We start from the raw sequence: 464,793 nt of genomic DNA on the forward strand, positions 1-464,793 counted from the left end.
TTGGCTAGGCACCAGCATGAACCAAATCTCCCACTCATCGTATCAACGATTGGAAGACCTTACCACAGACTAGCTTCTGGCTTTGTGCATTTCACACCTTGTTTCTCCTCCACGATCCACACACTTCCTGTGCTGGGAGCTGTAGGACACTCTCTCCTACTGTGATCTGACCACTAGCCCTGAACCTCTGCCAGGGTGCTGGTGGACAACAGGGGCGTACCTGGAAGCCCTTTCCTGCACCAGGATGGCTAGCGGTACCTTAACTGTGCACAGAAATGACAGCTAACCACATAAATAGTCCAACCTAAATCCAGCCTAAACAGATCTCCATTTCAACTTCCCCAAAATTCCCATGGCTTTTCCAGAGCCACTGGATATAAGGGAAACTGTGACGGAGAGGAAGCAATAGTGTTTAAAATATCTTACTTTTGCAAATTTTACAAAGCATAGGACCATGTGAACTCATTGTTGGGGCCCCTTCCAGGGCTTTGGAAGGAACCCTAAAATCTAATCTTTCTTGGACTTATGGTAAATCCACCTCTACTCACAAGACAAACGGGCCAGATTTGTGTGAGCTTCAGTTTGGGGGGCCAACACACTTAAAAGGTTGTGAACCCATTCATTTCTGTCGCCTGGGCAGAATCCTTGACTCAGCATGACCAGCCCATGTCCCCAGGAGGTAGATCAACAGAGGACCAACAAGCCCCCAGGAGGCTGCTTGTTTCAACCAGGAAATACAAACTCGGAGTATAGACTGAAGGTGTGAGGTGTGGAGGTGTGGGGCTGTGGACACCTGGTATATCCACCTCCTGCTGGTTTTGGTGTTCCAACATCCCATCGTATTTCTAAGGACTAAAATACCAATACTTGTTGTAGTGTTGTTTTGTTATTGTTTTTTTAATCTGAAATCTTAATCATTCAGTCTCAGAATATACCCAGAGAACAGTGCACTAAAATTTTGTATTCCTTTAGAAAATTCTATTCAATCCCCCCGTTTAAAACGCTTCCAAGTTATTGCTATTCTAATTTTTATTTCCGAGTACTAGTGAAGTCAATAATCTTGTATTGCTTTTGATGTTGTTGGGGGGACGGAGAATTCATTTTAGGCCCTGATCTATTTCCAGAAGGCCCTGAAGGAATAGAGTTATTTTAAAAGTTGGGGGAAACTAGAGGGAGTGTATAGGGAGATTTGGAAGGTACAGGGAGGGGGCTCCCAGGTTGGATCCTCCTGAGCCCGACCACCTCCCGAGCCCGACCACCTCCCGTCTCCCACCCTAGATGTCATCTCTGTCCCTGCCACTTTTTCCTGTTTAAATTCTCTTAAGACTGAACCCCCCACCTTGGGGATAATTTAACCAGTTCCATCTTCCTCATTCTCCACCTGAACAGGTTCAGATGGGAGGATGGATGTGCCTGGGTTCTGAGCCCTGATCTCATTCCTGGGGCAAAGCACCAAGAAATCAAAGGGTGGGAGAAGATGGTGCTCCCATCTCAATTTTTTTTATAAAACACTAATGCTGCACGAAATACTAGGTATCACCGTTGTCTCCACAAGAACTGGAGTCCCAGGCCAGGCCCACTTCCCTGGATTGGGAGCGCATGGGTGAGGCCTGTCCACTTCTGCCTCCATTTTCTATACTCCCATCCAGACATGTTCTTTCTTTGAGATTCAACCATGTCTTTCTCTCTGGCTTGGGGATATTCTGTCCCTGTAAGGTGTTGTATATACTTCTGATAGCATCTGAGTGTCCAGAATTTATGGTAGAGCCCTGGGGGACAGTTTCTATCCCGTATTTCTGCACTGGTGCCCCTTGAGCTACTGTCTTCAGCCTCTGGTTTTTCAGAATCATAGTGTATGAGTGCTGTCCTTTGACAGGCACCTGAAGGGCTTTCTTGGGGTGGCTTGCACCCCTCTTCATCCTCTTCCGCAGTTCCTGGACTGGCCTCCTGGAGAGAAGAGCCAGAACCTGAACAGAAACTCCAGGAGATGAGAACCAGGCCAGTCAGGTTCACTCCTGTATCAACAGCCCTACAACAATGCCTGGCCCATGAGAGGCGCTCAATAAGTAGTACTGACTGAATGAATGAATGAATATTAGAGTTGCTCTCCAGGGCACACTTCCTTATATCTTGCTATTTAGGGGAAAAAAAGAAGCGTCTTTTTGACACATTTGAATTAGCCCCGTTGAATCATACTCCTTGTGGTGTGAAGGTTAAGAAAGAAAAGCAATCAACACAGGGGATGCTTTCCTTTCTGGGCACCCTTGGTCAGAAGACATGATTTTCATCTAAATGCCCCGATACTATATTGTCATTTGTTTCTCCTATTTTCAGATTAAAGACCTCTCTTACCCTTTGCTATTGGAATGGGACTCCTCATTTTCCACATGAATAATTGTCAAGAACTTCTATCATAGAGCCTTTTGGGTTCAGGACCTGGTGGAAAAATATTTCAGACTCCCCAGCAAGAGCAAATCAGCTAAAAAATCTTATCTGAGACTTGTATTGACCTACAACATAGCAGGGACTGCAGCCCCCAGGAATTTTCACCAGCTACCCCACTTTACCCTCTCCTGAGTTAGTCCCACTAAAGAAGGGATTCTGAACTGTAATCTACGGGAACCACCCTCTCCCAGAATTAAGAGTGCCTATGAACTTGAATAGGAAAAATTGTCTTTACTACCCTCTAAGTAAAATTCACCATTTCCTTTAATTATGAACATAGGCAACAAAACACTGTATTATTTTACAAAACACTGTATGTTTGCAACTGTATTCATAGCTGTCTGTCACAGATATTTTCACATCACATTACATTTGTTGCAGATACAGTCAATTCTCATTACTCAGGGCAGTTATGTGCTATAGTCACCTTGAATACGGAATTAGCAAACGCTGAACCACTGCGCCTAGCGGAAAAACAGGCTTACATTCCTGTGAGCCTCTGGTCACAACGTTATCATCAACCAATCAATACACAATCTTTTTTTAATGTGTGGTTTTTGTTTAAAGACATCTTATTTAATTTATAGTTGATTAATTAATGTTGAAGTCACAGTCAACAGCACAACTCACATCTAAATGAAGCTTAACTACCCATCTATTTTCTTCATAAGGCGCACTTAAGCACACAAGGTGGCACGTCAGCACTGCACTCAGAGACCGTTTTAAACAGTGAAGTCCCCAACGAAAAGCATAAAAATGCCCAAAATGTGGCAGTAAACACACCATGAAAAAGACACCTTGTTTTACAGGGCGCTGCCTTTTTCAACCTCAGCTGGGAACGTGCAGGTCAGGTGATTGAAATTTCTCATTGCTCAAATGACCACAAAAGTGCCATGAGTATTGATTTGGGGGTTACAGATAAATTTTAGCAAGTACACGAATTCACAGATATAGAATTTGTGAATAACGAGGAATGACCTTATCTTGAAATATCATTTATGGCCATGAGTACTTGAAACACCTGTAATTATTAGATCCATTAAAAAAGAAATACATATATTAATGCATGCCCATTTTTAAATATTTCAAAATATTTTTAGGAGTGTGATATTTGGTTTTGATACAAATGGTTTCCTTTGTAATCCTATGTGTTTTATTTTTTGCACTTAAAAACGTTATTCTGAGAAGGGATCCCCAGCTTCCCCGGCCTGCCAAGGGGGTGCATGACACACACGGAGTTGTATGTTCTGGGATGTGTTGCTTTGAGAAGGAAGAACTCCACAGTGTAAAAAGAACTCCACAGTCTAAATAGTCTGGAAGCACAGCATAACTTCTCTGCTTCCTGGAAAGCCACAGGGTGAAAGTTCTGCAGTAGAGAAGTGTGTTCAGCTCATTATTTACCCAACATTTTTGACCTAGAGGCCCTTCTCCTCCTATGAGAGGTATTAATACTCTGTGGTCTTCATGCTCTACAGAAACACCTTGGGAGATGCTGCCTTTGTCATTTTTAGTTCTACCAGAAAAGCTCTTGTTTCAGTGAGAAGAATTCCAAAGACATCCTGTTTTATACAAAAGATGAGGGGTGCGGATTCTAGTCTGAATATACCTGGGAAATTCCTCACACTGCCGGTGAGTGTGTTAGAGGCTAATTCCTCTGGGGATTACACTTTTGAAGCTCTTGGATGGATAGAAATGCAGAGGAGAGGTAAAGAGCACACAAAGAGGCTTGCTAAGGATTTATCTGGGCATTGTGCTCCCGGCTGGCTGCTTTGTTTATAATTAATTACATGGAGTATTTATAGGAACCCATTGGGCCTCAGAATGCTGCAAATGTAACTCACAGGTTCACAAAGCTGCAGTCAATAAACTGCAGCAGAAAGATGGGCAAGAGGACACACCAAGGGCTTCCATGGCAGCCCACGCTCAAGGCAGCTTCAGACCCCGGAGACTTCCAGTCTCCCCTGAGGACTCACCCCTCTGAGAGGCACACTTTGCACAGGCTCAGAAAAACACCAGGTGTTAGTATTTTTACAGTGATTCCCTCCATTGTACCTCTGCAAATATCAGCGAGAGCCTGGACATTGTACAAGGCTCCTAGGGGAGCAGAGAGCTTTTGAGAAATAAGAGGTGGGACAGGACAAAACTCTGTCCTGCTGCCTCCTGGCTGGGGGACACATCAAAGCACAACCAGTGGGAAATTCAGGAAGCAACAGGTTTTGGAGTCACTTGTCTGGGTTTGAATCTTGTTTAAGCTCCTGGTGCCTCAGTTACTTTCTCTTTCGAATGAGAGCAATAATACCTGTTTCCTAGCGCTGCTGGGAGCACTAACAACAAGAGCTGATGTTTACGGAGGGCTTTGGGACGTGGATTATCTCACAACAACTACATTAGGCAGGTCTGCCATGATCATCTGCTTTTACAGATAGGGAACTAGAAACAGAGAGCAGTTAAGTAACTTGCTGGAGATTGCACAGCTAATAAACGATGAATCAGGAGTTTGCAGCCAGGCCGTCTGGCTCCAGGCTCCGCGCTGTTAGCCACGAGGTGACGCCGCCTTTATTATGTAAGATGATGCTAGTACAACATGATGAGTGAGGGATCAACACTTGCTCTCATTGTCTCTACACCCAGGGTATAGTTTAGCCACCACGCAGGCTGGAGTCTGCTTTGTCTATAGAGTAAAACCGGGACTCATCAACACCCACAGCCTGCGCCTCTGCAGGCTCACTCTTTCCCTGCCCATTTCTTTTAGCCTACATCCTGGCCACAGGAAACTTGTCATTACTACCAAATGTAAAATAGATAGCTAGGGGGAAGCAGCTGCATGGCACAGGGAGATCAGCTCGGTGCTTTGTGACCTGAGGGGTGGGATAGGGAGAGTGGGAGGGAGGGAGACGCAAGACAGAGGAGATATGGGGATATATGTATATGTATAGCTGATTCACTTTGTTATAAAGCAGAAACTAACACACCATTGTAAAGCAATTATACTCCAATAAAGATGTTAAAAAAATAAATAAAATAAAATAAAAAAGATCCATCTCACCCCGTTGTTGTCAGGCATGGGAAGACACAGACACACACAGTCTGTCAGAGGGCGTAAGTGTCTCTAGGATTAGGTTCAGCTGCTTATGAGTGAAATCCAAAAGAGCAAGGCTCTAAAAAGAGAGAAGGTTATTTTTCACAGAAAAGACTTCCAGTGGCAGGTGGTGCAGGGCTAGAAGGAGGCTCCGTGTTGCCAGGGACCCAGGCCCCTTCTATCTCGTTGCCACCACTTTCAGCATGTAGCTTCCACTTTGTGGCTCAAGAAGGCTTCCTGGGCAACCACTGCCTTGACTGCACCTGGGCCTGCGGGAAGAAGGGCGGGGAGAGGAGTGGCCACAGCCCCTCCCAGACAATGACTTCTACTCACACCTCAGTAGGCCAAGCATAGGCACAGGACCACCCAGCTGTAAAGGAGGCTAAAAATTCTGTCTAGACAAGTGTGCAGCTGAAAATAGGAAGTTCTACTACCAGGAGAGAAGGGAGGATGGATATAGTAGGACAAGTAGCAGTCTCAACTCAGCGTAAATTAGAAGCCTCCCGGAAGGCAATTGAGCTGTAGCAGTAATCCACACGTCAGCCACCTCCACCCCTTGCTACTCAAAATGTGGTTCTCAGCGTCATTAGCATCACCCAGAAGCTTGTTAAAAATGCAAAATCTGGGCTTCCCTGGTGGCGCACTGGTTGAGAGTCTGCCTGCCGATGCAGGGGACACGGGTTCGTGGCCCGGTCCGGGAAGATCCCACATGCCGCGGAGCGGCTGGGCCCGTGAGCCATGGCCGCTGAGCCTGCGCGTCCGGAGCCTATGTTCTGCGACGGGAGAGGCCACAACAGTGAGAGGTCTGCGTAGCCCAAAAAAAAAAAAGCAAAATCTTGGGCTGCCTGCTAATTAATGATTTGTAATTTGTATTATAACGATAGCCTCGGGTGATTTATTTGCACACTTCAAATCGTTTGGGAAGCACTTCAGTTTGGGAGGAACTGATCTAAAACAACGGTTTTCAACCCTGGTTGTACATCAGCGTCACCTGGGAAACTTTCTAAAGCCTCCTGGTGCCTGGGTCCTACCTACAGAGCACCTAATTTAATTGGCCTTGGTGAAATCCAGGCGTTTGTGATTCTAAAAACCTCCCTCCGGCGATTCTAATGTATAACCAAGTTTGGCAAACTGTGGCTCTAGGCTTTTTGGGGGAAAGAATTTGTCTCAAAGTAACTCCTGAGTCACCCAGGCTGCAGCGCCTCATCTGCATCTCTGGAAATTTGTTTGGGGCTTCTGCTCTCTTGATCATACCTCACCCCACTCTATTTTGGCTGTGTCTGTGCCTACTTAATAATGGTTTGGGAGTAATGCAGGAGGTTGCACTGTAGTGCAGTATAGAAGACGACATAAAACTGTGCAGCCCACATCCCTGCCTTTCAACACTCCCCCGCTACCCCACCTGGAAATCCTCCACTGGGTGCCCTTCTCCAGGCTCACTGCCACCTAGTGTGATGGTCAGTTCTACTCTTCCTCAGCTCCTCCCCTGAGCCCCTGTCTGAGGTACTCCTGGAAATGTACCTATTCTTACTTCATTATGCAGTGCAAATTATTTCTCCTCTCTTTACCTTACTCCGCTGAGGTCTGTCTTTTCACGTTACAGGATTCATTAGGGAGATTGCCAAAAAATCTCCTCCGAAGAGAAAGAACGTCACTCCCTTGGGAGACAGAAGTGGCTATGGAAGACGATGTTTTGAATAATAATCGTAAATAATTCCTCTTTACCTTCATGCATTTCAAAATCTTTTCGATTCCATATCTGTCTCAGATTCTAGAAACCACTGACATATTTATAAATTTACTTCTTGAAATAAAAAGTTTTGTAAGGCAAAAATATACCATAAGTAGAGTCAAAAGGCAAATGGAAAAATGGAGGAGGGGGAATACAACTCATTTCACAAAGAGCTAATCATCTCTCCAACGTATAAAGAGTTCTTGAAATAAAGAAGGAAAAACCGATAATTCAAGGTTGAAACTGGCAGAGAATATGAATGGGCAAAGTTCACAGAAGGATCAAATGCCCCTTACACATAGGAAGATAGAAAAATATGCTCCACTTCAATCATAATTAGATAAATACAAAATAAAACTGCACTGAGAGACTTCTGGTTTCTGGTCTGGCATATAATGAGTTTGTGAGTTGTCACTCCATCCTAATAACAAGTAAAAAACTGAACAAACTGAAAACCAACAACTCCTCTTGTATGTGTCAGAAAATTTGAGGTCACAGAGCAAACCACTGCCCCCAGAGTTGGAGAGATAGACAGGCAGATACAGAGAATCACAACTTACTGGAGCAGAAACCTCCACGGAAACTAGTACTGAGTGCGTCATGTCTGGATTTCAAGCAAAAATTAGAAGACATACTAAAAGGCAAAAAACCCTGCACAGTTTGAAGAGACAGAGTGAGCATCAGACAAACCTCAGATATGACAAGGATGTTGAAATTATCAAACTGGGAATTTAAAATAACTATAATTTTAAAGTAAAGGCTAAAGAAAAAAAAAAGAACAGAATATCCAAGAACTGTAAGACAACTACAAAAGGTACAATATACACATAATAGGAATATCAGGAGAAGAAAGAGAAAGAGAGAACAGAAGAAGTATTTGAAACAACAATGACTAAGAATTTCTCCCAAATTAGTGTTGGACATCAAAGCACAGATCTAGGAGACTCATTGAACACCAAATAGGATAAATGCCACCCCCCCACACACCAAAAAAAGCTACACAGAGGCATATCATTTTAAAATTGCAAAAAGTAAAAGATAAAGAAAAATTCTGAAAGAAGCCAGTGGGAAACAACAGCACATGGTGCTGGAATAACTGGATACCCACATACAAAAAAATGAATCTAGACACAGACCTTACATTCTTCACAAAAATTAACTTGAAATGGGTCATAGACCTAAATGTAAAACACAAAACTGTAATACATAACATAGGAGAAAATCTGGATGACTTTGGGTTTGACAAAGACATTTTAGATGCAACACCAAAGGCACAATCCATGAAAAAAACTGTTGGTAAGCTGGACTTCATTAAAATTTAAAATGTCTGCTCTGTGAAGGACTCCATGAAGAGAATGAGAATACAAGCTACAGAAACTATTTACAAAATACATATCTGATACAGGACTTTTATCCAAAAGAACTCTTAAAACTTGACAGTAAGAAAAAGAAAAACCCAAAAATCGGAACAGACACCTCTGCAAAGAAGATACACACATGGCAAATAGCATATGAAGAGAGTCTCAACAACATATGTCATTAGGGAACTGCAAATTAAAACAATGTGATAGGGCTTCCCTGGTGGCGCAGTGGTTGGGAGTCCTCCTGCCGATGCAGGGGACACGGGTTCGTGCCCCGGTCCGGGAAGATCCCACATGCCGTGGAGCGGCTGGGCCCGTGAGCCATGGCCGCTGAGCCTGTGTGTCCGGAGCCTGTGCTCCGAAACGGGAGAGGCCTCAACAGTGAGAGGCCCGCGTACTGCAAAAAACAAAACAAAACAAAACAAAACAGAACAATGTGATACCACTGAAAACCTATTAGAATGATAAAAGTCCAAAACACTGACAACGCCCACTGCTGGTGAGGATGTGGGATAACAGGAGCTCTCGTTCATCGCCGCTGCTGGGAATATAAAATGGTGCAGCTATTTTCGAAGACAATTCGGCAGTTTCTTACAAAACCACACACAATTCAGCAATCCCACTCCTTGGTATTTGCCCAAAAGCGTTGAAAACTTACATCCACACAAAAACCTGCACATGGATTTTTATAGCAACTTTATTCATAATTGCCAGAACTTGGAAGCAAACAAGATGTTCTTTAGTAGGTGAATGGATAAATAAGCTGTGGTACATCCAGACAATGGAATATTATTCAGTGCTAGAAAGAAATGAGCTATTGAGCCATAAAAAGCCATGGAGGAAACTTAAATGCATTTTACTAAGTGGAAGAAGCCAATCTGAAAAGGGTACTTTTTTTTTTTTTTTTTTTTTTTTTTTGCTGTACGCGGGCCTCTCACTGTTGTGGCCTCTCCCGCTGCGGAGCACAGGCTCCGGACACGCAGGCCCAGCGGCCATGGCTCACGAGCCCAGCCGCTCCGCGGCATGCGGGATCTTCCCGGACCGGGGCACGAACCCGTGTCCCCTGCATCGGCAGGCGGACTCTCAACCACTGCGCCACCAGGGAAGCCCTGAAAAGGGTACTTTTAAATAATTAATTTATTATTTATTTTTGGCTGCGTTGGGTCTTTGCTGCGCGCGGGCTTATCTAGTTGTGGCGAGCGGGGGCTACACTCTTCGTTGTGGTGCGCGGGCTTCTCATTGCAGTGGCTTCTCTTGTTGTGGAGCATGGGCTCTAGGCACATGGGCTTTAGTAGTTGTGGCATGTGGGTTCAGTAGTTGTGGCTCATAGGCTCTAGAGCGCAGGCTCAGTAGTTTTGCCTCACGGGCTTAGTTCTCCGCGACATGTGGGATCTTCCCAAACAAGGGCTTGAACCCGTGTCCCCTGCACTGGCAGGTGGATTCTTAACCACTGCGCCACCAGGGAAGTCCCTGAAGACGGTACATATTATATCATTCCAACTACATGACATTTTGGAACAGGCAAAACTATGGATATCAACAGTTGCCAGGGGTTGTGGCGGAGTAGGGAGGGATGAATAAGTGGAGCACATGCAGTGTACTTAGGGCATGAAAATACTCTGTAACTAAATACTAAACAAGGCATGCAGATGGTCAACAGGTACATGAAAAGCTGCTCAACATCACTAATCATCAGGGAAATGCAAATCAAAACTACAATGAGATATCGCCTCACACCTGTTAGAATGGCCATCATCAAAAAGACAAGAAATAACAAATATTGGCGAGAATGTAGAAACAAGGGAACCCTTGTGCACTGTTGGTGAGAATGTAAATTAGTGCAGCCACTATGGAAAATGGTACGGAGGCTCCTCAAAAAAATGAAAACTAGAGCTACCATATGACCCAGAAATTCGAATTCTGGGTAATTATCTGAAGGAAATGTAAACACTAACTTGAAAAGATATCTAGACCCCCATGTTCACTGCAGCATTATGTACAATAGCCAAGATGTGGGGAAAATACTAAGTGTCCATCCACGGATGAATGAATAAAGAAAATGTGTTATATATACACACAGTGAAACATTATTCAGCTGTAGAAAAAGAAAATCCTGCCATCTGCAACACATGGATGGACCTTGAGGGCATTGTGCTAAGTGAAATAAGTCAGACAGAGAAAAATATCATATGATCTCATATGTGGAATCTAAAAAAAAAAAAAATTGAACTTATAGATACAGAAAACAGATTGTTGGTTACCAGAGGCAAAGGGTGGGGAATGGGCAAAATGGGTGACGGTGGTTAAAAGGTGCAAACTTCCAGTTATAAAATAAATAAGTCCTGGTGCTGTAAGTGCAGCATGGTGACTATAGTTAATAATACTGTATTGTATATTTGAAAGTTGTTGAGAAAGTAGATCTGAAAAGTCCTCATCACAAGAAAAAAAAAGTTGCAACTATACGTGGTGATGGATGTTAACTAGACTTATCATGATCATTTCACAATATATATATATATATATTGAGTCATTATGTTGTACACATGAAGCTAATATAATGCTATATGTAAATTATATCTCAATAAAAATATACATATAATAAAGCCCTCAGTATATTTTTTAACTGAAATAAATGGAAACTTCCTTCTTTTGCACTTTTTTCACTTTTTATTCTGTTTAAATATTTATAATAATTTCCATTTTAAAATTTACAATTCAGTGGCATTAAGTAGTACATTCACAATGCTGTGCAACCATCACCACTGTCCATTTCCAGGACTTTTTCATCATCCCAAACTGAAACTCTGTACTGATTGAACAAGAACTCCCCATTTCCTCCTTTCCCCAGTCCCTGGTGACCTCTACTGTACTTGGCTTTCTGTCTCTATGAATTTGCCTATTCTAGGTGCCTCATATCAGTGGAATCATGCAATATTTGTCCTGCTTTGTCTGGCTTATTTCACTTAGCACCACGTTTTCAAGGTTCATCTATGTTGTAACACGTATCAGAATTTTATCCCTTTTTAGAGCTGAACAATATTCAGCTTGTATGCAGGTAACCACATTTTCCTAATTCATTCATCTGTTGATGGACATCTGGGTTGCTTCTACCTTTTGGTTATTATGAATGATGGTGCTGTGAACATTGGCCTAATAGTATCTGTTTGAGTCCCTGTCTTCAATTCTTTTGAGTATATACTTTGGAGTGGGGAATTTCTGGATCATATGAAAATTCTATGTTTAACTTTTTGAGGAACCACCAAACTATTTTTCACAGTGGCTGCAATATTTTACATTTCTACCAGCAATGCACAAAGCTTCCAATTTCCCCACATCTTCAACCAACACTTGTTAACTTCCATTTTTTCTTCGTTTTAAGTAACAGCCATCCAAATGTGTATGAAGTTGTATCCTATTGTGTGTGCGGTTTTCAGTTTGGTCGAGGAATAACTGACAAATAAAATTGTAATATATTTAAAGTACAATGTGGTTTGTGCACTTCACTGTAGGTAAATTTTATGGACAGGTAGGAAGCTAGGTGTGAAGGCATAAATACCTGTATCTGCTATTAACATTTATAAAAATAAGTCAAGTGTGTTTTTTTAATATCTTAAGGATGACATATAGATATATGTACACCTATAGATGAATTATTTTTCGAACAAATCTTGAAAGTCTGTAAAATGTCACTGGAAGAATCCGTTAAAATGTTTCACAGTTTATTGTGAACTGTAATATTTTTACAGGCATATAAAAAGAGTTTTGTGTTCATGCAATTGCTAAGCTATTGGTTCAATTACAAGAAAGAAACAGCAGAGAAAAAAAGACTGTAAGCTCCTAAACTTTAGAGTATAAATGGGCTCCTAACTTGGAAGAAGGAAAGACATAAGGGAAAAGAGAAAAAAGGATAATTAGGATGCGAAAAGAGGATAATTACGACGCGAAAAAAGAACATGGCTCATGAATTACCTTGAAAGCAGTTTTAAAATACAATTCTCTTAATTCATTCCCATCCTGAGAAAATGTACAGAATAAAGCCAACAGTTCTCCCTGGCCTGCTGACAACTTTATTAAACCAAGTGACTTCTGAAGTCTCCGTTCAAAGAAACAGAATACCTTCATGGGAGGCCAGGGTGGTGCAAAATTTGCAAAAGAAGGCGGGGGACGTTAATTAGATGCTGGATTATATTGCAGACAACGTCAAGGCTGATTAGCTGTGTGGACCAAGGGCACAACAGGAATCTCTAACCACTGGAGAACCTGCCATTTGCAGTGTTGACTGTTTGCTTTTCAGCATCGCAGCCAGGCAAGGCTGCTCTGTGAAGATGCCAGGGAGGGGCTTTACCTCCATCCATCATGGTGGAATAATTCACTATGCCTTCATATTCTCTGTCATGGACCCCAAAGAAAATAAAGAAGAGTGCAAAATATGGGTGAAAAAAACAAAATTGGCAAAGAAGTTAAAGTTTTTTTAGTATTTTAGAATATTTAGTATTTTTAGTAAATGTGGGAGATAATGCAACATTTTGCCTTTTGGAATCAGGCCAAGGTTTGAATGTTGGCTCTGCTGTGTGACATGGGGAAAGTTACTTAACCACTCTGATCCTCAGGTTCCCCATAGTCTTATATCCTTATGGTTAACATAGGACACCTGTGAGGATTAAATGACATAGCACATGAAAATCACCTAATATAGCTCCATAATACCTTATCTGCATTCCCCAAATCCAAAAATCTCCTATAACCAAAGGTTTTTCCTAGCTCATTTGGAGGCAAAACCTGACGTGACATGACATGAGGCCATTTAGTCTTCATCCCACTTAATGTGAATATTCATGTTTCTCTTTAGAAGTAGTAATGTTTTGTTTATGGGGGGTTGCCCGAGACCCTTCTGGAGTATTACATAATATGCGGTCTATACACTGGATTAAATTTATGAATTCAAAACATTCTGAATTCCAAAGCACATCTGACCCCAAGAATTTCAGATAAAGGATTGTGAACCTCTACAACATCCTCATTTTATTAGCACTTTATAAATTCACTGTTCCCACTTCATGGCACATCAAAACCTCCCATGTATGGATTCAACTTATGTTAAAAGAGTTTATGTGAGTTGATTGTGGTTGTTTTTGAGTCGATTATATAATATAAGTGAGGTTGGGGTCATCTTCCCAAAGAAAAGCACAGTCTCTGAGCAAAGACTTCTACTACCTCCAGACAGCTCTTGAGTCTCCAGGATACAAAGTTTAAGGAGGAAAAATTATGGTCACTCCTGTTCAGAAGACACCATTGAACAAATGAGGGGAGTCAAGGAAGAGGAGACCAGAAAATGACCATACCTTTGGTTCAAGCCAGGGAAGCCGAGAAGACAGACCGGCGACTTGCACTCTCCCTCTCAGCTTAGGAGCAAACAGCTCAACTAAGGAATCACCTGATGAGCTAGTGCGTGCGTTAAAGAGCACAGCTTCTGAGCAAGTTTCAATATTAAATGGCTGATCTACAAAGCAGCAGATGGCAAGAAAATGGAAATTTTGAAAGATCTGACTTGTAAAAACTGGTTTTTGAAAGTTGTATAAATTAAATATAAAGTGAGAGTACAGTTACAGGAAATAAGTAGCTTTCCATTCATTTCAGGCTGCTTTATTCTTTGGCATAAATTGTTCTGAAGATGTTATAGACTTATACTCATTTTTAACTGCATATAAAGCTGAATTAATAATAAAATCCTTAATTTGGTTAACAGTTTAGGTAACCAGTCTTTAAAATGTCTCTCAGATGCCGCTTGAGAGGATGCCGAAGCATCCTGGCAAAACCTATCAGAGAAGTATGGGCGCCATCCTCTGGTGAAACTGAAAACTGCAACTGTGCATGTACCACTTTCAGCTGCTACAAACTCAATCCTTAAACTGAAAGAGGTTACTGATCAACAAGCCAGTGTTATTTCCTCCAGTGCTGACCTCTTTCCAAAACGTCTATAATCAGCTCTGTAAACTCACACCAGTAGACTGAGGTATTGTCATGTTTACGTTAAAAGAAAACATACATGAAAAAAGTTTTATGAGGAACTATTTTACAAGAATCAAAATACAGACACACGTGTATATACTTCCAGGTTCCCATCGCTCAAATACTTTTAATCCTTTTCCCCGGCCTCAGAAAACTTTAAAAAATATTTACATGTATTAAGTAAATAATAAAGACATAAATATTTTGAGTAATCATTGTTAGCCTTCAAGTGTTGCCTTTGGGTTAGATGTGAGAATTAGGGAGATTTGGAAAACTGTGGCAATCGTGGAAATAAACAAAGGCTGCCCAAATGTGAAACAGGCAAAGGCAATTTACTCAGGGATTGCTACAGCAAGGGAGTCAGCCACCATCTCTCACTTGTGTTGGCTGAGACTCAAAAGCAGGCAGAGGAGTGGGAGAGCTTTGGAAAAAGGGGAAGTCTTCCAGTGTGCCCTGATTGGAGGTGGCTGGCATGGGGAAGCTATGGCAGGCTACCTAGAAGCACAGCCTCTTACGATTGGTTAGAAGTACGTATTTCACTTTCTCGGGTTGGTCCTAAATTGGAAGGGGGGACAAAAATTAGGGAAGCTGTCAGTTATTAATCAAGTCCTGGCCATCTGGGGTCAATTGTTACAGGGCTTACTGTTTGGCTTCCTGGAGCAATTACTAGAGATACGGCCTGACTTTCTACAAGTCTGACTCATAGATAGCAAACTGGCTTCCTGGGCTGCTTATTGTAGATAATGAGCTGGTTTTCTCCGCTGGTTGCTGCAGATTGTGGGTCAGAGTTCTATTCTTATGTGTAGTCTGACCAGTGTCTGTTTTGTATATTCAGGCTCTCACACCGAAGGCAACAGCCAGGAAGGGGGACCTTGAGAAGCAGGGGCCCTGTCATGAGTGAAGAGCAATGCCCAGTCCTGGGTTTACATCCCTGCACTAGGTTCCCCTTGAGCAGACAAGACTGGAGTCTGTTAAAAGCCTGCTCTGGATCCTTCTTTGAGACAGTGAAGAAGGATGTGATGAACTAAGGAAGAAACAACAAATAGGGTGTAGAATGAAACATACAATATTTAAATGTGCAAAATAGCATAAAAGCCCCACCCCCCCAGCAGTGTTACTCTCACCTAGAGCAATGGTAACAACCCTCTACACCACCAGCCCTGTTAAAATTCTAGCTTCTCCTCTGAGGAGCTTAACCAAGGAGGCTCGGGCCCCCTTCCCTCTCAGAGCAGGGAGACTCAGGGTCCTTGTGTAGGAAGGAATTCATCAGACCAGACGTGCTCCTACTGGCCGCCCCTCCTCTCCATGCTGCTTTGAGTCCTAGGGAAGCAGGAAGCGGCATCCCTTGGAGAAACTGGTCATTGTCCTGAGTTTCTGGGTCTCAGTGGCTCCCTATGTGCTGCTGCCAGCAGCCTCCGCCCAGGATGGGGGCGCGGACGCCCCAGAGGCCTGGGCTGGGAGCTGCCGCCAAGGCAGTGGCCGGAGACCCAGGCTTCCTGGATACAGTCCTACTCCACCCACTTCCCTCAGGCCTCCAGAGGCCCCTTCTGGGGCCCTGGGTGCCAAACAGAAGTAGCCGACTCTCCTGCAACAGTGGTTTTCTTGGAAACAGGGGAGTTCTTTAAGTCCATGTTCTCAGCCAAAAAGGCTGTGAAGAGGCTTTTAGAATCCCCTAGAGCAGCTCCTCGTCTACGTAAAGGACACAATTTTATTCCGATATTCAGTCATGCTCGGTGTTTGCTGCTGCAGAAGAATCAGAATGAAGGAGACTATTTGTGTTCTCGGAGCTTTTTCCTGGCTCCCAGCCCCACCCCATGCCGAGAGGAAACCAGGCCCTGGGTTTAGGAGAAGCTGCTCAGAGGCCCCCTTTTCTGGCCTCTTTAGGAGATTGTGCATGAGCCCCTGGGTGGAGAGAGGGTGCGGGGAGCTTTGAGGAGGGGAGAAATGAGACAGGACACGGGGGGGGGGGGTCCCAAGACGGAGGGGCCGAGTGAGGGTAGAGTGCAGTCGTGGTGTGCCCAGGAGCCCCGCGCTGCCTGGAACCTGGGTGAGGTCAGAGATTGCTCCCCAGTGGTAGAACCGCCTGCCCCGGCTTACAGAGGTGCTCATTTTATTGAGAGTTCCCGGGCTCAAACCACATTTTGGAAATCAGTTTTCTTTTATAATATATATTGCTTCCTTTGAGAAATAAAAATGGAAAATATTATGTTAACTTTTAGAAAAAATAACATTTATTTTTAAAATAAAAATGAAAAACATATACCTATACTTTTAATAGATAATACATTCATGGAGTTGAAAAATAAAAATAACATACAAAGGTATATAACCTTGCTCACATCCCCAAATAAACAAAAGTAATAATTTCTATTCACTTTTTCCAATCCTTTTTTTCAAGTACAAGCAAATATGAATCCATTGTCTTTTCTCCCTCCCTGCTCTGTAGCTTGCTCTTATGTTTAACATTAAATGTCGAAAATCTTTCCACATCAGTTCATAGAGAACTTCCACATCTTCTTTTACAGCTGCATGATATTCCATCGTATGGATGTACCCTAACTTATTTAACTACCTCTTATTGATGAACATGTGTTGTTTTCAATTGTCATTTCAAAATTGCATTGTATATAGTTTGTTTTGCAATTGTACAAGTTCATCTGTGCAATTCCCAGAAGTGGAATTTCTGAGCCATAGAGTACACATTTATAATTTCGATAGACTTTTTGGCAGGGAGAAGGAAGGATTTATTACTTGCAGCAAGTAAGGAGAACGCCGGGAACATTTCCCAAAGCAGCGTCTCCTAATTTTGATAGATGTTGCCAGCTTGCTCCATAGGGGTTGTATTCATTTGTATTGTTATCAGCAGTACAACTATATGCAGAGTGTGGGACAAAGTGCAGTGAAGACCTGCATGCTATATATAGAAAAGTATATGTAAAACTTATCAATTAAGGTAACAAGCTGCTAAATAAAGTGTGTACATTCTATTCTACTGCCATGATAACTATACCTTCATAAGGACCTGGACTTCCAGGCTGAATTTAGAAATCATGTGTTCCTCAGCGTTCTGCATCAGAAGATGGGGAGCAGCCTCCAGCCTGCAGCTGCTCCTTTCTCTCTCAATCCCTATCTCAGTCCCACACTCAGGGGGCTTTGCACTCACACATGCAGACACCCACACCTCTAAACTCTATTCATGTCACCCTATGAACAGCCACCCCTCAGGGTCAAGGAAGCACAGGCATCATGGTCAATCCTTAAGAGGATGACCCAGGAGAAAGTCCCGCACAGCCCCCAGAAGCAGACCCTGGCCTTTTGGGTGGGGATTTTGAGGACCTGGAGGCCAGGAGCATGGTCTAGAAGGGGAGGTGCAGGCTGTGGGTGGGCATGTCCCCTTGGCCTCACAGAGGAGGTGCATGGTTGGAGGTGGACCAGGGCAAGAAGGGACAGGTGTCTAGAGCTTGGAGCCCAAGAAGGAGCCTATTGTCTGGAAAGCCACTTTCATGAGTCTTTGTAATCTCAGGAAGCAAAGTAATCTCAGAAGCAAATCTACTATGCTCTTTTCCCACTTCCTAACAGCCTCCTTTCTGCAGATTCTGGAGCGGGATTTTGAATACTCCCTTGGCCAAGAGAGGTATTTGTCTTCTCCAAAGGCCTGTCCAAGGACAAAATAGAAATATTACAGGCAACTCTTCAGGCAGTGTCCTGAATTCAGATTCTTAATGCTCTTAGCAATAGTCACAAGCCCTTCTTTATATAAATCCAAAGCAGAAGAGAAGCTAATGTCCCAGTTTCAATTAGTCTGTCCCCACTGGTAAACCAATTGTCTGAATTTTTAGTTCCAGGGATATGATCGTTGTATGTGCTTGTATTGGCCATCAGGAATAAGTTTGGGATCTCATTATGCCTTAAGATAAATATGGGTTATAAACCATAGATCTAAGAAGAAGGAAGGAAGGAAGGAAAGAAGGAAGGGAGGGGGGCAGGAGGGAGGAGGGACGGAGGGAGGAAGTCCTCTCTGGGAGTCCTTTGTTATTCACCTTTTATAAATTAATTTGCAATAGCCAGTTATTCTTTGCCAAGATCAGCAATAACAGTATCTTCCGACCCTGTTACGTTATGCATTTGAAAACACGTCAAGAGCCACCACATGGAGATAACTTTCCTGTTTTGCTGTCAAACCTCTCATTTAACATTTCAGCTCTTTTTGCTGCTGCTCTAAGATAAACAGTAGAATTCAAGAGTTAGCTTTATGACAAGGCCTTAGATTTTTCCTAAAATACTTTCAGCCAGTAAGCTCAAAACATTCCTTTTCTTAAAAACAGAATTTCTTGTATGCAATCTTATCGTGACAGCAGAAAAAGTATTAAAATTAAAATTCAGAAGGAGCCTTTATCAAGCACAATCAAATAATTGAAAAAGTCAATTAAAGTGGGAAAGCATTATAAAAGATTACACACACATCTCAAATATTCATTTTCATTCATCAAACGTATTGTAAGGACAAGGCCTTTCGTTTTAACTGAAGTGCAGAATGAGCTATACAGCTTCTTCCTTACATAAACAACCAATGTGCAATGTTCAGGTCCCTAAAAAGAACCAGAATTTAAAGACATTGTGAAGTAATCTCAGAGCAATATCCTTCTAGGTTTCTATTATTTTCCTCTTTTCTACTTAATATGACAGCACTTTCCTTATAGAACGTCTCCTAGTTCTCATAGGAAAAAAAAATTCCCTTTTCCCACTTTCAGTTTATGTAATATTTAACTATGTCATTTACAATAACATTTACAACTGGTGTGATCAGATTTGGGAACAAACAACATTGACTCTTCTGCCATTTGCTTGTGGAAGCAGAAATGCACACACATATTGGAGAGCAGCCTACTGGCATCTGGATGGTTATTAGTCAATAGATTTTACCAGGGGAATGAGCAACTTAATATAGTGAGATGGTGAAGTGAAACTTATGGTCTGTTTCTGATGCATGCATACACACACACACACACACACACACACACACACACACACACACACACAAACTCTCTGGTTTCTCAGAAGTGTGGTGCTAAGGAAGATCCTTTAGTTTTCCTTAGAAGGGGAAGTTTACGGGGATGCAAATGAAAGAAGCCAAGAGAACAAGAGGGTTTTGCTCTGTAACAAATTAACCCAAACTAAGCAGCTTGAAACCTCACCCATTTAGTATCTCACCGTGGATTTATCTCACTTGATCTACTCACAAAGGATCAAGTCCAGGCTGGCTTAGCTGGCTTAGGGTCTCACCAGCTGCATCGAGAGCCGGTCAGCTTCCGTTCCTTCCTGGTACTTGGGGGCCTTTTTTGAGCTCAAGTGGGTGTCGGGAGCATTGAGTTCCTTGTGGTGATGGGATGGAGGCCCTTAGCTCCTCGAGGACTCTGCCATTTTCTGCCATGTGGCTCTCTCCATAGCCAGTTCACATAATAGCAGCTGGCTTCTTTGAGGCCAGTAGGCGAGTCTCCTTCCAATCTGCTAAAACAGTCTTAGATAATGAAATGAAATCACGGAATACATCTCATCACATCAGCCATATTTTATTGCTTAGAAACAAGTCACAGGTTCCTCCCACACTCACCCAAGGAGAAGATTATAAAATTCAATGTCATTCAGTGGGGGTCGCCTTAGGGTATGTCTGCCAGAGGAGGGGAGAGAGGTGAGAACAGCAGAGCCTGGGGACTGTGGGGACTGGAAGACTGAGCTGGGAGAGGGACAAACAGAATGTAGGCAGCTACTTACGTGTCTGGGACTTTGGGGAGACAGAGAAACTTACAGGGCACATTTTAGCAGTTGGGCATGATAATCGCCTCCACTCTGTCTCTGGGACTATTCGGTGAAAATCTGTGATGTTCTTCCAAGATTCCGGAATCAAGTTTGGGTTGTTGGGTTTTTTGTTTACTTCTGTTTAGTTTGTTAAAAGCTTAATTCTCAAACTGATAAAAGAAAACAACCTACTTCTAAAAAAACCCAACTTTTCATACAATTAGAAAACATAAAGCTTTACTTAACTACTTAATGAGGGGATCAGCAGAAAGACAAAAGAGCCGGCAAGAAGAGCATTTGAGAAATAAGGCTATAATAGTGAGAAAACGAATGCAAAAATGAGAATGTCAGATTAGATATAAAGCTGATTAACTTCCTTTAGAGCAATAATACCATAACATTTGGGGTTATCTTCTGTCAGGTCAAACACACACACACACCATATCAGCTTTTATAAGTTAACCTCTAACTTTATGGGGAAGTTAAATGGATGGACCCTCATCAGCTGTGGCTAGTTGGTCAAAGCAGTTATATGCCCCCAAGAAGATCTTACCAGAAAATAGCATGATATTTAAAAATCAAAATGGTCCAGTTATATTTGGTTAAATATTTTGCTACTTATGATACAGAGATAAAGAACTCTTAGTAATACTTTGAAACTGAGGAATGCATGTGGTGTAGCATTATTACCAGTTTAGAGATAACGAAACTAAGGTTCAAATAAGTTAACATAACTGGCAAAAATCAGAGAGTCCAACTCTGGTCTGTCTTTCCACTATAACAGAGAAATCTAATCAGGTAAATACTAGTTGTCTAATATAGGAAAAGATCTACTTTTTGTCCTTAGAATTTCAATTAATTAGAAATTCAGTGAGTTACTACAAGAACATAAGACTTTTCGGGTAGTAATCACATAATGTTTCAAAAGTCAGTTTTCTTACCACATGTGAAGGCTTTTCACAGCTTTATCTTTACATAAGAAAGCTGATGACAGATTTCTTGCAGGTTTTGAACTGGCGTGTGTATTACTTGTCAACAATAGTAATGTATCAGATATCAACAATCATAATGGCATAAGAAAGGAAACTCTACGGTGGTGTGTAAGGAGATTGGCCCAAGTACCTTCTTCCTTAAAAGGGAGAAAAAGTTTTTTCTTATGTATCTGTCAAATTCAATCAAGAGTCATGTTTGAAAGACCGTCTGAAATTATCTGAAACGTGTAAATAGGCAGAAAAGATTACAAGGTGTTCTTAGACTGTGGTGCTGCGCTTGACCTCCTATTCATTGAACTATTTCACAAATCTTTGGGGACAGAGGTTAATTTGTAGAATTTCGTTCAGTGGAGATGTAAATAATTTATGTTCACTAGAATAGATAACCTCAAAGGCAATAGTTTGTTGTCCTGTTGGACATGGACCAGTTTTACATCTAACCCAGCAATCTTACCAAACACTGCCTCAAAATATCTTACTTCTTCAGTGCTCTTTAAACTGGTTTTAGTGTCTTACCAGTTCCTCATTAATTAGTGAGTTACAGAACACCTTTGACATATGTTCATTTTATATTTATACGAGTCATGATTTTTTTCCTTCTTGAAAACCATACTTTATCTGTCATCATGTCTCCATTGTAAAATAGGAGAAACTTGACGGAATGACCACTGATTTGGGAAATAAAACACCTAGATTCTATCATTCACGTGCTGCATGATCTTCAGCAAATCACATAAGCTCCTTGAGGCTCAGCTTCCTCATCTGTTAAATGGGAGTAATAGCAGTGCCTTGTCTGCAGGGAATAATAATAGTTGTGAGAGTCAAACAAGGGCATGGAACAGGCTCAGTGAGTGAATATCTTTGTCCCCAAGCTGTTTACTGACAGCACGTAAGCTTTTGTAACAAAGGCTGCTGGTTTCCATGAAGGGGAGCTGGTAATAAGATTCCTCAGAGGTTTTTGTTTTTGTTTTTGTTTTTAAAAAAGACACATTTATTCGGCATCATGATCAGACTATTATATTTAGCAATCAGCAGCATGGGTGCAAAACAAAAAATCTACATTAAAACCCTTTGTTGAAATGCTTTACACTTTCCACAGAACAAAAACTAAAATAACCTATTATACAATTAGTCACAAATACAGTCCTCGAGTTTTTTGCACATACACATGAGTATCGTCTAAAACATGTCTTCTTTGTAGCAGCTAGGCCCTGCCACCACTGTGCTTGGCCGAGTTCACAAATCTGTTGTAGCCTGTAGCTTCCCCGTCACTTCTCTGGCTCTCCTCTCCTGCTAAGCTTTGTTTCCTGGCAGTAATTACAGCCTCCTGCCACTGCCGTAGCTCCTGCTGCTGCTGGAACCGCCACAGCCACCTTGGTTTTGGGGTTTGGCAAAGTATTGGCCTCTACCACCATAGAGGCAAGAACTTCTGTCTCCAAAGTTTCCTCCTTTCACGGGTCCAAAATTTGCAGATTGATTGTTGTAACGGCCAAAAGCATTGTAGCTTCCACCCTCTCCAAAAGTGCTTCCATCATTACCGAATCCATTATAGCCATCCCGCTGCCACCATAGCCACCGCCACCACGGCTGCCACCAAAGGCATCTCGACCACTGACGTTTCCTCCACGAACAAAGCTGCCATTCCCACCAAAACCACCGCCACGACCACCATCAAAGTTTCCAGAACCACTTTGACCCCTTTGGCTGGGTGAAGCACCAGCCATCTCTCGCTTAGATAGGGCTTTCCTTACTTCACAGTTGTGGCCATTCACAGTGTGGCGTTTCTGAATGACAACCTTGTCTACGGAGTCATGGTCATCAAAGGTTACGAAAGCAAAGCCTCTCTTTTTGCCACTGCCTCAGTCAGTCATGATTTCAATCACTTCAATTTTTCCCATACTGTTCAAAATAATCTCTTCGGTGATGTTCTTCAGTGTCTTCTTTAATGCCACCAACAAAAATCTTTTTCATAGTTAAGTGGGCACCAGGTCTTTGAGAATCTTCTCTTGAGACGGCCCTCTTTGGTTCCCCAACTCTTCCATCCACCTCGCATGGCCTTGCCTTCATGGCTGCACCCACCTCCTCCACAGTGGCATACATGACAAACCCGAAGCCTCTGGAGCGCCTGCTGTTTGGATCCCTCGTTACCACACAATCTGTCAGCACTCCCCGCTGCTCAAAGTGGCTCCTCATGGGCTTCCCTGGTGGCGCAGTGGTTGAGAGTCCGCCTGCCGATGCAGGGGACACGGGTTCGTGCCCCAGTCCGGGAAGATCCCACATGCCACGGAGCGGCTGGCCCATGAGCCATGTCCGCTGAGCCTGCGCGTCCAGAGCCTGTGCTCCGCAACAGGAGAGGCCGCAACAGTGAGAGGGTCGCGTACTGCAAAAAAAAAAAAAAGTAGCAAAAACAGTGTTTGGAAGGTTGGCTGCAGGGCAGAATAAGGAGATAGAAAGTGATCAAAGGTGATTCACAGTGTTAAATGGAAAATATACCCTGGAGCTTACCTTCACGTGGTCCAAGGTGTTTCCTGAGCAAATGGCATCACTTAGAGAAGTGATGCAGGGCCAGAGAGTGGGGAGAGAGGGTCTACAGTGTGCATTTCAATGACAATGGGAAATAGTCACTCTGACCAATGCTCTTCTTTGGGCTGATAACTAAAAATCCACCCTACAAATGCCAACTGTATAGCTGTAAGTATGGTACTTTACTAAAGTTCCAAATGTCACGAGAAATAAAGGTCTTTATGGTGTTATGAAACGCTTATACCTGAATGTGAATGAAGTCACTGACAGCTATTTCGTGGAGTGCAGGAGAGAGATTATCAGGACGCTGGGCACCAGTGGGGAAAAGTAAAAAACGCAGAGGCTGAGGGCAGAAATAGATCAAGGGGAAGCCAGGCTGGCAGCTACCCATGGTGCCACCCCATAATGGGCACCAAGACATCACTGGAATAGGAGGAAATGTTGTGCCAGTTAGCTCAGATTTCCACATGGAGTTTCTTGCTTTATTGGGAAGCTAATGGGTCCTGCTCTCACCAATTCCCCAAAGTACAAGTGGGCATTTGAAAAGCCATCCTCCCATAGGCCAACTGCTTGGTGCTGTTTCAGCCTCTCCATCAGTGATGGAACGTGGATAGGCTGACCGTCCTACAATGAGGACAAAGTCAACCTAAGCTCTGGCACCTGGTGAGTTTTGACCTGGTGCAGTCAACAAAGAATGAGGGTTCTGCTTTACTGTATGTGTCTTAACCCTCTAAGAGGCCTCCCAGAACATTGTCCAGTTCAGGAAAAAATAAAACGGAAGGAATACAACATCTACCAAAAAAATGAAAAACGTTTGCCATTGTGAAAGTCATAAAAAGGCTTTAAACATATTTTAATAAAACTTTACAACTACATTCATTCGTTCTCCCTTATCATTAGTGAACATGAATAATGCTATGGAAGAATTGTGAAATAAAAGACATTTCTGGGACTTCCCTGGGGGTCCAGTGGTTAAGACTCCATGCTTCTACTGCAGGGAGCACAGGTTCAATCCCTGATTGGGGTACTAAGATCCCACATGCCACGTGGCGTGGGGAAAAGAAAGACATTTCCTTTTTTTTTTTTTAATTTTTATTTATTTATTTTTGTCTGCGTTGGGTCTCCATTGCTGCACGTGGGCTTTCTCTAGCTGCAGAGAGCGGGGGCTACTCTTTGTTGCGGTGCACAGGCTTTTCATCCTGGTGGCTTCTTTTGTTGCGGAGCATGGGCTCTAGGCGCGTGGGCTTCAATAGTTTGGCACACGGGCTTAGTTGCTCCACGGCATGTGGGATCTTCCCGGACCAGGGCTTGAACCTGTGTCCTCTGAATTGGCAGGCGGATTCTTAATCACTGCACCACCAGGGAAGCCCAAAAAAAGACATTTCTAAGAAAGTTAAAATATAATGTTACATTTATTCTAAATAACAAGCCCTTTATTCGAAAGAGATATACAATTTTTTAAAGAGAAAATTCATTTCTTCCCTTCAACCACCAACTAAATAAATGTTGAACAAACATGGGAAGTCCATTGGTTTGGGGGAGTTCCATATTGCTACCCTACTTTGGGCACCACATGTCTATAACCAGCCCTGGCTCACCATATCTACCCCCCCCGCCCCAATATAGGTATATATTTTCTTTTGGTTTCGCGTGAATGCATTTGATTCCTTTATTCAACAAGCATATATTGTATGTCGACTGCATGTCAAGTACTGTCCTAGGTACTCTCGAATATTATCACATTTTATCTTTATAGCAAACCTTTCAGGTTGTTTACAAATGAGAAAATTCATTTCAGAAGCTAACTTCCCAGACTCCCAGATGCAATATTAATTTAGTGAATTGATTTTTTTCCCTCAACACATTCCAAAAAGGATTTAAGTCTTTTCCATTAAAAATAAAATCCTACATCTAATGTATGAAGTTTCTGAGTAATGATGGTGCATTGGACAGATGTGTTTACCTTGGCTCTCTCATGGAGGCCCACAAAAAGCCAGCAATGGAGTTCTGTTAAAGAGACTCATAATTTACACAAAGTCAGTGGAGAGGAAACAGCAGCAACAGCATGTGGAACGTGGTAAAAAGCATCTGGCTTGGTCAACTCAAGAGAGCCAAGAGCCAAACCAGAGGAGGGGAAGCCCAGAAACCACCAGCACTGCCTTGCAGAATTTCACAAAATCTCAGAAACAAGCAGCACCGGGTACCCTCTGAAATCGAGGGTAAAATCAGAGTCAAAAACAGGACGGTGGCTTGAAAAATCTGTTAAGAAGCAGTAGATCCCTTCCCCAACCTCAGCAAAATGGTGTACGTTTATTTTGAGAAAATGGTGAGCCGGAGAGACTCTGCCCCAGAGTGAGGTTTGAGGTACCACACTGGAAACAGGAGGCTTTGGGAAGGCTGTCCGTTGAATCTGGAGCTGCTCCCAGGCTCCTCCCTCACTGGCAGCCGGGTCCTCCACCAAGGACTGGGACATTCTTCTCTGGTCATAGAAAATAATCCCACATATACTGACACTGTAGACCCACAGTGAAATGTGCCACCCCACGATACTTAAGTGGAGTCTGCCACGTACAGAGTCTGCAGTCAGCATTTAGTCCCTCATTCGTAAACATGGACAGAGAGCCACGGACTGAAATTGAACACTTGGGGAAAGCTTCTAACGTGAAAAAAGAAAGCCCCAAACTAATAAACAGAAGAAAGAAACTTAGAGGAAACAGAAAATATGGGGGGAGGGGCAGGGGGAGACTTAAAAGAAAATAATTTCACTGAGATCTTCAAAGGAAGAGAAGATATTTTCCACAGGTCCCAAGAACAGAATGTTATTTTAAAAAAAAATTCAGGAAACAGGAGAGCTGCAATATACAGTTGAGGAGTGTCATGAACAGACTTCCAAAACTGTCCCCACAAGATCCCCACCCTCCAGTTATGCAAACACTAATCTTGGTACTACTGTGAAGGGACTTACATGTGCAATTAAGGTTACTAATCAGCCCATCTTAAAGAAGGGAAATGATCCTGGATTACCAAGTCCCAAAGTAATCACACGAGCCCTTAACTACAGACGATGAATCCCAATGATTAAGTGAGATTTGAGATGTGAAAGGGCTGTGCAGTGTAGGGGCCTCAAGTAAGGACACTACCTGAGAAAGGCCTCTAGGTGCTCATGGGAAGCATGAGAAGGAATGTGGACAGACTCTAGGAGCAAAGATCAGCCCCTGGCTGACAGCCAGTAAGGAAAAGGGGACTGACTCCAGTCCTACAACCACAAGGAATGGAATTCTGCCACCAACCTGAATGAGCTTGGAAGCAGATTCTTCCCAAACCTTCAGCTAAGAGCTCAACCAGCCAACAACCTGATTTCCACCTTGCAAAGACCCAAATGAGCCATGCTGTGCCCAGACTTCTGACTCCTAGAAACTAAGATCATAAATGGGTGTTGTTTCAAACCTCTAAGTTTATAGTAATTTATTATGGCATCAATAGGAAGCTAATACACTGAGACCCTACAAGAAACAGAAATTAATAATAGAGAGAAGGAAAACCAGAGTCATGAGATTCTATGAGAAGACTGACCCAGAAGGTCCAAAACCTAAATAAAATCATTAAAAAGGGGGCTTCCCTGGTGGCGCTGTGGTTGAGAGTCTGCCTGCCGATGCAGGGGATGTGGGTTTGTGCCCCGGTCCGGGAAGATCCCACATGCCACGGAGCGGCTGGGCCCGTGAGCCATGGCTGCTGAGTCTGCACGTCCGGAGCCTGTGCTGCGCAACAGGAGAGGCCACAACAGTGAGAGGCCCGTGTGCTGCAAAAAAAAAAAAAAAAAAGGGGAACTCAGAGGGTGCAAGAGAGGAGATTATTGAAGAAACAGAGAAAAATGCCCTTCAGTGAGGGGGTGGGGGGGTGGGGGGGTGGGGGGGGAGGGATAGATTGGGAGTCCGTGATTGACATGTACACACTGCTATATTTAAAATAGGTAACCAAAAAGGACCTACTGTATAGCACAGGGAACTCTGATCAATGCTCTGTAATAACATAAATGGGAAAAGAATTTGAAAAAGAATAGATGCATGTATATGTAGAACTGAATCACTTTTCTGTACACCTGAAACTAACACAACATTGTTAATCAACCATACTCCAGTGTAAAATAAAAATAAAAAGACAAGAAAAGAAAAATGACCTTCATTTGAAGGACGTGAGTTCTCACATTACAAAAGCCCAACACAGTGGATGGAAAAAGACCCCAGAAATGCCCATTATTTTCCTGAAATTTCAGAACACTCAGAACAGAAAGAAAACCCAACAAAGCTTCCAGAGAGAAAAAACAAGTCACATCAAAGGATCAAAATCAGAATGGCTTTGGACTTCACAGCTGAAATGCTGGAACCTAGAAACCAATGGACCAAAGTCCTCACAATCTAAGGAAAAACTATTTCTAGACTAGAATTCTAGAACTGGCCAAATTATCAGTGAAGTATGATGGTAGACTAATGACATTAGACCAGTTAGCTCTCATGAATGTACCTCCCAGCATCATTCTCAGATGCTTCAACAAAACCAGGACTTTAACTGTGGGAGAGGAAGAGACAGGATTCAGGAGCCACGGGGCCGGGGACGGGGGAGGCAGGAAGTGCTGGTCTTATAATAAACTTTGTAGAAATATCAGACCCTTAAGGTTTGATTAAAATAAAAATGGAAAAATAGGCATATTGTAAAAACAGAAGAATAAATAAATGAGGAAACGGATTGAAGAAAACAACCTGGGGTAAACTTAATATCTCAAATGCATACTGTCTGGTCTCAATTAATTCCAAGAACTAGACCACAGATTTGGCTTCATTCCTCCAAGATGCTGAGATACACAGTCAGTTACAAGATTTATAGTGTCCATAGGACAAACACACCACAGCTGTTCAACAGAAACGCAGCTTTTCCTAATACCTGAGACAAATTTTTCCCGTAGGTCCTCATAAAAAGGACACTGCATAATGTTGTAGTCGGTGTACCTGGAACTATCCCAAAGATGTATACAACAGTAAATTTTCCCATTGCTCTTTCTTATCATGTCCATCAAAATAGGTGGATGGCAAAAAAATGGAAACACAATTTAGAATAAGTGCCTGAGCTGAAAGTGCATGTTCCAAGGGTAACATTAAAAATGCTTGTCTTTCAATCAGTCCTCGATGAGCATTGCTTCTTACAACCTGGGATTTTATTTTTTCTTGCATCTCCATATTTACCCCAGGTTGGGATTTAGAAACATGAGGCAGATCAGACAAACTCAGGTAGGCAAAGGGTCTGAGATTTTTATCTTACTTGCAGGCTAACCATTTAACCGGCCACAGTTTCATGTGTGCTGACAGAAGACAATCCTGGGTTAGGGACAAAGGACTGTATTACAGCAACAACAGTAATCAGAGTATCAGCATTTGTGCGGGTTCGCCAAACCTCAATTCCCATAGGACAATGCAACGAAGACCAGATGACACCTGCACATACTCTGGGTTGAAATACTCTGTGTTTAGGAAAACTGCATCTTTTATAATGAGCAGTATGTCTGCCTTTTGCTCTCTAGAAAGACACTATCTCTAGCTTCCAAGGTTGTAAGCAAACCTGTTCTTTGCTCCAGAGGCTGAGACTTCATCTTCCAAAACCTTTCTACATCCGTGAAAAGATAGTCTAGAACAAATTTGCAAGATAAGTGCAAGTTGTGCAGAAACACAACAGAACCGTGGAAAACTGCCTGCCAAGAGTGAGTGGGTAGGAGGAATGACAGAAGGCAGATTTCAAGAGGAAACCTCAAGAGAAGGCTGTGGAGTCCCAAGAAAAAATGTATCCCAAGCCTCAACAAGATACGAAGTTCAGATCGTAACAATAGTTGCCACTGGTACAAACAAATGGAGCACCTTTCTGCTCCCAAGTGGCTCTACATCCTAGGGCCTGGCTCTCTTCCTCCAGCTGGCAACTGGAGGAAGGATGGAACAGAGAAGTGCAAAGGGCACAGGCCAAGTGTCTCCAAAGGAAGTTTCCCAAAAGCTACTACAAACTTTGCACTACAAACTTTGTGCTTATATCCCATTTGCCAGAACTCAGTCCCATGGTCACTATGACCTGCAGGGGAGGCTGTGAAATGTAGTCTTTATTCTGAGCAGCTACATGCCATGCTTTGAGCTCTATCACTACAGAAAGACGGGGTCACTACAGTCTCCGCCACACCTTTCAAGGCATTTTCCAAAACAAGGAGTTCCTTTGGGGTAGCAAGAGTTCCTTTGCTACCCCAAAGGAACTCTAGGCCACTGCTAAAATACATTTTTTAAACTTGGCACACTAGAATTCTATGTAAAGACCCTTAGAGATCTCCTGGTGCTACCTGCTAATATTATAGGCAAGATACATGAGTGTTATTTATGCCAGATTATATGCAAATTAGCAATAGATTTTAATTGGTTTAATGCACATTCATTTGGCAAACATTTATTGAGCACCAACTGTGTACCACACACCATGTTCAGTGTGATCATCTCACTTAAGGAGCAATAACTTTCCACTGGGACTCACAGCTGTACACCCCAGGCCAAGCTTCATAAAGAATTTTCATATCACAATACGTTCAGAGTTTTGTTTTCATTTTACTAATCAGGAAGCCAGAGGCTCAGAGTAATGAAGTAGTTTGAAAAAAATTAAGCATAGAATTAGGTTGTAGAAAAGGAACGTATATCCCACGTCTTTCTTTTCTTCCCTAGCCTGGTGTTCTGTGCCAAGGTGTGTTCTTCCATTATGCTATTCCCTTCTCAACATACTAGCCAAAAAGCAGATAAATGATTTGATCAGTTTGTGTTTTTTCTTTGGTTTTTACTCTCAGAAGATTTCTTATATAAGATTTCCTGAATTTCTAAATGTTTTCGTTTGACTGCCATGATTAAAGCTATGGTAACACTTTCTCATCAACTTCAATATTGGCTTTGATTTAGAATACATTGTTTGGGGCTTCATATTATTTTAAGATTACATTAAAAATTTCCACAACAATCTGTAACCAAAAGATGGGAAGATGCTCTCCCTACAATGCTTATTTCAAATGCACTGCGGGAAGTGGAGTCAAACAAACTGGACCTTGTTTATCAGTCCCAAGGGGCACATAACATTTCTAAGAACTGAGCAAAATAATAGGTAATACAAAGCATCTACAGTATTCTCATAAGAATAAATTTTCTATACCCTCTAAGTCTTCATCTTTCTGGCCTGGAGTCTCCCATTTCGTTAAACATCGTATACTACACCCAAACCTCTGAATTTTGGGAAGTACATATTTTTTTAAATGACTTCACTCACGTAAAAAGCTAACTTTTGGAAGAAAGCAGATTAAGTCCACTTTCCACTTTTATAGAAGTGAAAGTTGTTTTAACTTCTCAAGGAAGTCTTGAAAACAAGAAAAAGATGTTATATTGAGTAGAGGCAATTCTAAAATCATATCATTACTGTTATTTTCTCTGTGACAAAACTTCAATAAATGCCGTAAAGGGCTATTCATTGCCAAGGGGATTTCTAGACACTTTTAAATTCCCAGCAACCTCTAACTTCAGATGGCAAGAATAGAAATCTTGGTGTTGGGAAGACAGCTGGCCCAATCAGATTTATATCTGCCTCTGTCCAGACTTTCTTGGGCATCTAATTCCACAGTAAACAATCACTACTACTTCTCAGGAATTTACTCTTGGCCTTTTTACTGGTCTGAGGCCTGAATAGTTATTGCCTTATTTAATGTTCCCAATAGATTATGTGGTAGGTACCGTGTGGCTGAAGGTACCATATTCAACCTGCAGCTGAAGAATACTCAGCTAGTGAAGGAACTGAGTGTAGACGCAGCCACGTACAAATGAACGTTAATCTCCCTAACATATAAGCTCACAAATCGAATAATAAGGGCAACTGAAATGTGGACAAATGACGAAAATATGGAATTCACAAATGAAGCAATACATGGGACCAATAAACACATGGAAAGATACTCAAAGTCAGTTGAATCTATCAAAATTGCCTAAGCAATTTAAAAAACTCATCAGTTTTGGGGACTTGATAGAAATAATTAAAGAAAAAATTTATTCCATAATAGAGAGGATCGTTTAAATTAACATAATTAAATTTCACAAGATGTGCTTGAGAACTCTGGAAATTACAGACTGTTAAAACTGCATCAGTGGGGGCTTCCCTGGTGGCGCAGTGGTTGAGAGTCCGCCTGTCGATGCAGGGGACATGGGTTCGTGCCCCGGTCTGGGACAATCCCACATGCCGCGGAGCAGCTAGGCCCGTGAGCCATGGCCGCTGAGCCTGCGTGTCCGGAGCCTGTGCTCCGCAACGGGAGAGACCACAACAGTGAGAGGCCCGCATACTGCAAAAAAAAAAAAACAAGAAACTGCATCAGTGGGACCAAGATGCAATAGATGCATTTCTCCCTATTCCTCCTTCTAAGTACAGTCAAAGCCCTGGGCATTATATATAAAACAAACACCAGAAGACCTGAAGGGTGGAAAGAAAAAGGTAGCCCATCTAGAGAACTTGAGACCCAAGGAACAACACGATGGTGAGTTCTCTGGTTTTTGTGTGATATATTCTGGACTGGATGCTAGAGAAGCTGGCAACCCAGAGAGGCCAATGGCAACAAGAAAAGCTCCTTCTGGCTGAAGTACTAGAAAAGAGGCAGACTAGCGAGACAGAAAACTTTTAGACAATAACCACCCTATCCCAGCCAAACACCACAGAAAAAAACATGGCCCCACCACCATCCATGCAAAGGTCAACTGGGGACCCGGACTTCAACCCTCGAGCAGCTGTAACAAGACACACTGTGTCAGTAGGGTCCATGTCATTTTCCTGGTACGTAAAAACCTCCCAAACTAACAGAAAAGGGACAATTCAAATAGCAGATTTCTTGGACTCTCAAGGCAGAATAACAAATCCTTTTGCAAGTCAGGTGGCTCTCATATCTCTGCTTTCAACAAAAACAAAGGAGTTAGAAGTAGTGGCAGGGCCTGCTGGTGGTCCCTGCAAATGGGAGGGGGTCATACAGTCTTTTAGGGTTCAGACTCTTTTTAGGGTATAAACGGTTAGGGTTTAGGGATTACTACCATAGAGGCCTGTGCAGAGTCTCCTTCTCTGCTATAGCTGGTCACGCTCTGACTTCATATTTGAAACCGTTGTGCAATTTTCCACATTGCAGTTGCCCCAGCCTCTACAAGGCTCCCAGTAGCCAGCATATTTCATGAATAAGGAGTAAAACCTACAGATCGCTGTCCAGTCCTCCATGATTGCATAGTTTGGGTGCCCCAATTCTACCATACTTGTTCACAAAGTTCCCACGAACATGCTGACTGGGATGGGGTCTAAACTGCACCTATCATCTAGGTCCTATCACCCTTCACCCTGCTCCACAAATTCCTCCTCCCCCATCTCTTATATTCCTTTTTACCACTATCCTCGGGGCCTTCCTCACCTTTGGCTCTTCCCCATCAGAGCAGTAACAAATATCCTGCCTCAATATTTCCCCACCGAACTATTGTCCCATTGCGCCTTTCCCGTCTCAATCCAACAACCTGTAGTCTCTATTCAGTCTACCACTCACTCAAAGTTACATTCCAATTTTAAATGTTAAAGTGTTCATAAGTGCACGAACACAAGCAAAATGAAAATATTTTCATTGTAAACATATCAAATATTCTAGAAATAGAGTCAAAAGTCAAAGCATTTCTCCACCCAGTACTACTCCCAACCTTTCCATTACACTTTCCCATATAAAATTTGGTGTGGCTCCTTCCACACTTTCATCTAGGTATTTATACACAGGTCTGTTACATATATAGTTTCATGTTGCACGGCATATCCCTCTTTCCCATGAGTTGTTCTGAAAAGTTATACGTATATGGATCCCTTTTCTTTAACATTGCATGGTGTGTTGTAGAAAGGGTGCGCCATGATTTCCTATTAATGGGCTTGAGATTACTTCCAATTTTCTTTCCTGTTGATGGACTTTCAGGTTATCTCTATTTTTCCCCTTAAAAACAGTATCATAATGGTCAGCCTTCTATGTAACTTTGCTCACCTCAAAGTTCATCTGAGGAGAGTGGGGAAGAAGGAGTTAAAGTACCTGGCCTTTTATTCTGAGGAAGGAAGGCAGGTGACACATAAACTCCTTGTAAATGTGCTGAAAACTTGACCTCCTGGCTAATAGACTAATGATATTTGCTAGGAGATCTCTTATCTATGGAATGCTCTTAGTAGGATATGGCTGGTGAAGAATTGTTTATGGTAAATAAAGTTAGAATTTATGGATTCGTGAGGCAAGGCTCCTGAGAAAGTCACACAAGCTGTATAACTATATAGGGTACAAAATGGTAACGTTGCCTTACCTCCAGGCTCCCTGCTGTGTGAGATGTCCCACAAACATCATGTGAGATCTTATCTGTTACTTGTCCCAAGTAGGAATGAAAGACCCAGGAGGTATGCAGGATTTTGTAGACTTCCTGCTTAGCCAGTGCCTTGATCACTTGTGTTCTTGAAATTATGAGTAAAGCTCTATATGGATAAAACCTCTGACACATGCAAGTCTGATGCGACAGTCTGATACTGTGTATTAGCTCAGAGATTACTGGAGGTTACCAAGTTACCATCCAAGAAGGCTGTAGCAGTTTCTATTCTCACCAAGGGTATGGGTTTCTCAGCAACACTGACTAGTTCCAACAATTCAAGGGCCAATAACCCACTGCCTTTTAAATTCGTATTTTTGTTTATTAATATCATTTTTTCATTTGTTGGTTCTTCGGATATGCGTGTGTGTGTGTGTGTGTGTGTGTGTGTGTGTGTGTGTGCATTTTCTACTAGTATTATTTGCCCCTCTTTCTTAGGTTAAATTTTCTTACTCTTAGTAATTTGAGAAACATCATACTATAATGATAAAGTATGTAGATTCTAGGTTCAAATGCTGATTTGCCACTTGCTAACAGGCATATTGCCTTAGAAAAGTTACCTAAGTTCTAGTTTCCTCATTGAATGCCCATACCATAAGGTCATGTGAAGATTATGAGATAACGCATGCAAAACACCAAGAATATAATCTGGTACATAGTAAATGCTTAAACGATGATAGCCAGCCAAAGGAGCTCTTTATATATTTTGTGTATTAATTCTTTGATTATTAAACCTGTTGTGAATATTTTCTCCTAGTCTGGGGCTTATATTTTAACTTTGCTTAAACTTTGTTTAAATTTGTCAGGAAGGAAATTTTTTTTTTTTTTTCTTGCGGTACGCGGGCCTCTCACTGTTGTGGCCTCTCCCGTTGCGGAGCACAGGCTCCGGACGCGCAGGCTCAGCGGCCATGGCTCACGGGCCCAGCCGCTCCGCGGCATGTGGGATCTTCCCGGACCGGGGCACGAACCCGTGTCCCCTGCATCGGCAGGCGGACTCTCAACCACTGCACCACCAGGTAAGCCCAGGAAATTTTTTATGCAGTCAAATCTGTCATTCTTTTCCTCTGTGTAACCTGATTTTTCATCTGAACCATTTTATCGAATTGACCATTTTGAATTTCAGTTGTTTTCTTTAACCCACTTTTTGATTTTGTCGTCAAATCTTAAGAGCCTTTTTTGGTCTCGGCAGACAGCACTCTTGTATTTCTTTCATAGAAGATAATCATCAGCTACTCCTTTTTCACTTTTCCCCTAAAGATCATGTTCTTTTTGCTCTTGCTTCTCTTTCCACCATCATACTCCCTGGATGATCTTATCGACTCTAATGGTTTCAACAATCCCCCTAGGCACATAACACTGAAATTTTCAGAGCAGTATTTCCCACGGTTTATGAAGTATTTCTTTCTTTTTTTTAAAATTAATTTTTATTGGAGTATAGTTGCTTTACAATGTTGCATTAGTTTCTGCTGTACAGCAAAGTGAATCAGCTATACGTATACATATATCCCCTCTTTTTTGGATTTCCTTCCCATTTAGGTCACCACAGAGCACTGAGTAGAGTTCCCCCTGATATACAGTAGATTCTCATTAGCTATCTATATTATACATAGTAGTGTATATATGTCAATCCCAATCTCCCAACTCATCCCACTCCCCCTTCCCCCCTTGGTATCCATACGTTTGTTCTCTACACCTGTGTCTCTATTTCTGCTTTGCAAATAAGTGCATCTGTATCATTTTTCTAGATTCCACACATAAGCAACATTATATATTTGTTTTTCTCTGACTTACTTCACTCTGTATGACAATCTCTAGGTCCATCCATGTCTCTGCAAATGGCATAATTTCATTCCTTTTTATGGCTAATATTCCATTGTATATATGTACCACATCTTCTTTATCCATTCCTGTTAATGGACATTTAGGTTGCTTCTGTGACCTGGCTATTGTAACTAGTGCTGCAATGAACATTGGGGCGCATGTGTCTTTTTGAATTACGGTTTTCTCAGGGTATATGCCCAGTAGTGGGATTGCTGGGTCATATGGTAGTTCTAGTTTTACTTTTTAAGGAACCTCCATACTGTCCTCCATAGTGGCTGTATCAATTTACATTCCCACCAACAGTGCAAGAGGGCTCCCTTTTATGAGGTATTTCTAACGTATGTTCCACAATCACCTTAAATTTCTTCTAAAACTGAACTTTATATACCCTCTATACATATACTAAGATATAATGTTTGCTAAGGAATACTGTTATGCCTTTTTCTTTCACTTACAACAACGAGTATGTGTGAAATATATTTACTGAACAAAAGAATAGAAATATGTTGCTGTAATATGCACAGAATCTCTCTAGCAGGACACGGCAAAATTGGCAAAAGTGGCTGTGACAAGAGGAAAAGACATACTTTTCACCTTAACTTCTTTGTGTCTTTTGAATTTTGTATAATGACATATAATGCCTATTCAAAAATAAACACAAGGGCTTCCCTGGTGATGCAGTGGTTAAGAATCCGCCTGCCAATTCAGGGCACACGGGTTCGAGCCCTGGTCCAGGAAGATCCCACAAGCCGCGGGGCAACTAGGCCCGTGCGCCACAACTACTGAGCCTGCGCTCTAGAGCCCGCGAGCCACAACTACTGAAACCCGCGCGCTACAACTACTGAAGCCCATGCGCCTAGAGCCCGTGCTCCGCAACAAGAGAAGCCACCACAACGAGAAGCCCATGCACCGCAACAAAGAGTAGCTCCCACTCACTGCAACTAGAGAAAACCTACGCACAACAACGCAGCCACAAATAAATAAATTTATTTATTAAAAAAGAAATTAAAAAAATAAAAACAAATCTACAAATAAAAGGGGCCCTGTCATCAATCCTACCAAACCTATACCCTGTTTTGGCTGGTGATGTTACTTATCTACTCAGTCTCTGCTAAGCACTTGGGAATCATCCTCCATCTTCTCGAATGTGCGTCCGAGTACCATATTCTATTGAAATGCCTCAGAAATGGACCCTTCATCCACCTCCTGATTCAACAGTGACTCTAAGAACACACAATGGGCTGAGCACTGGGCTAGAGGTAAAAAGATGAATGAAATACCCTCACCAAGTCAGTACAATCCCCTCAAGAAGCCTGCAGCCTACGATGCAGGACAGCTGCACGGCACATTTTAATAATATTTATTAAATAGCTGACTCCTTAAGCCATTTGCAAGTATTTATTTAGGTAGGAGAGCATAAAATATATTTTTATAATACATGTAAGAAAAAACACATTTAAATGAATAAAAAATAAAATGACAGGAGGTGACAGAATTTAGTGTTTATAAATGAGGCCATCAATAACTAACAATTCAAAGAAAGTGATAGTGTATTTAAAGTTGAGACCATGCTTTACATTTACAATATTTTATAATTTAAAAAAAGGCATTAGGCTTTTAAAGGTAATACATGACTTAACAGTTTCTCAAGTGATTTTCATAATGGGTGTCTAGACACTGTCATACACTGATGTGAAAAAGAAAAAAGACAAGAACTTAGGCAAGCAAAGTATTAGTCATAGTAGCTTGGTAACGTTTACTTTTCTTATATAAAGATTCTTCAATTTACATTTGTTCTTGTTACAGGAACAGAAAGAACTAATTTGACAAGTATATCTGAGGAGTCTGTAAGCTATAGAGCAAAAATAGTTATTTTTAAAAGCCTGTATTCCATGAAAATGTGCACCACACAGCATTTATAGTAACTGAGTAAATGTAAACCATGTGATTATTAAGTCTTCTAAATAAAACATTTAACCCCCAAATCTCACACAATAATATCCCCTATGCCCACATCTCTTATTTGAAGGCAGCCTTAAGCTTCAGACTAATAAACATTTGCTATTTTGAAAAAGTTCTTACCTCCATTACTAAAAATGTTTCTGCAAGGTGCCTTAGATTTTTTTTTCAGTACTCTAGTAACAAGATATATCATGATCAATAAATGACCACAACCTTTAGAAAAAAGTACTGAGGCTAGAGAAAGAATGATCAAGTGTGAGGTTTCTGTCTCCAACCCTGGAAGACCTTTCTACTTTGAGACCCACAGCTCCAGGAAGACAACTCAAAATTCCTTACTTAAAAAAAAATATTTTAACATGAATAATTGAATAATTAGATTTCTAGGAAAATGGGGCTTTTAAATTAAAATTTAGCAAAATCAACTATAATACATTTTTTCTTCCAATCATTTATGAATAACAGAAGATAAATCGGGTGAAGTTTTGCATACAAAAGATATAAATACTGCATAATATGTAGTGAATGAATATTGGCACATACCCTTTTGTATTTAAAGCATAAAATGCAACCAGCAAAACTGATGCTCTTAAGAAACATTTATGACCTAAGTCAGAAAACCTCTATATGACTTGGAAATGTCCCACAGTTTAAGGCTTTCCAATAGGTTTATAGCAAGCATCAGGTTGCCAGAGGCGAATATCGACAAGAACTTGATTGAGTTTTTGCATCCAGAGATCCCGCTCTTCCTTGGTATCTGCAGACAGCCAGTTCCTACATGAACAAACAAAAAGATCAGGATCCTTTCCCCCATTCCATATCTCCAAGTACTCTTGCTGGGGCGGGATGGGGGGGCGGAGCCTAAATAGTAAAAGGAGTAACTCTTTACCACTTTTTAATGCAGCGGTCCCCAATCTTTTTGGCACCAGGGACCGGTTTCATGGAAGACAATTTTTCCACGGCCGGCAGGGGCGTGGTTCAGGCGGTAATGCGAGCGATGGGGAGCGGCAGAGGGCGCTTCGCTCGGTCACCCGCCGCTCACCTCGTGCTGTGCGGTCTGGTTCCTAACAGGCCGCAGACCGGGGCTTGGGGACCCCTGTTTTAATGGATGCTAAATCAAGAGACCCATAGTAAAGTGCTTCTCCAATTACAACAAAAGAGAAACATCTTGCAGGTTGGTTAGCTGAACCATAACTCACACTGATTACATTTGGGAAATGATGGAGTTTCACACCAAAGGCAGTAACTAATCGTGTATAGTTGGTCTGACTGGGCAATTTGGTGGTGCAGGACAGCCACTGAGCATGGGTCACTTCCTAGAAGAGCAAGCACACCACTGGCCTGAATATGGGAGCCCCCCCAGATCCCTCAGACTCAGGGTCCCCAAGAGCTGGAATCACAGACTCATGAACCTTCACCTGGCCTTATAGATACTATTTTGTACTGTCTCCCATTATTCTTGTCCCACTGTATTAGTAGAGCACAGTATTTACAGTAAATGATCTGAAGATCCTAAGACTTTGTCTATCCTGATCTCTTTGTTCATATCAGAATCTCTTCTTTGTATCCATATTTAGCTGCAAGTTGAATATCCAGTTGATGTGGCAGGCGAGGATGGGGGGAAAGGGGAATTCCCTAATTCACAAGCCAGACCATTCTTCTAGAGGACAGCCGGGTGTTAGAAGTATGTTGTATTGTACTCATTCTCCATCTTTATAATTTCTCCCCATTGGTACTAGAAATGGTATAAGTGTGAATAAGCAGTGAGTTGATCATCTATTGGTCAATGGAGAGAACACAATACTTACAGTAATGATAGTGACCATTCATTGAGCTCATTCCATGTGCGTGACACCATGCTAAGTGTGTCTACTCATTAACCTCTACTGTCATTCTGTGGAGTTTATTCTTCTCCTCTGACACAGGAGATTTCAGAGGGCTAGCAAAGTTAAGTAACTTGCCATGGTCACATTTGGTGAGTCACTGAGTCAGGATTTAAACATAGATCTGTTGACTTCAAAGTTCAACTGTATAATACTGGCTCCCCATGTGATGAAACATTTCTAGTTCAAATGTATAATCTATATTTCAAAGTAGGCAATATTTATCAGATGATAAATATTTTGTATTGAAGGAGGGAAAGATAGCAAGGTTGGTTAGTAGAGATAAAAATGATATACATTAAATTTAGATAAAAGGCATAGGTCAAAAAGGCCCTGGGGAGAAACAGATAAATAATACAAAGGAGAATGCAGAACTGTAAAATGTATATACTCTGCAAAATATATGATCAAAAAGTGAAATAAGTTTTAAGAAGCCACCAAGCAAAGCTAAAAACTCAGCCAAGACTGAGCTGAGCATGGGCCTCTCTCAAATGCTTGGATAAAGTGTCCACTCAAATTACAATAATGTTATAATAAGAAAAACTGCATGCAAGCGAACTACAGAGTAATTAGAGCAATATGTGATATAACTATTTCTACCGCAGGAGAAGGTCGAGGTCTGGGAGGGTTTATGTAACAAGTAAAAGATAAGACTATATGAAAAATGTGAGTACTGTTTAAAAAGGGCCACTGTGGTCAGGAAGTACTTGGGGACTGAATTTTGGTTGGTTCCCTCACTGACTGTGGCCATGAACAGGGTAGCTACTAAAGAAAGTGACTATAAATCCAATTTGCCTCTCCTGTCCTGTCTGATGTCACTGCTGCACAGAAGGCGCCCGAAGGAAAGGAGTGGATGAGCTCAACTAAATTAATCTGAAAGTAATCTAGACATCAAGAATTTCCAAAGAACGCGTCCCCTCTTTCTCTGTTTTAAAACCAACTGGCGGTATCTGGGCAACTTTGTTCTATTTTAATAGAGTGTCTCTTGGCTGACCTTTCTGATATTTCCACATTGGAAACTCATGGAGCCAGTTCTACCCATCTCCCTGTCTGCAATATCCAGCAACAGTCTGATTAACAGAGATTCTGTCAAATTCTAACTTTTGTCCCTAATCATAATTTTGTACATTGAAGTTGGTCTGCAAGCTTCTCTTGGGCATCCAAGCAAAAGAACCTTACACTCTTAGCAATAAGCTTTTGCATCTTATACTTAAGATTAGGGTTAACGAAAAGTGACAGTCCCAGTAGTTTATTCTGTTAATCTCCAACCAGAAATTTCCAGAGTAAATTGTTTTGTAAGTCAGCAGGTTAATCGAGGGTATTTGGGGAATAGACAGGAAGGGATGTGTCAAATCGCTTTAAAAAATACTTGACTTCTCAATTACACATGAAATCTTCAAACTCAGCCCAAAGAATATTAGGTAACTGTCCTGAAAATGGCTATACTGTGAGTATACTAGAAAACATGATAAGCTAAGATATAACTTGAATGCTGTATTTTCCTTAACTATATTGATTTAATTATTAGCTTACTCTCTTACTGATGTGTGTGTGTTTTGTTTCCTCATTAAGACTGTACCCTCTTCAAAGACAAGGATCATCGCTGATATTTCTTACAGCGGTAAGAACATAGCGGGCAATCACTTAGTTGATAGAAATATTTATAGCCCAATACATACTTGGTGACACAGAGTGTGTCCCTGCATTGGCTGACCAGAGTCTCTCGGTCATCTTCTCTTTGTGGTCGGGCAGTAATTAATTCAAAAGTGTTGCGTCTTGCACAAAATTCTCTGTTGGCGGGTTCTATCTGCCGACTGGTACAATTGGCCAAATTTAATCTTCCTATGGGATTCTTTAAAAACAAATTTTTAAAAAACATGATTAGTAGAAAATAAACAAGACCATTTAAGTCAATAAGCATTAAACAGTATTCCAGCTGATACAAATTTAAAATTAAAAAAGCATTAATTTAAAAGTTAAAGTTTAATTACACTGAGTTTAGAGAAACATATTTAACATTTATTATTGTTTTTTGCTGGTCATAAAAATAGAAACCAAAGATGTCTACTGGAGCTCTTAGTCAACTTAAAAAACAAACTTTTTGTTATGGAAAACTTCAAAGAGACACAAAATAAAAAGAACAGCATAATGAACTTCCATGTACCCATTAACCAGCTCTAACAATTAGAAACACACATTCAACCACCTTTTGTCTATAGCCCACTTAATTCCTCCCTTTCTATAAACAGAAACCTAGACATCAGAATTCATTTGTAAATATTTTTTATGTATCTCTAAAAGACCAGGCTAAACTATTGCTTTGGATTGTTGGAAGCCATGTTATTCCTATCGTATGACAGTCAAAGATAAAAATTCATAAGACTAAATGGTCCTGAAAAATTAGAAAAGGGACAAGTATGGGCACAAATGATTTTTAAAAAGCCAGAAAAAGTGCTAACTCTATTAATAATTTTAAGAAGAAATTAGAATGAAATATACCATTTTTAAACATTAGATTGGCCAAGTCTGGAAAGAATGGTAATAACCTATGTAGGTTGGTTGGGGTGGTGATAGAAACTCTCATACACTGCTGGTGAAAGCATAAATGGTCTACTACTGGTAGACAATTTGATAAGAGCAATCAAAAAACATTCAAAATGGGCATACCCTGATCCTACAACTTCACCTAAAAGAAATTTATACTAAGCAAATACATAGGTGCACAAAGATGTTTATATGGGTATAGTCCCTATTTTTTCATAATAGTGAAAAGATTGAAACAAATTAAATGACAGTAATTGGGGACTATTTAAACAAATAATAATATTATGTCTCCAGCAAGTATGGCAGACTAAATAGTCTAAAAGTCCTCCCATAATTCCCCAAATGCCAAATAACTGAACTCACAAGAAGGTGAAAGAAACCTTCAAAGGCCAAAATCAATGAGGAAGAGAAAGTGCAGAATGGTAAGCTAGCCTGAAATCTGGCTTCCTTGGGGTACTGACCAATGAATGTTAGGAACTGGCAGCCTTGACTCACACAGGTTAAATGATATAATATGAAGTGTGATATTTGCTTTAAAATACCTCAGCAAACCAACAAGAACAAAAAAGTGTGTGTGCTGTGGAGAGAGAAATGAAACATGAAAGTTAATAATTGTTGAAGCTAGGAGTTCAATATACTATTTCTCTCTGTTTTGTGAACACTTGAACATTTTCAATTATAAAAAGTTAAATATACAGGTACACATATTTCCGTGTGTGTGTGTGTGTGTGTGTGTGTGTGTGTGTAAAATGAAGGACCAAGAATAAATAATACATTATTGAATAAAAACACAAGTTAGGAGACTTACCTTACCAGACATTAAGATTTATTTTAAAGCTATGGTAATTGAGACTGAGAGATACATACCAAAGGAAACAGAATAGAAAGCCTAAATATAGACCTACACATATAATGATATCTTGATACATGTCAGAAACAGCATGTGGATCAGTGTGGAAAGAATGGACCATCCAATGGGGCTGGCACAGTTGGGTTTCCAGATTGGGGGAAAAAAATCAATTCCAGGTAAATTAAATATGAAATATAAATCTTTATAACTTTCAGAAGTTATAAGGAGGTATAGGAGAATATCTTTATGACTATATAGATGATTTTCTTAACTAAGACTCAAAAAAGCAAACAATAAAGCAATAAACTGACAGATTTATCATAGCATTAAAAATTTCTGTTTATGAAAAGATATTATAAAGATAAATAAAACATATGCCAAGCAAAAGACTACAGAAATAAATGGCCAAAACACATAAGAAAAGATGCTTACTCTTAATGTTCAATCAAGGAAAACCAAAATAAAAACACAGTGAAATAATCTTTCACACCTATCACACTAACAAGAGTTTAAAAGGCTGACATATCAAGTGTTGGTGGGATGTGGAATACTGAGAACTCTCATATAATCCTGGTGGGAGCGGAACATTGTACAACCAATTTCAAGAATAACTGGACAACATCTAGCTAAATTGAAGATGTGCGAAACCCTACAAACCAGCAATTCTGCTACTAGATACAAACTCAAGAAAGAGCTCTGATCCATGTAGCTAAGTTATAGCAGAGCTGTTTATAATAGCAACAATTTAGAAATAATCTAAGTGCCCATAAATAGGAGAAGTGGATAAATTAATTGTGATACATTCTTACAATGGAATACTTTAGTACAGAGAAAGATGGCTAGAGCTCTACAAACTAGAGCTACACACACCAGCCTAGACCAATGTCACAAATCATGTTGACTTAAAACATGCAAGTTGCAGAACAGTATATACAGTATGATCTATTTGTATAATGCTTCAAAATATGCAATTGCAATAATATACAGCCTATATATAATATATAATAAAAATTTAAAGAAATACATAGGAACAAAATAGTTTCAGGATGGGGTTATCTCTGAGGGAGAGAAAATTACATGAGGAGATTTAACTGGACTGGTAACACAGAGGTTGATGGAAATTACTTGGTTTTTTTTTTTTTTTTTGTCTATTTCAAGGTTCTAAATATTTCACAATAAACTTTAAAATAAAATTTTATATAGCTACAGTGTAATACATATAGCTATCTAACGCAATATCACAGATGTATTTTTTTTTTTTTTTTTTTTTTTTTTTTTAGCGGTACGCGGGCCTCTCACTGTTGTGGCCTCTCCCGTTGCGGAGCACAGGCTCCGGACGCGCAGGCTCAGCGGCCATGGCTCATGGGCCCAGCCGCTCCGCGGCATGTGGGATCTTCCCGGACTGGGGCACGAACCCGTGTCCCCTGCATCGGCAGGCGGACTCTCAACCACTGCGCCACCAGGGAAGCCCACAGATGTATTTTTATTGATGTGGAAAGATATCAGGATATTATCAAGTAAAAATTAAGCTATAAAAAAACATGATACTTTCTGTTTAAAAAAGATTCATAAATGGATATATAACTATTATTACATATACATTTTAAAAATTTAGAAGGATACACAGCAAAATGTGAATAGTAGTTATCTCTGTTATAGATGATTTTACTTTATATTTCTGCTTATTTCTATTTTCCAGTTTTTGGATAATAAATTACCACACTTGGGCAATAACATTAAATTCTTTAAAAACAAGATGTAATGTATCCATAAAATTCTATTATCAAATTTTAGAAACAAAACCAAAACTACTATATTCCTATGGTGGTTTTTCCTTTCTGTTTTATCTCAGAGTTAGGTAAATCAACTGTTAATAAAATACAAAAGTGAATTGAAAATATTTCTGACTAAAAGTATCAATTAAAAAATATTATGAAACATTCCATAAAAAAAAAATATATTCCTTAAGGTATTTCAAGAGTGGTCAAATCACAGGGAATGGATAAGATATAAAATTTTTACACACATGCACACACACACACTCACTAGTCTTTCAACAAGAACATTTTTAATGGCTTAGTAAATATTTTTAACAGGGCATTTGGGTGGTTGATGGGGGCCACGGGGAACACTTGCATGAAATATTCCCTGAAAGTCAGTTAGGGCTTTCACCACTGACCATCAATATTAATATTACCTTTCGTTTCTCATCATCTGGATAAGTCCAATAAGAGATACAGTTTCCAGAAAGAACACACCATCTTCGATGCCATGCACCAAAACCACTAACATCTTCAAATATGGTCTGGAAAAGTCAATGAAATACTGACTTTAGAAACTTGAGGATCAATTAAATGTTTTCTATACATTAAACCTCAGTATGTTGACATATTTCATACTTCAAAATCTACTTGCATGATTTTTTTTCTTTTCTCTCTTTTATAAAGTACTTAAGTTTATTTTTATTCTACTCTGTATCAAGGCCAGGAATCTTGTTATTTCAATCTCAAGCACAAAGTTAGTACAAATGACTCACCAGCTCCCTTTTGTGTTTACGTTCACCTTTTACATCATAAAGGTAATAGAAAAGGAAAAATTTGATGGATAAAAATAATACAAGTTATCATTACCCCTACTATAATCAGGGAAAAATAACAAGAGGATAGCTTTTTCATTTTTATAGCTGGGGAAACTGAAGGCCAAGGAAAGTAGATGACAATACACGGTCACAAAGCAGAACTGGAACCTTCTAGCTAAACCAGAATGTACTTTTCTTGCTGCTCATCAGTCTTGGCAGAGTTAGACTAGTACCATTTTAGAATCACTTAGCAAGTTTCTCTGGTTGGTAGTCTCCTTCCTTCCAGCTGTCCCTGGCACATCAGGAAGGAAAACTGAACCAAGCAACTGAACCACTTCAATTACTACCTCTACTTTTTATAGAGGTTAGAAGTAATTAAAAGGCATTGCTTAGACAGGGGACAGAAGTTATTTGGGGGAGTCCTGAGTAATTGTTTTTTACCACATTTCTGTAAGTGTGGATGTGATAAGAATGGCCTATAGGATTCAAGGTAGAGTAAACCTGAAAAGATCTAACTCTAAAGTAGTTAAGAGCCCTGCTCAAACATTAAGTAGGTCAGACATTTTAGGCAAATGAATGTCATAAGAGTATATCAGGGGCGAAAGGTATCTAGAGTAAAATATGGAAATATTTACATTAAAGGAAAAGGTCAGTAAGTAAACACTGCTTTCAAGTCCGAAATTTATAGACACTTTTCCAAGAATATCTAGTGCCACCTGCTGGATTTACATGTGAAAAAAGCTACGAAGTATGATTTACAGTCACCTTGGCCGCTTGGACTTTCTGTACAATCTAGCTCTTCTTTCTGTGCCCTTTGTCAGCAACTGCAAATTGACTTGTGATATCTTTTGTATAGCTCAAATTCTTGCTTCACAAAGAAAATCAAAGCTATTAGATTTTCTCTACTTCTGATACCACACCCACAATCTTCTGTGTATTCTACACACATACTTTCCTCCTCTGAGGATGGAAAAAGTATAATTCTGTACAAGTATATATAAAAAGTATAATTCTGTACAAGATCATGAACCGTGGCTTGGGTCTTATTTGTTCTCACTCTCATGACCTTGTTCCATGTGTTATTCCTTAAAGTGCAGGTTCCCCATTGCCTCTATCTTTGCCCTCTTTGGCCCTATTAGAAGCTACCCATTTGAATTAAAAGATGCTCAAATCTCTCCAATCTTAAAATGTCAACAAAATCCTTCTTTCACCCTACATACTTCTGCAGGTATCACACTCTCTTTACCCCTCTGCAGCCAAACCTTGTTTCAGAGTTGTTGCACTTCCATTCTTCACCCTCCACTCCCTTTATAACCATTTGCAATCTAGCTCCTGCTCTCAACAAGCCTAGAATGACCACTTCATTAATAAGTCCAACAGTGTCTAATAGATCCTTATCTAATTTGACCACTCCCTCTTGCAGACTCTCTTCCCCTGGCAACCATGATACTAAGTTCTCCATTGCCCTCCCTGTAGTCTCCCTTGAGAGCTTCTCTTCCTAGGTCTGTGGCTTAAATGTTAGTGTTCTCCTGGCTATTCAATGCCACGTGAGCTTCCATTACTATCTCTCTGCTGCAGATTTCCAAACCTTCACCTCATCTAAAATGTCCATCATCTTGAGCTCCAAACTCAAACTGTGAAACGCGTCTGTATGCATCTAAAATTCAAGTTATTTAAAACTTAACTCATTAAAACTTCCTACCTTGGGTGGGGACTGACTGACAAGGGGCATGAGGGAACTTTCTGGGGTAATATTTTCTATCTTAATAGAAATTTGGATTACATAGATGTATGCCTGTGTCAGAACTCAGGGGATGTACACTGAAGATTCACGGGAACATACTAATGTCCACAATATACTTTGAAATTCTTCCCCCCAAAATATGATATTTTCAGGACTGGCTAGAAGGATAGCTAGGTTGTAGATACATGATACAGCAAGGACAGTAAAAAATGTTAAAGGCAAAATCTAGATGCTGGCTATACGGGCGTTCATTGTAAAATTCTATCAACATTGCTGTATGCTTGCAATTTACCACAATAAAATTTGGGGGAAAAATGGTTTCCACCCCCAACATGGACACTTGCTCCCCACCCAGGGCCCCTTATCTCAGTATAATCACTGCCACCCAACAAGCTGTGCAAGGCAGGGATCTGGGTGACATCCTTACTTCTGCTTCTCCACCCCTACAGCCAAACCACTAGGGTCTGCACTTCTTCCTCCTTCATCTATCCATGGTGGGTCCTTCTCTCCACCCTGACTGCCAGCCCCCATCCCCTCTCTCATGCAGTAACTCAGTTTCTTCACTAATCTTCTTCAGTTCTGCCACTCCCCAGTCCACTTCCACACGTTAGTCAGAACGACTTCCCTAAACCCCCCAATTTGATGTTAATCCTCTGCTTAAAATCCTACAAGAGTACCCAACCGACTTCAGGATAAAGTCGGAAGTCTTTAAAAGGCCCTCTAACACTTGGCTCCATTTCCCCTAACCCCACCTTCCTCCCCAATCACTCCTCTCACTACCCCTCCTCCACACACACACTCAGAATCTAAGCTCTAGCTACCCTGAAATACCTGCCACTATCTAAGTGTGTCATCTTTTTCTCTGGTGGGGGTGAGAGAGGGAAGGGCCCTCCAGGCCACAGTAATGCTTTTCCCTTCATCTGGAGCACATCTCCCTCTTCTCTCCCTCTGGCTAACTTGTTCAGCTAGCAATTTACAAGTTATTTCCAATACCTTTCTTTAAGCCTTCCCACTCATACCTAAGACCTGGTGTCCCACCAATTTACACCCATGCACTCTATGCTTTCTCCCATTATAGTACTGTACTGTACTTAACTGTTCACTTGTATTTCTTCCTATTACACTAAAAGTTCCTGAGTGCAGGGATTATTTTCTGTGGCCTATTATATTCTAACACCAGCACAATGATTAGCATATAGTGGACATGCAACAAATCCGAACCAATTTATCACGTAGTCACACAGACTTTCATTCCTATTGGAAACCAAGCCTATGCTTCACAAAATGCAAAAAAGAAAATATAGATCCAGTGATGTTACTTACTAGAAAACCTCTTTCTTCAACACTTGAATTCACTTGACACTTTATTTTTAAGTAAATATGACCTTCCAAAGGAGATAGAAAGGGTACCTGTGAAGAAAGAGAGTAAATTATTTGTAAAACAGTTTTTCTTGACAAAACATGTATAAATCATGAATAGAGAATATTATATCTTGAAAACACAGTATTTTCTAAAGCTGGAATATAAAATAGGTGGCCCAAAAGCCACTGGTTCCTTAGCAACAAATGCTTTTGAAGAATAAATTCATTCAATGTAGAGCCTGCTTAAGGCAGAACCCTAAGTCCCAAGTAATGTGATAAAGAAAACACAGATTTAAGAAGAGAATACATGTGTTTATCCATTCCCTATCAACAGAATATACTTGATAGAAGGTGGGATAAACCAACTGGCATATTAATACAATATAATATTATTCAGCAATAAAGAATAGTGAACCGCAGAATGGAAACGTTGATCCTCAAATTCATATGGAATTGCAAGAGGCCCCAAATAACCAAAACAATCTTGAAAAAGAAAAACAAAGTTGAAAGAATCATACTTCCCAATTTCAAACCAATCCAAAGCTACAGTAATCAGAACAGTATGGTACTGGCATAAGGATAGACATATAGACCACAGGAATAGAATTGAGAGTCCAGAAATAAACCCATACATATATGCCAGATTGATTTTCAACAAGGGTACCAAAACCATTCAATGAGGAAAGAGCAATATTTTCAACAAATGGTGCTGGGGAAACTGGATAGCCACATGCAAAAGAGTAAAGTTGGATCCCTTCCTCATACCACATACAAAAATTAACTCAAAATGGATCAATGACCTAAATGTGAGAGCTAAAACCATATAACTCTTAGAAGAAAAACAGAGGAGTAAATCTTCAATGATCATGAATTTGGCAATGCCTTCTCAAATATAATACCAAACCATGAGCAACAAAAGAAAAAACAGATAAATTAAACTTCATCAAAATGAAAAACTTTTCAGTATGGAGGTTCCTCAAAAAATTAAAAATAGAATTACCATATAATCAATCAACCCCACTTCTGGGAATTTATCCAAAAGAATCAAAATCAGGCTCTTAAAGGGATATTTGCACTCCCATGTTCATTGTAGCATTCTTCATAACAGCCAAGAGGTGGAAACAATCTAAATGCCCATCAGCAGCTGAACAGACAAAGAAAATGTGGTATAGCCTCCTTTCTCCCCACTTCTGTATATGAAACTACTCTAGGCCATCCAGATCCTGTTCTTCTCAGAGCCCAAAGTCTGCCTTTTAGGCCTTGAGACTCTCAGTGTATATTTTCTTATGTGTCCTAACCCACAGCCCCACACCTCCTCACAGCAGATCCTTGAGGTCAATTATCGTGTCCTTCTCATGTTTGTTTCCATATCCTATTGCCAAATCATATCCAGACATTCAATAAATGTTTGCTTAAAGAACATTGTTTGTTTTGTCGAATAGTACCCAAATACTCCTATTGAAAAAAAAGAAGGCAGCCGGGGGACGTGGGGGGATGTAGTACATACAAACAATAGAGTATTATTCAGCCATAAAAAAGGAGGAAATCCTGTCAGGTGTTACAGCACAGATGAACCTTGAGGACGTTATGCTAACTGAAATAAGTCAGTCACAAAAGGACAAATACTACATGATTCCATTTGTATGAGGTATCAAGAGTAGCCAACTCAACAGAAGCAGAAAGTAGAGTGGTGGATGCCAGGGACTGGTAGGAGTGGGGGAAAAGGGAGTTGCTATTCAATGGGTATAGAATTTCATTCATCCAAGATGAAAAAATTCTAGAGATCTGCTGCACAACATTGTGCTTATAGTTAATAATATTGTACACTTAAAAATTTGTTGAGGGTAGATCTCATGTTACGTATTATTTATTACAATAAAGAATTTTAAACTTCTGTGTATCAAAGCATAAGAAAGTGAAAAGACAATGTACAAAACAGGAGAAAATATCTGCAAATCATGTACCTAATAATGGTTTAGTATCTAGAATACATTAAGAACTCTTATAACTCAAAAATAAAAAGACAACTCAATTAAAACATTCCAAACAATCCAACTTAAAAATTGGCAATAGACATTTCTTCAAAGACAATATACTAATAGCCAACAAACACATGAAAAGATGTTCAACATCAATAGTCGTTAGGTAATAATTGTTAGCTTGATGACGATGGTGACAATAATGATGAAGCTGAGGATAAGGACGAAGATTTTAACGGAAATCTCAAGTTGCCATTGTGTCCAGAACCATTTACTGAGGAATGAGTAAAAAGGAATCTGATTCTTTTATTGGAAGCACATTGCTTTGAACCAAAATAAACATAAGCTAAATTACAAAACCAACAATAAGTTATTGAAAGCAGATTTTTTTATTGCTTGTTTTAAAGTTGAATCATTCTGTATCTATAAAGCTTTCCTTATTCCTTAGATACAAGTATGTTTCCAACATTGATAATCCCAAAACTCATGCTATAGCTTAAACCATGCTATGACTAAATTGTGTCCCCTCCCCATCCCTAACCAAATTCACATGTTGAAGTTCTAACTCCCCATACCACAAAATGTGACTGTATTTGGAGATAGGGTCTTTAAAGAAGTAATTAAGGTTAATTTAGTTCATTAGGATGGGCCCTAATCCAATGTAACTTGTGTCCTCATAGAAAGAGAAGATTTGGACACACATACAGAGAAAGACCATGTGAAGACACATAATACAGCTATCTACAAGCTAAAGAGAGAGGGTTTAGAAAAAACTCAACCCTCCCAGTGCCCTGATCTTAGACTTCTAGCCTCCAGAACTGTGAAAAAATAAACTTCTGTTGTATAAGCCAAAAGAAAAAAACCCTCCAAACCCAAAAATTAGTCATTAGGGAAATGCAAATCAAAACCACAGTGAGGTGCCACTTCATACCCATTATGAAGGCTATAATCAAAAATACGGAAAATAACAAGCTTTAGCAAGGACGTGGGGACACTGGAACCGACATTACTGATAGGAATGTCAAACGGTTCAGGAACTATGAGAAACAGTTTGGTGGCTCCTCAAAAAGTTAAACAGAATTAACATATAACCACACAATTCCTCTCCTAGATATATACCCCCAAAGACTGAAAACAGGTATTCAAACAGGTATAAGTACGCCCAAATTTACAGCAGCGTTATTCACAATAGCCAAAAAAGAAACAGACCAAATGTCCATCAACAGATGAGTGGACAAAGTGTAGTGTATAACATAATGCAATAATACTCAGCCACAGAAAGTAATGAAGTACTGATACATGCCATATCATCTACATATACATCCACACATACATATACACACATATAAATTTACCGCCAAAGAACAAAAGTTATCTGAGCAATAATTACCTAGTAGGTTATACATAGAGAAAAATAAAGTTGCTCTATAATGTATATAATATAGAGCTAATCAACAATAATTTTCATCAAATGTTTGTACCATTTTACTTCCAGGCAGATTTCTAAAACTAAGGACCCCATATCAAACACAAGTCTGCATTACAGAGAGGGTAGAAAGTCACTAACATAGACCTAGTAGTGAAAGCCTATGTTGAAATCTATCTGACAAAGACATTTAAGTTGAATATGAAGATGGTCTGGAATGCCCTAAATCCACACCAGATGCAATTACTGTCATGATGTAATGACTCTTCACTCCCAACCATGGCTGATTTGCTAGCTACAGAGACACACACCAAAGTATATCTAAATTCTGTCCATTAAATCTACACAGCGTGCTTGGTTAGGGCGATACACAGAAAGGAGTTCGACTTCCATTACATGTTCAGAGCTCCACTTCCACTTAGGATGTGAAAGGTCACAAAAGACCACCATTTCTACTGCAACAGCAAGAAAACAATGGATAAGCTAAGAATATCTTATTTTCCTTAAAGCTATCTAAGAGTTGTGCAAGCAAAAAAAATTTAATGGACCAAATTCCAGTAAGGAATGTACCCTTCCTGGGTGAGCCAAATCAGGAGTGACCACTTTATTCCCTGGGAGCAAGAACTGACAGAGAAGCATGCTGGCAATGAATTTTGCAGGGAAAAGAAAAAACCAGTGAAGTCTTTAACAGCTAAATGAAGACTGTCTACCTAGATGAGCATCTCAAAAGAGCCAAGGGTCAGAGCTAGCCCACCCTAACTGCCAATCTCCCCCACTCCCCAGAATTTTGCTGAGTAAATGCTAATGCCACAAGTCAGAGGCAGATCTGGAAAGCAAAAAGAAATCTTGTAGACTTTCAGAATTTAGATCTCAAAGTTCTACTGAAAGGAGGCACCTAACTTCACTCTCAAGGCATTTGAAACAAGAGTTGAACCCAACTAACTAAAGCACTATCTCAGCTCAACTTCTGATTATACTGAGAGACAAGAGGGTGTTATTACCACCTACTTCAGTCTCTACTGTTCTTTTATAACATAACATAACATAACAACATAACATCACATCACATCACATCTAGCCTACGGTTTAAAAGTTTTACAAGACATGAAAAAGGAGGAAAAGGTGGCCTTTAATCAAAAGAAAACAAAACAAACCCTGTCAATAGCAGATCCACAGATGATCTAGATGTTAGAATTACAAGACAGAGACATTTATAATTTGTTAAAGAATTTAGAGGAAAACATGGACAAAAATGGGTGAGAAGAGGGAGAATTTCGACAGAGAAACAGAAGCTCTAAAAAAGATCCAAATAGAAATTTTACAACAACAAAAAATGTTGAAATTGATTCATTGGATGGGCTTTACAGGAAACTGGAGTACATTAGAAAAAAAGATAGATGAACTCAAAGACTCGTAAATAGAAATGATCCAAAATGAAACACAAAGGAAAATTAAAAACAAAAAGAGTGCCATAGACCTGTAGGAACATAGTCAAGAGTCCAACATACATTTAACTGGAGTCCTAGAAAGAAAAGAAAACAGTGCAGAAGAAATACTTGACAAGATAATGGCTGAGAATTTGCCAAAACATATGAAACACATGAACTACAGCTCCGTAAAGGTCATTGAAACTTAGTATGATAAAGAAATAACCCAGTATGACAAAGAAAACCACACCTAGGCAGATTAGGGTCAAACTGTCACAAATCAAAATACTTAAAAATATTAACAGCAGAAAAGGGGAATTCCCCAGCGGTCCAGTGGTTAGGACTTGGCACTTTCACTGCTGGGGGCCCGGGTTTGATCCCTGATCAGGAAACTAAGATCCTGCAAGCCGAGCAGCGAGGCCGACAATATAAAAAAATAAAAATAAAAGCAGAAAAGATAAGAATGATGGCTGACTTCTTATCAGAAACAATCAAAGCCAGAAAACAATAAAATGTCATCTTTAAAGGGGTGGCTGAAAGAAAAAACCTGCCAACCTAGCAGTCTATATCCAAGAAGAATATCCTTCAGAAATTAAGACAATGTAAAGAGAGACATCTTTGGATAAACAAAAGTTAGAGAATTCATTTCCAGCAGAAGTATATTACAAAAAATTAAAAAACAAACAAAAAAAAACTTCTTCCTGAGAAGGCAATAATCCTAGATGGAAGCCTAGCTCTACAAGATGGAATGAAGAACATAAGAACCAATAAGTATAAATGACAATTCTTTAAAATATATTTTTAAAATTTCTTTTAAAATTGATTAAAAAATAACAGTGCATTGGGGTTTATAATAATGGTAGAATTAAAACATAATGGGGTGGGCAAATAGAATTATACTGTTGCAAGGTTCTAACTGTTATAAGGTACATGAAGAGGAATAATTGTTTTTCAATATAGACTGTAGTAATAGTAATAGGCTAAGGATGCATATTGTAATCCTTAGCAATAACTGAAAAAGAATACAGGGAGGTATAGCTAAAAAGCCAACAGAAAAGATAAAAATGATTACCAACATACTCAATTAGAAGTAGTCAAGGAAGGAAAAACAAATGACAAAGAACAGATGAGACAAATAAAAAATAAAGAACAAAATAGTAGGACCAGGGTCTGTTAACTTTTCGTGTAATGGCCCAGACAATTAATATTTTAGACTTTGCAGACCATACAGTCTCTGTCACAACTATTCAATCTGCCATTGTAGCATGAAAGCAGCCACAGACAATACATAAATGGTCATGATTGTGTCAAAAACTTTAGTTACAAAAACAGGCTGCTGAACTTTTGTTACTAATATATCAATATCAGTTCATTAATTGTGACAAAAGTAACTTAAAAAAAACAAACAGGCCAAGAGCCAGATTTGCCTGTAGGCTACAAGTATGCTTGCTTTGTGGTAGACTAAACCCAACCATATTAGTATTGCATTAAATATAAATGTACTAAACACTCTAATGAAAAGACAAAAAATTGTTAAACTAACAAAATATGACCATAAAATATGCTTCTGATACACTAATTTGACATATATGGACAGGTTGAGAATAAAGAATGGAAAAAGAGAAAATTCCCTGGCAGTCCAGTGGTTAGGGCTGTGCGCTTCCACTGCAGGGGGCATGGGTTCCCTGGTCAGGGAACTAAGAGCCCGCATGCTACATGGCACGGCCGGGGGGGAAAAAAAAAGAATGGAAAAAGATATACCATACCAACATTAATCATAAGAAAGCTGATGTGACTCTATTAATAACAGACAAAGTAGACCTTAAGATAAAGATGACTACCAGAGAGAAATTGTTAACAATTCATCAAGAAGATATAATAATCTTAAATATTTATGCACCTAATAGCATAGCTTTAAAATACATGAAGCATAAGTTGACAGAACAAAAACTAAGTGCCTAAAAATTGAGACTATGTTGCTCTTACTAGTTGGAAGTTTGAGGGACTGATATTTTCTTCCCAATAAAATCATGCTTTCTGTCTAGCATGAAAATATTCACATAAGAAATATTTTTAAACAAATCATTCTTAACAGTCTATTAATAATGAAGAGACCGCATGTCAAAAGTATCTTTTAAATTATAAAAGCTGCTTAAGTACATGTGATAATTTAAAATGATTCTGAATGTGAATTAAAGATTACAAATATAAGAAAAATTCAATTGGAGAAGTTGTATCATTAGAGTAAAATGGTAACATCCAAATATTTAAAGTCATATTGACTTCTGGGTCAAGATAGAAAGGGGGATGCTTTAGTCTGTCATTCCTGCTGCCCAGTGAAGAAGAATGACACCCTGTTGGAATAATCTTAGTTCAGTCTAAATTAGAAAGTTTTTACTGTAAGATTAGTTTCCAAAAATTTAGTCCTCCAACCTAATAAAGATAAGTTAAAGGGGGGATTCTTGGCCAAAAAGTATGGATTTCAAGAGACTAACTCCATAAAATAAACCTTCAACTTTCTGAATTTCAAAGCCATCTATAATGTAGAGTCAAAACATCATACGCCTCATTATTATATTTGTTATAAATTCCCTTGCCGTTTTCTTTTCTATATTGTCAATGTTAAGTTCCTTAGCCTCTCAATGCTAATTGATAGAATTCTACTATTTAGCCCAGAGAACGCTCCTGGTAAGAAGAATCTCAGAAAGATGAGAAGAAAATGTTCCCTCTTACTCTACAGCTGTGAAAAGTAGACAATATTCTTGTTTAGAAGCTTGTCCTGAAGTGAACTGAGAATATTCACAGAAGAGTCAATGTTACTACAAGTGTGGAGACGTGCGAAAATGTATGATCCTATTCTGTTTTCTGTTTAACAAAATGGTCTTTTAAGATTATCAACACCTCAAAGATTATCGTTAAGAGGTGTAAAATGTACCCTGTAATCAGGGTGACTGTATAATTTTTTATACGTCAGGATATTTCTGAGCGAGAATAATTATACCTGTTAATAATTAAACCAGACCAACAGGCATAAACCAGGATAGCTTTGGACACACCAGAACACCTAATCACTCTTCCTACAACCTCAAAATTCTACAGTGCTAATCATTTGTTTTACCTCACAGGTGTTTGCCCTAATACTATTTAAATTGACATCTCTATTTCCTGGAAGGTATAAATATCTATGACATTTCTTTAAGTCAGAAGATGAGTTGTGGGATATGCTTCTCCCTTTATCCATAAAAGTATAGTAAAACCTATGATTATTTTGGATTCTCTATTCAAAGAAAGGATTTGAGAGTGTGACTCATTGAAATTCATAATTTAAATTCCAGGACGTCAGACTTTACATCCGATATCTATAAGCTCAAATAAGAAAGCAATCCGTTATTAGTGGTATCCTAAATTTATAGAGCAAACACTGGGTTAACCTCAACAGAAATCTCATTCTGAAGGGGTCTCAGAGATAACCCCGTGACTTATCTTTATTGGTCAAGACACCAGTAAAATAAGCAAACGTTCCCTTGCACTGATGGTCTCTGGTAGGATGTGGGAGACTTGTTTACTCTCTCAAATTTAATCAAATGGGATTATTATGTGAATATACAAGGTCTTCCATTTTTCCCACCAATTTAAAGAACATCTAAACTTAACTATCTTAAATATTCTCCTATATAACCACAAGGTATTAGAACAAATACTTGCTCCCCCCGCCACTCAAAAAAGCACATCTATGACAAATTTTTCATCTAAATTATATTGTATTTGACTCAGGAAGAGACTTTACAGTATTGGACACAACCATTAAACTGATTTGATTTTACACTCAGATTGGGTGGCTGGATATTTAAGTTATAATTTCAAAAAATTTTTTAAGAGAATGGACAAGTAATTTATTTTTAATTTGTGTGACGTTTTAAATTAAAATGGCAGTGAAAAAAATTTTTAAAGAGCAATCAGTCTATATTTAACATATGTCATTGAAATCTCTTTCATTTTAGAGATTCATGAAATCTCTTACATATATAGAAATTGGCTATGGGACAACACCGAGTAAGGAATACAGTTCACAGAACTCCAGTCCTTATGTTTACCTAATTTGCAAATGTTGTTTTAAGAATTTAAAATACGACTTCTCTGGTGGTGCAGTGGTTAAGAATCCACCTCTCAATGCAGGGGACACGGGTTCGATCCCCGGTCTGGGAAGATCCCACATGCCGCGGAGCAACTAAGCCCACGCGCCACAACTACTGAGCCTGTGCTCTAGAGCCCGCGAGCCACAACTACTGAGCCCACACCCTGCAACTACTGAATCCTGCATGCCTAGAGCCCATGCTCCGCAACAAGAGAAGCCACCACGAGAAGCCCATGCACCACAACAAAGAGTAGCCACCACTCGCTGCAACTAGGTAAAGCCTGCGTGCAGCAACGAAGACACAAGGCAGCCAAAAAGAAAAATTAAAAAAGAAAAAAAAGAATTTAAAATAAAACAAAAAGTACTATCCAGCCTTTTGCAAATTAGCATATCTATACACCCACAAGATGCTTGTGATTGATCTTCACAAAGATATTAAAAATCCTAAAAAAAATTTCTATAATATATGAATATATTTAGTATAATTTTAGCATTAAATGAATTTTAATTTTAAAATTAATAAACAGAGCATCAACTACATAGCAACACACCTATTAGCCAATTAAGACCACAGAAGTTGTCTACTTTTACTTAAAACATTACAAATAGTTCTTTCAATAAAGAGGAGGTCAACAATACTGAATAAATTTTAGTTTTAGACATAGTTATTAATTTGGCATTTGGTACCCGGAAAAATCAATGCTGAAGTGACGATAGAATCTTAAAGAATTATAACATGAAAAAAGAATATAAAAGCCCAAATACCAAACAGGCATGAAAAAAACTAGAGAACTTTTAAGAAAGCTTTAAAGAATTATGAGACTAAAGAAAAAGATGCCCATCTACAAGGATCTAAAGAAAGAATAATTTACATAATGTCCTTAATTATTCAAAATAACCAAGAAGACATGAGAGTGGTTAGTAAAACAAATACATAAGGGCCAAAAATTAAGGACTAATTTTTAAGCTCATTAGTTTCAAGCAAAGAAAATATGGCAACCTTTTCCTGGAACATATAGCCCAGTAGCTCTCGCTCTTTAACATCATAATTTATCTAAAACAAACAAAATAAAAGACAAAGAGAAAAAAAGACCCAGAATCACTCAATTTGTTAAACTAGTTGAATTACTAAATTAAAAGTTACATGAATTTTTTTAAACATCGTTATATTCTAACTACAGAAATCTCTTATAATATTTTTGAATAGTCTGTATTATACAGCAGAAGCCGACACTAGGACTAAAGTTTGCCTCTACTTCTCTTACTACTTAAAATGGTCTCGTTAGCTATTAAATATTTAGTCTTTCCAGTGTGGTGAAAAAGCACTCAATATGGTAGTGACACTACACAGATCTGAACTATGAAGTCTTAAACTTGGAAAGTATGGGAAGGAAATCCCTTAGATTCATGAGTACTTTTCCAAGAAATTAATCTATCTTTCCCTATCTTGTAAAAACTAAATACAAAAAATGTTAGTCATTTCAAAATATTGGTTTCAAATGGGCAAGAAACTATGTTTAAAACTGTAAGCTTAACATCTATATGCAAGAAGCAATACTTTCTTAGTCAGAATTGACACTTAGAATAAACCAATATATGCTGCTTTGAAGACTTAACTATTAAGATACAGGGGAGAAATACTTCCAACATCAAAAAACATATCATGCAGCTAAACCCATGTCTAATTAAAATGTACAATTCTGAGAACATACATATTCAGCCAAAGATTTCAAATACTTGAAAGTAATGGGACATTTTCATGGACCTAATTTTTCTATAAATAAATAAATAAACTTGGATTACCTTGTCCAGAGCAAATTTTGTGTTTCCTACTGAAGATAATGACAGCATGTAAGATCCAACAAGGGCAAAGTTGCTGGTACGCACAGCATTAAGACTGGCCATAACTAAAGAAAAAGGAAATGAAGTTTAGTTCAGAGTGACTTTGGTAAGTATAAATAACAATTCCTCACCCCACTCTAACAGAATGAAATTAAACTGCCACAGAAAAAACTGCTTCATTTTCCTCCATCTCTAAATATGGAGGTGGGGCAGGGTGGGGGGAATAAAACATCAACACATTTCCTAATGAAAGAAAACTGTTAAGTATTTATATTTAATGTAAGTGAGGTACAGGCCCATCTTAACATTTGAGACAGATGTGTTTTTAAAGATATAGAACCTAAAAACGTGTGCATAAAAAGCAATTTTCCTATGAGAGATATGAAAACCTTCACTGCTGTAGTCTAGGATGACATAATGAGCAGCAGGACTTTATCTGCACGGTTCTTCTTAGTTATTCTCTTGTGCCAAGAAACAGAGACCAAAAGTCCAAAGGTGAGTGAAACCAGCTCAGTCCTAATCCCCTTTGGAAAATTTAGGCCTAACGCCACTCTGGAAAAGTCTTCCCTGGCCTACTGGCACTCCAGTTTCCAGTGAACTAGAAAGATGCTTTTCTGACATGATGCGATGCCAGTCATGATCAGTAAAGTTAAAACAGGTGAACTCCTCAGTGTGGATAGCACAAAACAAATCTACAGAACAAGAGAAGATAGGGTGAAGAGTAATGCTACCTGCTGCAGTTGTCAAGTGACTAGGTATCCTATGTGTACTGCCTGCTAGAGCCTGAGCAATGTGCTGTTTGGTGGCCCGTGGTGGTTTCAGACAGCAGGTTATTCTCGCCAGTAATCTTATATGTTACTACCATACAGAAAATATTCAAAGGAGAGTAAGGTAAACACTCATAAATCAAGACGGCTATATGTATAAGTATGCGATTGCTTATATCCTAACGTTTCAAATAGTTCAAGATTCACTCACCTGAAGAAGGAAGGGTGCTTTTCTAAAAAAAAGGTGTGAAGAAGGACATAAGTTATTTTCTTTATTTGATACAAAGATTTAAATATTAAGTACAAACACTGCAAGGACTATATTTCAGAAAACATTATTTTTTCCTTTTAGGATATTTTAAAGATTCCCAAAGCACTTAGGGTTTAGAAATGGTTAACCAATTTCCAATCATATGTGTAAGATGAAGATTTCTCAAGGAACTTCAACTTCCAAAAAATTCTACTTACTGTGGTTACAGATGTGAGAAGTCGCTTAGGAGTAATAGCCTGGAAGAAAAGATAACTTAGTATATTTCCTATTAAACATTATGATTAAAACCAACCAAACTTGAGATTCTCCCACACAGAAAATAACTCTTAAATATCAATACGTTATACTTGAGTCTTTTATTCCGGCTTTACCCACACTGTTATTCCTTTTTTGTTAAAGCTAAATAAAATTCTTTTAAATGATGATTTAGACAAAGAACAAAAGAGCAAAGGCTAGGAAGGACAGAAACAAAGCTGTTTCTATTCCTCATGCCTACAGTGACCACATCATTCTTAAGTCTGGTTTAGAGGAGCTAGTAAGACAAGAGTTCAGAGGAAAGGCCTGAGAAAAGTTTAAAGAGATAATAATAGTTGTCAAGCAGATATGGAGAAAACAGAATTGTCTAGCCTGAGTAATAGCGGTAGCTTATACTTAGGGTCATGGTCACTCACTGCAAGTTTACTCTCAGTATTCATACCTATACTTATTATGTGCAGTAACTAGAAATTTAAGGCATAAAAATGACCCAAAAGCTTGATAATTATTAAAAATTATACATAATTGTAAACAGACATTATATCTCCTATTTCTGATTATATTTCTACTGGGTTTCTTTCATTCTCACCTTTGACTTGTATGCTTTTTTCTTCTTATCAGGGCCTGAGGGATCTTTCGTTTGTACCTACACACAAATCCAAAGCATAAGTAACTTAAAATCTGATGTCTTTAAGAAAAATACACTATTAGTTACTTTAGAAAGCTTTAACTGCTTACCAAGCTGTAAACTTCAATATTTATTTCAAAGTCATTTGACACATCCTGCCTGGAAAAATAAAAATATCAAATTATGCCATTAAAAATTATGCCACAAATACTGTTACAAGGCTGAGAGTAAAGGAATTCACTGTGTTTTAAAACTAAAGACAATAGTTACAAACTATTAAAGAATATAAAAACTGGTAAGAACAGTCTATTTTTTCCTATAATACAGGTCAAACATTTTCTTCAGCATTTTACAACTCAAGATCTTAAATAATAAAAGTAGTTTTTCTTCCAAACTAGATTTTGACTCTAGTTTCAAAATAAATCTCTGACACTAAATATAAATGTCTTTCACTGAGACTTAATGTTAAGTACATTAAGAGATTTAAAGTATATATTAAAAAATTGTGGTCCAGATTTTGCATGTGTGTGTGTGTGTGTGTGTGTAGTAAATATATATGTTAAAACACTTCAAAACATCAAATACCTACAGTCACGTGGAAGAAACATGCTACTCAATGGAAGAAAAGATCGGAAACATAAAAGAGTTAAACCAACAAATTGAAAAATGAGTTATTTGTCCATATAAAAACAATACGCATACTGCATTTCAAAGATTATAAATTCTACCTGGATGCTTAGACTGTATTAACTCTATTAAAAAAGAAAAGTATGTTTGAACCATCAAAAGCCTAATTTACTTACAAAGTAAATGTAGTAGTGAATGTTAGAGCATCGCCATTAAGAGAATTTGAGGTACTTGCTAATGGTGTGGCTACCATATTTTCAGCTCCTGCTTTTAGTATAATTAAGAAATAGTAATTTGCTGCATCTGTAAGAAATAATCACATTACCTAATAAGCACAAGCAAAATCAGATTTAGCTAATTAGCATTCTGGAAGACCAAATGAATAAAGTAATACTGCAACTGATTTACATAAAATTCATTTCAAATTTTCTAAAGTCAACTTTTCAGACACAAAAAGACATGACATAAGCAGACAGACATGTTCCTGGAACAGCATCATCAAGTCTCTTCATTTTAAGTGAATTGAAATAACTTCGCTACACATTCCTCAGTTTCTGCTGACTTCAAATTTTACCTATTGACCCGAAATTCTTTAGCTAATAGTATACATCTCAAAAGGGTAAATTCTGGCTTGTTATTTCAAAACTGAGATTAAAATACTATATTTCTGTGAAAGTTACCATCCTGCCCTATTTTTCAGATACTGGTGCCATAACCTCCTTTACCCACTTCGTTTAAATATGATTTTAAGTAGAATACATAGCTTAGAAAAGTTTATTTATTCATTCTAGAGGAATAAAGGGAATAAAATTTGAATAGAAGTATCTACACTGTGATGCTCTTCACTCCCACAACCAGTAATTCAGGATTCAAAGAACAAATTTACATGACAGAGTGAATTTTAAATAGAATAGAGTAAGTAAAATAAGTTCTTTTAGATGCCCAATACTTCCACAATAAAATTAATGCAAGTCAAATGGTCTGTTTTATCAGAACAACTCATCTTAGTAATTTATTTTATGTTCAATATTATGTTTAACAAGCCTAACTTTCAGTTAGACCTATGTCTGTTATTGCATGGATCAGTAAGAACATATATGAAATTTTCTTGGTTATTTTTATACACCCATCTACATAAAAGGAACTAAAGGCCCGAGATACAAGCCTTGTGTCTTCATGCATGCTCTACTTGTTCCCATTTGCACAATTCCAATCTAGGTGAAATTCATAATTTAACATATGATCTAGAAGTGAGTAAATAAAAATTACCATACCTGGTTTCTGAACTATACTGCAGACAAAATCTGCTTTTAGAGGCAAGCGGATTTCTGACAAAGTAATTGATCCTTTGGAAGGGACAAATTCACTTTGGGATATGGGACCAGCATTATTCTTCCTCTGAGGCCCTTCATTCTTCAACTTATTCAACTCATCAATCAAAAGTGTTCTCTTCTCAGCTATGTAGAAATATTCAAGTTAATATTTCAAATATTAAAACTGCAATTGTTTCTAAATTAAACCAATTCAAGAAAATGCACTCATGTGACAACTGTATACAACACCAAAGACAAAATCAGTAACTCTTCCTTCATATAAATAGATGGTAGGTAGTTAGGTAAACCTAGATTGCTCAATCTGTTCACAAAATCCTTGTAATTTAATACTTCAACTTTTGGTCAGTTTTCTTGCATGGTTAATCTCTCCACCCTGACATGCCCTGTCATCCATCACCACACATACACACAACAAAATTCACGTACTTATTTTTAGCTATATATATATAGACAGGTACAGAGACAGAGCATGTATGTGTGTGTGCATAAAGAGTACGTATGTGTGTGAGTTCATGTATTCATTCTTAGCATACTCTTTACACTTCATTTCTTCAAATGCATTCCAGGTTCTTTCACCTTTTCATGCAAACTACACCTTATTTTACATGTAGTGTTTTCACAAACCTTGTAAGAAACAAAAAATAGATCAGCTGAAACAGATTATCAAAAAAGCCCTTTCTCTAAAATTAGAAATTTCTGAGTATACTAGACAAAATGAGTTTTTCCTGGTTTGAAATTGTGTTGGAATTGTTTCAGGTGTATCACACATACTTGCAATTAGAAGAAGTCTTTCTGCTTCAGCTTCTTCCAGTGACCCTTTTCCATGGTCTTCATCAACACAACAGTTAAGAGCCTGGCTAGCCTGATAGATCACTGTCTGCTGCAAATTTATTTCATTATTGAGCTCCTAGTGAAACCAATGAAAGGAGGAGAAAAACTCACATTTTTAATCACCATTTTCACTTTATTTAAACTTTAATTATAATTTATCCAATTGGGTAATTTCCAAAATCTCCAGAGAGGGAAGTCAAAATGTTACAGTTTCATTGTTCAAGTTTCTAGACTATGCACCAAAAAAGAGGACTTTTCTCAAACTGAATTCAGGAGTAAGCTCCTGAGCTCCTACATGTCACACACTGTCCTAGTCACTCAGGATACAGAGATGAATAAGGCTGGGCTCTTGTCCTCAAGGAGCTCACCATCTCACGCTGTCAACCTTCCAAATCCCCTTTCCACAGTACATACCTGCATTTTCTGTTTGATGTTAACCTGACAAGGAAAGCCATTCTTTTTTTCATTCAATTTTGAAGTAACATCTTCCTTCCGAACAATCACCTGCTTTATTGAAGGACGGTCTGTTTCTTTGACTCTTTGAGATCTATATGCATCAATGCTTCAGGAAATAAGTTATACTCTATTAGAAATCCAGCAACACACTAAGCACTATCCTTTGTTGAACATATCAGCAGAATATTGATATTGCAACATATCAGTAGAACACTTCACTAGAATGGAAAATGCCATTGGGTGAAAGAGAGTCTTCCCAAAGCTATTTCAAAGTTTTATAAAGATTAATACTAATAACACTATAATTATAAATAACAAAACTTGTTATGTCAATCTAAACCATGACCCTTAGTGAGTGAATGTCTTCTAAGATGTTCTCACCTGTAAGGAAGATCATGACCTTCATGACCTATACTATCACCAGACTCAGCTCGAGGGACACGGGTTCTTTGGAATTTTCCTGGCTTTGGACTTTCATCACTTATGCTGGTGTCTTTCAATTCCCAGCTAGGCGAAGAAACTAAATTCTGCAGGAAGGCACATCAGATATTAGATTTTATGGATGACATTGATTCTAAATGAGAAACCTGAGGAATTGAATGACTTTATTACTAGAAAATAAACATCCAATAAGTTGACCGATTCATCATAAAAACAAGGCAAACTTAAATAAGTTCCTAAAATGTATACGAATAAAAGTTCAAAGACAGCTGAAGCCTACACTTGTAACTCTTTTTAAAAAATATTTCTAATTGAATCAATCTCCAAAAAAAGGTGCAGCTATTCAATTTAGGGTGATAGCTTATAACAGTAGAGTTAGCTCTCAATAAATGTTAGTTATCTATCTGGTGCTAAATACTAATATACTAATATGACCTAATATGCACTTCACCCCCATGATGTAGGTACTATTTTTAACCTAATTTAACATTTAACTGTGGCAAAGAGGTTAAATAACCTGGCCCATAAACATCGCTTAATGGCAGAGCCAGGATTTGAGCCCAAATGTCTGGCCTTTTAAGCCATGTTACAGTTTGGATTTCATCTAAGGGCAAAAAGAAACCACTGAAGAGTTTTAAGCTCTCTTTTAAGAGAATTAACATCAGGTTTGCAAAATACCCCTGGCTACTGAGTGCCAAATCCCCATGCACCAACTAAAACAAAAAGGGACCCCAATTCTACTTAGTTTCTTTATGTGCTGGGCCTGTTTACATTTAGTCCTTTCTTACCTCTGGACTTACCACACCAACTGTCTGTGCTAATGGAGCAAGTAAAGACATTGAGGAGATATTCAGTGCATCTTCCTGTTCGCTGCTTTCTGCATCTGCATTATCCATCTCCTCCTGGCTCTTTTCCACATCTAGTTCACCTTCCTCTAGGACATCACTGAAGATGTCATTAATTACTTTTGAACTGTTGATATCATCATCCACACTCATCTCAATTTCACGTACCACCTCTGAAAAATATTCCAACAGGTAAATACTGTGATTCAGACCTTTAAGAATTAAACGGATAACAGAGAAGACCTAACATTCATATGCTTACTCAATAAACAGGAAGAAAAAGGCCTATGAAAAAGTACCTCCTAAACAAACAAAACAAAAAGAAATAGAATACTACTAATATAAAGTTCCAATAACATTTTCTAAGTAATAAAGGTGGGAACTATCAAAAGCTGATTCAATTCTTTGGGTTTAAGAAAGAATATTAAAAACCCAGACTGCGAGATAATAGCCAAAAGCTTCAGATTTACAAAAATATTTTTTCAAATAATTCTTTTTCTATTGTTGGGAACTGCCCTTTCACATTGCAGTCAATAACAGGAAAATATTAACATCACTTAGGGCAGGGGTCACAAATAAACTTCAAGGGCCACTGATTCCTCTAACCATACATGCAGAGTGTGGAAGGGCAGCACATTTCCTTTCCCTTTGAAAGTGAGTGATAGCCTTAATCAGATTTTCACAGGAGCCCGGGACCTAAAGATAACTGTTCACAGTACTGTACTTGGTGAAAGCTAGAGTATTTCCGAGTGGGGAAAAAAAAGAATATTATAAAATCATATTTTGAAATATAGAACACTGCATATTTGAATATGAGAATACTAATTCTAGCGTGTCCAGAGTTAATAAGAGACAAGGAATGAAAACAACAAAAACCAACCAGTCAGCTGTTCAACCTTTGGGTCTGATGTTACTTTTAAGGACTTTTCCTCTTCTAAAAACAATGTTATTTTCAAAGGGCTAGACTTCGTCATTTCACATTCAGTAAAACCTAAAAAAATTTAAGGAAAAACCATATGAATATATATATAAAAACTTAGAGTTTTTCAATTAAGGAATCTTACATATCTTGTTTTCTGATTATAAAGCTATGCATTTCAAATCCAGAAATGCATAAAGTAGAGAATCCCCCAAAGCACCTGTCTTCTCTTAACTTTCCCATCTCTCTCTTCTTCCCTAGAAGAGAAAGGGGACACTAATATTACCAGGTTATTGTTTGTTCTTCCAGTTTTCCCCCTATGTATACATATGTATATATCCTTTTAAAAAATTTTCCCATTATTTTATCTTATTTTATTTTATTTTTTAAACATCTTTGTTGGAGTATAATTGCTTTACAATGTTTTGTTAGTTTTTGCTGTATAACAAAGTGAATCAGCTATACGTATACATACATCCCCATATCCTCTCCTTCTGGCGTCTCCCTCCAACCCTCCCTATCCCACCCGTCTAGGTGGTCACAAAGCACCAAGCTGATCTCCTTATGCTATGCGCTGCTTCCCACTAGCTATCTATTTTACATTTGGTAGTGTATATATGTCAATGCCACTCTCTCACTTTGTCCCAGCTCACCCTTCCCCCTCCCCGTGTCCTCAAGTCCATTCTCTACATCTGCATCTTTATTCCTGTCCTGTCCCTAGGTTCATCAAACCATTTTTTTTTCTTTTTTAGATTCCATATATATGTGTTAGCATATGGTATTTGTTTTTCTCTGACTTACTTCACTCTGTATGACAGACTCTAGGTCCATCCACCTCACTACAAATAACTCAATTTCATTTCTTTTTATGGCTGAGTAATATTCCATTGTATATATGTGCCACATCTTCATCCATTCATCTGTTGATGGACACTTAGGTTGCTTCCATGTCCTGGCTATTGTAAATAGTGTGATCATACTATACATGCTGTTCTGCATTTTGTTTTTCGCTTTTTAAAAAGTGTTAATAAAAACACTTAACTAGCAATAGAAAAACACTACTTCAACATAATAAAGACCATATATGAGAAGCCCACAGCTAACATTATACTTAATGGTAAAAGATTGAAACCTTTTCCTCTAAGATCAGGAACAAGACAAGCTAGAGATAAGCCCACTCTCACCATTTCTAGTCAACATAGCTTTTTAAAAGTTCTAGTTAGAGCAATAGGCAAGAAAAAGAAATTAAAAGAATCCAAATTTTAAAAGAAGTAAAATTATCTCTGTTCACAGATAACATGATCTTATATACAGAAAACTCTAAAGATTCCACACACAAAAAAACTGTTAGAATAATATACAAATTCAGCAAAGATGCAGAATACAAAATCAACACAAAAAAACCAGTTGCATTTCTATATACTAACAATGAACAATCTGAAGAGCAAATTAAGAGAACAATTCCATTTACAATAGCATCAAACAGAATAAAATACTTAGGAATAAACCTAACCAAGGAGGTGATAGACTTGTATACTGAAAAGTACAAAATATTGCTGAAAGACATTAAAAAACACACAAATAGATGGAAAGACATCCCATGTTCATGGACTAGAAGACTTAATATTGTTAAGATGTCAATACTACCCAAAGCAATCTACAGATTCAATGCAATTCTTATCAAAATCCCAACAGCACTTTTTGGAGAAATAGAAAGTCTGTCCTAAAATTCATATGGAACTTCAAGAGACCCTGAATATCCAAAACAATTTTGAAAGAGAACAAAGTTAGAAGACTGACATTTCCTGATTTCAAAACATATTACAAAGCTATAATAATCAATATAGTAATGATACTAGCATAAAGATAGACATATAGACCAATGGAAAAGAAGAGAGAGCCCAGAAATAAAACTTCACATATATGGTCAAATGATCTTTAACAAGGCTGCCAAGATAATTCAATGGGGAAAGGGCAAATGATGTTGGGAAAATTGGATATTTACATGCAAAGAATTAAGTTGGACCTTTATCTGATGCCATATCCAAAAATCAACTCAAAATGGATTAAAGACATAATGTACGACTCAAAACTATAAAACTCCCAGAAGAAAACATAGAGAGAAAGAAAGCTTCATGACATTGGATTTGGTGATGATTTCCTGGGTATAACACAAAGCAGGCAACAAAAGCAAAAATAGACAAATGGGACTATATCAAACTTAAAAACTTTTGTGGGAGCGGGGGCAAGGTAGGAGTAGGGGATTAAGAGGTACAAACCACTATGTATAAAATAAGTAAGTTTCAAGGATATACTGTCCAGCACATGGAAAATATTTTATGATAACTAAAATGGAGTATAATCTATAAAAATGTTTAATCATTATGTTGTACACCTAAAACTAATATAATATTGTCAACCAACTACACCTCAATTTACAAAAAAAAGTTTTGTGTATCAACCTACTGAATGTGAGAAAATATTTGCAAATCATATATTTGACAAGGGGTTAATATTCAGAATATAAGAACTCCTACAACTCAATAACAAAAAATCAACCTGATTTAAAAATGGGCAAAGGACAGGAACAGATGCTTCTCCAAAGATGATATACAAATGGCCAACAAGCATGCAAAAAGATGCTCAACATTTCCAATCATAGGAGAAATGCAAATCAAAATCACAATGAGCTAATAACTCATACCTATTAGGATAGCTACTGTCAAGAAAACAAAAAATAACAAGTGTTGATGAGGGTGTGGAGAAATCAGAATGCTTGTGCACTGTTGGTGAGACTGTAAATAGTGTGACCACTATGGAAACCAGCATAATAGTTCCTCAAAATATTAAAAATAGAACTACTGCATGATCAAACAATCCCACTTCTGGGTATACAGCCAAAAGAATTGAAAGCAGGGTCTCGAAGAGATATTTGCATACCCATGTTCATAACAGCACTATCCACAATGGCCAAGAGGTGGAAGCAACCCACATGTCCATCAATGGATAACGGATAAACAAAATATGGTATATCTACACAATAAAATATTATTCAGCCTTAAAAAGGAAGGCAGTCCTGTCACACATTTGACATGTGACATGTCAACATGGATGAAACCTGGGACGTTATGCTAAATTAAATATGCTAGCCACAAAAAGACAAATACTATATTATCGCACTTATATGAGGTATCTAATCTATATGAGGTAGTCAAATTCATAGAAACAGAATGTAGAATGCTGGTGACCAGAGGCTCAGGAGAGGGAAAAGGGGAGTTGTTGTTTAATGGGTATAGAGTTTCAGTTTTGCCAAATGAAAGTTCCAGAGATCTGTTCCTCAACAGTGTGAACATACTTAACACTACTAAACTGTACACTTAAAAATTGTTAAGAATGGGGCTTCCCTGGTGGCACAGTGGTTGAGGGTACGCCTGCCGATGCAGGGGACGCGGGTTCGTGCCCCAGGAAGGTCCTGGGGTCCGTGGGTCCAGGAAGATCCCACGTGCCGCGGAGCGGCTAGGCCCGTGAGCCATTGCCGCTGAGCCTGCGCGTCCAGAGCCTGTGCTCCGCAACGGGAGAGGCCGCAACAGTGAGAGGCCCGCGTACCACAAAAAAAAACTGTTACGATGGCGAATTTCAGTAATATGTTTTTTTACCACTACTGTTTTTTTTTTAATTTAACTGCCTATGATATATTAAATGTCATTACATACAAAGCTACCTTATTCATTTTAAGCAGCTACATAATACTTGATTACATGGATTTAGCACAATTTATTTACAGTCTTCTACTGATCTGCATTTAGGTCATTTAAATCTTATTACTCTTACAAATGGTGCTACAATTAATATATTTGTACATACACCTGTGCACACTAGTTCTAAGAATTCAACTTACAGAAACACTTGCAGAGCACACACACTTTACAATTCAATAGATATTACTGAATTTTTCTCCAAAAAATACTTATAGTAATTTACACTCTCATCAAGTGTATGCATTCTCACTCTGGAAAGATAATTAAGGAAGAAGGATATTGCATGGCTAGAAATGAGAAGGTAAGTGGAAATGAAGAAATGAATCTCTCTTTTTACACTAAAACAGCATTTCTGCTTTCCAATCCAATTTCCAAAACTATGGTAGACTGAAATCTACATTTTAAGTGAAGGAGAAATAGAAAACGCTTACCCGTAGGTTCTATACTAGAAGGTTGTGCTGGTGTCTGATTTTCTGTCACCTTTTCTGTTACTGGAAGTGATGGGGTATTTGGACCAACTTGTTTTCTGAGGGGAGTGTTCTGACAGTGAATTTCCTGCAAAAAGCAAATGAAGAGATAAACTTTACCTCTCAAAACTATAAATTTTGTCTTTTTACATGTCATTAAATGAAACAAGTAAGAGTCATTGTTCTATATAAGCTTCCTCAGAACAAAACAGATAATGAATGTGAAAGGGTCCAGCCATGTTTAGAACACAAAAGGCCTCGGTGCTAGTTCATATTCTTGGTAATTAATAGTAAGTAAAATCTTTTTTAGAGACCAGTAGGCAAGAGAGAATGAAAATCCACATCAGAGTTCAGCTTTAGATAAACCAATTCAGGTGAAAGCCACATATTGGGAAAAAATAATTGTCTCCTCAGAAAGAACAAAACAAATACAAGCAAAACCACACGCCACTTCCTCAACCCTTTCCAGCCACCACCTCCTTGCTCCCTTCCCTTTAGAACCAAACTTCTGAGGACTGCCTATACTGGACCCTGCTCTTCACCCACTACTACCTGCATTCTACCCTCACCACTTCATTAAAAGGCTCTGCCAAGTCACAACAAGCTCCTTATTTCAAAACCCAGTGGTCTCAGTCCAGTCTACGTCTGACAACAAACACCTGGCAATACCAACCACTCCTCCCTTCTGAAAGGCTCTTTCTTCCCTTGACTTCAGTTACGCCATACTCAACTGCTTTTCCCTCCCATCTTCTGGCTGCTCTTTCTGTGGGTACCACAGATGAGTTCTGAGGTGGGGAGACTCCTGAACTCCCCATTACTGTGTTCAGAATTTTCTTTACATGTATATGTGCAACTGTCTGGGGAGGGATTCCACAGGTTTATCAGGAATCATTTAACAAAAAAATCATTTAAGAACGGTTGCTTTTTTTTTTTTTTTTTCGGTACGCGGGCCTCTCACTGTTGTGGCTTCTCCCGTTGCGGAGCACAGGCTCCGGACGCACAGGCTTAGCTGTCATGGCTCACGGGCGTAGCCGCTCCACGGCACGAACCCATGTCCCCTGCATCGGCAGGCGGACTCTCAACCACTGCGCCACCAGGGAAGCCCAGAACGGTTGCTTTTTATTTTCCAGAGATGTAGAAGGAAAACCATGAGACTATGACCTACCAGCAACCAAGTGAAGAAGGTGCTTCAAACAGAAGAGAGTGATTCACAATGTCAAATGCTGCTAATAATAGGTCAAGTTAAACACCTGAAAACTGATTACTGAAGATCACTGGTGAATTTGATACAGGTAGTGGTGAAAGCCTGAGTGGAGAGATCAAGAGAGAAGGGAAGAGAAAAACTGGAAGAGACAAGTAGAGACACCCTTTTGGAAGAGTCTGCATGAAAAGGAGGCAAAGAAAGGGAGGGGAATAGGAGATCAAAAGAGTTGTTTTTGTTTTAAGATCACAGATAATAGCTTGCTCTATGCTGATAGGAAAGATTAGCCCATTCATTCCTTCTTCCAAAGACAAATTTACTGTGCTCCTACTGTGAGTCAAGCACTGAGAACATAGACAGAGATGAATAAGGCTCTCATAGACAGTGGTGAAAAACAAAGTTAAAACAATTATAGGAGGATAAATATTCCAGTGAGGTAAAAACAGGATGACATGGGCCCAAAAAAGCAGGAGGGGGACTGGGAAAAGGGCCAAGTAAAAAATTCCAGAGGGAATTAAAATTTAACCTATTCTTAATGAAGCAGGAGCTCACCACAGAGATATTTCATCCAGAGAGACTAGCAAGGCAAAGACAAAGAGATCTGAAAATATGCGTACACTTGAGAGACTACAAATAGTCTGCATGGCAGAACTGAAGCACACATGTGGAGGAGCAGGGAAGAGAAGCCAGATTTCTAAATGATTCTAGATATCAAGCCAAGCACTTTAGACATTTTTTCTGATGTTAGCTACGGGGAGCTCTCCAGGATTTTAAGCAAGGGAATACATGCCTATCTGCCTTTTAGAAATATTTTTCTAGCAGCAGTGGGTTAGATGGACTGGAGAGAAGCCAGACTAAAAGCAGGGTGTTCACACAAAGCTATGTTAATGATTAAGGCAATGGCAGAGGAAAATACACAAGACAAGGAAGTCTGGTGACATACTTAGAAAATATATCACTGGACGTGTGTGTGCTTATGTGTGCATGTGCTAGAGGCCAGCAGGTGGGAAGACACAGTAACAAGAGGAAGGAGCCAAGGAGGTACTGCCAGATTGTTTTAGATGAGGAAGTATAGCGTAAAGCCCTAAGTGAAGACAGAGACTACATGGGGAAGATATTCCAGCAAAGCACAGAAAGCTCTGCCAGCCAACCAAAGCTCAACTAGAGTTCAGGAGAGAGATGAGGGCAGAATAGCCAAGCATTATCAGCATTTCTGTGATTGACTGAAGCTAGATATGAGGATGGGAAAGAGATGTTCCAGGACAAGTGAGACAAGAAAAATGGTCGAGATCAGGACCTTGAGAAACATGATTTGTTAAGCAAGGGAACTGATAAAAAAAAAAAAAAAATCAAATAGTTCCTTCTCAAAGAATAAATGTATTATTCTATTTCTACTGGTAGCCACGTTAAATATAGTTCTATTATTTTTAGCTTAAAAATACATCCTAACACAGGAAAATTAAGAGGTACAAACTTCCAGCTATAAAATAAATGAATCACAGGGATGAAAGGTACAGCACTGGGAATACAGTCAATAATAATGTAATATCTTCGTACAGTGACAGGTGGTAACTAGACTTATTGTAGTGATCATTTTGTAATGTATAGAAACATCGAATCACTGTACTGTGCAACAAGAACTAACATAGTGGTGTAGGTCAATTATACTTCAAAAACAAACAAACTAACTCATAGAAAAAATGATCATCTTTGTGGTTACCAAAGGAGGGGGTAGGGGAAGGGGGAATCGGATGAAAGTGGTCAAAAGGTATAAACTTCCAGTTATGAGATGAATAAGTACTAGAGATATAATGTACAACCTGATTTACATAATTAACACTGCTGTATGTTATGAGAGTAAATCCTAAGAGTTCACATCACAAGGAAAATATGTTTTTTTCTATTTCTTTAATTTTGTATCTATGAGATGATGGAGGTTCACTAAACTTATTGTGGTAATCATTTCATAATGTATGTAAGTCAAATCACTAAACATTTACAGTGCTGTATGTCAGTTATATCTCAATAAAACTGAAAGTAAAATGTGTATATACATATATATATATATATATCTCCTAACACAGTATTTTGTACACAGTAGGCATGTAGATGAAACAAAAGATAGTTTAACACAGTAGGGATTTTTTTGAAGGCTTACCAATGAAATTTGACCAGAAGTAATACGAGTAAAGAGAAATCTGGGAGGTATTTGGTGACTGAAAGAATTACAGATAGTCTAAAAGTACGGTATTTGGAGAGAGATATATAATCATTAATGAGAAAAGTAGATTCTGAGAAACATTTGAAAACCAGCATCTAAATAGAATGTTAAAAGGAATTTGAAATCAACTGAATGATGAGAATACCTTTTAAATTTGATTTTAAGTAGGTCATCAGTAAACATGGTTAAAAGTTCCATTAAATGGCAAAATATCACAAAAGAAAAGCAAAGTTGGCATGACCATTTAAGGAGTTTATGAATGGAAAGCTGCATAGTTAATTGGAACAAGATAGTATATAAAGAATTATTTTACAATACAGAACCACAAGTTAAATCCCAGCACTACTTTGGTAACAAGTTCACTTTTACATTTCTTGTTTACATTACCTGTTTGGTTTCTAGTTGTTTGCTTCTTGAGTTTTCGCCTTTTTCTGCACTCCATAAACTGCCCTTGTCAAATCGGCCACGAAGACATGCTAGTTCTTTTTGACGTTCCTAAAATCATCAAAAGCTCTATTTTACACAAGAGCCAAAAATATGTTTAATAATATTCAAATTCTACTAACCTTGTCCTCAGTTTTCAGGTTAAAAAGTTCAAAATACACACAGAATATAGGACAATAATATTTCTAATTTGAAATAAGTGATACAGAGAATCAAGATGCTATTTATCTCCAGTCAAAAAGACTGGAGTCAGAATTCAGTTTGACTTCTAGGTTCTATGCTCAGACCATGTAATGAATAATGTTAAAAGCAGTAAGCCATACCTGCTTGAGCTGTTGTGCTAAATGAGTAGTAGACGAAGATGCGTTTTGCTTGAATAATCTTTCTTGTATGGCCTTTGTATTTGGAGTGATAATGGGAGTTCTATGGGGTGTGCAACGAGCTGGACTTTCTTTGCTGTGCTCTTGACAACGCTCTCCAAAGCGTTCCAGGAAAGGCTTAATTCCTGCTCCTCCTAAAAATGCACACATTTTTGGGAGGCTGTTTAGAATAAGTAACAATTATGATTTCTATGGGAAAAGTTCTAAATCCATGTCAGCTCCAAAATGCTTTGATTCTACTAGGAATATTCATTCAGAAAGTAAACAGAAAGAAAATAGTTCAAAAAACTTAAAAAAAGGGCTTCCCTGGTGGCGCAGTGGTTGAGAGTCCGCCTGCCGATGCAGGGGACACGGGCTCGTGCCCTGGTCCGGGAAGATCCCACATGCCGCGGAGCGGCTGGGCCCGTGAGCCATGGCCGCTGAGCCTGCGCGTCTGGAGCCTGTGCTCTGCAACGGGAGAGGCCACAACAGTGAAAGGCCCGCGTACCACAAAAAAAAAAGAAAACTTAAAAAAGAAAGTTTTTTTACCACACTGTTTAATTCCATGTCCTAAAATTTGTTTTATAGGATTTAATTCTTTAATTAAAACAAGAAGAAGAATTTTTAAAAAGTAGAGTAAGAGGACAGTAGGGATTAGAAAACCCTTAAACTAAATAATCAGAACCTAGATGATTGGAAATTGACTGTATGTGCATTAATAATAACCCTAACAACCAAGTATCCTGGTCATGATAACCCAACTGCTAATATTTCTACAGCCCAATTTATTTTCTTGCTTTTAGGAAGTCTAACATGAAAATCCAGTGATTAAATCCTTTTTCTCTTTCAAAAATAATAATTAGGGATAATTTACTTTATCAAAGGATGTCTTGATTTTATAAAGTCTTAAAACAGTACTCATTTAAAATAGTATGAGAGCCATTTAAAATAGAACAAATGGGATATACACCACCTCCATTATAAGAATGCTAGGGTTGCACTACATAAAAGGAGGTTACCTATATGATTAACTGGCAAACATTTTCCCATAAATAGCCAAAGAGTAAATATTTGGGGCTTTGCAGGCCATATGGCCATTGTCACAACTACTCAACTCTGCACTGAAGCATGAAAGCAGCCACAGACAGTAAATGGCCATGGCTGTGTTCCAATAAAACTTTATTTGCAAAAACAGGTGAAGGGCAGAATTAGACCCATGTCCAGCAGTGACAGCGCCGAGTCCTAACCACTATACCACCAGGGAATTCCCAACAATGCCCTTTATGTCGTTCTTATCTATGCCGTAAGTCTTTAGAAAATTGGGCGTCATAGTCCAATTTCACATGGGGATTTTGCTATTGTTTCCAATTCTCATTTTGGCTCATCTGGAAACTGACTGCTGGTTTCTACTTACCCCATAACTAATGGATTCCCCACTCTCATCTCTCTGACTACTTCTCTTTTATGATGAACTATTATTTCTGGAGAGATTGTATCTTTAAGAAGTTAAAATGTAGAATTAACACAGTCTTTCCGAAAGCAATTCTAATGAAAAAGAATATAGCTCAAAGTACACTATATTACCCTATATTTGAACCATATTTTTTTAGTCCTATGTTTCTCAACCAATAGCATGCGGGGGTATAGCAGAAGGTGTAAGTCACCACAAGATAAATATGGACTCCCTGGAGCATCAGTTTACCATAGTAAAATTGAATTTTCATACGTATACATTCACATACAATATACACACATATAAATTAAATGGGAGTGGAGTCATTTGTATACATATTCCCTTCCCTTTGCTACTATGGGTGCTTTCATAGTGAAGTTTGAGAAGCACTGCTTTGCACGCTTGGTTATAAGAACGCTTCTCCATTATATCCTTAAAATGTGATTTCCAGTTGTATATGCTTTGTCTGCAACAAAAAGTATAGAAGAAAGTATCTAGCATGGTCATTCTAGAAAAAAGCATGTTTAAACTGTTAAAATGTAACAAGTTAAACACTTTGACCAGTAACTGTACATTACTGTACATTAATGAACATTCATTCTATCAATTAAAGCTGACTTTGAATAAGTCTCACTTGATACGTTCAGGCATTTGCCCTGGCAAACCAACAATGTACCATGAACAATTGGATATTTAAAATGCTAAGAACAGACACACTGAAAATAGTCAGCAGTACTTTAGATTTTTTAAAAAATATGTTACCTGGTGTTGTAGATTTGTTCTTAGGTTGAGATTGCAGACAAATTTCTCTGTTTAATTCCTCCTTGGGCCGAACTGTCCGGGATACAGGTGACCTCTCAGTTGATTTTGACACCTCTGTTTTAAGAGGACTAACAGAGGTTTTTTGAAGTAGTTCAGGATTTTGTACCTCACAGTTTTTAGCACTGGTGATGGATGTAGTAGAAGATTTCACTGGGGAAGAAGTAGCTTTCTGAAACATGATAATACTCAGGGTAAATAACAACATTCACAATATCTAAAGGTAGTTCTATAAAAAGCACTCAAATCCTATAAAAAAACAACTCAAATCCTATATGCTCGGTAGCCTTTATGTAAACTCATGAAAAAAAGTTTCTTACTCTCTAATAGATCAAACCAATTGGAAAGGTTTGAAAAAAATTAACTTAGAAAATGCCATTATTCAAATTATAATATGTAGTTTAGTCTGCATAATATACTGATGGGTAATTTACTACGAGGGATAGGGTCACTCACTATTTTAAAAAACAATTTCTTTTATATTATCACACTAGTACCTTTATAAATGTTAACTGTATTAGGTCAAATTACCTATATATTTGCATTTTAATTAAATCAATATTAACTTGACAAAATTGTATCATGTACTTGAAGGTGAACTATAAGTTATTAAGTACTTACTATGTGCCAAGCACCATACTAAGTGCTTTATGCACATTATCTCACTTAATCCTCCCAAACCCTTTCTTTCCCAATTTACAAATGGAAAAATAAAGTTTTGCAAGATTAAGTAACTCTCCAAAGCCACACTTCTAATTATGTGGAAGGGCTGGGATTGAATGCAGGTCTGTCTAATTCCAAAACCTGGCTCTACACTTAAAGATAATGCTCAGAAACACAACATTTTTTTCTGTTTTGGTTTTTTCATATTTTTTAAAAAAACGTTGAGATAACACATGGGCAAGGTAATCTTGCAAACATTTCAAGACAATATACAGTAAAGGTATCACGCCCACCCTTGACAATTGCCTTCTAGAGGTAACTACTGCTATAGTTTTCAGAGATATTTGATGTCTTTCTTGTATTTATACACATACATAGAGCATTCTAATAGAGAAAGTAATTTTCAGGCTCTCCCTGATGACTAAGAAGAGGTTCCACCATTCCATAGTATATACTTTGGAGTTACATTAAATTCGTGTAATTTAGTTGTCAATTGCTAATTTACCTTGGGACAGAATACCAAATTTATGATTTTTACTTTCTATGAAATACTCTAAAAATACATATAAACATCCTATCTAAAAGTTATAAAATGCATACTTACACATATATATAAATTATTACTCATAACAACAAAAAAAGTTTCCAAAGACCAAAATTATGTATACTTACCCCAGAGCTGGAAATTGCAACATTAATCAAAGATGCACCCACAGCACTCGAGGATGAGGCTTTATTCAAAGAGGCATCGCCATCCCTTTGGGAACAGCATGTAGCTTCCTGCTTAACACTGCTGCTATTGATCCTAGCAGATGCTCCACTTGCAGAGGAAAATTTGGATAAACAAGTGGTACCAGGCTGTTCTTGTACACTGTTTTGCTTTGCAGATGAGTTTTTTACATCATCTTCCCAGGAGCAAATAGTTGCAGCAAGGTTGGCTAGACGGCCCTTTCTCCCAACTGGAGTTGCTGAGGCATCTGAAAGGGATGGTTTGGGAGGGGAGGTAGCCTCTGATGGCATTGCTGAGAAGGGTGAGCTTTCGTGTATATCATCTGAAAATGTTTTAGAAGTTAAAATTCATGAGTTATATATGTGTGTAATAAAGGGATCACTCAAAAAAAAAAAAGCTTTTCTCATATGCATGAAACTACCAAACTGCTTAAATTTGACGATATATTTTCAAATCAGATACTTAATCCAAATTTAAAAAAGAAAAAAAAAGAACACTTTGTTACACCTATTTTTTTTCAATTATTTGATGGATTATGAATCTATAAGACACCATAGATTTAGGTTATATTTTTAGGATTAATTTATGATGTTATAACACTGCACAACTTAAGATTACATATTCAACATATTTGTTTTAAAAATGTATTAGACCAGTGCTGTACAACAGAACTTTCTGCAATGATGGAGATGTTCTATATCCATGGTGTCTAATACAGTAACAACTAACCACATATGGCTAGTGAGCATTTGAATTGTGGTAAGAGCAATAAGAAACTTCATTTCATTTTAATTAATTTAAGTTTAAAAGCTACATATTGCTAGCGGTTATGGTATTGGATAGCACAGGGTTAGACTAATATGTTTTTCTGCACAGTTACTTCATTGGGAGATAAATGTCAAATAGGCGATACTGAACTTACGAAGGCCTGTATGCACAGAGTATATAGGGCAGTCAAAGTTCACGGCACTTTCTATTCCAAAAATTCAGTCAATGGAACAGATAGCCCTCCTGCTGTCCAAGGCTTATAATTCTGCCAGAATTCTCAATTCTACTCCTCCAAAACCTTCTCAGGGATCTCGCTCCAAATAACCCCTTCTTCCTTTCTACAAACTTGTTTTCTACACATAAATGTGCTCAAGTCTCTCTCATCTTAAAGCTAAACCCAAGCACCCTCTCATCAATGTATACCCCCTTTTAGGTGCTGTCCCTCTTTCCCTGCACTATATTCACTCACCACTCAACTCCCTTCCACCTGCCTTCTGCCTACACCACTGCCCTGAAGTTGCTTTGCTATTTTCACCAGATGCCCACACACTTTGTGGGCCTTGTATTTCCACGTGACATCATCTTCTATTAGTTCTGTCTTTGCGGCCTGTCCTTCGTGGTCTCCTTCTAACTACCAGCTACCTCCATTTGACTATCCCACGGACACCCCAAATAATATATCTGAAGTTAAAACTGCCCCTAACACGTTCCTCCTCATCACGTCTCTTCCCCCCTTCTCCCTTACCATCCACCACCCAGTCATTAAGTCCCACAGATTCTATCTCCTAAATCTCTCAAATGCAGCCTCCTCTCCACTTTCACAGGCCTTCATCATTATGCCTGAATTACAGCATTGGCCTTCTAACTGGTGTTCCTGCTTGGAATCTCTGCCCTCGTCAATCCCTCCTCAATTCTGACGCCCAGAGTGACCTTTCTAAAACATTTGCCTACTTAAACTCTCTCAGTTCCTCTCCATCACCTCCTGGTTAAATTCCAAATGCTCCGGACCCGGCTGCTTTCTTCAAATTCATCTCTTGCTTTTCTACCACATGAACTATATACCAGAATACCTACTCTTTATACACACAGTATGCTCACGGTACCTCTGTGCTTTTCATCTGTTCTGTTGTTTTTGCCTAGAATATCTCCACTGTCTGAAGCCAGCTGCCCCTCAAAGTCCAGGTTAATTATCTCTGCCTCCTCCAGAAAAGATTTCCTGACCACCACCCTCCCTACAATACCTTTTTGCATACCTTCATCATTTTCTTTAGAATAAGCACTGTCCTCTAAGTAGACGACAGTTTCACTGTTATGTTTTAGGAATGGGCTTAATAGCTCTAGCTCCTCTAACTATTCTTTGTCAGAAAGAAAGGCTTCAGATAAATTATATTTTGGAATAATCCCTCAAACCTTTAATTGGCTATACCCACAGTCCTGTATAGTACTCACTAAATCATTCATCACACTTTATTCATAAGTTTCAATGCTTAAAATTAGACAGGCTATGATGCCTTAATGAGATTTATTTTCAAGGTCGAGGTGGACATTTGTTAACATTTGCTTTCAACATATTCGAAATCACTGCTGCAAAGCTTCCTTCTCTAGAATGTTTAGGGCCTTGGTTGTATTCTTGATCATGCACTAAATCACAACCCTCTTTCTTTTTTTTAAAAGGAAAATCTCCAGTCCTCTGCCCATAGATATTTCCTACAAAACAGAAATGGAACATTCTTCTATTCAGGCACATTTACTGGTTAGCCTCCTCAGACGTTATAAAGAAGCATGGTTAACCCCACCCACCACTAAAATAAATAGTTATAATTTACAACGTGGACTCTCAGCACCCTGTTAACACACCCCAAAACATCAGGCAGGTCATAAAAGTTGAGCCCTAGAGTCAGACAACTGGGGTTTGCATTTTAGCTGCTGCTGACTGTGGACAGGCGCCTTAGTCTCTCTGAACCCAGTCTTCTCTTCTACAACATGAAGAAAAAGTAGTATGTATGTCATAAGATTGTTGTAAGAATTAAATGCTATATTACAGAATTTTTTTTTTTTTTTTTTTGCGGTACGCGGGCCTCTCACTGTTGTGGCCTCTCCAGAAAAGATTTCCTGCGGAGCACAGGCTCCGGACGCGCAGGCTCAGCGGCCATGGCTCACAGACCCAGCCGCTCCACGGCATGTGGAATCTTCTCGGACCGGGGCACGAACCTGCGTCCCCTGCATCGGCAGGCGGACTCTCAACCACTGCGCCACCAGGGAAGCCCTACATTAGAATTTTAAAATATTTAGAACGCCTAGCATTTCACACAGTAAGGGTTTGCTCTTGAGATTATCATCACTGCCAGAAGGGATCATCTTAAATGTTTTTCTATCCAATACTTATCAAAATTTCAGTTAAAAGAATTGATATTTATGGAAGACTGCCTGAAATATATGTAGCCCATCCATTTCCTCAGATCACTTGGTCTTAATTCTGGCTATGTGTCAGAATTACCTACAGAGCTTTAAAAAAAGAGAAAGGAAGGAAGGAAGAAAGGGAGGGAGGGGGGAGGGAGGGAGGGAGGAAGGAAGAAAGGAAGGAAGGAAGGAAAGAAGGAAGGAAGGAATAAAAAGCACACCCCAGGGCTCCACCGCACTCCTGAGATTCCAGTCCAGTGGTCTGAATGATTCTGATCCATAGGAGCTGGGCTGAAAGCCAAGGCTTGGCTTCCTCGGGTAAGGCCCAGTCGTCACCGAGCTGTCTACCTGCACTGTGCTGGCTCACTTTAGAACTGCATTTACTGAAATGAGCCTGGAGCCAGCTATCTGCCTACCTTGAGAAACCTTACACCTTCACTAGCTCCCACAGTTATCTTTAGGACCCAGGGAAGAAAGTTCTCTTAGGTCTTAGTGCCAACCACGGCTCTGTTGTTTTGTTTTTTAATAAACATTAGTCATGTAATTGATAGCATTTCACCTCTCTGCACTGGCTGCTAGCAAGTTCTGAACCATCTCTAGCAAGTGAGGAGGACCTTAAGGCCTGTATTTAATAAACTAACTTTACCCTTCACTTTGTTTTTCCTTCTCTTCACCTTGATTTCTTCATTTTTCCCATTTTTAATATAGGTATTTTTGTAAGTCATCCCAAGGCTTTTTATGTAACAAGGTAGGAGATAAGCTCTCCATCAGATTATGGACCCATGAAAGGCAAAGATCAGGTCACTTTATCTGTCTCTGGCATCTTAGCATGAAAACATGCTTTGCAGGTGCTCGAGAAATGTTTTCTGAAGTTTTCTTTCTCCCCTATTGAACAGCATTGCATACCTTAGTCACTCAAGGTTATTTAATTAGTGAATCCATGAAATAGGATTTCTTGAATACACAGCTGAAGGGCAGCAATGCTGATAATGCCAAGAGTATAGTTTATTCTCTCCTGTTTTTATTGCAAATATAAGATGGTTCCGTTACAAGATCAGGGTTTTTTGAACCAGTCTAAGAACCTCATCATCATCTACTTCGATGAGAACACAACCAACTGATAAATATATATTGATATACAAACCATTTGCGAGCAATGGATACTCAGGATATAGATCAAAAGCATTGACCTTTCATGTGTTAACTGATACATAAAATTTTCAACATACCAAGCTGAATCGTACTGACACAGATTTAAGGACCACACCATTCACATAGTTTATACCTGTCACATCATCATTATCCCAGTGCCGCCGCTGCTCAGCCAGCTTTTGCATTCGTGTTTTGACTGAGGAGGCTGCAGTTCCTTCCAATCTTGAGTTTAGCCCTCTCCTCACTCCCAGCAGCGATGCCGGGGCGGCCACGGAATCACTGACACCAGCTGGCGCTTGTGGCGCTTGTGGCTGCGCCTGAGGAGACATAGGACTTGGAGAACAAGGTTTTGCAGAAGCTGACTCAACCGGTTTTTCATTTTCCAAGTTAGAAACTTCTACTTCAGTGTTGTCAGAACAGCGTTTTTTTGATGGTGATGGTTTTGTGCAAGATTTCTCTAGATTAAAAATGACAAAAAAATTAAAATTCTGTAATTCCTCACAGCATGAAAAACTTACAGTAGGTACAGATTAATAAAACACCGTCTCTCTGTTCCTTTAAATGATTTTACTCACAACAAGAAATACGTAAAATTCTACTTTCTTTCGGTAACTTAGAAATCTGATATAAGAGATTTCCCTTTAAACAAACATATAATTTACGGTTTAAAAAAACCTTAATGAAAAAAATCTTCAAATAACATCCTCAAGAGATATGCATAATATTCTATGTGGTCTTAAGACACTAGGAAATAAAAAGTGCACACACACAGAATAAGCAAATATTCTAAGGGATTTAAAGATCATACAGCCCAATCACCACATTTTTAAATAAGAAAAATCAGGCCCAGAGAAATCAAGTTACCTGCTTAAAGCGATATAGCTGAGCTAAGAGTAGACACAAGCTTTCTGCTTTTAAAAACAATCTTTCATGAACAATAGTAAACAAGGGTAGAAGGGCACCTGGCTTGAGGTTTAGGAGGCAGAGAACCAAAACCTGACTGAATTATCTGGTCAATACCAAACAAATTCACTGGCACAAGCGTTTAACAACATTTTACATTTTAAACTTCCACGAACACCTATAAAATAAATTTAAAAGTCCTAAAAGAAAAAGGAGCTATTCAAACACAAGGCATATAATTTTTACCCAAGAATGAGTTTTAATATATCTCCTCGAAAACTAATACTTTAAAAGGTAGGAATGTAAATTCCATAAGAGGTCAGTTTCATTGGCTGTCTAACCAAGTGTTCTTGTTCTGGTAGTAACCGAAGTATGATCAGTGGGAAGTCATGATTGCCCTCATAAACATCAATCTAATTAAATGTACATCATGAAACTTTCCAGTCTTCTGCAACTCATTTAAGGGTATATTTTCAACAAACTTATCTAATCATTTTTTGGACGTATTCCTATTTAACATGCTTCACTATCTGAAAGTAAAGAATTCTTTGAGTTTACATTGCTTATAACAGTAAATCTTTCCATTTAAGCATCAAAACACAGTTCCAACCACTGGTTTTCAAGTACATAGTACTCAATATTTGATTGCATAAACCCATGCCACGATGAAGAGATCCTGGACTGGAGCCAGGCCTCTATTTCCTATGTAATATATATGGTATTCCCTCCCTTCAAAATGTATTAACACACAAAAATAAACTCTCCTTCTATGGTTAGCTCACAAAATAATGGGAGCCAGCACTATGCCCTCATCTCTTTTGTAATATTGGTTTTGTCCTCTGTAATACTCTTCTTCTATATGTATTTTAAATTTATACTAAGGGAAATGATCATCTCCAGATTATTCCAAATGCTAGGAAAAGGTTAAGCCGGCTGACTGACGTAGGCTGAGGATGCCAGGATTTAGGAAAGAATCAGACAAGCTTCCAGGTGTGTGTGGATTTGTTGGGGGTAGGGTGGGGGGGGTTGCTTAATTTTGTTTCTGTTTAATTTCACCAGTTCTGTAGATTAACAACCTGTACTTTGTGCCCAGCCTGAGAGAGATGGTTCAGCAGACAGAGGATGAAAAGGCTCATCAAATTACAAGCATCTGCAGGCAGGTCTGCCTTTTGTTGCCCTGCTCACGCCACAGGTACATCTGAACCCGGTGGTCAGCTGCACTGGCACCTGTTGGGGTAGATAAACTCTATACTACGGCAGTATAAGTGCCCCAGTGCTCCTTTATTATTCTTCCCTGAGAGGTTTTAAGGATAATTTTGGAATGAGGAAAATAAAGTTCAACCAGTTAATCTGAAATATTTGTTAAGAAATTCTGCTCTGGCCTGATAGGTTCTAGGCCTAATATAATAGGTCTGGAATACAACACGCTGATCTTTCTCCCAGAGGCTATTCCATCTGTCTCCTAAAGACCTTGGTTCTTCTGCATGAACAATAAAACGCTTGGCGCTTATCTCCTTTTAAAAAATACCAAGTTTACTTTTCCCCACAAAGCCTTTTACCTTCACCACCAGACAGGGGCTGCTGGTTACTTGCTTCTGAAAGTGGCTCCCTGACTCGCTTGGCGTGAGTCGCAGATCTTGCTGCTGGGGTGGGCCGCTCAGCCATTTTCCTCTGAAGATTCTCGCGTCTGGCACGGGTTCGTTCAAGCAGTTTCTACGTATATCAGAGCGTTAAAACACAAGTCTCGTCAAAGGTTCAGAAAACTTCAGGTATCTTCTAAAATCACTAATTGCCACCATGTACGATAACAGTTAAATACATTTCAAAAGTGAAATCCTAAGTAATTAAGTCAAGATTCACCAAATGAACACCCCCATGTCAAAATTTAATTACGGACGTAATATGAACATTAAAGGGGGAATAAAATGTGTTAAGTTAGTTGTATGAGATTTTAAATGGCCACAAACTTTTTTCTGCTTCCATCAAAAGCTATTTGAATTGGGATGGCCTTATGATTCACTTTGACCATTAAAACGCAGCAGAAGTGATACTGTGTATGTGACTTCCAGTCCCAGGCCTCAAGAGGTCTTGTAGTTTCTGCTCTCACTCTCTTGGAACACTGCCTCCACAAGAAGAAGCCCAGGTTAAGCCTGCTAGACACATGGCCCAGCTGACAGCCAGCATCAACCACCAGACCTGAGAGGAAGGCTATTTTAGACCATCCAGTCCTGGGTAATCTGTATATCACTGCAGACTCCTATACGACTGCAGGGGACACCAGAAGTCCAGCCCAGCTGAGCCCAAATGCTAAGCCACTGAATCATGGAAAATAATGTGGTGGTTGTTTTAACCACTATGGTAGGCAGAATAATGGTCCCCCAAAGTTGTTCATTGTCCTAATCCCATGAACCTGTGAATATGTTACCTTACATGGCAAAAGAGACTTTGCTGACGTGATTAAATTAATGACCTTGAGATGGAGAGATTATCCTGGATTTTCTGGGTGGGCCTCAAAAGGGCAATTGTCCTTATGAGGGAAGAGCGGCCCAGAAGCTCAGAGTCAGGGAAGATGTGACAAGGGAAGCAGAGGTCAGAGTGATGGACATTTTTCGGCCACAGGCCAAAAAATGCAGGCGGCCTCTATCAGCTGGAAAAGGCGAGGAAACAGATTCTCCCTAGAGCGTCCAAAAGGAACACAATCCTGCTAACACTTTGATTTGAACCCAGCAAAACCTATCAGACTTCTGACCTACAGAAGATAATTAATATGTGTGATGTTAAGCCAGTAAATTTGTAATAATTTGTTGTAGCAGCAAAACTAATACAACCACTAAGATTTGGGGTGATGGCAAGAGATAACTGGCATAATAGTCCTTTGAAGACATAAGACACTTTCTAAGAGAAAAATAAAGAAGCCTAAATAATCTTATGTTTTATTTAATTAAATATCAATATATAATAGTTTTAAGGTGAAATCTTAGCCATTCCATAGAATCGTGAATACTACTCTTTTCTAACCCCAATGTATGCTCCTAATTCGAATCAGTGTAGTATAGCAAACACAAGACCCTGTAAAACAATTCATTCTCTTTCAAATGAACACAACCGAAGGAGGCATGCAGATTACTGGCTGGAGTTTACAGACTGCCCTGCAAACACAGATATAGCAGTTAGTGCAGACTAAGGAATTAAACTCCATCTGACCTTTTTAGTTGCTTAATTAAAACAGAATAATAATTCTTTTAATCCTTCTGAGTATGCAAAAGAAGCATGAGCTAAATTTGGAAGAAGGCACAACTCTCTACTTAGGAATGATTTCTCATTGAAAGAAGTAACACTAAACCTAAATGCTATGTCACTGAAAGAGTAATTTATGAGCCAAATGCCTTCCAAAACACAAGACCTTCACCCTTTAAATAAAAGTCTTCAACAAACTCAAAAGTGATAGTATTACACAAATTCATATATGTCTGATAATTTCCCCCACAATAAAATATATCACTCCCAAGATACAAAACTAGACTAACTATATTCATTCATGGACACGCCCACATTCCATTCTGGTCAGTTAGAATACTTATGAGTCCGTATATCTTCGGTTACTATGAGTAATGGGTCACAGAAGAATGTGGTTTTGCCATTCAAACATACACAAGTGTTCTTTTCCTACATTAGATTCAAAAATTTCAAGATTAAAACATATTAAAGTAGATAAGCAAAAAAGTTCCCTAATCTGTAAAATAAAACTAATAAGCACCAAAGATTATTAATGTAAAGAAATGATGTATCTAAAATACATAAACTCAACAGCTCAATAAATGTAAGTCACCCTTCCTTATAAAAGTGTAACAGGAATTTAAGGGATCTTTTATTTATAAGGTACATTCCTTCAAATATCACACCTCCTTCTTCAAATAACAGAGGCATTAAAAAAATAATAAAACACTGCAATTACTAACATAATCAGGAAGGTATTCCACATGGATGAATCTAAGATAACTGAAGCATATAGTCCTAAAGCAATTTCTGCCCCATATCCCTCAAACTATTTCTGACAGAAATTTTTTCTAGGAGATACTACTGATTTTCTTGCCTTCTTAAACAAAGTAGACTCAATAACAATTAACTTACTATTTTCAAAATGCTGTAGCAGCATTCTTTCCCAGGTCATCACAGAGATTTCGCTTAGTTCTGGAAAATTAGACAAACTCTATCCAAAACAGTGATAGCATGTATATCTATTTATATCACAAGAAAAGATGCTTTATGTATTTTAATTGTAGCTTTTTCTCTTTTAAGGTTCCTACATAGAAAGCTCTCACTTGGCACACCTAGCTCTGGGTTTCTCTGTGCTAGTCTTGGAGTGGGATGACCATCACTAGTGAGCAGGTCTTCACACCAAGAGGCTAATACTGACATCATGAGTAGTAAGTTGATGGTTTTAAATCCACCTAACAAAAATTACAACAATCACTAATGCTTATACAGGACTTAATATAAAGTACTTTCAGTGTCTGCACACACTAACTCGTTTCATCTTCAAAATATGATTTGGTAAAATTCTGTTTTTACTACTGTTTTACAGATGAAGAAACTCAGATGAAGAAACTCAAGCCATAGGTTACACAGTTAAGAAGTGTCAAGGCAGGGACTTCCCTGGTGGCGCAGTGGTCAAGAATTCATCTGCCAATGCAGGGGACATGGGTTCGAGCCCTGGTCCAGGAAGATCTCATATGCCGCAGAGCAACTAAGCCCACGAACCACAACTATTGAGCCCGCGAGCCACAACTACTAAGCTCATGTGCCTAGAGCCTGTGCTCCGCAACAAGAGAAGCCACCACTGGCTGCAATTAGAGAAAGCCAGCGCACAGCAAGAAAAGACCCAATGTGGACAAAAATTAAAAAAAAAAACAAAAAACAGTGGCAAGCCAAGATTCAGAACCAGGCTCCGGAGTCTGGACTCTTAACTACTTTGCTATAAACTGTCTTTTGACTAAATCCAATTGCTCTTTTAAAGAACTAATCATCAGCAAAACTAACCAAATTCATACAATCAACAGAACTTTTTTAACACTATCTGCTGATCATAATAATAAACGTGTGCCTTAACTGTTTGTTCATCCATAAATCAAGATGGATTCTTTATCTCCAGTTGGTCCATGAAGAACATTAGGAAGACATGGTCCTGTGGACCCTGTCTAGATGCTGATTCAAACAAACTGCAAAAACATGGGACACTTAAGGAAACCTGAACACTTACAATGTTTGATGATATTAAGGAACTGCTGTTGATTTTTTAGGTGTGATAGTAGCATTATGATTTTTTTTTAAGTCTTTAGTGTTCAGTGATACTTAAGTGCTTACATATAAAATTATATGATCTCTAGAATTTGCTTCCAAATAATTCAGAGGGAGGGATTAGAAGGCAATACAGTAAAACAATATGGCCATGTGTTGCTGGGTGGTGGATGCATTATATTTGAAATTTTCTACAATAGAGAAAACAATATTGCTAAAATGTCCTAACAGTTACTGTTGTATATAATTATTTGCCTGTAAAATGATTTGCACTGAATGGCTCTCTTCCATATCAATTTGGCAGAACATTATTGGATGTGCTTGATGTTAGGGAAACATCTCTCTGAATAGGAGACAACAGTCCTACTTCCAGAAGCTTACATTCTAACAGAAAACATGTTCAATGGGTAAATAAATGCAAGTGAGATGGGTACTGTGAAAGGTGATCTCCCCTCTGAAGATGGGGAATCAAACTGTGAGCTGCAGGTTGAAACAGAGTTTGCCAGGCAGAAGAGGCAGGGAGAGGAAGAGTGTGCCAGACAGCACTAGTGACAGCAGGGAGGAGAACCACTGCACAACAGCCTTGTCTGAGGAAACAAGAGTTTAGGATAGTTGTAGCCTTTCTCAACTAGAGTTACCAAGAGAATTAATCCCTAACGCCCTGGCATTAATGTAATTAATTAACATCTCTCCTATGCCTGTAGGGTGGTCTGGTTAAGAATCACCCTTGGGAAAACTGAGGAAACAGTTCTCTCAAATAATTTTCCCTGTTCTATGGTTCTGATAAGGAACTCTGGGTGAGAAAGTCATTTTAACTGACTTCCAATTTTTTTTTCAGACAAGGAACTGTACCAGTTAGTTTCACTGTGCAAAAATGTTATGAATGCTATAATTAAGCACCTAATCTTTGGAACCAATTCAAATTGTTCACTCATTACCAATTAAGGAAAAGATGTCAAAGCTGTTTATTCCAACTGCAACCAATCTAACTTTTCATAACATAAACCATACATATTTCTGAGCACACTCTAAAATGAAGTTTCTTTTAAAGAAAAGTTTCTTTCAACTGAGATTTGTACTAGCTTCAGAATAACATTTTTAAGTAAAACAAAGTACAATTTTCAGTCAACCTTCAAAATGCTTTGTCCTGTCAGTTACCTAGGAGAATGAAAATATTCAGAACACATAGGGCTAATATTTTAAGGAATCCTATTCTAAGTTGGAACATAATGTATCCTTTTTAACTTCAATGTAAGTGAAAAATATGTAGTGCACGACCAGCTCTATTCTTTAAAGCTAATACAAAAATGTGTTCAGGATTTTTCTGTTAGAATATTTAAGGTTAACGAATTTATGTGTTTTCTCCCAGAGATGATTGAGAATTTGTAAACAAAAATAAACACTGTTGTGTTTGAACACAAGCAAACTCTAATTGTTGAAACTTTTAACATCTTAGGATTGTAAGTACATCTCAAAAAAAAAAAAGTATTACCACTCTCCATTCAATTTTTCAATCTAGTGCAGAGACATTTTTAGGCTCACTTTGCAGCAACTGTTATTTTTTGAGTTGAAACTTGCACAACAACCTAAAAAATGAGGAACTGTCCTGGAAGAAAAGGAGTGGAAATTCCTGAGTGTGTCAAAGTACCTTGTCAACAAGAAGCCAAAGCTAGACAAATAATCGACACAATAACGATGTAATTAATCCATATTTAATTTCCAAAGAACAAAAGATGAGTGAAGTATTGCTGTAATGGTATGCTCCATAAACACACCCAAAAAGGTTTATTTCTTTACTATTTTTTTTTAAATCGTCGGCTATTAATTTTGGTTTGTACGTATTCGGCTAACACTGTTTCCTTTCAATTTGTATCAATCTCAGGTATGAATCTTCTTTGCTAGTTAGCTGAGCAATAGAATCTGAAGGAACTATTGACTTTATAAGAACGGATGCAATGGTTTCAGGCGCCGGCTTATTTTAACGTTTTGCTGTCATTTCGTTCACAGCATCCTTAAATGCACGGCTCCTCTGCGGGCCACAGGAACCCTGCAAATCACATTCCATTCCATTTCCGGGCGGCGGCTGCACACACAGCACTGAGTCACTCGGACACCCGACTCCACCTTGCAAGTTAACCCGGCTTTTACTTCCAGCGGGATCTTTTGGTCAGGCCCCCACCTCACCCTCGCAAGGGACAGGGATCCACTCCAGAGGGGCATATGATAACCGGGGCTGACAGGAGGTTTTTTCACTACTGCTACTGAGAACAGACTCAAAGCTTCCCCACCCCACCCCGCCTCCAGAGCTTCATCTGCAGGAATAAGAACAAGAAAACCGCAGAACCGCAGCCGCAGAGCAGAGAGAACCGGCGGCCCCCTCCTGGTTTCCCCAGTCCGACACCCGCACGCACACTCTGCGCACGCGCGCGCACGCGCTCTCCGCCCGGTGGGTCCGGAGGGAGACAGAAGGTGGGAAGGGAGGGTGGGGGCCGAGAAGGGTCATGGCTGGCTCTGCCCGCAAGTTTTCTCACCTCGGTAAACGGGTCCATCGCCACGGGCTTCGCGTGTCGATTGCGAGACGACCGAAACGGTGGTTCAAATTCGGAAAAAGAAAAGACGTGAGTGCCGGTTCAGTGTGTCACTTGGAGAAAACAAGAAGTCCGGGGCTGGGGAACTCTCCCAACCTACTCTCCTCTTCCCCACAGCCTCCAGTGTCACGCTCGGCCTTCAGCGGCGGTTCAAATTTGAATTTCAGCGCCGGGAGCTGCGCGCGTGCGCGCGGGGCGGGGCGGAGGGCAGGGCACGCCTCTCCCCGCACTGGCGCTGGATCACGTGGCCTTGACCGGGCTGGGAGGTTCCGAAGGGTAGCTTAGTCTTCTCAGTGATAGCCCACCCCTGGCGGCGGAGATGCGGAGGTAGGTGCTGCGCTCGGCCCTTCAACTGCCTCCCGGCTCGAAGCCCCACCCCAAACGCTCGCACACCCAAGCCTGTTTAAGCAGGTCCCTTCGCGCCTGTGCTTGGGCGTTTCCGCTTTCCTTCATTCCTAAATTTAGGATTAAGGGCCCTTCTGTTTGAAATCCCACTGGACCATAGACCTGACATAGCTTTCTGACCACCTGCCTAACCGCCCCTACTTCACTCCTAGGGGGACTCAGGCTTGGCCTTCTTGAGGGCCAAGAAGGACACTTGGGGCTAATGACCAGTTACCCACCTTGGACACTGGCCTTTCTTATTGGGAAAATAAGGTTAACATTAACAGACTGTGTGTAAAGAGTTTATACACGAAACTCCTGTCGTCCTTTTTATTTTAATCCCATCAAACTGCATGCAGTGTTAGAGCTGAGAAGCTACCCACTTTAATCCTCCCTTTTACAGCTAAGAGAAGGGAGACCCTGAGACATTAAGTGACTGGCCCAGGAGAAATGAAAATCCCATTCTCAGCTCATAGCCTGCCTTCCATCGCTGAATCAAGCTGTATTTCATGATTATTCTCTGTAGATTACTGAGAATTGTAAAGTACATTTTATAGTTACTGTATCAGATTCATTTCTTATTTAGTAAATCTGTACTAGGGCTTGTTATAAAGACAACAAACAGGTTTGGACTTCGTCATCTGTAGCAGAGTAGATTGCTGAGTGAATGCCCAACGGCTGAACAAGCCAAAACTATTTCTCCCAAGTAAGAAGTTTCGGTGTATTTAATAACGTTTCCATCTTAGCAGTCAGTAAACATTACAAAAAGTATTTCACTAATAATATCTCTAATTTGAATTTTGGTGCTATACGTTGTAATGGAAAGAATTCTGAGTGTGGGATAAGAAGAAATTCCTTGAGGTCTTGGCTCCACCAAGACCATATGACCTTAGGCTTTAGGCAAATCATTTAACTCAGTATTTCTTAGACCTTTCTGGGGAGTCATAGACTCCTTTGAAAGTACAATTAAAGCTGAAAAATGCCCACTCAATCACAAAATGTTTAAGATATGATTCCATGAAGTTCATGGTCACCAGGTTAGCCTCTTTGGATGTTAGTTTACTCATCGGTAAAACAGAAATAATCAGCTGCCCTGCCAGTCCTCAGAGTTGTTAGGAGGATCAGGTGAAAAATTAAAAGAGATCCAAAAGTATTCTGTAATAAGTAATAAGCCCCTATCCAAGTGTTTGCTGTATCGAATTATTAATATTTAACTCAAAATATGCTACTTATGAACCAAAGAGAAAAGCCACTTGAATTTTTTCCCAGTGCTGGACCAGAAAGTGGTGGGTGTATTGAGGAGTGCAGGTTCAGGAGGAAGTTTACGCGACATTGGAAAATGAGTCAATAGAAATTTATGAAGCCGTGAGCCTTCCGGCTTTGGCCTCTGTGAGCCTTAGATTCTTTATGACCAGATCCTAGTCAAGACTAAAAGAGATAAATACAGCAAGTCACTCAATATAACTACCCAAAACATTTAGTTTATCTTTCTTCACAATCCCCCTGTCTTTACCCTGATGATGATAATAGCAAACCACCACACAATAGCTGAAGTTCGTTAAACACCTACCATGTGCCCGAGGCTGTGCTAGAGACTCAAGTCTACTCTCAGAATACTGCAACTGTCTGCTAACAGTTCTCCCTATTTCCCTTCTTACCCTCTGATAGTTCACGCTTCACTTTATAAGCTAGAATTACTTTTCTCCTCTTGAAAATTGTGTTATAAAATATTTCCACTTTACCAAAAAATTAATGAATGGAACAGATAACTGTGTACCCACCACCTAGCTTAAAAAATATGTAATTTTATAATTGAAGTCTCCTGTGTATTCCTCCTTAATCCCATTCCCCAAGGGTAAAACTATCCTGATTTTCATGTTTATCGTTCCCATGAAATGTATGTACTTTTATTACATCTACATATATATCCATATCAATATATAGTGTTTTACATAAGTTTTATTTTTACTGTAAGTAAAACTTTCTGCAGTTGGTTTCTTTTCTGAATATTCTCTTTATGAGATTCATCCTCACTAACAGGTATAGCTGCATTTTATTCATTCTCACTGCTGTATTCTATTGTATTAATATACTTGTAATTTATGTATCCATTATCCTGTTAATGGACATTTAGCTCATTTCCAGTTTTTCATTCCAAAGACCCCATGATGCCATGAATATTTTTATGTCTCCTTATTCATACATGCAAAACTTTCTGTAGAATAATATACCTAGGAAATAGAGGATCATTTCAATAAATATATTTCAATATTATTGCTAGATATTAAAAATAAATTGCTCTTCAAACGATTGTAACAATTTGTATTCCAGTCAGCTTTAAATGAGCATGCCTGCTACCCTAGTGCCTCCCTAGTACTTGGATACTTTTTAGATTCTGTCATTCTTGTTTGTATGCATTTATCCTATTACTAATGGAAGTGAACATTATTTCATGTGTTTATTGGCCTTTAAGTTTTCCTTTTCTGTGAATTTCAAATTCACATCCTTTGCCCATTTTTCTATGTGGTTGCTTTTTCTTATTGATTTGTAGGCTTTTGTTGTTTGTTTACTATTTTCCGGGAAAATAACTCCTTTTGGTTTTTTGGCTGGCAAATATCTTTTCCTAGTTTATGGTTTGTCTTTTCACTTTAGGATGTCTTGGGTGTACAGAAATGTTTCCTATTAATATAATTAAATATATGTATATTTTCCAGTAGGGTTTGTGCTTTTTATATCTCAAGAAATCCTTCCCTTTCCCTATCCTGAGGTTGTAAATATATTCTCTCATATTTTCTTCTAAAAAGCATGTGTTTTTCATGGTTTTGTCTTTAAATTATCTGGATTGATCTTGTTTTTTGTTTGGATAACCAGATGTCTTAGCAGCAGTTATTTAACTGTCCATCCTTTCCCCACTGACCTTAATGCCACTTTTGTCATGTACCAACTTCTCCTGTATATGTAGGTCTATTTAGGAGCTCTTTATTCTGTTCTACTGTTCTACTGTTTATACTGTTCTTTATTCTGTTCTACTGGTTTATTTGTCTATTCCTCACCCAATATCGAACTGTTTTCATAATGTGTTGTTATCTCATAGGGCAAATTAAAAATTGACGTTGTTAATTTTGTCCCCTTATTCTTCCATATAAATTTTGGGGTCAGATTGTCAAGGGCCACAAAGGAAAGAAAAATCCTCTTGAGATTTGTCATTGGAATCGTACTGAATTTATCAAATAATTCGGAGGAAAATGACATCTTTGTCATATCAAGCCTTTCCATTCCTGAACATGGATATATCTTCATTAATTTAAGCCTTCTTTAATATCGTCCAAAAATGTTTATAATGTACTTCCATAAAGATCTTTAAACTCTTTAATTTGTTCCTATGTATCTTTTTCGTTGTTATTGCTTTTATAAATGTTATCTTTTAAATTATATTTTAAAACTGTTATTGATATATAGGAACATGATTATTACAAACCTATTGAGCAATCTTATTAGTTTTAACAATTTATTCATAGAGTGGGAGCTTTTTAAAATGTAAATTTTATGGTGTCAGTTTCTTGTTTTGAGCCAGTTTATGTCTTCTGTTGCAATTAGAATAATATCCAAATTCTTTATCATACCTACAGGGCCCTACATGACCTGAACCTTGCTTGCCTCTCCTAGTATCCTAATATTCTCCAGATATCACAGTACTCTCCCTTCTTTTTCCCACTAGTCTCCAGCCTCATAGGACTTTTTTCTAGTCATAAAAATAGGCCAAATTTCTTCCTGCCTCAAGAACTTTCCATGCCCTGGATATTCGTAGATCTACCCATGGCTGGCTAGTCATTAATTGGGTCTGAGCTCAAATGTGCTATCTCCTCAAGAAGACTTGTTTGATCAGGTGGCCACACCCCTCCTCTCTCCCCCCCAAGTCATGTTCTATCCCATTACTGTTATATTTTCTTCATTGCATTTACCACTTAACATGGGATTATTTTAGATATGTGTTTAAGTTTATCATCTACTTCTTCTACTAGACTGTAAGCGATGGAATGGCAGGGACTTGTCTTGTTGGTAATTGTAACCTAGAGCTTCAGGGCACACGAGTTCAGTAGATATTTGTTGAATGAATGAATGTAAGATAACTATTATTCCTTTTTTATAGATGAAGAAACTGAGGTGCAAAGAGGCTAAGTGATTGCTCTAAGTCCATCACCTATAATTTGAACCAGATCTGCCTGACTTCAAATCCTGTTTATGATCTTGACATTTCAGTTAATTTATTTATTTTGATCACCAAAGACACAATAATGATGTAAATGTGCTCTTGAGCTATATCTAAAGTGCTGAATACATAGCAACCATGTTTTTCTCTTAAAATTGTTTTAAAAAAAATTTAACTACTAAGTTAGGAAGGAAAATAAATATATTATATTCACATGATTATTACCATTTAGTTATACAGTTTGGCCTAACGATGATAGTATTCTGAAAGTCATCAAAAGTGTCTTCTCTAGTTATTCAAATAAAAACCACAATTTCTCAGGTTATTTAGGTAAAGACCACAGCTTATTATATTAATTTAAGAATAGAATCAAGGCTATGTACTCTAGAGCCCACGAGCCACAACTACTGAGCCTGTGAGCCACAACTACTGAAGCCCATGTGCCTAGATCTCATGCTGTGGAACATGAGAAGCCACCGCAATGAGAAGCCCGCTCACTGCAATGAAGAGTAGCCCCGCTCACCGCAACTAGAGAAAGCCTGCGCAGCAACAAAGACCCAACGCAGCCACAAATAAATTATTTATTTTATTTATTTATTTATTAAAAAAAAGAATAGAATCAAGGCTCTGAAGAAGAGATAACTAGAGATTAAAGGTAGCCCTAGTAAATGAATATTTGCTCCTTCTAAGATCCTTTTCAAGAAAGGAAATACTAATCATGTTTTCACAGATAAAATTGATGGAAGGCTGAAAAACACAAAAAGTCAAAAACATTTACTTCAATAAGGACACTCCATATGTTATGTATGTGCAGTTACTTTTTCAAAGTATATTCACACACATTCTCATTTCATTCACAAAATAAAACAATGACCTAAATATTCTTATTTTTACAGGAATCAAAAAGGCCAAGATCTAACCATAAGGCAGTGGCAAGAAGGATTAAGGTCAAGTTCTCTACTTCAGGTTATCTGGCTGAAGGGCCACTTCTTTTACACATTCATTATAATGAAGAAATAAGAACTATCAAAAGATGTTATATACGTGTTACTAAAGGGCTATTTTATTTGTTACAATATCTCCTATTAATGGTCACTAGCATCACATTATAAGGGTTTTAAACAGTTTTAGTGGTCCTTAGCATCAGATTTTTTTCTTTTCTAAGTTAATCAATGAAAATGTTTCATATTCCAAAGTGAGGAAAAATAGATTGTGTGTGTGCTTTCTAACATATTGTATTGTTTCCAAAAACCCATGCAACTACAGTCATATTTCCTTTATTCAATAGAGTATTCTCAAAATGTATACAGCTCTAATCTCCTTTTTACTTTCTCAAGTGGTTAATACGGTATTAAGGGAATTCATATTTAAAGGACCATGGTAAATCCTTTCATAAAGACGAAGAATTCTTTTATGTACTTATTGCACTATAATTTACATATGCTATCTTTACTTTTCCATACCAAGATTTCTCAAAGCTATATTCACAGAACCTATTTTTAAATTTTTTAGCAATCCCATATAAAAGAAAAGTAGCTCTTAAATATTAAAAAATAGCAGAAGTCAATGTTTCTTAAACATCAAAATCTCTTTATTGAACATCAAAAATAAATTCTTCTCCTTTTATTTTTTGGCCATGCGGCATATGGGATCTTAGTTCCCCGACCAGGGGCCGGACCAGGGACCGAACCCGTGCCCCCTGCAGTGGAAAGGAAGAATCTTAACCACCAGACCGCCAGGGAAGTCCCAAAATCTTCCCCTTAAGTTTGAAACAAGAAGGTTCATTGTACTCCACTGACATCTGTCATGAACTTCTTTATCTTTCAAACACTTCAAAAATTTCTCTTCACATACTCTTTCCAGACCTTGGTTCTTCCCCTGGCGCATTAGCCCTTCTAAATGTTTGCGTTCATGACATCTGCTTTCACTCTCTGCCCTGCTTCTCACAGCCTGACACCATCCGCATTCGTCAGCACCATTCATGCCTGGCGGGTACTAAGCCCTCAAGAAATGTTTGCTGATGAATTCTCAGTGACCACAGCCTCCTACGCTCTGATCTCACCATTCCACAAACCTTCCAACTCTACTGACCTCCTCCTGTCTTCTGCTTGTCCACCACATATATGGCCACACTTGGACGCTAAACACAACCAGGAAGTGCTCCATCTCCAAGATTTCAAATCCCCAAACTGGCTTCTGATTGTAATCTAAAATCCTTATCTTTTCTCTACTGCTGCTCTCGCCTACTTAACCTGCAAGTCCCCTCTAACCCTAACCTTCAGTTTATTCTCCTTTCCCAACTTTTGGTCAAATTTAAAATGTCACAGTTCATTTGTAGCCATGCCTATGTATTAGCCCTGACTTCCCACCCTGCCCTTTTCTATGAGGCCACATGCTAAGTAGTTCATCTATTCTTAAAAGGTGGCCAAGCAAGTTTAAAAAAAAAGGTAGGAGCTGGCAGGGATCACCTAATTCAGCCCCCTAAAATAGCAGATGAGGAACCAAGAAGATTGTGACTAGTCAGAGATTTCCAGAACCTGTCATTGGCCCTTCCCAGGTCTCTTCCCCAAACACTGCCCAATTTTGATCTTTTCCTGGGCTAGCAATAAGCAGTACAATGCTCATGAGGCTAGGCAGCTGCACCAAGATGCAGCTCCCAGTCAGCCTTGTGATCGGGGGCTAAACAACCAAAACCCATACAACCATTCTGTTTTTCATTTCCAGTACAGTACTCAATAAATTACATGAGATATTCATCATTTTATAATAAAATAGGCTTTGTGTTCATTTTGCCCAACTGTAGCCTAATGTAATTGTTCTGAGTATGTTTAAGCTAGGCTAGGCTAAGCTATAATGTTTGGTAGGTTAGGTGCATTTAAATGCGTTTTTGACTTAGGATGGGTTTATCGGGACATAACCCAATCATAAGTTGAAGAAGATCTCTCTCTGTGTGTGTGTGTGTGTGTGTGTGTGTGTGTGTGTGTGTGTGTGTGTGTGTGTGTGTGTGTGTGTGTGTGTGTGTGTAACTTTGTTGGCTTCTTTTCCTCTGCCCCACAACTAAGTAACTAAGAACTTTAAATTCTACCCTGGGTGCTCTTGTCTACCTACACACACACCCCCAGATGATCTCATCAGTTCCATTGACTTAAAATACCATCTGTATAGGGCTTCCCTGGTGGCACAGTGGTTGAGAGTCCGCTTGCCAATGCAGGGGACACGGGTTCGTGCCCCAGTCTGGGAAGATCCCATATGCCGCGGAGCGGCTGGGCCCGTGAGCCATGGCCACTGAGCCTGCGCGTCCGGAGCCTGTGCTCCGCAACGGGAGAGGCCACAACGGTGAGAGGCCCGTGTACCGCAAAAAAATTTTAAAAATACCATCTGTATACTGATGGTTCCCAAATTTATTTCTTTGGCGTGATCTCTTCCTTGAACTCAGAACACTAATATCCAACCACCTATGTGAAATCTTGACTTGGACTTTTAACTGGTGTATTAAACTTAACAAATCCAAAATGGAATTTCCCCACTAAACCTATTCTTTCCCCAATCTTCTCCATTTCCATAAATGGCACCACTGTCTACCCAGTTGCTCAGGCCAAAAACCTAGGGGTCATATTCAGTTCTTTCTTCTTTTCCTTCTACTCTATCCACATACCCAACCTACCATCATCTCTGCCTCCAAATATATCTTTTACTTCTCTCCCTCTCTGCAGCTTCCATTCCACTTTAAGCCATCATCACCCTCACTGGACCTACTGCAAGAGTCTCCTGTCTGGTTTCCCTGCTTCCACTCTCATCCTCTTATCCATCGTTCTCAGAGCAGTCAATGCGATCTTTAAAAAAAAAAAAGCCATATTATGTCACTGCCCTGTTTTAGTGGCTTCTGATTGTACTTGGAAAAAAGTCCAAATTCCTTTCCTTAGCCCCTGCTACCTCTGAAATCTTTTCACTTTCCCCCAGCTCACTGGACTCCAACCGTGCTGACCTTCACATAGCCCCAGGATCAGGACAAGATCATTCCCATCCCAGGGCTTTTTCCTTTGCAATTCCCTCTACTTTGAATGCTTGTCTCCCCCGCCCAACCCCGCCCCAAATTTCTCATGGCTGACTCTTTCTTATCCTTCAAGTCTCAAAAGTCACTTCCTCAAAGAGGCTTTTCCTGACCCCTCCGTACCCCAAGTCACCATGTCTAGTATACTTCTCTGATTTACTATACTTCATGGCACCTATTTGTATCTATTACATCATTTGTTTACTTGACTGTTATTTGTTTCTCCCACTATAAGTTCCAAGAGAACTGGGACTCTATCTGATTTACTCACCACAGCATCCCTGATGTATGCGCACAAGGACTGCCTGATATATGTATATCATATTTACATATGTGTGTATGCACTACCAGTAGTAACATAAATACTTAATAAACATCTGTGGAAGGAGTAAATTAATGCACATCTTGATTTCTTCAAAATGTAATTAAGATAGGCAATATTTTTGATGTCTGATTAATAAAAAATATCCTTCCTCCCTCAGTCATTTACAATAAAACATCCTATCAAAAAAATATCACAGGGTTTCCCAGGATTTTTGTGCTGTCCTGACTATTTTCAATGAGGTGAAAGGCAGAGGCAGTTTCACAAAGCATTCTTTTATTTGGCTTCCACTTCATGTTTTTCATTCTCCTGAAAAAGACATACTGAAAACATTCCATTCTCTCAATACAGACATCCCAAAAGCATTCAAACTGCACTGAAAAAAATTTCTTAAAGCTACAGAAACCAACTTTCCCTGGCTCTTTTTTTCTTTCAGAGTCAAGGAACATTGTTTACAGCTGCCCTGAGGCTTCCTTTAATGCTTGTTAGAATCTGGGATGTTGCAACCAGTTTCTCTGTTCTTTTATAATGGCAAGCTGCAGATTAATTTTCCTCGATTCATAAATTTCCAATGACATAGAATGTTGTAAATTGTTTCCAAGAGAACCGGGAGGAAAGTGAAAAGTATTTTCTAGAAGACTCTCCTTCCCTTATGCTTTTAAACTCTCATCTGAAATGTAAAAGTAAACAAATTATTTTAATGTTCTATTTTTTTTTAGTTACTGAGATAACTTCTCCTTAAGGAATTAAACTTTTTCTCAGTTTCAAGCATAATATATACTTGATCTGCTCTCAACAAAATGAACTTTTTCTATAGAAAGTGAAATGTTATAGTTATTTGTCTCTCCACCAGCACTAACAATGCTTATTAGCAACCTTCTCCAGTCTTCACCATTCCTCTTTCTTGGCCTTTACTACCCAGCTTAATGATCAAATGTGTTCTAAGCCTTTAAAAAGGAAGATGTTGATCTTTTTTCTTAAAAAAAAAAAAAAAATTCCCATCCTCTCTTACTACAGAGATGTTTTGACTGACTTCTTTTGTCCTGAAACTCCATTGACTGTGAGTAACTTGCCATGTATCAATAGTTTGTACATGGAATATACACATTAACATATGAGTTAATTAAACAAAAGTTACTGAAAACAATAAGAAAAATATAAGTTCTTTATCCATAACATAAAAATCACACCACAGATTTAAAAAACCAATATTTCTCTGAAAATATCTATTTTCCTATCATTTTTGTATCTAAAATTTAATGGAAATCATCATTAAGGAGAATCAGAAATTGAAATGATCCACAATACAGTGCTGGTAGTGAACATAAAAATACCATTAAAAAAGTGAAGTATAATGCTGTGGTAGGATAACTACAATAGCATTCTTGGCTATTTTTGGAAAACTTAAGTATAGTAAAACTTTAAAAAGGGGGGACGTGTATCCTTAGAGATAAACAAATTATTAAAAGCAGTTTTAATACTTCTTAACTTTATTTTGCAATCAGTGCTTTGAAAATGGAGTTTATATAGAAACAGGTATAAAGGAAAGTTTCTCAAAAAGATGGAATTGTTCATTGTTCTGGCAGATATGTAAAAACAATGCTGACTCAAAAGCAGCCAAGTGGACAGCTGCAGATGCCTTACCCAATGGAAATACTAAACAGGCATAGCACGAATCAATAATTAACAAAGTAGATGCACAAAGCTTGATGAGGATGAATAACTGCATAGGCTGGAGTGGTAAAAGAAGCTTATAACAGTACTAGTTTTGTAAGAAATTAGATAAACTCCTTGTTTTCATGAATTTGTTAGCAAGAGTACTTCAGTGCCTAATAGTACACAAAGAATATCTTTTTTAAATTCTTTGAATTAATTGATATTCCCTTTTATATAGTATTTATCACTGAAGATGTTTATAAATCAAAATGATCCACAAGAAAATACTGGTAGGGTGAACATAAAAATAATTTTTAAAGTAAGCAATGAAATAATATTCTAGATGGGCTAACTACAGGAGCATCAAATTGTTTATTTTTAGAATTCTTAAGTTTAATGAAATGTTGAAGAGGGAGGTATACCTTTAGTGTACATCATTTTCTAACTTGTGTTATATGTGTGTGTGTGTGTGTGTGTGTGTGTGTGTGTGTGTGTGTATATATATATATATCCCTCCATGCTTGTCAGTAAGTGTCTTGAGGATAGTTATTGTGTCTTTTATGTACTCTAAAAGCACTAAGCCCTGTCTCTTGTATATATATAAATAGCTCTGAAATTAATAAAATAATACATCTTGGTTTCTTCAAAATATAATGAAAATGGACAATCTGATTACCCATGCTTTAGTAAAAACATCCAGAGTAAATTCTTTAGATGCTGAACATATAACTTGGAAACATCTTTTAGGAGTCTTTATTTTTTTGAGAATTACAGTTCTTAAACTGTAGTAACTTGAAAAATTAGAAATTTGCAGAGGTAACAGAGGTATTTATAGCAAACTTGGAAAGCAGTTTTCAGAGTTTAAGGTATATAAGGAAGTTAAGGAAGGTATGTAAGGAAGTTAGGTATATAAATTTCATTTACATGCTTTTTCCTTAGGACATATGTTGCAAGAACAACTGCTCTTCTGAATGCAAAGGATTCATTGCTTATTACTATATCAAGTGTTTAACCTGAAGATGTGTTCCTTATCTACCTGCCCATTCTATATCATTTCTATTTTTCTTTGAATTATCATTGAAAATGCATGCTTTCTATTATCTACTTATTCCTTAACTTACAAATAATTGAGTACATACTGTGTGCTAGACACTATTCTAGTTGCTCTAAGTATAGCAGTGAACAGTCAAAAATCACTGCACTTGTGGAAATTTTATTCTAGAGATGGAGACAGACAATAATCAAGATAAATCAGTAAGATTTCCTGTAGCACATGATGTGGGAAGCTGCCTCCGCCAGAGACTTATCATTAGGAGTGAGGGGGTAAAGGAGTTTGGGGGTGTGCAGAAAGAGAAAACGTGCGCACACACACCCTAGGAGCAGGAACATCTTCCCTAGCTTCGTGGGATTCTCCTCCCACCAGAGCAATGTGTAAAAGGAAATCTTGGGGCTTTGGTCTATCGAAATTGCTCATCTGGGTGATTCTTGAGCACCACTATCGAGAAGTGCTGGCGTCCGATGCATTTTCCTTTGCTTTGCAAAGAAGAGTCGTGAACTTCAAAACCCTCAGAGATGGATTATAAATCCTGCTTTGCAGGAAAGGAAAACCCTCCATCCTTGGCCACCGGGCCACCCCTCTCCAGAGACCCTGCTATCGCCCAGGCACTTCGAGCCAGAAGGGGACACTTTGGGAATGACCGTGCTCCACGGAGGGACAGAGCCAGCCCCCAGCTTCTCTACACAGAGCCTCGTCCACTAAAGCTCCAAAAATCAAAAACTGTAATTGCCAGAAGAATCATTAAAAACAAAACAAAACAAAAAAATAGTCCAGCCACTAACCTCATATGCAAATGAAATAAGCTCTCTGGATCCTGCATTGTGAGCTCCTCTCCATACCCTGATTACCTTTGAAGCCCATATTTTTTTTCATTGAATTTGCATCTCTTTAAGACACAAGATTAAAACAAAATTCATGCTTTATTGGATTTTAAATGATCTTCCTTTTATTTATCCTTCATCTTTCTTATGTGGATATGCAAGCGAGAAGACCCGACTGGATATTCCCAACATGTTCACTCAATCTGTCTGTATAGAGGTTTGGCTTCTACAGAGCAAGCCGTGTGACTGATAGGGTCTTGGTGCTCCAGCTGGGTGTGAGGCCTGTGCCTCTGAGGTGGGAGAGCCGAGTTCAGGACACTGGTCCACCACAGACCTCCCGGCTACACGTAATATCAAAAGGTGAAACCTCTCCCAGAGATCTCCATTTCAATGCTAAGACCCAGCTCCACTCAATGACCAGCAAGCTGCAGTGCTGGACACCTTATGGCAAACAACTACCAAGACAGGAACAGAACCCAGCCCATTAGCAGAGAGGCTGCCTAAAATCATAAGGTCACAGACACCCCCAAACACACCACCAGATGCAGTCCTGCCCACCAGAAAGACAAGATCTGGCCTCATCCACCAGAACACATACACCAGTCCCCTCCACCGGGAAGCCTACACAACCTACTGAACCAACTTTAGCCACTGGGGGCAGAAACTAAAAACAACAGGAACTACGAACCTGCAGCCTGCAAAAAGGAGAGGCCAAACACAGTAAGTTAAGCAAAATGAGAAGACAGAGAAACACACAGCAGATGAAGGAGCAAGGTAAAAACCCACCAGACCAAACAAATGAAGAGGAAATAGGCAGTGTACCTGAAAAAGAATTTAGAATAATGATAGTAAAGATGATCCAAAATCTTGGAAATAGAATGGAGAAAATACAAGAAACGTTTAACAAGGACCTAGAAGAGCTAAAGAGCAAACAAACAAGGATCATGAGAGATTACTACAAGCAACTACATGCCAATAAAATGGACAGCGTGGAAGAAATGGACAAATTCTTAGAAAAGCACAACCTTCCGAGACTGAACCAGGAGGAAATAGAAAATATAAACAGACCAATCACAAGCACTGAAATTGAGACTGTGATTAAAAATGAACAACACAATAAATGAAATTTAAAATTCTCTAGAAGGAATCAACAGCAGAATAACTGAGGCAGAAGAACGGATAAGTGACCTGGAAGATAAAATAGTGGAAACAACTACTGCAGAGAAGAATAAAGGAAAAAAAATGAAAAGAATTGAGGACAGTCTTAAGAGACCTCTAGAACAACATTAAATGCACCAACATTCAAATTATAGGGATCCCAGAAAAAGAAGACAAAAAGAAAGGGACTGAGAAAATATTTGAAGAGATTATAGTTGAAAACGTCCCTAATATGGGAAAGGAAATAGTCAATGAAGTCCAGAAAGTACAGAGAGTCCCATACAGGATAAATCCAAGGAGACACACACCAAGACATATTAATCAAACTATCAAAAATTAAAAACAAAGAAAATATTAAAAGCAGCAAGGGAAAAACAACAAATAACATACAAGGCATTCCCCATAAGATTAACAGCTGATCTTTCAGCAGAAACTGCAAGCCAGAAGGGAGTGGCAGAACATATTTAAAGTGATGAAAGGGAAAAACCTACAACCAAGATTACCCAGCAAAGATGTCATTCAGATTCAACAGAGAAGTTAAAACCTTTACAGACAAGCAAAAGCTAAGAGAATTCAGCACCACCAAACCAGCTTTACAACAAATGCTAAAGGAACTTCTCTAGTCAGGAAACACAAGAGAAGGAAAAGACCTACAATAACAAACCCAAAACAATTAGGAAAATGGTAATAGGAATATACATATCGATAATTACCTTAAATGTAAATGGATTAAATGCTCCAACCAGAAGACATAGACTGGCTGAATGGATCCAAAAACAAGACCTGTATGTATGCTGTCCACAAGAGACCTAGGGACCCATACAGACTGAAAGTGAGGGGATGGAAAAAGGTATTCCATGCAACTAGAAATCAAAAGAAAGCTGGAGTAGCAATTCTCCTATCAGACAAAATAGACTTTAAAATAAAGACTATTACAAGAGACAAAGAAGGACACTACATAATGATCAAGGGATCAATCCAAGAAGAAGACATAACAATTGTAAATATTTATGCACCCAACATAGGAGCACCTCAATACATAAGGCAAATGCTAACATCCATAAAAGGGGAAATCAACAGTAACACAAACATAGTAGGGGACCTTGACACCCCACTTTCACCAATGGACAGATCATCCAAAATGAAAATAAATAAGGAACCAAGCTTTAAATGATAACATTAAACAATATGCACTTAATTGATATTTATAGGACATTCCATCCAAAAACAACAGAATACAGTTTCTTCTCAAGTGTGCACGGAATATTCTCCAGGAGAGATCATATCTTGGGTCACAAATCAAGCCTTGGTAAATTTAAGACAATTGAAATTGAAATTGTATCAAGTATCTTTTCCGACCGCAGCTCTATAAGACTAGATATCAATTACAGGAAAAAATCTGTAAAAAATACAAACACATGGAGGCTAAACAATACACTACTTAATAACCAAGAGATCACTGAAGAAATAAAAGAGGAAATCAAAAAATACCTAGGAACAAATGACAATGAAAATATGACGACCTAAAACTGATGGGATGCAGCAAAAGCAGTTCTAAGAGGGAAGTTTATAACAATACAATCCTACCTCAAGAAACAAGAAACATCTCAAACAACCTAACCTTACACCTAAAGCAATTAGAGAAAGAAGTACAAAAAAAATCCCAAAGTTAGCAGAAGGAAAGAAATCATAAACATCAGATCAGAAATAAATGAAATAGAAACAAAGAAAACAATAGCAAAGATCAGTAAAATAAAAGCTGGTTCTTTAAGAAGATAAACAAAATTGGTAAACCATTAGCCAGGCTTATCAAGAAAAAAAGGGAGAAGACTCAAATCAATAGAATTAGAAATGAAAAAGAAGTAACAACTGACACTGCAGAAATACAAAGGATCATGAGAGTTTACTACAAGCAACTACATGCCAATAAAATGGACAACCCTGAAGAAATGGACAAATTCTTAGAAAAGCACAACCTTCCGAGACTGAACCAGGAAGAAATAGAAAATATAAACAGACCAATCACAAGCACTGAAATTGAGACTGTGATTAAAAATCTTCCAAAAAACAAAAGCCCAGGACCAAATGGCTTCACAGGCGAATTCTATGAAATATTTAGAGAAGAGCTAACACCTATCTTTCTCAAACTCTTCCAAAATATAGCAGAGGGAAGAACACTCCCAATCTCATTCTACGAGGCCACCGTCACCCTGTTAACCAAAACCAGTCAAAGATGTCACAAAGAAAAAAAACTAAAGGCCAATATCACTGATAAACATAGATGCAAAAATCCTCAACAAAATACTAGCAAACAGAATCCAACAGCACATTAAAAGGATCATATACCACGATCAAGTGGGATTTATCCCAGGAATGCAAGGATTCTTCAATATACGCAAATTAATCAATGTGATACACCATATTAACAAATTGAAGGAGAAAAACCATATGATCATCTCAATAGATGCAGAAAAAGTTTTTGACAAAATTTAACTCCTATTTATGATAAAAATCCTCCAGAAAGTAGGCATAGAGGGAACTTACTTCAACATAATAAAGGCCGTATATGACAAACCCACAGTCAACATCATTCTCAATGGTGAAAAACTGAAACCATTTTCTCCAAGATCAGGAACAAGACAAGGTTGTCCACTGTCATCACTATTTTTCAACATAGTTTTGGAAGTCCTAGCCACGGCAATCAGAGAAGAGAAAGAAATAAAAGGAATCCAAATCGGAAAAGAAGAAGTAAAGCTGTCACTGTTTGCAGAAGACATGATACTATATATAGAGAATCCTAAAGATACCACCAGAAAACTACTAGAGCTAATCAATGAATCTGGTAAAGTTGCAGGATACAAAATTAATGCACAGAAATCTCTTGCATTCCTATACACTATGATGAAAAATCTGAAAGAGAAATTAAGAAAACACTCCCGTTGACCACTGCAACAAAAAGAATAAAATTCCTAGGAATAAACCTACCTAAGGAGACAAAAGACCTGTATGCAGAAAACTATAAGACACTGATGAAAGAAATCAAAGATGATACAAACAGATGGAGAGATATACCATGTTCTTGGATTGGAGAATCAACATTGTGAAAATGACTATACTACCCAAAGCAATCTAGAGATTCAATGCAATCCCTATCAAACTACCAATGGCATTTTTCACAGAACTGGAACAAAAAAATTCACAATTTGTATGGAAACACAAAAGACCCCAAATAGCCAAAGCAATCTTGAGAAAGAAAAATGGAGCTGGAGGAATCAGGCTCCTGGACTTCAGACTATACTACAAAGCTACAGTAATCAAGGCAGTATGGTACTGGCACAAAAACAGAAATATAGATCAATGGAACAAGATAGAAAGCCCAGAGATTAACCCACGTACATATGGTCACCTTATTTTTGATAAAGGAGGCAAGAATACACAGTGGAGAAAAGACAGCCTCTTCAATAAGTGGTGCAGGGAAAACTGGACAGCTACATTTTAAAGAATGAAATTAGACCACTCCCTAACACCATACACAGAAATAAACTCAAAATGGATTAAAGACCTAAATTTAAGGCCAGACACTATAAAACTCTTAGAGGAAAGCATAGGCAGAACACTCTATGACAAAAATCACAGGAAGATCCTTTTTGAAATACCTCCTAGAGAAATGGAAATAAAAACAAAAATAAACAAATGGGACCCAATGAAACTTAAAAGCTTTTGCATAGCAAAGGAAAACATAAACAAGTTGAAAAGGCAACCCTCAGAATGGGAGAAAATATTTGCAAATGAAGCAAATGACTAAGGATTAATTTCCAAAATTTACAAGCAGCTCATGCAGCTCAATATCAAAAGAACAAACAACCCAATCCAAAAATGGGCAGAAGACCTAAATAGACATTTCTCCAAAGAAGATATACAGATTGCCAACAAACACATGAAAGGATGCTCAACATCACTAATCATTAGAGAAATGCAAATCAAAATTACAATAAGGAATCAACTTATACCAGTCAGAATGGCCATCATGAAAAAATCTACAAACAAAAAAAGGTGGAGAGGGTGTGGAGATAAGGGAACCCTCTTGCACTGTTGGTGCAAATGTAAATTGATACAGCCACTATGGAGAACAGAATGAGGCTTCCTTAAAAAAGTAAAAATTGAAGTACCATATGACCAGCAATCCCACTACTGGGCATATACCCTGAGAAAACCATAATTCAAAAAGAGTCATGTACCACAATGTTCATTGCAGCTCTGTTTACAATAGCCAGAACATGGAAGCAACCTAAGTGTCCATTGACAGGTGAATGGATAAAGAAGATGTTGCACATATATGTAATGGAATATTACTCAGCCATAAAAAGAAACGAAACTGAGTTATTTATAGTGAGGTGGATGGACCTATGAAGTACCTAGAGTCAGGACAGGAATAACGACGCAGTCATAGAGAACGGACTTGAGGACATGGGGAGGGGCAAGGGTAAGCTGGGACGAAGTGAGAGAGTGGTATGGACATATATACATTACCAAATGTAAAATAGTCAGCTAGTGGGAAGTAGCCGCATAGCACAGGGAGATCAGCTCGGTGCTTTGTGACCACCTAGAAGGGTGGGATAGGGATTGTGGAAGGGAGACACAAGAGGGAGGAGATACGGGGATATTTGTATATGTATAGCTGAACCACTTTGTTATAAAGCAGAAACTAACACACTATCGTAAAGCAATTATACTCCAATAAAGATGTTTTAAAAAAAAGAAATCAGTAAAATATGTAATAAATTATATAATGTTAAGTGCTAAGGAAAAAAAAATAAAGCAGAGAAAGGGTATAGGAAATCTGAGAAAGGAATGGAATTTTAAATTGAGTGGCCAAGAAAGGCCTCAGTGAGAAGTGACATTTGGATTAATTCCTGAGAAGTGGAGGAGCTAGTTCTGTGGGCTTAAGGCCAGGGTGGGTGCTGGGGGTGGGGGAGCATGCCAGGCAGGGGAGGTCCCAAATTGCATTGGTCATGAGGTGAAACAGTGCTTGGCATAGCTGACGAATATCTAGGAGGCCAGCGTGTCTGGAGGAGACCAAGGAGGAGAGCAGTGGGAGATGAGCCCAAAGAGATGGCAGTAGGCTAGGTCCTAAAGGACCTCATACGTAAGAAAGGAAGCCATTGAAGTGTTTTTCACAGAGAACTGACATTATCTGACTTTTTAGCAGGATCATGCTGGCCACTGAGTTTTGAGAGTAAAGAGGGCAAGATTGGAAACATATGGGGTTCATTTAGGAGGCTACAGTTATAATCCAGACAAAAGCTTGTGGTGGCTTGAGCCAGAGAAGTGGCAGTGGTGATAGTGAGAAGTGGCTGGATCCTGGATATATTTTGAAAATAGTGTTCACAAGATTTTCTGACACACTAGGATGTGGGGTTATGCACTATCTGTGATACTGTCAAATTTCCATCATATGCTCCTAATTGGTGAAAAAGATACAAATTCTCACTTGTTCTGTCATTTTTAGAGTATGATTTTCCCTGACATAACTTCAACTTTCCTTTTGTTCCTGAGTTTGAAAACACATCCCACAATTATTTCTATGTCCTATCTCAACCTTGAGGAAAGATAAAGAGAAAATGTGGCTTTGAAAATTGACAGTGCCAATGCTATCTTATGAGTTTCTCAACTGTAAGCTCCAGCCTTATTTCACTTACCTTGTTGATGTTCTCAAGGCCTGTCTCAGAACCTTGCACCCGTTAGGCTCTCAGAAAATGTTCGTTAAATGGTATAGTCTCCACATTTCCCACCCAATAATGAACAAAAACAACAATCAGCCCCTGTCAACTGCACAATCATAAATTAAAGTTTGTATTTTAGTATTTAGTATATTATGCCAGGGTACTCATTGGGTAAATGTAGTTGAGCTTCCAGCACCGTCATTACTACCACCTGCAATCTGAAGTTGTGTTAGCTTTTTTGCACCTGGAAAGGTAACAAAAAGGCGGAGGAGACTGGTTTTGTAATTCTCATCTGGGACAGAGCGTCACGCCACCTGTCTCTTGTAAAATCTACTGAGGAGTTAACGCCCCCTTGAACAGCGCACAAATGTCTACGGGGATGATCAGTCAAAATGCGTCTATACGAAAGGCTGGAGACCCGAGCCTCTCCCAGGGCCCAGCCCACAAGCTCCCAAGGCACGGGCCTGCGCTGTGCACTCCGGGAGTTGTAGTTCCTCCTCTCTTCATGCGAGCCAGGACGCAGTATCTCTGGCGCCTCCAACGGCGCGCAGGCTCCGTGAAGCGCGGCGCACGCGGACGGCACGCGTTTCCTAGCAACGGGGGAGCGGCAACGTCACGCCGGCGGGCGCTAAGAGCAGCTGCCCAGTGTTGGGCGGCTTTGAGTACCTTTCAGCACCTGCGGGTTGGAGGGAACGCTGCTTGCAGCTTTCTGTCGGCACGTCTCCGTCCGTCCTTACCCGCGTTATCCTAAACCCGGTCGCCGACAGCAACCTTCCTCCGCGAGCCCGCGTCTGAGGCACTGCCGGAGGCTAGAGGCGGCCCGCCGGGTTCCTGTCTGGCCCTCGACCCCAGCGCCCGCGGAGCCCGCCGCCCGCGGCCTCAGCGGGACGATGCTGGAGTCCATTCGCGTGACGGGTGAGTGCCAGGAAGGGTGGCCCCTGGGCTGGCGGGAGCGGCCAGCGTCGTCCCGGCCGCTTGCGGCGAGTACCGGGAAGCCGAGGTGACGGTAGCATGTGGGCTTCGGTGCTCAACGCGGCTCCCTGAACAGTGCGGAACCCGCGGAAGGTGCTCAGGGAAAAGGTGTGCAGGGAAGAGAGAAAACGGTCCCTTTTCCTTTTGTCACTTATTATCAGTAAGCGCGTGCTGTGGACTGTAGTGAGGTAAAGTGTAATAGATCGGCCCTACAAATGTACAATCTAAATATTGATAAATTCTGTTTCAAGGCTTATTAGATATGTAATTAGGCATTGTAGTGCACTAGGATCTAGCTTTCTAGAATGTTCAGAAGTCAGAGCTAAGCAAAAGAGCACATCTCTGTATATCAGTATTTATACTCTTTGTATGTATGCTTTTATTCTTAAATCAGAACGTTTTGAGTTGATATTAAGAGGTCACTTTATAGTAAGTTTTATACCAAGCGCAAAAAATGTTTGTTTAGACCCCAGGTCAGAAAGTTGTTTGCCTTTTGTTATTTTTAGAAAATAACTGTGTATATTAATCATTTAAAAATTATCTTACACAATATTAGAATAATTTCCTAGGCCATTTTCCCATCATTTGATTCTGCCTAACATTCCTGCAAGACAGCGTTCTTGATAACCTAGTATCATGACTAAAAACACCGAAGAACAGCAGAGTAAAGGGAAAGGTCTAATCTTGAAACTGGCTTCAAAATAAGACCAGATTTTTTTACTTTAAGGCATCGGTGTACCTAATAGACCATTTTTCTGCAAAATTTTAAATTGTATAACAAAATTCACTTTTAATGAAAATATTTATGGTCTTAATTTTATATTTCATGTTCCAGGTTATAAAATGAGGAGTTGATTTTGTGCAGTCATGACATTGCTGTGATTTATCTCATTGTTATTTATGTTGTCAGGAAACAGACAATTACAAGATCTAAGATTTAAGAGGCAACTTAAATTGGCATTAACTTTTTTTCTTAAAGTGATTTGATGTAGATCCTCTTCTTTCATCTTAAAATACAATGAAAATTGGAAGGTATTATTCTTTAAAATTTATTTTTGGCTGCGTTGGGTCATTGTTGTTGCACACGGGCTTTCTGAAGTTGCAGCGAGCGGGGGCTACTCTTGGTTGCGGTGCTCGGGCTTCTCATTGCGGTGGCTTCTCTTGTTGTGGAGCATGGGCTCTAGGCGCGCGGGCTTCAGTAGTTGTGGCACGTGGGGTCAGTAGTTGTGGCTCGCAGGCTTTAGAGCGCAAGCTCAGTAGTTGTGGCGCACGGGCTTAGTTGCTCCGTGGCATGTGGGATCTTCCTGGACCAGGGCTCGAACCCGTGTCCCCTGCCTTGGCAGGCGGATTCTTAACTGCGCCACCAGGGAAGTCCCGAAAGCTACTTTAAAGTACCATATCTTCTTTTTGTATTGGAACAGAGTCTCTCAACCATGACACTATTAATGTTGAGTCGGTGGATAACTGTTGCGGTGGGCTGTCCTGTGCATTGCAAAATGTTTAGCAGCATCCCAGGCCTCTTCCACTAGAAGCTAGTAACCCCCCTCCCCCCCCCACAGTTGTGACAAACAGAAATGTCTCCAGACATTGTCAAATGTCTCCTGGAGGGCAAAATTACCCCCCCCCCGCCCCATTTGAGAACCACTGCCCTGGAGAAAAAATATACTAGTTAGAAAAATATACTAGTGAAGGTTATTAGATAACGATTTAGAGATAACATCAATTAAGATGATTTCCCCAAAGCATAACAATCATGGTAGAGGAAAAATACAATTATGATAATATTAGTTTTAGAAAGCAGGTATCTGACCAGTTAGCAACAAAGTGGATCTCCTGTTTTTCAATATGCAGAGTTGGAAGTTTGAGGAGAGATACTTTCTAAAATAGTAGAACCACTCCTCCTGCCTCAGCTCTCTTCCCATAATTTAGTGGCAATAGACGTATCAATCCAACTCTGCATGTTGCATTTCCTGAGATAAGATAATCTGGCAGTGTATTTCTGTAGTTCAATAAAAATTCAAATAGTCATTTGAGACAATTCAAGCCTCATTTAAAACAACTGACTGGGGCTTCCCTGGTGGCACAGTGGTTGAGAGTCTGTCTGCCGATGCAGAGGACACGGGTTCGTGCCCTGGTCTGGGAGGATCCCATATGCCATGGAGCGGCTGGGCCCATGAGCCATGGCAGCTGAGCCTGCGCGCCCGGAGCCTGTGCTCTGCAATGGGAGAGGCCACAACAGTGAGAGGCCCGCGTACCGCAAAACAAACAACTGACTGGCTGTTTTTCAAAATAGTTTCTCCATTTCTTTTATAAATTTCTTGACTAGTTAAAAGAATAGTTCTAGAACCCCATGCCTAGCATTTTGCTGACATATCAGAAAGCCCAGTTTCAACGGCCAGAAACTTTATGAAGAGAGTTCAGCTGAAAGCATGCCCTCCTTTTCCCTCACTATCACATCATTCATTGATATCTTAGAAGCCCATGTTCTTCTGGTTAGCATCAAGAGCATGCTTGTTTGTGGTAAGGGTACTGATGGAAATGTGTTTATTTCTTTTCAGCTTTAAAATAAGTATAGAGCAAACTGATTGTTTTATTTCAAGACTGAAGCAATTACTTCTGAAATCACTTCCAATATAGTATCTTACTCACTATTGACTTATTAGTCATGATTTAATATAATCTAAATATAACATCCTGGTGAACTGATTGGAGAAGTAAAATAAAAAAGAAAGATTTGTATGTTATATATGCTGTTTGAAATGGGATCAAATCAGAAGAGATTACCTTCTCATAGCTTTTTAAAGAAGATGGTTTATTATACTAAAGCCACTAAAATGTTGATTCTAGAATGTAGAATTTATTACTTAATGTTAAATTTGCCTTGGAAATCCAAATTTCATGATTCTGAATATCTTCCCATTTACATTATTCCATGAAGTATTTCTATAGGAGCTGAATATAGTATTGAATATAATAATACTGATAGTTAACACCTGCTTAGTACAAGCCAGCATTGTTCTCAGCACTTCACATATATTACCTTTTTTGATCCTCCTACTGATACTGTGAGGTACATAGTAATAGTATCCCATTTTACAGATAGGGAAACTGCAGCACAAAGATGTTAAGTAACTTGCTCAAGGTCACAGCTGCTAATAAACAGCCAAGATTCAAATCAGAGAAGCTCCATTCCAAAGCCCATTTTCTCAACCACTAGGAAAGTCAGAACCCTTGTTTAAATGACTATGTGTTGATTTAAGCCACAAAATTCAACATGTGTATCTCATTTAACATCAGTGGTACATTAGCTGATAGTTTACTCCAGGTGCTGTTAAGTTTTTATCACAGGCAAGTCTAATTTTTGCCTGGAAAGATCATATTTTACTTGACTATAAAATTGTTTCAAAATAGAAGACGACATCTAGCTCATTAAGTGAGTAACAAAATGCTATCAGAAGCCATATAAGATTATGTTATTTTATGAATTCCTACTGCCTGTATCTTGTATGTGATATAAGAAGTGATTAATCATCTGGAAATGAAGCTCCTTTGTAACAAAAGTGAATGTTTAAAACTACTGGAGACAAAAGTCTTAAGAGCAGTGTTTGGCCATGTGGGATGAATACACTTAGGCACATAGCTCCTGTCTGTCCTACAGCAGTAGGCACCTGCCATTAAAATTTATCTTCAACATCACTAATTGTTTCACATTTTTATGCGTCCTGGTATGATTTTTGCCTCAACCTTCAGGCATTCAAGTCCTGAATCCTTTCTCTCCTCTCAAATATTCTGTTTCCTTGGCTACCTCTCAGGGCAGTGAGTGAGCAGAAACAAACATAGATGTATGCCATAATGGGACTTATAATTTCAGTGATGAGGAAGGCCATCATATAAACAAATGTAAGACTGCAACCGTGACAAGTGAGTCAAAGAACCTTCCAGGGAAGTTTTCCTGAACAAGTGATACTTGAACTGAAGGATGAATAGGGATTAAGCTAACAGAGAGGACAGGGGAGGGCTCTTCAAACACAGGGAACAGAATATGAAGATGTTTTGTGTCTGGAGAGGGAGTGGTGAGTGTGAGGGATTGACAAAATGAAGGGAAGCTAGAGTGGACTGATTAAGGGGGAGCATTGTGCATGATGGGGCCAGAGAGGCAGAGTGACCTGACCATGAGTGACCTCATGTGCCATGATTAGGATTTTCTCTTCACCCTAAGTGGAAAGCCTGGGGAGGTTTTTCTCGCATGTTCACTGTTGTTTTAGATGGTATTGAATGCATTTTCTTTTACCACAGACCATCATTTCCCAGCATTATAGAATACCCTGCATGCTTCTAACTGCAAAAGCACACCACCACAAGCAGTTTCTGACCAAAAAACAATAGTATCACATTATAAGAGTCCTTGCTGCTGATAGAGTAACACTGAAGTGCCCCTAACCGGGGCTGTGACATTTTTAAGAATCCTGAAGTATAGCTGAGTTTCTCAGTTCTTGAATGATACTAGCAGTGCCTTTTCATCTCTCTGTTTACTTACAGCTGAGAAACTATATTGGATGATGTTGAATTTGGAGGTATTATAATTAAAAGATTACCTGTTATAATGCAGACAAATTGGGCAATAAATGTTTTCAAAGATACTGATTTTTTTAAATATACCAGTTTAAAAATTATAGTGTAACTTACATTCAGTAAAGTGCTTGAGTCTTAAATGGGCAGCCTGATGAATCTGTACATATGTAACCACTGTGCAGAACAAGATAGCTTTCTAGCCCCCAGTACCCTGGTACCTCCTCCCAGGTTATAACCCCTTCCTCAAAGATAAGCACTATTCTGCCTTCTAATACCATACATTAGTTTTGCCTGTTTTGTTTTGTTTTTCTAATTTATTTATTTTTGACTGCGTTGGGTCTTCATTGCTGTGCAAAGGCTTTTCTGTAGTTGTGGTACTCGGGATTCTCCTTGCGGTGGCTTCTCTTATTGAGGAGCACGGGCTCTAGGCCTGCAGGCTCAGTAGTTGTAGCACACGGGCATAATTGCTCCACATTATGTGGGATCTTCCCAGACCAGGGATTGAACCAGTGTCCCCAGCATTGGCAGGCAGATTCTTAACCACTGTACCACAAGAGAAGTCCCAAGTTTTGCCTGTTTTTGGACCACATATAAATGGAATTATACAGTATGTAGTCTCTTGATCTAGCTTTGTTTGCTCAGTATTGTCTTTGAGATTCATCTATATTGTTGCTTGCAAACTCAGTTTGTTCTTTTTCATTGCCATATAGTATTCTATTGTATGAATATACCACAATTTACTCATCCTTTCTGCTGTTGACAGATGTTAGATCATTTGAGTTTAAGTAATGATGAACAGCTTGGCAAAACTAAAGTGTTTATCTTGTTTGGGAATTGTTTTATTTTGCCTCTTCTTCTGTTTGTAATCAAGCAACCTATCGTTTTGTGGTATAAAATTACCCCGGGTTCTCAGGTTTCATAAGTATAAGTGAACCATATGAAATTGCCATTTTATGGGTCAAAATTGGTTGAATGGTATTTTCCAGCAGGCTTTGTTTCTGATGATCTGATCTTCCTTTCAGCCAGAGACCTTGTAACTACTGTGAAACCTCACCTATTCAGTTGTGAAACACTAAGAATTTCGTGAGCAGTGTTCCCCTCTTTCTTCCATTCCTTTAGATGAGGATCAGGAGACGCTGATGGGTTTAGTGATGAAGGCCACTATTACAGAGAGGTTATTGAAAGAGTTGGGAATGGAAGCCAGGAATCCTGGTATTCTTTACTCCTGTTCTAGATACAAATTCAGCTTTCATTGTGTTGGTAATTTCAGTATAGTCATCCACTTGTGAATATACTATCAATTTTAATGTAATATTATTTTCCTTTTTTCCCTCAATATGGGTAATCATTTTGGGGTGAATGACTTCTTTGATCAACAAGTTATTTTCATTTTCTCCAAGGTTATAGTGAAGCAGATTGCTGGTGGCTAAAATGTTACATTAAATAGTGACTTTTAATATGAGAGTATGATTTTTATTTATTTTATTACTTTTATGAGAGAAAATGAGTTACACTTGCCCCCAAAGAAGGCTGCTTATGCTTAAAGTTTTGATTTTTCAGGAAAAAAGGAGTTAGGAGAATAGGATGTTCTTCATTGAACTCTTCTTCTTGTCCTTTTATTATGTTCTTAAGCCTGTTTTAAAGGTTGTTTTTCTTAAACAGTAGTAGTATTTAAAATGACAAAAACAGTATTTTAGGTTTTCTAGTACTTAATACAACTAAAATAAGATTAGCATGACTCTGAGAAATTAATTTATATCTATCTTGTAAGAGTTGTTTGAAGGTCCACGTTCCCCACATTTATGAACTTCATGGGATATCAGCATTTGGCAGGATTGACATTTACTAAATAGATACACCATTGGTACTCCCAGACTACTTATGAGCAGATGGAGCTTAAAAAGGACTGATGCTAAACCTCTCAGGTAGATAATTAGCAAGTGAACTGAAATGCTGCAACTCCTGGGAGGGGGGAAGGGGTTCTGTCATGCACACACTGTAATTTCTCTCCCACTTCCCCAATTCCTCCTTGAGTGTTTTGGCAGCTGGTTTAGGACTTTTGTTTAAGTATCCTGAAGTGTATAGGTTGTTTGAGATGGGACAGAATTAAGAATGTAGATGCTTTATGACAAAACAACAGAAAACTCTATGAACGCAGCTCTTTGATCAACAGAGCTACTGAGTCTTAGGAACCAAAGAAAGCACTTTTTACATTGAATATTCTTTTTTAAAAAAAAAATCAATATACCTGTAACAAACCACCCAAATTAGGAATTCTTCAGAGTAGTTTTGTTAACTGATTTTAATTTGAGGTAAATTCCCACCCTTTTTTTTATTATTAAATTCCCCCTTTTTATTATGAAGACCAAACGAGAAAAACCTGATTACCTCCTTTTACCTTCCTGGCTGTGCCTAGTCCTTAACCAACTTTTCTCCGTTTGTGATACCCTTATTCTTATCTCAGTTCTCTTGCTCTTTTCCTTTCAGTGTCTGTTTCAGTCTGACTTTCATTATCACCTCTCGTCTCCTAAACTTGTGGTGTCTTGTTAGGGACACCGACATTGTTCTTGGGCATTTGGACTGCAGCTTGTGTTCCTTAGCCTATGTTTGCCCATCCTACCCAATTTTGACTATCAGTTGGCAACACTTAAGTATGAAACCCCTGAGGATCTGGGACTTACCAGCCATTGATGAAAGTTTTGTTTGTTCTGTTTATTCACATTATTGAATGGCTTCTTTGTACAATCAACCTTCAGCATGACCCTGTGCAGTCTAGTTCCTATCTCTCAGGCTTGTCCATGTAGTAGACATTTTATTTAGCCCCTGCAAGTTTATACTTTCATGTTACCTTTAGACAGCAGAATTCAAATTTCATATGTTGGCCTAGAAAATGTTAACTAGAAGGACTTCTAAGTACCTTACATATTTGGATTGTTTATTATCTACTTTTGACCTCATACTGTTTCTTTACCCTAAACCCTAAGACTTCTGGGCTTTAAAAACTTTTAGTGCAGGGTTTCCCTACCGTGGCATTATTTTAGGATGAATATTTTTGTTGTAGGAGGCTGTCCTATGTATTGAAGGATGTTTAACCTCATCTCTGGCCTCTACCCACAAGATGCTAGTAGCATCCCTCCCTAATTGTGACAACCAAATGTCCCCTGGAGGGCACAGTTGCTCTCATTTGAGAACCACTGGTTCAAGGTCTTCCAGGTTATATTTCCACTTCTACAGTCACCTCCTCATAGAAATATAGAATGGTTCCAGAACTACAAATACCTGTATATCTAAAGTGGTCAGAGAATGGCATGTTTAGGGTTGTGCCATTCATTCATTCACTTATTTATTCATTGTACATTTATTGAATATCTACCAGTTACCTTGCTAGATGTTGGAAAGAGAAACATGAATAACACATGGTCCTGGTACCTATCTTAGTATTGAATACATCAGTTATTCAGATTACTGTGTCTTACTAGGGTGCTGTGTTTGTACAGAGGAAGAAGAGATGTAGTGCGGTGCATGTAGCAGACTTAATACTGAATGTCTGTTGATAATTGAATGAATGGCCTTATATAATAGAATGAGCATGGACTCTGTAATCCGACACATCTGCATTCGAATCGCAGTTTGCTCTTCGCTACTTCCTTGTCGTATAACCTTGAGCACATTACTTAACACTTCTGAAGCTTAAGTGATATAACATGCAAGGTTTTTGGTGAAATCCCAAACTCACATAAATGTGTCAACAAATAGTGGCTGCTATTATTATTATTTATTACTACTTATTATAGAAAGGATCCCTGAATGTCTAATCTTGAGTGAGTGAGTGACAGATCTATGTGGATAAACAGTTTTCTTTAAAATGGAATTAAATAGTCTCTTTCTTGGCAAGGAAGGCAGCTGTCCAAGTCAGCTAGCGTTGAAATTGCCTCCATAGTAGGAGCCAGAGGTTGAGGGCTAGAGGCATAAGGATCCATGAGACTTAGAAAAGAGAGGTGGTTGAGAGAATCATGTATCACATTTGCAGAAAGGATTTAGAAAGGGTTTATAAGCAGACATGGTCAGATAGGAGTTCAAATACCAGGATTTAAGACAAACTCAAACACTTTTGTCAGTTTAGAATTGAATCTGAAAGCTCTTAAGGGTTTACCTGAAATCCTCTCAAATGTTTCTCTTCCTTCCCTGAACCCTAGGTTATTGTCTGTATCTTTTGTTTTTCACATTTAAGCTTATACTACCTCGTATTAGTACTCAAATCTTCATAGGACTGCCTTACCTTCAGAGCCAGATTAGAAGCTGGTTGAAGGCAAGAGCAATGTATTTATACAGATGTTTTTCAGATCCATGTATCTATTAACAGTATTCCTGTATTTGTGGAATGAAAGAATGCAAATCAATACAGTTTTAAAACAGTACATAAGCAACAATATTTCAAGTTATTCTTACCTCTTTAAAGCACTTTTGAGATCTAAAGGCAAAACTGACCTCTCCTTAATTTGGCATTTGATATACTGATATCTCACATAGTAATTATTTTTTTAAGTCTTGGCAAGAAAAAACTTGATTTTCTTTAATCTTAACCTATAGCCTAAAATTAAGAAAAGCAACTAATAAATATTGAGTGACATTACTAAAACGTGCTTGAATGTGCACATATCATTTATTTAATTTAAAAATTTTTTTGAGATATGTAAGACAGTGTTGTCCTTCTTTTACTGATGGCTACCTTTATATATAGTGTCAGATTTCAAGATTGTATTGACTTTGAAAATGCCTTGGATTTTACTTTGATATTGGTAATACTATTAAACTATATCCTTTCTACAAAATCCACATTCTTGGTAGAGTTGAGTGTTCAGATTATTTATGTATATTATCTCACATCTAGATTAGACTTTGGTCATCTACATGGTTTGAAGCTGAGGATTTTTATAGATAATTTAACATATGTACATTCTTATAGAAGTGACCGTGTCTAGCTTACCCAAAGTTTAGTAATATAGTCTTAATATTAAAAATGTCTTTTCTAAAAATTGTTGCAAAATTATAAAGTTTACAGAACCTTCAGAATACTTTTCACATAATAAGCAATTTGCTTCATCTGGTATCTTTTGTTATTTCTTTTGTTTTGATTTTGTTTATTAACACAGAAAAGCTTCACTGGCCTGAGCAAGAACTTGCTAAGAAGTCTATTCTAAATGCAGAAGAGTCCTTGATTATTGGCAGCAAAGGAAGCATTTCACATTTATCTCCTGGAATACTAAAGGACATTTTCACAACTGGAACCAGTAGTTACAATGTCCTACTACAGAGCAAAGAGGAGAAAAAGCATCATTCACAAAAACAGTCTTCCTCCACCTACTCCAAAAGATGTAGAAAACCCAGCAAATCTAGCTCTTCACGTAGTAAAGATCTTCGCAAGATGAAAGCCCCAGTGCCTGTGATGAGCAGTGATACTTGGTACTGCCTAGAAAGGCAGCCTGCTGTTTTTGTCACTAGTTCAGTGTCAAGTCCTGTAAAGTTTACACATGATATCTCTGTTACAGGAAACAGCACAGTACTGCCACCTAAACCCAAAAATGAAAGAAAGGTCAAGCGACGCCACTTCTCCACTCTTCCAAAGCCAAAGCTGCAGCCTCAGCTGTCTAGAAGTTTTGAAAAAGGAGATGACTTTTCTGGAAAGAAATTTTGTATACTGAGTGCTATAAAGCCCACCAACTTGGAGAAAGAAAAAGTGAGATTCTTTAAGTCTGACTATACCTACAATCCTCAGTTTGAATATGCTAATCCTTCTCTGCCAAGTGTGTTAGCCAAGCACAGCAACGCAACTGACCGGTTTCTTAAGCAGGTAAAATGCTACTTCAGTAGTAGTATTTCATTTTATGTAATGAAAACAATTATTTGCCATCGTATAGAAAGCCAAAAATGTTGTTTTAAAATATTCCAATTATTTATAGTTAACTCCCATCCAGGACATGTAAATATGTGACAAGAAATCTCCAGGTGAGTGTCACAGTTCATATGTAAACTACTTTGCACTAATCAAAATCTATAAAGAATCTATTATATAGACGTTGTGTTAGGAAGCAACTATATTAGGAAAAAGCTTCAGATTCTGGTTCCAAGCTTTCATTTGGGAGTTACAAACTTATGGCCCATTCGTCAGCCCACAGACAAGTGTTTGTTTTCTTTTTGATTTTGAATGCGTTAGATGGAGCATGCAGTATCTCTGGTTCTCCCTGTTATATTACATTCTCAGCTTGCTTAGGCCCCTAAAGGCATTTTGGGGACTAGGCTTGATACTTGCCAAAGAACTTTTTAATGCTTTACTGAAATTGTTAATAATCATCAAATATATAAGTACTCATTTAAAGAAGAAAATAATGGAATTTAAAAAATTATCTTCAAGCGTAGCAAATCACGATGTGGAGGATATAAGCAACACTTTCCAAATTGCTCAGTTTAGATACTTAGCACACAGTTTTGTGTGTTAAGGTCTTAATAAACTTCAAAATCCACTTTATTGGGCTTCCCTGGTGGCACAGTGGTTGAGAGTCTGCCTGCTAGTGCAGGGGACATGGGTTCGAGCCCTGGTCTGGGAAGATCCCACATGCCGCAGAGCTACTAGGCCCGTGAGCCACAACTACTGAGCCTGCGCGTCTGGAGCTTGTGCTCCGCCACGAGAGAGGCCGCGATAGTGAGAGGCCTGTGTACCGCGATGAAGAGTGGCCCCCGCTTGCCACAACTAGAGAAAGCCCTCGCACAGAAACGAAGACCCAACATAGCAAAAATAAATTAATTAATTAATAAAAACTCCTACCCCCCAACATCTTCTAAAAAAAAAATCCACTTTATTTGAGGAGAAGTTGGCTGATGTTTACCTTCAGGGCACAGAGTTGAGATCATAAAAGCAGACTACATTTGGTTAAATTAATTTTGTACAGGTTTTTATAACGCATTAGGTTCAACTTGGCTTTGTCAGTGATTGAAAATCTGTAGGCTAGGTGAAGCTGCGTGATTCCATTTGCCTTTGGCAAATGCCCTATTTTAACATTTTGCTGCAGTGCAAGTTCTTTGGACTTGCAGCCAGCAAATTTTTTATTGTTTGTTATAAATTACATGGAATCTGACCAGTCTTTTAAAGCCATTATGTAAAGCTTATTCTAAGATTAAAACAATTTTAATCTTGCTATTTATTTTCCTTTGTTAGAAAAAGCCTTTTCTACTGCTGCTATTTTTTTGAAGGTACACCCCCCCTTTTTTTTAATTGGAGTATAGTTGATTGACAATGTTGTGTTCATTTCAGGTGTACAGCAAAGTGAGTCAGTTATACATATACATATATACACTCCTTTTTAGATTCTTTTCCCATATAGGTCATTACAGAGTATTGAGTAGAGTTCCCTGTGCTATACAGTAGGTCCTTATTAGTTATCTATTTTATATATAGTAGTGTGTATTACATTCCCTTTTTATTGAAATATGAAATTGTGCTAAACACTAATAAAAAGGTCAGCTATTATTTTGGCAGTGATTTTATGATTTTTTTTCTTTTTTTGGTGTGGAAATTGCAATTGATTGAATAGGGCTTTCACTCACTTAAAATTTATGGTAATTATAAAAATCCTATTTGTTTTTTTCCCCCTCAATGCTGAAAGAGACAGCTGAGATTTCTTTACCAGATTTCTTTAATTTGGAGTCCTACTGCAAGCCCTACCAGTTGGGAAAGGGATTTCCCACCATTAGGTCAAAATGAATGCTCTTTCATTTTCTTGGATGGGAGTTAGGAAGCATCAGCAGCTCCAGGGATTGAGAATTGACAGTGCTTGGTTTCTGGCATCAGCAGCTCCAAAGATTGAGAACTGACAGTGCTTGGTTTCTGGCTCTACAATCTTTATTTTAACCCAATTCCAGCTTCTTATGCTTGGGTTGTTTGAGGCTTCTAAACAGCACCAGCAGTCCTAGCTGGCTGGTACTTCAATTGCTACCATTTGGGAGAATGATTGCAGCAAATGCCAAATGTACTTTTCAAACCACTTTAATCAAATAAGGGAGATTTATCGGAACAAGACCCCCATAAAATATGCTTAAGTTCCTACTTAGCATCTGAATGAATTCTGACATGATACATCCTTCCCCTCCCCAGCTGTGAAGCTAAAGCAGCAGCTTCAGGGCTGGTTTCAGGATTCAGAAATGCACACAGAGGGGCCAGGATGGCTGAGTAGCCCATTTGTCTCTGGCCTCCACCCTTGAGGCCTTGCCAACCCCTAGCTGACAGTCTCTCAAGTTTCACGATCTGGATCTTTCCAAGGCAGGCAATCTATACTGTTGTTGGAGAGTGACCGCGGTCCTCTTTAGTGTACAGATAGGCAGAACAATGCTAAATCCATGCAGAGATAAGTCTACCATAGTGGAACTAAGGTAGTGCTCAGGTCCTGGTCATTCCTAATTGATTGCCCTGTCAATGTCAAGGAGTTCCAGGACTCAGTTTTTTTCTGGTCCAGGCAGTAGTTTCCTCAGGAGGCACTTAGGCCCTTTAGGTGGTTCAGAGCATCTAGCATGGGCTGCAGGACTTGAATATAACTCCAGGTGGAGCCTGCTGAACCCTGCTTAGCCTCTTGCTGGCAGCCATGGTGGGCCTCAGCTCCCCAACCCTTGGGACAGAAACTGAAAATGTCTGTTTTCTGAGGTTGTGGACCTTTGCAGGAAAGAGTGCAGTGCTTCCTGGATGCTGAAGAAGGGATCTAGGATGAGAGAATGCTGAAAGCTGTCCAGCGTCAGGTGCCTGCTCACTAGTGGGTCAGAAGTAAATCCTTAGTGGCACATTTGAGCAGTCAACTGGCAGCCAGTACACTTTCTGCCTTATTTCTCTGTGACTGACCATCCTGGGAAACCTAGATATAAAATCCGTATGGCCTTAGACCCAGCACATTGTTGAACAAGATTGGAAGTGAGAGATGAGAAGGGTCTTCAGGGCAGTGTTGGGAGTCCATGGCAGTATTTCCAACAGTCAAATGGAGATTACATATTTATGGATAAAGCCAATGGGTAGTTTAAATGACTGATTTTCTACCTCTAGCTGGAATCGTGTCTCATTGTAGATTATGGCTAGGATCCTGCTAACTGGAAGCCCTGATTAGTAGAGTGATATTTAATAACATATGGGAAATAAGTCAACTTTTGTTTGGCTTGATAAGGTAAAGTTTGAATTATGTTCTTATTTGTTAACAAAACTGGAGCAGTGGGGATCATTAGTGATTGGTAAATGGGGAGAGAAGGAAGACTTTGCTGTGTTGGGTAGGGACCCTGGGCTGAGGCTACCCCTCTGGCTGTCAGGGAAGAAAAGGTAAAGGGGTGCAGAAGGAGTTAACAGAACAAGCCTGAGACTGCCATCCTTAGAAAGGCCTGCTTGCAAGATTAACCTGTGCCTGGCGTCTGGGAACTTGACTGGTAAACAGTTTCCTACACTGAAATAAAACTTACCCTAAATGATAAGAGTAGCTTGCTGTGCCTAAATTGTGCAAACAGTATGTTTTATGTTAAATACTTCTTTTCCTTTAGGGAGTCTGGAATTTTAGAATGTGCTAGGCATAGGGTGCTTATGTGACCAGCTGATAATAAAAACCTTGGGCAGTGAGTGTGTAATAAGTTTCCTTGGTAGACAAATCTTTACATGTTCTTACAACTCAGTTGCTGGAGAAGTTAATTGCATTCTGTGACTTCATTGTGAGAAGACTCTTGAAGCTGCTTCTTGTTTCCTCCAGACTTTCCTGGATATCAGAAATGGGGAGTGGTGGGCTTTAAGTTGATTTTTTTTAAAGGCATTTACCTTCAGATTTTAAAAGAAAAAACTCTGTACTGTCCAAATAAAACATCTCCATGGGCTGTATTAGTAGTCAGTTTGAGATTCCTGATCAGTTACAAGGTCTGGCTTCTTACAGCTTTGTAAAGGGCCATTGTGTTGCACCATTCCACAAGGTGCCATTCACAAATTCAGCCTGGGGCTCACATTCATACAATAGAGTTGATGTTTACCATAAGCATGGGGTTCTTCTTCCGCATTATAATACAGTACTCCTCTAATACTTTTTAGTTGTGTGATATTTGTCTTAGAAGTTCAAGTAAATTAAATGTATGCTAAGTTAGAAATGTTGCATGGAGGGTAGCTGGGAAAGAATGAACAAAAAAAGCATACGTGTTTTATTATGAAATTGTTCACACTGCCTTTTTTTCAGGACCCTTGCGCCTTTGTTATTCCATTAAAATTGCTTTGAAATTTAAGGACAAAGTCACATGAACTATCTATATATGAAAAATTATAACTAACGTTAATAGAGTGCTTAATATTTGCTTGTTACCCTGTATGCTGTGTACTTTTCACCTATTATGAGGTACAATACTAGTAGTATCTAGAGAAGTGCAGTCGCTTTCTTGACTTGGATCTTAAGTTGCAGAACCAGGAGTCTTTCTCAAGCACTCTGTTGTCTTCCACACAAAGGTATGTTGGCAAACTAGCTCTCCATTTCCGTGGTATAAATACTTCCACCAGGACCAGTTTCAAGCAATGTAACATCACTGTCATGCAAATTAATAAAAATTCAGTCAGCTCTGACGAGACAGCATGGCTGGACTCCAGCTTACCACTGTTTCACAAAATGGTTTCAACCAGGCTTTTCTAACCCCAGTGCACCCCCTGCACTCAAAGGGTACCAGGTCAAAAGAGCCTCACTTAGCTGGCAAGGATGCCTTTGGTAGAAACTGATTATAGGGACTTGGAAGATTTTTTTTTTTGCTCTTTGTGATACACCTATGAAACAGTGATTATTAATTACTGTCTTTTGGAAGCTTTAAGACAAGCGTATTTACCTTCTTCCTGTTCAGGCACCCATCCTCATCTTTCCGCTACAGCTTCAATCTCAACTCATAGTACATAGTTATTTAGTGCCTTAGGAAGAGTAGCAAAGTTAAAACTGGGTGCCTAGTCTGTAAACTGAGTAAATATTTGAAAGAGGCAAATATAAGGATGCCCCAAAAAGGCTGTCCACAACGTTGTAGGTGGCTAATTTCTCTCTTCATGCCCCTTTGAGTCTGCCAGGGAACAAAGCAGAAACATCCCTTCCATTACAGCTCCCGCAATATATACCTTTTCTCTGTTGACCAACGTCCTCATCATTGCATTTCATCTATTTCCTTTCTGTTTCATGTGGAGTATACACAACCAAGTATTGACAAGAGGGTTAAGATTAAAATTAGGTATTTTCAACTGAAACAAAATAATTAAAAAGAGCTTTCAAAAATTTCTTCAGTGAAGTAGTATTCCCATTGTTTTCCTATTCCTAAGACTTTATATTTTTCAAAATAGTTATTTGCAAATACAGTTTTTGATTACCCATATTAATGGAAGGAAATATTTGTATGAATTAGCTAAAATGGAAAAATTATTCCCTGTTCCCTCCCTATCAAATAGTTCTCATCAGGGCAGTCATCTTAGCTTGCCTGGTGTGGCAATGCTGTACCAGCCATAGTAAGTAGGAAACACAGCAGTAGCAAAAGCCACAAACAGTGGCATGAAATGGAGATTGTAGAAGGAAGTGATGTTTAAAGTCCACCATCTAAGTGAAAATAATCCACCGAAGTGATTTATAAAGCAGAAAGCTTTTTGAAATCTCTTATTTGGTTCCAGGCATCTTATATTGTAACCTCTGGAGGAAAAGATGCGGTTAGGAAAGATGGGGGATTAAGTATTGAGGAATGGTAGTGTAAAGAAGAACAGATGTTAGACTTGTAGTTACTAGAAGAAATGTGCAGATATATTTGCGAAAAAATCGATGTCAAAAACATACAGTAAAATATCTTTTTCATCTTTCCATCTTAGCATATCAAAGCACTCCTTAAAGATGTTCTTGTTAATCTTTACAATATCTTGAAATATAACCCTCTTAGCCAATAGAGAAATGGGTCTTATAGCTGTTTGTAAGAATTACTGTCTTAAATAAGAGGTTTGTTAGACTTGTAAATGTAATTAAGAAATTCAAGAATTGCCTTCTTTTAAAAATATTCTTTGACTTATGATTGATTTTTAGGACTCTTGCTCTATAGGAGAGAGATGGACTCGATCTCTGAGGTTTCCCTTGCACGCTATGTTACAGAATGTTTCTATTTTTATTTTTGCCCCCATGCTATGTACTCATGTAATCATTGCACAGTGTCTGCTTCATTTTCCCTATATATATATTGAGGGAAATAGACTAAATGATCCTTGAGAGCCCTTTCTAGGACCACACACATCTCTCCTAAGTTCTGTGCCCCAAAATACTATGGCTAATCAAATCAAGATTCCATTTCATGTCATACTATGTATCCGGTTGTCATGTATTTTGTAAAAACATTTAGCTAACCTTCCACGTTACATGTTAATCACAGAAAAGCTCAGAGTTTCTGCCAGCTGTGTTAACTGAAAATTCTTTTACTTCAGACATCAGTGCTTTATTAACTCAACGTAATTGGCAGACATTTTGGTTTGTTAAAATTAACTTTCCAAATGAAGTGAAACTTGTTTCTCTAACTACAAAACCTAGTGGAAAAAAACCATTTCAATGCAGTTCTTTCTACAATGTATATTGACCTTGACAATTCAGGTGTATACTTTTCAAACTGAGGTTACTAAGACAGTAACCTAACAGCTGAAATGTAAAGAATAACCAAGGAAATCAGGGTGTGAGCAAAAAAATGTTTTATCTTAAATTCATGTGAATGTCACATTAAACTTCTCAATGTATCTTTATTCTAATATAGAAAAATGTAAATTGCTTATGGACTCTCTGGCAACCTGTCTGTTCTTCCCCAATGTGAGAAACTGAAACTTAGTACTAACGTATTACACATTAACATTATTGGTTTGTAAAATTAACTCTTGTCACCAAAAGTCCAGTAGCATCCTGAGGGGAAAGCACAGACCAGGCACCTTCTGGGAAGGAGAGTAGTCATCAGGAGCGCTATATGACTCAGAGCAAGCAAGGGTTCCAATGGCTTGGAGACATGAAAAGTCATAATTTTACCAAATGCAAGCATATTGTCTTAATAAAACTTTGAGTATCGTAAACTTGATTTCTTATAAAAAGATATGTCCACAAGTGAAACAGTATAGTTGGAAAGCAAGATGCAAGAAAAAGTTCGTTTTTTAAAGGTATTTGATGTCTCTCAAAAAGGCCATTTCCATCATAACCATATTATTTAAGAATTAGGATATTACTTTATATTAAGATATCCTACATCTACTTAACTAAAAAAACTGTTCTGCTTATGTAATTAGAGTATCCTAAATTTCTTTATTACTGAATGGAAGTTAATGGCCCATGCTATCAAAGGTACTTGATAGAGTTATTGTAAAATCTCAGAGGTATTTAGAGAAAAGAACTCTAATGTCAACTTTTTTCCTGCATTGAAACAACGTAACGCATAACATTCTGTGGCATAGCATTGCATTTTCATTTATAGAGTTCAGATATTCAAAGTAAATACCAAGATGGACCAACTTTATTATGTTAGGAAATTCTGATTTTCTTCCTAGTTAACAAACTTTATACAGCTAGGGTATCTCAAGGGTGACATACCTGTAGGGTTTGAGCAGGGATCATAAATGATTGCAGGGAGCTGGCTGGGCACAGTAGGAAACTAAAACCCAGCAGTTATCTAACTTGGGCTACAGTTTGGGTCTAGTGTTATCATACCCTCAGAATTTTTAAGAGAAGGTAGGTAACCTGAATCTTATACCAGGTCTTCTAATTTGTAAATGTTGACAGATAATTCAAACAAACGTTGTTCAGACCAATGAAAACCTGTTTGTGGGCCACATTCATCCCTTGGGTTGCCAGCTTGCCACCTCTGACCAGATCTATTAAACATAAGCTCTGTTTTATTGAGGCCAATAATAGCATAACATAAAGACTTTTAAATGTGATCCTCAGAAAATAGTGTCTTGGTTTTAGAGTTTATAGTGAAAATGGAATAGGTAGTTCATTGTTATATTAAAATGCATGCATAATAAATACATAAAATCACGTTGTATTCTAAAGCAAGACAAGTGTTCATTTTCCTTTTTTGATAGAAATGACACAATTGGAAATCAGATACCTTCACTGATAGCAGTATGTCTTTCTTTAAGGCTAAGTTTTATTTATTTATTCATTTATTTATTTATTCTTTGCTGCGTTGGGTCTTCCTTGCTCTGCACGAGCTTTCTGTAGTTGCGGCGAGCGGGCGCGTCTCTTGTTGGCGGAGCATGGGCTCTAGGCGCGCGGGCTTCAGTAGTTGTGGCATGCGGGCTCAGTAGTTATGGCGCACGGGCTTAGTTGCTCCATGGCATGTGGGATCTTCCCAGACCAGGGCTCGAACCCGTGTCCCCTGCATTGGCAGGCAGATTCTTAACCACTGTGCCACCAGGGAAGTCCAAGGCTAAGTTTTAATTGTACTAGTATTGCAGGTATTTTGTCTTGGTAGACCTCAAGTTGTCCAAACAGTGAAGGGGAGGGAAAAGCAAGCCTTCTTTAAACTATACCTCTCCCTAGGTGACTTGATTTTTTGTTTAGCAGATCACAGACTTTTCCCAGATACATTAAAGCTATAAAATTATTTTGAGTTTAGTACATCCATAGTAGTTGTGTGTCTTAAACTGGAGAAGTGAGGTCATTTCTTAACCTAATAGCAAGGAGGATTTTCTTACAGTCAGAGATGGAAACACCCCAATCAGATTGTATGTCCTTGGAAGAAGGTATGACCTTGATGACTCTTTGAAACAACACTTCATTGATTTGCCTTTGAAAACTTGCCTAACGTGCACTCTCAGGTTCTTTTCTTAACAGGGTTTTTCCTCCAAAACAGTTTGAATGTCTGCTTCTTCCTTGTAGGTAGTGAAAAAAGAGTTTGCAGTACTAAGCTATTTATGAATATCTTCTCCTGGTAGCAGTTACCCTATCACTTTCCCACTTATCATTGTATACATCCAAACTATCCCCAACCCTGATGACACAAATGTGCAGAAAAGGGAAAAGAGAATGGGGGGACGGCTGCAAGTGACATTTTTCTTTGTCCCACTGTGTTCTTTCATTTGTTCCGTCATTGAAGGCAGACTCAATTTCTTGAATCTATTTCCTAGGTTCTGCATATGTAGAATATAATTTATTGAAACATTTTTCTCTTTATTATAATCTGGTCATAGCTTGCAGTCTGTCTTATAGAAAACTGAATTACTGGCAAAAGTGTTTTTGCTTCAGTTTCTCCTGCTCTCCACATTGCTGTCAGTGTCTAAGGTACAAATCTGATTGTGTCACTTTCCTTCCCGAAAAACTTTAGGGCTCCTCATAATTCAGGATAAAGTCCAAAATCTTTATCATGGCCTACAGGCCTTTCATCTTTCATGATCTGGGTCATGCTCAGGTTTCCAAAGTCAACTGTATACTCCCACAGCGTCTTGTGCAAATTATCTATCATGACATTTATCACACTGTTATCATCCTTAAGTTTCTTTTTTTGCCTTTACCATTAGACTAACCTCTTTTATAAAAGTGTATTTTATGTTTTTCAACTGTTCCCAGAATCTAGCAGAGTTCCTAGCACTAAATGAATGAGTCTCCTGGTTCCTAGGCTGGAGGTATAAGAACTGTGTTTTCATTTTCTTTGTTTTGTGTATGCTTTTGACAATATTATCCCCTTTTACCTGGAATGCCGTCTATTTCCTCTGTGCCCCCACTTCAGTTTACCTTTCTCTATGTTTTCACAACACTTTATTCATATATCCAACAGAGTATTGTTAAATTATGTTAATTTCAATGTAATCTCTGTCTAATGGTCAGACAGGGACTTAGATTCTAAAATATATAAATAAAAGCAGTGATTGGCACAGAGAAGGTAACCATAGAGATGAGTGAATGAATGATCCTTATTAATGGTATGCTAGAAATTTAGTGAAGTAGTCTGCAAACAGTGGATCCAAATCTGTGGCTCAAGCGTCAAGTTCAGCTTGCACATCTCTTTTTTGGGGGGTGGGGGTCAGCTCAGTGTTTTTTTAAAACAGTGGTATATAAGGATGCTCTTCTGTTTCCTCTCCCGGATGTCATATACTCAGTAGCTTTACAGAGAGGTTATTGCTTGCAGCTGAAGGTATTTGAGTGTGTAACAACTGCTCTAGTGTCCCATCATTTTGTGGCTACAGTACCTTAAATGGAGGCCTAAAGACCTGATTGAGTAATCCAAATCTTTATATACCTAGTTTGCTACCAAGAAGAAATAGCCACCATTGAAAAATTCATTCAATATTTTGAATTTTTTATTTCATTCTGAGAATCTCAAAGTACCAGAACGTGTGTGTACCTCATCCTTGTCTGAAGTAAGCATTTTCAAACTGTTCTGAGGAATACTGCATGAGAGAAAGATGGCCATATAAGGTAGAAAACACAAACTGTTATATTCACCACATGTAGTATCATAATAAAGGCTTAGAAGAGTCTTGTTTAACTTTGTTTAGTCCAAACAAAGTCCACATTTGGCCATGGGACCTTTTTAAAAATAATATCTCGTCAACCACTTTTCCAAAAAAAAACAGTTTGGAAAACACTGGCTTAAAGAAAAGGACTATGTGATCTAGGGGTTATTCAGTATTTGGGGGGTGAAGAGGGTCAGAGTTCTAGATATTAGAATTTACTAAAAATGAGAGAAATGAAGGAGAGGGTTGCGATTGAATAGAGGTCAAATCAATTACCTTAAATACTACATACAGTCATTTGGGAAACAGACTATAAAACACATTCATAGTTTCTCTTTTTCTCTCTCTCCCCGCCCCCCGCCCGTCGTCTTTTACTCTCTCTCTCTGTCTCTGTCTTCATCCTCACACCAACCCTGTGAGGTAAGTAGCACAAAGATTTTCATCTCCACTTTGCCACTGAAGAAACTAAACCTGAGAAAGGTAAAATGACATACCTAAGATCACACAGTCAGTAAAAGGTAGGGCACCAACGTAAAACCAGATCTTTTGACTTCTAGTCTTTCCACAGTATCACCCAGACTCATATCGTATTAGTGTCCCTATTGTATATAGTTTTTCATTGAGTGAAAACTGCATTTGAAAAGGGAAATAGGTTTTTAGCACATGACTGTGAAGCGGCTTGTGATTGATGGTCAGATTTCCAAATTGCTGAACAGCAAACAGAATCAGCAAGTAAACCAAAAGTAGATTACTAAACAGTGTTGAGATTTTTCAGAAAGTTTGTTATATCATACAAGACAATGCTGTAGGTTTTATATCAAGATTTTTCCTTTTCTGAATTGGTGGTTTAAATATTACACTGTGCTGTTTGATTACTATTGCTTTTTTAAATGATGGCTTTATGAGGATATAATTCACATGCCATGTAGTTCACCCATCTAAAGTGTACAGTTAAATGCTTGTCAATATATTTAGGATTATGCAATCATTACCGCTATCAGATTTGAGGAATTTCATCATCCCCAAAAGGAAACCCTGTATTCATTACAAGTGACTCACCACCAGCCCCACCCCGTTCCAGCCCTAGACAACCATCAATCTATTGATACTTCACCTCTCTATGGATTTTTCTGTTCTGGACATTTCATATAAATGGAGTCATATGATATGTGGTGCATTGTGACTAGCTTCTTTTACTTAGCATGTTTTCAAGATTAATCCATATAGTAGCATGTATCAGTGCTTTTTATTGTTGAATAATATTCCATGTATGTATATTTTAGATTTTATTTATCCATTCACCAATTGATAGACATTTGGGTTGTTTCCACTTTTTGGCTATTATGAACAATGCTGCTATGAACATTTGTGTACAGATTTTTGTGTGGACATGTTTTTAGGTATCTTGGGTATATACCTAGTAGTAGATCACGTGGTAGTTGGTCATATGGTAGGAGATCATAGATCATATAGTAGTGGGTCATATGGGAATTCTGTGTCTAACCTTTTGAGGAAGACTCTTTTCCAAAGTGACTGCATCATTTTACACTCCCACCAGCCATATATGAGTTCCAGTTTCTCCACATTGTTACCAACTCTTTTTTTTTTTTTGGTCAACTCTTGTTTTTATAGCCATCCTAGTGGGTATGAAGTGGTATCTCGTGGTTTTGACTTGCATTTCTCTGATGACTAATGATGTTGAGCATCTTTTCATGTGCTTATTGGCCATTTGTATATCTTCTTTGGAAAGCTATTTGGATCTTTTGCCCATATTTTAATTGGATTATTTGTGTTCTTGTTATTGAGTTGGAGTTCTCTATATATTTTAGATATGTCGCTTTCAGGTATGAAATTTGCAAACATTTTCTCCTGTTCTGTGGGTTGTCTTTTCACTTTCTTGATGGTGTCCTTTGAAGCATAAAAGTTTTTAATTTGGATGAAATCCAACTTATCTATTTTGTTATTTGTACTTTTAGTGTACCAATCTAGGAAAGCACTGCCTAATCCAAGGTCATGAAAATGTATGCCTCTGCTTTCTTCTACAAGTTCTATAGCTTTAGCTCTTACATTTAGGTCTTTGATCCATTTTCAGTTAATTTTTTGTATATGATATGTGGTAGGGGTCCAGTTTTATTCTTTTATTTGTATCCAGTTGTCCCAGCACCATTTATTGAAAATAATTTGATTACTCTTGTTTTAATAGAAGAAAATAAGAATGCTTCAAAGTCATGAGCTGGCAGTAACATTGTGAAGAATGCTGATGTTCTGTTTTGTGTAGCATTATGTATGACATCGAGATCTGGAGAGAGATAAGACCATTTCATTAACACTGAACAACTGCTCATTTTGCATTTCTTTCCTCTGTGCTTCAGGTTTGAGTTCTCTGAAAATCAATTTGTTTTGATGCCTGTAAGATATACAAAGCTTTAAAATATTCTCTTATAAAAGGAAGGATTTAGGAATGATTGGTGAGCAGAGATAATATATTGATTCATAATTTAGCAAAAATATGTAATCTTTTTGGTCCAATGTTTTTAAAAAGGTAAAAGTATGTTTGGTAGCCTGTTTCAATCCATTTTCGGCAAGAAACATTATCCCACCTGATAACTTGTTCTTATGGAACTCAAAAGTAGATTATATTATACGATTTTCTAACATAGTGATGGAGGAGTTGGATAATTAGGAAAATGGAAAAGTGCAAAGTCAGATTCATGCAGACTAGGGATCCAAGACCTGGACAGTAGGATAGGTATATATTAAGATGTTCTGGTTCCAGGAGTTTTAAAACTGATTAGCGAAACTGTTATGTTGCATCGCTTACTGTTTATATTTGTTATTCTTAGATATAGAAGGAAGCAGAGAATATATTTGATGTTGATGGATGAATTGGGGCTAGATTTCCACATGGATGAGGGAAGTGGCTGCTTGCTCGAGTAGACCTCAGGAATTCAGTTCTGTCTACCAGCAATCTGCTCTGCCTAAAAATCTACCATAGAAGATATTTTTTGAAGTTTTAAATATTTTCATGTGTTTCCTTTTTAAATACAAATACTCTGGAGAAGGGATATCAATGACTAACTGGCAAGTGGGAGAAGGTAACTAGATAGTGAAAAGAAAGGCCTGGAGATTCCAAAGTAGAGGGTACTTAGACAGTTTTATATTTTCCAGTTGTAAAAGAAATATGTGTTTAGTGCAGAAACTTAGAAGAGTATGGAGAAGAGACTAATTATTATAATTCCACCACCTCTAGGTCACGACTTTTAACATTTTAGTGCGTTTTCCCTGCTGTGTATAAAATAGATAACTAACAAGGACATACTGTATAGCACAGGGAACTATACTTAATATTTTGTAATAACATATAAGGGAAAAGAATCTGAAAAAAAATAGATATGTATGTGTAACTGAATCACTTTGCTGTATACCAGAAACTGACACAACATTGTAAATCAATGATACTTCAAGAAAAAAAAAAAGGAAAATACATTTTAGTGTATTTTCCTTGTTCCATGCCTAATGTTGATGGTTGAGTTAGCATACTTTTGTTTACATGTCTATATTTTTTCATGCTGTTAAAAGCTGTCAGCGTTTCTTTTTTGTCAGCATTATTTTAACTGACTGCATATATTTCATTTCATGCAATGGGTATACAGTAATTAGATTAAGTTAAATCTTTAGGTTATTCCTCTTGTGCTTTTAAATTTCATAGGAATAGTTTTGGTAGTTGTCCACTCCAGGGGAGCTTCTTGCATAGATCCTGTGGGAAGGAGGCTACTCAGTAAGCTGTGCAGTGGAGGCACCTGCTATAATAGGCCTGCCCCAGCATTAGAGTCAAAGGAGGAGGACCACAGCTGAACCAGTTATATGGGAATTGTTCGTTCCTTCCTCCCAGCTGTCAATATACTGAAGGGAAAGAGAGGCTGTGAAAATAGGGGAGAGATGAGAAGGAATCAAATCACTGATTATGCCTTCTTTTCCCAGTGAAGGTTCTTTAGGCCTCAGGCCAGGCTCTGCTTAGGGGAGGGGAAAGAGCTTTAACTGGATATGTGATTTATGTTTTAAATTGGGTTAAGTTAACTTGAAATGGAATTTTTTTTTCTTTTAATACTTGAACGTTTTTGGAAGTTAAATTGGTTAAGGTTTATTTGAAGATAAGAAAGGGATATGCTGGATGGCAAATCGAAAGTGATGATTGGGGAATTCCCTGGAGGTCAGTTGTTGGGCCTCTGGGCTTTCACTGCCAAGGGCCCGGCTTCAAGCCCTGGTCAGGGAACTAGGATCCCACAAGCTGCAAGGCACAGCCAAAAAAAAAAGTGATGATTAGTGTAAAATTATCAAGCTGCGGGCTTCCCTGGTGGCGCAGTGGTTGAGAGTCCGCCTGCCGATGCAGGGGACACGGGTTCGTGCCCCGGTCAGGGAGGATCCCACATGCCGCGGAGCAGCTGGGCCCGCCGTTGAGCCTGCGCTCCGCAACGGGAGAGGCCACAGCAGTGAGAGGCCCGCATACCGCAAAAAAAAAAAAAAAAATTATCCAGCTGCTGCTTGTTTGAATCTCCCACCAAGTAATATTGGGAGATGTAGTTTTCTGATTAACTTAAATGATGACATTAATGGAGAAGAGCGATCTGACGTAAAATTTATTGCCTCTTAAAAGTGTTAACCATGCGGAGGTGTGTGAAAGCTTGATTCTTAAAGTGATACAGATATGATTCTCTGAGCTCTAGGGGGAGAGGGTGGACTCTTTTTTCCTGTAAAAAAACAAACAAAAACTTGTAAGGAGATGTGGGTCAAAGGGTACCAACTTTCAGTTATAAACTGAATAAGTTCTGGGTATCTAATATATAGCATGATGATTATAGGTAATAATAGTATATTGTATACTTGAAATTTGCTAAGATCTTAGATGTTCCCACCACATTAAAAAAATGTAACTATATGAGGTGATGGATTTGCAAATTAACTTGATTGTAGTAATCATTTCATAGTGTATACACATATTAAGTCATCGCATTGTACACCTTAAACACCTGATTGTAGAACCTAAACATATACAATTTTTATTTGTCAATCATACCTCAGTGAAGCTGGAAAAACTGACTTTTTCCTTTGCATATTGTAAACCATTTTGAAAACTTCTGTATAGTGCAAATAATTAAACATCAGTGCAACACACTATCCCTTCTCAAACATGAGCATGAGATCATGTAGCCTTTGGGTATACCCTTCCAGGCTTCCTTGTGCCTTTTTAAAATTGCTTATTGCCTTTTTTCCCCCAAAATTGAGATCATACTTGTAAAAATTTTCGTGGCCTGCAAGAGGTTGCATAAGGAAGCAGAAATTGTTGTAACACAAAAATGTTCACTGATGAAGTAACCACTGAACATTCCTGACTTCTCTCTTAAAACTTGAATTTGTTCACCTATCCAACCACTGTCTCTCTCTCTGTGCTGGGGTCTATTTAATGCAGATGGATTGGGAAGTCAGTGAAGGATACTGGAGATCTGTGTGGTCACTGACAAATTTGTCTAGGTTGGACCAGTTGAAAAACTAATAAAGAAAAATATCTAGAGATGACAACAGGATGGGTACTTCAGTGAAGAATGACTGTACATGACATATTAAGATAAGCTTTTGGGAACATCCACGTAGCTCTCATGAAGGATTGCTGCCATGATGGTGCCATGTAAGTCACGCAATGGAAAATGATGTGCTATTGCATATCATTTTGACAGAAAAATTACATCCCCTCCACAAAAAAACTCACACTATTTTTATTCGTTCTTTGATTATTTAATAATTAGTTGATAGGTATAAAGGTTGCCTCAGTGTTGTTAAACTGCCAAGGTAATTTTTTTTAATCTTATAGGGTACTTTTTCAGGGTAAATTTTCAATCAAATCTTTGTTCCCTGTTATGAATATGAACGAATACTTATTATGAGTGTGAATACTTAATAGCCTTCTACTAAGTACCATTTATTGATGATAACAAGGGTCACCTGTATTTAAATTTTTTTAAAGTCTCTAGACTGTTATAATAAATAGTAACCAGATAACCACATTTTCCTACTGAGTAAGCATATGCTAGAAAAGCTAGTTTTATCCTAAGTTAAGTACATACTTTTAAAAACCTATACGCACAAGTTATAATAAAAAATTTCTTTAACTTTTTTTAGGTCTAATTATAAGTTCAGTATAGAAGGTACCACTTCTGTCTCTTATGGAATTAAGGCAAAATTTCTCAGATTCTTCTAACTCTGATATATTGATGACTAGTGACCATTAGACTGGTGTATGCAAATACCTTAGCTAATCTGCTAAATGGGCTTTTAATTATGTGCTAACTTGTTCTTTTAATTATTCTAGTTGTCATATAAATAAATTAGCCTCTGGGGTATTTGCCGTGTTCCCATTCTCTGAGATCCTTCTGGCTTTCTACTGTGCAGGTGAATCACCTGGGGAATCTTGTTAAAATGCAGATTCTGATTCAGTATGCATGTAGCTTGGAGGCAGGCAAAATTCCAAATTTGAAGCCAGCTTCCAGGACAATGCCAGTGCCAATGCTGCTGGCTTTTCGACTACATTTTGAATATCACGGCTTTTAATAGCAACTTTGGGAACGCAAGCCAGGCAAACTTGTTGAAGCCATTTCTTGTTATGATAACTTTATGATTCACTCCTAGTTTATTAGTAATATATATTTTTCCTGTGGGGATATATATATTTACTTATAACTTGTAGCACATGAGTTTTACTGTAGTTTTTGTGTTGGGCATGTCATCTACAGTGGTATTTATAAAGAATGGTAACATACTGATGATGATGATGTAATAATTGACATGTATTGACTACTTATGTCCGACACTGTGCTTTACAAAGTTTGGCTAAATTTTCTCAACAAAACCATGCCGTAGACATTATTGTTGTTATCCCCATTTACTAATGAGGAGGCTTGGTAACAAGTTTAATGACTTGCCCAGAGTCACACAACCAGAAGGTGGCAGAGCCAGGATGTCAGCTCAGGTAGTCTGACTCTAGAGCTTGTACTTTTAATCTCTTTACTAGTCAGACAACAGATAGAAAGCATAGGCTTAATATAATATCAGGTATCTGAATTTTCTAGCTTCTGTCACCATTCATATAAGATACATTTGAATTTTCTAGCTTTCTCCCAAAAGACCTTTGAATAGCATTTTCCTTCCTTATGTTTTCATTTTTTTGTGGCTTTCCCATAGATACTGATGATCTGTGATTTGTTACCAGTTTTTTTAGTCTTCCTTTTTGTATATTTGTGCTTAGAGAAAAAGATCTCAACTTTCATATTCTTTTGATATGAAAATTTATGAAGAATGAAAAGTTAGATAGTACCCTGCCAAGAATGAAAGATAAAGGTGTTTTTAGTAATGTTGAGATTATGTGTTTCTGCCAAAGAGTAGTAGCCCAGGAAAACATCAGGTTCTATAGGATCATCACAAAAGAATGGTTGATTCTTCTGTGTGTGCTTAAAAATTGGGAATTTTTTTCTTTATCCAAATGGTAATTATATTCTAGTAATTAGTCTGGAGACATACCTTCTGAGTTCTCCTGAAAAACCACCAGATGGTCTTAGAGAAGCCAAGAGAAACTGAGAACTCTGCCTTAGCTTCTCAGCCTGTTAGATGTTGACAGTTGTGTAGTGCTTGAGCCTTCATCCCGTGTTAAGAAGTAAGTACATACACAGGTGTTTGTAAAAATATATGAAAATGAGTGAAAGCTGTTTAGGATTAGAAAAATATGTTAACCGTAGCTGCAATTTGATTTGGAAATCGGTAAGCACAGAACAGGTCATGATAAATAAGAATATAACTAGGTCATTACTCATGTCGAAGTAATAGAAGGCTGTTTACTTTCATTATCTCTGTTTCTTTTACAGTCCATCAATATTATGGAACTGACTTTACAAAAGTATGGAAGCTATGAAAAATTTGAACAGGCCACCGGTGGTAGCCTGCTATCTAAAACTCGAATCTGGAGTCATGTTAGGAAATACATGATGAAAGAAGGCTGCATGGGTGAGGTATGAATCATGAGTAAGCATGACAATTTGACTGAGCATTTTAACTCTCAGTCATTGCCACATGTTTGTTTTTTCTGCAGGTTTTGTTTTCCCAACACTATTTTACACATTAAATAAGTCACCCAGATTTCTTACTAAATATAAGTCTAAGTTTTTATTGCATTGAATTGTTAATGTTCAGTTGTTTTCTGTTTTTCCGTTTTTCTTACTACCATTTTTGTATAGCTTGTAGGATTATGTGAATTGCCTTATGAAAATTATTAATGAAGAGGTTTGGCACAGTGACTTCTCTTATTAATGTCCAGTTCCTAGTGTTCAGTCTCAAAATAAGCTTTGGCCCAGCAGTGACCAGGACTCTGGCTCCTGTACCTTCCTTTGCATTATTCCAGCCCAGGGGACTATATTTGAGAGCACTGCAGAGGCACAATTTCAGTTCTCTGTGTCTTCCTCTGCACAGCTGTCTACTTTTCTTTCAATCCAGTAAATGTTCTTGAATTCCCAAAGGCTCAAAATTCCAAGGGTCTGCATTTCATCTTCTTGGTTTCCGGGAGATTCAAGATGGTGTAAACAAAAGAAAAAGGTGTTAATTTATGGGTCCATTGTTTTCTGTGAAAACTTTCACCCCCTGCCTTCTACGTTTTGTGTTTTATATATATATGTATTTTAACTCTTGCTCTTTAGATTGTAGTTCACCTCACTGAGGACCTGCTTTCCCGAGCTTCCATGACAGTAGTAAATGGATGTCCAACACTGACCATCAATGTTTGCACTGCACGTGAGCATTGGCTGGAAGGAATGCTGAGGCATGAAATAGGTAGGGGGCAACCCTTCTCCATTTATTCAGTTGTAATAGCAGAAATTACTTCAAGGACTTGTTTGTTTATAATGCATTTTTTCTTAGTAATATTTGGCAAAAAGTAATGAAATTGTTAGGTGTCACTTGAACTAAAGCTAAGATATTAATGTCTCATTTCAAATTAGATTTTTTAGGGTACCGTATAGCTGTATTAAGCTTGGAGAGTCATTTAACTCCTCTGGATTTCAGTTCCCCCATCTTCAACTGAGGGAATTGAATTAAGTGATCTCTAAGATTCTTTTCAAATATCAAGTCTATAATTCGACTCTTAAAAAGAAAATAAATTGCTGTAAAAGTTATACCTCTTCTAATGAGACATGTAATCCTTCTGAAGGCTGTGTACTCCTTCAAAGCAAAGGGCATTAGTGTCAGATCATTTTCTACTTTCTTTTGATTTGTAGGTACACATCAATTTCGTTTTAGAACTGTTGGTAGAATCTTTTTTGGGAGAAGAATTAAAATAAGAATGGCATTTCTTACTTTTCATGTGCCTTTTCTTCTCCATAGGCACACATTATTTTCGAGGTATTAACAACCTTCAACAGCCATGGAACAGTTGGACTGGCCGTAAAAAACATGACCTAAAGCCAAACAATCCCACAGAGGAAGGACTGGCAAGTATTCACAGTGTCCTGTTTAGAAAAGACCCCTTTTTATGGAGGGCTGCCCTCCTCTACTACACTGTTTATCGAGCCAGCCACATGTCTTTTTGTGCATTATTCAAAGACATTGGAAAGTTTGTCAAGGACCCCAATACAAGATGGGATTATTGTGTACGAGCCAAGAGGGGATGGACTGATACCTCCCAACCAGGTGTGTGTCCCTTGACAGTAGATTTTCTGATTTATTGGGTAATTGTCTTTTTTTTTGAATTTTTGAATTTTATTTTATAAAACAGCAGAATTTTATTTCCTAAAAGAGCAGGTTCTCACTAGTTATCCATTTTATACATATTAATGTATATATGTCAATCCCAATCTCCCAATTCATCACACCACCACCACCACCCTCGTGCCGCTTTCCCTCCTTGGTGTCCATACGTTTGTTCTCTACATCTGTCTCTCAATTTCTGCCCTGCAGACCGGTTCGTTTCTACGATTTTTCTAAGTTCCACATATATGCGTTAATATACAATATTTGTTTTTCTCTTTCTTACTTCACTCTGTATGACAGTCTCTAGATTGATCCATGTCTCTACAAATGACCCAATTTCATTCCTTTTTATGGCTGAGTAATATTCCATTCTATATATGTACCACATTTTCTTTATCCATTTGTCTGTTCATGGGCATTTAGGTTGCTTCCATGACCGGGGAATTGTAAATAGTGCTGCAATGAAAATTGGGGTACAAGTGTCTTTGAATTATAGTTTTCTGTGGGTATATGCCCAGGAGTGTGATTGGTGGGTCATATGGTAATTCTGTTTTTAGTTTTTTAAGGAACTTCCATACTGTTCTCCATAGTGGCTATATCAATTTACATTCCCACCAACAGTGCAAGAGGGTTCCCTTTTCCCCACACCCTCTCCAGCATATGTTGTTTGTAGATTTTCTGATGATGCCCATTCTAACTGGTGTGAGGTGATACCTCATTGTAGTTTTGATTTGCATTTTCTCTAATAATTAGTGATCTTGAGCAGCTTTTGATGTGCTTCTTTGCCATCTGAATGTCTTCTTTGGAGAAATGTCTATTTAGGTCTTCCGCCCATTTTTGGATTGGGTTGTTTGTTTTTTTAACATTGAGCTGCATGAGCTGCTTGTAAATTTTGGAGATTAATCCTTTGTCAGTTGCTTCATTTGCAAATATTTTCTCCCATTGTGAGGGTTGTCTTTTTATCTTGTTTATGGTTTCCTTTGCTGTGCAACTGCTTTGAAGTTTCATTAGGTCCAATTTGTTTATTTTTGTTTTGATTTCCATTACCCTAGGAGGTGGATCAAAAAAGATCTTGCTGTGATTTATGTCAAAGAGTGTTCTTCCTATGTTTTCCTCTAAGAGTTTTGTAGTGTCCGGTCTTACATTTAGGTCTCTAATCCATTATGAGTTTATTTTTGTGTATGGTGTTAGGGAGTGTTCTGATTTCATTCTTTTACATGTAGCTGTCCAGTTTTCCCAACACCACTTATTGAAGAGACTGTCTTTTCTCCATTGTATATCCTTGCCTCCTTTGTCATAGGTTAGTTGACCATATGTGTGTGTGTTTATCTCTGGGCTTTCTATGCTATTCTATTAATCTATATTTCTGTTTTTGTGCCAGTACCACACTATCTTGATTACTGTAGCTTTGTAGTATAGTCTGAAGTCTGGGAGCCTGATTCCTCCAGCTCCATTTTTCTTTCTCAAGATTGCTTTGGCTATTTGGGGTCTTTTGTGTTTCCATACAAATTGTGAAATTTTTTGTTCTAGTTCTGTGAAAAATGCCATTGGTAGTCTGATAGGGATTTAATTGAATCTGTAGATTGTTTTGGGTAGTATAGTCATTTTCACAATGTTGATTCTCCAATCCAAGAGTATGATATATCTCTCCATCTGTTTGTATCATCTTTAATTTCTTTCATCAGTGTCTTACAGTTTTCTGCATACGGGTCTTTTGTCTCCTTAGGTAGGTTTATTCCTAGGAATTTTATTCTTTTTGTTGCAGTGGTAAACAGGAGTGTTTTCTTAATTTCTCTTTCAGATTTTTCATCATAGTGTATAGGAATGCAAGAGATTTCTGTGCATTAATTTTGTATCCTGCAACTTTACCAGATTCATTGATTAGCTCTAGTAGTTTTCTGGTGGTATCTTTAGGATTCTCTATGTATAGTATCATGTCATCTGCAAACAGTGACAGCTTTACTTCTTCTTTTCCAATTTGTATTCCTTTTATTTCTTTTTCTTCTCTGATTGCCGTGGCTAGGACTTCCAAAACTGTGTTGAATACTAGTGGTGAGAGTGGACATCCTTGTCTTGTTCCTGATCTTAGAGGAAGTGCTTTCAGTTTTTCACCATTGAGAATGATGTTGGCTGTGGGTTGGTCATATATGGCCTTTATTATGTTGATTGAGGTAGGTTCCCTCTCTGCCCACTTTCTGGAGAGTTTTTATAAATGGATGTTGAATTTTGTCAAAAGCTTTTTCTGTATCTATCAAGATGATCATATGGTTTTTATTCTTCAATTTGTTAATATGGTGTATCACATTGATTTTGCGTATATTGACGAATCCTTGCATCCCTGGCATAAATTCCACTTGATCATGGTGTATGATCCTTTTAATGTGTTGTTGGGTTCTGTTTGCTAGTATTTTGTTGAGGATTTTTGCATCTGTGTTCATCAGTGATATTGGTCTGTAGTTTTCTTTCTTTGTGACATCTTTGTCTGGTTTTGGTATCAGGGTGATGGTGGCCTCATACAATGAGTTTGGGAGTGTTCCTCTGCTATATTTTGGAAGAGTTTGAAAAGGACGGGTGTTAGCTCTTCTCTAAATGTTTGATAGAATTCGCCTGTGAAGCCATCTGGTCCTGGGTTTTTGTTTGTTGGAAGATTTTTAATCACAGTCTCAATTTCAGTGCTTGTGACTGGTCTGTTTATATTTTCTGTTTCTTCCTGGTTCAGTCTCGGAAGGTTGTGCTTTTCTAAGGATTTGTCCATTTCGTCCAGGGTGTCCATTTTATTGGCATAGAGTTGCTTGTAGTAATCTCTCAAGATCCTTTGTATTTCTGCAGTGTCAGTTGTTACTTCTTCTTTTTCACTTCTAAATCTATTGATTTGAGTCCTCTTCCTTTTTTTCTTGATGAGCCTGACTAATGGTTTATCAATTTTGTTTATCTTCTCAAAGAAGCAGCTTTTAGTTTTATTGATCTTTGCTATTGTTTTCTTTGTTTCTATTTCATATATTTCTGCTCTGATCATTATGATTTCTTTCCTTCTACTAACTTTGGGTTTTGTTTGTTCTTCTTTCTCCAGTTCCTTTAGGTGTAAGGTTAGATTGTTTATTTGAGACTTTTCTTGTTTCTTGAGGTAGGCTTGTATTGCTATAAACTTCCCTCTTACAACTGCTTTTGCTTCATCCCATAGGTTTTGGATCGTCGTGCTTTCATTGTCATTTGTCTCTAGGTACTTTTTGATTTCCTCTTAGATTTCTTCAGTAATCTCTTGGTTATTTAGTAACGTATTGTTTAGCCTCCATGTTTTTGTATTGTTTATGTTTTTTTCCCTATAATTGATTTCTAATCTCATAGCGTTGTGGTCAGAAAAGATACTTTATATGATTTCAGTTTTCTTAAATTTACTGAGGCTTGATTTGTGACCCAAGATGTGATCTATCCTGGACGATGTTCTGTGCGCACTTGAGAAGAATGTGTAATCTGCTGATTTTGGATGGAATGTCCTATAAAAATCAATTAAATCTATCTATTCTGTTGTGTCATTTAAAGCTTGTGTTTCCTTATTAATTTTCTGTTTGGATGATTTGTCCATTGGTGTAAGTGAGGTGTTAAAGTCCCCCACTATTATTGTGTTACTGTCAATTTCCTCTTCTATAGCTGTTAGCAGTTGCCTTATGTATTGAGGTGCTCCTATGTTGGGTGCATATATGTTTATAATTGTTATAGCTTCTTCTTGGATTGATCCCTTGATCATTATATAGTGTCCTTCCTTGTCTCTTGTAACATTCTTCATTTTAAAGTCTATTTTATCTGGTATGAGTATTGCTACTCCAGCTTTGTTTTGATTTCCATTTGCAGGGAATATCTTTTTCCATCCCCTCACTTTAAGCCTGTATGTGTCCCTAGGTATGAAGTGGGTCTCTTGGAGACAGCATATAAATGGGAATTGTTTTTGTATCCATTCAGCGAGTTTGTGTCTTTTGGTTGGAGCATTTAATCCATTCACATTTAAGGTAATTATCGATATGTATGTTCCTATTACCATTTTCTTAATTGTTTTGTGTTTGTTATTGTAGGTCCTTTACTTCTTTTGTGTTTCCCACTTAGAGAAGTTCCTTTAGCATTTGTTGTAGAGCTGGTTTGGTGGTGCTGAATTCTCTTAGCTTTTGCTTGTCTGTAAAGCTTTTGATTTCTCCATCGAATCTGAATGAGATCCTTGCCGGTTAGAGTAACCTTGGTTGTAGGTTCTTTCCTTTCGTCACTTTAAATATATCGTGCCACTCCCTTCTGGTTTGTAGAGTTTCTGCTGAGAAATCAGCTGTTAACCTTATGGGAGTTCCCTTGTATATTATTTGTCTTTTTTCCCTTGATGCTTTCAGTAATTTTTGTTTGTCTTTAATTTTTTCCAGTTTGATTACTATGTGTCTCGGTGTGTTTCTCCTTTGGTTTATCCTGTATGGGACTGTCTGCACTTCCTGGGTTTAGGTAGCTATGTCCTTTCCCATATTAAGGAAGTTTTTGACTATAATCTCTTCAAATATTTCCTCAGGTCCTTTCTCTCTCTCTCCTTCTTCTGGGACCCTATAATGTGAATGTTGTTGCATTTAATGTTGTCCCAGAGGTCTCTTAGGCTGTCTTCATTTCTTTTCATTCTTTTTTCTTTATTCTCTTCCACAGCAGTGAATTCCACCATTCTGTCTTCCAGGTCACTTATTTGTTCTTCTGCCTCAGTTATTCTGCTATTGATTCCTTCTAGTGTATTTTTCATTTCAGTTATTGTATTGTTCATCTCTGTTTGTTTGTTCTTTAATTCTTCTAGGTGTTTGTTCTTTAATTCTTCTAGGTCTTTGTTAAACGTTTCTTGCATCATCTCGATCTTTGCCTCCATTCTTTTTCCGAGGTCCTGAATCATCTTCACTATCATTATTCTCAATACTTTTTCTGGAAGGTTGTCTATCTCCACTTCATTTAGTTGTTTTTCTGGGGTTTTATCTTGTTCCTTCATCTGGTACATAACCCTCTGCATTTTCATCTTGTATATCTTTCTGTGAATGTGTTTTTTGTTCCACAGGCTGCAGGATTGTAGTTCTTGCTTCTGCCGTCTGCCTTCTGGTGGATGAGGCTATCTAAGAGGCTTGAGCAAGTTTCCTGTTGGGAGGGACTGTGGTAGGTAGAGCTGGCTGTTGTTCTGGTAGGCAGAGCTCAGTAAAACTTTAATCTGCTTGTCTGCTGATGGGGGGCTGGGTTCCCTCCCTGTTGGTTGTTTGGCCTGAGGCTCTTTGGTGGGGCTAATGGCAGACTCTGGGAGGGCTCACGTCAAGGAGTACTTCCCAGAACTTCTGCTGCCAGTGTCCTTGTCCTCACGGTGAGACAAAGCCACTCCTCGCCTCTGCAGGAGACCCTCCAACACTAGCACGTAGGTCTGGATCAGTCTCTTTTGGGGTCACTGCTCCTTCCCCTGGGTCCTAATGCGCACCCTACTTTGTGTGTGCCCTCCAAGAGTGGAGTCTTTGTTTCCCCAAGTCCTGTTGAAGTCCTGCAATCAAATCCCGCTAGCCTTCAAAGTGATTCTCTAGGAGTTTCTCTTCCCATTGCCGGACCCCCAAGTTGGGAAGCCTGACGTGGGGCTCAGAACCTTCACTCCAGTGGGTGGACTTCTGTGGTATAAGTGTTCTCCAGTTTGTAAGTCACCCACTCAGCAGTTAATGGGATTTGATTTTATTGTGATTGCGCCCCTCGTACTGTCTCATTGTGGCTTCTCCTTTGTCTTTGGATGTGGGGTATCTTTTTTGATGAGTTCCAGTGTCTTCCTGTTGATGATTGTTCAGCAGTTAGTTGACTCTCAGGCTGACTTTCACTAACCCCTTCCTTAGGCACCAAGGGCAGGGCTTATTTACAGGCTTAGGAAAGGAGTCTCTTGTGTCTTCTGATAACAGAGTTCAAACTTGCATTTGGCCCTCAAGCAGCAAGCAACCTGCTTTTAAGCCTAAGTCTCGCTTTGATCTTATCTTCCATCCATTTCTCCATGTCCTCCAGGTGCGGACTCAGCGGGGGCCATGCACACTCACTCTGGCTGGGGCTCACGATCCCCTCTCTCCGTTTGGCTCCTGCAGGAGCCGGGTTCGGCTGCGGTGGGCACAGTGCAAGTGGGCGGCTCCGCGCCTGGCTCACTGGCTGCGGGACTGGGTAATTGTCTATTGATTTTGGATATATCCTAATCTTCCCATCAGAGAATCCACTCAACTATAAAAAAATTAAACCTTTGTTACTTGAGGTCAGTTCTAGTTTTTGCAAACCACATTTTGTTAGCATTATTTTTCCCATCTTGTTTTGAAATTTTTCAAACCTACAGAAATAGGGAAATAATGAAGGAATTAACACTTCTATACCCTTCCTCTGGATTCACCAATTGTTAATATTTTGCCATTTTTGCTTTCTTTCTTCCTCTCTGACTTTAAAAACAGCCTTATTGAGATATATAATTCACATGACATATAATTCACCCATTTAAAATGTACAGTTCAGTGATTTTCATAATATTTGTGGAGTTGCGCAGCCAACACCACTAATCTAATTCCAGAACGTGTCATCACCCAAAAAGAAATTTGTACCCATTAGCAGTCATTACCTATTCTCTCTCCCTATTGCTCCTAGTGATAAATAACCATTAATCTGCTTTTATTAGTTTTGCCTGTTTTTAACATTTCATATAAATGAAATCATATAATATATGATCCTTTGTGGCTGGCTTCTTTTACTTAGCATAATATTTATTTATTTTTACTTATAATATTTTTAAAGTTTGTTCATATTGTAGCATGTATCAGTATATCAGTCCTTTTTATTACTGAATAATAATCCAGTGCATGGATATGACACCTTTTATTTATCCTTTCACCAGTTAATGGGCATTTGGATTGTTCCACTTTTTGGCTATTATGAATAATGCTATTATGAGCCTTCATTCATAAGTTTATGCTGGTAATTCTCTTGAGTATATGCTTAGGAGTGGAATTTTGGGGTTATATGATAACTCTGTGCTCAACCTTTTGAGGAACTGCCACCGTTTCCAAAGTGAATGCACCATTTTACATTCCCACTGCAGTGTATGACGATTTCTATTTCTCCAAATCCTCACCAACACCTACTATTTTCATTTTTTAAATTAATATTATAACCATCCCTAGTGGGTGTGAAGTGGTTAACTCACTGTGGTTTAGATTTGAATTTTCCTGGTGACTACTGATGTTGAGTATCTTTTCATGTGATTATTGGCTATTTATGTATTTTCTTTGGAGAACCGTCTGTTTAGATCATTTACCCATTTTTAATTGGTTTGCTCTTTATTATTGAGGTGTAAGGGTTTTTTGTGTATTCTAGATAAAAATCTCTTATCAGATAATCATTTATAAATATTTTCTACTACTCTGTAGTCTTCTCACTTTCTTGATGCTATTCTCTGTGACTTTTTAAAAGCAAGTTGTACACTTGGCATTTCATTCCTTAAAAACTTGAGCATGCATCTCCTAAGACTAAAAACATTCTCTTCTACTTAAAACAGTATCATTATCACACTTAAGAAAGTGAGTGGTAATTCAGCAATATCAACTACCCCATATACGGTATTTAAATTTCCCCAACTGTTCCAAAAATGTCTTTATAGGTGTTAAAAAAAAAAAATCTAGGTCCAGTAAGGGTTCATGCATTAGTTTTGGTGGCAATGTCCCTTTAGCCACTTTTAATAGGGAGAGATCTTGAACACTGTATTTTTTGTTTCTCATCATACTGACTTCTTTTTTGTTTTTTAAAAATTTTTTTAATATTTTATATTGGACTATAGTTGATTAGCAATGTTGTTAGTTTCAGGTGTACAGTGAAGTGTTTCAGTTATACGTATACATTTATCCTTTTTAAAGTTCTTTACCCATTTAGTTATTACAGAATTTGACCACAGTTCCCTTTGCTATACAGTAGGTCCTTGTTGGTTATTTACTTTCATTATTGTAGTGTATATATGTCAGTCCCAAACTGCTAGTTTAACCCTGCCCCCTACCATTCCCCTTTGTTAACCATAAGTTTGTATTCTAAGTCTGTGAATCTGTTTCTGTTTTGGAAATAACTTTATTTGTATCATTTTCTTGATTCCCCATATAGCAATATCACAATATATTTGTCTTTCTCTGTCTGACTGACTTCACTAAGTACGATAATCTCCAGGTCCATTCATGTTGCTGCCAGTGGCATTATTTCATTCTTTTTAATGGATGAATATTCCATTGGACATATTTACCACGTCTTCTTTATCCACTTTTCTGTTGATGGACATTTAGGTTGCTTCCATGTCTTGGTTACTGTAAGCAGTGTGGCAATGAACATTGGGGTGCGTGTATCCTTTCAAACCATGGTTTTTGCCAGATATGTGCCCAGGAGCGGCATTGCTGGATCATATGGTAGCTCTATTTTTCATTTTTTTAAGGAACTTCCGTATTGTTCTCCATAGTGGCTGTACCAATTTACGTTCCCACCTACAGTCTAGGAGGGTTCTCTTTCAACTCAGCACCCTCTTCAGCATTTATTGTTTGTAGATTTTTTTTTTCAGGTTCTATTCAGCTCTTTTATTTTAGATATACAGGAAGTTGAGTTCTGGATCCCATGTTTGTACATTTTTGATGATGGCCATTCTGACTGGTGTGAGGTGATACCTCATTGTAGTTTTGATTTGCATTTATCTAATGATTAGCAAAGTTGAGCGTCTCTCCATGTGCCTTGTGGCCATCTGTCTGTCTTTGGAGAAATGTCTGTCTCAGTCTTCTGCCCATTTTTTGATTGGGTTGTCTGCTTTTTTTGATATTGAGGTTCATGAGCTGTTTGTAAATTTTGGAGATTAATCCCTTGTCGGACGCATCATTTGCCAGTATTTTCTCCCATTGTGTGGGTTGTCTTTCCTTTTGTTTATGATTTCCTCTCCTGTGCAAAAGCTTTTGAGTTTCATTAGGTCCCTTTTTTTTTTTTTACTTTGTAATACTATTTATGTATTTTTTACATCTTATTGGATGGAGTATAATTGCTTTACAGTGTTGTTAGTTTCTGCTGTATAACAAAGTGAATCTGCTGTATGTATACATACATCCCCATAATACCTTCCTCTTGAGCCTGACTCCCACCCTCCCTATCCCGCCTCTTTAGGTGGTCACAAAGCACTGAGCGGATCTCCCTGTGGAATGCAACTGCTTCCCAGTAGCTATCTATTTTACATTTGGTAGTATATATATACTACTCTCTCACTTCTCTCCAGGTTGCCTTTCCCCCCACTTGTGTCCTCAAGTCCATTCTCTACCTCTGCATCTTTATTCCTGTCCTGCCCCTAGGTTCTTCAGAACCATTTTTTTTTTATTCCATATATATGTGTTAGCATATGATATTTGTTTTTCTCTTTCTGACTTACTTCACTCTGTGTGACAGGCTCTAGGTCCATTCACCTCACTACAAATAACTCAATTTCGTTTCTTTTTCTTTTTATTTATTTATTTAATTCTTGAATTTTATTTTTTTTATGCAGGAGGTTCTTATTAGTCATCAGTTTTATACACATCAGTGTATACATGTCAATCCCAATCGCACAATTCATCACACCACCACCACCACACCCCGGGCCGCTTCTCCCCCTTAGTGTCCATACGTTTGTTCTCTACATCTGTGTCTCAATTTCTACCCTGCAAACCGGTTCATCTGTACCATTTTTCTAGCTTCCACATATATGCGGTAATATACGATATTTATTTTTCTCTTTCTGACTTCCTTCACTCTGTATGACAGTCTCTAGATCCATCCACCTCTCAACAAATGACCCAATTTCATTCCTTTTTATGGCTGAGTAATATGCCATTGTATGTATGTACCACATCTTCTTTATCCATTCGTCTGTTGATGTGCATTTACGTTGCTTCCATGACCTGGCTATTGTAAATAGTGCTGCAGTGAACAATGGGGTGCATGTGTCTTTTTGAATTATAGTTTTCTCTGAGTATATGCCCAGTAGTGGGATTGCTGGATCATATGATAATTCTATGTTTAGTTTTTTAAGGAACCTCCATAATGTTCTCCATAGTGGCTGTATCAATTTACATTCCCAGCAACAGTGTTAGAGGGTTCCCTTTTCTCCACAGTCTCTCCAGCATTTGTTGTTTGTAGATTTTCTGATGATGCCCATTCTAACTGGTGTGAGGTGATACCTCATTGTAGTTTTGATTTGCATTTCTGTAATAATTAGGGATGTTGAGCAGGTTTTCATGTGCTTCTTGGCCATCTGTCTGTCTTCTTTGGAGAAATGTCTATTTAGGGCTTCTGCCCATTTTTTGGATTGGGTTGTTTGTTTTTTTAATATTAAGCTGCATGAGTTGTTTATATATTTTGGAGATTAATCCTTTGTCCATTGATTCGTTCGCAAATATTTTCTCCCATTGAGAGGGTTGTCTTTTCGTGTTGTTTGTAGTTTCCTTCGCTGTGCAAAAGCTTTTAAGTTTCATTAGGTCCCATGTGTTTATTTTTGTTTTTATTTCCATCACTCTAGGAGATGGATCAAAAAAGGTCTTGCTGTGATTTATGTCAAAGAGTGTTCTTCCTATGTTTTCCTCTAAGAGTTTTATAGTGTCCGGTCTTACATTTAGGTCTCTAATCCTTTATGAGTTTATTTTTGTGTATGGTGTTAGGGAGTGTTCTAATTTCATTCTTTTAAATGTAGCTGTCCAGTTTTCCCAGCACCACTTATTGAAGAGGCTGTCTTTTCTCCATTGTATATTCTTGCCTCCTTTATCAAAAATAAGGTGACCACGTGTACATGGGTTTATCTCTGGGCTTTCTATCTTGTTCCATTGATCTATATTTCTGTTTTTGTGCCAGTACCATACTGTCTAGATTACTGTAGCTTTGTAGTATAGTCTGAAGTCAGGGAGCCTGATTCTTCCAGCTCCGTTTTTCTTTCTCAAGATTGCTTTGGCTATTTGTGTCTTCTGTGTTTCCATACCAATTGTAAAATGTTTTGTTCTAGTTCTGTGAAAAATGCCATTGGTAGTTTGATAGGGATTGCATTGAATCTGTAGATTGCTTTGGGTAGTATAGCCATTTTCACAGTGTTGAGTATTCCCATCCAAGATCATGGTATATCGCTCCATCTGTTTGTATCATCTTTGATTTCTTTCATCAGTGTCTTATAGTTTTCTGCATAGAAGTCTTTTGTCTCCTTAGATAGGTTTATTCCTAGGTATTCTATTATTTTTATTGCAATGCTAAATGGGGGTGTTTCCTTAATTTCTCTTTCAGATTTTTCATCATTAGTGTATAGGAATGCAAGAGATTTCTGTGCATTAATTTTGTGTCCTTCTACTTTACCAAATTCATTGATTAGCTCTAGTAGTTTTCTGGTAGCATCTTTAGGATTCTCTATGTGTAGTATCATATCATCTACAGACAGTGACAGTTTTACTTCATCTTTTCCAATTTGGATTCCTTATTTCTTTTTCTTATTGCTGTGGCTAAAACTTCTAAAACTATGTTGAATAATAGTGGTGAGAGTGGGCACCCTTGTCTTGTTCCTGATCTTAGAGGAAATGCTTTCAGTTTTTCACCATTGAGAATGATGTTGGCTGTGGGTTGGTCATATATGGCCTTTACTATGTTGAGGTAGGTTCCCTCTCTGCCCACTTTCTGGAGAGTTTCTGTCTTGTTTAATGTATCATTTAAAGCTTGTCTTTCCGTATTTATTTGCATTTTGGATGATCTCTCCATTGGTGAAAGTGGGGTGTTAAAGTGTCCTACTATGGTTGTGTTACTGTCGATTTCCTCTTTTATGGCTGTTAGTATTTGCCTTATGTATTGAGGTGCTCCTTTGTTGGGTGCATAAATATTTACAATTGCTATATCTTCTTCTTGGATTGATCCCTTGATCATTACGTAGTGTCCTTCTTTGCCTTGTAATAGTCTTTACTTTAAAGTCTATTTTGTCTGATATGAGAATTGCTACTCCAGCTTTCTTTTTTTTTTTTTTACATCTTTATTGGAGTATACTTGCTTTATAATGGTGTGTTAGTTTCTGCTTTATAACAAAGTGAATCAGTTATACATATACATGTGTTCCCATATCTCTTCCCTCTTGCATCTCTCTCCCTCCCACCGTCCCTATCCCACCCCTCTAGGTGGTCACAAAGCACCGAGCTGATCTCCCTGTGCTCTGCGGCTGCCTCCCACCAGCCATCTACTCCACGTTTGGTAGTGTATATATATGTCCATGCCACTCTTTCACTTTGTCACAGCCTACCCTTCCCCCTCCCCATAGCCTCAAGTCCATTCTCTAGTAGGTCTGTGTCTTTATTCCTGTCTTACCCCTAGGTTCTTCATGACATTTTGTTTTTCTTAAATTCCATATATATGTTAGCATACGGTATTTGTTTTTCTCTTTCTGACTTACTTCACTCTGTATGACAGACTCTAGGTCCATCCACCTCATTACAAATAGCTCAATTTCATTTCTTTTTATGGCTGAGTAATATTCCATTGTATATATGTGCCACATCTTCTCTATCCATTCATCCAATGATGGACACTTAGGTTGTTTCCATCTCCTGGCTATTGTAAATAGAGCTTCAATGAACATTTTGGTACATGACTCTTTTTGAATTATGGTTTTCTCAGGGTATATGCCCAGTAGTGGGATTGCTGGGTCATATGGTCGTTCTATTTGTAGTTTTCTATCCAGCTTTCTTTTGGTTTCCATTTGCATGGAATATCTTTTTCCATCCCCTCACTTTCAGTCTGTATGTGACTCTAGGTCTGAAGTGGGTATCTTGTAGACAGCATACATATGGGTCTTGTTTCTGTATCCATTGAGCCAGTGTGTGTCTTTTATTTGGAGCATTTAATCCGTTTACATTTAAGGTAATTATCAATATGTATGTTCCTATTACCATTTTCTTAGTTGTTCAGTTGTCTTTTCCTTCTCTTCTGTTCCCTGCCTAGAGAAGTACCTTTAGCATCTGCTGTAAAGCTGGTTTGGTGGTGCTGAATTCTCTTAACTTTTGCTTGTCTGTAAAGGTTTTAATTTCTCCGTCAAATCTGAATGACATCCTTGCTGGGTAGAGTAATCTTGGGTGTAGGTTTTTCCCTTTCATCACTTTAAATATGTCCTGCCACTCCCTTCTGGCTCACAGAGTTTCTGCTGAAAGATCTGCTGTTAACCTTATGGGGATTCCCTTGTATGTTATTTGTTGCTTCTCCCTTGCTCCTTTTAGTATTTTTTCTTTGTGTTTAATTTTTAGTAGTTTGATTAATATGTGTCTTGGTGTGTTTCTCCTTGGATTTATCCTGTATGGGACTCTTTGTGCTTCCTGGACTTGATTGACTATTTCCTTTCCCATGTTAGGGAAGTTTTCAACTATAATCTCTTCAAATATTTTCTCTGACCCTTTCTTTTTCTCTGCTTCTCTGGGACCCCTGTAATTTGAACGTTGGAGCATTTAATGTTGTCCCAGCGGTCTCTGAGACTGCTCTCAATTCTTTTCATTCTTTTTTTTTATTCTGCTCTGCCACAGTTATTTCCACTATTTTATCTTCCAGGTCACTTATCCATTCTTCTGCCTCAGTTATTCTGCTGTTGATTCCTTCTAGAGTATTTTTAATTTCATTTATTGTGTTGTTCATCTTTTGTTTGCTCTTTAGTTCTTCTAGGGCCTTGTTAAACGTTTCTTGTATTTTCTCCATTCTATTTCCGAGATTTTTGGATCATCTTTACTATCATGACTCTGAATTCTTTTTCAGGTAGACTGCCTATTTCCTCTTCATTTGTTTGGTCTGGTAGGTTTTTTATCTTGCTCCGTCATCTGCTGCATATTTCTCTGTCTTCTCATTTTGTTTGACTTACTGTGTTTGGGGTGTCCTTTTCACAGGCTGAAGGTTCATAGTTCCTCTTATTTCTGGTGTCTGCCCCCAGTGGGTGAGGTTTGTTCAGTGGCTTATGTAGGCTTCCTGATTGGAGGGCCTGGTGCCTGTGTTCTAGAAGATGAGGCTGGATCTTGACCCTCTGGTGGGCAGGGCCACATCCGGTGGTGTGTTTTGGGGTGTCTGTGAACTTAGTATGACGTTAGGCAGCCTCTCTGCTAATGGGTGGGGTTGTGTTCCTGTCTTGCTAGTTGTTTGGCATGGGGCATCCATCACTGGAGCTTGCTGGCCGTTGAGTGGAGCTGGGTCTTAGTGTTGAGATGGAGATCTCTGGGAGAGCTCTCGCTGATTAATATTACATGGGGCTGGAAGGTCTCTGGTGGTGCAACGTCCTGGACTCGGCTCTCTCACCTCAGGGGCTCGGGCCTGACACCCCGCCAGAGCACCAACACTGCCAGCTGCACAGCTCAGAAGAAAAGGAAGAAAAAAAAAATGGACAGAACTCCACGACAAATGGTAAAAGCAAAACTAAACAGACAAAATCACACAAACATACACACACACTCACAGAAGAAGAAAGAAAGAAAAAGGAAGAGAGCAACCAAACCGATAAACACACAAATAATAGCAATCACTAAAAAGTAAACTAACATAAACATAAAACCAAAAACAGATCAAATGCAGAAAGCAAACCCCAGGTCCACAGTTGCCGCCAAAGTCCACTGCCTCAATTTTGGGAACACTCATTGTCTATTCAGATATTCCAGGGTTTACCAAGCTGACTGGGGTGATTGGGTCTGCTGCTCCTGAGGCTGCACCTCAGGAGAAAGTTCCCTTTCTCTTCTTTGTTTGCACAGGTCCGAGGTTCAGTTTGGTTTTGGCCTTGCCTCTGCGTGTAGGCTGCCCTCAGGTGTCTGTCCCCTGCCCAGACAGGAGCGGGTTAAAGCAGCAGCTTATTAGAGCTCTTTTGCTCACTCCGGTCGGGGAGAGGGAGGGGTACACTAGTCACAATTGGCACGCAGTGCGTGCCTGTGGCGGTAGAGGCTGGCGTGACGCTGCAGCAGCTGAGGTGTGCCATGTGTTCTCCTGGGGAAGTTGGCCCTCAATCATGGGACCCTGGCAGTGGCATTCTGCACAAGCTCTCAGGAGGGTGTGGGTAGTGACCTACACTTGCACACAGGATTCTTAGTGGCAGCGGCAGCTGTGGTAGCAGTCCATGCCCGCCTCTGGCATCCATGATGATAGCTGCCGCTCACTCCCATCTCTGGAGCTCACTTAGGCAGTGCTCTGTCGTCTGAGGACACACAGAGCAGGAAGCCCTCTTCTAACACACCCCGAGACAGTGGTCTCTTGCTTCTTAGGCAGTTGCAGGCTTTTCCCCAGACTCCTTCCCAGGTAGCTGTGGTGCACTAGCCCCCTTCAGGCTGTCTTCACACAGCCAACCCCAGTCCTCTCCCTGGGGTCTGACCTCCAAAGCCCGAGCCTCAGCTCCCAGCCCCCACCTGCCCCGGCAGGTGAGCAGAGAAGCCTCTCAGGCTAGTGAGTGGTAGTCAGCACTGATCCTCTGTGTGGGGATATCTCTGCTTTGCCCTCTGCACCCCTGTTACTTCAGTCTTCTCTGTGGCTCTGAAACTCTACACCGACTTCCCTGCCAGTGAGGGCTCTTCCTAGTGTGTGGAAACCTTTAGTCCTTCACAGCTCCCTCCCAGAGGTGCAGGTCCCATCCCTACTCTTGTCTCTGTTTTTTCTTTTTTCTTTTGCCCTACCCAGGTACATGGGGATTTTCTTGCCTTTTGGGAAGTCTGAGGTCTTCTACCAGCATTCAGTAGGTGTTCTACAGGAGGTGTTCCACGTGTAGATGTATTTTTGATGTATTTCTGGGGAGGAAGGTGATGTCCATGTCTTACTCTTCCACCATCTTGAAGGTCTCCCCCATTTTTAATTTTTATTTTAAACTGGAGTATAGTTGATTAACAGTGTTTTGTTAGTTTCAGGTGTACAGCAAACCAATTCAGTTATACCTATACCTGTATGTATTGTTTCTCAAGATCTTTTCCTATTTATGTTACTGGAGAATATTGGACAGAAATCCCTGTGTTACACAGTAGGTCCTTGTTGGTTATCTGTTTTCATTATTGTAGTATGTATATGTCAATCCCAAACTACCAATTTATCCCTGCCCTCCACCTTTTCCTTTTGGTAACTCTAAGTGTGTATTCTAAGTCTGTGAGTCTGTTTCTGTTTTGTAAATATGTTCATTTGTATCATTTTTTAAAATTCTGCATATAAGTGATATCAGATGATATTTGTCTTTCTCTGTCTCACTTGCTTCACTTAGCACAATAATCTCCAGGTCCATTCATGTTGCTGCCAATGGCATTATTTCATTCTTTTTAATGGCTAAGTAATATTCCATTGGACATACGTACCACATCTTCTTTATCCACTCTTCTGTCGATGGACATTTAGGTTCCTTCCATGTCTTGGTTATTGTAGACAGTGCTACAGTGAACACTGGGGTGCCTGTACCCTTTCAAACCATGGTTTTCACCAGATATATGCCCAACAGTGGGATTGCTGTATCATATGGTAGCTCTCTTTTTAGTTTTTTGAGGAACCTCCATACTGTTCTTCATAGCGGCTATACCAATTTACATTCCCACCAACAAGTAGGAGGGTTCCCTTTTCTCTACACCCACTCCAGCATTCATTGTTGGTAGACTTTTTGATGATGGCCATTCTTCTGGTGTGAGGTGATATCTCACTGTAGTTTTGATTTGCATTTCTCTAAATAGTTAGTGATGTTGAGCCTCTCTCCATGTGCCTCTTTGCCATCTGTATGTCTTCTTTGGTGAAATGTCTATTTAGTTTTTTTTTTTAATTGAAGTATAGTTGCTTTACAATGTTGTGTTAGTTTCTGCTGACAACAAAGTGACTCAGTTATACATATATCCACTCTTTTTTAGATTTCCTTTCCATTTAGGTCACCACAGACCATTGAGTACAGTTCCCTGTGCTATACAGTAGGTTCTCATTAGTTATCTGTTTTATACATAGTAGTATATATACGTCAATCCCAATCTCCCAATTCGTCCCACCCACCCCCTTTCCCCCTTGGTAACCATAAGGTCTCTACATCTGTGACTTTATTTTTGCTTTGCAAGTAAGTTCACATGTACCATTTTTCTAGATTCCACATGTAAGTGATATCATACGATATTTGTTTTTCTTTTTCTGACTGACTTCACTCTGTATGACAATCTCTGGGTCCATCCATGTCGCAGCAAATGGCACTGTTTTGTTCCTTTTTATGGCTGAGTACTATTCCATTGTGTATATGTACCACATCTTCTTTATCCATTCCTGTGTTGATGGACATTTAGGTTGTTTCCATGTCCTGGCTATTGTAAATAGTGTTGCAATGAACATCAGGGTGCATGCATCCTTTCAAATAATGGTTTTCTCCAGATACATGTCTAGGAGTGGGATTGCTGGGTCATATGGTAGCTCTGTTTTTAATTTTTTAAGGAACCTCCATACTGTTCTCCCCACTGGCTGTACCAATTTACATTCCCACCAACAGTGCAGGAGAGTTCCCTTTTCTTCACACCCTCTCCAGTATTTACTGCTTATAGATTTTTTGATGATGACCATTCTGACTGGTGTGAGGTGATACCTCATTGTAGTTTTGGTTTACATTTCTCTGATAATTAGTGATGTTGAGCATCTTTTCATGTGTTTGTTGGCCATCTGTATGTCTTCCTTAGTGAAATGTCTATTTAGGTCTTCCGCCCATTTTTTGATTGGGTTGTTTGTTGTTTGTTTTTTTTTTTTGATATTGTGCTGCATAAACTGTTTATAAATTTTGGAGATTAATCACTTGTCAGTCAGATCATTTGCCAATCTTTCCTTTCATTGTGTGGGTTGTCTTTCCTTTTTTTTTGTGGTTTCCTCTGCTGCACAAAAGCTTTTGAGTTTCATTAGGTCCCATTTGTTTTTTTCTTTTTATTTTAAATTGGAGTATAGTTGATTAACAATGTTGTCTTAGTTTCAGGTGTACAGCAAAGTGATTCAGTTGTACATATACATGTATCTATTGTTTCTCAAGTTCTTTCCACATTTAGGTTATTAGAGAATATTAAGCAGAGTTGTTCCCTATGCTATGCAGTAGGTCCTTCTTGGTTATCTATTTTCAATAGAATAGTGTGTATATGTCAATCCCAAACTCCCAATTTATCCCTGACCTCCATCTTTGCTCTTTGTTAACCTAAGTGTGCTTTCTAAGTCCATGAGTCTGTTTCTGTTTTGTAAATATGTTCATTTTTATGATTTTTTTTAGATTTTGCACGTAAGCAATATCAGCTGATATTTGTTTTTCCTCTGACTTACTTCACTTACTATGGTAATTTCCAGGTCCATTCATGTTGCTGCTAATGGCATTATTTCATCCTTTTTAATGGCTGAGTAATATTCCATTGGACATAGGTACCACATCTTCTTTATTCACTCTTCTGTCGATGGACACGTAGGTTGCTTCCATGTCTTGGTTACTGTAAACAGTGCTGCAGTGAACACTGGGGTGCCTGTATCCTTTCAAACCAAGGGTTTTGCCAGATATGTGCCCAAGAGTGGGATTCCTGAATCATGTGGTGCTCTGGGAAACACTGAAAAAGATATTCCTGTGATTTATTTCACAGTGTTCTTCCTATATTTTCTTCTAAGAGTTTTATAACATCACGTCTTAAATTTAGTTCTTTAATTCATTGAGTTTATTTTTGTGTATGGTGTAAAAGAATGTTCTAATTTCATTCTTTTCCTATAGCTGTCCAGTTTTCTCAACACCATTTATTGAAGAGACTGTCATTTCTCCATTGTATAGTCTTACATTTTTTACTGTAGATCAATCGACCACAGGTGCGTGTGTTTATTTCTGGGCTTCTGTCCTGTTCCATTGATCTATATTTTTGTTTCTGTACCTGTACCATAGTGTTTTGATGATTGTAACTTTGTAGTATAGTCTAAAATCAGGGAGACTGATTCCTCCAGGTCCATCTCTTTTCCCCCCTTAAGATTACTTTGGATATTCGTGGTGTTTTGTGTTTTCATATAGATTAAAAAATTTTTTTGTTCTAGTTCTGTGAAAAATGTTATTCATAATTTGATAGGGGTTGCATTGAATGTGTAGATTGCCTTGGGTAGTATAGTCATTTTGACAATATTGATTCTTCCAGTGCAAGAGCATGATATATCCTTCCATCTGTTTGTGTCATCTTTGATTTCTTTCATCAGTGTCTAATAGTTTTCAGAGTACTGGTGTTTTGTCTCCTTAGGTAGGTTCATTTCTAGGTGTTTTTTTTTTTTGATGCAATGGTAAATGGGATTGTTTCCTTAATTTCTTTTTGAGATCTTTCCTTGTTAGTGTATAGAAATGCAAAGGATTTGTGTTTATTAATTGTTTCATCCTGCAATCTAACCTAGTTCACTGAACTTCAGCAGTTTTCTGGAAGCATCTTTAGGATTTTCTATGTATAGTATCATTTCTTCTGCAAACAGTGACAGTTTTATTTCTTCCTTTCTAATTTGGATTCCTGTTATTTTTTTTCTTCTCTGATTGCCGTGGCTAGGACTTCCAAAACTATGTTGTATAAAAGTGGTGAGAGTGGACATCCTTGTCTTGTTCCTGATCTTAGAGGAAATGCTTTCAGTTTTTACCACTGAGAATGATGTTGGCAGTGGGTTTGTCATATATGGCCTTTATTATGTTGAGGTAGGTTCCCTTTATGTCCACTCTCTGGAGAGTTTTTTATCATAAATGGGTGTTGAATTTTGTCAAAAGCTTTTTCTGCATCTTTTGAGATGATCATGTAGTTTTCATTCTTCAGTTTGTTGATGTGGTGTAATGCACTGATTGATTTGCAGATACTGAAAAATCCTTGCATCCCTGAGATAAATCCGAGTTGATCATGTTGTATGATTCTTTTTTTTTAATAAATTTATTTATTTATTTTTGGCTGCATTGGGTCTTTGTTGTTGGGTCTTTGTTGCTGTGCGCAGGCTTTCTCTAGTTGCAGCATGTGGGGTCTACTCTTCGTTGCGGTGCACGGGCTCTAAGTGCGCGGGCTTCAGTAGTTGTGGCATGCAGGCTCAGTAGTTGTGGCTCGCAGGCTCTAGAGGGCAGGCTCAGTAGTTGTGGCACACAGACTCAGTAGTTGCGGCACACGGGCTCAGTAGTTGTGGCACACGGGCTTAGTTGCTTCAAGGCATGTGGGATCTTCCCAGACCAGAGCTCAAACCCGTGTCCCCTGCATTGGCAGGCGGATTCTCAACCACTGCCCCACCAGGGAATTTCTGTGTGATTCTTTTAATGTATGTTGGATTCAGTTTCCTAGTATTTCATTGAATTTTTTGCATGTATGTTCATCAGTGATATTGGCCTGTAACTTTCTTTTTTTGTGGTATCTTTGTATGGTTTTGGTATCAGGGTGATGGTGGACTCATAGAATGAGTTTGGGAGTGTTCTTTCCTCTGCAGTTTGTTTTTGGAATAGTTTGAGGATAGGTGTTAACTCTTCTCTAAATGTTTGATAGAATTGACCTGTGAAGCCATCTTGCCCTGGACTTTTGTTTGTTGGGAGTTTTTTTGTTTGTTTTTGTGGTACGCGGGCCTCACACTGTTGTGGCCTCTCCCGTTGCGGGGCACAGGCTCCGGACGCGCAGGCCCAGCGGCCATGGCTCACGGGCCTAGCCGCTCCATGGCATGTGGGATCTTCCCGGACCGAGGCACGAACCCGTGTCCCCTGCATCGGCAGGCGGACTCTCAACCACTGTGCCACCAGGGAAGCCCTTAAAGATTTTTTGTGTGTGTCTGTGTGTGTTGGGAGTTTTTTAATCACAGTTTTAATTTCAGTACTTGTGATTGGTCTGTTCATATTTTGTATTTCTTCCTGGTTCGGTCTTGGGAGATTGTACCTTTCTAAGAATTTGTCCATTTCTTTCAGGTTGTCCATTTTATTGGCATGTAGTTGCTTGTAGTAGTCTCTTGTGATCCTTTGTATTTCTGTGGTGTCTGTTTTAACTTCTTTTTAATTTCTAATTTTATTGATTTGAGCTCTCTCCCTTTCTTTGTTCATGAGTTTGGATAAAGTTTTATCAATTTCCTTTATCTTTTCAAAGAACTAGCTTTTAGTTTCTTTGATCTTTTCTGTTGTTTTCTTCATCCATAATTCTTTTATGTCCACTCTGATCTTTATGATTTCTTCCACTAACTTTGGGCTTTGTTTGTTCTTCTTTCTGTAGTTGTTTAGGTGTTAGAGTATGCTCTTTGAGATTTTTCTTGTCTCCTGAGGTAGGACTGTATTGCTATAAACTTTCCTCTTAAAACAGCTTTTGCTGCATCCCATAGGTTTTAGATTGTTGTGTTTTTGTTTTCTTTTGTCTCTAGGATATTTTTTGATTTCCTCTTTGACTTCTTCAGTGATCCATTGGTCATTTAATAGTATACTGTTTAGCCACCACGCGTTTGTGGTTTTTACAGTGTTTTTCTTGTAGTTGATTTCTAATCTTATAGTCTTGTGGTTGGAAAAGATGCTCGATATGACTTCAGTTTTCTTCAGTTTACTGAGGCTTGCTTTGCAACCCAGCATGTGATCTATCCTGGAAAATGTTGCATGTGCACTTGGGAAGAACATGTATTCTGGTGCTTTTAAATGGAATGCTTTATATATATAAATTACGTCCATCTGGTCTAATTGTCATTTAAGGCCTTTGTTTTCTTGTGGCTTTTCTGTCTAGATGATCTGTCCATTGATGCAAGTGGGGTGTTAAAGTCCCCCACTAGTATTATTTTACTGTTGATTTCTCCTTTTATGGCTGATAGTATTTGCCTTATATATTGAGGTGCTCCTATGTTGGGTGCATATGTATTTACAATTGTTTTATCTTCTTGGATAGATTCCTTGATTATTATGTAGTGTTGTTCTTTGTGTCTTGAAACAGTCTTTATTTTAAAGTCTATTTGTCTGATATTAGTGTTGCTACTCCAGCTTTCTTTTCATTTCCATTTGCATGGAGTATCTTTTTCTGCTCCCTCACTTTCAGTCTGTATGTTTCCATAGGTCTGAAGTGGGTCTCTTGTAGACAGCATATATATGGGTCTTGTTTTTCTATCTATTCAGCCAGTCTGTGTGTTTTGGTTGGAGCATTTAATCCATTTATGTTTAAGGTAGTTATCGATATACGTGTTCATGTTACCATTTTCTTAATTGTTTTGGGTTTGTTCTTGTAAGCCTTTTTTCTTCCCTTCCTCTCTGTTCTCTTCTTTTGTTATTTGATGACTAAGGTTAGTGTTGTGTTTTTGGATTCCTTTTTCTTTTGTGTGTGTGTATCTATTGTCGATTTTTAGTTTGCAGTTACCAAGTGTTGTTGATGTAGCAGTCTCTGTATAAAAATATTGTTTTAAGTTGCTGGTGTTTTAATTTCAAATGCATTTCCAGTATCTTGCATTTGTACTCTCCTCTTCTCACAATTGCTTGTTTTGATATCATGTTTGTGTGTGGATGATTTAATACCTTTACGCTATGCTTTCCTTTCCTGCTGAGCTTTTAGGGTTTTTTTTGTTTGTTTCTAGTTTTGGTCTTATCTTTTCTGCCTAAATAAGTTCCTTTAGCATTTGTTGCAAAGCTGGTCTGGTGGTGCTGAATTCTCTTAGCTTTTGCTTGTTTGTAAAGCTTTTTTTTTTTTTTTTTGGTTACATTGGGTCTTCATTGCTGCACGCGGGCTTTCTCTAGTTGGGGCCAGCGGGGGCTACTCTTCGTTGCGGTGTGTGGGCTTCTCGTTGCGGTGCCTTCTCTTGTTGTGGATCATGGGCTCTAGGTGCCCGGGCTTCAGTAGTTGCAGCACACAGGCTCAGTAGTTGCAGCATGCGGGCCCTAGAGCACACGACCTTCAGTAGTTGAGGCATGTGAGCTCAGCAGTTGCAGCACATGGGCTCTGGGGCACACGGGCTTCAGTAGTTGTGGCGTGTGGGCTTAATTGCTCCACGGCATGTGGGATCTTCTTAGACCAGTTATCGAACCAGTGTCCCTGCATTGGCAGGCAGATTCTTAATCACTGCACCACCAGGGAAATCCCATCTGTAAAGCTTTTGATTTCTCTGTGGAATCTGAATGAGAGCCTTGCTGGGTAGAGTATTCTTGGTTGTAGGGTCTTCCCTTTTTTCACTTTAAATATATCATGCCACTTCCTTATCACCTGCACAGTTTCTGCTGAGAAATCAGCTGATAACTTTATGGGGCTCCCTTGTATGTTATTTCTTGCTTTTCCCTTGCTCCTTTTAATATTTTTTCTTTGAATTTAATTTTTGTTAGTTTAATTAATATGTGTCTTGGTGTGTTTTTCCTAGGGTTTATCCTGTATGGGACTCTGCGCTTCCTGGAATTAGGTGGCTATTTCCTTTTCCATGTGAGGGAAGTCTTTGACTATAATCTCTTCAAATGTTTTCTCAGACCCTTTCTTTTTCTCTTCTTTTTCTTGGACACCTATAATCCAAATGTTGATGCATTATTGTTGTCCTGGAGGTCTCTGAGACTGTCATCAATTCTTTCATTCTTTTTTCTTTATTCTGCTCCTCAGCAGTTACTTCTACCATTCTATGTTCCAGCTCACTTACTCGCTTTTCTGCCTCAGTTATTCTATTGATTCCTTTCCGTGTATTTTTTATTTCAGTTATTGTGTTGTTCATCACTGTTTCTTTGTTCTGTAGTTCTTCTAGGTCTTTGTTAAACATTTCTTCTGTTTTCTCAGTCCATGCCTCTATTCTGTTTCCGAGATTTTGGATAATCTTTACTATCATTACTCTGAATTCTTTTTCAGGTAGGTTGCTTATTTCCTTTTCATTTATTTGGTCTTATAGGATTGTTGTCTTTTTTTTTTTTTGAATTTTATTTTGTTTTTTTACACAGCAGGTTCTTATTAGTCATCAATTTTATACACATCAGTGTATACATGTCAATCCCAATCGCCCAATTCATCACACCACCACCACCACCACCCCCCCTCTGCTTTCCCCCCTTGGTGTCCATACGTTTGTTCTCTACATCTGTGTCTCAATTTCTACCCTGCAAACCGGTTCATCTGTACCACTTTTCTAGCTTCCACATATATGCGTTAATATACGATATTTATTTTTCTCTTTCTGACTTCCTTCACTCTGTATGACAGTCTCTAGATCCATCCACCTCTCAACAAATGACCCAATTTCGTTCCTTTCTATGGCTGAGTAATATTCCATTGTATATATGTACCACATCTTCTTTATCCATTCGTCTGTTGATGTGCATTTAGGTTGCTTCCATGACCTGGCTACTGTAAATAGTGCTGCAGTGAACATTGGGGTGCATGTGTCTATTTGAATTATGGTTTTCTCTGGGTATATGCCCAGTAGTGGGATTGCTGGATCATATGGTAATTCTGTGTTTAGTTTTTAAAGTAACCTCCATACTTTTCTTCATAGTGGCTGTATCAGTTTACATTCCCAGCAACAGTGCTAGAGGGTTCCCTTTTCTCCACAGCCTCTCCAGCATTTGCTGTTTGTAGATTTTCTGATGATGCCCATTCTGACTGGTGTGAGGTGATACCTCATTGTAGTTTTGATTTGCATTTCTCTAATAATTAGTGATCTTGAGCAGTTTTCATGTGCTGCTTTGCCATCTGAATGTCTTCTTTGGAGAAATGTCTATTTAGGGCTTCTGCCCATTTTTTGGATTGGGTTGTTTGTTTTTTTAGTATTGAGCTGCATGAGCTGCTTGTAAATTTTGGAGATTAATCCTTTGTCAGTTGCTTCATTTGCAAATTTTTTCTCCCATTCTAGGGTTGTCTTTTCATCTTGTTTATGGTTTCCTTTGCTGTGCAAGTGCTTTGAAGTTTCATTAGGTCCGATTTGTTTATTTTTGTTTTTATTTCCATTTGTCTAGGAAGTGGATCAAAAAGGATCTTGCTGTGATTTATGTGAAAGAGTGTTCTTCCTGTGTTTTCCTATAAGAATTTTATAGTGTCCAGTCTTACATTTAGGTCTCTAGTCCATTATGAGTATTTTTCTGTATGGTGTTAGGGAGTGTTTTAATTTCGTTCTTTTACATGTAGCTATCCAGTTTTCCCAGCACCACTTATTGAAGAGGCTGTCTTTTCTCCATTGTATATCCTTGCTTCCTTTGACATAGATTAGGTGGCCATAGGTCCGTGGGTTATCTCTGGGCTTTCAATCTTGTTCCATTGATCTATATTTCTGTTTTTGTGCCAGTACCGTATTGTCTTGCTTACTGTAGCTTTGTAGTATAGTCTGAAGTCAGGGAATCTGATTCCTCCAGCTCCGTTTTCTTCCCTCAAGACTGCTTTGGCTATTCAGGGTCTTTTGTGTCTCCATACAAATTTTAAGATTTTTTCTTCTAGTTCCGTAAAAAATGCCATTTGTAATTTGATAGGGATTGCATTGAATCTGTAGATTGCTTTGGGTAGTATAGTCATTTTCACAATGTTGATTCTTCCAATCCATGAACATGGTATATCTCTTCATATACCTGTTGGTATCATCTTTAATTTCTTTCATCAGTGTCTTATAGTTTTCTGCATACAGGTCTTTTGTCTCCCTAGGTAGGTTTATTCCTAGGTATTTTATTCTTTTTGCTGCAGTGGTAAATGGGAGCGTTTCCTTAATTTCTCTTTCAGATTTTGCATCATTAGCGTATAGGAATGCAAGAGATTTCTGTGCATTAATTTTGTATCCTTCAACTTTACCAAATTCATTGATTAGCTCTAGTAGTTTTCTGGTGGCATCTTTAGGATTCTCTCTGTGTAGTATGTCATCTGCAAACAGTGACAATTTTACTTCTTTTCCAATTTGTATTCCTTTTATTTCTTTTTCTTCTCTGATTGCTGTGGTTAGGACTTCCAAAACTATGTTGAATAATAGTGGTGAGAGTAGACATCCTTGTCTTGTTCTTGATCTTAGAGTAAATGCTTTCAGTTTTTCACCATTGAGAATGATGTTGGCTGTGGGTTGGTCATATATGGCCTTTATTATGTTGAGGTAGGTTTCCTCTATGACCACTTTCTGGAGAGTTTTTATCATAAATTGTTGTTGAAATTTGTCAAAAGCTTTTTCTGCATTTGTTGAGATGATCGTATAGTTTTTCTTCTTCAATTTGTTAATATGGTGTATCACATTTATTGATTTGTGTATACTGAAGAATCCTTGCATCCCTGGGATAAATCCAACTTGATCATGGTGTATGATCCTTTTAATTTGATCATGGTGTATGATCCTTTTAATTTGTTGTTGGATTCTGTTTGGTAGTATTTTGTGGAGAATTTTTGAATCTATATTCATCAGTGATATTAGTCTGTAATTTTCTTTTTTTGTAGTATCTTTGTCTGGTTTTGATATCAGGGTGATGGTGGCCTCATACAATGAGTTTGGGAGTGTTGCTTCTCTACAATTTTTTGGAAGAGTTTGAGAAGGATGGGTGTTAGCTCTTCTCTAAATGTTTGATAGAATTCACCTGTGAAGCCATCTGGTCCTGGACTTTTGTTTGTTGGAAGATTTTTGATCACAGTTTCAATTTCATTACTTGTGATTGGTCTGTTCATATTTTCTACTTCTTCCTGGTTCAGTCTTGGAAGCTTATACCTTTCTAAAAATTTGTCCATTTCTTCCAGGTTATCCATTTTATTGGCATACAGTTGCTTGTAGTAGTCTCTTAGGATGCTTTGTATTTCTGCGGTGTCTGTTGTAACTTCTCCTTTTTCATTTCTAATTTTATTGAGTCCTCTCCCTCTTTTTCTTGATGAGCCTGGCTAATGGTTTATCAATTAGTCTGACTTTGGTTTATTTTCTCAAAGAACCAGCTTTTAGTTTTATTGATCTTTGCTATAGTTTTCTTTGTTTCTATTTTATTTATTTCTGCTCTGATCATTATGATTTCTTCTGCTAACTTTGGGTTTTGTTTGTTCTTCCTTCTCTAGTTCTTTTAGGTGTAAGGTTAGATTGTTTTGAGGTTTTTCTTATTTCTTGTGGTAGGCTTCCATAGTTGTAAACTTCCCTCTTAGAACTGCTTTTGCTGCATCCCATAGGTTTTGGATCGTTGTGTTTTCATTGTCTCTAGGTATTTTTTGATTTCCTCTTTGATTTCTTCAGTGATCTCTTGGTTATTTAGTAATGTATTGTTTAGCCTCCATGTTTTTGTGTTTTTTCCATTTTTTTTCCTGTAATTCATTTCTAATCTCATAGCGTTGTGGTCAGAGAAGATACTTTATATGCTTTCAATTTTCTTAAATTTACTGAGGTTTGATTTGTGACCCAAGATGTGATCTATCCTGGAGAATGTTCTGTGCACACTTGAGAAGAAAGTGTAATCTGCTGTTTTTGGATGGAATGTCCTATAAATATCAGTTAACTCTATCTGGTCTATTGTGTCATTTAAAGCTTCTGTTTCCTTATTTATTTTCATTTTGGATGCTCTGTCCATTGATGTAAATGAGGTGTTAAAGTCCCCCACTATTATTGTGTTATTGTCAGTTTCTTCTTTTATAGCTGTTAGCAGTTGCCTTATGTATTGAGGTGCTCCTATGTTTGGTGCATGTATGTTTATAATTGTTATATCTTCTTTCTGGATTGATCCCTTGATCATTATGTAGTGTTCTTCCTTGTCTCTTGTAACATTCTTTATTTTAAAGTCTATTTTATCTTCAAGTGAGATAAGTGATATCAGTATTGCTACTCCAGCTTTCTTTTGATTTCCATTTGCAGGGAATATCTTTTCTCATCCCCTCACTTTCAGTCTGTATGTGTCCCTAGGTCTGAAGTGGGTCTCTTGTAGACAGCATATATATGGTTCTTGTCTTTCTATCCATCCAGCAAGCCTGTGTCTTTTGGTTGGAGCATTTAATCCATTCACGTTTAAAGTAATTATATGTATGTTCTTATGACCATTTTCTTAATTGTTTTGGGTCTGTTTTTCTAGGTCCTTTTCTTCTCTTGTGTTTCCCACTTAGAAAAGTTCCTTTAGCATTTGTTGTAGAACTGGTTTGGTGGTGCTGAATTCTCTTAGCTTTTGCTTGTCTGTAAAGCTTTTGATTTCTCCATCGAATCTGAATGAGATCCTTGCCAGGTAGAGTAATCTTGGTTGTAGTTTCTTCCCTTTCATTACTTTAAGTATATCATGCCACTTCCTTCTGGCTTGTAGAGTTTCTGCTGAGAAATGAGCTGTTAACCTTATGGGAGTTCCCTTGTATGTTATTTGTCATTTTTCCCTTCTGCTTTCAATAATTTTTGTTTGTCTTTAATTTTTTCCAATTTGATTACTATGTGTCTTGGTGTGTTTCTCCTTAGGTTTCTCCTGTATGGGACTCTCTGCGCTTCCTGGACTTGGGTGGCTATTTCCTTTCCCATGTTAGGGAAGTTTTCAACTATAAAATCTTCAAATATTTTCTCTGGTCCTTTCTCTCTTTTCCTTCTGGGACCCCTATAATGTGAATGTTGTTGCATTTAATGTTGTCCCAGAGGTCTCTTAGGCTGTCTTCATTTCTTTTCATTCTTTTTTCTTTATTCTCTTCTGCAACAGTGAATTCAACCATTCTGTCTTCCAGGTCACTTATCCCTTCTTCTGCCTCAGTTATTCTGCTGTTGGTTCTTGTTAGTGTAGTCTTCATTTCAGTTATTGTATTGTTCATCTCTGTTTGTTTGTTCTTTAATTCTTCTAGGTCTTTGTTCAACATTTCTTGCATGTTCTTGATCTTTACCTCCACTCTTTTTCCGAGGTCCTGGATCATCTTCACTTTCATTCTGGAAGCTTCTTTTTCTGGAAGTTTGCCTATCTCCACTTCATTTAGTAGGTTTTCTGGGGTTTTATCTTGTTACTTCATCTGATACATAACTCTCTGCCTTTTTATCTTGTCTGTCTTTCTGTGAATGTGGTTTTTGTTCCACAGGCTGCAGGATTGTAGTTCTTCTTGCTTCTGCTCTCTGCCCTCTCGGTCCTGTAGGTTTTTACCTTGGTCCTTCGTCTGTAACATATTTTTAGTTGCCTCATTTTTTTTGATGGGTGGGGCTGTACTCCTGTCTTACTGGTTGTTTGGCCTGATATGTGCAGCACTGGAAGTTGAAGGCAGTTGGGTAGAGCTGTGTCTTGGTGCCGAGATGAGGACCTCTGCAAGATCTCACTCCAATTATTATTTCCTGGGGTCTGAGGTTCTCTGTTAGTACAGCAGCTTGGACTCAGCGCTCCCACCACAGGAGCTCAGGCCCAACCCCCAGCCTGGGAACCAGTATATCCCACAAGCTGCTTGGTTTGGCACAAGAAAAGAAAGGGAAAGAAACGGAGCAGTAGAATAACAGAATAAAAAGTAAAATACAGTTAGTAAAATAAAAAGTATATCAGGAATAATTAAAATGTAAGTGAAACAACTGCAACAAGGTAAATCAGCACCACAATAAAAAAAAGAAAAAGCTGGGGGCACAAGCCAAAAGTTGCAGAAAAATAACAAGGTATAAAGAATAAAATAAAATTAGAAAAATTAAAAATTAGAAAAATATCTATATAGATGAAAGAACAACAAGGTAAAGCTGAACCACAACCTAAAAAGAAAGGCTAGAAAAGGCCTTGGCTGTGGGGGGCAGTGTGGGGTGGGGGGGCTTAGGCTCAGGACCTGCTCAGCCACGAAAGGCAGCACATCTGGAGGGGGGCCTTGGAGTGTGGGTTCAGAGGTAAGGTCACGGTTGGAGGCGTGGAGGCAGGGTGTAGGCCCAGCACAGTTGGAGGGTGTCTTGGAGGGCAGAGGATGAGGCCTGGGAACCTCACTTGGGCCTCCCCGGGACCGTAGTGGGCAGGGGAAATGCTGACCCTGTTCCCTTCTGATAATCTACTCTCCCAAGTGTCTCCCCCGTCCCTGTTGATCCCCTAACCATGGGTGGGCCCCTCTGGGCATGGGAACCCCTTGCTTCCCCCAGCCACCCCACAGGGGCACTGGTCTGTCTCACCTCCACTTGTCCTCCTCCCCATGTCCTACCCAGTTGCTCATGGGTTCTTCCCATCCCCTTAGGTGTCCATGGTCCCCCACCAGTGCCTGGCAGCTGCCCTAGTTGTGCAGAGATGCAAACTCCACATCCTCCTAGTCCACCATCTTGACTTCACCCCACAGTCTTTATTTTAAAGTCTATTTAGTCTCATATGAGTATTGTTATTCCAGCTTTCTTTTGATTTCCATTTGCATGGAATACCTTTTTCCATTCTCTCACTTTCAGTCTGTGTGTGTCTCTAGATCTGAAGTGAGTCTTCTGTAGGAGCGTATATATGGTTCTTGTTTTTGTATCCACTCAGCCCCTCTACCTTTTGGTTGGAGCATTTAGTCCATTTACATTTAAGGTAATTATTGATATGTATGTTCTTACTGCCATTTTGTTAATTGTTTGGGGTTTGTTTTTATAGGTCTTTTTCCCCCCTTCTTTTGTTCTCATCTCCTGTGATTTGATGGCTATCTTTAGTTTTATGTTTGGATTCTTTTTTCTTTTTTTGTGTGTATATCTATTATAGGTGTTTGTTTTGAGGTTACTGTGAGCTTTTTATGTAGCAGTTTGTGTGTGTGTGTGTGTGTGTCTGTGTATGTATGATTTAAGTTGCTGAGCTCTTAATTTCAAATGCATTTTAAAAATCTTACATTTGTACTCTCCTTCCTTCATGATTGCTGTTTTTCATGTCATATTTTACATCTAATTGTTTTGTGTATCCCTTAACTGCTCATTGTGGTTATAGATTATTTTACTACTTTTGTCTTTTTATCACCCTACTAGCTTTGTTTGTGGATGATTTCCTACATTTTCTATATGTTTGCCTTTGTTGATCATTTTGATTTTATAATTTTCTTGTTTTTAGTTGTGGCCTTTTTCATCAGGAGAAGTTCCTTTAACATTGGTTGTAAAGTTGGTTTGATGGTGCTGGACTCTTAGCTTTTGCTTATCTGTAAAGCTTTTGATCTCTCCATCAAATCTGAATGAGAGCCTTCCTGGGTAGATTATTCTTGGTGGTAGGTTTTTCCCTTTCATCACTTTAAATATATATTTCTACTCCATTCTGGCCTTCAGTTTCTGCTGAAAAATCAGCCAATAACTTCATGGGAATTCTGTTGTATGCTATTTGTTGCTTTTCCCTTGCTGCTTTTAATATTCTCTTTATATTTAATGTTTGTCATTTTAATTAGTGTGTCTTGGTTTCTCTTTGGGTTAATCCTGTATGGGACTCTGTACTTTCTGGCCTTGAGTGACTGTTCCTTTCCCAGGTTAGGGAAGTTTTCACCTGTTATGTTTTCAGTCTCTCTCTCTCTCTGTTTCTGTCTCTCTCGTCCTTGTGGGACCCCTACAGTGTGAATATTAGTGTGCTTGATATTGTCCTACAGGGCTCTTAAACTGTCCTAATTTCTTTTCATTCTTTTTTCTTTTCAGTAGCAGTGCTTTCCACTACTCTATCTTCAGCTCACTGACCTGTTCCTCTGTATCATTTAGTCTAATGTTGATTCCTTCTATCGTATTTTTCATTTCAGTTATATTCTATATCTCTGGTTGGTTGTTCTTTATATTTTCTAATTCTTTGTTAAAAACTTCTGACTTCTTGCTCTGTACGTCCATTCTTTTCCCAAGTTCTTTCATCATCTTTACAGTCATTACTCTAAACTCTTTCTCAGGTAGATTGCCTATCTCCGCTTCACTTAGTTGTTCTTCTGGGGTTTTATCTTGTTTCCTCGTCTGGAACATGTTTCTTTGTGGCCTCATTTTATCTAAGTTGCTATTTCTATTTTTATGTATGTGGTAGGTTAGTTATGTTTCTGTACCTTGAAGAAGTAGTCTCCTGTAGGAGATGTCTTATGCATCCCACTGCGCACTCCCCTCTCGTCACCCATGCTATATGCTCTATCGTTTCCCCCTAAGAGGGCTGCATTGGTCCTTCAGTTTTGGTGAGCTATGTGGGTGGTCTGGTAGGCTTGGTTGGCCCCTAGCCCAGTTGGTTGCCAGGCACCTGCCTTGTGCAGATGCTGTTGGTTAGTGGGACCTGGTCACAAGGTAGCAGATTACAAAACCTCAGGGTCCCCAGGCCTAGTGCTGGCTCACTGGTGGACAGAATCAGGGTCCATAAGACTCCAGGGCTGTTGCCCTACCACTGGTGGGTGAAGCCAGGTTCCAGGGTTAGTGTTGGACTAGTGGCAGGCAGAGCTGGGTCCCAGAGTCTGACAACAGGGCCTAGGAATTTCAGAGCTGTTGTCAGATTGCTGAGCAGGAGGTGGAGGGATCCTGACACAGTTGGGTATGGGGTCCGAGGTGTCCCAAAGCTTGTGTTGGCCTGCTGGTAGACAGAGCTGGGCTTGGGTGAATCCTGGGGTCTGCCCGCTGGTGGGCAGCATCAGGATACAGGAGATCCTGGGGCTCTGTCAGGCCCACTGGTGGATAAAGCTGGGTCATGGGGATAGTGCTGGCCCATTGGCTAGCTGAGCCGTGTCCTGGGGCCTCTGGCTTCAGGGCCTACATTCTCAGAACTGGTTTTGGACCATTGGTGGGTTGGCTGGTTCATGACACAGCTGGCTATGGGGCCTGGGGTGTCCCAAAGGTTGTGTTGGCCCACTGGTAAGTGCGGCCTGATCCTGGGGTAATGTCTAAGGGGCCCAAGTTGTCTCAGAGCTTTTATTGTCCCCCTGGTGGTTGGAGGACCAGCAAGTCCTGGGACTGGTGCCAACTGCTGGTGGCTGGGCTGGGTCCTGGCATAGCATGCAGTGGTTGTTCTGGGGCTGGTGTCTGTCTACTGGTAGGTGGGGTTATATTTCCACCCAGCTAATTGCTTGATCTGAGGTGATCCAGTACTTGTTCCTATAGGCTGGTGAGTAGGGTTAGGGCTGGGGCTGGGTCCCATGCCTAGTAAGCTAGAGGGAGGATTCCAAAATGGTGCTTTGCAGCGCCAGTTTCAATGTGGTAGAATTAACTCCCCAAAATGGTTGCCACCAGTGCCTGTGTCCCCAGGGGAACTCCATTTGCCTCCTGCCTCTCTGGGAGACTCTTCAAGATCACCAGTAGGTCTGACCCAGGCTCTGTTCAAAATACTGCTGCTTTCCTGTGTCCCAAAGCGTGTGAAATTTTGTGTGCACCCTTTAAGAGTAGGGTCTTTCTTTTCCACAGCCCTCTGGGTCTCCCGAAAGTAAGTTCCTCTGACCTTCAAAACCAAACGTTCTGGGGTCTCGTCTTCCCAGCACAGGACCCCTGGGCTGGGGAGCTTGATGTGGGTCTCTTACCTCTTGCTCCTTCTGGAGAACCTCTATACTTACAATTATCTTCCCATTTGTAGGTCTCTCACCTCAGGATCTGGGTCTTGACTGTACTGCAGTTTCTCCCCTCCTACCCATCTAGTTGTGGTTCCTTCTTTATATCTTTAGTTATAGAAATCTTTTCTGGTAGTTTCCAGTCTTTCTCACTCACAGTTGCTCTGTAAATAGTTGTAATTTTGGTGTGTGCCCGTGAGAGGAGGTGAGCTCGGCCCTCTTAGTCCACCATCTTGGGAACTCATCAACAATAATTTCTTATTGTATGACTCTCCATTTGGTAGAATTCTAGTCCATTTAATTCTAGAGCAAAATTTTTAAAAATTTACATAAGTTATGTCATGATGGGAGAAAGGTTTTCTTTGTAAGCAGAATACCATTTTTTATCTAAGCACAGATCTATGAGCTATTCCTAATTTTCATGTCTATTTCATATTTTTTCATATGCTTTAAAATCCAGTTCTAATTCTCATTTTTATAGGGAGGAATAGTATCAAAATCACCTAAACTTTAATGGGGTAAAGGGTATTATTTCTTATAAAAAACCCAGGAATTTCTGAAATCCCATGTCTCCACATTGGCCCCTTTTGAAACTTAACTACTCTACAAGTATCCTCTCCCAGCCCTCCCCACCCAAATGCCTTCAGTTAATCATGGAAGTTAAGCTTATGATCAAATGGTAGAGGTGAGGATGGGATAATTTTTTTTAACATCTTTATTGGAATATAATTGCTTTACAATGTTGTGTTAGTTTCTGCTCTGTGTTTCTTTAGGGAAAAATGCTATTTTAATTATGGGGAGTGGGGAGCCAGGGAAAAGGAATTCTTAAAGGGCAGCTACTAGGCTGTAATTATTGTGGTACTTCTCAAGACCTTACATTTTATGTTATGATTATAGTTAAATTTCTAATTTGCCCTACTTATTTTTTAAGTACAGGACTGACTCCTACAGTAAAGTGAATGGGCTGGTATTTAGTTACTTAATAATTTTTTTAAACATCAGAAAGTAAACACTGTTCTGGTTCCTCCAGGGTGTTTCAGTAAAGACCAGGTATACTTGGATGGTATCCTGCAAATCCTCCGATATAGAGAGACCATTGACTTTCATCTACTTACGGCCCTGGGGAAGGTGAGTGAAACCAATGGCACAGAGTCTGCAAACGTACCAGGTCAACACTTCCTCCAGCTCATTTCATGATTAAATAAGACTCAAGTTGAAACTGTTTTTATTTTATTGTTGGAGTAGTTTTCCTTTATGTGATAACAGGAGGGAAGAAATGAGGTTCTGTCACAGAACCAAATTACAATATTCCTTTGTGGACAATAAGAGATAAGAAAATAGGAAATTTGGGAATATATTATTAGTTTTTATATGCATATTTTCCTAAAGTATTTTAAAGTAAGCTGCAGGTATAACTCTACTCCCCTTCATACTTCAGTATGTATCTCCCAAGAATAAGGATATTCTGACATGACCATATGTTTTCTAAAGAAATTTATCATTGATTCCATATAATATCTAAAAAAAAGTCTATTTTATATTCCCCAGATCATCTCCAAAATGTCCTTTGTAGCTCTTTTTCATGACCCAGGATCCAGTCAAGATTTATGCCTTGCATTCGCTTATCATCTTTAATCTCTTAATTTATAACAGTCCCCCTCACCATAGTCTTTTTTTATGACATTTTTAAGAATCCAGGAAAATTTCCTTGAGAATTCCTAGAATCTGGACTATCAGATTGTTTCCTTGTAATTAGCTTTAGGTTAAACATTTTTGCCAAGAATACTAAAGTGAGTCATGCATTTTTCAGTGCATCACATTAGAGAGATATTTTGTCCCAGTATTGGTGATACTGTGTATAATCACCTGGGTTAGTTACTGCCAGATCTCTCCATTATAATGGTACCTTTCCTCCATTAATAAGTAATTTGTGGGATGATACCTTCAAATGTACCATTGTCTAATAGCCTTTCCAGAAATGATTTTAACATCAATTGATGATTTTTGCCCAAATCAGTTACTACACTGGTGGTAGCAAAATAGAGATCTTTGAATTCTGTTACATTTCCCTCCACTTTTTTATTCAGCTCTTCCAATGGCTACTCCTGTGGTTTTTAAAACATGTCTACATGTTTTCAAGCAAAGTAAAATATTCTGGGCTCACCTTACACTTTTCCTACCCAAATCTGAGATTAGATGTTTCTCTAAGGAAGTCTTGATTCTTTTTAGTGGAAAATGGTATTTAGAAAACAAGACTTGAGCACGAGGTGTGCACATCACTACTCGAGTGCTGATGCTTCTAGACCTTGTCAATGAGCATATCATATATTTGTTTTAAATCATAAGGGCATTCCCCATTCCATATATGTATCTCTTTTCTTAAAATGAGAACCTTATTTCCCAACATCAGTATACTTACTCATTCTCTCCTTATAATAAACTTAGAGTGGTTTAAGATAAATTACAAAACCATGCCAATATCAACACCAAACCTATTTCCTATAACCTATTACACTTAGTGATATAAATACTCAATTTTAACTGAAATATAAATAAAACTTAATATGAACATGATTTATTTAAAGCCTTCCTACTGAACCAGGAAGAGTGTTGATCAGAAAATAATAGTTCTTAAAGCCAGCTATGTTTTGGAATTTAAAAGTTGAAAGATAAGTTTAGGGGTGAAACTTTAAGTTCTATAAATTAATATAATATTTATGAAAGACTGGCTTCTTACTCAAGTGAATGAAAGAGATGTGAAATTTTTAAAAATACTTAAATTCTCTTGCTTTTATTTTGATATTTTTAACACAAAACATTATTTTATTTCTCCAATTAAATAGAAAAAGGAATTTAATGTATAATTGTGCTGATTTTCCTAACTTAATAATACAGTATTTACATTCTAATTATTTTCTTATTTATTTATTTTGGCTGCACTGGGTCTTAGTTGCAGCACGTGGGATCTTCATTGTGGCATGTGGGCTTCTTAGTTGCAGCATGCATGCAGGATCTAGTTCCCCAACCAGGGATCGAACCTGGGCCTCCTGCATTGGGAGCATGGAGTCTTACCCACTGGACCACCAGAGAAGTCCCAATTCTTATATTTAGATTTAGGCAGGAGATTTGTTTAGGTTCAGTCTTTCACACACATATATTAAGTTTAGTTGTTTAATTTCTAGACAAACTGTAGATCCAAGATAGATTGTTAAATCAAATACTGACTAGATTTTTAAAAATACAGTCATGGTCATTTCTCCAAAGAAGATATACAGACTGCCAACAAACACATGAAAGAATGCTCAACATCACTAATCATTAGAGAAATGCAAATCGAAACTACAATGAGATATCATCTCACACCAGTCAAAATGGCCATCATCAAAAAATCTAGAAACAATAAATGCTGGAGAGGGTGTGGAGAAAAGGGAACTCTCTTGCACTGTTGGTGGGAATGTAAATTGATACAGCCACTATGGAGAACAGTATGGAGGTTCCTTAAAAAACTACAAATAGAATTACCATATGACCCAGCAATCCCACTACTGGGCATATACCCTGAGAAAACCATAATTCAAAAAGAGTCATGTACCAAAATGTTCATTGCAGCACTATTTACAATAGCCAGGACATGGAAGCAACCTAAGTGTCCATTGACAGATGAATGGATAAAGAAGATGTGGCACATATATACAATGGAATATTACTCAGCCATAAAAAGAAACGAAATTGAGCTATTTGTAATGAGGTGGATAGACCTAGAGTCTGTCATACAGAGTGAAGTAAGTCAGAAAAAGAAAGACAAATACCGAATGCTGACAGATATATATGGAATTTAAGAAAAAAAAAGTCATGAAGAACCTAGGGGTAAGACAGGAATAAAGACACAGACCTACTAGAGAATGGACTTGAGGATATGGGGAGGGGGAAGGGTAAGCTGTGACAAAGCGAGAGAGAGGCATGGACATATATACACTATCAAACGTACGGTAGATAGCTAGTGGGAAGCAGCCGCATAGCACAGGGAGATCAGCTCAGTGCTTTGTGACCGCCTGGAGGGGTGGGATAGGGAGGGTGGGAGGGAGGGAGACGCAAGAGGGAAGACATATGGGAAAATATGTATATATATAACTGATTCATTTTGTTATAAAGCAGAAACTAACACACCATTGTAAAGCAATTATACTCCAATAAAGATGTTAAAAATATATATATAGTCATGGTATGAAGGGGCAGATAAATACGTTCTTATTTAACACAGTAAATTTTGTCATTTTCCAGGTATTAGGGAGTAATTTCAAAAACAGTCTACGTAAAGTTTCACTTAAGACCAAAGGAAGAAATTGCTCTTCAAAATTTAACTGGTAGTCACATTTAAAAAGTAACCCATCTTCCTTTTTTCAGGTCTCTTATGAAGATGTGGATCGCTTAAAAGGATTGGCAGTTACTGAAAACATGAGGGTCCCTCACTTTCTGCAGGACCATGGCCGATATATGGAACACTTAGAGAAGATCATGGAAGTGAATGAACTGACTGACAGGGAACTGAAAGATCTTATATATTAATTAGCATTCTTGCAAACATAGCTAAGCTATACCTCTATGTATATTACCAATTAGGTGCAGTTAGCACCAGCAGATTTATAAAAGAAGAATGACTGTTTACATGAGTTTTCTGAAGAATGGTCTGCAGTATTCAGCTGAATATTTAGGCTAAGAACAAATTTTAAACTGTTTCCCTAAAATGTTTCTATAGGCTACAGGGGAAAGTTACTCCTGTTTTCATCTGAATCTCAACAGAGTCAGATGAAAATACTGCTGATGGGTGTTTTTGAGGAATCTTGGTCAAATTGAGTGATAAACTTCTGCCTGAGAACCAAGACCAGCTCTTACTAGAGATGGAATTCCTGTGTTGTTCAAACTTCAAGGTAATATTTTATTTAATAAATAATGGTAATTATTCTCCTTTGAAAAATTAGTCTGTGTTATGCTCCCAAAAGCTAGAAAATAAGAAATTTAAGGTTTCTTATTTTCTTATATGTTAAGTAATGTTAAAGGGAGGGGAAAAGCAATTTGAAAAGTTTTCATAGTTCTTTATTTTACACATTATTGTTTCACCTTATTAGCTTATAGGAACTAAAATAGAAGATTACCATATTTTGTCCAGTTATCCCTTAACTAAATTTGGTTTTCATCTGCTGAAACATACTGGACACCTTCAAAATTTTAACCAAGTTTTAGGGTCTTTGCTTCCCAAGTCTCAGAGGTTTCTCTACATAAATCAAAATAGTTGGGGGAGAGAGAAGCTACTTACCTTTTTTATTAAATGGAGCAATGAGCAGGGGATATATCATGTAGGAGCTGGATGTTGACTGGGTAGCATCTACAGTAAACTTGACTGTATACTCTGAGAAACAGAATTTCTGGGCATTGTCATTTGATAAACTGGCTTTGTGATACTCGCTCAGTATTTTATCAAAATCTTTGACTTCATCAAGCCAATAATGACATACTTTGAATTTCAAGAATATGAATTCTGTTTTACTACATTTCTCCTGCTAAAAGCTTATATCTAGCTTTGTAATTTATCAATTTCAATATATACTTGGATAGGTATAATAGGTATACTTGGGATCAAGTAGTTTTTCAAACTTAATCTGAAAGAATACTGCTGTAAACACCCCATTCAAAATTGCTACTGTAATTTCTACCCAAAGTCTATCTGAGAGTTTACCTCAGTTCAGACTTAAATATGGTGCTAACACTGGTAGATGTATACTGCAAAGTCTGGTTCACATTCACATTTTAGAAACTCTTTTGCAGACAAGGTTATGGGATTTTTCTCTTTCGCATATCTGGAAGGGCGCCTCAAAGAATGATACACTCCAGCAAACATGATATACTCTAATTGGCACCTGGTAGTTCTTGCAAAGCCACGCATTTCACCTTTGGCAGTAGCAGGCAAGGCCCTTTAGAGTACCGAAGGTGCCCATACCTGTGTCATGCTGGCTGGAGTGTGACCTGCACTGGGGGCACAGTGCACCAACACTAACCAGACACCAGAAGACCACTCTTGTCCTCTCAAGCATTATTTCTTTGTAGCAGAGTCATCCAGTTTTAGCTTTGTGTAGTGTTTTCTGACTTCATCTTCAGACTTATCAAAGGTAACTGTGAAAACAATGTCTTAGTGCTGGAGTTGAAGTACAGACAGAAATGGCAATATTTATGTCCTGTGACTTAAGGTCAAATGATTATAAATTCAGCATTTGTAGGCAATAACACTGCTAATCTTATGTTATGGTTTAAATATAAAGGAAAATCACAGCAGCCTTAATTTCCTATTGGTAGGATTGTTTGTAGTGGTTGTAGTCCCTGAATTTTAAAATGGATAGATATTACGTGATCTGAAAAAGGAAACACTTTCTTGCCTTACTGCTTTGGTATAAGGACAAAAAATATGAGCACTATCCAGACCAAAAAAAAAAGACCTTAAATCACATTAAGATATTTCAAAGGTTAGCAATGAACCAAAAGTAGTTCAAGATTAGCAGAAATACTTAAATAAAGAGCTCTAAGCTTTAAAAGTTGAGATTGAAGATTTAATGTTTATTCTTTTTCTTGAAATAGCATTAAGGTCAGTTTTCTCTAAAATGAAAGTTTTTATAAATAGAAAATTACAGCAGCAGTACTTAGGAGAATAGTTGAAGATCATACTCGTTTTAATTAGAATAGTCATTTACTATAGGCTATTGATCATTAGGATTTCATCAATTTTTTCCACTGAGATTCTAACATATAGTTGTATCAAATCCAAATTCTAATAAACTGTTTGTTAGGTTTTCACACCAGACAGTTTCAAAGTAAAATAGTCTGCAAACATAAATCCATAGTCTTCATTTCTTTATATTTTCAATCTTTGAGCATTTTGTGTCTAGCTGTAATAGAAATAAATAGCACTGAGGTTCTTAAATGAACTATTTGGATATATATGCATGCAAACTTCTGTTCTTTTAAAACCTAATTATATTTTTATTGTGGTATTTCTGGGTTTTTTATTGTAATTATTGAAAATATCATCAATCATGTTTGTCTTCTAGTATTCTTATTTATAGAGAAATATATTTGCCACACTCTACCTTTCCCCTAATTAGTTCCCCTAATTAGCATATACTCCCATGGGGCATAGGGGAAAGGAGAGAGGGAAAATTCTGTCTTAATTTACTACCCTGTTTGTTTATTGAATAAACTTTTATGCAGAACCAACTGAGGAGCAGAATCTGTGCTGAGTGTCAGAGGTCCTCTGATGAAGACAAGAAATGTTCCACAGTCCAGTGAGGAAGAGTGGCACACACCCAGGTTACAGCACTGCCAGTACCGTACCCAAAAAGTGTTACCAAAAGAATGTAAACCATAGTAAATGGGCCTGTTCATGTGTTTGAAGCACACAGACAAAGATCACTTGCAAAGTAGTGAGTATTTACAGTATTTTATTACCACTCTTTGCGAGGCTTGTTTGGAACCTGAGCAACTTACCCTAGGGGAAGGAGTAGACCAAGAATACAGTTGCTTGGGTCATCACAGGCCCTGAGGAGCTCCTTTGAGCCCTTCAGCAGATGCGCAAGGGAGTCAGCACTTTATCCTTAAGTGTCTTGGTCTTTGAATTCAAACCTTTATGACACTTGTGAAAACCTTGTCAGCTGGCTATGATTTCATTCATTTTTGTTCACTCTGATTCTAGTGGCTAAAGGAATTAATATCTTGAAACTGCCAGGATGAGAAATACCAGTGTTTGTTAGCTAGCTTTAAGAATATGTGGAATTTCAAGTATGCAGAGGGAAAAGCACATGAAGAGGAAGCAAGAGGGCAGCCATCTGCAAGCCAAGGAGAGAGGCCCCAAACAGATCCGTCCCTTATGGTTCTCAGGAAAAATCAAGCTTTCCAACACCTTGATCTTGAACTTCTAGCCTTCAGAACTGAAAAGAATTGTACCTAAAAGAGGACGAAGCAAAGAGCAGAAATCTGACCACTAAGAGATTACTGAGCATTCATTTCTTCCCAGCTATCCAATTATCCTAACAAAAGATGACCAGCTTCAGAAGTGACATCAGCATGGCTGAAAAAGCTTCCCCTCATTTGTGTCCTCTACCCACAGCAATTTGGTATCCATATACAGACAGAAATGACCTGGTGGGAGCTTAGGGATCCAACACCAAGCAACTTTGTAGGAATCGCCAGGCAACCTGGTAGGAATCTTTCCTGCCCATGCATTGGCTTATAGGCATACAGACCTAGGTCCTGGCATGGACCCTGCAGTGGCCTGTGAACCAGCTCCAGGCCCTCTCAGCTGCAGTGTGGAGACCCTTGGAAAGTATTATCTTAGGCAATCACCCACAGACAAGAGCACCTTTGTGAAAGTCTGGGTTTCCAGTGGAGAATTTTCAGCACATTTTTGGAGCAATAAATGAGTTTAGATGCTTTGAAGAGGAACAGTTTGATTTTATCCTCATTATCCTTCCCTCAAGGTGGCACAGTTCAGGGCCAAGAGAGACCTTCTCAGCCCGTGATTTCTCCTGGAGGGGAAAATGCAAGTGACTGAGTACCCAGCTTCTCCAACTATGTGGGAAGCCACCAGAGAGGCCCATTTCTCTCTTGCCTCATCCAGACTACTGAATCTTGAGCTGCATGATGAGGGGGTGGGAAGGTGCTAGGGGAATAGCAGATAGGACTCTTGGAGGGCATTAAAGAGTCACAGAGCCTACTAACTCACAGTCCCATCAAGAAGCTAGCCCACATGGCACTGGGGACACCTTACCTGTGGGTCTCCCTGACCAGCCCATGGGAACCAGTAGTGCTTCATGTGCCTCACCCACACACATCCCCCACCCTGTGGCTTCCTGTCTCACTCCTGGTAGCATCAAGAGCAAGCTTTGGCAGACGGCTAGTGAACATGCAAAAAAAGCCAAACTGAATCTGCAGGCCCAAGGGAGGCCACAAATGTGAGCTTTAGCCCCACACTTGGGAAAGCAGAAGGGATATCGTCAGCACCTAACCTTTTGCATTGCAGACTCAAGAGAAGATATACAAGCTTAAGGATTCTGCCATAAGAGGCCAAGAAGTGTGGAGCAGGCTTACCCATAGCTGATCTGAGGAAGCCTCAGAATCTCTAGCAGGGATGACTGAAGTTACATCTCTGCTGAAGCAGTTAGTAAAGACTAGAGGAAGCAACTGCTATTTCAGATACAAAGACAACAAAGCAAAACTTAAGAAAACATGACACTACCAAAGGATTATGATAATCTTCCAGTAATTGATTCCAAAGACATGGAGATCTGTGATTTACCTGATAAAGAATGAAAAATAACTGTTTAAGGAAGCTCAGTGAACTACAAGAATAGACAATTTGATGAAATCAAGAAAATACGTGAATAAAATGAGCAGTTTAACAAAGAAAAATCATAAAGGACCAAACAGAAATTCTGAAGTAGAAAAATACAGTGAATGAAATGAAAAATATAGTAGCATCAATATCAGAATGTGTCAATCAGAAGAAAGAATCTGTGAGGTAGAAGATGGGAGCTTTGAGATTATTCAATCAGAGGAAAACAATGAAAAAGGATAATGAAAGCCTATGTGATCTATGGGATACAATCAAAAGAAACAACTTGCAAATTATTAGAGTTTCAGAGGGAGAAGGGGGCAGACAGCTTATTAAAGAAATAATGGCTGAGAACTTCCCAAATCTGAGGGAAAATTTGGATATCCAAGTTCTTAAGGTCACCAAACTCAAAGAGATCCTCTTCAAGACATGCTATAATAAAACTATAAAAGACAAAGAGAATCTTAAAAGCAGCAAGAGAAAAGTTTGTAACTTAAAAGGAACCCTCCATACTGTTATTAGCAGATTTCTCAGTGAAAACCTTACAGGCCAGGAGGCAGTGGGGTGATATATTCAAAGTGCTGAGAGAAAACTGCCAACCAAGAATACTCTGGCAAAGTTTTCCATCAGAAATGAAGGAGAGATAAAGACTTGCCCACACAGACTAAAGCTGAGAGAGTTCATTACCACTAGATCTGCCTTCCAAGAGGTGCTTCCAAGCACAATCTCAAAAGGATGTTTTTGATAAGTTGATTTTAGAGCTCTATTAGGAAATACATGAAAATGTTAAAAGCATATATATCCTTAACCCAACAATTTCAAAGTAAGTACACACACACTATCACACACTTATTCATCATATATACATTGCACACATATGCAAAAATATATGTACACATATATCTTTGTGCAAAGATATGTATCTTTGCACTGCAACATTGTGGTAAAAATAGAGTGGAAGCAACCTTAAAATTCATTAGCAAGGAACTAGTTAGATGACATATTTATATGTTAAAACTATATAGCCTATTTAAAAATAAAGTAGGCCTGTACATATTGATTTAGATTCTACATCATTGTAGAACAATCTCCAAAATCTATTGTTAAGTAAAAAGCATGTTTCAGAATGGTGTTTGAAGTCAGTTTCTATTTGATTTTTTAAAAGGGTGGGGGGATGGTATGTGTATGTACATGTACACTTGTATAGTCACAGAACATCTCTGGTAGGCTACATGAGATACAGGTAAGAGTGGTGACATTGAAGTAAGAAACTCACTTTTACTCCATACTATTTTTATTTGACTTTACTATATGCACATATGGTCTTTAAATCTTTCTTGCATTTTTGAGTTCATGTTTATTGTTTTATTCAGTGTGTTAGCAGAATTCTAGATTTAATCACTGCATTTTGAAATTTTTAAAATTTCATATTAATAAATGAAATAAAATGATACACCTGTGGCTTCCCACCTGTGGCTCCCATCCCTGTTCTCTTCCACCAGAGATAACTACTATTTTCAGTTTCTTATAAAACTTATCAGTTTGTGCATACACAGGCAAACACAAATATATGTATATATATCTCCTCCTCATCCTTCATCATTTTTTACAACAATAGATTACTACTGTATAAATAATTCTGCATGCACTGCTATTTCCAGTTAGTTACATACCTTAGAACCAAAATCACAAGCCAAGAAGAAAAAACTGGACATTTTTTAAATTAAATACTCTTGAAGGAGGAGACAAGATGGCAGAGTAGAAGAACTTGAACTCACCTCCTATCACAAAAACACCAAAATCACAACTAACTGATGAACAACCATAGACGAAAAAACTGGAACCTACCAAAAAGGTACTCTACGTCCAAAGACAAAACCACAATGAGATGGTAGGAGGGGCACTTTTGTGATACCAAATCCCATACCTGCCAGGTAGGCGACACACACAGGAAAATAATTATATCACAGGGGCTCTCCCACAGGACTGAGAGTTCTGAGCCCCAGCCTGGGGTCTGGCATCAGGAGGAGGAGCTCACAGAGCATTTGGCTTTGAAGGCCAGCGGGGCTTGAGTGCAGGAGCTCCACAGGACTGAGGGAAACAGAGACTGCACTCTTGGGGAGCACACACACACAAGGTATCATGAGCACTGGGAACCACCGCAAAGTAGTGACTCCATAGGAGCCTGGGCCAGACCCACCTGTAGGTCTTGGAGAGTCTCCTGGGGAGGCAGGTTCAGCTGCGGCTCACTGTGGGGGTAAAGACACTGGTGGTGGAGGCCCCAGGGAGTATTCATCAGTGTGAGCTCTCCCAGAGGTTGCCATTTTGGCAGTGAGACCTGGCCCTACCCAACAGCCTGTAGGCTTCAGTGCTGGGCCACCTCAGGTCAAACAACCAACAGAGTGGGAACACAGCCCCACCTATAGCAGGCAGCCTGTCTAAAGTCATGAGTCCACAGCTGCCTCTAAACACACCCCCTTGAAGTGGCCCTGCCCACCAGAGGTACAAGACCCAGCTCCACCCACCAGTCCCTCCCACCAGGAAGCCTGCACAAACCCCCAGAACAACCTCACCCACGAGGGGACAGGCAGCAGAAGCAAGAGGAACTACAAACCTGTAGCCTGAGATGGAGACCACAAACAAAGTTCAACAAAATGAGATGGCAAAGAAATATGGTCCAGATGAAGGAACAATGTAAAACCCCAGAAACAACTAGGTGAAGTGGAGATAGGCAATCTGCCTGAATAAGAATTCAGAGTAATGATAGTAAAGTTGATCCAAGATCTTAGAGAAAGAGTGGAAGCACAGACTGAGAAGATACAAGAAATGTTTAACAAAGGGCTAGAAGATTTAAAGAACAAACAGGTGAACAATACAATAACTGAAATGAAAAATACACTAGAAGGAATTAATAGCAAAATAAATGAGGCAGAAGAATAAGTGAACTGGAAGACAGATTGGTGGAAATCACTGCTGTGGAACAGAATAAAGAATGAAAAGAAAGGACAGTCTAAGAGACCACTGAGACAACATTAAACACACCAACATTCACATTATAGGGGTCCCAGAAAGAGAAGAGAGAGAGAAAGGGCCTGAGAAAATATTTGAAGAGATAGTAACTTAAAAACTTCCCTAACATGGGAAAGGAAACAAGTCCAGGAAGTGCAGAGAGTCCCTTACAGGATAAACCCAAGGAGGAACATGCCAAAACACACATTAATCAAAATGATAAAAATTAATGGCAAAGAGAAAATATTAAAAGCAACAAGGGAACAGCAATAAAAGCATACCAGGGAGTCCCCATATGGTTTTTTAGCAGAAACTGCAGGCCAGATGGGAGTGGCATGATATATTTAAAGTGATGAAGGGGAAAACCTACAACCAAGAATATCCAGCAAGGCTCTAGTTCATATTTGACAGAGAAATCAAAAGCTTTACAGACAAGCAAAAGCTGAGAGAATTCAGCACCACCAAACCAGCCTTACAACAAATGCTAAAGGAACTTCTCTAGGCAGAAAAGAACAGGCCACAGCGGACTTCCCTGATGGTGCAGTGGTTAAGAATCCTCCTGCCAATGCAGGGGACACTAGTTCGATGCCTGGTCCAAGAAGATCGCACATGCTGTGGACCAACTAAGCCCGTGTGCCACAACTAATGAGCCTGTATGCCACAACTACTGAAGACTACGTGCCTACAGCCTGTGCACCGCAATGAAGAGTAGCCCCTGCTCGCCACAACTAGAGAAATCCCATATACAGCAACAAAGACCCAATGCAGCAAAAAATAAAAAGAAAAGGCCACAACTAGAAACAAAATTATGAATGGTAAAGCTCACCAGTAAAAGTAAGCATACATATTTGTCCACACACAAATATATCAAAACCAGCAATCGTGGGTAGAGGAGAATAAAAATGTGGGATATTGGAAATGCATTTGAAATTAAAAGGCCAGCAACTTAAAATAATCTTCTTTATATATAGGCTGCTACATCTCATGGTAACCACAAACCAGAAACCAACAGTAGATACACACACAAAAAAGAAAAAGCTATCCAAACACAACACTGAAGATAGTCATCAAATCACAAGAGAATGAAAGAGGAAGGGAAGAAAAAAGACCTACAAAAACAAACCCAAGACAATTAACAAAATTGCAGTAAAAACATACATATTGATAAATTACCTCAAATGTAAATAGATTAAATGCTCCAACCAAAAGACAGAGTGGCTGAATGGATACACCCACTTCAGATCTAGAGACACATACAGATGAAAGTGAGGGGATGGAAAAAAGTATTCCATGTAAATGGAAATCAAAAGAAAGCTGGAGTAGCAATACTCATATCAGACAAAATAGACTTTAAAGACTGTTACAAGAGACAAAGAAGGACACTACATAACGATCAAGGGACCAATCCAAGAAGAAGATATAACAATTGTAAATATATATGCAGGCAACACAGGAGCAACTCAATACATAAGGCAAATGTTAACAGACATTAAAGGAAAAAATTCACAGTAAGAGAATAATAGTGGGGGACTTCAGCATCCCACTTACATCAATGGACAGATCACCCAGACAGAAAATCCAAAAGGAAAAAAAGGCCTTAAATGACACATTAGACCAGATGAATGTAATTGATATTTATAGAACATTTCATCCAAAAGCAGCAGAATACACATTCTTCTCAAGAGCACACAGAACATTCTCCAGGATAGGTCACGTGCTGGGGGCCAGAAAGCAAGCCTTGGTAAATTTTAGAAAATTAAAATCATATCAAGCATCTTTTCTGACCACAATACTATGAGATTAGAAATCAACTACACGAGAAGAAAAATGTAAAAGTCACAAACACGTGGAGGCTAAACAGTATGCTACTAAACAACCAATGGGTCGCTGAAGAAATCAAAGACAAAACCAAAAAATACCTAGAGACAAATGAAAATGAAAGCACGATGATCCAAAACCTATCAGATGCAGCAAAAGCAGTTATAAGAGGAAGTTTATAGCAATACAATTTTACCTCAGGAAACAAGAAGAATCTCAAACAACTGAAACTTACACCGAAAGCAACTAAAGAAAGAAGAAAAAACAAAACCCAAAGTTAGTAGAAGGAAAGAAATCATAAACATCAGAGCAGAAATAAATGAAATAGAGATGAAGAAAACAATAGAAAAGATCAATGAAACTAAGAGCTGGTTCTTTGAAAAGATAAATAAAATTGAGAAACCTTTAGCCAGACTCAAAAAAGAGAAGGGTCAAATCAATAAAATTAGAAATGAAAAACATGTTACAGTGGACACCACAGAAATACAAAGGATGATAAAAGATTACTACAAGCAACTATATACCAATATAGAAGAAATGGACAAATTCTTAGAAGGGTACAACTTTCCAAGATTGCACCAGGAAGGAATAGAAAATATGAACAGACAAATCACAAGTACTGAAATTGAAACTGTGATTTAAAAGATTCCAACAAACACAAGTACAGGACCAGATGGCTTCACAGGTGAATTTGATCAGACATTTAGAGAACAGTCAACACCTGTCCTTCTCAAACTATTCCAAAAAATTGCAGAGGAAAGAACACTCCCAAATTCATTCTATGAGGCCACCATCACCCTAATACCAAAACCAGACAAAGATAAACCACAAAAAAAAGAAAATTACAGGCCAATATCACTGATGAACTTAGACGCGAAAATCCTCAACAAAATACTAGGAAACCGAATCCAACAATACATTAAAAGGATCATACAACATGATCAACTGGGATTTATCTCAGGGATGCAAGGATTTTTCAATATCCAAAAATCAGTGTATTACACCACATCAAGTTGAAGAATAAGAACCATCTGATCATCTCAAAAGCAGCAAAAGATTTTGACAAAATTCAGCACCGATTTATAAAAACCCTCCAGAGAGTGGGCATAGAGGGAACCTACCTCAACATAATAAAGACCATATATGACAAACCCACAGCTAACATCATACTTAATGAGCTGAAAGCATTTCCTCTAAGATCAGGAAAAAGACAAGGATGTCCACTCTCACCACTTTTACACAACATAGTTTTGGAAGTCCTAGCCACGGCAATCAGAGAAGAAAAACAAATAAAAGGAAACCAAATTGGAAAAGAAGAAAAACTGTCACCATTTGCAGATGACATGATACTATGCATAGAAAATCCTAAAGATGCTACCAGAAAACTACTAGAGCTCATCAATGAATTTGTTAAGGTTGCAGGATAAAAAAATTAATACAAAGAAATCTCCTGAATTTCTATACACTAACAATGAAAAGATCAGAAAAAGAAATTAAGGAAACAATCCCATTTACCATCGCATCAAAAAGAATAAAATACCTAGGAATAAACCTACCTAAAGAGGCAAAAGGCCTGTACTCTGAAAACTATAAGATGCTGATGAAAGAAATCGAAGATGGCACAAACAGATGGAAGGATATATCATGTTCTTGGATTGGAAGAATCAATATTGTCAAAATGACTATACTACACTAGCTAATCTACAGATTCAATATGATCTCTATCAAATTGCCAATAACATTTTTATCAGAACTAGAACAAAAAAAAATTTTTAACTTGTATGGCAACACAGAAGACCCCAAAGAGCTAAAGCAATCCCGAGAAAGAAAAATGGAGCCGGAGGAATTAGGCTCCCTGATTTCAGACTATACTACAAAGCTACATTAATCAAAATAGTATGGTACGACACAAAAATAGAAATATAGATCAATGGAACAGCATAGAAACCCCAGAAATAAACCCACACACAGTCAATTAATCTATGACAAAGGAGGCAAGACTATACAATGGAGAAAATACCATCTTCAATAATTGGTGCTGGGAAAGCTGGACAGTCACACGTAAAAGAATGAAATTAGAACATTTTCTAACACCATACACAAAAATAAACTCAAAATGGATTAAAGACCTAAATGTAAGACCTGACACTATAAAAACTCTTAGAGGAAAACATAGGCAGGACACTCTTTGACATAAATCACAGCAATATCTTTTTTGATCTATCTCCTATAGTAATGGAAATAAACACAAAAATAAACAAATGGGATCTAATTAAACTTAAAGGCTTTTGCACATCAAAGGAAACCATAAACAAAAAGACAACCCACAGAATGGGAGAAAATATTTGCAAATGATGCAACTGATAGATTAATCTCCAAAATTTACAAACAGCTCATGCAGCTCAATATCAAAAAAAAAGCAAACAACCCAATCCAAAAATGGGCAGAAGACCTAAATAGACATTTCTCCAAAGAAGACATACATATGGCCAAGAGGCACATGAAGAGATGCTCAAGATCGCTAATTATTAGAGAAATGCAAATCAAAACTAAAATGAGATATCACCTCACACCAGTCAGAATGGCCATCATCAAAAAGTCTACAAACAATAAATGCTGGAGAGAGTGTGGAGAAAATCTACACTGTGGGTGGCAATGTAAATTGGTAGAACCACTATGGAGAACAATATGGAGGTTCCTTAAAAAACTAAAAATTGAGTTGCCATATGATCCAGCAATCCCACTCCTGGGCATATATCCAGAGAAAACCATAATTCAAAAATATACATGCACCCCAATGTTCATTGCAGTACTATTTACAATAGTCAAGACATGGGAGCAACCTAAATATCCACTGACAGAGGAATGGGTAAAGACGATGTGATACATATATACAATGAAATATCATTCAGCCCTAAAAAAGAATGAAATAATGCCATTTGCAGCAACATGGATGGACCTCGAGGTTATCATAATAAATGAAATAAGTCAAAGAAAGACAAATATATGATATTCCTTATATGTGGAACCTAAAAAGATGATACAAATAACCTTATTTACAAAACAGAAAGAGACTCACACACTTAGAAAACAAATTTCTGGTTATCAAAGGGGAAAGGTGGAGGGGAGGGATAAATTAGGAATTTGGGGGATTAACATATACATACTACTATACATAAAATAATCAACAAGGATCTACTGTATAGCACAGGGAACTCTACTCAATATTCTATAATAACCTATATGGAAAAAGAATGGATATATGCATATGTATAACTGAATCACTTTGCTGTACACCTGAAACTAAAACAACATTGTCAATCAACTATACCCCAATATAAAATAAAAGTTAAATTTAAAAAAACCCTAAAATAAGGAAACATCTATAATTAATATGAAAGGGTGATTAGAAAAAATAAGTTAAGTACTCCTGTTCATAAAAGAATACCATCAAAAAAGTGAACATATGACCCACAGAATAGAAGAAAAGTTTTTAAGTCATGAATCTGATAAGGGACTTGTATCTAGAAGATACAAAATTCAATAATATAAATGCTGAAAGGAGTTCTTCAAGCTGAAATGAAAGGACACTAATTAGTAACATACTAGTAAAAGTAAACATATAGCCAAATTTAGAATATTCTAATATTGTAATATGGTGGTGTGTTAATCACATAACCCTAGTACAAAGGTTAAAGGACAAGAGTATTAAAATAACTAACTACAATAATTTGTTAATAAATACGCAACATAAAAAGAGGTAAATTGTGACATCAAAAATGTAAAAGTGGAAGGAGTTAAAGGATAGAGGTTTTGTATGCAGTTGAAGTTATCAGCATAAATAGACTTTTATATCTATAAGATGTTTTATGTAAACATGATAACCACAAAGCAAAAACCTACAGTAGATTCACAAAAGATAAGGAGAAGGGAATCAAAGCAGATCACTATGGAAAATCATCAATTCACAAAGGAAGGCACCAAGAGAGGGAGAAAGGAACAAGGGAACTACAAAGCTTCTAGAAAACAGTAAGATGGCATTAATAAATTCTTTCATATCAATAATGACTCAGAATGTAAACAGATTAAATTCTTCAAACAAAAGGCACAGAGTGGCTGGATGGGTAAAAAACAAGACCCAACCATATGTTGCCTACAAGAGACTCACTCCAGCTTTAAGGTCACACATAGGCTCAAAGTGAAGAGATGGAAAAAGATATTTCATGTAAGTGGAAACCAAAAAGAGCAGGGGTAACTATGCTTATATTAGACAAAATAGACTTTAAGCCAAAATTGTAGCAGGAGACAAGGTCACTATATAATGATAAAGAGGTCAATTCAAGAGAATATAACAATCATGTGTATCCAACATTGGAACACCCAAATATATTAAATACTAATAGATTTGACGAGAGAAATAGACAACAATACCATAATAGTTGGGGACTTCCAGTATCCCACTTTCAACAATGGGTAGGTCATCCAGACAGAAAATCAATAAGGAAATGTACTTGAACTATACTTTGGACAAAATTTACATAACACAAATACAGAACATTCTATCCAAAAGCAGAATACACATTCTTCTCAAGTGCATACAGAACATTCTCCATGATAGAGTTCATATCACAAAGTCTTAGAAACTTTAAGAAGATTGAGATAATACCAAATAGCTTTTCTGACCAAAATGGTACGAACTAGAAATCAATAACGAGGGGAAAACTGGAAAATTCACAAATATGTGGAAATTAAACAACATGCTTCTGAACAACCAGTGGGTTAAAGAAGAAATCAAACCTTTAGCTAGACTAAGAAAAAAAATCAAACCCAGACATGAAAACGATATTACAACTGATACCACAGAAATACAAAGGATAATTTTAGACTACCATGAACAATAATACACCAACAAATTGGGTAACCTATAAGAAATGGATAAATTCCTAGAAACACACAAGCTACCAAGACTGAATAAGAAAGAAATGGAGAATCTAAACAGACCAATACTAAGTAAGGAGATTGAATTAGTAATCAAAACTCTAACAAAGAAAAGCCTAGGACCAGATGGTTTCCCTGATGAAATCTACCAAACATTTAAAGAAAAAATAATGCCACTTCTCCTCACACTGTTCCATAGAATTGAAGAAGAGGGAACATTTCCAAACTCATTCTACGAGGCCAGCATTACAGAGAAAACTACAGGCCACTACTGTGATGAATATAAATGCAAAAATTCTCAAAAAATTATTAGCAAACCAAATTTAATAGCACATTGAAAGGATCATACCATGATCAAGTGGGATTTATCCCAGGGATGCAAGGATGGTTCAACATCCATGAATCGATCAATGTGATATACCATATTAACAAACTGAAGAATGAAAATCATAGCATTATCTCAATAGATACAGAGAAAGCTTTTGACAAATTTCAACATCCCTTCATGATAAAAACTCAACTACAGAGTATAGAAGGAACATACCTCAACATATTAAGGCCATATATGACAAATCCACAGCCAACATCATATTCAATATGAAAAGCTGAAAGCATTTCCTCTAAGATCAGGAGCAAGACAAAGATGGTCACTCTCACCACTTTTGCTCAACGTAGTATTGGAAGTCCTAGCCATAGTAATCAGACAAGAAAAATAATCAGAAGGAATCCAAATTGAAAAGAAGTAAAACTGTCACTGTTTGTAGATTGCACATGACATGATACTATATACAGAAAATCCTAAAGCCATCAAAAAACTGTTAAAACTAATATTTACAGTAAAGTTTTAGAATATAAAATTAATACACAGAAATCTGTTGCATTTCTATACACTAGTAAACAATAGAGAAAAGAAATTAAGAAAACAATCCCGTTTATAATTGCATCAAAAAGAAAACAACATCTAGGAATAAATCTAACCAAGAAGGTAAAAGACTTGGAAAACTATAAAACATTGATGAAAGAAACTGAAGATGACATAAATGGATTGGAAGAATTAATATTGTTAAAATGATTATACTACCCAAGGCAATCTACAGATTCAATGTAATCCTTATCAGAATACCAATGGCATTTTTCACAGAACTAGAACAAATAATTCTAAAATTTGTATGGAAACACAAAGACCCCAAATAGCTAAAACAATCTTAAAGAAGACCAAAACTAGAGGCATAAGACTCCCTAATTTCCAATTATATTACAAATCTATAGTGATCAAAATAGCATGGTAGTGGCAGGAAAAAACAACATAGAGATCAATGGAATAGAGAGCCCAGAAACAAACCCAGGCTTACATGGCCAATTAATCTATGACAAAGGAGGCAAGAATATACAATGGGGTAAAGACAGCCTCTTGAATAAATGGTGTTGGAAAACCTGCACAGCTACATGCAAAAGAATGAAACTGGACTACTCACACTATATACAAAAATAAACTCAAAATAGATTAAAGAATTATATGTAAGACCTGAAACCATAAAACCACTAGAAGAAAACATAGGCAGTACGCTCTTTGACGTTGGTCTTAGCAATATTTTTTTTTGGATCTGTCTCCATCAAGAGAAACAAAAGCAAAAATAACTAAATGGGACTACATCAAAGTAAAAAGCTTTTGCACAGCAAAGGAAACTATCAACAAAACAAAAAGGCAGGGACTTCCCTGGTGGCTCAGTTGTTAAGAATCCACCTGCCAATGCAGGGGACATGGGTTCGAGCCCTGGTCCAGGAAGATCCCACATGCTGCAGAGTAACTAAGCCCATGCGCCACAACTACTGAGGCTGCTCTCTAGAGCCTGCAAACCACAACTACTGAAGCCCGCACACCTACAGCCTGTGCTCCACATCAAGAGAAGCCACTGCAATGAGAAGCCCACGCACTGCAATGAAGAGTAGCCCCCGCTCACCGCAACTAGAGAAAGCCTGCGTGCAGCAATGAGACCCAACACAGCCATAAATAAATAAATAAATAAATAAATAAATTTTTTAAAAGGCAGTCTACCAAATGGGAGAAGATATTTGCAGACAATGTATTTGATAAAAAGTTAATATCCAAAATATACAAAGAAATCATACAACTCAACATTAAAAAAAAACCCAATTAAAAAAATGGTCAGAGGAACTGAACAGACATTTTTTCCAAAGACGACATACAAATGGCCAAAGACACATAAAAAGATGTTCAACATCACTAATCATCAGGGAAATGCAAATCAAAACCACAGTGAGTTATGCCTCACACCTGTCAGAATGGCTATTATGAAAAAGACAAAAATAACAAGCAGTGTCAAGGATGTACAGAAAAGGGAACCCTCCTGTACTGTTGGTGGGATTGTAAATTGATGCAGCCACTATGGAAAACAGTATGGAGTTTTCTAAAAAAAAATTAAAAATAGAACTGCCATATGATCCAGGAATATCACTTCTGGGTATTTACCCAAAGAAAACAAAAACATTAATTTGAAAAGATATATGCACCCAATGTTCATTGCAGCATTATTTACAATAGCCAAGATATGGACGCAATGTAAGTGTCCATCAATAAATGAATGGATAAAAAAGATGTGGTATATATATGCAATGGAATGTTATCCAGCCTTGGAAAAATGGAAATCTGGCCATTTACAACAACATGGATGGAACTAGAGGGTATTATGCTAAGTGAAATAAGTCAGACAGACAAAGACACATATACTGTATGATCTCACCAATATGCAGAATCTAAAAAACAAAGCAAATAAAAAAAAATGAAAATAGACTCATATAGAGAACAAATGGGTGGTGTCAGAGGGCATGGGGTTGGGGGAGTGGGTGAAATAGGTTAAGGGGATTAAGAGGTATTGATACAAACCTCCAGTTGTAAAATAAATAAGCCATAGGGATGTAATATACAGCATAAAGAATATGGTCAGTAATATTGTAATAACTTTGTATGGGGACTAGACTTACTGAGGTGATCATTTCATAATGTATGCAAATATCAAATTGCTATGTAGCATACCTGAAATGAACATAATATTGTATGTCAGCTATATTTCAATTTTTTTAAAAGTAGAATTTCAGTGGGTGACAATTTCAAGAGATTGTAAAGCTCTGGAGATTTTTTTCTGACACGGGGATGAGCTAAATGTGAAAAAGTCCCAACACCATATATATCAAAGTTCTTAAGAGCAGCAAATACGTGATGACCTAAGGAGTAAACTCTAAAATTTAGATAAATCAGATATTTGGTTTTCTTGCCTTTTAAAAATAACCTCTATCAATATTTACAGTATTTTCCTAGTTAATTATGTAGCTTGGATTTTACATGTAAACTGCCCTTGGATTTAGTAGAACAGTAGCTCTTTTTTGTGTTGGAAGATCTAGTTCTCTTGATGGTGAGCTATTTGAGCACCAGAAAGAGTTCTGGCATGAATTTCTGGGTGCCACTCCACAACTGTCCAGCAGAGGGACCACAAGCTCTTCCTTTCCCCTTCTCTTGCAACTTTTTCTTTTCTCAGGCTGGAGGCCCTCAAGATGATTAATCTCGCTGATTGACCCTTGGAGCTACACCCTATACACTCTGATTTTAAGCAAACATAACTTTTCTAGGAAAAATTTTCATGTCACTTTAAAGAGCTCAAGAGAAGGCTTGAGCCTTCTGAAGTGTCCTGCAGGCCTGTTCCAAAATCTGTTTCCTCTTTGTCCAATTTAAATCACTCACTGACAAGTTTGTCATAAAATTCCTTGAGATGAGTTGGGCTGAAAAGCAAAATACAGACTCTGTATACAGAGTCTATTCTATGCTAAAGTATATACTATTTACAGTCTTGAGAGAGATCTTCAATAACGTTTTAACGTGTCTATTTCAAATAAGCAATATCTATGTGAAATGAGAGCAATTTGATATTCAGATGCTATTTTATCTTACCACAGCTTCCTAACATAATTACCTAAGATACTTCTCAGGAAAACCAGTGTTTTCCTTTTAGAGAAATGAGAGAGAAAAGACACCAGATCCTCTGGCCAAAGAGATTTCTCAGCTCAGCAGCTAACAATGGCCTACAACCTGGGGTCCCCATTGTTTCTGGATCACACACAGGTGAGTCTAGGGAACTGATGACTTCTCATCTTAACACCGTCTTGCTTTGATACACAACAGCTCTGTGGGTCTTCAGGTTTTGTCCCAGACCCAAGACACCCACTGACAATGCAGCCTTCAGACCCTTTAAACTTGTTGGTTATCTTCAAATAAAATACTGGAAATCACACAGAGGTCTAGCCCCCTCTCACCCCATTCGCCAGGTAAACAGATCTCCTATAAACTGGGATTCCTGAGAGCCTTTGGGAAACATCTGAGGTGTTTCGGGGTTAGATGTGTGACTAGATTTGTCAGGGACAATTCTATGCTTTGAGAACGTGCACATCTGTATGCTTCCGATGAGAAGCAGGGCCCTTGGCTTCAGAGTCCAGCTGGAAGCTGCCTGTGAAGGCTGGGGGGCCGGTCCTCCCAGGCACTCACTGCACCAGCTGGCCTCAGCACCAAAACCACTCAGTGTGACGGCTGCTTGCCAGCAGGTGCATAAGACCCCTCTGTGAGATACATAGGAAAAGACTGGACTTCTAAAACAACCTCTGGTAATGTGGACTTGGATAAGCAAATGAAGAATGATACGTTCAGAAAAATTTGGAAGAAAAGTTCAGAAAAATTCCTAGAGCTCCAGTTGCTTACCCCTTCTATAAATAATAAGGATTTACCCAACATCAGTCTTTGAAAGCTGGTCTTGTGTTTGGTAATTAAAGTAATGAAAGATCCTCACTGCCAGCTCCACTGGGACAGCAAGCCAAGGACTCAGACTCTTGATAAAACAGTCACCGTCACAGTGGCTCTCCTGCCGTTTGTCACCTTTGACCCTTCATGTGTTGAGCACCCTGTTGATCTCCTTCATAGATCCAGGTAGTTATCACCCCTGCTGAAGGAATCCCTTACCTAGTCGGTGAAAGCCACACTAAAATTCTTATAAACTAGTGCATTTCTTGAAGCTTCAGTCACCCCACCTCTGTCTTGGGGTATTATTTATAGTGGGTTCAGCCACATTTCTCGGCACTCTGTTTAAACGAAGTCCCCTCCACGTCGGTATTTCTCAAAGTGTGTGTCTCGGGGCACCTTCATCAACCCAGCTGGACCACAGGCAGACCTAATCGGCGTTCCAGCATCAGACTCTCACAGTCAGGGCTGAGGAACCTGCATGCCAGCGAGCTCCTAGGGAGATACTTCCATGCACTGAAGTGGGAGCCCCACTGCCTAGGAGAGAAATGCTCCTTGTGTGATAGCTCAGTAAGATGTAACACTTTAGAGCAGGATAGAAACTGAGGGCCTGGGAAATGCAGTTCACAAGTGGCCCCCCAGGGCCCAGCAAGTCTGTGGTTGGAGCTGGGCCTCGTCTTGGCCTTTCTTGACTCCCTGTGCCTGGGCTTTTAGAGTCAGTGAATGGGGGGAATTTTATAGTGTAGAAAATTCATAGGATTCCTTGAAGCACAGAACAGGGATGGTGCCCTGTTGGCTAAGAGGTGAAGCCATCCCAGGAATCTCTGTTTAAAAATGCCACTTCACAGTTCCAATGTGATTAAAGATCTAAATGTAAGACTGGATACTATCAATATAAAATTCTTAGAGGAAAACATAGGCAGAACACTCTGACATAAATCACAGCCACATCGTTTTTTGATCCGTCTCCTAGAGTAGTGGAAATAAAAACAAAAATAAACAAATGGGACCTAATGAAACTCAAAAGGTTTTGCACAGCAAAGGAAACCATAAACAAGATGAAAAGACAACCCACAGAATGGGAGAAAATATTTGCAAACGATGCGACTGACAAAGGATTAATCTCCAAATTTACAAACAGCTCAATATCAAAACAAACAACCCAATCAAAAAATGGGCAGAAGACCTAAATAGACATTTCTCCTAAGAAGACATACAAGTGGCCAAGAGGCACATGAAAAGATGTTCAACATCCCTAATTATTAGAGAAATGCAAATCAAAACTACAATGAGATATCACCTCATACCAGTCAGAATGGCCATCATCAAAAAGTCTACAAACAATAAATGCTGGAGAGAGTGTGGAGAAAAGGGAACCCTCCTACACTGTTGGTGGGAATGTAAATTGGTGCAGCCACTATGGAGAACAGTACAGAGGTTCCTTAAAAAACTGAAAATAGAGCTACCGTATGATCGTGCAATCCCACTCCTGGGCATATATCCAGAAAGAAACATGGTCTGAAAGGATACATGCCCCCCAATGTTCATTGCAGCACTGTTTACAATAGCCAAAACATGGAAGCAACTTAAATGTCCATTGACAGAGGAATGGATAAAGAAGATCTGGTACATATATACAATGGAATATTACTCAGCCATTAAGAAGAATGAAATAATGCCATTTGCAGCAACATGGATGAACCTAGAGATTATCATACTAAGTGAAGTGTCAAAGACAAATATATGATATCACTTATATGTGGAATCTAAAAAGATAATACAAATGACCTTATTTACAAAACAGAAACAGACTCTTTAAAAACAAACTTATGGCTACCAAAGGGGAAAGGTGGAGGTGGGGAGGGATAAGTTAGGAGTTTGGGATTGACATTCACATGACTATATATAAAATAGACAAAGTAACAAGGATCTACTGTATAGCACAGGGAACTCTACTCAATATTTTATAACCTAAATGGGAAAAGAATTTGAAAAAGAATAGATACATGTATATGTATAACTGAATCACTTTGCTATACACCTGAAACTAACACAACATTGTAAATCAACTATACTCCAATATAAAATAAACATTTAAAATTAAAAAACCAAATAAGTAAATAAATAAATAAAAATGCCACTTCAGACATCTCTGAACTCAGAGCGAAGAAATTAGCACAGGATACACAGTGGGCCTGGGCCCACTGGCCTGACACTCTCCTCCAGCTGCAGACTTGGGCTCAGTCCAAAGCAGCCGGTTCTGATGCAATCACACAACGCCGGCCAATTGCCTTCATTCATCATCACAGTAAAACCTGAGTCCTTAACGCTCCCCACCAGCAACAAAAATCATTTCATTACATAATTCATCACAATGGAGGCAGCAGGGTGCTTCGGAGAGCCCCTCTTCCATCACTGACTATTGATGGGAGCTCGGCTTGCTAAGCAGACACTATTAGGCACCCCAGAACCAAAGGCCCCAACTGCAGCCTGCCCTGTGTGCCCAAGGCAAGGGAATGCCAGCAGGTGGGGAATCTCTTCTGGGGCCTTTTCTCTCTCTCCTCTGTCTCCGTCCTGCCCAGGCTACCTGGGACCACCTGCGCACTAGGACCGAGCTCTCTGGGGACGAGGCAGGGCCCTTTTCCTGCTGTTGTTTAGCCCGTGGATGTCACTGCTCTCACGGAGAGACTTCCCACGCTCCCAAGCCCAACCTGACCCCCTGGGCACCCAGATCTGAGAAGACAGTGTGTCCCCTCCAGTCCCTACCCTGGGGTGAAGGGAGGAATGGAGCCCCCGGGGTGCCCCAGACCACACCTCACCTCTGCCTTCGAAGCTCGTCCTTGCTGTGTCGCACTGCGCCCAGGCCCCGGCCTGCAGTGACTGGGGGCCTGGCCACTCCGGCCCTCTGCCACCTGCTTTCCTTGGTCTGTGTGCTGCTGGGGCAACTGCCAGGTCAGTTGGCTACTCAGCCTCCCAAGCAGTTTCTAGAGAGCAGGAGGCTGCAGGAAGTGCTCCCGGGCCTGTCCCTTTGGCATTAGCCCCCCGCACCCCCCAACCCTCCCTCACTCCCCGCCTGTCAAGGTCACTTGTTTTCCACAGGCCTCCTTATCTGCCTTGACGCGTCCTAGGCCAACTGCACTCCTTATCACAGTAAAACCTGAGTCCTCACGCTCCCCACCAGCAACAAGAATCGTTTAATTACATAATTCATCATCATAGAGGCAGCAGGGCATGTAGGCGAGCCCATCTTCCACCACCGACTACTGATGGGAGCTCAGCTTGCTAAGCCGGCACCATTAAGCGCCTCAGAACCGAAAGTGCCAGGTGAAAGCTGCCTCGTGAGGTTTGACCCTGAAAGTCAAGGTCATCCCCCCATCCCCACGGGTGGCTTATTTTATGCCCAGCAAACTCCTCCCCAGAGAGGGTCCTCCCACCTCCACTTTTAGGCCCGTGGCCTGCTTCTCAGCGGTGGCTGGGTCTCCCCGCGCTCCCACTCTTGGGCAGGCCCTGGCGTCTGAACTCACGTCCATCTTTACGGTGTTGTTCACGCAAAGGGGCCTCCTCGTGCTTGGCTGAGGGCTGCCACTGTATCTGGGCACAGAGAAGTGGCCTGGGAGCTCCCCGAATGCTGCCATCTCCCAGAGAAGCTTGGCCACCACAGATGATGACGGTGATGGGGAGGAGGCTTGCCACATTCATCCAATATTTCATTTCATCTTTATGACAATATTACGAGGTAGGTAGAAATACCCCATTTTTCAGATATGGAAACTGAGGCTCAGGGGAGGTCAAGTAACTTGCCCAAAGTCACACCAATAATAAGTTTCAGATGGATTTAAACAGGAGTCGGGGCCTATAACACCCATTACAGCTGAGCTCTCAATCCCTCCCAGAGCTTCCCTTCCTCTCCTCGCACCAGTTCCCACAAACTTGCTGGGCCTCCGGCTCACCCTGGAAGTGTTCCAGGGGCCTGCTCCTCGGGGGAAGACCAATGTCCCCGCCCCTCCATGCCCACCGCTGTTCCACTCCCGGCTTCATCCCTTCCCCAGGGACCAGCATGATGACCTGCACTTTCCTTTCCAGGCTCCCCGGTGCACGAGTGCTGCAGCCTCTTCCTCTGCTTTGCACAAAGTCTGCAGAACAGCCTCCCAGCTCCTTAGCCAGCTGCCATTTAAGATCTGGCCTCGGGTTCCATTTAGTCTTCTCCCCACCACACGTCACAAACTCTTGCCAAAGTGACTTATACTGAACCCTTCCCTCCTCCACACCTTGTCCTCAGTCCCCTGCCCAGAATGCCATCTCCCACTCTCCCTCCACATCTCCAGTCCTGCCCATTCAAGTCCCAGCTCAGAGATACCTTCCCCAGGAAGACTCCTCGGATTTGCCGCCCGGTGAAAACATACTCTACTCCTCTGATTCACATAGCACTTTATATCTCTCCTGTACAAGTTTTCCTGTGTTTATTCTTAATTATGAGCCTCTCCCTTAAAGAACTTTAAGAACAAGCCCTTTGGAGTCAAACAGAGCTGAGTCGGAATCCCGACTTTGTCACTTACCAGCTGTGAGGCCCAGGTAGGTTACTGTAAAGTGGGGGCGATGGCATCGGCCTGGAATCCTTGAAGAATGTCCTCAGGTTAGCTGTGGAGGTCACCCGGCCAGGTGTGTGACGCCCAGGAAACAGGCAGTGCCCGTTCCCCTCCGGGCGCTTCCTTCCTTCCTGCCCTCAGGAACGCTTCTCACCTTCACCCCTCTGCGCCTGCCCACCTTCAGCGGCAATTAGGCTAAGCACGCACCCCTGTGCGTGGGGCGGAGCTCTTCCTCGGGCCTATCAACCGGGAAAGGGACCAGGTGCAGGCCCGTAGAGGGAACTCGGACGATAGCCTTCGACGGGCAGGAGACCTCGTGGTGCCCACTCTGTCCTCACTCTGGACTTCCTGCAGGGTGTCCGGACTGACCCACGGGTCCTCCTAAAGGGCAGGGGCTGCTGGCCTCTCCAGGTGGGGTGAGGCAGGGAGACCCCCACCTGCCCCCACAAGCTGAAGAGGAGGAAGCTCGTTTATGATTCCCTGGCTTGTTTCTTTGCCTCCTTACGCCTTTGGTAAGGGCTGTTTACCTGCTCACCTGTGTGGTGGGTGAGAGCACTCCCAGGTGAGTGCCTTGAGGCCAGGGGGCAGCAGCAAGGAGACTGGGCAGACAGCCTGGCTGGAAGGGACTGGCCCTCTCCCACGGAGCACGGTCTCCAGGCATCACCAGCCTGGGGGCTCAGGGTTCTGTTTTATTAAGGGGCCCATGGTTTTCTTACAAGATGGAAGATGCAGGAATGAATCGCTTTGTCTGGCTTCTGCAAGAGGCTTCCCAGAGCCAGGAGAGAGAGAGGCGAGCTTCCCAATGGCCTAGCACTCAGATCCCTGCGGGCTACCCCTTCCAGGGAGACCCTGCTGCCTCCTTCCAGGCTCACCAAGAGGAGAATGGAGAATACTGGGGACCCCACACATCCAGGTCCTTACAGCTGCAGCGGTGCCACGCTGCAGACACACACAGCCCAGGACCATGGCCGAGTGACCCTGGAAGGCACGGGTCTTCCTTCCCCTCCCCCACCCACCCCCAGGGCCCAGCCTGGTGGGTGATGAATTAAAAGCAGCCCAAGGCTTTTTTTATATATATAAATTTATTTTATTCATATTTGACTGCATTGGGTCTTCGTTGCTGCACACGGGCTTTCTCTAGTTGCAGCAAGTGGGGGCTACTCTTGGTTGTGGTGCACGGGCTTCTCATTGTGGTGGCTTTTCTCTTGTTGCAGAGCACAGGCTCTAGGCACGTGGGCTCTAGAGCGCAGGCTCAGTAGTTCGGTGCACGGGCTCAGTTGCTCCACGGCATGTGGGATCTTCCCAGACCAGGGCTTGAACCTGTGTCCCTTGCATTGGCAGGTGGATTCTTAACCACTGTACCACCAGGGAAGTCCCCAGGGCTTTTAAATATCCTTTTCTTCTCTCTGGTACTTCTAATTTACCCTCCAAATACATATATTTTAATTTCCCCATTCTAGAATGAAACACTATCACCTTCAGTGACTCCTTCCTAGCAAAATGCTGCTTCAGGGAGTGGCATAAAAAGAAAGCATTATAGGACTTAATCTCCTTCACGTGTTTCCACTTCTGCTGTGAGGACTTCAGCACACCTGGTCTACAGGGAAATGTATTCTGTTAAAAAGTGTAAATCTTCGAACAATGTCTTTTTTGGGGGGGAGGGGGCTTGGGTCTTTTATTATTTATGCATTTATTTCATTGTAATCATGGAACGTTTCAAACATAGACAAAAGTAGAAAGAAGAGTGACATGAACTCCTATGTTCCCATCACCCAGCTTCAACAACTATCCACAATTTGTCAATTTAAGTATTCTTTGGATTTTAAGCTCTGCTCAATCCTCTCGTATTTACTGTGCAGGGGAAGAGGGAAGAGATAGACCATCTGATTATTAATTAATCTTAACGCTTCTGGAAAACTTGAGCTTTTAATTCTGGGAGTTTTATGAAAATCCCGCCTCTGGGCTAAAGGCTCACAGGCCCAGGCAGGGAGGAGACTAGGCGGCCAGGTGCTAGCAGAGGACCAGACAGCTGCTTCCATAGCCTAACGCTCTACTAGGGAAAGGCTCCATCATTCCGCAGCCTGGCTGGCAATCGAGACTTTCAAAGGCTAAGTGTGCCCAGCGATGATGCCACTTAAGATGCCACGTCTGAGCCCGGCTTTTACTCCTTCTGGAAGACAGAGTCAGTCTGCCGTCTCCTGTCAACTCAAATAGAACAAATCACAGGTTCCGTCCCCGAGAGATGACTGACTGGGTGTCCTACCAAGTTTCTCCACCAGGGGGAACCGTGAGGTGCAGTCTTGGACCCTTACGGGGCCTTTGGGTCTTTTTCAGTGGAATGCAGGCCGGATGACCAGTGTCCACGTGACAGGCTCCACTGGGTGGGGATCTTTCTTTTTGAGAGCTCAGCTGGACCAGTGGACAGTCCATGACACACTGTTGGGAAACCACAAAGCTCATGTTCCAGTTTAGGGCAACTCTGGGGATAAAATGTAAACAATAAATAATTTAAAATAATTAAAAAGGGCCTCCCTGGTGGTGCAGTGGTTGAGAGTCCGCCTGCCGATGCAGGGGACGCGGGTTCGTGACCCGGTCCGGGAAGATCCCACATGCCGCACAGCGGCTGGGCCCATGAGCCATGGCCGCTGAGCCTGCGCGTCCGGAGCCTGTGCTCTGCAACAGGACAGGCCACAACAGTGAGAGGCCCGCGTACGCGAAAAACAAACAAACAAAAAATAATTAAAAAAAAAACGCTGCTGCTTATTGAGCTCTCACCATGTGTCCTGGGGAACGGTTCCCCCTGGAGTTGTGCCCTGTGGTCAGACAGTATGCTAAGAACTTTATAGATGTTATTTATTCTCTGCAACCCTGAGGGATTCTTCCTCGTTTAATAGGTTAGAAACCTGGGACTCAGCCAGACAAGCACAACCTGCAGGGGCCGCACCTTGGACCTGGCAGAGCTGGGTCTCAGCAGCCAGGTCTGCTGGTTCCAAACCCTGGGCCTGTGGCCACCGAGCAATGACCCAACTCCTGGGGCCCTCGGGTGACAAGTGCCCCCACTGTGTCTGTGGTGTGAGTTTGTGTCAAGGCTAAGCAGAAGTCCTGTGCAAACTCCATTATAGCAGGTGTGGCCGATGCAGTTTAGCTCCCCAGCCTCTGGCTCAAACCAAATGACCTTCACAAAGGTTGTTTAACTGGATTTCTTTCCCTCTCTCCTTACTTAAGAAGCCCTTTGCTTACCGCAGTTTTGCTGCAAAAATCTGGTTAAAAGGACTTGGGGCATCTGGTTGGTGAATGCAGGTGGAGCTTTTAACTTTAGATGAAGCACCATAAAAGGTCAGCTCAGCTGGGGAGCACCCTTTCCTACCCGCCACGACTTTTCATTCTAACTCGGCTGCTCTCGGCCAAGGCTCAGCCAGCACAGGTTCCGGGCCTCCGGGCGCTGCTCACCCTCCCACTGAAGAGACACCCCCTGGGAGTGGGCGTGGCTGATGCCCTGGGAGTGGGCGTGGCTGATGCCCAGGTACCTGCAGAGGCCCCAGAAAGGGGCTTCCTCCCCGTGCTCACGACCAGTGATGCTCCTTGGAACCAGGTGGCCCCCAAGGTGGCCTTTGATGGACAACGGGCCCCTTTGACTGCCCATCCGGCCCTGGGCCCAACAAGCCACTGGGTTCCCACTGGTGGTGATGGTGGGCCACACGTTCACTGGGTTAACACTCTCACACGTCAGTGTCGGCAGCACAGGGTTGACATGTGTGCATGGGCTTTGGACTGAGTGTGAATCCCGTCTATTTACTTACTGCTTGTGTGACCTTCAGGAGGTGAAGCTCTCTAAGCCTCAGTTTCTTCGGCTGTGAAATCGGCATTACAATCCTGGTCTCACGGGGACCTAAGCGAGAACCCAACCTGGGAAAGGAAAAGGGTGCCTGGTGGCAGTTAACCCACGCTTCCAGCGCCCCCCCCTCCGACACCCCTCACAAAGAAGGACCCTCCTTCCCTCGACACTCCGGGGCTTAGCTTCCTGCGGATCCAGAATCAACAGCTATTCCTCGGGATCGGCGGAGGGAGGCTCTGGGTAGAGAATGAATAGGCTGGGGAACTGGGTGGGTGGGGAAGGAGGAAAGGAGATCGTTCTGATGGAACGCTCGTCCAGCACAAGGGAACCCACGGTGTCTGGAGGAACAAATGGTCCTTCAAAGTAACGGACGGTCCGGCAAAGGGCTCAGAGGATGAAGCATGGGATGGGAGGGAGGAGACGATCTAAAGATTCTACAGAGGTCTCGGGGGGTCAATGAGGGTGTGACGGGTGCGTCTGCATGATCTCAAGGTGGGGATGTAAAAGGAGCTCCCGGGGTTCACCATGTTCAGGGCCCTGCAGGCCACAGCCCCCCCAGAGGCGTCAGAAGGGGGCACAAAACACACACAGCAGGGGACCCACCCCCAGGCTCTCGCTGAGGCCAGGCAGGTTCATCTGTTTATTTTTTCAAAACAAAACTAAAAATCATCACTCAAAACATTTGAGGAGAGTGCTCAATTTAAAAGCTTCATGGAATTTGCAGCCAGCACATCGCAGACTGGTGGTCAGAAACGGGAGCCCCCGGCGTCGCCCGGGCAGGTCTCCGTCTCTGCCTGCAGCCTCCACTGCTGTTCCCTTCGAGCTGAGGTCCAAGCAGCGGGGTGGCCAGCCCAGGGCAGCGGCTGAGGTTGGCAGCATCCGCAGGTCAGAGGCTTTCCAGTTCTCCATGGGCTTCTGATTTGACCATCCAGCACCTTGAGGGCCCGACGTGCTCCCTCCCCCATGAGAGTCCAAAAGCATCTGCAAGGAAGGCAGGCGGGTCAAGGCCCGGGCGCTGGCGCTGTCAGAACGAGGACGAAAGGGCAGGCAGTTCGGGATCTGCATCTTCACCAGGAAGGGCAAACTCGTCGCCTCCGGGGTCAGGGGGTGGAAAACTGATTTGCTGTCATCATCGCTCGTGCTTAATGTTGGCTTCACTTCGCTCCAGGGTGACCCCGTTGCCATTCCGAGGGCCTTCCTTCCTGTTCCAGTCCTTCTCCGTGTAAAACTCGCCGAGCACGGGGCAGTGTTCAGAAGCCACTCCGCCCCAGGACCAGTTATCTGGAATCCAAGGGTTCGTGAGGCCTTCTCTCAGTACAGCCCAGTGGCCTGGAGGCAGAGGGAAGACAGACCCAGAAATCAGGATGGGGGACAGGGTGGAGGTCACAGGCTGGCGGTTGGAGGCCAGTGCTGTATGTCTGCAAGCCTGACAAGACCCCTCAAGTCAGCCGGCTTGTCTGTGCAAACGAGCTGTTTCAGCCCATTGGATGCGCCAGACAAGTGAGGGTTTACCGTGTAGGCCCTGAAACTACCCCGGGTCCAGGCCTCCTGCCCAGTCGCACACCCGTCGGTCTACGTGTGGGGGCCGCCGCCTCACTATGCACCACTTCTAATCTGACCGGCAAGGCTAAGTGTTTGACACAGGGACACATGCCCTGCAAAGATGTCTAAAGCGAAGTGAAGGTCCTATTTCACAAAGCAAAGACACTGGGGCAGGGGGGTGGGGGCGTGGGGAGGAAGTTCTACAAAAAGAGCAAAGAAGAGAAAGTTACAGAAGTTTATGAGAAAGTAAAGGTATCTTTAAAGTCAAGATTTAGAAATACATGAAGCAGGAGGTACGTTTAAGAAACAATGAGGGCTTCCCTGGTGGCGCAGTGGTTGAGAGTCCGCCTGCTGATGCGGGGGACACGGGTTCATGCCCCGGTCCGGGAAGATCCCACATGCCGCGGAGCGGCTGGGCCCGTGAGTCATGGCCGCTGAGCCTGCGCGTCTGGAGCCTGTGCTCCGCAAGGGGAGAGGCCACAACAGTGAGAGGCCCGCGTACCGAAAAAACAAAAAACAAAAAACAAAAAGAAACAATGAAATAGTCACAAAAGCAAGGACAGAGCAATTAGAAGCACTGGCACGGCCCTCAGTGAGAACTGTCGCGGATCATTAAGTGCATCCAGACCTGGGCTCTGGTGTGAGCTGTGCCTGCCCAGGTGACAGTTCCATGATGGTGGCACCTCCTCCCTGCACCTCGGTTTCTTCTACAACTTAAGAGCAGGGGGTAGATGAGACGATCTCTACCTTCCTCCCGGCCCCGCGCTCTCGGGCACTCCAGTTCCCTTGGTGACAGCACTGCCCTCCCACCGGGCCCCATGGCAACCTGCCAATGGCCTTGGTCTGGCCAGCATTGCGTTTCTGCAAATTGCACCTTGCCTAGTTTGATAGCCATCACTCCCTCTGAGACCCACTTTCTTCGCCCTTTGGATTCTCCCCTGACACCGTCCAACAGGAAATTCTAGTCCTGAGGATCTAAGTCTTGGCTGCACGCTGGGGTCTCACAGTGGGACCTCAGCGTTGGTACCTAAAACCTTTTTTAATGTCTCACTGAAGTATAATCTGCATCCACTGGTGCTTAGTAAAGCTTCCAGGTAGAACTGAGAACCACCATTCTTGTCCTTCACCAAAGACCTGCTGCTTCCATATTTCTGCTTATGACTGTTTCATGACCCAAAGTCTGTTCAGCAAGTGACTGGTTTGGGGAGGAGTGCTTTTCAGTGCTGAGATTACCCACCACACCCTGGTCCTGGTGGAGTCCTGTCTAAAGAACTTTTCCATCCTATCGTGATGCCAGGTGACATGTCAGCTCACCTCCAACTGCTGCTCCTCAGGCCACAACACAGCGCCTGAATGTGACAGGGCTTGAGGAGTGTTTGCTGAAGGGGCTAAGTGTCCTTAAAATTAGCCTAAGGTATCAGCTCATCTTGGAATTGGGGGATGCCGCCAGTCCGGAACCAGGTTTGCCCAAGACACACTTGCTTTGGCCCTGCTGCAGATCAGTGAATGCCTTTTATTATTTTTCACACCCCCTTCACTCTTAAAAGTGGCTCTGTTTGAATGATAATTATACAGCCACCTGAGCAATAACCTGATAAATGCCCACAGAGGAGGGAAGGTCACTCCTGGCTCTTGCTGAAACCAGATAATCCAGAACTGTCAGCTCAGACAGGCGGCCTCACTCTGTTTCCGAACAGCACCTGGGCTTTACCTGTGAAAACCTTCTTTAAGCTTTTACTGATCCAGATGTTGTCCAGAGTCTTCGAGCCTTGAGGATTCTTGGTGCTGATGTTGGTAAAGGTGTGTGCGGGGACCAGGTGGTGGAATTTTTCTTTCCTCAAGATATCATAGTCACTGCTGTCTGGCCCCTGGCCGAAATCTCCTAAAACGATCACCTCTTTTTCGCCTGGAAGTGGAAGAAAGAAATTCAGGAATGTAAGAGGTGGTGGGAAGTCAACACAACACGGACCACAACTCATTTAAGTAGGATCATGACTCTCTGAATTGACTCTCCAGGGTTAGGACTGTGGCGTGGTTCTTATTCTCCCAATTTGTCCAAATTCCTTGTCCAACAAACACCCCCCCCCCAAACTTTAGGAGTAGGTTAGTGACACATTGGGAAATGGGGGGCAATGTGATAAGAGAGATCACCTCTGTTCCGGATCATGGGTTCCAAATCTTATAGCACAGAAAGCCCTGAGGGTCTTCCCCAGATATTTAACGAAAGCTCAACATTTATTGAGCACAGAGGGAAGACCAGGTGAAGACACAGGGAGAGGACGGCCATCTACAAGCCAAGGAGAAGCCTCAGGAGAAACCAGCCCTGCCAGCACCTTGATCATGGACTTTCCAGCCTCCAGAACTGTGAGAAAATAAATGTCTGTTGTTTATGCCACCCAGCCTGTGGTATTTTGTTAGGGCAGCCCTAGCACACTAATACAGGGCCAAAGTGGAAAGCTTTTATCTTTCAGTATTTTCAACATTTCTCTCATAGTTTGATTTACTAGAATAAGTGGGATATTTATGAAGTATTTTCCAAAGTGAGGAGACACTCAGAAAGGACAGTGGGCCCCAGCTAGGCTCCCTGGGATTCCCATCCACTGCCTCACTGTCACTTCCTGTCTCGAGATTCCTTTCCGGGGAGCCACGTTGTCATAGGGAGTGGCGTTTCTGTTGCACCTTGTAAGGAAAGCTTTAAGCAAAGCAATTAATAAACTAGGGCCAAAGGCATCCGAGACACTCAGCAAAATCTTCCTGGACACGAATTATGTTGCAATGATAACGGCTAAAGAAATCTAAAGTGAAACAACACAAGCCACCAGCAGAGGGAACTCGCGCACCGCACATGACGCCCTCCTCCAGGGGACGTGACGGACAGCAGAGGACGGGAGCAAGGCCTTCCTGCTACCATTGTGTGGCCAACAGAGAGGTAACCGTAGCCCTCAAGCTAGATCGTAACAACCTTGGCACCCAAAGCAGGGCGAGCCCAACCAAGCTGTCTTGAGAAATCGGTGCCAACTTCCAACAGGAAAGCCAACTTGAGAAGAATACAAGTAACAACGCATATGTGGCCAGTGTCAATGACCCTCACCGTGCGCCGGGCCCTCCTGCAGGTAAGAAGCTGAGGCTCTGCGAGGTGGAAAGGCTTGCCCAAAGTCACTGAGCTAGCCCGCAAATCCAGGGCTCTTTACTAAGAGCTAGGATGGAAGAGCCCCACACATCTGGAACAGAGCCTGCTGCCTGGCGGACGCGCAATCAACACGCAGGAGAGAAATGATGGACGAAGCACGAAGAAAACCGCAGAATTAAGGTGCCGTGTATTTTTGAAAAGGAACGAAGAGAAAGAGGCTACCTTTATTGACTATCAAGGAAAACTGAAGTTAGGAAAGGCTGAGGCAGAAGGTTCCCCATATCATGAGAGAGGTTTTCATTGGGGTGCAGACCTGAAAAATTCGGGCCAAAAAAAGACAACTCTGAAACCAGGAGAGATGCTGGTGTCCTGGGTCAATAAGCCCAGCTCTGTGTAACTTCAGGAATGAAAATAACGGCTCTTTTTGAACTGGCAGGTCCCGTTTCTTACAACTCACCTTCTTTTGGTTAAAGTGGTTTGGTAATGACATCGAGACAGTCCTTGCCTCTAAGAATCCACAGATGTGCAGGCGCCAGGGTGGGCTCTTGAGTCATTCTCTTAGTTTCCAGGAGTGAAGGGAGAATGCCTGGGCTGACTTCCTCAGAGACCCTAGATTTACAAAATGCCAGCGACAATAGCAGGAGCCAGTCCCCAGCGGAAGAAGGTCTTACCCAGACGTCAAGCATGACTTTGCCCTGTTTCACTCTTGCTGAGTTCACGGAACAGGCCCCGTGGGGTCTGAAAGAAGAAACTTCCATCTGAGGATGGGCACTCCACCCCCAGCCCCTGCTGACTCCAACCTGAGTACCAGACAAAGGCAGAAAGGCCCAGAGTTTGCTAATCAAATCGGCTCTGCTTACTCTGATAGAAAGAAGCCTGTGGAATAAAGGCTTAGTCTCTGTTTTAGCTGAGCCACCTCTGCTCATCGATTTACCCTTGTTGCCCCTCGGGCAGGCTGCAGCACTTCCTGAATCCTCGGCTCTGCCGTGTTAACAGCAAACTGGATGTTAGCTACAAGCAGGGGGACATGGGGACATAAGTCACTGTCCTTACATGGGCATGTCAAGGCCTAGCCAGGCTGTGGGTCAACAGTCCCCTGGCAACTTGGAACAATACCCTGCCCAGGTTTTCTGACAAAAACCTGCTCCCTGCCTGGATATCAGAAAAAACAATGAGGGCCTAAGGGTATCAGAGAAGTTAGGAACTGGCATCTTGCCTTTCTGCTTCCGTGTAATGCAAAAGCTTGAGATCAAGAACAATAGAAATGTCCACAGATTTAAAAGCTATCAAGTCATCCTTTTTAATAGGTTAGAAAGTAGCTGTAGAGGAAAAGCTTGAGATCAAGAACAATAGAAATGTCCACAGATTTAAAAGCTATCAAGTCATCCTTTTTAATAGGTTAGAAAGTAGCTGTAGGTGAACAATTTCCCACATAGCTGCTCGTTGGATGAAGTATCTCAACTTAAACATCTTTCCGACTTTTTTTTAGCCCAAAGACTCATAATTTAAGGAGAACGCTGGTCACAGCACAACCTGGTTCGAGATGTAAGCTGCCTATCAGTGTTATCAGTGTTCATAACAGCATTATTTACAACAGCCAAAAGATGGAAAGAGCCCAAGTGTCCACTGACCGACGAATGGAATAGTCTTTGGCCCTAAAAAGAATTCTGACATATACTACGAGCCATGAAGACATAATGTCAGTGAAATAAACCAGCCGTAAAAGGACAAATATTGTAAGATTCCACTGACATGAGATACCTAGAGCGGTCAGGCTCATAGAAAACAGAAGGTAGAAAGGTGGCTGTCAGGGTCTGGGAGGAAAGGGAGAATGGGGAGTTCGTGTTTAATGGGTACAGAGTTTCAGTTCAGGAAGATAAAAGAAGTTCTACAGATGGATGGTGGTGATGGTTATAAAACAATGTCAAGGTACTTAATACCAGTGACTCGTCCACTTAAAAATGGTGAAGATGGTAAATTTCATGTTACGTATATTTTACCATGATAAAAATCTTTTCAAACTGTAAATGTGTCGTTTGACTGAGTTATTTTTGTAGCCAAATCTTCAAAAATCACCTTTCGGGGGGCACCAGTTCAACAAGGAAAACAAGGCTTAGCGACTGAGGGAATATTGGTCAAGACTCTAGAATACGGGAGAGAACTGCAGGCCTCCAGCTGTGAACCCTCACCTGGAGAAACGCAGTGCTCTGAAAAGCCAAGCCCGACGGAGCACATCCCAGTCTTTACAGCCGTGTCAACTTTTCCTTCTGGGAAACCGCGCACAGAAAACCTTCTGTGTTACTGGGACAGGAGCCTGGAAAGCAGAGTGCCCCACCTTTCTTCTGAAGTTCTGTTCTTTTCAATGTTCTCTTAATCCCTCTGGCATTTTTGTGAGTCAACTCACGTCCGCTGAGCCCCTGCTATGTGCTGGGTCCTCCCTCAGACGGTTACCACGCCCCTGGGCGCCCTGTGAGGTTAGCACTGTCAGCCCCCATCAGATGGGGCTTGAAGGGTGGTGACTTGCCGGATGTCCTACAGCTGTCCTACAGCTGAAAGAGCTAAGATTAAAATCTAGCTTTTCTGTCGGCTTCAGGGCTCCTTTGACAAGGTCGGCATCCCACCAGAGAGAAAAATTCAACTTACGGCTCGTCAGGACTTTCCCACTCCCCTTGTCACCAACTGTCTTTCACAAGAAGAGCAGGTGCAGATCTGCAGGAAGGACCACCACAGGGGCACACCCGGGGCAGCGGAGCCCACGATGGGTGTCACGGGGGAGGGTACCATCACTTAGATTTTTCCCTCCTAATCCTTTCCATCAAAGAGAGGCTGGAGAGCCACAAAACCAACACCGTGGAACCCGCACGCTAGACCCACAGAGACAAAGCCGTCAGCATGCCCGGGGCAGCTGGGCTCCCCGGGATGCAGGCAGTGTGGTGGTTTCCCATGCATTACTCAGCATGCATCGCCACCTATAGGACGACCAGCCTAAGGGAGGGTAGAGATGCTCCGAAGAGGTGACCCCCGCCTGCCCTGCAGAAGTGGGGGCTGCTGGCCCAGCCGCAGAGAAAGACGGTTTCCTACCTTTCAGGGTTTCCTGCAAGGTCTGCACGAAGCTAGCCCAGCAGTGGCTGTCACTGTGACTCTTGCTGGGGTTCTCACCCCCTGGGAGGGTCAGGGCTGCCAGGTGAAGGTTCACCAGGGTCAAGTCATGACTTCCCACCTGGCCAACAGGAAACAAATCATCAGGGACAGGCGGAGATGTTCTTCCTGCCTGTACCCGTTACCTCCGCCCCATGAATAGCTTCCTGCACGACACCGACAATGGGAAACGCACACAAGGCCAGCACCCCCTGGAGAGAAGGCAAGGCGGCCACCGGAAGAGTCCTCTGAGGCCCCTGCAGGACCGAGACCTGTCTTGTCCTATCGGTGTACCCCTTACATTTCACCCCCTACTCCTCCTTAGGGCCAGGAAAATTGGGCACATCTAGAAATGTCCAATTTTTGTAGCTTTTTTCCTTCTGAGCAGCTATGAGAGAGGAAGAGGCAGCTCTAGCAGCTGGTTAGCAGCTTCGTTAACAAAGACCTGGGGCTCTTCCCCACGGGGCCAGCCCGCCACCCCCTGCCAGGACCCGCTGACGGGCCCTACCGCCTTCCCCCCTCCCCCTCCCCATGTGTTCTCTTCCCTCCAGAGACCACTGCGCCCTGAGGTTTACTTTCACCTGATTTCAAACATGTGAAGAACGAAAGCTGCCTGAACCCTGGCGGCACACAGGCTATGCCCATCCTGTGTCCCCAGGGCAGGTGAGGAAGCGCAAAGTCGGGTCGGTCTCCCAAGCCCCGCAGCACTGCTCAGCTGCTCTGGGTTTGGCAACCCCGCCCTTCTGTTTGTCATGGCAACAAACACCAAACCCTACCAGGAAGTGGAGGTGCAGAGGGAGCCCCTGGGAAGTGGAGGCTACCAGTTTCGTTTTACAGATTGACCCCAGTTTGCCAAGGCCAGTGCCCAGCCGGGAGAGCTCCCGCTGCAGCTGTGGCTCTGACCCCGGGGGAACCACCGTAAGGCCGTGGGCGGGGAAAACCTGCCTGGAGAGAGAAGCCACGTCTCTGTCCCTACAACTTGCCTGGCCTAGGATGAGACACAAAGTAGAGGAGGCTACGTGCCTGTCTAGGGGATCGCTTCATTTAGAGGATCTGGGCCAGTAATTTGTGATCTGAAAGCATTTCTCTTTGGCCGTTAAAAACAGCCTGCCCCCTAGAGACACTGGCTGGTTCTGCCTGTTGCCTTGCTTGGCCAAAGCCAGTACAGTCACTTTACATAGAAAAGGGACCCAGGGAAGAGGTACCTAGCTGATTTATGCATCAGTACCATAAGCACAACACGCAGACACCCCCGGGCGTGTGTGTGCACACGGAACGCCAGCATCTCTGCAAGCACAGGTGCGAGGCGGGATGAGCTTGGGCTAGACCTCAACCAGAGTCACCACAGCCCCCAGCATATGGGCTGCCCCAGCCCCGTGCCACCAGGGAGAGACCGTGCTGAGGTCTGTGGCAACTCTCAGGCTCCAGAACTGCTCTGGAGCATAGAGAACCCAGACACCCTGCAGGTGGCTTGCTGGGGACCACTCCTGCCTGACCCTGTCACTTCACGGGGTTAAGGCCAGCTGCTGACTTGGTGATCTGTTTAGGCTGCTGCCTTCTCCTCCTTCCTGCTGCCCAGCTTCTGACTGTTTGCTGTGCCTTAATACTTCCCAGAGGCGTCCAGGGCAACCAAAGAGGCAGCTCAGTCTGCTTGCTGCTCCCGGGTCTGGTGAGACAGGGCTCATCTGGAGGTGTCAGTTACAGGGCTGCCCTCACCCCACCGCCCAGAAGCTTCTTCTGAGCTCCTTCCAAACCCAAATGACCTCTCGAGGGTCCCCCCTCTCCCTGGTAAGAGAAGGGGGGTCCTCAGAGCAGTTCTGCTGCCCTCTAATCCAACAATTCCCAAAGGCCCAGCATCCTTAACCAGCGCAGGGAGAATGGAAGAAGCACTGGAGGTGCTTTTGAAAACCAGACATTCTGTGTGTCTGGGGCAGGGTACAGGAAACGCTGATTTTAAGAAAATCTCTCCAGGTGATTCTGCTGTTTATCAGGTTTGAAAGGCAACCACCTGATCTCCTTCCTGCCCAGATGTCAAAGTTAGCAGAGCTAGAGTTCCCCCAGATCCCTTTCATTCCTGCTCTGGACAAGTTCCCAGCCAAGGGAACCCCAAGAGTGCATGCTGACCCAGCCCTGAGAGAGAAGAAAACCAAAGCATAAAGATGAGCTTCTCTGGCTCCCAGTTCAAAAGGGGACTTTTTTCCTTTTTAGAAGGAGTGGCCCTTCACGGCAACATGAGCAAGCGGTACCTTGAACCTCACGAGGTACGGGCTGGGGCCTGTGGGCTTCCCGTGCCCATTGCCAGGCGAGCTCTCCTGCCAGGTGGCATCTCTCAGTTCCACCCCAGCCGCGGTGTCCCACAGGAACCCTGCAAACCCAGCGCCCTGCGGGAGAAGATGAGGCGTTAGTGTGCAGAGGGGTCTGTCTGGTGGTGGGGCTCAGCCCGGAGCTGGGGAAGCGGCAGGTGAGGCCAGGAGGAGACGAGGGGGGGAAGCAGCAGGCTCTACACCGGGTCCTGGGGTTACCTGCCTAAGGCCTGTTTCTGAGACAAAAGCACATCTAAAAGCCACGGCATGTTCCTCCCTGTTCCCCCGCCAAATTTCCCGGACAGGCAATTTCAGAGAGTTGCACATACAGCCGGGGTGCCGGGGCTCTACTTTTGGGGGGATTGGGTGCAGCCCAGACTAGGCATGGAGTTATCTTTTTTTTTTTTTGCGGTACGCGGGCCTCTCACTGTTGTGGCCTCTCCCGTTGCGGAGCACAGGCTCCGGACGCGCAGGCTCAGCGGCCACGGCTCACGGACCCAGCCGCTCCGCGGCATGTGGGATCTTCCCGGACCGGGGCACGAACCTGTGTCCCCTGAATCGGCAGGCGGACTCTCAACCACTGCGCCACCAGGGAAGCCCCCTGGAGTTATCTTTTTAATCATCTCCTCCCATGAGGTAGCCACTCACACGCCCATCTGTCAGATGAAGACTCAGCTGCTCAGAGAGGTTAAGTAACTCCCCCGAAACCCCACAGCTGGTACATGGCAATGCTGAGGGTCAAATATAAGACTCCAAGGGGTGGTTTTGCTTACTGATTAGTTGCTGCTGATAACAACTGGGGCCTGGCACCTAGCAGAAGCTCAAAAAATATTTGCTGGATGAAGAGACATCAGGGCTACCAGTCCCAGTGGTTTAGAACTGGTCAAAGGCCCTCCTCAGGCTTGCGGGGCTGCACACAGGGGTGTGAAGCCCCGGTGCAGGGCACTGAGAAGGCCGGTGAGTGGGGCGGATGGATGGGGGTGGTGTCGGCAGGGTCAAGGGCTTGGGGCTAAATAAACCCCTGCACCTCTGGCCATCAGAGGGGCCGCTCTGAACCTGCCTGCGTCGTGCTGCTGTCACCAGGTGGCTTGTGGAAAGAGAAAAGAACCCCCTGCCCCGATCCCAGCTGCTGGAGGCTCTGCTGCCCGGGTGGGATCAGCAGTGTCATCCGAGGGGCCGGCGATGCTCTTGGGAAAGGAGAAGTGACTTTGCACATCCTGAGTGGCCTCTGCTGAGTCCCCAAGTTCAGCTCAGGTCCCGGCCACACGTGTGCTGAAGAGGGGGGAAGGAAGGAACAGTGTCCTGTGTGCCGTGCATTTTCTATTTTTAAATGACTTGCCCACCCCGGTGAACGAGTGCTAGTTTAAGAGTGAGAAGACCTGGGTCTCATCCCCTCGAATCACTCAGTCCTGGGACCTCGGGCGAGCCACTCTGGTTTTCTAAACCTGTTTCCTCAGGCGTAAAGTGAGGGAAAAGCATTTGCCCTGTGGGCTTCAGGGGGCTGTCCCCCCATTTACTGTTTCCCAAGCAGTGGTGTCAGAGTAACCTCCCTAAAGTACTGCTCACGTCCCCTCTGCTTAAAATCCTTCAGTGGCTCCGCGGCCCACTGCCCTCTGAGCCCTCCGGGTGGGCACCTCCCTGCTCAGTGCTGCCTTTCATGCCTGTTCACCTATGTTCCCGGCAAGCCTGGGCCTTTCTGGCCTCACAAGGCTGTGCAGGCTGCACTTTCCACTGCTGGTTCCTTATACCCTCGGCAACAACTGGCTAAACTGGACCAGCTGCAGCCTGCGACGGGTACCAGCTCCCAGTACACCTGCCTGCCGCCTCGTGTGTACCCTGCCAGGCGCTGGCTTATGTCTGTCAATCAAGCATTCAGTGCACATTATCTTATAAAATCCTAGAGCCACCCTGTGAGTTGAGGAAGGGGCTGCTGCTCCCATTTTACAGATGAAGGAATTGAGGCTGAGAGATCTGAGTGGCAGCCACACGCTGTTCTCCAATGGCCTTGACACCTGACCTGGAGTAGGGTTACCTGGCCTGTCCCTCCAACAGCCTCCGTCAGGCTCAGTCAAGCCCCTGGGCAGGGCTGGGTCACTGGGTCTATTTTTCTCACCATGAATGTCTGGCATATAACTGCCTGGCACATAGTAACCTTTTCAACGATTTGCTGAACAGATGAAAAAAGAGTGTTAAGTGGACCGTAAGAGCCCTGTGAACCTACATATTTGTGTAAAGTGCTATTAAAAAAAAAGTGGGCTTCCCTGGTGGCGCAGTGGTTGAGAGTCTGCCTGCCGATGCAGGGGACATGGGTTCGTGCCCCGGTCCAGGAAGATCCCACATGCCATGGAGCAGCTGGGCCCGTGAGCCATGGTTGCTGAGCCTGCACGTCCGGAGCCTGTGCTCCGCAACGGGAGAGGCCACAACAGTGAGAGGCCCGCGTACCGCAAAAAAAAAAAAAAAAGCAAGGTGGTATCAGAACTATTTCTACGTGGACTGAGAAGGGACGGCTATGAGCTGGAGTGGTAAAGACCAGATACCTTCCAATTTGGCCGTATTTCCAGCCTCCTTGTGAATGTACGCTGGCTGTTACCTGCAGGAACCACTTACACCCCAAAACCCAGAGAAGTAAGATTTACATCACACTTTAAAGTAGTAGCTAAAGAGAGAGCTTATTGTCAAGAAGTGACTGGATAGTTTTAATCCAGTAAACATTTATAAGTTAAAAGCCCCAAATCTCAAATATCACTCAGATGAGTACAATTTATATGTTTATAAGCATATTAGGTATCCTAGAGATAAAAAATATAACATCTGCATTTATGGGAAAATTATGTAATGATATAATCCACTCATAATTAAGTATCAGGAGTCTTTTTTAAAAAATCTAAAACTCCACTGATATTGAATATTTCCAGTGAGTAAAAACTGCTCTTGAATATCATAGGTAGGAGTGAAAATGTACACATTACAGAGATTTACCCAAACCCATATGGGCAATACTAATGAAAGAAAATTCAGAATTAAAATCTGCTGAAATCTTCCACAGAGCATCTCCATATGCACAATTCCTACCACTGAAAGCAAACACTTCACGTATGAATTAAGTGAATCTGAAGTTTTCAGTCAATGAACAATGGGCTCTCCACAAACTTGGCAGAAGCTAGAACTGTGGAGGAGGGATTAGGAGCACAAAGGACAGAAATGCCCCATTTGCTGCCTTGGCTCCAGACAGGATTTCTCCTTTCCTCCCAACACCCAAACTCCCATTTCCGAATGGGCGGCAGTGCATTCCTGATCCAAACAGGAAAGGAGAACCAGGGCATTTTGAAACAAATGGCCCAGAGCTAAAAAATGGGCAGAAATACAAAATTACATCAACGATGTTGGCAAAGGAAAATAATTTTAAATGTCTGTGATCAGGGGAAAAGGAAATGGAAAGGAAAGCCCAGTTCTGCAGATGAGGGCGTACCTTCTGGAGCTGAGTCGTGGGCTTCTCCGAAACAACGGCCTTCCAGCATCCTCGGGGCCCCTTCCACTTGCGGATGTTGGGCAGGATTGGCTGGTTTAGCTCCGTACAGAACTGTAAAGACAGAGCACAAGTCAGTATGTGTTCCCGCCTAAAGCCGTTCCCGCTGCAGGCGGCCCGAGGAGCCGGAAAATGTGTGATCCTGACTCATCCGCCTGATTCAGACACTTGTCAGACTTCAGCCCTGTGTTCTCAGAAACCGGGGTTTGCGAAGACCTGGATGGCAAAACAAGTGCCACAAATTAAAAAGCAAACTGTCTACCCGTGAAATACATAATTATCACTGGGGGACTCAGCTCACAGCAATCGATTCTCTTTGTAGCATTTTACCACAAATAGTTCAAAACAAGTTGTCAGAATCCTTTTAATCCCTGTAAAACCAGTGGTTAAGGTCCCAGAAGGCTCTAGATAGGTATCAAATGAAGAGGAAAAAAGATGAATACATGGTGTCTTGTTTTCCCACCGCTTATATTAGAGGCGCAAAAACTGACCCCCAGAGTGTAGTCAATAGTGAAATAACTTTGTGTGGTGACAAATGGTAACTAGACTTAATGTAATGGTTGTTTCATAAGGTATAAACATGTCAAATCACTATGTTGTATATCTGAGACTAATATAATATTGTAAGTCAATTATACTTCAATTAAAAAAACACCAACTGGCCCCCCCCCCACCTTCACCGTGCACCACTATATTGTTCACCTTGGTTTTCCTCTGAGAAGAAAGCCCTCCTGTCGAGGATGGTAACTACGCCCCATGTGTGTTTGTAGGGTGAGCTTCTTTTTGTTTATGTGTGTTCCACCAGTACAGTACCGTAAGGCGACTTTATCATCAAGGCAAAATAAAATTGCACAGACAAAGTAAAATGAGGAGTTGAAAAACTACGGGCTTCAGAGTGTGTGGACCGGTTCCTCTAACTCATGACTCAAACACAACCCCACCTCTTAGGGCTGGTTCTTTTGAGTCGACCCCAGAATTTGTCAGATTTGGGCTCATCTCATTTGAGATTCTCTGACAGCTGGTACTGCCCCTTCCCAGTGACACCCTCCTGTCCCTTTGCTTCAGGACCTTGGACCACCCCACTCATCTCTTTCTCTGCCCGCCCTACAAGCCAATCTCTTGGCTCCCTTCTGGAGGCATCATTGCTTTTTTTTTTTTTTTTTTCGGTACGCGGGCCTCTCACTGTTGTGGCCTCTCCCGTTGCGGAGCACAGACTCCGGACACGCAGGCTCAGCGGCCATGGCTCACGGACGCAGCCGCTCTGCGGCATGTGGGATCTTCCCGGACCGGGGCACGAACCCATGTCCCCTGCATCGGCAGGCGGACTCTCAACCACTGCGCCACCAGGGAAGCCCCATTGCTATCTCTTTAATCAACTGCCCTGGACTAATCTCACTCAGCCCCACAGCTTCAGCTTATACCTCTATCCCAAAGGCCCCCAAATCCATACCTGCAGCTCAGATTCCTCTCTCGAGTTTTGAATTGTATTTCAACTTCCTTTTTAACATTCCCATCTGAAGGTTTCCATAGAAGTACACACCCAGCAGGTCCCAAAGGAACATGCCGTTCCCCTCCCCCCCATGCCCATCTCAGTTCCTGGCATTTGCATCCTTCCAGCTGCTCTGCCTCTTCCCTCTCCTCCCACATGCCAGCGCTCACCAGGCCCCACCCTGCGTCACGTGTGTCTGGAGTGTCCTCTTTCTGTTCTCCAGCACCACTGTTGTGGCCCGTTTTCAGAACCCATTTTCTCTCACCTGGGTCACTGGCGTAGCTTGTAGAGGTCTCCCTGCCTCTCTGTCATTCGATCACCTACCATCCGTCCACTGGGTAACCCGTGACGTCTATGCTGACGTACCACCCCTGTGGTTCTCAAAGTGTTGTCTGGGGCCCAGGAACAACAGCATTACCTGGGAACTTGTTAGAAATTCTCTGGCCCCATCCGAGACCTACTGTATCGGAAACTCTAGGGTGAGGCCCGGCGACCTGTGTTTTAACAAGCCCTCTGATGCCTGCGAAGGTCTGAGAACCACTGCAGCTGCCACATCCTCCCTAAGCATCCGCCCCAGATTTAGGTGGTGCTGTGGGCACACAGCCGTCAGCTGGCAGCCCCCTCTGGGAATGCCTCAGCTGCAGACAGCTGCACTCGTGCCCTTCCTGGGAGGCTCACATCCAATGGCTGAGAGATGCCAGGGTCTAAGGGCCTGTTCTCTGCTCTCCCATTGCTCATGCTGCAAGAGGGAAGACGAGGCATAAGCAAGTACTCAGCCAGTCATTGCCATAGTGACAAGCGCTATGGAGAAAATGAGACCAGGCAAGGATGGAGCCTGCTGGGAGGGCTTCTCTAGATGGTTACTGTTCTAGGAGTCATGCTGCTTTGACAGTTATGTGTTTATGGGCCTACCTCTCCCCAGCGGTGGACACCATAAGGGCAGGGACTGTCCCCAAGTCACCTTTATAAAATCCACCTGACACAGAGCATGGCGCCCAGTGACGCTCTGCTGGTGAACCAGGAAACTCCAAGGAAGACCACAGTCCTCAAATCCATGTATGATAAACAAAAGGAGGAATTTCTTCTTGAAGCTAATTATTTAAATAATTGCCTCAATTTTAACCTGACTTTGAGTTTGCCTGGGAAGTGTTCTCTCTGGGATTTGGTCATCAGTGACTTTTATCCATTCCTCTTTCAACACTGCCACGGACGGTGTTATTCCCGATGGGGGGCTTTTGCCTCGGATGAATCCCCATGGCCAGATGGTCCTGGCTGGTAGCCATCCTCGGGTAGGAAATGAAGCACTTGGGAAAATGCTGGTGGAATTTATCGACTCTAATTTTAGGGATCCAGCAGGAAATGCACTTCCAGAGGGTCCGATCTCCTGCCAGGCGATCATTTACGTGCTGAGCGCTCATTAGAGCCGAATCCAAGAATCATTAGAAAGGAGAGCAGCTCTCCACTGCCCATCTGGTGCCTCACTGCTCTCCACGCAGGGGGTCCCGAACCTGGCTGCTCGCCCGAATCTCTGAGGATGCCCCCTGGGAAGCTCCAGTTTTAAAAAGCCCCCGAGGTGATTAGCCAATCAGCTACATTGGAGAGCCCGGGCTTCTGGGGTCAGGCTGTGCTGGGAAGAGTGATCTGCAGGCAGCCAGAAAGCTCATCTCTCCTGACCCTCACAGGACCTTCAGACACCTGAAGACAGGTGAATCTCCCATTCACGCCCCAAACGCCAGCCCAGCTTAAACATTCCCGCTGCTGGCAATGCCACTTGGAAGGGAGGGGTCAGAACGGTGAGGAGGTGGCACAGGCTGGCACTGCTTTCCATGCACACCGCTCTCAAAGATGTGCCAGTTAGCCCAAGTGTGATCATCAGTATCCCCTGGGAACCTAAAATGCTACTGGATTAGAGTCTCTGGGTGGGGCCTGGCAATCTGCATTTTAACAGCCCCTCCAGGTGACTCTGACTCAAGTTTAAAGTTGGTGTTATTAAATGAAGGAAAGACACTCTCCTCTTTGTTTTATATTTAAAAGCCTTTCCGTCACAGGTAAACTCTGGGAGACAAGGAACCATGATTCCTGAACCCTAAGGGCCGCCTGTACTTTGTACCTCTGAAGTCTCTTGGCCCACAGAATAGATGACTCCTCCCTCTACCCTCTTCTTCAGTATTTATTATGTTATTAGGGATGAGAAATAATATAAGGGACCAGGCAGAACAGTGTTTACGGCTGAAAGCATTCTATGCTCCAATCTTCATGATCAGCATTAGGTAAGGGGTAGGTATTTTCTTCTATTTCTAGGACTGAAAAAAGTACTGCCAGCTCGTTAACTTAGCTGACTGTCTGCACTAACAGCTTGCAGCAAGCCTAAGGAGGGGGGCACCTTTAAATTCTTGCTACTCAGAAAGTGGTCCGTGGACCAGTAGCATGAACATCACCTGGGAGTCTGTTAGAAATGCAAGCTCTCAGGCCCATCTCACATCTAGCGCATCGGAATCTGCACTTTCACAGGATCCCACGGTGATTCACAAGCTCGGCAAGCTCTGAGCACCCTGCTCCAGAGCGCCTCCTCTTCTGTACACACCACCCCTATTATCCGCCCCGCCGCCGACAGTCCACATCCTACCAGTTATTCGGGAGTGAGGTGCAACCCAGAAGGATTACGCCCAAACGTAGGTGAGTTTACCTTCAAGATTGCACAGCTGACAGAGGTTGCCGGGGGGTGGGGTGTGTGTGTGTATGAACTGAGGTCTGTCTCCTGACCTGCCACCTCCTGGCCAGAACAGGTGAACAGGTGGGGCCGGGCAGGCAGCAAGGCGTGTGGCCAACCGGCCTTTACCAATCCTTAGATCCCATCTCCCAAAAATTTCAAAGGAAAACAAAAGCATCCTCTGAGAGCCCTCAACCTGAACCCTGCCTTAAGCTGATTTTTGGTTTTGTTTTTGTTAAGAACGGCTGCTTCTCAACTTTTCTGCTTCGCCCGCATACCAGAAGGGAGAAATGATACTCGTAAGGAAAAGTGGCTCACCAGGGCAGAAAGGGTGGAAATGGAGGGAGAAGGTGAGTGTGATTGGAAAAAAGCCTCCCAGGTAACTGTGATCTATGCAGCCCCAACAGGAGTCCTCCTACCTGCCACTGCTGTTTCTAAAGCCCCATTGTCTGCCTCCGTCAGAACTACTCCGCCTCTTATTTTCAACCGCAGATTTGCCCACCTTACTGAATCAGTATCTCTGAGGTTAGAGCCAAGGTATGCACTTCTGACAAGTTCCCCAAACAATTTTTTTTTTTTTTTTTTGCGGTACGCGGGCCTCTCACTGCTGTGGCCTCTCCCGTTGCGGAGCACAGGCTCCGGATGCGCAGACTCAGCGGCCATGGCTCACGGGCCCAGTCGCTCCGCGGCATGTGGGATCCTCCCGGACCGGGGCACGAACCCGTGTCCCCTGCATCGGCAGGCGGACTCTCAACCACTGCGCCACCAGGGAAGCCCCCCCAAGCAATTTTAAACCAAAGTTTTAGAAGCTTAGACAACTGTTGCTTTAGAACTCGGCCTTCGCATTTTTAACACCTGTGGTCGGGAAAGACAGCTTTTACTGTTCAAAACAAATAAATACCATTTCAGCTCTCCCACCCTGCCCAGTGGAAGCATCTGACCGAGGCCCTTTGCAGATCACCCCGTAGGATAACACATAGAGGGAGCCTGGCCACCGTACGGCAAAAAGCGTGCAACAGATATTTACTGAATGAATAAATCAAAGGCGTATCTCTGGGGGAATCCACCTTATGGCTTCTCTCTCCCAGGATAAGTTACAAGAACCCCCATGGGCTGGACTTGTTTCTCGAGCTTCAGATCAAGTAGGGGTGATGTCACCATCCTTTAGCACCTGTCCCACAACCTGCTGGTCAGATGGCAGAACTTGATCGTCAAGGCCAAATCCACCCCACCCTTCACCTTGGCAATAAGGCGCCTCAAGACAGACATTTAAACTCCAATCTCCAAGTTGTCCAAGGCACCGGCATTCAGGAACGTCAGGTCCTAAAAGTCAAGATTCCTTTGGCTACACTTAGAATGTGATGCACGTCGGGTCTGCCTGGATCACTGGACTCTTTTCATCTCTGCAGTGACAAAAGGTTCCAAGGCTTGACACAACTGATTTTTGCTTGTGGACCTTTGGACTTTGTTTCTTCCCTTCTACCCTTCCCCCTTCCTGAAATGAATACTCCTTAGTTCATCTGGTCCTGATTGGAAAATAACAATAGGAAAGGTGTTCCAACCTCACTCAGTGGCGTGTCCAGGCACCGCCAAGCTCAGCGGTCCCTTCATCTTCCGCATCCAGTTAAGGTGAAAGGAAACCTGAGGCTCTGTGTGCTGGTTATAAAGACATCCTGCTTAGTGCTGACTGCACAGTCAGCTGGAGACAGAATGTCAGAGTACGGGCAGGCGAAACGCAAACTCCAAAGGGCTACCCTTATCCCGCTTCCTGGACGGTGGGGGGAGTTGGGGGGTAGGGAGGGTATGTTTTCACTTGGAATCCTCTGGGTCAAATTTCCGGATGAAGTTGCTTCCCTGAGTTGGCTATTTCGCTTGCTTTCCTGATTCTGGAGGTGACTTCTCTTTGAGTCTGGAGGTGACTTTTCCGCTTGTCAACCACCAATTCCCTCTGTGCACTCAGCTCTTGGAAACACAGTGTACTGTGGTGGATGGAGAGGCACAGGTGCCTTAAAAAGATAAACTTCCATCATAAAAGAAAGCAGCCCTGTATTAAGTCAGGCGAGGTCAAAAGACTCGACAGAGCATATACCACAGACAACATTTTGTGAAATGTTAATAGTAAGCAAGGGCTCATCTTTGCCAGGATGGTCAACCACACCTATGTTATAGCCAACATTAGGAGCCAGCACATCTCTGGGTACCTGGCAGTGATCACGTGGAGAGTGAAACCAAGGAATGGGTAGGGGCACTAAAAACGTCAACACACTCTCAGAAGAACACTGGGCAGTGCAAAAGCCCAGTTACGCCTGGAGCAGTATTAATCATGTTTGGCCTTTGGACTGTAACAAATAAGCTTATTACAAAGTTTTCCGGGCATATTTAGACTTTAAGATGTTGATATTTTGTAAGGCCGTATTGCCTACGGGGCAGCAATACACTCAAGTTACTTTGCTCTTTCCTTCTAAGCGCTAAGTGCCTTAACGGTTCTTAGGCGTCTTAAAGGCCCTGGTCCACCACTCCCCAGAGCAGGGCACACACACAAAATGTACCACGGACATAGGGCAAAAGTGAAGAGTCTTTCACTCGCCTTTCTCCCCCAATCTGTATGGAAGAGAAAGAGATTGTTCTCACAGAGCCAGGATGAGGTGTAGTCACCTTTGCTCAAATGCAAACACAGGAACGTATCCCAGAGGGGAGACAGGCGCAAGGTGGGACAGAGAGCCGTGTGTTTGGGGCTCCAGGGCCGCTTTGAGCCCCTCACACAACACTGCTGCAGCACTGCTTCTAAAAGCCTTTCCCAGAGGCCCTGGAGTCCATGGAGGGAGAGAGGGAAGCCATTCCTCTGCCCCTTGGAGGCTCACTGAAAAACTATCATTTTCTAATATTGAGAGAAAGAACTGGGCTTGATTCCTTGTAGCTTTGGAAGTGTCCTCAGAGGGCCACTTTCAGGGGCTGGAAGAAGGGGAGCTTGGAGGAGCTCGGGACCCCAGGCACCCCTGGCATTTGACCTCTTTGGGTCTCTATCTCCCCATCTGTAAAGTGAAGGGATGGGAGGAGATGACTCCCCCGCCCACCAAGGGTACTTCCAAGTTCCAACACAGCATGATTCCAGAACACTAGGAGGAGAGGGTAGAGGAGAGAGGGAAAGGCAGGGGGGTGGGGGGAGAGAAGTATAAAACTGGGAGAGAAAATACAGGATTCTCAGAAACATGAACACTCCTTTCTCCCTCTTTCTCTGTGATAATTGCCACATGAACTCCATAAAGAAGCTGACTGCGCCACACACAGGGCATTGGGTTAACTTTCCAAAGGCTTTCTCCCCAACGCGGAGAATGGATTCCACTCTTCCAAAAACCAGCCTCAGCTTTCCTTAACATGCCCTAAGCCCCATCTGAAGACTCCTTGCTGAAGTGCCTAAAATAAGAGCTTACTTTTAATAGGTGGCAATTCTAATAGGTTAAGTTTGGGTAAATCCAGCAATAGTAAGAAAACATAGGTGGCCAATGATCACCGGCCAAGTTAGCTTCTGAACCCTGTGAGAGAGACAGAGCCAGAGGCAGGAGGAAGGGCGAGGGAAGGGAACCAGCATTTATTAAGTGGGCAATTTTCACGTATTATCACATTTGATCCTAATGACCATCCTGTGAGGCAGTTAATAATTCTCTCATGTGACACGTGAGGAAAGCAGGGCTCAGAAAGGGAACACGGCAAGGTCACCCACTGCCAGAAAGTGGGCCGGGGAGGGTTAAACCTGGGGTAGCCAACTCTACTGGTCCAATGCACTTAACTCAGGAGAGAAGGCTCAGAAAACGCAAATTAAACTAACTGCCCTGTGTGATAATGTGTGTGTGGGTCCTCTGGAGCTAAAAGCTGCACCACCACCACCCTGCTAATGTCAGTTTCCTCACCTATGCACCAGGCTGCCTGGGTCCTGAGGACGCTGCTCTCCCGGGAAGGTCAACACATCAGACTACAGGCTTCCTCCTGGTAGGGGCCAGGGACCGGTGGGACACACAGCCAAGCGTTTAGAGCTTTATAGGGGAGCCCTTGCCCTAAAAGCTCAGACCCCTGCTTCTCCATCCGTCCGGAGAAGCAATGGGCTTACCGCCCTTTCATCACTCTGCCCGCGAGCCCCAGCTAGGTCAGCTGCAATGAGCACACTCCTCCATGGGGACCCGAGAGGATACTGCAGGACTGTTCATCCTTGTTTAAACATTCTTATCATGCTGAGGAAGATACAAAGCAACCAAGGAGACATTCCCTCAGCCTCCACAACCAGCTAATCATCAGCTGCTTTTTCAGAGTCAAGGGAAGTAACACCCACATGCCCCCTGTCAGCGGAGCAGCTGCTGGTCCTGGTAGCTTCTCTTCCGTGCTCCCAGGAGTTACTCAGCACATGTTTCCTGAACAAGATGGTTAAAAATAAGCATGGGGGGTGGAGGGGACTTTGCAAGGGCAATTATAAAATGGAGAGTAAGAGGGAGTTGAAGATTCATGGAGATGGAAGCCAGGCTAGGACGGGAAGGGAGAGGCATGCGGGGGGCCTGGGACCCTCCTGTGGGGATTCCACACTCCTATGCTGCCACCATCCTTGTCACCGTCCTCATCATCCCTTGTTTCTGCTCTTCAGGGACATTTCCAAAGGTTCTTCTCTTTGGATGCTAAGACTCTTAATCTGAGATGGGAGTTAAGACTGTGCTAGTAATTTTGGGGTTTTTTCCCCCTTCCCTTTCTTTCTTTCTTTCTTTATTTAGGCTGTGTTGTGTCTTAGTTGCGGCATGTGGGATCTTTAGTTGCAGCATGCGGCCGCATGCAGACTCTTAATTGCAGCATGCACGCAGGATTTAGTTCCCTGACCAGGGATCAAACCCAGGCCCCCTGCATTGGGAGGGTGGAGTCTTAACCACTGGACCACCAGGGAAGCTCCTCCCCTTCTCTTTACTATTTTTTAAATTATTTTTTTTAAATAAATTTATTTATTTTTGGCTATGCTGGGTCTTTGTTGCTGTGCACAGGCTTTCTCTAGTTGCAGCGAGGGGTGGCTACTCTTTGTTGCGGTGTGCGGGCTTCTCATTGTGGTGGCTACTCTTTGTTGTGGAGCATGGGCTCTAGGAACGCGGGCTCAGTAGTTGTGGCTCGTGGGCTCCAGAGCGCAGGCTCAGTAGCTGTGGCGCACGGGCTTAGTTGCTCCATGGCATGTGGGATCTTCCCGGACAAGGGCTCGAACCTGTGTCCCTTGCATTGGCAGGCAGATTCTTAACCACTGCACCACCAGGGAAGTCCCCTCTCCTTCTCTTTAAATTGAGGTTTATGTTCTGGTATCAGTAAACACAAGCTCATTATAGGACAATTTGTAAAGTAAAGAAACAAAGAAAAATTTAAGTAGAATATCATTGTGCAAAGACAATCACTGCTAACATTTTTGGTAGATTCCCTTCTAGGATGTTTCCTATGCATTTTATTAATATATGTATATCTGTTTATTCATAAAGACACACCGTTTTGTTATAACTGTGCCACATTATTACAAACTCTTCCAAACTCACTTCATGCACCATCTAACATGCTATCATATGGACACAATGTGCTATCCCCCTGGTGGTGGATGTTTCGTTGGCTGGGAGGAATTTCTGCCATTTGGGGGCTCATTTCATTTCAATATAAACATCCTAAAATCACCTACTATGGTAACAATAAAACCTCACCACTCTACCCTATGTGCTCACAATGGTTTCATCCACATGTTTAAAAAAAGATCCTAAGTTAAAGTCGTAATGTTTTTGTTTCTGAACGTAAATCAAGAGGTTTTTTTTTTTTTTTCAATATACATACTTGTGATAAAGTGATAAACAGGTGGCAGCACAGGGGCCTAAAGAGTGAACGACCACAGACATTAAGCGCCTGAAATGTACCATCAAAAAGGAAGTTAACGCTCTTTTTTTAGATCTCCGACTGACATAAGAGGTGGGAGTCTTCGTAAATAGTTTAGTTTCTTTCATCTGCAGATAAACAATTCTCACTTTTATTTTTTCCCCTCTAGGTTTGTTTTTAAAGTCTCTTTAGAGAATCTGTCCAGATGTCAACCTGTATCTGCTAGGACCGTCAGGTGCGAAGGGCCGGGGGGTGGGGGGGGGGAATCACAAGCCGGAACTCAGTGGGAATGTCCACTGTTTGCTCTGGGGCCTTAAACAAAGCTGTCCAGACTCGGGACAGGAACCTCCACTCCTTCAGTGCAGGAGTCCTTCCCGCGTTCTCAGAGCTTAAGCGGGTCATGTTCATTAGTTAACGGGGAGGTGAAGAGCGCAGACTCGGGAGAAAAGCTCCCAGGATCCAAACTTTGGCTCTGCCACTTACCAAGGGTTTTGACTTTGGCCAAATGGCTCCCCTGTTCATGCCTTCCCTCTCCTCGGCTGTAACAGGGGATAGCAATCATTCCCGCCTCATGAGCTGGATATTTGTAAGGCGGGGTGCACACGGCCTCGTGCACGGCAAGCCTCCTCCGTGTTCCTGTGGTTGTCATAGAGACTGGGCACCCCCTCAGCATAGGGCCAAGGACACAGGATCCCCGTCTTCGACTCTCCACATGCGGCAGCACAGTTCCCCAAACGCAGCAGCTGGGGATGTGGGCAGGAGTAGGGGTTGCAGCCGAGTGCCACCACACTGCATGCTGGAAGGCAGAGCCCCTTAAAACTCAGATATGGACGGAGCGATGGAACACGGTAGTGTTAATATTCTTCTCTGGCGAGCACGAGAATGGAGTCATCCAATCATTCAATAAAAATGTAACAAGCACTGACCATGTCGGTATCCTGGACTAGGCTCTGGCGCTGTAACGCCAGCAAAAGAGACATGGTTCCCTGCCCCCCTGAGCTTACAGTCTGGGGATGAGGGGTGTAGGGGTGCCAACGTAGGCACAGTTATTTATGTTTTTAAAAAGTTACAGTAATTATACTTTTATTGAGGTCGTTTTAGTGCCAGGTACTTAACACGCATGAGTTTATTTCATTCTCACAACAGCCTTCTAAGGTAGGTGTTATGTTATTAGGATCCTCACTTGGTGGATGTGAAAACAGAGGCACAGAGGAGTTAATTAATTTGCCTAAGATCACACAGGCAGTAAGGACAGAGCCAGCATTTGAACCCAGGCAGTCTGGCTCCAGAACCCATGATCTGAGGACAGCTGCCTTCTGTCTCTGCAGGCACAGTTATGAATCAAATAATCATCCAAACATGCAGCTGAACTTGTGCTGCAAAGGAGCGGTTAGGAGCCTGTGGGCATCCATGATGGTGGCAGTGGCGGTGGGGGTGAGTCTGACTTAGTCAGGGAAGGCTTCTCTGAAGAGGTAAGGCTTGCACTGAGAATTCCAGGATGAGAAGGCGTTAATTAGGCAAAGAGGGGAGGGGAGCATTCCAGGCAACAGGGGTAGCATGTGCAAAGGGCCTGTGATGGGGCAGAGCCTGGAGAGTTTGTCGGACAGAAGGTCAGTGTGGCTGCAGCTCAGACCGTGAGGGGCTGAATGGTGAGATGAGCTTAAAGGAATGGTTAGAGACCTGGTCATGCAGCCCTGTGGGCCTGAAAGGAGTTTGTTTCTTACCCTCTGAGCAATTCTAAAATCAATGAAGGGCATGAACAACAGATCTGCATTTTGAAAAGGCTATAGGGTTGCAGTGTAGAGTTAGGATGGAGAAAGGCCAGACCAGTTAAGTAGTGCAGTAAGTGATAAGGGTGGCCTGACTGACAGGAGAGCAGTAGACAGATCTGAGAGATAACTGGGAAATAAGCACAACCTGGATCAAAAGAATTGAAAACAAACGCTGCTATGTGCATGTTCATAGCAGCACTATTCACAAAAGCCAAAAGACAGAAACAACTCAAATGTCCATCACCTGATGAACAGATAAACAAAACGGGCTATATCCATACACTGGAACAGTACTGAACTAACCCCCCCAAATGAGGAACTAATACCTGCTACCTCATGGACGAACCTCGAAAACATTATACTGAGTGAAAAAAAACAGATACAAAAGGCCACAAATCGTATGATTCCATTCACATGAAATGTCCAGAAGAGGCAAATCCAGAGACACAAAGCAGACAGGCGGTCGCCAGATGCCAGGGGGAGGGAGGGATGTGGAGGGACTGCTTAACAGGTGCCGGCTCTCCTTTACGGATGATGAAAATGTCTTGGACCTACACAGAGGTGACAGGCGCACAACACTGTGAAGCTACTAAATGCCACTGAATTTTTCACTTTCAAGTGGACTCTTAAAATGATTAATTTTATGGTATGGAATTTTATGTCAATAATTTAAAAAGCGACTTGGGCAATGGACTAGATGTTTAAGATAGAGCAGAGAAACCACTCTTTCATTCAACAAATACCACATCCTATTCTAGGTACAGCTGTGAAGTCGGGCTGTCCCTCAGGGAGCCCTAGATCAGGTGGGGAACAGGGAAGCAGGGCCACAGCCCTGGGGAGGCCGCCTCTAGACAGGGTTATTCCAGCCTTCTCTCCACATGGTTATATAATGCACCTGGGAGAGACATGCAGAGGCCGGTAATTCTTGGAATATAGGCTCTCTGAAGCTTAAAAAAGACAGTTTTAGGGCAAATAAAATAAACCCCTTGCCCAAATTAGACACTAAACTTGTGAGTAATGCTGGAAACTAATTATTCTAAGTGAGAGCAGGTCTGAAAATAGCAAAGCGTTTTGGAGGACTTTGTGGCTATTTTAGAAGAGCGTAGGAGAGCTGCAGGCAGAGTGAAGTCCCACAAGTTAGAGCAGAAACGCTGGGATGGCCATACCATGGCTTGCACCAAACATGCCATTCCATAGATGCTAATGCTTTTACCTCGCTGGAGAAACAGGCCAACAATAAAGGTGGAGGACACAGAGTTTCATTTGGTACTTCCTACTGACACGCTGAACCAAAAACTCGACAGGAAATGTCAACCATACATGTTACAACATTTTACGTGTAAAGGAAAAAGGCATCTGCCCCAAGATGATGAGAACATTGCCTAAGACAAACCATGTTGATTTAGCCAACCGCAGTTCTTCCTTTTCTAGAGTCCTCTTCCCCCTTTGACATTTTCAGGTAAACAAGCTCAGAGAATGAGTAAGACGGGTATAGATGGAGGAAAGACGGTCTCTAACCTCCAACAAACCATCCCACAGTACAACTGATTACTAAGAGCATTTTTGCCTGTGAGCAACAGAAAGCGTAGGGACAGGGAGAGAGAAAGCTGACACAAAAGGGTGGGAAACGATTATGTAGGTACTTAAATCCGAAGGAAATAATGGAGGAGCAGAACAAAGCCAGCAGTTTACATCAGCTCCCCAACCCTAACCCTCCCACATGAACACCCACATATTTTTTTAAAACCCCAGAGAGATATTTTCTCGATCCGTAAACACTGCAGACTAGTTCACTCTTAGACTCACTCTAGACCGCAAGGCTCCAGCACTGCCCATACGTGTTTCTGTGAAGAATGCAGAGTTATTTAGGAACTGTCACATTAAACAGAATTAGTACTTATGGACCATTCAGGGAAATTGCTCTGGTTGCCATTTTTCTTATAAAACTCCAGCCTCCAGCTATATTCTAAATGGTGTTTATGCAGCCTGTCGTCCCCAGCAGCAATAATCATAAAGACTTCAAAGCTGTGGGTGAAAGTATTACGGATTCATGACTTACTTTATTTTGACTTGCATTATGCCAAATCCTAGTCTCTAAAGCCTGCATATTTCCTATTTTATTTCAGGGCAAACCACATAGATTTGATTGTTCTTTTCTATGTGGGCAGCCAGGGATAGAAAGACCTGCAATTTTTCACTCCCAGACACTTTATGGCAGCAGGAACTGTAGGTGGTAGTTCATGAAAATAGCATCCTCATTTTGGAGAATGTCCTGAGACCCCTTGGTTCTCAATTTTTTTGTGCAAATGGGAAGAATGGAAAGCCAAATCCCCGAACTATCTTTCAGTCAACCTCCCTTCCCATCACATTTTTGGCCAGAGGCAAGTAAAAATAGCCAAACTGTCTGATGTTAGTTTCACAGGCTTTTCTGGCTCCTTCCAAATTACTGGGAGTGGGTGGAGTGAAAGCAAACAGGACAGAGGGGAGTGACACAAAGATCAAGTTGCAACCAGACCGGGCCACATGGACGTCATGACAGTGTCCTGCAGGCACAAGGATGACTCCATATTCATGGGTTGTAACCCCGGTGTCCTCTTTACTAGAACACTTGCCATGAGCCAAGTACCACTGCTGGCTCTTTACACATGCTGTGTGATGTGACCCACACTACGGCTCTGTGAGAGAGGCATTCTCCTTGCTCAAGAAATGAGAGATGTAGGGCTGGAGGGGATAAGATCACCCATAGGGCAAATGGCTGAGCCAGGACCCAAATCCATGTCCGTGTTCCCATTATAGCACGCAGCTTCCAGCTGAGGCAACTACAAGGAGGGCAGTAATAGGATCAAACTTGCATTTTAGGAGGGTTACTCTGGTAACCATACAAAGGAAGGATTGAAACGAAAATTACACAGACCAAGTAGTAATTTTATATGTTTTAACTTTTCTTTCTGCTTCCACATTTTCTAGACATTTCACTTTTCTAGAAAGTCTTAGTATAAACACCAATTAATTGGCTTGAACTTTGTCCATGAAGAAGATGTATAAGCACACACACACGCTTTATTGTTTTTCATAAATAAAAGGTGATTCAGTGTTGTTACTAAATAAATTAAGCACCAAAAACAACATAAAAAAAGTCCCTCCCACATCCTAACATGAAGGCTAGAAATACTTATTACTTCTTCCCCTCTTGTTCACAAACACAGCCAAGCAAGCTAAGTGCATAACAAGGACGTCTGGGTGATGAGAAACAAAATGAACAATCGATACGCGGCAATTTATTTTCTAAGTAGAGGTTTCAGCCAGATGGAGAGAGGGAGGGAGACAAAGCATGCCTGACAGAGAAGATTAGCAATAACGCAAAACTACGGTCTCATGATTTCATAATCAAGGGGGAAAAGGCTCTAATGCCCCCGTCCCCACTCAACCTTGGAGCTGGTGCATATGTTGGGAATTCAGGCAAAAACCCAGAACTTGTCATCTTCCCTTCCAGGTTCAGCCCTTTGGCTTGTTAATGCCGGAGATCTTGTTTTAGTCCTGGGTCCTTCTCATCCCTCTGGATCCCTAGAGCTGGACACAACAGGAAGATGTTCTGTGACACAACAGTGATTCTACAGAGCCACGAAATCTCTTGACTGGCCACTTGTGTAGGAAGCCACTAACTGCTAACTAGGAGGGCAGGTAATTTTACAGTAACTCATATATGGAGAGCTGCTTTGTTTTCCCTGGCTGGCTTCTTCCAACCTAATTAACTCTGCATGTGAAAATAAGCCTGCATTTCGTGGACAAGGGTTAGCGGGGACAGACAGGGCAAGAGAAGGAATGGGGCGGCAGTACAGAGTGCGGTGGGGAAACCAAGTCTAGGATCTAGAAAGGGTCCTGGATTATGCTCATAAGGGATGTCAGTATACGGTTCTGAATTTCTGCAAAGATAGATCAAAATCTCTAAAAGTGGGTTGGATGCTTTCCCAGAAGTTGGGAGTCTCGTTAAGGCCCAAACTCACCATTTCAGTGCCTCCCAAAGGTTAACAAAAAATACTTTATCAGCTGTAGGAATTACTCATTCTAAGTAGGTGGTTAGCAATCTGATAGATCTCTCCACTGAATAATTCTGGCAAAGCAAGCCTTAATGACCAACTCAATCAGGATAATTTTACCTAATGAGAACATGCAGCATAAATGTTTTTAGCAACTGAGCCAAATAGTTTCACCTGCCAGCCCTTCCGTTTCATTTAAAATTATAAAGAAGCTTGAATTTTGCTAAATACAAAGTCATGCTCTCAAGAAATGAGTGAATGAATCATTCACAAAAAGTCTCAGAATTCTCTAAAACAGTGAATTGAAAGTTCTCTCTGTACCAACTCATTGTTAGCATTTCCTGGTAAGAGAAGCATTTTAGGGTGGACCAAATAAGACAGGAAATTGCATATAACTCCTGTCATCATGGCTGTGTGAGTGTTTGTATAAGGTGATGGCTACGTGGAACAATTTTGGGGGTAATGCAATGAGTTGGGCATATTTTCTTACTGTTCAAAAGCAAAAAAGAGTTAAGAGACTAACAAGGCAGGAAGGAAAAGTGCTTAGGATATACCCAAAGGTAAGCAGAGCCTTTCCAGTGCTGGAAAACAATCCCAGAGCATGCCGTCTTCCCCTCTTTCAAGCCAAGAAATGGTCTAGAATGGCAGTTTTCAAGCATTTCTGACCATGACTCATAGCAATAAATAAATTTTTATATGTCAATCTGGTATATTCTATCCATGTGTCTGCCTGCCAACTGTGTAGGTATGTCTGTATCCATCTATCCACCCATCCACCTATCCATTCATCCAGCCAGCCACCCACTCATCCATCCATCAATCCATCCATATACATATACAATGAAACAAATGATGGTTGTAATTTACTCAATTGATTTCATAACCTATAATTTGAGAATTAAACTCAGATATTTCTTAGTACAAAGTCTTTGGTCTTACTAGAATATCAAAATGCTGTCTACTTTTCATTTTTCTCTTTGCCAAAACCAAGTGAAATGTTTTGTTGGACTTTATAGAGATAATGCCTTAGAAGTCTCCTCAAACAAATGAAATTGTGTCACTAAATTTGAACCAGCTTTGGGACACTGAGTAAGAGCCACTTTTCAGAAACCCCCAAAATAAAATACCCCTTCAGTAAATGTGGTGTCTAGGAAAATAGCCAGCTTTCAAAATTCACTTGTTTCTAATAAGATTAGCAGCTAAATTTTCATCTGAAACAATGAAGGCCAGAAGGCAGTAGAATGACATATTCAAAGTAGTGTCAATGAAGAATCATATCCAGAAAAACAATCTTTCAAAAATGAAGATGAAATACATTCCCAAACAAAAAAAAGGGAGAATTTCTTCCTAGCAGATCTTCCTTATAGGAAATACCAAAGAAAGTTCTTCAGGCTGAAAGCAAGTGACCCCAGACCAACTCAAATCCTCATGAAAAAAATGAAAAGAACCAGTAAAGGTAATTATATAATTATAAAAGACAGTATGAATACATATTTCTTCTCCTTTATTCATATTGTGTGAATATTAATACATGTATACAGTTGTACTGTTGGGTCTATAACATATAGAAATATAATATAGCTGACCACCACAAAGGAGCTGGGTAGGAGTAAAGATGAGTTAAAATAAGAAAATGATGCCAAATGGTAACTGGAATCCACAGGGACATATGAAGAAAATCAGAAATGGTAACTAAGAAGGTAAATGTAGTTAACTCTGTAAAATATACTTGTTCTCCTCCCTTCTCTCATCTTCTTTAAAAGACATAAAAGTATATAAAGTAATGATCATAAGAATATATAGTTGGGTCTGTAGCATAGTTAGATGTAATATGTGTAACAATAGCACAAAAAGGGGGAAGAGGGAATAGAGCTACATAGGAGTAATGTTTCTACATCTCATTGGAATTAAGTTAGTATAAATCTGATAAATTAAGATGTACATGGTAAACTCTGGAGCAACCACTAAGAATATAACTCCAAAAGCATAGCAAAAAATATCATTAAGGAAATTAAAATGCTACTTCAGGAAATATTCACTTAGTGTAAAAGAAAGCAGTGAAAGAGAAAAGGAGGAACAAAACAGACATAAGGCATAGAAAACAAAAAGTAAAATGGCAGATGTAAACTCAACTATATCAATAATAACATTAAATGTGAATGGATTAAACCACCCAATGAAAAGGCAGAGACTGTCAAGCTGAGTAAAAAACAATATCCAACTACAGGCTGGGTAGAGGAGATAAATTTAAGATTCAAAGATACATGTAAGTTGAAAGTAAGAAGACTGAAAAAGTTACATCATACAAACAGCAATCATAAGGAAGCTGGAATGGCTATACTAGTATCACAAAAATAGTCTTCAAAACAAAAACTGTTACTAGAGATGACAAGAGATTTTATAATAATAAAAGGGTCAATCAATCAGAAAGACATAACCATTATATGCACCTAATAACAGAGCCCCAGAATACATAAAACAACAACTGTCAGAATTGAAGGAAGGAACAGACAATTCAACAATAGCTGGAGACTTCAATACCCCACTTTCAATAATGGATAGAACTAAACTGATCAACAGGAACTGCAAGACTTAAACAACCACATAAGCCAAATAGATCTACAGACATTCACAAAACACTCATCCCAACAACAGCAAAACACACATTCTTCTCAAGTCACATGAAATAGTCTCCAGAATAGACCACACGGTAGACCACAAAATAAGCCTAAATACATTTAAAGGACTGAAGTCAAGTAAAGTATCTTCTCTGATGACAATGTAATGGAATGAAATTAGAAATCAACAACAAAAAAATTGGTGGGAAATTCATAAATAAATGGAAATTAAACAACACACTTGCAAATAAACAATGGGCCAAAGAAGAAATCACAAGGGAAATCTAAAACAAAAACTGTGAGATGAATGAAAATGAAGATGTAACATACCAAAACTTATGGGAGTCATCAAAAGCAATGCTTAGAGAGAAATTTATAGCTGTAGATTCCTAATAAAGAAGAAAGATCTCAAATCAATAACCTAAGCTTCCAGTTTAAGACACTGGAAAAAGCAAGGAGACCCCAAACAACCCAAAAACCAAGGAGAAGGAAAGAAACAATAAAGATTAGAGCAGAAGTGAATGAAATAGGGAATAAAAAACAACAGAGAAAAATCAATGAAACTGAAAGTTCTTTGAAAAGCTCAGCACAAAAGTGAGAAACCTTTAGATAGACTAACCAAGAAAAAAAAGAGAGAGAAGATTCATGACATCCCCCAAACCTGCCTGAGCTCTAGCTGCCCACACAGACTGGGGAATGCTGTCAGGGGAAAAGCCATATAGATGTGGAACTCACCCAGTGCTAGTTCCTTCTTTTGAGGGTTGACATCTCTCCAGTTTTTGGTTTCTCTTAAGTGCCTTCAAATAGTTGTTTGCACTTTACCCAGAGTTTATAATTGTTATTTGAGGAAAGGTTAGTCTGATACAAGCTACTCTGGCATTACCAAGAAGTGGAACCTCCAGATGCCCTCTCAGAGAGGAAAGAGGGTGTCTCAAGGGGAGAGTCAGCACAAGAAAAATATTAACATGAACACATTATGTTTAAATCATAGGTTAGACAAGTTCACAAAACCAGCCCACCATTTATGAGCCACCAGAAGATGCCAGCAAAATTCTCTCTAGTTGATGATAAAATGATTCTTAGCAAAAGATGGAGAGGGGTGATTTTTCAAGGCCCCCTTGACTTTCAAACCTGAATGAAATGATGTTTCTGCTTTTGTTATAGGTCTTGCTTTGGCCTCTGCCTGAGTTTGCAATCTATATGGCTATTATGAGATTTCTCTTCTTTTCCTCTACAAGTCCAGAATCAATTAGGAGACTAAGAAGTAATGAAGCTTTTAGAGTATGAAGACAAAGTAATGGAACCATCAAGGGGAGTGTCCCCAAGGACAACCATCACAGGTAGAAGAGAGCAGTTGATTCAGACTCCCCAAGCAGTACAGCTCACCTAGATAAGACAAGCTCTAGGAATGATTTCTTTCCTTTTCCCACTCCTATTTGTATCTAAATGGGTTCAAAATTTTTTAAAATGTTTTTTAACATAAAATCATTATGGATGCAGTATAAAAACAGAAATAGGTACCCAGAAATTATAAGAAAATGGACAATTGCATATACAAATTTTAAGTTCTATATAAAATTATTTCATAATACTTTTCAATAGAAAGCAAAAAATATTTTCAATAAAAATGCTTTGGGGGCTTCCCTGGTGGCGCAGTGGTTGAGAGTCCGCCTGCCGATGCAGGGGACACGGGTTCGTGCCCCGGTCCGGGAGGATCCCCCATGCCACGGAGCAGCTGGGCCCGTGAGCCGTGGCCGCTGAGCCTGCGCGTCCGGAGCCTGTGCTCCGCAACGGGAGAGGCCACGACAGTGAGAGGCCCGTGTACCGCAAAAAAAAAAAAGCTTTGGGTTAGAAGTTGGCTAGGGTAAGCTATGATTTATTAGGTTAACTGGGACAGGGGCTAGGCTCCTAAGGGTTAAGGACAGCTGAGAGGAGATGAAGGTTGGTTGTGTAGGGTGGGAATTTACATTCAAGATAACTATGAGTACATGAAAGAAGAGAAATAGGACAGTAGCAAAGAGGAAAGTAGGACAGTAGGAACACATTTCAGATTTCAGGAGACCTAAATATGTCTCAAGTTACCAGTGAAGAAAATGATGCTAGAAAGAAAGGGGTGAAGAATGGGATCACAGGTACTCTATGAACCAGATAATCTCCTTAGAATAACCAATATGGGATCAACCATAAATCACGAAAAGGTAACCAAAGGGATGCTATTTCTGTGCCAATGGGATGCAGTCTCATCTAAAATCTGACTGGCCTCTAGCCACATGAAGGACCCTTCCTGCACACCTTGGGCACTATGCCTCCCTGGGAAGGGTGAGCCGTCCCACTCTGAGAAACATTTCCTCACTAGGCTACCATTTTGTAATGAGAGAAGATATTTCAGCATTTCTGGTGTAGAGAAATGAGTCCTACCTACACCAGGGCCCAGAAGTATGACCCTGAAGGCCTCCATGGGGAAGCTTCAAGAATGTAAATTCAACCGCATGTATAGGTTCATAGGTGCATTTTTGTGGATGGGGTCGTACAGCTCTCACCTGATACTTCAGAGGTCAGCCGCCAAGCACCACTGATCTAGAACAGGAGTTGGCAAACTTTCAGCAAAGGTCCAAATAATAAATATTCAGGGTTTTGTGGGTTATACCTTTTCTGTCACAACTGCTTAACGCTGACATTGTAATGTGACAGCAGCCACAAACAGTGAATAAATGAATGGATGCACTGGCATATTAATCAAACTTGATGTTTAAAAACTAGCTATCACCACATTTGACTGGAGGGCCCATCATCATTTGCCCTGATGTAGAAAGACCCTCCTGTGCAGGACTCCCGGGCACTCAGAGGGCACTTCTGTCTTGGTGCACAGCCCCATCCTCCAGATTCCCTGCCATCCACCTTGTTCCTTCCCCCTGGCTCCTCCAGTCACGGCTGGAGGTCTTACGGGATCTTCAAAAGTTGATTCCATGGGCTTCCCTGGTGGCGCAGTGGTTGACAGTCCGCCTGCCGATGCAGGAGACGAGGGTTCGTGCCCCGGTCTGGGAGGATCCCGTGTGCCGCGGGTGAAAAAGTTGATTCCAGGAATATTAAATGAATGATAAAGGAAATTTAAAAGGAAAATGAATTACCTAATTATGTTTTTTTTTCATATTTCCTTGGATGCTACGAGAACATTATGTGCCCCCAACCATGACCTGATTTTGTTTTGGTGTTTTGGGGGGCATTGCTTATCACTATTGTATTTAAATAAGTATTTGTTTACTTGTTAACATTTTCCTCACCAATTATGTGAGCTACATGAGGGTAGGAAAGATAATCATCTTGATCACAGCTGTATGTGTCTCCCAGCCTAGTACAAAGCCTGACGCAAGTATTTAATAAATATTGGTTGAAAGAATGAATACCTATATTTTTACATAGTTGTAATTACAGCAGGTACAACTGCTTATCCTCCTTTTTGTAAACATTATATCGAATTTCTACAAGGCTAAATGATTATCATCTTTAATGGCCACATACACCAGACCATGGGCAGACCTACCACTGACTGTTTAAACCCACCCTTCCTACTGAGCAGTGAACTGCCTGCAATGATTCATAATTATAAAGCATGCTGTCAAATGCCTTTTCCACATATTTATGGATCATTCCTTAAATACACTCCTAGGAATCTACCTTGGTCACAGGGTAGGGGCATCTCAAAGGCTAATGAAATACACCACCCCAGAGCTTCAAAAGGACAGCGCCTTGTCACTACCCTCCCTAATGAATGGGGACACTGGTGTTGTCACAACTTCAACATTACATATCATTGTTTAAAAACCTTTGCCGGGCTTCCCTGGTGGCGCAGTGGTTGAGAATCTGCCTGATAATGCAGGGGACACAGGTTCGAGCCCTGGTCTGGGAGGATCCCACATGCCACGGAGCAACTAGGCCCGTGAGCCACAACTACTGAGCCTGCGTGTCTGGAGCCTGTGCTCCACAACAAGAAAGGGCCACGCACCGCAATGAAGAGTGGCCCCCGCTTGCCACAACTAGAGAAAGCCCTCGTACAGAAATGAAGACCCAACACAGCAAAAATAAATAAATTAATAAACTACTACCCCCAACATCTTCTTAAAAAAAAAAAAAAACCTTCGCCAACGTAACAGTACATTTAAAATGATCCTGCGGGCTTCCCTGGTGGCGCAGTGGTTGAGAGTCCACCTGCCGATGCAGGGGACACGGGTTCGTGCTCCGGTCCGGGAAGATCCCACATGCTGCGGAGCGGCTGGGCCTGTGAGCCATGGCCGCTAAGCCTGCGCGTCTGGAGCCTGTGCTCCGCAACGGGAGAGGCCACAGCAGTGAGAGGCCCGCGTACTGCCAAAAAAAAAAAAAAAAAAGAAAGATCCCTCATTGTTTAATTTGCTGATCTTTGATAGCTAATAAAGCTAAAAGGAATTAAAAAGTCCTATTTTGAGACTCTACTTTTTGCTCACTTCAAATAAAAACTTTTCATAAACAGAGAAAGGTATCAGGAGCCCCTCAATACATTGTATCTTGTGACGGTTTTAAAAGAATAGGAGAAAATGCATCTTCTTCCCTTTTTGAAAATGAACTGTGAAGCCTGACCCATAATTCACCAGGATGCTCCATTTTCTGACAGTTGAGGTACTTGCAGTGTAGCCCAGCCAAGAGCCCTTTCCAGAACGGGGTCAGGGCCCAAGTGTGCAGTTTGCAAAGCAGAGCTGGTGAGCGGCTGGCTGTGGGGGCCCCTGTGGGCCTCAGCCAGACTCCACACAGCGAACCCGAGGAGCCTGAGCTCCACCGGGGCCCCCATTTCTGCTCACTAGCCCTTCAAGGAAGGTAGCAAGCTGCCTGCTGGAAGGGATCTAGCCAGGAACATGACTACAATGAATTTAATCATGATTAGACACAGATCTGGCTCAATCCACTTAAAAAAAAATCTAACAGATACATGAATACTGACCACTCAAGATGGCATTCAAATTAAGCTCTATGTGAAGGACTAGGCGTGGGAGAAAAATAAACCCAGGGAGCTGAAGAATCTCATTCTGCTATTTTAAAATCAAAACAGAGTACTGTTTTATAAAAGGTGTATTTTACGTTAAGATTCTTGAAGCAATTCATTTTGACACAGAGCCTACAAACGGCGAGTCTGCTGCGTGTTCTCTACCCTCCTGCACGTTTCTCATCACCTTCCCTCCCAGGCCCCTGGACCCTCTGCCGCCCTCACACCTCTGAGAGGTCCTCTGCTCTCAGATGCTCCCGGACAGTGTCCACACCCCAAGCCCTGAACCTCTGACTGCCCTCCTGCTCTAACCCCCAGCCCACGTTCTCTGTCTCCCCTGCTGGGCCAAGAGGAGCTCATGGAGACAAACACCACAAGCCTGTGTCTGTTTCGCCACAAGGATTAGAAGACCTGGGTTTCAGTTCTCCATCACCTGGGCCAGGGACCAACCCTCTGCATCTGCTCCCAGCCCTGAAATATGCAGCGACAGCAGCACCAGCAAAGTCTGCTAAAGCTGACGCCCAGGATAAACGAGACCATGGAAGACAGGCAGCAGCTGTACTGAAGGGAGCCCTGGAACGGAGCTGAGTCCACCAGGGTTGATGGTAGACTACCAACACAACTGTTACGGGCCCTGGACGAGGAGGACACTTCAACACCTCTGGTCTCTGTGTCCTGTCTGCAAAATGACAAATGACAGGGTTGGATCCCCTGAGCTCTGACATTCTGGTTTTCCACATATGCCATTCAAATGTATTTTTTAATATAAATTTAATTAATTAATTTTTTGCTGCATTGGGTCTTTGTTGCTGCACATGGGCTTTCTCTAGTTGTGGCGAGCAGGGGCTACTCTCCGTTGTGGTGCGCGGTCTTCTCATTGCGGTGCCTTCCCTTGTTGCGGAGCACGGGCTCTAGGCACACAGGCTTCAGTAGTTGTGGCACATGGACTCAGTAGTTGTGGCTCTAAGCACGCAGGTTCAGTAGTTGTGGCGCACGGGCTTAGTTGCTCTGCAGCATGTGGGATCTTCCCAGACCAGGGATCAAACCCGTGTCCCCTGCATTGGTAGGCGATTTCTTAACCACTACGCCACCAGGGAAGCCCCAAATGTATTTTTATAACTTTATCTCCCTTGGTATGTAGTGCGATTTAGGACAGCATAAGCACTCAATTGTTGCACACACTAAATTAACATGAAGTCCAAATCACAGTGAAAAATACTCCAAAAGTGTGTAATAACAGAGCTAGAGCTTATGTATGTGCGTGTGTATATGTTTAGAACATACCACCACCAGTTACAGATACAAGCACTTGGCATCCTTAGGTTATTCATGCACTGCTATGTGACAATTATTTACCTCCTATTTCCTTCTGAAAATCTCCAGGAAGCTACTAACTTCTAATTCCAATGTTGCCCACCACTAGGGTTCAGCTGGAAGAGTCCCTGACTAGCCACCGTGTGCAAACGTCAAGTTCAGTTTTTCTAGTCTCAGGCTCGCTGGTGAAATGTATATGCTTTATCTCACGTGAAAGCACCAAGAGGTCTTAGAGATCATCTGCTCTACCTGTCGGAAAACTAGACTAAGAGTGGGACTTCAAAGCTGAGATTCTGGGAAAAATATCTAGCAGCAGCAGGCATGAAGACCTGCAGGCATTTTGTCCCAGACAATTTTGCAAATGGGGTGTGGGCGGAGGTAGGGGTAGGACTGGCGATGGCCATGGGTTGGGCGTCCTGAGCCTCTAGGAGGCCCGGCTCACACAGGCAGCTCTTCAGGCAGGCTTGGGTCTCGGGTGGGGTCAGTCGGTGCTCTGCCCTCTGGCCCTTCCAGGGCGAGGGTGACCTCCAGCTGGAGGGAATGGCCAAACTATTGTTTGCAGCTTTGCAGGAAGCTGTTTGAAAGGGTCATTGAAAAATGATCTTACTAAATCAAGCTGTACCAATATTTTTATTTCCTTTCATGCAATGCCGTGTTTAAAGGGATTAGATGGGGTCTGTTTATAAAGCCTGGGAAACAAGCCTATGTGACTTAAGTTCAAAAAAACAAAAGCGTCCTGCTCTTAAAGCACAGAGAACAGAGAGAGTGGGACGGCATGCATCTGTCTCAGAGCAAGCCTTTGCTCTTGGTGTTTAATGGAGATCTGGTCAAAAAAGCACATCAAATCCAAAACACTTTTTCAAGGAAATGTCACATATCCTGACATTTATGCATAGTAAGCCATCTTCTCAAGGTTCTAACAGATTTTTAGAAAAAGAAGCAATTATTAATTGTATGGTTTATAACATTTTTTTAATAAATGAAAAATCACTGTCACTTGTCTGGGAAATGGCTTTATGTGGTGTTGGTGGAGAAGAGACATTCAGAGACTTGACCTCCCAGGTGTGCCCAGTCTCCACCCCAATCAATGGCACCTGAATTAAAACAAAGAGCATTTGAAGAGGTAAAAACTGGGACTCTACTGATCTATGTATGGGGTTCACTGGGCAGGTGTTCACCATTCTCCTCTCCCTGCAGGTGAAACACAGAAGCCCCCAAACCAGTAAGGATCACTGGAGCAAGGAGCAGAGAAAAATCTAGAAAACAGACCATGAAAAGGAGAATTTCCCCCTCTTCACAGTGTGATCAAGGACCAATTGCGAAACCCGAGACTTTTAGAGACTTTTAGAGGAAGGCACCACAGAAGGAATAGAAAGCAGTTTTATAGGTAACGAAAGGGGCCCAGGCCTCCGAGGAAGGCCCTCTGCCAGGTCCAACAGCCAAACAGAGGCGAGGTTGGGAGGGGACCCTGGCTCTTCTACAACAGACTCTGTGCACTGCAGAAACCCAGAAAGCCTTGGCACTTCCAAAAATGGACAGGCTCTCTACCTAAAGCCAAGGAAAGTACAAGTCAGGCAAATGGCTGGTAATTTTTAACTGAAACACTAAGATCATAATAACAATGTCTAATATTAGGGAGAAAAAGCACTAGAAGTCTTATTGTCTTGGAGACTCCAAAACACTGCGGCTGCTTTTTAGCCTTTTATATTATGTTTTACATAATTTAAATATTTTACTGGTCAGGTTGAACCTGCAAGTAGCTGTGAGGGAAATGACCCCTTCAGAATAGCTTCCCTCTTATAAGAGAAAGACTATCTGTCTAGAAGTGACCAGTCCTACCGTGGTGGGACCTCAGGAGTTTAGTAACTGCAAAACCCAAAAGCACGTTGCCATTTGAAGCCCAGCTGCAAAGACAGTTGAAGAGGTGTGAGGTTTGCAGGATGTGTGTTTAACTGAGGTCATTCTTGCTGGCTCTACCTATTAAGTTAAATGAGACTATCTTCTTAATGAAAGGAAGAAGCAGGCAAACTAAAGATAAAATCTGGGTTCTTACCAAATATCATACGGTATCACTTATATGTGGAATCTAAAAAATGGTACAAATTAACTTATTTATAAAACAGAAACAGACTCACAGACATATGGTTACCAAAGCGGAAGAGGGGGATGGATAAATTAGGAGTTTGGGATTAACAGATACACACTACTATATATAAAATAGATAATCAACAAGGACCTATTGTATAGCACAGGGAACTATATTCAATATCTTGTATAACCTATAATGGAAAAGTCTGAAAAAGAAGAGGTATATATATATATGAATAACTGAATCATTTTGCTGTACACCTGAAACTAACACAACACTGTAAGTCAACTATACTTCAATTAAAAAAAAAAAAAGAATGGAAAACACAAAAAAACCAAGAAAAGAAAAGAAACTGGGTTCTTACAAATAGACTTATGGTGTTTACTTCACTTTTGGTGTGAAAAAAAGGAGCTTGATTGCCACAAAAGCAAAAAAGCTGACACCTCAGAGGTTCTCTGTGAAGATGGTCTAGTCAACAGCAGAGATGGTGATAGTAAATGTTACTCCTCAGGGAGAACTTCTTGGACTTTGGTGCCCAAGAATCACCTGGGGTCTTGTGAGAATGCAAACTGAATCAGGAGGTCTGGGTAGGGGCTGAGATTCTGCGTTTCTAACAAGCTTACGATGCTACTGGTCTGCAGACCACACTTGGAGTAGCAAAGCTCTACGGTCCACAAAGATCTTTCCTTGTGGTTCTTTAACTAGTCAGGTGGATGAGAATTGAGGAGTAAAACAATTACCTGTAGTGAACACTGAGAAGAGAATTGGTTTTGGAGAAGTAACTTTTTAAAAGTTTCAAAAACATACAAAGAATCTTCATATATAATAACGTGGACTTAGTCTGTTTTCATGGCTGGATTAAAGAATTACAATGAGTAATTAAGAATTAATATGAGTGGAGTGCTTTGGCATTTAGAATGCCCATCCACTGCACCGACTCATGTCACCTCTCTGAGGTCAGGCAGGCAGCCCCACCCTTGTCCTACCTGTGTTACCAATGAGGCTGCAGGGACGTTAAATTCAGAGCCAGAGCTCAGACACCTCCCCCTCCCCCCACCACCACCACTTGGTGCTTAAAGACTTTATTTGCTTTAGTGCCAACCAGCAGATGGATCACTAATCCAAACATTTTAAATTCTACAAATAAGATAATATTGTTTGGGTGCTTATCTCTCTAACCATTTTCTTCTACGTCAACCTTATACATTCGAACTAACGCCCACAGCCACATACTGGGGAAGAGTCCTGAGCCACCCAGGGGAGCAGCTTGGTATGAGTTGGGAGGCCCGTGGGGTGGCACTTGGGCCTCCTCGGCACCTGCCCAGCCTGCTTTTTGGAGCCCACCACACAGAACTTGAACCCATAACTGGCAAAAGATCCCCAGCTGAGTACTTGACTTGAACGTAGAAAACCGAGACACACTGGATAGCTCCTTCCAGGGCTTAGGTGGGAGGGAGTTTCCCAATGCTCAGAAGTAGTCCCCACAAGGGCTCAAACTCATGAACTAGCCTATTAAACAGAAAAAGCATTGGTTTTGGAAATGAAACTCTGGGGCTCAAATCCTTACTCTGCCACTTAGGTAATTTTCCTCTGGCAAGTTCCCTAACCTTGCTGCTTCAATTCTACCATCCATAAGCCCAGATAAGAACACACACAAGCAGAGATGGAGGGAAGCACAGCATCTGGCATGTGGGCGGCGTCCTGTGTGCGGTATTTCCAGGCACAGAAAGCCTGCTCCAGAGCTTGGCCCACAGCAGGGCGAGCCTCTGCTTTCACTCAACTCTGAAAGAGTCAAGCAAGGAAGAGTTTGCAAGTGTTAATAGCCTATGAGCAATGTGGGGCGTGTTGATGAAAATTTTGCAAGGTTCACTGACTGTTAAGAACACAAAATAACAGACCAACTCTGCTATAAGTGCTGTCTCTGGTGACAGGGAGTTGAGTTTTTCCTGTGTGTGGCACTCTGCTCTAAGTTTGTAAATCTGGGGTAAGAGGCACAAAATATTTACCTTTTCCAGGGCCTCTCTGTCAAGTAGTTCTTGCACAGCTAGCAGCTTGATGCTGTAAGAAAAAATTAAAACCACACTTAAAAACAAAACATTTTATATCACCAAGCATCAGACAAGTCACAGGAACAAAAGTCTGAAATTTTAGCCTGCATTTCTGAATCACCTCCCACCTCAAGGTAACCTTTGGTTTGAACTGAAATGACCATTTCAGAAGTATTAAAAATGTTTCTAAGTTGTAAAAGTGATTTTATCATGTGATCCAGCAATTCCACTTCCGGGCATATACCCAGAAGAGTTGAAAACAGGGACTCAAAACAGTTATTTGCACACCCATGTTCATGGCAGTATTGTTCACAAGAGCCAAAAGGTGAAAACGATTTAAATATCCATCAATGGATGAATGGATAAACAAAATATGGTCCACATTTTATATATGATGAAATATTATTCAGCCTTAAAAACAAGGAACTTCTGGGGCTTCCCTGGTGGCGCAGTGGTTGAGAGTCCGCCTGCCGATGCAGGGGACACAGGTTCATGCCCCGGCCCGGGAGGATCCCACATGCCACGGAGCGGCTGGGCCCGTGAGCCATGGCCACTGAGCCTGCGTGTCCGGAGCCTGTGCTCTGCAACGGGAGAGGCCACAACAGTGAGAGCCCCGCGTACCGCAAAAAAAAAAACAAAAAAAAAGAAGGAACTTCTGGCACATGCTATGACACAGAGGAACCTTGAAGGCATTATGCTAAATGAAATAAGCCAGACACAGAAGGACAAATATTATATGACTCCACTTATATGAAGTCCCTAGACTAGTCAAACCCAAAGAGACAGACAGTAGAATAGTTGTCTCTATCTATTGTCAGGGGCTGTGGGACGGAGGAATGGGGAGTTATTATTTAACGGGTATGGAGTTTCTGTTTGGGAAAAAATTCTGTAGATGGTGGTGATGGTGGCACAACAATGTGAATGTACTTAATGTCACTGAATTGTATACTTACTAATGGTTGAAACAGTAAATTTTATGTTACGTACATTTCACCACAAAAATTTCTAAAAGTAATTGATAGCTGCTTATGTAAGCAACCTGAATAAATTCAGAGGGATATAAAGAAGAAAATAGTTGCCCATGTTCAGCATTAATCTTCCCTTGATGTCCCTTTGATGAGAACAAACAAATAGCTTAAATCACTCCTTATGAAGAGGGCCTGATCAGCTGCTCATCTGTTACTGTACATGGATTGAGCTCTACTGTGTGCAGGTGGTCGAGGGCACCTGATGACTGTGACGTGCTCCCTGCCCACAAGGAGCTCACAGCCTCTTGGAGGCCACAGTCAGAGCAGAAGAGGACCAGTAGGGTGCCGAGTGGACTTTCTGGGGCACAGAGGGGAGCCCAGCCAGGCCAAGGTCAGAGGTGGCTTCCTGCAGGAGGGACCGCGTTAGCCTTGCCAGGGGAGGGGACTGGGGAGAAAGGTGACCCGCAGGAGACAGGGGGGGCAAAGGCACCAAGGGGAGAGAAAGGGCTCGAGTGTACACAACTCATCAGTTTCCAGTTTAGGGACCAGAGTCCAGACTGCAGCCAGCAGCTGAAGTGAGGGAATTCAGACGTGGGAGCAGGTTTTACAGGGGAGGTATTTTCCCTTTTGTGACAAATTACTTTTGAAGTGTTTGCGGACGCAGTGAGCAGGCGGCCAAGGCTGGACAGGCCAGCACGCAGGAGGAAGCAGGAGCTCAACGAGACTGTTTAGGGTTGGGTCAGCTGTCGATGGTGTCATCGTGCTCCTTCCCCACCCAGTTAATCTGATTGTGGTCGCTGGTCACTGTGTCCCCACCAACTTGCACAGGTTCTCTGGAGCAGAAATGGGCCCCATCTGTACCACACACCTCCATCAAAAGGGGTTATGCCCATGATAAGATTCACCTCCATGTACAGAATTCTTCATAATCTCTCTGCACAGCTAAGCAAGCCCTGTCCAACCAAATGCAAAGGTTTACTTTAAAGCAACTTCAGCAAGTGCAATAAGGTTTTCAAGGCCTACAGGAAACCATCACCACTACCAACAAGTTAGCAGGCATCAGGGCTAATGGACAGGACCCTGGGCATAACCTCTGCTCCAATCACTGACTTTCCTTCGTCTCTTGGACGGGTTTGCTTTTGTTGCTTCTCTGGCTTGGAACAGTCTTCCCCAAGATCTTGACAACACCGACTGCATCCCACTGCATCATTTCTGTCTAAGTGCAAATGCTGCCTCTTCCAAGCAGCATCCCTGGTCACCAGGTTCGTTTTTGGGTGTTTTTTTCCAGTGCACTTACTGGTACCTTAAAACATTTGTTAGGGTGCTTTTGTCTGTTTCCTCCCAACCAGCACTGGAAGCTCTTTGACACTGGGAGCTCAAGGGTCTTCTCACTACATCTGCAGTGTCTATAACTGACACAGGAAGGACAGTCAGGAATATTTACTGGCCTCCAGGCAGGGCCCAGGGGCTTAGAGGCCAAGTCGCTATCAGTGTGGACAGCTAAAATCACTGGCAAGCCTCAGTTTCTCCACCTGAAAGGGAAGGCCTCCAGTGAGATGACTGTGTGTCTTCCCCAGGGTGAACAGTGCTATGTGCATTTGTAGAAATGTCTGCCAGGATGTGTCTGGTGGCAGGTCAAAGCTATTGGCTACTTCTCAGTGCACTATGATTCCCAATGCACACCTCTAGATCCCAGGTTATCAATTTGGACAGCAAGTTATAGGCTAAGGAGACTCCAGTTGTAGATCAAGTTTCAGAAGCTTAAACTACTTCTGAAATAACCACTGGAAAATATTTTTACTGGAGGAATTTTGAAAATAGTTTCTCATTCCTGCCCTTCTCTATGGTCATGAGGTCCAGTTTAGGATCAGGTATCAGATATCGACAGGTTAGAGAAAAGGTTTAAACACTGTTAATACACCCAACTCTCTTCTTCTCCCTATTCAAAAAGATACTACATTCAAACCACTGTAGAACATGATCTGAAAACCAACAGTTTGAGGCTTTGAATGAAGACGAAATTAAAACAACTTCAGTTGACTCTTCTTAGTCAAAACCTGAAGGATGTTAGTCCCTGCTCTCACCAGTTTACTTTCCTCTTGAACGGGAACGGCAAATACTTGGCATGTACACTCTCCAATTCTCTTCACCTCTTTCCACGGAACTCACCCCCTTTTAACTTAGATACAGCTTCAGAATCTTTCTGAACTCTCCAGTGAACCACAACCAATCTACTGAAGTTGACATGTGAGATTAAACCAATTTAACTTTTGCTCTAAAACCAATACCAAATAGGATTCATGTATTGGGTAGGGGCAGGAAAAAAAATAGAAACCTTTTCACACTACTAAAACCCAGCAACACAAAGGAGAAAAGATGGAAAAGATGGAGAAAAGAGGATAGGACACTCAAATCTAGAAGGTTTGAGTTTCAAAATGGAAACAATACATGTTCATCAGAAGTTACTGCAACAGCTGCTCATAACATTGGATTTCTTCAGGAAGTTGTGTTTTTTTCCTCCTTAGAGCTATAATCTTTAAGAGTATTCGAGATGTTTCCTGTTATATAGCTATCCTACTGTTAGTTCTTACCTTATTGGAAACTCTTCAAGTCTGGAGTATTTATTTCAGTACTGATGGTATCAGATTCTTCTAGCACATCAGATACTCCCTGGGAGGAAATTTCACACACACGAAGACGCAATGAGCCCATTTCCCAAATCCTCCATTCGACACCTCTACCTTCTTACTCTGGAAGGGAATCTCATCTCTCAGTTTCGACTTTGCTCCCCCTTCCCTCCCTTCCTTTCTCCATTTCTCCCTCCTTCCTTCCCTCTTTCTGTCCTTTTGCTAATTCTACAAATGTATACTGGCACCAGGCACCAGGAAAACAAAATGAATGCAATATGGTCCCTGCTAGGGCCCAAGCCCAGGGAGGTACGTCTCTCTGAGACTCTCCTGGGTTCCAACGTGGACCACAGAGCTGCGCTAAACAGCGCATGTCTCTCGGGTGGCCTGGTGCCTGGTCAGCATCCCCTGAAAACAGCAGGGCTCCCATCAGATGGGAGCTGCAATTTCTTTTTCGCACTTGACTTTGAGAAGAGAGGCAAATCACACAAAAGCAGCTGACAGCCGTGATTTATTTAGAAAAATGGCCATTTCAAGGCCAAGTTCTGAAGTCAAGATGGGCAGCACTTAGAAGGACCTAGAATGCATGCAATTAATGTCTGCTAAGTAAGCTACAAGGAGGTGAGGCGCTTGAGGGCAGATGTCTTATTCAGCTAGATAGTGGCTGGCACAGTGAGGTCTGTAACGTAATTTGAAGTGGTGATGGGGAAGGTGCCAGGAAGCCAGTGACAGCAGGGAAGAAAAGCAGCAAAGTTAAAGGGACAGAAGACGGAGGGCACCCCTGCAGCCTGGGGGGTGGCTTAGAGCTGCAGACTGAATGATCCTCAGTGACCCCTGAAAAGGCGGATAAAATGTAACTCTCTTGGTGTAGCAAAAGCACTTCAAGAGTGAACTCCCAACTACACAGAAACTCACGCTTCCAGAACAGCTTATGAGCTACAGGGCACCAGAAGCAAGAATTCACTCTCGCTCCCTTTCTCTGAGGATTCTGGCGCTTTGAGTTTCCACTGCATTTATTATAGTATAGTGCATGAGACACAGCGGATTTCAATAAATGCAGAAAGGGTGTGATACAATGGAGCCACACGTTCACTGCGCAGATAAGATATTTAAGGGATATGTATTATGTACCAGGCGCTATTGGATGCTGAGGACACGATGATGTACAACAATACAATGATACAATGCAGCCTCTGCCTTCAAACTTCTGAGTGTAAGGGAGGAACCAGGTAAGTAACACATCAGCCACGTGAGGAGAGCTCTCTAGAGGCAAACTCGGGGTGCTTTGAGGCCCTCTGCAAGAGCATAATAAAGCTGGGAGGCTTCCTGGGAAGTGGCTGCTAAGCTGACACCTACGGGCTTACAAGGCAGAGAGGTGGGGTGGCAGGAATAGCATGAGCAAAGGCACAAGGTGGGAGGTCAGGCAGGGCCCCACAGGGACTGCACGCTGGCCAGGGCACACAGGGTGCCTGGGGCGTGGTGCAGGTGCTGAAAGATTATTCTGCAGAAGCAGGCCGGGCCAGGCCTCTTAGAGGGTTTGTTAAGCCATATTAAGGCGTTTGGTCTGTCCTTTGGGGGCAAGGAGTGGCCACCGATGATCTAGGGCTGTGGTGTGGTAGAGGGCCCGGGACACAGAAGATGCCCAGTAAAGGTATAAAAATGGCTCTGGGGGGCCTTCCCTGGTGGCGCAGTGGTTGAGAGTCCGCCTGTCGATGCAAGGGACACGGGTTTGTGCCCGGGTCCGGGAAGATCCCAAATGCCGCGGAGCAGCTGGGCCCGTGAGCCATGGCCGCTGAGCCTGCGCGTCCGGAGCCTGTGCTCCGCAACGGGAGAGGCCACAACAGTGAGAGGCCCGTGTACCGCAAAAAAAAAAAAAAAAAAATGGCTCTGATGTGGAGAAGGGATGGGGGTGGGGAGGCACGGGGGACAAGACCGGAGGCAGCAAGACCTGAGATGGGTCCCGGGAAGAGATGATGGAGGCTGGTGCAGGGAAAAGGCACTGAGCTAATTCCAGACAGATCAGGAGCTGGCAGGACCTGATGAAGAAACAGATATGAGGGATGTGAGGGAAATATCCTCGCAGCTCCTAGCCTGTGAAACTGGGGGCTGAAGGGACCATCTACGTGGGCTGCTGATGGTGAGTTATGTCTTGGACACACTAACTTTGGGGCCTGTGGGATCCCTCAGTGGTGTGTGAACAGCAGCTGGCTGTCCCTCAGCAAGTTCTGGGCTCTGGGTGTGGACACCAGGAGCACAAGGACGGTGCTCCTGATGTCCACATCCAGAGCCCAGGAGCCTGTGCAGAGGAACAGAAGACCAAGGGCCATTGCCACTTAAGAGGCAGGCAGAGGACTTCCCTGGTGGCGCAGTGGTTAAGGATCTGCCTGCCAGTACAGGGGACATGGGTTCAAGCCCTGGTCCGGGAAGATCCCACATGCCACGGAGCAACGAAGCCCTTGTGCCACAACTACGGAGCCTGTGCTCTAGAGTCTGCGAGCCACAACTACTGAAGCCCGCACACCTAGAGGCCGTGCTCCGCAACAAGAGAAGCCACTGCAATGAGAAACCCACGCACCGCAACGAAGAGTAGCCGCCGCTTGCCGCAACTAGAGAAAGCCCGCGCACAGCAACGAAGACCCAATGAGGCCAAAAATAAATAAATTTATTTAAAAAAAAAAGATTTACTCTCTAAAGAGGCAGGCAGAGGAACAGGGCCTGTCAGGGAAACAGAGAAGGAACCGCCAGGAAGGTGGAGGGAAAACCCAGAGCCCGTGGCCCAGGAGCCAAGGGGAGAGGGCGATACAAGAAGTCGGGCGGGGGGAGGGGGGCAATGGCTCTGATTCTGAGGAAGGCCAGGGAAGTTGGGGCTGGTAATCTGGGAGAGAAGTTTCAGGAGGTGGTAGAGAGAAGCCAGGTTTCAGTGGGTGAGGAGAGGATGGATGACAGGCGGAGAAGGGGAAATAATGAGATTAAACTCGAGGTAGAACAGGTAGGGTGGCAAGTCCCCCAGCACGATGCCCAGGGGCAGAAGGCAAAGCCGAGAGGTCCTCATCTTACCAAGTGCGTGGAATTATTAAAGTGCAGACAACCACCCCTCTCAAGGCTTCTTCCCTCCTCTTCCTCCTTCTCTCTTGCTCCCACCGCCCCTGCCCTCCCCTCCCCTCCTCTCCCCTCCCCCTCCCCTTACGGTATCATCAGAGGATCCAGCTTTTCTCCAAGAGCATAATCCCCATTTGCAATGATTTGGGGAAAAGTGAAGGTCAAGAAAGTCCTAAATGGTGCCGGGGTGATTTTGTTTTGTAATACAGTATTTCCACAACCTCTTCTGAAGGAAAAAATGGGAAGGAGCGTGAAATTCTTGGGGACACCAGCTCTGTGTCCAGTGCAGCAGCCCAAACTGTCCCCAGGCCTGGCAGCCAGGCCAGTGAAGGGAGCAGGGTTTCCATGTGCACCTTCAGCAGGAGACTAGAGTTAGCGACAACAGGATAAAACTGGGCGAGTGGGACAGGCAGCCTTCCAACAAGGAAGAAGGGGGCCAAGAGGAGAGAAGGTAGAATAGAAGGCGGGGCCAGTGGCCACCGGCAATGGCCACTCTCTACTCACGTGCCCCTGGGTGGGGGCACTTATGAGATTTCACAAAATTCAAATTCAGCAACCGTGTCAATCCAGTTGTCTGAACACGTCCCTTTCTCAAGGAAGGCTCCACATTACCTTCCCCTGAGCAAAGTAAGGACGACTTCTCTCCTTTGATCACCAAATTTCAGAAGATGCCATGGGTGTTAGGTTCAGACTCATTTCCCCTAATGCTTTATTGTCTCCCACCACTGGCTCAGGGTTGGGAAAACATAGCGGGGCATCGCTCTGGATGCAGGTGGGTGCACACCTGGGAAGAAAGGACTGGCCCCCAGGGAAGGCAGGGTTCTTCTCACATGCGTCCTCCACAGCATTTCATCCCATCACCGCCAAACATGCTTGCATCTCGTTGTTCCTCTCCAAAGCCAAGTGCTGAATTATTATATTAGCACCAGAACAGTCTACACAGAATTTAGCTGGGGTAACTCTTCTTGGCAGGTTTGCAAGAACTAGTCTGCAAAACAGTGGGCAGGAAACTTCTCTGATGACAGTGCCGTGGTTTTTGTTCTACTCAGGTTTTCAACTGCTTGAATCAATTACAGTAATTTCCATTTCCTAGAAATTTCTTAGAAGCTTGTCCAATCCATTCAGATTTTCTAATTTTGAGCACAGAATTGTACTAGTAATCATTTTTAACTTAAAAACTGCTTCTGCTTCTGTAGTCATGCCCCCTTCCTCATTAATGTGTATAGGTATTTTTTCTCATTTAAAAACTTAGATTTGTGAGAAATCAGTCTACTTTGTTGGTCTTCTGAGAAAATCAGCAACAGGATTTATCAAGCCTACCATTTTTTTCTAATTAATTAAGGTCAACATTTATCTTCATTAATTCCTTTCTCCAACTTCCCACTGTTTTCGTTAGCCTCTCTGCTTGCCTTCTTAAGTTGCATATTCATTTATTTAAATGATTTCTTACATATAAAGCCATGAATTTTTCTCTTGGTAAGTATTTGTCCTTGCTTCAAATTTCCTTATTTAGCCTTCTTGTTACTTTCCATCTAGTCTGCAGTTGCAGATTTGGTCTCTTACTGGACTCCACAGTATTTGGATTGTGCTTTTCTCTAAGTCTTTGGGTTTTAAATTTTATAATTTTGTATTTTCTGTAATTCTAAGTCTACTGTGGTTAGAGAAAGTACCCTGTACCTTTCCTGCTTTTAAAAATATATTCAGGGACTGCCCTGGTGGCACAGTGGTTGAGAGTCCGCCTGCCAATTCAGGGGACATGGGTTCAAGGCCTGGTCCGGGAAGATTCCACATGCTGCGGAGCAACTAAGCCCAGGCGCCACAACTACTAAGCCTGCGCTCTAGAGCCTGCGAGCCACAACTACTGAAGCCCATGTGCCACAACTACTGAAGCCCACGCGCCTAGAGCCCGTGCTCCGCAACAAGAGAAGCCACTGCAATAAGAAGCCCGCACACCACAACGAAGAGTAGCCCCCGCTTGCCACAACTAGAGAAAGCCTGTGCACAGCAGTGAAGACCCAACACAGTCAAAAATAAACAAACAAACAAACTATTGATACATTTTTTTGGTCTACTTTATGATGAGTTTTCCTTTTCTATTCCCCAGTGTTTGGGTAGTTCCAGAACTTGTTTTTGGATCTCCCAGTGTTTACCTGTAAGTTTTTCATATTAGGGGATAGGGAAGAGCTCTGGAGTCGGTCGGCCTGGGGTTCAAGCTGTACCACCTACTGGTGCAGGATCTTAAGGAACCTTAAGAACAGTGGGTGGGAGGGAAAGGATCTGGCATCTACACCTGGGGCCTTGAGTGGAGATGATGAAGGTAAAGTTTGTAGCATGTTGGTTAGCTCAGAGTAAACCTCCAAAAATGGCAGATATTGGTACCAATCCTCTTCAGAGTCTTTCTTTAGCCATTAACACTTCTCTGAAGATTAGAATAATACAGGAAATAGCTCTTTTTGTTACCAACACTATTTCAGACAAGCAACGTAACAAACCTTTACCTCCTCTTCCCTTTTTGATCTCTGTTAACAACACTCCAGGGTGTCGGCCCAGAACACAGGCATACTGTTGTCTTTCCATTCTATAGCTTATTTTAAGAACAATTTCTGACATTTGTATTTGTTTGATCACCAGACTTTAATAATAATTTAAACTGCTCTCTAGGTTTACTGATTACAGTGCCTATGCTACCTATTCTTGAGCTCTATTCTGCTTTACCACTTCGGCTTCTGCAACATATCTTTACATTTTAAAGAAAGGAACATGCTTATTTTCCCAAGCCCTTGAATGTCTGAGAATGTCTTTCTGATGGGCTTCATACACAGAAGACATCTCAGTCAAGTATAAAGTAGTTGGGTTACAACATAATCCCCAAAACTTTATAGATGGTTTGGCAAACTCACTTGATAATCAAAAGAACTTTTTTTTTTTTTTTTTTGCTTTACGCAGGCCTCTCGCGGTTGTGGCCTCTCCCGTTGCGGAGCACAGGCTCCAGACGTGCAGGCTCAGCGGCCATGGCTCGCGGGCCCAGCCGCTCCGCGGCATGTGGGATCTTCCTGGACCACGGCACGAACCCGTGTCCCCTGTATCGGCAGGCGGACTCTCAACCACTGCGCCATCAGGGAAGTCCCAAAAGAACTTTTAATGTTTCAGATTCTCAACCCAGATAGGCATGAATATATCTGAACTTAAAAAGTAACGAACAAACAAAAACTCCCTTGTGGCCTAATCTGACAGGTTCAGTAGACACAGACTCTTTGTTATAGAGAACAGACCTAAAGTCAGCTTGATTTTTATTATTCTTTCCTCTGGGCACTTGTGAAATGTTTTTTTTTCTCCCCTTTATCCTTGTTGCTCTGTATTTTCCCCGGGGTATGCCCCGATGTGGGCCTCTTTCCCCTGAGTTTGTTCAGAATATTGTTAGTGAGCTCTTTACATTTATACACAGTTTCTCGTCAGCTCAGGGAAGTATCTGATGCCAATAATCACCAACACCGATAAGCTGAATGTGGGCTGTCAGTTCCGTCTTCCACATCTAAATCTCGTCTCTCTTTCTCTTTCTTGTATTTTCCAGAATAGTTTCTCAAGTTTCTTTTTCCTGAACCCACATCACTGGTTTGATTTTCCATAGCATTTGTGTTAGTATTCTGTGACTGCTCTAGCAAATTATCACAAACTCGGTGACTTCCCACCACAGAAATTCATTCTCTCACAGTTCTGGAGAGGCTTGAAGTCTAAGAATCAGTATCACTGGGCCGAAATGAAGTTATCAGAACAGCCATACTCCTTCTGGAGGCTCTAGAGGAGAATCCATTCTCTGCCTCTTCCAGCTGCTGGTGGCGGCCAGCATTCCTTGGCTTGTGGTCACATCGTTCCAATCTCTGCCTCTGTGGTCCCAGTGCCTTCTCTTTCATCATCAAATTTCCCTCTGCCTATCTCTCACAAGAACACCTGCGATTGCATTTAGGGTCTATGTGGATAATCCAGAATAACCTCTCCATCTCTCAAGATCCTCAACTTAATCACATCTGCAAAGTCGTTTTTTGTCATGTAAAGTAGTGTTCACAGATTCCAGAGATTAGGGTATGGATATCTTTGTGGGCGGGGGCATTATTCAGCTTCCCACACATTAATACTCTTCTATACTCCTGCTAATTTGGATTTGAGCTCTGCTGCTGGATTTTATTTCCTCAAAACCTTTCTTCATTTAATCCATATCTTTTTTTTCTTTCTGTTGCCTTTTCACATCAACCCATCTTTTCCTTACGTTTTTCTGTTCCTGTTCCAGGGAGGCCACGTCTTTTTGTAGTACACTGAGGATGCCACACATTTCCCCAAAATCCTCTTCTGGAGCCTGTTGTAGGTGATTTTCTAAAAGTAGACACTGCTTCTGGGTCTTTAGAAGCTATTGCCTTTATCTTGTCTTGCAGGACTTTTCCACGCAGTCTTTTTTTGTCTTTATTCATCCTTGAATAAGGAAAAAGTTTGCCCAGACCAATGATGAAACTTCAACAGACGTTATAAGTAGATTGGCAGTGGTCCCATTTTCTGTCCACCTTCGTAAAGGATGTGTCTCCTTCCTGTACCCACTGTGGGAGGGGACAGGGCAAAGGCACAGCTGCCAGGGATTCAGAACCCTTGCTCTAGCAAAGTTCATCTCCTCCTCAGAGACTGAATCAACTCAAGACAGAAAGCGCTCTCCAGTATGCACAGCTCCCAGAGCACCCTCCTTAAAGCACTTTGCTTTGGGGGAGTAGACTTACTGGGATGCACTGAAATCATGCCCGTTTCCCCTATTTCCCATCTGATTTTATTCCCATGTTTTCTTTCTCTACATGGATACGGGGGGGAAAAAGAGAGAGAGAGATGGACTTACAAAAGCCCACCTCTGAGGCCTGTAGCTGAGAGTAGGGAAAAAAAAAAAAAAAAAAAAAGAGGCCCATCAGCTGGAATTTGCTTCAAGTACAAGAGTCAGGAACTAAACAATAGAGAAGGTATAAACTATAGTAACTTCTGACTTTTCTCAGGGGTGTGGGGTGTGGTTCCTCTCCATGAACCTTCACAGCATGAGCTACATCCTGGACAGAGCCCCGCGGTCCAGCTCTGTCTTCTCACTGCCATCAGCTGATGCTTCCAAGATCCTGGTATTTGTCAATCCTTCTTGGTTTTTGGCAGCCTGTTGTTACTTTTCTGTGTCATCAATAGGTGTATCAGGAAGGAATCAGGAGGAACTGCAAGCCACATGGCACCTGGACCCAGGGTGGAGCCTGTGTCTTTCTGATGAACAGGAAGACGGTTTCAGAACCACCAGATGCTTCCAGAGACAGTGTCTCTGCAGGGCAGGATGATGTCTGGTCTCCTGTTTTTAGCAACTGGCTTGTTCAGCAGATGGAAAGACTGGCTCCTCCTCAAACTGCAGGGCTCTGCACCCTGCGTGTGAGGAAAAGTTTCCCAAAGGGAATCTGTTTCCCTGAGGCAGGTCTGGCTCCTCAACCTTCCAGGCTTCAGGCCTCCAGGCTCCTGAGTTACCTGGCAGGCATCCCAGATCCTCTGCTCTGGGAAGCCCCTCTGTGTGGAATCAGGAGAGCGCCCTCCGGAAATCTCCCCAAGCACAAACCACTGGAATTGCCAGAGGCGAGGAAGCCTTGCCGTGAACTGAAAAACAGCTGAAGATGACCAGACCCAAAGCCAGACAGTGGAGGGAGGACAGTGGAGGGAGGGTGGCTCCTGCTGGAGACTGGGAAAGGCTTTCCCAAGACACAGTGTTCTTTTTCAGCAGCAAACTGCCTAGTTCATGCCACTTTTTAAAAGGCTAAAACATTTGGCCTAATCTAAGGTCTGAGGCCCCACAGGAAAGCCCATTAGGAAGTTAACAGCATGGTTTCACTGCAGGAGAGAAAACTATAGCAGACTGGGTGATTTTAGTCCTGGTAAATTTGGAAGAAAAGGAACAGACAGAAATGCGGACAGAACCAGTGAAGGGGAAAGAGAGGACGCTGTTAACCAAGTGTTTTCCAGATGTCAGGTGCTCTGCTAAGGCCTTATTATGTTATTTCACTCACACCTCCAAGTTTTTCCTCCCCGACGCAGCTGTAAAAAACTGCAGATTCCAAGGCTAAAGAGCAATCAGGAATCTGGATGCTACAAAATTAGTTTTTCTTACTCCTGGCTTTGGGATCTTTTATTCTCAGCTGCAGAGGCCTGGATTTCAGCTCCTATTTCACACCTTCAGAGGGATTTTGTGGCTTGTGCAAGGTCCACACAAGAGCTAGGGATCGAGGGAACTGAACCCTGGTCTGTACGATTTAAAAGGACTCACTGCTTTTTATTCATTCAACAAATATTTACTGAGTACTCACTGTGTGCCAGGCATGGTTCTGGCCACCAGAGACAGAGCAATGAACAAAACAAAATCTCTACTCTCACATAAGCAAAAGCAAAGTGGTCATTCAAAGCAGGGCTCGGGGTTCTGGCTGGTACCTCCTGATTCCATTCCAAACTTCCTCCCCAGTGTCACATCCAGCTGGTGAGAGATGAAGCCTTAGACCTTGGATGAGGTTCTTGTTGATCATTTTTAATCCAAGTGGTTACGATGACATAGGTCCAGACGTCCCTAAACCAAGGGGGCTCTCAAGTTGGTACCATTCACCTCCCTAATCCAAGTGAACTGGGGACTTCTTGGAACTTGAGCCTTCCCCCTCAATTTTTTTCAACACATGTTTACACAAAAAGGAGACACCTGGCTAATACAATCAGAAAACGCTGCAAATATCATCAGAAGATAATTTTTCCTGCGGGAAGAAATACTTTTCACCACCGTCCCCCAACTGCTTTTCCTGAACCCTTTTTGGTTACAGTATTCCTTGGCTTTCACTGGGGGAGGTATGAGAAACAACCCGATCAAATACACTTTTGTATCTACAGTGGGGACTGTGTCCCCCTCCTGAATGACCTCACCCGGCAAAAGGTGAGGACTGTAGCTGACCCTGTTCCCCTCTGCACTTTGCTTTCCTGTGGTCTTCCTGTAGCAACTCGTTCAGAACCATGTGGGCTGTGTCTCCAGGAGTGATCTTGTCTTATCTTAGTTCCCTATCTTCCCTTGCCACTCACTAGGCTTCCTTCCAACATTTTCATCTTTTGCATTTGTAGGTGTTTCTCTATGTGTATCAAGTCCTGTGGGAATGGAGGCAACACACACACACACACACACACACACACACACACACACATTTTTTTCAATGCATGCTGGCCAGCTCTCAGATCAATAATTAAGGGTTCGAGGGCGGGGGTTTGGTCCCCCACCTTTTTGTATTTGGGGATTCCTGTGGGATTCCATGTTACCTGTTTTCTGTGTAAATGTCACAAGTTTAGGTTTTGCCATCTAGTTGCTCTTTTTGTTGCCAGTATTTTAACTATGATTTTTTTTTCAAACCTTCCGGAGAGTTTAGAGAACTGTGCAGTGAACACCCCCACACACACTTACCACCCACATTCCACAACCTTTAGCATTTTCCCATATTTGCTTTCTCACACATTTTTCCTAACCGTCCACCAATCCATCTTTTTTGTTTGTTTGTTTGTTACTGATGCATTTCAAAGTAATGTTGCAGCCCAGTGGTTTGGTTTCTGATATTTCACACAAAGGCTGATCTCAGAGTAATTCTTCCTCTCATTTTCAACTGACCCGCTCCCTACAGAGTCCAGGCCCCAGTGTGAAACTCCACCCCACAGCTCTACTGCAGACCCGGATCAATGCTTCTCCTCCAGGGCCTTCCTCTCTGGCTCTCTCTTAACGCTTTCTTTAGCCCCTCCTAACCTGGACGAAGTTGCCATTCATCCTCACCCCCTCCTCTCCCATCATCTAACGTTTCCATCCTAAGCGTGTCGAGCCACCACGAAGTAAATATTCCTAAAGCTCAGCTTTACATTTGATCACATATTTTCAGCCAAGAAGAATGGTATTTTCACGCAGTTCTCGGTATAAATGATCTCTCCGGGCGCACTACCAAAGGAAATGAGAGCAGCTCTGCTCTTGACCCCTCCAGCCCATCACCCAACTCTTAGGAACAGGCAGAGTGTCATTTGTGCCCAGTGAGGCTTACTATTGCTGCTTTCAACTGCCATTGCCACCGTCTTCAGAACTTAGTTACTTGTTTCATTTTTCTGGGATAGAGCAAGAATGATTAACTGAATGCGCAAGAGAAAAAAAAATTTCCACTCTCAGAAAACACTGGAAATTAGAAAGTTATCTGACACAATACAGGGTCTGTGATTCCAGCTTAATACTCCAGCCAAAATTCTTTATCTGGCTTTCAGTTCTGACCTTTCACCTCTTGCCAAGGCTTCTCTTCCTTTTTACGCCAGATGAAATTCACTTCTGGGCTTTGTCAGAGGCAATGGCCTCCTCGTTAATCAGTAAAAAGCAAACGTTCATCCCTTTTTATAATGCAAACCAGCCAGTTAGATGTTCTGGGAAGGAAGTTGTTTAAAGCAGCAATTATGGGGGTATATTTCACAGGAATCTTTTATTTATTGTTTCAAAAGAAGTAATTTACAAAGCACATATTTATTGCAGAAATTTTAGAAAATACCAAAAAAAAAAAAAAAAAGAGAGAGAAAAGTAACATTAACCATAATTCTGCTACCTAGGAATGACCATTATCATCTTGATTTATCCCCTTTTAGACTTAAAAAAAGTGAATACACATAGTTTATAAAATTGGAATCATAATGTTTATGCTGTTTCTATTATTTTTAAACTGCCACTAAGTTATAAATTATTGTCATTATTATTAATTGACATGATTCCATGTCATTAAGTATTATGTAATTTTAATGAAGATAGATATAGATACAAATATAGATGTATGCTATAATTAATAATCCTTGTTGGACATCAAGGCTGTTTCTAATTTTTCACTGTTCTAATTATCATTTTGGTGAAAAACTTTGAACATACTACTTTCTGCATAACTTTGTTTCAAACAAAACATTTCCAGGAGGTCAAGGGCTACGTGCATTTTTAAGATTTAAAAAATTCTGCAAAACTGCTTTGCAGATTTAGACTTCCAGCAGCAGTTATACAACCTACTCCCTTGCCCTGAGTTAATTTCTGTAAATCCTCCCTCATCCAATAGGTGGAAAAGGTGTTGCTACGCTATTCAAGTTTACATTTATTTGACCACTAGAGAAATGGAACATTTTATTGGCATTTTCAACTCTTCTTTCATCAGAACTAGTGAATGATGGTGCGGGGGTCAGGGACAGTCCTGGGGACTGTCTTCCAGCACCTATGAGTCACACCGTTAGGCCCATGAGAGCTTTAGCAGCCTGTACAGGGTAATCAGTAAACAACCAGACCTCTGTAACTTAGCTGAAGCTCTGGAACCATCTCTCTCCCTCCTCTCCTTTGTTAATTGGATATTCTCTGGAGACACCAGAATAGTGTATACAGAAATTTTAGATTCCCAAATATTCTTGATAAATAACTACTTTCAATATTTTGTCCCAAAAGTTTTACATAGAGGCCCACTGGCTGGAAATAGTATGATTAAAGCCCTCTCATGGGAGAGAGAGAGAGAAAAAAAGAGTATTTGGAAAGATTTAGTCATTGGCTCAAAATCATGTGAATAAACTAGAACCAGAACGAAGGGCTCCCATCTTCCCTGTGGTTTTGGAAGCACAGGAAGATTTACCTTCACAAGTGTGCGAGATGAGGAAGAGTTTAGTTAGACTGGACACAAGTCTGTGGTGTCAGGCACAGTGCAGGCACCTACCTGCTGTTGCCTCTCACCCAGGAACAGCCCCAACGGGGGACGGGGCCGGTCCCAGCTCCCCAGAATCTACCCACAACACTGTTCAACAACGCAGAACAGTCTGGAACACAAATCCCAGGCAGCAAGGCCCCCAAACATCGTGTCTACAGGCTTTTAGAAGGCCAGTGAGCACCCCACTGCAGGGGCAAATGGGCACCTCCTCTTTGCTGACAGCCTTGGCTATCTGGGAAATTTTAACCCCTGGTTTCTGGGGTCAGCTTCTAATACGTGGGGATCTGGCTGGTCTCTGGATATCTGTCCCTCTGAATTACGAAGAAGAGGAAACCCACTCTACCGCTCCAGCGATTAACATTTGCTGCTGGGGTCCATACTGTGAGCTGCAGCTAAGTCAATCTTCTTTAAAGTAACAGCAGCACGTCAGGGCCAACAAGCTTTCATGTCCGGGGAACCCCAAGGTGCACTAGAAGCTTGGTGACCCAGCATGGTGCCGAGTCCAGGTGAGGATGGAGGGTGGGCCGGGGCTGGTTTTTGTTAAGCAACAGCATCTCACCAAGTTTTCAAAGCTACAGGCTCCAGACACCACAGCTATGAATTCCAGCTGCCATGTGTGAAACCTTATCCTCCAGTCTGTAACCCCTCGGGTCATTCACTGTCTTCAATTTAAAATAGCGAATTCAGGGAGGCCCAGGAGGCACCCCCTTCCCCACTCCCTGACCCAGCTGGCTCAGAAACTCGTGTTCAGAGTCAGGCCAGAAAAGCTGCCCGGGATCCCAACAGAAACTGCTGACCGCGTAACATGGAAGAAGCCTCTGCGAGACAGGGGCCTCTAACTTTATTAGCCCAGTTCTCCAACCTCAGGGAATTCCAAAGGAGGTTTGGAGTTGACAACTTCAAAACCTCTTCCAGGAAGCAGGCGGTAAGAAAACAGACATCCCTGCTCTTGGAGGCTCCTGCATAAATGTCAGGGGAGCAAGTTAATTTCCAGCAAACACTTGCTTGTGTTTTTGGAGTTAGGGCAGTGGTTCTCAAGCTTTAGTGCTGTTAGAACAGATTGCTGAGCCCCACTCCAGCGTCCTCTATTTACATAGGAATTTGCATTTCTAACAAGTTCCAACTGGGAACCATACTTTGAGAACCACTGAATTAGGGTATGATAGCTAAGAATGCCACTTTCGTGAAGATTTTAACACAGCCAACTATACGTGGTACGCATCTAAGATTTCCCTGACCAGACTTGGTGAGGAGGGCTCTTTGGAGAATGCTGGTGTCTGTGGATACAGAGGGCCAACTGTATTTATCGTGCTAGTCCATTTAATATGAGAGACCTGAGCACCCCTGAATGTTGGTGTCCACGGGCGCTCCTGGAACCAATGCCCCGTGGATACCGAGGGACGACCATGTTTGTCCCACCCTCTTTATTATCCTTCCACTCAGAAGACCTTCCAGTCCTCTTTTCCAAGACCAAACGGCCCACCTTTGCTCTTGAACAGCACATTCCCTTCCCCCAGGACCTGCTTGCACCCCTACTCTAAAATTTTCTCCATTGATCTTTCTCGACCTCTCACCTCTGTCTGGCACTGGTGCCTGCTCTCTCCTTGAAAATCTTCTCCTGAAACTCTCCTGGGCCCCCAACACCTTCTCTGAATCCTTCTTATCCGTTTACCTCTCTGGTTTGCTTGCTACGTGCTTTCATTCACTCACCCTCCTGGAAAACCTGTGCCAGACAACCCTGATTAACAACAGTGGACGAGACAGACCCTGTTCTGCTCTCACACAGCTGACAATCCAGTGGGGGGCACCTCCGCGGATCAATTAATTATAAAAGGGGTCACTTAATTGCAAACATGTCAAGTGCTCCAAAAGAGAAGCACAAGGTGCTGAGACTACGTATGACGGGGCGGGGGTGGTGGTGTCGGGTCTGGACCAGGGAAGGCGCTGAGTGAAGCTACAGTGAAGCAGTGTCAGGGCTTGGAAGGGGCCTGGCACTTCTTCTGCCAGGACCTTAAAGGTTGGTGAACTCAAGGATCCAATCATATTTTCTCTCTCACAACGACTACCAGTGATTCAAAAACTATTTCCTTCTCCAACCCTGACTTCTCTTCTGAACTCCAGCTCTGTATTTCCACTAGCTGCTGAATTCTAACTACAATGCCGCGGAGGGACCTCAAACTCAACACATTAAAGGAAACCTGCCCCCCATCCCCTTCCTGCATCTTGGACACCATCCAGTCAAGGCCTGAGCCACATTACTCTTGAACCCACCTGCTCCCAGCCTCATGCATCATCTAAAAGGCCACGAACACCAATTAATTCCACCCATCCAACCATCTCCTGAATCTGTCCTTTATCATATATTAAGTTCTGCAAACCCAGAGCCATACCTTCTTTTTTTAGAAATTTTTAAATTTTTTATTTATTTTTTTATTTTTGGCTGCACTGGGCCTTTGTTGCTGCGTGCGGGCTGTCTCTAGCTGTGGCCAGCAGGGGCTACTCTTTGTCGTGGTGTGCGGGCTTCTCATTGCGGTTGCTTCTCTCATTGTGGAGCACGGGCTCTAGGCACGGGGGCTTCAGTAGCTGTGGCTCGCGGGCTCTAGGGCACAGGCTCAGTAGTTGTGGCGCACGGGCTTAATTGCTCTGCGGCATGTGGGATCCTCCCGGACCAGGGCTCGAACCTGTGTCCGCTGCATGGGCAGGCAGATTCTTAACCACTGCGCCACCAGGGAAGTCCATACTTTCTTAATTCAATATATATCTTCTGTTTATGATGATAAAATATATACTTATTATAGGAACTTTTGAAAATACACAGAATAAGAAATTAGAGAATAACCACTGATAACATTCTGTCCTATTTCCATATATGCATGTGTCTTTGTGTGTCTTGTGTTTAGGAACTGCAATCATATAATGAATATTTATGGTAGACTGTTACACTGGTGGGCATCAGTAGTCACCTCTTTGCGGTCTGCTCCCCCGAGTCAGCGTTTGGTCATGTGACTTGCTTTGGCCAACGGGACACTAGTAAGCATGATGCAAATAAAAGCCCCTGGTTAACAACTGATACATTAAATAATCTTAGAAAAATTAATTTTAAAGGCTGGATGATATTTCCTGGGTATATGTACCACAACTCCCTATTTCCTCTATTGCTGGATGTGCAGATTTTTTCCACATTTTTATTATTTATGAATAATGAATATCTTTGCACATATATCAGATGCATTTCTACCTATTTCCTTAGGCTACATTTTTAAAGTTGGATTTACTAGGTCAAAAGGTATGTATATAGTTAAGCCTCTTCAAACTGTGATAAAGCTGGAAAAGCTGTATCAAGCTATACTCCCAGCAGCTATTTAGGAAAGTGCCTTTCTCAACATAACCCCTGCTGGGTAACCTGATAGGAAAAAAAATGGTATCTCATTTTACTTTGCATTCCTTTGATTACCAGTAAGTTAAACATTTTCCCCCATATTACTTGGCTGCTTGTACTTGTTTTGTGCATGGTCTATATCTTCCCTTTGGCTAATTTTTCTATTGAGCTATTAATGTTTTTTCCTTACAGATTTACATAAGCAACAGTTTATACAGTAAAGGACTTCTTTTCTGTTACACGTGGCAATTCTTCTACATTGACTATAAACTTTGCTTCTAATGCTTATGATATACAGAAGTTAGTTTGTAAAGACAGTCCAATCCACTGCTCTTTATTCTTATTTTCCCCAGTGCTTTGTGCTTAGAAAGCCAACCCTTCCCTAGAAAATAAGATATTCCCATATATTTCCTTATTTTTTTATGGTTTGACTTGAAATGTCAAATTGGAACTTATTTTGGTGTATGCTGTGAGAGAGGATGTAATTATTTTGTGTTGGTCACTTAATAAATAATCCGTCTCTTCTCCCCACTGATTTCTGATGCTCCAGCATCCTATTTTAAATTCTCAGAAAAGATAGGGTTGGCTTTTGAGGTATTCTGTTCCTTTAATCTGCACCTCTACTCATATACCAATCACTACTTTAATTACAGTGCATTTATATGTTTTACCATCATGCTCTCACATATTCACTCAACAAATATCTACCAAGCCCCTACTGTGTGCGAGGCACAGTTCTGGGCACTGAGGACACACCAGTGAAGCAGGCAAAGAATTCCTCTGTCTGCTTCCCTTTCTAGTGGGGGAATGAACGTTGAACAAGCAATAACAACAACATTTATTGAATGCCTACTCTGTGTGCCAGGGTCTGTTGGGCACTTTACGTGTCAAATTTAATCCTCGCAACGGTCCATAACATAGGCAGTGTCATTCCCATTTTATAGACAACGAAAACGGACGCCCAGGTAGTCACACAGTAGTAAGGGGCAAAGCCAGACAATGAATCCAGGCGGTGCAGGTCGGAGCCCACCTCACTGTAAGTGACGCGTATAATCCAGAGAAAAGCAGAGGAGAGTAAATGGCAGGAGAGAGTGTGGTGCAGACAGGATGTTTGAGGAAGGCTTTGAGGTGCCTTTGGAGCACAGAGCTGAATCACAAGAACAAGTGAGGCAGGAGACAGTCTGGACCAGAGAGAACAATTCTGTGCAGAGGCAGCAGCGAGCGTGAGGATGGCCACGAGCCCAGGGGTTCTCCAGGACGAGGAGGAAGCCCGAGTAGCTGGAGCTCAGCGGGCAAGAGGGCCTGCAGGTCCCGGTAAAGAAGGCGGATTCTGTTCTGTGCGACAGGATGACACCATCAGATGGGACCTGACTCATGTTTTTAAAAGGTCACTCGGGACGGGGTGTGGGCAACAAACTCGAGGAGACACCATTACCCTCTCTCATGAAAAACCATCTGGACTATTTTCAGCTCTTTATTCTTTCAAAAGATTCTTAGAATCATTCTGTCGTGTTCCCAAAAGCCCACTGGGATTTAACTGGAATCATTAAATACTCTAGGCACTGATGCTGGAAGAACTGTCATCTTTGCAAAATACAGTATTCTCATCCAAGAAATTGGTCTACCTTTCCTCGTATTCAAGTCATTCAAAACTCTACCAGTAAAAATGTGGAAAATTTTCTTCCGGAAGATCCAGCGTGTATTTCTGGACCCTCGCTGTCACTTGCCTGCACTATTACAAGCAACCACCTCCTGAAACTGGGGTCCTCCCTCCCCCCACTCCCCTCACACCCCGCCCCGCCTCTCCACCTCCAGCTACCTTTCTGCTTGAGAAACCTTCACTGCCCACCGGATGTCCGACCCCCCTCCCCGCCTCCCTCCTCTCTGCCCTCAGTGAACTCAGTGACCTCAGGGCCAACCTGCCACACAGGATTCCCTCTTCTGAAAGACCCACGTGGATAGTCCAAGGCCGGGCGTCATGGGTTGAACTGTGTCCCACCTCTACCCAAATCCCTATGTTGAAGTCCTAACCCCCACGACTTCAGAATGTGACTGTAATCAGAGAATGGTCTTTAAAGAGGTAGCTAAGTTAAAATGAGGCCAGTAGGGTGGCCCTGATACAATATGATGGGTGTCCTTAAAAGAAGAGGAAATTTGGGCTTCCCCGGTGGTGCAGTGGTTGGGAGTCCGCCTGCCGATGCAGGGGACATGGGTTCGTGCCCCGGTCCAGGAAGATCCCACATGCTGTGGAGCGGCTGGGCCCGTGAGCCATGGCCACTGAGCCTGCGCGTTCAGAGCCTGTGCTCCGCAACGGGAGAGGCCGCAACAGTGAGAGGGCCGCGTACCGCCAAAAAAAAAAAAAGAAGAAGAGGAAATTTAGACACAGCTAGGTGCAGAGGGAAGACCATGTGAAAACACAGGAAAAGAAGACAGTCATCGACAAGCCACAGAGAGGGGCCTCGGAAGTCAACTCTGCTGACACTATGATCTCAGACTTTTAGTCCCCAGAACCACGAGGAAATAAATCTCTATTGTTCAAGTTGCCCCGTCTGTGGTACTTTGTTATGGCAGCCCTTCCCATAGCTGCAAGATGGGGCTAAAAGCACCTGTTAATCACGGTAAAATGGAAAGACATTTGGCCAGGATCCAGGGCATCCCGGTTCTCAACCGGCCCTTTCCTGTGGCCACAGCACCTCCCCAAGTCTCAAAAGAGACAGCACCAGGCCAAGCAGCACGTTAATTCCTGGGCCAGGCAAGGCCCACGAGCCACACGCAGCCTCCGGCCGCCCCGCCCTGAATGTGTGCGGCCCGCGCAGTCCTCTGGCCTACCGCATTGCACGGTGACCCCTAACAGCCTCCATTAAAACCCGGTAACAGGAAAGGATCAGAAATTCCCACCAAGCTGCCTGACAACCAGCAACGGCAAGAGAAAAGAACCCCTTGTGTAACCAAGACAGACACACTAATCAATAAAGGTACACACATGCTAAACTCGGCCTTGGCCTTAAAATCCTTCTCTCCGTGTTCCAAGCACCTCCTACTAAGGAACCGGAGCAGGCAGAGAGAGAGGAGAACCCCTGGCTAGTCTAGGCCTACAGAGCAGCCTACATTTTTTGCAGGATGAGACGTGGTGACAGCTAATTGAATTAGGTTTCTAAGGGACAGCTGGTACAATTAGGTTTCTAAGTAGATGGCTTTGAGGTCCAGCAGACCTGGGATCAAAGCTGGCTGACTCTGAGTGAGTGAGAGCAAACACTGAGGGCCTGCTCCCCATGTGCCAGCACCGCTCTAGTTTTACCATATATTACCTAATGCAATCCACACAGCCCCATGAAGCAGGTACTACTCACACCCCCAATCTACAAATGAGGACCCTGAGGCGCAGAGTGGTTGCCCAACTTGCCCCAAGCCACGCACCTGAGGTTTGAGCCCAGATTGGCTCTGGGTCTGCGTTTTTCACCTCTGGGGTAGGGGTTCCCCAGCTTTGAAGTGCCTCAGGGATGCCTGGAGGGCTTGTTAAAACACAGATAGCTCGGCCCCTCCCCAGAGTCCTCAGTCTGGAGAGCGCGGGCGCGGCCTGAGAATCTGCATTTCTAACAAGTTCCCAGGTGAGACTGCTGGTCCGCGTACCACACTTGGAGAACCACTGCCCTATGGAAGGAAAACTGCCTCTATAATGATAAGCTCACAGAGCAGCTGTGTGGGACTCATGGGCCTACAGAGGAAATGTACTTAACACAGTTCCTGGTACAGCACAGGCGGCCCACAAATATTATATTTCTTCCCTCTGATTCGTGCCAGTTTCCTGAGCCAGCAGTGGGGTGGGGCAGGCCGTCTGCCTTCCTGTTTCTAAAACTCTACCCTATCCTTCCCCTGAGAGCCTGGGGCAGCCGCCCCTCAATCCCAGGGAAAGAGCACGCGTACACACACACACACACACACACGCTCAAGGTCTAAGTATGAAACCATGCTGTTCTGATGCATCAGCATGGATGAAATCTCAGCAGAGCCTCACGTGTGTGAACGCCAAAGCCAACAGGCCTGAATTCCATCTACAGCCAAACTTGGAGAGGTACACACACTTGATTTCATGCTTCTAAATATTAACATCAGAATTTTGCAAACTTTGCTTGTTCTTTTCAAAGAGCTACTACGAAGGGGATGAGGAAGGGAGGAATACAGGGCCCGCTTTACTTTAAGCGTAACCTTTTCCCAGTTTGAGAGCTTGTCAGTCTGGCAGGCCACTCTGGCTCCCTGCCCCACTCCATCCAGTCACACAGGGAACCCCCATCCCTGCCACCCCAGCCCAGAGCTGCCTCTGAACTGGAGTAACCTGGTCCCGCTGGCCCAGGCCCAGGCAGACAGCTCATTCGGGTCACTAGGATTCACACTTTAAAAGGAGGAACACGCTGATGAGATAAAAATAAAAACTGCTGAGTGCAGAGGAGGCTCACCATTCCTGGAGGGCAGTAGGCCTCAGGCAGGCATGTGGGCGCTCTGTCCTGCCCTAGTGGTGGCCAATGGCCTTGTATGTACAAAAGGCAAGAGCCCAGCTCCCTGTCTGGGTTAAAATCCTTGCACTGAAATTCCAGATGGGCAGTCAGTTCACCTGGGACTGGAAACCTCCAGAAATGGTGATGTCTCCCCCAAGACTCCTCAGTAACTACAATAGAAGCACTGAAAACAGCACTTAAAGCACGCATCCTTATTGTACTTTAACTGAACGACCATACAGAATTGTATGCAAAATATTCTTAAGTCAGATCTCAAAACAAAAAATGGTCACTGCCGGCAGGAAAGGACCCTGGAAGTGAGGTCACCTGATCATTAAGTTTCAGGGTAGGGCTCTTCCCACCACTTATTCCCTTCCTAAAGATCGTGCCCAGGTACACTTTTCCCAGATGAATAGCTGCTCTAGGCCTAGCTAACTCAAACTCCTCTGGGATCCATCTCCTATGAACACCCAGTAGGATTTTGAGCAGGTGACCTGAACTGTCTGGGCTGTAAAATGGACATACCAGTTCAGAAGTTCTAACCCGAATGGATCATGTTCAGAACACGTCTCCCCTTCACCTCCATTTATCTGCCTAGCGAAGGTGTCATTCTCCATCTTTCTACTCAAATATCTCTCCTCTGAAGTGCTTCCCCTGACGTCTTGGGCAGAATTAGAAGTATTTCTCTTGTGTTTCCATAGCCCCTGCTCATACGCACTACAGTTCTAACTACAGTCACACATGATTTGCTTTTCTCCTTCACTGGAATCTGAGCTCCAAGAAGGCAGGAGCTGTCTGCCAATCAGGACCTAGCACCCAACAGACCCTTAATAAACATTTTCCAAACGAGTGGTACCAGCCTGGCCTCTCTCACAGTTTTAGGGGTGCAAAGGAGAGCATACTAAAGTATCCTGTAATGGAAAAGTCCTATGAAAATATAAAGTATTATTATCTATAACTTATTAAGGTTGAAAGCTTCTTTTTAATAGCAGAAGAATGCTATGAGGACCCTACACCAAAAGCTACAGGGATCCCACAGGTCCAGACAGCATCCCGGCAGCCTTTCAGCCTCACTCTGTAAGATGCTGAGTGATACAGCTTCTAGACCTGCACTGTCCAAGACAGCAGCCATGAGCCACATATGGCTCCTGGGCACTTGAAATGTGATGGCTTTGAAGTGAGATATGCTGCTAAGGGTAAAATACATGCTGGATTTTGAAGAGCACAGCAAAAGGAGGTCAAGCATTCCATTAGTAATTTTTATATTGATTATGCGCATACATGTTGAATGGAAATATTTTGGATATATTGGGTTAAATTAAAATTAATGCCACCTATTCTGTCTTACCTTTTTGAACTGTGCTTTCAGAAAACTGAAAATTGCACATGTGGCTCACGTTGTATTTCGCCTCAGCGCTGTTCTTGGATGGTCTACCAAGAACAGTTCTCTCTGACCCAGCCCTGGAGCCTGACGAGATCTGCTCATTTCTTGGGATTCTTATGATAAAACCCTGTTCCTTAGTTAGTGTCTCTGTCCAGGAATTTAGCCTTGTTATCACCCAGCCTTCAACCAGGTGCCTGGAGTCAGGAAACCCTTTTGGGGAGGGTCTGCCGAGGTCTGGCTGTCTCTGGCCCGCGGCCTGCATGTCGTCTGGGGCTTGAATGCACATGCGGCTGGAGTGTGAGTGGAGGACGTCGCGGCCTCAATTCAGCCCGTCCTGGCAGTGTGAGCTCATTGTACTGGAGGATTTCTGCCCTTATTTAGGTCAGTGGCCCCATTACCCCAGAGTCCGAGAGAGAGTTTCTATGGGGTTTTGTCTTCGACACTCTTTGCTACCCCTGTTCCCTCTTTGCAGAAAATGCCATTTTGCAGAGGTGATAAACCTTTAAAACAAAATAGCTAGAGCTCTGGTTTCTGAGTGCTACGCACTCCACCATCCTGATAAAATGGCCTGCTCACTTTGGGAATTTGTTAACCATTTTCAAAAGTGAAACATGCAATACAAAACCTAAAGCCACCTCATCTGGGGGAAAAGACTCACACTCCATGCTTTTCACCTGCAGCTCAGTTCTCTAAATTACACTAGAGACAAACGCTTTCACTCTTCCCCACACAGCGTTGGGACCCAGAACTGAAGGGCCACTTTGGCAGTGAAACTTGAAACCCCTTGCAAAGCTCGAGAGGCCAGAAATATTCTGCAGGCCACTCCCTCCTCTCCCATGTGAAATACGGTTCATGTCTTCCTCATCGCAAAGTAATCGTGGGGCAGTGACTTACATACGATACAGTTTCGAAAGGAGAGGAGTCCTTGAAGAGTTTGGAGTCCAAGACTAATTAATTTTTTCCTATTGTTTATCTTCTAAATTATTTTATTTATACAAACACAGTAAACATGGCTGCATTCTCACTGTAAAAAAAAAAAAAATCCCAAGAGCACAGAAGTGAGTGAGTGACAGAAAGCTCACACCACTGCCACCTCTACCCTATTCTTAGCTTTTGTTTCTGATGAAACGTGATGTCTGTCACGTTCAGCTGCCAGCCCTCTCCCCCCACCCACCTCGCACTGCCTTGAGGGCCGGGGCTCCAGGCACAGCTAACCCTTTCCCTGCTGAGAATCAGCACAGTTAAGAGCCCAGGGGGGTGACCTGTGTGCACAGGCCACTGGTGGGAACAGAAATGAGCTTGGACCACTGTTCCCGGCTTTATTTACAGCTAACCTTTCACCCTGTCTTATAACCATTACCAGATGGTCTTTCCACCAGTTCCTAGAGGGAAAGAGCCAGGATTTATTCGTCCCTACACCCCCAGTGTCCAGCACGGGATATGGCACCTAGGAAGGAATCAACAGACATTTGCTACACTGTCCCAGGACACACCTTTCTAAAACCACTGTCACACAGTGATGTCCAGCCACTTCAGGAACTCCATGGAGGCTCTCCAGAATACCAGGACAGGGGAGGTGCACACAGGAGTGTGGCAGCCCCAGTCTCTGCAGCCCAGGTGGTCCCCCGTGTCTGCCAGGCTCTGATACCTTGACTTCACTCCATGTCTGTTCTGGGGCAGCCGCAAATCCCTGAGGACCAGACAGCCCTCAGTCTCATGGGGGCGCCATGAGTCAAGGTCACCTTACTGAGATGAACAAATGACCCACACCCACGCAACCCAATGGGCTTATGCAGGAGGCCTGCTCGCCACAGATTTGCCCTTCGGGGTGGTCAGATCTCACCTCCTCCAAAATCTGTTTCAGCCGCTAGTAAAGTCTACCCATATTTACTAACACTGTTCTCCTCTCTGCTCAATCGGCCCATAAGAGCATTTAATGACATGAGGAAAAGATAAATATTACTGAGTGAAAGAAGTGATTTATAAAACTATACATCAGCATGATCGCAATTTTGTATAAATACACATTTATTCATGAACAAAGGAAATGGACACTGGAGGTGTATTTGCCAAGATGCTGAGAGCAATTCACCCAAATGATGGTATTAAGGGTGATTTTTCTTTATTATTTGTGCTTTTCCGACTCCTCTAAATTTTCATAGTAAAATGTATTCTTTTTATGAGGTTTTTTTCCAAATTAAAAAGCGAGAGAGTGGCAACTTTTGGCCCACTGCCTAATTTTCATTAAACCTATTGGCTGGTTTCCTTCAGCTCCTGCAGACGAGGGTCCAGGGTTTATTTTTATTGCCGTGTTCCCATCCCACTACAGATAATGGTTACTCCCACGAGACAGCTTTTTTTTTTTTTTTTTTTTTTTTTTTGCGGTACGCGGGCCTCTCGCTGTCATGGCCTCTTCCGTTATGGAGCACAGGCTCCGGACGCGCAGGCTCAGCGGCCACGGTTCACGGACCCAGCCACTCTGCGGCATGTGGGATCTTCCCGGACCGGGGCACGAACCCGTGTCCCCTGCATAGGCAGGCGGACTCTCAACCACTGCGCCACCAGGGAAGCCCGAGACAGCTTTTTAAGGTGATGATACAGTCTTTCTAGAATAGCTAATTAGCTCTGAGCCTTTCAGTTGAGTCTGAAAGAGAACCAGAGTTTTTAAAACACCAGCTTCTCCCTCATTGGAGTTGTGGGAAAAGTATGAGCCACACGGGCTGGGTATTAGTTTAGAGTTGCTGGTGGTTTTCCACTTTCCTCTGCTCATCTGTAAGAAAGGAGAAAGAAAAGGAAGGAAAATGACTGCAGAACGGGAACAGCGACTGCACAGCGTGGCCTCGATCTGCGGTGCTTTCCTGAGCTGCTTCCTGCCCAGGTGTAGCCCACCCCATGACCGCCCCAGACCCTGTCAAAGTGGCCACACTTCAAAGCCACTGTGCGGAAACTGGAGCCTGGCCCAGCCTGGCCACCAGGAGCTGTACCATAACAAGCATCGATCGCCCTATATTCCACCTGGTCTCCCGGCCTGCCATTCTGCCTTCTTCTGGAATTGCAGAGCTACACCCAGAACCCAACACCTGTCCCCAGCATGTCAAGAGTGACCGTCAGCAGGTCGAGCCCCACTGGAGGGCAGGGCCAGAGGGCCTGGCAGGTGGTCCACCCAGGGCGAGCACAGAAAGGCAGGAAGGACACTGCAGGGTCACTGCCTCCCCTCTGTGTATGAGGGCACTGGGGTGGCCATCCTGCTTTATACACCGGAAGGGAACTTGGGCCAGTACAACATAGGGTTCAAGAGTTGGACTTGAAGGAAGCTCTGGGCTCGAATCCCAGCTCTACTTACAAGCTACGTAACCTTAGGCCCCTGTTAGCCTTTCTAAGTCCTGGAGTCCAAGGCTGCAAAATGGGGTTAGTGGTGGTCCCACCTCATAGAGTCCTAATGATGGTTAAACTTAAAGGCACTTAAAGCTGGGTCATCAGAGAAAGGTTAGCTTAGTTTAAAAGACAACCTGCACAGCACCTGAGTCCAGCTGAGAGAGATCAGGTCTGCCACAAAGCCTGTGTCACCTAGCAGCAGCCTGTGCTGCTGTCCATTTCCTGTGGGCACCCTCGGCAGCAGGATGCCACCAGCCTCTGTATGGAGGCCCCAGGCGTGCTTGGCACGAACGAGCACACAGGGTGAGAAACCCAAGTCCCACAGAAAATAAACAACCCCTCCCAGGCAAGACCCTGGACAGGCAACTCCATGTAGAGGCCCCGGCTGGAGTTCCAGGCTGTTGGCAGGGCCTCAGGCCTGTAAAGTCTCCGGGGGAGAGAATTCCACACAAGGCCGGGCCTGAGCGCTGCGTCCTGAAGACTTTTCTATCCTGAGCTCACACGTCTCAGCTCTCATATCGACTCTCATCTAGCCCCCCACTGTAGAGACGTGCAACGAAACTGCTCTCCCGGTTTGGAGCCCTCTTCTATGTCAAGTCCTTGAGTAGAGGACTTTTTGAGTCTCCTGTCACCTGGTAAAATGCAGATTCTGAGTCTCTGGGTCTGGGGTGGGGCCTGAGACTCTGTGTCTACAGCAAGCTCTCAGGTGATGCCCGTGCTGCTGGTCCGGGAGCAGGAAGGGCTGGAGGGCTTCGAACAAGAATCCTGCAGGATGCCTGAGGTGGCAAAAGGGCAGCTGAGGCAGGATGGACCGGGACTCAATCCTGTCTCAGCCTTCATCCAGCAAGAGCCAGTCAGAGGGTTTCTCATCTACAGAACCTGCTTTCTAGACCTTGGGCGTAAATGTATGTGCAGGTTTCTGAAAACACCACGTGAGAGGGTGCACGGCGGAGACTGAAAGAGGGGCACTCTCTCACTTGGAGAGACTGAAGGAGATAAAGGGCAGGCAGGTCAGGGGAAGGCTGGAAGGTAGGAAAGAAGACAAACCCCTTCTTTATCACTGGGGAAGGGAATGTTACACACTCTGGGCTGCACACAGCGCCTCGTTTATCCTCACAGCCACACCAGGTGGTGGGCGGATGAGGAAACGGAGGCTTGGACAGGTAATGCGACCTACCTTGTGTCACTCAGCTAATGGTTATCAGAGTCAAGGTGTGAACCCAGACCAGGCCTTTCCGGCTCCAAAATCCAAGTGCTTTACTCCACACCCTGGTGTGGAAAAGATGCTAGGACCTTTCACCCAGCTTCCCCCAAAGTTAATATCTTACAACAAAACACAGCTTCATTACCTAAATCAGAGCACTAAAGGTGAGGAAATAACATTAACTCTCAACTGTAATATTCTACAGACTATATTCACACTTTGCCAAGTGTCCACTAGGCTCCTTCCTGCTCCAGGATCCAGTCCAGGACCTCACACTGTATTTAGCTACCATGCCCCCTTGGTCCCCTCCAGTCTGGGACAGTTCCATCATCTTTGTCTTTCGTGACCCTGACAAATTTAAGAGTACTGGCCAGTTAACTAGAATGTCTCTTGATTTGGGGTCTGTTTGTTGTTTCCGTGTGATTAAATTCAGATCACGTGGGCTTCCCTGGTGGCGCAGTGGTTGAGAGTCCGCCTGCCGATGCAGGGGACGCTGGTTCGTGCCCCGGTCCGGGAGGATCCCACATGCCGTGGAGCGGCTGGGCCCGTGAGCCATGGCCGCTGAGCCTGTCCGTCCGGAGCCTGTGCTCCGCAACGGGAGAGGCCACAACAGTGAGAGGCCCGCGTACCGCAAAAAGAAATAAAATAAAATAAAATTCAGATCACGCATTTTGGCAAAGATGCCACAGAAATGAGGTTGTACTCTTCTGGGGGTATCATATCAGAAGATAACTGAGGTTGCTATGTCCCGCGTGGTAGTGTCCCCAGGCATCTCCACTGGGAAGTTACCACTTTTCCCTTTGCAACTAATAACCATCCCATGAGGAGTTACTTGGAGACCGCCCAAATGTCTGAACAGATGATTCTGGTGTGGGCTCCAGTTCAAGGGCCACAGGGCTGGAGGAGCAGTGAGGAGAGCCAGAACTCATATACCCAGGAGAGAAGCCTGGGTACATGTTTGACCACTAGCTGGCACAACAGACAAGCTGCCGAAAACCCCAGCAAATCTCCAGCAACAGCCTCGGGCACAAATCGGCCTGGGAAATTTGGTAATAACAACAATAACAAAACAACCCCAAAACGTAAACCCAAAACAGCCTCGGTGTCAACCTCCCAGCAGGAATGTTCTGAAGGGCAAATCGAGCACTCACGGCATCCAAGCTAGAAAACTGGAATGTGCAGGTAATGATTCCTCGAAAGTGAGCACTGCTTTCTAGAACTGAGCTCTAATTCTACAGCAAAACTGGGCATGCTTAAAGCAATATGATGCCGGAGGAAGTACCCACAGATCTTAGAAAAGAGCAGTAAGAACTCAAGACTTACAAGGTGATAAATAACAGCGACCGTTCATAAATGACTACAAAGGGCCAGGTGCTCTGTGTGTCATGTGCCGGGGCCGGTCCTTGTGACAATCCTATACAGGTGAGGGGAGTTCATCACAGTCCCCAAAGCCCCTGCATTCTGAAGGTTCTGATGCTTGCAGCTCCCTTCCCCCAGGGCAGTGTTCCTCCCCTTTCTAGATGCTGGGGGCACCACGGCTTCTGGAGAGAGGGTATAATTCCCATTTTAGGGAAGCAGGAGCTGAGACTCAGACAGGATGCCATTACTCAGCCAGGAGAGGGAGAATGGGAATCTGAACCAGGCCTATCCAATGGCAGGCTGTCTCTCTACCTCATTTATTTCCCCCAAAGGCTCTGCAAGACTGGTCCAGGGAGTCCTGGAAGTTTCAGAAGTCATAGACTTTTTTTTTTTTTTTTTGCGGTACGCGGGCCTCTCACTGTTGTGGCCTCTCCCGCTGCGGAGCACAGGCTCCGGACGCGCAGGCTCAGCGGCCATGGCTCATGGGCCCAGGCGCTCCGCGGCATGTGGGATCTTCCCAGACCGGGGCATGAACCCGTGTCCCCTGCATCGGCAGGCGGACTCTCAACCACTGCGCCACCAGGGAAGCCCCGTCATAGACTTATTAACCCCAAACATTACTGTTAATTATTACTTATTATTAATTCCAGGCATGAGGCCTCATTTCCCATAAACACTGTGTCCTGCCATCTCTCAGCAAGTCCCCATCCTCCCCCCTTCCTTCCGAGGGCCAGGCCCGTAATTAGAACAGCTAAAATTCTAAAGGTAGGGGATAATGAGGTTTTAATAATAACGATAATAATGATAAACACCCCCCCCCGTCCTAGAAAATTCTTATCCAGACAGCCCTGGCACTGGAAAACCAAGGCAACTCGTTAGTTTCCTGATACCCAACGAGAAACGGCTGGTGAGGGGCAGGACCTGGATAAACGGGTCTAGGGCAAAATGTGCTGAGTGTTGGCAAGACATTGCACCTTCTGGAGAACTGTCTTCAGATTTCTCAGAGAGAAAAAGAGCTCCCATCTCCCGAGGACAAACCTGCACTTCTGGGCCGGGATGCCAGTCAAAGGCATTACGTGAGACTTGTGTGTCCTGACGGGGCTGGCTGGGTGAGCATGAAATCCTGAGACTCCCGGCAATGTGTAAGGAGCTCTTCTGCTTTGGAGGAGCAGCAAGGCGGCTCTCCCTGTGGTCCTTCCCCTCATGGAGAGAGCTCCCAGCACAGCCAGCAGGGCACCCTCATCCCCCCAGCCTCACTGCTCAGACCACAAGGCAGCAGCAAGTCAGTGGATGGGGGGCGGTGGTGGTCGAGTGGGGGGTAGGCTCCACCCAAGTGACCCCGAGAGCGTGCTCAGGAAGACAGCTCTGGCTGGGGCCTCCGGGGAGGGGACAATCACGACCAGAGCACCCATCAACCTTCAACCATGCCTTGATTGAACATAGCACCCATCTTGTTCCCACACACAAGGAATGCAGAGAGTCTAATCTTGTAAACTTCCTTCTTATCTTCAGGGAAGAAGGTCCTTGATATTCCAGCATACAAGTGCTTTGCACTTTGTGTGCAGACCTAGAGAGTTTCCTGCTCACCACTGCACACTGTCAGAGCTCTTTAACTAAAACTGGAAAAGACACTACAAACTCAGTTCATAAAGGCATGAGGCCTTACGGGATGGCTTTCTCAGCTTCTTTTACGAATCATTAAGAGGGGAAACATTTTTCAGACCCACCCCTGATCTCAGGGTCAGAAGCATCCCATCAGGGAAGCCATGCACTGGGCCTGGCTCTGACCCCGGCTCACTGGGTCAGGGCAGCTCTGAGTCTCCTCTTATCTCCCGTGAGCAAATCAGACATGCTTCCCCTTGCCCTCCTCCTACCGTGAAGTCTGTCAGGCCCCAGTATCCCTCCAAGAAGCCAGCCCTGCTAGCCCTCTCAGCCCCACCTTTCACACTAATAGGGCGGCTGCTTGTGGCACTCGGAAGGGGGGCCCTGCCCCTCAAGCTTTACTGTATCACCAGGACCCAGCCGGGTCTCTGCAGGGCAGACAACCAGTAATACCTGATCACTAAAGGAATTCAGAAATGGACAAAAAGAAGAAATGAGTCAGAAAAAGATTGCATCAGGAGCCCTATCTAGGGCATTAGGAGGGATTAGCTTCAAAAAGAAAGAATTCAGTCGTCTCCAGGGGCACGAGTATTCTCGTCTAGTAACTGGAGACCAGGTGAAGACACACCCAAATCACCACTGGAATCAACTAACAAGTCCTGGTGCACACAGGGAGCGTGGATTTCTGATCACGTGCCCACATTTTAAAAATGTGTACTTCTAAGCTAAAGGGTTAGGCAAGGTAGGATGAGGAAGGCTGATTTAGGACCCAGTGCCGCCTCTCCCATCCAATTCTCTCATGGGGGAGCCCCCAAATCAACTTCACCATTCTTCCCAGACCAGTCCAGATGTAGCCTGGGACCCTGCCACCCAGCACGACGTGTACTGTCCACCCCCACTGTCCACCTGCCCCAGAAGCACCTGGGATTCTGTTAGAAGGATTATGACCACTGGCTTGCATCCCATGCTGGGTCAGACTCTCTGGGATTGGGACCAGGCAATCCGCATCTAAAAGGATGCCCAGGTTGAACCTTCGGTAGAGGGACACTGCGGACGACTGCTCTAGCAAGAACTAACAATCACTTAGAGTCTGTCCCATTTGCCATACCTGGACTAGAGTAGTATCCCTGGAAAGCCAGACGGGGGCTTTTCCCATGAGAATAGGATCTTAGCCGAGTAGTTACAAGCTCTGGGGGATGTGATTCAGAAGACTTACATTTTGATGCAAGGGAAGTGAGAGGTAACAAGATGCAGAAAGAAGGTGGCAGCAGTAGGGGCCAGGCCTGGGGAAGTCCTGTGAGGTTCCCCTGCCCCAGGAGATACTCACCTTGGAGGGGGCCACAAGGAATGGACAGGGAGGGACGCCAAAAGAACTGGGATGAAAATCACCACCTTGAAAATTGTGCCTCAGGTTAGAACTGGCATTCATTCATTGATGCATTCACTCATTCATTCACTGTTCCAGGATTTCTTCCTTCAGCATGTACTTAACATGCCTGGACCAGGATAGGACCCTAAAGCATGAATTTGGTTCCACATATACCCAAGCTGTTCCCAAGGAGGACCTCAGGGCCCGGAAATCATGCCCAATGGACGACGTCCACTGCAGACATCATCATCTTCCCCACGTGGAACCAGAAACCCGAAGGGTCCCTCATATATGAACTCAGGTCTTTTCTTGACCTCACGACACAAATAGCCACAGTTCTTCTGGAACAAAAAGGACTCAAAACATGAAGTTCAAAGGCCACACAAAATAAACCCAGGACTGGTGAGTCTCAGGATTGGTGGAGGCTACTTGGCCCTGAGGGCTCAGGTGGAGACAGAGGCTCCAGGCAAAACTCTCCAAACCCCTCACGCTGCGTCCGAGGCTAAATTTTGCTGTCAGCTCTACCTAGCACTGTGATATGGCCCCAAAGGGCACCTCAGAGGGAGATGATGATTATTCTAGAAAAAACCTTAAGAACAGTGCACCAGGACGAGAGTGGCTAGGCTGCTACTGGTCACCCACCTACGGTGGCATCTGATGGCCCGGATTCCTGAATTCCTCCTAGAAAACACAGCCCTGGGCACATGTCAAATAAGACTGCCCCTCATAGAACATGAAACAACACCCCACAGTGTCCAAAGGAAGGGCCTCCTAGAAGCTGTGGTCCCTGGAGCTTTTCCAGATTTTTCTCTACAAAGAGAGGGAATCTGGCCACCTCAGGGCGTGACTCCATCAATACTTAATGAAAAATCCAGAGCTTCACTGGTCTTCCTGCCCCTCCTCTGTTCCTTCCACGCTTCCCTCTGCCCTCGGGGTAACCCTGCGCCTCTGAATGGCCTCCCAAGGCCTACTTGGAGGGGTCCCTTCCTTCCTGCCCAGCCTCATCTCTCCATATTTCCCCCTAAGGCTTCATTTCTGTACTCCAGCTATACTTTGCCTTCATACTCTAAACCTCTTCACTTTCTCCCTCGGGACCTCTGTTCTCTGGGTGCCTTCTTCGTTTAACTTCTCCTGGTGGGCACTTCGGAGCTCGGCGTTTATCATCAGCTCTTCCGGGACCCTTTCTTGACACCCTACTCACCCCAAGATTCGGTTAGCATCCTTGCTGCCAACTTCGAACTCTGTGCCCTGCTTGCCTCAAGCACTGGACCAGGAGTTTCTTCAGAGCAGGCACAGGGTCAGGGCCCGGCAGAGTCAGGCTGCGACTATCTGGACGGGGGAGTCCCTCCCCAGGCCCCCTCCTTCCAGCAACCTGAGCCCCACACGGGAGACTGAGGGGCACAAGGGGTGCTGTGCCACAGCCTTCCATTCCTGCCCAGGGGCATCAGGGCATCACTGGTCTTCAGGGAGAATGCACAGCGCAACCGGCCCCTGAACGCGGGAGAGGGAAGAAGGAATTCTTCCCACTCTGATGCTTTTCGTTTCTGATGCAAAAGGTCTCTAATTTCATTCATGGAAACACAATTTAGTTCTACTGGTGGCCCAAGGAGTATCATTTCTACTCTTAGATTTTAATACCAATTTTTTTTAATATAAGGGGAGCTGGGTTATATGATAGTCTCTGACTTTAGTAAACCAGGTCTGCCCACTATTACCTAGTGCAGAGATGCAGGGCTGGTAATATTCTCCCACTCAAGTCCCACGTTTGTCCACTTTGTGATGATACTACAAGCTGTATACTCCTGACTTCTATATTTTTCACTATGCACAAGAATATTATTCCAATTCACGTTAAGGAAAGAGAAAGAAGGAACACATGCACATAGAAATGGACATGATCAGCGCCCTGAAAATCAGAGACAAAGGAAGGTGTCAGCTACCGCAGAGAAGACACGTAGGCAGAATTTGCTGCCTGTTCATTCCAGTCACACGGGTCTTCCCTCTGCCACTGCTCACAGATGCCTCTTGCAGAGTTCTTCCCTCGACTCACGTGACAAGAGGGGTTTGCTGCATCTGTTCTTTTGCTTTCTTCCCTTTTAAAAATAATTTGTGGTTTGTGTGTTTTTACACAATACAGATTAGCTGGCAGGAGATGCGTCACGGCTCGCACACCATCACTCCCGGCGATTAAGAATAAAAATCACATCTGCAATGCAAAGCTCAAGCGCTCCGCTTTTAGAAAAGGGTGAGAGACTTGGGTGCCCAGCACCGTCTTGTAAATGCGACTCAGCTCCTATGTGCCTGTGCAGGACTTGTAAAGATGAGGCATTTTAACCTGCAAGGTTCTGATAACCTGGAAGAGTATCGGTGCCCCAGACCCTGACCTCCCAAACCCACCCATGCATTCTCAAGGGCATGGGGCAGGGGTCACAAACAGCCTCAGGATCCCAGGCTCCTAAACCAGAAAAGGCTGTGGTCTCTGGTAACAAACTGCCCCCAGGATAAGCTCCCTCAGACTAACGAAAAAGAGCAACCTTGAGTCACAAAATGAAGTGCGTCTGGTCAGAGACCCAGCGTTGGCATCTGGGATGGTTTTAATCAGAAGGGCCCAGATTTACACCTCCCTGGATGGCTCGCACTTGACCAGGCAGCTGAACACGTGACTAATCATTCCCAATCCAGTGCTCATCTCTCTCCTTCAGTGTGGACTCAAGTCTCACTGTGGAAAGTAAACGATAGCTAGCCACTGCCAGTGCCACCTTTGTCTCGGCCATAACAGGGGAGGGGGACTCGGCACGCCAGGCTACTCCAGGGCCTCCGCCTCTCCCCGTCTCTCTGGTGTGCAGCACACACCCTCTCCCACGCTTACCTACAGCTGTGCCAGAAACGTTTCACCCGCAGCAAGGGCTCGAGGCTGAAACAGCGGATTTTAGCTTCTAAATCAAAGCCGTCTCAGACTGGTTGACCTCGGGGCCCCGTCTCCTTATCCTATTAACTCACTCTTGTCAGTCCAAGCACGCGCTTAATTTGAGGACCAGCAACCCAGCTGCCCAAGGTAATGAGGGCTGGCATAAACCAACTCTTCCCAGGAGAGTGTTTCCTGGACAGAAACCATGGGCACTTCGTAACTTACCGCCACGGTTATTTCCTAGGGCGGCCTGGTTTTAGACCACCTAGCCCAAACAAGGGAACTCTACAGCTCCTGCACAAAAGCGAATGTGGATATGGTTTCAAGTTCTGAAACCTCCTGAGCATTCTTCTGGGGAAGAGGTCAATGACCGGTAATGACTCAGGGGAAGACGGCTGGCACGAGACCAAAATGAGGAAGCCGAAGCACTTGGGGTGTGGTGGGTGCAGGTCATGCTCTCAGCCGGCCCGGATCAACCCCAGGAGGCAGAGGCCAGGAAGGAGGTGTGATTACTTGAGGGTGGGCTTCCCTCTAAAAATAACAGGGATAATCAAGCGGCAGGCTTCATCCCCCACCCGCCCCCTTTCAAAGAGCGGGTTGTTTTACATCTGTACTCGGTTGAGTGTTATTTTTATGTGCCAGGCTTCCATTAGGTATCAGACTCAGGACTAAAATAAACCTGAAGGAACAAAGGAAGCCGGGGGAAGGGGCCAGATGCTTTCCCCTCTGCCAGCCTGCGAAGGCCACCCTGTGTGCTGGTCGCTGCTCCCACTGTGTCACCTTCAAAAGTAATCCCGTGCTTAAGGATGAAATGACGCACAGCCTTTGAAAAATCAAGCAAGAGTCATTTCTCGGTCAGGATCAGATTGATTTTTGTCTGATTATGTCACAGGAACTGAGAGTGGAGGATGGACACAAGCCACACGAGCTACTATCTACAACAGCCAGGACATGGAAGCAGACTAAGTGTCCATCGACAGATGAATGGATAAAGACGGTGTGGCACGTATGTACAATGGAATATTACTCAGCCACAAAAAGAAATGAAATTGAGTTATTTGTAGTGAGGCGGGTGGACCTAGAGTCTGTCATACAGAGTGAAGTAAGTCAGAAAGAGAAAAACAAATACCGTATGCAAACACATATATATGGAATCTAAAAAAAAAAAAAAAGGTTCTGAAGAACCTAGGGGCAGGACAGGAATAAAGACGTAGACATACAGAATGGACTTGAGGACACGGGGAGGGGGAAGGGTAAGCTGGGACAAAGTGAGAGAGTGGAATGGACATATATGCACTCCCAAATGTAAAACAGATAGCTAGTGGGAAGCAGCCGCAGAGCACAGGGAGATCAGCTCAGTGCTTTGTGACCACCTAGAGGGGTGAGATAGAGAGGGTGGGAGGGAGACACAAGAGGGAGGAGATATGGGGAGATATGTGTATGTATAGCTGATTCACTTTGTTATAAAGGAGAAACTAACACACCATTGTAAAGCAATTATACTCCAATAAAGATGTTAAAAAAAAAAAAAAAGAGTCACCCGAGCTAAAAACAGTGGTCAGCTCTGACTGCAGGATTTCCTGTGTGCACCTCTCATCTTCACGTCATCAAAACCAAAGGGGCGCCTGTCGCTTTTATTTTATGGATGGGGAAATTGAGGCACAGAAACAGTATGTAATTTGCCCAACCTGTCAGACACAGCTAGCCTGGGGCACAGGATGTGAACCAAGTCTAATTGCAGACCTCTGCTCCTATCTGCAGTATTAAATAACCTCAGCAAGGCCACGTGCGTAAGTAATTTCTGGGAAGCCTTCCTTCTCGGTCAACATGGGAAGTGGAGGGTATGCACATTCTTTTATCGCCAAAGCACCTGCGCCGACTGGAGCTCTTACCTCAGTAAAGACTGACTGCCTAGATTTCAAGATTCTCACATTCAGCAAGTCTACCTCCCAAAGTTAATACAGCCAAAGCACTTCAAAAGGATTTAGGGATATTAATGTCCACTGATAACATAAAGAAGTTCACTGTTATACCATAGTTATTTGCACATTTAATAACAACATCAGTATTAATATTTCAAGACTAAATAAAACTATTCACGGATTTTTTTCCCTAGGACTTGGCATTTTTGAAAATCCCTGTGTTTCAACCAGAAAAATGTTCCAGCCTTCAAAATTAAGATTAGGACTCATCTTGAAATTTCTATAAACTGGGTTAATTAATCAGCAAATATATTTTGGAGGACCATACTGTGCCAGGCACTGCTCTAGGTCCCTCCCTCACGGCCCCTGCAGTGCGCTATTCACTGGATCTCACATGCTGTGACGGCTGGGGCAGTGGGAATGGTCTAACACCCACTAACACCCACTGCAGAGGCCAGGGTGAAGGACAGGAAGGTCTCAGTGGCACTGGTCACTACATCAGACTACTGAAGAGCCACAGCATCTGTCAAATCAAACCCACTGAATGACGATCTGTCATGCATTAAACTGATATTTCATAATGTGGAAATCAGTATTCGATAATAGATTGTTGTAAAGCATTTCTAAATATGAAATTATATAAATCCTTAAAAACATTTAGTATTTTCATAATAAAACATCAGAAGTAACCAATGGGTCTCAAAAGCATTCATCTACTCGCTTTCCAAACATATTTAAAAATAAATGCCTATACATAGCTATCTATACATTTCAGAGCTCATTTTTTTTTTTGAACGCAAACCACTCATTTTGGCAGATGACTAGGAAGCAGGACAAGAGGAAAAGGATGCAGAATTAACTCTCACCACCTATTTACTGGAGACCTCATCTGAGCAAAGGAAAGGCCCTGATGGAAAGTTTGCTTTTTATTGAAGCTGATTATTGATACATAGCCATGGGATCACAGGGCCCTCCTTCCCTGCAGGACCCAGATGACAGCCACCCAGCCTACCTGTCTCAGTTGCAGTTACAATGCTGCTGGCTGCAGCATCCTACCTCTCAATAGAGTGTCGTGGGAAGCAAAGGCCATTACTACACCATTGAGACTGACCCCAGCACAGGGCCGGCAGGTGCCAGACACACGAAACAATGGATAAAATGGCATCATTATAACTGACAGATGGCAGGGAGAACAGGAAGTGCCTCTTCTATTCATTTCTGGCCTCGTCCTCAAATATAATCATTTTTGCTATATTGATTATCAAAAAAAAGTACATGCTCTAAAAATCCTATAGTAAATATAATGGAGCTTATGAAAAAAAAAAAAAGAGACCGTTCAAGACTGATGCAAATTTGTACCCAGAGAATTAACTAAAGCAAGTAACAATTACAAGTTAAAAATTACCAGCACAGTTAAAAACTAATTATGAATAAGTAAACAGGACTAGCAGATAATATTTATACACCCATGTTCATAGCAGCATTATTCATACAATAGCCAAAAGGTGGAAATGACTCAAGTGTCTACAGACAGATGAATAGATAAACAAAATGTGGGATATACACAGAGAAATATTATTCAGTCTTTTTTTTTTTTTTTTTTATTCAGTCTTAAAAAGAAAGGAAATTTGGACAGATGCTACAACACGGATGAACCTTGAGGACGTTATGTTAAGTGAAATATGCCAGCCACAAAAGGACAAATACTGTATAATTCCACTTATATGAGGTACTTAAGAGCAGTCAAATTCATAGAGACAGAAAGTAGAATAGTTGTCGACTATGCTGTGGGGAGAAAAGGGAGCTGTGGGGAGAAAAGGGAGCTGTGGGGAGAAAAGGGAGTGAGGAGTTAGTGTTTAATGAGCATGTGGTTTCAATCTGGGAAGATGAAAAAAGCTCTAGAGATGCATGGTGGTGACGGCTGCACAACAATGTGAACGTTCTTGAGGCCAACATACTTAGGAATGACTAAAATGGTAAACTGTCTATTACATATATTTTACCACAATTTTAAAAAAGAAAAAAAAAGAAAGAAGACTTCACTTAAAATCTTAAAAGGTAAAGGTGCCTTGACTGAAGAGGAGGGACAGAGGAACTGAGGCTGCTGAGCTGTAACGACAAGGGCAAAATGCACCCAGCTCAGAGAGAACCGTGCAAAATCACTTCTTGAACAGAGCACGCAGCCAAAACGGACCAAGAATAAGGTGAATGGGTTCTGTGTTCTCCCTTGCCTTGCGGAGTCCTGCTGGATTTGTGCACTGTTGTAAGATATTAACATGCTGGGAACAACTGACTTCCACATTACACTGACACCATTCCCATACTTATAATCATAATAGCATATGAGCTAACCTGTGTTACAGAAATACATGTTGTAGCTAAAACATTTGGTATTTAACATTTCCAATAATACTTCCTTAAGACTACTGAAAGAATGGTGAGCTTACTAAATTGTAATCAGCCCAAATTTGCATCTACCCCAGCCACAGCAATGACCTTGCCTCCACCTCCACCCACACACGTATACACTCAGGCATCCTTACCTGTACATTTATTTTGAGTTACTTTTTTTAGTTGAATGTCTTCAATCCATTTTATTTATTTATTTTTTAAAATTTTATCTTGAGTTACTTTTAATTGCTTGCCTTGAATCACTCTACTTCCCTCAGATCAATGCAGACATTTTAATTCAGTCATAAAGGGAAAAATGGACAATTATTGGATCCTTCCAGTAGGCTGCTGCTATTTCACAATCCAACAGGAGAATGTGGTAATGCATTTCTGCTGTCTTTAAATGAAGCTACAGAACCGTCTTTGGGTTCCCCACTGAACCCAATGGATTCCCACTGAAGGTCTGGAATTGGTGTCAGGGGCACAGACCCTGCTTCTCCTTCTGGGAATCACACTCGGAATTTCAGACTGCTCCTACTTGGGATAAACTTTCTCGGCGTCAGAGAGCCAACCTGCCCCGAAGTCCTTTCCTCAGTGGCCATTATCACCCCTCACTGTGAACCCTAAGGAAATAAACTATACTTTTGAGGAAGAAGAGGGTGAAAGACAGAAGGAAGGGAAACAGCAGGGAAGGGGAGGGCCCGGAGAGGTGCTGGAGTGAGGCCGGGATGCTAACGAAGTGTTGGCCATTTGGCCTCTGGGTCCCCGGGGTATGCAGAGCTACGATTACATGCTGCTGGTTTTCTGCATATGCAGGAAGAATCCAACCCACCAAGCAGAACAAATACATCTCTGGAAAGGAAAAAGCGAAGGTAAATGTACTTCAAGTATCTATATTTATATCATAACAGCCAGTTATACTTGTTCCAATGTTAAATGGTCCCTTTTGCCAGTTGGTAAAGGGATATTCTGATTTATGCCGTACACTTTTACACCAAGGTAAAGGCTCTCTATGGAGCTTAAAAAAACCTGATATAGAATACACGATCCTTGCAAAGTCTAATGACACGCGAAACAAACATGCTGCCACCGACACAAAGGGCACAAAGTAAAACATCAAAGCTGCTTAGGAACCGTGAACAGACACAGAGGCATGATTTTCTTTCCCTGACAGAAGCCATCCCCAACTCAGAATGCTCATATCTTACCAGCGACCTCCATGAGCTGGAGAGGGCAGCATCTTTCTAGGGTAGCAATGCGATGGACCACAGCCCATGGGACTTAGGGCAAGGTTATCTGGGAATCCACACACTCACCATTGTTACATCATGTCTGGCACAGGGATACTTGATGATGGTGTGATCGATGTAATAAAAATTCCTTAATCAGACACCAAAAGCTGGCCACTCTAATCTATTCCCAAGAGAAATTCTTGCCCACATGCACCAAGAGACACATACCAGAATGTCTGCAGCAGTACAGCTTGTGATAACCCAAAACTGGAAACAATCTAAATGTCCACCACCAGTAGAATGGATAAGTCAATTGTGGTGCACCCACCGCCCACAAAGTGGAATGTACAGCAGGGACACGAAGAGATCACCGCCACATGCACCCGCACGGATGATCTCAGGAGCATGAGGTTGAGTGGAACAAAAGCGAGCTGCAGACAAATACACGGCGTGCTACTCAACGTATATGAAGCCCAACGATGCGTCTGTTTATGGATATAAACATATGTGGTTAAACTCTCCACAGAAAAGCAAAGAAATGATGAACAATGATGAAATTTCCAGCAAGCAGTGATCTCTGCGTGGGGAGGGCACAAAGGGAACTTCAAAATAATGGTGTTCTCTTTCTTGGATGGCAGGCATTTGAGCATTCCTGGAATCATTAATTCTTTATATCTTACACATATGTTGTGGAAGTTTTTGTAGTGACGCATTTTATAAAAATACTATTTTTATTTATTTATTTTTGGACTCAGACTCTTTATTATAAGGTTATTCTCTTAACAAAAGAAGAAAGTAGAACATACAGAATGTCTTCCAATGGGGCTCCAAAAATACTGTTTTAAAGAGCTGCCTGGGGGGCTTCCCTGGTGGCGCAGTGGTTGAGAGTCTGCCTACCGATGCAGGGAACACGGGTTCGTGCCCCGGTCCGGGAAGATCCCGCATGCCGCGGAGTGGCTGGGCCCGTGAGCCATGGCCGCTGAGTCTGCGTGTCTGGAGCCAGTGCTCCACAGCGGGAGAGGCCATAACAGTGAGAGGCCTGCGTACCGCAAAAAAAAAAAAAAAAAAAACTGCCTGATTATGAAAGAGAACTATAGAATCATTCATGCCTCAAACTGAAGGGATTGCAAATGTTCAGGGGAAGGCAAAAACAAAGGGTTGTCATTCCAGAGCTTTCTCCTGCCCTCACACAGTCCAAGGTCTGATATTCCCAGGGCACACCTGACTCTTGATTCTGTGACTGTCACTCAGATAAGACGAACTCTCAGTTAAAGATGGTCTGGGGGCTGCTGAGTGTACATAATCCCTCCTCCTCTTTCTTAGAAGTGACCAAAACACATCACTGGGCTGGGGCAGGCGTCAGCAAACTGCAAACGCATGGGCCATACCCGGCCTGACAGCTGTTTTTGTGCTACCTGTAAAACTAAGGATGGTTTTGACTTCTTTTTTAATGGTTGAAAAATATCGAAAGAAGAATAAGATTTTATAACATGAGAAAATTATATGAAATTCAAATGTCAGTGTCCATAAAGTTTTTTTTTTAGATTTTTTAAAATTATTATCTATCTTTGGCTGCATTGGATCTTAGTTGCGGCACACGGGATCTTTCATCGCAGCGTGCGGGCTTCTCTCTAGTTGTGGCATGCAGGTTTTTTCTCTTCTCTAGCTGTGGCACACAGGCTCCAGGGCGCGTGGGCTCTGTAGTTTGTGGCATGCAGGCTCTCTAGTTGAGGCGTGTGAGCTCAGTAGTTGTGGCACGTGGGCTTAGTTGCTCTGCGGCATGTGGGCTCTTAGTTCCCTGACCAGGGATCGAACCCGTGTCCCCTGCATTGGAAGGCGGATTCTTTACCACTGTGCCACCAGGGAGGCCCCAGTGTCCATAAAGTTTTATTGGACCACAACCACATTCATTCACCTGTTGCTGCTTTCACGCTACAACAGAAAATGGAGTAATTGCCTAAAGTATTTACTATCTGACCCTTTGCAGAAAAAAACTTGCCTCCCTTGTCCTAGAGAAAAGTTTAAGAAATAAATCAGGTCAGGTACAGAACCTAAGACACAAAATTTGCTTCTGTGCTCATACTGGCTGCTTATTAGACTATATAATAAACTATAGTATAAATTTAAAAAACAAGGAATATTCTGGCTAGAATGGGGAGACAGGCCCAGACAGAAAGACCATCCAGGGCATGAGATCTACACAACTATCAACACTGGAATACCAATCTGTGTTCTGAGCAGACAAAGCAGAAAGGTACACCATTGTGGAAAAAGTCACGTAGTCTGAGGAAAACAAACAAAAACATAACAGTTATTCGGAGCAAAGCTGTTCTCCATCAAGTGTGAAGCCATCCAGTGTGATGCCCTGACCACACTGCCCCCGTGACAGCTCCCTGCGACCCGAGCCGACTGTACTATTCGACAGCACAACAGGAAAGTGGCAATTCTGTGGAGCCCTCTGTCAGGAGGGTCTACTAAGTAGATGTGACCGCATTTTATCAAAAAGAGACCACGCTCAGGCTTGCTGGGCCTCCAGTATCATCTTCTCCCAGGAGCACTAGACTGTGCGTCTGCCAAATATAAAACCTGCGCCAAGCAAGCCACGTTTTGGTACCCGTGGAGAGCACGATGAAATGTGCGCGCCATCTGCACATCCTAAGACACTAAGAGCCCACGGTCAGCTGCTCAAGCTCGGGGAGAACAGCTATGACAGTTGGGCATGTCAACTGGATCAGGAGCGGGGGCTTAGAAACAGGGATTGCCATCCCTCTGGGCCTTCTCTCCAAGGTCTGCCTGACCCAGTCCATCTAGAAGCCCTGACTCACCCCCCACTGGAGCTTTAGGGTTGCCATGGCAATGACTGTCCACAGAGGAAGGAAGAGGCAAAAGGTCAAAGGTCAGCATGACAGGAAGGGTAGAGGCTAACAGGTTGTGAACACCCAAAAGAGCAATCTACAGACATGAAGCAAAACTTTAAAAAGGTGAAAAGGTACAAGATGCTGGATTTAACCTCGAGGGTGCCGTTTCAGTGCCTACCTCTGCATGTTGGTCCCGCGTCCATCTGCTGACGGGAAAGAGCCTCTGCTTCTATCGCGCAACAGCACAGATGGAGCCCCGAGCTGGGGATCAGGAGTTCTGATCCTGTCCTGAAAGCTAGGTGGGGACTTAGCCGGGGCAAAAGCTGCTGAGACCAGTTTGGTTTTACAGTCGTCCCAAGGTATCCACAGGAGATAGGTTCTAGGACCCCCTCTGATACCAAAATCTGAGGATGCTCAAATCCCTTATATAAACTGGCACAGTATTTGCATATAACCTATGCACATCCTCCTGTATACTTTAAACCACTTCTAGATTATAATAATTTATAACATAATTATTATTATACAATGTAAATGCTATGTAGATAGTTGCTGGCACACAGCAAATTCAAGTTTTGCTTTTTGGAACTTTCTGGAATTTTCCCCCCCAAATATTTTTGATCCAAGGTTGTCGAACCCATGGATACAGGGAGATGAATGTAATTATAAAAGAATAATCAGTACATTTATATAAAATATTTTAAATGATGTCTTTTATTTGTATATAATTTTGGAAGGTAATACGTTCACATAGTTCAACAAATCAAGATGCTTTGGAGAGACACTGAGAAATCTAGCTCCCACCCCCTGTCTCCCATGCATCTCCCCCACCATACATGACCATTTTATCGGATCTTTGGTGTTCACCCAGCTTCTCTTAATGCGTTCACAAGTAAATACGAATACATGGCCTTATTTTTCTCTCCCTTTCTTACACACAAATATATATGCTGTTCTCTACCTTACTCTTTCCCTTAACAATATAGAATGGAGATCTTTCCATGTGGGCCCTCTCTTTCCTCTGTTACAGCTGCAGAGTGTCCCCCTGTGTGGCTGGACCCCATGTGCTACAGTGGACACACAGGCTGTTTCCAGGCTCTGCTGTCATAGAAAAACGTGTAACATGCAACCTTAACCAGAGTTCACTCTCTGTGTGCATGTTTGTTTGTAAGATAAATTCCAGAAGCATATTAGAGATTTTAATTCCCCTTCCCCCCAGGCTACTATTTTATAAATCATGTTTATTTTTGTCAATGGCTTTAGTCACTGATGAGAAACACAAGAGATGGGAACTGGGGTAGCAAAAGTCTTGGAATCGGGCTTCCCTGGTGGCGCAGTGGTTGATGCAGGGGACACGGGTTCGTGCCCCGGTCCGGGAGGATCCCACATGCCGCGGAGCGGCTGGGCCCGTGAACCATGGCTGCTGAGCCTGTGCTCCGCAACGGGAGAGGCCACAACAGTGAGAGGCCCGCGTACCGTAAAAAAAAAAAAAAAAAAAAAGGTCTTGGAATCCTTATTTTGGTTGGCAATGTTAGAGAAGGAATAATAGTATATGTGCCAAGACTGTCCCGTGGTCCTGCGCCTTCTTCTCCTCTTCCTTGTTAACACTGACAAATAAGGAGCTGAAAAAAGAACAGCTTAGCATATGGGATACAGAAATAAATGCTCTTAACAAGTCTATGGAAAGGGAAGCCTTGAGCCCTACTGCCCTGCTGGTCTGTGGTTCTGAGGTTGGGGACACCAAGAGAAACTCCAGGTGTTTCCTAACTCTGTTGTCATATTTATTTATCTCCTACACCAATGTATTTCCACATGTACCCGCTTTCCCCTCTAAAATGAGTAGGAGTAGCTGAGGGCTAGGAGCATGAAGGATCTGTGAGACACAAGCCAAACTCAAGGTGCTTCTTACCCTGGCCACCCTCAACTAGGAAATTCAACCCAAATCTTCTTTTTAGTCCTTTCACGTCAGGCTGTGTGAGATGTTAGGAGTGCAAAGATACGATCTCTCATCCTTCTTTTTTTTTTTTTTGGCTGCACCACACAGCATGCGGGATCTTAGTTCCCCGACCAGGGATCAATCCCTTGCCCCCTGCAGTGGAAGCTCGGAGTCTCAACCACTGGACCATCAGCAAAGTCCCATGATCTCTCACCTTGAGAAACCTAAAAGTCAACCCTGGGATGGGCAGTTCGAGAGTTGCCAAAATCCAGAGGTAAGCACAGGACACAAGAAGAGAGCCTCAGCAAGGAGGGGTTACCTGGCCCATCTGTGCTGCACTGACTGTAGAGTTTCCAAGTGTGGAAGGGAACAGAGGCAGCGGGTGGAATTTAGGGCAGCAGGGTGTGGCGGTGGACTGTGGAGGGGCGAGAGGTAGGAACAGAAGATGAAGAAGGCATGTGGACAGATAACTTCTGACCACCTGGTAGACCCTGCTCAGTGGTGCTCAAACTTCTGCCTGCACCAACGTCACCGGGGAGCTTGTCAAATGCACATGTCCCAGGCGCAATCCACAGAGGTCAGATCTAGTAGGTATTAAGTGGGTTTAGGAATCCACAACAAAAAATCACTCTGAGTAATTCTGCAGATGATCCAACCTGACTTCAGGAAATGCTGCTGAAGGCAATGCAGGTGAGGCGTGACAGGAGCGACAGGCAGGCCTTAACCATCCAGGCTACTCTGGAGCTGGCAAGTTACGAGGAGGTGGGAGGCCAGGAGACCAGTAAAGGGGATGATGCTGCACAAGGCCAGGTACATGATGATGGGGCTGAGGGCATGGGCTTATAGAACAAAAGACAGAGTTAGGGTAGAAGTGAATGGACTTACAACTGATGCCCACTGTCCAAACAGGCACAGAGCAGGGGAGGGGCCCGATCTGCCCAGGGTGGAGGCCAGCTTCCCAGAGGAAGGGATTTTTAAGTTGGGATCTGAGGATGAGCTGGCATTAGTGAGATACCAAGGCAGGTGCATGTAGGCTCCTGAAATTCATAGCCACCGTTCTAAGGTAGGTATATGTCCACACCTCCTGGGGCTGCCACAAAGCCACACTGTGTGTGCCCTGAGTGTGTCTATTAAAGTTTCTCCTGCCTACCACCCTGGTCTATGACAAGCTACAGCTATGGGTACAGTCACAGAATCCCCAATATTCCAACAGCAGTGCCAGAGAGGGGCACCATGGCCCTGGTTTCTGGAAGGGTGTAGAAGGGGAGATCCTGCAGCCTTTCTGGACACTTTTCCTCCAAACCCCCATGTACTTAGAAGGGGGAATGAGGGAGTGGGCAGGAAGGAGAGAAGGAAGAAAAGAGCTGCTGCCCTGTGACCTTTGCCCTCTCCTGTCAACCCCAACTAGAAAAGGGGACAGTGCAATGTGACATCTGGTAGTGACAAGGGGGAACACATACTGCACAGGTGGAGAATGACCTCACATCACTTCCTCCAGGTGTTGCAGAATTCCCCTAAGCATCCTGTGCCCTGCCAGTTACCTGAGTCCTTCGTCTACGAATTTATTATTGGAGAAAAAGAGTCTTCCTGGCGTCTTCCCTGTGGCACTAAAGTTCCAATATCCAGGTGCCCTGGGCTGGAATCTCGAGAGAAGCCATTGCTCACCGGGCTGGGGAGAAGCGTTCTCAACCCTCCGCTCTCAGAATCAGCGGGGAGCTCTGATGAGCACACCCGCGCCTGCCTCCCCAGGCCGGCAGAGGGGCATCTCGGTGGGAGCGGGCCTAGGAACGTCTTCAGAGCATCTCAGGTGACTGTGATGCACAAGGAGGGCTGAGCACACTTTCCGGGGAAGTGAAGTGGGTGAGACTCCCGGCTCCAGCCCGCGGCACTTCCGTCTGTGTGTGTACTGGTACATTCTGGAGTTCTACCTACAGTTTCCTTCGAGGAAAGCTTCTGCTGATTTTTAAAGGCCTGCAAACCACTGTATATAGGTCAGTTTCTATATAACCGTAACCGTGTTCCTAATTCTATTTTTTTATTATTATTTTATTTATTTATTTATTTTTATTTTGGGGTTGTGCCGCACAGCATGTGGGATCCTAGTTCCCCTAGGGATCGAACCCGTGCCCCCCGCATTGGAAACACGGAGTCTTAACCGCTGGACTGCCAGGGAAGTCCCCGTTCCTAATTTTAAAATAAGGCATCACTACCTCAACCATCCTTATAGCACTCTCAGTAATTCTGAGCATGTAGCCTACTTATATATTACTTACTGGTAAACTATACAGAAATAGAAATCTAACAGTATGCACATTATAAAGTACAGCTAAAACAGAAATATTAAACGGATGAGATAAAATTCACATAAATAGAAGTTCAGGGGATCGCCAGTCCCCATTGGCCCAGCAGTGGTGGGGGGAGGGAAAGGCTGATTACCAGGGTGGGCGGTAAACCACTCAGTCTCTCAGATTAAAGCCCTGGAACATTGCTCCACTTAAATATATTTTGAAAATGCATGTGTGGAGAAAATAGAGGATCTCCACAGGAGAAAGCTGGTTTGCAGGTGAACAGATGGTTAATGGGTAAGTTCTTTTATTTCATGCAAAGAAGGCATTTCTGATTTAGAGTTTTAAGATCCCAGGAGATCAGATGGTAGAAGGATCTTCCCCTTAGAAAAGTACCATCGGGCAAAATGCCAAGGCTATAATCTCTTTTTCAGTTTAAGTTAAACCTCTGGAAAACAAACAGGAGTTTTCTCTTGAGCAAAGGCACAAAGAGAGAAAGGGTTCTAGACCTAAGGCTTCCTGAGATGAACAGAACACACAGAACACACACTAGGATCATGTTACTTCCCTGGGGCAATTAAACAGGAAGGCAAGTCAGCACTTCAGAGACACAGTTGATCTTCAAGAGCTGCTGACCAAGTGCCACGCACTGTGCAGGAAGCTACGACCAGCAAGGAGCAGGGCACGCCCTACCTTGCAGGGCTCATGGTGGGTACATGAGTAATTACAGTAATTTCAAATCCTCCGGAGTTGCAATTACAATAATTATTCATGTACCCACCATGAGCCCAAAATTGGGGCCCAAAATTAAGAGGGCCTCACAGGGGCCCTGTGCTGGCCCCAACAGGAAGAGAAAGGGTGGGAAGATGGTCCCAGGCAGAGCCCAGATGGGAAGTGGAAGAATTCCTGACTGGCAGAAACATCAAGGGCTGAGAGACGGCTGGAGAACTTGAGATGAGACAAGGGACAAAGGAGGGGTGACAGTGTGAGTGTGGCAGGGGGTGCTCCCTGTGAGCATGGGGAGTATGGAATCTATGTGAAAGCCCCATGGGAATCCACCACGGTAGCAACTTCAGAAAGGTTAGGTCTTCCTTTTAGAAGTCATACTCTGACTGCAGGGTGTGGAGTGGAGCGGATGGGAGGCTCTGCAGGAGGCCTGGACCAGAGCCAGGTCTCGGCCATCCAGGGGAGAAAACAACCATAGCCACAAATAATGACACAGATGATGGTCATGGTGACGATGATACTGGGAACCAGAGGCTGCTGTCAGTGCTTTACACCTATTAATTCAATTATTTGTCCCAACAACCTCTGGGGAGGTCCACCATCACCCCCTTTTCTGGGACAAAATGAGGCACAGGGAGCTTAAATGACTTACCTTAAGTCAGACACTCATTGAAAGGACCAATGAAACAGACGTGAGAATGGCTGAGAAGTCAAGTAAGATGTCTAAAGCCTAGAGCAGTAACTCTGTGATCGCTTTAGTGGGATAAAATTTACATACCATGAAATCACTAAGTGTACAATTCAATGACTTTTAGTAAATCTATAGTTGTGCTATCATCACCACAATCCAGTTTTAGAACACTCAGATCCTCCAAAAAGTCTCCTTGTGCCCACTTGCAGTCAATCCCTATTCCCACCCCCGGACCCGACCACCAAATCCACTTTCTGTCTCTAAAAATGTATGCAGTAACATTTTAAGTCAAAATATATTGAATCATTTTGGGATTTATTATTTTTCCTTCCACTGAAGACATTCAGAGTACCTAAGAGCTACTTGAGGAGAATCAGGCAGCTTTATTTTTAGGTTGTACAATTTTATACCATATGCTATTTCCCTCCCACCTCTTTGCTCCTCCCTGAAAATGATTTATTCTGCTTTCTGGCATTAGCAGTTTGTTTCCGAGTATATTTATAATAGAGTCAAGCACTTATCAAGCTAGCACGATCTAGAGTCAAATACAATTATCTCTTTAATGTGAGATGTTTCTCTGTACACAAAAATAACGTTTTATTTCAAGCGTTCATTTTTATTTTAAGGGGGTCATTACTACGGAAAAATGATAACATCTCCACCAGAAATACAAACACTAATACTCAAGTAAGTCAAACCCTGCTAATATTTTTTCCTACCTGTTCACAACTGTAACAGTGGTACCTCCCAGCATCTGAACGGAAATAATTTTTCCGTTCTGTAACCTGAACAAATTTTATTCAAATAGCCATTGCATGAGAGAACTTGTTGAATTTACTGGGCTCCCATGAGACCCAATTTTTCTACCATAAAACAAGGCCCAGTAGTCCTACCTCTTCTCTCCTTCTTCCAAACTTCTGCTCTGTTCTGGGCTGTGTGAAGGAGGGAGTCTTCTCCAGGCCGGTCTTGAAATGATTTGCCCTCAAGCAAGTGCATCGACCTTCCCTGGGAAGGCCCTGCTTTATCCTCTTTACCCTCTTTAGGACACTTCCTTCCGTGGGGCCTTTGCTTAGCCTCCCTGCGCTTCCCACAGCCCCAGCCCTGCCCCATCCTGGGCTCACCCTCATGACCAGGGAGGTGGATCCGTTTGTGGTTCCCAAGTTCCTGCTTTACTTGGAAGTGCCAGCAAGGGGCACAGGTGCAGAGCAGTCCCTGGGCCTCACCTCCTCAGCCTTGCCTTCTACTCCACACACATCCCACCAGCTCCATCTATGCCACTCACTCCATGGCTGAAACTGTACACGTCCCAGTCTCCAACCACCCCAGCCCTCCAACTGCAAAGAGTCACCCACACTTCTTCAACCTTGCTGGCACAGGGTGGTCTGCCTCTCAGCCCCTCTGGCTCCCCTCTTTCCATGTCCAGCCTGGGCCCCAAGGTCCAGCACTTCTATGAAGCCAAGGAAAAGCCACCAGGTCAGGCTGGGCCCTGGTCCCCACAGTGGTCACACTGCTCTTGATGCCTCCCTTATGAATAGCTCGAGAACAGTGACTCTTAACCAGGGATGAGTTTGCTTCCCAGGGGACATTCATCTGGAGACAGTTTTGGTTGTCATACCTGGGGCAGGGGGTGCTCCTGGCATCTAGGGAGTACAGGCCAGGGATGTTGACAAACATGCTACAGGCCAGCCCTCACAACCAAGAATTACCTGGCTCAAAGTGTCAACAGAATGTGAATCTATGTAAACCTCAAAATGAAAAAAATTTTTAAATTCAAAACTGCCAAGGTTGAGAGACCCTGCTCTAAAACACATCCTTCTTTACATGTGAAGGCGAATTTCAGCCCTTACTGACTAGTCAACTGTTAAGTTTTTTCTAATCTTAAAAATGGTTTTGTGTTTTGAAGAGGACTCTTAAGAGACACATGTAACAAATGTCCTTTGATCCAGGTGTCCACACTTGTGCTGGGTCCAGACATGAGCCAGGTACATAACCATTCAGCTGGTAAGAGCGATCAGAGGGCAAAGAGAAGGCCAGGGTCTTGGAATGGGCAGCACGTGAAGAGCCCTGAAAATACACACCATGAAGAACCAGTAGCAAACGCCACCCTCCGTTTGTCCAGCGGCCGCCTGGCAGAGGACGGCCTGTCACAAGGCCAGGGAGGCAGTGACTGATCCCGGATCAGAAAATGTCCAGGGCAGGTGTGTTTCAACTGGGCTTTGTGTGGTGCAGGCCCCTCCTGGGCCCCTAACCCAGAGCAGACGCCCTCTTACGGGCTTTATGTGTTGTACTTCCAGATGAGACTGCATTTAAAAAAATGTTTCCTTTGCTAAACAGAGTTTTAAAACCACTGGTGCAGGGGCTATATATCAGGGTGTATCCGTTAAGATTCTTTTTTTTTTTAATTAATTTATTTTATTTTATTTATTTATTTTTGGCTGTGTTGGGTCTTTGTTGCTGTGCGTGTGCTTTTTCTGTAGTTGTGGCGAGCAGGGGCTACTCTTTGTTGCGGTGCGCGGGCTTCTCATTGCAGTGGCTTCTCTTATTGTGGAGCACGGGCTCTAGGCGTGCGGGCTTCAGTAGTTGTGGCTCACGGGCTCAGGAGTTGTGGCTCGTAGGCTCTAGAGCGCAGGCTCAGTAGTTGTGGCGCACGGGCTTAGTTGCTCCGTGGCATGTGGGATCTTCCTGGACCAGGGCTCAAACCCGTGTTCCCTGCATTGGCAGGTGGATTCTTAACCACTGCGCCACCAGGGAAGCCCCCAGTTAAGATTCTTAGTTGCAAGAAACAGAAAGCAACACTGGCTGATTTAAGCAGAAAAGTATTTCATTAAAAGGATATTAAGGAGCTAGGGTTGGACGATCAGGAACAAGAGGCAAACATGACCCGGAACTATGGTAGAAAGGACCCCACTGTCTCAATGCCAAATCCCTGATGTAGCAGCCTATGCAGCTAACAGTAACCAGCCTTGGACATCGCTCCCTGTCACCAGCCATACTCTCTCTCTCACACGATCCTGTGCAAACTGTCCCTATGGCCACAGTGAGCTCTTTTTTTTTTTTTTTAATTGTAACAACTTTTTTCTTTTCCTCTGCTTCTTTTTATAAAGTCCCTATAAATTGAAGTTTAGGTGGATGTATTTAAATATTTCTTTTTTTTAACTGAAGTATAGTTGATTTACAACATCATATTAGTTTCAGGTGTACAACACAGAGACTTGACATGTTTATAAATTCAGAGTGAACTCTTCATAGTTCCTGAGTTGTTAGTGCCACTGGCTCCCAACTCAAGAGATTGGAATGGACACACTGACCTGCAGAGCCCAGGCCCTAGCTGCAAAGGATGCTGGGAAAGTGAGCCTTTGCATTTCCAGCTTCCCCTGTGGGTGGTGGACTCTGCTGCCCATCAAGTCTTATAAGGACAGAAATTTTCTAAGCACAGAAGGGGTAAAGTGGGAGGGACCTAAAGGAATGACAGTGGGATATAAGGGCTCTGGGTCCTCAGAAAAGTAAAATGCATTGACAAGAGGGGAAAAAGGGCCCAAGTATTATTTATATTTTTTATATGTTTTAAATGTTTCATATCAAAACTAAAGGTCCCTACTTGGATGCCAAAAAACAAACTTCACTCTTTGGCCTAGAACTATGCAAAAGACCAAGGACATGGGAGCAGCCACCAGGCCACTTGGAAACCTGGTTAAAGAGAAAGAAACTTCTAATTTTCACCTGGGTTGCTTTTAGGTGAAATCAGATGCCAGTACCACTGGGCTTGGCTGAAACTAACCAAGGAGGAGAGCCTGCAAATAATTAGAAGGCAGTGTACAGCCAACTGCATACAGGTCTTCCCAACTCTACTTACTCACTGAGAAAGTGGAAGAAGCAAAGAAGCAATTAACAGTAAAGACAAAGATCTATTTTAAAACATGGGTATATTTATAACTCACACATACCCAGACACTCTGTGGGTGGAGGCATGTACAGACATATGTCTGTGGTCAAGCAGGAATCCATGGACATGTGAGAAGCAAAAAAGATTTGCAAAAATGGGACTCAGTAAATGATGCCTGAACTATAGAAGATAATTCCAAGTTCTTTAATCTCAAATTTGACATAAAATAAAGTCTGACTCACTGCTAGCGTTGCCCTGAACAAAGAAAATTAATTTTAAATTTAAACATTTATAATTTATGGTCACTACTTTTTTTTTTTTTTGGTTTTTTTTGTTTAAAGCCAGCGACCATGTTTTGGTTCTTCCACCGGGCCTGCTCATACTTGTATACCTACTCATACAAGAAGGGCAATCTGAGATTTAAAAAGAAGAATTGATTTATGCTTGAAAAATATGAATCATGGAGAAAGGCAAAAGGAACTAAAATTATTCCGGGTGAGAATATAAGGTGGAAGGAGATTGAACTGAGGTCTCCAAACATACAGAGAGAGCCTCACAGAGGTTCTGACTGGCTGGTTTTTACTTCTACTAGGAAGGACTTAGAAAAATGGGCCTAAACTACAAATAAGGGATGTACAGTAAGTGAAGGAAGAGTATCATGGTAATAAGAACAGTTAAATACTGGACTAAGTAACAGCACAAAACTTTGGAACTTTATTCTCTGGGGATTTTAAAAACAGGGAATCAAAGTATCTAAGATCTAAGCTAACACAGAATGCACAGGACCTTCGTGGAAAAATAAGTTAAGCTTTATTAAAAGTTCCAAAAGAAGACATAAATAAATGAAGAAACAGATTTTCCAGGAAAAAGTGACTTATCATTTCAATGATGTCAAATTGTCTCAAACTTCATGTATAAAGTCAATGCATTTCCAATCAAAATTCCAACAGGATATTTGAGAAACTCAAACTGATTGTAAAACTTGTCTGGTTAGAGATTTTTTTTTCCCAGCATGCACTATGCTCCCTGTCTCCATGCTTTGTTCTTGCCAGTCCCTCTACCTGGAATGCCCTTCTGCCTTTTATTCCCTCAGCTAACTTCAGTCACCTTCCAAGATTCAGTTCAGGCTTCTTCTCTTCTAGAAAGCCTCCCTTGGACCTCTAGCTTGGGCTAAGGGATGCATCCTCCACAGCTTGAGTTTACACCCTGATCTTAGCATCGGGGTTAGCTACTGTCTACCTACCTACCTACTACTCTCACCCTGAACTGTGAGCTTGTCAAAGGGTGGGGCTAGGTCATTCATCTCTGGATACCCAATACCTGGTACAGCCTGGCACAGGACATGCTTAATGAACTAGAGAACTTTCTTGTAAGGTAACACCCAGATGACAACTCCTACGTACTGAGCACCTACCACGTGCAGCCCAGTGTTAGGTGCTCGATAGACCTCTGACCTTCTGCACTGACCAGCAAGGTTGCAGTGTGACAGCCCCTATCAAATGACGGAGCCAAAGTTCAAAGTTGGTTAAGCAGCTTGCCCCACGCCACCAGGCTAATACCGGGCGTGGCCACGTTTGGAACCTTGGCAGAGTTGGCTCCAAAGCTCTTTCCAGACCCCGCCCCGCTCCGCTCCCCACGTTCTCCTTCCTGTTGTGGAGCGCCTTGCACGAGCCGCTGCGCAGAATGATGGCGGACGAGACAAGCCCCACACCGGCCCGGCCTGTGCAGCGGTGGAAGAGGGCTGAAGCCCCAACCGGCGGAGAAACCAACTGGGGCCGGCACAAAAAGTGAGCGCTCTTCACCGCCCCTCAAATCAGAGCCTGACCCGGGGGGTCAGCCGGCAGAGGCTCCCACCCTTACCAGGGCACCCATCCGCACACCACATCCACCCGTCCATTCCAGATGGGGCTCAGGCACCGGGGCACTGTCTCCTCCCACGAAGGCCCCGGCCGCACCTAAGGCCTCGGCCCGACCCAGGGAAGGCGGTCTCCACGGCGTCACCCACCCGCCCTATGGCAGCCTCACCCTTGGGGCCCGCTTTCCCCACCAGGCCCAGTGGCCGGGCGCTCACCTCACAGCCACCTGCAGTCAAGGGCAGGCACCCACCGCCCCGGGGAAGCCAGAGTCGAGGCAGCCACTCCCCTTCTCTCAGGTTAGGGAATTTTTTAAGCAGAAAAACAAGGAAGGAGAGTTACCTGACCAGATGCCACAGTATTAACAACAGTGTGGTTACAGCACCGGAACGCATGAGTTGACACACGATAAATTTGCCATGCACATATGATAAAGGAGGATAAAGTGCACATACAAATCAGTGGGGAAGAAGCAAGTTGTTTGCGGACGGGACAAAAAAATTGAAAAAAAGAAAACTGGATCCCGACCTCATACCTACTCAACGGTAGACTCCAGATAGAGTGAAAACTTAAATGCAAAAGATAAAAAAACCACACAACTAAGAAGCTAAGAGGAAAATGTAAGAATGAACTTGGGGTGAGATGGATCCGTTCAACAGCATCCAAAAGGGAATTGATAGATTTAACCACAGCAAAATTAAGAATTTCTGTTGTGTGCAGGGCATCACAGACAAAGTTAACAGAGGGTGATAAAGTGGGAGAAGAGCTCTGCAATCTCTGAGACTAAAAAGGGGATTGGCATCTAGAATGTAAATGAACATTTCAAAAACAACTGAAAAATACAAAATAAAAAGCAACTTTACATTTTACAAAATGGGCAAAGGCTGAGAAAAGGTGTCCCCCAGAGGGGAAATCCAAATGGCTGGAAAAGTATGTGAAGGACATGGTAGCAGGGGGCCTGAGGCAGCCTGGTTCACCATCACCTGGGGATGGACACTGGCCCACCCTTGCACGTGGCCAATGACTAAGCAGCAGTCAGGAGCAAAGAACTAGCTGGAAACCATAAAAACACAAGGTTTTTTGTTGATGAAACCATTACATTTTTCAAAGATATGTCTAAGGACATACATTTAACACTGTGCACTGGGAATCTATGGGAGGGGGATGAATGGGGAGGGGGATGAAGAAGACAATTTTTAAATAAAACCAAACAGAAGTGGAGCCTAGCACTGATGGATGAGAGAGTGCCATAAACTTAAGAGTCTAACGATTCAACGCTCTACAGCTGGGCTCAAAAGAATAAGGAAATTAACATTATGCATATTTCATCTGTCTGGGGTGACTTAGGCAGAGTCCTGTGGGAGGTTCTTTCCTGGCCCAGGGTTCTGGAATTTGCAGATATTGTCATGAACTAGCTCCAAATTACCTCTCATTGCAAATCCTGGCATAGGATGTTACATTTTGACTTTGGAAAAAAGTAAAAACGTGCTGAAGTTCCATCCAAAACACATAATTTAAATGTGAAAATCAAAGGACCCCAAGTGCTTCTCAAGGACAGTGTTACAAGTCCAGTGCAGCCAGACTGCTCCAGCCAGAATATGTAATGAAGCACACCAAATGGAATTCTCCAGGTTCCTTTCCAGATGGGGGGTTTGTTTCTGTAGGATGGCAGGCATTTTTTCCTATTACAAAACAATTATTCTAGGTTAGGCTCTGGTATAATGATCCTAAGACTAAGGGGCAAGGAAAAGGGGAATATGGAGTGAAAAGGGAGTCAGGACAAAGATATACTTTATCAGCTTAGAAACAGGTGTGACAACAGGCCACCCAGCGCTATGCAGACAGTTCTCCAAAGAAAACATACAAATGGCCAGTAAACACCTGAGAAGACGCCCAGTATCACTAATAGTCATTAGGGAAATGCAACTAAAATCCCTAATGAGATACCACTTCATGCCCATTAGTATGGCTATAATAAAAAAGAAACAACAACAAGCGTTGGGGAGGATGTGCAGAAAACAGAAGCCCTCGTATATCACTGGTGGGAACGTAAAACAGTGCAGCCATTCTGGAAAACAGTCTGGCAGTTCCTCAACGTGTTAAACATAGAATTACCATATGACTCAGCATCTCTACTCTTAGGTATACACCCAAGCGATATGAAAACGTATGTCATACAAAAACGTGTACGTGAAAGTTCATAGAAGCATTATTCACGATAGCCAAAAAGTAAAAATAACCCAAACGTCCATCAGCTGATGACTGGATAAAGAAAATGAGGTATATCCATATAATGGAATATTATTCAGCCATAAAAAAAGAAATATACGTGCTACAACATGGATGAACCTAAGTAAAAAAAAAGCCAGACACAAAATGCCATATATTACATAATTTCATTTATAGGAAATGTCCAGGACAGGCAAATCCACAAGGGACAGAAAATAGATCAGTGGTTGCCTGGGGCTGGGAGGAGGGGAGTGACTACCAATGGGTATGGAGTATCCTTGTGGGTGATGAAAATGTTCTGGAAGAGTGGTGAGGGTTGTGCAACTTTGTGAATATACTAAAAACCACTGAATTGTACACTTTAAAGGGGTGAACTATGTGGTATAGAAATTATCTCTCAATTTTTAAAAAATCCTGTGTCCCCAAAGCCCTGCATTCCTGACCTCACTGGATGATAGAATTGGATGACTTCCTCAAGCGCCGGCTGGGCCCTGTTCCAGGGAGCACCTCCCTTTTAAACTTGTCTCTCACACTTTCTAGATATAAAAGACTAGGAAAGAACTGTCCCCTTCCTTAACCTCCTGGTTCCATCTCCAGGTTTACGGATTCTCTGCCTCTGAATATAAAAGTGTTTGGGCTCTGAGTAATTCTGCCCAGCTTTGAACTTCTGCTCTACACTCACCAACCATGTGACTTGGGCAAGTTTACTTAAATTATTTAAGTTTCCTTATGCGTAAGGTGGGAATACTTTGCCAACCTCACTGGGATGGTGCAAACATTAAGTTAGTTAATGAATATAAAAGGCTGAGCAACAGCACATGGGGCAAAGTAAATAGTCAATAGATGTCAGGGGTCGTTTCTCCTTTCCACAAATTCCTGAGTGTTAGGGTGCCAAAACTAGGCTGTATGTACAGTCTGGGAGTACAGAGGGCATCACACAGGCAATGACAACAGAATGCCTGTTATGGGAGGGGAAACGCAGGCCAATAGGGGAGCCCATAGCTGTGGTGCTTAACAATAGGTCAGGGACAGTCGAAGTTGAGTAGGTTTCACAGTGGTCCCTCTGAATCACACCTTTCCACGGCAATGCTGAAGGGCACTACAGTTCTAAAGGGCAGACAAACTCATGTGTCACCATTACTTGTAGCCAAGGGCAAGCAGAGAACTTGGCAAAGTGGAGCTGCTGCCTTGGCGGGGGTGGGTAGAAGGTTTCAGGTCACTGCTGGCATTTCAGGAGAAAACCAAGGACTGGCAAGTTGGAAGGAGAGAAGTTCAAGGGAAACAAATCCCAGTCCCTAACTGCTGGTGTATGCTTGCCGTGGCCCGGCCAGAAAGCCGTTCCTCTTGTCCAGCAGACTGTCCCTCCAGGAACTCTAACGCAGCTTTCTCTAGCATTTAAACTGTTAAACAAGTACTTGAAATCATCACTGCCCCAGGAAAAAACCGAGAGGAACAGGCCCCTCACAAAAAGCCGAAAAGGAAGTCCCCGGGCGATTTTTCTTACACCGTCTTGTTATGGGCTGAACCGTGTCCCCCAAAACCAATATGTTGAAGTCCTAACCCCCAGTACTCTAGCATGTGACTATATTTGGATGCCATTAGAGTAGCCCCAATCCAATAAGACGATGTCCTTATGAGAAGAGGAACTTTGGACACAGACAGGTACCGAGGGAAGACCATGTGAAGACACAGGGAGAGGACGGCTATCTACAAGGCAAGGAGAGAGGCCTCAGAAGAAACCAACCCTGTCGACACCTTGATCTTAGACTTCCAGGCTCCAGAACTGTGAGAAAATAAATATCTTCTGTTTAAGCCACCCAGTCTATGCTCCTTTGCTATGACAGCCCTAGCAAACTAATACAATCTTAACTGTAAAAACAAATACTTTTCCTTCTCTGAATTGAAGGGCATTTGGTAGAAATAGTGACGATTTTCCCTCTCTGTAGAAAAAGCCTAAGGGTTGGAAGGGATTTTGTGATTCAGAAGAACTGCATACATTTAAACATACAGCCTTTATCAATATAATCCATCAATAAAATACCACAGTTATTTTGATGAACACAGATATGTATCTGGAATCAGGGGTTATGGGTAATCCTGCAGTCTTATCTCTCACTCATCACCCAGTTTATTTCTATATCTTGCTTTGGTAGGTCAATGACAAGAAATTCCTGATTTTCATAGATTAGATAAATAGTTGCAAATAGTAACATTCTGAACAATCATCTAGAGTCTCAGATGTTCTTCAATTTACCCAAAAGTCTAAAGGACAGAAGCAACTTTTATTTCCAAGCTGAAACTCTCACAATATCTAACAACTATCTGCACTTTTACTGTAAATGTTGGAAGCATCAAAACTAATACAATTCAAGATTACAAATCTACTCTAAACAGTCCTGCCTGGCATTTAACAGAGCCCAGTGTGTGAGTACTGAGACACAAGTCTCTTACACAGTTTCACATGTATGAACATGAATTTAACATGAACAAAAATTGAACTCGAACGTTAAACTCAGAACGGCTAAAAAAGACAGTACAGAGTTACAAACTTGGAAAGGTGTTTTATACACCATCGACTCCAGTCCACCTGCTTATTAAATCCCTCCCAGCTCACAGTTACTCATGAGTTTCATAAGCGGGCCATCTAAGGCACTGAAGAAAATGCTGACTAGTACAGGTATTAGGTCAAAATTTTTTTTAAGAGCTCATTATTCCTTCACCTCTTTTATTTCTAAAAGTTGCACGAGATTTGGGGGAAGAAACTGGGTCAATGAACTCCTGACCTTATAACTAGTTATATTTTTGAGTCAATCTTCTAGAAAAAATAACAGTGCATCAGTAACAACCCACAGTTACTGCCAGGGGTCTGCAATATACATCCACAGCAAATGCTGTCTCTAGACTACAGAAACAATATAACTTGAGCCCAGGTAGTAGTGTTCTTAAAAACACAACAGAGGTTCTCCTAACCAGCCTCTGCTCAAGGGATCCACCAGACTGTCCCCACTCCCTTCCTAAAACATGTTGAGAGCTGGGCACCCGTGGCACGCTGAGTTCTCCTGGCAGATGAGCTGTGCACTTCCCCTCTTGAGTGGGGCATCACGTGCTCATGCAGGGTCAGCTGTGTCTGTCCCCAGACTTGTTTTTGTCAGTTGTATATATTACTATGGTCTCCTAAATGTGACACAGACTGTCGAAACAGGAATGTGAGCAGAAAAAGTTGTTTCTAAGAAAAGGAAGATGAATGTTAGCCAAGCTTCTGTGAAAGCAAATTGTTTAAAGAGACTGCTGTCAAAATAGGTGTGGGCAAAATGACTGTAAAAAGACTGGAAAGTCATAAAAATATAGTATCCCGGGCTTCCCTGGTGGCGCAGTGGTTGACAGTCCGCCTGCCGATGCAGGGGACACGGGTTCATGCCCCGATCTGGGAAGATCCCACATGCCGCAGAGCGGCTGGGCCTGTGAGCCATGGCCGCTGAGCCTGCGCGTCCGGAGCCTGTGCTCTGCAACAGGAGAGGCCACAGCAGTGAGAGGCCCACGTCCCGCAGGAAAAAAAAAAATTTTTTCCCACACTCAGATTGCTTTGCAAATACCCTTGCTCCACTTTGAATAAAGAAATACCGGATACACACACACACACACAAAATGATATTGTTATCAGCATACTTATGAAAGATCATGACTAGGGAACTCAAACCAAGGTCTTGGTTAAGGGAGCACCTAGTCCAGTAAAAAGGCTGGGGTGATGAATAAAATACAAATTTGTGGAAAAGCATTAGTGAACTAACAGTAGCTTTTTATCATCAAGCCTTGGAATCCAATTGCTTGGATTATAATCCAAGCTCCATCACCTAAAAGCTGTGTGACCCTGGGGAAAATTACTCAGCTTCCCTGAGCCATCTCTCCTCTATCTGTAAGAGGACTGATGATGGTATCCAGTGTATAAGCCATCAGCCACAGTAATTATCAGTGTCAACTATCATTGTTTTTGTTCTTGGTACAACTACTACTACCACCACGGTCATGGACACTGAAAATATAAGCACCATATGTGGAGGGGGAGGGACACGCAGTATTTCACTGTTTAAAATGAGTCCTCAAATTAAAAACAACTGGGAACCGCTTTGCAAAGCGCTAACCAGTAAAATGACACAATGACCTGCAGTTGCAGAGGCTGCTCACCAAACAAGGAAGGACAAAGCCCCAAATCTACCGGCAGGTGAGTCCCAAGCCTAATCACTGGTACTTAGAGGCCACTAAAATTTTTACTTTTTTCCCATTTAAGAAAACAGAGACTGCAAAAATATTTAAGTCAGACTGAATTTGCTTAATGAAAATACATTCTGGGGAATTTTTTTTTCATAGAGAATTGGATAAGTATTTTTAAAAACAACAATCCACCTGAGACCTCCCACTTTAAAAGACACCATGCTTTTAGCATAAGCTGAGAAACACGAAGCAGTGACTTCACCCTCCAGCTTTTGGGTGAGCAAACCAGGTTCAGATCCCTAGAACACAATAAAACCACACCCAAAATGCACACAACCTTCCATGTGGCCACGTGAACAACATTCTCTTGGCATCACATTTCAGGAGTTTACAGCAGCTTCTAGATAAAACAATTGAAGGCCCAGCTTAACAGCTTAATCAGGTAATGGCTGAATCAAAATAGAATTCGCAGGAAACAAGGGCTTGTTGGAAACAAACAACTGAGCAACAGAGGTAGGCAGCTGTACTCAGTAAAGAAAACTCAGGGTTTCTTTACCCAGTAGTTTAGTACAAGGATTCAAGACTTCTCTAGGGGTTTCCCCGGTGGCACAGTGGTTAAGAATCTGCCTGCCAATGCAGGGGACACGGGTTTGAGCCCTGACCCGGGAAGATCCCACATGCTGCAGAGCAACTAAGCCTGTGCACCACAACTAATGAGCCTGAGCGGTAGAGCCCGTGAGCCACAACTAGCAGCAACGAAGACCCAATGCAGCCAAAAATAAATAAATAAAAAATAAATTTAAAATAAAAAAAAATTTATTTATAATGAACCGCTTAACTCTGAGCACATCTCCCCAGGGTTTCTACCCACTGGAGTCCAGCTGGTTGGCAGCTGTCAATCAAAACATTACAATAAGAATTGCTGTCCAGATCTGGCCTGTGTACAGTCATCAGGAATAGAATCAGGAAGTTTCTGAGGTTCCTAAATATTTGTTGAGGACTAAAAGCAGAGCAGCACATTTCTGTGGCCTATCCTGGATGTTCAGATAAGACTCACTGGTGTGGAATTTCCACTAAGCTGCACATGACTACACGCAAACCAGGGTGTCCATGCATGATGAACACATCACATTTCAGTGAAATGCGTGATTTTATTTGTTACTGGCAGAGACTGTTATTAAGGAACTCCAGGATAAAATCTTTTGTAAGGTAGGGTAATTTTGAAATAAAAATAACACCTACCTCAACGCTCTTCTCTCCTGTGAGGCACCGTGTTGGGGAGCCTTCCAAAGCCGAGCCCGGGCGGTGGGCCAGCCTGGACCCTCACCAGGCGGCTGCAGTGGGAGCGGCCGACTTGCCCGCCGACAAGACCCTAGCCGCTCAGACCCCAGCCCCCACTCCGGACTAAGTCCTCTCCAACCACCTGACTTGGTCCTGTCCCCCAATCCTTCCTCTGTGCTGAGGTCTCCACCCACCTGCAAGAGCCAAGCAAACAGGTACCAGACCCCTGTGCTTCTTAAGCTTGACCTCCTCGTTCAAAACACACATCACCCCGGTAAGTACCTGTGAGCGTGTCTCCTTGTAAGACTGTGACCTCCCTGATGCCAGGACAGGGTCTCCCTGTGCCTCTGACCTCAGCAGGTAAGTGCTCGATCAGTGTTGAATTTAACTTATGGAAATGTCTTCTGATAGAAACAGTTACCTAAAACTCCCCATATATGTCCTCGTTCTACATGTACTTGATACTAAACAGCAGAAGTGGCCTTGTCAGATGCCCGGTGTGTGGTTAGGCCATTTAAGATGGCTGTTCTCTTGTTCTCTGTACATCCCCTGCTCGACCAGTCCCTGATTCACTCACATGACTACGCAATCCTCTTAATTATAGGGCTTAATTAGTCCCTGGTAACTGATGAGCACACCGGATGTCAATTCCCCGCTACAAACAATAGCCTCCTCCTCCAGCAAGTACCACAGACTGCTGCCACGTCCTGCCCACCGTCTGCCGAACAAGGTGGGGTGTCGATCCAGGACCCTTTGTGTAAGATTCCCCAGTCCAATAAACCACTGCCGTCTCTGTCACTGTCTCTGGGCTCTTTCTTCGTCTCGAGGCTGGACAACTATAAGGCTTGGAGGACTGCGGGGTACAGCCCGACACCCGGGCTGCACAGAGGACCACAAGGCCTCTTCCTCCATCCACGATGGACCAAGATCCCACACCTGTCCACAGCAGATGGAGGGGCGAGGCCAGTAAGCTGCTTCATGCTGACACAATGCAGAGGCTTGTGAGTCAGCCCCGGGATTTCTTAAATGCCTCTGAGCCTGTCTTCTAGGAATCTACCCAGTTAATCCCCACAATAACCAAAACACAGGCAAGTCTTTCCAGTTTCTGCCTCTAAAGATCCTCTTATCCCCACCCGCTTCTCCTGGTCACCATCCTTTTCAGCCTTTATTCTGTATCAGCCTCTCTACTCAACTCCCAGGACCCACTCCAAGCGGCTTCCCCCGCGGCCAGAACAACCTGGTAACAGCTAATTTATCGCCTCTGCGGCCTCCTCCCGCTGTTAAAGTAAAAGCCTTGCAGGGCCCACCCACCTGGCCCTGCCTCCCCCTGCAGCCCTAGCCACCCGCCACTCCCGGGACCCCACTCTCTCCAGAACAAACACTCTCAGGGCCTTTGCACTTGCTGGCTCCTCGGGTGAAGCACTCTTTCCCCCAAGTTTTTCCATGCCTGGCTCCTCAGCGGACTCTCTAGCTTTCAGCTGAGGCTTCCTTGACCCCCATCTACTCAGCAAGCCTCCATCACCCTCAGCCTTCGCCACTACCCATAATTATTTATCTGTGAACCGACTTGTCCACCTTCTTACCTAAAATGGAAGCTCCATAAGAGCACCAGCTTTGTCTTGTCCTACACTTTATTACCAGAGCCTGACACAGAGCTTGGCACTTAGTGAGAGCTCAAAAGATTTCTGTCGAATGAATAAATAATAAAGGAACGAATATCTCCTGGAAGAATCAATACTTTCCACATCCCCGCCCCACCCTCACCAAATCAGATCCCAAATGGGCTCAGCTTTCTGGAAAGTCAAAAGTAACAGCTTTCCCTTTGGTGAAATGAACCCTGCATCCGCCCACCCCAGGCCTTCCCTTCATTCACACTCTCTTCCCTTATTAATCCTCAGCAGTCCTATTTCTGACCACCTTTCTCTCTGGAAACCACCCAGATCTCCTTGGCTCAGAAAACCGGAACTCCGCCTTGGAGCGGAGCCAAGGTCGCAGACTCACATTTGAGGGTCCGCGTGGAGGGGCCCTGGCGCCCTCTGGAGTGCTCTACCTCTGGCCAAGAGCCCTGTCCTTCCGAGGAACAAAAACAGGAAGGGAGCAGAGGCCTCCAGCGGCTTGACACAGTCCCGAGAGTCTAGACAAAGCCCTGATGCCCGGCCAGCCTCAGACCCAAGACAGGGAGGAAAGAGCAGGTGGGCCGGGGGTCAGTCAAGGGACGTGGAATTTGGGAAGAGACACCTCCACTCCCTGCTCTGAAATCAAACAAAGGTCTGGCTTCAAAACCTGATTCCAACTTCTCCATTTCTGAAGGCCACATGGCTGCCATTTAATCTCTCTGAGCCTCCGTTTCCACAGCTGTCAAAATAGATTTCACAATTTCTACTTTAAGGGGATTGCTGGGCACTTTGCCCCCAGATGTTATGTCTGGCTGCATCCATCTACCTTTCAGTCCCTCAGGATGAGCCCATTATTCTTTTTTTTTAAATAAATTTATTTATTTTATTTATTGTTTTGGCTGTGTTGGGTCTTTGTTGCTGCACGGTCTTTTCTCTAGTTGAGGCAGGCGGGGTCTACTCTTCGTTGCGGTGCGCGGGCTTCTCACTGCAGTGGCTTCTCTTGTTGCGGAGCATGGGTTCTAGGTGCACGGGCTTCAGTAGTTGCAGCACGTGGGCTCAGTAGTTGTGGCTCACGGGCTCTAGAGCGCAGGCTCAGTAGTTGTGGTGCGCGGGCTTAGTTGTTCCGCGGCATGTGGGATCTTCCCGGACCAGGACTCGAATCCATGTCCCCCGAATTGGCAGGCGGACTCTTAACCACTGTGCCACCAAGGAAGCCCCGAGCCCATTATTCTTAAAGGAAAAATTTAACCAGGTATCAGTCCTACTCAGTGACTTTTGATAAAATGTATGGATTTTTCAGACTGTTTTGAGGCTGAGCCATAAAAGCTGATTAACATTGCTTAACTTGGTTTAAAAACAGGGCCAGTCTAACTCTGGAATTCAGCATATGCACGTACACAGCAGCCATTCAACAGGTGTTTTTCATTGAATGAATCAAACGACAAGATGGGTTGTGCCTATATTGAGCCACTAATCAAGTCTGATAAACTAAAATCTCTTTTCTCACAATGAGTGCGTGCCGCCAGGCACTAATTCACCTTGTGCTTTGATATCGCAAACAAACATGAGGCAAGAAAACAGATTCAGACCGTAAAAAGGCTCAAGACTTTGAGACTCACGTTCCCTTCTGACGGAGGCCATGGGGAAAATGTACAAGTGGGACGCTAAACCTCCTTATTTCTTTTGGAGATTATGTCAGCTCTCACAGGACTTATGCTTTCAGAAACCAAAGGGACTTTCCAAAATAGAACAACTCCTCAGCAAAAAACAAAAAATAAAAATTAAGCAACCTTCTCAACATCACTAATCATTAGGGAGATGCAAATCAAAACCACAATGAGATACTACCTCACACCTGTCAGAATGGCTATCATCAAAAAGACCACAAATAACAAACGCTGGAGAGGATGTGGAGAAAAAGGAACCCTCGTGCACTGTTGGTGCATGTAAATTGGTGCAGCCACTATGGAAAACAGTATGGACGTTCCTCAAAAAAATGAAAAATAGAACTACCATATCATCCAGGAATTCCACTCCTGGGTATAGATCTGAAGAAAACAAAAACACTAATTTGGAAAGATATATGCACCCCTATGTTCACTGCAGCATTATGTACAATAACCATGATGTGGAAGCAACCTAAGTTCCCATTAATAGATGAATAAAGATATTGTTTATACACACACACAGACACACACACAGACACACACACAGACACACACACACACACACACACACAGAATGGAATATTACTCAGCCATAAAAAAGAATGAAATTTTGCCATCTGCAACAACATGGATGGAATTGGACGATATTGTGCTAAGTGAAATAAGTCAGAGAAAGACAAATACTGTATGATATCACTTATATGTGGAATCTAGAAAACAAATTAACAAACATAACAGAAATAGAGTCATAGATACAGAAAACAAATAGATGCTTGCCAGAAGGGGCCGGGGGGGGGAGAGAAAATAAGTGAGGGAGATTAACATGTACAAACTGCAAATTACAAAATAAATGAGCCACGGGTATGAAATGTACAGTGTGGGGAATACAGTCAACAATTATGTCGCATCTTTGAATAGTGACAGATCATAACTAGACTTATCATGGTAATCATTTTGAAATACATAGAAATATCGAATAGCTATGTTGTATATCAGGAACCAACCTAGTGTTGTAGGTCAATTATACCTCACAAACAAACAAACTCTTAGAAAAAGAGATCAGATTTGTGGTTACCAGAGGTGGGGTGTAGAGGGAGGAGAAATTGGAGGAAGGTGGTCAAGAAGTACAAACTTCCAGTTAAAAGATGAGGAAGTACTACGGACCTAACGTATAAAATGATTAATATCATGAACACTGCTGTGTGTCACACATGAAAGTTGTTAGGAGAGTAAAGTCTAAGAGTTCTCACATGTTTTTTTAGGAAAAAACACATGTTTTTTTCTATTTCTTTGAGTTTGTATCTATATGAGATGATGGATGTTCACTACATTTATTGTGGTCATCACCGCATGACGTCTGTAAGTCAAATCGTTATGCTGTACACGTTATACAGTCCTGTGTATCAATTATATCTCAGTAAAACTGGAAGAGAAAAAAAAGAAACAATCTTCATGCCATAGGCGGGCTGCCACCAAATTTTGCAAGAGTATTTAGCAGAAGCATTCCTCTTTTAGTCTTGCTCCATAAATACTGAAAACAAGGAAAAACACTGCCTAAGACTGAGATTTGGCAAAGGAATCTGATGAAACCCATCGGTTCTGTGCCATAGCGTGACGTCCCTGAAGGCTCCTGGTGATCGTGTGATTATCGAGCTTTCTGCTGTCCTGCAAAACATGATTTCTTGTAACTCATACACACTTGTCCACCAATGCAGCAGCATCTCAGGGCCAGAACAGACTATCCCGTTAGAGCCCCACCCAGGCATGCTTTAGTCCCCCACCTACTAAAGCAAACCCACAGAAAGGAAAACAAGAGCCAGCTATTCTCTTTGCAAAAGAAGTGCCCAAGCGTTTGTGTTTCTGTGGGCTTTTTTCCCCATTAGCTACATTTAACATATGGAAAAACTGAGACTTGGAGAGGTTAAGGAATTTCATCAGTTTAACATATTAAGAGGTGGAGCCAAGGGTTTTCGTTTTGGGTTTTTTTTTTTTTTTTTTCCTTTACAATGGATTTAATGTAAGAAAATGGGACTAGTACACAATTGGGCAAGTGCCCTTGGTTAGGCAGAGCGTGGGATGCCTGAACAAGAGGCAGGATAAAGGTGAGGTGCTTACAAAACGGCACGCCTGTGAAGAGCATGGGTCTAAAGTCAGAAGGTTCTGGGTCCTGGTCCCAGCTGAGTCACTAATGAGTTGTGGGATGGAGGTAAGTCATTTAACTTCTTTGGTTTTAGTTTCCTCACCCAGAGATGGAGACTCATTAATAAAAGCATGCATTACCTACTTCGCAGTTACTGAAGAAATCCAATGAATGTGAAAGCTGTTGGAAACTATGAAGGCACACCCAGAAGTCAGGTAACTCCTGTACTATGTATATATGTATGTATGAAAATTAACAGCCACACAACAAATTACATGCATCCATTCTTGATCCAACTAAATGTGTTTCCTCTTACTCATAAAAGGATCAACTGGAATGCGAGACATTTTTGTGAATCAGGATGAACACAGCTCTTGGAGAACGTGCACTGCTGTTCTGAGGACACGGGATCGCAGCCAGGCATCTTCTGGTGCCCTAGGAGAGCCACACAGGCAAATGGACCCACTCCAGGTCTGCAGGGGGTCAAGCCCTAAGCCAATTACTTCAGGTTTACCGGACACTAACAAGGTGCTTGGAGCACCCAGAATACTGAACACGTCGCGAACAGGCAAAAGGAACCACCAACCCACAGGACAACAGATGTGGCCAAGTGTGAGAAATGTGATGGGGACGTAAGTCACATTTAAAGTCACTCCCAGACGCTCCCTTCTACACCCTTCTGGGTTTCGGTAAGCTCTTCCTGCACTCTCACCTGAGGACAGCAGTCAAATACCTTCAACAAATCATCACCCCTCGAGGAAATCCAAACAAGAGACACCAGGACAAATCCCTCGCTGGACAAGCTAGCGCTCTTCCTCGGTGTGCCCCTGGCTGCCCCAGGTCTGCCCTGCAGATCGGAGCCCACTCTGAGGTCGGCTGTTTCTTGCTCACTCTCCCATTTTCTACCCTTTACATTCATCTGTTCTAGAATCTGAATAAATTCTTCGAACTCTGGCCAGAAAGAACATCATATGGTTGAATAACAGGATGACCAGAACAACCAAAGAAGATAGTACCTAGAAAGCTCTGCCTGGACTCACAGACCTTGTCAGAAAAGCCAGTGCAGGGGAAGGCGCTCTACAGGGCAAGCCACAGGGATAGCTGACTGCCGATACACAGCACAACGGGGCTCAAACCTTAGTGCGTATCAGAACCAGCCAGTGGGTGCGTGAACACACAGAAACCCAGAATTTCTGAGTCAGTTGCTGATGCTGGTCCAGAGACCACGCTTGAAAACTCTGTCACAGTTAGTGGGCAAGGGCTACCCAGTCTATCATTCTTACTGGGGCAACTTCAGATCCTGATTCATCCTCCTCCACCCCCCAAACTAAGCCTTAGGAAAACTCATGATAGGAATTAAACAGCTAGCCCTCCTCCTCCTCCCTTCTCCTTGCCCATACATACACCCATGCAGCCACGGATGGAGAGAACAATTGCCAAGCCATTCCCGACAAGTACGTCCTAGGCTGAGTCCCGTTCTCACCTGTGAACTAGATGATTTTGCAAAAGGAGTGAGGTATGCTGCAAAACAGAGGACATGGCGGTGCAGGAAGAGCACTCAGGGGTTCCCCAGGTCCCGTTCCCTGAGCTGGTGCAAGGTCCCTCAGTCCTCAGTGACGGAGCATGCCAGTGGGACGGTGCCAGGGAAACGTTGTGACCTGGTTTTCTCCTCACTCATTTATCCTGACGCTCTGCCACAATGCACTGTGATTTCCCGCCGAGAAGTCACTTCATGTCACTAACTGCCACCTCACCGGCCTCACCAACAGCTCAGGGCAAAAGAAAGCAGCGAGTGGCCCTAAACATACTGTGTCTCGGGGGGTGGCACGGCCAATTCCCTCCAGACCGGGATCAGAGGGTTTCTGCCCGGGAAGGGACCATTAGAAACATTTCTTTCCTTCCCCAAGTTGATTATGTTATATAATACACTATTGCACTAACAGTCGGAGTTACTGCTACAATAATATTGTTTTGTTTTAGGGAGGGTTAACGGAAGTTCCTACAGAAAGCAGTGTTGTGAATAATGTAAACACTCAATGATGAGAGCCCATCCTACAACTCTCATCTTCTACGGTTCAAATGGGAAAATCTGGCCAATATTCACCACACTCCAGCTTGGACTTTTCTGACTCTGGGACAGGAGAGGTTACATACATTTGGGGCTGCAACTGTGAGCCTAAAAACCAACTTCAGGCTAAATAAGGAAAAGAATGAAGAGTGATTCATTCGCAGCATTTTGGTAAATATACATAGCACGTGTGTTTGCAAATACCTGGCCTTGAAGATGATCTTCTGCACACAAATAGGCATATTTGGTGGAACGAATGTGACTTTGCCTCCCAAGAAAAAGAAATCCAGGTAGCTCTTTCATACATGCAAAACTGCAATAGTTCCCAGGCTCCGAGTGCCTGATCTGGTGTGAACCCCATGAAGTCTTGTAAGCCAAACTATACTCTCCAAAGCAGTAACACCAATACAATCTCCACTTACCCCGAAGTTAGGAACTGATCTCAGATATACCATGTTCAAGATACAGACCTCAAGCCCAGACAGCTGTACTCAGAAAATCCTGGAGCAGAAGAAGAGCTCAGCCACTCAGAACACTGCACGATACTAGCTGGGGCCTCAAGAACACTGATTTAAAAATCTTGCTCTCTCCCTACCCCCACAAAATCCACTCATTTGCATGCACAAATGAGGCCACGCAAGAGCTGCCTTCACACCCAACACCGCTGGTGGTTCTTGTGCTCACCTGTTTTCCAGGAGCGTCATGCACACCACCTCTCGCACCCCAGGGTTGTTGGCCTTCTCCACTGAACAGCCCTGCAAGTTCCAGGTGGCCAGCCTCAGCACGGGCCGCCCATCCCTTGTGCCTCCGAAGGCCTCCACCGAAGGCCGAGTGGAGATGATCTGTGTAGGCCCCCCTGGGGGCAGGTCCAGGTCCTCACTCTGCAAGCTCAGCGAGGTGGGGCTGGGGTGAGGCTTGGCGGTGAAGGTCAGGCCCCCGTTGGTGTGGGTGGACGGGGGCCTGGACCTCTCGGCAAACACCTGGTGCCGTATCCTGTCCAGGAAGGCGGCACTGACCCCGCCCATCCTTACCAGGTCCTCGACGCTTCGGAAGGGCCCGTGCTCGCGGCGGTAGTCCACGATGCTGACGGCCATCTTCTCCGTGAGGCCGCGCACGCTCATGAGCTGAGCCGGGGTGGCTGTGTTGATGTTGACGCGCGGGGTGAGAGGCACGGCGGTGGCCAGGTGGTGAGGCTGCTGCTCCGCCAGCAGGTCCCGCCTCAGGGAGCTGGGAGAGTGCTGCGCCGAGCTGCCCTTGCTGCTCACGCAGATCTCAAACTTGACCTGCTCCAGCTTGGTGGCACCCACGCCACTGACCAGTGCCAGGTCCTCCACCTTCTTGAAGCCACCGATGTACTCGCGGTACTCCACGATGCTGCGTGCCACCGCACGTGTCACCCCAGGCAAGGTCATCAGCTCCTCCTCCGTGGCCGTGTTGATGTTGAGCCGCTCCTGATTCACCAGGATGTTGCTGAAGTTGCAGGCCGCGCTGAACTTGCGGCTATGGGACAGGTCCGAGGGGTCCCGGGGGATGGAGCGGTGGCAGCCCAGGGTGCTCCCCATGGCCGGCCAGGATCAAGGGGCCAGGAAGGCCTCACCACCACAGAAGAACTCTCTGGCTAGGAAGGAAGCGCAGTAGAGCTCACAGGCACAGAAGGGAAGGTGCAGGATTCAGGGCATGAAATGGTTACCACAGACAAACACTAAATAGCCATGCCCAGCGTGTCCAAATCACCTTTCACTTGGCCACCTGGAAAACAAATTAATAAACATACAAATCGATTGAGTCAGTTAATCAGTTTGCATTAGCGCTCCCTACCTAGAGCTGGAGTTCTTAGCCAGGAGTCCAGGGCTGATGCCTGTCTGTGAACCTCTGAAAACACACATACAAGAGGGCTGGCCCATGAGGATTTCTGGTGAGGTCCAATTTTTATCACACTGGGGTCCAAAAACGCTATAAGCCGCTTCTCTTGGAAAGGGACCTATCCCCATCAGCCTACACCTCTCGTCCCTGCCTCTCTCAACTCTCCCAGAACTGGGGCCATCTCCCCTGCTTCGGTAGCCCCCATCTGGCACTCAGCGCCACCAGCAACTCTGGAATTCCGTCCTCAACTAGTGCGGGCACGGAGAAGGGGTTTATCGCCCCCTACCAGACCCGCCGCCGTTCCGGCGCCCCACCTCTCAGCCGCTCCTCCAGGGCTTCCTCCTTCCACCTGCGGCTCCGAGGCCTGAGGCCAGGACGGCGCTGGCCCGCCGCCTTCAGAGCCAGGGCCCACGCGGGTGCGGGTCAGGGGCGGGCCGCGGGATCCCTCCCACGCCGCCTCGGGCCGCGCGTCCCAGCTCTTTCTGCTGGAGAAACTCTCAAGAGTCTCTCTCCCAGAACCGGCAGGAGCTGCAGGGCTTTGCGGAGGCGGCAGCGGCGGTGAAATCCGGCCGCTGCAGCTGCACCAAGTCTTGCGGCTACACCAGGACTCGCTGCGTTGCCGCGGTTGCGTTGATCCAGACAAAAAGTCCTGCCCCCGACTCGAACGCGGGATCCGCAAGAACCGCGTCCACACCCCAGCACCACAGACACTGCTCCCGTTCGCCGTCCGTGTCAAAACCAAAGTCCCGGCCGCAACGCCCGCGCCTCCGCTGGCACCACGGCCACGCCTCCTCCCGAGCGCCAACTCCTCCCCCGGACTCCGGGGCACGTGGGGGCGGGGCCCGAGCGCTAGGCCCGGACCTGGGAGCTCCAAACCCGAGAGCGCGGGGGCGGGGCCAGGACGCGAGGTGGAGGAATGCCGGGCCCAGGAGTGTGAGAGGCTGGCCTGTGCTGGGAGAGGGCTGGCCGGAGCGTGTCGGGGTGGTGATGGCACGGGGAGTGCGGAGGCAGGGCCCAGCGGGGAGGGAGCGGCCCCTGGGCCGCGGAGGCTGGATTTAGAGACTGAAGAGGCGGCGCCGACGCCAGAGGAGCTGCGGCGGGTCAACGCGAGGCTGTGTTCGGGTCCTCTGCTCCTGAGGCCGGGTTGCTACCGGGGACCGAGGGCTGGTTGTGCGGGATGGAGGCTTTTTAGCCTCGCCCGGGGCGAGACCTGCCCGACTGCTTTTCGGTGGGCTGCACCCAGGGGCGCGGCGGAAGCTACCGGGCCGCCAGCCCGAGTTCAGTCCGTCTTTGGGGCGTGGGGACAGGGCGAGGGCACTCCCAGTGGGGGAGGCACCCCTGCGGGTCAGGGGCCTCGCTTCAGTTCTGAGAACGTTCTGAGAGAGGACTGAATGGGATCTTTTTAACTTCTGACCCCCAGTTTCGGCGTCCTCTTTTCTTCCTGTGGAGTATTACCTTTGCCTTGCTTACTGGGAGATGTCCTCAAACAGCTCTAGCAACTCTGTGCTACTAGGAGACGGCGCGCACCACGGATTAGAGATGTGTTCACATAGGTCACATAGCGTTGCTCGTTTGCACGTTTAGCGCACTGAGTAAATATGGATATTTTCTGTAAGTATTAAATCTCGTTATTAAGGAGGAAGAACGTGCTCGTTGGACATGATGGATGCTTCCCAAAATTCAAAAGAGTTTTTGGATACCACTAAATGGTAATTTAAAGATTAAAGAGCCTGCAGCATTACAGTGGATACACGGAGCTAGAGTACTCGATTAAACAAACTGTGTGGTGATACCGTTGAATACTTTGATCCTGGGTATTCAGTGACCTCTGAAGTTTCATCCCCAACCAATGTGACCGGTGCTTCTGCTTTAAATTTCCCAGGCTAGGTCAACAAAAACCAGTTCTCAGGGAACGCAGAGGCACTTCAAATGTGAAATGAGAGCCAGCCAAGGCTTGGCAAAATGCTATCGCCATGCTGACTGTGTATACCGACTGGTCGGGACTCTTAATGGCAAGTGACAGAAATCCAAGTCAAACTAGCTTAGACATAAAAGCTAAGGGATTTCCGGGTTCTTGTGTAGAAAAAGTTAAGGACTAGATCTTACCTATGTCACACGTGACTGCATCCAGCTCAAATGATGTCATCAGGACCTGGTCTGACCCCCTCTACCTCCTCTACTTGCTCCCCAGCCCTAGCACTAGGCTACATTATGCCACTCCTTTTCTCCGGTAATCCTGTTGTGATAAGGGGGAAAAAAGTTGTTTAACAGAAAAATCTTTAGAGGAGGAAGAAATCTTGGTTGATCAGAACGCCTTAATGGGCCTTTGTGGCTACGGATGGACAGCCTGGGGGCATTGCTAGTTGGGCTGGAACATATTTTATTATTTAATCCAGAACACTTTGGAGGATAAGATGGGAACTATTAACTTCACTGGCACAACAGGCATCATCTGGTTTTGTTTCTTAGAAACATAAGCTTGTGTTCCCCCTTTTAGAAATGAAGCCAAAAGCTGAACTGCTGTGCATTAAAACAAACAAAAACCACAACAGGATGGCTAAATTTAAAATGACTGACCATACCAAATGCTGGTGAGGCTGTGGAGCGACTGACACCCTCACAGGTTGCTGGTGGGAGTGTGAGAAGATACAATGATTTTGGAAATCAGTTTGGCACTTTCTTAAAAAGCTCAACGTACATCTAGCACACAAGCCAACAATTCCATCCCTGGGTATTTACCAAAGGGAAATGAAAGCATAAAACCCGAAGTCTTGTACACGAATTTTAATAGGAAATTTGGTATATAGCCAAAGCCCAGAAACAACCCAAATCCACCAGTAGAGAATGGATAAACAAGTTGTGGTATATCCATACAATGGAATACTACTCAGCAATAAAGACAAACTGTTAATACCCACAATATTGAAGAATCTCAAAGCCATACTGAATGAAAGAAGCCATGCAAAAAAAGAGAACATATTGTATGATTCCAGGGAAAAATACAAGCTGACCTATATAGAGAGAAAGCAGATCAGCAGTTGCTTGGGGATATGATGGAGGAATGGATTAAAAAATGACACAAGGAAACTTTGGGGGGGAGGTGATAGAAATGTTTGAGGGGTCATGGTTTCACTGGAGTATGTATGTCAAAACTGATAGAACTGTACTCTTTTAAGATGTGCAGTTTAGTATACTTCAATTAGACCTCAATAAAGACTGGGGGGAAATCTTCAAAAAATAAAAAGGAGTGCTCTTTGAACACAAAGAAAAAAAAAGACAGTAATTTTAGGGAGGATGGATATGTGACCTGGGGTGGAGAGGAGGAAGCTGAAGGGGAACAAAGGGGTCCAAGAAGGTGAGTCTGGAGCTAACAGAAGAGACCAGTGAACATTCCCCAGTTAGGATTGGGGACGCAGAAGGCAGGTGTCATGAGAGAGAATACATTGTCATTGTTTCAAGCTTACAAATACTGAAGTGGTTGTCTCACAGCAATATGTATCATATAGATGTGATCCTCAGGCCTTGTTTTCCCAGCAAGAAAAGCCAATACCACAGCTCCAAATGTTGTCCCCTTTACAATTCATTGACCTTTGTCTCATTCTTAGGATGGTTTCACCAGACGTTGATTTCCCCCAAGAAAAGTGTTTTGTTTTGTTTTTTCAGTTGGGTCATGAGAGAATTTTGGCGAGGGCCTTCCTCTGGCCAAGTGATCGATGAATGTCTTGTGACAGCTGTAGCAATAAAGCAGGGTAGTTTTTTAAAATGATTGTGTTTAAACACAATAAATTAGCACATGTTTTTTGATTGCGTTTATTTCTACTGAGCCATTTCCCCTCCCCCACAAACACGGAAGACAAGACGGAGAAGAGCAGGGAAGAAGAGAAATGCAGGGCGGGTGGGGGGGTAACAGTCTAGCCTCAGAAGTTCAGCCAGGTGCAGGGGAGGGGCCGGCCTGTGGCTCCAGCCAGGGTCCTCTCCTCTTGTCTCCCTAGTGGCCTCATGGCAGTCCTTTGAGCTGCCAGTTAACTTGGAGACTACGCTTTCGAAGGCCATGGAGGTGCCGGATATCCTCTTATTTGAACCCCATGAGTGAAGGCCAGGCGGGTTGCACACCTCCATCTTCCACTGCACAAAGTCCTCTCGAGGATGGGCCGTGTACCCACAGCAGCTCAGCTCCCACCCGCAGCTGTTTTCTTGCAGTATCTGACTGATCTCCCACACCATCTCATTGGGCTCCATGGATCTCATGATCTTCAGACTCCACGTAAAGTGCAGGGAGCATGCTTGACCTCCCAATGTGCTCTCTTGTTTATATCACTGCCTGGACTACCTGAGGTTACCTCTGCTTTCAGCTTCAGGCTGGTTCTTTCTGGCTGACCTGAAACACAGGTGCAGATGCAGGTGAAGGACCTTCACTTTCCCAATGCCCCCTGGCTGCTGCACTGTCAGGCAAACTCTGGTGGCCAGGCACCTGTCTGAGCTGCCCAGTGTGGAGGGAGTTTTCTTTGCAGGATACCCCCTGGGGAGGTTGGTTCCATCTGGGGTGTGCTCCACCACTGCTGCTGGTGGTGTGTTGGTGCAGGGGGAGACCACAGGGCCATGCCGGGGGCTGTGATGGGGTGGTCTTCTCCATCCAGGTAGGGGATTGGCAGGTACTTTGGCTGTGCTGCTGGACTTCCGACCTAACTCCTGATGCCCCTCAGGCCACTGATTTTCTGTGCTGCTGCTCTCAGAGTAAGAATTAAAGGTGGGAATGGCAAGCTCACTGAAACTCTGCAGCTTTGGATTAGCTGTACTTTGCAGGATGGGTAAGAAGGGCAAGCTGTTGGTCAGATTAGCCAAAGGAGCGGGCTTCAGGGTAATGATATAGCCCCCCAGTTCAGATCTTTTGTAAGCCAGGAGCACATAGGTGACCATCACTTCAGTTCTTCATACTTCTGGCCCATCTACAAGTCATGGATCCCTTCCCATGTGTAGCCCATGGACACCGTCAACTGAGTCTGCCCAGGATCCTTGTAGTCAGGTAGTAGCTCTGTGTAAGGCATTAGTTCCTCCTCATGGCCCATGTTCATCCATGAATCCTTTATGATTTCCTCTAAAGGGCTTCCCTTGATGGGGTTGAAGATGAGGAGTTTCTTGAGCAGGTTTTCATATTCCGTGTGAAATATCCCATAGAAGGGAATACGGTGTATTCTGCTCAGTACCCACTCCCACAATAAAGAAAAAAGTGAGAAAAAGAAAAAAGAATAAAGAAAGAAAAATGAGAAAAAAATGGAAAGAAGAAAGAGTGAGAGAAAGTAAAAAGAAAAAGAAAGAAAAATAAGAAAACAGGGAAAAGCTAAAAAGAAAAACATTTTAAATTAGAAAAATGAAAAAATGAGAAAAAGAAAGAATGGGGGGGTGTGGAGGGGGAGTAAAGGTAGTAAGCAAAACAGACAAAGAGCCAAAGAGGAAAAGATTTAACTTTGGTGAAAACCCCTCAGATGACTGAAAGCTAGCTTCCTGGGATAGACAGACCAAAAACCTAGGCCCAGCCAGGGACCCAGGTGCCTGGAATTCCATAACAATGGCTCCTTATGAGGTCATAGCAAGAAATGTACCTATCACAGCTGGGGATAATATACAGTGATTTTTCTCACTTTTTTAACTCAAAAATTCTTTACGGTTAAAAAGAAAAAGAAGAAGCTTTTTGTTTATGTGGATTTTAGCAATTGATATCTACCTTATTTGAAATTAAAAACTGTAGGATGCTTCAGTGGCCTTTTCATTTCTAGTTTAAAAAGTTATAATAATTTTTGACTTTTAAAAGGCTCATAATGTCTACACTTAAACTACTCAATTCTTTTTTTTCTTTAACCTCTGAATGATTGGTCTCAAATGATGCCATAACTTAACTGACATCATGATACTATACAGAAATGTTCCTTTGCATAAAATGATGCAATGTTTTTGTCTGGCTTTGGTATTAGGGTGATGCTGGTCTCATAGAATGAGTTAAGGAAGTATTCCTTCTGCTTCTATCTTCTCTAAGAACTTGTAGAGAATTGGTATCATTTCTTCCTTATGTGTTTGGTAGAATTCACCAGTGAACTCATCTGGGCCTGGTGCTTTCTGTTTTGGAAGGGTATTAATACTGATTCAGTTTCTTTAATAGATACAGACCTATTCGGATTGTCTATTGAGGAAGACTTTTTTTTTCAAAATGAAGTCTTTAAAGTGGATTAATCAAAACATTTCTATGACAATAAAGTAAATAGAAAGGATTGTAAAAAACTTTCCCCATTGACAATCCATTTGTCTGTTTGTAGATGTGCCAGCTTATGTGCCAAGGGGTCACTGTCTGCTGTTAGAAATAGAAGAACCTATTTTTCTGATGAGATACATGGATATTGAGAAGAAGCAGCTCCCAATCATTCTTATGTGCAAGCCTGCATCTGCTTTGGTATTACTAAATGGCTTCACATCAGCGCCCACAACAGAGCTCAAAAGCAGTTAAAAACAGGCACCTCAATTCACAACTTCCAGGGAACCCAGAAGTGTTATTTCTCCTTCCTTCAGTGGACTTGGCCTTATTCCAGGGAAGTGGATTGAAAGGCAGGAATGAAATTTTGGCAGTACCAGTTCGGGTTTCTTTGTATCAAATTCCTCCTTTAAAAGCTCATAGTCTGGTATTCCTGGTGGCGCAGTGGTTAAGAATCCACCTGCCAATGCAGGGGACACGGGTTCGAGCCCTGGTCCCGGAAGATCCCACATGCCTCAGAGCAACTAAACCTGTGTGCCACAACTACTGAGCTTGCGCTCTAGAGCCCATGAGCCACAACTACTGAGCCCGTGTGCCACAACTACTGAAGCCCACACGCCACAACTACTGAAGCCCACGCGCCTAGAGCCCGTGCTCTGCAACAAGAGAAGCCACCACAATGAGAAGCCCGCGCACCTCAACCAAGAGTAGCCCCCGCTCGCCACAACTAGAGAAAACGCGCGCACAGCAACAAAGACCCAACGCAGCCAAAAAAAAGAGAAAAAGACATTGTTTTTAAAAAAAAAGCTCAGTCTATTGACTGATAAATGGTTTCATTTCATGGCTGACAGTTGAAGGCTTTCGTCATTTCCCCCGACATCTGGCATTTTATTTCTTATGGAGCATTTGGCTGGAGATTATTCTAGCAAAGTCCCAACAGAACGAGGTGGCTCCATTTACAGTACCAAAATGGAGAACATTTACCGTCAGAGGTACTATGTTTCTTCTGATGGTAATGCCCAGAGTTGTTATTATTACAGAAAATAATATTCATTAATTTTTAAAGGCGATATGGTTATCACTTAGGAACTCCAGCTCCCATTTGCTTTATTCATTTCCTCTTAAAAGCAACATCTGCAGTTAGTTTCAGACTTCTGCTTTTTCACAGAACAGTTTATTCTTTATTGTTTATTAAATTGGAGGGTTTCTGGAACATTCTTCTTGGTAGAGCCTAGTACTTTGATTTCTGGGTGCCTAATTAGGAGGCTTCGCTTAGCACAGGATGCTCCAGAGGCAGAAGAGGGAATCAGGCAAGCCCTTGGACCCCGAACTTCTGGGAGCGGGGAAGGAGGCTCCTTCAGCCAGCCCCTGGGCCAGAGGAGGAAGTGCCGCTGGCTGGAGCTGGGGGGCTGTCATCCGTATACAAGCAGCAGGGACCTCCCCTGCCCTGACTCCCGCTTCAGGCTCACCTGGAAGCATCGTCCCCATCGTCCACACCCTGCCAAGTTCAACCTCATGGCGCACTTTTCCGGTTCTCGCCTTCTCTCCCCTTTCACCGTTGCCACTGATGCTCTTTCTTAGCCACATTTCTCCTAAGTATTGGAAAAGTAAGCCCTGATCATCTCTTCCCTGATCTCATAGCCCTACTTCCAGGAATGACTCCCTTAAGAAATGACCTTGAAGGACTTAAAGAGCATCTCCCAAAATGTAATCCAATGGTGGCACTGAGGAATAGACATTTAGGAGGCCCCAGACACAGCACTAACTACGATCGAACCGCTCAGTGGGGAATCTTTCCCTTTTCATTACTCTGACTATCACTTTGTGTCGAGGGGAGATTCTCAGTTCAGGGCCACTGTGACCATAACACGTTCTCAGATTTGTTAATCTCTTACCATGGAGAAAACGGTGATCTCGGGCTCAGAATCTTGATACGCACCAGTATTAAGCTAAAATGTAATTATATTCTTTTCCATTTGAGGGTTTATGTTTTTTTGGTATCTTCTATTTATGGCCAAAGATACAGCTGTTCCCTATACAGTCATACATCCCCAGGCCCAGCTGGTGCTCAGATATGGCAACAATCCCTGAATGTATTCAAGAAAGGCTGCAGTATAAAGACCATGTTTTACAGGCAGTGGTTCTTAACCGTGGCAGCGCATGGGAATCCCAAGGGCACTTGCTGAAATCCCAATGCCCAGGCCCCTCTCCCCGAGATCAATCCCATTAGAAACTCTGGGGGTGGGACCTAAACAGTGTATGTGTTAAACCTCCAGATGACTCCGGTGCATAGCTTGGGAACCAGTGCTTTAAGCCAGTCTTAGACCGGACTATGAATGACATTGAACATTTTTTCCACAACAAAGTGACAGGATCAGCATCTGGAACATGAATACCTATTTTAATGGCCAAGGTCAACCACGGTCTTAAAATCTCAGTCCAAGGAATTATAAAATTTTAGAGCTGGAGGGGATCTGAGAGCACCAAGTCTAGATCCTCATTCTATTTTTGAGGCCAAGAAACTTGCTGGGAATCACCCGCTAGGATCCAGGGGCAGGGCTCCTTCCCTAGCATCATGCTGCCTCTCACGTGGATGTAATTGCCTCAGCTGCAAGTTGAGCTGGAAGAAACTACAATCTTTTCGAGGAATAAGCTAAAGACACAAAACCTTGGAAGTTTGGCTTCTAGAAAGTGGGTAGGAAAGATGTGGTAGGGAGCCTAAGAGGCACCATGGACATTCCTCAAGGCATGCTCCATCATTGGAAAGTACTAGATCAGAGAAATTGAAATGTTTCATCAGCGCAGGACTTCTCATAGCCTTCAATTTACTAACAGGCACAGGGAATCTCCAGAAGGAAACGGTATAGGCGGTGCTTGTTTGACATTTTATGTGAAAGGTTTCACAGGACTAGCCTTTCTTGGGGAAATACTAGGCGGACACGGTTTCCTAAAGCTCTGGCCGGCTCTTGATCCCTCTTCACCTGCTTTATTTTTCTTAATAGCCTTTATCACTTGTAGATTTGTTCATTGCCTGTCTCTTCCTAGCTAAAATATAAGCTCCTCGAGGGGAGGGAGTTGGACTTCACCGCTGTATCCCAAGCACCTCCAACAGTGCCTCGGCTTTAATAAATATTTATGAAAGGGGCTGAATGGATAGTGTCTGAACACACAAGTAACCATGAGTAGTGATCTAGTAGACTCCACCTCTTGAGGATGGTAAGTCTCTCACCACAGTGTTAGGCTGTATTTGGGAGTCCGTATAATGCAGGGAATCTCACAGAGCCAAATAGCCCTGGTGACGCTTAGGTTAGCGGCCAGGCTCTGACACTAGCTCTGAGCTCTGTGGCCCTGGGTAAGTCAATGGACTTCTTTCAGCCCCATTTCCCTCATACAGTAAAATGAGTGGACTGGGTTGGACAATCTCCAAACCTCCTTCTCAGTTATTGTATGACAAGCGTTTAAATTAAAATAACAGATATAATTGGGGGTTTTTCTATTTCTCCTTGCAGTTCTATCAGCTTTTGCTTCATGTAGTTTGAAGCTGTTATCAGGCCCATAAATATTTAAGATTGTTATCTTCTCTTGACAAATTAACCATTTTATCATTATGAACTGGACTTCTTTGTCCTTGGCAATATTCTCTGCCCTGAAATCTACTTTGTCTTATATTACTATCCACCTGGTGTTTTGTTTGTTTGTTTGGTTTGGTTTGGTTATTTTTAGTGTTACCATGGTACATCCCTTTCTGTCATTCTATGTTTACCTTATTTTATTTAAAGTGGGTTTCCTGTAAGCAGCATAGAGTTGGTTCTTGCTTTTTCATCCAATCTCTCAACCTCTGCCTTCAAATTGAAGCATTGAGACCATCTAAATTTACTGTGATTATTGATATGGTTAGGTTTAAATTGACCATCTCGCTGTTTTTCTTTTTGTTCCACTTATTCCTTTTTCCCTTTGTTCTCTTTTTCTGCCTACTTTTGGATTGATTACTTTTTTGTAACAGTTTGAGATATAATTCACATCTCATACACTTCACCCATTTAAAAAGTGTGCAGCTCAGTGATTTCTAGTACACACAGAGAATTGTGTGACCTTCACGATATTTACAGATCATCCCAAAAGAAACCTCGTACCTTTAGCTATCACCCCCAAATCCTCTCATTCCTACCCCTCCCCCAGCACTAAGCAATTACGAATCTACTTTCTGCCCCCATAGATTTGCCTAATCTGGACATTTTATACAAATGGAATCCTATAATATGGGCCTATTGTGACTGGCTTCTTTCACTTAGCATAGAGTTTTCAAGGTTCATCCATGTTATAGTACATATCCCTACTTCATTCCTTTTTATCAATGAATTCCACTGTATGGATATACCACATTTGTTTATCTATTCATCAGTTGATGGACATTTTATGGATAACGCTGCCGTGTATATCATGTTTTTGTGTAGACATGTTTCATTTCTCCTGGGTATATATTCCTAGATGTAGAATTGCTGGGTCATATGGTAACTCTGCCCTTAACTTTTTGAGTTGCTGCCAGACTGTTCCAAAGTGACTGCCCCATTTTACATTCCTACTAGCAATGCATGAAGGTTCTAAATTCTCCACATTCTCTCCAACAGTTGTTAATATCTGTCTTTTTGCCTATAGCCATCCTGGTTGGCATAAAGCAGTATCTCACTGTGGTGTTGATTTGCATTCCCCTGGCAACAAATGATGTTGAACATCTTTTCATGTGCGGACTGGCCATTTGTTTATCTTCTTTGGTGAACTGTTTATGATTCCACTTTATCTCCTCTGTGGCTTATTAGGTGTAAATCTTTGTATCATTAATTTAGTGGTTGTTTTAGGTTTTATAGTACACATCTTTAATTATCACTGTCTACCTTCAAGTGACGTCATATCACTTCATGTATATTCAAGAACCTTACACAAGTACACTTCCATTTTTCCACCCCCAACTTTTGTGCTATTGTTGTCACATCTCTGGTTAGAATAGATGGTCTCTTCTTTGTAGTATGCTGGTGCTCTGTGACCCTGAGGGAATAGGACTTGTCATGGGAAACTAGAGGAGGGGAAGAAAATGGGTTCACTTTTTAGCATTTTGCATTGTTCCTGGAGGGCAGACCTGGTCTAGCTATCAGGATCACCAGAGACAGCATCAAGAGGGGCCTGGATACCAATGCAGGGAAGAGGAGAGGAAATCTTAGAGGGGTAGACATCCTTCGGAATCCCTGAGGCACCTTCAACAGGTTCCTGATTCTCCTGAGGGTTTCCCTGGCTGCACCCCTCAGCATCCACATTGCTGGGTTCATGACTGATAAGTTTGTCAGTTGAAGTGATTACATGTGAATCAGGGCAGGGCAACAGAGAATCACGGCTTGGTAACAGACAGACTTGGACTCAAATACCAGCTGTACCACTTACAGATACATAACCCAGGGACAAGATCTAAACTCTCATGAGCCTCAATTTCTTCACCTATAAAATGGGAATAAAAATTCTTACCTCCTAACGTTGCTAAAAGGATTAAACGAGCTGATGGAGGAAAAAGTGGCCAGCATGTGACATAACAAGCACTCCACTAATATTTTTATCCCTTCTATACGACTCATTATCTGCATTAGCCAATTGTATTTTACATTCCTTATGTTTCTTGGGAGTTCATGATACAGGGACTACGCTGAATTTGAGAGCCTTTTTCCTCATCATACTCTGTAAATTCTAGTGAGTTCACATATTTTTATGAGATTGTCACAAACTCCCTACTTTGCAATATGTAGACCAGCCATTTATTGGGCTGACACAAGGCCAGGCATGTGCTAGGTACCTTGCATGCCTCATTTTCAAAGACAATTATCAACCCCACAAGGATGGACAGGATTTCCCAACCTTGGCACAACTGACATCTGAAGCCAGATCATTCTTGGTTATATGGGGGCTGTCCTGTGCTTTGTAGGATGTTAGCAGCATCACTGGCTTCTACCCACTAGATGCCAGCAGCATTCCTCAGCTGTGACAATCAAAAATATCTGCAGATACTGCCACATATCTCCTGGGGGGCAAAATCTTCCTCAGGTGAGAACCACTGGGAGGGGATTGGTGTCATTCCCATCCACCTGTGAGGAAGCCACAGTTCAGAGTAGTGAAGAGCTCTGCTCAGAGTCACAGAGCTACCAAGTGGTAGAGGCAGGATTCAAACCAGAGTCCAGCTGGCTCCTAAGCCCCGCGTTACAGTGACTCGAGATATATTCTTGTCTGCAAAAATGGCCTCTAAATTCTACCTTTTGAGCTGAAGGTGCCTGGACTCTGGACTCTCCTCTCTCAAAACCAAAAATAGACCCAAAAGGAGAGACTAGATAGTCATTATTCACAGACAGGGCTCAGAGGGATGAGTGCAACCCTACTGCACTTGCGAAATCTCAGTTCCCCAACCGGGGATTGAACCCGGGCCACGGCCGTGAAAGCCCGGAATCCTAACCACTAGACCACCAGGGAACTCCCTAAACATACATTTTCTTGATGTGAGGGGTGTTATGGTTTGAATCACATCCCCCAAAAGATATGTTGGAGTCCTAATCCCCGGTACCTGTGAAAGTGACCTTGTTTGGAAACAGGGTCGTTGTCGATATAATCAAGTTAAGATGAAGTCATTAGGGTGGCCCTGAATCCAACATGACTGGTGTCCTTATAAGAAGAGGAAAATCTGGACCCAGACGCAGAGGAAATGCCCTGCAAAGATGGAGGCGGAGGTTGGAGTCATGCAGCCATGAGTTAAAAATCATCTGGGGCCACCAGAAGGGCCAAGGAAGGCTCTTCCCCTAGAAGCTTTGTAGGAATATAGCACTGTCGACACCTTGATTTCAGACTTCCGGCCTGAAGAGAATACATTTCTGCTGTTTGAAGGCACCCAGTTTTGTGGCACTTTGTTACAGCAGCCCCATGAAACTACTACAGGAGAGCGCTCCCCAGCTCTGGCAGCCCCAGCACCCCATATTTTGATTTGACAGTGAGTCTAGTTCCCCAGTAAGTTACAGTATCTGGCCATTAGCCCAAGTCGTGAAAGCTATTTAACTTCCCTACAATAAACCCTCAAGTTAGATTATACATCCCACTAATTATATGGCTGAGATAGTGACCTGGCAGCGACCTGACAACTCGGGGGACTTCCTAGGTAACAGCTGCCCACTCAGATGCCTTCACCTGGTGATTCAGCGGCAGTAACCTGCTGTGTCAGCGCCTTATCTTTCTTGGATATAGGAGGTACCATGTCACCCCGAGATAAGGAGGAACAACTTGTAGAATCTGACTCAGTGGCCTTCGTTAACTTCAGGTCATGAGTAAACAGACAGAGGGAAACAACCTCAGACAAGGATGAGTGAGATATTTACATAGGAAATTACCCAAGGTAGCCAGTCGATAATCCAAAGCAATTTGTTCTGGGTGAGTAGACAGGCAGTGGCAAATAGACTCATATGAATTCCAAAATTCTTGAAGGTTAAATCAGCCCTTAGAATCATGTGCATCCCAAACAGATGTTTCATCTTTCCCTGCCCAAGCCCCATAGGATGTTCCAGGTTTAAAGGAGTATATGGAGAAGTGAATTTGGGAAGTGTTCTGTACTTTAATCGCTCTTGGGGAAGTTTGTAAAGCCCCATTATCATATTAAAGACTTTGAGAAATTCTACTGGAAAGACACCCATTTGACTCCTTGCGGGGGTGGACGCAGTAGAACACGTTTTGGACTACTGATAGATTTCAACCAATTTATGCTGCAGAATTTGAGGTTGAGGCCCAGAGTAATTAGATGCTCTTTCAAAGGTCACAAAGAAAGTGACCTTGAGTGACTCAGCTGTGGTCTTCAGATTCCAAACACATTGCTCCTTCTATGTTTTCATCTTCCCACTAATTAGCTTATTAGTAAACATTTGAGTGCTACCAGACAGTGATGTGGGAATATAAAAATCAATAAGGCAGGCCTTGCCTTGTGTGTAATTTACTGTTTCCAGAGTGTATGAGCAACAGAATAACAAATGATGGAGAGGTTATGGGGATAGGAAGGGAGGGAGAGGACGGCTGACTTTGGGATGGATAGAGAACCTGTCAGTCTGGAGGTTTCAGATTCGGTCACTGCTGTTGTTGTGAGTCCCAGCATCAGGACCCATCATCCCTGCTGCCCACAGCCCCTACTGAGGGTAGGGTGGCCAGAGCCCTGCTGACTGAGCTGCCCAGGAGGCTGTCCACTAACCTGGCAGAGCTGACTGGGCAGGGGTAGCAGCCCACAAGCCTGCCAGACATTCATAATATGCCTGTTCCCCCCAAATGGGACGACCAATCTGATTCCTTCAAAATTTGAAATGGAGGCTACAGAGACAAGGCAGTGATCAGGGAAGCTTAAGATGAAAGAACATCTCAGGAGAGTACGGTAGGAAGTGTCCTGAGGGGTCCCTTGCAAGCCAGGGAGATGAGGAAGCCAGCTGCCTTAGAGAGCAGAAGCTGGGAGGCTGGGGGCGGGGGGGTGGGCAGGGCAGCGCAGCAGAGAAGGAGAGGTGAGCACGGGGTCCAATCCATACCCTCCTAGCCACAGCTGCTCCTGATTCGGTTCCGGAGATGCCTGGCTGCATCAGCTCTGGGTGCTGCATTTCCAGGAGGTCCCGTGGCCCTTGCTGCCCCCATCCACCCTACTAGTCTTGGTTAGTAAAAGTGCCTAACTCCCTTTTTTTAAATTGTGGTAAAATACAGTTAACATAAAATTTACCATTTCAACTGTACAGTTCAGAATTTAAGTACATTCACATTGCTATGCAACCATCACCACCATTCATCTCCGGAACTTTTTTTTAATCTTCCAAAACTGAAATTCTGTACCCATTAAACAATAACTCCTCATTCCCTCCCCTCCTCCCAGCTCCTGGCAATCTGCTTCTGTTTCTAGGAATTTAACTACTCTAGGTACCTCATACAAGAATTGCCCTTTCATGTGCAAATAGAGATGATCATACTGAGCGAAGTAAGTCAGAAAGAGAAAGACAAATACCATAGGATATCACTTATATGTGGAATCTAAAATATGACACAAATGAACTTATCTACAAAACAGAAACAGATTCACAGACGTAGAGAACAGACTTGTGGTTGCCAAGGGAGGCGGGTGGGAGGAGGGAAGGGCTGGGAGTTTGGGATTTAGCAGATGTAAACTATTACATATAGAATGGATAAACAACAAGGTCCTACTGTATAGCACAGGGAACTATATTCAATATCCTGTGATAAACCACAATGGAAAAGAATGTAAAGACAAATGTCTATATGTGTATAACTGAGTCACTCTGCTGTACAGCAGAGACTGGCACAACATTGTAAATCAACTGTACTTCAGTTAAAAAAAATTGAAAAAAAGATTGCCCTTTTATGACTTATTTCATTTAGCATAATTGTCCTTTTATGACTGACATTTCAAGAATATATATATGTATAACTGAGTCACTTTGCTATGCAGGAGAAATTAACACATTATAAATAAACTATACTTCAATAAAATTTTTTAAAAATATGACTGATATTTCATTAGCTAATGTCCTCAAGATTCATCCACGTTGCACTGTGGGTCAGAACTTCCTGTGTGAGGCTGAATAATATTCCGTTGCCTGTAAGTATCGCATTTTGCTTATCCATTCATCCATTGATGGATAATTGGATTGCTTCCATTTTTGGCTATTTGAATAATGCTGCTGTGAACATAGGTGTCAAATATCTCTTTGGAATCCTGTTTTCAATTCTTTTGAGTGTCCAGACACCTGTGGGGCGGGGCAGGAAGAAACAGGGGCTGCTAGGGCTCAGATGGTGAGCATTCCACTGCGGTCCGAGAAGGTGGGGTGATGAGGGACTTACCCTGGCACGTAGCTTTGTGTGTGCTACTCTCCTGCCCTATACCATCGGGAGCCTCTCTCTAGGCAGAGACGGAAGATCAGTCTGAGGCACAATTTCCAGGCACTCTTGCTTTCCCCCTTCTGTCTCCATGCTTTTCAAACAGGGTTTCTAGAATGTAAGCTCCACGAAGGCAGTGATTGGCCTGTTCCGTTCACTCACCCATTTCTAGCACCTGCTGAGTGTCTGGCACAAAAGGCAGGTTCCTAGGTTCTTCTGTCTGTCCTCTCCATAAATTTTCACCCCCTTCGTTTTGATTTTTATCAACCAAAGTTTGTAGTTTACATGAGGGTTTACTCTTGGTATTGTACATTCTGTGTGTTTTGACAAATATATACTGACACGTGTTCACCATTATAGTATCATACAGAGTAGTTTTGCTGCCCTAGATATCCTCTGTTCTCCAAGTATTCATCCCTCCCTCCCCTCAACCCCTGGCAACCACTGATCTTTTTTACTGTCACTGTAGTTTTGTCTCTTCCAGAAGGTCATATGGTTAGAATCACACAGTACGTTGCCTGTTCAGATTGGCTTCTTTCACAAAGTAATATCCATTTGAGATTCCTCCATGCCTTTTCGTGGCTTGATAGCTCATTTCTTTTTAGTGCTGAATAATATTCTATTGTCTAGATACATCACAGTTTATCCATTTGCCTACTGAAGAACATCTTGGTTTCTTCAATTTTTGGTAATTATGAATAAAGCTGATATAAACATTTGTAGGCAGGTATTTGTATGGACATAGGTTTTCAACACCTTTGAGTAAATACCAAGGAGTGTGGCTGCTGGATTTTATGGTAAGTGTGTTTACTTTTGCAGGAAACTGCCACACTCTCTTCCCAAATGGCCGCACCATTTTGCATTCCCACCAGCAAAGAATGAGGGTTCCTGGTGCTCCGCATCCGCAGCATTTGGTGTTTTCTAGTGTTTTGGATGTGGGCCAGTCTAATAGGTATGGGACGGTATCTTACTGTTGTTTTAATTTGCAATGTCCTAATGACATATGATGTTGAACATCTTTTCATACGTTCATTTGCCATCTGTATATATTCTTTGGTGAGGTATCTGTTCAAGTATCTGCTCATTTTTAAATCGGATTATTTGTTTTCTTATTGTTGAGGTTTAAGACTTCTTCGTATATTTTGGATAAAGTTCCTTTATCAGATATGTGTTTTGCAAACAGTTTCTCCCAAGCCAAGAGTGTGGCTTGTCTTCTCACATTGCATTGACCCCCTTAGTTTTAAAACAGCAATGAAACCAACAGAAATCCCCTTATATGTGGGGAATCTTAACCAGTGGTACTCATCACAGTCACCTAATGCAGACTTTCAACGTTTTTCTAGGTTTGGACCCCACCTCTGAGATTCCTGTTCTACAGATTTGAAGTGAGACTCAGGAATCTTCTTTTAAAAAGCCCTCCTGGTGATTATGATGGTCAGCTCCATTAGGAACCATGACATTAAAGACAGAATTTCAGACACCCTCAGCGATGGGAAGATGGTCCCATCAGGACACCTGCCCTGTTCCACAGCACCATCTGAAGCCCAGGTGAGACTCAGACCTCTATAATTCCCTGCTAATTGGACATCTCCACCTGCCATCTCAAGATCACTTCCCTAAGCTAAACCCATGGTTGTCCCCCTCCCCACCTGCAAACCAGCTCCACATCTGATCTTCTGACCTTGGAAGATGGCAATTCCAATCTTCCACCTGCTCAGGTCAAAACTCTTGAAATCACATCTGCTTCTGTCTCAGACACAACTAATCTATCAGCAATGCCTGGTGGCTTAGCCTTTAAAATAAAACCAGGATCTGATGACTTTCAACCCCTCTGCTGCCCCCACTAAAGCAGGTCTCCCTGCTTCTGCCCTTGCCCCTTCCAGTCTGTTCTCCACCCTAAGCCAGAGTCAACTATAGAAACAGAGGTCTGAGCACGTCCTCCTCTGCTCGCAACCCTCCATTGGCTCCTATCTCACGCAGAGTAAAAGCCAAAGTTCTTACAACGGCCTGTAAGCTTCCTCACAGTCCTTCTGCCCTCAAATCACCCCTGCAGCTCTCTTATCTGCTATTCTTCCTGGTCGTTCCAGCCACACAGGCCCTTGAAGTTCCTCCAACACGCCAGAAATATCCCACCCCAGGGCCTTCGCGTTGCTGTTCACTCCTTCTGGAACGCTTTTCCCCCAGGGAGCCACTGGGCTGGCTTCCCCAGGCCCTGCAGACCTTCACAAGCCACCTGTCTAAAATTTCAAGCTGCCCGCCCCCTTCGCCAGGGCCGCTATCTTTATTTTTCTCTAGAGGACTTAGCCTTGGTTTACCTGCTGACTTGCTTATTTCTGTCTGGCTCCTCCTCCTAGAGGCCAGAGCCATCAGGCGGGACTGTCATTCTATTCTGTCCACTGCGGAGCCCAGGAGCTTAGAGCAAGGCCCGGTGCACCGTGGTTCTCATCCTCCGCACTCCTCTCTTCATCGTGTCCTCTCCGTCTTCCACGGCCTGAGGCCCCTCTGTCTTTTTACTCTCTCCCTTCTGCAACTCCCCTATTTGGTGTCCACTCCCTGGAACTATTGCTAAGAGCTGGGGGCCTTCTCCCATCTGATGCATCTTTTCTTTTTCTTTTCTTTTCTTTTTTTTTTTTTTTTTTGTCTTGTGGGATCTTAGCTCCCTGACCAGGGACTGAACCCTGGCCACAGCAGTGAAAGCGCTGAGTCCTAACCACTGGACTGCCAGGGAATTCCCTGATGCGTCTTCCCAGCTGCCAAAGGCTTCTTTCTAACAGCCAGGTCTATGGCAATCCTTCTATGACACCCGTTAACTTTCAGAACAGGGTTCAGACTCCCTGGCTTCAAACCCAAGGTCCCTGCCGATACGGTCTTGTCTGCTGCAGCCTCGTCTGGCCCCTGCCCACATCCATGCATCTTCAATGCTGTAGGCGGTTTTTTCTCTCCTGCCTTTGCACATGTGTTCCTTCTGCCTGGCAGTGCCATCCTCACTCCCTGAGCCCCAGCCCCTCCTACTCTACATCCAGCAAACCCCTACTTAGCCTTCCTATTCTAGCTGATGGAACCTTCTAGGCCTTCTAAGAACCCCAGTCATATCGACAACCCCTTCCATGGGTCCCCTAACCCCTGCTGAGTATACTTCAGCAGCCCCGCTCTGTAGAGCAGCTAGTTATTTGTGTGTCTGTTTCCATCATTAGTCCATTCAAGTTCTCTGCATGCCTGGTTTCTTACACTGGTCCTGGCACTGAATAGTGCTATATATACTTCACATGTTTCCTAGATGAATAAGTCTCCAGAAATGCAAAAACATGGTCTGAGTCTGCAGTAATGCTTCAAAAGTCTGTGGCACTTTTGCCAGCTAATGAACTCACTATTCAATAGTACCAAGAATGTTCCAGAACGCATCATTGTAAGTGTGCCTAAAAACTAGGACAGAGGAGATAGCTGACCTGTCAGGGGTACCTGTGTAGTTCAAACTGGACTGGCTAAACAGTCTCTCCATATTTTTACTACTCCTGTGTGTGTATGTATATGTATATGTAAATATATTAAAATATATACATTTACATGTAAGTATGTTATATACACATGTATCTATATGTGATTGAAGATCCTGGAAATATTCTCTGGGGCATGGCTGGCTCACTACCCTAAAATAGCCTTTCACACCTGGCTGAGATTCCTGCATTCAGGCCAGTGAAGGAATAAACCCTCAAAACTAACAGTCATTTTCCCCCAAAGTCTCTAGCACTAAAGTCTTTACTCAGATGTATGTTTCTAATTGGTAGGGCCTCACTACAAAATTTCTTTCACGTTAATTTGGGTCTACTTTATCCTGTAATCATGGAAGCCCCCAGACTAATATTCTCATGAAAAATTCTGATATGTTGAAGACAGTAATTACATCTATGACATTAGCTATTTTTAACTTTTCCAAAATTGTCCATGTGATGCTGACTAATGATTTAACATCTATGAGCATGTTGTTCATTCATTCATTTTCATTTAGGGGCTCTGCCAGGCATTCAGCCAATAATGCTCACTGGGTGTTTACTAGGTCAGGGAAACATATGATGTCCAAGTAAACACGTAAATGAAATATTTAAATGATATATGCTGTGAACAAAATAAAACGTGCCGATGAGACAGAGTGCTGGGACGAGGGCCTGCTGCAGATCAGATGAACAGGAGCACGTTTCTGCAGAGGTGACATTTGAAATGAAAGCTGATGACGAGAGGAGCCAGCCATGCAAGGATCGGAGGGAAGGAGGAGTGAGCAAAGCAGTGGGGACACATGGTGGGACACGGTCCTTGCCAACCTGGAGGACGCAGGCCTGATCGCCACTCCTCCTCCACTGGGAGCCTGGCCAGGTGCCTTCCCCCCCCCCACCCCCCCACCCCCGCCCTGTGGTCCTTTGTTGGTGCAGCTGTCTCCATGTCACCCAAGACACAGCTCCTGGGGCCGGCCCAGAGGTGGCTCGCCCTTTCACCTTGTATCTATTCACAGCCTTTGGCAAACAGGTGAAGGTCAGTAAATGCTTGTGGCATTGTTGAATAACAATTTGACCACAAAGCAGATAATGGCCAGTTATATGATAGAGGTCACAGGGCTGTGATGGAAAAATGAATTTCCAGAACCAGAAGAAACGTGTCTTTTAATTTTGGGATTATCTATAAATGATTCTCAGGGGGAAGAAACACATGCAGTAACTATCAGGAAGGATTTAGATCGTAAAGTTGTGAAGGGGAAAAGTGAGAGTGATTTGCAGCATTGCTGAAAATGGAATTTTATGTCTTTGCTGCTAATTCCATCAGCCTCAGTTCTGGAAACCATCACCAGCCCCAGCTAGAAGGGCTCCATGCACTGGGCATGGTGAGGCTGCAGAGCCTTCTACACTTTTGAGCATGGCCAGAGTCCATCTCAACGCTCCTGTTGGCACATGAGATAGAACAGCCAGGTGTATGACTCAGCCAGTGGGGGGGGGGGGGACCCAATGTGCCCACAGGTGCAGCCGGTATCCAAGGAGCAGACACACCCGAAATACCCTGAACCCTGACCAGTTGTGCAATTTGTCTCTGATGACCCCGGCACCTAAGAAAAGTACTAGAAATATAATTTGATGACTTCTGATCTAAAGTAATAATAGGTAACATCTATGGAGTGCTATGTGCCAGGTGGCGAGCCAAGTGCCTTACCTTACTTAATTCTCTCGGCAGACCTATGAGGCAGGCATTGTTACTCATCTCCTTCTACAGAACAGGCAAAATGAAGCTGAGAGGTTCAAAAGCTGGCCAAGATCTCTCGGCAATGGGAGGCATTTGTCCTCTGGCCAAGAAGTCGGTATCTCTACTGCAAGGGTCCATTCTCTTATCAGGACTGGTACTATTCTAATCCTATTTGCAAGAGTGAAACAACATGGCATATAGTTATATGGCAATAACATTAACCTTTAGAGCTCCTTGCTGAAATTGAGGCACTGGTTTGAATCCTATGGTGGGAGATTCCAGATCTTGTGCTTTAGAAATAAAATCAACCGTGTCTGTATTGAGTACCTGCTGTGATAATAATAACAACCGCTAAGAGTGAGCACTCACTAGGTGGCAGAAATGGGATTCAAATCCAGGGAATCCGACACTTTTAAAGAAATTATTGGGCTTTCCTGGTGGCACAGTGGTTAAGAATCCACCTGCCAACGCAGGGGACACAGGTTTGAGCCCTGGTCCGGGGAGACCCCACATGCCGCAGAGCAACTAAGCCTGTGCGCCACAACTATTGAGCCTGCGCTCTAGAGCCCGCGAGCCACAACCACTGAGCCCGCATGCTGCAACTACTGAGGCCCCCGCACCTAGAGCCCATGCTCCGCAACAAGAGAAGCCAACGCAATAAGAAGCCTGCGCACCACAGCGAAGAGTAGCCTCCACTCACTGCAACTAGAGATAGCCCGTGCGCAGCAACAAAGACCCAACGCAGCCAAAAATAAATAAATAACAACAAAACACAAATTATTGAATAATTTAAGAACACTTTCAGTTTTGATTTTTAGTATTAATGGATAAAACCCAGGAAAACTCTTTAGGGTCTTCCATACTTTTTAATGGTATCCTGGGAGCCGAAGACTTAAGACGGGCTGCACTAAGCAGGATCACCTCCCTGATGGGGTCGGGCCCTGTGCCCGGCCGCAGCCCAGCCCTCTTCCTGCCGTGTATGCAGTGACAACAACAGCTTACCTCTGCCAAGCCTCGTCTCACCCCCGTCCTAGGTTGGGCCTCCTCAGCAGGCGTGTTGGCTCCACATGACAGGGAAGCTGAGAGGGGCCCAGCTCTTCTGGGTGGTCCACAGAAGTCCTTTCCATCATGGGTTGAGCATCGTGCTCTGTTCTTATCGAACCCTTTCCTCCCAGTGGCTCCTCCTCTGAACAGAATGGCACAGCCTCAAAGTCATGAGTCTTATTCCAGTGATGAGGCCACAATCTCCTTTCAAGGTCTCTCTGTGGAAGGAGTATGTGGAAATTAGCAAGTTCACTGTCACTGGAGATTTTCAAACAGAGGCAGGACAAGAGCTTGTCGGGGGGCTGTGGAGGGGATTTGGCAGCAAAAAGGACATTCATGTCCTCTGCGAGCCCTCCCATATAAAGGCTGACTGCTCACAAAGGCAAGGGCCATCACTGCTGATGAAACCAGCCAGCTGATGCTGCTTTTAGACCCGGGGGATTCTAGGAAGCGGTATTCACAAAGGGGCTTGCAGTAAGCCCAAATCCTGAAGCTCCTGCAGGCGGCCGCTTTGTCTGTGGGGATATTGCAGAAACCATGACATAAACCACAAAAAATTAAGCCCAAGCCTTTTTTAAGCAGAGCCAGGCGAGTGGAGGGAGCATGAAACTCTGAGACCAGGGAAGGCAGATGATGGTGGATCCTTTGCAGGGCTGTGTCCCGTTCTAGCTGTGCTGGGTCCTTTCTCGGTGCTCTCACTCCTCATTATTATTCATGAGGCCCCGTGTTTACATCACACTTGCAGCATACAGTGTACTTCTGCCTACCTTAGGTCATTAAGAACTTTGTCATAGGCAAGTGGAGGCTCCGTTGTGCTAAATGACTTGCCCAGGGGCAGAGTGAGTTTCCAGCAGAGCCTAAATTCGAGCCACACTCTCCCAGCTATGAACTCGGTCCATTACAAGGCAGCCAGCTCTGAGCCCTGCAGAGGCAGGGAGGGCGCAGCCCCCTGTGACCCCGTGAGCAGCCCCAGTGAGGGAACGGATGTTCTCTTCGCCTTGGTCCAGGCAAGAAATCTCCTAGACCCCCAGGTCGAGGACTCTGGGCATCCCATTATAACCCAGCAACTCTGACCCCAGACCCAGTGGCAACACTGGAAGGCCAATGCCTGGAGAGGAGGAACCGGCAAGGAGCATCCGAACAAAAGAGAGAGGGAAGGAAGGAGCTCATGCTGTCGAGGCCTCTGCACTGGCAGACATTGTTATTGTCTTAGTTTATTTTAATGGTAAACTATTGATTCAAGTAAAACATACATGAAGAAAGGTGTACAGATCGTAAGTGTATAGCTTGATGAATTTTCACAAAGACAACACACCCATGGAACCAGCACTGAGATCAAGAAGCAGAACACTGCCAGCACCCCCAGAAGTGGCCCTTGTGCCCCCTTCTAGGCACCACACCCAAAAGGTGACCCCTACTCTGACCTCCAGCGGCAGGCCCTGGCTCTGAGTGTTTTGAAGTTTACATATACGGACACACAGTAGGTACTTCTTGGTGTTGGGCTTCTTTTTCTCTCAGCACCGGTGGTGAGATTCATCCTTATTCCTGTGTGTAGTTTGTTCGTTCTCGTTGCTATACAGTAAGTACTCCACTGTATGACGATACCATGATTTATTTACCATTCACTGTTGGGGGACATTTGGGTGGTTTCCAGCATTTGGCTATGGTGAATAGTGCTGTGAACATGTGGACATTCTTGTGAATGTCTTTTGGTACCTATATGCACTCATTTCTCCTGGGTTTATAACTAGAAGTGGAATTGCTGTTACATGACTTATGTCTGTTAAACCTCATAAGAAACTACCAAGTAGTTTCCCAGCATGGATGTACCGATTTCCATTCCCACCTGCAGTGTATGGGTGTTGTGGTTTCTCCATATCCTTGCCAAAACTTGCTACAATTGCACCAGGCACTCTGGATGTGTCCTTTTGAGGCAGTCTGGGTGGTGGTTAAGAGTATGGACTCTGGAGTCAGACAACCTGGGTTCTTAACCAGACTTCACCCTTCTACTAGCTGTGTGACTTTGGCTGACTTCCCTAACCACTCTGTGCCTCAGCTTTCTCATCTGTTAAATGGGAATAATATCAATAACAATTGTCTCATCCTCTTGAGGTTGCTGTGCATTTATCACAACGCCTGTCACATAGCTGTCATTCCACAAATGTTAGTTCGCACAGTAATTCCAAGTGGGTGCCAGGAGGTCTTCAAGTAGTCTTTAGGGGGCCCCTGGAAAGCCCCTCCCCCTCAGCCTCCTTCATGGCCCATAGCCAGGGTCCCCATGGATAGGGTACCAGGTGGTGCTTGTGTCTGTGCTAGATGCCCAGGGAGGGGGATTCGCACACCTGAGGAGTGAACCAGCTATGAATCAACTGAATGTGAAGAAGAATGGGGAGAGGTGCGGGCATGACCAGGGTGGGTAGGGGGCAGGTTTCTCATCTCAAAGCGTTTCCCAAAGAAGAAGGGCTCAAAGGGATGCTATGGCTTGTACTGACAGCTGCCTTTTGGCCTCTCTTCTCATAACTTTCCCAGCTCCTCCCACACACACAGTTCCCTCATTTCTTTGGAAGAGCTTGTGGTTATTTAGAAGGTAAAAAGAGGGGTAAACGTCTAAAACGTTCAGAATAATGTGGAGAAATTGAAATGGAGTGACGATTGGTCTGATGGGCTACACTTGTAAGTAAATGAAAGCCTAATCAATATTTCTTTTAATTTAGTTTTTAGAAATGATTGTTTCCTACCCCCATTTAGTTTTGTCTTTTAATTCTCGCCAGGATAGCAGTTCTTCCGTTTTTAGACCAAGCATTTTTGTGAACCATGCTACATTAAAAAAGGAAAATTTGGGGCTTCCCTGGTGGCGCAGTGGTTGAGAGTCCGCCTGCCAATGCAGGGGACGCGGGTTCGTGCCCCGGTCCGGGAAGATCCCACATGCCACGGAGCGGCTGGACCCGTGAGCCATGGCCGCTGAGCCTTCGCGTCCGGAGCCTGTGCTCTGCAGCGGGAGAGGCCACAGCAGTGAGAGGCCCGCGTACCGCAAAAAAAAAAAATGAAAATTTGCACTCACGGCCACTAACAGTGCAAGGAAATAGAAACACAATCCTCTATTAAAACTGCATGAGATTAACAGTGCCCTGAAGAAAACTTTTTAAAGAAAACTACTACTGCCATTTTGGGGGGCCAAAACACACACTAAAGTTTCCCTTCTTGGAGTCGCGACTAACTGAAATAGAAGTGGCTTCTGTGGAAAGGACATGGTATGACAGGAATCACTGAGTTCAGCAGGGGGAGACCTGAGAAAATCCCTTAGGCCCTCGGAGCCGCCGTTTCCTCATCTGTGTTGGGGTAGATTTGACCAGCAGGTCTCAAACAATTGTTTCTAGCTCCACCATTTGGAGACTGTAAAAGCAACTTGGCCACTGGAGAATATCTGCCTAATTTTCTCTCCTAAATTTCTTTCAACACTGTCCGTCTTGGCCCATTTTCCCCTGAATCCAGCATCAGAATACCCCACTGCCTCACCAGCCTTCCCTCTTTGCTGTTCTACCAAGGGAGAGGTTGACTCCTAAAATGCTGAGTGACTCTCTGGCAGATCCCAGCAGGACAATGACAGAGGCCTGGGCCCCACCCCATCCCCAAATCCATCCCTAAAAAGCTGACGCCCTTCTCTTGAGACTCTTTCTTTTCAACTCTAAAACTAAAATTCCTAGGTGGAAAACACTTCTTTTCAAAATTTTAATAATAAAATAAAATCTAGTCTAGAGACCAGTCCTTCTGCACCTCTTATTTCCGGGGAGAAACCAGATACCCAGGTCGGGAAAGCAGTTTCCCCCAAGGTCACGGAACTGTTTGTGACAGAGCCAGGACTAAACTCCAGGTTTTCCTGTCAACATGATGGTGTGTTCATTAACCAGAGAAGGGAAAGGACTGAACATTTCTGAGGACCTGTTATGTGCCATGAATCCCGAATGACCTGGGAAGATTGATAGATATCATTGCACCCATTCTACAGATGAGGAGACCAAGGCTCAGAATAACTTCACCAAATTATTCTTGGTGGCAGGAGAAAGCAAAATTTTCCTACTTCCAAAATCTTGTTTTACCCCCCTGTGCTTTCACTTTTAGTTCGAAAGAAGAATTTTTCCTCTGGAATTTTTCTTAGTAAGAAAACTTAAACATTTTTAAAAAACGGATCTTGGGCTAGAAGGTGAGATCTTAAGGGGGCCCGAATGTGAGGTAAATCACTTAGTGTTAGACAAAATGAATAATTTGTTGTTTGGGGGAACAGGAGGGTGGAAAAAGGGAGCTGACAAAAGGCCACATATGTTTCTCAACAGGACCCCTCTTGAGACCCCAGAAAATCTAACACATCTCTTCAACTCACGAAATGCTTGAGTGTGGGGAGATTTCTTAATGGAAAATGGTGAAGGACAGACAGAACCAAGATGAGTTGTGTGGGAGTGTGAGACTAAGGAGAAAACCCCAGAGAAATCACAGGGAGAGCCCAGCTCCCCCAAAGCCAGGGTGTTAATTAGGTTTCAGGTCAAATTTTCCAAGGAATTGGGGCAGGAGGTGGGCAACCAGCTGACATCTGATTCCCATGGTCTGAGGCTGGTGATGCCAATGAAAACTGTCACCTAGGCCAACTGCCACCTCTAACCTTGACTCTTGGGGGACCTTTCCTCTTGCCCAGTGAGTTATAGCTTCATTGCAGGGGGTCTCACAGACCCCCATGTACACACACACACGCGCAGCATCAAGCATACCCCCAAGGGGCGCGTCCCCTGAATTTCCTTGCCAGCAGCAGGGTTTTTGCAGGATGTCATGCGTGCATTAGCCTTAGATTTCATGTAAAGCACCAGCTCACAGCTCTGACTCCAAGAATATTTATTGGGTGCAACGACATGAAATGCAGAGACAAATGTGTCTGGTGGCTGCTGGGGGGGAATCGCTGTCGGGTAGGGCAGGAGACCCAGGGACAAAGCGCAATCCTGTGGCTACAGAGCAGCCTGCCCTGGGCAGAGTGACAGCACGAGGGTGCGGGGGCCCACTGTGCTTGGGGGCGTCAGGGAAAGCCCCACAGAGGCTGTGAGGGGAGCAAACGACAAGGAATCACGTACCAGGAGCAGCAGCAGAAAAGGCAGGATCATCCAGATGGGAAAATCAAGACTCTGGTTTAAATGTAGATGTAGTTTTGAGGGCAGAGTCAGCTAGAAAAACAGAAAGACAACCAACCTGGGTCAGAGAAGGACATAACTGATTCTTAAGATAACTGGCGACAGGGCTTCTTCTCCGCACAGCAACATCATTTTAATTAGTGTCGTTTTAACTTATCCTTAGCGTTAATGGCTTAGAGCCACCCATTCCCCAGGCAGCATCCTGGCAACCCCAAATATCTGATCTAATTTTATCCCTGAGAAATTTGGATTTAGAAGAAAATGTGCAGAAGCCTCGCTTGGGAGGAGGCTGGAGGCAAACAGTAACTCCAGTCCCCTGGAGAGCGCACAGGGTGGAAGGAGAGACTGGGGGAGGGTTTCCAGTGGGTAAGACCCACAGAAGGGCGTCGTGTGTCTGAGTGACAGCATTTTATGCCACCGCCCAACTACTGTATTTACCCAGCTCTGGGAAGGGTGACACAAGTCTCTGGAATGTGTATCTTATTTTTGTCCTGCCTGCGTTTACGGCCATAAAACGAGGTCTCTCCCTGCAGAGCAGAAAGGACTAATTAGTCTGCTTGATCTGGGCAGGAACACTGCCTGCATTTTCCTTGGGTTGGCACCTTTTTAGGCCATAAAAGGGTGCATCTCAGGAAGCCTCAATGGGTGTCCACAGTTATATGCCCCAGTGTGTGTGTCTGTGCAGAGAGCTGTGTTCACAGCTGTACCAAGGGTACACAGGGACAGGTACAACCGTGACACTATGACTCAGGCCTGACGATGGGTGGAAGAGGAGACAGCACATATTAATATAAAAATCAGCCCTCCCGGACTTCCCTGGTGGCGCAGTGGTGAAGAATCCACCTGCCAATGCAGGGGACATGGGTTCGATCCCTGGTCCAGAAAGATCCCACGTGCTGCAGAGCAACTAAGCCCGTGCACCACAACTACTGAGCCCGCAAGCCACAATTACTGAGCCCTTGTGCCAGTGCTACTGAAGTCCGTGTGCCTAGAGCCTATGCTCCTCAACAAAGAGAAGTCACAGCAACGAGGAGCCCGTGCACCTCAACGAAGAGCAGCTCCCGCTCACTGCAACTAGAGAAAAGCCTGCACGCAGCAACAAAGACCGAAAGCAGCCAAAAATAAATAAATTAAAGAAGAAAAAAAGAGTTAAAAAAAAAATCAGCCCTCCCTCCTAGGCCAGCAGGATGCCAACCTTCGCCACTCCCTGCTGATACCAGGCTGTCCTGATGCTTGGCGATTTCTCTCCTCAGTAATCTAATGTTAACGCAAATTGACCAACGCAATCTCAATCAAAATCCCAGCAGAATTAAAAACGTCTGCTCTGTGAAAGACACCAACGCCATTAAGACAAGCCACAGACTGGGAGAAACTATCTGCAAAAGACAGATCTGATAGAAGACTGTTATCCAAAATATACAAAGGACAGTTAAAATCCAACAATAGAAAAGCAAACAACCCAATTTAATAATGGGCAAAAGACCTGAACAAACACCTCACCAAGGAAGATATACAATGGCAAATAAGCATACAAAAAGAAGTTAAACATAACATACAAATTAAAAAGACCATGAGATATACTGAACACCTATTGAAGTGGCCAAAGTCTAAAACACCAAATGCTAGTGGAAACGCAATTTGATACAGCCATTTTGGAAGACAGTTTGGTAGTCTCTTACAAAACTAAACACACACTTACCATGTGATCAAGAAATTATGTTCCTTGATATTTATCCAAAGGAGTTGAAAATATATCCACACAAAAACTACACACAGATGTTTTGGGTAGCTTTATTCATAATTGCCAAAACTTGGAAGCAACCAAGATGTCCTTCAGTAGGTGACTGGATAAATAAACTGTGGTACATCCAGACAATGGAATATAATTCAGTGCTAAAAAGAAATGAGCTATCAAGCCATGAAAAGGCACAGAGGAACCTGAAATACATATTACTAAGTGAAAGATGCCAATCTGAAAATGTTACATACTGTGTGATTCTAACTATCTGACATTCTGAAAAAGCAAAACTGTAGAGGCAGTGAAAAGATCAGTGATTGACAGGGGTTGTGGGGAGGGAGGGACGAATAGACGGAGAACAGAGGATTTTTAGGGCAGTGAAACCACTCTGTATGATACTGTAATGATGAGTATGTGTCATTATACATTCATCCAAACCCACAGAACGTACAGTACCAAGAATGTAATATAAACTATGGACTTTGGGTAGTAATGATGTGTCAGTGCAGGTTCATCATTGCAGCTAGTGTACCATCTGGAGGGGATGATGATGGTGGAGGAGGCTGTGCCTGTGGGGGGCAGGGGGTGGATGGGAAATCTCTGTACCTTCCACTAAGCTCTTCTACGGACCTACAGCTGCTCCGAAAAACATCTATTAAGTATTCAAAGAAAGAAAGTACTATTCTTGCTCTTCTGACTTACAGATGCATCCATTACATCTAAAGGTACCCAAATGGACATAGGGAGTTCTCTGGCTTGTAGAAGGGAGGAGTCTGCTCCAAAAACACAAACACAAAAATAAAAAAACTGGGCAAAACTGCAAATAAGAAATGAAAACATGGTGAAAGCTGTCATTTCCTAGACTTTATAGGTGTTAATAATGTATTTTATCACATCTTATCTCATGGAACATTTTCATATAGCATCACAATGCCAATTAAGTTGTGGCATCATTTTGAGACCAATCATTGAGAGTTTAAAGAGAAGGGAATTAAATAGTTGAGATGTCAACATTATGAGCTCTTTAAAGGCCCCAAATTATTATAGCTTTGTGAACTAGAACTAAAAAGGCCACTGAAGCATCCTACAGGTTGTAATTTCTAATAAGTAAATATTGATCACTACAATCCACATGAATGCAAAGCTCTTTGGGGGTCCCCCCACTCTGTTGTAAGAGTGAAAGGATTCTTGAGTCCAAAAAGTAAGAAAGCTACTTTGGATTACCCGTAGCAGTGACAGGTCCGTTTCTTGCTATGACCTCATAAGGAGCCATTGTTGTGGAATTCCAGGCACTGACAGAAGTCCTTGGCTTGTCCTAAGGTTTTGATCCTTCTAGCTCACGAGTCTGGCTTTTGGTCACTTGAGGGATTTTCACCAATATTAGCTTTTTTTTCCTTCTTGAATTTTTGTCTATGAAAGACAACTGTTTCTCTAATCACAATACTTCTGACCCCAAATGTGTAGGTTTTCCACACCGCGCAGTTTTCCAGTTATCTGTGGACACCAAGAGGGTGCCCTATAATTTGATTCAATTCTGATCCTAACTGCCCCGTATTAGTGCAGACCCCACAGGTCAAGGGCTCAGTCTCACAAGACTGCCCGTCCCCTTCAGACGCCCATTGCAGTCAGTGAGTCCCCAGGCTCCCTCCACCACGACCTCTGTTTGACTTTGCTATGAATTGGGGGTTCCCATGAGCGCCCCCTCAGGGCCAGTAATTTTCTATAATGGCTCACAGAACTCAGGGAAACACTTTACTTAGTATTACTGATTCACGGTAAAGGATGTTATAGAGGATCTAATCAACAGGCAAATGAAGAGCTACATATAGCAAGAAGAAATGGTTCCCAAGTTCAGGAACTTCTTTCCCCACAGAGTTTGGGAGTATATCACCCTCCTGGCACCTGGATGCATTCACCAACCCAGAGCTCTAACCGTGTCATTTTATGGAGGTCCTGCTGTAGGCAAGATGAATTAAATCACTCACCATTGGTGATTACCCCCAACCCCTTTTCCCTCCCTGGAAGTTGGGTGGTGAGACTGGGCTGAAAGTTCCAGCCCACTGATCACATGGGCCGGATTACTGTGGCAACCTGTCCCCATCCTAGGGGATCAGCTACGTAGGGGCTCTTAGCTACCAGTCACCTAATTAACATAAATTTTGATCTGGCTGCAAGGGGTTTATGATGAATAACAAGAGATGCTCCTTTCACCCCATCACTCAGGAAATTACTAAGATTGTAGAAGCTCTGTGCCAGGAACTTGGGATGAAAACCAAATATATATTTCTTCTTATATCACAATCTATTGTGCTTGTTATTTTTACTTTTTCTTCCTCTACTTTTTACCCCTTTCTCATTTTTTCTTATTCTTTTCTTTTTCTTATTTTTAATTTTTCTTTTTATTTTACTTTAAAATTTTTCTTTGTTTAGTCTTTTTCCAATTTTTATTTTTGCTTTATTATTTTATTTTTTATCACCTTGTGCTTTTTCTTTCTTTTTTTACTGTTTTTCTCATTTTTTCTTTTTTCTTTATTTCATTTTTTCTGCTTTAATTTAGTAAGTTAATATTGTTGGCAGTAAGTCCAACATACTACAGGGCCTCTTGGCCATCTCTGCTGAGGAAGAGACCCATATAAGGGAAAACAGCTCCTCAAGGTCATCGGCCAGGACAATCACACCCATCACAATATCTCTATAGTGCCAGCACCATGGATATTGAAACTGAAAACTGAAAACCACTTTCACTTCTTACCTTCCATCACCTCTCCCTTCCCCTGAATTGCCATTTACCTTTGACTGCTGACAAAGAAGCAGAAGGCCAGTGACCTTTTCCTTCAGACCAAGGCCCCAGGTGAGAACTCAGCCGTAGGGAGCAGTGGCTGCAGGATGTGGCATCAGCTGGAATCATGTGACCCCTGCCCTTTGACACACTCATGTAGCACAGACGTCAGCTGGGCCTTATAACCTCCTGTCCTTTGAGAGTTTTTCCCTGTGGGATCCCGGCCACATTCCAAATCTCAATGGGAATTCTTGAAAGTCAGACATTTCACCAGGTCACCTCAGACTGCCATTTTCTGTTTCCAGTGAATCCTGGATCTTTCTCCCATCTTGCCTATTTTAGCTGTCCCTTTCTCACTATCCTGAATCCACACAGAGAGACCCAGTTCCTTTATTTCCGCAAAGCAACGCTCATCCAAGGCCATTACATTTCTAATTATAGATTCAGGGTATAAGCGTGGGTGACAGCACAACAGATAAAAGTGACTGTCAGACATCATTAGTCTTAAAGCCTTGTACTCCCTCTCCTGAGGCCCCAACCCTAACTGGGGAATGTTCACTGGTTTTCTCTTCTGTTATCTCCAGACTCAACTTCTTGCATCCCCTTCCTCCCCCTCAATCTTCTACTCTCCACCTTGGTTCACTGACTCCAATGATAAACTGCCCCCCAAAATCTCTCATTTTTTTAAAGGTCTTTAAGAGCATTCCTTTTTATTTTACTTTTTATTTTTAGGAAGTTTTCCAACCTTATCGAGGTAAAATTGAAGTACACTAAACTGCACATATTTAAAGAGTCCCATTCTATCAGTTTTGACATATACACACACATAAAACCATGACCCCTCAAGCATTTTCATCACCCCTTAAAGTTTCTCTGTGCCCTTCGTAATCCATTCCTCCCTCCATCCCATCCCCAAGAAACTGCTGATCTTCTTTCTCTATATATAGATTAGCTTGTATGTCCTAGAGTTTTGTATAACTGGAATCATCCAATATGTTACTTCCCCCCCCCAGCTTCTTTCATTCCGTATAATGATTTTGAGATTCCTCAATATCGTGTGCATTAAGAGTTTATATGTCTTTATGGCTGAGTAGTATTCCATTGTACGGATATACCGCAATTTATCCGTTCGTCTATTGATGGATTTAGGTTGTTTCTGGTTTTGGCTTTAACAGATAAAGCTCCTATTAAAATTCACGTGTAAGACTTGGAGTTTCATGCTTTCATTTCTCTTTGGTAAATATCTAGGAATGGAGTGGTTGGGTTGTACCTTCCCACACTCCCACCAGCAACGTATGAGAGTGTCAATTACTCCACATCATCACCAGCATTTGGTATGGTCAGTCATTTTAAATTTAGCCATCCTGTTGTGGTTCCGTTTGTTGTTTGCTTTAAGGCACAGAAGTTTAGCTACCTCTTGGCTTCATTTCTAAAAGGAGGAGCGTATACTTAGGTTTAAAGGGAATAAAACAGATTATACCTGTTGTGCCAGTGAAGTTAATAGTACCCCTCTTACCCTCCAAAGTGTCCTGGTTTGGATAATAAAATAAGTGGTTTCTAGCCCAACTAGCAATGTCCCCAGGCTGTCCATTCCCAGTCATAAAGGAATTGTGCTCAACAAAGACTTTTTCCTCTAAAAGAAATTTTCCTGCTTTTCTTAAAACATTTTTTCCTCATCACAGAAGGATTACAGGAGGGAAGGAGTGACATAATGTAGTCACTCAAATATGTTGAAAACATATCCACAGAAAAACCTGAACACAGATGCTTACAGCAGCTTTACTCTTAATTGCCAAAACTTGGACGCAACCAAAATGTCCTTTGGTTGTGTCCTTAGGTGAATAAACAAACTGTGGTACGTCCATACAATGCAATTTTATTCAGCAGTAAAAAGAAATGAGGTTTTGAGCCACTGAAAAACATGGAAAAAACTTAAATGCATAATGCTAAGTTAAAGAAATCAATCTGAAAAGTTTGCATGTTGTATGAGTCCAGTCATACAACATTCTGGAAAAGGCAAGACGATAGAGGCCATAAAACAATCAGTGATTGCCAGCGGTTGGGACTCCGGAGGGATGAACAGGAGGAGAGAGAGAATTTTTAGGGTAATGAGACTAGTATGCATGATTCCCTAATGGTAGATACATGATATTAGGCATCTGTCAAGACCCGTGGAACCTCAGAACACACAGAGCAAACCCTGTGTAAACTATGGACTTTAATTATAGTGCATCCACACTGGTTCATCAGTTTTAACAAGAGCACCACATTATTGCACCATGTTAATAATAGGGGAAACCGGGTGAGGGAGGGCATATGAGGACTCTGCACTTCCTGTTCATTTTCTATGTAAACTTAAAACTGCTCTAAAAAAAATCAGTGTAGTATTAAAGAAAAGTTCCAGAAGACTTTGTAGAAATTGACATGCTGATTCTAAAATTTATGTAGAAATACAAAGAACCTAGATTTGTCAAGACATTCATAAGTCAGAGTTGCAGACCTTAACACTCCCTGATTCCCAGCTTTCCTGTAAAGCTACAGTAACCAGGACAGTGTGGTGTTGATGTAAGGACAGCTGAGCACACGAATGGAAGAGGATAGAGAGTTCTGAAATAGACCCCCAGTGCAGTCAGTGTACCCGCAAGGGGAAGGAAACGTCTTTTCAACCGACGGTGCTGGAGCAACTGGATATCGCGTGGAAAAAAAGAAACTTGACCCCCTACTCCATACCGCACACAAACAAGGAATTCAAGATGCATGACAGATCTTAAGGTAAAAGCTAAAACTAGAAAGCTTCTAGAAGAAAACATAGCAGAAAAATATGCTCTACTTAGGGGGAGGCAAAGTTTTTAAGACTGGACAAAAAGCATTAAATATGAAAGAAACAAGCAGTAAATTGTATTCCATCAATATTAAAAACTTCTCATTAAGAAGCATGCTTAGGAAAATAAAAAACAAGCTTTAGACTGCAGGAAAATACTTTATATTTATATATGTTATATATAATATATATATACATGCATGCGTGCCTGTATGCATATACAGATGCATGTGTGTATGTACACACACATGTACACATGTAAACAAACATACAATATGGCAAAGGACTCAGTCCATATACAGCAAGCTCCCACAAAATGGTGATAAAATGGCAAAGAGCACAAGAAACCTACTGTTGGAAGGGACCGTCCTCATGGTTGGCTTTGACTTTTTCTCAGCTGTGTCCAGGCCGTGCTTGCCCACTGTCACCCTCCCTGCTCGTCCATCACTGAGGTGGCCGTTGGCCCCTTCCTGAGTCACGGTAACTGTTGGTGGGGGAGTCACATGTGTTTACAGAAGTCCAGTGACACCCCCAAACTTAGGGGACCCAGCTGAGCTTTCAAGGGACCCTGTGGCCTGGGGCAAGTCACTGCTGTCCACCTTCCTGTCTGAAAATGAGGAGGTCAGGCCACTAATATTTACTGGTTCTTTCTGCTCTGACCCCTCAGTAACCCCATGACTGGGGACCCCACTGTCTTGCACAGTGACAGGATGGAGGTGGGGTTGTCTTCCCATCAATTACTTCCACGCCAGGGCTTCTGCATCCTGCTCGCTCCAATGGCTTGCTTAATTCAATTCCCAGAATAAACCTTTGCCTAGATTCTGAATAACAAAAATAGCTACCCTAATGAAAGTTCTTTGCTGACCTTATCTCAACTCTGAATAGCATGTGTGATTAGTCACACTTTATGGATTGGAAAAATTAGCTCAGAGAAGTTAAGCCACTTGCCCATGGTCACACAGCAGAGCCAGCCTTCAAACCCAGTTTTTTCTGATCCCAGGAGCTTTCTACACTCCCCATGGAGAGGACAGTGCTTCTAAAGGGTTATATTCCTTTAACGAAGAGGCCGCCTTAGCAGGGAGCCTGCAGAGGCAAATGAGCCTAAGAGTTCCTGAAATCTCTAATCCCTTGATACGTGGGAAGGGAGTATGAAGCAAGTGGGGCAGAGAAGAGAGGAATTCCTACCTGCTCAGTAGGCTTTGCTGAAGCTTGAAGCAACTCTAAGTACAGTTCTTCTGAAACTACTAATAATTAGAGTAGCTAACATTTACTGATCACGTACAATGTTCAAGTGGTACAGTAATCCTATGGAATACACATTATTTTGCAGGATTCTCACACCCTCAGGAGGTAGCTACTATTGTTACCCTCACTTTACAAATGAGGTAACCGAGGCATGGAGTGGTTAAATCCTTGCCCACAGCAGCCCCCTAGTAAGTGAAGAGTGGACGTGTCCCAGAATCCCATTCCAGAATCCCAGAACTTGGTTTAGTCCCTGTTTGGCACCATCACCATTTGATTTATGTTTTTATTTTCTGTGCTCTGCTTCCTATCCTGTTAGACTTTAGTTCACAAGGGTAGGGAGCTAAACCCTTGTTATTCACATCTGTACCCCTGGCTCCTGAACACACAGTACCTGCTCCAGAACTCATTTCTGAAAAACTGAATGAGAAGCGTTGCATTGCTTGCTCTTAGAGTCTGGGCTTATCTCTTGTAATAGGAAAAGGAAGAGCCTAATTTATGGGAATTCAGGGGCAGGATTTTCATGGGCGGCTGAGGTGTCTTCAGAACTTTGGTGGATGGATTTGAATGAGTTTTGTGGAGGTGAGAGGGAGCTTCAGTTCATTCTCCTTTTGTCTGTCCCAGCCCCACCCCAGTTCTTTTTCCAGGTTCCTTCTCTTTTTTCTTTTTGGATGTGACAGTTCTGAGTTTTCACATATATATAGTTTAATGCCATCACCACAACAGGATACAGAACAGTCCATCACACACAAAACTCCCTGTGTTCCTCATTTGCAATCACACCCTAATCTCTGGCAACCACGGATTTATTCCCCTTCACCATCATTTTTTTTTCCCAGAACATCTTTGCCTTGTTCCCAGTCTCAGGGGGAAAGCATTCCCTCAGTATTTATTTTAGAGCATATCTAATGGTAAAGGATTCTCTCAGTTTTCCTTCACTGAGAATATTTTTATTCCATCTTCATTCCTGAAAAAATGTTTTTACCAGATAAAGAATTCTGGTTGACAGTTTTTCTGCCAGCATTTTAAAAATGTTATTCCATTTCCTTCTCACCTCCATTGTTTTATATGAGAAATTCACAGTGATTCCAATCAGCATTTCTCTATAGAGCATAATAAAGCACCATTTTCTCTGGCTGCTTTCAAGATTTTTTTCTTTGTCTTAGTTTTTAGCCGTTTGATTATGATGTGTCTGGACGTGGATTCCTTTGGGTTTATATTATTTGAGGTTCACTGAGCTTTTTTTTTAAAAAAAAATAAAGAATGGAGACTTTTTAAAAAATTAATTTATTTATTTATTTTTGCTGTGTTGGGTCTTCGTTTCTGTGGGAGGGCTTTCTCTAATTGTGGCAAGCGGGGGGCCACTCTTCATTGCGATGCGTGGGCCTCTCACTATCGCGGCCTCTCTTGTTGCAGAGCACAGGCTCCAGACGCGCAGGCTCAGTAGTTGTAGCTCATGGGCCCAGTTGCTCCGCGGCATGTGGGATCTTCCCAGACCAGGGCTCAAACCCATGTCCCCTGCATTAGCAGGAAGATTCTCAACCACTGCGCCACCAGGGAAGCCCCTACTGAGCTTTTTGAATCTGTAAGTTTATGTCTTTCACCAAATGTGAGAAGTTTTTACCCATTATTTCTTCAAATAAAATGTTTGCACCATACTCTTTTCCCTCTCCTTCTGAGACTCTGATAATATGAATGTTAGACTTTTGGATATTGTTCCTCATGTCCCCAAGGCTCTGTTCATTGTTTTTTTTTCAATTTTTTTTCTCTTTGTTCAGATTGGATAATCCTCATTGATCTGTCTTCAAGTTCACTGACTCCTCTCTATTTTGCTATTGATTCTATCATGAATGTTTTATTTCAGTTATTGTATTTTTCAGTTCCCCCAAATTTCTATTTAGTTCTTCATTCAATCTCTTTGCTTAAATTTTTTATCTTTCCATTCATTTCAAGAGAATTCACTCTTACTTCTTGGAGCATAATTATAATATCTGCTTTAGCATCTTTATCTAGTAATTTCAATGTCTGTGTCATCTCTTGATTGCCCTTTCCCTTAGAAGTTGATATTTTTCTGGTTCTTCATATGCTGAGTAGTTTTGACTATATCCTAGACATTTGAATATTATATTCTGAGACTCTATGTTTTATTTAAATCCTAAAGAGAATGTTGAATTCTGTTTTGTTTTATTTTAGCAGGTAATTGATATGGTTACGATCCAGCCTCAGGTCCTGACCCACCTTCTGTGGACTGTGGTTTCAACTTCAGTTCAGTTTTCAACGACTTTGCAGTGCTACTTGGATCTGTTCTTTATGTGCTACCCAGTGGCCATTTGGGAGTCTGGGTGATTCTCTAATCCACAGTTCAGTTCTCATAACTCACAGAGCTTAGAAATAAGCCCAGGAGCTCACATGGGACTTCTCTCTTAAGCTCTCTCTTTTCTGAGATCATTCTGACATTTTCAGCTCCCATGTGGCCCTCTGGTCTATAAGCTGGGGATTTAGCTTCCCTGCTCAGCTGTGCACTTCCCCTGAGTGTGTCTGAGTATGGGCCAAGCAGTGGAAGGACAGGGAGAAAAAAAAGCAGTGGGATTTTGTCCTACCTTCTTGGGACCATAGCTTCTCTAGTCAGAGGGAAGGTTTTCTTCTCTCAAAGTTTTAGGTACCTACCTGGCTGCTGCCCCCATTGCAATCACTGCTGCTGCCATGGGATTAGCTGGGGGTCAGGGTGGGAGGATGGAAAAAAAAACCAACCAGGGGCTTTCCTCACTTTCTCTGACACTTAGGAGCCCCTTTTCTCATTCCTCAGACCAGACAGCAAGGGTTCCTTTTGCAGCCTTTTCTGTTTGCAACTAGTGCTCATGTCCAGTTTTCAGACTGCCTGTGAATCTAGGCCAGATGATTCCAGGGGGGTAAAAATGGGAGACTCACAGTGGGTTTGGTGGTACCTCAAATTCTGTTCTCCTTCCCTAATCCACCTCCTCCTGTTTACTTTTCATTGTCCTCCAATAGCTGCTCCACGCATTCTGTCTGACATTTATGGTCGTATTCAGTGGGAGAGGCATGCTGAAGTGTGCTTACTGCATCTTGCCCAGAACAAGAACCCAAATATACACTTTGTGTCCAATGCTATAAACAGTAGGGAAACCTTGTCTTCAACGACGGGCACGATGTCCAACACTAACTCCCAGGACTGCCTTCATACAGCCCCCAACAGCTGTGCTCTTCCCGCTGGCCTGGGCTTCTGGCCCCATCAGGTTTTGGCTGAGGCAGCTGCTGTCCTAATAGAGCACTCCTGAGGCTGGGCTACTTGAAGCAGCCCCATCTCCTCAGGGCAGGCTCCTTTCTTCAGCTTCCTAGCTTCCCTCAAACAGTTCAGGTGCTAAGTAAGGCGGCCTGCCTCAGAGCTTCCTGAGCCATGACAGAAACATCAGGATGGAAGTGACAACTGGAATGCCTGGCTGAGACATTTGGCTATGACTTAATACGTAACAAGAAGATGCTGAAAATTCTTAAGGAACAGCATCATGTAATCATCATCATGAAGATAATAACAGCTAACATTCTTAAGCCCTTACTATGTGCCATACCCTATGCTATATTTTTATATACATTATTGCCTATATATTACTACATTTCATCCTCCCAGCAGGTTATGGGATAGATACTATTTCTTCTCAACTGCAGATGAGGAAACCACTTCCACCTGGAAGGGACACATGTTACCAACATCAGGGGGCAGGGAAGAATATCCCGCCCCTATTTGGGGAAGAACTGGATAACTAGATTGGGATTGCTTGTGACGAGCCCTAAATATGAGCCCAGACACCTATAAGCTGGTGACCACGGCATTACTTTCCTCTTCTGTAAAATGGGGATAACAGTGGTGCCTGCTCTGCCATGCAGCTAATCCATAAGGTTACGGATGCAGCACGCTTTGCCTGGTGGCTGGCACGTAAGAGGCAGTCAGTACATAACCACTTTTACTTGTTTCTCCTAGATGTGTGGGCCTAGCTGTACCCGCACATGGAGTTCTCCTCGAATTTCCAAGGACAGGCAGGCCCCTGGGACCAGACTCCATTCTGAGTGATAATTGGACACTTGTTATCACCCAAGAGCTGACTTGACAGCTATTTAACACTTCACCAAGAAAAAACTAAGCGACTGTGTCTTAGTGGCAGTCAGCTAGCCAACAGGTTAAAATTAGTTGGCATGGGGACCTCCCTGGTGGCGCGGTGGTTAAGAACCCGCCTGCCAATGCAGGGGACACGGGTTCGAGCCCTGGCTCGGGAAGATCCCTCATGCCATGGAACGACTAAGCCCGTGCGCCACAACTACTGAGCCTGTGCTCTAGAACCCGCAAGCCACAACTACTGAGCCCACGTGCCGCAACTACTGAAGTCTGTGTGCCTAGAGCCCACTGTCCGCAACAAGGGGAAGTCACTGCAATGAGAAGCCCGTGTACTGCAATGAAGAGTAGCCCCCGCTGGCCACAACTAGAGAAAGCCCGCACACAGCAACGAAGACCCAATGCAGCCAAAAATAAATAAATAAATTTATAAAAATAAATTTATAAAAATAAATAAATTTATAAAAACAAATTTATATAAATCAATCAATAAATAAAATTAGTTGGCATGACCCAGTACTTTACCTGCAGTCAAGTTTTGAAAGACCTCATCTATTTAAACAACTCCTTTAAAATGTTTTTCTCTCAATTTCTATGAAGAGGCACACACCCACAGAGGTAATATGTGTCTGCTGCTAGGATTTTCACTTAATGAGAGGTCACACTTCAAAGTAGCTTCCACACATTTGGTCAACAGTTCAGGAACAACCTGGGCAGTGGGGAGGAGTACTGTCCCCACTTAAGAGATGGGAGCAGGTGACTGGGTCAGTAATATTCCACTGGCTTCCGTGAGGATCCTAACAGAGAAAGGGGTGGGAGGGAAGGAAGAGGAGAAGCTGGGAGGAAACAGCGGGGCACTTGTCTTGCAGGGACCTGGAGACTGTCAGCTGATTGCCTTGGACTTGTCCACGTCCAGTGTTCTGTTAGACCTCACGATGAAACCTGGGACGAATGGGTCTAGAAATGGACCAAAGTGAAAGGAAGCCATGGAATCAGGAAGGGCTGTGACATCAGATGAATCTGTTCTTAATAGTTTTTACTGATCTCAGCAAGTTGTTTAATCTGTCTGAGCTCTGAGTTCTTTATCTACAAAGCGAGGATAGACATACCATCTTTTATGACTGGGGGAAGATTACATGAGACAGTGTGTGTGGCAGAGCCGTGGGACTTGGTGCACAGAGGGCTCAATAGTGCTACTTTCCTTTTACAACACAGATGCCAGATAGGACCTGTCTGCCCTCCAGATCTAGAGATGATCTCACACCCCCACCCATCCAACGCCAATGGAGGATTTCCAGTAAAGCCCCAGGCATCAGATTTCTTGTTTCTACTCCATTATACTTGCCTCCATTAGGTTTTTAATCTAATCCAGGTGTGCAACTCAGCTTCAGACACACACACACACACACACACACACACACATACACACACTTAGTCACACACACACTTTTACATACTCACACACTTCCTCACTCTCACACTCACCATTCTCTCAAGGCCATGTGTGTGGTCCAGCTTTACTGAAACTTTGGGGATGTGGAGATTGTAAAAACACAATGGTACAGATAACCTGGTTGTTGGGTTTTTTGAGTCTTTCTGACATTTCCACCTCCTCTTTCTCTCCCTCCTCCTTTCTGGCCCCTGCCAGTGTCCTGGTTCCTAACCTAAAGTACTGCAGCTACCGCTTCATAGTATTCTTCCAACTCGAGCCCACAGGCTCTCATCTTCCACTTCCAAAGGCTTATCGAGTTATTTTCCTAAACACCTGTGGTTCCTCCCCTGAGGCCTTTGGGACCAGCAGGTAAAATACAATATATCTGTTTTGCCCTATGACCTTCTTTCCCACACCAGTGCTCAATGGCCAGAGGTGCTGGTGGTAGTGGGATTCATTCTCTATTCACCTCCTGGGGAGTAGGGCCTATGTTTGTCTCCATTACCGCTCTCTTCCCAGGGCCCTGCCCTGCACGGGCACAACATATGCCCTGGATAAACACAACCGAATTGGCTGATGGCATAAATCAGTTTAGGAAGCAAATTAGATAACCAGTCTTTCTAGAACAGTGGCATCTCTATCACCAGCACCATCAGAGGTTATTGGAAGTTACCACCCAGTCGGGTCACATGCAACTGATCTGGGTTGTAATCCTAGTTAACTCATTGCCTGACGTTTGACCTTGGGCAAGTCACTTCACCAATCTGGGCCTCAGTCTCATGACCTTTAAAATGGGAGTGATGATACCTACACCCGGAGCCACATGTACTGTGACGAGAACAAAGCGAAATAGCTAGGTAGCCCGCCGTTCTAGGTAAGTATCTGCTTTTGTATTGGTATCTGCTTTTTGCGTCAGTAAATTTGTGTTCATTTTCTGAAAAGGCTCCCCAAATTGTATACTCTCTGGGCTCCACAAAACCTGGCTCCCGGTCGGGAGGAGATAATGAGATGTCATAACTGCGTGGCCTGGAGCGCCCCAGGGGTGGAACCCTGTGAGGAGCGGACTGACAGGAGGTCTGAACACGTCTTCCTGGCACCCCTTCCCCATTCCCTGGCCCTGCAAACCCAGGCAAACTTCCAAAGGGCCAGTCGCTCAGGCCTCTAGGCCCATGTCCAGGTTCTCATAGGCAAAGGCTGACACTCCCTTTTCTGGGGGTGTCAAAAACAGGACCTGTTGACTCACACAGGTGCAGGTTGCAGCCTCTCACTAGACACAGAAGCTCTGCTCGGACTGACCCCCTGCCAGCTCCCCTCTGGATGCCATGATGGTGTCCAACATCCAATGGGAGGAAGTGTTGCAGCCCGACTCCCCTGCCCTCAACAGAGGCCTGCTGTAGCCGCTGGAGACACTGAGCCAATGTGATATACTCCTGCGTTCTATTTCCTGGACCTCAGGTACACAGAACTGGATTAGGGATTAATCACCATCCTTTGTTCATGCCACTCTGTTGTTGTTGGTCCACGTCTGGCCTCCTGTTACTTCCTTAGGCTTTTTGTTTTATTCTTTAATGCAATAACGACTGAAAAACCATCACTCAGAACAAAAGCTAGGACCAGGACAGAAACCTACAGCTAACTCCACAGTCACTCCATAACCTGTATTTTCAAACTTCTGGCTTTTAATCCAGAAAGATTACAGCCCAGCCGATCAGCCCCCAGCTGCCGTGTGCCGCCAGCTCCTGCTTCAGTTCTTCTTCCCTTCTTGGCTGCACATCTCTGGGAAGCACAAATCAATCATTTTAGCAGCTTGATAGCACATTCGGAAAGAGTTTGGGTCACGGAGCCAGAGAAAATGAATGATTAAAATGAGGCTTTTGATTTTAAATTCATTTTTTTCATTCAACTGACATCCTTTGCTCTCTTCCTATCTTCTAGGCCCTGCAGATTCATCAGGATGTCCTTGAGGTTCTGCGGGAAACTGCCCAGTCTCCTGATGAGCAGGTGGGCACTCAGAGCAGGGCAGGAGCTGCAGCGCGGGAGCCTGGGAACCTGGGCTGGGCCAGGGGCTGTGGTGGGAGGTGGTCGGGCGTGAGCCCAGTTGTGCAAACGTGCTAAGTCACATCTCAAACCAGAGGAGGACGAGAACAAGCAGGCAGACCCTTCAGCCAGCTCATCAATGTGAAGGGAGCAGACAGGAGGCACAGAGTAGGAACAAGCGCTGTCAGCCTGGAGGGGGACTTAAAGCAGAGCGTGAGGATGGGGCTGGGGGAGCTGAACCGTGTGAGGAGGGGGCCTGGCCTGAGTGCTTCTCAGTAGAGCCCCTGGCCCTTCAGCCACGATGGGACATCTTCGCCTCTCCCCAGACTCTCTCTGGCTTCTCAGTACAGGCAGCTCTTTAAATCACTTGGGGAGCTTTTAAAAAGTACCAGTACCTGCGCCCCGCTCTCCCATTCAGAGTCATGTGGTGCGGGGGCCTGGCGTGGGCAGGCTTGTCCTGAGGCTCAGCAGTGCGGAGACTGTCGCAAGAGGGGCGTTGGGCTCCCTCGGTTTGCCCGCGGCAGGTCACAATATAATCAGGCGAAATTTGGATGTGGGAATTTCCCAGGTTCCTCCAATCCTGGGGTCAAGGTTAAACTTGACGGAGGTACCGTGGAAGGCCCAGCCCCTCCCCCCCATCTCCTGGTTCCTGCCCTCAGTTATCTGATGGGTCTGGGGGTTGCAGGGTGAAGCAGGGAACAGTGGAAGAGGAGTTAGGCACAGAGGGCAGAAGTTTGCGTCAGAAGGCCACAGGTTTCAAAGTCTCTCTCTTGAAGGGCCTCACTTCTTGGTCTCCCAGTTTGAGGGCTGGCCATTGGCTCATAGGTGGCCAGGTGAGGGCCAGAGAGCTGTTTCCCCTGGGGCCTGGCTCTGTCTGCTGGCCCGGGAAGACCGGTGGGTATCTCTGTTCTTTCTGCTAACCATAGTTCCCACAGATATGGCTGGGGCATCAGGGAGAGAGTGGAAGTAGCAGCAGAGAAACGGCAACTTCTGTGAAAAGGAGTATTTTGGGTTGAAAGGCAGTGAAAACTACTATATGTGGCGAGTAAACCAATCATATCATAGCTGTGTCTGAAACCCTATCGAGGTTTTCCTGGGGCCTGCATGACAGTCTCACGGGGTTAGGGGCCTGTGAGTGGAGTACAAGGCCTGGATAGAGGTGTAGGGCTTCGGACAATGCCCTCCAACACCAACAGACAAATTTGAGCTGAGACTGGCCATAAAGCAGCTAAGGAAGGCTGTTACTGATGAATAAGGAGGCCATGGTGGCTAGAGTAGTGGGCTTTGGGGCCGGGGAGGGTAGAGGATGTCTTTGCTGAGGGATAGTTACCACCACCAGAACGGGGTCATGATGTGGGAAGCAGCCAGCCGGTGAGAAGGCCTTGGGTGACTGTGTCCGATGCTCATTGACCTGGCTCAGGTGGTCGGTGCAGGTGGTGGGGCTGTGTCAGAGGTTGCCTCACGGGGGCTCCAGGAGGCCCCGGGGTTCACATCCCGTGCTTTCAGCAGGCCCTGGCTGACCGCGGATGTCCTGGTAGTGGGGCCGTGATGGCCTAGACACTCAACTGCTTATCCAGAGCTGCAGCTCCTCGGCATCCAGGTCCTTCCATGCTCTGGGGCCACGGGGACTGGATGCCCACGTAGTCCCCATGCAGCCTGGCTCTGCTGGGGTCCGGGGGAGAGGGTGGAATATTTCCTGGGGGCGCTTCCTCTCCCAGGTGCTCTGGTTTGCAAAGATATGTTTTGGAAGGTGGTCAGGTTAAGGCCCTTAGAGAACGTGGCCCGTCCAACTTGCGGGTGCTGAGCCTCCAGTCAGATCAGGTACCTTGGGGTCACCCTCACGGGCTGCCAGCCAAGAGCAAGCTCATGAGAGAGCAACTCCTGCCCTTAAATGGCAGGCGCGGCCCACTTTCCAGCGAGCACAGAATTCCTGGGCCTTGTTCCGTCCAGCCTGGGCCCCCACTGGATGTCAGACACAGTTAACAGTCCTGAGGAGGAGACTCCTGGCTTCACCAAAGGCAGATAGAGATCTCCGGGTGCAATGGCCATTACCAAAGCCCCTGCCACTCTCCTGCTTCCTGGCAGCACCCGTCTTCCTCCACGGGACAGGAGCCTTGCCTGGCCTGCCTGAGCAGACCCAGCCCAGCCCTGCACGACACCCCTCATGCAACCTACCCCATGAGGAGGGACTCCGCAGACCTTGAACCAGGTGTGGTATGGGCTTAGACCTCAGGGTGTGGATTTTTCTAATCTTTCCCGCTTCCTCTCCACCCTAATTCCTTTAGAATAAATCCAAATGGGAAGAAAGGCTTCCCGTAAGTAGATCTTACCTACTTGAAAACCCCTCAGATTTCTTCTATTTTGGAAAACATTGCTTCCTCTTCCTTCAGTACTGCCTGAATTAAAAACCTTCTCTTGATAACAAAGGGCTCTCAGGGTAACCAGATACCTAAGGTAGATTTCCTGTCCAAGAAGTAGATCAGTCTGGTTCATTTCACTGAAACTTTATAAAGTCTCTCTGTGTGGTCCACTTGGGTCCAGGCATGGAACAGTGAAAACAGTGACACCCCACCTTGCTGCAACCAGGGCAGGCTTGATGTCCACATACAGGCAGCAGCACAAAATGGATGATCTCTTCTCCAAAGGACATTTTCCAGGTTGTACTCAGCCTGGAAGTTTTTACCGACACAAATCTAAAGCCGGGAAAATTCTTCCCAGAGACACAGCACAACTCAGACAGGTGAGGAGGTCAGGGTGGGTGAGCCTCTCAGAGCATGAAGCCGTCTCAGGGTTCTGGGCAGCCAACCTCTCAGAACTCACATCTCGGCATCCACTGCTGCACGGACGTGTGCAGTAGCATGTAGCAACCAGGAGAGCTAGGGCTCCTGAACTCGGGGCCCGTAAAGCATGGACTTTGAGCAATTATAACCAGAGAGAAAGAGCCCCCTGTCCTATTAGATTTGAAGCCCTGTGGAAAAGGGTGAGCCATCCAGGGAAGACTAGAGGGTGACAAGGAAGCGTGTGGGCACAGCGGATCAATAGAGAATGAAAGAAGAAGCTGTCAGCGGAAAGGGACTGAAACATTTCCCACAGCCACATTGGGCTAAGGTTTCACCAGCCATTAGTGCAATGAGCTTAGAAGTAAATATGGGAGAAACTATATTTATTTGTCCTTGGTGCATTCATGCTGAAGGTAATGATTTGATAATTTATTCTGTGGCATGAGATTGGCCACAGGACTGTAATTTAATCAGGGCTATTCTGCATAGAGATTTGCTTACTTTTAAAGCCCATTCCTCTCCTGGGCAGGGAAGTCTCTGGGCCTGTGATGGGTAGGTGGGAAGTTGGGTCATCTGTGGATGACATGAGAATGCAAGCAACATGACACTGAGTGCCTACCTGGTGGCTTTACCTGGGTATTGCTGCCAGGTGCTCTGGACATACCACTGTCACTACTGCAGCTTCCAGGTGGCCATGTGTGAAAGGGAGAAGTGGATTTTGAGCTATGAATCATTTTCCAGGTTAACTTTGGGCTGCCAGTAATTTCATTTCGGGGAACATTTGCCCACGGCAGAGGACGGTGGCTTACTGCAAGGGGGTGGGGGAAATCCATGCTCCACCTCTAGAGGAATATCTTGCGGACAGCTGACAGTCTGCATATGGGAAGGTTTATGGCACCTGCACACCTGAATGCCCATTTGTATATGCATTCAAGAAAAGGATAGTAATAGATGCTCAATTAAATTCCAGAGGTATTAAAAAGAGCATGAGGCTACTGTTGAGTAGGAAACGTCAAGCAAACAAGCCTTATTGGTGCAGAACAGCAGCAGTAAGACCACAGAAAGGTGGGTGGTGGGGGCTCAGATTGTGGTGAAGGAAGTGGAAAGAATATTTTTGGTTACAGCTGCATTTTCATGGGAAGGGTTTATAAAATGTGACATGGAAAAGTGAAGAGATTATGGCTGAAAAGCAAGCTGGTTGACACAACAGGAAAGTAGAGAATGTCACAAAAGAATTTTTGAATTAGTGTCTTATTAGTTTCCTATTGCTGCTACAATAAATCACATATAAATTTGTGTTGTTTTAGGCCAACAACCCAAATTTATTCCCTCACAGTTTTGGAAGTCAGAAGTCTGAAATGGTTCTTAAAATCAAGGTGTCAGTGGGGCTGCACTCTTTCTGGAGGCTCTAGAAAGAATTTGCTTGCTTACTTTTCCGGTTTCTATAAATGAGCTTGTGGTCCCTTCCTCCATCTTCAAAGCCAGCAGGGTAGCATATTCGAGTCCCTCTCTCTCTCCCCCACCCTCCTCCTCACCTCTGCCTCCATTGTCACATCTCTGCCCCCTTATAAGGATTCTTATGATTACAATAGGCAGGCCCACCCAGATGATTCTAGATAAACTTTCTACCTCAAGATGCTTACCTTACTCTAAGTATCTGCAAAGTCCCTTTTGCCATGGAAGGTAATATAGTCACAGGCTCAGGGAACCAGGATGTGAACATCTGTGGGTAAGGGCATTACTGTTTACCACGATGCTGTAAGTTGTGAGTCTTTTCAAAAAACTCATTGTAGCATAATTTTAGATTTACAGAAAACTTGTCAAGGCAGTACAGAATTGTGAGTCTTTTTTACAACATTTTTTCATCTCTGTTCAGGTTGTACAAATGTTTTTACGTTAAAAATTATTTGAAAACAAATGAGCCATCTGTGAAAGTGCTTGGCATTCTTGGGAAGAGAAGTCCTGTGTAGTGCAAGGCATTTGTGATACCTGGTCTCCTTCAAAGGAATACCCTGTAGGGTTTCTTGATGGGAGCTGCCAGCCTTTTCCATCCCTGGGAACTTCCTGGGGCTGATTCCTCAGAGGGCAGGACCCAAACCACATGACCATTATTGCCCCATGCAGACAGGTGAAGTTAATACGACTTCTCTCTACCTGTTGAGAAACACATTCCTCCCAGAAAGTCCTTCTCTGTATCACCTCCTTCCTGCTTCCCTCAGTTGTTGCCTTGGGCACTTCTAGGCATTTGCCATCTGTAACTGGCTGGGCAGGTGGCACCTGGGAACCTTTGCCATGTAGCTTGCCTGAGTCATCTGTGCCTCTGTGGTGAGCCAGCCATCCTCAGGGATGCTGCCTGGGAATCTTAGGGAACATTGAGCTTCCTTCACCAGCTCCTGCCTAAGAATATTCCTCTGCCTTTTGCTAAAGGTACTGACTCTAGAATCAGAACCAACTCTGTTGGTGATTTGAGGTTACTAATCGGCATGATGGCTTCCAAAACCCAGATGTGCATCAGAATCACCTGTTGTGCTTTGTAAGAAATACACCACAAAATGAATCTGGAAAGTCTTGTACACAAGAAAGCAAGGAATTACTCAAAAAGTGATGAGGACATGTTAAAAGGATAGAGGGGCCAGATGGAAGGCTAAATCTGGGACATTTTGGCATCAAAATAAAGAGTGACAATAATGGATTATAAGCCATTGAATAAAAAAACACATAACTATAACTAGTCCATACTCACATCACTAAACAAATAAGTAAATAAATGAGTGTTCATGCTTTTACAAAAATCCCGTGCCCGAGATTCTCTCCCTGAAATGCTGCCTCAATTAGGTCTGGAGCGGGGCCCAGGCATTTCTGGTTCTTAAAAAGACTGTAGGGGATGGTGATGTGCAGTCAAGGTTGAGAAATACTGGTTTAGCCTCTCCCGGTAGAGCACAGAGCCATAGAAGTTACAGAAGGAAGAGCTGAAGAATTTGCTGTCTCGTCCATTTACTCATCATGTATTGAAACCTACTATGTGTCAGGTAATGTACAGACTGGGATATAAGAGGCTAAAAACATTTCCTGTCCCCCTGGAGCTCACGGTCAAGGGGCTACTTAGCCCTGTGAACAGTCTCCCTTTGGGGTGGGCTCAGGTCTGGGAGCCTGGAAGAATGAAGAGGACTTTGCTGGTGGACCAGGGAGAGAAGGGCATTCTAGACCGAGGGAAAAGCAAAGGTGTGGAGGAGGGAGGGCGGGGCACGAGGTACTTATTTGATCTGCACGGGTGGGTGCGCTGCAGGGTTGCAACAGAGGAGGGATGAGCAGCGATAAGGGCCACCATCCGTGCCGGCACCGAGAACCAGACACTGGTTCTGGCGTGTTTCATCCACTGAGCCCTGTGGCCTTCACTGCAGCCACACCCTACAGAGAAGGAGACAGCAGAGCCAGGTAGAGGGACATTCCAAAGGTCACGCTGCCGGTACCCCCGAGCACACACGTTTAACTCTTCTGCTGGCCTTGAGATACTTTTCAACTGACCAGCAGCCTTGGTCTCCTCTGGGAGCTCGGTAGACGTGCAGGCTCTCAGGGACTCTGCATTCTAACTTGCTTCCCAGGACTTTCGTAGGCACCTTGGAGTCTGAGAAGTGCCAGTCTAGGTAGGGCTCTGACGGCTTAGGACGAATGGATTGAGGTGGGGACTGGCGGGCAGTGGGGTGGGGCGTTAGCAAGACCAAGCAGAGGTCTGACATGGTGGTCTCATGAGACGGAATGGTGTGCTCAAGTGGTCTTCTCCCCCATGTGGGCTTTCTCCCTAGTACGTCTTGACTGTAAGCTCCTCCGGAATGGTCCACAGGGTTCCCCGCTGGGGCCCCAGCAGACCTAGCACAGCAATGTCTACCCATCAGCGGTCAGTAGGTATGGACTGACTCAGTGCTCTGTGGACAGATCTTTAACTCCAGACCCAGAGTCATGAGATTGCCCACAGCCTCACAAGCTTCCTGCAGTCCCATCGTCCTCCATCTGGACACTAATCTTACATCCACAGGGATCTCTTCCCTCCCCCAGGCCAGTCCAGCTACTGCCTTGGCCCAGACTCTTCCTGTTGACTCAGTCACTCCAGTGGCAGGTGGGACCCATGTAGGTGGTGCTGTGACAGGTGGGAGGTGAGTGTGGGAGCCCAGACTGTGGCCAGGACACCCATTCCCTGCCGACGGCTGGAACATCACTCATGGTCAGAATAAAGAAAATCCCATGACCACTGTTGCTGTTCTCATTTTAACAACAACAACAACAAAAAAAAAACATATCCCAAGGAAGCAGTAACTACCACAGAACTGGGGATTTTCTGTTCTGGGGAGTTTAGTCCAACTGAGAAGGCTACAATATGACTTTATGTCAAGTGAACAGGTGTCATTTCTCTGAACTTCCATGATCACTGGCAAATTACACACTGTTAAGAACCCAGTCTCAAACTCCAAGTGACCTTCAGGTCTGGGCTTCCATTCCTGGTCATGGTGTTGCTGGTGTTTTGCCCTCCGTTTGCCCAGATGGACGCCACTATGCATTTCTTTTCCCTAATTAGGATTTTGACTGAGGATTTGAGGGCAAACTAGAAATGCATTTCCATTAAAGGCATTTCTATTGCCATGGGGAACTGCTACCAAGTCATTCTGATATTCCCACGGCTCAGTCATAATTAATATTAATAATAATTACTAACACGTATTGATATTCCCTCCTTAAGAATTTCCACTGTCATTAAGTTGCTCCAAAATTCCCTGAGGAAAGAGAGAGAACTGGCTCTTTTCCCCCAGCCCTCTTTTGAGTGTCTTTCTCTCTCTGAGAGCAGGGACTGTGTTTTTCATCTCAGAATCCCACTGGCCAGCACAGACCAGGTGAAGTTCGTGCAATGAATGAACATTCTGGCCAGTTTCAACCCCAGGAATCCTGCATCTAGGACAACTGAGAGTGTGCAGCTGGTGGAGAGCTCAGAGGTGGTGTGGCCACGAGCCCAGCCGCGCACTCCTGTGATCATGTGACGGGAGGCCAGTGGAAGGGAGGGAAATAAAGTGATAAGACAACATTACAAAGCTCTCCGGGAATTAGAAGATGGATGCAGTAATCCTGTGGAATAATGCATGGCCAGGTTTCCCGGTAAGCCCCAGCCCCACCAAATCACTGAAAAGATGAGCATTTCCAATCAGGAGAGTCAGGGGGGCATTACGGTGACAAAGGAAGGACAGGAATCTAGCCTAATGGTGCCACCCTGCATTGGTTCCTTGTTGCTATGACCAGGGAGAAATTGGCGAGTCTAGGGGAGGAGGGTGCATGCCTGGAGAGCTGTGACAGGGCGATGTGTCTAGCCATGCCCTGGCCTGACTCATTCGTACCACGTGGGGCCAGACAGACAAACCCTCGAAGCCCCGCCCAGCCTCAGCAGCTGGTGCTACCTCCCCCTCCATGGCCATGTGGGCCCTGCAGGGCCACACTTCTCTATCCCACCCTCTTCCATCTGCCTGTTGAGTCCACTCTCAATCATCCAAGTCTATAAGCAGAATCAATCTTCAGTCTCCAGCGCCCCTTTCCTTCTAATTGGCTGCCATGGAATTCCACCACTTTGTAGCCCAGAGAAGCCATTCCTGACCTCTCTGGGGCCCCTTTTCCTCATCTGTAAAGTGGGGTAAGTGTTAACTGGGGTGAAACATTGAAGGCACGTTGCTTAGTGCCTCACAGAGGTTAAATAGCCAAGCCTGGAGCCCTGTTGTCGTCTTTCATACCCCAGCCACCCAGCATAGCTTCGCGGAAGGACGAGAAGGGCAGCGGAACCTTCCTGCCATCATGAAGAGCCTGGTTCAGGAACACAGGGCCGGCGGAGCCAGAAGGATGAGTGGAGGGAACCGACGTCTGGACTTTTCCCGGGTTAGGGTGCCCTTTGCCTTTGGAAAAAACTGGTTTGGGGAGGATCCTCCAAAAAGCAGCCTCCAAAACAAGAATGGGTTGGGGCGGCCAGGAGCAAAGGCTGGCTGGCTGAGGTCCCTTCCACGGAGGAGTGGAAACAGGCTTCCCTAGGTTTGGGGGGAGCAGTCAGCCAGCCCCTCCCTGTCCCACCACAGATGGCGAAAGTCAATGCCCCTCTGTGTTCTTTGAGATCTCGTGACAAAAGTTAAAACAAACTGTGACATACAAAAACTTACTGCTGGCAGTATTATTAGTGAAGAATTAAATTATTAGCTCAAGAATTAAAATGCTGGGTCTGGTACACAGACTACATATTCCAGCACCTCCTACAGATATTGAAATCCTTCCTTGTGTCCTAAAACTCGATCATGAAAAGAAAGGCTCATGTGTTCCAAGGGAACAAAAGGGGCAGCATCAGTGATCCACCAGCACCATCCTACACGGGACAGGGTTCGGCTTCCCGACCCACTGCAGGATGGGGGGCTTTGCTCCCCTCGGAAGGACGAGAGAAGCTGTTCCGGCCTCAGCCTTGCCAGGTGGGGTGGCGAGGCCCCCAGGTTTCCTGTGAGCTGTGTTTGAGGCCCCGCACAGGGTTCAGAGGAACCTAGGCTGCTGCCTTGAAACCCATCCCGGACACTGTTTTGTTTCACGTTGTTTCACGATGATCTTGAGATGCTCTTCAGGGTTTGAGGTCCTCTCTGGGCGTTGGCAAGGCTGGGGGGGTGTGGGGTGAGGTGGGTTCCACAGAAGCGGCTCCCAGCGATCAGGTCCCTGTCCCTGGAAATGCAGGCCTGCGCCCTGCAGACCGCTGGGTGCCGGAGGAGACCTTCGGCTGACGGGACTTCCGCCATGGCTGGCTCCGCAGTGCTCTAACGACGGGGACGAAGGGGCCTTACTGCAGCCTCCGCGTCCAGATTTCAGGTCACAGCCACATTCATGTCACCAGACAAAAGAAGGTGGGGGCAAGGAAGGGAGTTGTGTTTATGGAGCAATTGATGGAGCAGACACTTCACGGAGCATTTTAAGGACTTCACTCTTCACGAGGACACCTAGAGGTAGGGCTTATCGTGTCCATTTCAGAGATAAGGAAACTGAGCCTCACTTTGGTGAAGTAGACCTGCCCAGTGTCTCAGGGCTTGATCTGCCAGACCCTGAAACCCCTACCCTTTACACAGTCCCAGTGGCTCCTGTAATGACGGTCCCCATCAGGGGACCCCTGCAGGGGTTGACTAACAATCACCATCACCGGGTGGGTGCTGTGGTTTACTACTCTTTCAATCCTGCAAACTTAACGTCTAGTCCTGCAGTGGGTTGAATTGTATCCCCTCTAAAAGCTATGTCCAAATCTTAACCCCTGGTACCTGTGAAAGTGATTTTATCTGGAACTAGAGTCTCTGTGGAGGTGCTTAAATGAAGGGTCTCAAGATGAGATCATTCCGGATTAAGGGTGGGCCCTAAATCCAGTGACTGGTGTCCTTATAAGAGAAAAGAAGGGGAGATTTGACACACAGAGAGGCCACATGAAGACGGAGACCGATTAGAATGATGTGACTACAAGCCAAGGGATGGCGAGGGTTGCCAGCAGCCACTGGAAGGTGAAGGAGGGCATGGAATAGACTCTCTTAGAACCTCCGAAAGGAACCAACCCTGCCTGCACCTTGATTTCAGACTTCTAACCTCCAGAACTATGAGAGAATCAATTTCCGTTGTTTTAAGCCACCCAGGTTGTGGTAATTTATTATGGCAGCCCCCAGTCACTGACACAGGCCTGATCTCCATAGTAAGAGTAGTACAAGCTGCTTCTTATTCAGTGTGTGTTATGTGTGCTCCAGGCACTGGGCTGAACATGCCCTAGCTTCATGGAGCTTCTTGCTCGTTCTTCGAGGTGGGATCCACAGTGATTATGCCCATTATCCAGGTGAAGAAACTCGTAAGTCATCAGGTCCAAGCTGAGCTGGTGCCTGGTGGGGCGGACTCTGCTACAAGCAGTTAAACCTAACACCCCAAAACCCACAGCCCCGGACAGTGGTGACTCTGGTGGGGGGAAAGCCCACCCAGGAACATGGAAGGCGTGGAGGCTCGGCCCTGGTCTGGAGGTCTGCCCAGCTTCACAGCAGCCTCAGAGCTGCACAGGACCAACTGCTCCGAGAGCATCCAGGGTTTCCCCTTTGCTCTCCCCCGACTTAGTAGACCAGAGAGGTGAGGACTTTCCCTAAGGACACACAGCTCTCCGTGGCAGTCAGTGAGAGAGCTCAGCAAGTCTGGCTCCCTGGTCCTTGTGTCCTGGAAACACCCAGGGACTGGGGCTTTCCTCCTCAGACAAAGCTGAAAGAATTCCAGACCCAGGAGCTTCCCTGGAGTGTACCTGCTCCCCACTCTTCCCCACCAGACTCATCTGGAGAAACTTTAGAGGAGCAGAAGGGGCCTTAAATACCACCTACAGGTCCACCATGCCTTACAGTGACTCCCAAATCCCCAGCGCTTGGCATACCTAATCTGGTAGCAAAAACCCGACCTAAATTCCTGTGCGGCGCTTTATAATCTTTATGCATCCCACTGCTGTGAATATTTCACTGCAGAAATATTAATGTGATTCAGGGTGTGGCCCAGACCCTACCCGGTCTGATGTAAGACATGCTATATATACAATAATTCCTTGATAAAATCTGAAAAATCCTGCATATTCATTTCTGATTTTAAAACACATCACCTCCACCTGGGAAGGATTAGATGTGTGGGGGACAGGGGACAACCCAGTCTCTCACTTCTAGGTGTGTGGAAAGATTTTTAATTCTCAAACAAAAAAAAGTTTAATTTGAATTTAAGGTAGCATTGAGGTATAAAAATGGGATTTTTCAAGTCAGAAGGACCTGGGTGCAAATCCAAGTTTCAAAGGTTCATGGCTCTATTGCACCTAAGCCATAACATCTGTAAAATACCTGTAAAACGGGAGCAACCACAGCTACTGTGCAGGACTGTGTGGATGTGAATGTTCAATGAGCATTTGTGAGGAGAAGCACAGTAACTCCACGAACAGAAAACCCCTCACCCCTACCCACACTCCTTAATGAAATTTCTTCCCCAACACCAGCCAAACTGCAAATTCTCAGAAAGAAAATAATATTCTTTCCAATTCTTAGCAACAGATATTTGGTACCTGGAATGGAGATTATTCTGGTGGTGTCACAATCATGTCTTGCCTTTGCCAAGTGCCTCCCAGTGAATCATCCCAGGACTTTAAAGACTCTGCCAAACTCACCCGGCACATCTGTGGACAAAGATGGGGACAGAGACCAAGGGCAGTGAAGGCCACCCCAAGGCTCACACCTGACTGCTCCCATTAGCTACTAAAGGAGGGACCCACTTTTAAATGTCCTAGTGAGTCCCCAGGGGCCTCTGGAGGAAATGTCTTCCTCCACAGGACATCAGGCAGGAACTGTGAAATTAGAAGACCCTGGGGGGCTTCCCTGGTGGTGCAGTGGTTAAGAATCCACCTGCCAATGCAAGGGACATGGGTTCGAGCCCGGGGCCAGGAAGATCCCACGTGCCGCAGAGCAACAAAGCCCATGCGCCACCACTACTGAGCCTGCACTCTAGAGCCTCTGAGCCATAACTACTGAGCCCAAGTGCCACAACTACTGAAGCCCATGCACCTAGAGCTCGTGCTCCGCAACAAGAGAAGCCACCACGATGAGAAGCCTGCGCACCACAACAAAGAGTAGCCCCCGCTCGCCACAACTAGAGAAAGCCCACGCGCAGCAACGAAGACCCAATGCAGCCAAAAATAAATAAAAATAATAAAATAAATAAATTTTAAAAAAAGACCCTGGGGATTCGCAGGGTGAGATTTCATGGGAGACATGCTCCTGACTCAGAGGGGGGGGGCCTAGGAAGTAATGCTGCAGGGAGAAAAAGCAATCTTTTCTCTTATCCAGCTGGTCTACTTTTATTCTATTTGAAATAAATAAATAGGGTTTTTCCTTGAGTCATATTATTGTCATTAAACTGATGGCCTCATCTAGCTAATCAATAAGAAGACTTCGGGGTCTTTAATTGTTCAGGGGCTGGTGGAGGCTCAGGGGATTAGAGGCCCCCAGCCCAAGCCCCTGCTGCCAGCCCCTCCCCCAGTGACCCACAGACTTCATACTTCTTGTGGGATTTGTGAACCTGACCTTGAGGACGTTTGGTCTGGGAGAGGGGAGGTTATATTTGTATTTTATCCTGAGGGAGATCTGCTGCCTACAAGTCTCCAAGTCATTTTCAGACCAGAACAAACTATTCTTCTCTCCCTGGTTTCAAAAGGGGAAGGCGAAGCTTCCTGAAACTTGTCTAGCTTCGTGAGGCGACGCTGCAGCCAAGTTACAGGTAGGTCAGGTTCAGACAACGATGGAAGGAGAAAGAACATTCAGCAGTGCTGGTTCCCTACCTTTCGTTCTGCCCTTCACACCTGAGGGCACCAGGTGCTCTCATTCAAGGCTGCTGCCCTGCAAGTGTGGGTTAGAACCCCCTGGGGGGTCAGGAGGATGAGAGGGAGAGGGCTGAGTAGTTTGAGGGAAAGCCTACTTGTAGTGACTTTGAGCTGATCTGCTGTCCTCCTGAGAACGATCAAGCGCTGGGCCCATGCATTCATTAATTCTTTCACCCCCTCATTCATTCAGCACCCTCTAGGCCCACAGCACAGACCTGGGTTTTTGTACTTTCATGGTTTTGCACGTGCTGCAGCAACAGGATCAGGATCAGGTTGGGTGGGATGGGGATGGGGGTGGGGGATTTTTTCTGAATTGGAGCCCCTGCTGGCTTCCTTCCCCTTCCCTATCTTGCTTCCCTCCCCGCCTTCCCTTCCCCCCACCGGCACTCCCTTAGCAAATCAGGGTCTGCTTCGGGGCAGGGGGAGGCTTTCTGTGCCTCAGCTTCCTTCATTTGTAACATAGAGACTAGAAGAGTATCTGTTTTTTTGTTGTTGTTTGTTTGTTTTTATAAATTTATTTATGTATTTATCTTTGGCTGCGTTGGGTCTTCGTGGCTGCCCACGGGCTTTCTCTAGTTGCGGAGAGCGGTGGCTACTCTTTGTTGAGGTGCACGGGCTTCTCATTGTGGTGGCTTCTCTTGCTGTGGAGCTTGGGCTCTAGGCATACAGGCTTCAGTAGTTGTGGCACGCGGGCTCAGTAGTTGTGGTGCATGGGCTTAGTCACTCTGCGGCATGTGGGATCTTCCCAAACCAGGGCTCGAACCCATGTCCCCTGCATTGGCAGGTGGATTCTTAACCACTGCGCCACCAGGGAGGTCCGAGTATCTGTTTTTATTGTAATGATTCCACCAAGTAATCCTAGTAAAACCCAACACAGAGGCTGGCACTTAGCAAGCACTTTGGTGACAGAACTCTCACATTGTAGCTAGCACACTGGGCCTCCCAACACAATGGCTCCATTTTCCATTCTGCACCCTTGTAGCTTGATGTAGCCATATGACTAGGTTCTGGTCAACTGGATTTGAGCAGAAGGGATGAGTGCAGCTTGCAGGGAATGTCCCTTAAAAGTAAGGGGAGTGCTCCACTCCAGCTGGCTGGAATGTGGGTTGTGATAATGGGAGATGGTGCAGCCAGCCTGGACCATGAGGTAGAAGCTGAATGCCGAGCTTGGTGGAGCAAAGGGGCCTTGGGTCTAGACACTACTGAATCACCCTATGGGCCTGAGACCAGCTGAACAGATGGTTATGTAAGTGAGAAACTTCTAACTTATTTAAGACAATGGATTGGGGTGGGGATCTCTTTATAATGGTAGCCAAACCTGCACCTTAAATTCTCCAGTCTCCAAGTGGCACGATTACCTTAGGAGAGAACTCTGAAATGTCCCAGAAACAGCCACCTCCAGCACTGACAAGAAGAGAATCCTGCTTGAGTGTGTGCGGGATTTCTTTCCCTTCCCTCATTTGTTGATCTGTCTCTCTTTGTGCATGAAAATGGGATAAGAATAAGAAGGTATATTATAGAAAGGAGAGGAAACCAAGAAATGACAACTCTAAAGAGAAGGTATTACTACTTGAGCCTGGTGGAAATAATGTGAAAGCAGACAGGGATGAATAAGTAGACATGCCCCAGATCCAAACTCTTCACAAGTCTTCATTTTAGAAGGCTCCTATGCTGCCCTTTTGCTCACTTCCAAAACTCATCAACAGAAATAGATCGAATCAGCCACATTCCTCTCACAGTGCCTGTCTCTGATGCAATGGCCACCGGAGACACTGTTACCGATGCTGCAACACTTTGTCATTTTGCACAAAAGTCATATAGTGATTGCTGCAATTTTTTCCAAAGGTGAAAATAGACTCAAGAGATTAGTTTATTTAATCAGTGAATCAACATAAGTACTTGGTGCCTCCTTTGTGGTGTTTACTTGGTCACTGCTACTGTCCAGGGGCAAGTTCATGTCTTTGGAGGGAGGCATAGCATGTGGACATTCTCCTTATTTATAAGGGCCTGGGACAAAAGCAAGAAGGCATTAAGAAAAGGAGGAAAGGTGGCTTTGTGGCCTGGTCACATCCTCTAGGGCCAAGTTTCTCACTGCTGACATGTTGGTCTGGATAATTCTTATGTGGGAGGCTGTCCTGTGCATTGAAGGACGGTATGCAGTATCCTGGCCTCTACCCACTAGATGCCAGTAGCACCACCACCTCCCCAGCTGTGAAACTAACAATGTCTCCAGTCATTACCTAATGCCCACTGGGGGTGGGTGGGGAGTTGGGCGTGCAAAATCACGCCTCGTTAAGAACTACTCCTCTAAGGTCTGCCTCTAGGGAGGGAAGCAGTGGAAGCAGCACCTGCAGACAGTAGCATCAGGGAATGCACAACCTGTCTGGGGCCCCACTGACAGAGCAAAGCTCAAAGGGTAAAAAACATGTTTGCTCTTTAATAGAAACCCAAAGAATGTAGCATCACCAAGAGACTTTGAGTGTTGCAAGCAAGGGCAGTGGACATGCTGAGAAAGGAGAAGAGCAGAGGAAGAAGAAAAGAGCAGAGGCCCAGCAGTACCTCATTTAAGTCATCAGTGGCTGTCTCATTCCTTTTCGCCAGTAAGTGGACTATGAATGGGCATATGATCCCGAGAAAGATTTTCTTCCCGGGTAACAGAGAGGAAGCTGGGGAGAAGGATCCATTTCTGCCCTCCTCTTCCCTTCCTATCCTATGCCAAGATGGAATGTTTGGAGCTGCCAGCAGCCATTTTGCAACCATGAGGCAACAGCCAAAGGTCAACATCTATTGCAGACATGTGGAAAAAGTCTGCATTCTTGATAACATGGCTGAGGCAATGAACCAACTTCAGGACCATCTACCTTTAGTCTTTCTGTTAAGTAAATAGTGTATGTCCCTATGACTTAAGCCAGGGTTAGCTGGGTTTTCTGTCATTTACATTGCTAATCAATGGAAACGTTTTCAATGGCAACTAATAGAATACCTAACTAAAAGAAACTTATAAACGGAGGGGGTATTTTCTCAGCTAATAAAAAGTGCTGAAGTAGGTGAGTCCAAGGTTGGTTTCAAGGCTGTTTAGTGTCAGAGCTCTGAGTTGACTTATATGTGATACTCTTGGGCTTTCCCTCATGGTCACAATATTGCTGCCACAGCTCCAAATGTCATGTCCACACTCAAACTGTGTTTAAGACAAGAAAGAAAGAGGCAAGTTTTCCTTGCCTATCCCTCTCTTTTTACCAGGAGAAAAACAATTTCCCCTCAAGCTCCTAGGAAACTATCCCACAGTCTCATTGATCAAAACTGGACCACATACTGTAAAAGCAGAATTACCATATGATCCAGCAATCCCACTCCCAGGCATATATCTAGACAAAACTATAATTCAAAAAGATACATGCACCCCTATGTTCATAGCAGCACTATTCACAATAGCCAAGACATGGAAACAACCTAAATGTCCATTGACAGATGAATGGGTAAAGAAGGTGTGGTACATACATACAATGGAATATTACTCAGACATAAAAAGGAAGGAAATAATGCCATTTGCCACATCATGGATGCAACTAGAGATTACCACACCAAGTGAAGTCAGAAAGACAAAGACAAATACCATATGATATCACTTATATGTAGAATCTAAAATATGACACAAATGAACTTATCTATGAAATAGAAACAGAATCAGGGACATAGAGAATAGACTGGTGGTTGCTAAGGGGGAGGGTGGTGGGAGAAGGTTGGATTGGGAGTTTGGGATTAGCAGATGCAAACTGGCACATACAGAATGGATAAACAACAGGTCCTATTATAGCACAGGGAACTCTATTCAATATCCTGTGATAAAACATAATGGAAAAGAATATGACAAAGAATGCATGTACATGTATAACAGAGTCACTTTGCTGTACAACAGTTAACAGAACATTGTAATTCAACTACACTTCAATAAAAAATAAATTAAAAAAGAAACTGGACCACATACCAAGACAGTTTGAGAGAGTGAGTATTTGGCATTTTAAGTCTCTGTCATGGGAGGTGAGTTCTTCCAGAAAGGGCTTTTCTAGAGGATTGTTGGGTTAGTGGACAATAGTTTTTTGCACAAAATAATTGTTCATACCATATACCCTATTATCAGAAAATCAGTGTTTCCCTATCGAGGCCTCTCTTACCCCTCCACCCCTAATTGTCCTTGTGCCACGCAGAGTGGGTTGGCCCAGCTTCCCACACCCACAGGAGAACAAACTAGAGCTGATCTGTTCAGTTCTGGTGGCAGTTCTCCCTGACATACGATGTTGTGCTGAAGACTGTTTCCCTGACAACAACACTGCCCAGCCCCTGCTGAGAAGACACTCTGTTGGCCGGGAAGCCCAACCAGGATGCTGCGGTTCTTCTAGGGAAGACAAGCCCGCCCCTGAGCACTGAGCCAACAAAGGATGCTCTAGTCCTGCTCCTAAAATGTTGCTCCAAGTGCTTCATCTCTTCTCAGGGCTCACGCTGGTTCCAAGTGGTTGGAACCCACAGCCACTGGTCCCCTTCCTCTGGGTGAGCTCTCCTTTCTCCCCAGATAGCCTGCCTGCTACAGGAGGCCATGGACCATGACTTCGGGGGCCCCCAAACACCCTTTCTGGAGGACACTCTCATGTCCCTAAGACCACTCCCAGCATTCACAACCCTGGGACATGGCCCATACCTACTGTGCTGAAGTAAAGGAAATAATAAAACAAGTTCAGTCTCCAGCAGGGCCTCCCCTCTGATATAATCTCCTGTTACATATACACATATGGGCCCAGGATTTAATCCTGCTGGGAGGTGTCCCCCCTGCCAAGGCACCTGCTACATCAGGTCACAACCCCTGATAGATTTCCTGTAGGCCTGTCCTGCATCCTCCTGTGTAGTTCTCTTTTCTGCCCTGCCCTGGAGTCCAGTGTAGCCTTCCCCTCCATTCAAGACTGGCCCTTATGAAAAACCTGGCCTCCCGTGAGCTCTCACTCCCCTGCTGGGACAATTGGAAGCTTATGCTTGTTTTTGGAAAATGCTGCCTGATAGCTTTTGCACTGACAATAGGGAGCAATTTGACATCATGCATAATCCTGGATTACTGACTTGCTCAATATTTCAGGATGTCTATTAGTTATTTGCATTTATAGAAACATGAGTCAAAAAAAATGAAAGCTTTAATTGCTTTGGGTTTCCTTTTTTAAAAAAAATTTTATGGTTGAGAACTTTTGTCTTAGCTGAGCTGCCTTCCAAATGTTGGGACCAGAATTACTCAAAAGAATCAGGAGATTTGGAGATACAGTTTGAAGACAGATGGATAGCAAGACAAAGAGGTGTTTGGGTCATGAATATGATTCCTCAGCTCAGCAGGGAGGCTCTGGAATAAAGGAAGGATCCAATGTATCACTTTCTCTCTCAGCAAGGACAACTGTTTACTGGGAAACAAAGGTTGAATATATAATTGCAGAATTTCAGGCATGAGGACAGCCCAACACTAGAGATCGTGAAAGATGACACTCGGATAGTCTAGTCTGTGCACTGGTGTCTGTGGCAGTGGCACTTTGGGTTCCTTGGCATTAATTAGGCATTTCAGATGTGTTTAAGCCACAGGCATCAAACATACAGGACACGAAGTAGCTGCAATAGTACCTGGCCAGCTTAGCCCCACCCCTGAGGAGCACCTGGGGAGCTAACCTCTGTAGTTAGGCTTCTCCTGCCAACAGATCTGGGGCCCTCATGGCTGCTGCTGAGGAATAAATGTTCAGTCTTTGATGTTCTGCACCCCTGTCACAGAAGCTCCTCTTTATGTTAGATTTTGCTTGAATTTGACTTGGTGATTTCAAACAAATGTCTGACTTCAGCCTCCTGGCTGTCTCCCTGGGGATGTATTGTTATGTGAAATTGGAGAGTGTGAGGATTTGCAAAGTGGAGCCTTCAGTTTTCCTTTTCTAAAGCACCCCCCACCACAGGGGTGGGAGGATGGGCTGCCAATGTTCAGAGAAAAAGAGGTCCATTCTGCCCTAGTGGAAAGTTCTGGAAATTGGCCTCAAAGGGTAAATGACATAGAAAGCAAAGGTGTGTGAGGCAGAAGGCATGGGTTTGTGTATGTGACAGACAGACGTGTGAAACATGACCTTCTATCCCAAATATCAGAATAACTTTCCGAGGGAAATCATTAAATCTCGAAGCTAATTGCTAACTAGACAAAGTACAGCATTTCCTAAAGCCTACTTGAATTATGGCTGTGATATAATACATTATTAGATGAAAATAACTGTTTTATGTCACTTCAGTTTAAACGCTTTCACCATGGAAATTACTTAATTGAAAAGTGAATGTTTCCACAAGCTTTAAATGACACATTAAACAATATGGACTTAATTGATATTTACAGGACATTTCATCCAAAAACAACAGAATACACTTTCTTCTCAAGTGCTCATAGAACATTCTCCAGGATAGATCATATCTTGGGTCACAAATCAAGCCTTGGTAAATTTAAGAAAATTGAAATTATATCAAGTATCTTTTCCGACCATAGTGCTATGAGACTAGATATCAATTACAGGAAAGAGACTGTAAAAAATACAAACACATGGAGGTTAAACAATACACTACCAAATAACAAAGAGATCACTGAAGAAATCAAAGAGAAAATCAAAAAATACCTAGAAACAAATGACAATGAAAACACGACAATCCAAAACCTATGGGATGCAGCAAAAGCAGCTGTAGGAGGGAAGTTTATAGCGATACAATCTTACCTTAAGAAACAAGAAAACTCTCAAATAAACAACCTAACCTTACACCTAAAGCAATTAGGGAAAGAAGAACAAAAAACCCCCAAAGTTAGCAGAAGGAAAGAAATCATAAAGATAAGATCAGAAATAAATGAAAAAGAAATGAAGGAAACAATAGGAAAGATTAATAAAACTAAAAGCTGGTTCTTTGAGAAGATAAACAAAATTGATAAACCACGAGTCAGACTCATCAAGAAAAAAAGGAGAAGACTCAAATCAACAGGATTAGAAATAAAAAAGGAGAAGTAATAACTGACACTGCAGAAATACAAAGGATCATGAGAGATTACTACAAGCAATGATATGCCAATAAAATGGACAACCTGGAAGAAATGTACAAATTCTTAGGAAAGCAAAACCTTCCGAGACTGAACCAGAAAGATACAGAAAATATAAACAGACCAATCACAAGCACTGAAATTGAGGCTGTGATTAAACATCTTCCAACAAACAAAGGCCCAGGACCAGATGGCTTCACAGGAGAATTCTATCGAACATTTAAAGAAAAGCTAACACCTATCCTTCTCAAACTCTTCCAAAATATAGCAGAGGGAGGAACACTCCCAAATTCACTATATGAGACCACCATCACCCTGATACCAAAACCAGACAAAGACGTCACAAAGAAAGAAAACTGTAGACCAATATCACTGATGAACACAGATGCAAAAATCCTCAACAAAATACTAGCAAACAGAATCCAACAGCACATTAAAAGGATCATATGCCATGATCAAGTGGGGTTTATCCCAGGAATGCAAGGATTCTTCAGTATATGCAGATCAATCAATGTGATACATCATATTAACAAACTGAAGGATAAAAACCATATGATCATCTCAATAGATGCAGAAAAGCCTTTTGACAAAATTCAACACCCATCTATGATAAAAACTCTCCAGAAGGCAGGCATAGAGGGAACTTCCTCAAAATAATATAGGCCATATATGACAAACCCACAGCCAACATCGTTCTCAATTTGAAAAATTGAAACCATTTTCACTAAGACTGGGAAAAAGACAAGGTTGCCCACTCTCACCACTATTATTCCACATAATTTTAGAAGTTTTAACCACAGCAAACAGAGAAGAAAAAGAAATAAAAGGAATACAAATTGGAAAAGAAGAAGTAAAACTGTCACAATTTGCAGATGACATGATACTATACATAGAAAATCCTAAGGATGCTACCAGAAAACTACTAGAGCTAATCAATGAATTTGGTAAAGTTGCAGGATACAAAATTAATGAACAGAAATCTCTTGCATTCCTATACACTGATGATGAAAAATCTGAAAGAGAAATTAAGGAAACACTGACATTTACCACTGCAACAAAAAGAATAAAATACCTAGGAATAAACCTACCTAAGGAGACAAAAGACCTGTATGCAGAAAACTATAAGACACTGATGAAAGAAATGAAAGATGATACAAACAGATGGAGAGATGCACTATGTTTCTGGATTGGAAGAATCAACATTGTGAAAATGACTCTACTACCCAAAGCAATCTACAGATTCAGTGCAATCCCTATCAAACTACCAATGGCATTTTTCACAGAACTAGAACAAAAAATTTCACAATTTGTATGGAAACACAAAAGACACCGAATAGCCAAAGCAATCTTGAGAAAGAAAAATGGAGCTGGAGGAATCAGGCTCCCTGACTTCAGACTATACTACAAAGCTGCAGTCATCAAGACACTATGGTACTGGCACAAAAACAGAAATATAGATCAATGGAACAGGATAGAAAGCCCAGAGACAAACCCATGCACATATGGTCACCTTATTTTTGATAAAGGAGGCAAGAATATACAATGGAGCAAAGACAGCCTCTTCAGTAAGTGGTGCTGGGAAAACTGGACAGCTACATGTAAAAGAATGAAATTAGAACACTCTCTAACACCATACACAAAAATAAACTCAAAATGGATTAAAGATCTAAATGTAAGGCCAGACACTATCAAACTCTTAGAGAAAAACATAGGTAGAACACTCTATGACATAAATCACAGCAAGATCCTTTTTGACCCACCTCCTAGAGAAATGGAAATAAAAACAAAAATAAACAAATGGGACCTAATGAAACTTAAAAGCTTTTGCACAGCAAAGAATACCATAAACAAGACAAAACGACAACATAGGAGAAAATATCTGCAAGTGAAGCAACTGACAAAGGATTAATCTCCAAAATTTACAAGCAGGTTATGCATCTCAATATCAAAAAAACAAATAACCCAATCCAAAAATGGGCAGAAGACCTACATAGACATTTCTCCAAAGAAGATATACAGATAGCCAATAAACACATGAAAGAATGGTCAACATCACTAATCATTAGAGAAATGCAAATCAAAACTACAATGAGGTATCACCTCACACCAGTCAGAATGGCCATCATCAAAAAATCTACAAACAATAAATGCTGGAGATGTGTGGAGAAAAGGGAACCCTCTTGCACTGTTGGTGTGAATGTAAATTGATACAGCCACTATGGAGCACAGTATGGAGGTTCCTTAAAAAACTACAAATATAACTACCATATGACCCAGCAATCCTACTACTGGGCATATACCTTGAGAAAACCATAATTCAACAAGAGTCATGTACCACAATGTTCATTGCAGCTCTATTTACAATCGCCAGGACATGGAAGCAACCTAAGTATCTGTTGACAGATGAATGGATAAAGAAGATGTGGCACAGATATACAATGGAATATTACTCAGCCATAAAAAGAAACGAAATTGAGTTGTTTGTAGTGAGGTGGATGGACCTAGAGTCTGTCATACAGAGTGAAGTAAGTCAGAAAGAGAAAAACAAACACCGTATGCTAACATATATATATGGAATATAAAAAAAAAAAAACAAAAATGGTTCTGATGAACCTAGGGGCAGGACAGGAATAAAGATGCAGACATAGAGAATGGACTTGAGGACACGGGGAGGGGGAAGGGTAAACTGGGATGATGTGAGAGAGTAGCATTGACATATATACACTACCAAATGTAAAATAGATAGCTAGTGGGAAGTAGCTGCATAGCACAGGGAGATCAGCTCAGTGCTTTGTGACCACCTAGAGGGGCGGGATAGGGAGGGTGGGAGGGAGACACAAGAGGGAAGGGATACGGGGATATATGTATACGTATAGCTGGTTCACTTTGTTATAAAGCAGAAACTAACACACCATTGCAAAGCAATTATACTCCAATAAAGATGTTAAAAAAAAAGTGAATGTTTCTTTTTAACCTCTAAATTATGCAAAGCTTTATCAAACCAAATTTACAGCAATATGATACTTTTAACTGTGTAATATATGATTTGCCCTGGGTTGTCACAGATTTATGACACGAACCATGCAGTGCTGTGAAAGTTTATGTGAAGATGGTACAGTATACTTAGAATAAGTGAGCCAGATATTTTGTCTCAAGGATTAATTTCTTTTTAAGTTCTACCAGATTTGTATGAATATGCTTAAATTAAACTGTTTTTCTGTGATGTTAGTTTTCAGTATTTCATAAAGTTCAAAAATATAGGCCAGGGTTTCCCTGGTGGCGCAGTGGTTGAGAATCTGCCTGCCAACGCAGGGGACACGGGTTTGAGCCCTGGTCTGGGAAGATCCCACATGCCACGGAGCAACTGGGCCCGTGAGCCACAACTACTGAGCCTGCGCATCTGGAGCCTGTGCTCCGCAACAAGAGAGGCCGCGATAGTGAGAGGCCCGCGCACCATGATGAAGAGTGGCCCCCGCTCGCCGCAACTAGAGAAAGCCCTCGTGCAGAAACAAAGACCCAACACAGCCAAATAAATAAAATAAATTTATTAAAAAATATATATATATAGACCATACCTATTACAGACAACCTATTTTAGCATGTTACCATAAGACATACTGTTATTTAATAATTTCTTGAATATATTTTCATAATATAGTACAATATTTTAAAAAGAGGGGAAAGCACACCTTTAGAACATTAGTGTTTTACTTCTTGGTTAGTTCAAACTATTTCATCAGCTGAATTTCTTGAGATATGTATAGCAAGTTTACCCTTTAGATGGGCTATGGTCAGGATCTTGCTGGACCTGTGGTGAAATGAATATCCCAAAGTAATTCATTATGAAAATGAAGAAAGCAAGTATATAGAAAATACATTTTAGATTTTTAAAGAACGGAATTTTGTTATTTTTAGGCAGTATACCATTATACTGCGTTTTACTATTATGCAGATGAGGCTCTGAAACATTATTATTACTGTTTTTTTTTTAACTGAACATTGCCAGAGATGGTCTTTTTGCCATAAAATGGCGATTTACAGCTGCTAGCTATTCCATCCTCCTGAAATACCCCATGAGGATGAACTACACACTGTTATCATTCACTGCAATACTGTGTGCAGCAAATAAAGGCACACGTTCTGCCTTACACACCTACTGGGCTCCCATTATTATGACGGCACAGGAGAGTTATCAGGAAAAATGAAGAAACACAAAGACAGCACTTGCAAAACAGAACCAAGACAACTGCCCTCTTATGTGCATTAGGTGCTGCTGTGAAAGCAGCTGTGAACGGCTAGGTGGGCGTGGGCCCACCAGCAGTGAGGAGGCCTGCCCCACGCATGACAACTCAGGCCATTAATGCAAACAGACAAACACACTACTTTAGTAGAAAATGTAAAGCTCTCAAATCCAGGATAATAAAGTAAAAAATAACAATAACAACAACAAAACTGGCCATAGCAGCAAGTTTCAACAGATCCACAAAACCAAAGGCCATTGATATGTCCAACTTCCTCTGTCCACTTTTTTCTTAATGCTCACTGTTCATGAGCTTGGATTGACAAGAGGACAAATGGAACCTAATCTATCTCTTCTAGTGAATTTTCAGCCCTGACAGGATTCCCAGGACAATACCTCCAGTGCTTGAAATGAGAGCAAGCAGTTTGGAAGAGTGACTCCATCTCTATTAGTATTTGGAAACAGTATAACAAAGATTCACATTAAAAACGCACTAATACGCACTCACACCCAAATTCATACAGAGAAGACAAAACTGAACTAGAACAGGTAGTCAGTCTATAAGTACTTGTTAGCAGACTGCCAAATATAAATCACAAAGAAGAAAAAATTTTTTTACTGCTTGAGTTGGGGAAGTTTCCTTATCGTTTTCAATGTACAGATTCATGAAAAAGGTCATATTTCCGTCATGTGACTGAACCTCACATGAGACGTCTCAGGAGTTCTTTTCTTCCATATCCGCGTTTGTACTATCAGGTTGTTCACTTGGAAGATGATGAAATTTCACAGGAACATGCAGAGATTCACTCAGAGGAACATCTATAGTGTCTCTGCAGTACAAACAGGAAGATAACTTCAGTATCTGCCAAAAACCGAAAACAAAAACAAGGCAGCTTGCCTTCCACAAAAGTCTCTTGGACACTGTGTCTCCGTGGCTTCCAAAGAAGAAAGCCCAAAAGGCAAAAACAAATGGTTTCTCCAAAGGAGCTGAAGAATGTTTGGTTACGTTGAGAGAGGACAGAGGAAGTCCATGCTGAGAAGCCCACCCGTGTCATGCCAGTGTGTGGGAGAACCACACTCCAAGGGCCCTTCGCAGCCAGACTTAGCTGACGTGAGGCTCCAGCAAGCTGAAACACCCCTGAAAACTGTTGGCTTTCGTGTGGCAGAAGAATCAGGGCCCAGCTCAGTGGCTGCATTCAAGGCCACGGCCGTATAAACCTGTTCCCCAGGCCAAGTGCATCAGGACCATCCACGCCCACCTCTGCTCCCATCCATTTCCATCTGGATCCTGGGTGCATTAGTCTGCTGGGGCTGCTATAACCAAGGACTGCAGACTGGGTGGTTTACATAACACATTTATTGTGCCACAGTTCTGGAAGCTAGAAGTCTGAGATCAAGGGGCTGACAGGGTTGGCTTCTTCTGAGGCCTCTCCCCTTGGCTTGGAGAGGGCTGTCTTCTCCCTGTGTCTTCACGTGGTCTTGTGTGTGTCTGTGTCCTAATTCCTTATAAGGACACAGGTCACCTTGGATTAGAGCTATCCCAGTAGCCTCATTTTAACTTAATTATTCCTTTAAAGGCCGTGTCTCCAATTACAGTCATTTCTGAGGTACTGGGAGATAGGACTTCAACATAAGAATTTTGGGAGGGGGACACAACTTAGCCCATAACTTTGGGGTAATAGACTTTAACTCTCCATCTCTTCCACCTGTCTTTTTCTTTAACAATTTTCTTTTTTAAGTGAAAATAATTTTTCACTTTTATGTATCCTCTATTGAATTCTTACTCTGCAAGATGAAAATGGAATTCTCTTATACTCTCTTCACACACTTTTACCCTCCCCCAATCTCCTGATAAATTATGGTACAATTTTTAAAAATTAGTATTCAGCATTTCTACTATATGATTGCCAGTATCCTTCACAACTGAGACTAGTAGAACAATATGGTCATTTCTTCTCTTGTACTTGAAACAAATTTCCTAGAGTTAATACATGCTTCTCTTCTTTTTGTAATTTCAGGGATTTTCTCTGGAGCCCGCTACCTCCTGTTCCCATCCACACTTGTGGCTCTCACACCTGCTACACAGTACTCTCCCTGGGGACTCCTCTTACCCACTGCCCTATGTTATAGCCTCTGTTTCCTGGAGCCGATGTCTTAACTCTTTCTTGGTTTCCTCCCTCGGCCCTTTGTTAGCATCCCCTCAGCAACACTGGGGTTTGAATTTCTCTTCTCTGTTGCAGCAATTTCCCCTCACCCAAACGACCGACTACCTCTCATCTTCCAAAACTTGGTTGATCTTATTTTTCTGCTATTCCCCTACCCTTCCATTCTTTTTTTTTTTTTTTTTCCGGTACGCGGGCCTCTCACTCTTGTGGCCTCTCCCGTTGCGGAGCGCAGGCTCCGGACGCGCAGGCTCAGCGGCCACGGCTCAAGGGCCCAGCCGCTCCGCGGCATGTGGGATCCTCCCAGAACGGGGCACAAACCCGTGTCCCCTGCATTGGCAGGCGGACTCTCAAGCACTGTGCCACCAGGGAAGCCCATACCCTTCCATTCTTTTTGCTCTTTGGGTTTACCCTTTAAAAATTCTTTACTGTCATTTAAAAGGTTTCCAAGAAAGAAGAGATAAATATATATGTTTGATTTGCCTTGGTTAACTCACACCCTACCTCCTTAACTCTCAAATTTGAGACTTGGTTCATAATGCAGCTCCTTTAGGAGATTTTCCCATTCACCTAACCAGTCTGTTTCCTCTGCATCTCTTTGTGATCTGCGTGTTCAATCTGCTGGTGAGTTTCCCTGGCTCTGCACAATGGATATGTGCCTACAAAGCTACCTAGACTTCCATTTCTTTCTTTCTTTTTTTTTTTTTTTTTTTTTGCTTTTAAGTAAACGTTTGATTTTAGAGAAGTTTTAGATTTACAGAAAAATTGCAAAGGTAGTACAGGGAGTTCCTATATACCCCATATCCAGTTTCCTTTAATTAACATCTAACGTCTTATAGAATGGTACATGTGTTACAATTAATGATTATTACACTGTTAGTAACCAAAGTCCATACTTTGATCCTACTTCCTTAGTTTTATCTAATATCCCATCCCGGATACTATGTTACATTTAGTTGTCATGTCTTCTTAGGCTCCTCTTAGCTGTGACAGTTGACCCCCACTTTTTAAAGAAAAATTGATTGATTGATTGATTCCTGTGCTGGGTCCCCGTTGCTGCACGCGGGCTTTCTTTAGTTGAGGTGAGTGGAGGCTACTCTTTCATCGCGGTGAACAGCCTTCCCATTGCAGTGGCCTCTCATTGCAGAGCACGGGCTCTAGGCGCACGAGCTTTAGCAGTTGTGGCACGCAAGCTCAGTAGTTGTGGCTCACGGGCTCTAGAGCACAGGCTCAGCAGTTGTGGTGCATGGGCCTAGTTGCTCCACGGCATGTGGAATCCTCCCGGGCCAGGGCTCAAATCTATGTCCCCTGCATTGGCAGGTGGATTCTTAACCACTGCGCCACCAGGGAAGTCCGAAGCCCCACTTTTTATGAAGTAAATCCAGATACTTTTGGCAATAGAAAGATGCACTGTATAGGTATGTTGACGTGTTTCATTGTTAGAAAGTTCAGAGCCAACGGGAGAAATAGTGCTAAAGGGAAGGGATATCTTCAAATATGCACTCAATAGTCCCAGGAGCAAAAGGAGGGGAGAATAGGATTTATATTCAGATTAGAGAAGGAGAGAAGGGAGCCCCTCACTGGGTGGAAGGACCCTTGCTGGCCAACTTGAAGAGGTTCCCTCTGGCCAAAGATAAGCAATTTGAGCTTCAGCAAGAATAATAATTCCAGTAGACTGAAACTCATCTAACATACTTTAATATGTGAGTTCATAATATTTCTCAAAGTAGGTGGTCACCTGGAGAGTATGATAGAGAAGTAATTCATTATCTTTAAAAGTGCTAAATAAAGGAAAGAATGAAACATTTATCTTGCCTTCCCTGTATGAAGGGTACCACCACGTAACCAAATTGTAGATGAGGGAAAGCATCTCTTCCTATAGTAGTTCAAGAAAAAAATAAATAAGAAATTTTAAAATTAGACTGTTACCAGTTTTTCAGTCCCTAATGAATTAATGGACCCAGACACTGAACATGAACATCAGCAGTGGCCAATAGCATGAAGGGAGGGAGGGAGGGAGGGGGAGAGAGAAAGACAGAGAAGGAGAAGGAGGAGGAGGAGACAAGGGGGGAGGGGGAGGGGGAAAGGGAGGAGGGCAGAGGAAGGGAGAGAAAACCAGACATTATGTGCTTTCTGATGGAAGAACACACCACCACCTATAGTCTTGCCAAATGGATTGGAAATGAGACTGATGAAACAAACGTCTGATTTCAGCTGCCAACTTTCAGGAAATACTGAGCACAGAGGAACATGTGGAACTGAACCCTGAGTATGCAGTCAACAAAATCCAGACGGTGAGAAACTCTGCAGATTATGTGCCCCTCGACCTTAGAGGAATGGGACTATGAACCTGATGGGACTTAAAAGATGTAACCAATGTTTTCAACAAATGGCAAGATGAAACTATAGAGACTAGGAATGCACGATCAGGCAAGAGAACTATAAAGAAACACCAGGAGGGCTTCCCTGGTGGCGCAGTGGTTGGGAGTCCGCCTGCTGATGCAGGAGACATGGGTTTGTGCCCCGGTCCGAGAGGATCCCGCATGCCGCGGAGCGGCTGGGCCCGTGGGCCATGGCCGCTGAGCCTGTGCGTCCAGAGCCTGTGCTCCACAACGGGAGAGGCCGCAGCAGTGAGGCCCGCATACGGCAAAAAAAAACAAAAGAAACACCAGGAAATGATAACTTTAAAAGTCAGGAGAGTGGTTACTTTTAAGGGACGGGAAGGAGTTGAGAGGATGTGGAGAGACTTCTGGGGGGACTGGCAAAGCTCTATTTCATGACGTGAGCAGTGATTAAGAAATGCTCACCTAGGAGGGCTCATGCCAAGGAGTACTTCCCAGAACTTCTGCTGCCAGTGTCCTTGTCCCCACAGTGAGCCACAGCCACCCCCCACCTCTGCAGAAGACCCTCCAATGCTAGCAGCTTTACTACTTTTCTTCTTCTGTGTCCAATACTGTATAGTAAATCTATCAAATAACTTATTGAGTAGAAGCAAGAAGAACTACAATCCTGCAGCCTGTGGAAAAAAAACCACATTCACAGAAAGATAGACAGGATGAAAAGGCAGAGGGCTATGTACCAGATGAAGGAACAAGATAAAACCATAGAAAAACAACTAAATGAAGTGGAGATAGGCAACCTTCCAGAAAAAGAATTCAGAATAATGATAGTGAAGATGATCCAGGACCTTGAAAAAGAATGGAAGCAGAGATCGAGAAGATGCAAGAAATGTTTAACAAAGACCTAGAAGAATTAAAGAACAAACAGAGATGAACAATACAATAACTGAAATGAAAACTACATGAGAAGGAAAAAATAGCAGAATAACTGAGGCAGAAGAACGGATAAGTGACCTGGAAGACAGAATGGTGGAATTCACTGCAGCAGAACAGAATAAAGAAAAACGAATGAAAAGAAATGAAGACAGCCTAAGAGACCTCTGGGACAACATTAAATGCAACAACATTCGCATTATAGGGGTCCCAGAAGGAGAAGAGAGAGAGAAAGGACTAGAGGAAATATTTGAAGAGATTATAGTCTAAAACTTCCCTAACATGGGAAAGGAAATAGCCACCCAAGTCCAGGAAGCGCAGAGAGTCCCATACAGGATAAACCCAAGGAGAAACACGCTGAGACACATAATAATCAAACTGGCAAAAATTAAAGACAAAAAAAATTATTAAAAGCAGCTAGGGGGCTTCCCTGGTGGCGCAGTGGTTGCCTCCTGCCGATGCAGGGGACACAGGATCGTGCCCCGGTCCGGGAAGATCCCACATGCCAAGGAGTGGCTGGGCCCGTGAGCCATGGCTGCTGAGCCTGCACGTCCAGAACCTGTGCTCCGCAATGGGAAAGGCCACAGCAGTGAGAGGCCTGTGCAGCGCAAAAAAAAAAAAAAAAAAAAAGAAAAAGAAATAAAAGCAGCTAGGGAAAAACAACAAATAACATACAAGGGAACTCCCATAAGACTAATAGCTGATTTGTCAGCAGAAACTCTACAAGCCAGAAGGGAGTGGCATGATATACTTAAAGTGATGAAAGGGAAGAACCTACAACCAAGATTACTCTACCCAGCAAGGATCTCATTCAGATTCCATGGAGAAATCAAAAGCTTTACAGACAAGCAAAAGCTAAGAGAATTCAGCACCACCAAACCAGCTCTACAACAAATGCTAAAGGAAATTCTCTAAGTGGGAAACACAAGAGAAGAAAAGTACTTACAAAAAACACCCAAAACAATTAAGAAAATGGAAATAGGGACATACATATCGATAATTACCTTAAACGTGAATGGATTAAATGCTCCAACCAAAAGACACAGGCTCGTTGAATGGATACAAAAACAAGACCCATATATATGCTGTCTACAAGAGACCCACTTCAGACCTAGGGACACATTCAGACTGAAAGTGAGGGGATGAAAAAAGATCTTCCATGCAAATGGAAATCAAAAGAAAGTTGGCATAGCAATACTCATATCAGATAAAATAGACTTTAAAATAAAGAATGTTACAAGAGACAAGGAGGGACACAACATAGTGATCAGGGGATCAATCCAAGAAGAGGCTATAACAATTATAAATATATATGTACCCAACATAAGAGCACCTCAATACATAAGGCAACTGCTAACAGCTATAAAAGAGGAAATCGACAGTAACACAATAATAATGGGGGACTTTAACACCTCACTTACACCAATGGACAGATCATCCAAAATGAAAATAAATAAGGAAACAGAAGCTTTAAATGACACAACAGACCAGATAGAATTAACAGATATTTATAGGACATTCCATCCAAAAACAGCAGATTACACTTTTTTCTCAAGTATGCACGGAACATTCTCCAGTATAGATCACATCTTGGGTCACAAATCAAGCCTCAGTAAATTTAAGAAAATTGAAATCATATCAAGCATCTTTTCTGACCACAACACTATGAGATTAGAAATGAATTACAGGGAAAAAACTGTAAAAAACACACACACGTGGAGGCTAAAGAATACGTTACTAAAAAACCAAGAGATCACTGAAGAAATCAAAGAGGAAATCAAAAAATACCTAGAGACAAATGACAATGGAAGCACGATGATCCAAAACCTATGGGATGCAGCAAAAGCAGTTCTAAGAGGGAAGTTTATAGCTATACAAGCCTACCTCAAGAAACAAGAAAAATCTCAAATAAACAATCTAAACTTACACCTGAAGGAACTGGAGAAAGAAGAACAAACAAAACCCAAAGTTAGCAGAAGGAAAGAAATCATAAAAATCAGAGCAGAAATAAATGAAACACGAACAAAAAAATAATAGCAAAGATCAATAAAACTAAAAGCTGGTTCTTTGAGAAGATAAACAAAATTGATAAACCATTAACTAGACTCACCAAGAAAAAGAGGGAGAGGACTCAAATCAACAAAATTAGAAATGAAAAAGGAGAAGTTACAACAGACACCACAGAAATACAAAGCATCCTAAGAGACTACTACAAGCAACTCTATGCCAATAAAATGGACAACCTGGAAGAAATGGACAAATTCTTAGAAAGGGATAATCTTCCAAGACTGAACCAGGAAGAAACAGAAAATACGAACAGACCAATCACAAGGAATGAAATTGAAACTGTGATTAAAATTCTTCCAACAAACAAAAGCCCAGGACCACATGGCTTCAGAGATGAATTCTATCAAACATTTAGAGAAGAGCTAACACCCATCCTTCTCAAACTCTTCCAAAAAATTGCAGAGGAAGGAACACTCCCAAACTCATTCTATGAGGCCATCATCACCCTGATACCAAAACCAGACAAAGATACTAGAAAAAAAGAAAATTACAGACCAATATCACTGATGAATATAGATGCAAAAATCCTCAACAAAATACTAGCAAATAGAATCCAACAACACATTAAAAGGATCATACACCATGATCAAGTGGGATTTATCCCAGGGATGCAAGGATTCTTCAATATACACCAATGAATCAATGTGATACACCATATTAACAAACTGAAGAAGAAAAACCATATGATCATCTCAATAGATGCAGAAAAAGCTTTTGAGAAAATTCAACACCCATTTATGATAAAAACTCTCCATAAAGTGGGCATAGAGGGAAACTACCTCAACATAATAAAGGCCATATATGACAAACCCACAGCAAACATCATTCTCAATGGTGAAAAACTGAAAGCATTTCCTCTAAGATCAGGAAAAAGACAAGGATGTCCACTCTCGCCACTTATTCAACATAGTTTTGGAAGTCCTAGCCACGGCAATCAGAGAAGAAAAAGAAATAAAAGGAATACAAATTGGAAAAGAAGAAGTAAAATTGTCACTGTTTGCAGATGACATGATACTATACATAGAGAATCCTAAAGATACCACCAGAAAACTACTAGAGCTAATCAATGAATCTGGTAAAGTTGCAGGCTACAAAATTAATGCACAGAAATCTCTTGCATTCCTATACACTAATGATGAAAAACCTGAAAGAGAAATTAAGGAAACACTCCCATTTACCATTACAGCAAAAAGAATAAAATACCTAGGAATAAACCTACCTAGGTAAACAAAAGACCTATATGCAGAAAGCTATAAGATACTGATGAAAGAAATTAAAGATGATACAAACAGATGGAGAGATATACCATGTTCTTGGATTGGAAGAATCAATATTGTGGAAATGACTATACTACCCAAAGCAATCTACAGATTCAATGCAATCCCTATCAAATTACCAATGGCATTTTTTAAAGAACTAGAATAAAATATCTTAAAATTTGTATGGCGATACAAAAGGCCTTGTATAGCCAAAGCAGTCTTGAGGGAAAAAAACGGAGCTGGAGGAATGAGACTCCCTGACTTCAGCCTATACTATAAAGCTACAGTAATCAGGACATTACAGTACTAGAACTTCTGCTGCCAGTGTCCTTGTCCTCACGGTGAGACACAGCCACCCCCCACCTCTGCAGAAGACCCTCCAACACTAGCAGGTCCTCATAGTGTGGGAAGAAGTCTAGCCTGACAGTTTCCAGAAACTGTTCATGACAGCACACACTCCCCAGCGGACACGTCTCCTCCCCTGACCCATAGTCGCACTGGAGCAGCAACTCCTCACCAGAGTTAAGGCACTTCATTTCTCATTGCTGATCCTGTCTTCACAGCATCGTGCTGATGACCATTCATGGCTTAAAGCCGTGTGGATGACAGGTTCTTGGTGCTCCAGCCAGGCATCAGCACAGTGCCTCTGAGGTGGGAGAGCCAAGTTCAGGACACTGGTTCACAAGAGACCTCCCAGCTCCACGTAATATCAAAAGGTGAAAATCTCCAGGAGATCTCCATCTCAACACCAAGACCCAGCTGCACTCAACAACCAGCAAGCTACAGTGCTGGACACCCTATGTCAAAAAACTAGCAAGACAGGAATACAACCTCATCCATTAGCACAGAGGCTGCCTAAACCCATAATAAGGCCACAGACACCCCAAAACACACCACCAGTATGGACCTGCCCACCAGAAAGACAAGACCCAGCCTCATCCACCAGAACATAGGCACTAGTCCCCTCCACCAGGAAGCCTACACAACACACTGAACCAACTTTAGCCACTGGGGACAGACACCAAAAACAACGGGAGCTACGAACCTGCAGCCTGTGAAAAGGAGACCCCAAACACAGTAAGTTAAGCAAAATGAGAAGACAGAGAAACACACAGCAGATGAAGGAGCAAGGCAAAAACCCAACAGACCAAACAAATGAAGAGGAAATAGGCAGTCTACCTGAAGAGAATTCAGAATAATGATAGTAAATATGATCCAAAATCTTGCAAACAGAATGGAGAAAATACAAGAAACATTTAACAAGGACCTAGAAGAACTAAGAGCAAACAAACAGAGATGAACAACACAATAAATGAAATTAAAAATTCTCTAGAAGGGATCAATAGCAGAATAACTGAGGCAGAAGAAGGGATAAGTGACCTGGAAGATAAGATGGTGGAAATAACTACTGCAAAGCAAAATAAAGAAAAAAGAATGAAAAGAATTGAGGACAGTCTCAGAGACCTCTGGGACAACATTAAATGCAGCAACATTTGAATTATAGGGTCCCAGAAGAATAAGAGAAAAAGAAAGGGACTGAGAAAATATTTGAAGAGATTATAGTTGAAAACTTCCCAAATATGGGAAAGGAAATAATCAAGTCCAGGAAGCACAGAGACTCACATACAGGATAAATCCAAGGAGAAACATGCCAAGACACATATTAATTAAACTATCAAAAATTAAATACAAAGAAAAAATATTAAAAGCAGCAAGGGAAAAACAATAAATAACACACAAAGGAATCTCCATAAGGTTAAACAGCTGATCTTTCAGCACAAAATGCAAGCCAGAAGGGAGTGGCAGGACATATTTAAAGTGATGAAGCAGAAAAACCTACAACCAAGATTACTCTACCCAGCAAGGATCTCATTCAGATTTGACAGAGAAATTAAAAGCTTTACAGACAAGCAAGAGCTAAGAGAATTCAGCACCACCAAACCAGCTTTACAACAAATGCTAAAGGAACTTCTCTAGGCAGGAAACACAAGAGAAGGAAGAAACCTACAATAACAAATCCAAAACAATTAAGAAAGTGGTAACAGGAACATACATATCAATAATTACCTTAAATGGAAATGGATTAAATGCTCCAACCAAAAGACACAGACTGGCTGAGTGGATCCAAAAACAAGACCCGTATATATTCTGTCTACAAGAGCCCTACCTCAGGCCTAGGGACACATACAGACTGAAAGTGAGGGGATGGAAAAAGATATTCCATGCAAATGGAAATCAAAAGAAAGCTGGAGTAGCAATTCTCATATCAGACAAAATAGACTTTAAAACAAAGACTAGTACAAGAGACAAAGAAGGACACTACATAATGATCAAGGGATCAATCCAAGAAGAGGATATAACAATGATAAATATTTATGCACCCAACATAGGAGCACCTCAATACATAAGGCAAATACTAACAGCCATAAAAGGGGAAATCAACAGTAACACAATCATAGTAGGGGACGTTAACACCCCAATTTCACCAATGGACAGATCATCCAAAATGAAAATAAATAAGGAAACACAAGCTTTAAATGATACATTAAACAAGATGGACTTAATTGATATTTATAGGACATTCCATTCCAAAACAACAGAATACATATTCTTCCCAAGTGCTCATGGAACATTCTCCACGATAGATCATATCTTGAGTCACAAATCAAGCCTTGGTAAATGTAAGAAAACTGAAATCATATCAAGTATCTTTTCCGACCACAGTGCTATGAGACTAGATATCAATTACAGAAAAAAACTGTAAAAAATACAAACACATGGAGGCTAAACAATAAACTACTTAATAACTAAGAGATCACTGAAGAAATCAAAGAGGAAATCAAAAAATACCTAGAAACAAATGATAATGAAAACACGACGACCCAAAATCTATGGGATGCAGCAAAAGGAGTTCTAAGAGGGAAGTTTATAGCAATACAATCCTACCATAAGAAACAAGAAAACTGGGCTTAGCTGGTGGTGCAGTGGTTGAGAGTCCATCTGCCTATGCAGGTGACACAGGTTCGTGTCCCATTCTGGGAAGATCTTACATGCCATGGAGCAGCTGGGCCCGTGAGCCATGGCCACTGAGCCTGCACATCCGGAACCTGTGCTCCACAATGGGAGAGGCCAGAACAGTGAGAGGGCCACGTACAGCAAAAAAAAAAAAAAAAAAAAAAAAAAAAAAGAAACAAGAAAACTCTGAAATAAACAACTTAACCTTACACCTAAAGCACTTAGAGAAATAAGAACAAAAAGACCCCAAAGGTAGCAGAACGAAAGAAATCATAAAGATAAGATCAGAAATAAATGAAAAAGAAATGAAGGAAATGGTAGCAAAGATCAATAAAACTAAAAGCTCGTTCTTTGAGAAGACAAACAAAATTGATAAACCATTAGCCAGACTCATCAAGAAAAAAAGGGAGAAGACTCAAATCAATAGAATTAAAAATGAAAAAAGAGAAGTAACAACTGACACTGCACAAATACAAAGGATCATGAGAGATTACAACAAGCAACGATATGCCAGTAAAACGGACCACCTGGAAGAAATGGACAAATTCTTAGAAATGCACAATCTTCCGAGACTGAACCAGGAAGAAATAGAAAATATGAACAGACCAATCACAAGCACTGAAATTGAAACTGTGAATAAAAATCTTCCAACAAACCCAGGACCAGATGGCTTCACAGGTGAATTCTATCAAACATTTAGAGAAGAGCTAACACCTAGCCTTCTTAAACTCTTCCAAAATATAACAGACGGAGGAACACTCCCAAACTCATTCTACAAGGCCACCATCACCCTGATACCAAAACTAGACAAAAGTGTCACAAAGAAAGAAAACTACAGGCCAATATCACTGATGAACATAGATGCAAAAATCCTCAACAAAATACTAGCAAACAGAATCCAACAACACATTAAAAGGATCATACACCACGATCAAGTGGGGTTTATCCCAGGAATGCAAGGATTCTTCAATATACGCAAACCAATCAATGGGATACAGTATATTAAAAAATTGAAGGAGAAAAACCATACAATCATCTCAATAGATACAGAGAAAGCTTCCGACAAAATTCAACACCAGTTTATGATAAAAACCCTCCAGAAAGTAGGCATAGAGAGAACTTTCCTCAACATAATAAAGGACATATATGACAAACCCACAGCCAACATCATCCTCAATGGTGAAAAACTGAAACCATTTCCACTAAGATCAGGAACAAGACAAGGTTGCCGACTCTCACCACTATTATTCAACATAGTTTTGGAATTTTTAGCCACAGCAATTAGAGAAGAAAAAGAAATAAAAGGAATCCAAGTCGGAAAAGAAGTAAAGCTGTCACTGTTTGCAGATGACATAATACTATACATAGAGAATCCTAAAGATGCTACCAGAAAACTACTCGAGCCAATCAATAAATTTGATAAAGTAGCAAGATACAAAATTAATGAACAGAAATCTTTTGCATTCCTATACACTAATGATGAAAAATCTGAAAGAGAAATTAAGGAAACACTGCCATTTACCATTGCAACATAAAGAATAAAATATCTAGGAATAAACCTACCTAAGGAGACAAAAGACCTGTATGCAGAAAATTATAAGACACTGATGAAAGAAATTAAAGATGATACAAACAGATGGAGAGATGCACTATGTTTCTGGATTGGAAGAATCAACATTGTGAAAATGACTCTACTATCCAAAGCATTCTACAGATTCAATGCAATCCCTATCAAACTACAAATGGCATTTTTCACAGAACTAGAACAAAAATTTCACAATTTGTATGGAAACACAAAAGACCCTGAATACCCAAAGCAATCTTGAGAAAGAAAAACGGAGCTGGAGGAATCAGCCTCCTGGACTTCTGACTATACTACAAAGTGACAGTAATTAAGACAGTATGGTACTGGCACAAAAACAGAAACATAGATCAATGGAACAGGACACTATGTTCCAAGTGTCAATGGAACATAGACACTTCTCCAAAGAAGATATACAGTGTGCCAACAAATATGAAAGGATGCTCAACATCACTAATCGTTAGAGAAATACAAATCACAACTACAATGAGGTATCACCTCACACCAGTCAGAATGGGCATCATCAAAAAATCTACAAACAATAAATTCTGGAGAGGGTGTGGAGACAAGGGAACCCTCTTGCACTGTTGGTGGGAATGTAAATTGATACAGCCACTATGGAGCACAGTATGGAGGTTCCTTAAAAAACTAAAAATAGAACTACCATATGACCCAGCAATCCCACTACCAGGCATATACCCTGCGAAGACCATAATTCAAACAGACACATGTACCTCAATGTTCATTGCAGCTGTATTTACTATCTAGGACATGGAAGCAACCTAAGTGCCCATTGACAGATGAATGGATAAAGAAGATGTGGCACATATGTACATTGGAATATTACTCGGCCATAAAAAGAAACAAAATTGAGTTATTTGTAGTGAGGTGGATGGACCTAGAGTCTGTCATACAGAGTGAAGTAAGTCAGAAAGAGAAAAACAAATACCGTATGCTAACACATATATATGGATTCTAAGAAAAAAAAAAAGTGGTCATGAAGAACCTAGGGACAAGACTGGAACAAAGACACAGACCTCCTAGAGAATAGACTTGAGGATACGGAGAGGGGGAAGGGTAAGCTGGGACAAACTGAGAGACTGGCATGGACATATATACACTACCAAACGTAAAATAGATAGTTAGTGGTAAACAGCCACATAGCAAAGGGAGATCAGCTCGGTGCTTTATGACCACCTAGATGGGTGGGATAGGGAGGGTGGGAGGGAGGGAGATGCAAGACAGAAGAGATATGGGGACATATGTATATGTAAAACTGATTTACTTTGTTATAAAGCAGAAACTAACACAAGATGCTGCAAAAAAAAAAAAAAAAGACAATATGGTACTGGCACAAAAACAGAAACATAGATCAATGGAACAAGACAGAAAGCCCAGAGATAAACCCACGCACCTATGGTAAACTAATCTATGACAAAGGAGGCAAGGATATACAATGGAGAAAAGACAGCCTTTTCAATAAGTGGTGCGGGTAAAACTGGACAGCTACATGTAAAAGAATGAAATTAGAACACTCCCTAACACCATACACAAAAATAAACTCAAAATGGATTCAAGACCTAAATGTAAGACCGGACACTATAAAACTCTTAGAGGAAAACATAGGAAGAACACTCTTTGACATAAATCACAGCAAGATCGTTTTTGATCCACCTCCTAGAGTAATAGAAATAAAAACAAAAATAAACAAATGGGACCTAATGAAACTTCAAAGCTTTTGCACAGCAAAGGAAACCATAAACAAGATGAAAAGTCAACCCTCAGAATAGAAGAAAATATTTGCAAATGAATCAATGAACAAAGGATTAATCTCCAAAATATATAAACAACTCATGCAGCTCAATATTAAAAAAACAAACAACCCAGTCCAAAAATGGGCAGAAGAGCTAAATAGACATTTCTCCAAAGAAAACATACAGATGGCCAAGAAAAACATGAAAAGATGCTCAACATCACTAATTATTAGAGAAATGCAAATCAAAACTACAATGAGGTATCACGTCACACCAGTTAGAATAGGCATCATCAGAAAATCTACAAACAAATGCTGGAGAGGGTGCAGAGAAAAGGGAACCCTCTTGCACTGTTGTTGGGAATGTAAATTGATACAGTCACTATGGAGAGCAGTATGGAAGTTCCTTTAAAAACTAAAAATAGAATTACCATATGATCCAGCCATCCCACTACTGGGCATATACCCAGAGAAAACCATAATTCAAAAAGACACATACACCCCAATGTTCACTGCAGCACTATTTACAATAGCCAGGTCATGGAAGCAAACTGAATGCTTCCATGATGAATGGAATAACAAGATGTGGTACATATATACAATGGAAAATTACTGAGCCATAAAAAGGAATGAAATTGGGTCATTTGTAGAGACGTGGATGGATCTAGAGACTGTCATACAGAGTGAAGTAAGTCAGAAAGAGAAAAACAAATATCGTATATTAATGCATATATGTGGAACCTAGAAAAATGGTACAGATGAACCGGTTTGCAGGGCAGAAATTGACACAGATGTAGAGAACAAACGTATGGACACCAAGCAGGGAATGCCGTGGCGGTGGGGTGGGGTGGGGGTGGGGGTGGGGGTAGTGGTGTGATGAATTGGGCAATTGGGATTGACACGTATACACTGATGTGTATAAAATTGATGACTAATAAGAACATGCTGTATAAAAAAAAAGAGAAATGCTCATCTTATAACTTATGACGTTATACCTTTATTTTATGTGGTTTTCCATTTTTGTTTTATATATGTATATATTTATATATATTCTTTTTTGGGGGGCTGCATTGGGTCTTCCTCACTGCGTGTGGCCTTTCTCTAGTGTGGCGAGCAGGGGTTACTCTTCATTGTGGTGCACAGCCTTCTCATTGCAGTGGCATCTCTTGTTGCAGAGCACCAGCTCTAGGTGAGCAGGCTTCAGTAGTTGCAGCACGTGGGCTCAGTAGTTGTGGCTCGCAGGCTCTAGAGTGTAGGCTCAGTAGCTGTGGCTCACCGGCTTAGTTTCTCTGAGGCATATGGTATCTTCCCAGCTCAAGAATCGAACCCATGTCCTCTGCATTGGCAGGCGGATTCTTACCTGCTGCACCACCAGGGAAGTCCCATTGTTTTATAATTTTTTAAAAGAAGGGGAGAGGAGAGAGAGAGAGAGAGAGAGAGAGAGAGAGAGAGAGAGAGAGAGAGAGAGAGAGAGAATTGTATGGCCTTCCCCCTCTCCCAGAATTTCCATTCATTGCAAGGATGGTCTCAGGCATTTGGAGGTCCTGAACACTATCTGGAGTCTTCTGAGAACAGTTCAGTATTTGCAGGATATTTTTAACATGGAGTACATTGTACTGCATTCCTTATATTAAAAAGTGGTGATTCCAAGTATGGTGAGTTACGAAGAAAATGGCAACCAAGGTCTCTACTCTGCCTCTTATGGACAGCATTGCCTGGTGGCCATGTGAAGAATGCAAGTTCTGAGAAGTCACACTTTTTTCTCAGTCCCCTTTGTCTTCCTCACACCCAGATCACAAGAGCTGTTTGCTAACTGAATAAATGACAAAATGTCAGAGCTAGAAAGGACCTCAGAATTTACCCAACCCAGTTGTTATTAAAATGTGCCCCCCATCCCACCCCCGAGAACCCCCTGCATCAGCACCTCTGGGGGCTCATTTAGAATGCAGACCCAGGCCCACTCCAGACTTGCTGAAGGACAGCTGGGCTCCACTTGACCCAAGCTCCCTAGCGACTCTGACACTTAGTGAGATGGGACACCGATGGGTCTAATCCAGCCCTTGTTTATCAGGGGAGAAAACGGAATCTCAGAGACGAGGAGTAGCTTGCCAGACTGTTGTGCAGCAAATTGGCACCGAACCAGGGCTAGAACCCTCCTCTTCTGCCCTCATCTCAGGTCGTTCACTCGTTCCCTCCCTCCCTCAAACGTATAAGGCCCAGGAGGTACAATTTTGAGTGAAACAGACGTAGTCCCCTGCCCTTATGGTGCTTACCACCTAACAGGTGAAACCAACGTTAATTTTCAAACTTCACATGATATGTAATTACAGACCATGATGTGTTCAGAGAGAAAAGAGCAGAGGCACGTCTCCCTGTCCATGTGGCCAGGGCTGACTCCAGGAGGTGATGACACTGAGATGTGAGGGGGAAGCAGAGGGGATGGGAAGCCTTCCAAGCAGAGGGAAAAGTTCTGAGGTCAGAGGGAATTAGGCTCAGTGGAGGAACTCAGAGAAACCCAGGGTAGCCAGAGGACACTTAGGGCTCAAGACTGAAAGAATGAGGGGTGGCATTCCTGGAATTCCCCAAGCACTCCTGGAATCACCCAGTCTGAATCTTGGATAGCAGGGCTGTGCAACCGAATCATCTTGGGAACTTAAAAAAAAAAATGTGTCCCTGCCCCAAACCGTGATTTACCAGGACTGGGGTAAATCCCAGGAATTTGTAATGTTTTTTAAAGTGCTTCCATTTATTCTGATATGCAACCAGGTTTGGGAGCCTCTGGCCCAGGAGATCTGAAGAAAATGGAAACAACTGAGGCTAAGTGACACACTGGCTTTGAATTCCTGCTTAGACCCTCAGTGTGCTCATTTGTGTGGCGGGAAATGCTTGCTTCATGGGTCTGGAGCAGGGTTACAGCAGATAATATTGCAAAGAACCAAGCTTGGGCCTTGGTACCTCGGTACATGGTCAATATAAAGTGACTATAATTAAATCCAGGCCTCTGGTTTCTAAGAGGGCTATCTTTAGAAGAAGGATTATTTTTATCACCCTGCAAAATGCTGGATTGTTTTCGGGAAACTCTGCATTGCACCCCCCCCTAAACCCAGAACAATTCCTGTCCCTTCCAGACTCCAGCCACCCCCCACCCCCTGAGAGGAGATTTAGAGTCAAGGCTGTTCTAAGTCTGTACCTCACCCCCCAGCCCCAGTAATGCTCTATTCCTAGCTGGCCATATGGGTGAATAATCTTTTCCCTAAAAATAGACAGTGGGCACAGGCTCTGTCCAGATTGGATGTCACCTCTTGTTTTTAAGGCTGTCAGTCTGGCAACCAGCACCGAGCTGAATTATCTTCCTGAAAATCTGAAAGGATGAGAGGAAGATCTCATTGAATTCTTGGCATTGGAACAGTCATGTGGCAAAACCTCCAGATCCGAAAAATTGAGCAAGAGATTTATTTGAACCACAACTATTTATTCTTGCGAAATCAGCACAGACTCTTCTTGCTCTTGGACTGTTCAGCGGGAAGGCGACACCAAGACCATCTAGCACAATGAGGAGAAAGGGGAGCCCAGAGTTTGCTTCCAGATTTTGCTGAAGTTACTTTCAGGTCTAACGTCTAGTACCTTCATTCTTCAAGGAGAGAACAAAATGGAGTATAAATTAAAAGAGAGACAGGGAGGATAGGATGATGGGAAGAGGGAGCGAAAAGCCAAAAGGTAATGTCTAAGTTTGAGGTTTGCTCGTCACCTCTCTCTCTGGGCCACTGCTTCAGATTCTGACTGTCTAGGCATCTGTTGATGATGTAGGCTCTTCTGTGCTGGGCCCATCTTCCAGGTCAGCCCCATCCCTAAGGATATTCCTAAGTAAAGGAAGAGGTCCTTTTCTTTATTCCCTCAAACACAATTGTTACAAGATATTTGTGTTCAGCAAACTTTACTGAAGATTAAGAGTGACAAAAGAGGATTACAAGGCAGGACAGGAAAACTTTAAAACTTGACTGTCAGAGTCCACCCAGTGTCCCTAGAGACCATCAGCCATATCTAACCAAAAGGGCGCCCCCTACTGGCTATCTCTCTTCTTGGTCTTATCCTGCCACCATATTGCATTGTTTCTACCACCCTCCCTCCACCCCCTCAGGAGCATGATCGCCTCAAATGCTAATGGTTTCCACGTTTAACCTCAGGAAGATGCTACCGATAATTAAAGTTTTTCCACCAATTCCATATGCTTGGGTTGAAGACTTGCTTCTCTTTCTGCCCTTTGGAAACCACCTGTGGGTACCCATTATTTCTGGGCCCACAGAACTCAGGATAGGCATACCTGACCTGCAAAGGTATGTGCCTCCTTCCCTAGTCACATTCACCTCTGCCCCAGGCCTGGGAATCAAGCAAGTCTGACTTTCTGTGGAACTGGAAACTCAACAGGAAGACTCCTTATCCTAGAACAGCTCCCTCCAAGTACCTCCATGTATTAGAAATGCCTCTAGGTATTAGAACCTAGTGTCAAACGTGAATCTCTCTTTTCAGCTGACTGTGTCCTACGTGCTGGAAGGATTTTGGGGAAATGGTAATGATCAAAGGAGAAGGCTAATTGTGTCCCTAATTGTGACTTTTTCCTTGCTTGGCACTCAAGTACCATCCCTAATTTGAAATGCATCGCCTCATTTGAAGCAGTGAAGCCAGCACAGGGATTCAGGTATGAAATACTGGGTTGGCCAAAAAGTTCATTCGGTGTTCGATAACGTTCTTGGTAAAAATGAAAAATGTGTCTTCACTTAAAAGAACGAAGTTTTTGGCCAACCCAACAGAATTAGAAAGAAGCAAGCACTAAAAATGCTCATCAATATTTCTATCAAATAAATGTAATACTTTACAAACATATACACACTCAACCGATCTAGGATTCTAAATTCTCATTGACTGACCTCAGTGACTAGGACCAGGTTGTGGTTCCCTGGAAATGAAATTGGAGGGTGAGCCTTGAGTTGGTGTTGTGGGAGACACAGCCCATGAAAGGTTAATAGGGTCTTGGAAGCCCTCGGAAGGAGGTTGGTCTCTATACCTCACTGAATAATGACTCCAGCCCTAATTCAAACACAAACAGTATGTTCTACATGTCTCTGGGGTGAACTCGAAGTTTGCTTTAAATGTATCTGAAAATGGGAGTGTTGACTTGAAGCAGATGGGGCTCTGATTAGCCAAGGGCCGTGGGGTAGTAGTGGCTGATAATCTTATAGTCCTTACAACTGGCTCCAGGAAGCCAGGCCTGTCTAACCATCTGTCTGCAGCTCAGACTCTTGAGCGGGGCTTCACATGTAATCAGAGGTGCTAATGGGAGGGCAGATATGGCCCATGGATAATTGTAATCCAGACTCCAGCAAGGCCTCCCTGTCCCTCCAGCTCAGGGTCTGTCCTGCTTCTGTTTTGCTTACATCATCCACTGCAAGGCTTAGCCCCTTCACCAATTTCTACCCTGTAAAATTGAAACCCCACTTGCACCAAGCGTGCCCTGAAGTTAGCCCCTTGAGTGAATATTAAAGTGTGTGGGGCAGGAATCGACTCCCATGCCCACTCCTTCCCTCACTGTCCTCCCCTCCCCTCTCAGGAGGGACTTAGACCCCTTCTGGTCCCTTTTACTTCAGCAACAATCTTCAGTGCTTGGCCATGTCCTTGGGGCCTTACTCTCCCTACTAAGAGGCAGAGCCAACAATTTCTTTCCAAATGTATAGTATTTTCTCCGAGAGGAATAGAATTTCTCCAACTCATTACATAACCATGACTGGGAGATTTGACAAGGGCAAAGGTTTTTGGAAGCCCAGAGATTTGACTGATTTTATACAAAAACTGGGGGAGTGAGAAAAAGTTCATCTACCAAGAGGGCACAAAACTCAAGCTTGGGCCGCTGTTGATTTAAAACTGCTGCTCAGAAGCTGAACTCTGCTCGATATTATGTAACAACCTAAATGGGAAAAGAATTTGAAAAAGAATAGATACATGGATGTGTATAACTGAATCATTTTGCTGTATACCTGAAACCAACGCAACATTGTTAATCAACTACACTCCAATATAAAGTAAAAAGCTGAAAAAAAGGAAGCTTGTGCTGATATGTTTCTGTGTATCACACCCTTCCGCAGATTGCATTTTACTCAAGTTTCTTTGCAGTCTGGGGTAAAGGCCTGATTTCTTAACGTGAAATCCAGGGATGCCAGAGTATTCTCATCTGAACGCAGAGGTCACCTAACTGCTTCCTGTTTTGCCTTCATCTTTGACAAGCTAGATTCTGCTGAGGAATCAGCTCTTGTGTTAAAAATGCTTCCAGACTTCCATTTTTTATCCTCTTTTAAATGCAGAGTTTTAAAGTGCTCCCTGTCAGTGATGGGACTGAGGCCGCACAGGAAGTAGTCTGTCATTTCCGATTCCCAGTGCCGTCGGTGGCACCGACAGTCAGCAGTTGCTCAGGATTACCTCCTCCCTCTCCTTTGCCTGCTCCTAGCTCCCCGTGCCCTTCTCCGTCACCTTTGCCTTTCAAACCAATTAAAAGCAAGGGGAACATTTTTACCACAACAAAAACAAAGTTCACTTCTAACACTCACACTATTTCAAGGGTTTAGAGATTACTCATAAAGCGGAAAATGGGTTTGACACAGGAATTGAGCAGAATGCTGAAGCATTTTTAACAAAATGTGGGACAACACGTTTGTTGTAGAAGTTTTCTTTCTCAAAGGGATCATTATAATAATAGCTAGTGTTTAAGTGATTATGATATTTACACGAATTATTTCATATAATCCTGAGGTAGGATTGTAATTATTCCCACTGTACAGATGAGGAAACTGAGGCTTGGAGAGAATAGGTGACTTGCTTTAAGGTTGCTCATCCAGGACACTTTCAGGGTCAGAAGTCCCACCCCGGTCGTCCAACAAGCGCCCTTGGCCACAGAGCTTCACTGACATTGGATGTCGGTGTCCAAGGCACTGGCCTTCTTGTAAAGAAAGTGTAGAAGGAACTCCTTTTTCAGAGGTGATAGTCTCCAGATTTAAATTACTTTCTTGAAAGTAGTAGAGTTTTCCTTCTCCATCTTCTGCCAACACTGTTCTCTGCAGATTTAGTGGCTGCTTCCCCCGTTGAATGTTTAACATCACATTCTCCATCCAGTAGCCAGAATGCCCTATTCCCTACAAGTTCTTCTCCTGTAGCTGCTGTTCCCTCTGCCAGGAATGCTCTTTCCCCAGTGGTTGGCACAGTTGGCTCCTTCCCTTGTCGACTCAAATATCCCCTCTGCACAGAGACGTTTGCCTTCAATCTCCCAAACAACGATCATATTTCCCTGTTTCTTTCATGAGAAATGACCTTGCTCATGTGTTTCTCATTCACTGTTAGTCTCCCTCCACAGGAAGGCAGAGCAGGGACCAGGTCGTCTTGCCTCCACTGTCTCCTCCCAGGGCTGCACACAGTGGATACTTAATAAATATTTGTTGAATGAACAAATATTTGTTGAATGAACAAATATTTGTTGAATGAATATTTGTTGAATGAATGAATGAGTGAATACATAAATTCTAATTGGTAGCCAAACCGAAAGCTCTAGGAACATGGTATAGTGACTTTTCAAAAGGGAACCCCCCTCCTTCACCTGAGCATGTTAGGAACACTCTAGGAGCATGGAGCATGTTAGGAACATGCTCAGAGCTTCAGAGATAAATGTACGTATTGGTCCCATGAATGGGAAATGACTTTCACAATGAGAGTGTAACTTTACATTGAAAAACTAATCCTCATGTTTTTCTTAGGAATTTCAGAACACAGACCTTGTCTTTTGCTAAATAGAGCTGCCAGCGTTTCTTAAGAGATCCTATAAGATGGGAGAAGGTACGAGAAGGGCGAATACATTGTTATATGCAGGTGCACGGCATGATCGGGTCTAGGTTTTAGGAAGCTCACCTTGGTGGGGGTGGGGGTGAGAAATTGAATAGGGGCAGACAGGTGGCAGGTGATGGGGGTCTGAAGAAAGGCGCTACAGGGAGCTGAAGAGCAGCCGGAGACACCAAGGGAGGCAGAAGCAGAGCCTGGAGACAGACAGGACCTGGGGTTGGGGTGCGCTCCGGTTTCAGTCCTGGGCAACTGGGGCCATGGAGGGCTGGGAGGGAGGTATTTAATTCACATATCCTGTAGACTTTCCTTTGAAGTGTCTCACACTTCCTTCTTTCTCATTCTGGAGGCAACCCGCCTCCCGGCCCATCCTGAGACGCTGCCTCAGCCCTTGACACGGGTCCACCTGCTCAGACACACTTGCACCAGGCCATTTCCAGCCCCAAAGTCAACGAGATTCTCACTTTTCTCCATATGGGTCAGCCTCTCTGGTGCTTTGGGGTCCTCCTGGAACTGACCCTCCTGCAGCCCCCATTGATTTCTTCGTACTGCTCCCCCAGGGCCTCTGCTCCACTCAAGCTGGTTTCCTCAGTCTTGGGGTGAGCTAAGTCCAGTCCAGTCTCCCTGCCTTTGCTCCTGCCCCGTCACCTAGCACAGCCTTTCCTTCCATCTCCCATCTCAGTTCTTCAAGGCCCCCGTCAAGTCCTGCTTCCACGAAGTTGCCTCCATCTCTCCCCTTATCTCAGCGGCTGACCTCAGCCCATGCCCCACAGAACAAGTAATCCGACAGGGACTCCCTTCCTCATTTCCTGTCTCCAGATAAACCCAGATGTACCCTAACTGCATCTAAATCCATCATCTCTGCCTTCCTTCCTCTGGCCAACTGTGCTCCATCAACTCTGGAGCCCGTCACCTCTCACTATCTCAGGACCTCTCTCCCTTCCTCCTTGCTACTGGTCCATTCCCAGGCACATTTGACAAACCAGTATTTCTAGTGTTTAGATAAACTTTTCCTTGCCCCTCCCATTCCCCTCTAACTGTTCCCACAAATTCTCAGCTCCCCTTCACAGCATAACTTCTAAGAGGAGTTGACTAAGTCTCCACCTCTTCCCTTGCATTCTCTCCTCAACCCACTCCAGTTGGTCTTCCAGCCCCACATGTCCCTGAAGCATCTTTTTTTTTTTTTATGGTACACGGGCCTCTCACTCTTGTGGCCTCTCCTGTTGCGGAGCACAGGCTCCGGACACGCAGGCTCAGCGGCCATGGCTCACGGGCCCAGCCACTCCGCGGCATGTGGGATCTTCCCGGACCGGGGCACAATCCTGTGGCCCCTGCATCGGCAGGTGGACTCCCAACAACTGCACCACCAGGGAAGCCCCCTGAAGCGGCTTTTGTCAAGATCATCAATGACCTCTAGCTTGACAAATCTATCAGTTATTTTTTGGTTCTCATCTTATGCAACCCCTTATCAATATTCCACACTACTCTTTCCTTCTTGAAACATTCCTCATACCACTGTTCTGGTTTCCATCTTACTTCACTGAACTCTTTCTCTGTCCCATTTGCTGCATTATTTTTTATTTGAACTCCTAGAAGTTTATCTCCCCTTGAGACATCAGTTCTAGGCATAATCTCCATACTTTCTTTGGATAATCTCATTCAGTTCATAACTTTAAATACTCTTGACTTGGCAGCAACTCTCACATTTGCATCTGCAGCTCATCTACTTTCTCCAATTCCAAATTCATGTCTATCTGCCCACTTTTCCACTTTGATATCCAGTAGGCATGCCAAATTTGACAAGTCAAAACTGAACTACTGATTCTCCCATCCTCCCTAAAAATGCTTCTCCTCCAGCCTATCCCATCTTGGCAAGTACCACCATCATCCACCCACTAACTTTCCCTCTCCCCTCACACCCAATCATTTAAGGATTCCTGCTGACTCAGTCTCGAGATATTTTTTCCATCTCCACTGGTAGCACCCTAACCTGGGTCCTCACCATCACTAGCCTGGATTCCTGCAAAAGCCCTAACTGTCCTCCCAGCTTCTAGCCCCACACAGTCCATTTTCTACAGATCTTCCAGAATCATATGTACAAAAAACAAAACTGATGCCACTCCTTGGATTTAAACCACCCAAGATTTCCCATTGTACGAGGAAATTTTGTATCCTAATCACACACCCTACATGATATGGCCTCTGTTGATGTTCTATTATTGTGGCTTTTCCTCTCTCTACTCCAGCCATGCTTGCCTTCATCTTATTCTTCCAGTGCATCAAACTTGGTCCTGACTCAGGGCCTTTGAATTTGCTTGTCCTTCTGCCTGGAACACTCTTTCTCTACATATGCCCATGGCCTGACCTTTCTTGTCTCTCAGGCCCCAGCTTACATGTATGTTTCCCAGAGAGCTTTTCCCTGATCATCCATCTAAAGGACCACCTGGCCACTAAGCACCCGATTTTACTTTCATTAAAGGACTTGTCACTTGTGATACTTTATTGTTGGTTTGTTTTTGTCTAGCCTACTCCACTAGAATAAACATACTGAGAGGCAAGTCCTCAGTAGGTTTGAGGGGTTCACAGTCTGCTGTTCTAAATGAGGCAGCTGTCCTCACTCATCTCAAGAATGCGCCAATCAACAGGACCAACAGTACGACCTCAGCCAAAATGCATGTGGCCTGAGTTAATAGCTATGAGTTCAAGATGATGAATAATGGGCTTTGATAATAGATACACAAATGGCCTAACTTCCAGATTAAGCTTTTCTAGAGAATGGGTAAGAGGCAGACAGATCTGGGTTTTTATTTCATCAGCTGTGTGACAGTTATTAAATCAGTTACCTTATAGAGCCTCAGTTTATTAACCTGTAAAATGGGGCTGCTGATATTAACTGTCTATTGGATTGTGAAGATTGAGACAGTGCTTGTATTTCTCTTAACACAGTAAATCCTGGGGAAACCGTTAGCAGTTAATAATATTAGTTTTGTTTGCTTTAAATAGTTAATAATATTATTATTTTATTCCTCTAAATGGAGTTGAGCCATCTCTCAAATCACTGGAGTCAAGATGGAGCTTTTTAAGAAATAATGTTAGGACAACTGGGTAGCCATGTAGGAAAAATAATATTAGTAGGATATCTTACACCACACACAAGAATAAACTCCAAATGGTTGAAAGATCTTAACATAAAAAATGAAACCATACAATTACTAGAAGAAAACAGGGTGAATTTCTCTATAATCTTGGCACAGAATAAAAGTTATCTATGATTTAAAATCCAGAGGCAAGAAAAGATTGATAGATTTGATGACATAAAAACAAAAAAATTTGCATGGCAAAATACCTTGTAAACAAAGTTGAAAGACAGCTAACAAACTGGGAGAAAATATTAGTGACATGTAGCACAGACAAGGGATTAATATCCTTAATACGTAAATAACTCAGAAAAATTGAGGGACCAAAAACCAGAACACTGGGAAAGGACATAAACAGACAATTCACACAAAAAGGATATAAATGTGGTCCTCAAATGAAAAAAAACGACTAACCTCATTCAAAATTAGAAAAATGTAAATTAAAACACAGATACCATTTCTCACTTACCAGACTAACAGAAATTGAAAGGCATGATAATACATTCTCTAGGCAAGACTGTGGGTAAACAGGAACTCATGCATGGTGGGAATGCTAATTGACATGACCCCATGGAGGAATATTGGGCAATAACTAACAGAACTACATGTGTAATTACCCTTTGACCCACTACTGGGAATCTACCATGAAGATATACCTCCAACATCATGAAAATACATATGAACAAGGTTACTCAAAATAGTATTATTTGTAATTGTAAAACATTGGAAACAACCTAAATGCCTATGTATAGGAGAGTGGTTGAATAAACTGTGGTACATCCACACAATGGAGTGCTATGCAGCTATGAAAAATGAGGCAGAAAAATCTCTACAAAATGATTTGGAGTGATTCCTAAGACATACAGTTCAGGAAAAAAGCCAAGCGCCATAGAATATGTCTAGCATGAGACAGAAGGGGATAGAGCAAAATACACATGTATCTGCTCATTGGCGCAAAAGAAATATAGGAAGGATAAACCAGAAAGTAAAGAGATTGGTTACCTACAGGGCATGGATGGAAACTGGGGTGAAAGGAGGAAGGAAATGGGATGGGTGAGAAGGGATGAGGAAGAAGCATCCCTTCTCTCAATATACTTTTTGTAGAACTTTGACTCTTAGAATCATGGAATGCTTCAAGTACCCCTCTCCTCCTCCACTTAAATCCAACCAGAATATGGGATTAACCCAAAAAGGAATACAAATAGCAACAAACAAACCTAACAACATTTCAGGTGAATATTATAATCACACTGAAGGCGATGGGGAAGGAAGGACCTTAACACGACTTCAGAAAACAGTATCCTGATGAATATGGTAGTAAGACCGAAGACAAATAGAACCTTATATAAATGCTGTAGCCTGGTTCGTAAAAGTGTGTCTCACAGCGCCATGGGTTGGCAATTCTGAAACTACTTTATGTGTATACTCGGATTGAACAAATATATAACTCTATTGTGAATAATGAGAGCCATATTTCTCACTATCAGAGAAAAATATTACAAATAATGAAAGGGGAAGAGCTATAATGAAGTTGGTCGTGTTGGATTAGAATTGGCAGCATCAGTATGAAATCATGCTTTAAAATAAATCGGCTTTACTGAAGTGTAATTAACATACAATAACCTGTACATATTTAAAGTGTGCAATTTGGTAAATTTTGACATGTATACATCCATGAAACCATCACCACAGCAAGATAGTGACTATATCTATTACTTCCTCCAAATTTCTTCATACCCTTTTGTAATCCCTCCTGACCACTCTTCCCTACCCGTACTGCACCCCCATTCATAGGCAACCACTGATCTGTTTTCTGTCACTATAGATTTGTTTTTCTAGAACTTCATATAAATAAAATCATATTCCATCTGGTTTCTTTCGCTCAGCATAATTATAACAGGTATCAAATCGTTTATTCCTTTTTATTGCTGAGTAGTATTCCAGTCTCCCATGCAAAAGGCAATCATTTGTAGCATTTCCCCCCTTCTCCTTTTTTAAACCTACAAGCTCTCACTCTATGTCCCCACTCTGGCCATCGCTCTCTCATAACTCAGAAATGGAAACAGTTCACAAATCTTACCTTCAGAACTTGCAACTTTTAACTTTCCTTCAACATTTGATGAGCAGCCTGGCAAGAGGAGGTAAACAGATGTCAAAAGGTCTTTTGACCCCCTGAAGCAGGGGTGTTCTGGTAAATGTTCAACAATCAGCTATCAAAAAAAAAAAAAAAGCCCTGATTTGTAGCATTTGCCATTTTCCATGGTATAAATACTCCTACCATGCAGATGTGAAGCTGAGACAGTGCCACTGAATGGGGTTCTGGGAAGGGATGTGTGGCACTGGCTGTGCAGGGAAGCCAGCTCCAGCACACCGCTGCCCTGAGGTCTGCTAGGATCCCTTCCATCCTCTAGAGAAGGTCAGGATTCCTGCTGATGCCAGTACTGCACGTGGAGGGGCCTGAATCTCCCATTCTCAGGGCCACCTTAGCTCTAGGGTTCTGATTCCACACAGGCTGAACCTGCTCCTCACCACACGGAAGCAGACAAGGAAACACCCATTTCTGCAGTTTCTGCAAAGAAACCCCACTCATAAAAACAATTCTCTATCAAGGTTTCAAGCAGGTATGGGGAGCACACGGGCACCTGCAGCTGGAGATTTTCCCTGGGCACTTGGAATCACTTAGCCCCAGGCTCTGTCAGCATCCTGCTGACCCTCTTTCCATCCTTCTCTCCTCTCTGCTCCCTGCCTCCTACCCCACAGAAGGCAGCTGAGCCTCTGCTTTGTGTCCTAGCTGAGGCTCCTGCCCTTCTGGCCTTACTTCCCACCCAAAGTGTTTATAAAGGTATCTAAGCAAATAAAGACATTTCCTCTCTAAAAATAAATGTTGGTGTCTGCTGTAAAAATAAGTTTAATTCTATGAGCCCACATTTTTTGCCCTCTCTGAACCTCTGTGCTCTGATCTGCAAAATGGGTACAATAACATCTACTTATAGGGTTACAGTAAATTAGAAATGAGATTATATGTATAAAGTATAGCTCCACCCCTGCAAATAGCTGGCCTCCAATAATTCTAGTCCCCTTTGACTTCCCTTCCCTTGACTTAGAGGGTTGAATGGAACCTCCTTTTGTCCAAAGATAGATGATGGGGAAGCTGGCCTGGGCAGCCTTTCTGCTACCTGCAGGAAGCATTTCAGAGACTATAGGAAGGCCTGCCGGAGCTGGAAAGCTTTTCCTTCCCTGAAGCCTGAGAGCAAAGTCAGGAGAAGAGATCAGGGCAGCTTTGTCTCTCTAAGCTTATATGTAGTAAGAGGGCCTCAGACCCACAATACATGACAAAACGTTATTACTCATTCACTCCACAGCATTTGTGATCCCTTGCATTATCAAAGGCATGGGGAGAGTTGCTATTATGCAGAGTCTCTTTTTTTTTTTTTTAAGGCACATTCTGGGCTCTACTAGCTCTCACCGAGACAGCCCACCATACCACCTCCTACAGGGGTCAGTGAGGCACAGACTCAGGTTCAAATCCCAGCCTCACCGCTTAGCAGCTGTGTTGTCAGTTCAACTTTCTGAACATCATTTCCTCACCTTCAACTCCCCTCCCACTTTCTGCAATGCTGCATTACCATTAAAAACCACATTGCACCTTTCTCTACCATCTATTTTGTGAATCTTCTAGAAGTTCCTTTCAGATCCTCCCTGGATAATCCAGCCTGCTTTTTAAATTCATCTGAAGCACAGAGGCCAACGCATGGCATCCAGGGAGCTGAGCAAGAAGCAAGGGAGAGTGAACAGAACACTGTTCTATCAGGAACAGAAGCCCCAGTGGCTTCAGAAGGATGGGCCAGCATGTGGGGCCAGTGCTGGATGTGTCATATCAGACCCTCCTGCAGCGCTGAGCAACCCTCAGTGGGTAGGGACTGTGTTTTCCAGAGGCTCAGCTGAGTCCAATGCTGGGGGTGAGGGGGGCTGACACCGGGAATCCCAGCACCACTGGCCTGGCCTTTGCTGCTTAACAGACAAAGTAGGCTGTCAGACCCAGCTCCATTTCTCAGTACTAAGCAAACCACTCAGAGATAGATGGGTTAGCTGGCCAGATCCAGCGTTTAGGCCACCGGTTTTCAGCATAAAGGAAACTGTTCCTCAGCACAAATCATTAAGGAACTGATAACAATCTGTTGCCAAGGTAGCTATTCTTCCAAGATGCTCAAACAGAGAAATTACTCTGATTACTCAGAGAGTCAGTAGTGATGTAATTTTGAACCCAGTGGTTATCTGGCATCAAGTCAAAAAAGCCCAGCCAAAAGCCCATGCACGTTTTTTTTTCTTTGCTTGCAATTTTCCTAAGAGCCCAGGCATGGGAACCTTGTCCACACACCCCAGCCCTTACAGCCAGAGGCAGCAGCAGTATTTGTCATCATGCCTGGGAAAGAGAAGAGGTCCTTTGTGGAACAACGCAAGAAGGCTCCCATGCCAGTCTCCTCTTCCAGCTCTTGTCAATGCTCCCTGCAGAGGGGAGCCCAGAGAACAGCCTGTCAGCTCTTTTCAGGGCTGAGAAAGTCAGGCTTTCTGTCGCCTTGGCTGGGCTGAGGGACTTGGATCACTGGTCGGCAGCCCAGGATTTACACAGAGAGGAGCAAAGAGGGATGGGAAACATCAGACCTTTCACTGATTGAGAATCAGGGACCCGGAGCTGGAAGGAACCTTCCAATCACCCCACTCCCTTGACTGATGAGAAATGGAGCCCAGAGAGAGTCACACAGCTCAGCGCCGGGGGCTCCCGCCTGCCCAGAGCCAGGAGGTCTCAGTGAATCAGGCATCTAGCCCGGCGTCTCCCTTCGCCGGACAATCCACCGCATCAGCCCGGCCTCTGTCGCTCGACTCCTCAGAGCCACACTGTGATGCTCCTGACTCTGCTGTCCCCCAATAAAAGAGTGTATTCATATCCAAACTCCTTTCCCACCTCCATCCAGCCGTCCAAGCAGTCCGTCTCCAACACGGTCGCCAGCCAGTCCTTTCTAGCTCGTGTCAGTAGGGATGCAGATTCCCAGAAGAGCAACTCCAAACTCTTCAAAATATCATTTCAGATGCTGTGATCATGGAAAGAGTACAGCTGGACAAGGGCTCGAAATCCACCTCCACCACATTCTTACACTTCATATTGGTCAAGTTACTTATTTTTCTGAGCCTCAGTGACCTCATCAGTAAAACGGAGATGGTAAGATATACCAAGGAAGGTTTTAAGAACTAAATGAGAGCCTATGGAGTGCTCGCAGCATTGTGACTCTGCCTGGTGACTGACAGCTGCTTCTCTTTGGAATCTTCCATCTTACCAGGCAGGCCCAGATCTCAGTGGGTCCCTGCAGGACCCTTCACTTTGGCCATCACTGTCTGCTCTCTTTGGTGATCTTGCTGTAACTGTTTTTCAGTCCAAGTAAATGCAGTTCCTGAAATGCTTCCTGCACACCTGTGTGCAGGCCCGCGTTGAGTGCTGGGGGTGCAGCAACCACTCGACTGCAATTCCTGTCCCATGGATGCTCACGGCCCAATGGTAGGGCAGAGCAGCAACTCCACAGGGCAGAGAGGGTCATAGGTGACATACAAATACGACCTGGAGAAGTCAGAGGAGGGGTTGGGTGCTTCATGGTTTGAGTGTTATCTAAATGCCTCTCCTGTTCCAGAAGGAACCTGGTTCCCCTTCCCATGCCAGAGATCCAGGCATCTGGGCTGGGAGCAAGGATTGCTCTGTCTGGCCCCCCAGCATGGAGCCCAGGCTTGACAGTATCTGAGGGGAAGCCTGAATAGAGAACCAAAGGACCGTCAGCCATGGGCCATGCTCCCCAAACCTGCCGAGAGTCTGAGGCAGGGATTCACTTGCTTTATTGGGGGGATGCTTTCAAGACAAGGGGAGAGAGGGAGAGAGGGAGGGTAAGGCAGGGGATATAGTCTCAGCTGGCATCTGGCTTCAGCCTTCCCAGAGGGTGTTTTGGAGTAAGAATTGCAGCACAGAGTTGACTTCACCATGAGACAGAGGCCACACTTTTGTACCCTGTTGCTGTCAGGCATTAGACGGGCTTGTGGGGGAGGCAGGTTGGACACCCCTGGGGGAGGTGGCTTCTGCCGGGCTGTGGACAACTCTGGAGGGAAGGGGGGCAGATCTGAGCCCTCAGCAGCCCACAGCTGGAGGATGGGTGCCCTGGCCACTGCCCTGTCCAACTGGAGGTTTTAGAACAGCAAAAGAAAAGAGACCCTGAAATGCTAGTGTGTCTCTGTGTGTGTGTGTGTGTGTGTGTGTGTGTGTGAGAGAGAGAGAGAGAGAGAGAGAGAGAGAGAGAGAGAGAGAGAGAGAGAGAGAGAGAGAAAGAGAGCCAGAGAGAAGATAGTAATTCTAACAGCTAACATTTACTGAGCTCTCAACTGTATACTTGTGCCAAGCCTTTTATAAATATACATTTTATAACTACAACCTCATTTAATCCTCTCAAAAACCTTATTAAAATATACATTTTTGTATATAAGGAAACTGAGGCTCAGAGAGGTTAAGTCAGTTGTCTAAGGGCACACAGATAGAAAGGCCAGTGCTGGGAGTTGAACTCAGATCTGGATTACTCTACAAATCAAGCTCTCAACCCCTGCCATGCTGTCTACTAAGGCTGCCAGGCCTATTTGGACAGGCAGCTTTCAAGAGGGGTCTTGGTTGGTAACACAGATGAACAGAGGCCTCAAGCAACCTTTCCAGTTCCAAAGCTGGAGTCACTCTGACTCTCCTTGCTCTCTCTTTCCTCCCAGCCATCCATGGCCAAGTCTTGTCTCATGGACCCCTTCAGCCTCCCCGTCATCTGTCCCTTCTCTCTGCCCCTGGTCCGCAGCAGTTCAGGCCCCGTTCCCCTCCTAGCTAGAGCCGGACTGGCCTCTCCTACTGGGTCTCTCCTCCCGGCTCATCTCTCTCCCTTCCAGCCATGTGCACAGCCTCACCAAACTCATCTCGAAACCCAGCTCCAATCATGTTAATTCCTTGATAAGGCCTTTCACTAACCCCCATCACCTGTTGCAGTAAGCACACTCACCTCAGCCTGGCATTCAAGGCCTCCAAGATGTGGCCCCAAATGTAACCCCAGCCTCATCTCTGCTGCAGGCAAATAGATGATTTCCCCCCATCCCTGCAGGCTCCTGTCACTGTGGGCTGCTCTCGCTCTGCTCTCACTGTGATGTGGCCGCTCCCAGGACATTCGCCTGGTGAAATCTGACCATTTTAGAATTAAATGAGACTTTAGAAATTAAGACAAAAGTCTAATTTTCCAGGTGAGAAAAATGAGACTCAAAAATATATATCGATACATGACGACAGCTATTACCATGAAGGTGCACTATATGTACTCAGGTAGCATGTACGTGTACACACATACACACGCTCACACACACATTCACTCTCAGTCTTTATCCTTCAGTTCTTGCATGCATTTCACCCTGGACCCTTGCCGCTGGGGCTGGCTGTCCCCCAGCTGGTTTAATGAGGAGCACATGGTCTTCCTGGTGAGAGGAGAGACTAAGATATGGAAGAGAAATCTCAGGAATGGAGATTGGACCACAGTCATGGTCCCAGCCCTGACTGTGTATTAGAATCATCTGAGAAGCTTTTAAAATTCTCAGTGCCCAAGCTGCAACCCAGACCAATTGTACCAGAAGCCTGGGAGTGGGATCCAGACATCAGTTTTTTTGTTGTTTGTTTGTTTTTTACAAGAAAAGAGTGTCCACTGCTGTATAGCACAGGGAACTCCACTTCGCTGTACAGTAGAAACTAGCACAACATTGTGAAACAACTATACCCCAATTAAAAAGAAAATGGTGGAAAAAAAGTATCCAGAAACAAAAACTTCAACTTGAACAAGAAACAAGAGAACCACCAAACTCTGCATCCTGTTCTAGAAACTCAACCAACATTTTGTTTGCAAATCATTTGTTGATCATCTACTATGTGCCTGGGATACCCAGGCCTTGAGACTGGAAGCTGGTGCCTGAGGACATGGAAATGAAAGGACACAGACTCTGACCTGAAGGAATGCCAGTCCATGGGGCAGGTGCTCACATCAAGCAGCCAGCAAGTCCCACACCAGAGGCATGCCTGGGGAATCTGGGAAAAGAGGAAGTAATGAATACTCTTTCAGGAAAAGACTGCACAGAAGGAGTTGACTCAACCTAAGTCTTAAAAGATGAAGCTGGAGAGAAGGTTCCCAGGCCAAGGACCAGCATAACAAAGGCCCATGGATGTGTGTTTTGCACCCTCACTGCAGGAGCAGTCAGTGCTCCAAGGTGGCTCTGCTGAAGGTTTTGACTTTTATCCACCCAAGCACCCCCATTGTGCCTTTTTAAGGACTCCTGCTTCCATTGGCTTTCTAAGGCAAACCCTGCTTATCTCCTTTCCGATTTGTATAGACTCTTTATTGCACTCTTAGCCTGCAATCTCACCTACAGCTTAACAGCTACAGGCATACCTCAGGGATATTGTGGGTTCGGTTCCAGACCACTGCAATGAGAATACCGCCATAAAGCAAGTCACCTGAATTTTTTCTTTCCTAGTGCATACAAAAGTTATGTTTACACTATAGTCAATTAAGTGTGAAATAGCACTGTGTCTTTACAAAAATACATACCTTAATTTAAAATACTTTATTCCTAAAAAAAATACTTCGTTGCTAAAAAGTGCCATCGTCTGAGCTTTCAGTGAGTCATAAACTTTTTGCTATAGTAACAAAGATCATTGATCACAGAACACAATGAGGAAGTTTGAAATACTGTGAGAATTACCAAAATGTGACACAGACATGAAATGAACAAATGCTGTTGGAAAAATGGCGCTGATAATCTTGCTCAATGCAGGGTTGCCACAAACTTTTAACTTGTAAAATCGCAGTATCTGCGAAGCATGATATAGTGAAACAAATCAAACAAGGTATGCCTCTACTATAAAACTCTGTGTTTTCAAACAACAATCATTTTATCACAGCTTAAGGTTGTGTTGCATCTGAACCGCGTTCAGCTGGTGGGTCTTCTGCTCCTTATGGTGTCCACTTAAGTCACCCAGGGGTTCATAGCTGGCAGATAGGCTGGTGTGGAGGGTCCAAGACAACTTCATCCACAGATATGGCACTGTGGTAGAGCTGGCTGGAAGCTGGAGGGCCTAGATGTAGGCTTTCTGGCATGGCAATCCCAGAGTAGTCTGTCTTCCTACATGACTCAGGGCCCCCAGAAAGAGTCCCAAGATTGAGGAGATAGAAGCTGCCAGTGTCCAAGCCCAGGTGTTACTCCCACCAAATCAGTCACAGAGGCTGCTCAGTGTCAAAGATCTTATCTCTCTGGGAAAGGAATGTCCAGGAATGCATGGATATCTTTAGTCTGCCCCAGCCTTACCCCCATTTCCAGATTAAGCTCCCCAATTTAACAGTCCTCAGTTACCCCAAAAACAGTTACAGTCGTTTCCCTTTGCCAACAGGATAAATTCCAAATTGCTTATGTTGGATCCATGGGCCTTCAACATTTGACACAAAACATCTTTCCAATGTTGGGAGACACTTCTCCAAGGGTTGCTGGCACTCCTGCACATCTTGCCAAGGCCTTGGTCTCTCTTTAACTGGTCCCAGGCTGTTTCTCCTGCTTGCGTTTGCAGCAAGCACCCTTGAGGGATGAGATACTGTCTCTCTCTCAAAGAGCAGGCTGCTGTAAGGTGGTGGGCTCTCAAGGCCCAGGATCCCTTTCCTGTGTGTCACCCACCTGTATGGCCCCTGTGGGCCTCGGGGCTCAGAACCGATGTGACTGTGCCGACACTCTGGATCTTGCTATTGCTACAAGTAAGAGTCCTTGGTCCCCAACTCAGGACTTGTGTGTCTTCTGTCAGCACCCACGCACTGGGGCAGGCTAACTCATCTGCTTGCAAGCAGGGAAAATCTCAACCCCTTCCCAGCCCTTGGCATCCAGCACGTCACCACCACTTCCAGCTACCGCAGCCTACTTACTGCGCCCACAAACACGTAGAAAATTCCTACCTTAGACTTCTACTGCCACCCAGAATATCCATAGGTCTCTCCTCTGTCTCATTTCTTTCCACTGGCAAAGCCAAGTTGCACCTCATTACTTTTCACTCACGTCAGGTGTCTTCACAGCACTCCCTGCCTCCAGCCTCTGGTTGGTGGTTCCGGCAGCAAAGTCTGTGAAGCCCTTTGTGATCAACCCTTTCAGCTGTTAGGGCCTCGTCGCTGAGCACTCTTCACTGCAGCGAAACCAAACTTCTCTCTTTCCAGAGCACTTTCATGCTGTTCCTCTTGCCTGGAATTATCCTTCACTGTCTGTCTGACTGATTCTTCAAGGTCCAGTTCCAGAGACACTTCCCCCAGAAAGCGTCCCCTGTTGTCTAGCTAGCTCAGTTGGGGGTCCCTCCCCCTCCCCTGCCTGCTCCCCCTGCACAGCACACACGGCAGCATTAACTACCATAAGCGTTGGCTGAGTCTGCTCTTCCAGTATCGTGAGCTCCTTGGAGGCAAGAAACCAATCTTGCTCATCCCCATATCAGTGCTTAGCTGGGGTGATACTCAGAAATATTTCTTTAAAAAAGAATGAATGGGGCTTCCCTGGTGGCGCAGTGGTTGAGAGTCCGCCTGCCGATGCAGGGGACACAGGTTCGTGCCCCAGTCCGGGAAGATCCCACATATCGCGGAGTGGCTGGGCCCGTGAGCCATGGCCGCTGAGCCTGCGCGTCCGGAGCCTGTGCTCTGCAATGGGAGAGGCCACAACAGTGAGAGGCCCGCGTACTACAAAAAAAAAAAAAAAAAATTCCCAGAGGACTGGTTTTCTTTATGACAGCATATATGGGGATGTCCCAGCGTTTCTCACGTGTACACCTTGAAGTTCAAGACAATATCTCCTTGTTCAGATCAATCTTAGATCACTTTGGAGTTTTTCTAGCTTTCAATTTTGTAGGTACATTATTTAAACCCCCTAAAAACCTAACCCAAGGATAGCAAGAAGAGCTATGGAGTATGTTACATTTTATTTGGATCAATGGACAGATTTCCAACCAGCTCTGAGCACATGCTAATTTGCATTTCTATTGCTAATATAATAACCAAATCAATGTCCTAGGAGAAGAGAAGGGTACTTTTTCTCACCTCTGTCTATTCACCACCTCTGAGCAGGGGTGAATTTAGTCAAGATTCAACAAATACTTATTGAGCATCTAATAACATTCCCACCCCCAGGCACCTGGCCAGTGTCCCAGGCAGTGCATTGGCAGGGAATGGAGCTCTGCTTTTATTTATAGGTTGGAGAGGGAGTGGAGTCCCCACTGCACCACTGACATGCAAGCTTCCTAGCAGTTAATCAGAAAATTCTGAGAATCCAAAAAGATCGTGAACAAACATATGGATTGATGGCCTTTGACAGCTATACTTCAAATGTGGTTTGTCCCACTCTTTCTCCACCCTTCACAGCACATTTCTCCCAGAAGCAGTCTGGAACGTTCAGCAGCTCAGTTCAGAGAAGGGCTATCCACAGGCAGCACTGGAGGGTGGGAAGAGTGTAAACGGTCACTGGGCAGAGCTGTGACCCAAGCAACAAGGCAGAGGAAGAGTCCTGTGAGGAGAGAGCGGGGCTTTCTTGTCAAGTCACTTTGAATCTCTTTCCAATTCTAGTTTAGTTTCTTGAGAAAGATAGACGTCTCTGCTATTATCTCACACCCAGTGTATAAGATGGAAAATAGCAATATACCAAAGTTAGAGTCCAGTCAATTTCACCCTGATCACTGTGAGGTTCTGTGGCCTGAGACCCAAGATCTGGATGTAGCTGGTAAAATCTGGAGAAAGATGTTTCAGTTAAGAGCAGTAGTGTGGTTCAGGGTTAAAAATGTGGTCTTTCAAGTCAGAGAAGGACTCTAGTTCTACTTCTGCCACCTACCAATAGGATGATCATGGGTGTGCAAGTTATAGTTCCTCTTTGAGCTAATTTTTCTCATCTGTAGTCAGAAACGATAAAACTACCTCTCAGAGTCATTATGCTTGCACCAAGTGATAAATTCTACCCCTCCTGAAATTCCTACTCTTCTTGACATAGCCCTCAAACATTAATGTGACCTTCCCTGATACACCCTCCAACCCCAAGAGGAGGTGTGCAGGCCTCTGACCTGCCTTCCTTTCGGGCTCCTTTATCAAACAAGGCACGTACCTGATTCCTTTCATCTCTGTATGATGGGAGGTATTGTGGCCGAACCATGATCGTTTTGCCTGACGTGCAGCAAGCCGAGATACTGAGACGCTAAGGTTTGCAGCAAAGAGAGGGTTTACGCTCAAGCCATGGCGTATTTATGAGATAAAGAATAAAGCAGCAGGGCGGTCTGAGGCGTGGAGAGCGTGGGGAGAATAGTGAAAGGTGATTGAAAAAAGGTGCGGTAATTGTCATTCTGTCCAGGTGTAACTAAGCTACAGGTTTCTGCACGTTCAAAATGGAGGCGCTTAGCACGATCTGAGGGTGGAGTTTTGGGCCCTCTGACGCCAAAAGGTCACTGAGCTGACACTCACGCATGCCCAGTTGGAGGGTTGGTGGTCTTAACCGGTCTTAACCAGCTCAGCTCGAACTAGACACAGCTGACTCCACATTCCTGGAAAACAGCCCAGGCAAATATCTTATTAAGCTACGTGCTACTTGGAGGACATGCAAGTCTTTTGTAGCAACAATTAAAACAACCTTGATTAGTAAAGGCAGGTTACAGGTGAAATGGATTTAACTAATGATTACCCAGGGTTTCAGTATGTTTTCTCTCTCCTCCCACCCCTAACCAGCTAAAGATAATTTTGTCTTTTCCTACTCAGATTTTCCCTCTTCCCTACTCCATAAAGAGTTTAGACCCCACTCACCACAACTAGAGAAAGCCTGCTCGCAACAACGAAGACCCAAAGCAGCCAAAAATAAAATAAATAAAATTTAAAAAAAGAGGTTAGTCTTTACTAACCAAGTTATAAAATGTTTGTGTTAACCCTGGAAACGGGGGTAGAGAGAAACAGGCCCTGAACTGTAGGAGGAAACTAGGCATCAGAAAGAGCTCAAAGGGAATTTGACAAGTGAGATGCTCTGGAGGATCTATTATCTGCTAGGAAATAGACAAAAGAGATTTTGGAAGGGTTTGAGGAGTTAAGAATTTGTTCTCCATTAATATTCCTTAATTCCAGAGGTGGTCAGGGAGAGGTCTGGACAGGGTTCTGTGTGAGAGTCAGCTTCCCCCCGCTCTCCTGTCCCAGAGCTCCTGCCTTCTCAGCGAGGGTCCTGCACTTACCACATTTATGTGGCAAAAGAGGGAGATTTATTTTGGATATCAAAACAAACGGTGATCCCAGAAGGTTGCTGAACTTGGGGATAACTGGGAGCCCCAACTGTCTCCAGCAGTTTGTGCTCTGATATTCTCTCTTCCCTTAATATCTTCCCCTTTCCTCATTTCCATTTTTTACATCTTATGTCTTTATTTTCAAGAAAATGATATATTTCTTCTCAGCACAAACTTGGTCTCTGCTTTTTATGTTTATCTTTCTTTTTCTGTTGTCTCTCAAGATGAACAAAGTAGCTGCCACCCAGTCCATCATTTCCCCAGAGGGAAGTGTCCTGGCCTGGACACTAATGCCAACCATGAAACAAACACTGAGGGAGCACCTACTTGGGGCATCCCCAGGCCAGGCAGTGGGCATGAAGTAGTTGAAGATACACGTCAAGAGTCTGTCTAATAAATCATAGTTTTAACCTCCTCTTCAATCCAAAAGTTTTAGGTGAGGGGTGTGTGTGTGTGTGTGTGTGTGTGCGTATTTCATAGGACAAAATAAGGAAGTGAAAAGACGCCTCTGTGGTCTTCTTCAAAGTCCATAACCCAAATCTAATCATGAGAAAAACATCAGACAAACCCAAATTGAGGGATATCCTACAAAATACCTGACCAATACTCTTCAGAAGTACCAAGGTCATGAAAAGCAAGGACAGACTGGTAAAATCCTAAAAAAAAAAAAAAATCTGTAGTTTAGTTATTAGGATCGCACCAGTGTGAATTTCTTATTTTTGACAAATATACCGTGGTTATGCAAGATGTTAACATGACGGTAAGCTGGATGAAGGGTATATGGGAACTCTCTATACTATCTCTGCCACTTTTCTGTAAATTTAAAATTATGACAAAATTTTAAAAAATTAATAAGAGAATGCAGAAAAATGAATCAGTAGTTAAGCAAATATTCAAGCTGGTATAATCCTATTTGGAGTTTTTTCCTCCTAATAATCAATAAAACAGATTGAAAAAAAAGACTAGACACATCCATAGCAAAATGTTAACAGATGTTAGTGCAAGATAGTGATAGATAATTTTACTTTTGTTTCCTGCATTACTCAATTTCCTTCCATGAATATATTTATTATTAACTTTGTATTAATTGTTTTAAAAATAAAACATTATTTTACAAGTCATGTGGAGAAAAAGTGACCTACACTCTGTCTGTGGACCCAAGAAGGCCCAGAGGCCAGAAGATGCACGCATTATAATTCTGTCTGGAGCTGAGGAGGAATGAGACGAAGCCCTGGAGAGAAGGGAGGGAGCTTTCCAGGAAAGTGGAGCATTGGAATGCAAAGCTTGTTCAGGCTCTGACACGTTCAGGGGGACACAAAGGCCTTCAGCACTTTTGGCAGTAAGTGCTCTCCCTGCATGAGCAAGAAAAGCATCTCGGCGGAGTCAGTCACCTCTCTCTGGGTCCTCCCCGCCGACAGTCAGGATGCAGGAAATGTTTTCCAGGTTTGAGTGGTCTGTTGCCAATCACTGAAAAGGAAATAGCAGGAACGTGGTCTGGCTGCCTGGTGTGAACAGGGCAAATGCACATGTGGGTGGCGGGCAGGGCAAGATGGCTCTATTCACTGGAGGCGATGACATGCCAGGTCCCAAAGTAAAGGTGAGCTTAGGGTGGTCCAGTGACAAGCGTAGGAAGCACGGCTGCTCACACACAGCAATGAAAGGCTCGCTGGTGAGTTTAGAAGCGGCCAGACTGAAAGGTATTTTCAGTCAGCAAAACAGATAGGTAATATTTCTCTTCTCCACCTTCCAAAGGTCTTGATGAGGCCATAGGACCAAGGAGAATCTTTGACACCACTAGTCAGTCTCTTTCGTCTGACTAACCAGGGAACGCAGAGATTCAAGTTCCTGGCAGTCACCCAGAAACTTAAGGAAGGGGATTTGGCAAAATGCAGCAGTTTCTGCAGGATTCCATCTCATAATCTTGATGAAAGTGATGTTGAGTCATTCCTTCATTCCCTTACCTTAATGCATTCATTCTTAAAACCAATGTTTATTGAGCATCTGTTTTGTACCAGATTACAACAATCCCAATGTGCCCTCCTTAGGTAAACTAAGGAATAGGTAGAGGTGGACTAAAGTGGAGGTCTGGAAGGAACAGAGCATTGCAGCAAAAAGTGTGCTGAGCCCATGACTTAGAGAGGTCCCTAGGCAAACCAGCACCATTGTATTTTATATGACATGGCCTCAGCTTTTCCAGATTCATTACACTCTTCTCTTAAAAGAAAAAAAAAAAACTATAGCAAAAGAAGAGGTCTTTTCAGTGTCAAAAGGAAAACTCAGATGTCACTGTAGCTTCAGAAGCTTTCTCTAATTGCTACGGAATGATGGCCTAAGGGCAAAGGGCAAATGATAGATGCTTTTTTGACTATAATGACTAGCTAGGAAGTTTCAAAGAGCATTTCAAAAGAGTTTAGGTGGCAGAGCACCTGGACCTGGATGTCATGAGACCTGGAGTCCTTTCCCAAATCCCCAGATTCCTCTTTTATATGGGTGGTCCTGCTACCTACCTCATGGGGTAATTGCAAGGATGAAATTATGTATGTGACTCATTCAGCACTTGTCTGGCACATACTAAGACTCAACAGATGTTAGATATGAATTTAATACTGAAGTACTATGACATGTTGATATGTTAAATTCCATCACATAAACTAACTTTACCTAATGAAAATATGACCATGTTCCAGGTGTGCAGGAATTCTTTACCTCATTAAAAATACATAAGTTATTAAACACTTTCTTGAATGTTTAAAAATTCATATTCACTTAACACTTGTGTATTTGTTTATCTGCCAGCTGACAAGCAGGGTCAGCTACCAAAGGTATATAAAAATTTGTTGGAAAAGAAACTTGAATTCATTCTATCCACTGAGTTATAATTTCCTTGTGACATGGGACACAGCCATCGTTATTCAATGCACTCCTTTGGGAATCTTCAGAAGTGTCCTTTGGAAGCAGAGTCTGAGAGACGCTGGATTGGACAGAATATTTATAACCACTTGCTTTTAAAGAGGACCAGTTAGGATTCGTAATGAGGCCATGAAAATCGCCCTGCTTTGTGCCAACCTCTCTAAGAATCCAGTAAATCCGAGAAATCCTAGAACTCAAGGAAAACAGTGCAAATGCTCAGGCTGATGAGCTCGGCAGCAAGGCAAGATACTGCTGCGTAGAGGACCTTATCATCTATCTTATTAAGTGATGGGACACTTTTGAGAGTGAAAGGGGCCCTATTAAAAATCATTCCAAGATAGCAGTTATACACACACAGCTTGTCCCTGCAAACCAGGACACATGGCCACCTCATCCGCAGGCAGTGAGCCCCTGAGATACTTCTGGGCAGCAGACAGTGCAAAGACTCAAGTGCTCACGCTTGCTGTCCAGCCTTCTCCACATGGTCGGTGAGGGAAGGGGGGAGGCTGGGCGTCTCCACATCCATGGGGACAGCTCAGAGGTGGGAAATGGGTGAGCAGATCAATGCCCTCACTGCAGCTGAAGAAACTGAATCTTCAGAACAAGCACTGAATTTTCCAAAAGAAAGTTTGGGAGTAAATTTGAGAGGAGGCCTCCAAAGCCTTCTTCCCATAATTATCAAAACGATTCAATCCGGTCCATGAGCAGGTCTTTAAATGGCTTCCTGTGCCAGGTGCGGAGGCCAGACACTGGGGACCCAGAGGAGAACAGGAGCCATGAATGGGAGAGACGAAGCTTTCTGCCCACACATGCAGTTTAGAGCAACCGGTCCCAGACAAGAGGCAGCAGACAAGCCACGGGGCACAGAGGAGGGAAGGGAGGACTCCAGCTGGGGAGGCCAGGGATGCTTTGCTGAGGAGAGCATGCCTGCGCTGAGCCTGGATCGCCACTTCTGCCTACAGTTAGCACATTTTTTTTTTAAATACATGGACTCCCGTATTTTTTTATTTTTTATTTATTTATTTATTTTTGGCTGTGTTGGGTCTTCGTTTCTGTGCGAGGGCTTTCTCTAGTTGCGGCAAGCAGGGGCCACTCTTCATCACGGTGCATGGGCCTCTTACTATCGCAGCCTCTCTTGTTGCGAAGCACAGGCTCCAGACGTGCAGGTTCAGTAGTTGTGGCTCACGGACCTAGTTGCTCTGCAGCATGTGGGATCTTCTCAGACCAGGGCTCGAACCCGTGTCCCCTGCATTGGCAGGCAGATTCTCAACCACTGCGCCACCAGGGAAGCCCCAGTTAGCACATTTAAAAAGAAACCTATTTTGCCTTTTTTCGTTAGGATCTCATACTTTCTGTTCAGAAGTAGGACAATTTCTTGGAGACCTCCAGGAAATGCTCTGTTCCCAAACCTTCCTCCATACACTCTTTCTTGAGAGGAAATTCATGCATCTCTCCATCTATTCATCACACACACAGGATCCCAGGCCTCATGCCACTGGGGATACAGGGGTGAACAAGACAGACACAGTCCCACCCTCAGGGAGCTTCCATCCTCATAGGGGGAGACATGCTAAACAAGCACGACAATACATTGCAATTATGATGGGTAACTTGAATCAAAGGAGGGTATACCTGGGCAACCTACCCTAATCATCAAGGGTCTTCCTTGGAGACCTGACATTGGAGCCAACCAGCAGGACAAGTGAGATTAACTGAGGGTGAGATTGGCCTGGGGAGGTGGGGGTGGCAGAGCGTCCCAGGAATGGAGTCTTGAGGGAAGAGACACCAAAATATCAATGTGGCTGGAGCGTGGAGAGAGGAGGGGGAGAGGGAGAGAGCGGGGCAGAATGGGACTAGGGAGGCTGGCAGAGCTCAGATCAGTGGAGGGGAGGATTAGAGAGTGTATCAGTTGCCTACTGCTGCGCAATTAGTTACCCCAAAATTTAGCGGCTTAAAACTACAAAAACATATTACATCACAGGATTTCTGAGGGTCATAAACCCACAGCACCTTACTTAGCTGAGTGGTCCAGCACAGGGTCTCTCATGAGGCTGCAGTCCCTGACGGCTCCAAGGGATCTGTTTCCAGGGAGTCTCACGCACTTGGCTGCCGCCTGGAGTCCAGGTCCTTGATTCCTGGGCCCCTGCACTAGGAGAGAACCCATGAAGTGGCAGCTGGCTTCTCCCAGAGTGAGTAATCTGAGAGGGAGGGCACCAAAAGTGGAAGCCACAGTCTTTTATGACCTAATCTCAGAAATGACAAGCCATCCTTTCTGCGCTATTTCATTGGCCAGAAGGTAGTCTAAATCCAGTCCACACCCAAGAGAGGGTGTTACATGAGGGTGAGAATACCAAGATGTGGGGACCATTTGGGGTCATCTAGGAAGCTGGCCTCCCAGGGAGCATAATCAGATTTGTATCAAAAAAATCATGCACCCATAAAGGAATTTTCTGGAGTGATGGAAATATTCTATATCATGATAGAGGTTATACAAATGTAAACCTTTGCCAAAATGTGTTGAAGTGTAAATCTTAGATGCATTGTTGTTTAAAAAGATTGCTGCTTCTGGGAAGATGGAGTAGATATACTCTTCTCTGTTCTTCCTGTTGAGTACAAATAAAAATCCTGAACATTATATATATAAAATAAACATAAGAAGATTCTGAAAGGGGGAGAGAAGGTGCAGACCAGCCAGGCACCTGATGACAACATGGGTTTTCTTTTTGTCTCGTAGACCCCAGCTTTGGAACTAAAGAAGGCAACAATCTGAAACATCAACAAACGCGGACCCAAAAAGTCCTAGGAGAAGCCTGCTTTCTCTAGTCAGAGGACCAGGAAAGGGCCATCCGCAAGATAGAAAACTTTTGGACAATGACCACCCTACTCCAGCCAAACACCATAGAAAACCTGCGGTGAATCCCCAAAGAACTATGCTGGGTGGAAAAAAAAAAAAATAGCCAGTCGCTAAAGGTTACACACTGTATGATTCCACTTACATAACAATCTCAAAGTGACAAATTTATACAAATGAAGGAAAGTTTAGTGTTAATCTAAGAACAGTTGGGGAGGGGGAAGGAGAGGGAAGACAGTGCAGCTATAAATGGCAGCGTGAGGGATCCTCATGGAGATGGCAGTGCTCTGTGTCCTAACTTTCCTTGTCAGCACCCTGGTGGTGACACTGTACTGCAGTTTTGTGATTGTTAGGGTGCAGGGTTCCCTCTATTGTTTCTCTCTGGGTGTATTACTTCTAACACTTGCATGTGAATCTACAATTATTTCAACATAAAAAAAATTATTTTTAAAAAGGGCCACATATGTTATGATTTCACCTATATGGCATTCTGGGGCAAAACAAAAAAGGGGCAGAAGAAGATCTGTCTTGCAGGAGCTGAGTGTGGGCTTGACTTGCAGGTGACTCTAAAGGGGCAGCGGGAAACTTCCTGGAGTGACAAAAATGTTCTAGGCTTTGATTGTGGTGGTGGTTCCCTGAGTATATGTGGTTATCAAAATTCAGAACTGTGCACTAAAAAGGATGAATTATACTGTATATAAATGATACCTCCATGTAGCTGTTTTTTTAAAAGATAGTTATGTCCAAAGAAGTGATTTTCCTCATCTCTTTGGCCTCTGAAACTTTTCTTCAAAGGAAATCTCACGTGGATTTTTTAACCTGTAAAACAGATAAAATTGGGAGTCTGCACTTGAATTGCATAGGGGATGCCCTGCCCCCCATCATCACAGGTAGCCCCAATGCCTCAGGAAGAGTTGAAGAATGCTGTTCTAAGTCACAAGAAAACGGCTCGTCAAATCCCTGGCTCTGTGAGTTGTGGGACCCAAGGGGTGACCTGAGGAAAACGGCTCCAATCCGTGAGCTGGGTTTCCTAGTCAGCAATTTGGAAACTCTGAAGGCAGTTCCATACTCCTGGGTGTCAGGTTGAGGCAGTGAATCTCCACTGTGAGCTGAGAGCAGCACTGACTGGTGCCCGAGAAGGGCCGGCGGGGAGTGGTGTTAATAAAAAGTGGTCGTGTTAAAAAGAGGCCCAGAGGCACTCAAGTGAAAATCAGCGTACTGCCTTGGTAGTGCTGGAGGGATGCAAGAGTCCCGAGAGAGCAAGCTGTGGTTGTTGCAAGTGGGACAGCCCCTGCCAGCTTCCCATACCCACTGGCTTTCTGTCTGTCCCTGCCCCAAATGGGAAACGGAGGGGAAATGGCTTACCTTACAATATCCTTAGAAGCAAGAGGTTCTCTTGAGGCACCTACATCTTTTTTTTTTTGAGGCACCTACATCTTTTTTAGCTCCATCCTTGAAGAGAATCTCCCAAAAAAGGGATTCTGGTGGATGCTTCTGGAATTGGTTCTGTCAGCACTGAGTCTGCACCTTCTGGATGACCCGGTGAATCCTGCATCCTCTGACTTACCCCAGATTCCCAGCTGTCACCTTTTAGAGTCTCCTTCTCTTGGGTGCTTTTTTCCTGAACCAGTTTTAGGTGATGGAAATTCGTGAGTTCGGTGTTGACAAAGAGGGTCTCTCAAAATTGCCTCATACAGTCAAAGAGTAGAGCACAGACCACTCAGATCTAAGAACCAGAGACTAGGGGATGAGACCCTCCTTTGCCAGACTCACAGCTTCACTGGCTCCCTTCAGTACCTGGTAGACATATGCTGCAAAGGAACGTGTTTGGAGACAGAAGTTGCCCAGTCACCATGGTGATGAAGATGTGCTACTTGCATTGTACAGGGCATCCTATATATTTAGCAACAGCAATCAGAAAGGCTGCAGTTGCATTCAGCTGGGGCACATGACTGGCTGGTCTGAGCATATTGAACAAGATGCAGTCCCCACAGAAGGGCATCGATGAGATTTTGGTGATGTCTGAAGACCTCCCCGTGACAGAGTCCAGTCTTTCTAATGAGCCTGATTTGGGGGAGGCAGCATGGTAGAGCAAGCCTGTGTGGCTAAGACACTAAACAAGGATGGAAGGAAGGTTGTGGATGCCAGAGATATTTAAACAGTGGAATCGTTTTCCAAATTCCAATTCCTGGAGCCACATTAATGAGACGAAAGACTCTCCAAGAACTACTAATTTTACTGCATGACCCAGGTTCCCATTTGTTCTCCTTGCAACGAGATGAAATGTTACTATCTTAGCAGCCGTATAGTGGGAAGGCCTCAGGAAAATTCTCTCCCTGGGGTCTGAGACTCCCTCATACTGCTTGCTATTTAATGATTTTTTTCTCTTATTTTGAAAACAGCTGAGATTAATAATCTTCTATGCTGGGTAGAGGGGGTGATGGGTAGTAATAATATTTTGATTATTTACTGTATACCAGGAAATACACAAAATGCTTTACATTTATTTATTTTAAAGGGTGAGATTCATGTAGCATATGATTAACCATTTTAAAATGTACAATTCAGGGGCATTTAGTGCATTCACAAATGTTGTACAACTATCACCTCTTTCTAGTTTCAAAACTTTTTCATCATCTCAGAAGAACATCCTGTACAATCAAGCAGTCACTCTCCATTGCCCCTCCCTTTGTCCCCTGGTAACCATTAATCTGTTTTCTGTTTCTGTGGATTTACCTATTCTGGATATATCTTAGGAAAGGAATCATATGATATGTAACATTTTTGTCTGACTTCTTTCACTTAGTGTAATGTTTTTGAGGGTCATTCAAGTTACAGCAGATATCAGTACTGCATCCCTTTTTCATAGCTGAATAGTATTCCACTATATGGATATACTACAATTTGTTTATCCACTACTCCACCGATGGCACATATATTATTAACTCATTTAATCCTCTCTACAGTCCTATGAAGATTTTTTGTTTGCTTTTTACAGGACAGGAAACTGAGGCGCAGAGAAGTGAAGTGACTTGCCCAGAGTCATAGTATAGGACAAGGTAGCATAGGGATTGGAACCCAAGCAGTTTGGCTCCCTTCAGTACTCTGCTTCCCCACAGAAATGCTGTTTCTGGGGGCAGAAAGTGAAACTCTAACAACATGTAAAAAACAAACAAACCAAAAAAGTGAGCGAAGCTGTTGCAAATGTTAGTTATTTGTTCCTAAGAAGGAGGGGAAAAACAAAAAAGAGAGAAGAGGAAAGGAAAGGGAAGAGCAAGAGGAGTCAGACAGAGAGAAGGAACAGGGGTACTGCGGGTGCTGCAGGAAGTGAGAATTTCTCAGGACGAACATGGATTTCAAATGGTTGCAGCCAAAGTTCTGGTACATGCAACAATTTGCTTTCATCGTCACATCAGAGGGACTGAGAAAACAGGAGGAAGTGCTGGGCCCCTGGTTTGGGTCGAGGGAACTGCAGAAATAGAGAACAGCCACAAGCCGCAGAGAGGAGAACAAAACTGGGCAAAGAAACGAATTTAGTGGGAAGTTGATCATGAAAAACTGTCAGGAATTCAGAGGAATCTTGCCAAGTCTGTGGACTTCTACAATCAATGGGAAAAGGTTAGAATTAAGCTTATCTAGATCTCGAGAGGTCCTGAGACCACAGTCGATAGCTGGGTTATACTATATGAATTAAACATCTTTCCAATGAGGAGCAGCGTTTCGTGAGGCACAAATGAGATGACATCTGCTTTCTCATAAATACATCATGTGTCGGGAAAAATGGAGGAGGTGGAAACATAGTTAAGTCTGTAAGGAAGCTGTGGAACTAAGGTTGACAGAGAAAATCTCACAACTCCCATTGTAGAGGTCTCCAAAATCCACAGAGCCCGAAGAACCAAAGAGTAAATCCATTAGTCACAGAAGTCCAAACCAGTCACCAAAACAAGGCCCCAACTCAGCTCTCTGAAGGCAGAGTGCGGATCTAGGGGTCTTTGAGCCCCCCGGGAAGCACTGACAATGCAGAAGCCGGCCTGGGAACCCCCTGCAACAGACATTTGTGTGTGAGCCGAGGAGTCAGTTGGAGAATTGGCCACATTCAAACAGTCAAGCAATGATGAATGAATTATTAATTCAAGCCCAAACCAAAACTAAGTCATAATCATTAATATTGCAATAGACTTAACTCCTGATTGTTCACATGGACCATTAGCCATCCCTGGTGCGTGCTGAGAGAAACCTCATCCTTCCAGATTGCCGAGATGGAGACTGAAGCTACCTCAGTGTTTTCTGTCTGAATGGGGGCTCTGAACAATACCAATAATTGACGTAGCATCCAACGATGTCAATCCGCTAATCTTATATAACCCTCGCTGGAGGTAGTGCTTGTAACATGACATGATTTTTCGTCTTTTCTCCCTTCCTCTACTTTGATGTATATGTTAACTGAGAGAACTGGCTGAGAAAAGATGGAAGGGGGGTCGAAAAATAATCATCCGTAAATGGGATGACCAGCTGCCAAGTAACCAAGAGCCATCCGTCCTGTGTCAAGGATCCTTTATGCTTATTTCTAAACCATGGGCCATGATTTAAGCAGAGCATTATTGATATCAGACCCAGCAGGAACGGAACTCACATTCTTAAACTCCACTTCCAAAAGAGGCACACACTATTATCTTATTTATTTTTTGTACATATACTTCCATATATTACATTTATTTGTTTCCATTATAAAACTCTTAAAAGACATGGAAAACTATTAAATATCAATTTATCAACTGCAGCGTGGAACAGCCACTTCTGACATGACCTGCTACAATAGAACAAGACAGAGTGTGACCTTTTGGAGCAGTCAGATTCCTTTACTGAATACCTGGAAGTTGGAGGGGAAAACGGAATGTGCAGACAGATGCTGTTTCCTTCCATGTCTGCATCTCCTCCCACCACAGTTTGATATAAAGCATCCCAAGCCCTGAGATGAAATCCCATGACACTGGTAGGATCAGAACTGCGACTTAATATTTTCAAGTTCATAACAGGAGCTTACTTCAGCAGCATCTTGAATCTGCCTGGAGTGTAGAACTGAAAGTTTACAAAATGGGGACAACTCAGAGCTTATTACTTATTTGATTTCAGTCTGGTTTGATCTCTGCTTCATCCCTTAAGCAGGGAGATCTTGTCCTGTTATCTCCCTTCAACAGAGGAGGTTGCTGAAGCTTATAATGGTTACAGTGATTAGTTCAAGTTCACAGATTAAATTCAGAAACATGATTTAAATCCAAGACTTGTGACTATTAGGCCACCGTCATGCCCATGGCCCTTCTTCCTTATCATTTGCTACTGCCCCAAAAGAGGGCTACATGTGGCCACCCCCATCAGATATTGTCCATATTTTTTTTTCCTGCTGCCCTGACCCTTGTTCTAACTATGAACTGAGTCCTTTTTTTTTTAACCTATTTTTTTAAATTATTTTAAATTGTGGTAAAATGTACATAACATAAAATTTACCATCTTAACCATTTTAAGTATACAGTTCAGGGGTATTAAGTACATTCCCATGTTGTGCCAGAGCACACACTATTCTTAATTGACCAATGGATTTTAAGTAAAAACAACACAGAAATGCTGAGCTTCAGAGCTTGTCATCTCTCCTGCTCACAAAACAAATATTGGAAATAATTGCTTTTAATATGCATCAGGCAAAAATCTCTGATGTGAACAGTCCCCGCTAGACAGTTCCAGTGACCTCTGGACTGGCCTCCAGGTGCCACTGCCCCAGTCCACCCCTCAGCCTGCTGGGTCCAGTCCCCATAGCCCTGGCTTAGGCATGCTGGTCCCTGTACCGAAAACTCTGTTCGATCCTCACGCTCTATAGTGCAAGTCTATGCCCCTTAGGTTAGCATTCATAAATCTATCGAGTGCCTCCGATGTTGCTGTGGAGACACTACTAACTACTGCTTCCCTATCTGCTAATGACTGCTGCCATGTGTGAGCCCTTCCTATGTGCTCAACACCGTAGGAAGAGACTTGGTCATCTCATTTAATCCTCTCATCAAAGTTAAGAGTTGTAGGTGTTGCTGAAATCAGTTTACAGGTCAAGAAACTGAGATGAAGCCGAGTCAGGCACTTTACTCACAGCTTCATTACTGGTTACGTGGGTTCTCGTTTAGCCTCTTGTTCACCTTCCAGCTCCTGTCATAAAATGGGGTGGTCGTGTTTTTATCTGCCATAGCACCCCTCAATCTCAGGGGAGAAACTAGCTTCAAACCCAGACTTATTGGGAGAGAAAAAAATATTTTAGCAGCCTAGAGCAAATATAAATTGGTAAAGGAATCTGTGTTGATAAACAGAAAAGCTACATATTCTGTGACTCAGCCATTCTACAACTAGGAATAAATACATCCTGAGGAAATCAGAACCATGAGTACACATTTGTCTGCAAGGATGAACACTGGAGCATTATTTATATTAGTGAAAACAACCCTCAAGTCCAATAATAAAGGGCTGATTAAATTATACATATAGTTTATACACATATCCATATTATAATAATTGTTAAGATATACTGAGTGCTTACCATGTGCCACTCATTGTTTCAAAGGCTTTATTGGTATTAACTCATTTAAACCATGTGGTGGATTGCAGTATGATCCTTAAAATGAGATTGCACAGGAATACTTATGGCTTGAGAAAATGTTCATGATCTTTTTTTTTGGCTGAGCCACGTGGCTTGAGGGATCTTAGTTCCCCGACTGACCAGGGATTGAACCAGTGCCCCCTGCAATGGAAGTACGGAGTCTTAACCACCAGGGAAGTCCTGTTCATGATCTATTGTTGAATGAAAGAAGCATATTTAAAAATTATGTTTAAAAACTATAAGTTTATAGCAGCTTTATTCATAATTGCCAAAATCTGGAAGCAACCAAGATGCCCTACAGTAGGTGAATGGATAAATAAACTGTGGTACATCCAGATAATGGAATGTTATTCAGTGCTAAAAAGTAATGAGCTATCAAGCCATGAAATGACACAGAGGAAACTTAAATGCATATTCCTAAGTGAAAGAAGCCCATCTGAAAAGGCTACATACTGTATCATTCCAACTATATGACATTCTGGAAAAGGCAAAACTATAAAAACAGTAAAAAGATCAGTGATTGCCAGGGGATGGGGTGTTGGTGGGGAGTGATGCCAGGTGGAACACAGAGGTATTTAGGGCAGTGAAAATACTCTAAATGATACCATAAGGATGGATACAGGTCACTATACATTTGTCCAAACTCATAAAATATACGACGCCAAGAGTGAACCCCAAAGTAAACAAACTATGGACTTTGGATGATAACAATATGTCAGCGTAAGCTCATCCATTGTAACAGACGTCCCACTCTAGTGTAGGATGTTGACAACATGGGAAGCTGTGCATATGCTGGGGGCAAGGGGGTATATGGGAAATCTGTTCCTTCCCCTCAATTTTTCTGTGAACCTTAAACTGCTCTAAAAAAAAGTCTTAAAAAAAAAACTACATAGTAGAAGTAAAATGATAGTAATTAGGTCTGAGAAATGGAATTACTATTTTTTATTGTCTTCTTTGTAATTTGGAGAATATTCCACAATAATAATCACTTATTACTTTTTAAAAAAACTGATTTAAAAGTAAACACATAGTCAAGGTATTAGATGGCACCTGAGGACCTGATGGCCAGAGCATCAGGCAAGGTCACTGATAAATAAGTGAGCCCGGCTGGCACATTGGCCAGGGAGCCAATGACCCTGGGGCTGACCACAGGGGCCCTCAGCAAAGTGACCCAACAAGGGCCACTCTGTGCTGTGGGCCCCGCCTACTGCCCTATTTGCTCAGAAGTTCTGCTGCTTTGAGGCCCTGGCACTGGGTCACCAGGGAGGAATCCAGTCACTCTGGCCAGCACTAAAAACAGAGTTCAGGGCCTGACACACTCAGGACCAAGATCAAAGGTCTTATTCTAGCTGTAAGAGGACTTCGCTGTCTGGCTCCTGCTGATTTTTTGGACTCAGTTTTCCACGGCTCTGTGTCACAGAACTTCACTCCAGAAAGACCATTTTCTCCTAACTTTCCTATGTCCCCATAATGCACTTTCCTCCTCCTGCACGCTTTCCAAACTTTCCTTTCCCACTCTCTGCTCCAAATATACCCTTTCTTTATTTCAAGTCTGTGGATGATGCTGATGAAACATGATAATGTTGATGCAAACTGCTCTAAACTTAGGTGTAATCACAATAATAACAGCTACAATTTATGTAGCAGTTAGTGTGTGTTCTTTAAATACACTGAATCCCACTTAATCTTTACAGCTCTTCTGTGGGCAAGTACCAGTGTTCTTCCTTACAGATAACGTATTGAAGACTCAATGAGGTGAGTTCATTGTTTACTTGGGCATGGCAACTTATAGGCAGTGTCCCAGGGGAGGCATCACATGGCCCAGGAAAGCCCACGACTTTTGTCTGATTTCACCCCAGGACTGGAGTCTCAGCACACTGAGTGGCCCTGGGCTCAGCCAGGCCCCTATGGCCTGCTCAAGGCTTGGCAGAGAGGAAGAGTGATTCAAGAGTATGGACCCAACTTGAGCAGCTGCATTGAAAAGATCGCTAGAAATAGTTTCTTTACATACACACTAATTCCTGAAATCCTTTTCTTAGAGGATGTGGCATTTTTCTTGGGAGATGGTATTTATGAAAGAGTATATGACTACACATTGTTTGTTTACTTTGGTCTTCATACGTAGGAGTTGACCAAATTCAGGAATCATCACCTTCACAGGTACTCTGGATAGAGGATGAGTGAATTTAGTTCACACATGTATGCCACACTCCTTATAACAATTCATGCATTAAATATGTGTGAATTGAGCCATATTTTAAAATGTGCCTATTAAGTCTGATAGTTAAGGGAATTCTGCTGTGAATTAGTTTTAAAGTAAGGACCTTTTTAAAGTAATTAGTCCCTAAGTTTTTTTGGTAACAACTTTATTGAGATATAATTCACTTACCTTGCAATTCGTGCATTTAAAATGTAATTTCATGCAATATATGGTCTTTTGCAACTGACTTCTTTCATTTAGCATAATGCTTTCAAGTTCATCCATTGTTATAGCATGTAGCAGACGTCTTTCCTTTTTATAACAAATAATGTTCCATTGTATGGCTACATAACATTTTGTTGTCCATCACTTGATGGACATTTGGGTTCTTTCCAACTTTGGCTACTATGAATAATACTGCTATGAACATTCGTGGTCAAGTTTTTTGTGTGAACATATGTTTTCAATTCTCTTGGGTATATACCTAGGAGTGAAATTGCTGGGTCAAATGGTAGCTCTATGTTTAACTTTTGGAGGAATTGCCAGACTACTTTCCAAACTGGATGCACCATTTTACATTCCCACCAACAGTGTGTGAGGGTTTTGCTTTTTCCACATCCTCACCAGCACTCGTTATTATCTGGCTTTTTATTAATAGCCATCCTACTGGGTATGAATTGGTATCTGGTTGTGGTTTTGATTGGCATTTCCCTGACAGCTAGTGATGTTGAGCATCTTTTCCTGTCCTTATGTATTTATATATTTTATGTGGACATGTCTATTAAGATCCTTTGCCCATTTTTTAATTGGCTTATTTGCCTTTTTATAATTAAGTTGTAAGACATGGGGAATATAGCCAATATTTTATAATAACTGTAAATGGAAAGTAACCTTTAAAAATTGTATTAAAAAATTTAAAAATAATTAAGTTGTAAGAGTTCTTTACATAGTTTAGATACAAGTCCCTTATCGGATACATGATTTGCAAATAGTTTCTTCCATTCTGTGAGGTATCTTTTTACTTCTGGATGGTATCCTTTTAAGCACAAAAGTTTTAATCTTGATGAACTCTAACTTATTTTTTCTTTTGTTATTCATACTTTTGGTGTAAGAAACCATTGCCAAATCCAAGGTCATAAAGATCTGTCCCTATGTTTCCTTCTAAGACTTTTCTAGGGACTTCCCTGGTGGCACAATGGTTAAGAATCCACCTGCCATTGCAGGGGACACTGGTTCGAGCCCTGGTCCAGGAAGATCCCACATGCCACAGAGCAACTAAGCCAGTGCACCACAACTACTGAGCCTGCCCTCTAGAGCCTGTGAGACACAACTACTGAAGTCCACACGCCTAGAGCCCATAGTCCACAACAAGAGAAGCCACTGCAGGGAGAAGCCCGTGCACCGCAAGGAAGAGTAGCCCCCCATTCGCCGCAGCTAGAGAAAGCCCGCATGCGGCAATGAAGACCCAACGCAGCCAAAAATAAATAAATACAAAGAGTTTTAAAATTTTAGTTCTTACATTTAGGTCGTTGATCCACTTGAGTTAATTATAGGTCCAAGTTCATTCTTTTGCATGTGGATATCAATTTGTTGAAAAGTCTATTCTTTCCTCATTGAATTGTTTCCTCACTCTTGTAATTCAATTGACTGTACTGTGAGAGTTTATTTCTGGATTCTCAGTTCTATTTCATTGCTCTATATGGCAATCCTTATGCAAGTACACTCGCTCTCTCTCTTCTCGTTACCAAGTTCCTTTATTATTTCCAAAGGACACTTGATGTTAGCTGGGAACAGAAATCGCCCTGGCTGAGCCGTTCAAGGAGCTTAGAAAGCATCTTTTTCCATTTGGTCAGTAATGTCACCAGCAAGGCCTCTTTCACGTTACCTGTTGCAGTGCCTCCGACCTGGGATTCCTGTCGCAGAGATCAAGCCGGACTGAACCCTTCAATTGTGCGGGAGGAGAGCGGAGAAGTCCGGCGACCTAACAGAACCGCTGGAGGGCGCCCCATCTCGCGCTCCGCGCTTCCTGGTGTCCTTCCTCCCGGGTGGAAATAAGGGTCGCGGGGGCCGCCTGGATTTCTTCGGCTTTTGCAAATGTCCAAGTACTCCAAACCCCTAGTTTTCCCGGTACTCTTTACCATAGGCGAGGGTCCCCGAGACTGTGCTTGGGCAGGACCTTAGAACCTCGGCGTCAGGAGGCAGGAAGGCGCAGCCCCCATGAGCAGCCGACAGGGGAAAAGCCGCGGTCCCCACTGCGGGACCGCCCCCACGCCTCCCCAGACCCCAGATCACCCGGTGGTTTGCGGGGCCGAAGCTCTCCCGCTGCGCCTGCGACACACTGGGCCCCAGCAATTGCGAAGTTTGTGATCCTGGGGCGATCTCTTCTGGCTCACGAGGTCTGAAAAGCAGGCCAATTAGCTGTGGGATGGAAAAGTTTTTTCTGCCAAAGAGAGTTATTTCCAGTAGATTCTTACGTGGCCTGTTTGTGCTTCTGCTCTTCTCTCTATTCAGCTGGCCTTCTGCCACAGAGGCATTGGCTAAGCAGTATTTGAACGGATGTGACATTAACATTTCCCCATGTCCATAAGAATGGTTCAAAAGTAGCATTTTTATCCGTGAAAAATATTACATTGTCTGATTGTATGGTAACTGACGTTTAACCATGTCCTCCAGAAAGAGACTGGGACCTCTGTGGGGCACCGGCGCTCGGTTCCTAACAGACCTCCCTGGATGAAGCTGTGTGTCACCGGCATTGATGTACTGTCACCAGCACTACAGTCACGCCCCATCTCCCCAACTGGGATAATCCACAGGCAACTCCCATCACTTCAGGGTCAGTGGCCAGGTGTGGCCTGGCCCTCAGTTAGGGTTCTTCTGTAAAATCCACGAAGCCTGACAGGCTTTGGGCTACAGAAAAAGACAGTTTTCCCAATGGGGTGTGTTAAGATTCTACACTTTAAGTGGACCAGTTTATTTTTAATGTCAATCCTGAAAGAAATTAAATGGGAAGTTCCTGTTAGACACGGGCTGTTTACAGTGTTTGTGGGAACCTAAGAAATTGCTGGGTGAGCCCACATGAATCGACCCAGGTGCCAGGGTCTGGGTGAGTCAACACTGGACACTCAACATGAACAGAAGGGCAGACACAGGCCTGGAAAGTGCCCTGTGTGCCCAGCAGATTCCCTGAAGCCTCATGGCATTGCCTGTAGGCTTGATGGAGTCTGTGGCAGGACCTCCACGGTTCATGCCCATTGTTTTTGCCTGTCCCCCACCTCACTGGATGGCCCCTGTAGAGCTGCCCTAGTCACCTTCCCAGCCTCAGGACCCGTGCATCACTTGCCAGAGCAGGTAGCCCCCTCTTGACATCTTTTCTTTACCTATAGATTCCCTCTGAGCCCACACTCACCTCCCTTACCAGTGTGAGAGAGCTCTTTGAACGCATGACACATGGGGTGCCACTGTGTGTTCACATGTATTTTAGATAATAGGAATGGTAGTGGGCTTTAGACCCTGTTCTGTTTCTTAACCTTTCTTCCTCAGCCCTGTGTTGTTGCTGTGTATGTATGGTTTGTCGTTCCTCGGGTCTCTATCAGTCTGATGTCAAGAAAACCAAAACCACTAGATGAAAAACACACTTCAGCAGTTTTGTATGGTGCTGACTTGCTGAGATTCCAAGACCCAAACAAATGTTATCCATGTTATCTTTGCATTTCACTCACGAGGAATTATTCTCCTCGAGATGCACATAATGTCAGATTTTCTTCCCTCTGATTTATTATGAACCACCCACTAAAGATTGGGAGGTATTTAAAATCAGTTTCCTCCTTTGGGTCCCACAAAGACTCTGGGTGGGGGTAGGGGTCACACAGCCCCAGAGAGGTCCCCCAGGTGTCCAGACCAGGGTAGCTCCCCCCTCTGGGCAGTGCTGGGCCTCACCCCATAGCACACACGCACTGGCCTCCTGCCTCCATCTGGAAGGACCCTGCCAAGGAGGGGGCCTCCAGGGCAACCCCATGCCCTCCCCGCTGGGCCTGCCCAGGGCCCTCCACACGGGCCCACCACGTCCTGCAGCCATCTCTCCCTCACAGGTCTGCGCAAGGCTTCTTCTTCCCGGCCCCTCAGAGAGAGAGGGCAGGCTCAGGCCACTGTCTGCTTTTCACACCTCCAAAACACAACACATGCATTCTGCCCCTTTGTGCCATGACAGGGCATCAGCCTTAAAACCACAAAGGTTTTCTGGATGTAAGGAGGGGTCTTAAGAATCTTGAGATCTTAAGGATACCAAATTCTGGTTCTCTTCCTGGAAGAAGAATCATAGCTTTCGTTTTTTTCCTAATTAGTCGTAAGTCGACTCTGCTCCCACCCCACAAGGATGAACAGAATTACTTAAACAAAACATCCACAAAACTAAACAACCAAAAATTCTCAACCTCTCACCCAGCATCCTGCTATGCTGATATTTACCGAGCACTTGCTGTGGTCTAGATGCTCTGCTAGGCACTTGATAGAAGCGAGCTCATTTTATCTTCACAACGATGCTGCAAGGAAGAGATAACACTCTCTGTGCTCCAAATGAGGAATGTGAGACTTAAAGAAAAAGTTGGGGAACTTCCTCAGCATCGAGTAGTAGAGCCAGGACTGGCACCTACCTGATTCTTGTGGTTGAGATTTGTGTAGATATTCTGGGTTGAATGGATTTTATAACCCAATGCCTTTCATCAATAGAAAACTGCATACCATCTGCTAAGCCTTCCTTTGTCTAACGGTAAGGACAACTTGCTGGATTACATAGTGGATTCTGCCTGCCCCTCCCAGGGCTCTGCCAAAGCTCCAGAAATTCATTCTGTTATGTCTTTTGCTGCCCTGGTCACTGCCTTCCTGGGATGAGCAGGGCCAGGCTCTTTCAGAAAAGGTTGACAAGAAGTTCAGCCACAAGGAAATTGGTCTCCTACTTCTTCTCCCTCCCCTCACTTTCAGGGGGATTGTTTATGTTCAGTGACAGAACCAGACAGCAAAGGGAAGGCCCTGGAATTGGACATCCAACAGCAGGTACCACAAATCACCCCTCCACAACATCCCCAAGAGAGACTCCAGTTGCTGTGAGGTCTCCACTGGCCAGGTTTGACTTTGACTTTGTGGGTTTTCACTTCTTTTGAGGCCAAACTAGTCTTTCACTCTGCCAGCCCACCTGTAGCCCCTTGGCTGTGTCAACTTGAGGAAGCAGGAAGCATCACTCATCTGCTGCATGTTTCTAACTATGGAAAATTAATTCCAAAGGATGGACTCATGAATCCAATTGTAAAGGTGCTACACTGGCACATTTCTTCACTGTAGCAATACCCATGACTATGGGCCAACTGCCTTAAACATGGGGAAATCACTTGCCATCAATTGCTCCTTTTAGTATAAGAATTCCTTAAGCTGTAGGTGAGGAAGAGATCATCCCAGTCAGACAGTTGGAGAAACTGAGGCAAAGAGAGGATGAAGGGCTTGTTTCTCATCAGAGAGCTGGAGAGCAGAACCTGTCTCATGCTTTTTCCCTCAGACCAAGTTTTTTCACCTGATGCTATAAGGGCCCACACCAAGTTCATGGCCCTCAAAATGCCTTTTATTTCTTAAAATCCAAAAACATGAATATAGCCCCAGGAACTTAGTGCCACTACAGCTGCTGAGGCCAGGAAAGGTTACTCAGTGGAAGGAGCCTGATGCTGGGCCAGTGCTGCCCCCTGGTGCCCACTGGGAGTTGTGTTCCCAGCTCTCCCAAAGGGGGATTCTGGCACACACTTGCTCCCCGCTTCATCTTCTCCAGAGAAGAGGGATGAGGACAGACCGGCTTCCACCCACACATCCATTCCTATAACTAGACCACCTGCCAGGCAAGGTCAGCAGGCTTTTCAAGTGGCCAAAATAACCCTGTGAGGGCCCACAGTGTGCTGTCACAACCCCAGGAGAAGCACATGAGTGTGTATCAAACCCCTTTTCCAGAGAGGTCCCCCATCCACTGAGAACATGGTAAGGTCACTGGGGACTCCTAGGCCAGGCTGATACTCAGGAGAGGTCAGTGTCTCCCCCTTCCCAGCCACCAGAGAGCTGATGCCCTATTGTCCTTGACCACTGCCCAAAATGGGCACCACTGGGGTGATCATCCTCCCCTGACCCTAACTTCTCCCTGACCCAGTCCCATTACTCCTAAGCATTTCCACTGGACACTCAGGCTGCCCTACACCATATTGCAAAGAGAGCAAACTCCCCTGGTATAGGCTGAAGGTTCCTTCCACCTCCTTTCGTTCCACCTCCTGCTCTCCCAGCTCTTCTCAGATCTGGCCTCCTTGTGATGTTCAGGCCCCCATGAGAGTGAGCAAGAAGCAAGGAGGAGAAGAGCCACCGCCAGGCAGGCTGGGCAGGGCCAGGTCAAAATGTACGGAGGCTGTAAACCCTTAAAGACTAGCACCCCGCCGCCCATCCATCCAATTCAAAATGAAAACCAATTTAAAATTGTAAACAGTGCCAAAAAAATCCAGGATTCTGACAAAATCTTGGTTTCCCATGGAAAATAATTTGATGTCTCTTTAAAAAAATATCAACCTGCAAACTTTTCTCCTCCCCAGTTTTTGGAGACATAAGCGGAAGTTTGATGTGCCTGTTGGGCAATGCACACAGGGTTGGGGAGGGAGGGAGGTGAGGTAGAGTGTGGAGTCTCTAGTAAGAACAGGAGTGGGTGGAGACAGTGATGGGATGGGGAGAGGGAACTTGAGATTTCAGAGGGGCAGGGCATGAGGAGGGGGCTGCTGGAGAGGGGAAGGTCTCTGGAGATGAGGTGGCCATGGTAGCCCCAGCCATGGGGCCTCAGGAGTAGAGAGGAGCCTTGGGAGGCCACCAAGGCCTCCTGCCCATTATGCTAATCTGGGCTTTGAACTGGCTGCACTGGGTTCTAGAACAGTCATTGTCACTCTCTGTCTTGGGGAAACTTGGGGCCAGTATGCTAAAGCCCAGACCAGGTCCAGGCCAACGTCAGAACCCACTGGAAAGCAAAGGGAGAAGAATGAAGCAGTGATGACTCACCAACTGCTGCTCCCAGGGAAATGCGATGGTGTGGAAGGCACTTGACCATGGCTGCTGGATGCTTAGAGACAAGCTGTCCATAGTGATCTCGCATGGTTTGCAATCAGCTCAAATCCAATCCCTTCCATTTACATGACTTCAGACTCCAGTTAAGTTACTTGACTGCTCCTGCCTCAGAGAGGTAGAATGGTATGTAGAGAGGCAAACTCAATGTTTTCTTTTCTCTCTTTCTTAACTATTTTTTAAATTATGGAAAATATATATAACATTAAAATTTCATTTTAACCATTTTTAAGTGTACAATTCAGTGACATTAATTACACTGACAGTATGCAGCCATCACCACCATTTTCAAAAATATTCAACACTCCAAAGCAAAACTCTGTACCCATTAAGCAACAACTCCCCATTTCCCCTCCCGAAGGGCCCGGTAACATCTGGTCTACTTTCTGTCCCTATAATTTTCCTATTCTAGATATTTCACATAAGTGGAATCATACATTTGTCCTTTTGTGTTTGGTGTCTTTTTTCACGTAGCATGTTCACCCATGTTGTAGCCTGCGTCAGAATTTCCTTTTTATGGCTGATGAATATAGTCCACTGTATGTATACACCACATTCTGTTTATCCTTTCATCTGTCCATGGACACTTGGGTTGATTCCACCTTTTGGCTATTGTGAATAATGCTGCTATGAACACAGATGTGCAAATACCCGCTCTAGTCCTTGCTTTTACTTCTTTTGGGTATATGCCCAGAAGAGGTATTTCTGGGTCATATGGTTATTCTATGTTTAACATTTTGAGGAAACTTTAAACTGTTAATGTTTTCTTTATGTTTGGTTGTAATGTTCTGTTTCAAGAGTCTAAGTTACTTTCTTTTTTCTAAGTTACCTTTGTAACATTCTTAAAACTCTTCCCTCAATAAATTAATAAACGGTCTTGAAGTGTTTCTGAAACAAAATAAAAGCCAACAGTTGAGTGGAATTCAGGGTTGGCGGGTGCTCTGGGAGCCCCCTGGAAAGCCACCTCCTGGCGCAGGGTTGCAGGGTGCGTGACGATGCTGCCACCTTCTGTCCCAACAGCCACCGTCCGCCGCTGACACTCGAATGGCGGCCCGTGGGAGTAAGGCAGGGTCTGTATCCACAGATCCTAGCCCCCACTTGACCCCAAGAGATGGGAGGCCCGAGAGGGAACTGGCTGGACAGGCGCGGGGCAGCCTCGAGAGCTACTGGCATGGGGAGCAAGGCCCTGCGCGGGCTTCTAGCTCCGGTGGGGCCAGGCTGAGGCCACTACCTTCCACTGCCTTAATCTTCGAAGCCCCCTTGAGGTGGCAGTGCATTTCTGTCTCACCGAGGAAAGCGGAAGTCTTGGTGTGCGAGAGAGGACACCTGGCTGTCCCGTGCTCAGAGGTCAGATGGAGAGAATGAGAATGAATGAACGAATGGATGGTAGAGAGAGAAGTGACACCTAGGCTCAGGTGTCAACCTGGCCACTGATCCCATCCAATCAACTCACAGGGTTTATTGGTGATGAAGAGGTCCAGGCCCAGGGATGCTGAGTTGATTCCCTTTAAATTTATTTGAAGGAATATGCAAGCACAACAGCCAGAACTGGGAGCTTTGGGTCATAATGCAAAGTGCAGTGTACATAAATATGAACACACAAATATATAGTTGAAGATAAGAACACTCAAGCAGGTCCATGTAGCAAGGGACTGAGGCCTCCTGACATCAACTTGTCAGTGATCTGACAGGATCTATAAATGTTAAGTCTTATTAAAAGCTCATTAAATTTCATCAAGTTTTGATTATTATTCTATTATATGAGAATTTCCTTTTTTCTAGGAAATACACACCTAAGTATTTAATATAAAGGGCATCGGGCTTCAAAAGACTCAAAAATGGTTCAGAAAAAAGTACTTTTTGCCAAAATTGAAAATCAGAAGGAAAAAAGTTCATTAAAAACCTATAAATGGGGGGACTTCCCTGGTGTTCCAGTGGTTTAAGAATCCACTGTCCAATGCAAGGGATGCGGCTTTGATCCCTGGTCAGGGAACTAAGATCCCACATCCTGTGGGGCAACTAAGCCCACGCGCTGCAACTACCAAGCCCGTGCGCCCCAACCAAGACCTGAGGCAGCCAAAAATAAATATATTTAAAAAAAAATCTATAAATGGGGAGGAGGTATTTGACAATCTGTTGTGGGTACCAACAGGAAGCCAGCCCTGTGAGGGGGGAAGTGCTGAGATGTGGGCTTTGGGTGCACCCATGACCCATGGAATAGGGGCCGGTGTAAACCCTGGCCCAGGGTGGGCAGCAAGGAGGGAGGGAGAGAGGTGCAGTCTCATGGGGGCCAAGGTTCGGGGTCTGCCTGGGTGTGGGGAAGAAGGCTGTAGGCCAGGTGGAGCTCCACAACAGCCAACCCAGGCAAAGCCCGAGCTGGAATGTGGGGTGTGCATGGGGTGAACTGGTTCAAATGCCCAGGTTGGCTGCAGAATTGGTACTTCATTTACCCATAATCCCTAGGGGGAGACAAGTTTGCAGGGGAGAAGTGGTACTGTTTGGCTCACAGTTTTTACTTCTGTGACCACGGCTTTGCCACCCACCCTACTGGGCCTGTTGTAGTTCTTCACTGTGATTTTTCAAACTTTCGGGCAGGGGAAGAACTCTTGCTCTCTTCTCTGGTTGAAACTGTAAAGATGGAAGCCTGGAGTTAATTAAGGCCGTGGGTTGGGCCTGTAGGGACATCTGATCTGAGTGGGGAGGAGGCAGTGGATAAAATATTCTGCGTGATGCCTCCCAAAAACCTTGACAGAGGTTTATGAACCTAAAAGGCACAGACTTGCTGACTTTGTTGATGTTGACACATAAGCCTATAGAAACTCGCATATTTGGGCAAGAAGATGTGTACAGAAATGTTCACTGCAGCGTTATTTGTAAAAATGTTTATTAAACAAAATACTTAAATAATTTTGTTTATTAAACAAAAATTTGAAAAACTATTTATTAAACAAAAAGATAAAATGTTGTAGCAGTGGCCTCCTGGCACTCCAGCTTTTGTACAGCTGCCTCCCACATTGAACAGGGCTGAGCTGCATCAGCAATAAATAGCATATTGAAGAAAGGACACTGTGTGACTTCCAAAGCTAGGTCATAAAAGACATTGTGGCTTAAACCTTGATCTCTCTTGGATCACTTGTTCTGGGAGAAAACCAGTCACCATGTCAGAAGGACAATCAAGAAGCCCTATAGAGAGGTCCATGTAGTAAGGGACTGAGGGCTCCTGACATCAACTCGCCAGTGATCCGACAGAGTCATCTTGTAAGCAGGCCCTCCAGCCAACATCTTTAATGCCATCCCCTAGTCAGAACCACCCGGCTAATTCCTGACCTGCAAAAACTAAGAAAACAAATGTTATTATTGCAGTTTACATGTTATCATTACTAAGGTTAGAGGGCAGTTGTTGCTTTGCATACAGCAATGGATAACTAATACAAATATTATATAATTTTACAGTTAAATTTTAGTCTTTTTTTTTTTGCTTCTTTTTTTATTGGAGTATAGTTGATTTACAATGTTGTTAGTTTCAGGAGTACAGCTAAGTGATTCAGCTTTATATATATATATTTTTTTCAGATTCTTTTCCATTATAGGTTATTACAAGATATTGAATATGGTTCCCTGGGCTATACAGTAGGTCCATGTCGTTTATCTATTTTATATACAGTAGTGTATCTGTTAATCACAAAGTCCTAATTTATCCATCCCCCTCCTTTCCCCTCTGGTAACCGTAAGTTTGTTTTCTATGTCTGTGAGTCTGTTTGTTTCATAAATAAATTCATTTGTATCATTTTTTTAGATTCCAAATGTGATATCGTATATTTGTCTTTCTGACTTACTTCACTTAGTATGATAATCTCCAGGTCCATCCATGTTGCTGCAAATGGCATTATTTCATTCTTTTTTATGGCTGAGTACTATTGCATTCAATATATATACCACATCTTTATCCATTCTAGTCTGCTTGTTATTAATGAGGGATTAAAATGGCCATGTCATAAAATTCTACAGATCTTTCACTGAGAATCTATGTGAACTCTGTATTTGGAACATAGCAGGTACTCAAGAAACACTTGTTGCTTTGCTTTTCGATGATTTTGTTCCCTTGCCTCAATTTCCAAGTGAGCTTTCTCTCCTTTGATAAATAGGAATTCTTCCCAGTTTGAATACTGTCAAAATGTTCACATTTGGTAGGATGAGTTCCTCAGTCCTCATAGTACAAGTTGGAGAGAAAGCCCATCTCCTCTTTGGGACATGGGTTATACTTGGGTCAATCCCAACTGAATGAAGAGTTCACAGAAGTGAGCTTGTCTCAGAGGCCTCTTCTCCATCTTCCAAGCATGACTACGAGGGATGAGGCCTAATTAAGCACTAATGAAGTAGAGGTTTGGGAGAGAAAATGCCAACTTGAGTTCCTTATACCTTTACCCAGCAACCCGAAGGTCTAAGGAAGATTTAATTTTGGTGTCTGAGTGAAAGAACTGTGTTCCTAAAATGTTAATTACAACACTGCTTTTTTTTTGGTTTGAAACGTAAAACACACTAAGCCATAGATTTGTATAATCAAGAGATTTATCCCTAGGGAAAAAATTGACAGCTATCCCAACTCCCAACCAGACAAAACATATATTCCTTTAGTTCTGAAAAGCAAGGGGAAAAAGCTCACATTAACTCTGGGGTCTGTGCCACGGCACCTATCACTTCACCCACCATTTGCCAAGTTGCTTAAATTACTAGCTTACCCCAAACACAGGGAACTTTTCTGGGCTTGGAGCATACATTTAAATATGAAAGAGCCCAGTGAAATTCAAAGACAACAGAATTAAATGAGGGGGGGAAAAGTTGTAAGCCCCTGCTAGACCTAGTTCAGTACCGCACACTTGGATGAGAAGCAGACTCCTACTCGTGGGGCTTCTGTGGTCTGCTGTTTCCTTGTAAGTAGCCAGGGTGAAACACTGTTCCTTGCAACACACCTGTAAGCTAGGAAGCTAAGGACTCACTTTGAAGAAGATAACCAAAAATAGACACTTGTTGGCAGCGTCTTACCATCTCCGCCAATTAGCCTCCCACCTTATGCCAAGTCCTCACAGATCTCTATTCTCAGAAGTGTCAACTACTACTTCTTCTCCCTATCCCAAAGGATTTCAGAAAGCCTGAATGGCATTATGTTTCAGCAGGTCCACAAACACTGCATCTGGGTGGCCAGTGGGGTTTCAGGCTACCCTTTGAGAGCCTGGCACAGAACAAGGTCTCCTTTCACTTGACCCTCCTTTGCTAATACAATGCTGTTTGGCTGGGCCGAGCACTCCATGGAGCAAATGTTCAGGCCAAGAATAGTCTTCATTCTTCCTGTGAAGCTTTGAAAGTCTTCTAAAGAACACAGGAAATTGTCAGTCCCTATTTTCTGCTGAAAACGGCTGACACTAAACTCTGAACATTCTATGGATTAATCCCAAATCATGGGAACCAAGTTTTCTGGAAAAGCAGCAATGTTTTCATAGATGAGATACTGATAAACCATCTCAGCATTACTTCCAAAGAAGTTCAAGTTTTATAATTCCCATTACTAGCATTGCAGAAAACCTGCTCTTAACCAGAATTACCTTATTTCCATAATGTACCCTACTGTTGAAACATACCTCATTTAGTAACTCCAAAAGGCTGTGTACAAAGAAGCAGGTCTGGACACTTATCATGGCACCATGCACACTTACCTAAAAGTGGGAAAAGACAATACTTTTGTCATGGCCCTGGCATCACCACATCCATCAACATTCTGGGAGAGGAGGGAGGTGTTGAACTGTTTTTGTTTTTGTGTTAATTGAATTTTCTTAAAATTCAAGGATAATCTCTCAAGGTCCAGACACCTTCACGTGTGCAGTCACAATGTAATCTTCACTCTGAACCAGCAAGGGAGATATGGGCCCTACTTTATGGCTTAAGAAACAAATATTCAGAAAGGAAAGGTAACATAGTTTATACAGAGATGGGATTTGAACCTAGATGATTAGCGTGTCCAGTGTTTTCTAGCACACACCAGGGGGTCATATGGCATAAGACTGAAGCACACAGGTCCTGGTGTTGCCAAGACCAGTTCAAACTCCAGCTCTGCCAGTTACCACCCGTCTATTGGGTAAGTCACTAACCATCTCCAAAGCTGTTTCCACATCTGTAAAAGGATGACACTGGTATCTATTAAGGATTAAATGAAGATAATGCACATAAACCATTTAGCTCACTGTCTGGGGTAGGGTAAATATCCTAAATGAAGGACATGAACTTTTGTTTTCACTTGCAAGCTATTTATTAGAAAGGATTTCAATTTACTGGAGTGGCAGACAATAATCTTTCCTTTTACATCAAGTAGGATACCACAGCAGTACTCACTAGGACTTCCTTGGGGATTAAACAATAACTGAATATTAATCATCTACATACTACCTACAACCATACTAAATCAAGGGCTTCCAAAGTAGAGTGTACTAAATAATTCACTGGGACTTGGGAAGAGTGCTAAACTTTTTTTCAATTTTTAAAATTTTGTTTCATAATATTCACATTAACATAGTGCTACATGTATATGATTTACTATACAATTATAATCAGATACATGCTCAAAAATATTTTCGTAAGGAAACAGGATCAGGTTTGGAAACAGTGATCTAGATGACGTGCTAAGTCAACACTTTGCTCTTGTTGCGTTATCAGACAACCTTCTTTCCTTCTTATTTTTCCTCACCTACTATACCCTGACTTCCACATTCCTAGGTCTTTCTCCAAGAGAATAAAAGGCACAAAAGGTGCAGGTTGTACTGTGACACTAAGCTAATGAGTCTGAAAAGCAGGAGTTTCTATCTCCTCAGCTTTCAAAATTACAACCTGAGCTACACAGAAATAAGCCGTATGTCCAATTTATTATCAACTTCCCCAGTTACTGGTGAACTTGATAAAATCAATTAGATCTTATTTCCAGTAGGTGGCAGTAAAACTCTGCCATGTGGTGCCCAAGATGTTCACTGGCATTAGTGCATACTTGGTCAGTCTCACTTAATTAAAAAGATGGCATAGTGGTTAATGAGTGACTTCAATTATATAATGCCACTGACAATGGAGACTAGGTATTGCCCGTTTTGCTGTTTACAAGCTAGCCTTTCCTTATGCCTTCCTGAATGTTATATGTATTGTGAATAATCACCTAACAGTTGTCAAAAATCCACAGGCCATATAACAAAAAAGCCCTCAATATGCTTGAAAAGCTTGGAGTCAACCATCAAAAGACCCAGTCAAGTTGTATGGGTCCTATATCAGATTCAGATAAAACCTTAGGCATGACATGGATAAAGACTATTGAAAGTTTTCACTAGGCAAGTAGAATAAAGGTGACTTTTATAAAGTTATCACAATGTACAGAATTTTTAAATGGCATCTATGAGAACCTTTTTCAGCAGTACTTACCAGTTAGGCAGGTGGTCAATATAAACTTCCTCATTTTGCAGTCTCCAAACTCAGTAGGTTATTCTTAACTTCCTAAAACCAAACTTTTCTGGTTAGGGGTGTTAACCCAATCTCTCTTAACATAAGAACCAAACCAAACAAAAAAACCCCTGCACATTTACTTACAGTTATTCCTGAATATCTGATTCTGGTCTTGAAATAAAAGCCAATTTTTTTTTTTTTTTAAGCCATTTGTAGGGCTTCCCTGGTGGCACAGTGGTTAAGAATCCGCCTGCAAATGCAGGGGATACGGGTTCAAGCCCTGGTCCGGGAAGATCCCACAACTACTGAGCCTGCGCTCTAGAGCCTGGGAGCCACAACTACTGAAGCCTGCACGCCTACAGCCAGTACTCCACAACAAGAGAAGTCACCGCAATGAGAAGCCCGCGCACGGCAACGAAGAGGAGCCGCCACTTGCCACAACTAGAGAAAGCCCGCACACAGCAGCAAAGACCCAACACAGCCAAAAAAAAAGGCATTTGCACTATAGTATATTCTCCAGTAGAGGAAAGCATTTTAGGATTAACAAAAGTTTTCCAAGACTATCTTTAACTAGTAATGGTCATCAAATAAGGGTAAGTATTTACTGCAGTATTTTTTTTTTTTTGCGGTACGCGGGCTTCTCACTGTTGTGGCCTTTCCCGTTGCGGAGCACAGGCTCCGGACGCGCAGGCTCAGCGGCCATGGCTCACGGGCCCAGCTGCTTCACGGCATGTGGGATCTTCCCGGACCGGGGCACAAACCTGCGTCCCCTGCATCGGCAGGCGGACTCTCAACCACTGTGCCACCAGGGAAGCCCTACTGCAGTATTCTTAATATCACGTTTTTAATGCCCTATAAGATCTGCTTTAAAAATAGCACTCCAGGGCTTCCCTGGTGGCGCAGTGGTTGAGAATCTGCCTGCTAATGCAGGGGACATGGGTTCGAGCCCTGGTCTGGGCGGATCCCACATGCCGCGGAGTAACTAGGCCCGTGAGCCACAACTACTGAGCCTGCGCTCCGCAACAAGAGAGGCCGCGATAGTCAGAGGCCTGCGCACCGGGATGAAGAGTGGCCCCCGCTTGCCACAACTAGAGAAAGCCCTCGCACAGAAACGAAGACACAACACAGCAAAAATAAATTAATTAAAAAAAAAAAAGCACTCCAGGGTGAACTTATATGTAAAGTCAAGATTCTGTAAGGTGAATAATCTTCCTAATATGCTTTACACTTTATATCTATATATCTTTGAAAAGCAACAAGATCTTTCAAGCATACTGATTTGTTTAAACCCACCAGCCTCTGATGTAAACAAAAATATTGGCTAATCAGAAATATCAGTTACTTCCTTCTGCTTGGATCACTAATTTTAAAAAGTAACAGATATGATGAAACTTTTTAAGGTAACAAACTGTGTTGCATTAATTATACTTAAAATATCATAAAGCATTTTGTTAAAATCTATATCATTTGACCTTAT

At 42.8% G+C, this 464,793-nt stretch overlaps 3 protein-coding genes and 1 pseudogene across 8 annotated transcripts; 1 reads left to right on the forward strand and 3 right to left on the reverse strand.

Annotated features, from left to right (window-relative positions):
* Positions 1-22,731: 22,731 nt before the first annotated feature.
* Positions 22,732-23,607, reverse strand: LOC309827147 (heterogeneous nuclear ribonucleoprotein A1-like; annotated as a pseudogene). The gene has a single exon. The product of its transcript is annotated as a heterogeneous nuclear ribonucleoprotein A1-like (transcript).
* A 15,102-nt stretch (positions 23,608-38,709) lies between these two features.
* ANLN (anillin, actin binding protein) lies at positions 38,710-92,503 on the reverse strand (the record flags this gene model as incomplete). Of its 3 annotated transcripts, XM_082661441.1 has the most annotated exons (25): positions 38,710-38,948; positions 41,737-41,909; positions 45,649-45,756; positions 49,097-49,183; positions 59,103-59,156; positions 59,906-60,009; positions 60,923-60,944; positions 61,180-61,218; positions 61,827-61,883; positions 61,976-62,024; positions 62,669-62,795; positions 63,767-63,949; positions 64,598-64,733; positions 65,072-65,219; positions 65,495-65,640; positions 66,343-66,572; positions 67,280-67,390; positions 71,508-71,631; positions 75,353-75,460; positions 75,733-75,923; positions 77,984-78,212; positions 79,376-79,755; positions 83,887-84,210; positions 86,216-86,369; positions 92,486-92,503. In XM_082661441.1, 25 exons carry the CDS (start codon positions 92,501-92,503, stop codon positions 38,825-38,827), a joined length of 3,426 nt encoding a protein of 1,141 aa, XP_082517567.1. In that variant the 3' UTR covers positions 38,710-38,824. The 3 variants fall into 3 exon arrangements, with proteins under 3 accessions (XP_082517567.1, XP_082517568.1, XP_082517569.1); XM_082661442.1 differs by lacking the exon at positions 59,103-59,156; XM_082661443.1 differs by lacking the exons at positions 59,103-59,156; positions 67,280-67,390.
* Positions 92,456-181,566, forward strand: MATCAP2 (microtubule associated tyrosine carboxypeptidase 2; the record flags this gene model as incomplete). Of its 2 annotated transcripts, XM_082661444.1 has the most annotated exons (8): positions 92,456-92,572; positions 98,033-98,102; positions 122,622-123,319; positions 141,862-142,005; positions 142,687-142,819; positions 143,369-143,674; positions 178,031-178,128; positions 181,405-181,566. In XM_082661444.1, 8 exons carry the CDS (start codon positions 92,456-92,458, stop codon positions 181,564-181,566), a joined length of 1,728 nt encoding a protein of 575 aa, XP_082517570.1. The 2 variants fall into 2 exon arrangements, with proteins under 2 accessions (XP_082517570.1, XP_082517571.1); XM_082661445.1 differs by lacking the exons at positions 92,456-92,572; positions 98,033-98,102 and adding an exon at positions 112,815-112,839.
* Positions 181,567-209,953: 28,387 nt separating this feature from the next.
* Positions 209,954-327,066, reverse strand: EEPD1 (endonuclease/exonuclease/phosphatase family domain containing 1). 2 transcript variants are annotated; one of them, XM_082662406.1, is made up of 8 exons: positions 326,657-327,066; positions 325,164-326,228; positions 251,920-251,971; positions 222,946-223,056; positions 219,420-219,554; positions 217,117-217,255; positions 212,617-212,811; positions 209,954-210,692 (listed from the first exon to the last, which is right to left on the reverse strand). In XM_082662406.1, exons 2-8 carry the CDS (start codon positions 326,039-326,041, stop codon positions 210,493-210,495), a joined length of 1,710 nt encoding a protein of 569 aa, XP_082518532.1. In that variant the 5' UTR covers positions 326,042-326,228; positions 326,657-327,066; the 3' UTR covers positions 209,954-210,492. The 2 variants fall into 2 exon arrangements, with proteins under 2 accessions (XP_082518532.1, XP_082518533.1); XM_082662407.1 differs by having other exon boundaries at positions 325,164-327,066.
* Between the last annotated feature and the right edge of the window lie 137,727 nt (positions 327,067-464,793).

This window comes from Grampus griseus (assembly GCF_964374135.1).
Source record: "Grampus griseus genome assembly, chromosome: 9".
NCBI lineage: Eukaryota > Metazoa > Chordata > Mammalia > Artiodactyla > Delphinidae > Grampus > Grampus griseus.

Bases quoted from the DNA above. Each gene is read 5' to 3' on its own strand.
- EEPD1 (XM_082662406.1), bottom strand. From the start codon at position 326,041: ATGGGGAGCACCCTGGGCTGCCACCGCTCCATCCCCCGGGACCCCTCG. The intron at 251,972-325,163 runs GTGAGCACAAGA...TTTTTCTTACAG, and splicing joins ATGACGCTCCTGGAAAACAG to CATCAAGCTGCTAGCTGTGC. The intron at 210,693-212,616 runs GTAAAGCCCAGG...CTCTGCCTCCAG, and splicing joins CTTAAAGAAGGTTTTCACAG to GCCACTGGGCTGTACTGAGA.